Genomic DNA, 576,716 nt, shown 5'->3' on the forward strand with positions numbered 1-576,716 from the left:
ATTTGACAGAGAGAAAGAGTGAGAGAGCACAAGCAGGGGGAGCAGCAGAGGAAGAGGGAGAAGCAGGCTCCCTGCTGAGCAAGGAGCCCAGGGCCCTGGGATCATGACCTGAGCAAAGGCAGATGCCTCACCGACTGAGCCACCAGGTGCCCCAACACTGTCTTTTTTCAAATAAATCCACACAATTCTCCTTTAAGTCTGATACCAGAGAACAAGACATCAGAGAACAAATGTTTTTCATGATCACTCTTATCTCTTAACAAAGGAGTAATATTTAAAACATTTAGATATTTGATTTTTAAAATAAAAATTAACCACATTGCCTACATCCTGTAATATGTAAATGTAATATTTTGAAATATGCTGAAAAAATAAAAGGAGTGGTAGTGTCATAGGCATCCTCCAAATTGTGAAACCTCCATCCTCTCTCAGTGAACTAAGGTAGGTGACCATTTGTGGTGCAAACCGAGGTATTGGTGTCAATTCCTATATAGCTAGCAAAAGTTCATTTTTTTACACTTTTATCATAAAAATAGAAGTAGAAGCTCGCATATTTTCTACTTGATTCTGATGGAGATTGATCATTTTGCATAGTACTTGGCTACATCCTCCCATTTTGGAAACTATAAAGTTAGAGATAATCAGATTGAAATTGGCAATTTTAACAATAATTTTCATTAATTTAACTGTTTTTATTTGCGTAGTAATCAATCGAAGAAATTTTAAGTTACATTAATTAGAAGGCATGTCTCTTTCAGTACTCTAGGCACTAAGCAGATGCTAAGGTTTCAATAAATATTTCATTTGATCTTGATTTTGGCCTAGGGGAAAACAAGAGAGATGAATTTCTCCTTTGCAGATGTGGAAAAGGAAAAGCAATTACGTTCAGAGAATCTAAGCCCTAAGAAGTTGGGAGAAGAAAGAGGAGAGAAAACAGCGTTGAGTTATGTTGTCTGATATTTCTTTGCATAAGGTCGGAAACCTGAGGCCCTTCAGTGGCCAGCCTTAATGCAAATTCTCTAATGCATTGAAACAAGACCTGCCAAAGGTCGTATAGTGTGAATGTAGAAGAGGGGGAGAACATGTGTAAAAATGACAAGAGCCCGAAGCCTGAATCTGCTCTGCAAGTACTCGGTCCCAGCAACGGAGCTCCTCTGTAAGCCCCAGGGGTGAGGACACACCAGGGTCTCCGCACCTGGGCCCATCCACCGCGGCCACGCCCCAGGGGTGGGGCGGGTTGTCTCGAAAGCTCCGCCCCTTCCCGCCCTCCCGCGACGCCCCAGACGCCTGCGGCGTCCGCGGAGACACCGGAAGGAGCTGCGGCTGCTGCGGGAAGTGGCCGGTGCGGGAGGCGGGGACCCTGCGGGCAGGGCTGCGGAGCCGTTTCCCGGCCCTCCTGATGCGACGCCTCCCCTCTCCGAATCCCGGGGAGTGAGAGAGGATTTTGCGGAGGTGCGGCCGCAGGCCACCGTTGGCCGCGCTGGCGGGGTCCGCGGGGAAGGCCGTGGAGGTGAGCGCGGCGCTCCTGGGAGGGGCGCGGGGCCGAAGGGCGCTTCGCCTGTCGCCAGGAGCCGGTCTCGGTTCTCGCTCCCGCGCTCTGGGGCTGCGGCCGCTGCAGTGGCCTCTTTTTCTTAGTCTTTGGTGGTGGTGGGCGCGCGGGAGAGATGAAGGCCTAGGTCTCTGTGCTTTGCGTTACAGTAATGATCTGGTGGCCGCCACGGCGGGGATCGGCGAAGGACGCAAGTCAGTTGCAGATTTGAGGAAGGGTCCCCCAGGGGGCGCTCCCCTGGGAAGCGGGAGGCTAAGCGAATCCCTGAGAGGGGCCCCGCTCCTTTCCACGGTGTCCCATCCGATTTGCCAGCCCCCCACGGTGGGCGCAGACGATTGAAAGCCCCGCAGCGCGCTGGCTCCTAGGTCTTGGTTTCGCTTTGTAGCGCAGTTGAGGTGATCGGACCTATTCATGCAGCCCCAAAGCCCCGTTATTCGTTGTTATTAACGGGAAAATCCCTGGTGTCATCGTCCCTGGAATTTTTCTCCGACCAATATTTGATCCATATTGTTTCAGAGGTCATCCCGTACAGTCTGTCCATCTGCAGCTTTTGTTTGTGTCGAATTTCCATACTGTATAGTTTTCCAGACCTTTAGTCGTATATATTTACCAAGTACAAAATGTTCTTCATTTGAATGTTTACAGGGTGCAAGTTGAACTATTGTTTGAGAATCTTCTAGGTGTTTTGCACTCAACTTAAACATTTTTAGGGTTTACATTCTCTTATAATTAGTGTTAGGCCTGGAAAATTGGGCCAGAGGGTAAAATCCTAGCAGGAGCATGCATAGGCTCTAAACTGAGGATGAATTTTACCACAAGGATCTCTAGACTTCTTGCTTAATAGATATTTAGAATTATATAATTTTTAAAGTTTAATTAGATTGTTTTTTCTTTAAGAAAAACCTGTTTAAAAAATAATGAGGCTGTTTTCGATCCATTTCTAGTTGAGGCGATTTTATCATTTGGGAAGGTCTGATCAAATCAGATAATAAGCTATTTGACTTGAACCTAATACAAATATTGTTAATGAATTTATTAATATAAATAAGGGAAAAAGTAGGAATCTTATTGATAGATGATGCTAATTTTATAAGAAGGTAGTAGTAATAGTTATGTTGGTAGGTTTGTGTTAATTCATTTACTTTGGTGGGATTGGAAGAAAAGGATTATACGAAAAATATTCCAGGAATAAAATATTTGACCTGCTGTATGCACGAGGGATAGTCTACTTAAGATTACATCTTATTTTTGATCTCATTTATTGCCAACTTTCACTTTTTTGTCTTTAATAAACTACCAATAACCAAATAACAGTGCAGTTTAATGGCATTAGATTGTAGTAGTTTATTTTAAATATTTGAAATTCTGAGTTAAGGAGATAATTTTTAATTTTTATGTATTGCTGTTAGAATTTTCAATGACCTTTCACATGTGCAGTCTTAGTTGAACCTCATGCCAAGCCTCTAAATTAGGAATGCCAAGAAGTAAAAGTCTTTTCCCATGACAGAAGCATTTCAAAATTGTGTAAGGATCAGAATTTCCTTAAAGCCTGAAATAATCTTGCTGAAGTAACCTTTGATAAAAATTGGAATTCAGATAGATATTAAAGCACTGTGAATTATTATTTTTTTTACTTTAAATTTTTATTGTTATGTTAATCACCATACATTACATCATTAGTTTTTGATGTAGTGTTCCATGATTCATTGTTTGTGCATAACACCCAGTGCTCCATGCAGAATGTGCCCTCTTTAATACCCATCACCAGGCTAACCCATCCCCCCACCCCCCTCCCCTCTAGAACCCTCAGTTTGTTTTTCAGAGTCCATCGTCTCTCATGGTCCGTCTCCCCCTCTGATTTACTCCCCTTCATTCTTCCCCTCCTGTTACCTTCTTTTTTTTTTTCTTAACATATATTGCATTATTTGTTTCAGAGGTACAGATCTGTGATTCAACAGTCTTGCACAATTCACAGCGCTCACCATAGCAGATACCCTCCCCAATGTCTATCGCCCAGCCACCTCATCCCTCCCACCCCCCCACCAGTCCAGCAGCCCTCAGTTTGTTTCCTGAGATTAAGAATTCCTCATATCAGTGAGGTCATATGATACATGTCTTTCTCTGATTGACTTATTTCACTCAGTATAACACCCTCCAGTTCCATCCACGTCGTTGCAAATGGCAAGATCTCATTCCTTTTGATGGCTGCATAATATTCCATTGTGTATATATACCGCATCTTCTTTATCCATTCATCTGTCGATGGACATCTTGGCTCTTTCCACAGTTTGGCTATTGTGGACATTAAAGCACTGTGAGTTATAAAATAAGACTACAAGAGCATGAAGTACAAAAATGATGAAAGATTTATGGTGAGAAAGTTGAAATATGGGTATCTTTTTAAAAGTAATAAGTAACAGCTTTTTTTTTTAAGTAATTATTTAAGTAATCTCTACACTGAACATGGGGCTTGAATTCACAACCCCCAGATCAAGAGTGATATGCTCCTCCAACTGAGTCAGGCAGTGCCCCAGTAACAGTTCTTTCTTTAGTATAGTTTTTAAACTTTTTTTTTCAAGTCTGCATGTGATGGCAAGAGCATTTTGATAAATAGGATAGCTCCAAAGATTCCAAGATAAGTACAGTGGTATAATCATCTATAAAAAGGAGCATGAATTTTGTATAGTATATATATGTATAGTATATATGTTAAGAGAACTTTTATTTTTATTATTATTATGTTTTTAAAGTAAGCTCTATGCCCATCGTGGGGCTTGAACTCATGACTTTGAGATAGAGTCCTATGCTCTACTGACTGAACCAGCCAGGTGCTCTGAGAACTAATATTTTAAAAATTGTGCATGTATCAAAATAAAGTTATTTTAGAAGGCTAAGTAAATACCTGTGAGTTTACCAGGGAAAGCCCTTTGGAAAATAAAAATAATGAAACGTTGTTTCTGTCTTCAAAGAAGTATAGTCAGACTTCTGGTCATGTAGGATAGTTTTTTTTTTCCATTACTACTGTAAGTGTCTTATGAGTATTATAACCAGGAATTTAGGTGAGGGAGACATTACTTGTTATTGAGTCTTGGTAGAGATGGTATTTGAGATGAGTGACCTTTGAAAGGTTTTCAACAGGGGAATATTGTAGGATATTTCTAAAATAAAAAGATAATTGGGTTCCTGGAAAGATATGAGTTATATTTAAGAAAGGATTGGTAGAACAATCTGTATATGTGCTGCCGAAGCGAGCACAGGATTAGTAGAACAATTGGCTGATAGTAAGTTATGGGTTATGTAAGTTAGTAATCGGAGATGAAAAAGACAAATTATGAAAGACTTCATTCATTAAAGGTGTTTGATCAGAAGAGGTATGTATTCCACATGAATGCAGAATGAACTGTAATTGGGAGAAGACTGAGACCAGGAGATTCCTTTGGGCAGCTTTAGGTTGAGCTAGATGTCCATAGCATTACTTTTGTGGTCCTTGTAGTTTCTCTGAAGTGCTATCTTGAAAGCAGGACTTTAGATAAAAACATTGGTGCAGGGGCACCTGGCTGGCTCAGTTGGTAGAACATGTGAATCTTTATCTTGGGGTCATGAGTTCAAGCCCCATGTTAAGTAGAGCTTACTTAAATTAAAAAAAAAAAATGGGTGCAGGTGAGATGCTGGAAGCAGCAGTGAGGGAGTGGGTAAAGATTTAAGGAAGGGAAAAAAAGCCAATGAATGGGATCTGGTGTGTGTGTGTGTCGGGGGGGGGGGGTAGTTTAATCCTGTGGAGATTTTTGTAGAACTGCCTCAGAATTATCCTATCAAACGAAGGGGAGTTGAGGGAGTTTTTCCACCCACTTCCGGATCTCTGATAGCTCTAATCATTGAAAATCTTCACCATTGATTGGGTTTACTAGTGCTAACTTTCTCCAGTTACATAAAAAAAGGATTCCTCATACTTAAAGGATCATTATGTCCAAATAACTGGAACACATATATCAAGTCTGCCAACCTTTGTCTTCTGTCTAAAAGGCCATACTTGAATTATTTTACATAGTAGTTAATATTTTATTGTTTACTGTCTCACTCTGTTCAAAGCACTTTATATGTATTTATTTTATTTTATTTATTTATTTATTTTAAAGATTTATTTATTTGAGAGAGTGTGTACACAACCATGCTCAAGTCAGGGGAGGGGAAGACGGAGAGAATCTTCAAGCAGACTCCCTGCTGAGTGCAGAGCCGGAGGCGGCTAGATCTCCTGACCCATGAGATGATGACCTGAGCTGAAACCAAGAGTCAGATGCTTAACAGACTGTGCCAGCCAGGTGCCCCAGCACTTTGTACGTGCTTTATATATACTCCAGAACTCCATGAGGTAGATATTTATGGTTATCTCAGTTTTATAGACGAGGGAATTGAGGCACAGAGAAATAACCCTGGTTACAAACCTAGGACATAGGGAAATTGGGTTTGAACCTAAGTAGCCTTGCTCCAGAAACTACTCTTAGCCACAGTGTTGTCTTATAAGATAGTTTCCAAATTATTTATTTTAAAGGATTTCTATGGAAGGTATTCTTATTCTGTAGTTTTTAGTATTCTTTTTTTGTTTTTTAAGATTTTATTTATTCATTCGAGACACAGAGATAGAGTACAAGCAGGGGGAGAGGCAGAGGGAGGAGCAGGCTCCCCACTGAGCCAGGAGCTGGATGTGGAGCTCGATCCCAGGAGCCTGGGATCATGACCCGAGCCGAAGGCAGATGCTTAACCATCTGAGCCACCCAGGCGCCCCTGTAGCTTTTAGTATTCTTCATAAATAAAATTTCCAGATATAATCTAGTTTGTGAATACAATAAGACCGATTACTCTTTATATCCTGAAACCTATTGATAAATTGAGTAAGAATTGTACTGTTGTTCCATGCATCTCCTAGAGTCTGGATTCTAAATACTTGAAACTCTTTTTTTTTTTAGTGTCACTTTAGACAGTAGATTCTGTGAACCCTAATATAGGATATGGTATGACCATCTTTGTTAATTTTAGCTCATTTTTCCAAATAATTTATTTTTTCTTTAAAAACTATTACTGTCAGGGCGCCTGGGTGGCTCAGTCGTTAAGCATCTGCCTTTGGCTCAGGTCATGATCCCAGGGTCCTGGGATCGAGGCCCGCATCGGGGCTCCCTGCTCAGTGGGAAGCCTGCTTCTCCCTCTCCCCCTGCTTGTGTTCCCTCTCTTGCTGTCTCTCTCTCTGTCAAATAAATAAATAAAATCTTAAAAAAAAGAAAAACAACCTTTTACTGTCAGGGGCACGTGGGTGGCCCAGATGGTTAAGCGTCTGCCTTCGGCTTGGGTCATGATCCCAGGGTCCTGGGATTGGGACCCACATTGGGCTCCTGGCTCTGTGGGGAGCCTGCTTCCCCTCTCCCTCTGCCTCTCCCCCTGCTCGTGCTCTCTCTCTCTCTGTATCTCTGTGTCTCAAATGTGTAAATAAAATCTTTAAAAAAAAAAAAAGAGTTGCATACTCTTCTGAGCCAGCCAGGCACCCCTAAAAAACTTAATTTTTAAAATTTTATAACTAGATTTCGCAAGCCTGCCTTCTGTGCCTTTATTCAGAGTTTTGTTAAAAATACCAACAGTTCTGCCACCTGCTAGTAAAGACTTTCTGGATTCATATCAATCTTCTCTATGACTATTAAATTATTTACCAGTTTTCCTGACATAAATTTTTTCTCATGGTTGCTTGAATCTGACTCTATAAATAGCTTTACCTTTTAGAATAGACGAGGCAATGGAATGCAGGCGGTTTCTCAATATTAAAAGGTTCTTATTAGGTCACCAACTATGTCCTGATGTGTAACAAATATTAATGACACAGGTCCCTGTGCTTTTCCTAAAATTTGAATATGTGCTCTTCTGTTTTTTTGGATGGCAAAGGTAGAATTTTGGGCATGAAACTTGACTGTACTGCCAAGGTATTCCCTCCTTCCCCCTGCTTAAAAGTAATACCTTCAGAAGCAGTTTTGAATCTGCAGATGGGCAATTGAGCTGTACATCATAGACATGAATTCGTCCAGGAACATTTTTTAGTTGGGGTTATTGCCATCATTATAAGGCTGAGAAAATTTCAAATAAGTCTAGTTAGGGTAGATAGAGGAAAAGGTTGCGGAAAAGGTTGCCAGATAAAAGATTGAAAAGGTAAGGACAAATTGGGGTCAATTATGAAAAGCCTTCATTTCCATGCAGAGCTTGAATTTTCTTGTGCTCCCTGGTGATTCCCATCCTGTGAATCACAAGCTCCTAAAGGAATCTCAGAGTTTTGTGGGATCTACATCTATATACTGAAAAAAAGGCATTTTCATTTACATTTATTTTCACTGCCTTTGTGTTGTCTATCTTTTCTAATGCCTAGTACCTGTCTTCCCTGGGCAGACTGTCAGACCAGAGTGAAAGCATGCATGCCTTCTTTTGGTATACACTGGAGAAGAAATTGAAGTAGCTTAGAACCTCTGTTGCCTTGTCCTCTTGTGTCTAAATAGCCTACTCTCAGTAAATCTTTATCAGAAGAAGGAATAAAAGAATGATTTTGTTACCATAGTGAATTAATTGAGAGTATTAAGGGAATTCTATTTTGATAGTGTTATGTTTAATTGTAAGGAATACTAAATTGCCTTGGGTACAAATTATGAGCTTTTGTTTATATGCACTAGTTCTTGTTAAATTGTTTAGATACCAAAAGATTAATACCAGACACCAGAACAGAGAGTACTTAATCTTTCCCCAGTCCCCATTTCTTTGTTCTGAGGCAACAGAGTACATAACCTTCAATGTCTATATTTTTATAGGATGTCTACGTCCAGATACAGTGTGCTATAATGCAGGTTTTAAATTTTTACTTTAGTGGTTTCATACAGTACGTATCATTGTGTATCTTTCTTTTCTTCCAATCCAACATTATGTACTTTAGATCTATCCCTGTTGATAAATTATCCATCCATTTCAAGTGGTCAGACTGTTGTGTAGTATTCATTTGTGAATGTACCTTTTATGTATCTGTTCTAATGATGGACTTAAAACATTCTAAAATAAAAAGCAAGATTAAGATTATCTAGAAAGCAATGAGAAAATTTCCGTTTAATTGGCCAACATTAGTATGTATGTATGTATGTATGTATGTATTTATTTATTTTAAGATATTTTATTTATTTGACAGAGACACAGCAAGAGAGAGAACACAAGCAGGGGGAGTGGGAGAAGGAGAAGCAGGCTTCCCGCGGAGCAGGGAGCCCGATGCCTGATGTGGGGCTCTGCCTGATGTGGGGCTCGATCCCAGGACCCTGGGGTCATGACCTGAGCTGAAGGCAGACGCTTAACCACTGAGCCACCCAGGCACCCCACCAACATTGGTACTTAAAGGAAAATGCATACTAATTAAATACTTTTATTAAGTGAGAAAAAAAAGAGAATTTAGTACTCATATTTAGGGATTAAGAAAATAAAACCAAAACCAAGTACGACATGGAAATTAAAGATAAAGCTGTAATTAATGGAATTGGAAACAACAGAACAAAAATAGTGGAAAGGATAAATCGCAAAGCTGGTTCTTTGCAAAGACCAATTAACTAGATAAACCCCTGTAGAAGAAAATAAAATCAAGTAAAAATGCACAAGATTAGTAACGAGAAAGGAAATATCAAAGACACATGGATATAGGGGAGATTAATGGACTGTTATGCAATTTTCTTGAGATTACATGCATGCTATGATGTAAAGTTGAAAATTGAGAGGGCATGCATGATTTTTTTTTTTAAAGATTTTATTTATTCATTTGACAGAGACAGTGAGAGAGGGAACACAAGCAGGGGGAGTGGGAGAGGGAGAAGCAGGCTTCCTGCCGAGCAGGGAGCCTGATGCAGGGCTTGATCCCAGGACCCTGGGATCATGACTTGAGCCGAAGGCAGACGCCCAACGACTGAGCCACCCAGGCGCCCCAAGGGCATGCATGATTTAATAGCAAAATATAAATTAGTAAATTTGATCCAAGAAGTGAAAAACTTGAATTGACCCATTCCCACTAAAGGGTCAAAAGATGATTGAAGATATGTCCTGCAAAGAGGCACCATAGTAGATAATTTCACAGCTGAGTTTCATTTAATTTATAAAGAACATACAGTAATAATAATAAAAATAAAACCTTTTCTATGGTAAAGAAGATGCAAAGCTACTGAATGTATTCTGTGAAGCACATGTACTTTTATCCCTAATAAAAATGTTACCCAAAAAGGTCAATTTCACTTGCAAAATTTCTAAATACAATATTAACCAATAGAATCTAGATATGAAGCAACAGACTAATAGTACATTTTGACCCATAGGCATACCAATGCAAGGATCATTCGTATCAAATCTATTAATAGATCATATCAATGGATGAAATAAGGAATATAGTAAATCATCAGTAGCTGCTGAGAAGACATTTAATAAAGTTCATTAAGGCCAATTCTGGCGTGCCCGGGTGGCGCAGTCAGTTGAGCATCTGCCTTCGGCTCAAGTCATGATCCCGGAGTCCCAGGATTGAGCCCCACATCAGGCTCCCTCCTCAGTGGGGAGTCTGCTTCTCCCTCTGCCTCTCCCCCACTCCTTGTCTCTCCTCACTCTCTCAAATAAATAAATAAAAATCTTGACCATTTCTAATTAGGGGCACCTTGCTGGCTCAGTCAGTAGAACATATGACTCCTGATCTTGGGGTGATGAATTCAAGCCCTATATTGGGCTTAGAACTTACTTTAAAAAAGAATTCTAATTTAAAAAATCAAAGTAAATTAAGAATAGGAGGAAATTACAGCAAATATCCTAAGTGGCTAAACCATTAAAGCAAGGACCCAGAAATGGTTGCCCAAAATCACTTTTTTTAAACATTTTTATATTTAACATTGCCTTAGAGATTCTAGTAAATGCATTAAAACAGTAAATAATTAGTATTAATACTGGAAAACAAGAGGTAAAACTATCGTGTTTTCTAGTATATTCAGAGAATAGCCAAGGAAACTGAAAAGGAATAGTGAATGAGGAATGTCTTACAGTTATTGAAATACTCTACATTCTGTGTATTCAGATTAAATATGGTATTGGCATAAGTAGATTGGTGGAACAAAATGAAGGATCCAGAAATATGTGCAAGTGTAATAAAGGTAAAGATAGTATTACAGTTCAGTAGGTAATGGGTAGATTGTGTAGTAAGTGGTGCTGGAACAACTGTCTGCCCATCTGGAAGAAAATAAAATTGGGTTCCCGTCTTAAGATAAACCTCAGATGAATTAAAGCCTTGTTTAAAAACTAGTTAAGGTTATTCTACAGGTTTAGCTATATGGACTAGGAAATTTTAAGATTAGAAACTCAAGCTATTGTAAGAGACGTGTTTGATTTTATAAAAATTAAAGCCTTTAATGATAAAGGATACTGTAAGAAAGTTAGCAGTATTGGTACTAAGACAGACATAAGCTAGTGGAATAGCATAGAGTCCATAAATAACCTTCATATATATGATGATCTTTTTTTTTTTTGACAAGAGTGCCAAGACTGTTCAAAGAGGGGAAAAGTCTTTTCAACAGAGGGAATTGGGCAAATTATATACTCACATGCAAACATATTAAGTTGGATGCTTACCTTATACCGCATAGAAAAATTGACTTGAATGGATCAAAGGCCTAAGCATAAGAACTAAAACTCTTAGAAGAAAACATTTGTGACATTGGATTTGGCAGTGATTCCTTGGATATGACAACAAAAGCACAGGCAACAAAGGTGAATAGATAAATTTGACTATATCACATTAAAAACGGTGCATCAGAGGGCACAGTCGAGAGTAAAAAGGCAGCCTATGAAATGGGTGAAAATATATTGCAAATCATATATCTGATAAGGAGTTAAATACCCAGAATATGTAAAGGACTCCTACAACTCAACAACAAAAAGAAATGAACAACCCAATTAAAAAACAAGAGTCGAATAGACATTTCTCCAAAGAAGGTATATAAATAAACGGCTAATGAATACATGAAAAGATACCCAACATTACTAATCATTAGGGAAATGCAAATCAAAACCACAGCAAGATCACCTCACACCTATTAGGAGAGCTACTATCAAAAAACCAGGAAAAAAAAAACAACTTAGAGAAGTAAGGGTTGGTGAGGATGTGGAGAAATTGGAACCCTTGTGCATTGGACTGGGAATATAAAATGGTGCAGCCACTATGGCTGCTGGTATATATGTATATGTATAGTATGGTGATTCCTCAAAAACTGAAAAATAGAATTACGATATGATCCAGCAATTTATTTTTTTCAAAGTTTATTTATTAAATAGTCTCCACATCCAACGTGGGACTCAAACTCAGAACCCCAAGATCAAGACTTGCATGCTCTACCAGCTGAATCAGCCAGGCAACCCTGATCTAGCAATTTCACTTCTGGCTATCTACCCTAAAGAAGTAAAAGCACGTATTTGAAGAAATAGTTGTATGGTTGTGTTCATGGCAGCATTATTAACAATAGCCAAAAGGTGAAAGCAACCCAAATGTTCAGTGATGGATGAATGAATTAACAAAATGTGGTATATACACACACACAACTGAATGTTACTCAGCCTGGAAAAGGAAGGAAATTTCTGACATGCTTACGAAATGGATGAATCTTTAGGACATTAGGCTAAGTGAAATAAAGTCATCACAAAAACATACTGTATAATTCCTCTGAAAAACCTCTTTGGACCCCCAGACTAGTCAAATTCATAGAGATAAAGTAGAAGGTGGTTGCCAGGGGCTGGTGGGAGGTTGAATGGAGAGCTCCTATTTAATGGTTGTGGAGTTTCAGTTTTTCAAGATGAAAAGAGTTCTGGAGATTGGTTGTACAACAATGTGAATGTTGGACCATGTTGGTTGAACAGCGTGAATGTTGTATAATGTTGCTGAATACACTTAGAAATGGCTAAGATGATAAATTTGTGTATTTCATCAAAATTAAAAACTTAATAGTATGAAAAAATATTTGCAGTGTAGAAATTCTTTTTTTTTTTTTTTAAGATTTTATTTATTTACCTGACCGAGAGAGACATAGCAAGAGAAAGAACAAGAGCAGGGGGAGTGGGAGAGGGAGAAGCAGGTGTCTCACGGAGCAGGGAGCCCAATGCAGGGCTTGATCCCAGGACCCTGGGATCATGATCTGAGCCAAAGGCAAATGCTTAACGACTGTGCCACCAGGTGCCCCTGCAGTGTAGAAATTCTATTTGAATCCAGAAGACAAAAAAAAAAAAAAAAAAATTCAAAGGAGTAGTTAATAAAAGAGCAAATCTAGGAGGCCATAAAACTTATGAGAAGATACTCAAACTCACTGGTTGTCAAGTAATGCAAATTAAAGTACTAGTGAAATCTAACAATGTGCCTATTAAATGGCAAAAGTAAAAAAACCAATGATGTTTATTGTTAGTAGAGAAAATGGTGTTGCTGTGCAGAAAATGGCTTTATTAGTGGAAATGTAAGTTGTATAATTTTTGAAATATAATCTTGCAAAATCTGATTTTACAAACTGGCCTGTATTAAGATTATATGGATTTTTTTTTAAGATTTTGTTTTTTTTAAGTAATCTTTTTTTTTTTTAAGATTTTATTTATTTATTTATTTGAGAGAGAGAGCACATGAGAGGGGGGAGAGTCAGAGGGAGAAGCAGACTCCCGCCGAGCAGGGAGCCCGATGTGGGACTCGATCCCGGGACTCCAGGATCACGACCTGAGCCGAAGGCAGTCGCTCAACCAACTGAGCCACCCGGGTACCCCTTTTTAAGTAATCTTTACACCTAACTTGGGGCTCAAACTCAGAATCCCGAGATCAAGAGTCACACACTCCGCCGACTGAACCATCCCAAGATCATATGGGTATTTTTAATGGCAGAATATGGAAACAGAGAGTGTTCATCTATAGAAGAATTAATTAAATAATTTATGCAGGGCATGCATCATGACGTGTATCCAAGAAAAAGTTGAGAGTGAGGGATATCTGTATTGCCAAAAAAGGCCATATAGGTCTTTATTTCTGTATTTGATTATATGAGCATGAAAAAAATATTGAAGCATATATGTAGGTTTTAAAGTGCAGGTATGCTGGTAATAAGTTCTTTCAGCATTTTTTATTTATTTTAAAGATTTTTTATTTAGTAGAGAGAGAGCATGCAGGACAGGACATGAGTCCGAGTGGAGGGAGAGGGAGAAGCAGACTCCTTACTGCCTAGGGAGCCTAAAGCAGGCACCATCCCAGGACCCTGGGATCATGACCTGAGCCCAAGGCAGATGCTTAACTGACTAAGCCATCCAGCCGCCCCTCTTTCAGCACTTTTGTAAGAGGTCTTTATTTGCCTTTTTTTGAAAGCTGTCTTTCTAGGTATGGAATTCTAGGTTGACAGTGATCTTTCAATACTGTATAGATGTTGCTCCACTGTCTTCTGGCTTGCATTGTTTCCAGCATACATTATTGGCCTTTCTTGGGTACTTTGAAGATGTTCTTTTTATTACTGGTTTTAAGCAACTTGTTGGTTGGTTGGTTGATTTTTAGCCGCGCCTATCCTGCAAGGCAGCCCCATGGAGGGTGCTGTGGGGAAGCCAGTGGCCTGCATTGCCCCCTTAAGCAACTTGTTTTTAATGTGCCATGGTGTAATTTATTCATGTGTCTTGTGCTTTGAGTTCGTTGTGTTGCTTTAATCTGTAGGATTTTATTTTTCATCAAATTTGGACTTCTGCATCCAGCTGAGTGATACTCTTTTTTAATTTTCTCAGTCTTTTTTTTGTATTTCAGTTTGCAGTGTAGTTTTTCTTTAAAACGTGTATCCTTGGGGCACCTCAGTGGCTCAGTCAGTAGAGTGTCTGACTCTTGATTTCAGCTCAGGTATTGATCTCAGGGTCGTGAGTTCAAGCCCTGTGTTTGGCTCCAGCTGGGCCTGGAGCCTACTTTGATAAATAAAATAAAAAATAAAATGGGTATCCTTTATCCTGTCATCTGTATTATCTCTGGATCTCTTTTTTTCTTGCTGTGGATCTGATTTTTCTTCTTTGTATATCTTGTAATTTTTTTTAAATTATAAAAGATTTTATAACTGAATGATGACAAAATATGATACAGTATAGAGCAACATAAATATGGTTACTGCCCCATGGACATCTTCATAGCACAGGGGTATTTCAAGAGAGTGGGCTTAAGACAGCAGGTGGGTGCCCTGAAAGCTAGGGCAGGTGGACAGGAGAGGTACATTTGTGCTGGATAAGATTATTTCTCAGTACTTTTTATTTTTTTTAAAAGTTAAATTCAGTTAGGGCGCCTGGGTGGCTCAGTTGGTTGAGCGACTGCTTTCGGCTCAGGTCATGATCCTGGAGTCCCTGGATCGAGTCCTGCATTGGGCTCCCTGCTCAGCAGGGAGTCTGCTTCTCCCTCTGACCCTCCCCCCTCTCGTGCTCTCTCTCTCTCTCATTCTCTCTCTTTCAAATAAATAAATAAATCTTTAAAAAAAAGTTAAATTCAATTAATATGTAATGTATTATTGGTTTCAGAGGTAGAGTTCAGTGATTCACCAGTCTTATATAATACCCAGTGCTCATTACATCACGTGCCCTCCTTAATGTCCATTACCGAGTTACTCCAACACCCCACCCCCCTCCCCTCCAGCTACCCTCAGTTTGTTTCCTACAATTAAGAGTCTCTTATGGTTTGTCTCCCTCTCTGATTTCGTCTTGTCTTATTTTTTCCTCTCTTCCCCTATGATCCTCTGCCTTCTTTCTTGAATTCCCATATCAGTGAGATCCTATGGTAATTGTCTTTCTCTGATTGACTTATTTCGCTTAGCATAACACCCTCTAGTTCCATCCACATCTTTGCAAATGGCAAGATTTCATTTTTTTGATGACTGAGGAGTATTCGATTGTGTGTGTGTGTATATATATATATCACATCTTCTTTATCCATTCATCTGGATAAAGTTTGGCTATTGTGGACATTGCTGCTATAAACATTGGGGTGCACTTGGATCACTATATTTGTATCTTTGGGGTGAATAGTAGTGCAATTGCTAGGTCATAGTGTACCTCTATTTTCAACTTTTTGAGGAACCTCCATACTGTTTTCCAGAGTGGCTGTACCAGCTTGCATTCCTGACTTGTAATTTTTGATTGGATGCCAGGCATTGCCATTTTTTAAATCTTGTCTGGTGCTGGGTTTTTTTTTTTTTTTTTTTTTATTCCTTTAAATATCCTTAGCTTTGTTCTGGGACACAGTTAAGTGCCTTGGGAATAGTTTGGTACTGTAATAATTGTTTTGAGCTTTTTAAAGGCAGAACAAAAGTAGTTTTTAGTCTAGGGATACTTTATTTCCTATTACTGGGGTGATAGCCTCTGAGTACTTTGTTCCTTCAGTATTATGAAGGCTTTAAACTTACTGATGGGGGCACAAACAGATCTGTGTTGGCTGTGAGGATATTTCTACCTGCTCCTTTCCAGTAGTTCTTTCCCTTGTTTAGGGTAGTTTAATCACATGCACATGCATGCTTATCAGTTCTCAGCTAAAAACCTGACGGTAGCCCTCTACAAATCTCATGAGTTTATTTGCTCTGTGTTTAGTTCCTTCCTCTCTGTTACTCTGCCTTGTGAATTCTAGCCACCTTGGCCTCTCTGCATTTTCAGTACTGCCCCTTCAACTCAAGGAGATTGCTAGACTGTCTGGGTTTTCTCCTATGTATACTATGGCCTAGAAGTTCTTTCTAGGCAGTAAGGTGGGGTAGTTGCCTCGTTGCTTATTGTCCGATGTCTGATAACTGTTGTTTTATATATTTTGTCTGGCTTTTTAGTTAATTAAGTTGAGAGTGTGAATCTGTTTCCTGTTACTCCATAATGGCTGGCTGTAGAGGTAGTTGGATGAGAGGGAAGAAATATCTAAGCACAAAAGGAAGTGAGACTTGGGAAAGATTGCCAGACTCTTCCTAAAATATAAATAAGAAATAGAAAATATTAACAGTTATTTTAAGTTTAACTTCATGCATCTGAAAGTCTGGAGCATGGGGAGGGGCAGAGGGAAAGAGTCTCAAGCAGACTTTCTGCTGAGTGTGGAGCCTGATGCAGGGCTCAGTCTCATGATCCTGAGATCATGACCAGAGCTGAAATCAAGAGTCAGATGCTTAACGGACTGAGCCACCCAGGCATCCCTAATGTTATGTAATAATGTAATATTTAGAAATAACTATTTATTCACTATTAACCCCCGGGGTGATTTCCCGTTGTATTTTGTAGGTTGCAAGATAATACTGGATTCATTTGATTTCATTGAAACTTTTTGTTTAATGTGTTTACTAATGTGTTAATATTTTAGCTTTATAAGTGTTTATTCTTTCCTAAGTTTCTTATTTTGTTCCCAAATAGTGTTCTCAAACCCCAAAGATAAACTAAGGGCATGAAAAGCCTTGTTATTAAGAATGTACATCCAAAGAAGATCTAGAAGTACTGAATTTTAAACTTGAGACTTTTTCTTGGAAATCACTGGGTTTACTTGAACCAGGCATAAGATTTCTATGCATTGAGGGTGCCTCAGTTGGTTAAGCGACTGCCTTCGGCTCAGGTCATGATCCTGGAGTCCCGGGATCGAGTCCCGCATCGGGCTCCCCGCTCAGCGGGGAGTCTGCTTCTCCCTCTGACCCTCTTCCCTCTCGTGCTCTCTATCTCTCATTCTCTCTTTCTCTCAAATAAATAAATAAAATCTTTAAAAAAAAAAGATTTCTATGCATTGAATGCTGTGTAGCAGTTAGCTCTTTATAAGATTTGCAGTGGAGATAGATAAAATTTAGTGACAGAACAGTATTCCTATCCTTTTTCTCATAAGTTATACTTATAATGTGATATCTTGGAGGAAGTTAAGTGTATTGGGATTGCAAAACATTTTGCCTTCTGTTTATTTTAATGGAATTGAGGAAACTCCTGAAGAATATTAGGAAAATTGTAATCGATGTGGGAAACTAAGTCTTAAACTTGTGGTCATATGGGGAAGGGAGGTATGAGACCTTACTGGTCATATAAAAAAAAGTATACAATGGGATGCTACAGAGTGCCTAATAAAATTTTATGTGCTTGTGTATGCGTAGTACTGTGTGTGTCTGTGTATTTACACACTTGACACGTGTACTACCTCATTTAATCCTTAAAATAGCCCCTAAGTTAGTTATGCCATCCTACTCTTCTTGGTATCCTCAATTCTATTTGACTCCACAGTCTTGCTCTTACCCATAAGATACATAGGTGGATTGAAATCCTTGTTCTGCCAAACGCTAACAATGGGAAGTCAGTCAGATTTGCTTCTCTTAGCCTTATATGAAATGAAGATAATAGTAGTACTCTACATCAGGGTTGTTGAAAGGATCTTGTGATAATTTGGTTTTTACCTTGGGACGATTTTGTCCCTTTGAGGACATTTTATACTGTAGTTGTTAAAGCTCAGAATAGGGAGGGTGTTTTGGCATCTAATAGGTAGAGCAAAAATGTTGCTAATTACCTTAAAATGCATAGTACAAACTCCCACAAGAAACATCTGGCCCAAAGTGTTAGTGGTGCCAACGTTGAGAAATTGTGATTTGTGACCATCTTGGTATACTGCTAACATACCAGACCAGTTTCATTTATATCATCACTACGGGCTGCTACTAGTGTGAAAAGAAATGTTTCCATTTGACTATTCTTTCCCTTTAACTCCTATTACAGCCTAAGGGTTACTCTTAAAAAAAAAAAAAAAGATAAGAGTACGTAAATTGAATAAATGAAATTTTTTCTCTTATTTATATTCTAAAATGTGAAATGGGAGAGAGAAAGGGGAAAAAGTAGCAAAAGTATTGTAGAAACAAATTTACATTGATACATAGGTGTCAATCTTTTTTTTTAAGATTTTATTTGTATATTAGCGAGAGAGAGACAGCGAGAGAGAGAGAGCACAAACAGGGGGAGTGGGAGAGGGAGAAGCTTAGTGGGGAGCCCAGCGTGGGGTTCAATCCCAGGACCCTGGGACCGTGACCTGAGCGGAAGGCAGACACTTAATCGCTGAGCCACCCAGGAGCCCTCATAGTTGTCAGTCTTAATAAAATGTTAACTTTGTAGAGAAATTGTCAATGTGCATTTTAAATTATGAAGGTAATCTAGGTATATTTTGAAAAATATATTCTAGGGTAGACTTGTAAACACATATGCTTATTATTTTAGCCTTTATTTTATTTTTATTTTTTTTGAAGACTTTATTAGAGCACATGCGCCTGTGCATGCACATGGGGGGGTGTAGGGTGGGGGTGGGGTGGGGTGGGGTGGGGGGCCGGGGGGAGGGGCAGAGGGAGTGTGAAAAGCAGACTCCCCACTGAGGGAGCCTGATGCGGGGCTTGATCCCAGGACCCCAAGATCATGACCTGAGCTGAAGGCAGACCTTAACCTACTGAGCCACTCAGGCACCCTGTCCTTTATTTTAATTATTTTTACTATATTAACATTTTTTGGTTATTTGTCCTGTAGGTATTACCTCATTTGGAAATACTTGGGAGACAGGAAAAAATTTCTAACAAAATGGCAGCTTTTCGAAATCATTGTCCACATTTGGATTCAGTTGGTGAAATAACGAAAGAAGACTTAATACAAAAATCTCATGTAAGATAGAGTTTTTTCCTTCCTTAAAAAATTATTCATTTTACTCCCAAATACGTATTTTTTAAATAAATTACTATAATACTGTGTGTTCATGAGCTCTAATTTTTTATATGATAGTCAATTGTATGTGTTTGGCTGTGTCAATATAATGATAATGTCGTCTGTGATTTTTGTTTCATAGGGTACTTGTCAGGATTGTAAAGTCAGAGGACCAAATCTTTGGGCATGCCTGGAGGTATGTGTGTGTTCCTTTTCAAAAGTTTAGTATTATAAAAATTTATATCTGAATAAGGGTAACTCTAAGATTTTTTGACATTCAAAGGATTTTATAAATGAATATGCTTGAAAAAATTCATTACCGATAACAAGTAAACTTTGGGTTTTAACTTGCATTGCTTTTGCGGAGTTTTAGTAAATCATTAAAATATTTTATGCTTGCCTTTTATTAGAGGTGGCATTAGCTTTTAGCTTAGAAATATTCTCACTTAATTCTTCTGTTCCTAATACCTTTTGGTTAAAATAATTTACTATGTAAAGTCACTTAGTCATTGATTTAAAACGTGTGATCAAAACTTAATTGAAATTGCAGTGTTATTGTTCATTTACACATATTGTAAAATGCCTTATTTTTCTTTTGTATAATTATTTTAGAATAGATGTTCATATGTTGGTTGTGGTGAATCACAAGTAGATCACAGCACCATACACTCTCAGGTATGATACAGAATTTTTTTTTCTATCTATATATTTATTTGCTTGCTTGCTTTTTAGCTTTTATTTTTAATTTCAGTTAGTTAACATACAGTGTCATATTAGTTTCAAGTGTACAATACAGTGATTCAACAATTCCATATATTACCCAGTGTACAGAAAATTTTCATGCAAGATGTTTTTTAAAGAGAGTCTGAAGGATACGGAAAGCGAATACATTATTTCAAGTTTTAGTTCAAAATTTTGCCCTTTTTCATATAAGAGGAGTTAAATCTTAGCTTATACTTTTTAAAAGGTGGGGAGGGGTATTGCTAAGATCAATATTAGATTGAGATTCTAATTAAGAGAGTAATGATTTAAGAAATATGCCACCTGATTTATGAAGATGATAGTTGGAATTTTAGGAGATGTGAAGATTGAAGTTAAGAGAGGTTGCCTCCACTTGATATAGGACCTGGCTAACTTCAGGTCTCAACTCTTATTATCTTCTGCACATTCTCTTAACTGGAGTTCCCTTTTTACTTCACCCTGGTGGTTTGGTGCTTGTGTGTAATTCTGGCATGCCTCTTTTATAGTAACTCCCCTTCTAAACTGTAAGTTTCTTGAGAATGAACTGTTTTCTTCACATTGATATTTCTATAGCATGAATTATCCTCAGTCAGGGTTCCTCGAGAGAATTAATTAAGCCTGAATATCCCAAGGCCCTCAGGCATCATTATACATACATTACTTGTCTTTTGTGCATCTAGAATGGTAGTGCTATGTACCATTTTTAGGAGAATTGAAAAAATAGTTACTAAAATAATTTTCTGTAGGGCACAAATTTTCTTGCAGAACTCCAGTTGAGAAAGGCTGGAGCTTTATATATCCAAGATCATACATTCACTATTGCTTGAGCGGTTTTTTGCTGTGACTCATGTCATTGGGCTCATTGTTTTGCTACTCTGATCTTCTAGAATTGTTACTGTGCTTTTGTCAATTATTTTCTTGTATTACACTTAACTTGCTAACTGCAAAACAGAATCTTACTCTTGTTTGTCTTCATGCTGAACAGTGGTAAAAAATGACAATAGAATAATTTCTAAAGTAGGGTTAGATACTGTTACTATTCACTGTACTTTAGCAGTTTACCCGAAGAATGTGTTTTTGGTGTTCCAGTTTTAACTCATCTCTTTTGAGTATATTGTTATTCATCAAAGACCAGCAGTTTATCTTATATGATTTTTTAAAAAGATTTATTTGTTTGAGAGAGAGAGATCAGGAGCAAATGAGGGGAGGGGCAGAGGGAGAGGGAGAAGCAGACTCCACTGAACGCAGAGCTGGATGCGGGGCTCAGTCTCATGACCCTGAAATCATGACCTGAGCCAAAATCAAGGGTTGGATACTTAACCGACTGAGCCACCCAGGCACCCCTCTTATATGTTTTTTTTAAGTTTATTTTTTTAGTAATGTCTACACCCAGGGTGGGGGTTGAAGTCATGAGTGAGAGTCCAGTGCTCTTCCAGCTGAGCCAGTTAGGTGCCCCCTTATACGATCTTTTGAAATGTTTTCACCTATATCTAATTTTGGTTCCTCTTCTCCCCTCCTGTGAAATTATATAGGAGACAAAGCATTATCTAACTGTGAACCTTACCACTCTTCGAGTATGGTGTTATGCTTGCAGCAAAGAAGTATTTTTGGATAGGAAATTAGGAACTCAGCCTTCTTTGCCTCATGTAAGACCACTTCAGCAAACACAAGAAAACAGTGTCCAGGTAATAATCTAACTTTATTTAATTAAAATATCATACATTTTCAGGTAGTGATTTCAGAATTTGTCATGTAGTTGTAATTTAAAACCACTCTACCTAATTTGTACTTTAAAAATTTATGTAATGTGCCTTTTTTCCTCGATTGAAACACTGAGGCTGGCCTTTGTTCTTTTGTAGAATGATAGGTTATGGTAAGATTGAAGCCCACCTGTCTGAAGATGGAAAAGCACCTGTTGTGATCTTAGCCAAAAGGCCGAGAAGTGATACCTGTTGTGTTTTTAAAACTTAAAAAAAAAAAACAAAACTAGTTTAAAAAGTGTATCTTTTTCTAGCAATCTGGTTCTAGGAGAGGGGGCAGGCCTTCTTTGATAGGGAATTACAAATACTAATTCAGCTCCCTGTTTTTCATTTCTCTCCCCTCTTTACCCCCATTCATATTACTAAGAACATTTTACTAATTTATCAAAAACCAGATAGGATATCTCAAAGCTTAGCATTGACCTTTGGTTCCGAAATATGTGTGGGCTTGCAAAGATTGATCACTTAATTTTGAGAATTTTCCGGTCGTGTAAAAATAGGAAAAAGGAAATGAAAAAATTAGAATAGTGGCTTCTAACTTACTCTGCTCATTTCCTCTGTATGGTTTAATAATTAACACATTACTGAGCTTTTTCCTCCTGTGTCATAAAAATCACATTGTATTTCTATACTTTACTTCCTTGGTACCAACTCTTCTATTTTTCTTTTATATCTTTGTATCACATTTTGATAGTAGACATTTATGCTAATAAATTCGCTTGCCATACACATTCTGTAACTAAACTGAATAGGTTTTAGACAAGGTGTAACTTGTTGCATTTCTAGTTTCATGGTGAATGGCTCTAATGGGTAAATCACCACATTACCATTACCATTTCTCCCACTGATATTTATTTATTATTCAGAAATGTGTTTTTTGTCTTTTTTGAATGCCTTTATAGTTTGAAAGTAAATTTTCGTGAACACTCCTGCATTATTAACAAAAATGTGGTAACAAAAAGTTTAATCACATAAGGAACTAATAACAATTTATAAGGGTAATACTCAAAGGTGGTTGAAAAAATAAGTGCAGATGGTTCACAAAAGAGAAATATAAATAAAAACACATTGACAAAATAATCATCCCTGACGAAAGAAAAGTAAGTTAAAACAGCTGTCTGTTGCCATTTCTGCATACTCTTTTTTTTTTTTTTTAAAGATTTATTTATTTATCTCAGAGAGAGAGAGAACACAAAGGGGAGGGCCAGGGCCGGAGGGAGAGAGAAACCCAAGCAGATTCGTGCTGAGTGTGGAGCCCGATGTGCGGCTCAATCTCATGACCGGAGCCGAAACCAAGAGTCTGTAGCTCAACCTCCTATGCTACCCAGGCACCCTGAGATTTCATACTCTTAATGAATGTTGAATCTGGTTGAATAAATATACTGATACTTTTCTGATGGCTTGTAAATAATTCTTTAGTGAGTTATATTTATAACACATAAAAGGCATGAATTTAATTTCATGCAACTTCCTGATCCCATTGTTGAAGAAATTACTCAGAATAAAAAATGTTATTTGTACAAATTTTTTTAGTATAAATTTTTTTTTTTAAGATTTTATTTATTTATTTGACAGAGAGCAAGAGAGCACAAGCTGGGGGAGCAGCAGACAGAGGCAGAGGGAGAAGCAGGCTTCCCGCTGAGCAGGGAGCCCAATGCAGGGCTCGATCCCGGAACCCTGGGATCATGACCCAAGCCGAAGGCAGATGCTTAACTGACTGAGCCACCCAGGCGCCCCTACTATAAAATTTATATGCTGTTTGAACCCAATTCATTGGAACATTAATTAAAAATAGTAGTCCTGCCCTACATCAGGCTCCCTGCTCTGCGGGAAGCCTGCTTCTCCCTCTCCCACTCCCCCTGCTTGTGTTCCCTCTCTCACTGTCTCTCTCTGTGTCAAATAAATAAATAAAATCTTTAAAAAAAAATAGTATTCGAAACCATTCAAAGGTCATTAATAAGATTTTTAAATAGAAATTTTTTCTGGGAGGTAAAATTTTAAGTGATTTTTTTTTTTAAGTCTCTATACTTAAATATAAGTGAGACTATGGGGCCAACTCAAATGTTCAGTATCTACAGATACCAGGAAAGTAAAGTAAATAAATGTATAAAGTGGGTGGGTATAAAAGTACATGTACATGCATTGTAGAGGTGGAATAAGGCTGTAATAAGTTGGAGAAGCAGAGCACATGCTAAGTGCATGCTGCTCTTCAGTTTCCTCCTTTAACTGAGTGTTGCTAAATGGGTTCACTATAGTTCGATCTTCTATTACAAGAGATCTTGCATAATCCGAGTTTTATGTGAGCTCTCCCCATTTTTAAAATATTAGATCTAAGTTTTTCTTTTGTTAGGCTTTGTCCCTTTTTTTTTGTTTTTTAAGTGTGGGCTAGCGTTTGACCAACAGATCACCAATTGTGACCTTTGAGTTAAGCCAGTACTTGGAAATTAATTCTGGAATTAATATTTTATTACTGTTTAAAACAAGGGAACTATTTCATATGCGCAGAAGGATGCAAAATAAGTATGGTAGCAAGTATCAGGAGAGATTGTAGAAGTCTGCAGATAAGTTGGTGTGTTATGATAGAAAAACTTAAGTATTTTTTTCCTGTAAAAAGAAAAATCTGGAAAGACAGTGTAGGGTATTGCACTTAGATTTTTTTTTAGCCGTAATATGAATTCACTGATTTGGATTGGAATTCACTGAATTAATTGTGTTTAAATTCAGAAAAGTCACAAGTGGCTTTGTTATTCAAGTACATATTTTAATATAGATGTAGTGACATGCTCTTACCTAGTGTAGATCCTTATTGATTTCAGGATATAAATGTAAATTTTATTCTGATATACCAGAGTTTGTTCTTAATAGTTTTAAAATAACATCTCTTAACTTTTAGACTGTAGATGTATATGAGATAAAATTTAAAAAAATTTTAACATAAAGGATTTTTTCAAGTTAGCTGTCTTTTCTGTTATCAAGGATTTTAAAATACCCAGTAATACAACATTAAAAACTCCTCTGGTTGCTGTATTTGATGATTTGGACATAGAAGTGGAAGAAGAAGATGAACTTAAGGCAAGAGGTAAAATAATTCTCCTGTCACACCTTTGTATGGCACTGCCCATTTCTTTAGGAAACTATGTAATGTGAAAATTTCGAACTCCAGAAGTGAAAGGGACTCTAAAGATGTGAATGACCAAAAAGGAAAAAAAATTTGGTCTTGTAAAATTTCATTTGCAAGGAAAGCAGACTGGCAGCTTTGAGTGATACTTGGTTTCTCTGACATCACTTTACCAAAGCCCACAATTCTTAGTATAAACTATCTGTATATAATATAGCACAGATTTTGTGTTTTGTAATTGATACAAGGGAATTTTAATGTTTTAAATGTGTATTTAAATAATTATCTGAAAATTAACACTAGTTTAAGCCTGAGGTCTGAGTTGTTCAAGTTGTTATTTTGTATTTCCAGAATATATATTTTTTATAATGTGTTTTTTTTTTTAAGATTTTATTTATTTATTTGACAGAGAGAGACACAGCAAGAGAGGGAACACAAGCAGGGGGCATGGGAGAGGGAGAAGCAGGCTTCCTGCTGAGCAGGGAGCCTGATATGGGGCTCGATCCCAGGACCCTGGGACTATGACCTGAGCCGAAAGCAGACGCTTAACGACCGAGCCACCCAGGCGCCCCATAATGTGTTTTTTTTTTTAATTTTCAATTTTTTGAGTAAACTCTACTTCCATTGTGGGGTTCAAACTGAGAACCCCAAGATCAAGAGTCGCACACTCCACCCATTGAGCCGGCCAGGCACTCCTAGTTTGTATTTTCTTAACATAGTTTGGGAACCATAATAAGTACCATATATATTTACATATTCAGTAAACATTTGTAAAATTAAGTCATTGTATTATTGAATGATGACATAATTTATGATTTTTTTTAATAGGTCTTACAGGTTTAAAAAATATTGGAAATACTTGTTATATGAATGCAGCTTTGCAGGCTCTTTCTAACTGGTAAGTAGTGAAATAAGCTTTGTTTGTATAACTTTTTAAAGTCACTCTTTGAGGAAAAAAAAAATGAAGTCACTCTTTGAGCAGATGACCATGCTGCTAGTATATGGGCATACCACCCTGACAGTGCCTGATCTCTTCTAATCTTGGAAGCTAAGCAGGTTGGGCCTGGTTGGATGGAGGGAAACCATGCTGCTGTAGTATGCTTAAAAAAAAAAAAAAGAGCAGTCAGAGGAGAAAAGAAAGAAATACACATTAATAGTAATGCAAGAAAGAATTAATTCTATTCAATTTCCCTAGCCAACAGGATCCCATAAATCCTTGGCTGTACTTCCCTCATCCTCCTCAACGCATTCTTCTCCTTCCCTCTCACTTTCTGAAATGGTCCTATTTAGAATATTATGTGGATCAACTAAAACTATGTACATGTCCTGAAAAAGTTATTTTTTCTTTCTTGTTAAGTAATCCCCAAGGTAGAGTAGGCAAGAATCCGGGTTGGGACATAATCCATTGTTGTCCCAGTGGGGTTACTCTGTTCATGCTTTTGGTTTCCTGAGACTGCTCATTCTGGCTTAGACCCTAGGTAGTTGTGTGTCTTTGAGCAAGGTATTTGTTTTTACATCTAGACATTTGCTTGAACTAATTTCTCATCATTTTTAGAGATGCTATGAAAATATTTTATACTTTTCTATAGGTGGAAAAGTCAAAGTGTTCAGATTTTCTTTTTTTTTCTTTTTTTCAGCGAGTGAGGAAGCAAGCAGGGGTGGGGGTGGGGTGGGGGAGTGGCAGAGGCAGAAAGAGAGAATCTCAAGCAGGCTCTATGCCCCAGCACAGAGTCTGACACGGGGCTTGATCTCAGGGCCCTGAGATCATGACCTGAGCCGAAATCAAAAGTAGGCCGGCTTAACCAACTGAGCCACCCAGGCACCCCAGATTTTCTTTTTTCTTAATCATAGTTTTACAAAGTAGGTAGGGGCAGTGTGGAATGCTGTGTAGACATCTGTTAAGTCCATCAGGTCTAACATGTAGTTTAAGTCCAGTGTTTCTTGATTTTCTGTCTGGAAGATCTATCCGTTATTGAAGATGGGTATTGAAGTCCCCTACTGTTACTGTATTGCTCTTTATTTCTCCTTTCAGATCTGTTAATACTTGCTTTGTATATTTAGCTGCCCCTCTGTTGGGCTCATAAATATTTACAAATATTCTCATCTTGATGAATTGATCCTTTTAACATTTTATAGTGCCCTTCTTTATATCTTGTTACAGCTTTGAGTTAAAGTCTGCTTTGTGTAATATAAGTATATAGCTATCCATTCTCTTCATTTCCACTTGCATGGAATATCTTTTTAGGATAGCCAATTTGTTGCAGGTCAGGGTTTCGTCCTTTGTCCATTCCGTTTCCTGTAACTATTTGAATAGATTCACAGAGGTTCCCTCCAGCTAATCAGGCTCATAAAAGACAATATTGCCTTTTAAATGCTAACTTGAGCCACCAGGTAGGTAGTAGTACCACTTACTTAGATATAGAAGCTTGGAGGAAGAATAGATTCACTTGAAAGTTAAATTTTGATTATGTTAAATTTGGGTATTTGCTATAAATATGGAGTTTAGATGAGACATTTGCCTTTCTTAAATTTGACTGTCTTTGGCATGAGCATGAAAATTTAAGGTCACCCCAGGAAAAGAGTATATAAGGAAGACAGGAAAAGTTATAGGATCGAATGCTGAGGAACCTTGATATTTATATATCTGGTAAGAGCAGAAAGAACAATAAAGAGGGAAAAGAGTTGCCAGAGGTAAAGAAGAAAAGCAGAAAAATTCATCATTGTTAGAGAATGGTTGTTGAAGAATGCGGGGTAGGTCCCCTGTAAATAAATGCTATTAAGAGGGAAGTGAGAGGTGTTGACTGAATCTGGCAGCATTGAGGAGGCTTATAATGGTGAGGTCAAATTTGATTTGAATGGGTTGAACATGAATATGAAGAAGTGAATGTGAAGCTGTAAAAGGAAGCAAAGTAATACTAGATTATGTGGCTCTATGTGCTGCCAATTCATTGCATGCCTGGAAGTCAGTATTAAGCTTTGATTCCACTTCAACATTTTTCTTTTTTTTAATTAGCCCACCTTTGACACAGTTTTTTCTTGATTGTGGAGGACTAGCTCGAACAGATAAGAAACCAGCCATTTGTAAAAGTTATCTCAAACTGATGACAGAACTGTGGCATAAAAGCAGGTATGTACTTAATATATTTATTCTCTTTATTATGTTTTTAAATGAATATCAAATATTAAAAGGATGCAGGTGCACATATATAGAGCTGAAAAAAGTAGATTTGAGACAAGTTCATTTTAGGGCATGTTATATTTCAAACTGAACATCCATTTGAAGTATCTGGACTGGACATCTAGTGTTGAATTGCTAAAGCTGCGATTACTGACGCTTGAGTTGTAATGCAGGAGTAGGCATTCTGACAATGCTAAAATCAGACCATAGGTACTTAACATGAATGTTCATTTTTCTCTTTACACTTACTTGCTCTAAAGTGTAGCATTAGAAGAATAATTGATGTAATATTTTACTAATTTTGTTTTAGAACTATTTAGAAAGGTGCTTTTACCATTAGTCCTTTTTAAAATTTTTATTTATTTTTAAAAAATATTTATTTGAGAGAGAGAGAGAACACAAGCAGGGGAATTAGCAGGCAGAGGGAGAGGGAGATGTGGGGCTCGATCCCAGGACCTTAGGATCATGACCTGAGCCGAAGACAGACACTTAAGCAACTGAGCCACCCAGGCACTCTCGTCCTTTTTTTTTTTTTTTAAGATTTTATTTATTTGAGAGAGAGAAAGAGTGAGAGGTAGAGTGGGCGTAGGGGCAGAGGGACAAGCAGACTCCCTGCTGAGTAAGGAGTCTTGAAGTAGGGCTTAATCCCAGGACCCCAAGATCATTATCTGAGCCAAAATCAGATGCTTAATCAACTGAGCCACCCAGGCGCCCCTTGTCATTAGTCCTTTTTAAAGGTTCCTGGGAAGTGCTCAACCTTTCCTGTAAGAAAACAGTCACCAAAGCTATCTTTTAAAAAAAAACATCTTGTAAGGGGCGCCTGGGTGGCTCAGTCGGTTAAGTGTCTGCCTTCAGCTCAGGTCATGATTCTAGGGTCAGTGAGGAGCCTGCTTCTCCCTCTCCCTCTTCCTGTGGCTCCCCCTGCTTGTGCTCCCTCCCTCTCTCTCTCTGTCAAATAAATAAATAAAAATATTTAAGAAAAATAATAGAAAACCTTGTAAGACTTTGAAATCTTTAGTGATTTCTAATGTAAAAATTTCATTAGTGAAGTTTTAACATTCTTATATTCCTGAGTGCCTCAGTTTTCTTTGAGATATATGACCCCCTACTAAGAACATTTCTTAAGTGAGACAAAAATTTGTTACTACTTTGATTTTAATGTCCTAGGAAAAGGGAATGGCTTTTCTTTTTTTTTAATTGAAGTATAATTAACATACAATTTATCTAGTTTCAAGTATATAACATATTGACTAGAGAATTCTATACATTACTTAATGCTCATCATAAGTGTGGTCACCTTCTGTCACCATAAAATGTTACAATAGTACTGACATTTTCTATGCTTTACTTTTCGATCTGTGACTTAGGTATTTTAAAACTTGAAGTTTGTACCTCTTAATCCCCTTCACCTATTTCACCCATCCCCCTCACCCAGCTTCCCCAACAAACCACCAGTTTGTTCTCTGTTTTTAAGAGCCTTTTTTTTTGCTTGTTTTATTCGTTTCGTTTCTTAGATTTTGCATATAAGTGAAATCATTTGATATTTGTCTTTCTCTGACTTATTTGACTTAGCATAATACGCTCTAGGACCTTTCATATTGTCACAGATGAAAAGATTTTATTCTTTTTGTGACTGAATAAATATTCCATTGTATGTATACCACATCTCTATCCATTCATCTATGGATGGACACTTCTGTTGCTTCCATATCTTGGCTATTGTAAATAATGCTATAGTAAACATAGGGGTGAATATATCTTTTTGGATTTGTGTTTTTATTTTCTTTGGGTAAATACCAGTAGTGGAATTACTGGACCATATAGTGTTTCTATTTTTAATTTTTTGAGGAATCTTTGTATTGTTTTTCAGAGTGGCTGCACCAATTTACACTCCCACCTGCAGTGCATGAGAGTTCCCTTTTCTTTACATCTTTGCCAACACTTGTAATTTCTTTCTTTTCTTTTTTTTGTTTTCTTTCTTTCTTTCTTTCTTTCTTTCTTTCTTTCTTTCTTTCTTTCTTTCTTTCTTTCTTTCTTTCTTTCTTTCTTTCTTTCTTTCTTTCTTTCTTTCTTTCTTTCTTTCTTTCTTTCTTTCTTTCTGATACTAGCTATTCTGAGCAGTGTGAGGTGATATCTCCTTGTGAGTTTGATTTGCATTTCCCTGATGATTAGTGATGTTGAGCATCTTTTCATGTGTCTGTTGGCCCTCTGTATGTCTTTGGAAAAATGTCTGTTCAGGTCCTCTACCCATCTTTTAGTCAGATTGTTTGGTTTTATTTTTGGTGTTGAATTGTATAACTTCTTTATATATTTTGGATATTAACCCCTTATTTGATATATCATTTGCAAATATCTTCTCCCACTTGCTAGGTTGCTTTTTTGTTTCGTTGATGGTTTCCCTTGCTGGGTGCAAGCTTTTTATTTTAGTGTAGTCCCAATAGTTTATTTTTGCTTTGGTTTTCCTTGCCGAAGGAGACATATCCCTAAATACGTTGCTAAGGGCAATGTCTAAGCTATGTTTTCTTTTAGGCGTTTCATGGATTCAGGTCTTACAATTAGGTCTTTAATCCATTTTGAATTTATTTTTTTGTAAAAAAATTGAGGATGATTTTAATGAGTTCTTTTGGGATATGAAGTAGATGTCATTTATATCTCTAATATTAATATTAAAGAGCCTGAATCCTCCATTGTCATTTATCCCCCCTGTGTGTTATCCAGTGCTCCTACAGGCTCTCATATTTCTAAGTTCCTTTCTGTGTAGCTAGAACTACCCCTTAACTGCTGTGTTTTAAGCTTCCTTGACCTGATTCTGTACTTTAAACTTAATATTCCTGAAAGCTTACCAAACTTCAGAAGTGTCAGTACGGAATTGTAAAAGTGGTTAAATCTCACAATTTGGTTGACTTCTCATTTTTGTTCTCATGGTTACTCAGTGCTGGTTTTAAAATCTTACGTCAGTTGTACTCAAATAAAAACATGGAATTCAGAAAAGTCTTGTTTAGATAATGTACTGGGTACATTTATCTTAATTATTATCCCAGGAATTTTAAGTAACTAAAATTTTGTTTTTAAGTAATTATAAGTATTTTTGAAAAATCATAGTAGAGCATGATCATTACATTAAGGTGGAGAGCAATAAAACATATCTTGAGTGTCATTAGTAAGCTGTTCTGGTGAGCCTATGAAACATAATACTGGGCAATTTTTAGTGGTTTTTTTTGAAACACTTTAACAGCTTGGATTCTTGATTGCTAAATTTCTAAAATGAAAAGTGAAAGTCACAAATTTCTCATTAAAATTTTTTCTTACTCAGGCCAGGCTCTGTTGTGCCCACTACTCTGTTTCAAGGAATTAAAACAGTAAATCCAACATTTCGGGGCTACTCTCAGCAGGTAAGTCTTCATTCTTTTTCATTCATAACATTAATCTTTAATTAAAGTTAGCACAATGCCGTTATGCATTATGCTTTTATGTAGTAATTTGTATTTCTTCCTTTATAATTTATTTGTCCATTGTTTTAGGTCATCACTTCTTGTGTGTTTATTTACCAAGAATAATAACCTATTGTCATATTTTTAGTTTATATTTTTCCACCTTTCTTATAATTTTATATTTTTCTAGAAATTGTTAAATTTTGGGTTGAGAAATATGTCTCTTTTCTAGTGCTTTTAGCTTCAAAAAGTTACACATCTAGAGATAAATTTCCACCTATATTTTATGCTTTCTTTTCTTTCTTTTTTTTTTTTTAAAGATTTTATTTATTAATTTGACAGAGAGAGACAGTGAGAGCAGGAACACAAGCAAGGGGAATGGGAGAGGGAGAAACAGGCTTCCCTCTGAGCAAGGAGCCTGATGCGGGGCTCGATCCCAGGAGCCTGGGATCACAACCTGAGCCGAAGACAGATGCTTGATGACTGAGCCGCCCAGGCGCCCCTGCTTTATTTTCAAAATATTTAATTCTCTGCATCTGTCATTTATTTTGTGTTACAATCCAAATTTTATTTTTCACAGTTACTACTAATTGTACCAAACTACAAATTTAAGAATTTTCTTATCTGATTTTTAAAGTTTCTTCTTTATTAATTTTTATGCTTATGTTAATATTTTATAGGTTCTGTTTCTGGACTTTCTAATTCATTTCATTGACTTGTATTTTTTTTGAAGTAGGGCAGTTTCAATTATTGTAGCTTTATATATTTTCCTTTAATGTTAACACCTGGCCCCCACATATTTTTCTTTTTCAAAACAATACCTGTTCCCTTTTAATTTTTTCTGATGCACATTCCTGGATCACCAGACACTGATTTAGTGGATGTGAGTTGGGTCTACAAATTTGTATTTTCTTTTTTCTTTTTTTTTTAATTGAAGTATAGTTGACACACAGTGTTATATTTGTTTCAGGTGTACAGCATAGTGATTCAACAATCTAACACGTCACGCTCTGCTCATCACAAGTGTAGCTGCCATTTATCACCATACAACACTATTATGATACCATTGACAGTATTTCCTCTGCTGTACCTTTTATCCCTGTGACTAATTCATTACATAACCGGAAGCCTCTACCTTCTACTTCCCTTCACCCATTTTGCATACCCCTCTACCCACAGATTTGTATTTTCAAAAAGCATTCCAAGTTGGTCAGGGATTTTTCTTTGAAGTATAGTACAAGATTGAATGAAACTTTAATTTTAAGCCAAACTTATAAAATATTTGAATTTAGGACATCTCTGAATTCTAATTGTCCTATGAGGCAAGTCCGTGTTTTCTTTTTTTATTGAGATTTTTTTTATTTATTCGAGAGAGTGAGAGAGATAGTAAGAGAGAGCGTGAGTGGGGGATGGGGAGAGGGAGAAGCAGACTCCCCGCTGAGCAGGGAGCCCGATATGGGACTCGATCCCAGGACCCTGGGATCATGATCTGAGCCGAAGGCAGACACTTCACCGACTGAGCCACCCAGGCATCCCAGGTCTATGTTTTTTTTATGTCTTCTCCATTTTTAAAAAATAGCAGTACTAAAAGCCTACCTCTAGATCATCTTCAGTTTTTAAATTACTTCTGTTTTATTTACATAAATTTTTATTTTTTTATTTTTTCTAAAGATTTTATTTATTTATTTGACAGAGAGCGAGAGAGAGAACACAAGCAGGGGAAGTGGGAGAGGGAGAAGCAGGCTTCCCGCCGAGCAGGGAGCCCGATGCGGGGCTCGATCCCAGGACCCTGGGATCATGACCTGAGCTGAAGGCAGATGCTTAACAACTGAGCCACCCAGGCGCCCCTACATAAATTTTTAGAACATAGTGCTTCCCATCCCTTCAGTGCCTGGTGTTTCCTCAGTATAATGCCTGCACAGAAATCAGTTTATAAGCACATTTTATGTATTTTTTTCTTAATTTTCTATGTGCACATATTTTTAATGAAATGGTAATATCTCTGTTGCTTATATATTAGGATGCTCAAGAATTCCTTCGATGTTTAATGGATCTGCTTCATGAAGAATTAAAAGAACAGGTCATGGAAGTTGAGGAAGATCCTCAAACTATAACGACTGAGGAGACCATGGAAGAAGACAAGAGCCAATCAGATGTAGATTTTCAATCCTGTGAATCTTGTAGCAGCAGTGATAAAGCAGAAAATGAAAATGGCTCTAGAGGCTTTTCTGAAGATAATAATGAAACAACAATGTTGATTCAGGACGATGAGAACAATTCTGAAATGTCAAAAGATTGGCAAAAAGAGAAGATGTGCAATAAGATTAATAAAGTAAATTCTGAAGGAGAATTAGATAAAGATAGAGACTCTGTATCTGAAACAGCCGACTTGAACAACCAGGAAACTGTCAAAGTGCAAATACACAGCAGAGCTTCAGGTGACAATTTAATACTTTGAAAATAGTAGTGTCTCATTCGTGGACAATGCGTGCAAGTTAGCATATTTGTATTTAAGATTATAACTCACCATTTTCTGATGTTTGGGGGGAAAATCAGCATGGCATCTGAGTAAAATCAGAACACATTCTGATTTACGTGTTAATGTTCACAGTCTATTTAACATAATAAAAGCAGAATAGGCTGATTAGTAACTTTAGCTTAATACTTTGTGTGCAGTACATCACATTATATAATTCAGTTTGAAGAAAAGAGGAATTAAATAGTGGTTACTTTTGGGCTTTCAGCTAGTAGAGTTAGCAGTAGTCACATATGAGTGTTAAATTAATGTCATTTTATGCATATTCTGTTAAGATCCTGGGGAATAAGCAAAATAACCTAAATTGCAATTTTGTAATCTTACACACTTTTCGATTTAGATTGCTGACATTGGAGTCGTATCAGCTATGAAATATTTGGCATATGTTTTGATGTAGGAGTTTAACTATAATGAACCCTGTTATGATAGATTATATCATAATGCTAGTTAGTGTTCTTTTGAAGAGAGCAAATGGCCAGATGAAAGATAATTGAGTTGGGTTGCTTTGCATTTTACTTTCATTTCTTCAATAGTTAATTTATCTGGCTTAATGTGGTCTTTAGTTTTTTGGTTTTATTTTATTCACTTGAGAGAAAGAACACAAGCAGGGAGAGAGGCAGAGGAGAGGGAGAAGCAGACTCCCTGCTGAGCTGGGAGCCTGACTCGGGGCTCGATCCCAAGACCTGGAGATCATGACCTGAGCCGAAGGCAGACGCTCAACCATCTGAGCCACCCAGGTGCCCCTGGTCTTTAGTTTTTTAAAGCACATAAAAAAACCATCAGAAGTTTAAATTCTCTGATCTTAAAAATAAGTGAGAGACAAGTAATATAAAAAGGTTTATCTTCTGTAATTTCTTTTTTTTTTTTTTAAAGATTTTATTAGAGAGAATGAGAGAGAGAGCATGAGAGGGGGGAGGGTCAGAGGGAGAAGCAGACTCCCTGCCGAGCAGGGAGCCTGACACGGGACTCGATTCCAGGACTCTAGGGTCATGACCTGGGCCGAAGGCAGTCTATCAACCAACTGAGCCACCCAGGCGCCCTATCTTCTGTAATTTCTAATGAATGAAACTACTAAACAATTTATTGGTATTGAATGAACCCAAAATTCCTTCTTGAGGAAGAGGATATTTCCTTGAGTACGGGAATACTAGTGGTTCACCTGTGTACAGCGCATAAATGCATTCTAGTCAGGAAAACATGTTAGGCTCCTTAATTATAGTGACCTTCTGTTTAGAAGTGTTTAGAAGTTGTTTAGTCAATAAATACATGAAATGTCAGTATTGAAAGACTTAGCCTAGCCTGCTGTAGACTTCTGTTCAGGCCTTCCTTGTCAAAAGCCTGATTAAGGGACATAGTGGTTCTGTATTGTTCCGTAGCAGACTTGTTCTTCTACATAGTGACTAATTGATGACCTAGATTAAGGATCTGAGCTTTTACATTTTACAAAGACCTGATTTAAAAATATGACAAAGACCATATATGGCGTGTAAAACCTAAAATATTTATTATCAGGTCCTTTACAGGAAACATTTGCCAATCCCTGTCTTTGATAATACTAACTTTATTCTCTTCAGGAAGTCCTAGAGTAAGTCTCCTACCCTTTCTTCCTCCACTGTGTTTTTTTTTTTTAACATTTTGTTTATTTGACAGAGAGACAGCGAGAGAGGGAATGCAAGCAGGGGGAGCAGGAGAGGGAGAAGCAGGCTTCCCACTGAGCAGGGAGCCCGATGCGGGGCTCGATTCCAGGACCCTAGGATCATGACCTGAGCTGAAGGCAGATGCTTAACTACTGAGCTACCCAGGCTCCCCTCTTCCTCCAGTATTAAGTAGTCTTTTTTTTTTTTTTTTAGTCATGGTTGAAATCATGAGAAATGCCCTATGTGAAAGTAATAAAAATCACTTATTTTGCATTATCTGGAAAAATCCCTGAAGTCATTCTGTTTTAGGATCTTTTATGAGCAGTTCTCTTTTCCTCACTCAAATACTGATTGAGCACAGTCCCTTGCCGGGGAGTCTGTGTTATATACTAGGATTCAAATGGCAAACTCTCAAGATAGCTGTCATGAAACTTCTATTTTCCTGACTCATAATTTCCTTCTAAAAAAGGCCCTTTCCTGATAAAGGAATGTATTTCCTTTTATCACAGTAGGAATAAAATAATTTGTTCTTTATGCCTAAATTTCTTCTTAGATTTTGATTATAATGTTAATTTGAGAGAATGACCTTTTTTTCTCCTACATGGTTTTAAAGTTTTTTAAAAACTATCACAAATATTTGGGGCGCCTGGGTGGCTCAGTCGTTAAGTGTCTGCCTTCAGCTCAGGTCATGATCCCAGGGTCCTGGGATCGAGCCCCGCATCGGGCTCCCTGCTACGCAGGAAGCCTGCTTCTCCCTCTCCCACTCCCCCTGCTTGTGTTCCCTCTCTCGCTGTCGCTCTCTCTGTGTCAAATAAATAAAATCTTAAAAAAAAAACTATCACAAATATTAAAAAATACTAAATGAGAACAAATATAATCTTCTTTGGCTTTATGTTTCCACTGCTCCCTTCTTGAATTGCCTACAGCAGTAATGTGTTACAAACATTATTTGGATTCCTAGGCAGAAAATCACTGTTATTTTGCTTAGCGAGGACCTTGTCTATCAAATATTTCACTTGTCATTTATTAATGTGAATTGTGTTCAAAATCTCAAGTGAAGAAACCATTAAATTAGTTAATATTGTTTGATAAGTGGGATAATTTTACTATTTGATATAATAATACAAATTTTAAATATTACAGAATATATTACTGATGTCCATTTGAATGACCTGTCTACATCACAGATCCTCCCGTCAAATGAAGGTGTTAATCCACGTTTATCAGCAAGCCCTCCTAAATCAGGCAATTTGTGGCCAGGATTGGCACCCACACACAAAAAAGGTAGAAGTTTCAGTTAACGCGGATTCCTTTGCTTTGATAATTTAAAGTGTTAATTATGAAATATCATTCAATACTTTAAAATTGACAGCATAATTTTATACAACCATGATTTGAAATTTTTGTGTGTGTGTGGCACAAATTTACATAGAGTAGAAGTCACTCTTTTGGTGTAGAGTTCTGAATTTTAGCACATTGCATAGATTCTTGTTACCACCACCACAAACAGAATATGGAAGAGTTTTAACACCCCCAAAGAATTCCCTTATATTACCTTTTTGTAATCAGATCATCCTCCTACCCCTCCCCAAACTGTAGCCCTTTTGATCTGTTCTCTATTACTATTGCTTTGCCTTTTCCAGAATGTCATATAAATGGAATCATATAGTACATAGTCTTTTGAAACAGGCTTATTTCACTTAGTGTAATGCATCTGAGATACAGTCATGTTGCATGTCTGAATAGTTCCTTTTTATTACGGAGTAGTATTTCATTGTATGACTATACTACTGTTTATTCATTCACTCTGAGGAACATTTGAATTGTTTCCAGTCTTTGGCGGTTATGAATAATGCTGCTATAAACATCTGTGTACAGGTTTCTGTGTGAATGTAAGTTTGTCTAGAGTAAATACGCAGAAATGGGGTTATTGAGTTTTACATTCGTTTTATGCTTAATGTTATATGAAATTGTTTTCCAGAATAGCTGTATAATTTTGCGTTCCCACTTGACTATGTATGAGAATTCCAGTATTATAAAATGTAAAACTTCGAAAACTCTTAGGAAAAAATATAGGAAGGAGGAAGTCTTCATGACCTTGTGTTAGACAAAAAGTTTTTTAAAGATGTCAAAAGCAATATCCATAAAAGAAAAAATTAAAAATTTTCTTGGCAAAAGACCCTATTAGGAGATTGAAAAAATAAGATTGGGAGGAAATATTTGTAAATCACATAGCTGACAAAGGGCTTGTGCCCAAAATATATTAAAAAACTCTCAAAACTTAGTTATAGAATCCTTTTTTCAAATAAGGCCTTACTTGGATGCAAAAACAAATAAGTAGAAGCAAAATTATTCTGATTGAAGTCGAGCTGAGGAGACCAAACACCCTATTTCATCTTGGTTTCTCTTAGGGATTTTTTTTTTTTAAGTAATTCTCTTGAATGGTATTTGGACAAAATTCCATTAGCATAGTAAATTTTATTGTTAAGGGTTCCAGAGAAAAATGCTAAAGGAACTACCTTAATTTTTTTTTTTTAGCTTTATTTTTTTATTGTTATGTTAATCACCATATATTACATCATTAGTTTTTGGTGCAGTGTTCCATGATTCATTGTTTGTTCATAACACCCAGTGCTCCATGCAGAATGTGCCCTCCTCAATACCCATCACCAGGCTAACCCATCCCCCTACCCCCCTCTCCTCTAGAACCCTCAGTTTGTTTTTCAGAGTCCATCATCTCTCATGGTTCGTCTCCCCCTCTGACATACTCCCCTTTTCTTGAACTACCTTAATTTTTAAAAAAAATGTTCTACACTTGTTTTTCAATCCTAGCTCAATCTGCATCATCTCCAAAGAGAAAAAAACAGCATAAGAAATACCGAAGTGTTATTTCAGACATATTTGATGGAACAATTATTAGTTCAGTGCAGTGTCTGACTTGTGACAGGGTGAGTATGAGGGAATTATAATGCACAGGGAATTTCTGTCAAATGCTCTTTAAAACAAAACAAAAACCTGACAAATGGAATGAAATGTTTAATTTTTTTCTCCTTGCTGCTGAGGGTTATACATGCATTTCTTGTGTTTACATCAGTATAAATTGATTCTAGGAGTAGAATTTGTTTTTTGGAAGTAATAGCAACATTTTGAAAGGATGGGTCTTGACTTGTCATTGGACAGGTATGCATTAGAAGCAAGAATTAACTCAGTTTTTCATTTCTGGTCACATTTAAAGGTGATGTGTTGCTCAGCAACAGTAAATGATAACACATGCATATTCTCCCAAGGCTGGCAAAATTAATATGCTGGGAAACTTGTTATTCACAGGCACAAGGCTGTGAATGTATCTTCTACATTTGGTGGTGTGGCTTATAAATATTTTCTTATGTTAAGATTAGGGCTCAGATAATAAAGGTAGTGTCAGATTGATACGAGCATAAATTAAAATCATATCTCTAAATCTCAGAATTAAGGAATATAAAATGACTTATATCAAAAAAACCTCAAAAATAAGTTTTTAATTATTGTGTTAGATTTGTAAGTCAAATCCAAGGGCTTTCAATAGGATCATTTTAATGTAGGCTATTTGGGTACCAGATATTTAAATGGAATCATCCTGAAATGTTTTCAGCTATTTAAGAATTACATGGCAGGTTTTACTTCTTTTTTAAAAAAACATTTAAAAACTATCATGAGAGGTCATTTCCGAAAATAAATACCATAGTAGTCCTTAAGAGTTTGGTACTGAGTCTATAGTGTCTGGATGTACTTCTCTGTGCCACAGTGTCCTCGACTGATGGGCATGTTAGTAGTTACCTCATAAGGTTTATGTGAAGATTAAATTTAGAACAGCACCTGGTTCAGAGCAAGTATTTTTGCTATTGCCATTACTGTTAGTGATTTTTTTTTCGGTTTTTGCTTATAAATTGCTTTGTGCAGTCTAAGATTTGTTCTTATAATTATGTTTGTGTTGGATTATTTTCATTCCATTTTAAACACGGAACAATTTTAGGTGTCTGTAACCCTCGAGACCTTTCAAGATCTGTCCTTGCCAATTCCCGGCAAGGAAGACCTTGCTAAGCTGCATTCATCCAGTCACCCAACTTCTATAGTCAAAGCAGGATCATGTGGCGAGGCATATGCTCCACAAGGGTGGATAGCTTTTTTCATGGAATATGTGAAGAGGTATGTATGTATTTTCTTTGTATTAATTGATTGTTAAAACTGCTGTTTCTGCTGTACTGGCAGAACACTTGCTTTTTTTTTTTTCTGTCGATAATGTTTCAGGTTTGTTGTCTCATGTGTTCCTAGCTGGTTTTGGGGTCCAATAGTAACCTTGCAAGATTGTCTTGCTGCCTTCTTCGCCAGAGATGAACTAAAAGGTAAATATGAAACAGTTTTCAACCTTGGCTAATTTGTGAGTGATCTCAAATACTAGTGGGACTAAATATAAAATGTATATAAAAAAGCTAAGTTTTAAGGCGGCTTAAATAGTACTTGCCCCTATCAACATAGTTGCCAGTATCTGCTATGGTAACATAAGTAACATAAATCATATCCTGAAATAATTTATACAAATTTCTGTAGTATAAGACAATATGGTAGGTGAGGTGTCTTAAAAAGGCGCTGGGATTCAACGAAGGGAAGATTCAACCCATATAAAAGACTTGTATATATGGAGTACTCTGAGATCCTCCATAATATTTAAGATATTCCACTGTTTTTGTGTGTTCGGCACCTTGCTGGCATATGTAACAGGCAGTCAGTAAAGTTCGTTGAGTGAATAAATGGAAAGGATGTTACTTGAGATAGGCCTTCAAGGTTGAAAAGAGAGAGAGCTGAGGGTATTTTAGGCAAGGTAAATATCATGAACTGACTGTTGAGCAGAGACTAAAAAATGTGAGCCTTGTGTTACTGTGCTGCAAAATCAGCATGTGGCAAACTCCCAAGAATTGCAGAACCAAAAGAAAATAAATTACTTTTATTTTGAGAGGAATGACCAGATATGTTCTATTTCCAGGTGACAATATGTACAGTTGTGAAAAATGCAAAAAGTAAGTGTCATTGACAGTGCTTTGAATCGCATGTTTTGTATTATAAATGGTATTTTTCTTGTTCATTTGAATTGGGTATGTGAGGCTAATTTTGCACCTTACTTAGAAAAATAAAGGCTAGTAAACTTTGTCCTAGAAAAATAAAGAGACAGGTTGTTCTGTAAAACAAATTTTAGGTAAAAGTTTGATAAATTTAATAGGCTTATCTAAGATGTGGAAGTTTATATATATTTTGAGATAAAATAAGTGTGTAATTTTCCATAAAACATTTTCTAAATATGGTATAAAAGATATATTAGGATATGTAACATACAGTTTGATTATATAAGTTTTGCCATCATAAATAAGACAGTGTTCTCTTCTGACTTACCATGTTAACAGACTAGATTCAGGAAGTCAGTGACTATAAAGGTACTTAGTTTTCAAATCTGTAGAAAATTCAGAAACGTTATACCAACTTTGATGTTACCTGTTGTATGATGGCAGAATAGAAAGTTAAGAAAAGTACGGTATTTCTTTACATCTGCTAGTTGCCTTTTAAATGTCTTGTAATAATTTAAACTTTTAAGGCTTCTTGGTGGTAAGTTAGAAAAGAAAAGTAATAGAATTGAAGACAGATCTATTTGTGTGAACTGGAGAGTTTTTCTGAATCTCTGTAATAGAAGAATAATGGTGTCCTAATAACTAGAACTTTCATAATAACAAACATCTGGCTGTTTAGCAATAAATCTAGGGAAATGGTGATCTGTGACTGTTGGTTCTCATGACAAAAAAATGGCGTATTGTTTGGCCAATAAGGATGAAAAGCTGCTTTGTACTTTCTACAAGAAAAATCTAATGAATTGGAAAGTATTTATTAGTTTGTCTTGGAAGCTGTAGCTAATAGCTGAAGAGGGAGTGGCCTGGAGGGGGAACTTTCCTTGAAAACATTAACTAGGAAAAAGATAATAGTGAAGATGGAAAAGAACCTTGCATCTGCCCCAAATCCAAAGTAGGTATCTGTCAAGTGTACATTAATATTGATCATTAATAATAACCACCCTTGAACTCAAGTTATGTGTTTCCACATTTAAGAATAAAGATTATATTGCCAAAGTGGGAGTGAGGAATGGGCAAAATGGGTGAAGAAGGTCAAAAGGTACAAATTTCCAGTTATAATTTAAATCATGGAAATGTAATGTACACCATAGTGACTATAGTTAATAATACTGTATTTCATATTTGAAAGTTTCTAAGATGGTAGATCTTAAAAGTTTTCATTCATTACAAGAAAAGAGAAAAAATTTTGTGACTATATATGACGGTTGTTACCTAAAATTATTGTAGTGATCATTTTGCAATGTATACAAATATTGAATCATTGTACACTTGAAACTAATACAGTATTACATGTCAATTATGCCTCAATTTAAAAATAATAATAAAGGTTATATATATATTTAAAAAAAAAGTAAAAGTTACAGGGGTGCCCACCTGACTCAGTTGGTAGAGCTTGTGAGTCTTGATCTCGGGGTTGTGAGTTCAAGCCCCATATTGGGTGTAGAGATTACTTAAAAACAGCAACAAAGGGGCACCTGGGTGGCTTAGTCAATTAATCATCTGCCTTCGGCTCAGGTCATGATCCTCAGGATCCTGGGATTGAGGCCCACATTGGGCTCCCTGCATGGTGGGGAGCCTGCTTCTCCCTCTCCCTCTGCCTGCCGCTCCCCTCGCTTGTGCTCTCTCTTTCTGTCAAATAAATAAATAAAATCTTTAAAAATAAAAAAAAAACAATAACAACAAAAAACTAAAAAAAAAAAGTTAAAATATATTGACCTGATCAACCAATTCTATAAAATTGGTTTTTTATTTTACCCAGTTTTACTTGGTATCTGGATGTTATAAAGGCATAGCCAGACCATAACACTAGCACATTTGTTTAAAAAGATAACTTTCATCAGAGAATTAACAACTCCCTAAATTTTTATTACTGATATTGTAAATATTTTTTTTTTACAAAAGGGACTCCAGTGTTTCATTACTATTATGTATTTTTAAATTAGTAGCATATAATTCAGTAGTGAGCATTTTTTGTCCTTGTGTTTTCTAAAAGATTTTGCTGTATATTTAAAAATACTAGGGATGCCTGGATGGCTCAGTCAGTTGAATGTTTGGCTCTTGATCTCAGCTCAGGTCTTCATTTTAGGGTCGTGAGTTCAAAGTCCTAAGTTGGGCTCCACACTGGGTGTGCAGTGTACTTAAAAAAAAAAACAAAAAACAAAATAAAACTGAACTAAAGCTTTTGTAGATTCATATGGGAAACAGGTTTACTTAAATTTGTTTTTTTTTGTTCCTCCCCAGGTTAAGGAATGGAGTAAAGTTTTGTAAAGTACAAAAATTTCCTGAGGTATGGGCTTTATTATAGTTAAGTTTATGTTGTAGGAACATAAGACTGTAACATAATACCATGTAGCATAGTTGAAGAATGGAATGGTTCTATTGACCAGTTGCTGTGTTTATATACCCTATTAGGATTATCCATTTTTAAGATACTGAGTTACATAGCAAATAAGTGCCCTTATATGTAAAACTGTGTTGACCATAGTTTAATCAGACCTTGTAGGATCTTGAAGGTTATAAAATATAAAATTAGAAAAGCTAGTAGCTGTGAACTTATTAGGAAGTACCAGGTTTCACCATTTCTATATTTCAGTATCTCTGGAATCAGGTTATCATAATGGCAGGGTAATGTTTAACCTTGACACTTAATTCAATATCTATATATAATAGATTCCTTTATCTAGCATACAAAACAATAGAATTTTGAATAATCTTTATCTTTTAGATTTTATGCATCCATCTTAAAAGATTCAGACATGAACTGATGTTTTCCACCAAAATCAGTACCCATGTTTCATTTCCACTGGAAGGTCTGGATCTTCAGCCATTTCTTGCTAAAGATAGTCCAGTTCAGATTGTTACCTATGATCTTCTGTCAGTCATTTGTCATCATGGAACTGCAAGTAGTAAGTATATAGGTTTGACATATGTCTAGATAAAAAAAAAAAGTAACCATCTAAATTGATCTCTTAAATAAGACTTGAGTAAATAAAAGAAAAATGTAAAAATAGATATATTTTTAATTTTAATTTTATTTTGGTTGTCAAAAACATGGCAGAAAATTTTAGGAAATTGAATAATTTTGCTATGAAGTTTGAAATACTGGAAATTATATTTTGTATAAAATTTAATAAGGACGTTAACATCATTTTTACACTTTTTTTAAAGATTATATTTTTGTCCTTATTTTCATTTCAAGTGGTGGTGGTGAGGATATATACTGGAAAAAAATATGAGTATAGTTCTTGCATATCTCAGTCTCTGCTAAGAACTAAGGATTCAAAAAGTACTTTAATTCTTGGGGCGCCTGGGTGGCTCAGTTGGTTAGGCTTCTGACTGCGGTCATGATCTCAGGGTCCTGGAATTGAGCCCCTGAGTTGGGCTCCCCACTCAGCGGGGAGTCTGCTTGTCTTTCTCCCTCTTCCCCTCACCCTGCTTGTGCTCTCTGTCTTTCTCTCTCTCTCTTTCTCTCAGATAAATAAAATCTTTTTTAAAAAAGTACTTTGATTCTTATGTTAATTTTGTATTATTGAAATTATTTAAATTTTTTCTCTTCAAATTCAGGTGGACACTATATTGCCTACTGCCGAAACAATTTAAATAATCTCTGGTATGAATTTGATGATCAGAGTGTCACTGAAGTTTCAGAATCTACTGTACAAAATGCAGAAGCTTATGTTCTTTTCTACAGGTAAGGAAGTAATTCTCATGGATAGGCTATTTTGACAAATATGGAAGAACATCTCACTTTGGGTTTATAACTTCTAAGACTTTCAAAATGTATTACTGAGTAAAGATTAAAAGTTGTTTTATTTTTATTTCATTTTGTGAGTAAAGTGAAAGGTTGCATGCAGAATGATCTTTTCTTAGGAAAATGTTAAATCATTTAGTTGAAGGGCAGAGGAATAGATTTTGTTTTAGAAAGATTAGTTTTGATAAATTAGGCACTGATGGTAGGAATTAAGTACCAAATTTTCTCCTAAAATAGCTAATAAAGGAGGTATTACTATAAAAATGGATCTTTGGTATTTTTCAGTATCTTGTAAAAGGTTAAATACTAGCTACTGAAAGAAGAAAACATTATTTAGATCTTATTAACAAACATTTGAATGCCTACTGTGTGCCAGTAGTTAGGTGGATCATCAGTAGTTATGATACAGTGTTTCCCTTTAGGGGTATATAATGTAGTTGGGGGGGGTGATACAGAGTATATTGCTCTTGAATAAGTCCCAAGCCTAATAAGAGTCATAGTATTACTGTGTGTGCTCAGTCTAATAAGGAAGAGGAAAAATCCATTTACGAGTCTGATGGAGTAAAATGCATATTAAGTTTAATGAATCGTTGTTGTTAACAGGAAAAGCAGTGAAGAGGCACAAAAAGAGAGACGAAGGATTTCAAATTTATTGAACATAATGGAGCCAAGTCTCCTTCAATTTTATATTTCTCGACAGTGGCTAAATAAATTTAAGACCTTTGCTGAGCCTGGCCCTATTTCAAATAATGATTTTCTCTGTATTCATGGAGGTAAGAAATTTTGTAATGAAAAGTAGTGGTAGGGGTTTGCTGTTAAATAATTTACAAATTAGGGGTGCCTGGGTGGCTCAGTTGGTTAAGTGACTGCCTTCGGCTCAGGTCATAATCCTGGAGTCCTGGGATCGAGTCCCACATCGGGCTCCCTGCTCGGCAGGGAGTCTGCTTCTCCCTCTGGCCCTCCCCCCTCTCATGTTCTCTCTCTCTCATTCTCTCTCTCAAATAAATAAAATCTTAAAAAAAAATAATTTACAAATTAGGAAGAATCAAGAGTTTTCCTCTTCCATTTATTTCTCATTTCTTCATCTTCAGTCTAACTTAAATGTATTTAATTTTCTAGTTCCAGAAATTGGCTTTTTCTTCGATTTATAGGCCATCTGTAGCCTCTTCATTGAAGAGATACTTATTGAGTATCTGTGCTAGACCCTGAGAATACCAAAGATACTATTTCTGTCCTCTAAACTCTAATTTCATAGTAGAGGCAGAGATATACACAGCCAGTTATGGTACAGTGAGCACTTCTATTACACATTGTTTTTCTCGGCCGAAAGGCATTCAGCTGCCAGCTGTGTCCATGATTCTTATCCCTTTTGTCTAAATTAATAGGTGGCTCTTTTCCTGAGTATGAAAATGTATTTGAAATTTAACAAAAAAGCTTCATATACGTATTTGCTACATATAACTTAAGCCTTTGTGATCGGCTATGTTCGTGTTTGTACCCATGAAAAATAACACCTTAGTGTGACACCTTGATTAAATTTCATGGTTGAAGACTCAATATTCTTTTTTTTTTTTTTAAGATTTTATTTATTTTTTTGACAGAGACAGAGATAGTGAGAGCAGGAGCACAAGCAGCGGGAGAGGCAGAGGGAGAAGCAGGCTTCCCACTGAGCAGGGAGCCCGATGTGGGGCTTAATCCCAGGACCCTGGGATCATGACCTGAGCTGAAGGCAGACGCTTAACGACTGAGCCACCCAGGCGCCCAAGACTCAATATTCTTGTTAATTGACTATTTTTGTAGTGAAACCACAAGAGATAGTAGGAATATCCTGTAGTGGATATAGAAACCTAAACCTTGAAAGTTTCTGTATGTGAATTTATCTCTTATTATTTCCCCACTTGAACTACTAACATAATGCTCTTCCAGTTCTGAATCTCCCCATAAACTTTTAATGGTATTTATTTGTGACTGCCTTTTATTATAGTTAGGTATATAAATGCCTCAGTTCTTTTGCTAGCTCAAGCTCTATGAAGGAAAGATTTGTCTCCTATTTTTCTTTGATTTCTCCCAGTACATAGTAAAGGTTTAGTAAAGATTTACATAAGTTACTTGAAGATCTTGGTTAGCTGATTTTTCTGTACTTCAAGAAATATGTTCATTTTTAGGAACATAATCACCAGAAATGCTTATTAATTTTTAAGAAAAATGATTTAAAAATGCCAGTGATTAATCAGTTTAGAAATGCGTTTTACCTTTGAAAGTTGTATAAAGGAATTTAAGAATGAGACACACCCATCTGAACTTTTTTAGGTGTTCCTCCACGAAAAGCTGGTTACATTGAAGACCTGGTTTTGATGCTGCCTCAGAACATTTGGGATAACCTATATAGCAGGTTTGTTTTTTAAAATCAGACAGTATGGTATTGTGAAAATCAGTTGGTGAAACTTGTTAAAAGGGAATTGTATTATTTCACATATGCTCCTTGTGCTTTATGTTGCTTATGTAGAAAATCCTGTTTTCCATCATTATTCATTCTGAAGTTTGAATAGGAAGACTTTGTAGTTAATGTGGCCATAATCTAGATAATATAATCCTAATTTTTATGTTCTAATTGTCTGTCTCTGTAAAAGCATAGGTGATATTTAACTCTGAAATTTTAGAGTTTTAAATTTTATTTTAAAACATTTCATATATAATTTCCTTACTATGTTTTCTTAGTTAAATACTGAAAAAATTCTTGAGAGGCCAGCAAAAGCCTCCTTCTGATTAAAACTTGATTAAGACTATGGCTGCACTGAACTATGATTTATGTTGTATTGTAATTTTTGAAAGCCACTTCTTTTACTTTGTGTTGTTGCCACTAACATATTTGGTAGCAGAAATAGCCGTAAGGGAAAGTTGAAATATAAAGCGGGTTAGTCAATAAATTTGAGTCGTTGACCCTGATAAACAAAATCAAGTTGTTATAATCATATGATTTTTACATTAGTTTAATTATGATTGAGAATTTTTCTGTGGGGATTTATTCTTTACTAGAGATTTAGCCATTGACTCAAAGTTGGAGACAAATTTCCTAGAGCATCCACTTTCTTCAGCATTATCGTAATGATTAAATTCTTCATGCTTTAGGTATGGAGGAGGACCAGCTGTCAACCATCTGTACATTTGTCACACTTGCCAAATTGAGGTGGAGAAAATTGAAAAAAGAAGAAAAACTGAATTGGAAATTTTTATTCGGGTAAAGTGATGCTTTTTGAATTGTAAATGTGATCTAGGATAAAGAACAGACAATTAGTAGAACTATTATTATGTTAACTATATTATATTAATGAAATGATTAGATGAAAGAGTTGTAATAGATTTTAAGTGTTCTGGGTGTATAACAGTGAGAGACAGGTCACTAAAATTCTAGTGAGTTAAGTTCTTTTGTGGGGTTTTATTTTCATGGTTGGTAATAAATTTTGTTTTACGGATTGGCATTTGCAAGTAATCTACTGAAATGGCAGATTATAGGTTTTCTTTAGTTAGTGTTTTTCTGAAAGCATATACCCAGACTGCATTCTCTACTTCCATCTTTTTGTGAAATATAGTATTGTTTTGTGGGACTGTCTATACTTACAAATATACCCTTCAAAATGAGTATATTATGAAGCATTCCTTGATTGCAAGCAACAATCCGAAAGTGGTCACATAATCAATAGGAAGAGCTAAACAACTAGGTTTTTCTTATTTGTTTGCTTGTTTTTGGGTGTTTTGTTTTTGTTTTTTAGAAATAATCTGTTTGATCTTTTTAAGGAAGTGTAAACTATATCTGCAGTTTTCACAGTTACCAATACAGTGGAATTAGTCTTTGGCAGTTTTAAAATACATCAGATTATCTACTTTTTGAAAAGGATCAACATGCAAGTAAATTAAAAACCATCTAAATGTGGGGGAGTAGGAGATACAGGCTCTGGTTATGGAATGAATAAGTCACAGGAATAAAAGGCACAGTATAAGGAATATAGTCAATGATACTGTAATAGGGATGGATTAAGACAGATGGCAGCTAGACTTGTGGTGAACACAGTATAATGTATAAACTTACGGAATCACTGTCCTCTACCTGAAGCTAAAATGTAACATTGTGTGCCAACTCTACTCAGAATCATTTAAATGTGTATATGTTGACTGAATGACCCATCCATATGCAAATTCAGGTTCTTTCTGTGGGCTCAGAACTATTTGAGGGTCTTAGGCTCTGAAGTTTTAAAACATCACAGTGGTTGAGAAAAAAGAAACATTTAACATGCACTAATTCAGAGAGGCAAAATGAAGTCATTGAAAAGTAATAAAGTAAGTAATTAAAGAGGAGAAACAGTCATAGTATTACTGGTTAATTATAGCATATTACCAGTCTAGGTTATTATTATTATCATTATTATTTCTCAAAGATTTTATTTATTTGTCAGAGAGAGAGCACAAGCAGGGGAAGCAGCAGGCAGATGGAGACCCTGGGATCATGACCTGAGCCGAAGGCAGACTCTTAACCAACTGAGCCACCCAGGCATCCCTAGGTTATTATTTTATGTACACTGTTTTTTTTTTTTTAAAGATTTTATTTATTTATTTGACAGAGAGAGCAAGAGAGGGAACACAAGCAGGGGAGTGGGAGAGGGAGAAGCCGACTCCCCGCCGAGCAGGGAGCCTGATGCGGGGCTCGATCCCAGGACCCTGGGATCATGACCTGAGCCGAAGGCAGACGCTTAACGACTGAGCCACCCAGGTGCCCCTATTTTATGTACACTGTTAAACAACCAGGTTTTATGGACACGAACTAGTACAGTTCCAATTATGTAGGTAGCAAGAAGTAAGTCTTTTCAAAGTGCTATTGTCAGTAGCATAGCTCCAACTGTATATTATGACCCAAATCCCCAGTAGGGAATCCTAGAATTTGGGTCACCTTAGAGGCATATGCATTGATAATCCTACTAAGACTGAGGGCACCTGGGTGGCTCAGATGTTAAGTGTATGCCTTCTGGTCAAGTCATGATCCCAGAGTCCTGGGATCGAGCCCTGCATCGGGCTCCCTGCTCAGTGGGAAGCCTGCTTCTGCCTGTCCCACTCCCTCTGTTGTGTTCCCGGAATCTCTTGCTGTGTCTCTCTCTGGCGAATGGATAAATAAAATCTTTAAAAAAAAAAAAAAAACCCTACTAAGACTGTATTGGTGGAGGGATGGTAATTTTTTAAGAGAAAATTGAGATTCAGTAAAAGGGGAAGTTGTTAAATAGACAGATGAACAGTATGTTTCATGTTACGGCTGCCCAGCACACGTTTACACATACACACATACACCTGCTTCTTTTCATGGATTTAGGATTTGTTTGTGTGTGCTGTTGCCTAAAGTGAAGAAATTTTCACACACACAGGAAGATAGTATAGGTATCGATTTGTTTATTGTGCTTGGGCCTCATTTGTTTCCTAAACCTAAGGAGGCAAATTTTTGTTGAATATTTAAAATAGTTCATTCCATGAATGCTTAAATAAATGGCTAATGACTATATCCGTTAGGGCTTGGGGAAAGGAGCCATTCTAAGTATTTTGAGTATAATAAGAATATAGGCAAAGAAAGACTTAAACGACTACTGAAAGGACTGGGCAGTGAAGGTCAAGAAGACCACTGCTGACTCAGGAAATCTGGGAGTAGGGTAGGCTGCCATGCTGGAGGTAGGAATGGGGGTATTGAAGGGTTTCAGAGCCTATACAGGTTAAGGAAAGCTTCTTATGTGGTGTGCACCCAGTCAAGGGTGTTGAAGCCCAGGCAAGATGAGAACGGATACCCATGTTGGCTGGGGATTACGGGATGTTGGGTGATAGACTTAGGGATTGGTTCCATATATAGAATTTATTAAATAATAAGTACAATGAGAGCCAGATTTCTCATTGTCAAATAAGAGAGTTACAAATGTGGTGAGGGAGAAAACTGAAATGGATTGTGCTATTAGTATTAGGTTGGACTTGTAGGTACCTTTGTGAACTCATGGTCATACATACATACATACATAGGTACAAATGTGTGTGCGTATACATGTATAGAAACAAATGATGTACATATGTTAATTCCCTAACTTTGTTATTAAAAGGGGCTGGGAGCAATGATAATTTCAGTAGGATTAAACATACCTAGCTCTCATCAGGTTTTGGCTTCTTGACATCTTTCTCCACTAAAAGGTACCAGCCTTCCTTGGAGAAATGGCTGATTCATATCAATGTTTATTTCCAGATTTTTGTTATTTGTGTTAGTTGTGTAGGAAAATGTCCTTGTACATATGAAATATGCACCATGTTTGGAGGAAAGGAACATGTTTAGCAACTTACTGCCAGTGGTCTGAGGAAAGAAAATTTCTTTGTGTTACATTGGAGTTTTCCTGTAAGTTTGAGATTGTTTCAAAGCTAAAAAATTAAAAATTGTGCAAAAACTCTGGGAATTATCTCTACTGCTTGCCACTGGTAAATCTCAGGCGAATGCTCAGAAATCTAATAAGCCTGATAAGCTGCTAATCTCAGGATCCTGGTGGGTTATTCTGAGGGTGCTCATAAAATGCAAGATGCTGCTGTTAAAGAGGTTAGCCTATGATACCAAGTGAAGGATTCTTGGAAGTGGTGGCAAAATCCTATTTATGCCATCTGTGGATGCCTCAGTCACAGCTCCCACCAGAGGGGAGAAAAAATTTCTTTTCCTGACTTCCATATATAGCATATACCATTGATAGTGTCTAACCTGGAATACTACTGGCATGGGATCCTGGAAAACGTAGGCTTCTCCTCTTCACAGAAGAGTCTAAGAATGAATGGAAATGATGCGTTATGGGCCGTACAGTAAAGTCTGCCTCTTGTCAGCTCAGCATTCATACACATTCATACATGTAAGCAACAGCAGTAGCAACAGCATCATGTTTCTATTTAACACCTCGCAACTAGCTCATGTACTAATACATGCTGCACTTACCTTTTCCTAAACTTGGGAGACCCAAAGTTCTATGAGTCACTATATCCACTTTTGGATGTTTGTCATTCATCTTTAGTTCAGTCAGTTCAGTCACAGTCTCTCTTTTATACTGTAATTTAAAGAATATTGGGGCGCCTGGGTGGCTCGGTCAGTTAAGCATCTGCCTTTGGCTCAGGTCATGATCTCTTAGGGTCCTGGGATCTAGCCCCGCCTCCTCGGGCTCCCTGCTCTGTGGGGAGCCTGCTTCTTCCTTGCCCTCCCTCCTCTGTGCTCGCTCGTGCGCACGTGCGTGCTTTCTCTCTCAAATAAATAAGATCTTTAAAAAAACTTGAAAAGTAAATTGATAATTTTTTACAGATTTGGTAAATGTTTAGAGATACATATATGCGGTAAGGAAGAAATGTATGTCTACAGCTGATCACTTACCCGTTCCATATTCCCTGTTTTCTTAATCGGCACTTCAGTTGGTTGTGGTCGTGTTTACCTGGTAAAGTAACCCAGACCATCGTTTCAGAAGAATCTGAGGTCTTTGTAATCTTGCCTGGTTTAGATTTCTCTAGTTGTCTATTAGCTTTTAACCTCTGGGTATGGAAATACTGAATGGTGCTTGCAGTGGGTTGAATGGTGGTCCCCAAAAAAGGTATCTCCATGTCCTAATCTATGTGAATTGACCTAAACTGTGAATGTGACCTTACTTGAAAAAGGGTCTTTGCATATGTAAATAATTTAAGGATCTTGAGATGAGGTCATCCTGGATTATCTGCATGGACCCTAAATTCAGTGATAAATGTCCTTATAAAGAGACATACAGAAGAGATACACAGAAAAGGTAAAAGCCATATGAAGACAGGAGGCAGAGATTAGAATATACAGCCACAAAGTAGAAGCTTGAAGAGGCAAGAAACAGAATTTCCCCTAATTAACTACCCTAAAGTATGTTCCTGCCAGTACCTTGATTTTGGGCTTCTTTTCTCCAGAACTTTGGGAGATGAAATAGCTGTTTTCAGGCACCAAGTTTGTGGTAATTTGTTACAGCAGCCCTCTGAAACGAATACAGTGGGTTTAATCTGGTTTTCAGCTATAATCCTCCTTGCTCTTGTTGTGTAGTGGTCATTTTATTTCACCCTTTATATAGCCAGTACTGTAACCCACTCTGCCTTTTGGTTCAGTGATGTGAGGAACCATACATAACCAGAGGAGTATTTCAACTTTCAGTCCAGTAAAACCATTGTTTCCCTTTAGAATCGAGTACCTCCAAACTAGTAGAGGCCAAAGTTGAGATGAGAAGCAAAGCTTTCGGGAATATGTCATTAGGTGCTAGTGGATACATCCTCCTACTTTATTTATCTAGTACCTAGCCTCATGTATTCTGGTTATGGGAGAAACAACACTATATATTGGTTTCTGGTTTAGATCATTTACCACAGCATAGAGGATAGTACCAACCCCATAAAGTTTTGTCACCCGTATGCAAAAACTGAGTCTTCAATAGGCCAGCAGCTTTTAGGTGATGCCACATGATAAGGTCAGTGACTCCCATGGGATGTGAGCCTATTTCTTCATTTATTTTGTGTAAAATAAGTTCCATAGTCAGAAGTAATGTGGAATATTATCTCAGTGAATTAGACATTCAGTAGGACCAAGAATAGTGAAAGGAGAAAAGACCGAGAATGGTGTTACTGGGAGAAACGTTGTAGGTTAGGAAGCTAGAACCAAATCCAGTGTAAGTTCTAGGTATTTGTAAATCACACGTCATCAAAAGACTATATCCAAACTATATAAAGGATTCATACAACTCAAGACAAATGTTTCAGTTTAAAAACAAGGAAAATAGGGGCGCCTGGGTGGCTCAGTTGGTTAAGCATCCGACTCTTGATTTCGGCTTAGGTCATGATCTCAGGGTTGTGAGATCGAGGCCCTTGTCAGGCTCTGTGCTGAGTATGGAGTGGAGCCTGCTTAAAATTCTCTTTCCCTCTCCTTCTTGCATCCTCCTCTCTCTTAAAAAAAAAAAAATTTTTTTAATAGATATTATTTCTAAGAAGGTATGACTAGTAAACACATGAAAAGGTACACTATCAGCAGCCATTAGGAAAATGCAACTTAAAAATCATGAAAATCACACGATTTTTAGAATGGGTAAAATAAGTGGATAATACCAAGTGCTAGCAAGAATGTGGAGCAACTGGAATTGTCATATGCTGGTGGGAATGCAAAATGTTACATGCCAAATGACAGTTTGGCAGTTTCTTGTAGGTTAAATAAACACTGAGCACATGACTCAGCAATGTCACCCCTGAGTATTTACTCCAGAGAAATGAAAACTTATGTTCACAAAAACCTGTACACAGGGGGCGCCTGTCTGGCTCAGTTGGTAGAACATGCGACTCTTTTTTTTTTTTAAGATTTTATTTATTTGGGGCGCCTGGGTGGCTCAGATGGTTAAGTATCTGCCTTTGGCTCAGGTCATGATCCCAGGGTCCTGGGATCAAGCCCCACATGGGGCTCCTGGCTCAGCAGGGAGCCTGCTTCTCCTTATCCTTCTGCTCTCCCCCCTGCTCATGCTCTCTCTCTCTCTCTCTCTGTGTCTCAAATGAATAAATAAAAAATCTTTAAAAAAAAAGATTTATTTATCTGACAGAGGGAGACACAGTGAGAGAGGGAACACAAGCAGGGGGAGTGGGAGACCGAGAAGTAGGCTTCCTGCCGAGCAGGGAGCCCGATGCGGGGCTCAATCCCAGGACCCTGGGATCATGAGCTGAGCTGAAGGCAGACGCTTAACGACTGAGCCACCCAGGCGCCCCAGAACATGTGACTCTTGATCATGGAGTGATGAGTTCAAGGCCCATGTTAGGTGTAGAGCTTACTTTAAAAAAAAAACAACCTTATACCAGATGTTCATAGCAGTATTCCTTATAATTGACTCAAACTGGAAACAGTTGAAATGTTAGCTGGCAAATAGATAAACAAAATATGGTAGCTCTACAATAGAATACTACTGGCAATAAAAAAAGATTGGACTATTGATGCATGCAACAACATGGTTGTTGCATGTCAGAAACATTATGCCAAGTGAAAGAAGATAGACATGAAAAGGCTATGTGATGTCAAATTCCATTTATATGAAACATCTGAAAAATGGGAAATAATAAAGACAATGTAAATCAGTGGTTTCCTGGGGCTGAGAACAAGAGATGGACTGTAGAAACTGTAGAATAATGGTGCAGGGGAACTCTTTGGGGTGTTAGAAGTGTTCTAAACTGGTTTGTGGTGGTGGTTGCAAAACTATAAATTTACTGAACCTCCCCCCTCTTTTAAACAAAACTATGTGTTAGTATAAAATTTAACACTGAAGTACAGATACCGGTGCCCTTGGTAGACTGGAAAAGTAGTTTCTGAAAAATTAAAAAAGTAGATAGGATCAGACTGAAGAAGCAAACCAAAGGCCATAGGAAATGACTGCATAGGCTTCAAGCTTGAAAGTGACATACCAGTAATAACCTCAGCATTCTGCCCTTTACATTGTACAAGGCAGCAAGCATAAAGGTTTCTGCTTGGATAGAGCAGTAAATACGGAAACTTAGGTCAGTTGAAGAAGGAATTATCTTAGATAGCTTCTAATACATAGAATTCTTAAATTATGCTTTAAAATAAATACAATTGTTCCTCAGGGAGATATGTAAGGATATTATATCATAAAAACAAAGCAGAACTCAGTAGATGAGTTGACTGAATAGCCGCATAAATACTGCTGAAGAGCAAATTAGTGTTCTGAAAGATCTTGCGAAGCGTTTCTCCTAAAATGAAGCACAAAGATAAACAGATGGAAATCAAAAGTTTTGAATATTGGATAGACATAGAATCCAGTGTTTTTTAATAGGTATTTTAGAAGAGAATAGAAGGGGGGAAACAACTTAGGGCAACAGTTTAGAGAAATTTCCCAGAACTAGAGAAAAAACATGTATCTTTAAATTAGTGAGGTAATTATAGTTACCTAATATTTAAAAAGTCCCACCTAGACACATAAGAAATACTCCAGTGTGAAGTCCTAAAAATATCCAAACCCAGTAATGCTATGAATTAAATGGATTCATCTGGTAGAATCAGTCTGATATTACATTTCAGGAATCTCAGTTCTCTAGGGATAAGTTGTGCATCATGGAAAGTCCTAACTTTAATTCTGTACCTTGAGACAGACATGCTTTGATTTATGTGTTAACCATCAGACAGCCACATTTTTCATTGCCTTTCATTGTTCTGTGGAAACAACTACCTTGTATCCCAGAAAGATCCTTGCCCATAAGTTATAAATAACTTATATTTAATAAAAAAAAATACAGGATATATTAAAAGGTAATGAGTTCTTTGGAAAAGGAAAAAAAAACAGAACAAGAGGGATGAAGAGTACAGTGAGTACAGTGATGAAGGGAGGTGTCAGGTGCATTTTTAAATAGGGTGATCAAGATAGGCCTTAGTGAGAAAGTGACATTTAAATAAAGACTCGAAGGAGGTGAGGGACGTATTTAGATATGTGTGAAAAGAAGGGGGTAGTCATGCAAAAGCTTTAAGAGACAGGAAAGTAACTGCTTGGTTCTGAGAATAACAAAGAGGTCTTTGTGACCATGAGTGAATAAATGAGGAAGAAAGTTATTAGAAGATGAAGTCAAATCATGGAGCCAGATTATGGAGATACTTCTGTGCTATTGTAAGGATCTTTGGGGACAATGACAGGGTTTTAATAGATTTGATTATAGGAGCGACATTATCTGGACTTGGCTGTCTTTGTCCTTGGATAGTACCATAGGCATTTAGTTACCCATAATGAAATATTTTTAGAAGTCTCACTGTCTTTTCACACCTAGTACAGTTGGGTAAATTTCAGATACCCTTCATTTTCCTTAGGCTCTTTTTCCTCTATCTTTCTTTCTATATCAGTTATTCTTTCACTTGGGCTTCTTTAATTGAAGGCACTGGCTAACTTAAGCAAAAAAGAAATTTATCAAAAGGAAAAATTGAATTGTCCAGAATTTCAGGAACCAAGCTAGCCCTGGGTATGTGGCTAACAAAATTGACATAGGAGTGACTTCATTCTCACCATTAGATGACTCCTGAAGATTTCCATTTCTAGTAGAGTTTTGCCTAGTTGAGTCACATACCCATTTCCTTCGGCCTTAGAAGAGGAAGTGGAACATCTTTAGGGACCTTAGTTCCACCACATTTGAGAATTTGTCCTATACATGTATGTATATTGTTTGTGAAACGACATGTACAAGATTATTCATTGCAGCATTGTGTTTGTAGTAACAACATGTCCACCAATATCTTAAGTGAACAGAAGTAAAGGGTAGACAGTGGATATAGTATATTTAAATTTAATAAATACGTGGAGTATTTATTGTTTTGAAGACTTGCCTTGACCATTTTGACTTACCCAGTGTCTTATTCTTCTTTTGTGTGTGTACTTGGAAATTTTGAGACATAACCTAGACTGACTTGCTTACTAATAGGTATTACAGTGGTACTAAGATAACTTAGCATCAATGTGCATCACATTCTTCATGAGGTATTGGCCTTATCAAATGCTGAAGTAGAATGGTTGTATTGTTCTGCTATAAACAAGTTCTAGATATTAGGTGACTGATTTTTTTCTCCCTGTAGCTCAACAGAGCATTCCAAGAGGAGGATTCTCCAGCTACTTTTTATTGCATCAGTATGCAGTGGTTTAGAGAATGGGAAAGTTTTGTGAAGGGTAAAGATGGAGGTAAGTAGTTAACTGAAAAATGAAATTCATTGCTGATTTTTTGTTTGACGAATATTTTTTGGATATCTATATGCGTTTGGGATTATACCAGTGAATAAGAGAGAAAAAGATCGGGTGCCTGGGTGGCTCCGATGGTTAAGTATCTATCTGCCTTCGGCTCAGGTCATGATCCTAGGGTCCTGGGATCGAATCCCGCATCGGGCTCCCTGCTCCTTGGGAGCCTGCTTCTCCCTCTGCTTCTCTCTCTCTCTCTCTCTCTCCCCTCTGTCTCTCATGAATAAATAAAAATCTTAAAAAAAAAAAAAGAGAGAGAAAAAGATCCCTGCCCTCAGGGATCTAACATTCTAGCTTATATTCTGGTTAGTTGTTTTAAACCTATTTCATGACTTACAGCATATTCATAGCAGGAATAAAGGAACTGAACAAAATTAGTCTGCAATCTTAATATTGAAAAGTTAAAAAAAATCCACCCAACAATAAGATTGGTTACATAATGGTTTAACCATTACAGTAACATACTATGCGGACTTTAAAAATAATTTTTGTGGCAGTATGTGATAATTAAAAAGATGTTCTTGATAAATGAAAAAGGTTACAATACTGTATTCATAGTTTGAACCCTTCATAGTTAAAAAAAATGGCAAACATACGCGAAGGTAAAAAGACCACAAAGATATTTAACCTGCCTATTTTCTGTAATGGGATTACAATATTTTTTCTTCTTGTGCCTTTTTGTTTTGTTTTACAGCTTTTTTTTTTAAAGATTTTATTTGTTTATTTGACAGAGAGAGACACAGCAAGAGAGGGAACACAAGCAGGGGGAGTGGGAGAGGGAGAAGCAGGCTTCCCGCGGAGCAGGGAGTCCTATGTGGGGCTTGATGCGGGACTCGATCCCAGGACCCTGAGATCATGACCTGAGCCGAAGGCAGAGGCTTACTGACTGAGCCACCCAGGCGCCCCTTGTTTTACAGCTTTTAATAATAAACATGCACTGTACTTTTGTATTCAGGGGGAAAACAGGTTTTTTTTCCCCTTAAATTAAAAAATGATATATTTTAACATTTCAATTTATAATGCTTTTATTGTTTTTAGTTTAATGACAGTCTGAAATAACTCAGGAATTACATGATTTCTTTTTAAATTATAAAAGAATTGTTCTTTTATAACATTAAAAGTGCATTTCAACCTGTGGTCATCAAATGGATAGTTAAAGTGAGATTTTAGATGGTAGTGAGAGAGCCTCTCTCCTTTTCTTTCTTGGTTCTATTTGGGGTGGGGGAGGGAACTAAGACCCAAAAGGAAGAGGCTCAGAAGATGGTTAAAAATTAATTCTAGGGGCACCTGGGTGGCTCAGTCGTTAAGCGTCTGCCTTCAGCTCAGGTCGTGATCCCGGGGTCCTGGGATTGAGCCCCGCATCGGGCTCCCTGCTCGGCGGGGAGCCTGCTTCTCCCTCTCCCACTCCCCCCTGCCCTGCTTGTGTTCCCTCTCTCGCTTTGTCTCTCTCTGTCAAATAAATAAATAAAACCCTTAAAAAAGAATACAATTTAAAAAAAAATTAATTCTAATAATCTGACTACAAAATGATCAAATTTTTTTTAAAGATTTTATTTATTTACTTGACAGAGAGAGAGACACAGCGAGAGAGGGAACATAAACAGGGGGAGCGGGAGAGGGAGAAGCAGGCCTCCTGTGGAGCAGGGAGCCCGATGCTGGGCTCGATCCCAGGACCTTGGGATCATGACCTGAGCCGAAGGCAGACGCCCAATGACTGAGCTACCCAGGCGCCCCAAAATAATCAATTTGATTATATAGTTACATCCCTCAATTATTTCAGGCACAGAAATACGTAATTCTTTGGTACATTTCTTTGAAAAGTATGCATTTTGATCCTTTGTTTTTCCTTTTGACTTAGATCCTCCAGGTCCTATTGATAACACTAAAATTGCAGTCACTAAATGTGGCAATGTGATGCTCAGGCAAGGTAAGTTGACTAATACTTAAGCCATTTGTCACTGTTAAGAATATAACATTACTAGCCATCTGTGCCACTTTTTTACCCATCCTAATGATATAATTCATATATGAAGGAGGACAAATAGTAGAAAAGCTGCCAGTGTTTGTTATCTGAGGAAAGGTTTAAGGCTGTTGATAGGAGCTAGGAAAAAATACTAAGACCATAATGGGCTGGTAGTCTGGAAATTCGTGTTCCCTTAGTACTCAGTTATCCCTGGAGGATTCATGCTGGGGGGTACATTATGAAGGTTTTGCAATATGAATATATAGGTTTGTAAATATTACTCTTTCTATTTGCACTTAATTCTAGGAGCAGATTCTGGTCAGATTTCTGAAGAAACGTGGAATTTTCTACAGTCTATTTATGGTGGAGGGCCTGAAGTTATTCTACGACCTCCAGTTGTTCACGTTGACCCTGATATACTACAAGCAGAAGAAAAAATTGAAGTAGAAACTCGGTCTTTGTAATTTTGAGGGTATAGAGTTCTAATGAGAAATCATTTTCATTTCCTCTCACATACACATGCAAAAACATTCCTAAAAGCATGTTTATTTTCTTGATTTTTAATATTTTATTCCTTCTTACTGGGCATTATGGAAGAATGTGTTAAAATGTGTGATATACTACAGGTTGGTATATTTAATGCTAGATAACTTACCATAAAGTCTTTCAGTGTAATATTTTTGAAAGAGAAGGGATAATTGTGATCATTTGGTAATCAGTAGGTTATCTTTGATCTTTATACTACATGCAAATCCATACTATCCTTTGTAGCTTTGTAAATACTTTTGCTTTGGAAACTTTTTCATTACCTTAACACACCATAACTCTGACCAATCTTTTCAGTTCTCCAAAACCCTAATTTAATTGTATAGTTTTGACATGGCTTCATATAATAAAGAGCCTATTTTAAATTGAGAATTGTAGTCAGAAAAATGTTAATTTCCTAAAGCTCAGGAAACGTTAGGGTGTCACTTCTTTTGCACTGCAGCATATAAACTAGCATATTAATATTTACAGTATGTCTTTTTGAATGTATCAAGGATGTATTTAGTTTGAGTGGAATTTGTGTCAGCATATATCCGTAACTTATTGCCTCTTATACTGTAAAATGTTAAACTTTAATTCCTATAACCCTGGATAGTATTCATTAAAATCAGTAAAAAACTTAGAGTTAGTTTTAGGGCACTTTTTATTTTGAGAGCATGAAGTATGGAATGTGTTGATGAGATTGTTGATAAAGCTGAAGCCACTTGCAAAATGATTTTTTTTAATGAAATGCATAAAGTCTTTTTGGATAATACAGTATGCAGTATGCACCGCTATTTGCCTGATTATGTGATGTCAAAAGTTTAGCTATATTCCAAGTATAAAAAAACTGGATTACTTTGAGTGTTGAATAGCATTCACAATGGGTTTGTTTTGGTGTGGGGCAACTGCCACCAGCTAAAACAGTGTTGTTATAATTAGTTCAATAAAAATGATTTTAAAATTTATAACTTGGATGTTGAACTTATTTAATGGATATTAAGAATGAAAAGTATAAAGTTTGTTAATATTATAATATCTTCCTGTTATTTCTTCATCAGAGGTATGCAAAATAAGTCATTTTGGTATAGTATGTAAAGTTTTGATGTTTAATGAAATGATGAGCTTAATCATTAAGATGTATTTCAATTTTTAAAAGATATATCTAGTTTTAAGTTTTCTCCTGCCTCATAATTAGAGTATGATCCTCTTCATGGATTCAACAATGTTATTGATCTATCTCTGAATTACCAGTGTTTATTGTAATTTTGGCATTAGGAGATAATCAAAAAGTTTGTTTTTAATACTGCTTGCCATTTATTGGATATTTATGATGTTTTAGTCAACCTACTAAAGTGCTTTACTTATATTTAATCCTCATTACAACCTTATGACTTAGGTTAAGTGGCTTGTCCCAAATCACACAGCAAAGAAATGGCAGATAGGGGACTCCAACTAGAGGTTACAAGTTTCCTCCAACTAGAGGCAATGTAACTTCATCACAGTGCTGTTATTCACCATTCTATAATATCTCCCTGCATTCTTTTGAAACAGATTATAGGATTAGTCACATTCGTTAGTAGCATTACCATTTTTGTAACAAACTTTGGAATATTATGTGTGGTTAATTGTATCAGAAAGAGGCAATTTCCCTGTATTTTGAAGCTACTCCCCTAACTCTCCAAGGTGAGAAGTTTGAATATACTTGTTACCATTTTGAAGGATTGCAGGTCAGGGGATTAGGTAAGAACTATTTCTTCAGGGGGAAAAAAAACAACAGGCTATTCAAGACTGTTTTAATAATAACACAACTACTACTAATTACTACTAATGCTGAATTCTTAGCAAATGTTAGGCACTAGGCTAAACATGTTTACAGATTAATATGCCCAGGCACACACAACTAAGCGTCCGAATTCAAACCCAGATGTGTCTGATTCCAAAACCTATTCTTCTCTCAGAAGTCACAAGTAAATTTCTTTCTTTTTTTTTAAGATTTTATTTATTTGAGAGAGAGAGAAGGAGAGACAGAGAGTACAAGTGGGGAGGAGAGGGAGAAGCGGGCTCCCCACAGAGCAAGGAGCCTGATGGTGGGGCTCAATCCCAACCCGAACTGAAGGCAGACACTTAACGGACTGAGCCACCCAGGCGCCCCTGTATTGGTTACTTTTGCTGCAATAATGCTATGTAACAGCCACAAAAACTCAGTGGTGTACAAAAACATTTAGTTATTTTACAAGTCTGCGGAGTTCAGCTAATCAGGCCTTGGCTGATTTCAGCTAAGCTCACTCATGAATTTACAGTCAGTGGGAATTGGCGAGGCAGGTCTTGTGACCTTGGCTGAGCTCACTCATTTGTGTTGGGCTCTGTTTCTTGTGTTCTTCACCAGGCTAGTTCTTTTGGTCACGGCAGAGGTGCAAGTTGTTTTCAAGCCTCTGTATGTGTCCTATCTACTAATACCTCATTGGCCAAACCAAGTTACATGGTGAAACCCAGAAATAAGGGAGGTGGGAATAAAACCTACTTTTAATGAGAGGAACTGAAAAGTCACATGGCAAAAGTGTGGATACAGAGAGAGATGAACGATTAAAGCTATTAATGCAATCAATCTACTGTAGTTAAGTTGCTCATATTTGAACACGGACTCTGCCACTTACTAGCTGTATGTATAACCTTGACAAGTTCCTGACCTTGGTTTCCTCATGTGCAAAATGAGTCTCTGCCTTCTTGGGTTGTTGTGAAAGGAAATGCTTTAAAAGATATAAAGTACATAGTAAATGTGTCTCTCTCCTCAATTTGGGGGGCAGATAATATGCCCTGACAGATAACACAGTCCTACAGTGCTTTTTACATGTCACTAATGGCAGAAAGTCTAGGATCCCAGTCCATGCCCCAACATGGCTTTAATTTCTAAGTAGATAATGACTTCACTAACTCATGCCTGGCAAAATTATGAAGGCATAATTATGATAGCCACTATTCAGGTGTAGATTTATCAGATAAGCCCTTTGGGTTTAAGGTCAGTTTTCTTTCTCAGCCATGTGAACTTCTGCCCAAGGACCTGTGGACACTGAAGGTTGAGACTGTTCATGAATATAGCAGCAGGTGTAGTTCGCTAACCAGTCCTGATGCTACTCAGGTTGAAGACTATGTTTTTGTAGCGTAACAGAGCCCTCAAAACTTTTTTAAAATAAGGATTTATTATTTTTCATGATTCTGTGGGTTGTCTGGAGTCGCTCATGAGGCTGCACTGAGCTGGCAGACACACTGTTGGAAGGTTCAAAAAGGCTCCTAACAAAACTGGGGCCTTGGTGCTCTTGGCTGAGCCACAACATTCATCTCCATCAAGGCTTCTGTCTTTCTAGGATCTTATCATCCAGGAGCTCTGCATGTGGCTTCTCTCTAGGACAGCCTGATCTATCTTACTGGATGGCAGTGGATTCCAAAAGGGCGAAAGAAAATGCTGCAGCTTCTAAAAGTTTAGGACTGGAACTGACATAGTGTCATTTCTGCTATCTTGTTGGGAGGGAACTATGTGAAGGCCTGAATACCAAAAGGCAGTTCATTGGGAGACACCAATATAACCATCTAACAAATTTATCAGCCTGGTGAAGCAAGGGGAAGGAAGTAGGAGGGAGTCACACAATACTTGGTTGTTCCACTTTTAATGATACAAGGATTGATCTGGGTTCAGATGGTGAGAACCCACTTCTTCCATTGTAAAGTTACTGATCAACTTTTCCACTAATAGTTTTTATCTACTGATGAGTACTGCCTGAGTCAGTGCTTTCATTACAGGTTGCAAAATGATGATTTTCTCATTCTAGATTCCTTTTGAGGGACTTTTTCAAAATCTTCACCCTGTAAATGAATTGTAGAAAATGAAAGAATAGTGGTTCAGGATCTGTGATATAATAAATGTTGAAACTTTTAAATCTTTCCTTGTGCTAAATTAGACTGTAAGAGTTTCTTACCTGGGCTATGCTATTTACCTCTTCCAAGCTTAAAAAATTGCCTTTAGCCTAGGTGAAGAGATGTTGTAATAAAGAGCCCCACAAAATTAGCTGTTGGATTTACTATAAAGATGCTGTTGAAGATACAGTTCACTATCAGTCTTGTTTTGAGAAATTGTAGGACAAATTTATCTCTGGTCTTAGTACTCTTCCTCTGAGCAACTGATTTGTTACTATCTTATGGATACTGAGACTATCATAACTGATCTTGTTTTTCCTTATTACAACATCTGCCAGAATTAAAGTAAGTGTTCAGGGGGTGCCTGGGTGGCTCAGTCGTTAAGCGTCTGCCTTGACTCAGGTCATGATCCCAGGGTCCTGGGATCGAGCCCCACATCAGGCTCCCTGCTCCGCGGGAGGCCTGCTTCTCCCTCTGCCTCTGCCTGCCTCTCTGCCTACTTGTGCTCTCTCTCCCTGTCAAATAAAATCTTAAAAAAAAAAAAAGTAAGTGTTCAGGACCCTAGAATATGTATTTCTGTGCATTATTCTTCTGTTTTCTTGTTGTCCGAATTTTCCCATTTTAATTATTTTAAATTTGATTTTGCCTATTAATTTTTTGTAAGCCACGTGTTTTTAGAAATAAGCAAGGTATAATTTTTTTAAAAGTATGCCAAATATCTTGGTCTTTTAGGTGGTGTACAACAACATCTTCCCTACTAGACAATAAGCACCAAAAGGATTTGTCTTGTTTACTCCTAGTGCTTACCACAGTGTGTGGCACAAAATAGATGGCTGGCAAATTTCTCTAATAACTTAATGTTGATGACTCTCTTTCAAATTACCTCCTCCCTGGTTTTGGGGGTACCGTTCTATCCAGTTTTTCTTTTACTGTTCTGGCCCCTTGTTTCTCCTCTATAGTCGTCTCTTTTTTTCCTTGCCTCCAAATGTTTGAGTTTCTCTAGGTTTTGTTCTACATACATTTTCAATTCTCACTCTTTGTGCTCTCCCTAGAAAACCTAATCCAGACCCAGGTTCCCGTTACTGCTTATATGTTGAAGACTCACAAATCTGTACTTCCACTTCTGACCTATGGCTTGCATCCCAGACACATATATTCTACTGACTCCTGGGCAGCTTCATTTGGATGTATGAGCTACTTCAAATTCAGTATACCCTAATGGCACACATCATTTCCACCCCTAAGCCTGCTCCTACTTTTACTAAAAGTAGTAAAAGTCCTGTGGTCCTCAATGACACCTCCATCTCCCCAGTCACACAACCCAGGAATCCTAGACTCTCTTTTAACATACCAACACATTCAATCAGCTACCCAAATCTTGAAGATTTAGCCCCTCAAATATCTAGATACATATTTGAATATAAGGGCATTCATCAAACCAGTCATTTGTAATAGCATGAAAGTAGAGTAGCCTAATACCCCCAAAAAGAAAAATGGCTAAATAAATTACATAACCACTTGGGGCTTCTGAATAATATGACATGGAAAATATGATCTAAAACAATAGCAATTAGGATACATTATTTCATATCTTATATACATAGAAAAAGTAGCTTATCTCTCGTCATAGTAGTAGTATTGGTAGTAAGCAAATAAGTAGTTGTAAGTTCCATTCTCATAGGGGCCTTTGCATCAACTCTTCTCTCTCTGTATAATGTTTTCCACACCCTTTGACTAAGTCCTAAATGCACATTCATACATTAGGTCTCATTCAGCCTAAATGTTACTTCCTCAGGAAGTCCTCCCTTTTTCTTCTTTCTAAAGACCTTAGAACATGTACTTTGGGGTATTATGGACATACTCTCATAGTGACCTGTACTTTTTATTCATGGTGCTTATCAGTTTGAACTTATGTACAGTATTTGTGTAATTATTTCTTGAATGTCAACCTCCCTCCCTAGACTACAGGATCTGTAAGGGTAGGGTCTATGCTTGCTTTGCTTAGTACTATATCTCCAGCACCAGTATAGCTCCTATCAAGTCTATTAAAAAAAAAGAAAAAGTAAAAGAACGAATGAATGAGCTACATCAATGGTTTTCCAAACACGTTCTGAGGCAGTGCCTTAAAGGCCATAGTAAGGGACAAGGGAGGTGTCAGTAGTTGCCAATTCCCAGGTCATTTTATTTGGATTATATATATTGGATTCTGGCATAAGATTGTGTTTATAAAAGGAACGCCAGTGCTTCAGTAAAATTGTACAAACCCCTGAATTAGATGATCTTGAAGTCTCTTCCATCTTCAGTATTCTGTGATCCTAGATGAAAATAACAAAGGGCAAACAGGATATACCATAATTAGGGAGTGACTTTCACCAGTGAGCTTGGCTGTGTTTCCTCCTGAGAGCAAGGGAGCTCCTTTTCCCTCTCTTAGATAATTGAAGATTTGAGGGACTCTTAGCCCTTTCTACTTGGCCAGGATCAACACCCAAGCCTACAGTTTTCTCTCCTTTGCTATCTTCTTTACCATCAATGAACTGGTCTTTTCCCCCTTACTTCTTCAGTGCTTGTTCCAAAGACCCTAGAACCCAGCCACTTGGGGCTACTTGTAGTTCCCCTCTCACATTCCTGTACACTCTCATTCATGCAGTTCCCTCAGTTGACAAGTCTTTTTTCTCTGCTTTGCAAACTCATGCTATAACTCAAATGCCAACCCTTGTAAAAAGCCTTTCCCAAACCTCCTCTGTTCCCACAATATTTATATCTCTACATAGAGCCTCTGCAGTTCAAATTACATAACCTCTCTAAGCCCATTTTTCTCATCAGAAAAATGTGAAGAGTCACAGGTTGTGTTCTCCAGGAACCAGATACTTACATGATTGGTGTGCAGATTAATTTGGAAATGCTCTTAGGATCATCATTTGTGAGGTTAGGGAAGAATTGGGCAGAGGAAGAAGTCAAGCCGTGATGTAATCTTAATGGAATGCATCAGCTGATGCAAGTTGTTCTACAGATAGGATGATCCACTAGAACTGTCCCATGTTGAGGTGAGAGGGCTAGTCCTTCCAACAAGGAAGATTTTATTAAAGATTTTATTTATTTATTTGATGGACACACACACACACACAGCAGGGGAAGTGGGAGGGAGAGGGAGAAGCAGGCTCCCCACTGAGCAGAGAGCCAGATGTGGGGCTCCATCCCAGGATCCTGGGATCATGACCTGAGCCAAAGGCAGACGCCCAACCAAGGCACCCAGGCGCCCCCCGTTTCAACAGTCCTGATAGATACTACTAGTGGCTCTACACTGATCAGTCATTTTGGATGTGGCCTCCTTGGGAAAAGGTGTGACACTGAACAACACCAGAAGGGGCTGACAGTTCATGGCTGTCTATGGAACACTCCTGGCTGCTGGTAATAAGTCCTTCATTTCTGAAGTGTATCTGAGAAGTAACTTTTGGTGCCAGACATTAATAGTATCTTTCTCAGGATTGTTGGAAGATTAAAATAGGATAAGTGATAAAAAGTACATAGCATATTGCCTGCCGCATAGGATTCTAGAAGAGATGGTTGTTACGGTTATTATACAAAAAACTTGGTTCTGTAAGTATATAGAGCAAGGTAGGGAAACCTTGTTTATTTTTGTGACTCTAGTCCTAGAATAGGGCCTGGAACCAATTAGGTTCAGTAAAGGCTTGTTGATGTGTTAATATAAAAATATACCTGTCACCTTTTGTCTGGAAGGAGATGTTATCTTGAGTTGAACTCTCAACTAAAACAAATATAAAAAGTCAATTCAACCATTTAATAACTTACAAGAAAAAAAAAAGGAGGCACGTTATCCACTTGCATGAAAAAAAAAGTTCCAAAGACAAGGAAAACAAAAGCAATGAAGTAGCAGTACTTGACAAATGCAGGAGAGCTCCAGTTAAAATGGCTTCTGGATTTTATATTTTTTGGAATATAATTTTCTAACTTTAGACAGGGAAGGAGATTTAGCTCAGCTTTTCCACAGCTCATAAATGGTGAGAGTGTCAATGGAACTATGAACCCAAGGGAAGTACTTATCTCCATGAATGTTTATTGGGCTTTAATTTTCCTGCATGCCCAATGTAGTTTGTTAACATGTTTCATTTATTTTTTTAAAGTTTATTTATTTATATAAATAATCTCTATGCCTAAGGTGGGGCTCAAACTCACAACCCCAAGATCAGGAGTCGCCTGTTCTTCCGAGTGAGCCAGCCACAAGCCCCTGTTGTCATGTTTTAATATAGTATTTATTAAGACTTCTTTGTGCCTGACACAGGTCTGGGGACACAGCAATAAGCAAAAGTTACAAAGTCCCTGCCTCTATGGATCTCACCTTCTTGGTGGCAGGAGACCGACAAAGTCTGTAAGTGATAACTGTTAGGAAGAAATATACGCAGGTAAAGAAAGAAAGAGCGGTGGTGTGAGCGTGCTCCTTTGGATAAAGTGGTCTGGAAGCCTCAGATAATGACTTTCGAGAAGGGAGTTGAAGTACGCATTGAACATCAACGAGTTAACTGAAGAGTTCTAGTCAGAGGCAAAAGCAAGCTGAAAGTCTTGAACTGGACAGAGACCTGCGCGTTGTAGGAACAGCCACAAAGCCAAAGGGGTGAGCTGGGGGTCGTGTGGTTGGAGATGAAGTAGGCAAGAGCATATATAATATCCATATATAGTTGAGACCACACCGCTAAGGGAGCTAGCGTGTCCAAATTTTTCAAGAGGCCACAAAGGGCAGGATGGAGCGGACTTCCAACAGCGGGGCTACAGTGACGCCTTTCCCCTACAGAAGCAAAGGGCCAAGTTAAGACTATTGCAGGGTATGAACTGGGCCCTGCCCTCAGAAGACCAACCCTCGTGCAGGGAGGAGGGCTGACCGCGGGGGCGGACCTAGGCATCTCCCAGGCCTCCGGCGCTGCACGGGCCGCGGTTACCAGCAGGCGGTGTAGTGAGCCCGCCTGCAGCCGCCGCCGCCCGCCCGTCCGTCCCAGCGAGGAAAGAGGAGGGGACCGGAAGGAGCCGCTGGTGCTGCGGGAAGTGGCAGGAGCGGGAGGCGGGGACCCACCTGGAAGCGCCGCGGCGCCGCTGTCGAGCTTCCTGCGGCGGCCACCCGGGCAAGTGCCGTGGCGGGGGCAGAGAGCGGCCACGGCGGCGGCGCCTCCCCGAGTGGCTCCCGGCGCCCTGCCCCGCTTGAAAGGTGAGCAGTCGCTCGGGGCATGTGGTGGGGGCCAGACATGGGGGAGGGAGAATGGAGGAGGAGGGAACCCGGGGCACCATCGACTTTGGAACCCGGATTTAGAGCTGAGTGCCGGGAGGGGGTGGGTTGGAGGCGGCGGCGGCGGCGGCAGCGACGGCGAAGCCCCCACGTGGGGTGGGGGTGCGCGCGCACGTGTGCGCGGGCGATAGGGGGGCGGGGAGGGCTCTTGGGAGGACAAGCGCGCGCTCGCTTAGTAGCGAGCGGTCCACGTGACGGGCACGCCGAGAATCTGCCTCCACGTGACAGGCTGGGAGGCTGGTTGAGGCAAAGGGATGTTGTCTGTGTGGTATAACCGTAATCTTTGGAGGTTTTAGGGTTTTCTACCGCTTTTCTTTACTAGGGGGGATAGATGAGAAATAAAAGGCGGAAAAGCCTTTCTGCTGTTTCCTTGTTCTACACATTCTCCAGTCCGTTAATGAAGCACTTTCCAAGTTCCGAAAGGCCGATTTCCCTGTACCGCCATGTTGGTTCTAGAGGAAACTCGCGAGATGCTAGTGGGTTTGTATCGCGAGATCTCTCGATTCTCGCGGGACCTTGTTGGCAGAGCAGTTGTCCTGGATGGCGAAGCCTTGGGTTCCGGGGGCCTGGGACCCACAGCTCTTTCTACAAGGCAAGTTGTTAGGGAGGGGCCGGGAGCGAGTGCCTCTTGGTGCCGGGAGACGTGTTAGGTTAGCTTCCTTTAGTCCTGAGGGGACTACGTTGACCCCATTGAGGCGACACGGTCCTCCTCCCCACCCCCCTGCGGGCGCTCCGCCACCTGCAGAAGCGTCTGCACCCCTCAGCCCCGGCTCCTTTTCCCCCGCGCAGTGATAGTTCCACCCCCGTCCCGCTCCCTTGGAAGTTCAGAGCCATTCTCGCGCAGTCGTGACGATTCCGTTGGATACTGTTGCTCTTACTTTCAAACGTTCATGTCAGTTTTTCCCCTTGTTGCCATTTTCTAAAGAATTCCAGACCTGTTAACCAATTCTGTCGCTTGTTTCTGCTGCAGTACCTTTCTCCTCTGGCCATTCTCAGACGCTTAAAACTAAGCGCCTTCTGTTTTTTCTCTCTGGGCATCATTTACTCCCACTTACTTGGTCATTGATAACTTCCTCATGATTCTGACTGACTTTGTATTTACAATAATTTTTGGCAGTATTTGGAAGGAGCGCTTATATCTCTGACAATACCTGATGTCAGAATAAAATCTTTTTTAATCTTTTTGTGCGTGCCTATTAACTCATAATTATCGATATGATTTTGATTACTATATTATGAGGTTGCCATCTTTGATGTTCAAGGATGGTTTTGGGTCACATGTTTAAAGTAATAGTGGAATGTTTTAAATCAAAATTTTAGTTAAAACCGAACTTATCTTCATAAACTTTGGTATCAAGGTTTGGTTTTTCTTTAAATAAGTTTGACATAAAATTAATTTTTCTCCAACTTTCGATGTCTTACCAGAAATGAATTTACAGTGTATTTTTTTTTCATATTCTTGAACAGTCTTTGAATTTATTTAGTATTCGTAGTGGGAAGTTAATTACAAAGCTAGTCAGATAACTAGGTAATCCACTCATAATTTTTTGTTAAGCTATGAAGGTGTTTCCTTTACACTTAATACAGAGAAGTATATAGAGTAAAACGCTCCCTGTTACTCTGCCAAGTTGCCTTACTCAGTCTTAAATCTCTGTAACCGTTCTTAGCAGTAGCTGTGTACTATTCTATGTATTTTTTTTTAACGAAGAGGAGGAAGTGGAGTGGTGTTTTAAGATACACTATCACAACATTAGCAATCAGTAAAAATTTTTCTACTCAGCTAAATTTTTATTTAGTGATAAATGCCTATTGTCTTGACAGATACATGCATATTTGCTTTTTAAAAAGAAAATTCTTTGTACAGATTTTTTGGTGATAATGGTTTTGTGAAAGTATCTTGAGGGATAGCATTATTTTTGTCCTAGAGATTTAGTATACTGGTTAGCTTTGCACCAAAATGAAATCCATGTAAAATAGGATTTAAAGAAACAAGGATGTATCAGTTGAGCTTTATATTTTTATGTTTAGTATTTGTGTTATATATTTATCCTTATATTCATGCTTATATTTTGTGATACTTATATTTTCTAAATTATAATCCAAGTATGTGTATGGTAGTTTTCCAGAAGTTTTTTTTTTTTTTTTAAGATTTTATTTATTTGAGAGACAGAATGAGAGAGAAAGCACATGAGATGGGAGGAGGGTCAGAGGGAGGAGCAGACTCCCCGCTGAGCAGGGAGCCCGATGCGGGACTCGATCCAGGGACTCCAGGATCATGACCTGAGCCGAAGGCAGTCGCTTAACCAACTGAGCCACCCAGGCGCCCCAGTTTTCCAGAAGTTCTAAAAATTATCAGCGTAAATAGTTCTGACTATGCAATTTAGTGAACTCAGCAGAAGAGTGGTAGGTATATCACTAGTTAATACAAACAAATGTACAACTCAGAAGTTGCTAAGCAGCATTTTGTGATTTTTTTTTTTAATTCCCCCCCCCCAAACCTACTAGCAGTATTACTTATCAGTCACATGAAAGTGACTTAACTCTTGGGCAGTGTGGTTTTCTTTTGTAATAGTTCAAGTAGGAACGTTGGGGAATGAAAGTCTTGAGAGGTTTGATGTGGGAAAGAGGAAAAGGAGACAGGGGACTGTGTAGTTGGATACTGAGATGAAATTGAAGTTGCATAGAAAGGAGAGGATGGTAGAAGGTTGAGAGAGCCATGATCTAAGACTAGGCAGCAGGTTCATTATGGTTGGAGGGCAATTTGAGTTGACCAGAATTTGGAATCTGTAATTCCAGGCAATTTTTTCCTCTTAAAACTTTTTTTAAATGGTTTCCAGTTATCTCAAAAATTGCTTGATATCACTTGTCATAGAAAGTCAGCAACTGAATTTGATACTTAATTGAAATTTTGTGAATTCTTTAGTTAGGTAAAGCTCTTGTTAAGTAACATTTGCTGAGTACATTTTATTTTTAGAAGTAGAAAATTTGTGAAAATGACAATGGACTCTAAGGTCACAATTCTGTAATGGCCTTTGCAAAGATATCTACAAAGTTTTGCTTGGTAATTGGGCCTTAGGTAGTTCCTGTGTGCATCTCATTCTTGCGATAATACATGTTTCTTACAACTTTGCTTTATAAACTTTTTGGTAGTGGATTTTGAGAGTTACCAGTCTTTTTTTTTTTTTTTTAAGATTTTATTTATTTGAGAGAGAGGGAGAGTGAGAGGGAGAAGCCGACTCCCTGCTGAGCAGAGAGCCCGATGTAGGACTCAATGCCAGGACTCTGGGATCATGACCTGAGCCGAAGGCAGACGGTTAATCACCTGAGCCACCCAGGCGCCCAAGAGGCCAGTCTTTTAGAGACTAGTACTTATTTGAGGTACTGGGTAGAAATATACTGAGAAAATCTAAGGAGGAAGAGGCATGTATCTCACGTGATCTGAGTTTGCTTGAGTAAAACTTAAATAACTAAGAAATTTATTTTCCCTTTTCTCAAATTGTCATAAAAGTGATCTGTGAGAGCTGATGAACTTCAGTGACCAGAGGAAATTAATAACAGTGATAATACAGTACTGATCTGTCCTCACTTGGATTTTTTTCTTGGGATCTGAAACAATGCTAATTTCCATAGACCTATAATTTTGTAAACTATATGGTGTTGATACCTATGTTACATATTAGTTACATCAAGAATATAAATTTTATTTCTCACCTCTTGAACCAGTGTCCAAGAGAGATAGGAAATGACTTGACCAGAAATGTCAGTGAAAATATGTTGCAGGTGCTTTTTAAAAAAACCTAGCTAATTTCATATGAAAATTCAGTCTGGATTTAACTGCAAGGAATATTTGCTGGAAGAGTTTTTGATTTTTAAAGTAGTATTTAATATAGATGTGGTATACACTGTGGTACAAATTTCTGTGGTTAAATACTCTGGTAACCACTGTAATTATACTTTAAAAGTACTGATCAGTGAGTATTTCCCAAAGTCTTTTAAGTGTTGACTTCTAACACCATGGAAGTATAGACTTTGCTATTTTGTTTGAATTTGTCCTTCTCACCTCTTTCTGTTTTTTTCTTTTCAGCTGTTCTTTCTCATTTAGGTAGGTAATTTTTGTTTTGTCAGAGACAAGTGAGTTCAGTAACTTTTCCTGAGGAGACTATCAAACTATTCAGTTATTATTATTAGGAACTCCATTGTAAGTTATATTCAGTAATTCAACCAACATTTTTTGAGTGTTAGTGATCTCAGCCATTTGAAACAGCAGGAATCCTGAGCCTTCAGAATAACTGTAATCAAGTACCAAAAGCCTGTGGTTTTTCTTCAGAAACTCCTAAGTTGAGTGAAGAAGTTTTGCAGCACCAACAGGGTTAGTTACCTGATTTTATAGCCCGCAGATGATAAGCCACAGGATTGGCTGTTGGAGTTAGGCACACTGACAGCTGAAATGTTATTTTATTTCAAGGGAAAAGGAAGAAAAGCTATTAAAAAATAGATGGAACTATAGAAGAAGTGTTTTAAGGCCATTGCACAGAGACATACAGTCCTGTTACCATTAACTTGTGAGGGAATCACAATATTGCAGAACAGTGTAGTACATGGTGTGTCACACGATGATCTTAATCATGAACTTTTATTCTGTGTATTGTGTTTAAGGAAGTAAGGAGTTGGTGTCTTTTTTTAAAAGATGGTTATGAGTAAATGTTTTCAAAGCTTTGTTAATTAATGCTTTCAGTTTTCTGGAAAATTGACTTACAGAACTCGTCTGAAACCAAATAAAAATGATGCTGTTGTGTATGGCATTTCCTTTGTTTTATTTTATTGCTTTTATCTATTTCTTCATTTCCTTATTTATTATTTCAAGGGATTACCTCCCAGATAAGGCTCCGTTTACATTTAATATTTGATATCAGTGATAAGCAGTTGTCTAAAGACTAGCGCCTTTATTAATAAAGGAATTTTCGAAGCAAATAATTAGAATTTGTCAATGACCAGTTCATATAATTCAGTTCTATAGTTTTGAATGCTAATACTAAGTCTCCGTCCTTAGCACTGGTGAGTGTCCTGAGGTGAGAAATGTTTCATTTTGTAGTGGATTTTCTTTGTTGCTTTGCTTGCCTTTTCAGTCTCTTTTAATATGTTAATTTAAACTCTTTTTCTCTCTTCATTGTTAGAGTAATGATAGTATTTGATTTAAGTATAAACTGTGTTGTGTGTGTGTTTTAATGACTTTAATGGCTGACTTGGGAATTTTAAATCTGAGGAATTAATATAACCATATTAACATTTTCATGTACTTCTTACATTATTTAAAAAATACATCTTTTATATACTTGCAAATAAAACATTTAATACCATGTTCTGCTTTCTAATCTAATGTTAGGTAACATTTTTCCATTCTCACAATGAGTCTTCATAACCATAATTATAAGTGGTTGTATGATGTCCTATGTGTAGATGTATCATTGCCCTATTCTAATTTTTTGCATATATAAATAACAGTGTGAAGAACATTTATATATAAGATAATTTTCTGTATATAGTATTCTTGTATATTGCCAACACCAGAAGTGATTTTTAGGTGTATTTTTAAAGGCTTTTAAAACATATCTGTCACACTGTTTACCAAAAGGATCAATTTATATTTATGTTGAAGTGGCTATTGCTCTTTATCTATATTAGTATTACAAAAACTTCATGGGGTGTAAGTCATACCACTTTTTTCTTAGATTACTACCGAGGTGAAACATGATTAATAGATGTATTTCTTTTGTGAATTTAGATAAACAGAATTTGGAAATTAATGTTAATCAAATCTTTCGACCTAATTTTGTTCTACTTTGAACTTCTGAAATTCCTCTACTGGAAATGTAATAAATAAACAATACTGATTTAATACTGTCTCTTTTAGTTTTTATAAATTAGTTTAAATAAATTTAACTGTTTACCTCATTTGGTATTGGTGTGAAGTGAGAGTATAAATGTTTTCCTCCAAATTGGTAATCGTCTCAGCTCTGTTAAATAATCCTTTATTTGCTCATTGTTTTGTGTTTCATTTTTACATTTTAAATCTTTTTTACTTTTATTCCAAACTTTTAAAAAATGTTAGTATTGTTTTTTAGAAGATTCTTAAGGCACATCTACTATCTTTTCACCTGGTATCTTTTTATTGTGATAGTTGTTTTCATATTGATTTTTAAGAGCACTTTACAAATTGAGGATAATAAAGCTCATTCTGTACAAAACAGTGTTTTATAATTCCTTTTCTTGTCAGCCCAAATTCTAAGTTCTTTTCCCATACCACAGAATTAAGTAAGGTTAAGTGAAGTAATTTCTCCTTTTTTTTTTTTTTTTAAGATTTTATTTTTAAGCAAATCTCCACACCCACTGTGGGGCTCGAACTCACAAGCCCAAGATCAAGAGTCGCATGCTCTATAGACTGAGCCAGCCACGTGCCCCTCTCCTTTCTTGACTGGACAAAATATGAAACTACTTAAGAGTACAGTAGTAGAGGCTATAAAGAGAAAAACTATTTTGGTAGATTTTTGTGGAATTAGAAATAAACTGCTAAGATCAACAGTTTAGGATGTGTGATTAAGGTGTCTTTTATTAAATAGTAATGTGTAGTTTGACATCATATGCCTCTATTTAATGAAAAAGTGCTAATTGGCAGTTCTAGGACTCTAGTTACAGAATCTCAGTACCTTTCTTTTCAACTGTTAAGAACAGCAGTGTGGCACATGTACTGACATTTAATAATCAGTAAGAAATTCCAGGTGAGCATTAGTGAGACCATCCGTGCCAAGGAGAGCATTTTCAATATCTAAAGTTTTTATTGCTTATGAAGGGTTTGTTTTTCTTTACAAAATAATTACTCAAGATCTTAAAATAAATTTTGAAAAAAGGGGAGCTATTTTTACTTACTTACATTTTAAAACTGTGAAGGCTCCAAAGCTATTACTTTATTAAATAATGACTAATATTTTGTGTTGTTTACAGATTGTTATGATTACATTAATGCTAGGAAGAAAAACGAGATTAACTTTGTGACTGTGAAATCATAATAAATATTTGAAAATAAACATTTGAAAAAATGTGTGTCCTGTGCTTGGGGATCACATAAAGAGAATTGCAGGTGAAGAAATTGTTGGGGTGGAATCTCTTTCTACCTTGGATTGGGATGAGATTTAAAGGGATTGGAACATAATTTACACCTTTTATTACTACCGGAATTCTGCTTACTTTGTAAGGAATAAGTTGATTTTGCAAAATGGCACTGAAGTGGTCCAGGAAATAACAATTGCTAATTGTATTCTGCCAGTTACTTATACTTTTCTTTCTAGATTTTTTCTTTTTTTTAAAACTGGTCAGAAGCTTAAGGAATACATCTTGTAGTTCTTATACACTTCCCCATTAGAAAGCAGGTTTATTGTGTTTCATAAATAAGGTGAAGTAATGCTTTATTTAGCTTGACAGTATTATAGAGGGAGGTGCCAGGATTTTTTTCTCCTGAGAAAGGTGTGTGTGTTTGTGAGATTTATCTACTGATAGCCCTTGAGGAACCTTATAATACTTCTGTATCTTACTGTACTCACACCAAACCTGTAATTCTTAATCTGAACTGTGTCCACTAAATAGAAAGTTTTAATGTTTGTTTTTGCAGTAATGTTTCATTTTCTGAGGGCGAAATGTCCTTTGCTTCCTGTTTTAAAGAAAATGTAAATATGATTACAGTGTAATACAGAAAGTTCTCATAAGTTTACAGTTCAGTGAATTTTCACAATATAAACAAACCTGTGTAATCATTATAAAGAAGCAGAACATTATCAAAATCTCAAACTGTCTTGTGTCCTAATGTGGTCATTAACACTACCCCCCCATCCCATGGGAAACCACTATTTTGATGTCTAGTACCATAGAATAATTTTGTCTATTTTTGAACTTGAATTTTGTTTATCAACATTATTGTATTTTTGTCCTGCTTTAGAAGTCCTAGAACTCAATGTAGTTTATACCTGGAGATCTCAACACTTTGACTTAGATATTTTTCTTGTTGCATTCATGATTTCAAGAACTCTTAGAAGGGGACATAAAAGAAAAGCCTTACTTTCAGATTGTGTGGTAGACCCTTTCTGTGTTTTAGTGTTCTTTGGGCAAACAGGATTCTTTTAATTTTTGTCATTGATTGGCCTACAACAGTACTTCAGCCTTCCCCCCCCCCCCAACTTAATAATTTTGTTTTGTACACTTTGGTACAGCATTCCTGACCAGCTAATGGCTTTTTGGACTTTTATCCTATGACTTGGCAGCTTTCTTTTCATTCTTTGAATTCCTTTCAAGCAGTGATTCCTATTCTAATTTTTATGACAGACACCCTGTGTATCCTCTGTTATTTTAAAGAATATGGTGAGTGTCCCTCCCCCGCAAAAAAGTCCCAGTTTGTTGAAGCCATTTTACTTTTAAGGTATTTATTTTATATTTATGGACAGTGTAACATTGTGGTGTACACATTATAAAATCAAGTTATAGGCTCTGAAAATTTGAGAATCAGCTAAAGCTTTACCTAGTTTATATTCCCTTTCAGGCTGGCTTCAAATATAAGTGCAACTTTCTCACAGAAATTCTCCCTATTTTCTTTTCTACCCCTCCCATTTCACTTACAAATTTTTTTTAAAGATTTTACTTATTTGACAGAGCCCGTGTGCACAAGCAGGGGGAGTAGCAGACAGAGGGAGAGGGAGAAACAGGCTCCCCGCTGAGCAGGGAGCCCGATGCGGGGCTTGATTCCAGGCCCCTGGGATCATGACCTGAGCCGAAGGCAGACACTTAACACACTGAACCACCCAGGCGCCCCTCACTTTTTTAATTTTAAAGAAAGGCATGATGAAAGATTTATTACTGCATTCCTTCACATAATTTTTCTTTCATATAAGTCCCACGGTTAGCCTGGAAGATACATGTAATTTTCTTTATAAACTAATTTTGTTTACCATCAGTCAGTAATAGCTAGGGCCAGAATATTATAAATGGCCTGTGACTGTTGAAATTAGGTATTTTGTTCAAGAGTAATTTAAGAGTAACATGCACCTCCATTTTGGAGTGATCTTTTATTTGTTGAGCATTTTTTCCCCAAAGGTTTTATTTATTTATTTATTTGATGAGAGCACAAGTAGGGGTGGGGGTGCAGCATCTCCATCCCAGGACCCTGGGATCATGACTTGAGCTGAAGGCATATGCTTAACTGACTGAGCCATCCAGGTGCCCTATTTGCTGAGCTTTTGTAGAAATTAAATGTTACACAAAGTGTTTGCCTAATTTCTAAAGTTTTCTTTTTGCTCTGATACTTTAAATGTCTTGACTTTAGGGCAACATCATGATATAGGAGAACATTCTCTCACGAAGAATGAAGGAGAGAGTAACTGACTTTTTTTTTTTTAATTTTATTTGTTTATTTGAGAGAGAGAGAATGAGAGAGAGAGAGAGCATGAGAGGGGGGAGGGTCAGAGGGAGAAGCAGACTCCCCGCTGAGCAGGGAGTCCGATGTGGGACTCGATCCCGGGACTCCAGGATCATGACCGGAGCCGAAGGCAGTCGCCCAACCAACTGAGCCACCCAGAGTAACTGACTTTTGTAACTGTTACAGAGTTACCACTAAATTTGAATAAATGCTGTCTTGGGGAATGAGTCAGGATATTTTCCAGTTGACCTAAGCCACATATATAGGTAGATACTTTTCTTCCGTAGTTAGCAAAATGTCACCAAGGAGTTCTGATTTGTTTGTAACTATAACACAGTGGTTCGCAGACTTCAGCAAGCAAACCTGTGAGGTTGGTTGGTTTGGTTTTTTTTAAAGATTTTATTTATTTTTTTGAGAGCCCGATGTGGGGCTCGATCCCAGGACCCTGGGATCATGACCTGAGCCGAAGGCAGATGCTTAACGACTGAGCCACCCAGGCGCCCCTTAAGTCAGTAATTCTAACTGAATAGATTAACTCTCCCTTAAGATACCTTTCCCAGATAAAATGGCTTGTGTACTTGTTTTCTTTTCCCGTAATACTTTTCTCATATATTTGCACTGCTTGCTCTCTTCTCAGATTCAAATGTCACCTGGTGTAGACAGCTTTTTTTCTAAAGAGGGAGTTTCCAGGAGGTATCATTTACATAGACTTGTGTGGATGGTGCTCACTGATGTACCTTTATTATATGCCATCTAAAATAGCACCCCCTTCCTACACTAACCCTGGTTTTGTTTTTCTTCATAGTAATTATCATAACTGATATTGTCTCATTAAAATATAAGATCCATGAAGATTGAAATTCCGTTCACTGATTTAGTTCTCTGAGTCTGGAATGATGTCTTGTTCATGTCTGAGTCTGGAATGATGCCTTGTTCATGGTGGATGCTCAGTGACTGTTGAATGAATGAATTTATACTATAAAATACTTGGAACAATGTTGGGCACTAGGGAAATGCTTTTTGAAAAAAATGCTCTTTGAATTTTACCTGTTAATACTATTGCTTAATTATTTACACATTTAATTTACTTGATTTTATGTTTTAGCACTTCATATGCCTTATGGAGTAATATAAAATTTCAAAAGCAGGACTTTCTCAAATACTTAAAACTCTTTTTAAAGTTAATAAATGAAACTTGTAAATATAGTGAGTCACAAGTTCTCTTAAACATTCCAGTATTGCTTAACCAAACCAAGTACACTCACACCTTTAAATTTGAAGTATTGCTTATTAACCAAAGCAAATACACTCACACCTTTAAATTTTATTTATGTAAATTTTTAAAGATTTATTTATTTATTTTAGAGAGACGGAGCACAAGAGAGTGTGCGAGTTGGCGGGGCAGAGGAAGAGGGAGAGAGAATCTCAAGCCGACTCCACGTTGAGTGTGAGCCTGTTGGCGGGGCTCAGTCTCACAACCCCAAGATCATGACCTGAGCCAAAAATCAAGTCAGAGGCTTAATTGACTGAGCCACCCAGGCGCCCTAGTCAGTTAATAACTCAAATTTAGAATCATAAGGCTGTCAGAGTCTATAGGGTTAAAATTCTCTTAAACATTATAAGAATGTAAAAAAAAAATACAGGATAGCTTTTAAACCTAACATAGACATATTAATATCATGGGTTTGACATACTTAATTTCAGTATTTAGTTCTAGTGCATTTGGAGGTTCAATAGTCACTTAAGGAAACAGTTTTGTTCCTTTGAGCAAGTTGAAATTGCTGTGACACAGTTTATGACTACAGATCAGTTACCATTTCTTGACAGGCTGATTATCAGCCCTGCATTGGCCTATGGAGCTGCCTTAGTCCAGGTGTTTTTTCTTAAGCCACAGAGGGGCACATTGAACCTTTAACACTTGTCCCTATGATAACAATGGAACTTCAAGACAGTGCCCTTTTGTAGATTTTTTTTTTTTTAAAGACTTTATTTATTTGACAGAGCGAGAGCAGGAACACAAGCAGGGGGAGTGGGAGAGGGAGAAGCAGGCTTCCAGCGGAGCAGGGAGCCCGATGCAGGACTCATCCCAGGACCCTGGGATCATGACCTGAGAGGAAGGCCTGACTCTTAATGACTGAGCCACTGCTTTTTAATTCCATTGCTTGAACGAGTTCTGTAAACCCCACCCAAGTTGCCTCAGCACTTGATTAGATTCCAAGAACCTTTTCTACCTATCTGGCTAATGCGTAGGTTTTATATCATTTAAGTGACACAAAGGAACTGAGAAGTGTTGATAGCTTTTGTTAATTGGTGGTGACTCTATGCCACAAGACTAGAAACAGACATAAAATCTTATTTTTATTTTATTTATTTTTTAGATTTTATTTATTTATTTGAGAGAGAGAATGAGAGATAGAGAGCACAAGAAGGAAGAGGGTCAGAGGGAGAAGCAGACTCCCTGCCAAGCAGGGAGCCCGATGTAGGACTCGATCCCGGGACTCCAGGATCATGACCCAAGCCGAAGGCAGTTGCTCAACCAACTGAGCCACCCAGGCGCCCAAAATCTTATTTTTAAAAAAAGAAAATTAGTGGTGGAATGCCTGGGTGGCACAGTCCCTTGAGCGTCCAACTCCTGATTTTGGCTCGGGCCCTGATCTCAGGGAGGTGAGATGGAGCCCTCAGTTGGGCTCTGTGCTTAGCTGGGCTCTCTGCTCAGCAGAGTCCGCTTGAGAGTCTCTCTACCCCTCCCTGTTATGCATGCGTGCTCACTCTCTGTCTCTCAAAATAAATAAATAAATCTTGAAAAAGAAAACAGTTGTTTTGGAAATCACTTTCCATCCTTGGAGGTGAGGTAGAAAGATAAAGACTAGCTTATCAGCATTAAGAACATTACATTAAGAGGTATCAAATAACCTCAAAAAGTGTTAAAAAGCGGAGTGCCTGGCTGGCTCTGTGATCTTGGGGTTGTAAATTCAAGCCCCATGTTGGGTGTGGAGATTACTTAAAAAAAAACTGAAAACCCCCAAATCTTTAAAAAAGTGTTAAAAGGGGGTCTGTGTCAAACTTAAGAGATATATCTAAAAGGACTATTTTTGTTCTTGTTTTTGATATTTTTATGCTTTGGGTTAAATATTTGTGTTTATAAGATTTCAGAACAACTCATTGGCAAGGATAGATATAACTAAAGCAGCTTTGAAAATTTTGCTTGAAACCACAGGCAGGAACTTACAGTGTGAGTTGCTTAAAAGTAAAGAATTAAAAAAAAAAGTATGGAATTCAGATAAAGTTGTATAAGCAGAATTCTCTGTTCAATTCACCAATTTTAAGGCATTGTACTAAGAGAATAAAAAATGAATTGCACTGCTCCTTTAAGGAGCCTGTAATCAAGTAGGGAATATAGACATGCCAAATTACACATTTTAAATTCTGTATTACAAGAATTAAGCCTTGTGGGAGCAAAAGAGAAGGCAGTTAATTCTGATGAATCATCGAATTGGACTTTAAGGAAGAAGAGTTTTCCATTGAAGATGGGGGAAAATCATTGTCTTTTTTTTTAATTGGACTGAAAAAATCAGAATCAGGGCTGGATTTATTATAACAGATATTTTGTGAGCAGGTAAGGAATAGATTGTAACTGCAGACTAATTAGACTATTATAGTTGTTCAGATAGGGTGATGATGGCCTCAACTGGAGCAATAACAATAGGGCAGAAAGAGACGTAGACAGTTCTTTTCAAGACATTGTAGAAGAATAATTAGTTTAGGGACGCCTGGGTGTCTCGGTTGGGCGTCTGCCTTCAGCCCAGTCATGATGCTGGGGTCCTGGGATTGAGTCCCACATTGGGCTTCTTGCTCAGCAGGGAGCCTACTTGTCCCTCTGCCTGCCGCTCCGTTTGTGGGTGCTCTCTCTCTCTCTCTCTGACAAATAAGTAAATAAAATCTTTCAAAAAAAATATTATATTGGTGGGAAAAGGAGTTAAGCTGTGTGAAAGTTTTTTTTTTTTTGAAAGATTTTATTTATTGAGAGAATGACTGGGGAGAGGGACAGAGGGAGGGGGAGGAGCAGGGACGCCTCTAAGCAGGGAGCCAGTGTGGGGCTCAATCCCAGGACCCCAGGATCAAGAAGACCTGAGTTGATGGCAGACACTTAATCAGCTGAGCCACCCAGGTGCCCTGAAAGCTTTTTAGCTTGGATTGTTAGATATTTTTCACTGAGATTGTTGAAATAGGGAGAGGATAATATTTTGGGGGTAGGAAGAAAATGACTGGAGATTTGTACTTGTTGAATAAAAGGTACTTTTGGAACCTCTAGATTGAGAGCATGGAATATGGTACATTGAAGTTTGGGATGGAGGTTGGGGCTACAGATATAAAACTTTATAGGTTAAAATAATCTGAGTTAGAATGATTTTACCTGTGGAGAGAGGATAAGAAATGAACATGTACATTTGGGGGGTGCAGAGAGGAGTCACAGTGCCTGAGAAAATGGAGGGGAGGAGACTTGGAAAATTTATCTCAGAGGTAGGAAAACTAGAAGGAAATGAAGGTCAGAGATGGAAGTTTCAAAGTTAGGAGGAAGTGATGACTTGGTTCAGAGCTTCCAAGGGATTTTAATGGTTGTAGGGACTAAGAAGAGAAACCTTTGCATTTGGGGGAAGAACCAGCTAGATTTGATAGGGACTTTTAGAGGAGTTTGATTTTGTAAAATCTCAGGATTAATAGTTTGTTGCTTAGAAAAGAAAAAAACAAAGTACCAGGCTGCATTGGTCTCTATTGGTATATCTCTGCTATAAATTTAGTTTTCTGGCTTCTTGCTTATTCTGTTGGTAATTAACTTTTAAAAACTTTTTTACTGAAGTATAGCACATGCATATGTACATATGTAAAACATTATCAGTATTAAGTGTATAGCCCAGTGAATTTTGAGAAACTGAACACTCCCCAAGTAACCAGCAACTAGAGCAAGAAAGAGAACATTAGCAGTACCTTCTTCCAGTTACTTTCTACTTTCCCATAAGGGTAACCTTTATCCTGACTTTTTTTTTTAAGATTTTATTTATTTATTTGACAGAGACACAGCGAGAGAGGGAACACAAGCAGGGGGAGTGGGAGAGGGAGAAACAGGCTTCCCGCTGAGCAGGGACCCCCTGATGTGGGTCCCGACCCTGGGATTATGACCTGAGCCAAAGGCAGATGCTTAACGACTGAGCCACCCAGGCGCTGTATCCTGACTTTTGACAGCATAGTTTTCTTTGATTTCAAACTTTATGTAAATGACATCATGTATTATTAATTTTGAGAGATTTTAAACCTAAATATTTTTACTACTTTTGTTACGAAATACAGAACCATGAAATTTTTATCATAAAATTTAGATCATCTTGTGTGGTTAGTTTAATATGTGAGACTGTACTGACTTTTTCATCAATTTGTAGAAATTACCATAGCTCTGTAAGAAGAAATTGATGCTTGAATTACATTAATTTAGTGCTTGCTTTGGTAGCACATATACTTAAAAAAATTGAATGAAATTACATTAATTCTGGATAAGGATAAAACATTTTAATGAAAAATTAAAAAATCATCAAGTGGCTTAGATAGAAAGCAGGATTTAACTTGGAATATCCAACTTAGGTATCTTCTATAAGATTTTGATGCTTTTATCTTCTGATGAACGTACTGATTGGGAAAAGGGGTCTTGTAGGAAGATATAGGACTTCAGTGGTAAGTGTTTGGTATTAAAACCAGAAAATAGCTCTTGAAAGGCAGGAGAACATAGAACTCTTACAGTAGGGAAGTTTGATGACACTTGGCATCTTTTTATGTCCTGTGTTCCTTGGTAAATAATGTTTTACACTGTGAGTTTTCTTACTGTGGGAGGTTGGGCCTTGCACTTAAAACAGTGGAATGAAGTTGCATTTTTGGCAGTGGTTTCTGAGGGATATGTTTAATCTGAAGTTCTGATAATCAGGTTTTTGGCATCTGTGTGTTTCTCTGATAAATGTTGCTACCTCCAATGTCAAATTACTCTGGTTTTTCAAATAGAAAAATTTTCCTTAGGGGGAAAATTTTTTTTCCTTAGGTAAATTGAAATATCTCAGAATCAGCATTTATAACCCTTTTATAGCCTTGAGCAGAATATCTAAGTGCCTTGTTAGAGTTTCTAGAAAATGTCCCTTTTAACCTTTATTGATTTCAGCTATATTTATGATTTATGACATGCCATCTTCAGGTTTGATTTTTTTTTTAAAAGTCTAGGTTTTAAAGATTTTATTGATTGATTGTAGAGAGAGGGAAAGGGAGAAAGCAGAGGGAGAGGGACAAGTAGGGTCCTTGCTGAGCACAGAACCCCACATGGGGCTTGATCTCACAACCCTGAAATCATGACCTGAGCCGAAAACAAGAGTCAGATGCTTAATCGACTGAACCCCCCCTTTTTTCTTTTTAAAGATGTACAGAAATTTAAAAAGAAATCTGAGACCCCTCCCCATCCCTACACCTCCAGTTGTACTTTTTTGGAAAGAAGTTTTTTCTTTTTTAAAATAGAAATACCAGATTAGACTTAAAAAAGATTAAAGTGTTGATTAAATTTGTTAGATAAAATTAAATGAAATAATACATTAGTTAGCCTGAATCTAAAATTCTCTTTCATTAGTAACATTAAAACATTTAAAGCCACAATGAGTGATAGCAAATTAGTAAAGCATTATAAGCCTTCTTTTTTATGTAAAGTATGCTTTGTAAGCATATTTTATTTTTTATAATTTTTTAAAAAATTTATTTATTTGTCAGAGAGAGAGAGAAAGCACAGCAGGGGAAGCAGCAGGCAGAGGGAGAAGCAGGCTCCCTGCTGAGCAAGGAGCCCGATGTGGGACTCGATCCCAGGACCCTGGGATCATGACCTGAGCCGAAGGCAGACACTTAACCAACTGAGCCACCCAGGCATCCCCCTAAGCATATTTTAATGCATTTTTTTGCAAAGTCACTTTAAAATAAATTTAGAAGTTTTGTTAAATACAGCTTTTAAAAAATATAATGAAGGGTTTTTAAAAATAATTATTAGATAGAGAGAGGGAGGGGCAAAGGAAGTAACGTAAAGGAACAGGGAGAACAGTAAAGGAAGAGGGAGAGAGAGAATCTTAAGCAGGCTCCACACCCAGTATGGAACATGACTGCAAGGTTTGATCTCACAACCCTGAGATCATGACCTGAGTTGAAATCAAGAGTCGGATGCTTAATGGACTGAGCCATCCAGGTGCCTTAAATACAGCTTTATCTTAAAAGCAACCTGACGGTCTCCCATCAGGGGCCTAAAAAAATTCGTATCCTGTGACCCAGTAAGTCTGTTTGGAAGAAGTAATTAGAGCTACAGACATACAGTGTACAAGGACATTCATCAGAGGTTTATTTATAATAAATAGTACAGTATCAGAAGCAGCTTAAGTGTCCTAAGAGACGGGATATAGTTAAATTAGGGACAACTTATAAGGATTCTGTATAGCTATTAACAGTTATAAGACTTTAATCGTGTGACATGTTAAGTGGAATGGGGAGGGTCAGGGAAGCAGGATATAAAAAGTAAATATGTGTTTGTGAATTTTGATTTAAAAATGCACATGTAAATAAGAATGGAAGGGAATGCACCAGAATGTGAAGTGCAATGGGTGAGCTGTATTTGTACTTTATATTAAGGCTGTTTCTAATGATTGTATAATAATTATTTCATAAATATGTGTTGGGCATCAAGTTTGAGAGTAGGTTCTGGATTATAAAAGTGAATAAAATAGATAAGTCCTTCTAGTAGAACTTATATTCAAGTTGTGGGAGACAGAACAACCAAATATTTGGTTGAACCTTATTAAATTGCTATTATTTGGCCATTTTTGACTTGGAAGATTGGCACTTTCTTAAGGTTCAACTTAATATATACGTCAGTTGGTGATAAGTGCTGTGGAAAAAGCTGAAAGTAGAGTAACAGGGATAGAGATTGTGGTTGTGTGGAGGCAGGGATTATCATACATAGGTAGTTAGGGAAGCCCCCGATTTGGTGATATTTGAGAGAAAACTGAAAAAGGTGAGGGAACTTGGCAGAAAAGTATTCTAGGGGTGCAGCCAGTCAGTAGAGCATCCAACTCTTCATCTTTGGGTCATGGATTCGACCCTGGGTGTAGAGATCATTTAAATAAATAAAACTTTAAAAAACAAAAGTATCCTACACAGATGGAACAGTAAATTGTGTTGCTGTATGCTTGTGAGAATGCATTAATATGTTTTGCAATATCATGCGTTTTAAAGATTTATTTACTCAGGAGTGCGTGTGCATGAGTGAAGGGGGCCAGAGGGAGAGCGAGAATCACAAGCTGATTCCCCACTGAGTGGAGGCCCCTAGATCTTAGGAGCCTGACATTATGACCTGAGCAGAAATCAAGAGTTGGATGCTTAACCGACTGAGCCACCCAGGCACCCCATTCTCTATAGATTCTTAAAGGTGGTGGAACATCCACTTAGAGGTGGCTAAATATGCTGATGAAAATTTTTTGTCCTCTCTGAGAGAGAATGACAGTAAAAATGCAAGAACTTGGAAGAATTGCTATAGATCTAAGATGCAAGTTATTTGCATTTAGATATTTCTAGAAGGACTCATTCCTGATAGAGGGATGGTAAAATGTTCTAACTCATTATTAATCTTCACCTTGGCTTGTCTCGTCTTAATTATTTTATTTTTTCTTGACACTTTTCCTAGTCAGTCTTTCTTGATTGTTTTGTTGATCAAGACTATTGAGAATTCTTAGGACGGATGGAGCATGGCTTTTAGAAAGGGTTATGTAATTTACCTGTGACTGGGTTTTAAAGAAACTGACATTAAATTTAACTAACATTAAATTAAACATCCTTACAGATAAAAATCACTGAATAAAATGAATGGGAATTTAGTTTTTTTCCTAAACTTAACTAATTGACAAATTTATAACCATTCTAAATACAGCATTGTAGAATTTGAATTTAAAATTATTATAAATGTGAGACTTGTCTTTAATATTTAAAAGCAAGCACTTAATCACAATTATTTATAAGCATTTTCAAAATGTACATAGTTAATTAGCTATGAAAGGTATCTTTAGTGAGGAAAACTGCAAGTTGATGAAACATTTATAAAAATTGAAAATAATAGTGACAGCTGGGTGGCTCAGTTGGTTAAGTGTCTGCCTTTGGCTTGGGTCATGATCCCAGGGTCCTGGGACTGAGCCCTGCATTGAACTCCCTGCTCAGTGGGGAATTTCCTCTCTCTCTCTCCCTCTCTCTCTCTGTCTCAAATAAAATAAAATCTTTGAAGATAATAGAGGGATCTTTACATCAGACATTTCATATAGGCTTGGCTGAATTATTAATATATACTTAGATTGCAAATGTCCATTAAAGATGAATGGTTGTGCAGAGCTGAGATTGTGTCTTAATCATGGTAAGTGCATAATACATAACATGTGCTCAATTAATGCATCTTGGAATGAATCAGTCTTTCTGGTCTAAGAATCATTTCCAAGCTCTTCTGTTCTAAGAATAACCAGGCCACTTGGGACCTCAGATTGATATACAGATACTTTCTCATCTCATTTCTTCTAAGTCATCAGTCAACTAAGGGAATTTTTTTTGCTCATGAAATTAAAAAGTTCAGGTGGTTTATCTGGCTTCAGGCAGAACTAAATGAGAGTAGTTGAGCGATGTCCTTTTAGGGCGCTGTTACCTTCTGTTGCTTGGCCACTGAGAGTTTCAACCTTAATTTTTGCTAACCTTGAGAGAATCTTGTCTGTTTGGCTGTCTGCTCATTAGCCATAGACCAGATCTCATGGAGGAGCTATGATTGGTGCTGCTTATGTCATACACTGTGTGTATGCACTCATGTGTACATGTAGGTGAGCTCAGTCATGCTTAAATTAACTGCGTCATCACACATTTATTTCATCATTCTCAAACATACGGTATGCATTTGTGTCTCTTTGGGAAAACAGTATGCTTGTAAGCTTTATACTGCTATATATACTTTTAGCTTGTTTCACTGCTTTGTAATACAAATTATTTATCTATTGTTGATGAGCATTTGGGCAGTCACAAATAGTGCTGCTATGAACATCCTTGTACATGTCTTTACGTATACCTGTGCATGCATTTTTTTTCCATATGTATGTATTTCTATTGGGTATATACCTAGGATTGAAATGAGTGGGTCGGACAGTGTGTTTTTATTAAATTGATATTGCCAAACAGTTTTCCAATAGCATATCAGAGTTGACTGTTTCACATTCTTGTCAATACTTGGTTTTGTCTTTTTTAAAAATCTTAGTCACCTTGATTTTGATTTCTGTTTCCCTGATGACTAATAAAGTAGAGTGTCATTTCATGTTGATTGGCTAATTTAATCTCTTTTTTGTGTGTGAAATGTCTGGTTGAGTCATACCCATTTAAAAAATATTAGGTTGTCTGTCTAGTTCTTACTGGTGTATAGGAATTTTTACTTATTTATTTTGTAAAGATTTATTTATTTAAAGACAGCAGAGTGAACGAGAGCATGTGTGGAGGGAGAAGAGGGGGAGGGAGAAGCAGGCTCCCCGCCGAGCAGGGAGCTGGATGTGGGGCTCCATCCCAGGACCCCGGGATCACAACCTGAGCCAAAGGCAGATGCTAACCCAACTGAGCCAGTGCCCCATTACTGGTATATAGTAATTTTTAGAATATATTTTGGTCTTGAGTCCTTTCTTTGATCAAAATATTCATTGCAAATATTTTTTATCACCCTGGGGTTACCTTTACATTCTCTTAATGATGTCTTTTGCAGAGCAGAGGTTCTAAATTATAATATCCAATTGATCTGTTTTTTTCAAATACTATTTGTGAATGGTTTAAGAAAAGCTTTGCCTACTCCAAGATCATGAAGATGTTCTCATTTTTTTCTAAAAAGTAGAATTCTTTACACTTCGTGTTTAGATCCTTTGCCTATGTGAATTGATTTTTATGTGTGGCATGAGGTAGTAGTCAAAACATACTATTCCATATGGATATCCAGTTGACCCAGTATAATCTTTTGAAAAAAAACCTTTCTTTCCTCACTGTATTGTATTTTACTTTTGTCATAAATCAGATGACCATATTTGCTCATACTTCTATTTATTAAAGGAAAAAATGGACTTGTTCCTTTTAAACATTTGAAAATACTGTGATGACTAAAACTCAAAGGTAATTCTAGATTTTAATTTTGACCTTAAAAATCCTTTGCTAACATATCAGTATTATTTATTTAATAATAAGTATTTAATTGGCTTGCTTAAGTTTTCTAGGAGATAAGAAAAAATACAATGATGGGTACTTTCAGTATCAAACTTTATGCACTGTATTGGGTTTAGGCCTCACACCTCTCCATAAGTGGATATCCTTTCCCTCTTTATGAACACAGAGAGGGAATGACTTTGTAGGAGATTGATTTGCAAAGAAGTATTAAACTCTCTTCTGTAGTTCTGTGTTAAATGATATCATTTGTTAAACAAGAAACATACTACAGAAAACAATAATAGACCTGTCAAAATATCTTCTGTTTTTGATCAGCACTGGGCTATTCTCACAGATTTTGTTTAAGTATTATAAAGTTGTTATGGATATTCTCATGTAAATCTTTATCTTAACTTCTGGAAACCATGAATGTTGACTGCCCTTTGGAGGAAGTATTAGCTTAAGATCATGTATCATCTGTTTTTCAGGCATAACCTATCTTATTTTCTCCTGGAAAAAGTTCTTCATTCACAGTGTTATAGAATTATTATAATGCAGAGAGCTACAGAGTCTCGTGGATTGAACCCTGGTTTAGGCAGTAAAACCTAGGTTCAAGTTCTGACTCCATTAATTGTCTGATATAGGTATTCCTTGAGTTTGTTGCCATATATAGGAAATGAGGATGACGCCTACCTGTCTACTTTTGAAGTTATTGTGGAGGTATAATGAGAAAGTTCTTTTGTTACCGTAAAACACAGTATCAGTAAAGTGGTTAAGACTCTGTGTTCTGCCACTTAATTAGCTGTGTAATGTTGGGTAAAGTATTTAACTTTTTTAAGCCTCAGTTTTCTTGTCTGTTAAATGGGAATAATGTACCTACCTCCATAGGATTTGGGGAGTTTTAAGGATTTATTTATTTATTTTCAGGGGGTGTGGAGGGAGAGGGAGGGAGAGACTCTCAAGCAGATTCCCCGCTGGAGTGTGGAGGCTGACGTGGGGCTCAATGCAGGCCCGATCCCAGGACCCTGAGATCATGACCTGAGCCAAAATCAAGAGTCCGGCACTTAACCGACTGAGCCACCTGGCACCCCAGGATTTTGAGAGTTTTAAATGAGATAATGCAAATAAAGTGTAGTGCCTGGCAAAGTGGACATAATGTTAACAGCCATAATTATATGCATCTATTGATTATGCCCTATATATTGGGGGTACTTTATATAAATTTCTTTTATTCTCAGGGCCATTGTGTGTGTCAGAATGCTTTTTTTCCATTTCACAGATGAGGACTGAGTATCAGGTTAATCACTTAAGGTCATGTAACTAGTAAGTTGTTTAGATTGGATGGGAATCTAAAACTTGTTTTTTCCCCAGTCTACTCAGATGTCTTTCAAATATATGCTGTAGGTGCATCAACACCATATAGATAAATCACCTTTGATTCATGTTTGCAGAATTTTCCAAAGACTGAGTTTTGTGGATAGCCACTGTTTTCAAATACCTTCTATCCCAGTCTTCCTTGGTTTCTTTAATTTGCTCAATAGGCCAGAACTTCTACAGAAATAAACATGCTTTGTTGATATATAATTAAGAGGAGTTAATGGTTTGTTTACAAACCACTAGACTCATTGAGTCTGGCTCAGTTAGCTATTACAGAGTGACTTTAAATTTCACCTCTCGAAAGGGAAAAATACTCTGAATTTATTCTTTATTTCTAAGAAGCTTACTCCAAGGTGAAGTGCAAAACTGTAATGACTTTATAGCCAAGGGAAAAAGATCAGAAGACCCAGAAATGAACAAGTACCTAGCCTTAAGTATTTCTGGGTGAAGTTTTTTGATGCTAAGTCTGGGCAAATAAGAAATAAAAATAGTCTTTATATTCAAAGGAAATTTGGAGAACTATACTGAGGTTTTCTTTTCTTCCCTTTTTTTTTTCCTTTAAACGAGGTCCATTTTTTGAACTTGGAAAACTTTAAATAGAGACCTTTAAAATGTTTTTAGTCAAAGTACCTCCTGTATGATCTTTTTTTTTTTTTTTTAATTTGTTTATTTGACAGAGAGAGACACAGCGAGAGAGGGAACACAAGCAGGGGGAGTGGGAGAGGGAGAAGCAGGCTTCCTATGGAGCAGGGTTCCCGATATGGGGCTCGATCCCAGGACCCCAGGATCACGACCTGAGCCCAAGGCAGATGTCCAGCAACTGAGCCACCCAGGCGCCCTCCTATATGATTTCTTTTTACAGTTCATTGTAAAATGGGCACCATTGAAATGAACTCCTTCTCTTGTTGCTATATGTTTATTTAAAATCCATTTTTAAAAGACAGTTTTCATTGAAAGGTTTGTGTATTTAAGGCCAAAAGATTTTCTTTTGAAGTTGAATTTGTAAATCAATGGGAAAATGAGATAGCATTTATGAATTTTATCAACACTTTGGAATTTATCTTCTATATGGAGTTAGATGTTTATGAAAAATAACTTGTGTGTTTGGAGTGTACGCTAATAACACTGTCTTTCAAACTTTAATCCTTCTATTTTTTTGTTATATCTGGATATAATCCTTATAATTCTTTACTTTAGACTTTTTTTTAAAGATTTTATTTATTTATTTGACAGAGGAGAACCAGGGGGAGGGCAGGCAGAGGGAGAGGGAGAAGCAGGCTCCCTGCTGATGCGGGGCTCAATCCCAAAACCCTGGGATTATGACCTGAGCTGAAGGCAGTCACTTGACCAACTGAGCCACCCAGGCGCCCCTAGACTTTTCTTTGACATAACTTTTTTGCGTTGCCTCAGTTAAAAAGTTTTATAAAATGATTGGTGTCATGCACTTTTTCCTAATACCCCTTAAAAGGAACAGTACCTAAATAAAATTTCATTTTTTTACAGCCTGAAATTACTAGCATAGGAATAAATAATATATTTTGAGAAGTATAGAATAAACTGAATTATCACATAAAAAACAGCATATAACTCTGAGATTCATAGGAAGAAAATGGGAAATAGTCTCTAATAGTTAATGAGTCTGTAGTTTATAGAAAAATTGCTTTTGAATGGGTTTTTAATTATTTTCTGAGTGGGTTTTTAGAATTCCCATTTTTCTCCTTGGATTCTCTTGTTTTTATGTTTTTACTTTGTTTAGTATTTAACATGAAATAGAATTGTTGAATAATATTTAGAAATGGCAGTTGGATAATTCTTTTTATATTTATTTATTTAAGATTTTATTTATTTACTTGACAGAGACATAGAGAGGGAACACAAGCGGGGGAGTGGGAGAGGGAGAAGCAGGCTTCCCGCCGAGCAGGGAGCCCGATGTGGGGCTGAATCCCGGGACCCTGGGATCATGACCTGAGCCAAAGGTAGATGCTTAATGACTGAGCCACCTAGGCGCCCCAATTCTGTGTTTTTAATACTTTTTTTTGTATGATATCATAATCAGTATAATTACAACCTCAGTGATTCTAAGTTACTGTATTTAATTAACAGGAGTTAAAAAAAATTTATAGACCAGTACAGTATAATTTTCAAAAAAATTTTGGGGATCAGTGTGGGGTGGCCCCTTTTAATTTTGTTAAAAAATGACATTAGATAATTTGCAGAAAAGTCCTTTCATACCAAAAAAGTGGAGTGGCATAAATTCAGAATAAAGTAATTCTTTAAATTGAATAAATCTGGGTTTAATAGAAAATGAGGTATGTTTTGTACTTTACTCATTTCATCAAAGACCAGTTTTTGGGACCCAGTAGCACAAACACAGAGTTTGATTTTTTAGGTTAGTCTTTTCAGGTTTCTGTCCTCTCTAATGGTTCTTTGTCAGTTTCTTAAATTATCTCTTCTTTTATACCCAGGCACGTGGATGTTGTTGCCTTCTGAGTTTCTGTCTAAAAAATTCTCCTATTCTTACTGGCCTTTGTTGATTTACATTGCTTTCACAACTTGAGCTGTGACTCATAAATTATGCTTCTGTGGACTGTTCACGTTCTGAGAATTAGCTTGAGGTTTTCTACTTCTACAAAGAATAGTCTTTGGCTGAAGATTTTTACTCCCCTAGATTATTTTTGAACAAATATTAGAGCATTTACTAATCTGTTATTCAAATCTGTCTATACCACAAGTCAGAGAAAGCAAATTAAATTCCTTACCCTTGCACTGTGACATCGTTAAAATGCCCATCCTGTACCAGCCCCCCCATATGATAAATGATTGGATATGCATATGGAAGGTGTGGATTGGATGATAGAGGAAAAGGGAATTAAAAGGGTCACTCCTGGGGTTTTGGTTTGGTCAGTAGGAGATTTGGTAGTGTCATTCATTAAATAAGTAAATCTAATGGAGGAACCAGGTATTGGTATTGGGGCTGAAAGAAAGATGGTGAATTCAGTTTGAACAAGTAGAATTTGAGGTTTTTGTAGAGTCAGCAGGCAGTTGGATATGTGGAACTGAACCTCTGAAGGGAAATGTAGACGCTGACATACAGATTTAAGAGTTCTCAGCATTAGTACAGTTCCTGTGGAAGGATGAAAGAAGGCAGTAACAAAGAGGGACGAGGACAGCATTTTTAGGAGTACTCCCTGAGCAGAAGAATAATGTTTAAGGTTCATTCTTTGACTTTTTCTTGAAGCTCCACATCCAATGAGAGAATTCTGTTGGACTTGCCTTCAAAAGCTATGTTGAAGTAGATAATTTTAACACTTCAACTGATACTGCACCATTATTTCTCTAATAGCAGTAATAGTCTCCAAAACCATCCTCTGTGTTTCTACTCTTGCTGTCTACAGTTTGTGCTGCAACACAGCTCTTCAAATGATCCTTTTAAGTAAAAGTCAGATCATGTTCCTCCCTTGGTCAAAATTCTCCAGTGGCTTTCATCTTACTCAGAATAAAATTCAAAGTTCATAACTGTGGCCTACCAGGCCCTACCACCTACATGATCACTATTAAAATGTTAGGTCATTAGACAATTCCTCCCTAACCATCATTTTTCATTGTCTTACTTTGCTGTATTTTTTGTAGCTGTATCACCTTACACAATTTATCTATTGACCTGTTAATATAAAATGTAAGTTTTGTGGGGTGCCTGGGTGGCTTAGTCGGTTAAGCATCTGCCTTCGACCCAGGGTCCTGGGATCAAGCCCTGAGTCGGGCTCTCTGCTCAGTGGGGAGCCTGCTTCTCCCCCTCCCGCTCCCCCCTGCTTGTGTTCTTGCTCTCTGTCAAATAAATAAATAAATAAAATCTTTAAAAATATATATATATATAAGCTTTGTGAGAGCAGGAACTTTCTTTACATTCCCAATGCCCAGAACAGTGCCAAGACTACGGTTGGTCTCAATGTTTGTTGAATGAATGAAAATGAGTGACAGCATTGGATGTTACCACTTTTCTACTTAAACTTTTATTTATTCTTTTATTCCCTTTTTTTTTAAAGATTTTATTTATTTGACACAGAGTGAGAGTGAGCCTAAGCAGGGGGAGTGAGAGAGGGAGAAGCAGGCTCCCCTCTGAGCAAGGAGCCCAACGTGGGGCTCGAGCTCAGGACCCTGGGATCATGACTGAGCCAAAAGCAGCCACTCAACCTTCTAAGCCACCCAGGCACCATCCCTCTTTTATTCCTTTTTAATCACATTTATTGTTACAGTCTTGGTCCCTTCCCATTATGTTCTTCAGTTCACATTCACACAGCATCCAGGATGATCTTTTTTTTTTAATTAAGATTTTATTTATTTATTAGAGAGAGAGAAACAGCATGAGAGGGGAGAGGGTCAGAGGGAGAAGCAGGCTCCCCGCCAAGCTGGGAGCCTGATGTGGGACTCGATCCCAGGACTCCGGGATCATGACCTGAGCTGAAGGCAGTCGCTTAACCAACTGAGCCACCCAGGCGCCCCCAGGATGATCTTTTAAAAATGTGTATCAGATTGTGTTACTAAAAATCTTCCATAGGATAAATAATCAAAAATAAAATTTAAAAAGTAAATAAAAAACAGAAAGGATCAGATTTTTACCATAGCCTATGAAGCCCTTCATTGTCTTAACAGCTGTCTGCTTTAAAGCTTATTTCATGATGCTTACTAGCTAACTAGGCTTCAGCCTCCCTGGCCTCATTCCAGTTCCTCTGATAGGCCTAGTCTTTTTCTATTTCAGTGCCACCATAGGTACTGTTTCCCTTTTCTCAAACTTTTTTCTCCCCTGATTGACTTATCCTCCATATTTATTCTGTTTGGATAATGTCCCAATAATAATGTTAAATGAATGTTTTCTGGGCATCAGAGAAATGAAGAATAAGAAAGGCCTTGCTATAAAGTAGTTACGATAAATGAAACAAACAAGAAATAGATGAGTATAGTAAGTTGCAATTTTTAATCTCCTAGTGGGATAGTTCAAAGAAGGGTGGGCAAGCTCTTTATCCTGCAGTCAATATACTTGCTTTTAACTAGAATAATTTTATTCTGTTCTTTTTTTCTAGCATATAACTTAAGAGTTTTTGCCTTAAAAAACAGTTTGAAAAATACCCTATATGCTTAGTGGTATGAGCTATACACAGGGTTCCCTGAGAACACATAGCTTCTTGGAGGGAGGAGGTGCTTACATTTGATCTGTGACTTGAAGGACCAGATAAGTGTTAGCTGAGCAAAGAGAAAGGAAGATAAAAGATGCTTGAGGCAGAGGTAGTAGTTTTAATCCTTGGCTGTTCATTAAAATCATCCTTGGAACTCTTAAAAAAATATATGCCTCTTGGGGTACCCAGCTGGCTCAGGCAAAAGAGCATGTGACTCTTGGTCTTGGGGTCTTGAGTTCTAGCCCCATGTTGGGTGTAGAGATTACTTAAAAATAAACTTAAATATATATATATCTATGTATATATACTTACGCTTTGTAGTAATTCTTCAGGCTGTACATTTATAATTTGTGCACTTCCTCTGTATGTTGTACTTCAGTAGAAAAGTTAAAAGTAGTAAAAATAAAATTTAAAAAATTACCAAAAAAATTATAACTGGACAGAATTTCAGACCTACAGAATCAGATTCCTACTTTAAGTGCCACAGATGATTTTGATACTTAACCCTTAACCATGGTTGAAAACCTTTGTGATCAGAGATTGGAACTTAGATCAGGTTGGCTGCTGGGAAGGATTTAGAGTGGAATTAGGTAGGGCTGGAACAACCCAGATACAGTTTGCATCTTCATTAACAAACTAAGATTTTAATCTGTATTCCTGGAAAGGTGTTTTATTTTGGAATAGCTTTATTGAAGAGTAATTTATTGGACAATAATTTAAAATATGTAATTTGATGTGTTTTCATACATGTATACACTGTGCAGTCATCACTACAGTCAAGGTAATGAACATTAGCCGTCACCCCTCAAAGTTTCTTCATACCCTTTCGTAATCTCTTCTTATTGTTTCTCTTTTTCCCCCCTTACTGTACCCTGGCAATCACCGATCCATCTCCTTTCTGTCACTATAGACAGGGATATAGATTGTTGTCAAATGCCTTTTCAGTATTTGCATAGAAGATCTTATAAAGTGAATTATATTGAACCAACCTTAAATACATGTAAACCATGGGATAAACATCATTTGGTCATGACGTATTATCCTTTTATACAGGCATACCTTGGAGATATGGCTGGCTCGGTTCCAGAACACTGCAATAAAGCAAATATCTCAATAAAGCAAGTCAAATGAATTTGTTTCCCAGTGCATATAAAAGTTATATTTACATTATACTGTAGTATATTAAGTGTGCAATAGTATTATGTCTGCAAAAACAATGTATATACCTTAATTTAAAAATGCTTTATTGCTAAAAAATGCTACCCATCACCTGAGCTTTCACCAAGTTGTAATCACTTACTACAGATTACCATAACAGATAGTATGACGTGAACTTTTCATATAACGTGACCTTTTGTGACTGGCTTTTTTTACTTATGTTTTTAAGGTTCATCCATGTTGTAGCATGTCTCAGCATCTCCTTTTTATGGCTGAAGAATATTCCATTGTGTATATTCTACATTTTGTTTTATCATTCAACAGTTTATGGACATTTGGGTTACTTCCACTTTGCCTATTATGAATAATGTTGCTATGAACATTTTTTTTTAAGATTTTATTTATTTATTTGACAGAGAGAGACATAGCGAGAGAGGGAACACAAGCAGGGGGAGTGGGAGAGGGAGAAGCAGGCTTCCTGCTGAGCAGAGAGCCTGATGTGGGGCTCAATCCCAGGACCATGACCTGAGCCAAAGGCAGACGCTTAACGACTGAGCCTCCCAGGCGCCCATGCTATGAACATTTGTGAACAAGTTTTTTTGTGAGCCTGTTTCCTTTTTCTTGCATATGTATCTACAAGTGGAATTCCTGGGTCATAGGGTAATTTTATGTTTAACTTACTGAGGATCTGCCAAACTTTTCCAAAGCAGCTGCACCATTTTTTGTTCCTACCAGCAATGTATGAGGGTAGCAATTTCACCACATCCTTGCCAACACTTAGCATTGTCCATCTTTTTATTATGTTTATCCTAGTGGGTATGAAGTGGTATCTCTTTGTGGTTCTTACTTGTATTTTGCTGATGGCTACTGATGTTGAGCATCTTTGCATGTGCTTATTGGCTATTTGTATATCTTCTTTGTAGAAATCTGTTCAAGGCCTTTGCCTGTTTTTAAATCAGATTGTCTTTTCATTATGTTGTAAAGGTAGAACTTTATAGACAAATGATTTCCAAATACTTCTCTCATTTTTGGGGGTTGTCTTTTCATGATCTTGATGGAGTTCTTAGCACAAAATGTTTTGATTTTGATGATTCTAGCTTATCTGCATTTTTCTTTGGTTACTTGTTCATTTTTGGTTGTTCTTTTTTGATTTTCAAATTTTTTTTAAAGATTTTGTTTATTTGGGAAAGAGAGGAGGGCATAGAGGGAGAATGAGAGGGAGAAGCAGACTCCCCACTAAGCAGAGAGCCCGACGTGGGGCTCAATTCCAGGACCCTGGGATCATGACCTGAGCCATAGGCAGATGCTTAACTGGCTGAGCCACCCAGGCGCCCCTAAATTTTTTTTAAAGATTTTATTTATTTATTTGACAGGCAAAAGAGAGCAAGAGTTGGGGGGGGAAGGGCAGATGGAGAGGGAGAAGAGACTCCTCACTGAGCAGGGAGCCCAATGTGGGGCTTGATCCCAGGACTCCAGGATCATGACCTGAGCCAAAGGCAGATGCCTAACTGACTGAGCCACTCAGGAGCCCCTGGTTTCAGATTATTTTTTTTTTAATTATTTATTTGACAGTGAGAGACACTGAGAGAGGGAACACAGCAGGGGGAGAGGGAGAGGGAGAAGCAGAAGCAGGCTTCCCACGGAGCAGGGAGCCCAAGCTCGATCCCAGGACCCTGGGATCATGACCTGAGCTGAAGGCAGATGCTTAACGACTGAGCCACCCAGGCGCCCCTGGAGAAGGTATTTGTCTTGATATAACTACTTAATTGTCTTAATTCTCAAGCATACTCTCCGCTGAGTCCAGAGCCCCATGTGGGGCTCAATTCCAGGATCCTGAGATCATGTCCTGAGCCAAAACCAATAGTCATACCCTTTAACCGACTGAACCACCCAGGTGCCCCTTTCCTACTTCTTTTGGATACTCTGATTACCCATGTACTGGGATGCTTGATGTTGTCCCACATTTATTTATGCTTTTTTTCCCTTCAGTCTTGTTTTCCTCTGTTTTGTTTTGTATAGTGTCTGCTGCTGTGTCTTCATGTTCATTGACATATTTTCTTTGCAGTGTCTAATCTCTTGTTAATCCCAGCCAGCATTTTTTTATTACTAAAACAATCAAATTTCTAAAAAGTCTTTCATAACTCTACCTAACATGCTTAATCTTTCCATCTATCTACCTTTTTGAACATAGGAACTACATTTAATTTTTTTTTAAGATTTTATTTATTTATTTGACAGAGAGACAGCCAGAGAGGGAACACAAGCAGGGGGATTGGGAGAGGGAAAGGGAGAAGCAGGCCTCCTGCTGAGCAAGGAGCCTGATGTGGGACTTGGTCCCAGGATCCCAGGATCACAACCTGAGCCGAAGGCAGACGCTCAACCAACTGAGCCACCCATGCGCCCCAGGAACTGCATTTATAATAACTGATTTAATGTTCTTGTATAGTAGATCTATCATGTGTGGATCAATTTCTGTTGATTATTTTTCTCATTATGACTGGTATCTTCCTCCTTTGCATGTCTGCTGATTTTTGATTGGATGCCAGGCCTTGTCAATTTTACCTTGTTTGGTGCTGAAATTTTTTGTGTTACTGTGAATATTCTTGAGCTTTTTTTGGGACAGAGTTAAGTTCCTTGGAAATGGCTTTATTATTATTTTTTTTTAGGCTTGCTTTTATTCTGTTAGGTGGGACCAGAGTAGTCTTTAGAGCTCATTTTGCCCCACTACTGAGGCATTGCCCCTCTGAGCACTGTACTTGATATCCTGTGAATTAGAAGGTTTTCTACTCTGGCTGGAAGGTATACAGACTGTTGGTGTCCCTGGGTGAGCTGTGGGCAGTGTGAGCCATGGACGTGGAGCTTGTGAGAGCTGTTTGTTAAAATGTTAGGAAGTTTCAGAGCTGGTTTAATTATTTTTTCTTTCCTTTTTTTTTTAAAGTTTTTTTTAAAGTAAACTCTACACCCAACTTGGGGCTCAAACCCAGAACCCCGAAATCAAGAGTTGCATGTTCCACTGACTGAGCCAGCCAGGAGCCCCTGAGCTGGTTTAATTCTTAATAGAATTAAATTGTATACACTTATAATTAAATCCGTTACATTAAGAACAAAGGATGATGCCTCAAAACTCATTACCTCTTTATCCTATTATATATTATTTTTGTGCACAGTTGGTAATTTACATCTGTTCTAGCTCTATGGTAGAAATACTATATAATGTTTGATGTGCTACCATGTATCTTTTTCTAATTTTAGCACTCAGTGATAGTTAATAGCTTGAAATTGGCTGCAGGTGGGAATATTCATACCACAGACATTGGTAACCCTGTAAACCGGGAACTACAAACCACTAACTGCTCCAGGTTGTTAAAAATTTTCCAGTATACCCCTGGCTATGTATATCATTCTCTGTATTCCTTATAGATGGTTTTCCAAGCCTCTTCTAGGCCTTGGACATGCACAATGATCAGTACTCAGGTCAAGGCTGAGGGGGATTTCTATAGATCTTCTGATGTTCTGGGGACCGTAGTTACTTTGGTCTTCCCAAACTACTCAGTTCATCTTTTTAACTCATTAATTACCCTCCACACTCTGTGGTCTGGAAATCTCCCATCAGTAAGCTGGAGCAATTATGAGCGTTGCCTCATTTGTTTCTCCTCTTTTCATTGATAACTGTCCTATGTTACGTTGTCTGGTTTCCAGTGTCTGAAAGAAAAAATGTTTTCATACATATTGTCCAGATTTTTAGTTGTTTTTAGTTGGTTTTGGTGACAGCATAAATCTCATTCCTGTTACTTTGTCTTGGCCAAGAGTGGAAGTCCCTTGGAAGCATTTTAGGTAGGAGAGGGACATAAGTGTGCATTTTGGATCACTCTGTAGAACATGCATTTATAAGGGATGAGACTTAAAAGTAGAAGGACCAATTAAAAGGCAGGTACGTTAGTTTATGTGAATGTGATGATGACCAACCTAAGGTTGGTCTTGGATGTTGATACTACAGAGGTGGGATACAATATGGGAAATATGTAGGGGAAAGAATCTAGTGCAGGGTTTCTAAAAGGATGGATTATGAGCTATTTGCATTTGAATCACCTGTGGTACTTGATAAAATGAAGATTCTGTGTCCTGCCCCAAGTTTATTGAATCTGAATTTCTAAGGATGAGGTTTAGAAGTTTGTAGTTTATTTAAAGATTTTGTTTTTTAAAAAAGATTTATTTGTTTTATTTTATTTTTTTTAAAGATTTTATGTATCTTTTGAGAGAGACAGAGAGAGAGAGAGCATGAGAGGGGGTTGGGTCAGAGGGAGAAGCAGACTCCCTGCCTAGCAGGGAGCCCGATGCGGGACTTGATCTCGGGACTCCAGGATCATGACCTGAGCTGAAGGCAGTCGCTTAACCAACTGAGCCACCCAGGCGCCCAAAGATTTATTTGTTTTAGAGAGAGCACACTCAAGTGTGTTGGAGAGGGGCAGAGGAGAGGGAAAGAAAATCTCAAGCAGACTCTCTGCTGAGTGCAGAGCTTGTCATAGGGCTCAACCCCCCAACTCTGAGATCATGACCTGAGCTGAAATCAAGAGTCCGATGGTTAACTGACTGAGTCACCCAAGTGCCCCTAAAGATTTTATTTTTATGTAGTCTCTACCCCTAATGTGGGGCTTGAACCCACAACCAAGATTAAGAGTCACTTGCTCCACTGACTGAACTAGCCAGGCACCCTTAGAAATTTGCATTTTAAACAAGTACCTAGGGTAGTGCTTATGAACACTAAAGCTTCAGAAGAAACTGATGTAACTTTTTTCAAAGTATGATCCATATCCTTGGGGAGCCCCTACTTTGGAATGACCTGAAGTGCTTAATTAAAGATGTAGATTTATGCATGCATATCCAGAACTACTGAATGTCAATTTCTGGGGTAGTTGGGTTCAGGAATCCCTTTGTGTTTTTTTTTTTTTTTAATTTTATTTATTTATTTGACAGAGAGAGAGAGAACACAAGCAGGGGGAGCGGCAGGCAGAGGAAGGAGATGCATGCAGAGGGAGGGGAAGATGTAGGCTTCCCACTGAGCAGGGAGCCCAATGCAGGGCTCCATCCCAGGACCCTGAGATCATGACCTGAGCTGAAGGCAGATGCTTAACCAGCTGAGCCAGTCATGCGCCCCAGGGTTCGGGAATTCCTTAGGCACACTAGTGTTTGAAAACCAGTAAGCTAAAGTACTTCACAGACATAATCTCTTCTGAACTTCAGAGTAACCCTGAGAAGTACTCCTGTTTATTAGATGAGGAAATGAAGCATAGAAGAGCAAAGTGTCTTACTCATGGTCAGATAGTTGTTAGTTATTTTTGATGGTAGGGAATCATATTTCTGTCTCCTATCAAACCCATGTTTCTGCTACCTTTCTGTTGACTGTGAAATATAGGTTTATCTCTAAAATCTTTTGAAGGCATCCAAGACACAGAAACTGTGGTTCCAGACAACTTAGGGACCCAGGAAAGTATGCTCTTCTTTGGTTATACTTTGCACCAAATATTCAATTTAGTTATCTATAGCAAGTGAGTGTGATAAGTTTAATTGTCTAGCAAAGGTGTTTCTGTCCCTGAGCATTATCCTAATGCTTTTTACAGCCACCTTTGAATGTCCTCATCTGTTTCTTTTAAAATCATTTAAAGATAGGGTATAGTGCACAATTCAGTATTTTCACTTATAGCCACTGAAGAATTGGGTACTAATATGAATCTGTATGTAACTTTTGTCTTGAAATTTTTCTAAGGTTCTATAAAACTAAAAAAATTTCAGTGTCTTATAATTTAGGTTGCATTTAGTTTAGACATCACAGTTTTATAGTAAGTTGTGTAGCTTATAACTTTGTTATATCAGTAGAACTGGTAATATTTTCTAGTGGGATTTTCTGTAGTCTTTTGAAGTGATTTCATATGTGCCATGAATCTTAGATTCTGTAATCTATTTAGCACAGTAGCACCAGTGTTAGACTGCAAATAGTAGGAAAAGTAATTCTTTTCAGTCAAGATTGGTTTTGGATTTGCCTTTGGAATTCTTGAATAGTCTGTTGATTTTATTAGTATGTGAAAACAAGCAAAGTTCTGTAGCAAGGAATAAATACGAAGGCCTTAGGAATAGGATTTAAATGGTTTTCCATTTTGTATGCTTTTAAAAGACAGAAGAGCTAAGTTTTTTAAATTTCTGGAAGTTACTATAGTTAAATAATTCAAATAAAAAATTATTGTAGCTATCACAAACCAAACTACCCTATCTGCTCCATTTGAAATGTATAGTGAAGAAAACAGAATGCAGTGTAAGGAATATAAGAATTTTGGCTAGTATAATTTGCTTGTTACAAGAGAATATATAGCAACTTTTAAATTTAGTAATAAAGATGTTAGTGTTTACGCTAATAGTGTTAATTTTTTATGGTATTGTTTAACATTTGTAAACAAATGAATAGACTTGTAAGTCCTTGTTGGTAGATATCAGTGTTTCTTAAACACTATTCCATTGTCTTGTTCTCTTGGTTTTTTTTTTAATTGAAACATAACTGGCATAACATTATATTAAGTTTCTACTCTAGTATAATGAAGCTTTTCACTGGTGAGATCTGGCAGGTTGACAACTCCACTGTCAAATTTTATTCACAAACGGGTGTAAGGCTATCTTTTTCCTTCCTTTCTTCCTCCCTCCCTCCCTCCCTTCCGTTCTTCCTTCCTTCCATTTTTGAGAGAGAGAATGCTCATATGCACATGCCCACGCAAGTAGGGGAGGGGCAAAAGGAGAGGGAGAAAGAGAATCCAAAACAGGCTCCATGCCCAGCATGAAGCCCAACTTTGGGACTTGATCTCACAACCCTGAGATCATGACCTGAGCCAAAATCAAGAGTTGGACACCTAACCAACTGAGCCACCCAGGCACTCTGGCTATCTGCATTTCTGTGTAGATTTTTGCTTTTTCTTTTTATTATATAGGAATTTGGAATGGCATACAATGGTAAATCATTTTAGAATGCCATTTGTAGGTTTCTATGATACATATGAATGAGGTTTTTTGTAACTCATGTATTTCTAATAAACTGGTTGGAATGACTTAAAAGTTTATATAATGCTTTTTTTCATGATTATAAGTTCATTGATGTGTTTCTCAGAGTTGTAATCTATAATCTAAAAATCTTAGGTTTTTAAAGAAGCTTACTTTTTTTTAAAGATTTTTTTATTTATTTGAGAGAGAGAATGAGAGAGAGCATGAGAGGGAGGAGGGTCAGGGGGAGAAGCAGACTCGCTGCTGAACAGGGAGCCCGATGCGGGACTTGATCCTGGGACTCCAGGATCATGACCTGAGCTGAAGGCAGTCGCTTAACGACAGAGCCACCCAGGCACCCTAAAGAAGCTTACTTTTAGGGAATGTTTGGATAGCTACTGTTCAAAAATCACTTGTAGAGGGATAAGACAAAATCATTACTCTAAAAGACATGGAATGTTTTAAAGTCACATTTAAGAGAAAGTCATGATCTTTTTTACTGCGTTTTTAACCATTATAGATTTATTGTAAAACACACACACACACACACACACACACACACACACACAATACTTGTTTTTTTTTTTTTTAATTTTATTTATTTCTGTGACAGAGACACAGTGAGAGAGGGAACACAAGCAGGGGGAGTGGGAGAGGGAGAAGCAGGCTTCCCACTGAGCAGGGAGCCCGAGGCGGGGCTTGATCCCAGGACCCTAGGATCATGACCTGAGCCGAAGGCAGACGCTTAACGACTGAGCCACCCAGGAGCTCCAAAATACTTTTAATGCCTGAGCAATTACAGGCTTCTGGAAAATGAGCTATGTCTACATTGGTAGTTAGAAAAGGAATCTGTAGAGCTCTCAAATTTGTAAGAATTTTAATTTAGAATTAAATTTTGAAACATTTTATGTGGGTACTCTGAGAAGCATTGGTAAGAGTGTTAGCAAATCATCTTAGTCTATTGAAGATAGCACATACTTTGTAACCTAATATAAGGAATTATTTGTACAGCTTAGTAGAGAATGCAGTGTGTTATCTAAGTGTTTAGAAATATCACTTTTATCCACATACCTGTAAACAGTAACACATCCATAGTGACTATATTGTGGTTTCCCTTCACAGATATCAAGTTGTGCTAGTACATCCATATAAATAATTAATACCTGAAGTCTCAATGTAACATGGACATTAACAGTGATGACAGATAAATACAGACGCTTGGGAATCAAATACTAGGCGAAAAACACTTTTAAAAAGGTAAGAAAAAAATGTAATCTTAATTAAGGCCAAGGGGGCTTTAGTTAGTAGAAGTAATTGACTAAAGTTTCTTTTTCAGTGTATCAGGCTTTTAAGAAACATATCTGGGTGATCCTGTCTATCATAATACTGTTAGAACTCAGCTGTAAGTATCAGTTCTTCTGTGAAAATGACAGTTGCAGATATCCTTGCCTGGTAAAAATATAATGAGTGAGGCTCCTATAGTAAACCCAATCCACAATGGGTAGAAGGTGGCCAACTGGAACTGGAATAAAGTGCTGGAATGGGCATCTCCATGTGTACTCAGAGATACATCTTAAATTGTGGATCCTCTGCCCCTGATTTTTGCCACCCCCACCACACGCTATAGAATGTAACGTTTTGCCATGTTTGTGAAAGGCTTTCGAGGTTGGGTGTTAAGGAGTTGGCAGTTGGAATCTTTGTTGTAAGATGAGTGAATTTTCAAGTCAAGGGTTACTTTTTGTAGGATCATGTTTTCACTGTGCACCCTCCTTATGTTAATTTAGAATATTTCTTAATGTATTAAATAATTTTATTTAGACAATTTTCCTATGTTGTGTTTTTCACGAATTTACAGGCGATATTTGGGAGAGGTTGCATCTGTAGATATTAGATATTAGTACTGATCTCCTAGCTTACTAAAACTGTAATCTGTTTATTTTTACTAGGCAGTAACTCTAGTTTACAAGGTTTGTTAGCTGCATCAGTTTTAAAATTGTAATCCTTCATTGTGAAAATCTTTTAGAATATCTACTTTTAGAATATTTACTTTCATGTTTATAATAAAGTGACAGTCTGCATCATAAACATCACTAGTCTTTTCCCTGGTGTTCCTCCTTGTTTCCAGATGGGCACTTATGATAACGAATTAGCCAGATTCTCTGAAAAGGATATCATATATACATTATTATAAAGTAAAACTCTTAATTAAAGAGACTGTCCAAGAAATGGAGTATACTTAGATTAATTAAAATATCTGGCCAACTGGGTACTAAAAGCAGAAAATCCATATTGTTTTTGTCCTAGTTGAAAATCCATATGCCAAAAATAATAGAAATTTTTCATGATAATAGAGTCTTAAGGCACTTTAGTAATCATCAGGGTTATCATACAGATGTTTGAAGACTTAGTTGATTCTTTGGTATGCATAACTGAAATTATTTTTCAGTCCCAGTTTTGAATACTTGAAGGCCAAAGTTTGGGAGGGCCTCTAGAATAAGAGTAAGAGATTATAAATTCTGTATGAGAAATTTTATCAAAGGCAGTCTTTGGGTCACCTCAACAAAATATTGCCCATAGACTCCAGAGAAGAATGGAGTAACATTTTGATGCAAACTAGTAATAAGTTGTTATGAGGATTCAGTATATTTCAAGGTCTTTTTGCTTTGTTTTTGTTGGTTTTTAAAAATCCTTTTCCAGTTTCTTGGTATCTCCGAGGCTACAGAGTTACTAAGATGTTACTATGAATAGATACTCTGTTATCTGCTATTTCCTCTTATAGAAGGGGTAAATCTATTAGCATAAGTTAATTTGTTTCTTTAATTTTTTTTTTTTATTATTTTAAAGAAAGGAATTTAGGAGGTTCTAGTATTCTCCATGGCTGAAGCTGAGAGTCTGAAACCCTGATGCTTAAGCTCTATTCTAGATCATAGCTCCAACTCCTTCAGGATATAAGGAAAAGAGATAATATTTCCACAATGATAGATCTTTGGTTGTACAGGTAAGTTACTTAGTTTTGCAGTAGTGAAGACAACTATAGTTTGATATTTTTGTGGGAGGGTTGACTTGTTACATTTCTATACTTTCTTCTGCATGGCATTTTGTGCAGTTGGCTGGCAGTTCATAGGAATGTGGAGCTATAGGGAATGGGTTAGGGATGAAATATTTTCCCACTCTTCGCAACAGGGGTATAAATGAAGTGACTAAGTACATTGGACTCTCGAGAGCATTATACCTGTCTTTGACACCCTAGGTATTTTTGATTCAAGGGGCATTATGAAATTCCTTGACTTCTACTTCTCCCCAATTTTCTTTTAAAGCATGTATTCATTCAGCTTTCTGTCAATGTATCTATGTTATCTATATCTATTTGTCTCTCTTAATGGGGAAGAAAGAAGAGATCCCTTTATGTAAGGCAGTACATAATAGAATTCACAGCTTCAAAACACAAATATTAAGAACTTTAAGTTGAATTGCATAGGTGGGTTCCCACGTTTCACTCTCCTACTTTTAACCTGATAGTGGTAATTGCTCAGCTGAAGAAATTTGTCTTAAAAAAATTGTATGACAAGGATGGTCTGAACCATTACTAAGCAACTCATGTTTATGTTCTAGGTAGAAATCATATTGGTAATACTTTCCAGTTGTTCTTTTTGCCTTTCACTTTGGTTTGGTATGGTATCACGACCAGTTTCCTAAAAATTGTTCAATTAATAAAACTAAATATTGTGTTAATAAATACCGGCTAGAACGTTGATGTTAATGGATGATTGCCAGTCCCTCAATTCCCAAAATAAACCATACTACTTTAGTAATTATAGTGGAGCAGAAGGTTATAGGTATTATCTTTGAAAAATCTTTTTGACATTTCTTTCTCATAAGTAAAGGTGATAGCTAGAGTAGTGTTTCATTAGGTGGACCATTTTAGTTTAATGTTTATTATTCCTTTTAGTTCATATTGATGCAGTTCTGCAGATGGGATCACAGGGCTGGACATTTATGATCTGAAATGCAGCTGATACTGTTTCAGAATCCTACAGTTAGATTTGAGGTATAAGTAGATTAAAATTTGGGGGGAGGATAGTTCAACAGCACGGGTGAGATGTTAGAATTATAGGTAGGATTTGGGGCTTAACATGAATAGACAGGTTGAAATTTGGTTGACTGTCCTTGATGTGCTCTCCAAAAGGGTGAAAGCTTATAAGGGTGGAGAAGAAAGGATGGGAGTCTCTTTAATTATAGTGATGGGTTGGTCATATTCTCTTCTGTTCTAGGAAGTGCCATATTCATTAGTTGGTAGATAACATATAGGAAAAACTTCATTCTAGTTGCTAGATTGCGTTTTGCCATATGAATATGTTAATAGTTTCCCTTAATTCTGAAATTAGATGATTGAATTTCTAGTTCTAGTTGGGTGCTGGCTAAGGTTTTCACCATGTGCCTCCTATTTAGTTAACTAGCCAAGGGTATTTTCTGAGATACTTAGTTTGTATATAAGTTCCTTTCTGTTCCCTTAGTAATTTAATTTTTAGCAGGAATATAATTTTGTGCTCCAAACCTCTTCACTGAATTTCTTTAGTAACTGTATTATGCAGCTAAAATGAGGAAGACAGCTACTTTAGTCTATAATACTTAGCTAAGCATGGCAAAACAACTTTGAGACTTGGTTGAGATAATCAGGACAGATTTAGTCCCTTTTTGGTAATTGAAATTTGTGCTCAGTTTATTAGATAACTACAGAAAGTATGTGCCTTTATATATGCCTATTCAAAATAGAAAAGATGAAGAAAAAGGTTAGAACAGAAGAAAACAAAATCAGAGGGAAGAGTGTTTAAATTTCATTTAGTCTTAAGAATTTTTACCAATTTATTACCTTAAGTGCATGCAGTATGTTAATGTCAGGCAAGAGATTTGAGTCCTCTCTTTGGTACTAGTTTAGCCAAAGTAATCATGGCTTTATTTATAAATTTTTATTACTAGACTCAAGGAATTTAAGGATATATTATACATAGATCTAATCTAGTTTGAACCTGATGACTGTATTATTTTAAAAGAATATTGTCTGGATGTAGTGGTCTGAGTCAGTTCTTCTCAAATCCTGATCGGCATATAAATCACCTGGGAATCTGATTAATTGGTTGGTCTGGGGCAGGGCCTGATATTCTGCATTTCCAACAAGCTTCCAAGAGTTGCCATGATGCTGGTTCTCAGGCCACACTTGGAGTTTGCAAGAGTTTGAGGTACCAAAAGGGTCCTTGTATAAAACAAGTTCGCTTTAAATATGGCTCAATAGCACAGGATTTGAGAACTGTTACTAAAACAGACTTTATTGTGGTTGATGAATGGAATAAAAATGCTTTTCAGGGATCAGAAGAAACAAAAAGAGGTTTCATCTTTCATATTAATCAGTGTTTTGATCACTGGAATAGTGAAGAAATAGGCATTCATTAAGGTGGTGTTTTATAATTATACATATTATGTATACATGTATAATACTGTGTAATAATGTTATATATGTTCTTTACAAGTAACTCTGAGTAGTAATAATAATAGGTTTATTTTATTAATAATGACAAGGCAGAGATTTTGCTTTCATTTAGATTGGTATGGAAAGAAAAGAAGGGCTAGTGGTACCTGTTACTAGAATCCTTTGAAGTTTATATGCCCTTAATTGGCATTACATTTTAAAAAATAAAGATTAAGAGATTCTTTTTTGGGTGTTTATAAAATATTACTGTTGACAGTACTATTTTTGAATCATAAATTATGAACATAATCAATTTTTGAATAATTATGAATATAATTAAATTAGTGTTAAATATGTTTGCATTCGATTTTGTAAGTAAAGTTTAAATATTATGTTTGTGTATTTACATAGGTAATTAATATCAAAATCAATAATCTTCAAATTTGAGAGTTCCATATTTGAGTATATGAAACAAATAAACTGATTTTAACATTTTTTAGTTTGTGCTTTTTTGAAATACTCGAAATTTAACTTGAATTTTTTGTAATTAAAAGTGGGTATTTATGGGACATTCAGTATTTATTACCTGTGATTTAAAATAGACTGTAATCTTCATGACAAGATTTAAGCAAAAGAGAATTACATGTCACATCCCTCTAATGAACCCCAAAATAGTAAAAGTTTACTATGTGAAATGTATTTCTAAGTTCTGACTGGTGTCCTGTATTTGTTGTTCATGAGATGGCTGTGGAATTCTCTAGAACAAATTATCATACTCTAATCCCAGAGCTGGTTTTGTGAGTCTTGTAAGATTTAAAAAATTGTTAATTAAAAATTGAAAAATATGCCTTACTCTGAAACAAAATTAAACTCAATCAACTTACATACTTTTTAGGAAACTTAAATTCATTTGTTAGCAGGCAGAAACAGGAAGACAGTTCCCTTTAATGTTTCTTTTTTTTGTACGTGGCAGCATGTTGCTATGGCTTCTGTAGTTTTTCATAACCTTTCTACTATTAAACACTTCTAGTTGAGGCAAAGGAGAGATTATATTTGGTTTGCAGGGGAAGGGGTAGAATGGCATTTGGAGGGTTTATATGAGAAGGAGACTATGGGAAGCATGGCAAAGGGAGGCGGGAGGATACCATGAAACTACCTACCACAGCCATTATTGGCCTCTTTCTCTATCCATCCTACACCCCATTTGGAAGTTAAGCAGTGAAGTGGCAGATTATCTTGTGAAAGCTAAACAGAAGAGGAAGAGAAGAATGGATACTTGAAATGTTAATAGCTCCTTTATTCTGCTTTATGGGGGAAACTTTGGAAAATAATAACCACTCAGAGTTTATCCAGATGGATCAGTCAGGGCATTTTTCAATTTCCCTTGCATTTCTACCTTAGAAACACCAAACATCCACACCAGAAAACCAGCTCATCTCCCAACATGCGTCAAAACTGTGGCATATACGTATATACAGCAATTCAAAGGAGAAAGTGGGGTTATATATATGTAGTCCTGATTTCTTAGATGTAATATTTGCTTTGGGGCTCCTTTTCTTTTTCTTCCATCCTCTTCAGAATACTTCCTTTCACTTGCTGATTTATGGCTGTACTTCTAGAGACTAGGGAGATTTGGTTTTGCTCTGTTTTGCTTTTAGCTGTTGCAAGCTAGGATTGTGATACTATTCATCTGCTTGATTACAAAAATTCTGCAACCAAAATTTTTTGGATGTCACATAGTTTGTCATCCAAGGATTTGACCAAAAACTCATTTTTGGTCTGCTCTGCTCTACCACTTTACCTCCCAGGAATGTTTTGAGAAAACATAAGAAATGATTGGAATAGTTTTTGTGATAATTGCTATCTAAATTCAAGGGTATTATTTTAATAACCAAGATGAAATCCTGTCTTTCAGGGAAATCTTTTCTGGGCCCTTTGTGCCTGTGTATCTGAGAGGCAGATACACAGCAGGGCAGGTTAAGGGCATGGTCTCTAGAACCCTGCCCTGCCACTTAAGTGTGTGGTTTTGGACAGATCACTTAAATGGTACAGATACCTCACCCTCCTCATTTGTAAAGTAGGGATGATAATAGCACCTATCTTAATTGGTGTGAGACTTAAGTGAGTTAATGTATGTAAAGCATATAGAACAATTCCTGGAACATATTAAGTGTCATATAATTGTTAGCTATTATTAATATCATTTTTGGAAATATTAATAAAAGAAATTATATCACGTAATTAATATTGGCTATACTTGGATTTAAAAGTTAATAGCTTTATGCTTTTGTTTTAGGTATATTAACTATTACCTTTTTCTCATTATTTTGTTTACATTTTTGAAGGTTTCCCAATGAGTGGATCATGATGACCGTATTGTAGGGACTTGCCATAGTATGGCTGCTTCCCGATCTACTCGTGTTACAAGATCAACAGTGGGGTTAAACGGCTTGGATGAATCTTTTTGTGGTAGAACTTTAAGGAATCGTAGCATTGCTCACCCTGAAGAAATCTCTTCTCATTCTCAAGTACGATCAAGATCACCAAAGAAGAGACCAGAGCCTGTGCAGATTCAGAAAGGAAATAATAATGGAAGAACTACTGATTTAAAACAGCAAAGTACTCGAGAATCATGGGTAAGCCCTAGGAAAAGAGGACTTTCTTCTTCAGAAAAAGATAACGTAGAAAGGCAGGCTGTAGAAAATTGTGAGAGAAGGCAAACAGAACCTGTTTCACCAGTTTTAAAAAGAATTAAGCGTTGTCTTAGATCTGAAGCACCACACAGTTCAGAAGAAGATTCGCCTATAAAATCAGACAAGGAGTCAGTAGAACAGAGGAATACAGTAGTGGACAATGATGCAGATTTTCAAGGGACTAAACGAGCTTGTCGATGTCTTATACTGGATGATTGTGAGAAAAGGGAAATTAAAAAGGTGAATGTCAGTGAGGAAGGGCCACTTAATTCTGCAGTAGTTGAAGAAATCACAGGCTATTTGGCTGTCAATGGTGTTGATGACAGTGATTCAGCTGTTATAAACTGTGATGACTGTCAGCCTGATGGGAACACTAAACAAAATAGCACTGGTTCATATGTGTTGCAGGAAAAGTCAGTAGCTGAAAATGGGGATTCGGATACCCACACTTCAATGTTCCTTGATAGTAGGAAGGAGGACAGTTATATAGACCATAACGTGCCTTGCACAAATTCAGAAGTGCAGGTCAAGTTGGAGGACCACAAAATAGTAACTGCCTGCCTGCCTGTGGAACATGTTAATCAGCTGACTACTGAGCCAGCTACAGGCCCCTTTTCTGAAATTCAGTCATCCTTAAGGGATTCTGAGGAGGAAGTAGATGTGGTGGGAGATAGCAGTGCCTCAAAAGAGCAGTGTAATGAAAACACCAATAACGCCCTGGACACAAGTCTTGAGAGTATGCCAGTCTCTGGAGAACCAGAATCATCTTCTGCTCTAGACTGTGTTTCAGCTCAAATGATGTCTTTATCAGAACCTCAAGAACATCGATATACTCTGAGAACTTCACCACGAAGGGCGGCCCCTACCAGAGGTAGTCCCACTAAAAACAGTTCTCCTTGCAGAGAAAATGGACAATTTGAGGAGAATAATCTTAGTCCCAATGAAACAAACGCAACTGTTAGTGATAACATAAGTGAATCTCCCACAAATCCTGATGAAATTTCTCAGAATGAAAAAGGAATATTTTGTGACTCTGAAAATTATGGGAGTGAAGGACTAAGTAAGCCACCCTCAGAGGCAAGACTTAATATTGGACATTTGCCATCTGCCAAAGAGAGTGCCAATCCGCACAATACAGAAGAAGAAGATGATGATCCTGATGTTTATTACTTTGAATCAGATCATGTGGCACTGAAACACAACAAAGAGTATGTGTAAATATGGTAACCATGAATTCTGCTTTGTTTATTATTCCCCCACGTTTTCGGTATCTTCATAAATGTCTATTCATAGCATTTTTATTATAGCTAAGATTAATGCTTTAGCTGAAATTTTAGGTTTAACATAATGATTATCTCAACTCTTAAAAAAACTCCAAAAAAGGAAAGACTTTAAAACTCAACTTTATTACTCTTCTCAATGGCTATATGGTTTTTCTAGTTTTGATATTTCACACATCTCAATTAGAAAAGACGTGGAAACGTGGTTGATGGCGTTTTTGTTTATTAATAAGTTTTATACCATTTCAGTTAATTTGTAAAATGGAAACATCTTTAGTTATCACAATACACTTTGGATATATAGTTGTAGAGCTTTATGAAGTGTCTGTGCCTTCCAGACAGCGTAGAACAATTAATGAGTGCTTAGACATTGTATAGATAAGGGAAATCTGGCAAGCTATCTAATTTCCAATTAAAACTTTTCATTTAAAATGTACTTTATGCATTACCTTTGACTTTCATGATTTTCAGAAATAGATATTACTGTTAAAACTATGATAGGTAATTGTATATTGTAATTAGCACATTAGCAAGAGTTATAGTTGGCTCTATAGTTTACATAAAGTATTGGAGACAACTTTCTCCTGATTCTAAATTAGAAGGGGAGGCTATCTTAAAATGCTGTCATTTCTTAACCTTTGTAATGAAGGTATTTTTAAAAATAGAATGTCCAAATTTATCACGATTTTGCTTAGATTTGCTTTAAAGTATTCTGGGTAGTAACACAAATGAATTGGAGCTAACTCTGAATAATCCTGAAAGGAACATTAATGAATAGTGAACAGTGCTTATCATGAACATCGTGATCAAAAACAGTAAAAGACATACATGAGTTAATCACTTTTACTCCTACAAAGTAAGCTTTTGAATTATTAGCACAGATTTTATAGGCTGTGTGAAAACACTGATTTGAGAAAACTTTGTAATGTTCTTATTGTGACAATTCCCAGATTCTGGTATGTATCAGATCAAAGTATCAAATCCTAGTTGTGGACCATGACATAATATGGTGGCCTTTTAGCATGTTTCTTCTCTGAAAATTTTCCTTTTTTTTTTTTTAATAAAATGTATTTTACTATTTAGTTTAGTAGAGAGGTCATTTTATCCAAGCATTTTATTCATTCATTTTGTAAAACGGTTTGCATTTTTATGTATTTGAAATATTTGAAGTCCAATTTGAGGTAGAAAATTCAATAAATGAATAAGTGAAGTTTTTTCCAATTTCAGATAAATAGAGTTCTTACCATTAGTATTATGCATCAGTTTTTAAAAACAGAGTTGTTATCTGCAGGCAGAAGAAGCAGAGCATATGTTAGAGAAAAACCAAGAATTCAAGAAGTGTGCATTTTTATAAAATGGTACTCATTTCTGTTCTTTTTATTGTTTCTTTGGCAAAGAGATGCTCTCTTAAGGCTTAGCTGGTATATTGATGGAAAATATTTTCCCATTAATTCATTATGTTACATTTTTTGTTGGAGCTCTCCTGATGATCATTCTCAGGGATGATAAGCCTATAAAACAGTTGTCTAAAGATAATGACCATAATATTTAAAGAGTAATGTTCCATATTCTTAAGCCTTTGAGAATGAGAACAATATAGTTTCATGGGTTTCTCACGGTGTGCAAAGTCCTTTGGGATTTGGGTGGTAGTTGCTTTTTTGGCGACAGTATTTTCAATGTAATGCCTCATTTGGTGACGTTGGGCAAAAGAAATAACTCCTCCTTGCTTTTTTGCCTTCCTCCAGTCCTTTGAAGGTAGCACCTTTAGACACTTCACTTTTAACTTTTTTTTTCCTCCAACGGAAGCATATTGGGAAGAGTGAGATGGAGAGTGAGAGTGTCTTGATTAGCATTTTGGTTAGAGATAATTTAAAGAAAATTGAGAGAGGATGTTTGATCATGTTAGATGTAATCTCTTTTCAGTAATGTCCTTTTTCCTTTGCTTTTTGTTTAGAGTCGAGAGATGGTTGGATATAATGTTGGCTTTTTTTTTTTTTTTTTTTTTACCCAAATTGTCATTGTAAAAAATAGCATCATGATACCCATCTTGTGCTTTGAGGTCTCAAGTTAATTTCTATCGGTTTGAAAATGAATTTAGGGTAAAGAAAAAAAGATAAATGGGTAGATGGAATAATACTCTCCTGCACATGCAGGTGCATAAATACACCCCCATCAAATTTTTTTTTTCCTTTCTTATTCTCTTCATGCTAGTAAATTTCCCCAGATAAGTGCCTTTGAAACTGGGAATTGGGCATTGCCCAGATTACACATGAGTATCTTTACCAGTAGGGAATGAATACTTCCTGATGGCCAGATTCAAAAATATGTTATTGATAGAAAACACTGAGCAGGCATATTTCTTTATCCAGAGCCGAGAGAACATGGCTCTTCTCATTCCATTTGCAACTCTTCTCTAAATTAACATTGATTATTTAATCAGCAACCTTCTCTCCTACCATTTAGCCTATAATTTATCTGTCTTATTTGCAAGGGTATTACATATAGGGTCATCTAATGACTTGTAAATTTTTGAAAAGATATTGTGTGTAGAATCCTAGCCTTAGACCTGATTCATGGTAATTAGACCATAGGCTGGAGACATGAATTTGTGGGCATTCTGGGTTCTTAACCCTGTTTCCTCTCTAGATGCCATCCCTCTTATTCACATAAACCCACAGTGTGCTTTTATATATTTATTTTTCCAAATGGAGAACTCTACTAGGAACAAGGGAAGGGGGACTGAAGGTTAACTTTTTTTCCTGGCAAGATTCTAGGTGTAGATTATTTTATTAGATGTGAGTGGGTGGGGAATCAGAAGAAATACACTTTGTCTAAAAACTGGTCTTCAAGGTTGAAAGATTCTGTTAAAGTGGTAGATAATACCTAGTGACTCCCTTTTGGGCCTAAATAGCCAGACTGACTGAGATCATGTATTTAACTGTGATTTGCTTTTTCTCTTTGGGAATTGACCTTTTGTGGATTTTGAATCAGAAGTATTGAATCAGGTCTCTCAGATTTGAAGTTCTGGCTCTAGGGAGAGCAGGTATGGAAAGTCCTGGGTTTTAATGTTCAGACCTTTTTTTTCCCAATTCACAAGGCCAATCACTGGGAAATAAATATTCAAAAGAAAATGTGATTTGGTCAATTTTCTCTGAGTTCTCATTGTACAAGAATACTTAAGTAAATTATTTGAAGGGCTTTGGATAGCTTCATTTAAAGATCTGATAACTTTTCATAAACAGGCAGAGGATGAAAAGTCAGATTAACAGTTTTTGGATTCTTGAGGTTTCCTGAAGGGTTAACTCATTGATAAGATTATTAATGTTTATGCCAATTTTCAAGTTTCTAGATAATGAAAGTATAACAATAAGCTAGTTACTGCTTATCAAAAGAGTAATGCTCATATAGTCTGTAGGGAAGAAATTTTCAAGCCATGTTAAAGAATATTTATAGGAATTGTATTTTTAAACTTGGTTCTCTGAAAACATTAATGTACTTTAAATAATTATGATATGTCCTTTTATACTACGCTTATGTGAATCATTTGATATCTTCATCAGTTTCAGAAGCTGCATAGAGAAAATCCTCATCAGGTCTTATTGTAGATTCACTTTCTTTGAGACTACTTTTACTATTTGTCTAAGTTTCTCTCGAGGGGCCAGAAGGCTCCAGGACTAGGGATGGATTTTGCTTAGAAAGCAATAGAGAGTCATTCTGCCCTAGATAAAATAATGTTACATTTGTACTTTGCTTCATAAGGTACAAAGTGATTTCCTCTAGTTTCTCATTTGACACCCACTACAACTCAGAAGTAGATAGCATAGGTGGCATTATACAGTCCCCATTTCCTAACTTATAATTAAGGTTTTGTTTTTTTCCTTTTTTTATTATATCAATCATCATACATTACATCATTAATTTTTGATGTAGTGTTCCATGATTCATTGTTTGTGCATAACACCCAGTGCTCCATGCAGAATGTGCCCTCTTTAATAACCATCACCAGGCTAACCCATCCCCCCACCCCCCTCCCCTCTAGAACCCTCAGTTTGTTTCTCAGAGTCCATCGTCTCTCATGGTCCGTCTCCCCCTCTGACTTACTCGCCTTCATTCTTCCCCTCCTGCTAGCTTCTTTTTTTTTTTCCCCTTAACATATGATGTATTATGTGTTTCAGAGGTACAGGTCTGTGATTCAACAGTCTTGCACAATTCACAGCGCTCAGAGGGTATGTGCTGTAATTAAGGTTTAAAAGTTACTTACTGAAATTCTGATGCACTACTGGGAGGTACATACAGGACTAGAACTCCCATACTCTGATTCATAGTCATGTTTGCTCCTGGTCACCGGAGGGAGCAGGTACTGGGTACTCAGTTTTCAAAATTCTTTAGTCCGAGTTCAAGCTCTGTAATTGTAATGATTATCTGGTTTTATCTGTCAGAAAATCAGCATTATAGGTAAGTAACCTGTTCTATTTATTGGATGAAATGTTTTCATGTTCATTGTTTTAAAGAATACTCTGTTAGTGTGTCTGTGAAAAATAATTGCCCTGTACGAATTGGGTATATAAAACTACTTGCTACAGCTTGACTTTAAATAGATAATTTGGATAATTTGCAAGAAATACTTTGGGGGATGTTTAGGATGCAATTGAGTATATTAAAGTCAGAGGTTACTAGGGAAAACTCATGCATAGTGTACCTTCTTAACTAATTGGAAAAAGCTGTGGAATATAACAGCCAGAGTGGCCCCAGTAGTTTGGCACAAAATTTAATGAGAGGAGGGAAATAACTGTCCTTAATATGAAATTTTTGGTTGTAAGAGATAGAGTATGCCATTGACTACTCAAAATCATCAGTGCAGTGAACTCTTGGTTTTTTCCTTTGAATGTCAACATCTTTTATTTCAAGTGATGTAAATAGTTTATAAAAGTGATTCTCTGGTGTAATCCAAGTGTATTTGTACCTGAGTATAATTTAACTTTTTCTTCATTTACGGTCATTTTTGCTCACAGAGGTTATGAGTGATACTTTCTGCCATCACTGCCAGAATATCTCTGTTTTTGCTTTTGTTAAATAATTTGGACTCCTCTGCTTTTTATGTTCTTATAACTTAGATTCTTTTCTATGTTCTGGAAGTTCTGTGACTTCTTATAATTTTCTTTTCTTCAGTTTTGTTGACTTTCACTTTGTTGTCACTAGTGCTGTCATGCTACCTTCCTCTAATAACTCAGATTTCCCTTCTAATTGAGTGCTTTTAATTCTCCTTAAACTTGGAAAGCAGAATAACCAAGCTTGTTAGAATTATGTCTCATGATTCTTGAGTGATGCACTGAGGAATTTCTCTTTGAATGCCTAGATAAGCATTAGTGCAAGGAGATGTTTGTTTTAATTGTGTGTTTTCTTGTTTGCTTTCTGGTTTAGAGGCTGTGTCTTACATAAGTAAACAGGTTTCCACATACTGGATAGAGAAACAACAGTTATTTCTTTATATATGGCAACAAATTCTCATTAGCAATAAAACCCATTTAAAACAATTATCATTTATTTGAGACTAATTGATGCTTAGCCTTTAGTTGCAGGAACTTTATTTTAGTTTTTTTGTAGGCTCAAAAATGTTTTTACATATTGGTAAGCGGACTATACCATTTATATGTTTCTGTGATGACTCATGTCATCAGATCTTATATTTAGTAATACATGAGAAGATCTGTTTTGTGACTTTTCTGCTTCTGTCTTCAGTGAGGTCTGTATCTTCAGTGAGGTCTGTGTACTGCTGTTTCTTTTACATTATCATGGAAAGCTGCTTCTGCTTTTCTCTTGAATCTCTGATTTTAACGTAGAGAAATTTGGAAAGTGGTGAGAAGAGACTGAGCAGTTTGTTCAGGACACTCTTAGTAGGCAGAATTCTCTGTAGTGTGTTATGATTTAATTTTCACGTATCTAGTAATATTTGTATGGTAGACATTTGAAATATGTTGAGGATCTGGATTTTGTTCTCTTTCTTTAAAAAAGTATTGAAACCTGTTCTGACAGGCAGTTAGTTAATTTACTTGATAATAAGGTTGATTCTATTAAGGTTTATCTTTTAGCTCTGATAGGGGAAGTCCAGAGTAGTCTATATTCTAGGTTTAGTTTAGCCTTAGTTCTTGGCATGGCCTTTCTCGTGTCTCATTTAAAAAGCTCTTTACTCTGGCTAGTTGAAACCTGAAGGACTCTAGCCTCATGAAAACACTTACAATTGTTCTCTCTACAACTCTCTTTGCTTGGTCCTGTTTTACACATGCAACTTTGTATGTGGAAGATGCAAGGGGACCTCTGTACAGATACTTGGTGTTTCCTGTCTTTTTCTGTTTTGCTTCTTCCTCTTTGGTGCTCTGTCCCACAAACTCCCGCTGCCTTACTTCCCCAAACTCCTTTTTTCTCTCCCTCTGCTCAGTGAGACTGCTTCCTGTGTTCCACAGTACTGATGATTCTTCCATGTAGAAAGTGTGATCATAATGTACTTTATCCCATTTGTTTGCTCTCTCTCGCACATCAGAGTCCTGCCCTGCATACTGTCTAACAATAATTGTTTCTGTATTTTTTCCAGTTGTCTAGTTGTGTATGGTAGAAGGATATTCAGTGTTATTCTGTCATGACTGAAAGTGGAACTTTCTGATTTAATTTCAGTAGGCACTAGGTGTGTTTTCTTCTTATGACACTCAGTCCCAGCCTGAAGTTTGACCATTCGGAAATTATTTTTTGTTGACACTCTTGTGACAGTGAGGGCTAGTTTTTACTTATACCTTAAAAATGAGTTTAAGCAATTTCTTTTTCTAAGAAGCTGAAGTCAGAGAAATTGGAATAATACCAATTTGAATCGAAGGAGGAGGATAAAAGAGACTTAACATTGTTTTAGTTGTGTGGATGAAATGTTGCTCTGGTTTGAGCAGAAGTAAAAATTGGGGTATTGGTTCAGATACAGTTCATGAGGATGGGTAAAAGAGAAAGCAACGCACAAGAAGATATGAAACAATGTTTAGTAGGTTTAAAGTGGTAACCTTAAGAGATGAAAGAGTAATGTAGCTAGGTTTTAGTTATTTTTCTTAGAACCTTCAGGTTTTTTTGGTAGGCCAGATTTGATGTACTATATTTCAGAAAGCTAGGGTGAATATGCTCTTTTTATGTCTGTCAGTTATCGAGTGTTTTGCAGAAATTTATTTTCCCTGATACTATTTTTACCGTTTATGCTAAGTTGGAGAACTCATTCAACTTTTGCTGTTGTTTGCTTCTTTTCACTTGTCTTAAATTTTCTTCCCTCTTAATTTTAAATGTATTTTTTCATATTTTAACTAACAGTTCTCAGAATATAAAAGCATGAAATTATTTTGTTATGTTTAAACTTTTAGTTGGAGAAAAAGCATCATGCTAATAGTTTATTGGCAATGAGGGTAGAAAGTGCCATTGAACACTAGTCAACACCTAAAGTATCTTCTTAATAAACATTTTTAAAATATATAGGGATATGAAGAGTGAAGTTAAATGAACCAAGTGTAATATTTTATAAGTACTTTTTTTTTTTTTTTTAAGATACCAATCATGGTGGGGTGCCTGGGTGGTTCGGTGGTTCAGTCTGTTAAGTGTCTGCCTTGGACTTCAGGTCATGATCCCAGGATCCTGGGATCGAGTCCCACATCAGGCTCCCTACTTAACAGGGAGTCTGCTTCTCCCTCTCCCTCTGCCCCTCCCCTCTGCTTGTGCTCTCTCTCATGAGCTCGCTCTCTCAAAATAAATAAATAAAGTCTTAAACAAAAAGACACCAGTCATGACTGAATGTTTTTATTTTTTAAATGCTGTCTCATTTAATTATAGAATCTTATTAGTTTTAAAAGCTGTATTTGTAAATTATTTACAAAAGTTGGACTAGATTTGAGGAGCACTCTAATCCCCTTCCATTACAATTTTAGCTGGCAGTAAAATGATGCTGGGTAAATGTCTTTAATGTCTATGGTTGTCAGTTTTCTTACCTATTAAAAAAAATGGCATGATTTGATTTCTGTAGTTCAAATTAATATATATAAATGTATCTTTCTTTGCCCTTCCTCTTTTGGTACTGCTCATGCTTTAGTTATTGACTTTCTTCTTATTTTATATTCTGTCTGTTGATATTTTCACACACTGTTGTGGCTTAAATTACCATCTCTACTGATGGATTTCCAGATGTATATATCCAATCAGATTATTCTTGAGCTTCAGACTGCTTACAAGATATATCCATTTGTCTTCCCCACAATACACTCAGTGGAACATGTCTGAAATTGAATTTAACCATTGCTTGCTTCACGTACATCCAATATTCAACACTATCTTTTTACTTAATTGGTAGTTTCTTTCACTTGCCCAGTTTAGAAAAACGGGAGTAATCGTCAGTTACTTCTTCACTACAGTCCCTCTTCCACCAGTGTTAATTGATTCAGCTTTATTTATTCTCATTGCCACTTTTTTTTTTTTTTTTCAAAGTAGGCTCACCACCCAGTGTGGAGCTCAATGCAGGGCCTGAACCTACTACCCTGAGATCAAGACCTGAACTGAAATCAATAGATGCTTAACCAACTGAGCCACCCAGGTGCCCCTTGTTGACGCACTGTCTTCTTGATTACTGGAAATGCTTCCTTAATTGCTTTCTGTGGTGCTAGTGTACTATTTCCTCAATGGACTCCTATACTGTAACTGGAGTAAATGTTTTTAGAATAAAATCTATTTATTGCATGATTTTTAAATATTCTCTTTATTCTCTATATTCTACCTCTCTGTATTCTAAACAGATTAAACCTTCAGTTCCTTGATTATTATGTTCTTTTACTTGAGGCTTTCTCATATGCCTGACCATCTGCTGTAGTCCACCCTTACCCCTATCTCCCTGGTTATCTTCCTTTCTCTGTCTGCAAAGGGAGAAGGCTGTTTAAATATAGACATCATATACTCCGGAGAAATCTTTCCAGTCTTCCCAAGATTGACTGCTCCTTGTGTGCTCTATCATAGCAACATGTACAGTAGACCTCAAGCTCTTTGAAGGAACCATATCTTTCTAGTTGGTTGATGTAGCGTTGGAGAAATGTCTAGCCTTATGCTGCTTTGAAAATGTCAGAGAAAAATTTAGTATACTTTTGATAGAGATTTTTTTTTTTATGCCATTAGTTTCACTTTTAATACTCTGAATTTATAAAATTTAGTACCGGTAATGATTTCCTTTTTTTACTTAAAAACTAGATTTTAAGTTTTCAAAAGAAATGTTGAATAAACTACATAATCATTCACATAGTTAACTCAGGAATTACGGAGAGATAATTGGGATGGTGGGGAACATGGGAAAGAAGGGTGTGTCTCTTGATTAGTTTGGTTGTCTGACCACATTTTCAGGTGGTGAGATAAATGTTTTTATATGGCTGTATGAAAAATGTAAGCTTACTTGTTAATACCAGACCCCAAAGAGAGGAAGTCATTGTATTATAAAATAAATTTACAAGTTTGGTATGATCAGAATGTTTTGTATAGTTTCAAATATATTTTTACCTACCAGTTTTGCTGGTAGGCTTTAGAAAGCTATACGGAATGATAAGAATTTGGTTGGGGTTATCTTTATTGAAGGACTTGAAAGAAAATGTGTGTCCCTATCTATTTATGTGTCTGTCCTACTTAAAGATTTTCAGTAGAGGATATTACTCAGCTTTTTCTGTATAACCTCATAATTTTGAGTAGAAGCTAGAAATAATGAAAAATACAAGGCATATCCTGTATCTTTGAAGTTATTGTAAAATGATTATATACTGAGAGCTTGAGAGATACATAGTTTGGCTATATTTGAGATATGCTGCCTAGCAGAGTATTAGTTTATAACTAGAGATTACTGGCTTGTCTCTGTTATGTGAAATTGTTACGTATTTGCAATTTTACAGTAGAAGGGGAACTTTTTACATGTTACAGTGTATTGTTTCTTAGAGTAGGTAATCTAACTCTAGAGTAGGGAAAATATGTAAATCTTGATCTGACTGGTGGTCAGGATGTTTTCTAGATTATTGTGCAACTTTTATAATACTGACCACAATACAGTTAGCTGCATTCATCTTCCTGAATTCTTGAGGAAACTCAAGGATTTTATTGAATAGAAAAACAGGTACTAGGAGCCAGTTGAAAAGATATCTTTTAGGGTTTCTTACCACAAGAAATCTAGAGTCTTTAGGGAAGAAAAAAAACACAATTTTTTGAAGGCTATAAATATGTGGATTAAAAAAATACATACTCTTTAAACAATTCTCTGTGAAAACCTTTGTGTGGTACTTCAAATGGTATTCAATTTGAATACGAGGTTATTAAAACCCAGTAACAGTAAGGAACTGTAGGTTATTTAAAACTAGCAAGGGGAATAAACAAAGTCAAGGTAGTTAGAGCTTGTTTTAGTAAGAGTTAGTTGGTTGCAGAAATCTGAAAACCCATTCAAAGTATATCAAATATAAAAAAGGCTTATTTTAAATAAATAGTAGGCAATCTTATGAATATTCAAGGTCAGGAAATAAAGCCTGGCCAGGCCTTGTGAAATTATAACCTTTTGGTATTTAAGATGATACTCTTACCTATGCTTCATTTATGCAGTACAGACTGGTTCTCTTTTTACTGACATTTTCTGCTCACTTTCCCCGCATATTTTCAGTTTGCAAACAGCAGGACTTTCCACTGTTCTTACTCTGGCCCCAACTTTCTACTTGACCTTTCTTCTCAGATCCTTTTCACATTCTGTAACAAAAGCCTGGTTAATAACTGTACAGTAGATAGACTTCCCCGGGTCAGGTGTTCATCCCTTGCAAAATTATCATTGGTCATGGGTAGAGTTAACAGTTGGAGGTGGGGAAACAAAGTCTGTTTTGGCCAATGTTTTTTGGAAGGATGTCTTCCAGAAAAGAGGTTATTTGGGCAGTGTAGGCTGTCAGAAGATGACCATCATAGACCATTTGTTGTTTTGGATCCAACTGTATTCTTGACCAGTTGTATGTAAAATGAGTAGAAGTAGCAGAGGTATTAATACTAATTGTCCATGTCATTTTATTTCTGCATAATATTCCATTTTATGGATATGTCATAGTTATTTACCTATTGGAGGACATGTTGATTGTTTCCAGATTTTGGTGATTATGAATAAGACTACTATAAACATTTGCATTTGCAGGTTTTGTGTAGATGTAGGTTTTCAAATCAGTTGGGAGTATACCCAAATTTGTACTTGCTAGAACTTATGGTAAGAGTATGTTCAGTTTTGTAAGAAACTGCCATGCTGTCTTCCAAAGTAGCTGTACCATTTTGTATTCCCATCAGTAATGAATGAGAGTTCTGTTGCTCTATATCTATCCTCAGCAGAATTTGGTATTGTCAGGTTTTTAAATTTTAACCAATCTAATTGGTATGTGGTGGCCCTGCTGTATTTTTAATGCATTCATAAACAGAGACCTTTTGGGCCATATAAAAATATTTGCCATGCTTGATATTTTATTTCATGTAGTAGATGTTTTTATAAACTTTTTTTGTGGGGCGCCTGGGTGGCTCAGTCGGTTAAGCGTCTGCCTTCGGCTCAGGTCATGATCCCAGGGTCCTGGGATCGAGTCCTGTGTTGGGCTCGCTGCTTGACAGGGAGCCTGCTTCTCCCTCTCCCTCTGCCTGCCGCTCTGCCTACTTGTGCTCTCTCTCTGATGAATAAATAAATAAAATCTTTTAAAAAAACCCTTTCTTTTGTAAATGAAATAATTTTAAAGGTTTTGTTTGGCTTTTAAAGGTTTCTAAAGGATAATGGTAATTTTTATTTAAAAATTTTTTTTTAAGATTTTATTCATTTGAGACAGAGATAAGGGAGAGAGAGAGAGAGAAAGCATGAGCAGGGAAAGAGGCAGAGGGAGAGAAAGAAGCAGGCTCCTTGCTGAGCCAGGAGCCTGATGTGAGGCTCTATCCCAGGACCCTGGGATCATGATCTGAGCCGAAGACAGACACTTAAACATCTGAGCCACCCAGGCGCCCCAGTGTTGGTAATTTTTAAAGCAAAGAATTTTTTTGCATAATTAATTCCCTTGTTATAAATCTTTTCAAAGCTCTTCCAGAAATGAAGCTTTCCTTAGAATAGTGAAGTGTTTTATCATGGAATAAGAAATTTCTCAGTAATATATTCACCTGCTTTTTGAGTTATAGTGTATAATACCTTATTAAAGTTTATTTTACCCTGGGAGTGCCTGAGTGGCTCAGTCATTAGGCGTCTGCCTTCACCTCAGGTCATGATCTCAGGGTCCTGGGATCCAGCCCTGCATCGGGCTCCCTGCTCAGCGGGAAGCTGCTTCTCCCTCTCCCAGTCCCCCTGCTTGTGTTCCCTCTCTTGCTGTGTCTCTCTCTGTCAAATAAATAAAATCCTTAAAAAAAAAATTTATTTGACCCAAAAGATTTAAAAAAATTGATAACTATTTTTTGTTGGAATTATGGGGACCTTATTTCTTTTCACGATTTACATTTTTTGGTCTTTGTTATGTAACTAGAAAATATTAAAAAAGTCAAACGTATAAAATTTATTCTCATAAAGATATATTAAGGGATTTAAAAAAGAACCTTCCCATCCCCAGATCTTCATTTTCTGTGGTGTTAAGGAGGGAAGAGCACTAGGTTGTCAAATCAAGAGGCATTGGCATGGTTCTCAACCCTTACTTAGCTGGCCAATCATGAAGTCCCTTAGTCTCCTTGAACTTCGTTTTCTTCAGTTGTGCGATTAGGAGGTTGTAGCTATCCTTGAGGTGTCACCTTCCAGCTCTAATATTCTATAATTCTGTGGCACCTATACTTGATACGCACTCTAGCTCCTTTTACACCATTGGATGTGTCTTGAAGCTTGTGTCAGAAACATTCAATGGCTTAATAATTGTAGAGTTGTCTTACTAGGTAGCAATCTACATGTTTGAAAAACACATTTAAAAATGTTTTGTATTTATTAGTGCCATTGTCTTTGGTTAGTATGTATATTCCTGGAAGATCTTAGTTGAGATACACATTTTTAAAAAATTCTGTTTATTGTTTGTAGCTGTTTTTTGTAGGGCTTACTGTTTATTTTCTGAAGAAAATCCAGTCTATTTGTTTAATATATTCATCACAAGGGCTCAACCAGAGACTTAATTTAAAAAACAGAAACAGAACAAAAATGATAACCACAGCTTAAGCTACAGAGTCCTAGACAGGAATGAAAAAAAGGACAGACCACCTAAAGAAAAAACAAAAAGGCAACACAAGGAGAGAGGCTAGACTGTCCGGAATTTTGGCTGGAGACCTGATTTGAGTAGGTTTCTTGCAGATACTTCTTAAAGGCTGTGTGGTTTTTCCAGAACTCGGCAGCATGTGTGTTCAAAGGGCTATCGATGTTGGGTTCTCCTAGCAGGCTCTGGATGGACAGCAGGATGGTCCTGACATCATACGGGATAGATCACTTGCCCTTCAGGATGCCCAGGCAGATGTTCCCCTGGGTGTCCACGCTGGGGTGGTAGCAGAGTGTGAGAAACTTCACCCTGTGGGTGCATTGTAGGGGTAGCCCCTGGCAAGCTCCAGGGAGAACATGTACCTCAGGTCTTCATATACCGAGCCAGGTGCTCCATTTGAAAAGGTGGTCTGATTCAGGGAAGGCAGAAATTAGTGTGTCACAAACATCATGAAGGTCATCAGCTCCTGCTGTAGCCTCTTGCCCATGGGGCCCTGCACAGAGTCCCCCCCACAGAGCTGGGCTCGACTCCTTTGTGGGTGGCGGCTGGGATACTGTTCTGGGAGGCCACCCGGGTCACGTGGGGATGGAGCAGGGCTTCCTGTATTTTAAAAAAGGTGTCATGGAGTCTATGCATTAGAGTCACCACCACAGCGATTTAACTGCTTTCATATTTGTTGAGTCATTGTGGTGTTCAGTCTAAGGACCCTTTGAAATTTTTGGTATGTTAAAAATGGTTTGTAAAATGTACTGAAGGAGGTCTTGGTTTCTAACTTTTTAGAAATGTAATGTGTATTCAGTATTGAAATAAGCAGTCAGTCTGTAGGCTGTACCCTCTCGTATATCAGAGAGGAGTAAGACTCTTGGTATGTGTTCCTATGTGGTTAGGAAGTGCAGCAAGGAATAGAGGAAAACAGGGTGAAAGAGAAAGGTCCTTTCCTGGATGTTTTTGTTTTATTCTAATAAATCATTTCATTTCATTTCCTCTTTCAAAAAGTCTACCTGTTCTCTCTTCCTCATGCTGAACATCAACACTAGAGATGAGTGACTGTGGGTCCTCAATCTCTACCCACTCATATACATACTAAGAAAAACTAATTCTACACAGCTGAGAAGCAAGATTTAAAGATACGTGTCTTTTTTTTCCTTTTTAAAGGAGTGGAATAGGAGCGGAGAGTAAGTTTTATTTCTCTTGAGTCTAATAAAATTCAAGTATTTATTATATTAAGATCTGGTCATCACAAGTTCATTTGATGGTTAGGATTTGAAAGTATTAACTGCTCTAAATGCAAGTGAAAATGAACTTCTAGTTTAAGAGAAATGTCAATTATACTAACATTTCTCTGGAAATGGAAGAGTTATCTCTACATGCTATTATGTTAGGGATTTTGTGGTTAGTACTAAAGACCAGTAAGTTAACAGCAGCTAGATGATGTTTTAACGATTTATTGAAGGTAATTGTGCCAACTATAACCAAAGAAGTGGTAAAAGTAAAGATCATTGAACATTTTAAATAGTTTATATAAGGACACACTCTGTAAATACTGATTTTCGTGGCACAGGTTATTTTTTCTATTAGTTATGAAAAATAAATGATGTTTCTATTTTTAATATGCAGGCTTATTTTTCCTAACCAGATTGTACTTTGGCTTTAGAAGTTTTTCAGTCAAATCAATATAAGTAAACATTTTTCTCTTAAAGTTTGTAGTTAGTTAAAATTGTGTGTGTATAATTTAAACAGAGGCAAAAATTACTATTATTATTTTTTTTACCAGAAACAAAATAGGAACCATAGGAATATTTTTAAGTATAAAGAGAGTGAGGGCTCATACTATCAAATACTTAACTGATGTTTTTTGAGGTGTTCAAAAACCTTAATTCATTTACATTCAAAAGCAAACAGCAAGGTTAGTGATCCAGGGAATGGGTTGCGGAACATAAGAGGATGTTGAGTTGCCTGTTCTCACATATCTTACTAGAAATACTACTTCTGATACATGGTGCAGACTGTTTGCTTTCTTGATTTATGAAGATTTAAAACAGTTAGCTCACCGATAATTTTTAAAAATTATATTGCAGTTATACATTATCTTTGCCTGTCAGTTTTTAACAGTTAATTTCATTCACTTAGCTCAATTGTGAGTAGCAATGTCTTTTCTAATATTGGTAATTCCTAATGACTCTTTATTTCCTTATAGGATTGACATAGCATAGTGATTCTCAATTGTGGCTGCACATTAGAATCACTTAGAATGTTATAAAAATATATGAATGCCTAGCTTTGCTCTAGAGATTCTGATTTAAATAGTCTGTGGAGCCTCATTTATCTCTCTGTCTCTATTTTAAACCTCTCTAAGTGATTCTAATATTCAGTCAGGTTTGGAAACCTTGCTGTATATAGAATAGTTTTAGAACCCATCCAAAGCATTTAATGCTGAGACTAAATTTCTTTCTTTCTTTCTTTCATTTTTAATGATTCAACTTAAGGGAAATTTCAGATTGGTTTTTCTATTAAAACATTTTTGTTATAAATTTATTTATTGTTAGGGGAAAAACTTCTAAATTTTGCATATGTATTTTCCTTTTTTCTTATTTTGCCCCTTTAAAGTGAGCACTAATCTTTAATTTGGAATCTAATAAGATATCTTCTGACATTTATTAAGCATAACTCTACTCTAAATCTGCAACAATAATAAGAAATGCTTATATTGTTTATAGGCCATTAGATGGCCCAGAATTTCAAAGGTCCAGTCCAAATAGCAGATGGGAGAAGTGGTTTTACAGAAATATGTTGTACTTTGATCATATTTTTATTAATTTGGTCATATATTTTGAAGAGTAACTATAATAAGGCTTTGTAAATTATCAGATACAGTTTTCTTCACTCTTCATATATATAAATCTTCAGTGAAAGCCAACAAATACATTTCGTAAGAGCAATTTAAATTTTGATTAATTATTATTTAATTATTAAATGTTATATAGAATAATTTATTCTTAAATTAGTTTAGAATCAGTTAAAACATTTTTTTTGAAAAACTTTCTAAGAATTTTAAGTGATCTAATCCATCTGTGGGATAGATTTGTGTCAATTGATGTTTACTAATTCAGCAAGTGTCTGTTGAGTGCCTTTTTCATGCTAGTGGAGTGCTAGTTGCCGGAGATAAATGAACAGATAGGTCACCTATTTTAATAAAATGTGTATTATATGTAATTATTGCAAGGTCATCAATATTTTTATGTGTCCAATACTCTCAGATTTATTTATTTTTCTGGAAGTTTTCATTTTGTCAAAAGAAAGAAATATGAAATGTTAGTTGTCATCAGCACTTGAAGGTCAGTGTGAAATAATGATAAATGCTTATGAAATATTAATTAAGCTGGTAAGAAAAAGTGTTTGCCAAGATCATCAAGGTTCTATGTCATCGTTTGTCCCTGTGCCCCACCTTCCCCATTCAGGGTCTGATATTGGAAAAATGAAAGTCTCAAACATCATAAAAACTAACACTTTGGTTAAATTTGCTGTAGAGTTTGAGAAAAAAATTTACAATGTCAGATACTTTATTGGTGAGTAAATTTGCATTAGTTTTGAATATGATTCTTTAAAGCTTTTTCTGTTCTGAAATTTATTATAGGCTTAACATTCTGACTTCTTAGTATAAGCCATAACAAGGGGCTGAAAATGTAAATGACTGGTTCTTTTTCAAAATCTTGTGTAGTTTACATTTTGTTCAGGTATTTTATAAGTGTTTTGCAACTTTAAGGGAACTATCAATACTTATATATTTGCATGAATATTTCATACTTTGGGTAATTTAGAGGATTTGGGTGCTTGATTTTTTTTGTTTCTAGGTTGTTAGAAATAAGATCTTAGATTTGTGGGCGCCTGGGTGGCTCAGTTGGTTAAGCCACTGCCTTCGGCTCAGGTCATGATCCTGGAGTCCCGGGATCGAGTCCCGCATCGGGCTCCCTGCTCGGCAGGGAGTCTGCTTCTCCCTCTGACCCTCTCCCCTCTCATGTGCTCTCTCTCTCTCAAATAAATAAATAAAATCTTTAAAAAAAAAAAGATCTTAGATTTGAAATATTTTCCTTTTTTTTTTCTTTTTTTAGAAGAAACTCTTTGGAACTTAAAACCATGTAAAACTTACCTTGTCTTCTTTAAAATGTTTGAAAGATTCCTGGGCCTACATTTAGAGATTGTTTTAGTAGATTTGGGATAGACAAGGCACCTAGATTTTTTTTTTAAAGATTTTATTTATGTATTTATATTAGAGAGTGCATGTGTTTGTGTGGGGGCGGGGGAGGAGAGGAGAAGGGCAGAGGGAGAGAGAGAAAATCCCAAGCAGACTCCCTCCTGAGTGTGGAGCCCCATGATGGGTTCCATCCCACCATCCTGAGATCCCAATGCTAGCTAAAACCAAGAGACAGACACGCAACCAACTGAGCCAACCCAGGTTCCCCTAGGCACCTATGTTTTTAACATGCATCTAGGGAATATGGATGTAGGTGGTCCTTAGACCGCTTTGAGAAAGTATGTCTGTACGACTTTCTCGTCCACCTTTAAGAGACTCCCATGACCCTACATTTTGTGGGATGAAAGAGAAATTTGTCTGGCAGAAGGTGATATTGAGGGAAAGATAGGAGATAGTAGAGATAGGTCCTTGAGAACATCTTCCATCATTTCTTTGATTTTTTTTTTTTTTAAAGATTTATTTGAGAGAGAGTGTGTGTGGGGAGAGGAAGAGGGACGAGAGAAGCAGACTCTGCTAAGTGCAGAGCCTGATGCGGGGCTCCATCTTATAACCTGAGATCATGATCTCATGACCTGCAATTGCATGACCTAAGCCAAAATCAAGAGTCGGCCGCCCAACTGACTGAGCCACCAGGTGCCCCTATCATGTTTTTGATTCTGAGAAATGATTGAAATCTTTCAGCTTTCTGGAGGAATTCAGTTAATATGCAGTACCATTTGAAGACTACAACAAAATGCAAACTCACATTATATGGCTTTTGTGATGATTAATTTGAAAAGAGGCATTATTACAAAATGATTTTCTAATGTCTTAATAGCCTAGCAGAAACTTAAATTGGCAGGCTCTTGAAGAAATCGGTGGTTCTGGTTTTGAGAAATTATTTTTTCATTTCTAGACATAGTAATTTATATCTCTATTCAGAGTCCCAGGTTTAACTAATTAACTTAAAACTGCCTTAAAGGTAGAGTGAAAAAATTACAGTAGCTTGTTAATCATGCTTGTAATAAAAAAAAATAATAATGGTTGTTTAAGACCTGCATCTATTTTGACTTATTAAGTGTTCTTTTTTTTTTAAGATTTTATTTATTTATTTGAGAGAGAGAATGAGAGAGAGCATGAGAGGGGGGAGGGTCAGAGGGAGAAGCAGACTCCCTGCTGAGCAGGGAGCCCGATGCGGGACTCGATCCCGGGACTCCAGGATCATGACCTGAGCCGAAGGCAGTTGCTCAACCAACTAAGCCACCCAGGCACCCTTATTAAGTGTTCTTAAGAGTAGGTGAAATTCTAGTTGGTCACTAGAACAGTAAATTAGGACTTCCTAATAAGTATTTCAGTGCTAGGGTAGTTACCTTTGCTTAAAGCTGGTGCTTCAGTAATAACGATCCTTTGAAATAATTTTTATCAGTCAGCAAACTTGTAATCTGGGCTCCTGTTTCTTGCCCTGGCTTAATTCAGTTCAGCAGACATATGTTGAGTACTTACTATAGGCTTGGCCTAGTCTTAGACACCACATATTATAAAGATAAGTTAGGTTTGGTTTGGTCCCTTCCCCCAGGAGAACCACATTTTAAACTACTACCCCTTTTCCATCCCTATTTGTATTTTAGGTACACGAGTCTTGCTTTTGGTTCTTTCAACTATTTTGTTCCCTTTCACCATCGGACATTTTTCTTCTATCCCCAGTGTCTCAATTAATTTAGTATCTTGAGAATGTTTATGAAGCTGTTAACTTTTCCATAACACTTGAGATGTGATTGCAGTGTATTTGTTTATGCCTTTCCTTTTGTTTTTGTAATTGGTGCAGAATAGGTAGGCAACTGATAATTGGAAAATAAGTACACGAAAGAATGCTCCAAGTTTTTTATTCCTTTAACAACTCTAATTTTCGTATATTTGCCTTTATCTGTCCTTGTCTTCTTTTTTTTTTAAGACTGATTTATTTTAGAGAGAGAGAGAGCATGCACACGAGCAGGGGAGGGGTAGAGGAGAGGGAGAGAGAGTCCCAAGCAGATTCCACACTGAGCACGGAGCCTGATGCAGGGCTCAATTTCACGACCCTGAGATCACAACCTGACGAAGAGTTGACCACCCAACCAACTGTGCCACCCAGGCGCCCCCTTGTCTCTTTTCTTACCTGGCTTAGATTGCCTGATCTTTAAGAACATAGCTCTCTTGCCAACAATTTTTCCTCCCCTCTCCCATTGCTTTTCCTTTGTTCCTACTGAAGAGAAATCACATACTTCTGCATACTGGTACCAATATACATTCATGATTTCCAGTTAGAGAGTGGAGCCTCTTGGGTGGCCTGCACCTGCCATATTTCCCTAAGTTTTTCTTGTGACTATTTAAGATCTTTTTAACTCTTACTAAGCCACCAGGCCCTCACACTTTGCAGGTGATCTTGCTTTCTGCTGCATGAGAAAATAAAAGGCAGCAGAGGAGAACTACCTCAGTCAACATCTTGCCACATACTTATCTGCATCTCTACCCATAGTTTGTGAGTGAGAGTGTAGCCAACTGATTATGATTTGGGGATGCAGAGAGGCTTAGGTGGTTTCAGATCTACCACTTGAAACCTTGGCAATTTACTTAACCTCAGAGTTTCTTTCCTCATTTATAAAAAGAGAGTAATAATATATATAGGGCTGCTAGCAGTTGTAAAGAGCATTATACCTTATAAGTAGTAAATTTTCAATTCAAAATGATGATGATGATGATGATAAACAATCTTTAAGTAAATGGAGGGATCTCTTTTTCCTACCTGAGGCTAAGCCTTCCACCAGTGAGTTGAACTCCATTCCCTCTTAACTTTCTTTTAGGAACCTTGCTCTATTTGTTACTACTCTTATTTTTCAGAATCAACCTTTCCAGTGGGTCCTTTCCCATCAGCATTTACACGTTTCACTCTTTCCTGATTTAAAAATCATCATACTCCATATACTTTTCCAACTATTTTTCTATTTACTTTCTCCCCTTTACAGCTAAATTTCTTGAGGAAGTTGAATAAGTTGCCAGTTTCCAGGTACCAGGATAGACTCTGAAAAGAGAAAAGTGATAACTTTTGTTATAGAGGCCTGACTGTATTTTCAGGATTGTTGGTGAAACTTTTCTGCAAAAGAAAATATCCTTTGAAATACATTAGAAATTACATTTTGGGGCTTCTGTGTGGCTCAGTTGGTTAGGTGTCTGCCTTTGTCTCAGGTCATGATCATGGGGTCCTGGAATCGAGCCCTGCATCAGGCTCCCTGCTCCCTCTGCCCCTTCTGCTGTTTGTGCTCTCTTTCTCAGTATCAAATGAATAAGATCTAAAAAAAAAAGAAAAGAAAGAAATTACACTTCTTTCAGGGGGTTAAATATATATTGAGAAAATATACAATGAAGACTTTTTGGAAAGGGGCAAGTGTTTTTGTATAATTGTTTGAGGCTATCAGAATTCCTCTTTAATTATGAATGACAAATGCTTTAGTTAAAATATTGCTTACCCTGTTTATGGTCCATTCAAGAAAAAAATGGTATTCTTCTGTTACATTCTGTTACTGAATTATTATTTGTACTACTAGGTGAATAGGAAGAATCGTTAAATAGGCTAATTTTATTACTATTCTGCTATTTAAAAATAAGGCAGGAAATTAAGGTTTCATTTAGGTTTTCAGTCATTTCTGAATTTTAGATATAGGCTGATTTTCTTAGTGTATACAGTCTAAGCTCAATATTTCATGTAAGTTAGGATATGTAAATAATCATATTATGGAAAAAAACCATGGCAAGAATCTACAAGTATTTAACCTTTCCACGTTTTGGTTATGCCATCTATAAAGTGGTCCTAATACCTGTTTCAGAGGGTTTTTGATCAAGAATAAATATAATCATATATGTGAATATAACTAATTTATACTCTAAATATTCATAAAAAGAGTACAACTAAGGTAAACAATAGCTGTACAAAGAGTAAAGTTAATAGTAGTACAAGTATAATGAGATTATAAGGTAGTAGTGTCAATATAAGAGGTAAAAAATATTTTTATTCCACCTTGTGATTTTAAAATTTGATATAAATCCAGCTGTTACCAGATGGTTATACACCTTAAAAAAAAAAAAAACTTTTACCACTTATTTAAGTACGCTGTGCTGTGAATATGTTGGTCTAATAAATATTGTGATATAACTGTTATAATAATTGTTTTATATATATATATACACACACACACATATATGTATGAGTGATTGATATATCATACTAAACTGAAGAAACTATTGTCCTTAACCATTTCCTCCCCTTCCCCCCGCCCCAGCCTCCTCATCAGAATGTATTTTTTGGGAGTATATTGCCATGCCAGGCATAATGGTATTTTAATGTCACTGCTCTGCTGAAGCACTAAAGTTAAAAGACTAGAATTGTGCTTACTTAGTGACTTAAGATGCGTAACCATAGGAGGTCTGGAGATTACATTTATTTGACAAAGATTTTACATTTGAAATGCTCTATTTTTTTTTTAAAGATTTTATTTATTCATTTGAGACACAGAGATAGAGAGAGAGAGCATGAGCAGGGGGAGAGGCAGAGGGAGAGGGAGAAGCAGGCTTCTTGCTGAGCCAGGAGCCTGATGTGGGGCTCGATCCCAGGACCCGGGGACCACGACCTGAGCCGAAAGCAGACACTTAAGGACTGAGCCACCCAGGCGTCCCAAAAGTATTTACTTATTTTAGAGGGGGAGAGGAGAGTGAGAGCTGGGGCAAGGGGTGGGGTGGGGTGGGTAGGAGCGGAGGGAGAGGGAGAGAGTCTCAAGAAGATTCTGTGCTGAGCCTAGAGCCCAATGCAGGGCTCGATCTCACGACCCTGAGATCCCCACCCAAGCCAAAACCAAGAGTTGGACACTTAACTCACTGTGCCACCTGGCACCCCTGCGATTTATTTTAATTTTTATTTTATTTTAAAAAATTAAATTTTGTATTTAAAGTTTTTTTTTTTAAGATTTTATTTATTTATTTGGCACAGAGGGAGAGAGAGGGAGAGAAAGCAAGCACAGGCAGGGGAACTGGCAGGCAGGGGAGAAGCAGGCTCCCTGCTGAGCAAGGAGCCGGATAGAGGGCTTGATCCCAGGACCCTGGGATCATGACCTGAGCTGAAGGCAGCTGCTTAACTGACTGAGCCACCCAGGCACCCCTAAACAATTTTGTTTTTTTTTTTTAAGGGGCACCTGGGTAGCTCAGTCAGCTAAGCGTCTGAGTCTTGATTTCGGTTCAGGTCATGATCTCAGGGTCATGAGATGTAGCCTGTGGAGCCTGCTTAAGATTCTCTCCCTCTGCCCCTCTCCCCCCTCCAACCCCACCTGCTCATGCACAGGTGGGAGCTCTTGTTCTCTCTTAAAAAAAATAATAGATTTTAAAGAACAATTTTAGATTTACAGAAAAATCAAGACTATATTACAGAATTCCCTTATACACCCCACCCCATTTCCCCTATTTTTAATATATTGTATGATAATTAATGAATCAATATTAAAACATTATTATCTAAAATCTATATTTTTACGCAGTATCTTTTTTCTGTTCTGAAATCCCATCTAGGATACCAGTTAGATTTAATTTTCATGTCTCCTTAGGCTTCTCTTGACTGTGGCAGTTTCTCAGACTTTCCTTGTTGATGACCTAAGCAGTTTTGAGGGGTACTGGTCAGGTATTATATTCTTTATTGGAATTTGTCTGATGTTTTCTTCATGATTAGGCTGGGGTTGAAGATTTGGGGAGGAGGAACACAGAGGTGAAGTGCCATTTTTATCACATCATACCAAGGGTATATACTATTACTATGATTTAGTGCTGTTGATGTTGATTTGATCACTTGGCTGAGGTAGTATTTGTCAGGTTTCTCCACTGTATTCTTTTTTCCTCACCCTTTCCATACCGTATTTTTTGGAAGGAAGTTACTCTGCACAGCACATACTTAAGGAGTGGGGAGTTAGGTTCTCTCTTCCTTGAGGGCAGAGTGTCTGCATAAATTATTTGGAATTCTGCTTGGGAGATTTTTCTTTCATCATTGAATTCTTTATATCAGTGTGGACTTAAATATTTATTTTTATACCTTGGGTTATAATTTAGTACTACTTTGTTTTGGCCATTGGGAACTTCTCTGTTAGCTCCCTATGTCCCATCAAGGTAGTGTATTTATGGTATGTCTCTGTGTCTGTGTGTGTGTGTATACTAACCTGTGTATATACACGTAAGCATAAATGTATTTTTAAAATTCATTTATTTGATAGAGAGTGAAAGTGAGAGAGCACAAATAGAGGGAGAAGAAGAAGCATGCTTCCCGCAGAGCAGGGAGCCAGATGAGGGGCTCGATCCCAGGACCCTGGGATCATGACCTGAGCCGAAGGCAGACGCCTAACCGACTGAGCCACCCAGGCTCCTCTCCATAAATATTTCTATGTATAATCATCTGCATCTCTACTAAGCTAAACATGAGTTCATATTTTGACTCTACGTCTAATCCCTTATATTACCACTGGATCATTCTAGCTTCTCCCCTTGCTTATCTGTAAATTCCCAATCCAGCACTGGCAGACTTGGCCATCTATCACCCATTTATTTGTTTAATTCCAATATAAATATATAGCAGTATTAGAATTGTTAACTCTTATGTGGGAAATAACTACATCAGTTAGAATATGTGCTTATGTGCAATTCCTTTTGCCTTTAGTCTTAGAGATGCCGCTCATCTCCAAAGTTACCTAGGTCAGGACCTTTTCCTTCTTACCCTCTCAGTGAGATTTATAATACGGTTAGATCTTGCATCAGTTTATATTCCTTCTAGAATCCCCTGACCTTCTAAATGATTTTTTAAAAATTTGCATACCTTAAGGTTCACCTTTAAAGTTTTATGGGTTTTGACAAATGCATAATGTATGCATCCAAGATTACAGTATCATATAGAATAATTTCATTAATATAAAAAAATCACCTTTGTGTCATGTTCAGCCCTCCTGCCTTCCCCCAAGCTTCTGATCTTTTTACTGCCCTTATAGTTTTATCTTTTATAAAATGTCATATAATTAGAATTATATAACCTTTTCAGACTGAAGAAATTTAATTTTTAAATGCTCTTTTCTAGTATCCTTAGAAACTGTTTTGGAATGACCTTGATGTAAGTTTTGTCCAGATGTCCACCTAGTATAATACCTCTGCAGTATCCTTTGATGGTGATCATTCAGTATCTGTTTGAACTTAACAGTGACAGAGAACTCACTACTTTGTCATTTTTTTTTTTTTAAAGATTTTATTTATTTGACAGAGACACAGCGAGAGAGGGAACACAGGCAGGGGGAGTGGGAGAGGGAGAAGCAGGCTTCCCACCGAGCAGGGAGCCCGGTGCGGGGCTCAATCCCAGGACCCTGGGATCATGACCTGAGCCGAAGGCGGACGCTTAACGACTGAGCCACCCAGGCGCCCCGAGAACTCACTACTTTATGAAATCTTTGCTTCTGTTGAGCCTCAGATTCTTCCCTAGAACTTCTGCTCAGTGATGGGAGTTTGACTTTGAGGTGACTTGAAATAGGTCTCTTCCTTTTTCTATATAGCAGACTTTCATATGTTCTCTTGGATCATCTACATTTCTTTAAGTTTTCTGCTTTTCAGAACCCTAGCTGGTTAGCAACTTCTGAGTATACTTCAGTATTAAATATGGTGTTCAGGATGTAATCTTATACATTGGCTACACTGCTTTCTCTGTGGTTTCTTTTGCCATTTTCTCAAGTTTATCTTAACACATTGCAGCCATATTAGCCTTCCAAATGCAAAGATTTTCTTTTATCGTCATGGTTCAAAAGTTGCACCTGCTCCCTATTGCATTAGAGTGGTATTTCTTTATGAGGATATGTTTCAGAATTATCTGTGGAGTTTTGTTTCTGTTTTTAAATATAGGTGCTCAAGCTGTATCTCTGGGAATTCTGGAAATAGAAAGTGATTTTAGAGACTCTTATTCTGTAGAAGAGGAGACTGAAAGCCTGATAGGCTAATCTATTTGATCTTCTCAGAATGGGACTAGAACTCATATTTCTTGTCCTGTTGAATCTATAGTTCTTTCATTTTATTTATTTTTAAAGATTTTATTTATTTATTTGACAGAGAGAGACACAGTGAGAGAGGGAACACAAGCAGGGAGAGTGGGAGAGGGAGAAGCAGGCTTCCTGATGAGCAGGGAGCTCGATGTGGGGCTTGATCCCAGGACCCTGGGATCGTGACCTGAGCCGAAGGCAGACGCTTAACGACTGAGCCACCCAGGCATGCCTATAGTTCTTTCATTTAAAGATTTTTATTTTGTGTTCTCAACTTCCCCTCATGTATTTTCTCTAGACTATCACTATTACTTCAATGTGTGTCACACTTAACCTGCCTTTGTGCTTTTCCTTGCACTATTTATTCTACCTGGAATATCTTAACCTTCTTTTCTATTGAAATACACAAATTTTCAGTGTTTACTTGGTTTTTACTTCTTCTGTGAAATAGTGCTTGTGGCTCCCAGGAATGATCACTTTGTTTACAACATGGTTGGTCAAATTTTATGTATGATCTTCTCTTGCAGTATATTAATCATTATAATTTTTGTCGATTTTGGGAATTGACTAGGAATTTTATAAGCTTCCTTGTTTTTTAGTATTTAAATAAGCAATTACCAATATACACATGCACACTGTCTTACCTTAATTGTAATGATCAAGATGTAGGATTGCATGTTGATTATACTTGCATCCTTCAGAATGGCTGACTTAGTGCTATATATATAGTGAGCATACTTGGTAAGTGTTTGCATTCATACAAGTTTAAGCTAATATTACATGTTTTTGAGCAGCTGCTTCACACTTTAACATCATAATTGAACTTAGGATCAGTGGGGAGGCTCACAATTTTCTGTGCTTGTTAAGGCAAGGCTTGTTCATGCCATCCTGTATTTGGGTTTGCCTGTTTTGTAGTTCAATACCATATTTTTGTTTATATGGTTAAATTTCATCTTGTCTAGTATTCTAGCTTGCTTGTTATTTTTTAATCCTGATTTTTTTCATCTACAGTATTTGCTATCCTTCTCAGCTTCATGTCATCCGTAAACTTGGTAAGTATGCCTTTTATCTGTCCCTCTAAGTCTTACATGTGGAAAAGGACCAAGGCAATATGTATCTTTAGCATACCTAAAAAACTTATAAGAGCATACATACCATTATAATAGTGTTCTATATACAGTCATTTAACCACTGAAAAGTCACCCAAATAACTATTCAGTTATTTATATTTTCTTTTGTGGTTTTTGTTTTCATCTTTTGCTTTCATCTTTATGAGCACTTTCTATGTCTCTTTTGAATCTTAATGTGCTATGGAACAGTACAAGAAATAGAAAAATGGACTTTGTTTCAGGGATCGCACACTATAATAAATGAGATAAGACATACTTATAAACTAGTGGCATAGGTGCACCTTTAAATGCTTGCCTTGAGGAAATACACTATTCAGTGACCTACAGCCAGAACAGCCAATTTCTTCATAAACCATAGCCATTATATTTCACATAATATCATTTTGAAAGTAACCTCTGTGAGAGTAAAGCCATTAATGTATCATGAGTAGACGTTGTGAAGTAGGGGAAACTTATCCCTTAGATCAGTTACTTGGCATACTTCTTGCTGTGGGCAGAGCTGATAAACCCAGGTCTCAAATAGGATTCTGTATGAAGAAAAGATTGACTTAATGCTGTATTTATGTATACAGTATTAAGTGAGCCCATTTTTAATTCAGAAAAAATGTGAAATGACCAGAATTTTTTTGTATTTTTATTTTATTTTAATTCCAGTGTGGTTAACATTCAGTGTTACATTAATTTCAGGTATACAATATAGTGATTCAACAATTCTATACATTGCTCAGTGCTCATTACAACAAGTGTACTCCTTAATCCCCATCACCTGTTTCATGCATCCACCCACCACTCACCTCCCCTCTGGTAACCATCAGTTTATTAGAGTTATGAGTCTCTTTCTTGGATTGTCTCTCTCTCTCTCTCTTTTTTACTCCTTTGCTTATTTCTTAAATTCCACTATGAATGGAAGCATATGGTATTTGTCTTTCTCTGACTGACTTATTTCACTTAGCATTATACAGTGAATGACCAGAATTGAACAAATGGCTTATAATCATAGAATGTTTTACTTTGCAGAAAGCTTTTGGAATTACTTATCTGGTCCATTCTTCTCATTTTGTAGCTGAGGAAGCCAAGGCCCAAGGTTTAATGACTTGAATAACATCCCATAGTTAGTTGCTGATAGAGCTGGGACTTGAACCAGGACTTCTCTGTGAATCTTAAAGTTCTAGAAGTAGAAGTGTTCTGTCTAACATTTTCTTCCTAGAAAACTTTCCCTTTAAAAAAGTGCAGTATCTCATGCATATAATACTAATGAAATATTGACAGGCAGATACGGAATAACTATGAAATCAAACAGCCTATAATTGTTCAACCACAATCCAGGTTAAGATACACAATATGGATAGTACTCCAGAAGTCCTCCTCTGTGAATAGTTCCTTAGTTACATTCCCTTACTTTTCTGGGAGATAACCACTATCCCACTTTTGTGAAAATCCTTCTTTGCTGTTTTAAAAGGTTTTACTACTTAATTGTGTATCCCTAAATAATAAAGTTTAGTTTTTGAACCACACTGCATATACTCTTTTGTGATTTATTATGTTTGTGGTAGTCATCTGTGTTGGTACACATAGATGTATTTTGTTCATTTTCATTGCTGTATAGTATTCCACTGTATATCTATACCACAGTTTATCTCTGTTGTTTTTTTTTTTTAGGTGGACATTTGGGTTGCTTCTGGTTTTGGATTATCATGAATAAGTTTGCAATAAATACATGCCATTGTGTATATTCAAGAGTTTCTTGAGGTTATATACTACATATGGGATGTCTGGGTCTTGGTGTGTCTGCATTTTCAGTCTTGTTAATTATGAACTGAGATATACTAGTCCATTCTGAGAGGGCTCTTTACTTCCTTTTCACCCTTACTCCTAGGGTGTAGTCCTCCAGGATCCAAGACCAAAGCTTAGGCTTGTTTTCCAGAGCTTCTACCTTTGGTAGGCCCTACACTCCCAATTTTAATCTTCTATCATTTTAAGCTATCAGAAACACTGCTCAGCTTCCTCTTCAATCCAGTAAATAAATTGCTCCAGGGCAAAAGTGCCCCCAAACATGTTTTAACTTTCTGGTTTTCATCTTATCATGGATCTTAATTTGGTACAATCTCATGAGTCTGTTAGCTCTTTGCGACTTTTAAGAGCTTTTAAGTATTTTTTCCAGCTTGTCTTCAATGAAGCGTTCCTTCTGAATTTGCCTCATCTGTATTTTTTTTAAATTTTTTTAGTATTTATTTTAGAGAGTGAGAATGAGAGAGAGAGAGAGAGAGCACCTGAGAGGGGGTAGGGTCAGAGAGAGAAGCAGACTCCCCGCCAAGCAGGGAACCCAATGCGGGACTCGATCCAGGGACTCCAGGATCATGACCCGAGCCGAAGGCAGAGGAAATTTGTCCCCATTGAGCTTTTAGTTTTAATTATCATATATTAAAAATTTGAATTTGCAGGGTGCCTGGGTGGCTCAGTCATTAAGTGTCTGCCTTCGGCTCGGGTCATGATCCCAGGGTCCTGGGATTGAGCCCCGCATCGGGCTCCCTGCTCAGTGGGAAGCCTGCTTCTCCCTCTCACGCTCTCTCTGCTTGTGTTCCCTCTCTTGCTATCTCTCTCTGTCAAATAAATAAAATCCTTAAAAAATGTTTTTGAATTTGCTTCCTTTTCAAAGCATCTTTGTTTTTGTAGTTTCCTATTCCCTGTAGCTGTTTTCAAGCTTGTCTTTTATTACTCTGTCTTGCTTTTTTGTATGCTTGGTAATTTTTAAATAAGCGCTCTTTACTTTTTTTTTAAAAGATTTTATTTATTTATTTGACAGAGAGAGAGCACAAGTAGGCAGAGTAGCAGGCAGAGGGAGAGGAAGAAGCGGGCTCTCTGCTGAGCAGGGAGCCCGATGCGGGGCTTGATCCAAGGACCCTGGGATCATGACCTGAGCCGAAGGCAGCCGCTTAACCGACTGAGCCACACAGGCGCCCCAGTGCTCTTTACTTTCTTTAGAAAATTCTTTATGGGTTATCTTTGAGGCCTCGGATGAATATGTGTTCTTCCAGAGAAAATTGCATTTGCCTCTGTGGGTATCTTGGTGGGGGATGGGTGTGTGCGCATCAGTCCAGAAACACTGCTTTATAAACTGTAGTTGTGGCTTTGGTTGTTTAAGGCCACCTAGGTAATACTATTTGGACTGTCTTGTGGTGACAGCTTTTTGTGGTTGAAATTTTTACCTGCTCCTTTTCTCAGTCCCAAAGCAACTCTTCTATGGGATGGGAGTGAGAGGTCCTGAAGGAAGAGCATCTCCTATTAGACTATCTACATCAGTGGCTTTGTCTTCTGTTTCCTAGGCAAGTGAAGTACAGAAAATTGAGCCCAGACTTACATGGTCCAGTTTATGCCTTCACTTAGATTTTGGCCTGTTAATAAAAGAATTCGTAGTATCTTACCAGTTTTTCCATGATTTTAAAATAAACAGGTACATGGTTTTTTCTTAACTTGTCTTTAATTCAGCATTTTCAGTTATTTTTCAATACAGAATTGATCATTATACCTGGAAAGGCATATTATCAGAAGTTAAGGTATTCATTTCTGTCTTAACACAGAGCATCATAAAAGGCTTTTTGATCTTCTTAATGACTTTTGGATTTTCATAGTAAATGAGAAATCATTTATGAATTATTGAATTTTTGCTGTTCTACAGTTTCAGTGTTTGAAACCTTTCATGAAGAAAAAGTATCATACATCTTTTGTTTTACTAAATTGATAATTTTAAAATATGTATGTTCTCATATCAAAATAATTTCTATTCAGTCATGTATATACTGAGCTCAGTATTTTGCTGAAAGTAGAAGTACCATACATGATTTGAAATGATGGTGTAGAGTAAATTGAAGCATTTCCCCCAAAACTGTTTTACACTGGTAAATTGGTAGGATGAAATTTATTGCTGTTTAAAATTGCCTGATTGTTATTCCTGAGAACCGATTCACTTTATATAGTTTTATCCTGTTGAAAATGATATCCAGCATATGTCTTGCTCTTTTTTCTTACTTCCTCCTGTTCACCAGTGCATACATGTGTGCATTTGTACACATATGCACACATGTGAAAACATATTGGTTAGCTTTTAAGTTTTTTCTATACTCCTTTCCCTTTTCTTTGTACAGTATAGTTAAATGAATACATTTTTAAACATTTTGAAATATTTATTTATTTGAGAGTCAGTGTGGGGTTGGGGGGGAAGGCAGAGGGAAAGGGAGAGAGAGAATCTCAAGCAGACTCTGCTGAGCGTGGAACCTGATATGGGGCTTCATCTCATGACTCTGAGATCATGACCTGAGCCAAAAATCAAGAGTGGGACGCTTAACCCACTGAGCTACCAGGCGTCCCCGAATACATTTATTTTTATGTTGCCTTTCTCTCGTTTTTTTTCAGTGTTATTTAATTAAGTTCAGTGTTCATAGGATAATCGAGCTGTTTTTTTTCAGTAGCAAAATGTAATGAATTGCTTCTTCATTACTCAGTTTTTATTTAGGAAATTATAAAAATTTAAAAAGCTGGAAGAATAGTATGGTAAGCATCTGTATCGCCTTCAGCTAAATTCATCAGTTGTTAACATTTTGTAATATTCTCTCCCTCTCTCCCTTTCCCCTCATCTTCCTTCCCATCCCATATACTTTTTAGTTTTTTAAGATTTTATTTATTTATTTGATAGAGCGAGAGATTGAACACAAGCAGTGGGAAGTGGGAGAGGGAGAAGCAGGCTTCCTGCTGAGCAGGGAGCCCGATGTGGGGCTCAATCCCAGGACCCTGAGATCATGACCTAAGCCGAAGCAGATGCTTAATGACTGAGCCACCCAGGCGCTCCCCCCTTTTTTTACTTTTTTAAGCTGAGATATTTAAAAGTATATTGTAGACTCATCACCCCTTACTTTAGTATGTATCTCCTAAAAAGAAGAATATTCTTTGGGACGCCTGGGTGGCTCAGCCGGTTAAGTGTCTGCCTTTGCTCAGATCATGATCCCAGTGTCCTGGGATCAAGCCCCATATTGGGCTCCCTGCTCAGAGGGGAGCCTGCTTCTCCCTCTCCCCCCACCCCCCGCTCATGCTCTCTCTCTCTCTCGCTCTGTACTCTTTCTCTCTCAAATAAATAAAATCTGAAAAAAAAATATTCTCTTGCATAACGTTAAATATCTTATTGTACCTCAGTAGTCTGGCATTGATAGAATAAAATATATAATCCACAATCTGTATTTACATTTTTCCGTCTATACCCAGAAATATCCCCGAAAAGTTTATTTCCCCCTCTCTGGGACCTAATTCGTGACTATACATTATACTTGGTTGTCATGTCTCTGTATCTTTAATCTATAGCAGGGCCTAGCAGACTTTTTCTTAAATAGTCAGATAGTAAATAATTTTGGCTTTGGGAATCAGCTGCGCTTTGCAACTACTCCACTCTGTGATTGTATTTAGAAAGCAGCCATAGACGTTATCTAAACAGATGAGTGTGGCTATGTTCTAATAAAACTTTATTTATAGAGGGGGCCTGGGTGGCTCAGTTGGTGAAGCATCTGACTCTTGATTTTGGCTCAGGGTTGTGAGATCTAGCCCCATGTTGGGCTCTGCGCTGGGTGTGGAGCCCGCTTCAGATTCTCTCCCTCTCCCTCTTTCCCATTTCTTTCTCTCTCCCAAAATAAACACACACACACACACACTTTATTTATAGAAACAGGCTAAAGGTTGTAGACCTCTGATCTAGAATAGTTTGTTTTGTTTTTTTTTAAAGATTTTATTTATTTCTCAGATGGAGAGAGAGAGAGCACAAGCAGGCAGAGGGAGAAGCAGACTTCACGCCGGGCAGGGAGCCCAATGTGGGACTCGATCCCAGGACCCTGAGATCATGACCTGAGCTGAAGGCAGCCACCTAACTGACTGAGCCACACAGGCGTCCCTAGAATAGGTTTTTTTGTGTTTTTTTTTTTAATTTTTATTTTTTAAGTACGCCCAGCATAGAGCCTAATGTGTGGGGCCTGAACCCACACAACCCCCAAGATCAAGATCTGAGCTGAAAATGGGAGTCTGATGCTCAACTGACTGAGCCACCCAGGTGCCCCTAGAATAGTTGTGTTTTTTTTTTTTAAGATTCATTTATTTATTTTAGAGAAAGAGAGCAAGAGGGGCAGAGGGAGAGTCTTAAGCAGACTCTGCAAAGCATGGGGCTTGATCTCATGACCCTGAGATCATGCCCTGTGCCAAAATCAAGGGTCAGCGCTTAACTGACTGGGCCACCCAAATGCCCCTATGTAAATGTTTTATATTCACAGATGTGAATAAAGCATTCAAGAGGACTTGGATAATGAAGGGTAGTCAAAATAACTTAGATTTAGAATTGGAAAGTATTAATATTTTAATAAAATAAAATTCCATAGTATAAAAGCTAAACTTACTTTACGTTGAAGACGTGAGACAATAAAATTAACAATTCTTTGCCACAGGTAAGCCTACTATTTGTAGCAGTGGATTTAGTTTAGAAACAGATAAATAATTTTTGATAGGTTTAATACAGAGTTGTCCTTGTGGGAATGCTATAACTATATTTTCATTCACACAAAAGTATATACATTTAAAAAATCATTCTACAGATTACTTGGTTGAGTGAGTAGTAGCAAATGTGTGAAAGTAGCCTGTTTTGCTGGAATTAAAGAGTTGCAGTATTTTTAGTGCTTGAATTTCCTTTAAATATCTGTATGAACATCTGTGGTGATTGGGTGCTATACTGCCATCTTTTATTGGTTTTTGACAGAGACAGTGTTTTTCTTCATATTGTGCCTTTATCACAATTTGATTCTGGTTTGACTCTATAACTTGTAAAAGTCTATTTCCTTTTCTACATAGCTGTGTGTTAAAGACTGAAACAATATTCTATTGGAGGTTTTAATTTCTTGGGTAAATATTCTCAGAATCTTAACCATTCCTCACATCACATCTTCACAATAAATGGCTGGTATGATCTTGACAAATTACTTAGTCTGTGCCTTGGTTTCCTTATTTGTGAAATAGTGATAATGGTACCTATCTTGTAAGTGTATAGTGAGGACTGTGTTATTATACTTAAAATACAACATCTGGCTTATACATTCAGTAAATGTTAAGACACTTATTATTTCTTATTACATACTTTCTCATCCACCTTGTCTCTTCATGAACCTGGTTGTCTCTTTTAAAGCAAAGCTGAATACAGTAGTAGGTGTGATCTGACCAGCCTAGGAAGAGTATAGTGGTTAATTCCTCCATTAATTTGGATTGAAGTTGAAGTTTTCTCTTTATAATTCATTGTGGAGAATTTCAAACATACAAAAAAAGTAGACCAGCTAGGATGATGGACCTCACATACCCATCCTCTATCCCCAACAACATGGTCAGTCCTATCCATTTGCTTCATACAGTTTTCTCCTTCTCTGTTATACCTAAGTCCATGCCTGATTTGCTTTGATAATTACTAAAGCTTTTAGGATAGTGCCTTAATTCTCTTAGTAAATAATTATCAAATTAATGAACAAATGAGTCTTGCCTTGATTGATGTCTGGATCAGTTTCTAGTAGTTTGCATTTGGAGGTGAAGTGGATGGGTAGGTGGGAGGGATTGAAAATAGATTTGACTGTATCATACTGGTTTTTTAGATGTCACCCTAGTTTTTTATGATTCCATTTCTGCATAGGAATATAAATGGTAATCTTACTGGTAAAAAATCTCTGAGGACTCTAGGGGCGCCTGGGTGGCTCAGTTGTTAAGCGTCTGCCTTCGGCTCAGGTCATGATCCCAGGGTCCTGGGATTGAGCCCCGCATCGGGCTCCCTGCTCGGTGGGAAGCCTGCTTCTTCCTCTCCCACAGTGTCTCTTGTTAAATAAATAAATAAAATCTTTAAAAAAAAAAAATCTCTGAGGACTCTACTCAAATGATTCAAGTTAGCTGGTCTAGAAGACTTGAGTTTACCACTTTCTTACAGTCTTTTCACTTATTCCGGACTTTAAGTCTTTTACCAGTGTTTATCGTGGGACTTCAATTTGTTAATTATTTTATCTTGATTAAAGAGAAGCAAATAGAGTTTGAAGAGTTCTGTTTTGTCATCTCTTTTGAAAAAATAATTTAAATACAGTAAAATTTGTTACAGTTTATTGGTTTCAAAGAGAGGCCTTTCTTCCCAGCATCAACAACTGACTACAGTGCTTTTTTTCAAGCCTGTGCTTATTTTTTCCATAACTGTGTTCTTACTTGTTCCTTATTAATTGTTATTGTGCTTTCAGCAGTTTGCTGAAAGTTTAATAGACTCATACTCATTTTTATATTAATGATACAGAAGTATGTAAGTCTTGCTTTAAACAGAGATCAGTCATAACGACACCATGACAAGTCTTTGGTTATTCAGCTAGTGGGGAAGGAGTTCTGGAGGTGAAGTATGCCAGTTAAGAGTATTGTAGAGAGGCTAGGTTCTCGTACTTAGCTGACTATACCATCATCTTAAGATTGTGTCTTGGTGAGCCTGCTTCATGGAAATAGCTAGCACAGGCAGGGTTTGTGCACTCCATATACCTCACAGCAAATGGGGGCTTCGTGGAAGTGGGTTTAGACTTAACCTCTGTAACTTATCCAGGAGTGTCTTGGTAAGGTTCCTGCTTTCCAATTATGTTCTGGCTTTTAAATAAAAGTATCTCTAGCTTGAGAGGAGTCTTACCCTTCAGTGTTACTAGTTTTTACCTTAATTATTAACATTTCAAGAGCAAGAATAGGTATGTTATAGGCAGGGGCTGGAGAAGTGTCCTGATAGAGAAGGCCATGTTGCAATTATGCTGTGGCTGTGAACCTCAAAATTGCGTTGTTTTACCTTTGAAATTTCTGCTAGTTTGCTGACTTCTGAACTTAAAAGATTCAGTATACTTTTTGATTGCACAAGACATGTCTGTTCATTTGTTCATTCAAAAATATTTATTGATCATCTCTGTCCTGGGAAGTGTGCTGCACACTGGATAAACAAACAGTGAACTTCTCAGATGTGTTTGCCATTATGGAGTTTACAGTCTATTTGGGAAATGCAGTGAAATTTATTTGAAGCCATAAAGAAAAATTGTGTTTTACCTACACATTTAAGGACTTAACCACTTATTTTGAAGCGAACTTGGAATGACTTTTTTTTTCATTCTTTTTGCAAAGTGTATTTGAACATTCAGGACTTTTGGGTTAACATATTCCCATATGTGCATTGATATTTGAAAATAGACATTAGAGAGGCAGGACAATCTGAATCAGAGAGATGAAGAGAATTAACTAGTACCATAGTGAGATTTCAGGATAATGGCAGATAGTAGGTTTGTGTGGGTAAAATTATATGTTGTGCTAAACAGACCTTTTAGGTAGGGAGTAAGTATCTTTAAGGCCTTTCTTCTTTGAAAATGTTCAATACTTAAGAATTGCTTGGAAAGTAAACTTCCTGTAGAGTGAAAGTATAATAGAAAGAGCAAATGAGAACCATGACGCCTAAAATCATGTCTTAATTATTGTACAGTTGGCTTAACTCTGGGTAAGAAAATGTACCTCGGATTCCTTATTCCAACAGAATACAACAGGGGGGCTGAATTTGCTGATCCCTCCTAGTGCTAAAACCTTATGATTTTATTTTATTTTTTATTTAACAGTTTCTTAATGACTTTGTTGGAAAGTCAAGATGCTTCTTATTTTCTGTACTTACTCAGGTTCAAGAGTTAAAAACTTAAGATGGGGAAATAAGGCTTTGCTTTCTCTAACTGATATTTTCTGACTAGGTACTTCGTAACTCAGGAAGACCTCATTTATTCCCAGTAATATGTTTTACTAAACTCTTTCAGGTAACTTTAAAAAGACTGTGTGGCTTAATAGTAGATCATGGCTTGAACTCAGTTTTTATTTATTGTTGTTACTAGAAAATTTTAGTGAGGTATTTTTCTTTGTCTCTGTAGTTATCAGAGACTGTTACAGACGATTGCTGTACTTGAAGCTCAGCGTTCTCAAGCAGTCCAGGACCTTGAAAGTTTAGGCAAACACCAGAAAGAAGCACTAAAAAATCCCATTGGATTTGTGGAGAAACTCCAGAAGAAGGTATATATTGAGCACTTTTTAAGATTTATTGAAATATATTCATTAACAACTTGATTTATTCTTTTAATATGGGTATGAACTTTTTTAAATGTTTAATTTTTTCCCCCTCTAAACTAACCATACTACTGAAGGCAGGATACTTCCTTCCTAAGCATCCCTTGCTCCCCCCCAAGAGAATATACTCCAATGAAAATAGCCGAGAGGTTTAATTGGATATTTATATTAGGAACTTGATGTTCCATTCCCTAGCCATTTTTAGGATCTTTTCCTGTTACCTTTCTCATCTTAGGTAAAAAGGAAAAGAGGGTTTTCTTTCTTCTTTCACAACTTCAGGATTAATAAAGCGAAAAGAAAAAATACTTCAGGATTTGTTAACTGCTTTAGTTTTGAGGTACTTTTGTAACTCTCCATGTAGTGTGATAGAAAACATTGGTGATAAAAACAAAAACTATTTTAAATGTCTTTAAGGTTATGGTTGCCAAGTCCATGAAGAGGAAGTATAAATTTTAATGCCCTTGTAATGTCCTTTACTTTAGTGTAAAAATTCCCTTTAATTTTCTCTTTTCCTTAAAACAGAACTTTCATATTTAACAGTTAATCATTTGAAAGTGATTCATGTTTTTATAACTCTCTTGTATGTAAGTATGGATAATCTAGATGTGTATTTATACTGCAGTATGTATCTTGAATTAGGGACTCACAAATTTAATAAATTTGAGAGGCATAATACTAATCAACGTTATGTGAAAACATTAAAACTGAGAAACTATGATAAAGAATCTTCTCCACCTTAAAAAACAAAATAATAACTTAGTATAGTTATTAGTTACCAATTTTTAATGAGTCACAAAAGTGGTCTACCAGGTGTTGAGGGAACAGCCCTGGGGACTTTGTTTCATCTAGTTGTATTAATTTATTATTTGGATTTTTTAAGCTATATTATTTACTTGGCAATCATTACTTTCTCATATCATAATGAATGTAGAATTTATATATTGATTTGCTAAGACTTCTAAACTTTTTAGGACCCTATTTACCCACTTTGTAGTCTGAGTCAACTTAGGTGTTTATTGATTCTGCATCGCCATTACTAAACATTTCTAGTGCAAAAAGATACAGTACTTATTATAGTGGTTACTTACAATTGATTCAACTAAAACAGGTGGTGATAGAAGAGTTAATATTAGTAAAAAAATTATTAACCTTGATCTTTATTCATGTTCTCTGGTGGGCAAAAAAGATGCAATTAGGCTTTTTTACTAGATTTATATGCAGTTGGTTATTTGCTAGTTCTCCATTTCCAGGTTTAGTTTAGAACTTAATTTCTTTTCACTTTATCTCAGAGATGTGATATTGGCCATCTTAACATTTTTAATCAAAATGTATGGAATTACATTAAATCTAGATACTTAGTAATCGTGAAAGACTTAATGTTCCTTGGAAAGAAATTTTTCAACTGGATTTAATTTAGAAGTTTGATTTTTCCATTTTGTGTATGTGTGTGTTTACTTACCTATACAGATATTTCAGCTTATGATGGGTTATGTCCCGATAAACCTGTCTTAAGTTGAAAATATTTTAAGTCGAAATGCATTTAATACACCTAACCTACTGAACATCACGTAGCTTAGCCTAGCTCACCATAAAGGTTCTCAGAACACTGAACATTAACCTACAGTTGGGCAAAATCATCTCACACAGAGCCTATTTTATAATAAAGTATTGACTATTTCATGTAATTCATTGAATACTACACTGAAAGTCAAAAAGGGGATGGTTGTACGGGTACAGAATAGTTGTCAGTGTCTAGATTTTCTATCCTTCTGATCCCGTGGCTCACCGGGTGCTGTGGCTCGCGGCTACTGCCCAGCAGCATGAGAGAGGATCGTACTACATACATCTCACTACCCTGGGGAGACATCACTATTCAAAATTCGAAGCATGGTTTCTACCATATGTGTCACTTTTGCACCATCGTAAAGTCAAAAAATCATAAGTTGAACCGTCATAAGTTGGGTACCATCTGTACTTAATTGACTTACTTCTTTAGGTTTACTGTATTAGGTAAGTTGTTGACATGTGATCTGTTTGTTTTAGTGGACATTTAAAAACTCCTAATTGAAATTAAGGAAACTTGTGGTATATACTGGCATATAGAATGCAAGGAACTTTTTTTTTTTAAGATTTTATTTATTTGGCACAGAGAGAGAGATATATAGCAAGAGCAGGAATACAAGCAGGGGGAGTGGCAGAGGGAGAAGCAGGCTTCCCGCAGAGCAGGGAGCCCAATGCGGGACTCAATCCCAGGACCCTGGGACCATGACCCGAGCCGAAGGCAGACGCTTCACAACTGAGCCACCCAGGCGCCCCAAGAATGCAAGGAACATGGCTTATTAGCTTCCTTTGATATTACTGTCATTATTTTAAAGGCCCCTCTAATTCTACAAAAGTTGAGCCTTAGACTAACGTGTACTAGTATGATGATGGTGATAATGTAATATTTCATAAGCAAAATAAAAATTAAGAATTCTGGGGGCGCTGCCTGGCTCAGTCAGTTAAGTGCTGCCTTCAGCTCGGGTCGTGATCCCAGGGTCCTGGTGTCGTGCTCCCTGCTCAGTGAGGAGTCTGCTTCTCCCTCTCCCTCAGCCTGCTGCTTCCCCTGCTTGTGCTCTCTCTCTGCAATAAATAAATAACATCTTTTTTTTTTTTAAGATTTTTTTTATTTATTTGACAGAGACACAGTGAGAGAGGGAACACAAGCAGGGGGAGTGGGAGAGGGAGAAGCAGGCTTCCTGCTGAGCAGGGAGCCCGATGCGGGGCTTGATCCTAAGACCCTGGGATCGTGACCTGAGCCAAAAGCAGACGCTTAACAACTGAGCCACCCAGGTGCCCCAATAAATAAAATCTTAAAAAAAAAAAAACCAAAAAACTGTGTCAAACAGGATTTTGCTTGCCAGTTTCATAGTTTATGACCTGATGTTTTTCTCAACATTTTACTATGGAAAATGTTAAGTACACAGAAGAATTGGAAGTATTGTGTAGTTAACACACACATATTCACTGCTAGGTTCTACAATTAACATTTTACTATATTTGCTTTATCATGTATGACTCAATCCTTCATTCCATCTTATTTCAAGAATGAATTTCAAAGTGGCAGACATGAACACTTTACACCAAAACACTTCAGGATGCATATTATTACCTTTTAAATTCTTTTTTAAAACTTTTTTAACGTGAGATTTCCACACAGTGAAATTCAGAAATTCTAATTGTACCATTCTATGAGTTCTGACAAAAAACATACACCTATGTAACCCAAATCCCTATCAAAAGATATTTTGATTATAATGATCTGGTTTTAGTAATTATGACAACTAATGACTTCTCTAAAGGTAGTTGGTTAAGTAACTGAATTCCAAGTAGATTAAATGTGTAGTTTTGATTCTCAAGGTGTCATAATTTTTGTATATATGATAAGAATTATATGTAGTGAAAATAATTCATTGTTTTATGAATAAGTCATGAACTTAGGGGTATATTTAAAATGAATTCTGAGGGCGCCTGGGTGGCTCAGTCGTTAAGCGTGTGCCTTTGGCTCAGGTCATGATCCGAGGGTCCTGGGATCGAGCCCCACATCGGACTCCCTGCTCAGCGGGAAGCCTGCTTTTCCCTCTCCCACTCCCCCTGTTTGTGTTCCCTCTCTCGCTGTGTCTCTCTCTGTCAAATAAATAAATAAAATCTTTAAAAATAAATAAAATGAATTCTGTGTATCGGATCTCATCTTTTTCAATAAAACACATTTCATATGCTGTTCTTAAAGATAAAAACCTTTCTGGGGGCGCCTGGGTGGCTCAGTCGTTAAGCGTCTGCCTTTGGCTTGGGTCATGATCCCAGGGTCCTGGGATTGAGCCCCACATCGGGCTCCCTGCTCGGCGGGAAGCCTGCTTCTCCCTCTCCCACTCCGCCTGCTTGTGTTCCCTCTCTCGCTATCTCTCTCTGTCAAATAAATAAATAAATAAAATCTTAAAAAAAAAAAAGATAAAAACCTTTCTTAGTTTTGTTATTTATGTTTAAAGTGTATTAGTGATAAAAGTACAATATGTCTATATAGTTCAGCTTTAGAGCTATATCTAAAAATAGTGCTTTGTCTTATTAAATTCATTCTTCCTCTACTTGCTATCATTTTACTATTTAACGTTTAGACTATATTAACTTTATTGGCTCTTGGATTTAAACAGTGAACAGGAATGCCTAGTTGATGGTAATTTGGATTTGGAGTCCTCTGAAAATTTGGCTGTGGTAGATAATTTTTTGGATTAAATTTAGACTGTCACTTTATTTTTTTTTCTCCCAGGCTGATATAGGGCTTCCATATCCACAGAGAGTTGTTCAGTTGCCCGAGATTGTATGGGACCAATATACCAATAGCCTTGGGAACTTTGAAAGAGAATTTAAAAATCGTAAAAGACATACTAGGAGAGTTAAGCTTGTTTTCGATAAAGGTAAGAAATTACATGATAAGAATTTAAATAGAGAAATATCTGGCAGTCTTGCTTTAATAATCCTATACATGGTCTTCTCTTTAGTAGGTTTACCTGCTAGACCAAAAAGTCCTTTAGATCCTAAGAAGGATGGAGAGTCCCTTTCATATTCTATGTTGCCTTTGAGTGATGGTCCCGAAGGCTCAAACAGTCGTCCTCAGGTAAACAGTATAAAGCTTTGGAGCAGGAAAATTTGAACTATAGACAAAATATTTTAACATTTCATGGTTTGTATTCTTAAAATTTAAGCAGTCTTTCACTGAAGATAGTGGGGACATGAACTTGATGTTAAGAGAAATCTGGGTTGGAATCCCAGCTCTACCACTTACTAGCTGTGGAATGTCAGATGTCATTTATATTAAAGCCTCCAAACTGCAGTTTCCTTTTATATGAAATGTGATATTACCTGTGTTGTAGAGTTGTGTGAAGATTAAACGAGTAGTACATGTAACATGCCCCTTACAGTGTGTGACATGTACTCTTTATTCTAAAAATAAGAGGTCTGTGCAGTGTAATTTAACCAGGATTTGAGTCCTGGCCACTAGTAGTTAGATGAACCTTAATAGACATGTGGGTTCAGAATGGAAAAGTAACATTTCCTTTTCTTTAAGATGAAGTTGCTGTCATCCATGTTACAGGATTGCTAGGAGTATAAAAACTAAAGGAGTGTGAAAACATTTTGTAAATAATAAAAAAAGTATGCATTAAATAAATAATTTACTGAAATATTTTGAAATTAACAAAAAATTCCACAATATGGGGGCACCTGGGTGGCTTAGTTGGTTAAGCATCTGCCTTCAACTCAGATCATGATCCCACAGTCCTGGGATTGAGCCCCACATTGGGCTCCCTGCTCAGTAGGTAGCCTGCTTCTCCCTCTCTCCCTCTGCTGCTCCCCCTGCTTGTGCCTTCTCTCTCTCTCAAATAAATAAACAAAATCTTAAAAAAAAAAAATCCCACAATATGTGTTTTATTTCGCTACGTCAAATGGTAGTCTTTATTATTTTTGACAGAGGCCCTATTTTATATGCAGATGATAAGAGGACGCCTTTGTGATGATACCAAACCTGAAACATTTAACCAACTGTGGACTGTTGAAGAACAGGTAATATTTCTAAATTGTGTATGTTAAAGAAAAAAGATTCAGATTAGAGTCAGTATTATGACTAAGTGTATATTGTTGTAGATGATTCCTCTTAACTAAGAACTGAAAATATTAAACTTATTTTTGTATGGTTTTTTGCACACTTCAGGAATTTTGGATTTCGAGAATATATGAATTCCAGTTTGGGGATGGTTTTTAAAGAAGGAATCTGGGTTATAGGAAGGGGATTGAAAAAGATAGTGAAATGGGTGGAATAAAGTGTTTGTAATACAGCTTTGGAAGAGAAAAACCTGGGGCCAAGTAAAGCAGTGCCTCAGAATGAGTTCTTGTTTTTGTTATGGAGGGGACCTGACAAAGCCACGCCAGAGTATTGTTACGGTTTGGCATATGGCTAGGATTATTCATGGGTAGGGTTTGAGACACATCTCTGTTTCATATGAGGATTAACCCCAGAGCTATAATGAGTTCAGTGTTTATGAAAAGCTTTAGGAAATTTATTTCAAGCATCCAAATTATTCTGCATCTTTAGAACTGTGGGACAATTTAGGGGATAGGTAAGAATTTAAAAATCAAGTATTTGAATGGAAGACCACACAAAGGAAGGAAAAGTCTCTTAAATATTGTCTAAATCTGAATGAATTTAGATGTTTTTGTCAAATCTATAGGAGCAAGCCCATACATAGTCTAGCAAGAAAAGATTGTCAATGGAAATTACTAAGATGTGTAAAGTATTATTAATTAAAATTTTGGGGGGGCGGTGCTGTGTTTTTACTTAAGCGAATAGAAAATCTTACAAGGTTTTCCATAGGTTTATTCTCTAATCTCATTTTTCCTGTGAAGTCTTAAGTTCCTTACTAGAAATTTTTCCTACTATGAGGATTTCTAGTGACCTAGCCCCCAAAGTTGGGGAGGGAGATAATTTAAAAAGAAGTGTGAATGTATTTATTCATTTATGTAGATGTATTTATTTATGAAACTCAGTATTAAACTTTCTTAAATTTGGTGTTCGGTTTGTCTTAGAAAAAGCTTGAACAGCTACTCCTGAAATACCCTCCTGAAGAAGTAGAATCTCGACGCTGGCAGAAGATAGCAGATGAACTGGGCAATAGGACAGCCAAACAGGTCATAGAGGAGATGGCCCCATATTGTTGGCATGTTTTTGATAGTTTTTTAATGAAGGATAATGCCACTAACATCAAATCTGCTATATCATTTTTAGCTATGTAGTACTATAATATGTGGTTTTTTGTTGTGTTTTGTTTTTAACGTTGTATATTTTCTGTTGATTTCTGAAACAACTTGAGATAATTCTGCTTTAATCATTACTGAAAAATAAGAATGTACTTAGTGTCTGTTGAATGTTTAGTGAGTGCACCAGGTTGTGTACTTTTTGGTTAGACTGTGCTAATAGATTTGTGACATACTTAGGAAGTATTCTCTGGTTGTCTTTGAAAAAAAAAAAAAATCTAGCAGTTTTCTTCTTCATGTTACCATTGAGATTAATAGATGTGTTTTTAATAGTATAAGCATGAGCATTCATTAGTTGAAAATATGTATTTAGCTTTAGAGTCAAACACATTTCCTGTATTTTAATGATTTTTTGTCTAGATTTTAAAATATAAGTGTGTTTGTTGGCACTTTAAAATTATTTCTAGATTTATGATAAATTTTAAATTGTTAGTATTCATTAAGATACACAAGTGTATATATATTTTTAATTTTATTATGTTATGTTAGTCACCATACAATACATCATTAGTTTTTGACGTAGTGATCCACGATCCATTGTTTTTGTATAACACCCAGTGCTTCATGCAGTACATGCCCTCCTTAATACCCATCACCAGGCTAACCTACCCCCCCACCCCCCTCCCCTCTAGAACCCTCAGTTTGTTTCTCAGAGTCCATAGTCTCTCATGGTTCATCTCCCCCTCCGATTTCCCTCCCTTCGTCTTTCCCTTCCTTCTCCTAATGTCCTCCATGCTATTTCTTATGTTCCACAAATAAGTGAAACCATATGATAATTGACTTTTTCTGCTTGACTTATTTCACTTAGCATAATCTCTTTCAGTCCCATCCATGTTGATGTAAAAGTTGGGTATTCATCCTTTCTGATGGCTGAGTAATATTCCATTGTATATATGGACCACATCTTCTTTAGCCATTCATCTGTTGAAGGGCATCTCGGCTCTTTCCACAGTTTGGCTATTGTGGACATTGCTGCTATGAACATTGGGATGCATATGGCCCTTCTTTTCACTACATCTGTGTCTTTGGGGTAAATACCCAGGAGGGCAATTGCTGGGTCATAGGGTAGCTCTATTTTTAAATTTTTGAGGTACCTCCACACTGTTTTCCATAGTGGCTGTACCAACTTGCATTCCCACCAACAGTGTAAGAGGGTTCCCCTTTCTCCACAACCTCTCCAACATTTGTTGTTTCTTTCCCTGTCCATTTTTACCATTCTAACTGGTGTAAGGTGAAGATACACAGGTATATTTTAATTTAAAAAAAATTATTCAGGTATTGCATGTCTTGTAATTATGTTAAATGGCTTGTCATATTTCCTTAGGTTGCCAGCCGAGTGCAGAAATATTTCATAAAACTAACTAAAGCTGGCATTCCAGTCCCAGGCAGAACACCAAACTTATATATATACTCCAAAAAGGTAAAAAGAAAATAGAAAAGTAAACTTTAGACCTTAGATTAAACATATCAAAGTCAGAATTGCTATGTAAAAGTGTATACATTTATCAAAACAAAGTTGTTTTATATTTAAAATCTGACTTACTCTAATCATTTTGTTATACTGGGCATGGACACAGGATAGGATTCCGTTGTTGCTACTCCATGAAATTGAATGATCTTTCTGTTCTTTATTTTCTTAGGGATAGGTTAGTTTATATGAATGGGTGCTTGAAAGATGTAGATTGAATGTATATCAGAAAGGCCTTTGTGATGTTAAAAATTTTAGGGTGTTTGACTCTTCAACAAACATAATCAGTTTCTGTTTTTCGATATGCTACATAAATCCAAAAATAGGAATATTTATTAAAATACATTATTTAATCCTCACTATAATTCTAGAAGTGTAGGTAGTGTTATCACTTTCACTTTACTAATAATATTAATAGCTAGCTTTTATTCTTATTATTGAATGCTTTATGTCAGGTACTGCTCTAGATCCTTTTTTTTTTTTCTTTTTAAGAAGGGGGAGAGGGCGCCTGGGTGGCTCAGTTGGTTGAGCAGCTGCCTTCGGCTCGGGTCATAATCCTGGAGTCCCGGGATCGAGTCCCGCATCGGGCTTCCTGCTCAGCAGGGAGTCTGCTTCTCCCTCTGACCCTCTTCCCTCTCGTGCTTTCTATCTCTCATTCTCTCTCTCTCTCTCAAATAAATAAATAAAATCTTTAAAAAAAGGGGGGGGGAGAAGGGAAGAAGGGAGGTTGGGGTATAGGGGGAGGGAGAGAGGGAGGATCCCAAGCAGGTTCCATGCCCAGCATGGAGCCTGATGGGGTTGGGGTCAATCCCATGATCCTGAGATCGTGACCTGAGCTGAAAGGAAGAGTCGGACACTTAACTGACTAAGCCACCCAGGCACCCCTGCAGCATTTTTGTAGATGAGAAAACTAGACCTTGGGGGACCTGGCTGGCTCAGTAGATAGAGTATGTGACTTGATTGCAGGGTTGTGAGTTCGAGCCCTTTGTTAGGTGTAGAGATTACTGAAAAATACAGCCTTAAACAAAAATACCCCAGCAAAGTGGCCTTAAGGTAAATGGAGTCAGTTGTCCAGTCATACAGCTATTAAGTCTGAGAACCACTGACCTCTGATTCTGATCCCAGGCCTTTTCCACTATTCTCTGCTGCTTTTTACAGTGAAAAAGCTATTATCGTTTTCCTACATAGACCACTGCATCAAATTATAGCCAATTTTTTTCTTTAATTGCAAAAACTAAAGCACACAATTGGCCTCTTTCCTGTCTTTAGTAAATCATCCTGATATTTCCTCTCCACCAACACTGCCACCTTTCACATAAGAAACTAAGAGCATATCTAATGCTGTTACCCATCCTTATTGAAGCTTCCTTACTGTTTTAAGTGGTTTTACATTAGGAATATTGTCTCTACAGCTCCATGTTTTACAAGTTTTGTTTTTCAGCTTTTTACCAAGCTTTGGAACCTTGTTTTACTTTGTCAGTTGATTTAAATATCTTGAATCCCCCCCCAAATATAGCATTACTTATATCAAATATGTAGAGTTCATCCTATAACTTTGGAATGTTGGAACCTTAATATTTAATTTAAGAGCTCTAATTTTCATGGTTAATTTCCAAGTTAACTTTAGATGTGTTGGGCACCTTATATTTTCACAGCTAAGACTAGTAATGATAACAAAGGAATACTAAAGAAACCTAAATGTGTTCCCTCCTTTGGGTGCACTGAATTTTAAGTTAGTATTTCGACTATAGTGGTCTAGCCCACCCGCTGACACAGTGATTCTTTGTCACAGTTAGAGTTTGAATCTTGAAACATGAACTGATGATTCTGCCTGTAGCTGTGGCTGTACTGTCTATGAAGAGAGGCAGTCTACAGGTTTTTGAGAGTGAGGGCTTTGGTCCCACACAGGCTTAGTTTGTAATCTTGGTTCTACCACTATCTAACTGCAGCACCCTGAACCAGAAACTTAACCTCCATCTTTAAATTCGAGGTGATAGTAACTATTTCATAGGAATGTTGTGAGGATTAAATGACATTGACATACAGTAAACAGTCAGTGTTAGGTAATATTTTTAGACATTCATCATGTTGTGGAAGGTCTTTTTACTTGATTGTTTCTATCTGGCTTAGGCTACTTCATCCTCCCTGATCTTCTATAAGATGACTGTAAGAGGAGTGCTCAGCATTTGAATATCAAGAGTGTGATCAATGCTAGGGATCCAAATACAAGCTAGATAGCATGTGATCCATTGTACTGTTGTTGGGATACTCCCCCTACATTTTTTTTTAATCTAGTTGTGCTTTAAAATTCCAGGTAATATAGGAAAAACAACCACATAAGACTATGCTGAGGGGTAGAGCTGAAATCCTTTCAATAGATAGACTTGGAGGGAAGTAATAGTTTTATTTGAGTATCTTTGATTCTTTGAATGATTATCCAGTGTCTCAATTAAAAATTTGTTTTCTCACTTAGTCTTCAACAAGCAGACGACAGCACCCCCTTAATAAGCATCTCTTTAAACCTTCCACTTTCATGACTTCCCATGAACCACCAGTATATATGGATGAAGATGATGACCGATCCTGTTTTCATAGCCACATGAACACTGCTATTGAAGAAGCATCAGTAAGTTACCTATTTATATAAAAACACATTTATCTATGTGTTATACAGATCAGGGTACAGAATGAGAGCATCAGAATTTTAAAATTATTCCTACCCTTCAGAGAATGTTGGTTTCTTTTAATTACCAGTCAAATTTATGGGCTTTATAAAAAACAATATATTGTTAAAAACAAAAACAATACATTGTTAAATTGTTATATATTAGTAGTATATATCATTATATTATTATATACTTATATATAACATGCAAATGAGAGGAAACTTAAAAACATGCAAAAATAGAATAATAAAATGAATTATATATATAATAAAAGAAATTTTTTAAACATATGCAAATATAGAGTAGTATAATGAACCCACATGCACCTGTCATCCAACTTCAATAGTTAACAACTTGTTGCAATTTTTTATTTTAATCTGTACTTCTTACCCACCTCATATTCATCCTGAGTTATTTTGGAGCAAGTCTCAGACATAACAGAGCTATTATTATCATGTTTATGAAAAGGTAATTCTTTATACAATCAAACATATGCTCAGTTCACGTTTCCCCAATCATAAATTGCAATAGATTTCCTCCTTTCCTCCTTCCCTTCCCATCCTCCTTTTCTCCTCTTACAACTTTTTTGTTGAAAAATTGGGTCATTAGAATTTAGCACTGTGTGTATTTTGTTTGCTTCTCCTTGGTGTCAGTTATTCTGTCTTCTGTTGCCTGAATTTTCTGTAAATTGATAGTAGGTCTAGATAATTGGTATCACTTAGAAGTTCCGTTTTTCTGCTCCCTGAATTTTCTGTAAATTGAAAGTAGGTCTGGATAACTGACCAGATTCAGATTTGTTTTTTGCTTTTTTTTTTAAGATTTATTTGAGAGAGCGAGCAAGCATGCATGGGGGTGTAGGAGCAGAGTGGGACAGAGAGATTTTTAAGCAGACCCCGTGCTGACTGTGGAGCCTGATGCGGGGCTCGATCTCACGACCCTGAGATCACAACCTGAGCTGAAACCAAGAGTCAGACTCTTTTTTTTTTTTTAAGATTTTATTTATTTGAGAGAGAAAGAGAGTACAAGCCAGGGGAAGGGCAGAGGAAGAGGGAGAAGCGGACTCCCCTCTGAACAGGGAGCCGGTGGCAGGGTTCTATCCCAGGACCCCGAGGTCATGACCTGAACCAAAGGCAGATGCTTAACTGACTGAGCCACCCAGGTGCCCCAAGAGTCAGACTCTTTTAATAGATCACACCACCCAGATTTATTGTTAGGGTGAGCAGGACTACTTCATGTGCACTTTCATCATTCTGTCTTTTTTTTTTTTTTTGACATAGTAGCTGTTGATCATTGCCTGGGTTCATTAATTCATTCGATGTTACAAAATAGTGCTATTCCTTCATTTCTTCATTATTTTTTTGATAGAGTATTCTGTGAAGTAACCCCCTCTTCATCAACTATTTGATTACCTGAAGGTACATATGGAAAAGGCAGTATAAGTGCTTGATTGTTCCGCTTATTTTCTTATTTTTAAAATGGTTGAGGGGCACCTGGATGATGCAGTTGGTTAAGCATCCGACTCTTGATCTTAAGCTCAGGTCTTAATCCCAGGGTTGTGAGTTCAAGTCCCATGTTGGGCTCCACGCTGGGTGTGGAGCCTACTTTAAAAAAAAAAAGTACTTTATTTAGATTTGGAGTTTAAGTGAAAGAACTCTAAAGAAGTGCTAGTCAAGTTGGCATTAAAGGATGAACAAAATTTAGCCAGGTGAGGGGTAGATTAATACATGTAGTAGATTGAATTTGATTTAACTTTTGTTTGGTTGATTTAATTTATTTATTTTTAAATGAGCACCAGTTTAAATCATTCTGATTATTCAAATGTATATTCATGAAGCCACTAGTGGTAAAATTTACAGATTTCAGTTTCTCTTCAGAAAAGCAATATCTAGGGGCGCCTGGGTGGCTCAGTTGGTTAAGCGGCTGCCTTCGGCTCAGGTCATGATCCCAGGGTTTTTAAATAAAGATTTAAAAAAAAAAAGAAAAGCAATATCTAGAGAGAGGATATGATTACATGTATATACTTCCATACAGTTTTAAAATCTGTATACCATTTTAGCCTCATTTGAAATTAGTCATAGTATTTCCCCTTTAAGTAAACTTGAAAACTGATTATAACAAGGAACTCTGTTTATGGGTATTTAAAAAAAATTTTGTGATAAATACATATAACCTTAAATTTACCATCTTAACTGGTTTTTAGGTGTATAGATCAGTAGTGTTAAGTACATTCACATTTTTTTTTAAGATTTTATTTATTTATTTGACAGAGAGATAGCACAAGTAGGCGGAGTGGCAGGCAGAGGGAGAGGGAGAAGCAGCCTCTCTGCTGAGCAGGGAGCCAGACATGGGGCTTGATCCCAGGACCCCAGGATCATGACCTGAGCCGAAGGCGGCCACTTAACCTACTGAGTCACCCAGGTGCCTCTACATTCACATTTTTGTGCAACCAGTCCCCAGAACTCTTTAATTCCTGGAAAACTGAAACTCTGAACCATTTAACAGCATCTCCCCATTGCCTCCTGCTTCCAGCCCCTGGCAGCTACCATTCTACTTTGTTTCTGTGAATTTGGCTACTCTGGGTACCTCATATAAGTGGAATCATGCAGGTTTTGCCCTTTCTTGACTGGCTTATATCTCTTAACATAATGTATTCAAGATTCATCCATCTTGTAACATGTATAACTATTTCCTTCCTTTTTAAAGCTGAATAACATTTCGTGGTATATATATACTACATGTTGTTTATTGGCTCATCTTTCAGTGGATGCGGTTTGCTTTCACCTTTTGGCTATTGTGAATAATCCTACCATGAATGTAGGTGTACAAATACCTGTTCGCGTCCCTGCATTCGGTTCTTTTGGGTATATACCCAGAAGTGAAATTGCTGGATCCATATGTTAATTCTATGTTCAATTTTTGAGGAACCGCCATACTGTTTTCTGCAGTGGCCACAACAATTTACTTACTCACCAATAGTGCACAAGGGTTTCAGTTTCTCTACATCCTTGTCAACACTTGTTACTTTGTTTTTTTTTTCTTTTGATAGTAGCCATCCTGCTGGTTGTGAGGTGATTTAACTTTTCTTAGTCTTGTTGACCAAATTTAATAGTATCCTTAGACCTAAAATGCAAATTAAAAAATTTGGCAGCATTTTTACTCTGTAGTAGCTTAAAATATATCTGAATTTAATAAATTTCATTATAAAATTTCTTACCCCATTATTTAGTTAGGCCACATTGTATTTATTAGTGTTACATATTTATTACATTACTTATTTTCTCATTCTCTGTGCTGACGTAGGAAGGCAGTAGCTATAATTTAACATCTTTAATTGACAAGAACTTGAAATGGGTGAAAGTGTGAGATGAGGTAGGTGAAATGTGAGATTGTAAAGAACCTTTTGTTAGCTGAAGACTTTGGACTTGTCTCTGTAGACAGGAAGCCATTGGGAGATTTTAAGCCATTGTGGGGCTTGAGGAAGGACTGGATACTTTAGAGGGGCAATTTGAAAGATTTTATCATTTTTTTTTTAAGATTTTATTTATTTGACAGAGAGAGAACAAGCAGGGAGAGTGGCAGGGAGAGGGAGAAGCAGGCCCTCCATGGAGCAGGGAACCCAATGTGGGGCTCGATCCCGGGACCTCAGGTCTCTTGGACCTGAGCCGAAGGCAGATGGCTAATGACTGTGCCACCCAGGCGTCCCTGTGTCAGTATTTCTTATACTTAGTTCATTTTAATTATCAAACATTTTTATTTTCTCTTTTATTCTTTATTAGGATGAAGAAAGTATTCCTATCATGTATAGGAATTTACCTGAATATAAGGAACTATTACAATTTAAAAAGTTAAAGAAGCAGAAACTCCAGCAGATGCAAGCTGAAAGTGGATTTGTACAACATGTGGGCTTCAAGGTAAATTTTACTGTTTATTCAGTTTTTGAAAGGGTGATAAGAGATATTTAAGGTAGTTTCTGGAGCTTTAAATTCCAGACTTCCCAGCACACAGATAAAAGTAAGTTTAGTTCTAGTCCCGTTCATTTAACTATAGTGTGCTACACGTACTGATGTTAATAGGTTTATGACTCAGTGGAATGAAGACAAACATAGACATCTGTATTTTGAGGTAAAATATGAGATGTTTTTGTCTAGCTATTTCTCTTTCTTACTCCCACCTTTACTGAGATATAACTGACAAAAATTTTATATATTTAAGGTATACACAATTTTAAGGTACAAAAATATCACCTCACATAGATACCTTTTTTGTATGTGTGTGGTGACAACACTTGTGATGGACTCTCTTAGCCAATTCCAAGTCTACAGTACTGTATTATTAATCCCATGCTGTACGTTAGATCTCCAGAACTTACTTAGAATTGAAAATTCGTATCATTTGACTAACATCTCCCCATTTCTTCCACCTCCCAGCCCCTGGCAACCACCATTCTACTCTCTGCTTCTATGAGTTTCGAGGTTTTTGTTTTCATATATAAGTGAGATCGTGTAGCACCTGTTCTTTCTCTGTGGTTTATTTTACTTAGCATAATGTCCTCTACTCTCTCATCCATGTTGTCACAAATGGCAGGATTTCTGTTTTATGGCTGAATAATATTCCATTGTGTATGTGTGACATTTTCTTTATCCTTTCTTCCATCAGAGCTATTTCTCTTTTTGTTGTTGTTGTTCATAGATGAGAACTTTCTTTTCCCCTTCCAGGCTAGTGGAAGTACATCCATTCATTCCAGCAAATTTTGAAATACCCATTATGTTCCAGGCACTTTGCTTAAGTGCTAGGGATTCAGTAGTAAACAAGATGGACTCAGTTTCTGTCCTTACTCTGTTTTCATCTCATAAGGAATTTAGTTACGTTAGTAAAATAGTTGACTATGCCTAGAGAACATACTGAAGAGTAGTGAGGCTATTGAGGTGCCTTGGAAATTGCTGAGGAGTTTAAACTTTCCTTAAAGGTTGGGGAATCACTGAAGGAGTTTAAGCAGAGAGTAATATGAAATTTGCACTATAGAAATATCATTCCTGTTACTTATACTGTTAGTATTGACAATCTTTGGGAAGGCAGGGGGGTTAGAGTGGATAATTTCTGAGTACTATATTGTTAAATTCTATAAACAGTAATGTATTCATGTATGTTACTTAAAAAAGAATTAAAAAATATGTAATTAAAAAAATTAAGTGATGGAGAAGATCATTCTGGACGTAGTATGGAGAATGGATAAGAAGAAATCAAGGCTGGAGGCAGGGAGACTGGTTAGAGACTCTTGGTAATTCAGACAAAAGATGAGAATGTCCCAGACTTGATTGGTGGCTGTGGAAATCGAGAGAGATTGACAAGTTTAAGAACACTTTGGGCTTTAGAATTGACTGTATTTGGTGAGATTGGAGGAAGCATTTCTAAAATGAGACCAGGAACTATAGAGTTGCTGGTAGTGGTTACATAAACATACTGATATGTGCTGTGACTGATACACAGAAACTTAAAATTATTATACCTCTGAACCTCTAGTATGCCCATTAGCCAGACTGTATTAAATGATTTTTCTTCCTGGTCTTTCCATAACCCTGCTTTTCCATTAGAAATTTTCCCAGTTGTTATCTCTGGCCTTTCCAGAGGAAATGCTCCACTTCTCAAAATTTTGCTGTAAGACCCATCTGTGGCTTGTTTACTAATCTGTCAGCCACTCTAGTTGGCCTGATGATCCAAGAAACTAGAAATGAGATTTATTTCCAAAATCGCCCAGGAGAGACTGAGGGCTACCACACTGGGAAGGATGCCACCACACTGGGAAGAAGCTAGATCTGCCTTTTCTTTATGATGGGCATTGGTTATTAGGATCCTTCAGGCTTTGGAGAGTAATTCAGTAAGATAAAAGTGTAGAGAGGATTTGTGTTTACCTGGGTTCACTTAGTGATAGCTTGTTCAATAGTTCTGTAATTTATTTGTATAGTTTTAACTGGTATCGAGTCAGTGGTTTTCATTCACAGTCTGAGGTCCGTTGAAGGTAAACAGTTATTAATAAAATGTCCAAATTTGCAGGTGATTACTTAAAATTTTAAAAAATGAATTAAAGAGTACACTTCTCATGATGAGCACTGAATAATGTACAGAATTGTTGCATCACTATATTGTATATCTGAAACTAATAAAACACTGTAACTATACTGGAATTAAAATAAAAAATTCCAAAAAGTAAATTAAAGCATATTCAAGGTTATCCCTAGTTTATTATAACGTACCTCTCACCCACCTGTACTTCCATCTTGAATGGATGGAATTTCGGCTAATTTGCTAGAAATTGTATCTGACTTAACGATTTTCATGTTACACTGCTGTCTAGTGCATGGGGAGAGGAGAGGATGTTTTTGTGCACATTGTGTGTTTCCCATCAGGAAAAAAAGGTTTCGGAACAATGTGTGTAGCTTTTTAAAATTTTTTTATTTATTTTATTTTATTTTTTTAAAGATTTTATTTATTTATTTGACAGAGAGAGACACAGCGAGAGAGGGAACACAAGCAGGGGGAGTGGACGAGGGAGAAGCCGGCTTCCCGCAGAGGAGGGAGCCCGATGCAGGGCTCGATCCCAGGACCCTGGGATCATGACCTGAGCCAAAGGCAGATGCTTAACTGAGCCACCCAGGCGCCCCCAATGTGTGTAGCTTAATATTTTTTCTCTCTGAAACTTTTACAGTGTGATAACTGTGGCATAGAACCTATCCAGGGTGTTCGGTGGCACTGCCAGGATTGTCCTCCAGAAATGTCATTGGATTTCTGTGATTCTTGTTCAGACTGGTAAGTGTTTTCTTCATTGTAGGTCTCACATTTTGACAAGTAAAGAGCTTCACAGCCACTAGTGAATTTGATTTCCAAACTACTTAGAGAATGACCACGCTTAGTGAATTAAACTTTGTTGTTCTGGGCAATTAAATTTTAATTATACCACATCTCAAGTAACTTTCCATTAGAGATTTTGATAGATTAATGGATTTGAATAGGTAGAGCTGTGAGGAAGTTTTGTAATGTCTAGACAAAAATGCATCCAGTGCCATGTAATGATATGTATATGTGTGTTTTTTTTTTCTTTGCAGCCTACATGAAACAGATATTCACAAGGAAGATCACCAGTTAGAACCTGTTTATAGGTCAGAGACGTTCTTAGACAGAGACTACTGTGTGTCACAGGGCACCAGTTATAATTACCTTGACCCAAACTACTTTCCAGCAAACAGATGACATGGAAGAGAATATCATATACTAGTCCTCTTCAACACATAGCAATGGTATCATTGTGAATTATGTGCACAGTTTGGAAAGATTCTCTGCTTTCCCTGAAATGACACTCACAGCATGACAGCTTCCTGAGTGTTCTCGTCAAGTCCAGCTCTGCACCGTTGTGGCTCTAGAACACTGTTCAGCAGCTGAACATTCCTGGTGAGCAAAGGGTTTCCCTGGTGAATTTCTCACCACCACCCTAAAGCCTTTTAGGTGGTGATCTTAAATGGGTGAGATGGAAACGAGAGCACACATTAAAGAGAGAGTAAATTCCAAAGGTTTCAAAGAACTCGGTCATAAATAGGATAATGAGAAGACAAAGTATTTATCTTAAAACAGTTTAGTAGCTTTCAGTTTTGTGAAAATAGTTTTCGGCACAGAAGCTGACTTCTTAGACAAAGTTTTAACCAATGATGGTTTTGCTTCTAGGATATACACTTAAAAAGAACTCACTGTCCCAGTGGTGGCCACTGATGATGGCCTTTAGTAAATCGGAGCTGCTTAACCATATTGATGTCTAATTTCTTTTAACCACAATGAACTGTCCTTCTTACCAACAGCGAAGCACTACAGGAGGCCGCTGTGGCATTGCTTCCTTGACCAGCTCATGGTGTGTGAATGTTATACAATTGTCACTCAGATATATTTTTTAAATGTAATGTTATATAAGATGATCATGTGATGTGTACAAACTATGGTGAAAAGTGCCAGTGGTAGTAACTGTGTAAAGTCTCTAATTCACAACATTAATTCCTTTAAAATACACAGCCTTCTGCCTCTGTATTTGGAGTTGTCAGTGCAACTCATCAAAGAAAACTGCCTAATATAAAAATCATATATATGGTAATAATTTCCCTCTTTTGTAGTCTGCACAAGATCCATAAAAGATTGTATTTTTATTACTATTTAAACAAGTGATTAAATTTAGTCTGCGCAGTGAGCAAGAGTTCACATGCATTCTTTTATACTGCTGGATTTTGTTGTGCATCATTTAAAACATTTTGTATGTTTCTTCTTATCTGTGTATACAGTATGTTCTTGAATAATGTTCATTTGTCAGGAGAACTGTGAGAAATAAACTATGTGGATACTGTCTGTTTATATTATAGAATGCTTGTTGTGAGTTCCTTTTGGTTAGATTTTGGAGTTTTTTTACTAGTGTTAAAACAAAATTCTTTTCAAGGGGTTACTTTACCTTTTTGTCTTTTAAAAAAAGAGTAAGGACTATAATATTATGGAAATGGGTTGAATGTGAGAAGCTCTGGAAAGATGGTTATGTTTTCACTCAGTGTGTGCTGAGACACTAAATTAAACTGGGTTACAAAAAGAACACACACCATGGTTAAAGAAGGCGGCTATTATTAATGTCCAGATGTGAAAACTATACTTAGGCTGAAAATTTTATTCTTTTGGAGGAAAGTAAGCCCCCCCCTCACGTGTTTAAACAGATGGTTTTTGAAGATCACTGTATGCACTGACAATTATTGACTATTGGAAGAGATGATATAAATATTCTAAGATTAAATATTAATGCCTTATTTTTAGAATTTTTTCCAATTTTAAATCAAGGGGACATTATTTACTAGTCCTTCAATACGTTGTGAGGTACGAAAATCATACCTTGAATTTTTTTAATTGAAAAAAGTAATATATTTTAAATATAGAAATATGAGGGTTTTAAAATAATATATTGATTAAATATTACTGATGATGCTGATAAAATATATTGCATCAGAAAGAACAGGAAATGGACTTAACCTCTCACCCTGGAATTATTAGTTGGGAGAAGAGGGAATTGTTAACATTTGGGCATGTATTAAATGTTAAATGAATATGCCAGGAGTTCTACATGTAGCAAGACAGCAGCACTTGGTGGAAACTTGTGTTTTATAGAAATAATACCAGTTGGTTTTGGAGAGCCATTCAGGTCCATTCAAAAAGTCCCATAAAGTATGCTTTGCAAGAGGGCTGTGTGTGATACAATTCTGATCTAAACAATACACTAAATAAATCTTAAATGTATTTTCCAAGGTCAGAGATTTTGAGAATTTTGAGTGGCAAAGAGCATTATTTTCTGCTTGACTAAAGATGTGTTTATTTTGCATTTTTCAGCTCCAAGCATATAGTCCTCCTGGCTTTAAAATGCTCTAAAGGGCATAGTAGTAGTAATGTGTTGTCATTTTAATTGGTGGACTGGAAGAATGGGCAAGGGTGTCTTTTGCAAGTAGTCCTTCCATCTCCTATAAGGAAGTATTGCCTTTAAGAGGCAACATAGACTGACTTGTTAAAAGCATTGTATATTAAGTGGTATTTAGTAGGTCAGATGTATTTCCTGAGATATGTTCAAGTTATTTGGTAAGAATTGAGGGAACTTTGACACCTAAAACCACTGATCTAAGCTTTAGGCAGAGGAGGTTTTGATTGGTGTGGTATGCACTAATAATAATAGCAAATACTAATGAACTGCTTACTGTGTGCCAAGCAAGCATATGATAGCAGATTTAATTCTCACCACCTTAGGAGAAAGGTGTGTTGATTATCCTGTTTTCATATGAGGAGATCTAGCCAGAGAGCTTAAATAACTTGCTCAAGGTCATATAGTTAGTGAAGTTTAACCTAAACAGATTGCTCCAGAGGCACTACCCAATCTCTGGAGCAAGAATATTCCCTTTGTGTCAGGCGTCACTAAGGTGTTGCAGGTGGAAGTGTGCAGGGGTTGCTTTTCAGTCTTTTTTTCTCGTGTGGTGTGGCTCCTAGAGTTACAAACCTTAGCACAGAATAGAGAAGCAGATGTGTGGATGGGGGAAAAGCACTGAAATCGTCGGCCATCGTGAGTTAGAAAACCACACATACATAGAATTTACATAATTCTGATTTGACAGCAAACATGTGACCATGAGGCTTTAGGCAAAGTCTCCTGTCTGAGACAATTTGTTTCCATGCATGTTTGGTGCCTCTCACTTAACCTAATAGTATGCCTTATCCAGTTTTCCTTTTGTTTAAATTACATTACAGAACAGTTATATACTGAGATATGAAGAACTTTTTTTTTTTTTAAGAAAATAGTATATCACAGGTAGTAAGGATAAATACTGTTTTGTGAAATTCCTTTTTTAGTTGTAACTGTGGCATGCTATATAAACTGTATTTTTTTAATGTGGGTAACAGTTTGAAAGCCATTGCTCTAGGTGCACTGGAAGTCTCCAAATAACTAGTTCTTTTCTCACAAGGATTATGGAGGCATTGTCATTTTTAGGTTATTAAGTGTCTTTATTTCTTAACCTTATGAAAATACGCTTCTATTGATACGATCCCCCCCATGACTTTTTTTTTTTTTAAACTTCTCATGTAGCCGATTAAATGGGTTCTTGAGAGTGGTATCAAATTTAGCTCCATGAGGACAGAGACCATCCATGTCTGTCTGTATCCCTATGGCCTGCCTGGCTCTTAGTAGATTTTCAGTAAATATTTATTGGTAGTATGATCAGTGTTTCCATGAGTTACATTTTTTCTCCAGGAAGGTAGGAGAGAGAGACCACTTATGTCTGAGTGTGTCTGTGAGTGCTCATGTGGGGCCCTCAGAGGGCCTGCCTCAGAGGATCTTTCCAGGGTTCTGAGAGGACTGAAGAATTGCATCCTATCTCTTCTGGAGGATGTGGTTCCACCTTGGGCGACTGAGAAGATTATACTTCTCTCTGGGTCCCCAGCTAGGCCATGTATCTTGATTCTCTGCCATGTTTTTAGAGTGAAAGGACACTAGAGTGGAAATTCTGGATGCCAGTCCCAATTGTGAGGCGCACTCAATAAATGTTGACTAAAAACCACCTTTTATTGAACAGTAGGAACTAGTAAATGATTTAGAGGTATTAACTTGTTTAATCCTCACAACTCTTCTATGAGGGTGCTTATTATTATGATCTCTACTGTACAGGGAAATAATGAAGTTTCAGAGGATTTAAACGTTAGCTCTCAAAAATTGTTATGTGTGGAACTGAGGATATAAAGCTTTGCCCTTTAATGGAGCTTATAGTCTAATGCAGCAGAATAGCGGTAAACAAGTACATATGAAATATTATGTAAGGTTAAGCAGAGATAAATGCTGTGAAGAAAAATAACGCTTAAAGAAAAATGATGGAAGAATGGGGATCCGCCTGTCAGTTTAGATGGAATAATCAAAGAATGTCTTGATGACGAGTGTAAATTTGAACAGAGACCTGGACGGAGTGAAGGAATTAGCTTGTGGATAACCTGGTGGAAGAGGCAGAAGGATAGCAACAAGGGTCCTGATGGAGCAAAGAGTTTGGCTTGTTCAGGCAACGTTAAGAGGGCCAGGTAGCTTGAGCCAAATGAGCAAGAGGAGAGTATAGTTGATGGGGTGATACGAAGTTACAGGGTCAGAGCAGGTGAGGCCTTGAATGTGGACCACTGTAAAGGAGTTTGGATCATGTTCTGATGTCTTATTTCCATACACACAAGGTCTTTTGCTAGGCAGACACCTCTGAGATCCTTTTCTGCTTTAAAATCCTGTGACTTTAAAGTAGTGATGTTACTTCAAGCCATCCACATCAGTAACATGTTTTAGCAATCTACTGCATCTCTAGACACTCTTCAGGGGCAAAGCCATTTACCCCTGCTGGTTGGTTGGTTGGTTTTTTTTTTTTTTTTTCAAGTGGGCAGCCAGCTACAGCCATAAAAGCCATGGCTGGCCCTGTCTGCTGCCCTGCCATCTCATTGCCCTTAACTCAACCTGTCAGAGCTGTGGTAGGCATGGACTGTGTTTGCCAGTATGTGGTATGTGTTTAAAGAATGTTAATCCCTACAAAGAGTCATTTTGTGTTTTTGGCATAGTGATAATTTTCATCCTCTAACTCTCTCTCATTTGCTGGAATGCTCCTTGTGCCCCCTTATAGAGAGTGTGACAACTGGGGTAGTAATGAAGCATTTGACAACTGTGTGAGTTGTAGGAACATGCCCCTTTTTGTAATAGAGGCATAATTGTAACCAAAGAAGTTTAATTTTTTCTTTAGCAAACACTGACATTTCTGTTTTAAGAATGACTTCTAGAGCAAAAGGAAATACAAAAATTACCATGTATCATGAGTACACTGAGAATTCTCTCTGTAATAGCTCAAAACTGATCTATGACCAAAATTAAAACCATATGAGCATATCCTAAATTTCAACTATTACTGTGTTTGCTTTTAATTCTGTTTGGAATAAGGCTTCAAGTGCTTTCCAGAATGATGTGAGTTACAAATAAATAGAAAAAGAGTTTTGTTGTGTTCCATTTATTTTATTTGTACATATCCATTTCAAAAAAAAAATGACTTTAAAAATACAGTTCTGTCCCAGAATTGGATCCTTATCAGCACAACCACTGAAGGGAAAAAAAAAGTCATGCAAACTGAAACTATGGTCTTTTGTAGTGACTGAATGGAAGATGCAATTATTCTGGTAGAATATATAAGAAGCTCTGATTCGGCAACTGATAGCACAAGAGAGAACCCAAATTTCACTTGTTTGAAGCAAGGAAAACACAGTTTTACATATGGATATGATAAGGTTTGCACAGCCCTGTTGAAGGCCTGTATGAAACGAATGTAGCTCTGGGATTTGTTAAACATCATGTACTGACATGCCTCTCCTACCCACATCAGTTTGATTACTGTTAATTTATTTCTTACTTGCTTAGCAGTAACAATAAGTAAATAGGTGATCATATGAAATCAAAACTGTAAGCTGACATTAGTCCAGTGAATGCAGTAACAAATCATCTCACGCTCTGAAGTTATGTTTGGTCATTGGTATTAATGTATCATTGCTGAAATGCACCACCAGGTATAAAAGAGATCAGGTTAGACAACTTATCCAGTTTGTTTTCTTAGCCATTATGACAGCAGTCCAAGTAGCCAGTTTCCGAAAAATGAATGGACACATGTTATTGGTGACTAGTCTGGGTTTTACTGTCTGGGGAAAGCTATATAATTTCACACTGTATTACCTCTTAACAAATTTAATCACATTTCTTATCAACAGTTGGAGTTGTCAGCCCAGTCTCTGTGGCTCTGAGCTACTGCTAGCGAATGAGACTTGAGGAAATAGCCACTAGAGGAGATGCCCAGGCCTGCCCCTCAGATGAAGGCCCTTCATCAGGCAACAGCATGTCAGTCCCGGGATGAGGAAGGGAAATGTGCTGCGGAGTTAGGGGCGCCAATCCCCTGCTTGACAGAGGGAGACCAGACAGACTGCCCGGAGTCCTGGGGGCACCACCGGCGCACACCGGCACTCATTGCTACTTACACACCAGCAGCTCCGAGGCACGGCCGGGACCGCAGAGCAGTGTGCGTGCCGGGGGGCGGACAGCTGTGGGGAGCGGAGCAGAGGGTGGAGCATACGAAATACATCATGCATGATTTCCAGACACCTCTCAGGAAGGTCGACTTGGGCAGCAAACAGCAATGTTAGGATTGGGGCGGTGGCAGGGGCACTAAAGGTTTAACTTGAAACATACTGTGTTAAGGGATGAACCTTTTAATATTTTTCTGTCTCCACTCCTTAATGCACATGCTTTTTTGCTTTCAGAAAATAGAGTCAATAGCTGTGCAGAGTTGAAGAAAAACTTCCTCTGGCGTCCCCTCTGCATTTACCTATATTTAAAAGGGAAAAAAAGATAAAGTTAGTCTTTTTTTTTTTTTTTTTTTAAGATCTTATTTAGAGAGAAAGCGCAAGAGCATAGGGAGAGGCAGGGGAGAGAGAGAATCTGAAACCAACTCTGCACCCACGACCCTGAGATCATGACCTGAGCCAAAATGAAGAGCTGGACGCCTAACTGACTGAGCCACTCAGGTGCCCCCAGAAAGTTAGTCTTAAGTATTTGTAGATAAGACTGTTTCTAATAATAAAAAATGAATTACCTGCTCATAACTTGTGCAAAATTTTAAAATAGGAGACCCCAAAACCACAGAGGAAAAGTGAGTAGTTGTTTAAAAACTAGGTTTGTCTACAATGAGATACCACCACACACCTATTTGAACGGCCAAAATCCAAAAAACCCACCAGATGCTGGTGAAAGTGTGGCACAATGGGAATGCTCATTCTTTGCTGATGGGCATGCAAAACGGTACAGCCACTTTGGAAGACACCTTGGCAATTTCTTACAAAATTAAACATTCTTAACCATATCATCCAGGAATTGTGCATCTTGCTATTTACCCAAAGGAGCTGAAAATTTATGTCCACACAAAAACTTGCACATAGATGTTTATAGGAGCTTTATTCATAATTGCCAAAACTTGGAAGCAACTAAGATTTCATTAGGTGAGTGGCTAAACTGTGGTATCCAGACAGTGGAATATTATTTAGCACTCAAACGAGTTACCAAGCCATCAAAAGACTTGGGGGGAACTTAAATTCATATTACTAAGTGAAAGAAGCCAATCTGAGAAGGCTAAATACCGTATGACATTATGAAAAAGGCAAAACTAGGGAGACAGTAAAAAGAGAGGAAAGAATGGGTGGAATAAAGAGGATTTTTATGATAGTGAAACTTAATGGCATATACAGGTCATCACATATTTGTCAAAATCCATTGAGTGCGAACACCAAGAGTGAACCCTAACGTACATTAATGTGGACTTTCGGTGCGAATGATGTAGGTTCGCACCGAAAAGGTAGGTAGGTTCATCGATTGTGACATACTACGCTTGTGTGGGATGTTGATCATGCGGGAGACTGTGTTGTGTTTGGGGACAAGGGTATAATGAGAATTCTGTACTTGATCAGTTTTGCTGTGATTTAAAACTCAAAATCTATTTAAAACAACAAAAACTAGGTGCCTTGAGGTGAAGTATCATTGAGGCTCATGGAAAGACGAGTTAAGACTTCTGAACATTTGGAGCAGGACAGGAATAGGGCACGGGGTGGGACCGCAGAGAAGAAAGCGAAAGCTGGGACCGCAGCTGGTCCCCTTGGACGTTGTTGGTGCACCACCGCGAGAGGCCTGTCCTGGAGGAAGCAGGGAGGGAGCTGATTCCTGGGCATGAAGGCACTACTACGTACCCTTCCTCTCTCAGAATTTCCTAACATTGTCCCAGCCACGGAGGAGTGTCCCACCACACCTGGGACAGCCACAGGAAGAGGAGGCCTGGTGACCCACCTAAGACTCGTGAGAGGGGTGGGCAGCGAGCCTGCTGAGATGTAACTTTTTCAGGCTTTATCTCCACACGTTCTCATTTGCTAGGGTTGGGCTGGGCCATCTAATCCGCATATTTAGCACATTCCCCAGATGATTTTGCTGTGGGTCATCTTGGACCACAGTCTGAAAAACACTGATTTCTTCCACTCTTGTCTACCTTCTTTGTGCAAAGTAGTTTCGATTTCACAACGCTAGGGACTTCACAGATCTGAAGGTAAAATAAATTCTCAAACCCTCTGCCAAAAAAACCCCCACCACATTTAAATATCCCAGAAAATAGATAACAACAATGTTGATAGAAGTGATGTTTGTAATAGCCCCAAACTGGAAAAACTGCAAAAATCCATCAGCAATAGATGGATAAATAAATGGTGGCATAGTCACATGATGGAACAGTATAGTGATGGAAGAAATCCTACAGCTACAATCAGCAACAGGGGCTAATCTCTCAAAGCTGCAGTGAGAGAAGGAAGCAAGGCCTGGAAGAATATGCAGACAGTATGATTCAAGTTATGTAACATTCAAGAACAAGCAACGCTAAATTGTGTCGGTTAGGGATCCATACGTGAGTGGTAAGTCATAAAGAGAAGCAAGAAGGTGCTTATCCTAAACTTCAGGAAAGCGGCCACTTCTTGGAGAGAGGAAGGAAGAAGTGACCTGGGGAGACCCAGGGAGCCGCCATTCCCTGCGACTTCTGGGCCCATGACGTGATTACACGGTGTTCGTTTTATAATTCTTCAAACCATACACCCTGCTTTCGCAGTACCGTGTGTATGATGTATTTCACAATAAGGAAAACATTAAAATTTAAAAAAATGTAAGCACCCCTCCCCCAGTAAATGTGTCCTACCCGATCCTTCCAGGAGAGTCAGAGGCTTTCCACCTGGGGGCAGAGACTTGGGCTTTGCCGCGTCTGTGTCCCTCACAGCACCTTGCCTCTTGCTTTTCCTCTCCTTCCTTTGCCTTTCAACCAACAAACATTTCCTGGGTGCTAACAATATATTACGTGCTGGAGATACCAAACTGAACCAGACAACAGGATCCTGCTCTCAAGGAGCCCCCAGGTCAAGGGCAGAGACAAAAACTCTTTAAAACAGGAATTGACACGGTTTGAGGTAAGTACAGGAGCACCTTCCAGGATGTTGGGAGGGCAGGGACACTTCCTGAGGAAAAGTTGTCGTCATCATCTAAAACGATAAACTTCACCATTAATGAAGCGTAAGTGTTTTTATTTATTTTTAATTAAATTTTTTCCACTTCTGCCCGTGCTTGCTAGCTCCCTTCTCTCTCTCTCATCCTCTCGCAAGCCCCCCCTTATCCCCTCCCTGACTCTCTCCCTCCTTCCCTCCAGTCCCTCCCCTCCTCCCTTGCTCCCTCATTCCATTCCCTGCTCCCCAACCTCCATGCTTTTAAACAGGGAATTCTGACAAGGATCTTGGAAGACAGATACGGTCGTCCCCATTTCACACATGACAAAACTGAGGCTCTGAAAGATGAATTAAATTTCCCAAGGTCGCACAGCTAAGTGTGTGGCAGGGACGTGGTCAAAACCCAGGCCTCTGACTCCAAAGTCCTTGCTCTTGTGACTAGGTGATATTACATCCACCAGTTCAGAACGGCTGCATGGTTGAATTTGGTTGGGGCAGCAAGGAGTGAAGCTGGAATGGTAAGCCTTTGTTGACCATAAAGAGGCCTATAGATTCTGTTTCATGAGAATACTGGGGAATTACACATAAGGGTTTTTAAAGTATGAGTTGATACAATCAATCACAGGTACATAAAAGTAGTTGATAAATATTTGCCTACTCAGAAAATTGCAAGAGGGCTGGAGTGTAAGGCAAAGAGCACTGTATCAGGAGCGATGATAACCCGGTACTATCTCCGGTGAGCTTCGGGACTCAGACCAGGCATTCATCCCCTTGGGGCCTCAGTTTCCTCCTCTGTTCTGTAAAGGGACTGATGTCAGACATGGTAACCTCCAGGTTTGGTGCCAGCTCTGATACTCTATGCTATTCCAAATCTCGGTTGACATTTTCGTGGTGGTGAGGTGCCCATCAGTGGGCGTCAGGATTGTTCGTTGGGTGTTGACAGTCAAGCTGGGCCTACAGGACTAGATCTGCATTTGAAGATAATAAAGAATGAGAGCCTTCTCTGTGGAGAGACCAGCATGTGCAAAGGGATAGGGATCTAAAAGCACGTGGAGTTTTCAGGGAACAGTGGGTCATTTGTTGACGATCCAGCAAATTCAGCTTGACTTGGGGGAAGGAGAAGAGGAGGCTGGAAAAATAGCTCGGGATGAGATTTGCCTGTTGCCAGACATTTTCTATAAAAGCAATCACACGGTAAATGTGTTTTTTGGTGAATTTTTTACCCCTCTAAGCATGTTTTCAAGTTTCGCCCATATTTTAGTGGGTATCAATACTTCATTCCTTTTCCTTTTTATTGCCCCACAATGCCTTATTATCTTTAACCTGAATGTACAAGCCTTGGAATGAATGTCTGCCCTCCTAACATCCCTTTTTGGCAAACCTGCCACTGCCCTCTGCCCTGTGGAACCCGCCCTTGCCTTATCAAACCCTGGAAGGAGGGAAAGGGTGTTCACTCACTTCCCTGGCCCCTTCTCAGGTTCCCTCCCATGTAGTGGGGGTGGGTTAGAAGGTTTAGATCTGCGAAATGCCTTATTGTTTACACTGTCCATGACCGTATTAGTGGCAGATAGGTCAGGTCTCTGGTCCCCCTGCTCAGCGAATTCCCTCATGGAGAATATTCTAAGAGAACAGTTAAGTGACTTCGATATTTTCATATATTACTCTAACTCAAAGGAAATGGGAAAGAGCCAACTTACTGAGGGCATTTTAAGTTACAGGAACTATTCTCCGTGCTTACAACTTTAACACATTGAAACCAGCTAACAAGGTGCTAGTGTTGAACATCCTTAGCGAACAGATAAGAATCCTGGATCCTGATTGTTTTGTGTGAAGGGGACTTCCTCAGCAATCGTGCAAACTTGAAAATAAGACATCCTCCAAGGTTTTGCTCCATAATCAGTGCTTATGCTGTATTAGTTTATAGCAACTCTCTTTTCCCACGAAGAGTTAAAGTAAGCCTCACGACGTCCTTTTCCCAAAAGACCTCCAAGTCTGACTTGGCAGAGTCAGAATGTATGCGGTTTTAATGTATTTAATTGAAACCTAGGTAAGTGGATTTGCTTTTGACTTTAAGAACCTATCTTTTTGGGTCTGAGACTTGATATAAAATCCTGCAGAAAGTGCTCAGTATAGAAAATACTTTTTTTTTTTTTTAAATAAAAACAGCTAAGAGCAAGTGAACAGGAAACACGATCGAATCTCTGAGTTTTCACCTGACTTCTCAAAGGAGAGCACTCAGGGATAATATTTCCCAGCAGTCAGCAGAACATGTCGCTCAATTAGGAGAGTAGTTACACTGCCTTAGGAAATGCCCATTTTGTCTATTCTCTCTCTAGTTCTGTGAATTTGCAAGCCATAAAACTGGGCTGGTTCAAACACTGTCCGGGGCTAGTTGCGTTTCTCCTGAATTTTCTCACGCTGTTACAAACATTGCTTGAGTTTTAGTTTTGTTTTTCATACCCTGGCGCCATGGGGCTTCTGGGACAAACCCAAGCTGCCACCGAGCGGTTTATGATTGTTGTGTGGGCCACCTTCTTCCTCTTTTAATCTTATCCTCCGTGGAGCCAGACGGAGCCCCGCCACCATGGGGACCCCCTCACTGCCAGACGAGGCTCGGCAAAACCCTTAATATGCAGCACCTGCGCGCTGTCTGGGGCCCAGCGTCCGCTGCAGTCTTCAAAAGTTAGGGTGATGTAAACGGCGCTTCTGGGGAGCCCTCCATTTCGCATATCCGGTCAGGCCACATAGTGCTCCTCATTCTCAAGGCCGTAGGAAGAAGGAGGGCTACGGAGGGAGGCCTTTGCTCTAGAGAGCCTTAAAGACAAGCATTAGCAACAATTTAAGAACTATTTATAATCTGCGTGTGAATGGATTCTCTGCACGCAGGACTTTCCAAAGTCCGAGCGCGCGGTTTGTCCATTTAGAAAGTTACGTTTAAAATCTTTCCTTCTTTTTTCTTCTTCCTCCGAATTTTGTCTGGAGTTTATCTTTGAATGACAGCTCTGTTTTGTAGACATCAAAAAAATTCTAAGACCTCCCTGATCAGTCATTTTCCTGTTTAAAATACCAGCAGTTTTTAGGTTGAACTTTCTAGGATAGTCTAGAACTGTGTTATGCAAAGTGGGAGCCACAGGGGCCACCTGAACACTTGAAAGGTGGCTAGCACCGAGGAACTGAATCTTTAATACTATGTAATTAAAATCAATCTAGGGGCGCCTGGGTGGCTCAGTCGTTAGCGTCTGCCTTCAGCTCAGGTCATGGTCCCAGGGTCCTGGGATCGAGCCCCGCATCAGGCTCCCTGCTCCGCGAGGTGCCTGCTTCTCCCTCTCCCTCTGCCTGCCCTCCCCCTGCTTGTGCTCTCTGTCTCTGTCAAATAAATTAATAAAAACTTAAAAAAGTCAGAGACAGATGGAAGATTTATGCCTCATTTGTCAAGTGAGAGGGACAGAACCTTAGGGCTCCTTGAAGTCACCTGCCCCCTCGTGCACATTTCTTTTCCCTGGGCGGCAGGCGGGAGGGCTCTCCAAAGCCGGTTGGCTAGTGGCACTCAACCCGAGCAGGGCCAGCCTGAATCCGGGGAGGCTTCACACTAGGAACTGAGGTGCAAACTCCGCTGAAGGAGGGGCATTGATAGGAGAGGCCCAGCCATCGGGAACTGGGAAATCCCAGAGCTTTTCTGGGTTCAAAAAACTTCTCCGGCGCCAGGGAGAGAAAGGGAAGTGGACGCAAATGGGTTAAAAAAAGCCTCTGCTGAAAACAGCTCAACAATCTCTCCTAGGAGACACAAAAGCCTAAATTAGGGTGTTCCCACTGACTGCACAGTTGTTAGTAGTGGACAAAACAAACTAGAAAAAAATTGCCTGAAGAAACTATAGAACATCCGTATTAGAGAGTATTTCATAGCTATTAAAAAGAAAACATCATTGTGATGTGTACTGACTGCCGGGTGTTTCAGAGAAATGTGTACAGGATAGTAGGATTTTCATGACATCAGAAGCTTCCACCATGGCAGGGGGAGGGAGGTGTTTATACAGAGTAGATTGGTCAGGGGTCAGAGTGAGCAAGAGCAAGAGAATGTGAGAAACGAGACAGAGAAAGAAGGAGGAAGGAGAGGGTGGGGAGGAGAGGTGGAAAGATACATGGTAAACTGTTCACACTGGTTATTTGAGGGAAGTAAGGTTGGAGGGAGCATTGCTAGTTGTTTTATTATATATATATATACATATATATGTGTACATACGTAGATACTTTTATTCTTTGCTTATTATAGTAAGCCCTTATTACTTTGGTAATTAAAAAAAATTCTTTGAAATAAATCTAAACCTAGCCACCAACATGAACACTTGACAATTTTAACACAGCTGGGACCACGCAACCACCCGCTAATGCTTTTTTCTCCTTAGCCTGTTTGATCTTCAGAGAATCTGAAGAGACACGCCCTCCCCCCCCCCCCCCCCACCTCCTGGGGCATGGGATCTGGCAAGCATCCGTTGATACAGCCTCTCCCAGTTTCCCACTAAAATGCCCATGGAGACCCAGAAAAAGGTGAATGGTCACAGGAATTCTGAAAACTTGGATTGCTACCTCTTGCCAGTGGAATTAGATCCCATAATCTGCTCCTGACTTAGAAAATGACCAGAAAAGCAGGCATCTATCCTTCTGCTGTGTGGCCACGACTTTCAAAGGCAAGAGCTGTTCTCCCGGGATGCCTGGGTGGCTCCTTTGTTTAAGTGTCTGCCTTCGGCTCGGGTCATGATCGCAGGGTCCTGGGATCGAGTCCCGCAACGGGCTCCCTGCTCACCCGGGAGCCTGCTTCTCCCTCTCCTTCTGCCTGCTTGTGCATTCTCTCCCTCGTTGTGACAAATAAATAAATAAAATCTTAAAAAAAAAAAAAGAGCTGTCCTCCCAAAGCCCCACCAGGACGTCCTTTTCTAAATCTAATTTAAGACCATATTACCAAAAGAACGACTAAGGAGAGAGGGGGGAACACGTCCCAAACCAGAAGGACTGATCTGGTGCAGGAGGGGAAGCAGAAAGAGGCACAGGTCAAGTGCATCTCAGGGTGATGGTTGTCCCCGCTCAGCACGTCTCAGCCCCAAAATCCCATGTTAGATGTGAGCTTCCCAGATTCACCCCAGCCTGCCTTCCAGCATGAGATCCAAAAGGACCAGTCCTGAGTGCCACTGGTCCTCGAGTACACGTCAAGTGACATTAATGATCACCTGCACGTCTTGTGGGTCAGGAGATTCCCTTCCAATCCACCCCCAAATTGAAGGACGTAGCAGATTACAGTTTCCAAAGAGAGTTGAAACAGTATCTCCCACCCCACATACTTTTCTGAATATCACCTTGCTACTCACTCATCAAGAGATGAAATGGAACCCCCTTCCTCTTGAACCTGGGCTGGCCTTAGGGACATTCTTATAACCAGTAGGATGAGGTAGAAGGGACACTGTGTGATTTCTCAGGCTTGGCCAGAAGAAGCCTCGCAGCTCCTGCCTTGGTGTTTTGGAACACTTACTCACTGGAGGCTCTCCCTGGGGCCCTACCTTTGGGAACGCAGGAACCGTGCTGTGACAAGTGCAAGCCATTCCAGAGAGGCCACGTGTAGGTGCTCTGGTGGACAGTTCCAGCAAAGCCAGCCCCATTCAGGCTCCGGACATACGAATGAGGACCTGTCTCCGTAGTGGATACAGCAGCCCCCACCGTGGTAGCCTCCCGTTGCTGGAGTCATCCCAGCTGAGGCCCCAAACACCACGGAGCAAAGAGGCACCATGGCCACTGTGCTTCCTCAAACCCCCGAAGCAAGTAACAGCTGTTGATTCATGCCACTACCTTTTGGAGCGGTTTGTCACACAGCAATAGATCACCAGAATAGAGGATGAGTAAACTTAAGACAAACTGAGGCTTCTGGGGAAAACCACTCTAGAAACAGGCAAAGGGCACACATTCTCAGAGACTCAGAAGGAAAGAAGACCTCTGATAATCATATCCTAGAGGAACTAGAAAAATTTTAAATATAATTTTTTGAGTACTCAACAATAAATATTTATTGAGCACTTTTTTTTTTCTTGTGCCAGGCATCGTGCCCGGGGGAAAAGCTGCAAACAAGACAGACATCATGCTTCCCACTACAGAATTTACCTTCTCTTGGTAGCTGCAGACATGTAGAGAAGTCAGTATAATAAAGCATGACAAATACGAAGCTGGGGAAAGAAACAGGGCTCTACAAACACAGCGGAGGGGCAAAGAATGTATACTGTTGCTGGTTTAGACCGTAGGTAAGAAGCCGTGGATGTTGCGCTGTGAGAGCTGACAGTCATGCCATGAGAACAGGCGTGGTGAGAAGGCAACGGCGTGAGAAGAAAAAAGACTGAGCTGGGGCCAACGGAAAATGCACCTGAGCATTAAGCTCAATGTCGGTAGCTCGGGAGCAGGAACAATAGTGTGAAAAACTGAGTTGGGATTTTTCCTAGGAAGTCCAGAGCACAGAAGTGACCGTCACGGAGTGGGCTGTAGATCGAGAGCCCCACTCCCCAATGCAGACGTCACTGATGCATGTTGGTCTTGAGCCTCTGAGTGCGGCTACTCTGAGATGCGAGGTCCGCGTCAAATACGCACTGGCTTGCCAAGCTTTGATCAGATCGGGTCACCTGTTTTCTTTTGACTTTTTTAAAAGGTGGTTGCTAGAGAAACTTAAAATTACACATTGGGTCACATTTGTATTTCTTTTGGACAGCTAGCATAGAAGGAACAGAGATCTAAGAATTTCATGGTTTTTGAGGAATTTTGGGGAGAGACAAGGAACAGAAGGTCAGTAAAAGTAATCGAAGGATAATTACAGAAAACTCCCAACTTAAAAAAGGTGCCTATGCCAGTGCAAGGGTGTGAAGGCAGACTGAAATCTGGACACAAGTACTGAATGACACGGGGGGGGGAAACAAAACCCCAGTATATTTAAAGATACCAGCTGAAAAAAGTTGACTTCCAAATCTGTCTCTGCCTTTTCCTCCACAACACTAAATGCTTGAGAACAGTGGAGCGACGTTTTCTGAATGCTGATTGAAAAATATTATGACTGGGCACCTGAGTGGCTCAGTCGGTTGAGGGTCTGCCTTTGCTCAGGTCATGATCTCAGGGTCCTGGGATCGAGCCCTGCATCGGGCTCCCTGCTCAGTGGTGCTTCTCCCTCTGCCTCTGCCCCTCCCCCTGCTCCTGCTCTCTCTCACTCTTGCTCTCTCTCAAATAAATAAAATTTTAAAAAGAAAGAAAAATATTATGACCTAAATGTTATATCCAGTGAAGCTGTCATTTGTGTGTAAAGCCCCTGTAGCAACATTGTCTGAGAGTCACAGAAAAACTGAACCAAAGAGTTATTTTAGCCAACTGAAAGAAAAATCAAAATTAAGACCTAAAGTACGGAGAATCCAAGGTATAAAGGTAATCCAGGCTTTTCCTTTACTTGTTTTAGATTCCGAACTTCTAAATCCAGTCGGCTAACGGTCGTCAAGGGTGAAGTTTGACCTTCCCGTGCCTTCTGCATCCCCTCCCTTCCGGCTGGTGCCAGGGACTGCCTTTCTCATTCTTTCTCCCTCAGTTCACAGGAAGTCTCCTACCGGGTTGGATGACTCCCCAGAACAACAATGGATGTTGCTCTATTTCAGGACTTACTAAAAATGGCTAAACTATTTATGAAGCTGGGACACTGCAGCAGAAGAACGGGCGAACAACACCCTAACTTTCTCCTCTGCAAAGGCAGAGAGAGTTGCCAAGGAACTTGATTTCCTGCATCTGTGAAACGCATGTTTCCGGAGTCATTGGCCTCTCTCTCTCTCTCTCTTTTTTAATTGATTAAGGCTAATAAATAACCCAGGGACAGTTATCATCTGTCACCAAGCCCCTTTCATCTATGGCCCGGGGTGTTTCTGGGCTGATTATCACCCCGAGCAAAAAGTACGGAACAGGTGGAGAAAAACAAACGTAAGAAAATATATCAAAGTGTTCATTAGTGGTTTGGGGGGAAGATTCTTATCTCTATACTCTTACATTTTCTAGTTTGTGTCTTTTTTAAAAAGTAGTTGTTACGTTTATACTTGGCAAAAAGAAGCTTGAAATATTAATTTATACAATTCTGTTTATGCCACTTGAGGTAGCTATTTCTGGGGGATAACCGCCTCCCCCAGCAAGCCCTTCTCTCCTGGGAATTCCTTATCACCCAACCCAATTCCCAGGGAAGAGTCCCAGGCAGCCATGTGTATATGGGCCAGGTTTTAAATCAAATGCTACCCCTTCAGACACTTTCCAAACACCCACCTAAAGATTTTATTTATTTATTTTTTTGATAGAGACACAGTGAAGAGAGGGAACACAAGCGGGGGGAGTGGGAGAGGGAGAAGAAGGCTTCCCACTGAGCAGGGAGCCCGATGAGGGGCTTGATCCCAGGACCCTGGGACCATGACCTGAGCCGAAGGCAGACGCTTAGCGACTGAGCCACCCAGGCGCCCCTCCAAACACCCGCCTAAAATACACCCTCCCTCCCCCCGCCAACAACTCATTCTGTTTTTATTCATAGAGATTATCCTATCAGCAATTATTTTACTTTCTTGTCTAACATTTTTCTCTTTTCAGTCTATTGTGTTTATTTCTGTGTCCCTAGGACCAAGAATAGTATCTGACGTATAGTCCGCACTCAACAAAATATCCACGGAACAAATGAAAAAGTCCCATGTGACCCCCACCTGCCTGGCCAGAGTTGACGGGACCAGGGAGAAGACCCTGAGGAAAGCAAGGCCAGTCAGAACATTTCTGTCTGGAATTTGGAAATGTTGTGGTAACACGTGGATGTGGAATTTGCAGGGTGGCCATATTCTGGCTTCTGGGCCAGAGAAGGAAAAATCTGGATGAGTGAGAGAAGAAGGCATGTGTGCAAAGCAAGAGGGACCTGGTCCCACAGCCTGCCTGGGCCTGCTGGGTTTCAGCTGTGGGTTGCATCACCTTAATAATGTTTTGTGTTTTGGGTTAGGCCAGCTGGAGTTGGTGCCTCTTACCTGCAACCGAGGAGCCCTAATCAGTCAATATACCTATGGTTACAGTCATGTTTTTAAAATACACAGCAACAAGATTTGGAAGAAATACTCCCGAATGTGTGCCTCTGAGTGACTTCATATGATAAGATTTCATAAGAGCCTAGCTTGCTATATTGTCTAAAATAAGTCCGTGTTACTTTTATGATTAAAAAATTATATATACATACATATATATATATATATATATTTATTTTCCCAATTCCCAAGAATCATAGTGATAGACCTGGAGGATTCCAGGAGGTCCTACTCTGTCCAACCATCTTAGTTGAGGGTGAAGAAGGGCGAGGTTAGGCAGTGAAATCCCTCATCCAGATTCACAGAGCTCCATCACACCACCGTGCCTCAGGCTTCCTGCTGCCCAGGACGGTATTTTCTCGGGGGGGGTCTTTGGCTAGATGCTACGCTTTTTACCCTGAAATGCTACATTTCAGGTTGGTTTTTTTTTTTTTTTTTTTTTAAATAATGACTTCTCTCACTCAGAGGGAAAAAAGCTTCCTTTTAGGGGTTGGTCCCAGCGAGTTGGGTGTGGCTGTCATACTGCGCGTTGGGCAAGTCTCTGAGGCAGCTGTCCAGACTGGGTGAGACGGCAGCGCCGCAGCTGAAGAAGGATGTCTGCCCCGAGCACAGCACAGGGGGAGAGCAGTGGGGGAAAGTTCTGTTCTGGCGCTTCCCCAGGTGTGGAGCAAAGCTGCCTTAATGAGAGAAGGGAAAGGGATGGGAAGTGGGGGGATCATTTGTCTCACATTCGTCTCTAGCCTGCGGTTTACATTATCAGAAGTTCTGTTTTGTATAATGCTGGCATCATAAGGGCATAAAGAGTGGCTGTATCAATTCCACTTTGCTTTTTTGTTAACTTTGTTTGAAACTTCACTGCACTTTTTTTTTTTTTTTTTGGCTAGCTGGGGCCGCAAAGGACTGCCTGTCCCTAGGCAGGGGTGTTAGCTGATGGATTCATCCTCAGCGTACCTGGTCAACCCTGAGGCCTGAAGGAAGCGCTGGTGCAGGGCGGTCTACTTCTGGGCTGGACCATGACGTGGCTCGAATTCCTGAGGAAATCTCACCAAGCTGCTGGTTTGCTTGCATCTTGGAGCGCCTGCACCACTCCTACCTAGTTTTAAGAAAACTCCTGAAATGATCCAGGGACCCACCTGCATGGTACACAGCCCTGCCTGAGGGTCCATAAACCAACCAGACAGGGAGGAGGTGCTAACCATCCAAAAAGCATCACAGGGACGAGCCACAAACTGTCTCGGAGAATCTGGGGAGGGGGGAGATGAAGCTGTTGCAAGAAGATGGAGCCCAGGAGCACAGAGGCGTTCCCCATCCCCCATGGAAAACAAGCCTGTCACTTGCCCCTGCTTCTCCTCCAGTCCCCACTTCTGTGACCCAGCTGCTGGCAACCCCCACGGGGGCACCTGCAACGAGTCTCACCTCCCTGTGCCGCCCAGCACTCTGAGGGCCCCTGCTGTCCTTGGGCAAGGTTGGGGAGGGGGCGCATTCATCTGGTTTTTGGGCAGAGGTACTTCCTCTGAGAGGCCCTCTGCGGGTCCTGTGGGCTGGAGCCGCACCACTCTGGAGTCAGGGCTGGAGCGGTCTTAAATATTTGCTAAGTGGATCATAAACGTGACCTCACCACGGACCCAGCTGCCAGCATCTCAAAATGCAGGGAAAGCTGACGAGATGAGTCAAATGGAACTGGAAACTTCATTTTCCACTAACTTAGATATTTCTAAGGAGGATTCCAGGACTCAGATTTATCTGAGAACTTGGTCCTGTATCCGTGTGCCAATCACCTGTGAGTGTAGAACTTAGGTTGGAATGAGACCAGAGGGAGATAAAAGGGATTTTCTGACTCTGCAAGTGGTTAAACTCTGAATGATTTAGGGATTTTTTTTTTCACCTCTACAAATCGAAAGTGGAAGAAATTCTCTTCTATCTGGACAATTTTCTTATGTGTTCCAGGCTGCACAAAGGGTAGAAATCACTAATCTTGTAAAGGCTTTTGCAACCCTGAATTCTTAAGACCCTGCTCTTACATAATGTACTTTCTTTTTTTGCTTGTGTTGAATGTAAGCGTTTGTTCTACGTGGCAGCCAAACGCTACACAAAGCACAGCATGTAGGTTTCCTCTTGCAGATCAGGTCCCATGAATTGCTAGGAGCCGCCTGGAGTGCTGTGTTAACAAGCACTCCGAGGGCCCCCGGAACGAGTGGTCAGCAATGTCTGCCACGGAAGGGAAGTGGGGGATGGGGGCTCTCATACCCCATATTTGACATCCCTGCGTTAAATCAAGGGGCACCTTTCAGACCTCTACACCCAGGGCTAAGTTCTTAGGATTCTGGAAAATGGACCATTAACAGGTGTAGAAGATGAGAATTCATTATCAGTGGTTTCTGCCAAGGAACGGATGATGTAGCTGCCTCAGAGACAAGTTGGTTATTTACTACTTGATGCCTCCTCTGAACTCCCTGTGACCAGCAGAAAGTAGGGGTTCGCACTCTCTACTGTGCTTTGGCACCCAGCCTCCCCAGGAGTGGTCTCCTAGCCTTGCCTTCTCGGATCCATCCTCTGCAAGGTGGATGCACTGAGCGTTCTGTCTTAACTCCTGACTGTGTCTGCCCCCTCCCATCCACCACAGGACAGTTACTTGCTTCTGCATAAGGTTCATCTTGATCTGGTCCATGCTTCCCTCTCCATCCCCATCTCTTGTTCCTCTTTTCCTTGGCACCTTATGTCCTAGCCAAGCCGAGTTCCCTGTTCCGCCTGACCTTTTTCACCTGGGGCTCCTTCTGTGTGGGGTGCCCTGCTCCCCTCCCATCACTCCCTCTTTGAGGCTCAGCTTAGTTGTCCTCCAGTGACCTTCCTCAATGCTCCTCCTTTCCCCTCAGGCTGGTTAAAGAGCCGCTGGAACTTGCTCTGTGCTCACGTTGTCCCCATACCGTGATCAGAGGCTTGTCTATCGCCCCTACTAAACCCTGAAGCTCTAGGAGGCAAGAACTGCATCTATGCTCCATATCTAAACCACTAGGGCAATGGATAGCCCACAGGAGGGGCTTCATGCATGGTTAGAAGATGAGTGTTTGGAGGGGAACTGGGTAGTTTTCCCAAATTCATGAAATAAATGGTGATTCACCAGGGATTATCACTTGTGATTGTTAGGTTGACGCGACCCATTTCCCCACAGTCTCTTCACTGTGGCACCAAATTACCTGCTCTCCTGGCCCCGTCTGATGCTTTTCTCAGTAATAGTTACCGTAGGAAATCCAAGTGCCAATTATGACCTGTGTAAAAGTCTAGAAATTCAAAGTCACTGAATCTTAGACCTAGAAGAGACCTTTTGGGTCATCCTGTTCAGCTGAGGTCTAGAAGGCAGAATCCTTGTCTCGTCCATGTCTCCCTGCCGCCTCCTGCCCCCCACCCTCCCTCTCTCTATTTTGGAAAAAGGTGTTGTTTTCAGCAACTATAAGGGCATCTGTGAAAACTCTGTGACCAACTTTTTGTGGTCTATATGATGACAGATATTTAATTTTGATTTATACAAAGGTGAAACTGTGCAGCTGTGTGCAGCTCTAATTCCCAGAACCCTTGACCAAAATTTCCCGTTTTTTTCCTCAAAAAAAAAAAAAAAGAAAAAAAAGGTAGTTGGCTCATTTTGGAGGAGGGGAGCGAGATGTTTCACCTTACGTAGCTGTGTTTTTTTCTCATAGTACGCAATCGCAGGGATGGACGCTCGGTAGTAGGTTTCAAGGCGCTTGGCGATGGTGGCGGCGTCTTCCGCGCAAGGGCTGTTCTGGCTCCGCTGGAGAAGGCGGTTAGTCATGGTGTCTGCTGAGCAGTCCATGCAGATCACCAAGTGCGGGTCTCCAATCTGGGGGTGGGGGAGCACAACATGGTCAGAAATTCCACTCTGTGATGTTCTGGAAAGACCTCTAGTTCTTTCCTTTCCTGGCCTTCTGGTTCTTCTCAAGGTCCCCCAACTACACCATGGCAGAGTTGAGACTGGACTTCATGGCTCCTGTTTTCTAGGTTGGTGGTTTTCCATGTGCTGCCTTAGAGCTATCTCTTGCCCTCAGCTTTTCTCACCTCACAAAATGTAGGGATCATATAGTATGCTACCTACTGCAGTCACAATCTGTCCTCCATACTGAGGGGACATCTGTGTGTGTATGCGTATGGGTGTTTCCTCTGGAAAGCCTTCCCTGACCTACTGAGGCAGAGCTAATCACTTCCTTCTTTGTACCGGGTTGTATCCTACGAGACCACTAGGAGCACGGTGTGCCTGTGTCTGTTTGATGCGGGGTCAGCAGAGCATAAGGGTTGAAGGCACAAAGGTTGGAGTTGGGCTGCTTAAGGTGTGGTGATGTTCTCTAAGGTGGTCTTCATCAATTCCTTGCCTTGGTGTACTTGAAGCTCTTCCTCCACTGAGACAAAGAGCTCAGAACTCTACCTCCTCGAAACTGAGCTGATCCATAGCCACTTGGACCAAAGGAATATAATGGAAATGATGCCATATGCTTTTAGACCATGAGAAATTTTGCAGTTTGGGCCTGATCAACTATCATCTAAGATGTCCAACCATTCTGACTGCTAAGCTGTGAGGAAGCCCAAGCTCGCCACTCAGAGAGGCCTTGCAAACAGATGCCTGGTTAGCTCTTGATTGTTTTAGACATCCCAGCCCTGGCTCCAGATATGTACCCTAGCCTTAGCCACTATCTGACTGTACAAAGTCAACTGTACAAAGGACCTCAAGTGAGAACCAGCCAGCCAAGCCCATCAAACCCCAGAGCCCTCTTAGAGAAAATAACAAATTGTAATTTTAAGCTATCTGACTCCATCATTAACTGAAAGCATCAGTCAACTTCTCTGCACCCCAATTTCCTTTCTTTTTTTTTAAAGTAGGCTTCACGCCCAATGTGGGGCTTGAACTCACGACCCTGAAATTGAGTCACATGCTCTACTGACTGAGCCAGTCAGGTGCCCCTCATTTTCTCATTTGTACAATGAGGATGATCACAGATTGTTGTAAGGAGTAAGCAAAATTAAATAAAATAATGTAAGTATGTTGTTTGGCATATGGTACTTAATAAGTGTTAGCTATTAGGCTTATTTCTCCTATTAGGCTACAATCTCTTTGTGCAGGGTTATGAATGCTTGACTCCTGGTCCCAAGTCTTGCAGATAGTAGGTAGGTGATTAAGAAATGTTTCAGTGAATAAATGATGATGATATGATCAGCAGCAGGAATCTCCCAATCTTTCTCTGAAACGTTCTTTGGCTCCTAATGTCTCTGTGTCTGTGTCTCCCATACCACAACCACCAAGAAACTTGCTCCCTCTCGTCACCTTGCAGTGGTCAGGCTGTGAGTAAATGAAGGCTTGCCCCCCCACTGTGGAAAGTGCCTGGGAGGGATGGGAACAAAATTGCGGGGGAGGAGGACTTTTAGGCACCACGGAACAGTAAGTTGCTAGTAAGGGTTGATCAAACATTTATCTACCCCCTCTACAGGATGTACTTGAAGGAACAGGGTGAGAAAACTCTCCAAAATCTAGAAACGTGAAACAAACCTCTGGATTATGTCATGCACTTTTTCTGCCTGTATTAATTGGAAAACAAAAATGAGCGTTTGAGCAGCGTGAAAGGCTGGGTGTAGAAGGAAATGACTCGTGTCTACCAGCAGAGGGCGAGCTTGGGAGGCAGCCTGGGGTTCGGTTAGAGTTCGGCTCCCTGGAGCAGTTTCCGGTGGGGTCTGCATGAGAAGATAAGGTGATTTTTCTAATTGTGGGAATTTGGGGGCCACTCCTGAAGACAGGAAAGATAATTCCAGGACTCATTCAGGGGCAAACAGAGATAATGGGTGTCTGAGCTGGAGCTGGCGTCAAAATAAGTGCAGAACTGAGCGGTAGTCTTGGCTTCCGCACGGATTCCCCAAGCGTGGCCCACAGACCAGTGGCACAGGCATCATCTGAGAGCGAGTGAGAAAGGCAGTCCCAGGCACCATCCCTGACCCCGCTGAATCAGTCTCGCACTTTAAGAAAATCTCCGGGCCAATTCTAGACAAAATAATAGTTTGAAAAACTGTTCTACCAAGCCATTTCCAAGACAATGGGGTTTGACCGGACCTTCCTCCCACGCTCCCTTCCTACAGAAAACGCTGTGGAGCCGTCATTCCATTTGGAAGCGGCCTGTACCACTAATGGTTCTAGTACCTAAAAGTTTCTGAAATGTCTGAATGAAATACTATTTAATCATTTTCCAAAGCACTATGATCTATATCTATCTTCAGAAAGTCCTCTGGAGTAGCTCTGTGTCCCAGCTCTGCCTCTTTTTCGTGAGACTGTGGTTTACCATTAACACCACGTGACCAGGAGAGCAATCTGCCCTTGTCTGAATGACTCACGGACACTTGGCGACACCTCCCTGCCCCCAGTATCACCCTGCTGGTATCCCTGGAATTCTGCCACAGCAGAATTGGGTTCTTCATAGCCTTTGGGTATTCAGGGGATCCCTGTTAGAGCACCAGGGTCCTGTAGGGGCGGTTGGCATCCTGCAAGCAAATAGGCTTTACCTACAGCCATCCCTTTAGCCCGTTTAGCCCTTTTCCTGCCAGGAAGTATTATCTCTCTTCTGAGTAAGAGGAAATGGAAGTTCAGGGAGGTTAACTTGCCCAAAGCCACTGAGGACTGTTAATGACAGTCCTCAGTCAGCTCTGTGTGGCTCCAAAGCCTGGTGACTTCACCCTCGTGGACTTCTCCTTCAGGAGGGGGCTCAGGCCAGATGCCTGGTGGGCCAAACAGGGCCAGGAGAGGAGGGCAAGACAGTGGGAAAGGAAGTGGGTGGTGTGAGAGGCCATTATATTTTGCAGAAGCTGGCTCTCGCTGCATCTTGGGATTGAGTTGGGATGAGCGCTCATCCCAGCTGAGAGCAGCCACCAGGATGAGAATGTCAGCTTCAGCTGTCTTTGCCAAATTTCGAATTGATTCCTTGCCTGCAAATTTGGAGGGGGCTCTACAAACAATGGGGTCCCTGCAGGAGCATAAATGAATCAAGAGCGGCTCATTCTGTGTATTTTTAGCATCTTTGTTCTTCTGGTCAAGTTTAAAGCAAGTAGTTGCTTTGGAAGGTTGGATGTGTTCCCTTGCCTACAGCCTAAGTAAGGGACATTAGAATCTTCCAAGGTCACTGTACCCAGGGACAAATCAATACCATGCTTGACCTTTGCAAACTCCTCCCAGCAGTGTGTAAAAGACTGTTTTTGTAGACCTCTCAAGGTAGGTCATCTGTTCATTAATGAAACTGGGCACTTATGTATTTTTTGAAATGGCATCATGAATTTTAACATTGGTTGAAACTGCGTGGTCACCACGCTAATGACTCTTTCTCACTCCTGAGTTCCAGTAAGCTTTCTTCTCTGCCACATTCCTTTTTTTTTTTTTTTAAGATTTTATTTATTTATTTGAGAGAGAGATCGAGAGACAGAGAGAGAGCACAAGCGGGGGGGGGGGCAGAGGGAGAGGGAGAGGGAGAAGCAGGCTCTGCACTGAACTGGGAGCTGAGGCTTGATCCCAGGACCCTGAGATCATGACCTGAGCCCAGGGCAGACTTAACCGACTGAGCTACCTAGGTGCCCCTCTGCCACATTCTAATGCCTGTCTGAATGGGGCCCACAGTGGGAGGGGGAGTTCTGCTTTACTTTGGGGGAAATCATATGGGTTTTTGAATTCATATATGCCAAAGGCCAGGGACAGACCACTAGCCATGTAAAACCTTTACTTCATGCTACCTGGGTTATAAGCAAAGGAGAAAGGTTTGACCAAATCGGGATTTACAGATTTGTGTGAGGTGTGATTAAAAAAAATGAGTGACTGCCTTCGGCTCAGGTGATGATCCCAGGGTCCTGGGATCAAGCCCCGCATCGGGCTCCCTGCTCAGCGGGAGGCCTGCTTCTCCCTCTCCCACGCCCCCTGCTTGTATTCCCTCTCTCGTGTTCTCTCTCTCTGTCAAATAAATAAAATAAAATCTTAAAAAAAAAAAATGAGTGACTCTGGGGCACCTGGGTGGCTCAGTTGGTTAAGTGTCCGACTCTTGATTTCGGCTCAGATCATGATCTCAGCGTTGTGAGATCAAGCCCCCCGTGTCATGCTCTGTGCTGAGCGTGGAGTCTACTTATGATTCTCTCTTTTCCTCTCCCTCTGCCCCTCCTCCTGCATGTGACCGCGCTCTCTCTCTCTCAAAAAAAAAGTGACCCTAATTGAGATAATATTTTATAGCCTTTTATAGTTTAGAAAACACATTTATGTAGTTATGTCATTCAATGTTCACAGAATCCTCGAATTAGGGTTTGGCAGGTGTGTTTTTACCTCCATTGTCCAGAGGAGGAGGCTGAAGTTGAGTGACCTGTCACACTAATATCGGACAGAGGCCAAATTCAGCTTTTTGAACTCCGGACCACTTGACTGACATGCTTTAAAGAAGCTCTACATGAATGCCACTGCTCAAAACAGTTTGGAACCCCACAGGCCTAAAATCAGGGATTTCCCTCCAGTCATAAAAATCCCCAAGGGAGAATACGGATTATAACTTTTATAATTGTTGTTTGCACATAGTAGTTGACAAAAAAAAAAGAGAGAGACGCTCATCTTTACCATACATCTTCCTTACCACACTGGACCATTTGGGGGCTTCAAAAGAACAATTTAGAAAAGTAGACTTTTCAAAGACATTTTCCCCCAGCACTTCCAAGCTACTGCATGACCTGTCCTGACTCTCTTGGAGACCCTCCCAGGGCTCTTCGGACCTTAAGTTCACAGGCAAAGTAAGTGTGAAATCACCTAGAAGCGTGCTGTCACCATGAAGCCTGAAGCTTAGGAAACACCGTGGGCCCTGTTGCCGTTACAGGGTATCTCCCACTGTATTTGAATGGTGTGCTTCCACAACCGCCAATCCCTGCTAGCAGGCAGCCTGTCAAGGGCCTGAGCCCACAACAACTCCTCTCTACCCTCTCTCCATCCTCTAGACTTGCCAAGGCCCTGTTTCTGAAGTCGTGTAGAAGACATTTCCCTGTTACTCAGTTATTCAAGCTGTATCCCCAGGAACCTTATCCACGGCTTGGCTAAAAGACTAGAAGAGGCTAAAATGTAAAACAATCTACAGAAGACTCAATATGGTTAAGATGTCAGTACCACTCACAGTGATCTACAGATTTAAAGCAACCCCTATCAAAGTCCTAATGGCATTGGCTTTTTTTTTTTTTTTACAGAAATAGAAATACCCATCCTAAAATTCACATGGAATCTCAAGGTTTCCTCAATAGGCAAAACAATCTTGAAAAAGAGCCCAGTTAGAGGTCTCACACTTCCTGACTTAAAAACTTATTACAAAGTCACAGTGATAGAAACAGTGTGGTACTGGCATAAAGACAGACATATAGACCAATGGAATAGAATAGAGGGCCCAGAAATAAACTCTTACATAGATGGTCAAATGATTTTTGACAAGGGTGTCAAGACCACTCAGCTGGGGAAAAAACAGTCTTTCCAACAAATGGTATTGGGAAAACCACATATCCACATGCGAAAGAATGAAACTGGACCCTTACTTTGCACCATATACAAAAATTGGTCAAAATGAATAAAGACCTAAATGTAAGAACTAAAACTATAAAATTCTTAAAGAAAATAGGAGAAAAGCTTCATGACATTGGATTTGGCAGTGGTTTCTTGGACATGACATTAAAACACAGGGAACATGGGGAGCGTGGGTGGCTCAGTCATTAAGCGTCTACCTTCGGCACAGGTCATGATCCCAGGGTCCTGGGATGGAGCCCCGCATCGGGCTCTCTGCTCAGCAGGGGAGCCTGCTTCTCTCTCCCACTCACCCTGTTTGTGTTCCCTCTCTAGCTGTCTCTCTCTGTCAAATAAATAAATAAAATCTTCAAAAAAACCCCCACAGGGAATGAAAGCAAAAACAGATAAATTAGACTATATCAAAATAAAAAGCTTCTGTGCATCAGGGTGCCTGTCTGGCTCAGTCAGTGGAGCATGCGACTCTTGATCTTGGGGTTGTGAGTTCGAGCCCCATGGTGGGTGTGGAGATTACTAAAAAAATAAAATCTTAAAAAAAACCTGTGCACCAAAGGACACAATCAATGGAACGAAAGGCAACATACAGAATGGGAGAAAATATTAGCAAATTATATATCTGATAAATAAATAACTCCTACAACTCAATAACAAGAAACCAAACAACCTGGTTCAAAATGGGCAAGGGATGTGAGTAGGCATTTCTCCAAAGAAGATATATAAATGGCCAACAAGAACATGAACAGATACTCAACATCTTTCATTCAGTCTTTGGGAAAATGCAAACCAAAACCACAATAAGAGATCATCTCATGCCCATTAGGGTGGCTCCTCCCAAAACCCCCAGAAAATAACAGGTGTTGGTGAAGATGTAGAGAAGCTGGAACGCTCGTGCACTGCTACTGGGAATGTAAAATGGCGCAGCAGCTACAGTAGGTGGTGTGTGATAGAATTACCAGACGCTCCAGTGATTACACTTCTGTATATATATATATATATACACCCAAAGGAGTTGAAAGCAAAGTCCTGAAGAGAGATTTGTACATCCATGTTCGTAAGCATTAGTTACAATAGCTGAAGAGTGGAAGCAACCCAAGTAACTGTTCATGGATGAATGGATAAACAAAATATTCTTCAGCCTTAAAAAGGAAGGAAATTGTAACATGTGCTACAACATGAATAACCTTGAGGACATGATGCTAAGTGAAATAAGCCAACCGCAAAAGGACAAATCAGGCTGATTCCACTTAGAAGAGGTCCCTAGAGTCATCAAATTCATAGAGCTAAAAGTAGAATGGTGGTTGCAGTGGCTGGGGCAGGGGGGAGAGAGACAGGGAGTTGTTGTTTAATGGGTGTAGAATTTCAGTTTTCCAAGAAGAAAAGACTTCTTGAGACTGGTTGCACAACAACGCAAATACACATAACACTACTGAACTCTATACTTAAAAGTGGTTCAGATGTTAACTTTTATGTTATGGGTATTTTATCATGATACTTAAAAAAAAAAGTATCGCAATCTTCCCAATTCCATTTTTTTTTTTTAAAGTAGTTGATGTATATCTAAGTTTGAGCTCTTAAAGTGGTGTGCAGGAGAAAGCTCAGTAGAATACTGGCTGTGAGCGCCCCCCCACTGGGAACTGCCTGGAACCACCAGAGTCACAGGCTCTGCTACTCCCACCTTGTGCTGGAGGCTCCAGAGCCGAGGGACAGCCCTGGTGGGCTCAGCCCACTCTTGCCAACTAGGCCAGCACATTTTTTCTTTGACTTTGGTTGCGGGCAGGAAATGTAGGGGAAGGTGAGCAACTGGCCTTTAAATATTCAGATACTACCTAAGGAAGTTCAATCAAACAGGCTCAGAAAGTCAGACTAACCTCCAGGAGACACACAAGTCCGATTCACTGTAATCCACATTGCAGTGTTAGAGATGGATGGAGATGGGCTCTGGAATCTTCATCCTACCAGCAGTTGTCACTTACCGGCCATGTGACTGTGGGCAAGTCATGTAATCTCTTTGGGCTAAATTCATCACCTTTAACATGAAGAAAATACCTCCTCTATCTATCTAAAAAGGTTATTAAAAATATGTGAAATGAAATATGAAAATGTCTTAAAACTAGTCTAAAGAGCTATCTAGATAAATATGAATTCTTGTGAGCTCTGGAATCTTTGTTTAATAACTGGGGACGATTGTTTCCCCCTTGCTTGGACTTTAGAGGTAAATGGATGTACAGTGTGTAACACCAGAGTGAGCCCAGAGTAGGTTCAGTAAAGGATAGTTAACGATGGTTTTTATTTACTACTGTTCCCCTGTGAGTGGCCCTGCCCCACCTGCTTCACTAGGAGACGGAGGGACTTGGGGAGGTTGGATGCTGGGAGGCTGGAGCAGTGCATATATTTGACTCTGCCTGTCCAGCAACAATTCCCTTTCTGGCTTCTAAGGGCATCCCTATTCTTTCTTGGGTAATTTCCCTGCCCTTTCTCAGTCCAAGTGCTTCAGGGATGGTGCTCCCTCCTCCCTTCCCATCCCCAGCCTGGTCTTCCAGGATGAATCAGTGTATTCCTAGATATTCCATTATACGCCCTCCCATCTTCCCCTTGGCCACAGTGATTGGTTCAGCGATGGGCTCATGACCTAATCCAGGATAATGAAACACTACCCTGGGTCATCTGATGCCCACATTGGAAAAGGAAAACACTCTCTCTGAGATCATTTAGATGGTGAAATATAAGACCGGCATCCAAGAGATGGAGAAAGGCACACAAGGGATGGACAAATCTGGATACATGGGTCCAACCAAGTGTGAACCACTCCTGGACATTTTAGTTACTTGCGCCAATAAATCCAGTACCATCGCCCACCTACCCCACTCCTTTCTTTTTTGGTCAGTTTGTGTTGAGTTTTTGCCATTTGCAACTGAAAGTTTGATTAATGTAATTAGGAGAGGGATAAACTTGAATTTATCCCCCAACCTCAATGATGTCCCTTATTTTCCTTCTGGGAAGATCTCCATAAAAACAGCTCACCCTACGTCCGAACTCTTCCCCTTGCTTCACTTCCTGGGGATAGCCATCAATCAGGAAGCCCTTGGTGTCACTGAGGCTGGCCAACATGGCCTCCTTCAGGAGCTCCAGAATGATGCCCTGGAGCAGAGAGACAGTGGTCAGGATCTGAGCTCTGTACAGAACAACACTAGCATTACTACCCATCTCCACTAGTCATCCCATTTTGGAAGGGAGAAAGGTTCAGATAAGATTAACAGCCAAAAGAAATGTATCATATTTCATCCACTCTTAGGTTCACTTTCCCCCCACATTTTATTGTCTATGAAATTGGTAGCTATCTTACAATCAGTCACAGTTTAATAGTGGTTTTTTTTGTGCTGGTATATAGTTATATATGGAATAGTTTATCAGTTATATTTTACTGGGGTGTCTTAAAAAAGCATCTTAGAATAGATGAAATATAGTGGCTGTATTTCATATGGTAACACTCCATAAATTAAACATAATGGCAGTTTAAAACTAGGCAAAACATGGTATAGAATGTGCTTCTCTGTTGATTTTTTCCAGTAAATACTTTATAACAGTTGATATTCACTGACTTGAGAGAATTGCTAGGGACGGTAGCTGGTTGAAGAGGAAGCATAAAGCTCTGTTAGCTAATACAGCCTGCACTATACAAGCCCTAATTACAGAGCCTAGCATGGGCCCTCATAGGGCAGGAATGAATATTTTTTGATACCTATGGCATCCATCAGCTCAGAGACGGATGGTGATTTGAAAGGAAAAAAGATGCATGAAAGGGATATTCTTTACTTAAACTATCTAAGGAAGATACCAGATTGCAAGATAATGCTATCATACTTTCCAGAACTAGACTAAAACATTATTTTCTATTTTCCAAAGGGTTCTAATTATAGGCTCTGCTGCAGCATGCTCACCTCGGCTTTGAAAGTTTTAACACTAACGTGGGGACCAGTTTCCTGGGAGAATATGAGATAGGCTAACACTCGAGGGGCTGGCAGAGCAACAGAGTGGAAGGAACCTGGGCCGGGACATGGTCTGGCAGATGGGTCTCTGCTATGGACCCTCCACCTGCCTCTTGACTTTCACATCAGGGAGAAATAAAATGTAGCTATTGTCTTTTGGGGCTTCTTTTCTCCAGCAGCTTACACTAACTGCAACACTCCCAAATATCCACCCCCGCCTCCCACCAGGGAAAGCAGCTGTTGCTTACTGAGGGTACCAGGTCGCCACGTTCCATGATGTCTCTGATCAATTTGCTTCTTTCAGATTCTGATGCCAGCTCATTGCTCAGGAGCTCACTAGTCGAGAGATGTGTAAATCCATATTTTTCCACCAGCTTTTCACACTGTGTGCCTTTGCCAGAGCCCGGGCCACCTAGAAAAGGAGTCATGTATCAGACACCTGTCCCAAGTCTCCATGGTGTACAAGTCTATGCACTTCATTCACCAAGCACATATGGGGTACTTATGCTTTATAGGGAGCTGTGTTGGGAGTTGTGGATACAGTGGAGAAGGGGGAACATTCCTTGCCCTCAAAGAGTGGGCTATCCAGGGCAGGGGGATTGGCGGGCGTTATACACAACAAGCAGTTAGTAGGTAGCTACTGTAGTGTTCTAGTGGGGAGAGTTCATGCTGCTCCAGGGGCACTGGGGAGGGGCGCAGGACTCTTTTGGTAGAGATGAAAGAGAAGTTTCCTGGGGAACTGAATATGCTCATGGGCAAAGCACTGACCACGGTGCCAGGTACACAGTGGGTGCTCAACAAATCTTAGCTATTAATTTTTAAAATACATTGTTTTCATTTCCAAACAATCCCAACCATAGAGAAGAATTATCAGTAGAGAATGAAGAACTTCCTGAAATATTTGAGAGTAAGTAGCCAACCTGATGCCTCATCACTACAGAACACTTTGGTTTCATTGCCTCCAGACAAGGAGCTAAGCACATCTTGCTACATAACTACATCTTCAGAACCCATTCAGATTTCAGTAGATTTGTCCCAGTAATGTCCTTTGAAGCCAATGGGTCAAATTCAGAATCAAGCATTGCCTTTAGTTGTCAGGTCCTTCTGGTCTCCTTCCATATAGAATAAATTTCTTCATGTTTCCTCGACACTTTTGAAGATTATTTTGTAGAATGTACTTCAGTAAGATTTTTTTCCTGCTGTTTTCTGAATATTATTATTAGTTCTGAGTATGAGCCATATTCCTTGGATGAGCATTATACCCTTGACTCTTTCTCTTGCCTTCCCTCACCCCAATTTCAACCAATTGCTAAGTTGTAAGATATTCTTTTCAGATGTAAAATCATAGCTAACCTTTATCAGGAGCTTACTGTACCACCCACTGTTCTAAGCATTTCATGTATTAATTTAAAATAATCTTAAGAGGCAGGCACTCTTGCCCTTATTTTATAGATGGGGAAGCAGAGGCACAGAGAATTAACTCGACTGCCATAGCTGCACGGCTGGTTTGTAGCAAGTCAAGGATGTGAAGCCTGACTCTGGCTCTTAGAGGCATTTCCTCCTCTCTTCCCTGCTAGCCAGGCTTGTCTGTAGGAAGAGCAGGTCCTCAAGAGTAATTCCGCCTCCGCACGGGACAGTGGGTGAGGCTCTGGAGTCCAGCAGACCTGCTAGCAGGGTGATTCGCCTGAAAAGCATTGACGCTTCCGAGCTCCAGAGCATTCAACCGCTTCCCAGTCCCCACAGGATAAGATCCAAACCCCTTAGCGTGGCATTTCAACCTTTCAGAATCTAGTTTAAGCTCTCCAACCTTTCTTTTTTTGTTTCATTTCTGATCCTCGTCTAACACTGGCATGTCCAGCTGCATACTCTCCCTGCAACAAGACATATTTTTCCAGGCCACCATGCTTTTGCTCTCCCAGATCTTCAGCCTCGTAGGCCCTTCCTTCCTCCTCTAACTATTGAGATCCTCTTCATCTCTTAGGCCTCCATCAGTTGCTTGCCCTTTCTGCCAGGAATCAGTCCTGCCTCCCCTCCCCTCTGTGGGAGGGAGTGGTTTCGACAGCACATGGGTGCCCTCAGCCTGTCCGCCACTTGGCCTCCAGGTCCCTCACTAGTATCGCACCTTGTACACAGTAGGTGCTTCATAAGTGCCTGAGGAACTGAACTTTTTCCTGTTAGAGGGAATATTGAACGCTAAAATGCAAAATGTGGTGGAGATGTTAACATGGTAGTGAGGATTTATGACTTATTCCACCATTTCCCTGGTTCGCCTCTCTTCATATTCAAAACGCCTTTCTCAGGACAGTTAGCAACTTCCCTCTTGAGGGAAGCTTAGTTGTTGTTCCTTGTTAGAAGGGCCTCGTCTTTTCTCTCCTTTGCCTTGGCAGAAAATAAAGGAAAGGTCCACGTTTTCTACCTTCCACTGTCCGCTAATCGGGAAGGGTTCCGACACCTCACGGGACTGTCGTGGGTGGGCTAGACAGAACAGGAAAGCACCGGTTACAGAGGCTCACAAAAAGAAGGCAGACCACTCAGGAGGAGCAGCTGGTCCCCAGCTAGTGCCACACTCGCTCTGAGCACCAGGACCCATCTCCTACGATAATAGAAATGGAGGGGGAGTATGGCAACAAGAGGTCACTCAGGCACGAAGTGCTTCCAGATAAAGGAGTAAGGACGACGAGGGGCTGAGCCCCTGCAGAAGCCTCCGGGGCTTCTGTGGCCGGATTCACCTGGAAACCCTTCTCTTGGGATGGCTGGAAGCCAGTCATGTGGAAAAGGTATTTTCAGACTCGGCTTACAAGGCAAAAATGTGGCGCTCTAATGACTTTCTTCCTTCAGCATTCCACGAATCCGACTATTACAGTTTTTGTTCCTCTAAAATGTTATTTAATAAATTTTGACGCAAAGGCAATTAAAAATCTTCAGCTCAAATGAACAACAGCTGTGTTCAGCGGCAGCCCTGCCCCACTTAGGAGCCTTTTGTGGACCAACAGCGGCAAATTCCCAGCATTCTTTGGCCCAATGGTGCAGGCACAGTGGAATTTTAAGTAATCCACACAATGCCTTGATTCTTCCCATGGCTTCCAACTGGAGAACAAAGTGATTTTTATCACTGCGGTGAAGGCACAGAAACTGCGAGGAGAAATATGAATTTTCATATCATGTCACTTGCACATCTTTGAGGCCTTACGACTTTTAAATAAAAAACAATGGGGCCTTGATATCCCTCCAGGATAATTTGTTATAATGGAAAAAAAATCTTTTGAGGTGCCACATATCAGAACGAGTGGGCTGTGTTCTCGGGTGACAAGATGACTGATGGCAGATGAGGAGTTGTCACATTTCCTGTCATCTCACTGACTTCTGGTGGATCATTACTCAAGGCTCACAGCCCCGAGTGACCCTATACGCAAGACCTTGTGGTGTCATTCACACAGTGTCTGCGATATGAGATCCCGTTTTTGAAGGGGTCGTCAACACAACAAAAGAAAAAAAAGTTGAGAAATCTTTCTTCTCAACCTCCAATATAATTTAATACTTTTTCCATGGAAAGCCTAAGGCACTATATTGTGCAAGCAGAAATACTGGGAACTCTCAGGTCACAGCTAGTAGGTCTCCACCGCCCCCCCCGCCCCCTCACCGACTGAGGTTCCAACAGAGCTATACAGAAGGAGGCCCTGCAGAAGAGCTGCCAACCCGGAGTCCCTGTTTATCTTTGAGGTGCAGCTGAAAGCTGCATCATCTCACACGCCCACCTGGCCCCCTTCTCCAGTGTGCTATTTCCCGGAGCCATCCTCTGCAAGGAGGCAGCTCCTTGATCCATCAGCCAATCCCCTCTTAGGAGCCAACTCCTGGCTTCATTGGCTGGGTCCTGCAAGAGAAGACCTGCCTCCAAAGCAGCTGTGGCAGGGTGCTTGGCGTCAGGATGGGGTGGCAAAGCTGGTGTGTGTTAGCACATTCTGGGCTCAGGAAGAAAAGACCAAACAAACCATGATGTCAGGTGGAGAATTAGTTGAACCCTCCATCCAAACAAATGCAAGTATGTAAGTTTCTATTACACTTTTATCTTTAAATATTTCAAATAGTAATGGCATAAAGCTGGTTATAATGTCCTTTGTTGGCATTTTACGGTATCTTGTTAACTGTAGGGCGCCACCTGGAATGAAGCCTATTAATACAGCTCTTCATTTGACTAACACCCCGACTACAGCCAGTCGGGGTCAGGTGCTGTGAGAAGCACTGAGAGTAGAAAGACTCCGAGGCCCTGTCCTTTCCATCAGAGAACTCAGTCCAATGGGCGGCTGGCAGGTGAACCCAGCACCAAGGCAGTGAGACAGGCTGATGAGCCGGGTCTGTAAACACCATTGCACAAACACTGGAAGGGACTCCTCGCCCTGGCAGGAATCAATGAGTGTGCACAATTCACTGACACAGGGGAAAGGTGGAAAAGAGGAGCATGAGGGGTGAGCTGGGTATCTTTAGTCCAGTGGTTTGGAGTGTGAGGAGGTCCTGTGGAGAATGGCAGGAAGGCGAGGAGAGTAATGTACTGGGAAGGGCACCAGGCAGGCAGATCAGTCAATAAAACCCCAGCTCTGCCCCTTACAAGTCGTGTGGCTACAGGGGAGTCCGACTTTCCCTGAGCCTTAGTTTCTTCATCCATAAAATGAAGGGAAATGAGAACCAACTCTCTGCCTCATTCCACCTTAGACGCTCTTTCCTCCTTCTCTCCCATTCCTGACCAGTTCTTAGACAACTTTGAAAAGCTGAGTCTACGTTTGAAAAGCCTCTGAAATCTGTCCCTTTGTCCCACATCTCATGAAAAACTCTCCTTGTCCCCATCTCTCTGGCCAAAGATTGGTACTTGGTAAATGTTACGTATAAAAAGGGAAGGCTCCTCATCCTGCTAGTTCTTCCAGAGTTACACCTGCAGGGTGTCATCCAGCGTATCGGGGTTTGAATTACACATAATCTAACATTTGGGGATTAGCCATTACTTAGGGATGTCCAGACCATTTGTAGGTAATTAAGATACATACCAGCATCTGTGTTTACACACACATACACGTATCTGATTTAGAAAACTCAACAAAGTTTATTTCCTGTAAGGCACAGCGTTCTCTGGGTTCTGTCATCAACAAAGTTTTCCAGGCCCTCATTCCCACCCGAGCCTCAGCATTCTTTAAACCTCTTCAGCACCAATGACCTGCATCACTAACCCAATTTTAGCTCCCTATTGATCTGGCAGAAACTGAGAGTTCCTTATGGTGTGGGTCTGTCATTCCACTCTGCTCGTGTCTTTCTCTCCCCTTTTTCTTTTCTCTTGACCTCACTTCTCAGCTTGTTCTCTGCCCTCTTTGTGACCTCATTGAGTTGGTCCATTCCCTTTGGACCACTTACCTCCTTAGCCAGCTGGACATCAGGCCCTTTCAATTTTTTTTTAAGATTTTATTTATTTGACAGAGAGAGAGAGAGCACACAAGCAGGGGGAGCAGCAGGCAGAGGGAGAGGGCAAAGTGGGCTCCGTGCCTGAAGTGGGGCTTGATCCCAGGACCGGCGCCTGATCCCAGAAGTTGGGATTATGACCTGAGCCGAAGGCAGACGCTTAATGACTGAGCCACCCAGGCGCCCCCACCAGGCCCTTTCTAATAGCTGTGAATCCTTTGACCCCATTGAATTCTGTTGTGGCTGCCATGAGAACCACCAACTACTCTGTGCCCAACTTTATGTGCATCTACTCCAGGTTGCTAAAGATTCCTTGAGAAAGCCAGAGAACCAAGCCAACTGGGTCATGCTTTCTAACTTCAAAATAGCTTCTACTGCTTCTGTGTAAATATATTCCTCTTTTGCTGATACCAAATTGGATGTCCATGGATGGATTCTAATATTTCCCCATCGTCCTCAAATCTTCCAACATATTCTTCCAACATACTCAAACATATTCTTATTCTTACAAGTATTATTTATTTTAAATATTTTATTTATTTATTTGACAGAGAGAGACACAGCGAGAGAGGGAACACAAGCAGGGGGAGTGGGAGAGGGAGAAGCAGGCTTCCCGCGGAGCAGGGAGCCCGATGAGGGGCTCGATTCCAGGACCCTGGGATCATGACCTAAGCTGAAGGCAGACGCTTAACGACTGAGCCACCCAGGTGCCCCATTCTTACAAGTATTTTTAATCCTATTTACTAGGAAGGTGAAGATTATCTTCTTTCCTCAACATTTTCAAATCATATGTGTCTTCCTCTTTTGTCTTCCATCCCTCCTTTCTTTTGTTTGGAAGACTATTTTATACAACTATTCAGCTGAAGGTTGACTTCTCTGCTTTGGCTCTTGTAGCACCATGGCATTTTCCTTGACAGCACTTTTCACAGTATAATGACTCTCTCTCATCTCTCTGTCTACCATCTACTTAAAGTCTGTCTTCCATATTGGACTTGATGTTTCACAAGCATAGGCTACAGGTATGCTTTGCTCACTCTGGTGCCCAAACATAGTGCGAAACACAATAGACGCTTCATAATCGTGGATCAAAGAATAAATTTTTTATTTTTTTATTATTTTAATTCCAGTAGGGTTAACACACAGTGTTATGTTAGTTTCAGATGTACAATATACTGACTCAACACTTCCACACATCACCCAGTGCTCATCACAAGTGCACTCCTTAGTCCTCATCACCTATTTCATCCATCCTTCCCAAGAATAAATTATTTGATTATGAAAGGATCCTCACCTCCTTCTTGCTCCAAAAACTTGCTCCTCTTTCTTGTCCACATTAAATGTACTCCTCTCAGTTGGCACCATCTTATCTCTCTTCTGTGTAACAATAGGCTGGTTTCTTTCCAATCCAAATGAAAATATTTCTACCATTGTCTGCATCCTCTAGTTATTTTTATATTCTTTCCTATTTTTTTTCGGCATCCTAAAACTGTTTCCATTTCCCTCTCTTTTACTGACTCCCTGTCCTCTTGCAAGCCACATCCTGCTCTCATCACTCTCTGAAGTTGATCTTTTAGAGTTCAAGAGTGATTGTGTAATTGCCATATAATTTAATGACCTTCTTCTAGTCTTTACTGTTTCGTCCCTTTAGTAGCATTTAATACCATTGATAAACATCTTAGAATTCTCTCTTCTACTGGCTTCCAGGACACATATTTTGCCCACATTTTCTTCCTTCCTTTGCTAGGCTGAAGCTCACAAAGAGTAGAGACTGCTTTATTTTTGTTGATATCCCCACAGAACCTTGCATGGTGTCACAGGCAACTGTTCAGTAGGGCCAATGTCTAGGAGTCTTGTGGCCCCACAAAAGTGACAACTCGATTTCCCTTCATATCAAAGAAACATTGGACCAAAGGACTCAAGTTCCGGGTTTATATCTCATACCTGTATCTAGTTAGAGGACACTGATCAAGTCACTTATCCTCTTTGAGGTTCAACCTCTTTAATTACAAATTAGGGAACAGCACTTTTATATTGTGATACTATTTTAACATCTTTAAAGATGGACAGTCTTCACAGTTATAGCTTGTGAAGGTATCAAATATCTTTTGCATATCAAACTATCCTATTTTTACATAGTCATCAGAGTTTAAAAATCTATTCGATTCCTACCTTTAGAATTCTTCTTTCTCCCTAAATGAAAATGTGCTCCAAGGTTGGGTTTAGGTTTTTGTAACTGAATGATTCCTTTCCGAGAAAAGCTACTATTCCTTCGGATCATGAACTGACCGTGCCCTAGGAGTGATCCCCAACCACTGTAGGGCTATGAGTCACTTTCAGCCTTCTGTATCTGGGATGAGCTGTATCACCATGCTGAGTTTCAGCAGGCTGTTGCTGAGAAGTGACTGTCTGGCTGGAAACAACTAAGAAAAATAGATCTTTATCCTCAAAGACAATATCTCTATTAGGTTCTGAAATGCACTGCTGCTTCAGGTTATTTGGTGAATAGGATAAAATATGCCAGTGACAGGGTCAGCTGCAGGTTATATGGAAAAACTTCACATGTGACCATGAACTTTTTGATGGCAGGTGATATGCCTTCTGTATCAGGGCCTGGTGTATAGTGGGCACTCAGTAGTTGTTAGATCAGTGAATGAATGAATGGTAAACAAGCTGAGAGCTTCAGAGAATGGGAGGTGGCCCTGTACGTGACATTGGGAGTTAGCCGACTTTGGTTCTAGGCCATTCCTGCATTGAACTAGCTGAGTGATCCTGGGAGACCTTGGGAGATTTTGCCTCTTTGGATGCTGGCTTCCTTGTCTGTGAATTGAAGAGTCTGGATTAAAATTTTTTTAAAGATTTTATTTATTTATTTGACACACAGAGAGAGAGAACACAAGCAGGGGGAGTGGGAGAGGGAGAAGCAGGCTTCCTGCTAAGCAGGGAGCCTGACGTGGGGCTCTATCCCAGGACCCTGGGATCATGACTTGAGCCGAAGGCAGACACTAACAACTGAGCCACCCAGGCGCCCCACGTCTGGATTAAATTAGTAGTTCTCTCTCTCTCTGTGTTTATGTGTGTGCATTTTATTACTCTTCCTAAATATTCAAACTTCCCTTCCACAATGCTCCTCTCTGAGGAAGGATTATTTGCCCCTACTTTTTTTAACTTAAGAGTTCCCAAGTGCTTTGGTCAATGAAATATGAGCAGAAGTGGATGTGAGTCACATCTAGACAGAGGTTTTTATAGCCAGGACATGGTTTTCCCCATGTCTCTTGTCCTTTCACCATGAAACTAGCAATGTTTCAGATAGTAAGGGCTCCATCAGCATGGTTACCAGAGTGAATCCTACTCACCTGTGGATGAACATGTAGTATTAGTCCTGAACAAGAAGAAGAAAAGGAGAAAGAAGAAGAAAAAACATCTTTGTTGTTCTACACTACAGAGATTTTTAGGTGGGTTTATTTGTTTCTACAGCATAAGCTAGCTTCTTCTGACAGATACTTTCCCAAACTTGACTGTGCAGAAAAATCACCTAGGGTATTGAAAACGTTCCCGAATCAGTAGATCTGTGAACCACTGGGGTTGAAGCCTGGGAAATTATAGTTTTAGAAAGCTCTCCAGGGAAAGTATACAGATATCTGCATTTCACTTTGAAATGTGTAAGGAAAAAAAAGATGTATTGATGGCTGGATAGAGGGATGGATAGAAGGACAGATATGTGATAAGACAAGTTTTAGTAAAATGTTAATGGCAGAATCTAGGTGGTGGCTGTACTAGTGTTCACTGTAAAATTCTTTCAGTTTTGCTGAATGTTTAAAATATTTTCATAATAAATAAAGATGATCAGATGATCTTTAAAAAATTCCCCAGATGATTCTGATGATTAACCCAATTTGGAACTTCTAGATTAGATAAGCTTTAAAGAAGGCAATGTGCTGTGAGCTCCCCAGTGTTCACTGCCTGAGTCTTTGTTGATCTTTCCTTTAATATTTACAATGTAATAATGCCGAGATGATGGTGCTATTGTGAATGAATACTTGTTACAATTGTTAATAAAAATCCTCATTGCCTTATCAATAGCAGGGCCATCCTCTCCTTTGCAGATGAGGGGAACTTTTTGTTTTCTTGGCATCAAGCCTGAGAGAATAGAAGGGGGGACTGTGGCCTATTTTGTCCCAATGAAGTGGCTCAGAGACAGACATGTTTGGGAAGTCACTGCAGACTGTTCAGATAAAGATGTCTGGTTCACAGTGCTTTGGCTTGATATTTGATCTAATAAGTGTTCTATCAGTGTGTGTGTGTGTGTGTGTGTGTGTGTGTGTGTGTGTGTTAATATTTAGGAGTCACAGCCTTGGTGCCTGTCTTTTCCTCTCACCCAAGTCCTGAACCTTCCTTGCCTTATCTGTATGTAAGAGCTAGAGTTATTTAATCTTTACAACAACTATTTGAAGTAAGTGCTATTTGCAACCCTATTGTACAGGTTAAAAATCTGTATCTGAAGGCACACCGGTGCCTTGGTAACTGCTAAGCTCTACAGCCTCTCACATGTAAGGCCATTCTGGAAATCAGGTAGACCTGCTATTCAGAAATGCACTGCACAGCCTTCAGTCAACCAGGAGCCAGGCTTTCAGGATGTCCCCATAGGGTTGCCAGCTGACATCCAGTTAATTATTACATCAGACATGCTTACACTACACCCCATCACTGTTTATCTAAAATTTGAATTTAGGGTGCCTGGGTGGCTCAGTTGGTTAAGCAACTGCCTTCAGCTCAGGTCATGATCCTGGAGTCCCGGGATCGAGTCCCGCATCGGGCTCCCTGCTCAGCGGGGACCCTGCTTCTCCCTCTGGCCCTCTCCCCTCTCGTGCTCTCTATCTCTCATTCTCTCTCTCTCAAATAAATAAAATCTTTAAAAAAATAAAATAAAATTTGAAATTAACCAGCCGTCTTGTATTTGTATTTGTTAAAACTAGCAACCCTATCAGCCCCACCACTTACTAACCTGGAGACTTTAGGGACATGATTTCATCTCTGTTGTGACAACTCGAACAGTCAATGATTCTGCCATTCACAGAATCTATCATAGGCGCAGAAAGACATGTGAAATGTCTAATTAAGACAAGACTCTGGAATTGGATTCCATGACTTTAGCTCTTAGAGAGAGAGACAAAACAAGGAAGGTTCAGGTCTTGGGTGAGAGGAAATGGCATGCACCAAGGCAATGATTCCTAGACATTTCCACCACATGATGCTGTGAACTCCTATAGCTCTTAGTACAAACCATTCTCCACCCTAAATGTTTCCATTCTAATCCCATCTCCAACCCAACCCCATCCCTATCCTCACCCCATCTCCATTCCATTCCACCTTCATTCTACACCCACCTCCATCCCACCCCATCCCCATCTCGGCTCCATCTCCATCCTAACTCTATCTCCAAACAGAGACAGAGACAGGATTTCCAAATTGTGGTATAAATACTACTAAAAATCTGTCCTTTTCTTCTTCACTCAGAGGTCTCCAGGGCTTGTTCCAGACCTGACTCACCAAGCTTATAGACTAGAGCCTTCCAAAAGTTGCTTCAGTCAGGCTCCTTTTTTTTTTTTTTTTTTTTTTTTGAGAGGGAGAGGGGAGGGGCAGAGGGAGAGGGAGAGGGAGAGACTCTTAAGCAGGCTTGTCTGTCTGATCTCACAACCCTGAGATCATGACCCGAGCCGAAATCAAGAGTTAAACGTTTAACTGACTGAGCCATCCAGGCACCCCCAGTCAGGCTCTTCTTATTTAGGTCTCTAAATTCTGAGAATTCATTGTTGAAGAGTATTCTGCCTCTTCCAAATTCATCTTAAACTTATCAAGCCACCTTTTTTCCTATTTTGTAGCCCACTTTACACTATGATCTTAGACATGCATTAAATGAATATAGTAGGCAATTTACAAACTGAGCCTATCCTTTCTATGTTTTCCTTCTTTTAAAGAAAATAGTTTTTCTCTACTGTCAAAGAAATATATGCTCCTTATTGAAGATTTAAATAATTCAGAAAAGTAAAAAGAAAAATCTCCCATAATCATACTTTCCAAAGGTAACTGCCAGAAATATTTTGTTTTCTTCCTTTTTTTTTTTAAAGATCTCATTTATTCATTTGAGAGAGAGAGAGACAGAGAGAGCACAAGCAAAGGGAGCGGCAGAGGAGGAAGGAGAAGCAGGCTCCCTGCTGAGCTGGGAGCCTGACATGGGGCTCGATCCCAGGACCCTGGGATCATGACCCAAGCCAAAGGCAGATGCTTAACCATCTGAACCACCCAGGCGCCCCTGTTTTATTTCTTTGCAGCTTTTTTTCTATACATGGTCTTCTGGTTTGTTTTTCACTGGGAATCTGTTGCGCTGACATTTCTCCTCTTTGGGCTTCTGTATTCTCGTCTGAAAATAAGCTTGTTGGACTAGATAAATTCCAAAGCATTTCCAGCACTGCCAGTCTGTATTTCTGTCTTTGTCAGAGAACATAGAGGATATTTGTACTTGCAGTCTATTTATGTACTGTAAAAGGAAGTGAGGATATTTAAGACCGGTAGAGACATTTGTAGTGGATGTTAGTTGGATTACATCTGGGGTTTTGTGTTCAATTTTGGGCCACACCACGGAAATTGGAAGTCTTATCTGCTACGATGGGAATATAAAATTGGTACAATCTTTTAGAAAGGCAATCTGGTATATAAGTCAAAAGTCTTAAATTTTTTTTAGTCAGTGGATTTATTGTAAGGAAAAAAAATCGCTGTTTAGTACATAGATATTCATTAGAGAATTTTTAATGAAAGCAAAAAATTGGTGAAAAATGCATGACAATAGGAATAAACTGAATAAATTATAGCTATTCAAAGAAATAGTGTGTGGTCATTAAAATGATGTATTGAAAGAGGACAGATACAAACAAATACATATACTATGATTCCATTTATATAAAGTTCAAAAATATCAATGGTATTCCTTGCAGGGGACAGTGAATAGGAGGGGGTACAAGGAACCTTCTGGGATGTTGGTCATGTTCAATTTCTTGATCTGTATGTTGGTAAGATGAATGTGATACTTGGGGAAAATTTATCAAGCTGAACACTCATGATTTGAGTGCTTTTCTGTTTTTCTGTTTCAGTTCAATTGCAAGAAAACCTCAAGACATGACATAGTATATTTAGGATCTTGGAAAGGCCCCTAAGATATTTTGTTAGGTATAAAAAGTAGGATTTAAAGTTGCATGATCTCATTTTGATGAAGAATATATATTTAAAAAAATATATATACATAGAAAAAACAGGGCTATAAATCAACTTCTTAATAGTATTAATCTTTAAGCTTTGGGATTTTGGGTGATTTGTTGTGATTGACACATGTTTTCTAGGATGAAGATGTATTTTTTTAAAAATATTTGAATTATTTATTTAGAGAGAGAATGAGCAAGAGAGAGAGATCGAGAGAGAGAGAGCACAAGAGGGGCAGGGAAAGGGCAGAAGGAGAGGGAGAAGCAGACACCGTGCTGAGCAGGGAGCCCGACGCGGGCTTGATTCCAGGATCCTAACTTGAGCTGAAAGCAGACGCTTAACCAATGGAACCACCCAGTTGCCCCAAAGATGTATTATTTTTATAAAAAGAAAAGTTCTTAAATTAAAAAAAAAAATCTGGTAATCTGTTTTAGGAGAGATTTTGGCTGCATGAGTCCCAAGAGAAATGAGGGAGTGGGAAATAATAAAAGTAGAACAAATTCCTCAAGGGTACTTTTTCCCTTCTGGTCCTCCCTTAGCCTGCTCACCAGCCGTGGACTCATCCTTGGTCAATATCACATTATCTCTCTGCATCCAGGGCACCTATGATTTGGTCCATCTTCTTCCTCTTCCTGGGCCATGAAGGGCATATTCCTACTCCTGTGATTTGTTCCCTACTTAACATCTCCCTTCTGGGAGGGGAGAAGAACGATGTCTCTCTTCAGCCCTCTCTCAAGCTTAGGGGGTCCCACCCATTCTCTGAGGCTCCCCTTAGTTCTCAGCCTCCCCGGGAAGGGGCTCCCAACCATTGAGCCATTGTGCTTTCTTTGTCCTCCCATTCCTGCTAACACTCACTAAATAGTTCCTTTGTCAGTTAACTCTACACTGTCCAGTATTAAGTCTAAAGTCTTCATAAACATCAATTCTTGCCTCATCAAATAGATTATAAGCTCCTTGAGGGATGGGAACATTAAAAAAATTAAAAAATAATTCTCCTTCTCTTCTTGTTCTCCTATCTTCAAGGACAGTTTAACATTAAATCAACTTTAGTCTACATTCCCTTCTTTGAATGATGGTAACACTTGGAATCAGTACCATCAAAGTCAATGATTTGTTAACTATTTGTTTTGTATTTTGCTTCCTGGCATCTATGCCTGTTACATAGTGGTGGACTGGAATTTGATTCTGATAGGGAAGCCACATGCTACTTTACTCAGCAAAATTTACCAAAGGCATGAATTTTTATATTTTGTTTCTATGGGAAAGGGCCAGGAAGACTTTATAAAGACTCCATATCGATCTTTCAGGACCCATCCAGAGGAATAGTCTCTTAGTTATGGTTGGTTCTTAAAAATGGCCAAGCCCCATGGGTTACCTTGGTGGCTCAGTTGGTTAAGTGTCTGCCTTTGGCTCAGGCCATGATCCCAGGGTCCTGGGCTCCTTGCTCAGTGGGGAACCTGTTTCTCCCTCTCCCTCTGCCTGCCACTCCCCCTGCTTGTGCTCTCTCTCTCTTTCATTCTGTCAGATAAATAAATAAATAAAATCTTTAAAAAAAAATGGCCAAGCCATTTTTGAAAAAACAAAACAAAACAAAACAAAACTTTTTTTCAAGTTGGAACCTCTGCTTTTGTCATTATGACTCTGAGAAGGTTATTGGTAGAAGACAAGTTAATATATTTACTTCTGACAATGAAGCCTTTATATCTTCCATTCCATTTTAATCCATTCATTCATTCTTTCTAAAGATCTGAACTGAACGGTTACTAAGTGCCAGGTGTCCGGAAAGGTGCTTCGGAAAGAAGGGAAAAAAAGAAAAAGACAGGGCATGGTCTTTGTCTTCTAGGAGATTTAGCAAAAACCATTCTCCAGCCAACGGCCATCATTGCCTTCAAGCAAGCAGTCAGTGGAAGAAGGAGTCTCCAGTAGATTCTAGGAGACTGTTGGTTGGGCTCAGCCGGGTTTCTCACTGCTTAACATTCTCTTCCTTTCTCAACAAATGTTGGAATGAGGGACCGTCTCAGAACCTGCCTCAACAGCTCCACCCAGACCAAGTTGAGGATTTCCAAGAAAAATAAGACTGTGTTCTGCTTGATGCTCCGTCCATGCCTGCTTTCCACGCATTTACTCTAAGAGTTAGTCCGTGCAGGAAAATATGTAATTGGACTAAATAAGTTCCTTCCATTTTATTTTTTTAAAAGATTTTATTTATTTATTTGAGAGAGCGAGAATGAGAGAGAGAGAGCACATGAGAGGGGGGAGGGTCAGAGGGAGAAGCAGACTCCCTGCTGAGCAGGGAGCTCGATGTGGGACTCGATCCCGGGACTCCAGGATCATGACCTGAGCCGAAGGCAGTCGCTTAACCAACTGAGCCACCCAGGCGCCCAAGTTCCTTCCATTTTAAATTGAGGTCATTTGGCTAGAGTGGATGGGCAGGTGGGTGGCACTGACACAGTGATTCACTTTCTGGTGGAAAGCATTCCTCAAAGCACAGTAGAGCCACAAGGAACACTGCCTTCAGAGTCAGTGCCCTAGACAATATGAAAAAATAAATCTACTGGGTCACAGGACTATGTCCTGTTAACACAAAATAGCTGCACTCAGTTACAAGAGGAGAGAGTCTTTCATTGCCTTGACCACCTGATGGTTGGTCGAAATATGTTTCATTTACAACTAAAAAAATGCTCTGAGACTCTTAGTTCTGGAGTCTAGAGCAAAATGAGAGGGGAATAGTTTGGGAATATTACATTTGGGAAGGCCAAAACAGTTACCGTCCCCTTAATCACTGGCTTGTTATTCTGCTTTATTCCTCAAGGCTAAATCCGGCCTCCTCCTACAGTGAAATCTGTGTTGGGTTGTAAACAACTGCTGTAATGTGTCCACAAGAGGAAGTGGCAGCCAAAAGGCAGCTGTAAGCCCAGGGCCTAAGAGATACTCTCCCGCTTCAACTTCCCTGATCCCAGCCAACCCCAGGTGCTCCAGGTAGAATACCACTTAACAGGTCAGTCCCTTAAGGAGTGCTTACTTTTAACAAATGACACTAGAAACAGATAGATGAGCTTCCCCAACCTCTTAACCTGTCAGGGCTCCCCCATCCTGTAGGTGTCCTCACCTCTTTCCAATTCATTTCCAATCCCATCCCGGCCTCCCCTTTCTCGGGGTCCTCTCTTTCTCATTGGCTGTCTCCCCTCACTCACCATAGGATAGTTGTAATAATAGCTAGTGCTTGTTGAATATTTGCTAGGAGTGCTGTGACATGTGTTAACTCATTTCATCCTCACATCAACACTATGACCCAGATAACATCATTACCTCCACACCACAGGTGAGAAGACTGAGGAAGAGAGGGTATAAGGATGTTGCCCAAGGCCAGGACAGAGGGGAGATGGCATGTGAACTCAAGTAGGTCGTGCTCTTAACTAGACTCTATACCATTTTTTTTTAAAGATTTATTTATTTATTTGAGAGAGAGAAAGAGAGAGAAGGGGGAGGGACAGAGGCAGAGGGGGTGGGAGAGAGAGAATCTCAAGCAGCCTCTGTGCCCAGCAAGGAGCATGAGGTGGAGCTGGATCCCACAACCCTGAGATCACGACCTGAGCCAAAATCAAGAGTCAGACAATTAACTGACGGAGCCACCCAGACCCCCCAGTACTACCTCTCTTTATATAAATATGCTTCACTCTCTCATGTCCACTTTTGACCCTCTTTCCCTTTAGATACTGCCCTGTCTTTGCTTTCTCTGAGAGCTGAGTCTCTTGCAAGTTAGTCTATACGCATCCTCATTTCCTTACCTCCCAAGTGCCCCCCAACCAGCTCGCTTCACTCCTTTCTGTTCCACTGGAACTGCTCTCACCAAAGGCACCAGTAACTCTGCGGATGCCAAACTCAGCAGGCAATTCTCATGTACATTTTATTTAACCTTGCCCACATGGAAACTCTCCCCTCCCTTGCCTGCTAGGACACCATTTGCTCTTGATATTCTGCTTTCCTCTGTTTTCTCCTCCTTGGGCTCTGGCATGGGTGTGTCCTGGACTCCAGGTCTCAAACCCCTTCCAGCCTCACTGCCCCTAATCTCCCCGGGCTGATCCCTCGCACATGCGCGGTTTCACTGCCGTTGTATCCTGGTGAATTCCACACCTGTGTCTATAGCCAGGACTCGTTATTTTGGATACTAGATTTCAAAAACCTCTTGTCTAATGGACGTTACCTGATGGATGTCCCATAAGCATCTCAATCTTAAAATGTTTAAAACTAAACCCTTCATCACTCTCTTAAAACCCATTTCTTCTCCACGTGCTTTATCTCCTTGAAGGACACCTCTGTTCACCTGGTCATTTAAACTAGCCACTTCCGAGTCATGTTCATTTCTCTCATTCACTCGAACACAAGGGATCTTTATGTCCTATTGATTCTACTTCCTGAAATCTTTTGGATGGGCTTCCTCTTTTCCACTTCCACAGCCTCCTTGTTTCTCATCTGCAGGACCACCCAGCTGACCTCCCGGCTGGCCTCCCTGCTGCAGCCGAGGCGCCCTCTCTCTGCTTCCAGAGTGTGCTGTCTTGAAATCCAGATCTGGTGACGTGTGACAGAGTAGAAGCCCTGACAGCTCCCCGTGGCTACGGGCTGAAGTTTACATTTGCTAGCCGGGTGTTCTCAGTCTTTCCTGCCCTGGACCCTGCCTCGGTCTCCAGCTCGGCCTCTCACCGCTTCCCACCCCCGCACCTCGGAGGCTCTTGCGCACGCGCACGCGTTCCTCTCCTTGCCGGGGACCCACGCCAACTTTCTTCCCACTCAGCACTTGGCCAATTCCATTTCTTTCTCCGGACTCAGCCGACTGTCCGCTCAATGTCCACATACCCGCTTCAGTCTTTCTCCCCATTTACCTGAGCCGCGGCCGTGACATGTGCTACGCTGTGCGAGTTGCTTGCTGCCTCCCTATAACATGAGCTCCTTGAGATCTTTCATCTTTGTATGATTAAGCCTATCACTTTGCTCATATATGGTAGAAACTCAATAAATGTATCAAGGGAATTAATGAAAGTCACCCAAAGGAATACACAGTTAATGGGAGAATTTAATAGAGCAGTGAGAAAATATTTTTATCATTAGGGAGTTACACAGCCCCCCTGAAGTCTGTATATCCCTTGGCCTAGGCTTTTTTCCCCTCCACCTCCAAACTAAGCCATTGTTTGAAATCAATATGTGGTCAAGGTGCTCTATCCAACCCACAAAGAAAATCTCAGAAGCATGGGGTTCCTGCAGATATACCTAGAATCACATTCTCAAACACTTGCTCATTGTTGCCCTTGGCTCTTTGAAATACTTTCAGTAATGCTCACAAAAAAGATACCCACGATATGCCTCTTAGTAAAAAGATGCAGTGTGTATTCCAAAATCAATGTGCTTTGGAGGGGGGGAAGTGTTCAGAATGGTTCAAATACTTTTATGGCTTCAAATTGTTTCCTGTTTTGAAGTTATTAAGGAATTGCAAATAATTGGCAGAACATGGCTGAGGCACTCAGAGACCTGTTTCATTGATATTCATTTGATGTCTTATTATTTTGTCTTTGCTTTCAGACATCAATAGCTAGCTATATAGGAAAAGTCAAATAGAAAATTGGAGCATTCATTATGGCAAGCTCTTCCCCCACCCACTCTACTCCCATAACCTCTCCTTACTACATGTCTATAACAGTTTTAGAGCATGGGCTTTGAAGTCTGGGAAAGTGGGGTATGAGTCCCAACTCTGTCACTTAGTAACTGTGTAACCTTGGGAAAGTTCCTTAACCTTCTGAGCCTCTACTTCTTCATCTGTAAAATGGGGAAGAACATGAGTACTGATGAGTGATGTGAGAAATAAATAATACGTAAGAAGGCAGGCAGCACAGTATTTAGAATGTAGTAAGTCACCAGTATATATTAGTTTTAATACTATTATTAAGTAATTAAAATAAATATTTGGGAGGTAGAAGATGAGAACCTGGACTTACTCAATTGCCTTCACACTTTACTTCCTTGGAACTATGTCTCTGTTGCACATGCTTTCAATTAAGGGAACGGTTAACAATGTGTTAATTCATAGGCAGCTCAAATTTGGGGTGCACAGAAAACAAATATTATTTTGCCATTTTAAAAGAAATTCAGAGAGGCTAAGGGATTGGCCCAAGGGCACAGAGAGGTTAGATATAACATAAGATTTTGGGTGTTCTGTCATTTCCAGTGCTGGGTCCTTCTAGAGTCTGTGGCATTGATCATTCTTAGTGGGTCTCAGAACAGGCAAAAAAAAGCTTTCAGTGAGTCAGGCCTGGAAATGTGGCCTTGGATGAGTGAACAGGTTGAGTAACTAAATCTTCACCAGGTGACTCTGTTGGTAAGTTAATGGTGTTTCCAAAAAGATTCAAGAAATGGGAAGGGGGACAATGAGTATGATGGCATGAGGTCCCCAAACCCTTTACTTGGTAAAAGTCATTCACTTGTGTGCTTTTCTTTTTAGGAGTAATTTGCTCTTCTGGATGACTCAATTGACTCAGCAACATTCCTTTCTTGAGGCAATAATTTAAAAAACATGGAAAAACCCTGTACTTCTGCCATGTCATGCAGTATTCCAAGGACTGTTTAATGTCTTTTTGAACCTCATCGTTCTCTAAGTATAGTAAGCCCCGGATAAAGGTTTATTAATTTGGTCTGATTAAATGAAGAAAGTGTTTTGTTCTATTCAACATTACTTAGAGCCTTTTTGCAGTGAAAAGGTTTATGTAATTAAGTAGGTTCATTGTCAGCACACAATGCCTGCATTTATCCAACATTAGAAAGACATCCCGTTGGTTTGTAAATGTGTTTGAGACTCTCTTGGAAGGTGGCTTAATGTTTCTCTTCCTTTACTCTCCCATCCTGAATGGCCTGGACTTTGAAAATACAGATGTCAGGCCGGAAGAGTGCCAAAATGGCCCTTAATAACTGTATGCCTTCATGGAGAAAGGGGTGTGGAAATCATGTGTCTATGTCCAGAGCAGAGATGATGTTTCAGTTAGGGCAGACCACAGGTTTGACAGTCAGATGGAAACATATTTCTTTCTGTGAACCCAGTCTAGCTGATGAGCTACCTGTTTTCATTTTATAGTAGAAACTCAATTAAGTCTAGTCTGAGTTTTCTTAGTCTAATCCAGTAATTTCTGATAACCATGATAGTCCATCTTCTGCTATAGACTGAATGTTGGTGTCCCCTTCAAATCCATATGTTAAATCCTAAAGCCTGATGTGATGGTATCAGGAAGTGGGGCTTTGGAAGGTGATTAGGTCATGAGGGTGGAGTCCATATGAGTAAGATTAGTGCCTTTTTAAAAGAGGCCTCAGAAATCTCCCTCACCCCCTCCACCATGTGAGATTACAGGGAAAAGACAGCTGTCTACGAATCAGGATATAAGCCTTCATCAGACATCAAATCTGCCAGTGTCTTGATCTGGGACTTCCCAGCCTCCAGAACTGTAAGAAATGAGTTTTTGTTGTTTGTAAGCCACCCAGGCTATGGTATTTTGTTATAGCAGCCTGATGGGACTAATTCAAGCTCCAAGTTCAGTCTTCATGTCAGGGCTATTCTCCCACCTGAAGGGTTTCCTATACCCTTCCTCCGGTCCTGGTTCTTCCAGTGCCAATGATCCTTGAGATCTGTCCCTTCCACCTCCACGTAGCCCCTGCTTTGGAGTCTCCTGTTGGTCCTCCTGATGCATTCCTCTTTGCCCACCTCTGACTAGTACCCAGGCTTTCCTTTAAGGCATCCCTCATACCACTGGCCACAGAAACATTCAGAACTTTTTCAGGCCCACAGCGGCCCAGAGAAATGGGCTTTCAGTAGATGCACCCTTTTATCCCTGACCCCTTGCTCACATTTGTGAAGTTATTTGCTTTTGAAAGGACAAGTGAAAATAAGGCACAAGGGACTATTTTCTCCTCCAAGATTTCCCAAAGGCTAAGTATAGGGTTTCATACACCTGCTTAACATACCCCTACCTCAATTAATCCTAACTGGTTTTCAAAGTGTGATGCTGGGGGTAGGGTGGGGTCCTTTATCTTTTTCTTTCTTTTTAAAAAAAAATTAATTCCAGTATAATTGATGTACAGTGTTATATTAGTTTCTGGTGTACAACATAGTGATTCAACACTTCTATACATCACCTAGTGCTCATCATGACAAGTGCCCTCCTTAATCCCGATCACCTATTTCACCCATCCCTGACTGATCTCCCCTTTGATAACTCTCAGTTCTCTACATTTAAGAGTCTCTTTCTTGGCTTGTGTCTTTCTTGCTCTATCTTTATTTTGCCCCCCCGCCTTGCTTGTTTGTTTCTTAAATTCCACGTATTAGTGAAATCATATGGTATTTGTTTCTTATTTTGCTTAGCATAATACTCTTTAGCTCCATCCATGTCATGGCAAATGGCTGAATAATACTCTATGGTATGTGTGTATATATGTACCACATCTTTATCCATTCATCTATCAATGGACACTTGGACTGCTTCCATAATTTGGCTATTGTATGTAATGCTGCAATAAACATAGGGGTGCATGTATCCCTTTGAATTAGTGTTTTTGTATTTTTTTAAAAAGATTTATTTATTAATTTGAGAGAGAGAGAGAGAGAGTGGGGGGGAGGGGCAATGGCAGAGGGAGAGAGAGAATCTCAAGCAGGCTCTGTGCGGAGCATGGAGCCCAATGCAGGGCTTGATCTCATGACCCCAAGATCATGACCTGAGCTGAAACCAAGAGTGGGATGCTCAACCACCCAGGTGCCCCGTGTTTTTGTATTTTTTGGACAGTCCCCTATTTTCATTAGAACACTTAGAGGCTATTGCCTTTCACTAACAGTTCAGAAGCAATTGTTATAAAACCACAGCGTGAATCAAGACAGCTGCATCCAAAGTAAGCCCGTACTTCAAGGACAATAAACTGGCAGCATTTGTTACCAATGATAAAATCCAAGCTTTCAAGCCCCAGATCCATCACTTTTTAGCAATTATTTAACTCTCTAACATCTTACCTGAAAAGTCAGGATGGGGATAGTACTTACCCCATAGGGTGGATACAAGCATTAAATAAGATAACATTATTTATATAGTGTCTAGTGTGTGTTAAGTGTTCAATGAATGTTGGCTTCTAATACAGCTACCTCAAGTTAAAACAATCAGTTTTGTTTTTCATTTTTTATTTAACCACATATGTGCATCAACGTCATGAAGAATGTTTAATCTGGGCCCCATGTAATATTCCCTAAAGATTAAATTAATTCATAGTTCTTTGATAACAGGGCAACAGTGAAATGACATCAGGGCTATAGTGAAATAATGGAAGGCATTAAAATATTGAGTTTTAGGGGCACCTGGGTGGCTTAGTCATTTAAGTGTCTGCCTTGGCCTCAGGTCATGATCCCAGGGTACTGGGATCGAGCTCCGCATCAGGCTCCTTGCTCATCGGGGAGCCTGCTTCTCCTGCTCCCTCTGCCTGCCGCTCCCCCTGCTTGTGCTCTCTCTTTCTCTCTCAAATAAATAAATAAATAAATAAATAAAATCTTTAAAAAAATATTGAGCTTTAAGCAAAAATTCTCATTTCTACAGTTTTCCCTAAGGAAATAAATAGGACCAGTTTGCACTGGGTTAAAAATACACAGAATAACACAAAATATTATAAAAGTGCTTCCCAAAGCTTACTACTTGAAAGCAGTTTATCAGTACTAATGCTAAGGTACACAAAGCCATCTGTGTCCCTGACATCCTGAAAGTTATATTCACAGAATGATGTCTTGACCATAATGCCATTAGCATGACACCTCATCTGTAAAGTCAGATGATTTTCCAAATTGAAGCACTTCTACCAAAGCTTTGGATAGGAATTAATGGGAATTCAGGTTATGTCACACTTTGGGCACAGGCAGGCTATGAAAAGCACAGAAGGGAAAAAGAAGCCAAAATAGATTGGATAATAGCAAGATAACGATCAAGAGATTGGGAAAAAAAAAAAAAGAGAGAGAGAGAAAGGAAAGAAATGTACCAGAAAAGGTTGTGAAAACTGTAGGAGCCTGTTAGTGGGACATAATGAGGCTCTCTAAAGGACATTTTTACACTATCCAAATACTTTTCCATTTTCAGCCATGACTGAGCCCCGGTCTTGTACATCAGTACAGTTCTTATGTCTTGTGGGTGAACTACCAAAGTCCAGAAAACCTTTCCCAATCCTTTTGATCACTGGCCTGATCCTGTGAGATCCCTTATCTGTCCTGTGGAAAGTATTTCTCTAGAAACAGTGACTGAACTGCCTTCTTCATGAACAAAGAGGTAACATTCACACCACATTCAAAGGGCTAACTAGATTGACCCTTGCCACTTTTCCTTTCGGATCAGACAGTACACTTTCCCCAAACATGTCTTCCACTCAGACGGTGGTCAGTGCTATTAACTGCGACTTCAAACTATTTTGCAAATGAGCAAGAAATTGCCCTGGCTTTGGGGAGTGGGGTAAGCTGGTGTTGCTGTTCTCGGGGAGAGGGGAGCAGCTACAATGGAGTTAGGAGCATCTGATTAGGCTCATAATTAACCTGAACTGTCCTGCGGGGAACAGCTACAGGCAGCAGCAACATGCCTGTCAGTTCCAGCCCAAGAATTCCAACTGCTATTTTGGTTGTTATGGAAACTGACCACACTGCCTCCTAAAGAATTCATCATCCCAACCAATACTTGTTTTTCTAAGTCATTATGGGGTATCTAAATGAGCGATGCAGACACAAACAATGGAGGAGCACACACGAAGAAGCCTGGCCATTAGAGAAGACGTCACAGGGAGCTAGAACTTAAACCTGACCTTGGTGCATCATTAGCTGGGGGAGAAGACATTTCAAGTGATAGGACTGGCAGAAGTGAGGGAAGTTGAAGAGATAATGATAACGCAGGTGGGGTTGGAAACACAGACTCACGGGGGGGTTGGAGTGGGAAATGAGAAGGCATGTGGAGGCCAGCGGGGAGAATGCTTTGAAGGACAGTCTAAGGAATTTGCACCTTTCTGCAGACAAAAGGGAACGAGGATACTTTAAAGCAGGGGGACGGTGCTTTAGGAATACTGATTTTTATTTTCAGGCTAACAGCGAGGATGGCAACCTAGTTTCTGGCTAATGCCACAATCCCACGTGTCTTGGTAGATGTCAAGACAATAATTTGAAAAGTTAAAAGTTCAACTATCTTCTCATATAGGCAACACCACACTTGTTTCACTGAAATCGATGGATTCTTGTTTATTAGGGCTCATCAAAACTGCCATGGGTGTGTCCATGACATCCTGAGTATTTTTACAAGCTTCGAACTGACCTGCAATAATACAGCTCCAAAATACCACTCCACCATCTGTCAAGGAAGTATTTACAACTAAGGCGTTAATTTTCAAGCAGAGTGCAGTAAATACCCTAGAAGAAGAACAATCATTTTTCCTCATATCACAGTGGTTTTGTACCTTCTACTGTCCAAACAGTAGGCGGAAATCTTTACTTGAATAGTAACTGGCCAATAAATTAAAATACAGGAGAGTTTGGTTAATATAAGAAAAACCTGTATTCAGAGCAACAGTTCTTGGAATGTAGTCTGTGGACCCTTGGGGGTCTCAAGCTTTGTCTGATGCCAAAGATTTTATATTGTGCTATTTGACTTTGTGAAGGGCCCAGGTCTTGGTAACAGGTGAGCCAAGATCTTTAGTCATACGTAGACAGATAGAAATGATACTTGAAAATACATTTCAAAATTTAATAGTGTTAAACCGGGTAAATCTGAAATAAAATTATTGCTAGAGAAAATAATAACCACAAAACATGCTGTAGTATTTTTAGAAGCTTTTTTTTTTGGACCACATTATTAAAAACACAGATTTCCATGTGATAATGAAGGCTCATTCTTTGTTTACTGAACATCAGGTTTAAAGAGCCTCTCCTTTTCCCAATTTGGCCCCTAAGATAAAAGCTGAACAGAACGTATAATTCATTGTGTATGGCCTTGATGCCGAGAAGAGTGATTAAAGTTTATGTGGAAAGGGGAATTTTCTTTACTATTTCGATGATGAGTTTCTCTTCAGTTAAGGAGTAGAAATAATGTACTTTTACTTTCCGAAAAGAATGTAAAAAGTGTGGCAAGAGTTCATCCAGTTCCCATGGCTCAGGTCAATGAGAGGCAAGCAGGTCAGAGACAGAACTCAGGTTGGGCTCCAGAATTCTCACTACTCAAAACAGGCCGTTTTCTTTGGCTGGAATTCTTCCTCCTCTCACCTGTTAATCCTCCCGGTTGCTCCACCTCCTCCTTTAGTTCCCTGCCTAAACGTCACCTCTGTTGAGAACCCCTTGCCTGATCACTCCGATCACCCACGTCTACCCCAGACACTCAACCCAGGTTGTTTTGTTTCAGCTCTTTGTTTCCTTCCTAAGTGTGTGATAGTAATTCGATGAGTTCTTCTTTCCATCTAGGACGGAGGCTCGTGATCCCTGCTCACTGCCCACATGGGTCCAATACTCAGTAAGTATTGGGTGGATGACTGAATGTGGGAGACAGTCCAGGGACACAACGCACACAACTGAGTGGTGCAGTAGGGAGAGGCCTGGGATGGGGAGCTGCAGCCCTGGTCTCCCCTCTGCCACCAGTTGGTTGAAGGACCTTGATCAAACCTCTTAAATTCTCTGGGACTCAGTTTCCTCATCTGACAAGGAGGGAGATTTAGTGAGAGATTTCCAAAGCAACATCCCGACTTATGGTGCAAGATTCTAAGTTTATTCAATTATATTTCTTGGATGCTGATAACCATTCTTTTTCCCACTCATTGAGGAGGTGTGGACCTTTTCATTATTTCTGAATATGAATAGACATTTTTTTTAAAAAAATGGAAAGGTAGGTGTATTAACTTTTCTACAGACTTGAATCATTAGGGGGAAAAGTACCAAGTTTGGGAGGTGCTCTGACAACATTTTGTGCTTTTCTGCGCAATTATAACTGCTGCTTAAATAGCCCCATTGATTTCCATGGGGGAAAACATGACATCTGGCTCTCACATTCGTTAGCTATGTGACCTTGGACCAGTTCCTTTACCTTCCTGAGCTTCAGTTTCCTTATCTGTGTAATAGATATGTCATAAAGATAGATCACCAACCTACAAGACTGTGGAAGGATTAAATGAGATGACCTGGAACACAGTAGGTGCTTAGAAAATGCTGGTGAACCCCAAGTGAATTTTATCCCACACTTAATTTACCAGCGACTTTCATAGTATGGGGCATAAAATAAGTGAAATAGTTTTTACCATTAGCTAAAAGGAATGCAGGGTATGGTTATGGAAGTATATTGGAATATGTGGTTGCTGATATATTTAGCAGTGAGGTTTAGGGAGCAGTGGCTCATTGTTCAAACAGAAACTGTGTGTGTTAGATTTTGATGTATGACATCTTCATACCCATGGGATTATAATGTATTTTATTACTGTAGAGCTAAACTCAGAAGTCTGACATTCCTTAGAGTCCTACTTTGTCTATGCTGTAAAGATACAAAGCCAAAAACAATATGAAACTGCATTAACAAAAGCAACAATCCAGAAGCCTCGGGGGTATTATCCTAACCAAAAAAGGGGCAAGACTTCAAAGCAGAGTGAGAAATGAACAGTCTTTTTTCTCTACCAAGTTGTTTATTATTACCAGTTGCATTAGAAAACTTGAGGGCGGTTACTCACCAATCATGAAAATAATTTTACGCTTTCTCAAATCTTCCATGAAACCTTTAAAGTAAGAATAATTTAAGTTACTGGCAAGAAAAACTGTTTTGAAACCCTGGTATTACTCATGCTGTGTAAAAACCAAAATCCTGTAGTTTTATTTGGTAAGAAGCCCAAGCTGAGTAAATGTGTTAATAGGTCATAATTAATAGGCACTGATGACCATATCAGCCTTATTACCAGACCCAGGTAACCTATTTCATTTTAACACAAACTATCAATTTTATGTGGCAAAACTGATAAGCCATTAAATAGCATGAATTACAAAGAAAGATTATTTTTAAAATTATTTAAAAATGTTTCTAAGTATCTCAGTTTTGTGTTATTTTACATTTTTTCCTTAACATTTGTTGATCTCTTTTAATAAAGAGGAGTTAAAGCACAAATAGGGACTCTGGAAGACAATATTTTAAATACAGTTCCTATTTATAGAAAATAATACTATTTTCCATTTAAGGTAGTGAAATAAATGTATTTAAAGAATAAGTGAGCCAACTTAGAGGAAAATATTAAGTAAATAATATCTAGTATAGGTCATATACGTATAGAGATGAAGCAAAAATCACAAAGATGGTGAGAGTAAGGACTGAATTTTGGGAACCACTACTTTATATATTTATTTTTTCTTTCTTTTTTTATATATTTATTTTTTCAACTTTTTATTTAAATTCCAGTTAGATAACATACAGTGTAATATTAGTTTTGGGTGTAGAAATTAGTGATTCATCACTTTCATACAACACCCAGTGCTCATTACAACAAGTGCACTCCTTAATCCCCATCACCCACTTCACCCATCCCCCACCCACCTCCCCTCCAGTATCAATCAGTTTGGTTCTCTATAGTTAAGAGTCTGTTTCTTGGTTTGCCTCTCATTTTTATCCCCCTTACGTTTGTTTTGTTTTCTAAATTCCACATATGAGTGAAATAATATTTCACTTAGCATTATACTCTCTAGCTCCATCCATGTCATTGCAAATGGCAAGATTTCATTCTTTTTTATGGCTGAGTAATATTCCATTATATCTATCTATCTATCTATCACCTATCTATCTATCTATCTATCTATCTATCTATCTATCTATCTTCTCTATTCATTCATCAGTTGCTGGACATTTGGATTCTTTCCATAATTTGGCTATTGCTGATAATGCTGCTATAAACATCAGGGTGCATGTACCCCTTTGAATATGTATTTTTGTATCCTTTGGGTAAATACCTAGCAGTGCAATTGCTGGATCATAGGGTATAGCTCTATTTTTCACTTTTTGAGGAACCTCCATACTGTTCCAGAGTGGCTGCTCCATTTTGCATTCCCAGCAACAGTTGTAATAGGGGGACTACTACTTCAAAGCAGAGAATTGATTAGAAATTTTTGGCAAAGTGCAAAACCCTCCAGAGTTTGTGGAGCCCTAAAAGATTTCCAATTGTCATGTAGTGTAGTAGGTGGCCATGAAGGATGGGTAGACAATAGCTATACTTTTTCTCCTGTCCTCAACTGACTAGACTTAGGCTAATGACTTCCTCTCCTCGTACTTTGGTTTCTCCATCTGTAAAGTAAAGGTGTTGTAAGTAAAGTAGTGATCTTTAATGTCTCTCTCAGTTCAAATACCTATGATTCTGTGGTTCCTATAAATGAATGGACCACAGGAGGAAACGGTCCCACTTGTCTCTTGGCTAAAATTATGATGCAATTATTGTTGCATGTTTAAGATATCTTTTTTTTTAGAGAAGGGGAGGGGCAGAGGGAGAGAGAGAATTTTTTTTTTTTTAAGATTTTATTTATTTGAGAGAGAGAATGAGATAGAGAGAGCATGAGAGGGGGGAGGGTCAGAGGGAGAAGCAGACTCCCTGCTGAGCAGCAAGCCTGATGCGGGACTCCATCCCGGAACTCCAGGATCATGACCTGAGCCAAAGGCAGTCGCCCAAAAAAGTGAGCCACCCAGGCGCCCGAGAGAGAGAATCTTAAGCAGGCTCCACCCCCATTGCAGAGCCCAACACCGGGCTCCATCTCACGACCCTGAACTGAAATCATGACCTGGGCCAAATCAAGAATCGACATTTAACTGACTGAGTCACCCAGGAGCCCCGCATGTTTAAGATATCTAAAGTAAACCAAAATTCTAGGAGACCTTGGGTAAGAGTGAGGTTACTTGAAGAGATGACCACAGACCCAAACTTGAATTAGGAATGGCTTTTTGAAAGAGCCAGTGGTTACCATTTGAGCCTGGAAGCAGGGGATCCTCAAACTAAAAAAAAAAAAAAAAAAAAATGTTTAGAGTGAGGACCTGAGAGGACAGAAGAAACAGCTGTCCTACCCAAGAATGTTTCAGAGAAGAGCAGAAACAAAAACTCCCCCTGGCTTTAAAGCCATGGGGCTTTCATTATGGAAAATGGGCTGCCTACTCAGCTGTCCCAGGACAGGGTCACAGAGTTTAGGGGCAGACCAACAGCACAGAAGAAGGAGGTTAGTTCAGGATGCTCTGAAGTTCATAGTGGGAATCTGCACAAGCCACTAAGGGAGGTACTGCTCCAACGGAGAGGCCAACCTGAACAATTGATGGTGAAAACCTGAAGAAGCGGCTCTAGGATGCTCAGAAGATGTCACCATGTTAGGTCAATCCTGGGACTAGCTCCTGTCTGAGCAGCTTAGTTTAATACCTGCAGGGGTGGTGGTGGGGGCAGCAGGCTGATTCCACAAAGAACTTCAGAAGAGTTTCTTGGATGTGCTTAGGCAAAGGCCAGGCAAAGATTCTAAACCAGTGAGGTGGGTGGGCATGGAGTGTTGTGAACTATGGCTAACAAGCGCTAACATCTACAGTCAAATTTTTAGAGCACCATGCTGGACAAACAAAATAGATCTGAGACTAGATGCTTCCCTCAGCTGGACATATGTGACTGCAGATGGAGTAACTGAAGATAATTTTGAAGACTTTATAATTCTTGTTAACCCCTATGCTAAGGGAGGTGCTTTTCAAACTACAATATACGCTGAACAGACAGTAATACATTAGGATGTAGGATATCGTGATTTTTCGCTTCATGGAAAATATGCATGAAGTTTTAAAGTAAAGATTCTGAAGTTCAAAGGTATTTGGTGCTTTTGTTGGAACCCCGGGCCCCTGAGCTGTGCATTTCAGACCCTGGGCTGTAGAAGTTCCTGGAGCAGCCTCTCAGTGGGGAGACCCAGGAGGGAGGGGCATGCCTGGGTGGAGCCAGCCCTGAGTTCTCCGTCTAGGTGGAGCTCTGGACTCTTCTGGCTCTGGAAGCAGCTGCTTTTGCTCATCCTATGGGTGTGAGTTGACTAAAATGACAGAGGGAATGTGATTACCCGGAGAGAGAGTACAAGGTTTTTATTTCCCATCTTGGTGACAAACTGCAGTCTTTACACTTAAAATGAACTGATAGGACTCTGACTTCCACTTCACATTTTATGTAGATGGTAAGTACTTCTGAAAGCTAGATTGCTCCTCTGACAGTTATCAAACTTGCTTTTCAGTAGAATTGGGATGCTTCATTTATATACACAATGCCACCTTTTTGCTGGAATTCACTATTAGCTGAGGGAAAGACCCAATTCCAGAGAGAGAATGGCACAAGAAGAATTGGGTTGGGAACAAGAGGGGAAGGGGGCAGGGAAGCTAAAATCAGAGGAAAGATTTGAATTTGGGGTTTTTGGAAACATTTGGTTTTCAGACTGAGGGATGAAATTTTTTTATTCTTTCTAATCAAAGATATGCTGCAGTATCTTTACAGAACAGCCTACAGTGACTGGAAAAATCCTATGTTATCTGGAGCTTTCTATTAAAGGCACATACATTGGTGCTTTTAACTCATGGACCAGATGGTCATCTCATGTTCTCTAGACTTCCAGCTTCCTTTTTTGAAGCTGAGCAACGATTTAAAAAAAAAAAATCCCATATAGTTAACTACAGGGTTATATTAGTTTCAGGTGTACAATATAGTGATTCAGCAATTCTATATGAAGCAGAGCAACTTTTAATTTATTTGCAATCTAAGAAAGTGTCTGTGGTTATTATTAGGTATAGTTGTACCTATGATGAAACATTTATACAGTGTAGTCATCACAAGTTAATGTTATAGAGTTTGTAATGACATGAGAATATTCTTATATTATGATATACACAAAAATAACATTTGTATATACACATGTATTCTCCACTATGTAAAAACAGGTATATAGCAAACACACTGGAATAAAATATACTAGAATGTTAACCATGATTATTTAGAGGTCATAAGATTTTAGATAGCTCTTATTTTCTACCTTAAAAAGATTTCCACAATGAATGCATGTAATCTTATAACCAGGAAAAAGGGAAACTTTATTAAACAATCAATCAATCCCTATCCAGTTGAGACTAGGTTGATTATTTGCACCTGGCTCATGTGTATGTGCCTTTCCTCATGAATCACCATGATGTCATTTGGTAACTGAGATTTTCACATACTGCTATAGCCATTATCATCAAATGGCACTTTATCTACCACCTCATGCTCATGGATCAGTGTAGAATTAGAGCTGGGGTTATCTGGAAAGCCAGATCACTTACTTGTATGTGCTCACAGTCAATACAAACATATTTTCATGAACCATAATTACAGCAACATTTATTACCGAGTGGAAATGTTAGAAGGTACTTTACCTAGGGCAATCAGGAACCTTACCTCTTTTGGACAATCTCAAATTCATAGTTTTATCTACTTTCAGTTCCATTTGTAGCTAGTTAACACTGGACTTTTTAGTTGTTGCAAGACTTTTGACATGACAACAGTTATAAAGCAGGATAATTTGGGTGTTTCTTAGGTTGCATCCCAACAGCACACTGCAGATTAGTAACTACTATGCAGGAAAAAGACTTCTGAATTCCAACAAATCTGAAGAATGTTAAATTAAAGTTAGCCAGCTGTCTTTATTGCAAGACTTGTGGGAGTCTTGCTATGCTGTTACGTGTACCTCTTCCAAAGGGGATTGAGTGTTCAGTGTTTCCCAGACATATTTTTCCCAGAACATTCTGTTTTCACTGAGCATGTCGAGGGTCATGTTCTCTGGGTAGTCAGGAAATGCTTCTCTAAGTAAGGTGTCCCTTTGGTTCTTTGCATGGACCAAGAGGGGAAAGATCCCAAGAGTTCCAATCTGAATCGTGGAGCCTGGCTAAGGGAAAAGTATATGCTGTTTGTAGTTTATTGTCTCTCAGTTGGTGTTTAATAAAGAAGACATGCTCAAAGCTACTAAAACACAACTTTGGTCTGATCAGTAAAGGAAACTCACCTCCCATGGTGTCCTCTCCAAATACATTTAACTGGTCATCACCCTGTACATAAAAAAAAAAAAAATCAAAATATTAGATGACAGTACCAACAGGTATTGTGCTAAATTTCTTGCCAACATGCACTAACATACCTAACCTTCCAAACAACTCTATGAAGGAGGCACTATTACTATCTGCCTTTTATAGAGGAAGAAACTGAGAGTTTGAGAAGTTGCCCATGATCATGTAGCAGTGAGGGACATAGCCCAGATTGAAACCTGAGTTCATGCTGTTCTTGTTGTACCGCTCTGTACAGTATTGCACCTCATTTTCCTGGTTCATGATCGATCTATCCGTGATCAGAAAAGCTGATTTGAAGAAAACAACACTCTTCAGTACCCAAAGCTCACTGATGGGTGTAGTCACGGTGGTTTAACAATCAACTCTGTGGTTTAACATTGGACGTGGCACACTTTCTGTAGAGCGCCAGATAGGAAGTATTTTCAGCATTGTGAGTCATACGGTTAGCCACTGGCCAATCCCTGAAAACTAAAGCATGAAATAAGGGAAATTGGAAGGACCAGCTTTGATTGATGCCCGCTTTTAAATTTATTTTATTTTATTTTTTAATCAAGCAGCAGCTGCATTTTCCTTACAGAAGAACCAGTGGTAGTTGGGGGAAAAAATGTAGGATGAAAATTTATAAAAAGACATTAGTAAGAATTCTAATTTCTACTTATGTCTGCATCCATCCCATTTTCCCACTCCCTCATTCCATATAGGTAACCACTCATAGAAGTTTTTTATTTGCATCTTTTTCCAGATACATAAAAAACAACTTCCAGATACCTAAGGATACATTTGAATATAAATATATAATCTTGTTACCTCCATTTTGAATACAGAAAGGAACGCACTTATATTACACATGCATATATGTTCGTAATATACATACTGATCTAGAATGATATTGTTCTTCCCCTTGCTTTTTCACTTATCGATGTACCTGGGAAAACTTTCCATGTCCATCCAGAATGTTCTTGGTTTTACAGTATTCTATTGTATGGAAGCTACCACAGTTGTTCTTTTTAACTAGTCCTTTATTTTATTATTTTATATTTTAAAAAATTTTATTTATTTATTTGACAGAGAGAGACACAACAAGAGAGGGAACACAAGCGGGGGGGTGGGAGAGGGAGAAGCAGGCTTCCCGCGGAGCAGGGAGCCCGATGCGGGGCTCGATTCCAGGACCCTGGGGCCATGACCTGAGCCGAAGGCAGACGCCTAAGGACTGAACAACCCAGGTGCCCCGAACTAGTCCTTTATTGATGGACCACTGAGTTGTTTCTGATCTTGGATTATTTTGGAAAAAGTAGCACAGCGAATAAGCTCATGTAAAGGTCATTTCATACACATGTGCCCGCAGGATAAATTCACGGAGAAGGGGCTGTGTGGTCAAAGAGTAAATGTATTTAGAACTGATAGATTTTGCCCAACTGCTCTTCATAGAGGTGGTGCCATTTTGCGGGGACAGCTTGTGGCTCACGCTTCACTCCAGCCTCTTGCTTCTAATTTGCTTTGATGTAGGAGTCAGTTAAATGAGGTTGCCTGGTTGCATTAATGCTCCCTTGAGGTTAACTGCTCTGAGAGTACTTGTTTGAAAACAGAGCCTTGCCATCCCTTTTTAGAACCTATGCCTTCAGGGCAACTTTACTGCTTGTCTTCTTAGATTTGCCTGTGTATCCAGAGCTATTCCAGGTGAGAGAAGAGTTTTTAATGGAGTGGTCATTCAGGGACACATTTACATTAATTAACTTCCTTCCATGAATAGGAAAAATGTCAATTATTCCTCAGTGAGGCTACCCCTACTTCTGTTGTTGAAATAATTGCATTTCGGAGCTGGGAATTATAGAGATCATCTAATCCAACCCTGCCACCCCCTCTCCCTTTTTACAGATGAGGAAATTGATGGTTACAGAGGTCATTTGAGGGGCCCATGGCCATAGCATTATGTCTTTAGTGAAGTCAGGGTTAGGATGAGAACCACATCTCCTACCACATAGCATGGCTCCTAGAGATTTAGTCCCATCAGCTTAACTACCACCACGAATCTGTTAGTGTCCTGCTACTACCTGGCTGGTGCACCCATCCCTCAGCTGTTGCTAAGGGCTCAGAGAAGTCTGGCCCCACCCTCAACCTGGGATGACTCTGGTGTAAGTTTCCCTTGAGATCAAGCTGAAGCTAATATCCAGCCGGGATCCCATCCTTCCTTAGCTCCTACCCCTGCCCTATCCTGCATCTCTCTCCCTCTCCTAAGAGCCCTGCCTAATAACTTACTTTTAAAGAATCCTCATTTCAGGTTTTGCTTCTAGGGAAACCCACCTGAGACAGAGACCTGTTCGAAGCAGTTATATGTTTGCCTAAGATGCATCTACATAGAAAGCGGCTCAGTAGCCTCTGCTGGAAAAGAATTGTTCGATCAGACTCTGCTTATTGCTTGTCAAACAGCTGTCGAACATATCCAGGTAGTGTTAGGGAGTCCTCTCCCTTGATTTTTAATATTATTGTTGAAGTATCAGACTTACACCCCTCTTACAGGTTAAACTGCTTCAGATCTTTCTTCTGCCTGGCTGTCAGGCTTTAGGAGACTGATCAAGGTTCATGTGAATTCATAAAACAATGCACCATGTTATAAAGAGGCCTGTCTCACCTCTACTTGGATTCTTGAGTCTGACTTGTTTTTATCCATTGCTCTTATTCATAGCCTTCTAGTCTGTTTGCCCAAATGCTTCAAATGAGCCCCAGCTTGATTTCCATGAAAACATTGATAGTGAACAGGTTTTTGGAGCAAAGTGGAGCCAGGAATGGGGCACACTGCATTCACTGACATGAAGGCCCAGGTAAATGGGATGTTGGATGGGAGGGTGTTATTTTCCAGTGATGCTCAATAAACCTCATGATTCCTATGTGAATCTTTTGTAAACACACTTAATCTGGCATCTTAAACATGCACACGCACGGGCACACACAACAACAGCAACAACTAATGGAAGGCCAACTCTTCTGGTTCTGTTTTGGCGAAAAAATTGCCATACAGAGCCTGGAGGCCCTAAGTCTCCTCTCTTTCTTTTCAAATGTGAGGTGTGTTCTGCATGAAAGGCATTCATTCAGAACATCAGTTCTGTAAGAAGCAAAATGCCTCTGTAAGCCTATTTAAGAAATACCTGCTAAGGTGTTTCTATGCGGGTACACTGGGGCTGCCTCTTCAGTGAGGCCGCCCTCGAGAAAGCGCAGCCCGTGAACTCCTGAGCTCCCCACTAAGTGTCCGTGGGTGCTTCCTTGTGTTACATACAGCCTTTCGCTGTGTTGTCCTCCATCTAGTCAGCTTTCTGTCGCCTGTAAGTCTGAATTGTGCGGTTGGGCTTTGTGGGTACAAGGAGACAGATGTGACTCTAAGTTTTGGGGGCATAACGTGGAATACCAAATCGGAACAAACCAACAGAAATAGTACTAATATTGGCCCAGATTTTATGTAAGCGTCAATTATGACTCACATATATGGAGCCAAGACACATCCTTGCAATGAGGTGATTAATGCTGGGGAAGATAGGAAAAGCTGCAGCCAAACCACTAACACACAAAACCAAGTTCAGGGAACCACATCTTCTTGGCCTGTATTTATGAGAGTATGTTGGTAACTGAGGAGGAGAAATCAAGAATCCTGTTGAAGTGACATGGCTAGAACCTCAAGACGGGATTTGTGGTTTTTTGGGAAACTGGGTTTGGACTACGGATTTGTTGTGGTCTAGATCTCTCATCCTCCAGTCAAGCCAAAGCAACTGGCTTTCAACTTTGTTTCCCTGTGAGGATGTGCAGGCAAGGAACTGCCTTTGCAAGGCTAGATTCTGGTATGATCGGTAGGAAGGGCAGCTGGCTGGGGTGTGTATACGTTTTCCTTTCGGGCCAGAGCTCCTATCATCACCACCTTGTGATATGGATGTCTGTCACTCCCAATTCCTTGAATTATTGAAATGGGGGGGAGATCAAAATAGAGCAACATCGCCTCCCAGGTGGGTTCACCAATCCTAAGAAAGGACACCCTGCAGCCTGTTCTGACCGCAGCACGATGTGTGCTCCTGGTTGCAGGACCAGTTCTGTGTGGCATTGTCACAAGCAGATCAGGTCATAATGCCAAGTGCCTTCCAGCTCTGGAAGCGTTTCTGCGGATAGAATCTCACTGGACCCTCGCTGCGACCCTGTGCGTGAAGAATGACGTAACTGGAGTTCTGTGTGCCACTGGATGGGGTGTGCCTGGGCCTCCGCTGCTGCCCTCAGGGCCCTGATACCAACCTGTGTTTCCTTCTTAGTATCCTCTCACTGGTCTCGGAGGTGAGGTCATGTCATCAGATATTCCTACCACCCCTCCTTAGGTAGATAGTGTTGATGTTTAAAAATCCTTCTGGGGGTGGGGGGCGCCTGGGTGGCTCAGTCAGTTATGCATCTGACTTCAGCTTGGGTCATGGTCTTCGGGTCCTGGGATGGAGCCCTGCGTTGGGATCCCTGCTCAGCGGGGAGTCTGCTTTTCTCTCTACCCCCACCCCCATTCATGCACGGGAGCTCTCTCTCTCTCTCTCAAATAAATAAATAAATTCTTAAAAAAAAAATCCTTTTGGGGACCACGAAATGAAAGCTCCCCTGGGAAGGAGGGAGAAGTACTAGGTCATTTTGGGGGTGTCCTCCTGGTTCTTGTTTGCATTCAACAGCGCGTGTGTGTGTTTCATGGTGTAAAAATGTATAGAGCTTCAAATGGGATTATGAGAAAGAGGCTTTATTTAACAACAGAATGTCACAGCTAAGATGAATTTCTTGCCCTAAAATTCACAAATGCTGCAAAGAAAAGACTTTCTTTTTTTAAAGATTTTATTTATTTATTTGACAGAGAGAGAGAGACACAGTGAGAGAGGGAACACAAGCAGGGGGAGTGGGAGAGGGAGAAGCAGGCTTCCCGCTGAGCAGGGAGCCCGATGCGGGGCTCGATCCCAGGACCCTGGGATCATGACCTGAGCCGAAGGCAGGTGCCCAACGACTGAGCCACCCAGGTGCCCCAAAAGACTATTTTCTTTCTCTGACACTGAGCACAGATACTAACGTCAAGTTTCAACAAAATGGAGTTCAAAGGTTCTCTAGTTTCTGAAACTAGAGGTTCTCTAGTTTCTGAAAAGAATGTGAGGAGCAGTCTTTTCTAAATTTTTCTTACCTCAACTAGTACTAAGCAGATGACCCAAATTCTGGAAGAATCGTGGACCATGAAATGCTAGCATATGAGGATTTTCCTCATATGCTAGGTTTCTTTTTAAACTGCTCTAACGCCTCCATCACTGGTTCTAAGAAGCAACAGCAGGAAGGTGGGGATGGGCTTGAGGCACAAAATGTTCTGCAGTTCTCAGAAGGGGTCCTCTTCATTGAGAAGCACAATCTTAACAGGAAGAAATAATCATTCAAAAAGGAACAACCCAAACAATACCAGGCTATTTCCCCATCTTGTAACCTGAAAATGAAAATTTTGGAATCTTTCTTGTTAAAAACCAAAAACAGGGGCACCTGGGTGGCTCAGTCGTTAAGCGTCTGCCTTCAGCTCAGGCCATGATCCCAGAGTCCTGGGATCGAGCCCCACATCAGGCTCCCTGCTCTGCAGGAAGCCTGCTTCTCCCTCTCCCACTCCCCCTGCTTGTGTTCCCTCTCTCGCTGTGTCTCTCTCTGTCAAATAAATAAACAAATAAATCTTTAAAACAAACAAACACAAAAACACAAAAAAACAAAAACAGTGAACACCTCGTGTGAATGATTTTAAAAAGTTATTGGACTTGCTACTTGCTAGTATTTAGAGTGTTTTTAATGTGCATGATCTCATCTGATCCTCGGAAAAACACTAGGAGGTGGGCAAGTTTGATATTTCCCATTGTTCCGATGAGGAAATTGAGGCTCAGCAAGCTTCTGTGACTGTGAAGGATGCTCCAGCGAGGGGGGTTTCCTGGTTCCCAAGCTTGTGTTCTGATGTGTCTCCTGCTGCCTGGATGGACCGCCGTGACCCATCCGCGTACCGAGCGCAGGAGCACAGAGTCTAATGAGGGGCTACACGACACGATGCGCGGGTGTAGTGAATGCTCCTGGTGTCACATGACTAGGAAGGACGAGGGATTCATTTGCGAAAAGAGGAACTGAAGCTGGGCTGTGCTTACCAAGGGATTTGAAAGTGAAATTGTCTGGGTTAGCCTGGTGATGGGTATTAAAGAGGGCACGTTCTGCGTGGAGCGCTGGGTGTTATGCACAAACAATGAATCATGGAACACCGCATCAAAAACTAATGATGTAATGTATGGTGACAAATAATGCAATATATGTTAAAAAAAATGAAAGTGAAATTGTCAAGTTCACTGGGAAGCTGTGAATGAAGTTTTGAAATTCCTTGGATCTTCAGCAGGGGAATATTGGCAAAGAGAAACATATTGGCATTTTATCAACAGGAAGAAGGGAGACTGGTCCTTTAGAAATGTTTGGAGTGTTTACAGTTCTTTTCAAAAGTATGTTTTCATTTAAAGTAATGGGCAATTTGGAAAAAGAAAAAAATGTATGGGAAGTGGTGTGTAATTTAGTTACACCCAAGAATTTATTTTATGGCAAGTGTCATTTCTCTTTCACTGAGACACACAGTTAGAGGTCGGCTTGCTGTGGAAGTGCTTGTATAACTGAGTAAAGAGGGGTAAAAACATAGGGGATGCTAGACTAACCTTTTTCCAGTCTTATTAAATTGCAGGTTCTCTACATGAGCTACTTTAAATAGTGGTTTACAGATCTAGTTCTCTAGGAGGAATGGTGTTTTTCTTCTTTTATGTATAAATTGAAACGTTGGTGTCTCTAACAAAAATTTTAAAGAAAAAGGCTTTCCTACAACTTCCTGTTTTCACCTTACTGCTAGAAGACCATGCAAGACAACTTGGATCTTGTCTTTGTAGGCCAAATGCAGCACTGTTGTTAAGCAGGGCTTGGTCAGGCTGCTGGTGTAAAAGGTCAGAGCAAAGTTCCCATTCTGATTTCCTCTCATTTATTTATTTATTTTTTAAGATTTTATTTATTTATTTTACAGAGAGAGAGAGAGACACAGCGAGAGAGGGAACACAAGCAGGGGGAGTGGGAGAGGGAGAAGCAGGCTTCCCGTGGAGCAGGGAGCCCGATGTGGGGCTCGATCCCAAGACTCTGGGATCATGACCTGAGCCAAAGGCAGACACTTAACGCCTGGGCCACCCAGGCGCCCCTGACTTCCTCTCATTTAAAGTTAATGTTCGACATCTTCACAGTCGCATCTGAGTAGAGTCTTACTGGGGAGAGTTATTTGGCCTTTACCTCTTTGTTTTCTGATTCCTTATAATGGAGATAAAATGGCAAAGCTTAGCTTCGACCATTGGGAACTATGGAGCACACTGGCTTGTCTTAGCACTTTGTTAGGTGCTATCATAATATACTCTCCTTATGAGTTACTCTTAGCAAAATGGAAAATCATTTTAATTATTAGAACAACACATGCTATATATATGTGTTCATGTGTTTTCCAGGGCAAAAAATATTGCCCAGGGGAGTCATCCTTTGTCCCTCCCACCACCATCTTTCTTTAAAAAGGAACTAAGACTGAGCAGAGGCAGGTGGAGTGAAGTGAGCAAGTGGAGGGCTCAAAGGACTCTCCGATCCCTCTAAACCTCTGAGTTCTTTGCTCATCATGGGAGCACTCCCAATGCCTTCTCTACATTCTGAAGCCCTTCTTGATTATCACCATGACAGATGCAACAAACGGCTTCCCAAAGACCATCCCTAAATCCAGAGTCCAGCTCCAATCTTGTTCTAGGTCTCTCACTTTCATGATTCTCCAACTTGAATGTCCATGTCCATCTCCCTGAGGTTCTAGAGGGTAAGACCGGGTGGGGAGGGGAACAGGGTTAGATGGTGGCTGTGGGACATACAGCAAGGAGGAACTAATGAGGACATCCAGGTGGGAGCTGTGAATCAAAGAGGCAGGTCAAAAAAGGTGTTCTTCCCACTAGAAACAATGTGTAGACATGGGTCGATGGGGAATGAGATCTTGCTGGGCCACTGATTTTAGCTGAGTGACATCCACTTTGGATTTCCGACCTCTAGAACTGTTAAGATAATCAACGTGTGTTCTTTTTAGCCACCAAGTTTGTGGTAATCTGTTAGAGCAGCAATAGGAAATTAACACAAACTTCCTATATGCTAAGAATGGTTCAAAATGCTTGGAAAGTAACAGTGAGCAAACAGTTTCGACTCACCGAGTCTATTAGGTATTTGAGCTAAAACAAAAGGTTGTAAATGATTTTTATCCATGGGAGCTTTTATTCAAACAATTTCATATGGAAGCCTAATATCTAAAGCACAGAAGAATGGAGCTCCTATTGGTGGAGGTAGAATAGGTGGTTCCAGAACCCTTCCAGGGCCTCCCCTGCCCCCCCCCCCACTAACTCCCTTTGGCAGACACTCTTAGATGCCTACTCAACAACGCACTTTCTTGCAGGCAGAGCCACCTCCCTCCTTGGACACTGAAGACACCAGATCCTTGCTTTTCCATCCTCCGCATTATGGGCATAGGATTGTGACCCAAACTGGGCCAACAGGATGTGAAAGGCAAGTTTCTGGGCTTCAGAGGACAAATTTCCTCCCCATTAAAAAAAGAGAGGGACAAACATGGGGATTAGGCTCATTCATCCATTCTATCTTTGCAAATGGTCATCTGAGGACGAGATGTTTGGAGCTGCCCTTGCCACTGGAGACCTTGAAGGGAGGCAATGCTCACACACTGAGGAAGGCAGATGGGAAAGGGGGACCAGTCTGGCCCTGTGTGACTACTGCTGGTCCAACTCTGGAACCATCTATCTACCTTTAGACTGCGGTTAAGGGAGGAAACATTTTACATTGTTTAAACCAATTTTAGTTAGGTTGCTAGCAGGTGCAAGCAACCTCATTGAATCCTGTTGAACTTATCCAGAATTGCAAAATCTTTTCTTGGGTAAAAAAAATGGCTCTTAAGTGTGCAGAATTTCATTTTTTGCCCATACTTGAAGGCACTTACCAGTATTCCAATAAATGAGTTGTTAAAGGTTAAGAGTATTTGGAATCCAAACCTAAAATCAGTGTGTTTTTAGAGCTCCTGGAGGACTCCAATTCAGTATCCTAACAATTTGGCTACTGTACGAGGCCCGGAAATGTTCGGGGCTCCCTCAGAGTGTGGCATGTACTAAAACTGGCCATCTTAACAGTTTTCAGGAAGGATGCTTTTTCGTTGCTGTTCTTGTTTTTCTTTATAAATTATGACCACTTTATCTTCATTATTACTGATTTAATTTGTTGTGGTTGTTTACTTAATGGGCGCCTGTGTGGTGATACTTATTTGCACTGACAGTCTCTGGGGATAGACTGTAAAATGTGCAAGTTTGACCGTTCACAGATGAGCCTCCAGACTCATCCAGTTACAGAAGGGAAGTCTCTCCCCACCCCAACATGCTGGTGCAATAAGGCTCAGCGCTGTCATAGTTGTTTTTTTCAGGGAAAAGTGTGAATAGGTGAAGTAAGCAGGCGGTTGAGACAATTTAAAAAAAAAAGGCATTTCAGTACTTTCTAAACCCTGAAATAATATTTCTATCATTTTATTATATTGGTTAACAACTGCATTTATTGGGTATTATCTCATTTAATTTGTTCACCAACAGCCTACTGAAGGAGATGCTATCATCCCCGTTACACATATTTGAAGCTGTTTTAGGAATTATGGAAATCTGTCTGAGTATTGGGGCTAAAAAATGTGTGAGCTGGGATTCAAAATCAGGTCTATCTGATTCCAAAACCTGAGCATCAACTTAAATGTGCCATTAAATAAGAAAGTTAAAAATCATGAAAAGTTACAGGGATTGGATTGTGTTTGTGTCCATAAGGTGTTTTCCCCCCCTGCAAATTCAGAAACTGTTTTTGAATTACCACGTAGAGACTAAGATATTTGTCAAGTAATTATTTTATGTTGACAATAATTTTTGCCTATGTATACTGACCCTACAAAAATTGTTAAATTAAATTTCCAGTCCTGTGCCTCAAATATGTGTTTTCTTTTTTCTTATATGCAGTAGGTGCTCAAGGGTTGCTGGCAAAGGGAAGTATCATCTGCTGAGCTCCTTCCAGGTACTACAACTGGTGCTTTCACAGATGCCTCACTGTTCTCATGCAAATCCCATGAGGTAGGTTGTACAACCCCCCACTTATAAGTAAGAAAATTAAAGGCTCTGAATATTTTAGTTTGTAGTTTTACCTGCCTTAAGTAGTGGGAAAAGGCACACCGGTGGTTAGAAAGAAGGTTTGATGTTTGTCCTTTTCTGCACCATTGTATCAAATAGTCTGTGATAGATGGCCTCAAATTTTCACTCTTCTTTGCATTCAAGCCTCTTGCAAGGTCACTTGGTAGATGCCCTCATCAAGAGGTGAGTCTTTTCTCCCACCTTTGAAGCTGGGCCAGTTTTATGACTTGCTTCAGCCCTCAGAATGAGGAAGAGGAGATGCTATACCAGTTCTCAGGCTACACTTCAAGAACCTTGCATGCTGGGGCACCTGGGTGGCCCAGTCGTTAGGTGTCTGCCTTCGGCTTGGGTTATGGTCCCAGCGTCCTGGGATCGAGCCCTGCATCGGGCTCCCTGCTCAGCAGGAGGCTTGCTTCTCCCTCTCCCACTCCCCCTGCTTGTGTTTCTGCTCTCGCTATCTCTCTGTCAAATAAATAAATAAAATATTAAAAAAAAAAAAGAACCTTGCATGCTGCCATGTCCTCTCTTGGTCCCCTGCCACTGCCATGAGGACAAACCCAGGCCATTCTGCTTAAGGATGAGAAACCATGTGGAGCAGAGTTCCACTCTGCTGCTAGGCCATCATAGACTGACCAGGCTCTGGCCAACCCAGCAGCTGGGTCAGACCCAGTCAGAGTTCTGTCAAAGAAACAGAACCAGAGAGATTAACTCTATCTCTATATCTCTATCTCTGTAAGAGATTTATTGCAAGGAATTGGCTTACAAGAGTATGGTGGCTGCTTAGGCAAGTCTGAAATCCATAAGGCAGATTGGTAGGTTGGAAACTCTAGGGCAGGAGTTAACACTGCAGACCACAGGCAGAATTTCTTCTTCCTCAGGGAAACCTCAGTTTTGCTCTTTAAGGCCTTTCAACACCCATATTATGAAGGATTATTTCACTGCTGGTGGAATGTAAATTGGTGCAGCCATTATAGAAAACAGTATAGAGGTTCTCAAAAAAACTAAAAATAGAACTCCTATATGATCCAGCAATTCCACTTAAGGGGTATTCATGCAAAGCAAAAGAAATCACTGTCCCTCAAAGATATCTACACTCCCACATTTACTGCAGTATATTTACAATAGCCAAGGTGTGGAGAAACCTAAGTGCCTACTGACAGATGAATGGATAAAGAAAATATCACACACACACACACACACACACACACACACACACACACACAGGAATATTATTTAGCCATAAAAAGAAGGAAATCCTGCTATTTGCAACAACACGGATGGACCTTGAGGGCTTTATGCTAAGTGAAATAAGTCAGATGGAGAAAGACAAATACTGTATGATATCACTTATATGTGAAATCTAAAATTAAAAAACCCTAAACTCATAGCTACAGAGAACAGGTTGGTAGTTGACAGAGGCAGGGGGTGGGGGTTGGGTCAATGGGTGAAGGCAGTTAAAGGTACAAACTTCCAGGTCTAAGATAAATAAGTCCTAGGGATGTGATGTCCAGTATGGTGACCATAGTCAACAATACTGACCTGTATCTTTGACAGATGCTAAGAGAGAAGATCTTAAGAGTTTTCACATACACACAAAATTCATAACAGTGTGTAGTGATGGATGTTAACTAAACTTATTGTGGTCATCATTTGCAATATATACATATAGCAAATCATTATCTTGTACATCTAAAATGAATACAATGTTACATGTCAATTATATTTCTTTTTTCTTAAATTATGTTATGTTAGTCACCATACAATACATCATTAGTTTTTGATGTGGTAATCCATGATCCATTGTTTTTGTGTAACACCCAGTGCTCCATGCAGTACGTGCCCTCCTTAATACCCATCACTGGGCTGACCCATCCCCCCACCCCCCTCCCCTCTAAAACCCTGTTTGTTTCTCAGAGTCCATAGTCTCTCATGGTTCATCTCCCCCTCTGATACCCCCCTTCATCTTTCCCTTCCTTCTCCTAATGTCTTCCATGCTGTTCCTTATGTTCCTACAAATAAGTGAAACCATATAATTGACTTTCTCTGCTTGACTTATTTCACTTAGCATAATCTCCTCCAGGCCCATCCATGTTGATGTAAAAGTTGGGTATTCATCCTTTCTGATGGCTGAGTAATATTCATTGTATATATGGACCACATCTTTTTTTTAAATTTTTTATTGTTATGTTAATCACCATATATTACATAATTTGTTTTGGTGTAGTGTTCCATGATTCATTGTTTGTTCATAATACCCAGTGCTCCATGCAGAATGTGCCCTCCTCAATACCCATCATCAGGCTAACCCATCCCCCCACCCTCCTCCCCTCCAGAAACCTCAGTTTGTTTTTCAGAGTCCATCATCTCTCCTGGTTCATCTCCCCCTCTGACTTACTCCCCTTCATTCTTCCTCTCCTGCTATCTTCTTCTTTTTTCTTAAAATATGTTGCGTTATTTGTTTCAGAAGTACAGATTGGTGATTCAACAGTCTTACACAATTCACAGAGCTCACTGTAGCACATATCTTCCCCAATGTCCATCACCCAGCCACCCCATCCCTCCCACCCACGACCACTCCAGCAACCCTCAGTTTGTTCCTGAGATTAAGAATTCCTCATATCAGTGAGGTCATATGATACATGTCTTTCTCTGATTGACTTATTTCACTCAGCATAACACCCTCCAGTTCCATCCACGTCGTTGCAAATGGCAAGATCTCATTCCTTTTGATGGCTGCATAATATTCCATTGTGTATATATACCACATCTTCTTTATCCATTCATCTGTCAATGGACATCTTGGCTCTTTCCACAGTTTGGCTATTGTGGACATTGCTGCTATAAACATTGGGGTGCACGTACCCCTTCGTGGACCACATCTTCTTTATCCATTCATCTGTCGAAGGGCATCTCGGCTCTTTCCACAGTTTGGCTATGTGGACACTGCTGCTATGAACATTGGGGTGCATATGGCCCTTCTTTTCACTACATCTGTGTCTTTGGGGTAAATACACAGGAGTGTAATTGCTGGGTCATAGGGTAGCTCTATTTTTAAATTTTTGAGGCACCCCCACACTGTTTTCCAAAGTGGCTGTACCAACTTGCATTCCCACCAACAGTGTAAGAGGGTTCCCCTTTCTGCACAACCTCTCCAACATTTGTTGTTTCTTTCCCTGTCGATTTTTGCCATTCTAACTGGTGTAAGGTGGTATCTCAATGTGGTTTTGATTTGAATTTCCCTGATGGCTAATGGTGATGAACATTTTTTCATGTGTCTGATAGCCATTTGTATGTTTTCTTCAGAGAAGTGTCTTTTTATATCTTCTGCCCATTTTTGGACTTGATTATTTGTTTTTTGGGTGTTGAGTTTGAGAAGTTCTTTATAGATCTTGGATACCAGCCCTTTATCTGTAGCGTCATTTGCAAATATCTTCTCCCATTCTGTGGGTCGCCTCTTTGTTTTGTTGACTGTTTCCTTTGCTGTGCAGAAGCTTTTTATCTTGATGAAGTCCCAAAAATTCATTTTTGCTTTTGTTTCACTAGCTTTTGGAGATGTATCTTGAAAGAAGTTGCTGTAGGCGATGTCAAAGAGGTTACTGCCTATGTTCTCCTCTAGGATTTTGATGGATTCCTGTCTCACATTGAGGTCTTTCATCCATTTTGAGTTTATCTTTGTGTATGGTGTTAGAGAATGGTCGAGTTTCATTCTTCTGCATGTGGCTGTCCAATTTTCCCAGCACCATTTATTGAAGAGACTGTCTTTTTTCCATTGCATATTTTTTTCCTGCTTTGTCAAAGATTATTTGACAATAGAGTTGAGGGTCCATACCTGGGTTCTCTATTCTGTTCCATTGGTCTATATGTCTGTTTTTGTGCCAGTACCATGCTGTCTTGGTGATCACAGCTTTGTAATATAGCTTGAAATCCGGCAACGTGATGCCCCCAGCTTTGTTTTTCTTTTTCAACATTTCCTTGGCGATTTGGGGTCTTTTCCGATTCCATACAAATTTTAGGATTGTTTGTTCCAGCACTTTGAAGAATGTCACTGGAATTTTGATTGGGATGGCACTGAAGGTATAGATTGCTCTGGGTAGCATAGACATTTTAACAATGTTGATTCTTCTGATCCATGAGCATGGAATATTTTTCCATCTTTTTGTGTCTTCTTCAATTTCTTTCATGAGTGTTCTGTAGTTCCTAGAGTATAGATCCTTTACCTCTTTGGTTAGGTTTATTCCGAGGTATCATAGTTTTTGGTGCTATTGTAAATGGAATTGTCTCTCTAATTTCTCTTTCTACAGTTGCGTTGTCAAATGCTTTTTCTCCATCAATTGAGAGGACCATATGGTTCTTCTCCCTCCTCTTATTAATGTGTTCTATCACACTGATTGATTTGTGAATGTTGAACTGCCCTTGCATCCCGGGGATAAATCCCACTTGGTCGTGGTGGATGATCCTTTTAATGTATTGTTGGATCCTATTAGCTGGGAATTTTGTTGAGGATTTTGGAATCCATATTCATCAGGGATAAAGGTCTGAAATTCTCCTTTTTGATGGGGTCTTTGCCTGCTTTGGGGATTAAGGTAATGCTGGTCTCATAGAATGAGTTTGGAAGTTTTCCTTCTGTTTCTATTTTTTGAAACAGCTTCAGTACAATAAGTACTATTTCTTCTTTGAATGTTTGGTAGAATTCCCCAGGGAATCCATCAGGCCCTGGACTCTTGTTTTTTGGGAGGTTTTTGATCACTGCTTCAATCTCGTTACTGGTTATTGGCCTATTCAGGTTGTCAATTTCTTCCTGTTTCAGTCTTGGCAGCTTATAGGTTTCCAGGAAGGCCTCCATTTCATCCGATTGCTCAGTTTATTGGCATATAGTTGTTGATAATAATTTCTAATAATTGTTTCTATTTCCTTGGTGTTAGTCATGATCTCTCCCCTTTCATTCATAATTGTATTAATCTGGGTCCTTTCTCTTTTCTTTTGGATAAGTCTGGCCAGTGGTTTATCGATCTTATTAATTCTTTCAAAGAACCAACTTCTAGTTTCATTGATCTGATCTACTGTGTTTCTGGTTTCTAATTCATTGATCTCTGCTCTAATTTTAATTATTTCTATTCTAATGCGTGGCTTAGGCATCGTTTGTTGCTTTTTCTCTAGTTCTTTAAGGTGTAGAGTTAGTTGGTGAATTCAGGATTTTTCTATTTTTTTGAGTGAGGCTTGGATGGCTATGTGTTTCCCCCTTAGGACCGCCTTTGCAGTATCCCATAGGTTTTGGACCGATGTGTTTTTGTTCTCATTGATTTCCATGAATTGTTTAAGGTCTTCTTTGATTTCCTGGTTGACCCAAACATTCTTGAGCAGAGTGGTCTTTAGCTTCCAAGTGTTTGAATTTCTGCCAAATTTTTTCTTGTGATTGAGTTCCAGTTTTAAAGCATTGTGGTCTGAGAATATGCAGGAAATAATCTCAATCTTTTGGTATCAGTTGAGACCTGATTTATGATCCAGTATGTGGTCTATTCTGGAAAAAGTTCCATGTGCGCTTGAGAAGAATGAGTGTTCTGTTGTTTTAGGGTGGAATGTTCTGTATATATCTATGAGGTCCATCTGGTCCAGGGTATCATTCAAAGCTCTTGCTTCCTTGTTGATTTTCTGCTTAGATGATCTGTCCATTGCTGAGAGTGGAGTATTGAGGTCTCCTACAATTAACGTATTATTATCAATATGACTCTTTATTTTGGTTAACAGTTGGCTTATGTAGATGGCTGCTCCCATGTTGGGGGCATAGATATTTACAATTGTTAGATGTTCTTGTTGGATAGACCCTTTAAGAATGATATAGTCTCCTTCTGTGTCTCTAACTACACAGTCTTTAGTTTAAAATCTAATTTGTCTGATATAAGAATTGCTACCCCAGCTTTCTTTTGAGGTCCGCTGGCCTGGAAGATAGATCTCCATCCCTTCACTTTCAGTCTGGATGTATCTTTAGGTTCAAAATGAGTCTCTTGTAGGCAGCATATGGATGGGTCCTGTCTTTTTATCCAATCTGCAACCCTGTGCCGTTTTATGGGAACATTTAGGCCATGCATGTTGAGAGTGATTGTTGAAAGATACGAATTAATTGTCATCATGTTGCCTGTGAAGACGTTGTTTTTATAGACTGCCCCTGTAGATTTCTGTTGTATATCACTCTTGGGGTCTTTCTCCTTTTATAGAATCCCCCTTAATATTTCTTGCAGGGCTGGCTTAGTGGTCACATATTCTTTCAGTTTGTGCCTGTCGTGGAAGCTCTGCATCTCTCCATCTATTCTAAATGACAGCCTTGCTAGATAAAGTATTCTTGGCTGCATGTTCTTCTCATTTAGTACCCTGAATATGTCTTGCCAGGCCTTTCTGGCTTGCCAGGTCTCTGTGGATAGGTCTGACGTTATTCTGATGTTCCTCCCTCTGTATGTAAGGAAGCTCTTCCCCCAACTGCCCTTAAGATGGTTTCCTCATTTCTAAGATTACATGCCAGGGTGTTGGCCTCTTTTCCTTGATCTTGGGAGGGGTCCTCTCCGCCTCTAGGACGTGAATGTTTGTTTCATTCCCCAGATTAGGGAAGTTCTCAACTACGATTTGCTCAAATACATCTTCTAGTCCTCTTTCTCTCTCCACTCCCTCTGGGATTCCAATAATTCTGACATTGGAATGCATCATGGTGTCACTTATTTCTCTGATTCTATTTTCATGGATTCTGAGTTGTTTTTCCCTGGCCTCCTCTTTTTCCTTTTTATCTATTATATTGTCTTCCAGGTCGCTTATTTGTTCTTCTGCCTCACTTACCCTAGCTGTTAGATTATCTAGATTGGATTGGATCTCACTGATAGCATTTTTAAGTTCTGCCAATTCAGCTTTAATTTCTGCCCTTAGAGACTCTATGTTGTCATTAATTGATTTCTCCATTCTAGCCATTGTCTTCACAATGGCTAGAATGAATTCCATCTCCGACATCTTGGTTATATCTGCATCCATTTGTAAATCTGCAGCATAAGTCATAATCTCTGAGTCTTTTCTATTTTGGGGGCTCCTCCTCCTAGTTATTCTGTTGATGGGTGGTTGAGGGAATGTATAGAGTCCAAATTATTTACCAGAACCCAAGCAAGATGCACCTGTTTTCTAGGGACATGTCAATTATATTTCAATTAGAAAAAGATAATCTCCTTTATGTAAGGGCAACGGGTTGTAGTTGTTAACCCTACCTACAATCCACCTTCACAGCAACATCTAGATTGGTTTGATTAAGTAACTGGGACTCACAGCCTAGCCGAGGTGACACATAAAAGGGATATTACACTATGGATGTGTGAGTGAGCCCAGCTTCCATCAGTGGACCTGCTTAGCCAGCTCCAGGGTCTCAAGAGAAATAATAAATGGAAGTGGATTTAAGCCACTAAGTTCACAGCCATTTCGCAGCAATGTTCACTGATACATAGCACCTCTTATTTTGAAATGATATTTGAAAATCCTTTCCCCCAGTGACTTTGCCCTTTCTCTCTTGGCTGTCTGCTATAATTTTGCCAAGACAATGCAGAAGACAGCTAACGGGTTGTTTTCTAGAGTGACCTAGCAGTGTGCTTCCTGCAATATGTTCTACTCGAAGGCCAGCCTTTTAATTTCCTCTTTGTTTTAAAATCTTAGTACAAAATTCCATCAGAGGTAAAAGAGAAATACTCTACTACCTTTTGAAGAGCCTTTGGCAAAGAGTACTTGGGGAATATTTAAAAGGCACGATGACATCATATTGGAAAAGCACACTTTCAACCCACTACCAGAAAACACACAGATGCAGAAACCAAGGAAACCAGCCTGCTCTTTTCTACTTCTCAAAGTCTCTCATACAGAAAAAAAGAAACGACTGCCAAAAGCAGAAATAAAAGAAACTCAGGAAAGACGAACCCATACAAGAAGTTAACTCTTCAAAGCTGGGACATTCAAAATGGAAGGCTGGACCTCTGCTGCTGAGAGAAGGCAGTCCTCTCCCTGTTGCTGGGATCTGGATGTGGCCTGCCTCTGAGGCATGGCTTCCATGTACAGTTCTGCCGTTGTGCACTGTGCAAACGGTCTTGGCTGGGGAGCTGAGTAGGAACTGAATCTACTCCCCAACCGATGTGTCCCTAAGGATGTGTGTGCCTAGAGGAGGCTCTTTTTCTAATTTGCACAAAGGCCCTCCATGGGCTCGTAGTGGCCTGCCTTGAAGAGAAGCTTGGTCATTTTTTTCTCCATTAAATATTCAGGATAGAAAAAAAAAAGAGTGAGAGTTATGGGGGAGGGGAGAGAACAAATGAGAGTTTTATGGTTCTTGCAAATGCCGCTTCCACAATATCAGTCAGATTTCCCTCACCCCCTGCCCAACCTACTCCTCCAAGTACACATGCACTCTGCTTCTAAGCCTGGCACGTGCATGCCAGCTTGGCCTTGGCCTGGTCCTCTAGAGCCATTTTGACACAACCCCAGCACTTAAGCCCCTCCTCTCTACTCCTTCCCTGATTCATAATACAGCACCCACTACTCCCTTCCTACTTCACGATGTTACTGTTTTGAGGAATGGATGAGGTCTGAAGAGAAAGGGCAGGGTATGAATACAGGCTGTGCTTTCTGTTTATGAAACTACTTGACCTGGGGAGAGGGGCAGGACTGGTCTCCTTAGATACATCTTAGGAGCTCAGAGTGGTCTCCTTCCCCTGAAGTTGCAAGATATAAAACTTTAAAGGACAATGGTAATGTTCTAATGGCTGGAATAAATCTTTCTCTTCAATGGCTCTTCATGTCTTTCCTGCATATGTACTAAAATTAAAGAATTAGACATGGTCCCTGGGCTCAGGAGATTTGTGTCTATTTGGAGAGACTGATATTAATTAGATGATCATATAAGTAAATATATATTAAATATGGATGTATATAAAATACAAGAGTCTAGGAAAATTAAATTGGAGCTCTGATGAGGATCATGGTTGGCCAACTGGGGAGAGATAAGGCTGTCTCAGGAAGAGCCCTCAGCTGATGCAAAGACCCAGGGGAGGAGCCTGCATCCTAGACAGCTAAAGGCAGACCAGCGAGGCTGGGTGAAGACAGCCAGGGAGATGGTGCCCTCACGAGGACCGGGGGAAGCCCCAGTGAGAGTTCAGGTTTTATCCCAAGAGCAATGGAAGGAAAGGCATTGAGGGCTGTAAGCTGGAAAGTGACAAGATCAGCTCAGTGTTTTTGTAAAGATCACTCTGTCCAAAGTGGGAAGAACGATGGCCACCCCAGACAGTTGTGGCCAAGAGAAAATCAGACCATTGAAAGTACGTCAAGGCAGGGGTAATTTTTCACGTCTTCAGAAAAGTCACATCTCTTATTTAAAGTTATAAGATAAGGCTGGGGTCCGATCTGGTGCTAGAATCCACCCACTATTCCCACCTATTCTCCCAATATAGGCTCCTCTATAAAACAGAAATCCATCTAAGTGGCCTTTGGTGGAAGCTGGATGTAAGCAAATATTAACCACAGAACATTCCGAGGTGAAATCTGAGGCTCTTGTGTTGCAAACCACGGATGACAGCAAACCTAGCATTTAGCTTGGCATGGAGGGGTGATCAGGACGTGCTGGTGGAAAGGCAAAGCAGAAAATACAGTCTTAGGAAAGCCTTGGGGAAAATAACTCACCAAACATATTACTTTCTTCTTTTCCTTTTTTTTTTTTTAAAGAATGTTAAGCTCAAGAGCAACTACAGTACATTTGTTTTTTCGTTTTTTTTCACTTAATTGAGCAGTTGCCACGGCAACTCAAGAACAGACTGCTCCTTGCCTTCAATGAATTGCAGATACACATTTTTTATCTACTGAAAGTTGCAGTGAGCTTTTAAAAAAGGTAATCTAGAGCTGTTTTTTTTTTTTTTTCCCTGGCCTGCTATCAGTATTCTCTCTCCACAGGACCCTGGAGTGGCAGCACGTGGCTTTCATGAATGAGAAAAATATGTCACAGGGAGGGAGGATTTAGAAATTACATCAGAATTCAGACTTGCTAGCCAGTCAGCATTCAAACATCAATTACAGGGTGTAGGGCAGGCGAGCGGGCACAGTGAGGGGCAGGGCAGCAAATGGAAGAGACAGCTCCCCTTTTCTAGGAGCACACTGCAAAAGGAGCACCCCCACTTCTTGGGGAAGAGCTGCCAGACTCAGACTTCAGAACTGAATCCTGGATTTGGGTGAAAGGTCCTGCAGACCCACCCTCCCTTGACCTAACTCTCATTCCCTTTGCTTCTGCTCTGACACCAGCCCCTCATCTCTCTTTGCCTGAATTATTAAAATATCCTCCTGATAGCCTCCCTGCAAACAGTGCCTAGAATATTTCTAAAATGCAGATCTGATGGTGTCTTCTTGCTCCAAGAATGACACGGAATTTCCACCACAGCGGCGCTGAAAAGCCCTTCCTGACCAAGGCCAGTCCACCCTCCAGTGTTATTGTCTGTTCCTGTAAGTTCCCCAGGCTGTCTCTCCATAAGCACTGCCTTTTCCAACCTCTATATTGAGCTTATAATCTTTCCTTAGAGCGACCTGCTTAGCTACCTAAACTCCTTTTATTAAAAGATCCATTTTAAGGTTGGACTCAAGAGTCTTTCTCTTTCCTTCCCCTGCAATGGATCTCCCTCCACTATGTGCTCATAGAGCATACTGGATCTCTGTGATAGCCACCATGTCATACTCTGTCCTGTGTTAGAGGTAGTTGTGTAGTTCATTCATCTTTTCATCTTTCACAGTGCTTTCCACACACAAGACAGAACAGGTGACTCCCTCCTCATTAACCCATAACACTTCTATCATTTCTCAACACAGTAAGCATCTATTAGATTCATTACCCGGCACCCATCCTGCCCCTAAACTGTAACCGTGGCCAAAGGTGATTGGATCAGGGGTGCACCTACACCAAGCTTGGACAATTAACATCCTTTCCTGGGAATTTACATTGAGAGATATTGGCCTCTCTGTTGGCTGGACCATTTGGTGAACACTTTACCACCATGTAAATTAGAGTAGTAGAAGATATGTAGAGGGGCAGAGACATAAAATGAAGGGAAAGGCAAAACTATCATTTCTGTACTTGAAAATTTTATATTTTGATGTCTCAAAGTTTATTTTTTAATTATATTAAAAACTTGTAGTTTGTTATTGGCTGCTGGTGTCCATTGTTGAGAAAGTTTTACTTTAAAGCCAAAGCATAAATAATAAAATAAAAAAAAATGAAGGGAAATTCTTAATGGTCTTTCAGCACCTAGTTCTGCATTGTTCCTAATGGTCAGGTACATTCTTTCTTGGATTTGTGAGAGGTCCCCAAAGTTTAATAGTAAATTTCCCTTTTTGTGGAAGCTAGCTTAAACAGGTCTCTGTGACTTGCACCACAAGAATCTTAACTAAGGCACTTACACAGTGAGGGTATGTTTTTTGTAACATGCTTGTCTTTGCCAAGAGACTGAGATCTTTGAAGGCAAGCACTAAGTGAATCCTAATTAAGTTTTGTCACCACCAGAATCTAGCATCATGCCTGACATTTAGTACACAGATGTTCAATATGTAGTTGTTGAAATGACATATTGACATTTTTTTGCCTCAGATGAGATGATGGATAAAACTTCAAAAGCACTAAACCCAATGTGAGCTTCATTTATTATTATCAGACTCACTGTGTTGAGCTCTGTTCCCTTGCTCTCCAGAGGAGAAAGGGGACTGTTTGGGGACATCTCAATTATTTAGAAGTCAAGCAGAAAGGAGGGGTGCTAGTTATTGGGCCCCCCTCATACATCAAGAGTGAAGAAGGTTCCTCCCTCTAACAGTCTCCTATAACTTATTTGAAATACTTCACTAATTCACACCCAAAAAATCCATATTTATCCTAATCCCATTAGGATCTGAATTCTTTGCGTGCCATAAAGAAAAAAGTTTTGGTGCTAAATTCCAAATGAGACAACAGGGACACAATTAAACTAGTCAAAATAACAAATTTTAAGATAACTTTAAGCATTGCAGAGCTTCTAGTTTGCCCCGAATTGATACAAATTACTTTTCTCCATTAAAACAGAGTTCAAGTTATCAATAATAATCTTCCTAGCCTATCTGAAGAATATATTCAACAAACCCAGTTTTATTATTTTAAGGCATAGAGAAAAATGCCACTGTATTTATTGAATATGATTCTGAAGTTACAAACTTACAAAATTACCAAATTATTGTGCTTTTTTCTGCTTTTGTGCAGCTATTTAAAAATGGTGAGGAAGCATATTTATTTATTTATTTATTTATTTATTTATTTATATTTTCAAAGATTTTATTAATTTATTTGAGAGAGAGAGAGAGAAGGAGAGCCCAGAGGGAGAGTGAGAGGGAGAAGCAGACTCTCTGCTGAGTAGAGAGCCCTACGTGGGGCTCGATCCCAGGACCCTGAGATCATGACCTGAGCTGAATGCAAACGTTTAACCGACTGAGCCACCCAGGCACCCCGAAGGAAGCATATTTATTAATATTGAAAGAAATTTACAACACATTATTATGTTAATAGGTAACTAAATAGTAGGCATACTATGATCCCTGTTTTTATAAAAAGTATATATGTATACACAAGAATTTATAATAAAAATTAAAGTAATAACATCTTAAATAGCTTAAATTTGGATGTGTGGTTACAGATCCTTTTCCTTTTAAATATCTATATTTTATAAATTCTATAAAGTAAACATGTATTGCTCAAGTAGAAATTTTTTTAAACAGAAAAATCAGGACTCATATACAACACATCCATTCATTTGTACATCTGTCCATCCACCCATCCAGTTATTCAACAAATATTTGCTAAGCACTTACAATGGGCCAGACCAAGGCAGTGAAAAGGTTCCTTGGCTTGTTCATTTTCTTGTGCAAAAGCTATAATGGTAAAGTTTATGATGTGGGTAATATAGACCATCTGCTCTCTTGTCCTTATGAATAGCCTGAAAGCTTGTGGGCCTTGGAAAGACAGAAAATGTTCTTAGAAAGTAGAGTCAGAAATGCTTTTCCAGAGACTACTGTTTGTCCTCCTATAAAGAAAACTTTCTATTCTTCAAATAATGTTCCTAGAACATTCTGATGGCCTCTCTGGATCTGAACCAAGCTGAAATGCAGAGCAATTTTAAGATGGGTAATTTAATTTCCAAACAACAATGGATATTAGGTTTCTTTCCTTTTTACTGGGCCGATGTATGTGAGCAAACAAATTCTAATCTTAATCTGAGTTTGGCAACAAATCCCTGTTGAAAGTGCAAGTGGGTCTATATATGTAAATATCCATTCTTCTTTTGACTTGCTTTGTCTATTTCTTGTGACACTTACTATTATTTTGAATGCTCCTCACTGGATTCCTCTTTTGCAATGTAGCTAACAATGACATAATCTCTTTTCTACACTTTTGCTTACTCTGTGTGTACAGTGACCCATTCTATAAGATCTTTTTTTCTTTCTATAAGGCGTTAATCAGTTTATTAGCATGCATTGGACACAGTCACTATATTTGAAAATGATCTTCATTTTTGTCTTAATGACTCTTTTACTAATGAAATTTGTATTCTTGGGCAAGGTCTAGAATTCTGTCATATTTCTGAGATATGAGATGTACTTTAAGTCTAAAGCAATCACTCTGCTTATTGTAAGAACATAAGATTTAGAGCCTTCACAGATTTCTCTGAATGTCAGTGTTTCCTCTTAGTACCTGCACTGTACCAGATGAAAGATTGTAAATTCTATTTCTTTAAAAGAGTATAAAATGTATTTTAATGGTTCAGAAGTCACAGTTATTTAATTAATTATTCCTGAGTTCAAGAAACTCAAGATAAATTTCCTTTTCCAACTGCTTACATCAGTAATGATAATAATGATAGCTACCCCATTTATTAAAGCCCTGCCATATGCCAAGTACTATGCTAGTTTGTGAGGATGTAGAGGTGAACAAGACAATGCCCCACAGGTAAGGTAGTCTTTAAATCTGTAGTTCTCGAAGTGTGGTCCCTGGACCAGAAGCATCAGCATCACCTGGACACTTGTAAGAAATGTCGATTCTCAGACTTCATCTCAGACCTACTAAATCGGAAACTATAAGAGTGGGGCACAGGAACTGTGTTTTACCTGGTGCTCCAGATGATTCTCATTCTCCTTAAAGTTTGAGAGCCATTGGGTCAAATGAATGAGTGGAGACAGTTTTGGTGTCTGTCCCTGTGGCTCCTCCAGGCTACTGGGGTGGGGATGGGGGTGGGACACTCAGAGACATCAACAGTCAACGGCCAACTCCCAAACTTGCCATGACAGGGGAAGTACAGGACACTTGGAGAACTTTTACAGGCTATTTATGAACTTTACAACTATTTATGAACTTGTAATTCATGAAAGGAGTTTGAAATTAATCTTGAGAACAGTGAGGAGCATTAAGAGGTTTTTAAGGAGAGTAATACAATTAGAGCCATTTTAATAAGATTACTTTTCTTTAGAGAAAGGAGGTAAGATATGTGTTCCAGACAAAGGATCTGGGTCCTGGGACCCAGAAAGGAGGCCAGAGACTGAAAATGAGACAGGACATCTGGACTGATAAGTCCACTCTCAGTAAGTAAACTAAGAGCCAGGATCCTGTTCCCTGGCAAGACACCAGAAGTTGCTTGTTTGGAAAACAATAGCAAAATTTCTATATTCTGGCATTGGAGGTCCCTGGGAAATGCCGTCGCTGCCTATAGTAGGCTGAATAATGCTCCAACCCCCTGCCCCAAATAAATCCACATCCTAATCCTCAAAACCTGTGAGCATGTTACCTATGGCAAAAGGAGGTTTGCAGAGCTGATTTAGAGGTCTTGAGATAGGCAGATGTTCCTGATGATCGGGGTGGGATTGGGGCAATGTCATCACAAGAATTCTTAAAGAGAGAGGTAGGAGGTCAAAGTCAGAATGGGAGGCATAAGAAAGAAGCAGTCATCAGAGAGAGGGAGGACACAAGGGAATGGATTGGCTGACAGAGGCTAGCTGCTGGCCTTGAAGTTGGATGAAGGGTCCACAAGCTGAGGAATGTGGGCAGCTTCTAGAAGCTAGATAAGGCAAGGACACAGATTCTCCCCCACAGCCTCTAGAAGGAAGGCAGACCTGCTGCCATCTTAACTTTAGTACTTCTAACCTTCAGAACTGTAAGATGATAAGTTTGTGTTGCTTTAAGTCACCAAGTTTGTAGTAATTTTGTACAGCAGCTACAGGAACCTAAAACTAATACATGGCCTAATCTTGCTGGCCAGTCTCATTCCTTTTTTTTTTTTTAGGTTTATTTATTTGAGAGAGAGAGAGAGTGCATGCTGGGGCAGAAGGAGAATGAGAATCTTGAACAGACTCCCTGCTGAGTGCAGAGCCCCACACTGGGCTCAATGTCACGACCCTGAGATCATGACCTGAGCCAAAATCAAAAAGTCGGATGCTCAACTGACCGAGCCACCCGGCACCCTGGCCTGCCTCATTCTTAATAGAATCGGATGGCCATGGATCTCAAAACTTAGGAGGAAACCTTTAAAGATGAAAGAAAGAGGTACAAACAAACAAATACATCCAAAGGAAATAAAAATAATGTAGGAAACAAAGAAAATTTAGAAACCAATTTAAATAATGGTATGAGATGATAAAACAACCATAAAAGTAAAAAACAAAAATTATGGTGTGAGAAAGGAACAGAGAAAAAGAAAAGGCTCTTGAAAATTAGAAATATGATAGCTGAAATCAATCAGTAGAACAGTTGGAAGGTGAAGTTAAGGAATTTCCCAGAAAGCAGAACATAGTAGAAAAGCTAAGAGGCAGAAAATGGGAGAAAAGAAGGAGAAGATCAATTTAGGAAGTCTAACAGCTGAATCTAAAAAGCAGGAATAGAAATAGCAGAGGGTAGAAAATGAGCAAAGAAAAAAATAAAACAAAACACTAGGAAATGTCACAGGCTTGAAGGGCCTGAGTTTCCATATTGGAAGGTCACACCAAATGCCCAGGCCAGGGAAGGAAACCAAGATTCCCACCAAGGCACGTCACAGTGAAACTTCAGAAAATGAGGCCTATGTAGAGGATCTTTAAAAATTTTCAGGGAGGGCGCCTGGGTGGCTCAGTTGGTTAAGCGACTGCCTTCGGCTCAGGTCATGGTCCTGGAGTCCCGGGATCGAGTCCCGCATCGGGCTCCGTGCTCAGCGGGGAGTCTGCATCTCCCTCTGACACTCCCCCCTCTCATGTGCTCTCTCTGTCTCTCTCTCATTCTCACTCTCTCAAAATAAATAAATAAATCTTTAAAAAAAAATAAAGTAAAAATTTCCAGGGAGGTGACGGTTGGGGAGAGGACACATGTCACAATAATAGAGGATGGAAAATCAGGAATAACAGCAAACTACAATATGGCAAGGTAGAAGACAATATGCTCTAGAGCAGTGCCTTCCACATTTTGAGGAAAATTGATTGCTGCTCTCAGGTAAATACTTGGGTAACCTATCAGAAAATGATGTGGAAAGAATAACACCGTTCAGTAATGGGAGACTTAAAAAAATTTACCTTCCGCTGATTATTTTTTAGGAAGCTACTCCAGGATGTGCTCCAGAAAAAGAAAGGAATACATAGAGAGGAAGACACCGGACCTCAGACACTGGAAAGAGGCTCAAACAGGCCCGAACAAAGGGAGTTTATTGGTCTTCAGAAAATGCTGCTCAGGGCAGGTGGAAAACCAGGCTTTCAGCTTCATTGATGCCCTCTATGCCACTCCCTCCCCATTCCTCATGGTTCTTTGGGACTAGGGTGGCCAACCATCCAACCCTGTTTGCCCAGAACCCAGGGGCTTCCCAGCATGTGGGTCTTTGGGCTTTAAAATCAGAACAGTTGCAGGCAAGCCCAGGACAGTTGGTCATCTTACTTGGAACTGTGCCCCCCCACCTCCCTCCCCCCCTCTCCGTGCTTTCATGTCTACGTTCTCCCTTTCTGACACACACGCCCCCTGCTGGCCAACTCCTCCTCACTCTCTAAGCCCCAGCTCAAGTTTGGAGACGAAGAAATGCAGCCAGGTGGAGGTGGCTCTCCTCTCTGGCACCGGAACAGTCTTTTAACCTCTTGAGGAGTCTCTATTCGAGCAGATGCCAATGAGACCTCTCCCTGCTCAGACGGGATTGCTAGAGGTGGGGTGGGGTTGACTCCCTGTTTCCTGCAAGATCCGAGGCTAGAGTCTTCTCTTTACTCTTCTCTAAAAACTGTGAAATCTCACACTTCTTTTCTCACTCACTGACAAATTATTTGCTGAGTTAGGGTCCTCCCCTGGCACGTTTCTCCACCAGACAGATCCTGCCACTATGGGCCAAGTCTGAGACGAATAACTGTCTGGAACTGGCAAAATCCCAGGCATCTCCGTTACACTTGCTCTGACTTCAGGTCACCTTCATGAACTGGCACATCTTCTTCACATTTAAACGAACTTGAAAGGGTCCTATTTTCTTACATCTTGGAAACGACTGCTGCTGGCGCCTTTGATCTGCTCTCCTAGTTTTGGGCACTTGATCCCTTTCAGACTTCGTAGCTGGGGGCAGTGGGTCTCAGGGTGCACATCAGAATCACCCAGAGAGTTTTTAAAACATACCTTTGCCCAGGTTTCTCTCCCAGACCAAAAAAATCAGAATCTTTTTGGGGTGGGGCAGGTTTACCGACGCACTAGGTGATTCTAATGGCCAGCAAGGGCAATGACTACCAGATTTAGAGCCCTGGTTTTGGATCAAAGAGACTTGGTTCAAGTACTACTTCAGCAACACACTAGGTATTTTATCTTGGCCAAGTCATGTAACACCCAGTCTCAGTTTCCGTATCTATGAAATGGGCTTAATAATGCTAACCAGATAGGGCTTTGGTGTGGATACAGTATGTGAAACACTTAATGTCTGACTCACACTGAGTGCTCAGCAAGAGGGAGCTGGTCATCCTTGCTTGGGCAGTGGGAAAAGCTTTCTACCATACAGCCAAAGAAAGGAGATGATTAACCAACTTGTTTAAGATTTTCTTTCAGAGAGAAGATGAAACTTGAGATCTTAACTCTTGGTAAAGACTGTGGTCTGTAAATTAAACTGTACAAAAGGGAAAAAAAAAGCTTGAGAAAGAACATCTCCATTTAAATGGTAGCCTAGACCTACTCAAGCACATGTGTAAAATTAATATTGTCCAATTACTTGTGTGCCAGACTGAATCAGTTAAAACTTGCCCCAGTGAAGAGCTGCAGGTACAGCTGCTATCCATTCAACTTGACTTTGCCTGACAATGATTTCTTTTTCTTGGTGATAAATATTAATTTCTGGTTTTAGCAAATCTATTAAGTCCCTTTGGAAAACATAAAGTCAGCAAGATAGCTACTGTCTGGTCTTCAGAATTTAAATACATTATTTGAATGCAATCATCTTCAGAGTAAAAGCTGATAAAAATAAAAATGATTAAAATCTCTAGAAATAAAGATAGCCGGGTATGTGATGAAAAAGTAACCACATCTTATTTTTTGCTGTTGGTTCATTTTACACACACACACACACACACACACACACACACAGATAGGTATACACATACATACACAGAGTGACAGAAAGAGAGAGAGAGAGAATATGGATGCCTAGCCTCTTAGGACAGATGGAGTAATGCCCCCCAAGAGACGATGTGATTAGGGTGAGATCCGAGGAGAGGAGAGTAGACCAATACTGCCTTCCCCAGCCAGGAAGTGAGACTACCTCAGCACAAAGAGGGGGTTGGTAGTGTGTGGATGGAAGAGACCTGAGCCCCACTCTCATGCCGATAGTCCTAGGAAATACCAAGGCCTGTGGAAGAGTTTGGTAGGCAGATGGCTGGGTCTCAACTGCCCCTGTGGTCCAGCTGGTCCCAGCAGCATGGATGCTGTGAGTGGAGCAGCCCACTTTTGAGTGGGTCACAAAGGCTCAAACAATACGAACCTCCTGGTGACCATAAATAACTGAACACCAGAGACCTCTTCCTCAACTTTTTGGACCAGGTAAGTCTTCCCAGACGCTAGTAAGACTCCAGAGGAGAGGAAGAGGGGGCTCCCCGTACCATAACTGAGAATGGAACTTTCATTGCCTACAAGGATAGGGCTGTGGAAGCAAAGATACAGGAGTGTTACATGGAGGCGGTCTATAGTCCTTACCTAACTACTTTACCGTTGTTGCTAAAAGTGTTCTAAATGTCTCTCCTTTAGAGTTGACACATATTTCAAATATAGCAAGACTGTACTGATACATGTTTTTACTGATAGAATTGCATAAAGTTATAGAATTGCATGAAGTGACAGAACTGCATAAATCCAATTACCTTTGGTATATAATTATTACATTTAAATATTTAGGATCAGTTCAGTGAGAGCAATTTGGAGATGTGTAATTAAGTTGAAGATGCCCAAACCCATTGAAAGACTGGCTGGCCGGCTGGCCTCGTTTCATTTGTGAAGAAACTGATGGCCAGAGCACTGAACTGATTTCTCGACTTCCCATTCACCCTAGCGGAGATTTAGAAGAGAGAGATTTAGCAGAGCCAAGGGCCAGACACTGTCCACTTTGTCCTCTGCTATTTGTTATAGAGAAGCCCTACATAATGGAAAAGGAGGTAGTTCCCTGATGTTCAGTGTACCAAAGTTACAATGTTAAAAATTGGAAACAACCTGAGTGTTGTTATTAGAAGAACAGATTACGAAATTGTGTTAGTCTTCCATCGGACTGCTATATGGCAGTAAAAATGAATGAAGCAGAGTTGTATTATCAGCATGGACTAAGAAGGATACGTACAATATGGGACAATTTATTGGGGGTTAAAAACATGAAAAACTCCTACATTGCTTAAGAATCCATTATCTATATTACATACAATAAATACTATTGACTACCTACCATGTGCCAGATGCTGTTCTAGGTGCTAGTGATAGAGCAGTCAACAAAGCACCTGCTTTCCCAGAACCTACATTCTGGGACATAGCTGCACATGGAGTAGAAGTATAAAGAAAGATGTTGGATTGATAAACACTGAATGCAGAATAGTGGACACCCCTGGGGAGGGCCAGGGGAATGGGATCGGAGAGGTGGTGCACAGAGGGCTTCAATTATTTGCAATGTTTTATTTCTAAAGCTGGGAAGTGGATAAATGGTGTTTTGTTTGTTGTATCATTCTCTATGGCTTCTAGTTTGTCTGATATAGCTTATAAGAATCGATTTACTTTTTTTTTTTTAAAGATTTTATTTATTTATTTGACAGAGAGAGACACAGCAAGAGAGGGAACACAAGCAAGGGGAGTGGGGGAGGGAGAAGCAGGCTTCCCGCCAAGCAGGGAGCATAATGCAGGGCTCGATCCCAGGACCCTGGGACCATGACCTGAGCCGAAGGCAGACACTTAACTACTGAGCCACCCAGGTGCCCCGATTTACTTTTCTTTCCTAGTTTTGCTTCTATAAATTTCTTTTCTTCCTGTAAAAACACGTTTTCCTCTACAGATAATAGGGAGGTCAAATGAAACATGAGGAAATTAATGGAGATGTTCTGGGGACTAGCTGTAAGTATTTAAGGGAGCCTGTGTATTTAGAAGTAGCAAGGACTCTTGGATGTTTTGAATGACACTGTTTCTAGAGAAAGGAAGAAGGCATGGAAGCACCAGCACACAATTGGGCCCCAAGGAAAGTCGGTAACTGCTTGCTGAAATAAAGGACTGACTGTGGATTTAGCTTGTTTCCAAGGAAAAGAACGACAAGGGATTCTGCCGCACGCCCTAGAGCCTTCACCTAGCCTGGCCCCCCGGGTGACTTGGCATAACGGACTACTACCTTACTGATCAATGGACTGCAGATATTTTTAGCATCTAATGTACGTTCCGTATCCGGCGTCATGTAGGACTAAATTGGACCCAATTTGACAGCCTTATTTCAAATGATTTGGACGAACAGCCGTATCTAAAAATCTTTCTTTTTAGAATCCTTTAGTCCCATCAAGAATCCTTGCTTTATCACTGAAGTATATCTGATTAGAAAGAAGTAGAAATATTGCAATATTACCTTTTATGCCTTGTGGGCTAATAATCTCATTATTAAGAATATTTCCTAGGTAATAATCAGAGATACGGGCAAGGTTTATGTGCAATGACATGCCAGGAATTATTTATAACAGTGAAAAGATGAAAAATGAATGCCCTGGAGTAAGGGAATGATGAAAATAAATATAGTATACCTGTGAAATTATACTTTATACTGTCATTAAGGAAGTGTTTACAAAAATTTTTTGTGACATGGGAGAGTCTATATTATTAAGTGAAAAAAATTATGACTTTATTATATATCTACATGTCTATTAATCAATAAAATACCCTGAAGTGTTAATGTTAACTTTCTTCTTTATACTTATCATAATTTTCCAAAATTTCCAGAGCATTTAGTTTTGCTTTTATAAATAAGAAGTTATTAAATTTAAGTAAATGACAAGGAAATGAAAGATTATTATGCATCGAAAGAGAAAACAATCACAGACTTGAGATTTCCTACAAGCTCAGACATCTGCTTATCTGGCTTGCTCATTTTATAAGCCTGTGAAGAGACTGACTCCTATAACTGCAAATACTGGGATGAAATACAAGCTAGTTTTTTTGTTTGTCTGTTTGTTTTGGTTTTTTGTTTGTTTGTTGTTTTTTTTGTTTGTTTTTATTTGTTTTTTTTGCAGGGAGATGGTTGCTGGGGTCATTATTATAGATTCTGGGGCAGTAGCATGGCTTACTGGGAAGAGATGAACTTGGAGTGAAGACATTATTAGTTTTGTGACCTTGGGGATAATGATACTTTCCTCCCAGGGTTGAGGCGAGGATTAAACCGATCATGAGAGCCCTTGGCACAGGACACGCACTTAATAAAAGCCGTTGACTCTGAATTTTCTTCAAGGGGATGAATATACAGTTAAAAAAACTGGAAGTTTTAGGTTGGGTTCTCTGCTGGTGTCCCCCAAACAAAATTAATTAAAAAGCAAAGTGATTTTAAAAGGGCTGCTGTTGCATTTACTATTTAGAACCAAGTGTGTTCTTCCTGGGTCGTCCTTGCTTTAATTGCTAAATTAAAGCAAGACAAGCAAACAAAAAGCCCCATACCTACTAGCACGTGGTGTGTGCCTCAAAAGTCCATCCCATCTGTTCGTCTCTGGGCCTATTCCCATTCCCAACATTGGGGGAAGTTCTAGCAAAATCATCAAAAAGGTAAATGGGTTCCAACTGTCTTTGTCTCTTTTTCACCTCAACACCCTGTCTTCCTTTGGATCTTGGAGCGGATATGTTTTCCTGGTTTCCCAAAGTCCCCTGCTCCACCGAGGGCTATCCTAAAGTAGAACCATAGTGTGGTGGTTAAGACTTAGTCTCAGGGATGTCAGACTGCCTGGTTGAATTTTTGACATGTTACTTAACCTCTTCGGGCCTCAGTTCTGTATCTGTAAAATGGGAATAACAAAACTTTGTAGGGTTGTGGTGAGGCTTAATGCATGTGAAGTGCTTTGAATGGTGCCTGAAACATAGAAAGCACTCCAGAAATTTTAGCTAATATTATTATTATTGTTATTGTTATTATTACTACTACTACTCTTCCTCCAGGTTCTTACCCTGAAAAGCCCCCACAGATGCAAGGCTAGAAAGCAACATTTTCAGCAAGGAGGCTGAGGAGGTCAGGAGCACAGGTTTTGGTACTGGACAGAGTGGAGCTGTGTTACAGCTCGGCCACTCTCTAGCTGGGTGACCTGGGGCAAGTCACTTAATACCTCTGTGTCAACTAAAACTTGGGGCCGGAGGTAGGGTTGTTAAAATACTTGAATAATGCTTAGCATTATGTCTGATTCGGAATCGGTACTGACTACGTTTTAAGTATTATTATTGTTCTGAGTGCACTGTTACATTATCTCATTTAGCCCTCATAAAACCGCTATTTTGCAAGTGAGGAAGCTTTTAGCACAAAGAAGCCCAAAGCCACACGATTAGTTAACTGGCAGAAACAGAACTCCAACCCAGGCAGTCTGACTCCTCATCCTATGGTTTTAACCACTGGCTGTAACACTGGACAACACCACCTCTGGTTAACGATGAGGCATTCCTTCATGCTTCAGGGTCCATGACTGACGGTGACTTAATACGTTTCTACTCCTAACAGGGTTACGTTTTTAAAGAACACGCCTATGGTGTTTTTTTTTTTTTTAAAGATTTTATTTATTTATTTGACAGAGAGATAGAGAGAGAGAATAAGTAGGCAGAGAGGCAGGCAGAGGGAGAGGGAGAAGCAGGCTCCCTGCTGAGCAGGGAGCCCGATGCGGGGCTCCATCCCAGGACCCTGGGATCATGACCTGAGCCAAAGGCAGACGTTTAACCGACTGAGCCACCCAGGCACCCCCACTCCTATGGTTTTTGATATTTGATAATAGCATGACTTTTACTGGTCTGAATTTAAAACTGAAAAGGACTGCATAATTAACAATGTCCTAAAATGATGACAATTTTTTTCAGCTGCAGTTGGTTGCATTTGATTAAATAAGTTCATGATGGAAAATTAAGCAAGACCTTCTAGTGACACAGTATCAAGCCTCCCTTCCCCTTCAATTCCTTGGTGATGGGACCTCAAGCCCTGGAGCAGGTTAGTGGGGACAATATTTAGATATTTCTGGGATGGTAGTGGGAATTGATGTTTTACACACACACATACACACACACCTTGGCTTGTTTGTATACAAACAGACTCAGAGATGGGAAGGACCTTAGGAGGCAGGTAATCCACCTCCGCCCCCAATGCCAGTACAGATCAGTTTTGAAAAACATCCATGAGGAATGGTTGTCCATAATTTGAATATTCTCAATGAGATATTCAACTGGACCCTAAAACTAGTTAGAAAACTCCTTGTACATTGATCTGATTTGTCATTGCTATTTCTAGGGCTCAATCCTCGCTCGCATGGTAAAGTCTCTCTTCTAAAATGACATAGTCCCTTATGGATAATGGAATTTCTTCACTGAATGGTTCATTACTGAGCATCACTCAGGTGCTGTGCAAGGCATCGGGAATAGTGATGTGAACAAGACCACAAACCCCGCCCACCATGGATTGAACAGGCCAGCAAGAGTTTGCTCATTCATCGTGCTTTTAGGATTTTAAGTGCTTCTCCACTTAGATATTTCTAGATCCTTCAACCACTTCTTGCATGATTGCTTTTGGACCTCTCAATATCCTAGCTACCCTCTTTAGAAAACATAGATTAAAACAATGTTTTCATCTTCACCATGTACGTTTGTTTTATTCCCTGGTCTCTGGTCACCATGTAAGAATGTCAGATTTCCTCCTTGTACTTCCCTTTGAAATTCTTCACTCTGTTTATGGAAAAAATATGTCTGAATTGCCCTCCTATATTGTATCAAGCATTATGCAAAGAATTAAGGAATTATAGTAAAGTAGACATTGTCTGTGCCCCTGGGTATAATCTACTAGAGGAGAAAGACACGTATACAAAAAGCCATAATCCATGTGACAAAGGCTATGCTAAAAATAGGAACAAGTGCTTTCAAAGTTAGGAAGGTCTGCCCGAAGCCTTTGGGATGGTACTGGAATCCCAAATAAATTCTTTGTTTTTACTATTTTATTATTTTCTTGGAGTCCTTTAAAAATCTAAGTGGTAAAACTATTGTTCCCTAAGATGTTTTTTATCCACATTCAAAAGAGGACATGAGAAATGTATAGTTTCATGTTTGTAGAACTGCGTATATAGTGTTTTACATTTGATAGAATGCCTCGGTAGAAATCAGCTCTTTAATCTTCACATTATTTTCTTCTTTTTATAGATTTGGAAACTGAGACTTAGAGCAGTGAAGTAGATGTGTGAACATCACCAAGCCACGAAGTGGCAGAACCAGAACTCAGACCCATTCAGGACTCTAAGCTTGGGGTCTTCACTTGTAGTTATAGTGGCCATCCCTAATAAGAACAGGGATTCCTTAGGAAAATTGATATATGGATATACACTGTGACCCGACGGCCTATAGAAAGAGGAAGATCATCAGTAGGTGGGTGATGGTAATGCTGCTCTTTGGTAACCAACTCCAAAGAGCAAAGGGCACCCTCATCACATCGCTCTCCTGCCACTTGCATTGAAGTCTGTGTAAGCCTCTGTTTGCTTTCAGATTGGGTTCTCAACGTTTTGCACTCTCTCCCCACCTCCTTACTTCTGTAAATACACCATAATCCTAGAAGCTTATTTGGTTTCCCATTAATGACAGTTTCCTGTTTTGGAGGCTCCAAAGCACATCAGGTGACAGGTCACACGGAGTTCTATCTCCTTGCCTTTATTAGGCAATGATACTGTTGTGTTGTCACAAATATTTTCATTTTGCCTTCAAAATGACAAGGAATTCAAGATTACTCCAGTTAATAGGATGTCACAGGAGCTCGTGAGATTAATTACTAAACCTGTCTGACAAGAAGAATAATAGGGTTTTTGAGAAGAGGAAAGCAAACAGTCTCTACTGATCAGTCTCTCACACGTTTTTACCTCTGGAGTATATCCTCCCGCTTTGAAATGAGGAATTCTATCAGTTCTCATTACCTTCTGCAAAGATTTGTCCTATGATGGGGCACGCTAGACGTGCATAGTGATGAGGCATTTACTTTACATCTTCAGAGCGTGGAAATATATTGAACTCTGGCCCAAACTGGCAACCTAAGTGATATAACATTGCTGTTGAATATGTAATATCTACACTGAAAAACAGGAAGGACATCCCTGACTCTGTAGTCAAGAAGAGTGGAAATATACTCTGATTAACTTATGACATTTACAAATGGGACCAGTCTTGCTTCTTACAGAATCAATTAGCTCCAACCCCCCTGGGCCAATGAAGACAGCCAGGGAAAGTTGGCGGCCTCAACCCACGGCAGGTGTTTCTGCGTTGGTGTTTGGGAAAAGTTGTAAATCACAACTTTCTGACCTTGGTCCCTCTCCAATGTCCCTGCTTCTATAATTTCAATGGGCCATCAACAGTTTTTGCTACCAAGAACAAGTGCTTACTGCAGAGCTGAGAGGTAAATCTGGCCATTCCATTTTTCCAGCTTCAGCTGGGCCTTGTGGGACTTGCCACAAAAACCTGATTTGCCCATTAGAACAGGACTCAGCATGTCGGCTACAAGTTAGTAAGTGCCCAAATTATGATAAGTGCCGTGTTGCTCAAATAGATTGGTTTGGGAATGGCAGTGTTTGAATCAAATACAACCCAACACATGCTTTGGCTAAATGTAGTTTTTCTTGATTTAGAAGGTAAATATCACCATGGAACTTCAGTTAACACACACATAAACTCTGTTGTCTGTTCTGGCTGGGGCTTGGGGCTTTATGATTTTATTCATTAAGTCTATTTTGATTCTGATGGTGTCCCTGTCACAGTGTAGCAGACACAGAAGAAGTACATCATAGGGTCCTCCTTTCTGAGAAGGAAAGAAAGAAGATGATAGTCTACCGTGCCAGGCATCTTTACATAGATGCTCATTTAATCTATCTATTTATTTATTTTAAAAAGATTTTATTTATCCCTTTGAGAGAGAGAGAGAGAGACAGCAAGAGAGGGAACACAAGCAGGGGGAGTAGGAGAGGAAAAGCAGGCTCTCCACTAAGCAGAGAGCCCTACGTGGGCTCCATCCCAGGACCCCGGGATCATGACCTGAGCCGAAGGTAGTCGCTTAATGACTGAGCCACCCAGGCGCCTCCTAATCTCTCTCTCTCTCTTTTTTTTTTCAAGATTATTTATTTATTTTAAAGAGAAAGAGAGAGAGTGAGAGTGAGGAGAGGAGCAGAGGGGGAGGAGGAGGGATAGGGAAAGGGAAAGAATCCCAAACAGAGAGTGAAGCCCGACACAGGGCTTGATCCCATGACTCAGAGATCATGACATGAGCCGAAATCAAGAGTTGGACCCTTAATCAACTAAGCCAACCAGGTGCCCCTTGTTTAATCTAAATAGCCTGCCAGGAATTACATCCATTTTTATAGGCAAAGAAACTCAGGTTTGAAGAGGTTAAGTAACTTGGAACTCATACGTGTGACATTGGCTCTAAACCAAGTCTGTCTGGCTCCACAGTCTATGTTCCTTTTCATAATGGATGCATGTAAGAGACAATCAAGGACTGATAGGAGACAGTATATAATGAAGTACAAGATTAAATATAATCAGGTGCTAAGACTGAGGGGTATCAACCTCAAGTGCTCCGGGTGTTCAGTGGGGCAGGCAAGAAATGAATGTTTACTTTAATTATTAGAGAAGATCTCAAGGAAGAAGGAGGATTTGAAATCCTTGCAGGATTGCCAGGACTGCAGGATAAAATATTCTTTTTAATAAAGAGTTAGCTCATACTTGTGACATAGAGTTATATTTTTAAAGAAGTCAAAAGTACTGCTAGTTCTTCTGGACTTTGCCCCCTAACTGTCCTCTGTACACTTCCCTTCCTGTCCTGGGCCCACCATCTCTTACTCTCCGCTGATGTTCTGTCTGTTTGCAACACATATTTGGTACAACTCCAAAGCTGAGTGAAGGGAACTATCCGCCTTCTCTGTGCCCCATGGAAGTTCCACAGCACTCTGTATCATTGGTGTCTAGAAGAGTGTCTGGCACCTATGCGGTACCCAATAAATATTTGCTAAATGAAAGGGGAAAAAAAAAGGAAAAGAATAAATCTGTCAAAATAAATTTCTAGGTACTAATGTCAAATGGATTCCCTGACTGCTTGCCAATCCTGCTGTGTTTCCTTAGTTCTCTCTCCACCGGATTCTATAAGTCAATCCTCTACTTGCTTCAAATCTCAGACTCTCAACAGATGGCTCTGCCTCTGCAAGTCATCTGACAGGAACATATTAACTTCCCACATTACACACCTGACCTTAGAACCCAGTCCTCCTGCGTTCAGAGGAAGCTTCCTCTGTCTTGTATATTCTCCTTCTCCCTAATGAGTGGATCCTTCCTGTGAGTTTTTAAACACACTCAACTGACTTCCTTTACAAACTAACAAAAAACGACTTCCCCAATAGCCCTTTGTAAGGTCAACAATTTCCTTCATGTTTCTATATACAATGGCCATTTTTCATTCTCCCTCTTCATCCTCTTGTCAACATTTGACACTCTCTGCTTCTTGAAATACTGTTTTGTTTGGTTTTTGGAACACCACATTCTGCTGATTTTCCTCCTATCTCTCTAACAGCTCCTTCTACATCTTTTTCCTGCCCCATCTTCCTCTACCTGGTCTTTAAATTTCCTCATTGCTCAGTGGTAGACCCTCTTCTCTTCTCAAGTCTGTTCTCTTTAAGTATCCTCTCCATATGCAGCTTCACGTTCTACCTATATTCAGAAGCTCACAAATATCTATTTCCAGCCCAGATCTTTCCTCTGAGCACCAGATTTGTATATTCAATTGTTCACTTGAATTCTCTACTTGGATGCATTAAGACATTTTGAACTCACATGTCTAAAATTACACTCATGCTCTTCCTTTTCAGAACTGGTGTTTTCTTAGTGTTCTTTCTCAGTGAATGCCACTACCATCTCCCCAACTGTACAAGTTAAAAACCCGAGAATTTTTTCCAAAGTTCACTCCCTGTTGGCTCTCATATTCATTTTAACATGAAGTCCTGTTGATTTTGCCTCACAAGTACCTCTTAAATAAATTCCTTTCTGTCCATCTCCTCCACTACTCCAGTGCAAGGTACCATCCATCATGTCTTTTCAGGACCACTGAAGCCTCCCTAGACCCATTCTTGCCTTCCTCCAATGTGTTCTTCACATCGCAGCAAGAGCAGTCTTTTTTTAAAACATGAATGTAGTTATGTTATGTTCTGCCCCTCCCCTCCGCCCGATATACCCCTGCCATAAACAAAACAAAACAAAACAAAACAAAACAAAAAACAAAACTCTTCAAGGCTTCCCATTGCTCTTAGAATAAAGTCAAAACACATCACCTGCTCTACAAAGCCCACTCTCCAGGCTCCTCTCATACCACAGACCGTAATGGGGGGGGGGGAGGAGACAAAGAAATGTGGCCAGAGAGGTGGCATAAGCCAAGGGATCCAAGAGTTTTAAGAAAGCAGAAAGTGTCACTGGGGCGCCTGGGTGGCTCAGTTGTTAGGCGTCTGCCTTCAGCTCAGGTCACGGTCCCAGGGTCCTGGGATCGAGCCCCACCATCGGGGTCCCAGCTCCGCAGGAAGCCTGCTTCTCCCTCTCTCACTCCCCCTGCTCGTGTTCCTTCTCTTGCTATATCTCTGTCAAATAAATAAATAAAATCTTAAAAAAAAAAAGTGTCATCAGTGTGTTGGACTCCATACATCATAAATGTCTTCCTGACTTGGCAGTAATGAGATGATTTTTAATATTCTCTTAGAGAAACAGGGAAGGCAGAAGCTGGTTTATAGGGTAGACTGGGAGGTGAAGTCATGGAGCAGAGGAGCTGACTTTGCTTTTACCAAGTTTGGTGTTGAAGGAAAGGTGAAAAGACAGTATCCCACTTGGTCTTCCTATGACACTTGGTGCTGTTGACCGCTCCTTTCTTCAAAGTAGGGATGTTGGGTTGTTAGATAGAAGAAAAAAACGGTACTTTGAGGATGAGAGCCTTGAGAAAGATGAAGCAATACCTGTTAAGAGAACAAGGTCCTAGGGAGATGGAGGGGGTGGGATCAAGGACTTTGGTGGACAGTGAGCCAGGACCCACTCTGTTGTTTGGTGCATATCCATTAAGGATTGTTATGTCTTTTGGAATAGTGACTCCTTTCTTGTTATGTAACGCCTTTCTTTATCCCTGATAAAGTTCTTTGCTCTTATGTTTGCTCTGTCTGAAATTAATACAGCTACTCTTGTTTTGCTTTGGTTAGTGGTAGCATGGCATATCTTTCTCCATCTGTTTACATTAATTTACAAGTGTCTTTATATTTAAAGTAGGTTTCTTGTAGACAACATATATTTCGGTCTTATTTTTTGATCCACTCTGAAAAATGCCTGTCTTTTACTTGGTATATTTAGATTGCTGACATTTTTGTTTGTTTGTTCATTTGTTTTTTTTAGTAATCTCTACACCCAACATGGGGATTGAGCTCATGACCCCAAGATCAAGAGTTGCATGCTCTTCCGACTGAGCCAGCCAGGCACCCCTAGATCACTGACATTCAAAGTGTTTGTTGATATAGTTGGATTAATATTAATATCTCCATATTTGTTATTGTTTTCTATTTATTACTCATTTTCTTTGTTCCTATTTTTGGCTTCCAAACTTTTCTGCCTTCATGGTTTTAACTGAGCTTTAAATCATTTAATTGAGGTTTTAAATGATTCTATTTTCTCTCCTTTCTTAGCATATCAATTATACTTCTTTTTAAACTTTTTTTAGTGGCTGCCCTAGAGTTTGCAATATACATTTAAAAGAATCCAAGTCCACTTTCAAATAAGTGGACAGTGAGAATGGCTTATAGTAACAAAATATTCCTAATTCTTCCTCCCATGCCTTGTATCATTGCTGTCATTCATTTCACTTATACATAAGCATGCATAATTGAATACATCATTGCTATTATTATTTTGAACAAACTGTTATCTGTTAGATCAATTAAGAATAAGAAAAATAAAAGTTTTCATGTTACCTTCATTTAATTCATTCTCTCATAGTTTTCCTTTCCTTATTGTGTAGATACCAATTCTTAATCTATATCACTTCCCTTCTCTTTAGAGAACTTCTTTTAACATTTCTTGCAAGGCAGGCTTACTGGCAACAAACTCCCTCAATTTTTGTTTGAGAAAATCTTTTGCTCCTTCACTTTTGAAGCAGAGTTTACAGGATAGGATACAGAATTCTAAGTGTAAAAAATTTTTTCCCCTTACACATTAAGTATTTCACTTTACTCTCTTCTTGCTTGCATGTTTTTTGAGAAGTTGAATGTCTTTTTTTATCTTTGCTTCTCTATAAGTAAGGTGTATTTTTTCTCATTCTTTTTTCAAGATTTTTTTCTTTATCTTTGAATTTTTTTGCAGTTTGAATATATTTGTATATTTCATCTTTTGTAATTATCTCATAGTTCTTGAATGTTCTGTTTTTTGTTTTTGTTTTGTTTTCTGTCTTCTATCTCTCTGCCTTTCAGTTTTGGAAGTTTTTGTTGTCATTTCCTCAAGTTCAGATATTTTCTCTTCAGCCACGTCCAGTTTACTAATGAGCCTATCAAAGGCATTCTTCATTTCTTTTATAGTGTTTTTGATCTCTGGCATTTCTTTTTGTTTCTTTCTTAGGATTTCCATCTCTTTGCTTACATTACCTTGAATGTTATCTGTTCTTGCAAGTTGTCTACTTTTTCCACTTATGCCCTCAACACATTCATCATATTTTTTAGTAAAAATCCTGTTCTGGTAAGTCCAGTAATCCTGCCATTTATTACTCTTGTTCCAGTGCTTTTCAAATGTGTTTTGCCTTTTAGTATGCCTTGTAATTTTTTGTTGAAAGGTGGACATGATGTACTAGGTAAAAGAAACTGCAATAAATAAACTTTAGTAATGTAGTGGTGAGGTGAAGGGGCAAAGGCAACATTCTATGAAACACATATAGTTCTATGATTAGGTCTCAGTCTTTTGGTGAGCCCCTGCACTGTGAACTTCACCACTGTATCTTAGGTTTTCCCCCCTTTTAGGTGGGACAGGATACTTGCGGGGGGGTTGGAGGGTGGAGGCTGGAGTTACATATTTCTGTTCTCCCAGGTAGAGTAGGCTCTGATAAAATCCCAGCAAGTTAGGTTCTGATAAAAGTTTCCCCTGGGAGCAGGTCTTGTTAAGAACAGAGGGCTTTGGTGTATTTCAAAATGGTTCCTTTTCCCGTCCCCCTTGCCAGAAGCACTAAATGATTTTTCTCTGATATTCACTGTGAAGACCTGGTAGAGCTCCTAGAGGTAAAACTCACGAAAGTGTGGGGACCACTATGACTTGCTCCCCCTGGAGATTTTAACTCTCACACTTGCCCACACCGAGCCTCCTACAATTAGCCAATTACAGTTTAGGTTTTCCTACCCTGGCACTGGTTTCTGGTGAGGTTCTTGCTTGTGGGTTTCTACTCTTGTGATTTTTTGACTCTGCCTGTCTGTCTCTCCAATTTTTGGTACAGTGGTTTGCCTTGTGACCTCATGAGTCTCTGAGAGATCTAAGAACTGTTGAATTTTCAGTCTGTTCAGCTTTTTATGTGTTAAGAAACACGGGTTACGATTATGCTCCTACATGCTAGACTGAAAAGCAGAAGTGCTCAATTAGCATTCCCTTAGCTGAGGACGTGGGGGCCTTTGTCAGGCACAGAAAGGCCATGATGTCTGAAAAGTTCAGTCTAAGCTGGAAAAGAAGGGTTTATATTTATGGAGCATTTGTTCTGTACAAGATTCCTCGCCCTGTGTACCTCTCCCAATAGTATTTCCAAGTGAGGTTCCCATCAACATTTTCTAGAAGAGGAAACCCAGGCTCAAAAGAGTTAGCAAGAGTTAACAAGTTATCAAAAATTACATATTCAGAAAAAGAACTGAAGTCATTTTATGGGCTTTTAAAAATGGACTTTTACTGGGCATATGCTGTATGCCAGGCTGTGTGGCAGGCATTGAGGACAACTAGAACAAAACACAATCCCTGCAGTGCCAGAGACTATTACAACATAGGGTTTCATGCCCCCACCCCCCGAGAAGGTGAACTGAACATGTAACAAGATGAGGGCTTCCTTGAGAAGAAGCTTGGTCCTGATGGCGCATGAGTGGGATTATCTGGGATAGGCATGATACAGTTGTGGAAGCTTCCATATAGAGGGAAGGGACTGTGTAAATCACAAGCCACTTGGGGGAACTGAAGATGGCTTGGTGTAGCTGGAGCATTGAGTGTGTTTTGGTGATTGGCAAGGGATGACTTTGGGAGGGATATAGGGGGTCAGATTTTGATTTGAAGGTTCTTTCAGTTTCATTCTGACATCAATGAGGAGCCAAAAAGTTGGTTTTTTTTTTAAGATTTTATTTATTTATTTTTTTGACAGAGAGTGAGATATCATAAGCAGGGGGAGCAGCAGGCAGAGGGAGAGGGAGAAGCAGGCTTCCCGCTGAGCAGGGAGCCTGATGCGGGGCTCAATCCCAGGACCCGGGATCCTGACCTGAGCCGAAAGCAGACACTTAACCAACTGAGCCACCCAGGCACCCCCAAAAAGGGTTTTAAGAAGTAGAATGCCATGACTGGCTTTGTTTTTCAACAAGACGATTACGATGGGTGAGGAGGCTGGGGCAGGGAGATTGGTTAGGAGACTGTCTCTGTGATCCCAGCGAGGAAGCCTGAGGGTGCCAGCCAGGGCAGTGATGCTGGCACCAGAGTGGGAAGGAGCGATTTCTGCACAGGAGAACTGACTGGCTTCTTGATCAAACTGATGTAGGATGGGAGAGAATGGAAGCAGGCTATGAAGACATACAGTCTCTGGCTTGGGCAGCTAGTAGGCTGCAGGTATCCTTAACAGAAATAGGGAAAACAGAAGGACGAGCAGATTTTGTGGGGGAAGATGGTGATTTTGGTTTTGGATGTGTTGAGTTTGAGATGCACATAGGAAATCCAACCAGCGCTGTTTAGCAGGCAGACGCATGTACCAGGAGCTCACCTGGGAGGTCTGAGTGAAGTGGATCGTGGCTGCGGTTGAGCTTTTTTTAAAGGGGAACATGTTCAGTGAGGACTGAAGGGGCCACGGATGTTGGGGAACACTGACATTTAAAGAAGGGACCGGCAAAGAGCAGCTCAGCAAGGACACCAAGAACCAGTGGACCGACAAGTAGGAGGAGCGCCGAGAGAGTGAACACAGAGCAGGGCAAGAGATATGTGGCTGAGGCTGACTGAGTGTTTACCAAACTCATCCCTCCATTCCTGGATGCATAAGCAAGCTCCGTTTCCCAGCCTCCCTGAACTTGCAGAGCGCCACTGAGTGAGGCTGCCCACTGAATGTTGGAAGAGGTAACGTGCAATTAAGGGCAGGTCCGTCTTCCTCAGGCTCTTTGCCTTCCCTTCCATGATCCCTTTGGAGGTTGCATGTAAAAGAACCTCTGGAAGGAAAGCGCTCAGATTTTGAGGCTTTTTTTTTTTAATTTTATTTTATTATGTTACGTTAATCACCATACATTACATCATTAGTTTTTTTTATGTAGTTTTCCATGATTCGTTGTTTGCGTATAACACCCAGTGCTCCATTCAATATGACTTTGAGTTTTATTTGTTACTATAGCAGAGCCTAGCCTATCTTTGTTGATCCTGGCTCTGAAGTCAGATGGCTGTGTTTGAATTCTGTCTTTACCTCTTGCCAGCTGTGTAACTTTGAATAAACTGCTTAATTTCTCTGTACCTCCGTTTCTTTATTGGAATAACACTATAATAATAATAATAACAACAGAATAAGTAATAATAAAATATATTTTAAATAAAATGTTTTAATAAAATATAACAATAATATTGTAATAATATCTATCTCCTATAATTGAGGGTAAAATAAGGTAACGAATGTGAAGTATTTAGAACAAAATAAATAATTTAGAAATGTTAGAGTCTAAGGGGGAGGAGAATGTCAAGACTGGGAGGATGGTTTACAGCTGGGGTCAGCAAACTTCAGCTTGCACGTCAAATCCACTGCACTGCCTGCTTGGGTACAACCTTCCGATTTAAAAGGGGTTTTACATTTCTAAATAGTTGAGATAAATCACATGAGAATTATATGGAATTCAAGTTTCAGTATCAATACATAAAGCTTTACTGGGACCCCGCCATACTCCTCTGTTACCGTGTTGTGATGGTTTCCTTTGCTCAACAATCCCAACAGAAGCCATTCGGCTCATAGAGCCTGAGGTATTTACCACACGACCCTTCAGAGTAAAAGTCTGGTGAATAAAATGTAGCAGAGGTCAAGAAAGATAACTAAAAAGTGTTAACTGGAATTGGCACTAGATCACCAGTGACCCAGATACTGCCTTTATTGGGAACGGTAAAAGTAGAAACTAGATTTTGGTGCCCAGCCGATCAAAGTCTGTCTCCTGACTCCACAGCTCGCTAGCTGGGTGATCTTGGGAAGTGTCTTAACTTCCATGAGCTTCAATGTCCTCTGCGGTAAATTGGGGATAAACGGAGCTACCTTCTTGAGTTTTTGTAAGGGTTAGCAATAATGCACATAAACCATAAAACACAGTGTCTGGCTTATAACAGGTTCTCAGTAAATGCAAGCTCTTGTTATTTAATCTACTGTCACCAAAATTGCTGTTCCTTTATAGGTAATGCCTTTTGACTTTGAATATTTTATTTTTGTCTTCGGTGTTCTGATGTTTTACATTCTATGCCCAAGTCTCTGCCAGATTGCTCCTCTTTAATGAAGCCATCCTATTTAATACTATAACCTCTTCCCAACCCCAGCATTCCTAACCCTCCTACCTTACTCTACTTTTCCTTTTCCCATAGGACTTACCACTTCTGACATCTAGAGAATTTACTAATTTATCATGTTGATTGTTTAGTATCTGTCTTCTCTACTAGAATGTAAGCTTCTTGCCTCTTTTGTACAATTACATATTTCAACTACCCACACAGTACCTGGCATACAGTAGGGGCTCAATTGGTATTTGTTAAATGACTAAATGAAAAAAAGAATAAGGGAAGAGTTTTGTTTCTGTTGTTTTTATCCTGCTCAGAACTGGATGTGCTCCTTTAATCTGGGGACTTGTGTTGTTTCTCATCTCTGCAAAATTCTCAACTATTATCTGTTAAAATAATAAAATAAATCAAAGAATAAATAAAAGGGAGCCTCTGCCCCATCCCTCTATTTTCTCCTGGAACTGTTTTTTGAATATGTCGGCCCAATCAATCTATCCTCAGGGACTCCTGAGTTGTTTCTTACATTTGACAACTGTTTAGCTTTCTGGTTTATTCTAAGGCAACTTCCTCAGTTCTGTCATTTAGCCTCTTCAGCTGTGTCTAGTCTACTATTCAAAACTGTTAATGGAATTTTTATTTCAATGACAATATTTTTTGTGTCTAGAATTTCTATTTCTTCCCTCTTCCTTTTTTTCTCTTCCCTCCCACTTTTTTCTGTACTTGTTTCATGGTTTATCTTCCTTTTATCTTCTTGAATATTTTAAGTATTTCTATATTGAAATTTCTTTCAGACTTTTCTGTTCTCTCTAGTTCTTGGGGTGTGAAACCTTCCATTTTTTAATCAGCTGGATATCTGGTAATGGTTCATGTCTTTACGCAGTCTGTAATTTTGGATCATGAACTCCCCTTCAATAGTGGTGTTTGGAATTTGCCCCTGCTAGGGTCTTGGGAGTTGGCAACTGAAAGGGCTCCTAAAATCTATCACTGAATGGCCTGTCATTGGAGGCTGAGTTGGAAGGCAGTATAGTGCAGATGTGAGGAAATGTGCCCTAAGTTCCCTTCCCCACTGTGAAACATTTTTGTTTAACTGTGGGCAAATTACTCTTTGAATCTTTATTTTCTTATCTATAAAATAAAGATAATAATTCCTATTTCCTAGAGATGTTGTAAGGAATTAGTGAGAAAAGAAAATTAAGGAACTTGGCACAATGTTCGGTATCTATTAAATGTTTTATAAATGCTAAAAATATTATAAATACACAGTACCTATTATATCACTTGTCAATATTTTCTCCATGCTTTTTAATATAAAAGAAAGAACCTAATGTTCATGAAAATAGCTTCTTTTTTTCTTAAGATTTTATTTATTTATTTGAGAGAGAGTGAGAGCGCATGCACGAGAGAGCACCAGCGGGGTGGAGGGACAGAGGCAGAGGGAGAAGCAGACTCCCCTCACTGAGCGCAGAGCCTTACGTGGGACTCGATCCCAGGACCCTGGGGCCATGACCTGAGCTGAAGATAGACGCTTAACCAACTGAGCCATAGTTTCTGGATAGGAATATGAAATGCATAGCCAACCATTACATCTGGACACTGGTTTGCTCTATCTGCTTTATCTGTGACATACATTAGTTTGAAGATGTGGGGAAAAAACCCTCATGTTCTCTCGGCTTTCAGCCACTGAAGAGGAGAACTGATGAGCAGTAGAAGGAAATTTCAGACATTACCCTCTTTTTAAACAAAATGCTTAATTAGAGAGTTGGATCATTTGCCAACTATTTTGGATTATTAAAATACAGCAGGAGGGAGAGTTCTTCTGCTGAGAGGAAAATGACCTAGATAAATGTCTCTGGTTTTATTAAAATAGAAAATAGACTGTGTTGTCATTGGTCATTAGTCCTTTTCAAAGGTTAGAAATAGAAAAGCAGAACCCTGAGCCTGTAGCTAGTACTCAGTAAATACTGTTAGTTCATTGTCAGAAAGGGATCGAGAGACACAGGCAAATTCTTGCACAAGAGAACCTCACATAACCTCATTTCCTTCTCATGTAACTTAAACCACAAACTTTTCCTTAATTAGTTGCTGTTTTGGAACTGTGGGGAAGGGGGGGGCGAAGGATCGAAGTGAGTGAATAAAAGCTGTAGGCTAGCATGATTTATCATGGAATATGCTATCATCTGTAAACACCTTAAAAATGATTTATAATTCTAATTTTCGTAAAACATTTACAAAGGCTAAAATTGAAATATTTAAATAGAGAGGTAATTTTAGATTTTAATTACCTGATCTTCATAATCAGAGCCTGTATAAATGGTCTCTCCAGTGTCCAACATCATTGAAGGATCAAGGTCACTCGAACCTAAGATTAGAAAAGAAAAGATTACCTGATAAAGGCTGTCTGTGTATGTTTCTAAAGCAAACTATCTCCCACTAGGTTTCCGTATTGTTCTTGTGGTTACATTAAATTCACAAACATTTTTAGACTCTTCTCCTTTGCTGGGCACCATGTTTGGGCTCCCAGATAGAAAACACAGGTACTCTAGACACTGTTTCCAGCCTTAAGAAGAAGACAGTCCTGTGGAGGACTCTGATTTGTCAACAGCAAGGTGCAGAAACCAAATAAAGAGCTACTAATTCTGACTAGAAGTGGAGGTGATGATGGAGGTAAGAACTAAGCACAAGGAATGAATCTATGAGCCCAAACTTTGCGAGTGAGTAAGGATGGTCCAGGAGGGGAAGCGGTTTAGGGGTGTGTAGCAGTAAATGAGATAGAGGGAACACTATGAGCAAAGTGCAGAGTGGGAGAAGAGCCAGGACGTTCCAGAAATAAGTTGGGCAGAGTTTGCTAACTGCGTGAAAACCTGACAAATTTTTCCTCCAGGCTTTGGGTCACTTTAGTCCCTGATGATGAGGGACATCGGGTTGACTTAACGTATTAATAGAGAGCTTCCCCCTGTAGGTACTACAGGTTACATTAATTTGCTTACCCATTAATCCTCAAGGCTCAAACTTAAAGGTAATTTTCATAATGGGGCTCCTGGAGCACAACTGATTTATCATCCTTGTTTAATGACTCTTTCCTCCCGGGAAATACATATCACCTAACCAGCCAGAAAGACAGAATTCGGTGCTGCCCATAAAACGCTATATGTCCTTGTGAAGAAACAAATCACTCCGCGTTTCACTGTAGACTTGTCTTTGCCAAATAATTCTTTGTCAGAAGACACTAATTAAACTAATTAGTGTAAAGACACGTTAAACTAATGTTTAATGAACAATAAAAACGTCAAGCATCTAATATGCTTTTCAGATACAGACCTCTCCCAGAGAGGCTGCTTTCGTCCTTTCTTCCAAAGAGAGTTTCAAGGTATGTCCTCACACAGTCTTTTCTCAACTCTTCTCTTTTTTTTTTCCTTTCTTTCTACTCATGATTACCCCTACTGTTCAACAAATCAACTAAGGACTGGTCCATTGTCATAGTGTCGAAGTACTAAGTTAGAACCTTGTTTTTGTGTATCTTTACACTTTTTTTTAAAAGGATGATAAAATTTTTCAGAGTGGAGATACTTGACCCATCAGAGGATTTTGGAAAAGTAACGAAATGTGAAGTTGCCATAGGTGTGTAGAGCACAACTGTGGGTAATGCCATCCTATTGTGAGAGCAGACCTTGCCAAGTCCATTGTTAATAAGGTGGTTGCCAGAAAGGAGTGGGGAAGACAATGCACCACACGCTACTTAACAAAGTGAGACTAGAGGGGTCATTTGGAAACTTAAATTTTATGTATAATTTTACCAAGTAATGCCATTATATGCAATTTTTCTATCTTTGTGCTTTTGCTATTTTTAAAATAAGAAATTCTATAAGGTGTATCTGAGGGGCAAAATATTTGATTGTCTTGAAGCCCATTTTGGGATCAGTTTGCACTTACGTGCTGTGGGGAAGTCAAGATGTCCAAAGTAAATGTGTATTTTTCCATTATAAGATCATGGAAGTTTTAGAACCAGTATTTCACAGAATACCACCCCCTCATTTTAGAAAAGAAGAAAATGAGCTTTGCAGAAGTCAAATAACTTGGGCTAGGTCTTACAGAAAGTGAGTGAGATCAAAGACAGAAGTCATAGCTCCCAACATATCCTGCCTAGTCTGAAGTCGAAGCAGGAGCAATCCAAACAGCTTTATGAATATGATCCTTCATTACAGTACCCTATGGGATGGGACTGTAATGTCGTCTCTTCCACATTCTGAGAAAATGAGTAACAGTGGATGGCAGGTGATGAGATGTGTCACCAGGTGGCTGTGGAAATGGGAGAACCAGAAGCGGAATCAAGAAGTGCCACTCCAGTCTGGGACAATCGATGCTCCTTTCTGGGTGGTTGCTATTGACAACATCATTAAAGGTAATGCCAATTTTCTTTAGCTTTCATTGTTTCCATAATATGGATATTACCCACCGCTGACTTGTAGAAGTGGTGATAGGTACTTGGATTCAAACGATACCCTCATCTCAGCTATATTTGGAGTGATTCATGTGGAATGAGCAATGTGATCTGAACACAAAGGCTTATTAAACATATAGCCGCTTTTAGTTCCTGTGCCCTACTTATTTTATTTAATTAGAAACTGTTCTTTCAGTTGTTTTAAAAAAGTACAAATTTTCAAGAGCTCTTAAACAACCTGGTTAACAGATATTACACATTAATGTTTAAACTGGAACCAGACTGTTAGAAAACTATCTCCAGCGATGGTAGATCTTTGTTGAAGGGGGAACAAAAAAACTTCTTTAAAAAAAAAACTTGTGCTTACAAAGAAGAGTTGGCTTTCCTAATAAAATGCTTTTAACAGAATTTTATTGTATCATTAAGGGATGGAATTTCTTGACACGTTGTTGCTCTTGGCAACAGTACTAATAAATCATAGGAAGCAACAGACAATGGATATCATTATCAGCTCAGATAGTGACTGAATAGCTTTCGTGTTCTTTTAGCACTGGTTGCTTGGTTTGCTGAAAATGGCAAATTTAATAATAGTTTAAGTTTGACATACAGAAGAAGGAGGTAAATATAGATATATGTATACATTTTTGCCTTCTTTCATTGAACAATTTAATGCATAAAACACCTGCAATGATCTCGTTACTCAAAAGGGACAGCAAAATTAGGGCATTTTGTAAAAGTGTTAGTATGGCTTTCACTTGTCCCTATTTTGAATTTCTCAATTTCTTTCAGATTTAAAAATATTCTTTCTATAGATACAGAGCTGAAATAGAATCCCCCAGGGAACACTCAGCGTCACCCGTTTCAGATGTAGAATGGTCTTCAGAAAGATTCTTTTCAGGTTGTCTCCCTAAATTTAAGAGGGAAGATGATACAAATTAGCTTAAGAGGTACTGGAAGGCTAACCATATTGCTTTCTGGGGCAATGTTACAGACTTTTCTCCTCCTTGTGGATCTTTAATCTGAAGTTTTAGGGAGGTCCTCCTCTCACTTGGAGTACCAAATAGAGGGGCACTCCAGCAAGGCAGGGCTTCTTGGGCAGTGAAGGGCATCAGTAGATAAAGCTCCTCTCACATATCATTTGCATCCTCTGAGGAAGGCAGGCTCTCCCTTGTGCTGTCTCTTCTGCTCAACTGTAAACAGCTTTAGGTGGTGTTGTATTTCATCTCTAAATTTAAGAACAATACTTAGAAATTCTATGCATTTGATACATACATGCTGACTGAAAAACGAATAAAAGGACATATACATTTTGCTTTTGCAAATCTTGATCTTCTCCATTCACTTCACAAACATGAAATTCCTCCTGAGTGCCTCAGGCATCAGGCACGGAGAGCCCAGCTCTTATTCCAACAGACATGGAAAGTGTTAGTAACAGTTTGCATTAGAATTCCTTTGAAGAGCATTGCATTTCTTTGGAAAAATACCCGGATGGTATTTGGGACTAGAAGATGAGCTTCTCAAGGAATCTGGTGTTGGAACTGTTCGGGGTGAGCCGGGCAGGAGTGATTTTCCAGTTACTCCATGACAGGGGAGGGGGGAGTAGTAGTAGTAGTCTGGGATGGAGGCTGAGAACGCCTCCTGAGGAAAATCACATTTAAACTGAGATGCAAAATAGGATCCGGCTGGGTGAAGGAGGATCTAGGGGGTGAGAGAGTAAAGAGGATGCACATGGGAGGGGGGGAGGGGCAGAGATACCAAGTAACTTGTGCAAATGGCCAGAGGCAGGGAGGTGCTTGAGACATCCAAGGAGCTGGAGGAAGCCAGTGGGGTGTCGGGGGTGGGGGGAGGAGATGCTGGGGCAGGAGGAGGACCACTGCAGCAAAGCTAAGGGTATTTCTGTCATGCTAAGGACTCTGGTGCTCAGCCTGCAGGGAAGTCATTGAAGGTTTTGCTTTGTTTCGTTTTATCCAGGAGGAAGGGTGGTCAGAGCTGCATTGGATGAGGAGCTCTATGGCAGCAACATGATTCAGAACAGATGGGAGAGGCTAGGGATGAAGTAAGAGACCAGGGATGAGGTAAAAGGCCCGGAAAGAATGACAAAGCCCTGACAAGTGCAGCGAGGATAAAGAACAGGGACTGCACTCCCAAGGTGTCCTTGAGGAATGACGACTGGCGTGGGCCCCGAGGATAGGGGCATTTTTGCCTGGCTCCCTTAATAGAGAAAAACTACCTGATCTCACTGAGAAGGTGGAATCTATAAACAAATACAGGAAGCAGAGAGCGGGGCAATGGTTACCATGGCACAGGCAGGTGGGCGATATGGGAGATGTTGGCCAAAGGGTACAAAGTTGCAGTTACGCAGGATGAGTAAATCTAGGGATGTAATGTACAGCCTGATGACTGTAGTTAATAACACTGTATTAAGTGCTAGAAATTTGCTAAGAGAATATATTTCAGGTGCTCTCCTTACACAGAGAAAAATGGTGACTAGGTGAAGGGAAGATAAATTAATTAGCTTAATTGTAGTAGTCCTTCCACTATGTATATGCCTGCTAGATCATCATGATGCACATCTTAAATATATACAATTTTTATTTAAAAAATTTAAAAGAAGAATGGAAACCCATTCGCATGGAGGTGATATGGGAGCTGTGGGGTAGGTGAGATTCTGCAAAGAGAGGGTCCAGAGAGAAGAGAAGAGTAGAGGGACAAAACCTGGGGGCTGACAATTCACAGAGCAGTGGCCACGGACATGGCTCGTTTAACTGGGTGAGTCAGCAACCTTTACAAGCCTGGAGGTTTCACCCACAGATGCAGGCTTCCGTTTTCTCTTGAAAGAAAGATCCAGCAATGACTGGCCCATTCTTTAATGGCAGCAATAGCATGGGGCTTCGAAGTGGCTGCCTCCTGTAAGGGAGGCATGGTGTGCGTCCGGTTTACTACAGTCCCTCCCTTGCTCACGCCATCAACCGAGGGCTGTTATAGATAGAACAGGCTTATTTTAAGGCTGGAACAGGACTCAGCTTTCAGGGCTCTGAGGCATGGAGGGGAGCTCCTGGGAGCTGAGGCTGTGAGCAGACTCCTCTGTTCAGAAGTCTGGAGGTAGAGAGAGGAAAGACGAGGCCTGTGGAAGCCTCTGCTACGGGGAGGGGCCATGCACGCTGAGCACACAGCACCTGCCGTTAGGCAGTTTACCGACTAGCACAGAAGCTAACTCAGCCACGCCACTGCAGGATGAGGCCACCTTGGAGAAATGCCACTACAGAGCCACAAAGTACAGTGTTAAGTGTTCTAAAGAAGGCCGCTTAGAAGACGTGGAGAAAAAGGAGCCCTTGTGCACTGTTGAATGCAAACTGCTGCAGCCACTGTGGAAAACAGCATGGAGCGTCCTCAAAAAATTAAAAATAGAACTACCATATCATCCACTACTGGGTATTTACTCCAAGAATACAGAACCACTAATTTGAAAAGATATATGCACCCCTATGTTTATTGCTGCATTATGCACAATAGCCAAATTAGGGAAGCAGCCCAGGTGTCCATCGACAGATGAATGGATAAAGATGTGGTATGTATGTACAATGCAGTATTATTCAACCATAAAAAAAGAATGAAATCTTGCCCTTTGCAGCAACATGGATGGATCTAGAGAGCATAATGCTAAGTGAAATAAGTCAGTTGGAGAAAGACAAATGCCATACGATTTCACTCACATGTGGAATTTAAGAAACAAAACAAATGAACAAAGAAGAAAAAGAGAGACAAACCAAGAAACAGACGCTTAAGCATAGAGAACAAACTGACGGTTACCAGAGGGGTGGTGGGTGGGGGATGGGTGCAAGAGGTGAAGGGGATTAAGAGCACACTTATCATGATGAGCTCCGAGTAATGTACAGAATTACTGAATCTCTCTATTTTGCACTGATACTAATTCACACTGTATGTTAACTATACTGGAATTAAAATAAAAAAAAATAAATAAAAAAACACAAGGGGCAGCTTAAATCAACTCCTCCACTCCACTGTCTTAGCAAACTGAGGACACCTAGCAGTTAGATATTTGTTGTTAGAGGTCTAAGTAAATGTTCTAAATAAAAGATTGACTTATGAAGAACAGGTGTCATAGCATTTTCCAGAGCAGCAGCACCCAGGTTTGTGTGATCGTACATGCTTCTCAGTACTCCAGCTTTCCCCGCAGTAGGCCCTCTTATTCTAACTATCACTGGAAAGCCAGGCAGGTGAGTTTACACTGTTATCTGTGCTCGGTGGGGCTGCCCAGAGAGACTACATCCTTGCCTTTCTTTTTATTCTGCCTCTCTTAGGGTGCTTTCTTTCTTAGGGTGCTTCAAATCAAATATGGGTAAACATTGTAAGTGTTGAGCTTTTTTCTTTACAGCTCAGAACTTTTTTGGTCTTTACCCACTGAGGCCATTACTGAGAAGAAAGGTCAGGACTGGGACGAAGGTTTGAGAGTCACCCACATGGAACTGAGAGTTGAGACCACGGAGGGACCATGAGTTGACCAGAGTCAGAGAGTCAAAGAGAGTGAGAAAAGGGTCAAGAACAGAACTGTGAGTACTGCCTACAGAAGGGTGTGTGATAGCCCCGCACTATCACAACGTCAAACTTCTAGGGGTGAGTGCTTAGGAAGGGAAGGCGCAGAGCCAAAATGGGAGCTGTGGGTTGAGATAAGAGTAGCCATCTGACAGAAGGGGAGGCTTTTCCTAAGGGGGCGAGGCAGAGACAACTATGAGTTAAGGAGTCCTGGAGGAACTGTAACTTTTAATTGTTGCACAACGAATGGGCTCGATTCGTTTTTTTCAATTATAGTCACACAGGTCCTATGTTACGTTGGGACTGCCTGCTAATTTACAAGGACAATGACTGAAGGACAAGCATTACCTGTAAGGGCCAGATGGAGAGCGCTTCTTTCCCATTTTGTTTTGTACCTTTATTTTTAAACCAGGAAGTGTAAAGCTCTGAGGACAGCGTCATCCTTAAAACCTTACAGCGGATTGTTGTGCTCTGACATGACTATAGAACTCCAGACACTTGGCAGGTGGTCAGGCGGGACTGGGGCCCGAAGGACACAGACACTTACCTGCTGCAGCTTCTTTGTTTGGAAACAACTTGCTGTCAACTGCCAGGCTGATGTCATAGAACACCTCATCCTCGTCTCGGTCAGCGTCCAACTGGGCGAAGTCAGGACAGACGAGTTGGGAACAAGAAAAGACATAAATTAGTTCACTCCCAGATACAATGAGCATGCATCACACAACTGTATCTCTAATGAAGCAGGTCAACAGGAATTAAAGCACTTGAGTCTTTTTTTTTTTTTTTAAGATTTTATTTATTTATTCATGAGAGACAGAGAGATAGAGGCAGAGGGAGAAGCAGGCTCCCAAGGAGCAGGGAGCCCGACGCGGGACTCGATCCCAGGACCCTGGGATCATGACCTGAGCCGAAGGCAGACGCCCAACCATCTGAGCCACCCAGGCACCCAAAGCACTTGAGTCTTAAGCAGACCCTCAGAGAGTTTTTCGGCCTAGACCATGTAACAAACAGAGAAGGATATTGGGGAATAAGTGTACAGTCACTCACTTATGGTTAAGAAAAATGTGTAGAATTTTCTTAATTTGTAAAGTACGCTTTGGAAAAAGTGGGAGTTGAAATTTACCTTGTGCCTTCTGGCTCTTAGGGTTTTTGTTTTTAATTAAAAAGAACCATGAAAATACGTAGTTCTGAACAATAGGGGGGGAAATTTTCCAATGTACTGTTAAAAAAAGAGCTCCCAAACCAAATTTTAGTTACTATTCTAGATACTATAGATACTATACAACAGAGGTAGTCGGTAGACACTATAGACTTAGATGTAAAAAAAATTACAGATTTAAATATTTTACCATTCTTTAAAATTTACAAAAATTTAAATATTAAAAAATGTGGTTATATTTATAAATCCTCCATGTCCCAAGTTGTGCAGTGGTTATTTTTTAAATACGTGCTTGTCTCTTTAGTTTTTAAAAACTAAAGCTTTGCTGAGTTATAATCAACATTTAATAAACTGTATACATTTAAAGTGTACAAACGGTAAGTTTTGACATCTATGTCTGTATACCTGTGAAACCATCATGAAAATCAAAATAGTGAACATAACTATCACCCTCAAAAGTGTCCTTGTGCCCCTTGGGGATGAATTCCATCCTCCTGCCCCCCTACCTAGTACTCATTGATCCTACATTTCTCTAACTATAGATTATTTTGCATACTCTAGAATTTCATATAAAAGGATTTATACAGCATGCAATCTTTTTTGTCTGGATTCTTTCACTCAGCTCAGTTATTTTGAGATTCATCAATGTTGTAGCCATCATTCATCCATTTTCATTGCTGAGTAGTATTCTACTGTTTGGATACACTGTTAATTTCAGCCTGGATATCTTTCAGTTCAGGCATTATAGTTTTCATCTCTAGACATTTGATTTGAATCTTTAAAAAAATCTATGTCTCTATTTAAGGTTTTGAATATCTGAAATGCAATTATAACTTTTAACATCCTTTGCAAATTCTAACATCTGGTGTTTCTTTGCACGTTTGGTAGTGTTTATTGGATGCCAGGCATCATCATTTTGACTGTGTTGGGTGTTAGTTATTTTTGTATTCCTATAAATATTCTTGAGCTTTGTTCTGGAATGCAATTTAGTTACTTGGAAACAACTTGATCCTTTCAGATTTTGATTTTAAACCTTGTTGGGCTGACCAAAAAATTGCTAGAACTGATATACAAATTCAGTAAAGTTGCAGGATACAAAATCAACATACAGAAATCTGTTGCATTTCTATACACCAATAATGAAGCAGCAGAAAGAGAAATCAAGGAATCGATCCCATTTATAATTGCATCAAAAGCCATAAGATACCTAGGAATAAACCTAACCAAAGAGGTAAAAGATCTCTACTATGAAAACTGTAATGCACTGATGAAAGAAATTAAAGATGACACAAGGAAATGGAAAAACATTCCATGCTCATGGACTGGAAGAACAAATATTGTTAAAATGTCTATATTACCCAAAGCAATCTACACATTTAATGCAATCCCTATCAAAATATCAGCATTTTTCATAGCTAGAACAAGTCTAAAATTTGTATGGAACGACAAAAGATCCCAAATAGCCAAAGCAACCCTGAAAAAGCAAAGCAAACCTGGAAGCATTGCAATTCTGGACTTCAAGTTATATTACAAAGCTGTAGTGATCAAGACAGTGTGGTACTGGCAGAAAAACAGACACACAGATCAATGGAACAGAATAGGAAACCCAGAAATGAACCCACAACTATACGGGCAATTAATCTTCAACAAAGTAAGAAAGAATATCTAATGGAACAAAGACAGTCTCTTCAACAAATGGTGTTGGGACACTGGACAGCGACATGCAGAAGAATGAAACTGGACCACTTTCTTATACCATACACAAAAATAAATTCAAAATGAATGAAAGACCTAAATGTGAGACAGGAAACCATTAAAATCCTAGAGGACAACACAGGCAGTAACCACTTTGACATCAACTGTAGTAACTTCTTACTAGATATGTCTCCTGAGGCAAGGAAAACAAAAGCAAAAATAAACTATCAGGACTTCATCAAAATAAAAAGCTTCTGCACAGTAAGAGAAGCAATCAACAAAACTAAAAGGCAACCTACAGAATGGAAGAAGATATTTGCAATTGACATATCTGATAAAGGATTAGTATTCAAAATATATAAAAAACTTACCAAAATCAATACCCAAAAAAATAATCCAGAAGCAGAAGACACGAACAGACATTTTTCCAAAGACTATCCAAAGCCATCTGGATGGATAACAGACACACTAAAAGATGCTCATCATCACTCATCCTCAGGGAAATAGAAATCAAAACTACAATGAGATATTACCTCAAACCAGTCAGAATGGTTAAAATTAACAACACAGGAAACTTTTAACAGGTATTGGTGAGGATGTAGAGAAAGGGGAACCCTCCTACACTGTTGGTGGGAATGCAAACTGGTACAGCCACTCTGGAGAATAGTATGGAGGTTCCTCAAAAAGTTAAAAATAGAGCTATACCCTATGATCCAGCAATTGCACTACTAGGTATTCACCCGAAGGATACAATATTACTGATTTGAAGAGGTACATGCACTCCAATGTTTATAGCAGCATTATTAACAATAGCCAAATTATAAGAAGATCCCAAATGTCTACTGACTAAGGAATTGATAAAAAAGATGTGGTATTGGGGTGCCTGGGTGGCTCAGTCGGTTAAGAGTCTGCCTTCGGTTCAGGTCATGATTCCAGGGTCCTGGGATTGAGCCGCCCTGTTTCGGGCTCCCTGCTCAGCGGGGAGTCTGCTTCTCCCTCCCTTTGCTCCTCTCCCTGCTTGTGCTCTCTCTCTCAAATAAATAAATAAAAACTTTAAAAAAGATGTGAGATATATGTACATATCTCTCTCTCTCACACACACATATATATAATGGAATATTACTCAGCCATGAAAAAGAATGAAATCTTGCAATTTGCAACAATGTATCTGGAGCTAGAGTGTATTATGCTAAGTGAAAAAAGTCAGTCAGAGAAAGACATATACCATATGATTTCACTCATCTGTGGAATTTAAGAAACAAAATAAATCAACCTAGGGGGAAAAAAAGAAAGGCAAACCAAGAAACAGACTCTTAATTATAGAGAACAAACTGATGGGTACCAGAGGGGAGGGGGTGGGGGGATGCATGAGAGCACTTGTGTTAAGGAAGGCACTTGTTGGGAAGAGCACCAGGTGATGTATGTGAGTGAGGAATCACTAAATTCTACACCGAACACTAGTGTTGCACTGTATGTTAACTAACTGGAATTTAAATAAAAACTTGAAAAAAAAAAAAAAAAGATCTGTTGGGTTGGACCAGAGCAGTGTTTAGTGTACGATCAATTATTCCCCACTGTGGAGGCAAGACTCTTCAAAGTACTCTACCAAGTACCTTGTGAATTAAGAGCTTTTCCAGTCTGGCTGGTAGAAAAAGGCACTCTTCCAAGCCTGGTGTAGCACCAGTTAATCCTTCTGGGTGGTTTTCTCTCAGCTTCAGGTAGTTCGCTCAGATGCATGCACTGCTTAGCACCCGGCTGGATGAGGGGAACCCTCGCCAGATCTCCGGAGTGCTCTCTCCGTGCTGCTCACATCTCTGGTACTCTGTCCTCTGACCTCTGGTCACCTTGGTCTCTTAGACTCGCAGCTCTGTCTGCCCAACCCATGGGGTCCCGCCATCGCCACAAGGCTTCCTTCTTCCTGCCCAGGACCTGGGAAGTCTCCAGCAGTAAGAACGATCCTCGGGCTCACTACATCTGTTTCCTGTCTCTCAAGGAATCACCTCATTGCTTGATGTAAGGTATCTTGAAAATTGTTTTTTTTTTAAATACATTTTTTTCTTTTCCTTTTGTCTGTTTGTTTCATGTGGGAGGGAAATTCCAGTCTCTTTTATTCCATCTTGGTGAGAAGTCTCAATTCTTTAGCTTTTAACCTTAATTATTATCTTGAAGATATTGAAGAAGATTTAAGGGATTTACCCCTTTATATTCTCCTACTGAAGCGTTTCATCAGTCTTAGTGAGGAAAATTTTGGAAGCCTAAATTAGAAAGTTATTTCTTTCCCTCCTCTTAAGGTTAAAGCACATCTGAATGGTGCTTCAAAGTGCTTTCACCATGTCGCATCACCCCATGGGAAAGGTGAGGCAGATAGTTTTCTTTCTATTTTACAGGTGAGGAGATATCTACCTAGAGACTTTCTTAGGTCAAGCAGCTATAAGCAGAGCTAGGACTTGAATTCAAGATGACTGACACTTTCCATCCTACAGATACCATCGCAGTAAGACAGATATAGTCCCTTCTGCTCAAATGAGTGTTAACACAGCCCCTTTTATCTAAAAGCAAGATAAGAAAAGCAGCTGGTGGTTAGGGCAGATACAAGGAGACCATGAAGTCACATTTCGTGCCATCTTGATGCACTGTTTCTTATACCCATACATACTATGGCTGGTTGGTTCTTTCAAAATATTTATTAGCTATCCTCAGTAAAGAGTAATGTACTAAAGAAGGATTTTGCTTTTATTTTTTCTTGGACTTTTGAGATATGGGTGGCAGCACTGTCATTTTATAAATAAAAGAGCATAAGTTTATGTTTTAGCTTGGGATCCCTAAAAAACAGAGCTTAAGGCAAAACATAGGTTAACAATTTATTGGAGGGTGTGTGTGTGTGTGTGTGTGTGTGTGTGTGTGTGTGTGTGTGTGTGTGTGTAAACCCAGGGCAGTAAATGTGAGGTAAAAAGGCAAAGAAAAAAGGAAAAAAAGAAAAGGCAAAGAAAAAAGGAAAACAGATGTAAGGTAGCACATTCCTGGACTGGCCGCAGCTTCACAAGAAAATAGAGCTGGTAGCTTGGTCTCTAGAAAGGTTAAATGGACCCTTTACATCTCAGAAGAGTCTGACAGGAGGTGGGGACAGGAGAGGTATTTATATGCTGGTTCTTTTCAGTTTCTTGTCTTTCTTTCTTTTTCTTTCTTTCTTTCTTTTTCTTTCTTTCTTTCTTTCTTTCTTTCTTTCTTTCTTTCTTTCTTTCTTTCTTTCTTTCTTTCTTTCTTTCTTTCTTATTTATTTGAGAGAGAGATCATGTGAGCACTGTGGCGGGGTGGGGGGGGAGGGAGGGGAGGGAGAAGGGCAGAGGGCAGAGGGAGGGAAAGGAGTGGAGGGAGAAGCTGACTCCCTGCTGAGCAGGACCCTGGGATCACAACCTGAGCTGAAGGCAGTTGCTTAACCTACTGAGCCACCCAGGCGCTCCTCGTTTCCTTCTTTCACTGGTCCAAGTTTTACCTCTGAGGAGTTAAGTACCCTTTAATTCTTGATTGTGCTGTTTAGCCCCTGGGGCGGCCACTAAGAGGCCATACCCCCCTGCCAAGGGAAGCAGCACAGCATCTGAATCTAGAAGTGCTAAAAGGAGCCAGGTCTGTAGGTCTGGTCTGGTTGGGCCTGGGTGCCCTCTCTAGAGACTCCCACCATGGTGGGGGTGATGAAGCCCAACCTTCAATGCTGACGAGGCTGCTTGGTTGTCAGCAATGTTGGACATCCAGGGCAGTGGTGGACAGGGCTCTCTGTTCAATAAGCACTCAAGGCCTGTCACACAAGTGAGTCGGGGGAGGCTTCAGACTGAGCTCAGACAGCTTAAAACTCCACTGGAGCTTGGTTTGAATTTCTGCTTCCCCCTGTAACAACTTACTTCCCCCTGTTCTTAGCAGCTACACAATGGGATTGCTGCAAGGCCTAAGGAAATGGTGTATGTTTAACACACAGCACAGAGCCTGGCATAAAGTGCAGTCCTCCTTTTTGTCTCTCTCTGCGACTACCTAGGTCTGAGGGACTATATCTTATAGATCTTTGATTGCTTCTGTACTTTGGACACACACACAGAGAGACACAAACACACACACACAGACACTTCTTCATTTTTTAACTTGGGGATTGTGGAACAGGGAATACAAGAGACTTTGAGACTTTCCAGGAGATATTCTATCCTCTGACTGATTTGAACAAAGCTATGTTTTGTTGTAGCACAGACTAAATTACGTGACTGTCCAAGGCAAAAGCCAACTGCAACAGGTGAAACACCGTTCATAAAAACATTCAACACGTATTTGCTGAGTAACTACCGCATGCTGGGTAGATTCCAACCGCTAAGTGCTTGGGTGATGAACGTGGACCGTGAGGAAGGAAGACGATAGCCACGTACCCAACTCAGCTCTGGACTGCGCGGATCTGCTGAAGCCTGTTTACTTCTGCATCAGGATCACAGCAGGGAACCCAGACTGCTTTATTTTCTGTAACATCCCACTTTTCCCAACTCCAGGAAAAGCATGGGACTTGTCTCTCCGTTCTCTTAGCAGATAATGTGGCACACAGACCTTGGAGAGCACTGTGATTAGGTACTATCACAACAATCGCCACTTAGTTGGCTAAGAGTTTTGCAAAATGGTAACATTCAGTGTTGGAGAGGTTGTGTGTATGGTAAGAGAACTGACTTTTAAGTCATCAAACATTTTACTTATTTTATTTTTACACAAACATTAATGGTTCTCAACCAGAAGAAATTCTGTCTCTCCCACCTTCCCGCATCCCAACATTAGGCAACGTTGGGAGACATTTTTGGTTGGCACAACAGGCAGGGGAGACACTACTGGACAAGGAGGCTGCAAAATATCCTACAGTGCACAGGACGGCCCCCTCACAACAGAGAACTATCCAGTCTGAATGTCAGTAGTGCCAAAGCTGAGAAACCTTAGCTTCACCAAGGCATTCTCAGCTTTTGGGTTTCCAAACCGTGTTTTGAAACTCAAGTAGTGATGATTTTTCTTTTTCTTTTTTTTTCCTTTTTAAGGAAAAAGGTTTTGAACTGCAAGAACCTGGGCTGTTAACTTCAAAATGCAACATATAGCAGAAGTGGTGATGCTGCCGTGGTACCATCAGTAGAGGGTGACAGAAGCTCTAGGAATGAAAGTTCATTTACAGCTCACGGGTCAGAAGCAAGCTTCATGGGACAGATGGAATCGTGCTGTTTGAGGTTGCTCCCAGCTCTGAAATTCAGTGATTAGATGGGCAACTTTACCTTTTCAGTGACTGTTATCTGTCTGGCAATCTTTTTTTTTTTTTTTAAGATTTTATTTACTTATTTGAGAGCGAGAGAGAGCAAGAGAGCACATGAGCAGGGGGGAGGGGCTGAGGGAGAGGGGGAAGCAGACCCCTTGCTGAGCAGGGATCCCCTTCACAGGGACTCGATCCCAGGACCCCGGGATCATGACCTGAGCTGAAGGCAGCTGCTTAACCGACTGAGCCACCCAGGCGCCCCTCTGTCTGGCAATCTTAACAAAATTCTTTTCTTATTCTGAGGGAAAGGACTCACTGAGGACAAGGTCTGGCATAATCTGTTTCAGGTCATTTAATGTCAAGAGGCCTGGGGAGGTCAACTGGTAACTTCAAAATGAAATGCTTATCACATCGCCCAGTTCACTCACAACGCATGTTTTAATTTGAATAACCAATGTTGGAACAGCTTTCAAAATTGTACAAAATATACCTGTGTTAGGAAAGGAAATTATAGTAGGGGGAGGGGAGGCAGTACCATGTGAGGAGAAAGTGCATTTTTAATGGCAGATACAAGGTTTTGGTTTTGTTTCCTTTGGGCTCTGCTTTTCAGGCTGCAACAGGCTGTCCAAATCTTCTCCATGGAGACAGGGCTTTCTGCATTCCTTGCTCTGCTAGGTAGGAATGTTAGGTTTACAAAATGTCTCTAAATGGACTTGAAGGGAGAACACCATTTCAATTTCTCTTTCCAGATTGCACCTTTCATTAAGTGTACGTCTATCTCCCGCTTTTTCTCTGCTTAAGTCTGAGGAGGAAATAAGTGCGTTCTGTTATTCGTATTGTCTCAGTTTTATATAGCCCATAAATGTCATTCTCAGAGCATCAAGCTGGCTTCCTGAATTATTTACCCCTCCTTGGTTTCATGCAAGGGATTTCAATTAAGCACACTCTCCACCAAAGGCTTTTGTCATCTGCTGCTGGAGAACCCCCAACATGTAGATAACTGGCCCTGCAAATTTTCTCTTTTATATGTTTAGAGACTTCCCTCTACCTGATTGGTTGTCATCCTCTTCACAGTAACTTTGTTTTTCTCCAACAAAAATTGGATATTGCATTAAAAGAGTAATAATTTAGGGCTCCTGGATGGCTCAGTCATTAAGCGTCTGCCTTCGGCTCAGGTCATGATCCCAGGGTCCTGGGATCGAGCCCCACATCGGGCTCCCTGCTTGGCGGGAAGCCCGCTTCTCCCTCTCCCACACCCCCTGCTTGTGTTCCTTCTCTCACTGTCAAATAAATAAATGAAATATTTAAAGAATAGTAAAAATTTAAAGACCTGTGGTAACTGGAGTGAAATCTGTAGTCATCATTGACGGAGTAATGACAGTTTATATTAGCCTGCAGAATTGTATTGCTAAAGCTCCATAATTGATCACAAAATCTGAAAGAAAAGCACCTACATGGATTTGGTGGTGGGGGGGAGTGGGTAGGGACAATATTCTGTCTGAGAAAGCCAAATCAATCCCACTTTGATAAGCAGAATTCCTGTGGTATGGCCCTGCTCAACCGGGATGTGTAGAACATATTTCTTAACAGAATGAAATAAGGGGAAAACGTGAGAAGACAGATCTAAAAACAGACATGATTGGTATGCAAAGTGATGAGTACAGAACACTGGAAAGCTGTGGATATCTGAGTAGAAGACTGTTCTCAGCTTTTTGTATAGAATCCTTATTTCACTGGGTATTCAGATCATAGACAGCAGCTGGAAAGTTTTGTTGGGAGTAAGTCAACACAATGAAGAGGTTCCAGAGAAAACCGTTTCAAGAAAAAGTTTCTTCCTGAACGTGAAACCTCAATGTAATAATGACTGACTTATCCTGCTGTAGAGACTTAGAAAAGGAGGCTAAGAATTTTGATTACTCTTATTACACTGACTGAGAGATCATTTTTCAGAATCCGCATCAGTACTCAACCCATCAGCAAAGTGCCAGGTACAGTTACCATTTTTTGAGCACCTACTATATGCCATTCACCATTAGAACTTTTTTATACCTGTTTATCATTCAGTCCCTACAATATCATTATATAAGGGATATTCTTTTTAAATTTAAATTCAATTAATTAACATAGAGTGTATTATTAGTTTCAGAGGTAGAGGTCAGTGATTCATCAGTCTTTATACCACCCAGTGCTCATTACCTCATGTGCCTTCCTTAATGTCTATCATCCATTTACCTAGAAGGGGTGTCATTATCCCCAGATTCAAAAACTGGGTCTCAGAGAGATTAAATAACTTGTCCAAGGTCACGCAGGTGGTAGAGCCAAGATCTGAATCCACATCTGTCTACATCAGACTGACCAATGTCCACCACCCACTAAGGCTGTGGGGATCAGCTCTCAGCTCCATGGGCAGACTTCATCTTCGCTGGGCACTTGCAGAACAAATCAAGGCTTTTAGAAGGACTCTTAGGACAGACCTTTAAGAATCTGCAGAAGCCAAGCCAAGCCAGGTCCAGAGGCAATATACTCAAACGTTCTTGATCCTATTCCCTATTTTTAGACCATGCTTGGGGGTTTTATTTATCTGAACGATGGGTGTAGCCTACCAGGTGGCTGTGGCTGTTGGCAGAAGGACCTCCCTCTCTGTAGGCTGGCCAGGAGCACTGGAAGGAGCAAGGACAGGTAAAGTTGACCACAAGAGGCAGATGACTGTCCAGCTCCTAAAAGAGCTCTCCTGGGGGGCCTTCAGCTTCAAGCCACCAACTTCACAGGGAAACTGGCTACCACTCCACAGCCTTCTTTGTCTACTCTTGATTCCAGCTGTGTGCTCCTTAGCAGCCTTCAAAAATGTCTTTCTGCAAACAGCCCTGCCTTAAGTCACCTAACACGGATTTTGTGTCTGTTTTCATCCCAACTCAGTCCTCCCTCAGCAACCAAAGAAAGAGTATGCCTACCCTCCTTCTAAGAGCCTCTTTGGGGCTGGAGAGCAGATTTCTGATATGGGTCCACGTCTGGTCTGCTGTGTTGGGCGAAGCTGCTCTGCTTCTGCTCCAGGGCTCCATCAACCAGGACTTTAGGGCCTGGGCTTGGCTCAGCCACTCTTCTCCAAGGCCCAGCTAGGGTTTCAGTTCTGCCTCTGACTGACAGGCAGCTTTCCAGACGACTTTCCTAAAGCTCCTTGCTCTGGCTGTCTTATCAGGGGATGGTGGACAAGTCCATATTACCCATAATAAGAGGGGAGAGGCCCGGCCTTCAGTCACGCAGGAGGTTGCTGATGAGAGAGGAGGCCGGAGCATCAAGAATCCAAGTCAGTGGTGGGAACTGGGTCTGGAACAATTTTTGAGCTGAAAGACCTGTGGCTGTAGTCGCTAGTTATTAAATTTTGCAGGCTCAGAGAGTACCCAGAGAGACTGACCACTGTCCAAATCATGAATGGATAACAAATGGCCAAGATCCTACTCATTGATCTGTGGGCACTATGATGGGACACTTCTAAAATTAGGTTGCTGCATGTGGCATCTAAAAAAAAGCTGGACTCATAGAAACAGAGAGGAGAATGGTGGTTGCCAGGGGCTGAGGGGCAAGAGAAATGCAGAGATGTCGGTACAAACTTCCAGTTAGTAGATGAGTACCTTCTGGGGATCTAATATTCAGCACGGTGACCACAGTTAACAATACTGTATTATAAACGTGAAAGTTGCTAAGAAAGTAGATCTTAAACATACTCACTACACACACATACACACGTTGTCATTATGTGAAGTGATGGATGTGTTAACTAACTTTATCATGGGAGTCATGTCACAACACATACGTGTATCAAATCATCACATTGTACACCTGAAACTTATGCAATGTTATATGTCAAGGATAGCTCAAGCTAGAAAAAAAGTAAAATTATGTTGCTCCAGAAAGCACATAAAAGGTATAAACAGTTAATGGAACTAGCTAAAATAAACTCCTACTTAGTACATGCCAAAAGAGTTTAATATTTTATTAAGATGATACTACTAAGCATTGTCTCTTCTCCCTCAAAACTTAAGAAACAGATCTGTAGCCCAGCAAATAGGTTGATAGAATGGATTTTGTCAAAGAAGCAAAGTTTTAGAACATGTCTTGGAATGGATATGGATCCTGTGCAATCTCTTATCCTGCATACATGATGTAATTCAATTCATTCAAGCTTTATTGAGTACCTACTTCGTGCCAGGTATGTGCTGAGCACTGAAGATGCATGGAGGGAAGAAAAGATCATGTTAGCCTTTGTGTAATTAGTAAGGCACCAATAAGGGCTAAAATACTTTGAGAAAAACTTGATAAAAAAGATGAAAAGAATACAACAGAAAATAGACAAGACACACTCACTCATGGTAGACAAGACTCACAGGGCAGCTGCTCGTTTTTCTCTGCTGCACCTCACGAGGCTCTGAGCCCGGCAGTTAGACAGCAAATACTTGTCAAACTGAATTACCCAGAAAATTCAATGAATTAAAATACCCTTTCCCCTTCCTATTTGCTCTTATCTTTCCTCCCCGCATTCCAGCAATCCGAGGTTTTATCAAACTACAAGGTGGTGGGATAGAGATTTAAACCTCTGCAAAGAAAGCTTCCAAACTAAAGAAGCTGGTTAGGAGTTTCAGAGGTCAAATTTCAGCCTCATGTGACACTTGGTACCTTTTCTAAATACAGGCTCCATTCTCTGCAGCGCTCAAGTGTCTCTTGCTGCCGAACCCTAAGTGGTACCCTGGGAACCCGAAAAAAAACCGTTGTGCTGCCTGAGCACCAGATGTGTGACTAGGGGCTAATTTAGCCCAGGGAAGATCAGACTATTCTGGTTCCTTACATTTACTTATTTTCTTTCTTTCCTTTCTTCTTAGTTGAGATGCTTCATTCTTTTATTTTTTTCAAATTTTCTCTCCAGCAGTGTTGACTTTAACTACCACTGCCAAATATGATCAGTTCATAATTGTGCATGACTCAGGAGGAGGCCAAGTGGAATGGAAGAGATCAGCGTAGACAATGAAAAGTGGAGGGAAATGTATCTTGCAATATGAGCGCGGGACATTACAATGAAACATGTGTACAAGTAGGAAAGAAGTTAAAATTTTAAATCAAATTCCTTTGTAGTTCATACACACGTTCTATGTTACCAGTACTGAGAGGCTGTCTTTCTCTTTACAAATTTCTTTGGGAATACACTTAACATTTACGGACACATATTTTATGGGAATAGCCAATAATCACTGAGGATCATAAAACAGCTCTTAGAAGGATCATGCCAATGTTCCCCCTTGTTAGAGATGTGAACATGAAGTCGGTGTGATTTTGGGGAAATATTTAAATTCAGTCAAATATGGCAGAGTCTCTCCCCTCATGGAGATCAAGGTCTACGTTGAGAATATGATAAGGAAATAATTAATGACAGTTTCCTGTGGGAAGGGCTGTGATGGAGGCGCACATGGGGTGCCCTGGGAAATGGAGCTGGGTGAAAGTGTGGGGCTTGAGGATCCTGACCCAGGAGTCAAGTTCTGAACAAGTGAGACCAGGCAAAATGAAGAAAGGAAGGGAAGGGCATTCCAAGGAGAGAGAACAGCTGTGGAAAGGGATGAAAGGCATCATTTCTCTGAAGAAAATGAGGGTGACATCTGCCTTAAGATCTTGGGATGCGCCTTCTGAGAGGGATTGGGTGATGTACCTTCTTGTTTCCTGAAGTTATCTGGAGGCCCTCTTGGGGTTTTGGGATCTGGTAGCTGCTTCCACTACCAGAAATCCTTGGACACGTGCATGTAGTTAAGTGTGTGCTGGGCTGTGTGCATAGGAACGTGACAGCTGAGCTCATGTACATGACAGTACTTACCATTTATTGAGCACTTGCTCTATGCTATGCAACAGGAAAGCACTTTGCAAACATCTCAGTTAACCTCCAGGACAACCTTAGGGATCATTCTCCCAAGGAACTAGTTGGCTGGCAAAGTTAAGTACTTACTTGAGGTCCTACAACTGGTGAAGATCGGGGCTTAGGTGTGATATCAGGTCTGTCTTACTATAAAGCTTGTGCTCTTGAACTAAGCCTGGTGATGGGTATTAAAGAGGGCATGTATTGAATGGAGCACTGGGTGTTATGCACAAACAATGAATCATAGAACACCACATGAAAGGAAGAAAGAAAGAAAAGAAAGAAAGAAAGAAAGGAAGGAAGGAAGGAAGGAAGGAAGGAAGGAAGGAAGGAAGGAAGGAAGAACAAAAGAACTAAGCTATTTTGGCTTTGGGAAGAACAAATCCTATATTCTTATTTATCTCATACACACTTCTTTTTTCTCTCTATTTTTAGCTTTAAGGTCATTTCCAAATTCAGAGCCATTTAAACAACCATTTTCATTTTTCCCTTTACTCACTAACCCCAAGTCTAGTACTTTGTGATACTATTGTGTGTACCAAGTTCCCAAAAAAACCAAACTAGTCTTTGTTTCAGAATAATTAACTTATTAGCAAGATGGCTGCAACAGTCTTGATAGTAAAAAGTAATTAAAGAGTGGAAACAAATGGAGGATTATTTAACAACTTAATAGCTGTTGGCTCTTTGGATAATTCAGCAGTTTTGCTCCAAATTTTAGGAAAAAAAATGAAGCAAGAGAGAAAAAGAAAATTATGAGAATGGAAATCAGATTTGTAATAATGGAATTTATATTTAGGTCCATGGACAGAGGAGGGAAATTAATATGCCAATGGATAAAACATCCCTATAAATGCTTCTGATGCTAAGACCTTATGTGCATTTAGCTGACTCAACTAAAAAGAGTTACTCTTCTTATTTCTCTGCTAAAATGATTAACCTCTGATAAGAAGCAATCTTCGAAAAAGAGATTGTGTGTCATCCATAAGCAATATCTAGATTTTATTTGTTGAATAAGTGGATTCATCTAGAAAAAGAGCTCTATCGGCCACATAACTCAACCAATTGTGCACTCAGCAAATTCGATTCCTGGGTAGCGCTGGGTTGATTCTGTTGAGTAAGTGTGGTATTGATAGATCCTTCAGACAGTAGTTGATGCAGAAGCTGGGGGGAGGAAGATGAGGGAGTTGGGGTACAGCTGTAGAATATGGCTCTATCTCATCCCATCCCAGCTCTACCTTCCCCACACTGTGTGTGTGTGTGTGTTTCTTTTGGTCTGTTAGAGGTTATTTTTGTTTAATTATTCCTCTATCATTTTATTTTCAAACATGTTTGAGACCCTAGAGGAAATCCTTCTTAGCCTCCCAAGGATACCAGCAATGAGAGATTCTGTTCTACAAAGACTGTCTTCATTCAAAGGCAAAGTGAGTACAACATTTGAAAAGCATATCAGCCTCCATGCTGCCTCAAACTGAGTCTGCTTCTCTTTTTATTTTTATTTCTACCATCATAGACATGGTAAATTTTCTCCTAAAGGGGACTGGGATTGGTAACCTTATGTAAGGTATAAAGGGTATATAGTGTTCGCAAGGTAACAGGCTTCTCCAAAATTTTATAGACAACTTTCCATTTGGTACACATAGGACATGTCAGTGGAGACCAAAGCCGATGAGAATCTGTTAGGAGTCTCAAGACACAAAGCTGAGCCTAAGAAAAACAAAATTAATATCAATTTCAAACATAACCTCCAGGCTCATAGAATGAGGCAGCTTTGATTACACAAAAGCAAAAGCAGTTAAGTCAGGTTTTACAAATGACAAAGTGACTTTGTAGGACATCTAGAAAATCTATCACATCCCACAGGGCCCCTTGCAAGCTCATTGGAAAGTTCTCATGGTTGGTTTTCATTTACTCCATAAATATTTGTTAAGTACCTAACGTTTGCTGTGGGTATAGAATGCAAAGGTGTTTATCTCCTTATATCATGTAGTAGAATAGAGAGGATTCTGTTTTCAGCTCCTATGAACGTCCTCTCCTTTGAAGGTAAGTGAAAAAGTGATGCTATTGAATTTGTGGAAACTTTTATTAACTCATTCATTAAAAAAACACTGTGCACCTACTATGTGCCATGCACTGGAGGTTCAGTGCTCAGTAAATACGGCTCTTAAAGAGTTCACAGTCCAGTGAGGGGGCATTCACTTGAACCCTAACATTCATAGAGAGTAATGGCTGTCACAGACCTACACAGAAATGTGCAGTGGGAGATCAGAGGAGAAAGGAGAATTAATTGGTCTCAGAGAGGCAAGGGGGATTAAGAAGGATGTGTAGCATGGATGAAATTGAGGATTAAAGAAAGTGTCATAGGAGAAAGGGCATCTGAGCCCCAAACATTCAGGACCCATAAATGTCCTTGTCTGGGTTTATGGCTGCCCCATCAGATCTAATAAAGATACTCTTCTTTATCTGAAAACAATTTATGAATCAGAAAACACACAGCAGATCTACACTATTTTTTTTCTTCTGGTTAGAGAATTAAGTTTCTCAATAATGTTAATAATAATTCATTGTTTTGCTTTGACCACAGATAACAAGGGAAGTGATAAGGTATAAAGGGAAACTTTTGAGTTAGACAGTCTGGATTCACATTCTAGCACTACCATTATTCATTGTGTAATGCTGGAGGAGTTACTGATCCGCCAAGCCTCTTTCCTCATCCATAAAAGGGTGATAACCATCATGACTCTCTCCGCCTTGTGGTTGTGGATCACCGAAAGGTTAAGTAAGACAACCCATTATTGCTGTAGAGCTTGGCACATAGATCTTAAAAAGTGTCCGCTATGACTGTGTTGGGGGAGTGGCAAATGGTTGTCTGGCAGAATCATATTTTCTGGAAGCTTTTAAAGTGGGATACATTCTTTTAAGTCCAAAATGATTTACATATCTTCCTGACAACTTTATAGGTCTTATCATTGCTCCTGCTTCTTAAAAATCCCCCCCCCCGGTTTAAATTATTTTATAAATACCATCATAAATTGATAGAGGAGAAATAAAAGGCACAAGAGTAACGAATCACCCCAATTTGCCTCACTCTGACTTTCCTGCAATCTCTTTTGTACCAAGTGCAGTCACTAACCTAGAGGAGGTGCTCTGCAAGTGACTAAATGGATAAATACATGAATTATCCAAATTATCTCAATGGTTCTGCCTCAAAAAGAGGTATAAGGTATTGCAAAAAATCATGCCCTAAGAAGTAGGCTAGATTTCTGTGTTTACCCTGAAAGCTGGTAACAACTATAGTACCATAAAATGCCTTCCTGAATTAGAAAAAAAATATTTAAAAAGAAATCCCACCACTGTTTCCTGGCTGAAGGGCAGGTTGGGAGATGGTGGGCAGAGTGACGAACTTGGCACGAGAACCGAGAGTGATGACGCTAATCCTAGATCACCATAACAGGTTTCCACGGAATATTAAAAAACAGTCCTTTGGCCACCAAAAGGCCATTTCCTTTTGGCATAAAATCATGACCTACTTAGCTGTCTTGTCAGGGGAGGCAGAACTTCTATTATGAATGTGCTGATTCTGGTTCTGCATATGCTCGGTCACAATGAACACAGCCGGGAGACAGCCGAGGAGGTTAAGCCTAATCCCGTGAGCGCGCGTGGAGGAGAAATCAATATAGGCCTCTTTTTAAAATTCAGATGCATGATTTTTAAAGATTTGTAAGTAGCCAGAGACTTGTCTCATTTTAAGATAATATTAATATTCATTTAAAATGTGTTATTGTACATTTTTTCGTCTAATATATCAAGCGAATCACAGAGGGAAGTGTCTTAAATTTTAAGTCCCCTATCTCACCTACAGCACAGAGAAAACCAGTAATCACTTTGAAGAGCAAAGCAACTCATTAGAAAGGCCCCAAATGCATTAAAGGCTTTTCTCCAAAGATTCATGAGATTTTGAGTTTGAAAACTTGTACTTTGGAGGAATGCTGAAAAATAAGTACCATCCATTTTAATCTCATGCCTTCCAATAATATTCATAGCATATTTTCAACTGCAGTAAGGTCTACCTATAAACAACCAATTTAAAATGCATAATTATATATGTGCACATTCAATGGTTGATCTATCATACAGCAGAGGCAAGGAGACTGTGGATCTTGTGGATATTTCAACCACTCTGCATGATCCAAGGATTCTAGAATTTCTGATTTGTATTCAAGGATTATCTTGGAGTCAACATTCCTGGCCTTTTAGAAGGAGGGAGATGAAGCTATTAATTCCATTTTTTAAAAGGGGGAAAAAACCACTCTAGGAAGCTGCAGATGACCCAGGCTCAGTGGTTTTCAGTATTTATTTTATTTCACTTTCCTCATATCTGAGCATTTGGTAGAATGAGGTTAACAGTGTGGGTTCTCTTATCACACCAGCTATGTGGCCCTGGAAAACACATCTATTTCAGTTTCTGCAGGTGTAAAACAGGGTAATAAAAATTCCTACCTGACAAAAATAGTCCATGCATAGTGTCTGCCTATGGCAAATGTTTATAAATGCTAGTGATTATTATTATTATTATTGCTTTCTTAAAATCTAGTTCTTCAGTATCTTTTCTGTAGCATCTATCTATTTGTTTATTCAACCACCAGCTATTAACTGAACACCTGCTATGCACAGACACTCCAAGTCAATAGCCTAAGGATGTTTTTACCTGAAGAAGGGACTGAGGGAGAAAATACATATGTGCTGGGTTGGTACACCCATTCCCAGTTGTTGTGAGTGCTGGGGGCTAACAGGACACTCCTGGACTGTTCTGGTGAGAGCTGCTCCCCTAGGCCGTCTCTATGCAATTCACCCCCAGGGCTGCTGGTGAGGTCAGGCTGGAGCTGGACTGCTCTTGGAACCATTTATTTGTTTTTGCTTTCTTTCCCTGCTCTCTTCTGTTCCCCTCACTCAATGACAGGTGTCTTCTGAGAGCGCTCCCTCAAGGACCCCTCAGAGTCTCTGCTGCTACAGAATCCAACCCAAGACAAAAGGTGCCCATGCATCATTCTGGTAAAAACTGTAATAATGTAGCTTTCAAGTAAATACATCAATAATGACTAACCACAAATTTCTAGAGCTTCTCTAACATACATAAGTAAAAATCGTATATTATTTTCCTAAAGTGACTGAATGCATACTTCTAAAATATTCTTTTTTTTTTTAAAGATTTTATTTATTTGACAGAGAGAGAAAGACAGCAAGAGTGGGAACACAAGCAGGGGGAGTGGGAGAGTAAGAAGCAGGCTCCCCCCTGAGCAGAGAGCCCGATGCCGACGCGGGGGCTCGATCCCAGATCCCAGGACCCTGGGGTCATGACCTGAGCCAAAGGCAGACGCTTAACAACTGAGCCATCCAGGCGCCCCTAAAGTATTCTTATTAAGACTTCACTCTGCAGTTTATTATCTTAGTTTCTTTAGAACTTTTTCACCTTTAAAGCTAGGAAATCGTGCTATATAATGGATGTAAACAGAACAAAAATCTTATTTAAGAACTTTAAAAAGCCTTTTTGGATTTATTTTTATTTCCTCTGTTCTTTCAAAACTGAAATAAAAGCCTTCTCTTTTGGATGGATTGGTGATTTTGATCATCTTGGCTCTGTGCTTCTTCCCATTGATTTTTTTTTCCTTTATGTATTACAAGTGGTCTGGGTTTGTCATTCTGCGTAGGAGTAGGTTGTTGGCTTCACACACTGAGGTGAAATGGATTTCTACACTCTCGTCTGAGTGTCCCATATTACAGTTTCATCAACTGTTTTCTGATACTGGTAATGAGCCCATCCAAAACAGTAGTCTGGCAAAATACAATTTTCACATAATGAAATATCTGCTCTGGGCAAAACTTCACATACTTGTTTTATAAGCCATAACAATGCAATTATGAATAATTACAGATGAGCAGTTGGTATAGGCATTTCACACTATTAGAGATCATGCTACATCAACGTAGCTTTTTAAATGAAACTAAGCATAACTGGCTGTAACTGGGTATGATGGTCAGACAAAAACAGAATGAACTTCTTAATATTCTGCATGTCCCATCGAATGGCTAATTATCCTTTGTTGCTGGTGATCCTTCCCCAAACCACAGACTTCCAGGGTTAAACTGGACCTCACGCATCCAGCTGAGGCCTTCTTCTCACTCCTGAATTCACAAAAACCCATGTTTGAGGTCCACCTGCCTTGTGGGCCACACTCCTTTAAAAAAGAATTTTAGAATGTGGTTGTGAAGTACTAATAATTTGTTAAAATAGTAATAATTTGCAATTATTTTACCTTCCCAATTCCACAAATTCCTTAGTAATCACACTCAGTTTCTTTAAAGAGCTAAAATGGTACTCATTTTGTCTTTTTTTCTGCAGTCTTCTCCCTTCTCAGGACCTGGTCCTGACACTCTCTCATGCTTATGTAATTCAGAGTTTCTGCTGTGCTGGGCACCCTCTGTGCCTTGGATAATGCTACTTTTCTCCTTTCTTCTTTCCTATCAGTGAGGCCCAGAAACTCTTCCTGTGGAGCCAAAGATTCATCCACTTTCTCTCCTAGCATTTGGAGCAAGAATTGGCTAAGTTCTTTTCTACATGTTTTAAAACTGAATACTAATATTCCTTCCCCGTCTCCACACTTTCTTCTGTCGGGCAGATGTGGTCTTGACTTTCACCAATAGGGTTTCACATCAAAGAAATTCCATACTCTTCCTCTGGAAACATCAGAAAATTAGCTCTGGGCTACCTAGTTTGAATACATCTCAGGGCCCCCAAATACAGTCCTTTGTGATTCAGGCTTTGGCTCAGTCAAAGAAGTGTTACTATAATCCATGGGATAAACTTTATAGATCCTTATTTAAGCTATTTGGTTATCATCAAGCCTCTTATTTTCTAGACAGGGTAGTTCTCATTCTGTGAGCAAGCGCATCTTCCATCCAGCCTTCCTGCCTGTCTCTTCTACTTTTCCCCACAGTCCCTTATATTCTGTCTTTGCTTCCTTAATCTGTGATCTGTGACTCAACCCACCCACTGGAATAGCGGCCAAAAAGGCCTCCCCACTTTACATTCTCCTTGTGGCCAAGTGCAAAAAAGTTCAAGGTTGTCATCAATCTTTTTTGAAAAAATAGATCTCATCCTTCCCACACTTTGTTTTCAGTAGTGCATAATAGTTCTCTTAAGTGTCAGGTTTTATGCAGCTGACAAGGTTTTAAAAAAGTATTTCTCCCACATTTCATTCTAAATTATCCTCGTTTCCTATACACGAGGAATGCTTAAAGTGAAAAAGGGAAGATAAGATCTAGAATAGTTTACACGGACTTTGGGTTACTGAGATGTTAAAGATTTGGCAGCAAAGACTCTACCTGAAGGCTGAGAAGTGCTTCCTGACAGAGAGAGAGCGTGTGTGACTGGAGTGGTAATTCAGAAGAAAATACAAAGATTAATTTGCTCCCTAAATGTAGCATTAACAGGGGCAGAACTGTGACTGATCTTTCACTTTTCTTTCCCTTTAACGACAACCATCTGCTAATCTAGCAGCTTGACTTATACCATAAAATATGGATGTCACTACGGAGACTTTTGAGGTTGGTCTGAATAAGCAATTAGCATGCCCAACACTTGTGATATTCTGTTTGCAGAGCTATGGAAGAAAAAAAATGTCATGGAGTAGAATAAGTAGCATTCAAACCTTGGGTTAAGGCCCCATTTGTTTGTGTATATGACAATGGAACTTTTAAACAATGTGATTGTTAATGTGCCATTATGTCAGAATATATCAAGAAACAGTAAGCTTGCTCTTGTTTAAAATGGCAGGATAATAAGCCATTAAGTACCCGAGAAATCAATGTTAGAAAAAGTATCCAGGTGGTGTTTTTACCAGCCAATTTTAACCCAGAAATAATGGCTTATCTTGCTTTCAGCAAGCCTTTAATAATGGAAAATCCAGTCTTAAGCAAAAGATAAATGAAGGGATCATTATTTGCTTTTTAAGTGACTTAGTTTTTCCCAGAAGCGCTACTAGTCAGACAGCAGGTCCTATTAATTCTCAGCAGAACATAACAATTTTGAACAAGATTCAGGAAGCTTGTTCTGGCTCCTTTCTGCTAGTAACTTCGAGTGTGATTTGGGATGTGTCTGTTTAACTTTCTTCACCTATAAATGGAGACTTTCTGGGTCCAGTTAGTGGTTTCCAACTTGGGAGTCTCCCTGGGCTTTCAGAAAGCAGTGATAAGTGTCCATAAGTCTCTTCTAAGTGTTGTGTATTTCAGAATGCCTAATGGCAACTGTACTTTTATTCACAAGAATGCTCTGAAAACCAACTAGAAACCTGAGGGCTTGCCCTTGTCACCTTGATAAAGTAACAGTGATGAGCTCGTGCTAATCAAAGTTTCTGATTGGCTGTAATGACATTCTAGAAATTTCCAACGACAATTAGGATAAAATAATTTTTTAAGCTCCTTGGTGGTGAAAAGATTGTGAATCCAAAGTTTTCCCATCTGTAACGTTCTAGTATCCTTCTTCTGCATTGCCACTGCCATTGTTACAGTTGGAAATATTCTCTCCTGGATGGAATATTGCAGTAACCACTTGACTGTTCGCCACCCTCTGGCCTGGACTTCCGATCACAACCTCTCACATACTACCTTCCACCAGGCTGATCTTGTCTACGGCTTGGTCAAAAATATCCGGGGGGGGGGGAATCCAGGGACTTATTATTTCCTATGAACTAAAATCCACACAGGCATGGCCTCTCCAGATTGCCCTTTGGCAAAGATTCTGACTCCACCCCACTTTTTCCAACATAAATCCTATGTTGTTGCCAGGCTGGTTTACTCCTTGATATATATGGGCTGAATTGTGTCCCCCCAATTCATTTGTTCAAGCCCTAACCCCCAATACCTTAGAATGTGACTGTATGGGGAGATAGGGCCTTTAAAGAGGGTTGTTAAGTAAAAATGGGGTCATTAGGGTGGGCTTTCATCCAAACTAACTGACGTCATTATAAGAAAGGAGGTTAAAACACAAACAAGACAGACAGAGGGAAGACCATGTGAGAACAAAGGAAAAAGGTGGTCAGCTGCAAGCCAAGAGAGAGAAAACAAACCTGCTGACACCTTGACGTTGGACTTCTGGTCTCCAGAATTGTGAGAAAATCCATTTCTGTTTAAGCTACCCAGTCTCTGGTATTTTGTTATGGCAGCCCTAGCAAATTAATACACTGTCCATCTTGTAATCATGTCTGAGCTGCTTACCTTTTGCTCCCTTGTGCTTCCTGCTATCTCTGTGGGAAAGTCTCCTCCACCCCTCTGCTTAACCATGTGCTTCTTCTCAATATGCAATTCTATCTTTCTTCTCTGTGAACTGAAGCCCACATCACATCATCTCTCCGAGGTCCTAAGACAGCCCAGGCTGTTACTCTTATTAGTATTTGGGATACCCTGCCTTATAACACTGTCTTCCCAAATAAACTATAGACTCATGGAAGGAATGGACTGTCTTGCAATTCTTTATATTCCTCCACAGAGCTTAGAATAATTATTGGGCTTGCTAAAAGGGCTCAGAGGTAATTAATATTGATTGATTTATAAAAATTAATCTAAGCATATTGCCAGGAGCACAGCTATTACATTAGGCAAGGTTATGACTATTCCAAGTCTTTTTTTTTTTTTAAAGATTTTATTTATTTATTTGACAGGGAACACAAGCAGGGGGAGTGGGAGAGGGAGAAGCAGGCTTCCTGCTGAGCAGAGAGCCCGATGCGGGGCTCGATCCCAGGACCCTGGGATCATGACCTGAGCCGAAGGCAGATGCTTAATGACTGAGCCACCCAGGCGCCCCTCCAGGTCTTTTTTTAAATTTGAAAATAATTAAATCAAAGCAATACATCCCCAGAGTTGGAAAGAAAAAGAGTATGTTATTGAAAGGCTTAATGAAAAATAACAGTCTAAAAAAAAAAAAAGAAAAATAACAGTCTCCTTTCTCTTGCAGGCAAAACATGTTTTTATGTTAGCTGTTTCTTCTGGAAGTTATTGTGATTATAAATGATATATATGGCTATTTCTTGAGTTCTCAATTTTAGAATTTATCACTTACACCACCTTCCACCTCCTAGTGTTAGGATCTGCCAATAATATTATACCACAATTTTCTGTTAAATAATTATTGCTCTTTTGTGCATCTTGCCCCTGTTCTGTGCTGACACTATTTTCTCCTATCTCTCAGAAGATGTAACTAGAATGGCATTAATGTTTTCTCTCATGTCCACTTATTTCAGGTTCATTGTTTTCTGTTTTTATGTATTGTACCCTCTTCCATGCTGAAAGCTTCCCTTAAAAGTCTTTTTGGTCGACCAGGCATATTTATGAATGAGGCCATTTTGCCAAGAGACCTCTCAAATGTCAAAATGTACTTCACTGGGGCCCGTCAGTTTCGCCAGAGAGACATATTTAGTAACTGTCTATGTGTATATCTGTCTCAGTCTCCTGTACGTGATGTCTTTGAAAGCAGAGTCCATGGTTTGCTCTTTGCAGCCTTTGGTGCGGAGCATGGCGTCTTATCCAAAGTTGGCTAGAGTTAAATACTAGTTGAAGAAATGAGTGGACTGAATCTTGCTTAAGACACAGAGAACTTCCTTCCCTGGCCATGCCATGCTTTTAGTACCATGCTCTCTCTCTGGCTAGGGCTTCTTGGCCTCCATGCTTCACCCAGCTAACTCCTGTTTTTCATTCATAACTTGATTCAAGGCCACCTCCTCCTGGAGACATTCCCTGACCATCTTTGATGAGCCTGTCTTGAAGCACACCTCTACCTTGACAGTACTTGGTGCTCAGTACTGTTATCTGTCCATCAGCACCACTAGTGGGTGCTTTTCTTGACGGTGTTTTTTTTTTTTTTAAGATTTTATTTATTTATTTGAGGGAGAGAGAGAGCACATGAGTGGGGAGAGGGGCAGAGGGAGAAGTGGACTCTTTGCTGAGCAGGGAGCCCGGTGCAGGCATCCCTTGAGCGTGGTCTTAACCATGTTCGTGTCCCAGTACTTAGCATGGTGCCTGGTACAGGGGAGGTGCTTGGTAAATGCTTGTTCCTCACATCAAGTGAAGAAGTACGCTCACAATTTTCCACTGGGGTTTACCACCATGTGCTGTACATCGTAAAGATGTGAAGAGCTGAAAGAACATCCTCCAGATATAGGCATGTGGGAGGTGGCAGAGTCCAGTGGGTTGGAAATGTGGGCTCCAGAGTTAGTCACTGATCTCTAGCCCTGGCTCTACTATGCTTACTTGTTGTGTGACCTTGAGTAGTTAACATACCTTCTCCAAACCTCATTTCTAGTCTGTAAAAACAGGGAGAGCAGTAGTGCCGACAGTGATGTGGTGACTTGGGAGAGCTGACTAGAAAGTGCTTGGCATGGTATTGGTGCTCTGCAGGTGCTTTTAAAAAAGTGAGCTATTACTATCACGAATGAAACACTGAGCATGCTAGGCTTGGTCCGTGACTCTTTACTGCACTCCCCTTCCCACCTCAAGGGCTGTGGTGCGCTGTACCGAGCAGTTCCCTTGGCCATCCCAGCCCTGGGCGGGGGGGGGATGCCAAAAAGGGGCTGTACCCTTGCGGCCGCCATGTTTCAGTGGGCTTGTTCAGTGTGCGCCTTTTCCACAGTCTCAAACACTCTTTACTCTGTGAGCTCAGTAGGAAACTTCAGGATGCTGTCATCAATAATTATTAGTTCCTCGGAACCCTGCAAGCTGTTGACATGCTACAGAAACAGACAGAAAACGCGGTCTTCCCACAGGGAATAGTCAAATATGTTTGAGACTCCACTGGCTTTCAAGGCCTGTGTGAAATGCATCCTTTAAGCACTGACCGAGATCAGTTATTTATGTTTTTTAGGTTCATGACGTATTCAAGTTACAATCTGAGAAATGCCATGCAGTGGAAACATGGAGATTGAACAGCACTAACAAAGTAGACTCTATTTTTTGTTTCTATCTTCTATATTTATTTTGTTTTCAAATTTCAACATGGACACTTTGTCTAGTCACCTTGCACATTCAGACAGATACGCCCTGCTTAAACCCAAATACCCTAATTACAGAATTTAAAAGGGAACTAATGAAATAATAAGTTCATGACACAGAACATACTCCTCCATCCTCAAGTATGTTACATTTGTGGGTTCTCCTACTGCCACCACAAAGATTATTTGGATCACTAGGAACAAAGGACCTAAATGGGACACTCGTGGGGGTGGGGGGGCGTCCTTTGAGTCTATGCAGACTGACAGCCCTTGGGAATCTCTGATGTTAATATTTAAGGCTCCTAAATACAAAGGACAAATAATTCTGCTGTTACCTACCGTCAGCAGAGAAAGGAAGCAAGAAGCCTGGAGCCTTTCCATTTTGGGGCCTGTGATAACAATGACGATTAATGCCCTCTGCAAACCACAATGGGCAAGTGTTCAGAAGGGGTGTTGAAGATGCCAACTGCATTCATTGCAAGGGGGGCCTTATCTGTGAGGGAAACAGCCATCTGAAGCTGTCTGCCAGGGCTCCCCCAGAGCTAAGGATCTCAGCAATACACTATTCCTTCCTATTTAATCATTGGTCCTTCTCATACTGGATCATCCTAGACCCGCGAAGTTCAAGGGGTAAATGATATGTTCAGACCTAGAATAATAATGCACCTCAAACACTGTTTATTATACCTCTTCTCTGCTCAAATCTATGGCAGTTTGCTGACATAAGGCATCTAAACTTGCCTCAGCCTAGAGATTCTAAGTACTTCTGACACTTCAACTGTATCAGCCCTTGTCCTTGTTGCCTTAACAACTCCAGTGTTTTCCCCGGAGAGCTTCCTACGATTTGTAGAATTTTTCACTACCGTCTCTGTTCAAATGAGGACTTCTTTTCAGTTTCTTCATCAAATGAGGACTAAGTTCAAATGAGGACTTCTTCCCAGTTTCTTCATCAATCTAGCCTTGCCTTAGTATACATCTTTAAGTAATCAGGCTCTACCTTCAAACAGTTATACTACTTCACATGTGGGGTAAGGACCTTACAACAGTATGTTCCCAAATCCCACCTTTCATCTTTTGTGCACTGTACATCTGTTTTTATTTTTACAGTTTACATTGTCATACGTTTTACCTTTACATATGTTATACACACAAAATACATGCCTGTTGATTGTGCCTTAGATAGTTTTCTTTTTGAGCAATTAAAAATAAGAAAAAGTGAGTATTCCTTTTAACATTTCTTGAAATGTAGGTCTGCTGGCAACGAATTCTCTAGGTTTTTATTTGTCTGAGGAAGTCCTGATTTCTTCATTTTTTAAAAAAAATTTTTATTGTTATGTTAATCACCATACATTACATCGTTAGTTTTTGATGCAGTGTTCCATGATTCATTGTCTGTGTACAACACCCAGTGCTCCATGCTGAATGTGCCCTCCCCAATACCCATCACGATTTCTTCATTTTTGAAAGGCATTTTCTCTGGGTACAGGATTCTTTGTTGACTCTTTTTTCATGTCAGCACTTAATTGTCTTCCGGCTTACATGTCTTCTGACAAGAAGCGTGCTATGATTCTCATCTTTGTTCCTCTGTATACAATGTGTCTTTTTTCCTGTCTTCAAGATTTTCTCTTTGTCTCTCATTTGCAGAAGCTTTGTTATTATATGCCTAGGTGTTTTGTTTGTTTTTTCACTTACCCTTTGGTATTCTCTGAGCTTCTTGTATCTGAGGTTCGGCAACCAACACTAATTTTTGAAAAATTGTTTCTTAAATTTAAATTAAATTTAAATTCTTCTGCCATTTTCTCTCTCCTCCCATTCCAGGATTCAAATAACATGTATGTTAGATCATTTAGTATGTTCAATTTTGTTTTTGTTTATTTCTATTTCACTTTCCCCTCCTCTTGTGTTTTAGTTTGGGCAATTTTTTAAAAGTTTGTTTATTTATTTATTTATTTATTTATAAGCAATCTCTACACCCAACATAGGGCTCAAAGTCACAACCCCAAAATCAAGAGTTACATGCTCTTCTGACTGAGCCAGCCAGGTGCCCCAGTGTGGGTAATTTCCATTGACCTGTCCTGAAATTCTCTGATTCTTTCTTTGGTTGTGTTGAATAAAATTATTTCATGATTTTTAGAAAAAGTACATTATAAAACAGCATGGTAAGTGCTATCAAGGAGGTATTTACAAGTTGCTATTCGAACACAAATGAGGAAGATTTCATAGAGATTGTGACATTCAAGTTAAATCTTAAAGGCTGAGAAAGAATTCTCCAAGGGTAAAATGTGTGCAAAGTAACATCTTTTACAAAGGCACAAAGGTATGAAATCACTCTGTGTATATCCCTCACTTACAACCATTAGTATTTCAGTAGAGTCAGAAAGAAATACGGTAGACTAGCCCTACATTTATGCTAAGAAATCCTCAGGTTATTCAAGAGGTAATAGGGGAAGCAATGAAGGACTTTAAGCATCTGAGTGATGTGATCACACATATCACACATGAAGGATGCCGATATTGTCTGGAAGGAATTGAACTGGAAAAAGGGAACGCAGTGAGTTACTGTAGCAATGCCAGCAAGAAGAAATGGTGGGGAGGCTATGCTAAATGAAATTATAGCAGCAGGAGAGGCCAACCTGAGTAGTTCTCTAAAAGTTAGGAAGACAAGACCTTGAGCACTGATTGGACATGGGGGTATGCGAGAGAGGGTGGTCAAGAATGACTGAGGTTTTTGACACTGAGCTCCTAAGAGGTGGTGTGGACATTTAGTGAGGTAAGGAATCTTTAGTGAGGTTTAGGAAAGGGCAGAAATTGTGAGTTCAGTCTTGGACAGGTTGTGTTCAGTTGTCTATGGGACACTCAAGTAGAAAGGATCCCACTCTGAGAGAGTTTGATTTATTGATTTTGAGCTCCCATAGAGAGTATGAGAAGAGAGGTGGATGAAGAGAGAAACCAAGAATGACAACACAAAGTCTGAGAGGAGATACTGAGCCCACAAAAGATGAGAGGACATCCTTCATACTTTTGGAGCAAATGATTGTCACATTATGCTGAATACTCAAGTAGAGGGATGCTGTTGTTTATTTAAGCTTTACTACAGAGCAACACTATGTAATGTGTCACTTAATGAAAGTGAAACTTCTGTGTATTTCTCATTTTATCCATATCCCTTTTACTTCGGTTGGTATTGTAGAACCTTTCTAGTAACTACAACACCAAAATGCCAATGGTTCTTTTTGAAGATCAAAGAGAAAAAAAATTCAAAGAGAAAACCCATAGGAAACCACTGATCAAGTGAGTAATAATAATTTTTTAAAAAAGACAAGATTTTTTTTCTGGCATTGAATGCACTGAAGTTTCCACCTTTTATCTTGGTTTTGCATCAGTTGTAGACGTGGTAGGCTCCCATCCCCAGTGGCTAGTAAATGAGCACCTGCCTCCCAACTACTCATTTGCCCTCCCTCTTGATTTGCATTGAGTATGAAGAGAGAAGGATGAAGCCTGATTCGTGTGGCTGTAGACTCTAAATCAAATTATTGTCATGTTCTCTAATTATTGTTCAGTAACTGGAGTCTCAAGTGATATAAACCAGGGGTGATCTCTTTGACCTTTCATGTAGCACCAGAAGCCTGAGGCTACAGTGATTGTATTCAACACTGAAGCATGACCTTTACTGCTGTTTTTTTTTTTATAAGAAACTGAAACATTTAATAAAGTGGACCATTAGCTATTACACACGCCTCTAATAACTAAAACACAGAGCCCTTGGGAGTTTACAATACATTTGCACCTACACTCTCTCATTTGAGCATCACAGCAAACTAGTGAAACAGGTATTAACATGATTTATCCATTTCCAAAGAGGAGAAATCAGAAGTGCAGAAGCTAAGTCATTAGGTCACACATGTAGCAAGTGGCAGAGAGTAAATCCCAGGTTGGCAAATTCCAAACCATGATCCTGTTCTTTCATGACACTGTCCCCCTTATGGAACCAACACTTTGGATCTGTTTAATGACTGCAGCCTCTCTAAATAGCTGCATTCTGTTGTGTGCACAGAGGGAAAAAGTGGCTAGTGCGGCAGTAAGATGACCCTGTGGGATCCAGTTTCCCAGCCCGACAGATGATTGGCTGCACGATACCCCAGACAGGAACCCAGGAAGCAGCCCTGAAGAACAGCTGAAAATTCAGTCTATCAAAATACTGGGGACCCACAGAGATTGTAGGGAAAAAAAAATTTCTTCTCACGTTGAACAAAACATGAGGAGAATGTAGATGGGGCCCAGAGCAACAACACTCTAGGGAAGGACAGCTCTAACACTGGTAGCCCTATTTCCACTTATTCCATGATTATTTCTTTTAGGTCTCAGATGGCAGATCCCCAGCATCCAAGCTGTCACCTCTTTTTCCTGCATTTACAAAGACATTAGTAGCCCACCAAAACACTCTTTCTGGGGGCACCTGGTTGGCTCAGTCGGTTAAGCGTCCAACTCTTGGTTCTGGCTCAGGTCATGATCTCGGGGTCCTGAGATCGAGCCCCACGTTGGGCTCCGCGCTCAGCGTGGAATCTGCTTGTTCCTCTTCCTCTGCTGCTCTCCCTGCTCACTCTTTCTCTCCTAAATAAATAAAATCTTAAAAAAAAAAAAACACTCTTTCTGATAGAGCTCGAACCACTGTCCTGCCTTGGCATAGCATTTAGGTTGACTACTGATCAAGTTTCACGGGCCAGATGAAATATGTTGGCATTCCTGCTTGAGGTCAATGATCTGACCTGCTGTGTTCCATTGCAGCATGAGCATGCGGTTCTGACCTGGCTTGAAGCACATGGCCCTTGCTCTTTAGCTGCATGGCTTCGGCCAAGGACTTTCAAGTTTCTATAGCCTTGGTTCCCTCATCTATGAAATGAGGCTAATAATACCTCAAAGTACAGTGTTACTGGGAGGACTAAATGAGATAATAAATATGAGTCTCTTAGCTCATTGCCTGGCACATAATAAGCACAGAGTAAGTAGTGACTTGTTATTGATATCATAGCAGGCCCACGTCAGAAGGAAGAGGGACTAATTTTATGAGTTTAAGAAGAATGCATTTACTAATATTATAAAACTGAGGAATCAGATAAATTTACTGAACATTAACATAATGTATTAACTGCTTTTTCGATGATAACTTTTAGGTCTCTGTTATATATCATCTCCTTAAAACAAACTTGCTCTTATGGAAAATGGGTCTCAGGAATAAAGTACATATATGGAAGGGATATTGCTAAAACTGACCTTTTGGCTTCCTTCTCTCGGTTCTTAAACACACACACACACACACACACACACACACACACACACACACACACACACGTTGCCTCAATGTGACAGAGAACTTTAACCCAAAAGGAAATTCTTATTTGGGAGGATTTCATGGTAACTACTTGGAGAATTGATTGGTCGCTTTATTATCAAGCAAAGTGAAAGAGAAAGAATAAAAGCAAGCCAAAAGCCATTTTGTTTGGCTAGGAAAACAAAGTTGGGAACTGTTCAAGGACAAGCTCCCACAGCTTTCTTGGAGTGGTCTGGGTTTAAAAAGAGATTTGCATACTCACTTTGAATTATTATGAAATAGCACTGAGAATGGTAGACAAACAAGAGGCTAAAATTAAATTCCGTATTTTAGGCTCATGCTTTGGTAAAGAAATTGAGATACCAATCTAATTTCAGGTGTTTAGAGACTCGAAGTTAGAATTCGTTCAGTTGAAAAATGACAGTGTTCTCAGTGGAAATCTGAGGAATAACACATTTACCCAATATATGTATTTTGTGGGCTGAGACACATATTTTTTCTTGGCAACTTTTAAAAAAGATTCTATTTATTTGAGAGAGCGAGAGCGCGATCACAAGTGGGATGGGCAGATGGAGAGGGAGAGGGAATCTGAAGCAGATTCCACGATGGGCACGGAGACATGTGAGATCATGACTGTGAGATCATGCCCTGAGCCAAAACTAAGAGCTGGACACTTAACTGGCTGCACAACCCAGGCGCCCCTCTTGGGCAATTTTTGATGTTATTTAGAATAATATTTTTAAATAGACTTTTCTGATATCCCCATTACAGTATAATGTTTTAAGATTTAGAAGTTACTTTTAAAATAAAGAATATATTTGCTTCACCAAAGCATTTACAATTTACTTCAGAGAGTACACAAATCTTGAATAATGATTTAAGGATGTCTATTCAATCATGTTTATTCATTTATTCACTCTTTAACTCAACAAATATTACTTGTCATTACATGTTAGGTTGATATCACATTGACTGATAAGACGGAAGTCTTCTCAAAGAAGAACCAGAAATTTTACTTCTTGGAACCAATTCTAAAAGCATCATTAAAGGTGTGGACATGCTGGGGTGCCTGGGTAGCTCAGTCATTAAGCGTCTGCCTTCAGCTCAGGTCATGATCCCAGGGTCCTGGGATCAAGCCTCACATCGGGCTTCCTGCTCAGCGGGAAGCATGCTTCTCCCTCTCCCACTCCCCCTGCTTGTGTTCCTGCTCTTGCCATCTCTCTCTCTGTCAAATAAATAAATAAAATCTTAAAAAAAAAGGTGTGGACATGAAAAAACAAAAGGGTTTGTTATATCTTTATAATGGTAGAAACTTAGAAACCTAAACACCAAAGAATTAAAAAAATGGTAGCAGATTAGATAGATCCCTACAATGGAATACAAGGCAACCTTAAAATGGTATTTATGTGGCATTTTCAATTGGTAGGTGCTCATGCTAAAATTCTAAGAACAAAAATTGGGCAATCATATACAAGATTCTTCCATCTTGTAGGTACACACACACTATATTTAACTGTTTACATTTTACTTACAAAAAAGAATGTAAGCATGTTTAAAAATTGTGGCTAAAGATTTTTATCTAAGTGGCATTCCGGTGGCAAGGAGCCTTCCCAAAGTTCCTTTTACCCTTCCTGCATGAGTAAATCTGATTCTTTTTATATCCAGAGTGATTTGGTAGGTATTTTTTTTTATCAAAGAGAGAACGGGGTTCAGAAACTCATTCTAAAACATTGGCCTTTGACATTAGTAAGTTAAATGTATTAAAAATGTCATACTTCTGTTTTAGAATATTAAATGGAGAGATTTTATCACAAGCCCAGTTTTGTTAAGGATTCTCTTTTGTTTTTATTCCCCAGGGTGCTGAAATTTATTAATAATTTTTTTCCACAAAGAAGATGGGAAAAAAGTTGTGTGAAGTCCTTTGATGCCTAAATTTTGATGTTTAAGTGCTCCTAAAAGAAGCATTATCATGATCGGTTGGGCTAAGTCCCTGCATTTTCACCACCATTACTATGAAAGAGGAAATGGCATGCATTTCTCTCTGCATTGTGCCATTTTTGCTCTTAGAATTTTTGAAAGCACTTTTCTAAAATTCATTGCACAATTTCAAAGGAAACATATTTTTTAAAAATCCACTGGTAGAATTCAAGATCTGGTAAGTGTCAGTTGCTAAAAATGTATGAAGAGAGTGGGTTATTATTTGTGATTTAGCAAAGACAAGCAAATGCTAACAGTGCATGCTGCATCAGTAAGGATTAGGAATAGGAACAATAAAAGAAACTGAAAGCAGATGCGAGAGATCCAAAAGTTCAGATGAGGGCATGCCTTCTTGGAGGAGTGTGTGTGCCCCTTCCTTAGGTCCTTTCTGAGAGGGTCAAGCAGCCTGGGAATGACTAATCCAATCACTAATTTTGTCACTTTGATTCCTCTTCCCTCTCCCAGGATAGATCTCAAAGAGTCTTAATAAGTATCAGAACTTATAACTAAAAAATTTTACTCCCTTTCCCTTCATTACTCTCTAGTTTGTACACTAACTATGGAGCAGTGAAATAATGGGGATTTTCATGTATCAAACATTTATTAAATGCAAAGTTCCTTACACTAGGTATCTTTTAAAATCTTCCTAATAATCCCGTGGAGGAGTTATTATTTCTATTTTATAGAAAAGTAAATTGACCCCAATGGAAAATAAGCTGCTCCAATGTCATGTAGGTGGGACAGAGCTACCATCACAGGACTGCCTGACATAGAAGTCCATATTCTTTGCAACCAAGCTTTAGAGTAGATTCTTAAATGCTTGATGGATAGGCAACAGTGAGAATAAAAATAAACTAGATCAGGGGACTGCAGACAGAAAGGGACTTAATAGCAGGCCTAAAAGTGCCATTGAATTGACTCCCAAACTTACTGCTTTTGCAACCTCCTTTGAGATCCCCTTTCCAAACACCACTCCAGGGCTATACAATATTCTTTTCATCTGGAGGTATCTCGGTTCAGGGATTATTATAAGGTTGGCCCTGCACCATCTTGCCTATCTAGACAGACTAGATAGCCAGCTCCTGGTCAAGCCAGGACCGCTCCTTCAAAGTCATTCACGTAACCTTGGAAGGTTCTAAACAGTGCCAAGAAGGGCTCTGGGTCATGAGAACTATAGTTAGGAATAAAAGCATATTATCATGAATCAGAGCCTAAGCAATATTCTGACAGCAAGAGAGAAGCCACTCATTGTGTGAAGACGTGAATGGAAAGAGTGTGCCGATGTTTATAATCTCTCCGTGCCTGCACCCTCTCTTGTTCAGCACGGGATGGAAATTAGCATGCAATGAAAAGTGACATCCAGTCACACATAGATGATTAAAAGAAAAAAAGAATAAAAAGCAGAACCGGTAAAGGAAGACTTTAGAAAGGAGTTGTAGAACAAAGCACGGCACTCATTGGTAACTTCAGCATGGTGATGGACAGCCAGAATGATCCCAGAAGTATTTGAGTGGTTAGGGAGGCACTGGCCTGCTCTGAAGCAATGCCCAGCTGGGAGGTAGGGTCCTGGAACCCGGACCGGCCCCACCATGCTAACCTGCACAGGCCCAGAGCTGGAGTCTGGTATCTCACACCTTGCTCAGGTGAGGTAAAATACTCCTTTCCTTCCACAATCCATGGCATTCGGTACAAGAGACTGTACTAAATGGGAGAAGAACCAAGAGAAGGAATGCCATTCAGTATTTTTATCCCATTCCATTTTCCTTTCTGACAATCTTGATCCATCTTTCAAGTTTTTAAATCCTGTTCATTAAGATGTACTAGATTATTTACGGTTATCAGATGTGAAGTTGGAAAATAAATTGTCCTCCAAATTTTCCCTGGTCTGTTTGCAATTTCTTCTGCTTGGTGTGAAAGTTTACTTCGAGAGAGCCTGCAAGGCTGTGAGGCTGCCTGGGAGTTTCTGAGAGACACGTGGGGATGATTTGTTAGAGGCTGGAAGGTAGACTTTGCTTCCTTTCAGCTTTAAGATCTGGGGCTTCATCACTCTCAGTGACTTATGGGAAAAAATGATAGGCAGCCACGCTCTCTGCTGGAATTCTCCACAGGGCTGGAGGTGAAGTGTGGAAACAAAAGTTGTGTACCAGTTGCTTGGGACAGACATGAGCAGGTGAGAACCAGCCGGGTGGGACCAGAGCCCTGAAGAAGGTGTCTGCCGGAATCCAGTCCCAGACTCACTGTGACCTGCTCCCGGCACATCAGCCTCAGTCTGGAAGGGCAGAAACACGCTGCTGAGCAAAGTTTCCTCCAACAGCATGGGGTGCTGTTGAGGGAAGAAAAGTAATATGGGGCAATTATATGGCATTCTCAGTAGATAGAATTGCTATCTCACAGCGATAGTAAATCCCATACTGGAAATGGCATAAGCTGGAAGTAGCTTTAAAGGCTGTTTGTATTCTTGTTTTTGTAAGAGCATGGCTGTAGTCTAAACTCCAAAAGTTGTCTATTTTCCTTTAATAATTTGTGATGAATTTACCCTCAATGCTACTTAAATGTTAAGTACTTTTTAAAACTAATGATTACTTCTGAACTAAAATACTATTTTCTCATAATATGAGTAATTTTAATATGATAGATTCTTAAACAATTCACATTTATTATTTTCATATGCTGCATATTATACAAAAGGCAGTATAGTCCCATTTTGTCCTCAGATGATATAGATGGAAGAGGACAAAATTACTAAAATTCTCATGTTTAATTGATACAGGAGATACAATTATACGTGTGGTAACAGACCAAGATGACAACAGGAGATTGCATTAACTTGAATAATTTGGGAGAACCCATGACATTATAAGAGAGATGTATATATTACTTATTTGAAGAAGAAAATGAGAGAAAATAAAAGTAGCATCTGTTTTCATTGAAAAAAAAACAAACAATTTGCTAATAAAATCCTGCCTCCAAAATTTAGATTTCCTTTTAAAAAAGTAGATCTGGCTAAAATGTATATTCTTTTGAATAAATTTGAGGCTGTGTATTAGAGAGCAAACAAGTTTTGGAATTAGGTCTTGGTCTGAAATCCGTTTTTATCATGTACGATGTGATTTTAGAAAGGTTATTTAACTTCTCTGAGCCTCAGCTTTCTCATCCGTAAAATGAATAACAAAACCACCTTTGAATAAGGATGAAAATGGGCACCACTTCAATGAAGCAACCAAGGGCACCTGACTGGCCCAGTTGGAGCATGTGACTCTTGACGTTGGGCTTGTAAGTTTAAGCCCCAAGTTGGGCAGAGAGATTACTTTAAAAAAAGAAATAAACATTTGTTATCCTGGTATGAACAGGAAACAGTGTAGGTTCATGGAGTGATGGAGGACAGTTTTGATTGCTAAATGGAGCTGAACTGTTAAATTAGGATTACATATATTTATGTTTATGTACAACTACTAAGCTATTATCACAATTCAATCAGAAGAAAAAAGAACCTTCTATACTATACCTCTATTCTCTCTCTTGAGAATAATTTATTTTGAAACCAAAGACCAATAGAAAGTAACCGCAGAGTCTTGGCATTTCTAATGACGTTACTCACAGACAGATCATTGACATTTAACAATAATGGGTAAAGGTTAATATGTATTCATTATAATTAGTCAAGAAATTTTAAAAAACACCAAATGTTCTGCTCAGAGAATATATAAGCCAAAAGTCAATTTTAAATCACTGAGTAATTTACCAGCTTTTTTAGTCCAGTGTTAGTTCCTTGTCATTATAACTTGACTTTATTGAAGAGTGGAGAGATTTTAAACTGAAAATTGTCCACAAATTAAAACCACACATTCTTCCCTGATAATTTAACTCTAAGACATATTGTTTACATTCACACATTCATTCCAAAGCAGAATGTCAAAAACAAAGCAGCTGAGTATAGATAACTTGATACCAAAGTTTTCAGTACTCACAGTGAAAATAGAAGTTGGTAATCTTTCTTTCTGGGGTAGATGTAGAGTGGTGGGGCAGAAAGAGCATAGGCTTTCCAGTGGGGATTTTGGCTCTGTCACTCACTTGCTATGTGAACTTGAGGAAATACCTACACTCTATTAATGTAAATTATCTTATCCATATTACAGTTAGAGGTTGTTAAACAGATGAGGGATAATAATGACAACCAAAACAAAAATAGCAGTAGTATCTTCAAATTATTGAAGGCTTACACTGTGCTAGGTCCTGGACCAAATGTTTTATATACATTTAGTCTATAGAGAAGTTCTCTGGAGGTAATGTCAGCCTAGTTCATGGAGGAACAAACGGAGGCTTACAGAGACCAAGTAGGATCTGAACCTGTCTGACTCCAAAACTTGGTTATGCTGTCTCCTTCCAAATAGACAGAAAAGACTCAGTACCTGTACTTATAGCAACTGACACTCTTGATAAATAGTAGTTATGATGATAATGATCATATTTCCATTATATGGTTTTTGAAAAAACTTTATAAAAAGTAATGTTTATATGCAATATTTGGCAATAAAAGAGAGTGATATAAAAGATAAAAGAAATATCGGGGTGCCTGGGTGGCTCAGTTGGTTAAGCGACTGCCTTCGGCTCAGGTCGTGATCCTGGAGTCCCAGGATCGAGTCCCACATTGGGCTCCCTGCTCAGCGGGGAGTCTGCATTTCCCTCTCCCTCTGCCCTGCTTGTGCTCTCTGTGTGTGTCTCTCAAATAAACAAATAAAATCTAAAAAAAAAAAAGATTTTGCTATATTTCCTTCAAGTTTAAAAATGTTATGATAGTTAATTTTGCACATATGTATAGTATTAAAACATAACTCAGTGTTTATAAACATTTCCCTGTTTAAAAGTACCATGATATAGTTAATAGTTTTCCTATTGTAGGACTTTATTTCCTCCTTTTGCTCTTGTGAGAGTTGATTAATTCATTCAATAAATATTTATTGAACACCTACCATGTACCATGTACTATTCCAGGCTTTGGGATATAGCAATGAATAAAATAGACAAAAAAAAAAAAATCCATCCCTGCCTTCATGGAGCTTACTATCTAATGGGAGAAATAGACAAAGAATAAAATAAATTAAATGGTATAGTAAAAGGTCCTGGAGAAAAGTAATGCAGGCAAAAGGGGTAGGGAGTGTGGTGGAAGGGAGCTGCAATTTTGAATAGCAGGTCAAGTAAGATCTCAACGAGAAGGTAACATCTGAGCAAAGACTTGACGGGGGTAAGAAGCAAAGCATGCGGATATCAGGGAGGCGCATCCCAGGAATGGCCAAAGCAAGGCCCTGTGGTTGGAGCTGTGCCTGGAGGACTTGGAGAACAGCAGGGAAGGCAGTGCTAGAAATGGAATAAACAAAGAGCAAAGGAGGAGGGATGAGGGTGGAGACATAACAGGACACCACAGCCGACACAGGGCCTTGTGGGGCAAGGTCAAGACTCTGGTTTCTACTCTGAGATGAGATACCGTTGAAGGACTTGAACGACATAATCTGATTAGCTTTTAAAAATGTTTCCTTGGGGGCAGCTGTGTGGCTCAGTCAGTTAAGTGTGAACTCTTGATTTCAGCTCCGGTCATGATCTCAGGGTCGTGAGATCGAGCCCTGTGTCCGGCTCCATGCTCAGCAGAAAGTGTGCTTCTCTCTCTCTCCCTTTGCCCCTCCCCTTGCTCTCTCTCCCTTTCCCTAAAAATAAGTAAGTAAATCTTTAAAAGAAAAATGTTTCCTTGTGTTGCTATCTGCAGGGGACAAGTTTGGAAATAGGGAGGTCAGTTAGGAGGCTATTGTGATAATCCAGGAGAGAGATGGTGTGGCTTGGATTAGGGTGGCAGAGGTTCTGAGAAGCAGTAGGCTTTTGATACATTTTGAAGGAAGAGCCAGTAAGATTTGTTGACAGGCGGGATGCGTGGTACGAGACTCGAGAGAAGTCAAAGATCGCCAAGTTTTTGACTTGAACTACTAGCGAAGGATAGTGGTGCTATCAGACGGAATGGAGAAGGCTGGATACAGCAAGGTTGAGGATGTGTTCGTGGTGGAGGGTCAGGAAGCAGGAGTTCAGGTCACACGTGTTAAGTCTGAGATGCCTATTAGACACCCAAATGGAGATGTCAAGTGGGCAGACGGATACCTGAGTCCAGAGTTCAAGGAAGAGGTTGAATTTGGAGATATAAATTTGGGAGTCAGCAGTGTACAAAAATTTATAGATATGAAGGTGGATGAGATCACCAAGGAAGTGAATATATCTCTGATGAATATTCTTATTCATAAACACTTATCCTTATCTATGCTCACTTAATCAGGACAGATTTCTAGGAGTAAAATTATTGGGTCAAAAGGCATGACATTGCCAAGACTCTCAATACATATTGCCAAGTTGCTTTTCAAGGTGGCAACAATTTATATACCAGCCAACACTGAATATTGCACTTTAGATAATCTCTTTTAATTTGACACATAAAAATATTATTATTGATTTGATTTTTCTGATGACTGGTGAAGTAGAAAGGTTTTATAATGTGTTTGCTGATCATTTTTTTCTGTGCATTGGCTGTTAATGTCCTGCCTAGAGTAAGTTTTCTGTTTGGTTACTTTTTTTTTTTAAGATTTTATTTATTTATTTGAGAGAGAGAGAGAGAGAGCATAAGCAGGGAGAGGAGCAAAGGGAGGGAGAAGCAGACTCCCCGTTGAGCAAGGAGCCTGACGTGGGGCTCAATCCCAGGACCCCAGGGTCATGACCTGAGCTGAAGGCAGCTGCTTAACTGAGCCACCCAGGCGCCCCTGTTTGGGTACTTTTAAGAAAATTTGTAATTTGGATAATTTATAGTTTTATTATTTTAATGATTTATCATCCTTTGGTTTTTTAATGTATAGGATAAGGAAGTACAAGCTAAGGAGAGGAATCAGATTGATGCCATAATGGTCTTTCAGCAACTCATGAGTTGTGATATTCCAGGTCATTTTATATGCAGGGGCAGTTAATGGCATCTGTGATATTGTAATTTATGATAAGAAATATATATGTGGGGGCTCCTGGGTGGCTCAGTCAGTTAAGCATCTGACTCTTGATCTCACTCAGGTCTTGATCTCAGGGTTGTGAGTTCAAGCCCCACACAGGGCTCGTGGAGCCTACTTAAAAAAAAAAAAAAGAAATACACATGTGGTTGTCATCTGTTTCTGGAACAGAGCTCTTAAAACCCTTGGAATTTCCTAAGTGATGAGAAGGATATGCTATGTAAATGAGGTGACTCCTGGACCTCAGGATAGGGGCTGACCACCAGAGGAACCAACCAAGTGACCAGAGGGTTGGAACTTTCAGTCCCATCCTCCAATCTCCAGGGAGGGGAAAGGGGCTGGATATTAAGTTCAATCACTGAAGGCCAAGGATTTAATCAATTATACCCAGGCAATGAAGCCTTCATCAAACCCCAAAGGAGAGGGTTTGGAAAGCTTCTAGGTTGGTGAATACATGGAGATTTGGGGAGAGTGCTGCGCTCAGAGAGGGCGTGGAGGCTCTGCATCATTGCCCATACCTTGCTCTTGAATTTCTTCCATCTGGCTGTTCCTGAATTGTATCCTTTTATAATAAGCCAGTAGTCTTGGTGGATAAAATGTTTCTCTGAGTTCTGTGACCCTTTCTAGCAAATTTAATCAGACTAAAGGTGGAGGATGTTGAACCCTCCAATTTGAGCCAGTGGGTCAGAAGCATAAGTGGGTTTGGGACTAGCGTCTGAAGTGGAGGGTTCAAAGAAGAGTCTTGTGGGGCTGAGCCTTTAACCTGAAGAATCTGATGCTATCTCTGGGTAGACAGTGTCAGAATTGAGTTGAATTACAAGATACTGAGCTGGTGTTGGAGCACAGCTTGTTGGCTGTGGGGAAACTCCAGTCCCACTCCCCACATGTTGGAATTGGATCCAGAGCTTTTAGCAATTGAAAATTTTTAAAAGTATTGAACTACAACTGGGGAAGCATACATAATACCATCCATTTTTAAAAATACGAAAAAAAATCAAAACAAAGCAAAAAAAGTTTTCAAAAATTACAACATTGTGCTTGCTCAAGTAGAATTACCTGAAAACTGGAAATATTGTTGAATTGCTACAGGGTGAGTGCAAGCATTATAGGTAAACTATTTTTTACTCTAATATGTGGCAGCAAAGAAAACAATAATAACAGCAAACATTTACACAGTACTTACTACATGCCTGGTGCTGTTTTAACACTACCTGAGAAGTAGGTACCAGTTAGGAACTCCTTTCTCTAGAGGAGGAACCTGCTCCACAGATAAGCTGAGTAACTCTGCCCAGATGCTACAGCAGAACTCAAGAGTTGAACACAGGGTCTGGATAAACAGCCCAAACTCTGTTTCAGTTTCTTTATACTATTATTTCATTTACTTTTGATAGCCACCTTCAGACGTAGATCTCCCCATTCTAGAGAGGGACAAACTAGATACAGGACTTGCTCAGGTCCTATAGGAAGTGACAGAAGCTGGATTTGACCCAGGTCACTTTGAAACCAAAGTTGGTTCCTTCCCCTAATACCGCACTGTCTCCTGGGAAAGAGTTAAGAGTGAAAATGTGTGGTACAAGTGTTAAGTTTCAGGAGTAAAGGAATTCAGAAACAGAGGAGATGGATATAGGCTGGGACAGTCTGGGAAAGAGGTGAACTAATGAGGGACAAAGGGGACGACCTGAAAGGGAGAAGGGAAGAGGAAGGGCAGTGTCAGCAAGAGGAGCGAACCTTGGGAGGGTGAGCTGGAATGGCACATTGGGGGAACGTTAAGGAGACTGGGCTAAAAGAGAGGGTTTGTCTTGGCTTGTGGGCTCGCATTGATCTTTCTTATTTTCCTGCTAGTTTTCTTCTGGACTTTGTTTTGACAGATATTAATTACATGGCTTCCTGTATCTTGCCCTGAATACCCTTCCTATGAGTGAGTTTCTATCAAGCCGTAGCTTCTAAAAGAGAATCTATCTTGTTCGTTTTTTTAATCTCTGGCCTATAAGGGCTTAACATCTATTTGTAGAAATTGGTTGAATTGCTGGTTTTGATCTATTCTAGACTTTTTGATTAGGCTGTTTACACGCATAGATTCAGAGACTGTCTTCTTTCAACTATGTCCCTTCTACCAGCACGGAAGCATGCTCGTCTCCCCTCCCTAAAACAAAAACTGTGTGATATAAAACCAAAAGCAAGCAATACACAAACAAACCAAAAACTCTTTCCTCACCTACTGCTTTTTCTTTTTTCTTTCGTTCACAGTCAAATGTCTTGAGTTGTCAACACCTGCCCACCCAGCTCCATTTTCTCACCTCCCACGAACTCCTCTGCCTACTCCAATCTGGTGTCCCTTTCTGTCAATCCACCTAACTAGCAACAGACAATACCATTCAGAAACTACCTCCCAATTGTTAAAACAAACAGGCTTTTTCCAGTCCTCATCTTGCTTGCCTACTCACTGAAGCAACTTTGGGCAGTTGACTCTTCTCTGGAGCACTATTAATTTAGCATCTGTGACACCCAATTCTCCTTTAACCCATATCTTTGGCCACTTTGTCTTCCCCTCCTTGCCTCATCTTCCTCTAGCAGCCTTGAGATGTTGTTTTTACTTAAGACTCTATTGCTCTTCAGGCGGTATTATTCAATTACAATCTGTTTACCAGTGACAATACATACTAAATTAATAACTGGACAAACAACCTAAAGCCTTCTAGGGGCTGAGCCCTAAGAAAATCCATTTTTTCCTCCTTGTGCTAACTGCTTCACTTAACCCCTTTCCCTATGCTATTCTTGCATCTTCCTCTAACTCTTGCTACACTCTGCACTTGGTCCCATTTCCAATTTCTTCCTGAACCTTGGCTAACTCAAGATCCACGCCTTGGTCTGTTAATTCAATTCCTGGTTCTGAAACTTACTTAGTTTGGACAACTTTTGATCCATTAATTCCCGGCAGACTTCACCGAGGGTGAAAAAAACACTGCCACTATATTTGACAGTTGTTTGACAGACCATGAAACCAAATAAATAATGTGAAGCAAAGCTAGTGGATTATCCGGGAGACTTTTACACGAGTTCAAGTAAACTTAGTATGTACTTTTCCTATGGAAAATATTTCACCAGTTTCCTGTCAGTATCGTGTTGCTGTTTTGTTTATTTCAGCTGAGTTCTCCCACTTATTTATTTGAACTGGCTGACTTACTGTTATTTTTAATCATCAAGCATAAGCAGTTTTTAATCATTTTTGTTCTTTTTTTTAGATTATCAACAGAGTATACATTATAGTGGGAAAATTTGTAGAAAAATAGAAGAAAAAGTTAAAAATAATTTAATTCTACGTTCCAGACATAACCAAACACACATGAATTTTCCACGGTAACCTGATAATTATGCGAAAATACCCCTTATATGCTTGTGGCAAAAGAAAGAGTTTAAATTTTTTCTATAACATAAATTAACAGAATCTTTTTTTTTTAAAGATTTTATTTATTTTATATATAGAGAGAGCACAAGCAGGGGGATCGGCAAGTGGAGGGAGAGGGAGAAGCAGGCCCCCCACCGAGCAAGGAGCCCGACGCGGGGCTCGATCCCAGGACCCTGGGATCACGACCCGAGCCGAAGGCAGACGCCCAACCATCTGAGCCACCCAGGCGCCCAAATTAACAGAATTTTTAGGACCTCTCTGATTTTATGATTCTCTTTTTTCCACTTTTTTTTCCTTGAGTCCAGGGAATTTTTTTCTTCCATAAAAATACTGGGTTTCAATTTAAACCAATCATTATAAATGATCTGAGTTTATAAAAATAGGCTTTTTCTCCCCTCTTTTTTTTAAGGGGGTTTGGAAATTTACTATTCAACTGGCAAATTACATTATTATGAGTAAAATTATAATTATGTCTGAGGTAAGAAAAAATAATTCTCTGAAGCATGACTCATTTTAAAATTGAAAAAGCCAAGGATAGAAGGAATTCAAGATCTGAGAACCCTTTTTAAATATTTAAGGCAAAGTTCTACTTGTAGTCAAAAGAGCCTTTCCCTCTCTGCTTTTCTCTAAGGTTTTCGTGTTTTTGGTTCATCTCGGGGAACAGAATATAAACTGAGGTCAGGAGTTGTCTTGGGTCTTTTATGGATCTTCACAGTGATCTACAGGGTGTTCTGTAGATGTTTAATAAGTATAGACCTTTTGACTACCCACTATCTGGATGAGAACAAATAAAAATTTAATTTGGGCGCTCTAGAAGTAACTTACAGAGGACACTCACATCTTTCCTAATTTGAGCTTCATGTCAATTCTGTGAAGTAGAAACACTAGATCATTACTAGTAGGCTTCAAGAGGGTAAACTGCCCAAAAGATGTCTTGTAAACATGCTTAAGATATAATTTCAAGTTAAAAAAATGTTAAAAGCAGGCTACAATACGATTTCAGCTAGCACACTGTCAAAATATCATAGAAATACACTGCATGGAAAAGACCCAAAATGTTAAATGTTGTTATTTCTGGGCTGCAGAATAATGGATGATTTTTATTTTCTTCTTCTAGTCTTCTGCATCCCTCACCACCAACACTCACCCACTCATAGGCACACGTGCAAACACGCACACACAGATCCATACACACCATCTCTCCATAAATATTACTTGTTTGAAAAAGGAAGCATAAGATTTTTACATAAAAAGAATTAAAAACAGAAGTAAACAGACTCAATTTCTCTTCCTCTTGATAGAAACTTAAAAAGCGGCCCATCCTTCAGGCAGCTCTGCTTGCCAATGTTGAGAAGTAAAATGATAGAAAATAACATAGCATGCATCTGCCAAGACAGATTTGTGGTTGACATTTCTTTAGAAAAAATGTCTCCATTAAGATAAGTAGCTGTTGGTGTTGTCTCCTAGTTTAGTCATTTTGAAAAGGAATGAGTAGCTTTCAGAAGTGGATTTTAGCTTTCCCATGGAATCCATCACTTTGAATGGGTATACCTTAGACATGATTGAGCACGTGATATAAGATAATTCATCACTGGGCATACATCATCCTCCAAATATTTGCATGATGTTGTTCAGCACAATGAAGTGCTCAATAAATATAAGCTATGACTCATTATTATTATTTAGCACATCTTTTGGTTAGATTTGTTTCTAAGTGTTTTGGGACATGGACTACAGAGTAGATTAATGACTATTTATTTAACCAGCCATGTGATAGGAGGGCTTTATTCATATTATTTCTAATCCTTAATTAACCTTACAAGTCTGTTAATTCCATCCCCATTTTATAGATGAAGATACTTTGGCTTAGAGAGGTTAAAAAATGTGCCAGGATTCAAACCTGGTCTTTGTGACTTCAAAGCCAGCCTTTGACCCACAACACCACACTATGTTTTGCTTAATGCCATAGCCATCATTGAGTCCCTTGCACCTTTTCCCTAGGATGGCATATATTTGAATATATTAGAAATTGAATGATACAGGCATGAACAAACGCATGAAAGTTGCAACCCTACCCAGTGTTCCTGGTGTCTACTGAGACTATCCTCAGAGAGGGGAAAGGGGTAGAAATCAATGAAGACAGTGAAAGTGAAATTGGAAGAAGAAAAGAGAAGAGAGAAAAATCAACAACAAGAGCCTATAAAATAGATTCTGAAGGGCTTTTATAGCTAGTGACAGGTTTGGCAAGGCTTCATTCAGACTGTTAAGCTGTGTTTAATTTTCTGTTCATCATTTCATAGGAATTGCTGCGGCCACCTTATTGAGACTTTAAACATGCCACAGGAATACAGGGATTTCTCTCGTCATAAATCCAATATAATAAAAGAATCAGGATGAGAAAGTAGCATGGCACGTGTAGTTGCATTAGGAATAATAATACTTCTGGTCAGTACAGGAGGCAACACCATCAGAATGATAACAAATAGACCCGTATGAGTAGTACTTTCTCTGTTCTGGGCATCACGTTGAATGTTTTAGTTACCTTTTCTCATTCAATTTCCACAAACTATCTAGGAGGTAGGTATTAGGAGATTTAGTTTTCAAATGTCATAGCTAGGCCCTGAGAGTTTCAGCAACTTGTGCAAGATCAAGAGCTAATTAATGGCCTAGAACCATGATCAGTTTGCCTCTGACCACTTAATTTTTAAATATTGGCCCTGTTTTTCTCCTTTGATAAACAGTGCTGCTTTCAGTTGTCTGGCATGTAACTTTTTCTCTTTATGTCTCCAAATCCAGGGTGTGATTAGGTTATTAGCTTAAGTCTATGTTTCATTCAATAAATATTTATAGAGCACCTACTATGTGCCAGACAGTGATTTGAGAGTTTGGGATATAGTGGTAAAGACGTCAGTAAAAATACTTTCTCTCGTGGAGCTTTTGCTCAGTAAGATGCACAATATTTCTGAAATTTGCATTCTTTGAAGAATACTGATTTGCCTTCTGAGAGTGTGGAAAAAGAATAAAAATCTGATGTTCAACGTAAGCTTTAAAATTTAAACACAGAGATCTAACACTTAAAAGGAAAACAAAGCATTTCAACAAATTAAAAAAGATGGAAGTCATCTCGTGCATCTTTTCTGACCACAACGCTATGAAACCAGATTTCAACCACAAGAAAAAACCTGGAAGGAACACAAATACATGGAGTTCAATAACATACTACTAGACAATGAATGGGTCAACTAAGAAAGTAAAGAGGAAATAAAAAAATATATGGAGACAAATGAAAATGAAAACACAACAGTCCAAAACCTTTGGGATGCAGCAAAAGCTATTCTTTTTTTTTTTTAAAGATTTTATCTAATTAATTTGACAGAGAGAGTGAGAGAGCACAAGCAGGGGGAAATAGTAGAGGGAGAGGGAGAAGCAGGCTTCCTACCCAGCAGGGAGTCCGATGCGGGGCTTGATCCCAGGACCCTGGGATCATGACCTGAGCAGAAGGCCTTGATCCCAGGACCCTGGGATCATTACCTGAGCAGGAGGCAGATGCTTAACCACCTGAGCCACCCAGGCACCCCTAGCAAAAGCTATTCTAAGAGGAAAGTTTATAGCAATACAGGCCTAATTCAAGAATCAAGAAAAATCTCAAATAAACAACTTAACCTTACACTTAAAGGAGCTAGAAAAAGTACAAACAAAACCCAAAACCAATAGAAGGAGGAAATAATAACGATTAGAACAGAAGTAAACGAAACAGAAACTACAAAAAAAAAAAAACCTAAACAAACGAAAGCCCAATAGAATGGATCACTGAAACCAGGCGCTGGTTCTTTGAGAAGATCAATAAGATTGGTAAACCTTTAGCCAGACTCATAAAAAATATTTAAAAAAAGAGGGAGAGGCCTCAAATAAACAAAACCAAAAATGAAAGAGGAGAAATAACAACCAACACCAAGGAAATACAAAGGATTATAAGAAAATATTATGAAAAATTTATGCCAACAAATTGGACAATCTAGACAAAATGGATAAATTCCTTGAAACATATAATCTTCTAACACTGAATGTGGAAGGAACAGAAAATTTGAACAAACCAATTACCAGATGAAAATGGATTAAAAAATTCCCAACAAACATGAGTCCAGGACCAGATGGCTACACAGGTGAATTCTACCAAACATTTAAAGAAGAGTTAATACCTATTCTTCTCAAACTATTCGAAAAATAGAAGAGGAAGGAAAGCTTCCAAATTCATTCTATGAGGCCAGCATTATCCTGATACCCAAACCAGACAAAGACACTACAAAATAAGAAAACTACAGGCCAGTATCTCTGATGAACATAGATGCAAAAATCCTCAACAAAATATTAGCAAATTGAATCCCATAATACATTAAAAAAATCATTCATCACAACCAAGTGGGATTTATTTCTCGGTTGCGAGGGTGTGTCAATATTACAAATCAATGTGATACATGAAATTAACAAGAGAAAGGAAAAAAACTATATGATCATCTCAATAGATGTAGAAAAAGCATTTGACAAAGTACAACATCCATTCATGATGAAAATCCCCAACAGAGTAAGTTTAGAAGGAACATACCTCAACATACATGAAAAACCCACAGCTAACATCATACTCAATGGGGAAAAACTGCGAGCTTTTCCTCTAAGATCAGGAACAAGACAAGGATGTCCATTCTCACCACCTTTACTCAACACACTACTAGAAATCCTAGCTGCAGCAATCTGACAAGGAAAAGAAATAGAAGGCATCCACATTGGTAAGGAAAAGGAAGACTTTCACTATTTGCAGATGACACAATACTACACGTAGACAATCCTAAAGACTCCACTAAAAATCTACTAGAAATGATAAATAAATTTAGTAGAGTTGCAGGATACAAAATTAACATACAGAAGTCCGTGGCATTTCTATACACTAACGATGAAGTAGCAGAAAGAGAAATTAAGAAAACAATCCCATTTACAATTGCACCAAAAAGAATAAAATACCTAGGGATAAACTTAACTAAGGAGGTGAAAGACCTGTACTCTGAAAACTATAAAACACTGATGAAAGAGATTGAAGACAACACAAACAAACAGAAAGCTATTCCATGCTCATGTACTGGAGGAATCAATATTGTTAAAATGTCCATTCTACCCAAAGCAATCTACAGATTTAATGCAACCCCTATCAAACTACCAATAACAAAACTAGAACAAATAATTCTAAAATTTGTATGAAACCAAAAAGACTCCAAATAGCCAAAGAAATCTTGAAAAAGAGGAATGAAACTAGAAGTATCATAATCCCAGATTTAAAGATATACTACAAATCTGTAGTAATCCAAACAGTATGGTACTGACACAAAAAGAAACACATAGATCAATGGAACAGGACAGAAAGCCCAGAAATAAACCAACAGTAAGAAGGTCAATTAATCTACAACAAAGAAGGCAAGAATATCCAATGGGAAAAAGACAGTGTCTTCAGCAAATTGTGTAGGGAAAACGGGACAGCTACATGCAAAAGAATGAAACCAGACCATTTTCCTACACCGTACACAAAAATAAACTCAAAATAGATTAAAGACCTAAATACCAGACCTGAAACCATAAATTTTTTTTTGAAGATTTTATTTATTTATTTGACAGAGAGACATAGTGAGAGAGGGAACACAAGCAGGGGGAGTAGGAGAGGGAGAAGCAGGCTTCCTGCTGAGCAGGGAGCCCGATGTGGGACTCGATCCCAGGACCCTGGAACCATGACCTGAGCTGAAGGCAGATGCTTAATGACTGAGCCACCCAGGCACCCCTGGAACCATAAAATTTCTAGAAGAAAACAAAGGCAGTAATTTTTTTGACATCAGCTGTAGCAACATTTTTCTAGACAAGGCTCCTCTGGCAAGAGAAACAAAAGCAAAATTAAACTGTTAGAACTACACCAAAATAAAAAGCTTTTTCATAGTGAAGGAAATCATCAGCAAAACAAAAAGGCAACCTACTGAACAGGAGAAGATATTTACAAATAATATATCCAATAAGGGGTTAATATCCAAAATATACAAAGAACTTATACAACTCAACACCAAAAACACCAAATAATCCAATTAAAAAATGGGCAGACAATGTGAAAAGACGTTTTTCCAAAGAATATGTACAGAGGGCCAACAGACACATGAAAAGATGCTCAACATCACTAATCATCAGGGAAGTGCAAATCGAAACAACAATGAGCTATTATCTCACACCTGTTAGAATGGCTAGAATCAAAAACACAAGAAATAACAAGTGTTGGTAATGATGTGGAGAAAAGAGAACCCTCTTGCCCTGTTGGTGGGAATGCAAACTGATGCAGCCACTCTGGAAAACAGTAAGGAGGTTCCTCAGAAAATTAAAAAATAGAACTACCACATGATCCAGTAGTACCACCACTGGGTATTTACCCAAAGAAAATGAAAACACTATATGCACACCTATGTTTATTGCAGTCTATATAGTTCACTCATATATGAAATTTTTAAAAAATGAACAAAGAAAAAAGAGACAAAGAAACAAAAAAACCAGACTCTTAACTCTAGAGAATAAACTGATGGTTACCAAAGGGGAGGTGGGTGGGGGATGGGTGAAATAAGTGAAGGGGATTAAGAGCACACTTATCATGATGAGCACTGAGTCATGTATAGAAATGTTGAATCACTATGTTGTACACTTGAAGCTAATATAACACAGTACGTTAATTATACTTGGGGAAAAAAAAAAGCTTGGACAACAGCCCCTAGCTGAAGAGAACGCTGTCTGTGAGCAACACAAGTAATAGAAGATAATGTGCGCCAATTGAAGTTTCCAATGTTTCTTCTCTTCTCGTCCAATTTTAAAGTAGAACTATCATTTCACAGAACATGGAGAAGAGCAGTGCCATAATGGAACTGCCTACGCATGCAATTTTAGGAAATTAATGAATTGATATTGTTAATACCAAATTCCAGTGTTTTAGGAATTCAGACTGGGTTGATGAAATGAACAGGCACCCACAAGTAAGCCGCAGTCATCCAACATGACTAACACAGCCAAGACCGTTTCACCTGAGGCTTTAAGATCTTCTGAGACAGACAGGGATTCACTGAAGTTACTGCTGAATTCAATTGTAAGAACCAAGTCATCTTTTTGGACTTCTGTCAGAATTAGTTTGTCATGAACATATGAACTCTAAAGCCTTGGTAGAAAAGCTAAAAATAAACATATCAAGTTTATGTCAAGTGATGGTGGTGTCTATATTCAGATTTTTAAGCAAAAGTTTCAATGAAGAGGAGAAAACATCTCTCACATTGCACGACAATCTTGTTATTTTCAGATAAAATTTTCAGGGAATTAACAAGATTCTTTAAAAAAAGAATCTATTGTTTCTCTTTTTCTTTCTTGTTCCCGAATTTGACAGCAATTGTAGAAACTGTTTGAAGCGCACTCTGTGGTATTTTCTGAGAAATCTCTCATGGTTGCCGACACCTTCAAATAACCTGTGAATTGGCAATGGTTGGAGGCCAGACACAGGGGAAGGCATGAGTTTTTGAAAGCCTGAGTTTAAAACACTACTGAAAAGTACCTATCCAACCCAAATAAATGAAGTTTAACCACGTCTTATTCACATTCAACTTATTAGAACTAATTTATTCAGTCCAACTCATTAATCAATGCATTAATTAAACACACACATATATGTTTTCAAGTAGGCTCCATGCCCAGTGTGGAGCCCATTGCCGGGCTTGAACTCACAACCTTGGGATCAAGACCTGGGCTGGGTCAAGAGTCAGATGCTTAACTGACTGAGCCACCCAGGCACCCCTAATTAAACAAATATTTTTAAGTATTCTCTATGTATCTGGTACTGTTCTGACTGCACAGTTCCTGCTAACCTGGTTCCTGAAAACGGCCTAAATCATGCTACAGTTTATACACATCCAGATTTCTTTTCTACAGGCATCCTTTTAAATTTAGGGTTGTTTTGTTACTTCCTATTGGAGATCAGAAAGCCAAAAATCAATGTCTTCATTAAGTACCTCATATTAGCTAGAAATCTCAAAATAATTGCCTAAAAGTAATTGATGAACAAATGTATTCTTAAGTTTATTTTATTCTGTGCTCGGTTAAATCCCTAAATTAGGGAGGTGGGATGCAGCAAGGAATTAAGATGGTTACAATGAAATTCCTTTTACTTCCCCACTCCTTCTCTGGTTGTTCAGCCTCCTGATCCAGTCTTTTCTGTCCACCTATTCCAATTTCCAATCCTGAAGTTGGAATGATTATGACTTCTCTTTCAGTCATCTCAAACGCCTGATTACTTTTTTTGAATGAATGGAGTAACCTCCACAGACTGTGTCCCATACCTATTCAGCCACTCCATTTCTTGTAATCACACACATCCCTAACGGATATAAACTTTTAAAAGAATATATTTATGTATTTATTTATTTATTTATTTCAGAGATAGAGGGCATGTGAGCAGGGGCAGGGGCAAAGGGAGAGGGAGAGAATCTTAAGCAGACTCCCCACTGAGTGCAGAGCCCCATGTGGAGCTTGATCTCATGACCCTGAGATCACGATCTGTGCCAAAATCAAGAGTCAGACGCTTAACTCACTGAGCCACCCAGGAGCCCCTAAACTTTTTTTAAAAAAAGACTTATTTATTTGAGAGAGAGAGAAAGAGTGTACAAGTGGGAGGGGTAGAGGAAGAGGGAGAGAGAATGTCAAGCGGACTCTGCACTGAGCAAAGATCCCAACACAGGGCTGGATCTCACGACGCCAAGATCCTGACCCAAGCCCCAAACCAAGAGTCAGATGCTTAACCGACTGTACCACCCAGGCATCCCCACCCCTAAACTTTTTATTTTTGGTAATAACCCTTTACTGTGCAGTGCTTTAATGGTACTATGTCCTCATATCTATAAGATCTGTAGGGCTGTCTGCCATGAAAATAAATGGTTCCAAATATATCTATAACTTTTCACTTAATTCATTAACTTACTCGGTGAGTTATGTTGAAACAACTATTTGTGGAAAGATTGGTGATTCAACTGACCCTGCTGTCTCTCTGCTTGGATTTTAAAGTTGCTTCACAAGCTTTAGCTCATCACAGTCCTTGCTATGTAACTTTTCCTTTCCTATCCCATTTCCTTTCAACTCTGCCATGAACGCTATCCAAATGGGAAATCAAAATAGTTACATCAGTACAATTTATGTTACATCTCGTATGGCAGTGATTGATGCGTGCTAATTTTCTTCAAGCACCTTTTCAGTTACTCCCATGTTTGCAGTCAGCTCCAGATGGTTGTCGATCCTGTCCAGGGGGAGTAAAACCTTGTGTCACATGCAGTCACCATCCCCGCATCCGCCCTTGTCAGATCCCTTCCGAACACTTCTCCCTTCAGTGTTTTGCATACAACCACCAGCTTATATTTCTCCTTAGGTCCTTCCCTGACTCAGGGCCTTTGAAGCCCGCCCCACCCACAGAATAGGCTTTCCTCCTTAGCCTAGCCCTGCAGTGCCTTCTTCAGTTTGGTCCAGTACGTCTGTCCCCACACCCTTTTAATTCTAACAACTCCATTATATACCCTACATGCCTTGCGTCTGCTGACGTCCTCTTATAATGCCCTTCCTTCCCATTTCTGGGGAACTCTCACCTACCCCTCCAGGGCCCACGTTTCCAGTAAAGCTTTTCCTAATCTTTCCAGGAGGAAGTCACTCCCCTGTCCCTGACTCCTTCTGGCTTATTATACCTCTGTGAGTGGCATTTACCCCCTCCTGTGCTGTTCTCAAGTTATTTATGTTTATATCACTGCCTGCACACAAACTCCATGAAGGCAGATTTATCTCCACATCATCTTTGGATTCCCTACCGTGTCTCACATGGGCCCTTGTTGGGAAAGTACTAGCGTCTGACATGCAATAGGCCCTGGATAAAAATGTTCGAGGGATGCCTGGGTGGCTCAGTTGGTTAAGCGACTGCCTTCGGCTCAGGTCATGATCCTGGAGGATCAAACCCCGCATCGGGCTCCCTGCTCAGTGGGGAGTCTGCTTTTCCCTCTGACCCTACCCCCTCTCATGTGCTCTCTCTCAAATAAATAAATAAAATCTTTTAAAAAAATGTATTTAAAAAAATGTTTGAATGGATGAGTATAAAAGAACGGTCATAATGGATAAGATGAATGATAAAACTCTACGTAGATAAGGACAGGGTTTTGCCTGCAGCAAAACTGCAGCCATGGCTTTACCTTTGATTTGTAGAACTCAGCCAGTGAAGAAGATAATGTGTAGGGGAGATAAAAATACAAGGCTTGGCGTTCATGGTAAAATTTCCTTCTTGTATATGTGCTCAGATGGACCACTTTTATGAATTATCTTAATTATTTTACATCTGTTACCTAGTAAAATTACTCTTTTTTTTTTACAACTTCTCCATGGAATGCACCATCAGAGTTAATTTTCTTACTTATTCTTTTCAGAGAAACCGAAATGAAGAGATTCCAGCTGAATAGAGGTGCTTATCAAATGTTAAATGCCTGGAGAAAGCAGTAGTGGGCTTTCTCTTCACCATCTCGAATGAAGGGACAATACAACAATCACAGATGCTTCCTCTGGGGCTGGTGTCCTAGGTCCGGGCTAAAGCCGCACAGCTCTGGTGGAATCTTGGGCCAGCTATGCTTTCATGAGCTTCAGTGTTCTCATTTACAAAATGGACATGGCAATAACATAGGCACACCTCAGAGATACTGCAGGTTTGATTCCAGACCACCCACAATAAAGCAAAGGTTGCAATCAAGTCAGTCCAATGGAATTTTTGGTTTCCCAGTGCATATAAAGGTTATGTTTACACTAACAGCAGTCTAATAAGGAGGCAATAGCATTATGTCTAAAAAACAATCTGCATACCTTAATTAAAAATACTTCACTGCTAAAAAATGTTAACCATCATATGAGCTTTCAGTGAGTCGTAACATCACAGATTGTTACAAATAATAACGAAAATATTTGTAGTATTGCGAGAATCACCAAAATGTGATGCAGAGACACAAAGTAAGCAAATGCTGTTGGAAAGATGGCACCGATAAATTTGCTTGATGCAGGGTTGCCACAAACCTTCAAGTTGTAGAAAACACAGTATCTGTGAAGCGAAATAAAATGAAGTATGCTTGTGTCTGCCTCATGGAGAGTTAGTGAAGATGGATGACCTCAAACATGTGAAGCGCTTTGAGTAGTACCAATCTTATATTTAGCACTCAGAAATTATTAGCCATTGTTTTTAAGACCCCATCTATTCATAATATTTTTTTGTCTTTTCCTGATTGGCAAGTTTCTCATGCCTGTCTTTTTCCTTTTCTTTTGTTGTCCCTTCCTTTCCTCCCCCCCCCATCCTTCTCCCGCTTCCTCTTCGTCCTTGTCAGGCACTTAATTCAACTACACTGCCATCTTTCTTTAAAGATACTGATCGATTCCAACTAGTTTAGTCTTAAAAAAAAAATTCATCTAAGAACCAAAAATATGATTTTCTTACTCAATGTCCCAATAAGTCTCAGTATAACATATTGAACTAAATCAAGACCTAATTCTAGAGGTGTGGGATGTTCATTGACACTCTTGTCACGAGTATTTTTCTGACCAGAACATCTCCTGGAAACGTGACCAGCTGAAAATGTGTATGCATGCATTGTACATTTTCCTGTCAAGAACTGTAAGGTTGAAACAAGAGTTTACAGGAAGCTGTTAGTATGCCATGATATTCAGCTAGCAACTATCTCTGAGTTTCATTTTACTTCACAAAAATTACAACTAAAGACAAACTGTCGTGAAAGCAATCCCATAGAAACAGCACAAGCCTTAACTAAAATATTCTTAGATAGACTTGTCCATCATACTTCTTGGAACTGGAATTTTCTTCACGTGAATCTTTCAGATGTGTTCACTTGAATATTATCTTGATTTCTCCCACATCACTTAGTTCATGGTTATCATGTCAGGCCCTACTTAAGATGATTTAAAAGTCGTGCACTGGGGCTTTTTGGATTCTATTTCATGGATGTCTGAAATAATACAATCAACAGAAAAATATTTTACATTCTTTTGGAGAAGGAAGCATGTTTATTCTTTAGGTTCATCCTCATTTTTCCTGTAAACACCTACATGAAACATCACAATGAGAATACTGCCTTTACTGGTGTGGGCGCTCTTATCATCAGGTGCTGACAATGGATCTGTCATATGATTGGCATCAATTTCCCACTTTGAAAGGAGAGGTTTTCACTGAGTAATTTGGTTTGCTCTCTGTCTGCAGAGTGTGAACAGCACTGATACTGAGCAAGCTTTGGGTGTGGAAAAGTTGTGAGTTGAGGCTTGCTTATTATGGAGATGGAATGACAGAAGCTGCTGCAGATTCCGTATTTGCTTCTTCGCCTCCATTGTTCTGAGGCCGATTCCGAAGCAGCCTAATTTGCTCCCAGAACAGCAGATGCTGCTTTGCTACCTGTGGGTTACACTTTGTGAGCAAATAGCTTTATCTCTCAGTGCTTTTACTTTCCTTTCTATACAAAAGATCAGAGAAGGAAACTGGTATCATAGCATGTATTTTAGTTTTGAGAGCCACAGTAATGACAGTAATCAGAGGGCATCTGGGTGGCTCAGTCGGTCAGGTGTTGGACTCTTGATTTCAGCTCAGGTCATGATCTCAGGGTCGTGGGATTGAGCCCTGTGTCAGTGCAGAGTGGGCTTGGGATTCTCCCTCTCCCTCTGCCCCTCCCCCCAGCTTGAGCATGCTTCCCCCTGCCTCAAATGAATAAATAAATCCTTAAAAAAAAATATGGGGCACCTGGGTGGGGCAGTTGGTTAAGCGTCTGCCTTCCTCTCAGGTCATGATTTCAGGGTCCTGGGATTGAGCCCCGCATTGGGCTCCCTGCTCAGCAGGGAGTCTGCTTCTCCCTCTCCCTCTGCAGCTCCCCCTGCTTGTGCTCTCTTACTTTCTCTCTCTGTCAAATAAATAAATAAAATCTTTTAAAAAATGAATAAAATTTAAAAAATAATGAAAGTAATCAGATTCACTTTTTAATTTAGTTCTGGATATTTTAAAGCCAGGATTACAAAGATCTATGTTAATAGGTAAATTAAATGTGTACTACTAGAGGAGTCTCAGATGGCAGAGGAGTAGGAGACTTTAATTTCACTGGTCCCAGGAATTCAGCTAGATAGCTGTCAAATCATTCTGAACACCTGCAAACTCAACTGGAGATCTAAGAAAAGAATGGCTGCAACTCTACAAATAGAAAAGCGACCACTTTCTGCAAGAATGACAACATGAAAAAACTCACCTCAAAAAAGAGAACAAGAGGCAGTACTGACTGCCAGGGACCTAATCAGTATGCACATAATTAAGATGTTGGAACTAGAGTTCAGAATAACGATTATATAGATACTAGCTGGGCTTGAAAAAAGCATAGAAGACACTAGAGAATCCCTTTCTGGAGAAATAAAAGAACTAAAATTTAACTAAGTTGAAATCAAAAAGCCTATTAATGAGATGCAATAAAAGATGGAGGCTCTAACTGCTAGGATAAATGAGGCAAAAGAGAGAATTAGTGATATAGAAGACCAAATGATGGAGAATAAAGAAGCTGAGAAAAAGAGAAATAAAAAACTACCGGATCGTGAGGGGAGAATGTGAGAGATAAGTGATACCATAAAGCAAAACAATATTAGAATGATTGGGATCCCAGAAAAAGAGGAAAGAGAGAGAGGTACAGAAGGTATATTGGAGCAAATTATAGCAGACAACTTCCCTAATCTGGGGAAGGAAACAGGCATCAAAATCCAGGAGGCACAGAGAACCCCCCTCAAAATCATTAACAACAGGTCAACACCCCGACATACAATAGTGAAACTTGCAAATCTCAGAGACAAATAGAAAATCCTGAAAGCCACTCGGGACAAGGGATCTGTAACTTACAAGAGTAGAAACATTACATTGGCAGCAGACCTATCCACAGAGACCTGGCAGACCAGAAAGAACTGGCATGATATATTCAGGGTGCTAAATGAGAATACTATTCAGCCAAGAATACTTTATCCAGCAAAGATGTCATTCAGAATAGGAGAGATAAAAAACTTCCAGGACAAACAAAAACTAAAAGAATTTGTAATCACAAAACGAGCCCTACAAGAAATATTGAAAAGGGTCCTTTAAGCAAAGAGAGAGTAAAATAACATAGACCAGAAAGGAGCAGAGACAATATAAAGTAACAGTCACTTTACAGGTAATATAATAGCACTAAATTCATATCTTTCAATAGTTACTGTGAATGTAAATAGCCTAATGCCCCAATCAAAAGACACAGGGTATCAGATTGGATAAAAAAGCAAGACCCATCAATATGCTGTCTGCAAGAGACTCATTTTAGACCCAAAGACACCCTCAGATTTAAAGTAAAGGGGTGGAAAAGCATTTATCATGCTAATGGACATCAAAAGAAAGCAGGGTGGCAATCCTTATAACAGACAAATTAGATTTTAAACCAAAGACTATAATAAGAGACGAGGAAAGACACTGTAGCATACTTAAAGGGTCTATCCAACAAGAAGATCTAACAATTTTAAATATCTATGCCCCTAACATAGGATCAGCCAATTATATAAGCCAATTAATAACAAAATCAAAGAAACACATAGACATTAATACAACAATAGTAGGGAACTTTAACACCCCCCCTCACTGCAATGGACAGATCATCTAAGTAGAAGATCAACAAGGAAATAAGGACTTTGAATGACACACTGGACCAGATGGACTTCACAGATATATTCAGAACATTCCATCCTTGAGCAACAGCATACACATTCTTCTCTAGTGCACATGAAATATTCTCCACAATAGTTCACATACTGGGTCACAAATCAGGTCTCACCTGGTACCAAAAGACTGGGATCATTCCCTGCATATTTTTGGACCACAATGCTTTGAAACTGGAACTTAAACACAAGAAGAAATTTGGAAAGAACTCAAACACACGGAGGCTAAAGAGCATCCTACTAAAGAATGAATGGGTCAACCAGGAAATTAGAGAAGAATTTAAAATATTTATGGAAACAAATGAAAATGAAAACACAACTGTTCAAAATCTTTGGGTTGCAGCAAAGGCAATCCCAAAAGGGAAATATATAGCAATACCAGCCTTTCTCAAGAAACAAGAAAGGTCTCAAATACACAACCTAAACTTACACCTAAAGGAGCTGGAGAAAGAACAGCAAATAAAGCCTAAACCCAGCAGAAGAAAAGAAATAATAAAGATTAGAGCAGAAATCAATGAAACAGAAACCAAAAGAACAGTAGAACAGATCAATGAAACTATGAGCTGGTTCTTTGAAAGAATTAATAAGGTTGATAAACCCCTGGCCAGACTTATCAAAAAGAAAAGAGAAAGGACCCAAATAAATAAAATCATGAATGAAAGAGGAGAGATGACAACCAACACCGAAGAACAATTATAAGAACATATTATGAGCAGCTATATGCCAACAAATTAGGCAATCTGGAAGAAATGGATGCATTGCTAGAGACGAATAAACTACCAAAACTGAAACAGGAAGAAATAGAAAACCTGAACAGACCCATAACCAGTAAGGAAATTGAAGCAATAATCAAAAATCTCCCAACAAACAAGAACCCAGGGCTGGATGGCTTCCCAGGGGAATTCTACCAAACATTCATTTTCATTACTTTTTTTAAAGATTTTTATTTATTTATTTGAAAGTGAGAGAGACAGCGAGAGAGGGAACACAAGCAGGGGAAGTGGGAGAGGGAGAAGCAGGCTTCCCACGGAGCAGGAAGCCTGATGTGGGGCTTGATCCCAGGACCCTGGGATCATGACCTGAGCCAAAGGCAGATGCTTAATGACTGAGCCACCCAGGCGCCCCTCTACCAAACATTTAAAGAAGAATTAATACCTATTCTTCTGAAGATATTTCAAAAAATAGAAATGGAAGAAAAACTTCCAAACTCTTTCTATGAGGCCAGCATTACCTTGATCCCCAAACCAGACAAAGACCCCACCAAAAAGGAGAATTACAAACCAATATCCCTGATGAACATGGGTGCAAAAATTCTCACCAAAATACTAGACAGTAAGATCCAACAGTACATTAAAAGGATTATTTAACACGACCAAGTGGGATTTATTCCTGGGCTGCAAGGGTGGTTCAACATCCGCAAATAAATCAATGTGATACATTACATAAATAATAGAAAGGTCAAGAACCGTATGATCCTCCGATAGCTGCAGAAAAAGCATCTGATAAAGTACAGCATTCTTTCTTGATTAAAACTCTTCACAGTGTAGGGATAGAGGGAACATATCTCCATATCACAAAAGCCATATATGAAAAGCCCACAGTGAATATCATTCTCTATGGGGAAAAACTTAGAGCTTTTCCCCTAAGATCAGGAACACAGCAGGGATGTCCACTATCACCACTGCTGTTCAACATAGTACTAGAAGTTCTAGCCTCAGCAATCAGACAACAAAAAGAAATAAAAGGCATCTGAATTGGTAAAGAAGTCAAACGCTCACTCTTTGCAGATGACATGTTACTCTATGAGGAAAACACAAAAGACTCCACCCCAAAATTACTAGAACTCATACAGGATTCAGCAATGTGGCAGGATATAAAATCAATGCACAGAAATCAGTTGCATTCCTATACACTAACAATGAGACAGAAGAAAGAGAGGTTAAGGAGTCAATCCCATTTACAATTGCACCCAAAAACCATAAGACACCCAAGAATAAACCTAAACAAAGAGGCAAAGGATCTGTACTCAGAAAACTATAGAACACTCATTAAAGAAACTGAGGAAGACACAAAGAAATGGAAGAACATCCCATGCTCATGGATTGGAAGAACAGATATTGTTAAAATGTCTATGCCACCTAGAGCAATCTACACATTCAATGCAATCCCTATCAAAATACCATCAACTTTTTTAACTGGAACAAGTTAAAAGCTGGAACAAATAATCCTAAAATTTGTATGGAACAAGAAAAGACCCCGAATAGCCAGAGGAATGTTGAGAAAGAAAAGCAAAACTGGTGGCATCACAATTCCAGACTTCAAGCTCTATTACAAAGCTGTAATCATCAAAATAGTATGGTACTGGCATAAAAACAGACACATAGATCAATGGAACAGAACAGAGAACCCAGAAATGCACCCTCAACTCTACGGTCAACTAATCTTCAACAAAGAAGGAAAGAATATCCAACGGAAAAAGGACAGTCTCCTCAACAAATGGTGTTAGGAAAATTGGATAGCCACATGCAGAAGAATGAAACTGGACCATTTCCTTACACCATACACAAAAGTAGACTCAAAATGGATGAAAGACCTCAATGTGAGATAGAAATCCATCAAAATCCTAGAGGAGAACACGGGCAGCAACCTCTTCGACCTCTGCTGTAGCAACTTCTTGCTAGACACATCACCAAAAGCAAGGAAACATGGGCAAAAATGAACTATTGGGACTTCATCAAGATAAAAAGCTTTTGCACAGTAAAGGAAATAGTCAACAAAACCAAAAGACAACCAATAGAATGGGAGAAGATATTGGAACACTTGGGTGGCTCAGTAGGTTAAGTGTCTGCCTTCAGCTTGGGTCATGGTCCCAGGGTCCTGGGATCGAGTCCCGCATCAGGCTCCTTGCTCAGCAGGAGGCCTGCTGCTCCCCCTGCTTGTTCTCACTTGCTCTCTCTCTCTCTCTGACAAATAAATAAATAAAATCTTTAAAAAAAAAAAGAATGGGAGAAGACATTTGCAAATGACATATCAGATAAAGGGCTAGTATCTGAAATCTATAAAGAACTTATCAAACCCAACACCCAAAGAACAAATAATCAATCAAGAAATAGGCAGAAGACATTAACAGACATTTCTCCAAAGAAGACATACAAATGGCCAACAGACACATGAAAAAGTGCTCAACATCACTTGGCATCAGGGAAATACAAATCAAAACCACAATGAGATACCACTTTACACCAGTCGGAATGGCTAAAATTAACAAGTCAGGAAATGACATCTGTTGGCAAGGATGTGGAGAAAGGGGAATCCTCCTACACTGTTGGTGGGAATGCAAGCTGGTGCAGCCACTCTGGAAAACAGTGTGGAAGTTCCTCAAAAAGTTGAAAATAGAGCTACCTTATGACCCAGCAATTGCACTACTGGGTATTTACCCCAAAGACACAAATGCAGTGATACGAAGGGCCCCTGCACCCCAATATTTATAGCAGCAATGTCCACAATAGCCAAACTATGGGAAGAGCCCAGATGTCCATTGACAGATGAAAGTATAAAGAAGATGTGGTGTATATATATATATACATATATATATATATATATACACACAATGGAATACGACTCAGCCATTAAAAAATGAAATCTTGCCATTTGCAATGACGTGGATGGAACTAGAAGATATTATGCTAAGCAAAATAAGTTAATCAGAGAAAGACAATTATCATATGATCTCACTGATATGAGGAATTTGAGAAACAAGACAGGGGATCATAGGGGAAGGGAGGGAAAAATGAAACAAGACGGAACCAGAGAGAGAGACAAACCATAAGAGACTCTTAATCTCAGGAAACAAACTGAGGGTTGCTGGAGTGGAGGGGGGTGGGAGGGATGGGGTGGTTGGGTGATGGACATTGGGGAGGGCATGTGTTATGGTGAGTGCTGTGAATTGTGAAGACTGATGAACCACAGACCTGTACCCCTGAAACAAATAATACATTATGTGTCAATAAAAAAAAATGAAATCATGCCATTTGCAACGACGTGGATGGAACTAGAGGTATTATGCTAAGCGAAATAAGTCAATCAGAGAAAGACAATTATCATATGATCTCACTCATATGTGGAATTTAAGAAACAAAACAGAAGATCATAGGGGAAGAGAGGAAAAAATAAAAGAAGATGAAATCAGAGAGGGAGACAGACCATAAGAGGCTCTTAATCATAAGAAACAAACTTAGGGTTGCTGGAGGGGATGGGGGTGGAGGGATGAAGTAACTGGGTGATGGGCATTAAGGAGGGCATGTGATGTAATGAGCACTGAGTATTATATAAGACTGATGAATCACAGACCTGTACCTCTGAAACCAATAATACATTATATGTTAATTTAAAAAAAATCCAAATACCCATTCAAAAAAATCCACAGAGATGTTACTCTCCTAAAAGAAGCAACAGTAGTTTTTCTAGGGCAGTTCTATCTTGCCGCCTCTGCACACAGTAGGAGTCTATAAATGCTGGTTGCTCACACAGTGTGACTCCTTATAAGCTGCCCTGTATTCAAGTCAAATGGGTATTTCTCATGTTTCCTCTGGGCTCTTCACATTGAAGTTCTAACAGTATCAGGTTTCATGCCAGAAGGCACTGTCTACATAGTTTTTAAATTGAATTTAAAACAATTCAGAGGGCCATATATCCAGCACATATATACACCATCTTCACCCAAGTAATTATGTGCCAGAATACAACTATAGCCTTTCTTATTAACCTTTGAACACTACTCCTTGACTATATTCTGTCTTACCAAAGCCACCCAAAAGGAATTAACGGGCCTTTTCATTACATGACAATGAATATTTAAACAGGATAGAATAAGTGATGCTATTTAAAGGAAATACAGTTTCATTATGTTACCTATTTACAAATTCATCAATCTCAAGTATTGAGAAGCAATGACAATTTTCCTCTGATTACAATTTTAGGAGAATGGATTTGTTTGGGTAAACTGTTATGAAGTATCTTCATTGTCTTTCTTATGTTTAGGTGAGTTGCTAAACCTGCTGAGGGTTTGTGCTGTTTAGATTTCTTTTCCACCCACTCCATGCAGCGATGTTAGTGGAAACTGTGATAATTAACAAATGGCTATGCACTGGCAGTTTAGAGATAAGTGTACTTGTGTTTAAATGTTAGTGTTGATTCCTATGAAACTAAGTTAATTGACAAATAATTATTCAGTTCTGTCTAAATTAACTTTTACTATTCCTGTTTATTTTCCCTTTGGCTACGAGTGTCTGGTGGGATAGGAACTACATAGTTTCAGTGGTGAATTTGAAATATATAATATGGGTATTCTCAAATTTGAAGGAAGTGATATAAGGGCATAAGGGGTTACCTTGGGGGCTCAGGGATAGTATCTGGTGAATTAACAATACTGTGGTTTTGAAAAGGATGTGTTCTCTCTGCCAGTTCCCCAGCACTGAAGCCAGTCTGTGATGAAGTATTCCCTACTCCACTGCAAAATCAGAAAAACAAGGCAAATGTTGGGAGCTTTCCTTAAAGCCAAATAGATTTATTTAGAGACGTTATTTGTAACCATGTCATTCCTAATATTTTGTGTGTGTGTTAAAAACATGGCTTTCAAACAGTGGTAATGATTATTATCTATATTGAGTAGCATTTATTCAATGCACACAAGTGTGTAACCCTTTCCCTGGTGAGTGGCATGTTTTCCTGGCTGGATCAACAGCACAGTGCATTTTGGAAAATAATAATATAAACATTACATCTTACCCTATTATTTTTCAATCATTTTAGAAGACCTTTTTCTTAAAACAACAAACAAAACTGTGTGTATTTTTTAAATAGTTCCTCAAACTTACTTAAGCTTGACCTGTCTTAACTAATACTATTTCTCCAATAAGTTTCATCCAACTTAGGGAGGATGATTAAAACAGACTAGGGGTTTCTTTAAGCTTCAAAAATAAAGATAAAAAATTATCATTACAACACACACACACACACACACACACACACACATATTACTGAGACTTTTGAAGATCCTATAGAAGGGAAATTATACTTCAAGAATTCTATAGTTTCATCAAGTCCCAGTGCTTCAAAATGTCATGAAACAGAGCTTACTCTGTAAGACTTTAAGACAAGCAGCTTTCTTGGTCCCGGTAATACTCAAACAAACTTCAAAACAAAACTCTTGACAAACTTGGGGAACTCATAGCACCTAAGTTAACTAGGAGCACAAAATTGTAAAAGATATGATGAGCAATTACATCCTACCCTATTGTAAGTTAGAAAACAACATATAAACTTGTCTGAGAAGATTCTATGACGTCCCTAATATCCTAGCCTTGTGATTTCATAGCATTTAATTCATGCACAGATGGCTGGATATGGATAAGTATAATAAAAGAATAAAAATGAAAAGGTCCATGTCATGGGAACCATGTCAATAAGATACAGTATTCAGATAACAGCATATTTTCCTGGCTATTTTGATTAGGTTTTCTCTTCAGTCACACTGGGTTCATTCTTAAGTCAAATCTGCCAATAGGTAGAGTGAATGATGAAGTAAAAAAGAAAAAAAAAATGAGTTGATGTTTGCTACAATCCAATCACAGTATTCAGATGCAGCCATTTTATGGCTTGATTAGATAACCAATACAGAAGTTAAGAAAAAACACTGGGACAATTTAAAAATTGATAACACATTTTTAAAGAAAAAATGAATTTGGCACCTAGATTCTTCATTTTGGATTTCCTCAATAATCTGTCTATGGGAGAAAAGGCAACAGTGAGCCCTCAGAGAGCACAGAATTGTTAGTGGTAATTGTAGGTTCCAAAAGATGGGATGGGAGGGGAAGGGAAGAGAGAGGAAGAAACACAAGAATTATAAAACAATATCAATCACTTAAATTGGCCTTACAACGTTCCAGGCACTGTTCTGGTATCCATTTACTCCTTATAATTACACTGAGGTAGGATGGATGATTATACCCATTTCACAGGTCAGGCAGCTGAGTCACAGAGAAGATGAGTAGCCTGCAGGGGGTGATGCAGGTGGTAGGTGGCACAGCTGGAATCTGAGCCAGGCAGTGGGGTGCACGGTGCACCCTAAACATGGCCTCTGGATTGCTACTGTCTGCCGTGCAACACACATTCTCTCATTTCACCCATACAACAACATTATGTGGTAGGTAACATCATCTCCAATTTATAGATGGAGATCAAGTCCCAGAGCATCATGAATTTATTAAATGGCATTGGAACATAAGATTTCAAGTGAGAGTTTCAGATTCCAAAGCCCTAGGGAAGAGAAGCACTAAGATGAAGTTTCTCAACTGGACTGAAGAGGGATGTGGTCTCCGTGGTCTTTAAGAACCTCACACCAAGACAAATGATTAACCTTACTTGTGGGTGAGAAGAGTCTGTTCTACTCAATTCCTAACACAGTGCATGACATATGTGAGGATGCCTTGTACATTCTCCTTTGCGACAGTTATCACATTTAATAAACTCATTGTTTAGTATCTCTTTCCCCATAGACTGTAAGCTTTATTCATTTACTGGGAGCACACTATGTACCAGGCAGGTACTGTTCTAGGAATTTGTAATATGTAAGGGAATAAAATAAAGATCCTTACCTTTTGCTTATTTAGATTTGCATCCCTAGCACCTAGCAGAATGTCTGGCACCCAGTGATTCTCAATAAATATTTACTAAATGAATAAATGAATCAATTAAAAGGGGCAAGTAGAAGCAACAGAAAAAAACTACAGAGGGGTTTGATCTGTTAACTCCCAGTTCTTAAAGTAAAATCTTAATATGTTTTGTGATTAATAAGAATGATCGTTTTATTATTTAACTCATCTTTAAAAGCAGAAATGCTATCCAATATATTTTAATTCCAAAACCGAACTATGATCCACGTTCTGAAGGAGTACATGTGATTCAGGATGCAGTACTTGCTCCTTTGACAGACGAAATTTTCTAATTCTATTCCCCAGAGCCTAGCCTGTGTTTGTGTTCACCACTTTTCAAAAGGTGACTTTCCAAGGCAAGTCTCCCAGTAATTAGAGGCGTTCATCCTAAAGCTTATTTGGTTTTAGCATTGAGGTTACAGGCTGTCATCCACATTGTTATTGACTCCCTCAATTACAGGCAATGGCATTTCACCTCCATGCAAAATATTAGTAAATTAACAATCCCCACTCTGCATTCATTTGGGAAATCTGCTCTGCTTGTGATGACAAACGTGACAGGCAGGGAGTAATCAGAGACACTTTGGCAATACCTTTAAGCCTTGCAAACATCAATTAAAACTCTGGCTCTGCACTTTGCAGTTGGGGGTTTGGTCTGTAGGGTAAATTTCTTTTTTCATGACACAATGCAGAAGCATTGGTAATTTGCAAGAGAAACAGGGAACAATCCCAACAAAATTAGCCAGAGAAACATCCACCCTGACTTTCTTGAATCTTTCCTATTTTCAATGTCTTTTAGACCATAAAATGAACTGTGGCACTGTGAACAATTTTCAGATCAGATTTACAGTTCTCTGACATGACAACTTTGACTCAAAGAGCAAATTCGAATAAATATTTCTTTAGAGTGCTAAAAAGACTGCAGAGAGATTATTATTCAAGTGTTTTGACTGTCTCAGATTTAAGGGCATCTTGGTCCAATGAAGAGATTTTTTTACCCAGTAATTGCTAGGTCATAGGGGCTCTGTGGATGAGCTTCAGTAGATTTACCTAAAATTTGTAAAAAAAAAAAATCTTATGTGCATTTTATTCAGAAGGGGATGAATTATTTTCATCAGATTGTCCACCAGGCATTGTAACCTCACTAGATAAGAATCTCTGGTCTGGTGAGAAAAACCCAAGGGCTGGGGGGAAGGTTCTGCTGAGCTCTGCCACCATCCAGCTATCATGGAGTTGCTCTGATGTTGGTGTCTTCTTCCATAAAATATTTTCATCAGATGGTCAGTGATTCTTTTGTCTCCTCTAATACCGGAATTTTTGATGTTATGGGATCATAATTTAGCTGAATCTTCACCATTAACTTCCTGTATTCTAATAACTTAAATAATGATTCAGTCTCATCTTCATTGGTACATTGAGTATCATTAACCATAAAACAAATATTGAAAACAATATTAGCATTGTGTTAATGGAGCAGAAAGATCAATGCCTTCCATTTTCGGACACTATTACTTCTTTAAGCAAGTCAAACCCTTAGGAAACTTTTTTGTGCCATCAGGATCTCATTTCTTTACGTGGTACTTTGTGATAAAACCGGACTTACAATGTAAGTCTAATAGAACACTCTATCAACTATGTGTTTTTAAGCCTATCAATTTTATTAGGTTTCCAAAGACAGAAGAGTTGAGAAACCGGGCAAGTACTACTTAAAATTATCCAACTAATTATTTAAAAATACTTTTTTTTTGGGGGGGGGACTGTAGAATTCTAGCCAAGGTTAAAATTTATCATTTTTTATAAAATTAAACTAAACTGAAAGTATTTTTATCATAATGAATTAATCAAGGCAAAGCAGGTAAAAATTATTGGTTTTTTTCCCATTGGATCTAAAACCCTGGAAAAGCCACTTTTTTTTTTTTAAAGTAAAGAGGGTTTCTAAATGAGAACAGGTGAATTAGAAATCTGAAAGATTGTTCTTATACTGGACATGTAAAAGTATAGCTAACTTACTGTCATGATGAGCCCCTTTTCCTGGAAGTATTTGACCAATGGAGCAGCGTTCTGCTTGAAGTTCATTAGTCTCCTTTGGGTGGCTTTCAGATTGTCATCAGGCCGTCCCTGTTGCTCTGCGCGCTTCAGTAATCTTTCTTTGAGCCGCTGATTGGCACAAGCCAAGAATACCACCAAGTCGGGAGTACAGATCTGCGAAGAACATCAAACAAGCAGACAAGCATTTAACACACCAACCAATGCAAGTGTGGGCAGTGGCATTCGTCTCTTAATTCTGTTGAGGATGCCATATCTTTGGCCCTCTATGTCTTTGCCAGGATATTTCTAGGGATACTGCTCTGTACAAGAATAGGAGGAGCCATGACTCTTATCAAGGCATAACTTGAAGTTCTTGAAGGAAACTAAAAGTGCTACTCCAGTGAACACGTAAATGATAAGAAAGTGAAAGTCAAACGGGCTAATTGCTGATACGGAGAAAATTATGGATAGAAGATCAAACCAGCAACAACACTCCCTTAAGCCAAAACCAAAGCCTAAACCAGAGCAAGGCCCTAACTCTCTTCAATTCTATGAAGGCTGAGAGAGGTGAGGAAGCTGCAGAAGGAAAGTCTGAAGCTAGCAGAGGTGGGTTCATGGGGTTTAAGGAAAGAAGCCTTCTTGTAACATAGAAGTGCAAAGGTGAAGCAGCAAGTGCTGAGGGAGAAGCTGCAGCAAGTTATCTAGCAAGTTATTTAGCTAAGATAATTAATGCTGTAGCTTACACAAAACAACAGATTTTCACTACAGATGAAACTGTCTTGTCCTGGAAGGAGATGCCATCTAGGTCTTTCTCAGATACAGAGAAGTCAGTACGTGGCTTCAAAGCCTCAAAGACAGGCTGACTCTCTTTTTAGCAGCTAATGCACCTGGTGACTTTAAGTTGAAGCCAATGTTCATTTACCATCCTGAAAATTCTAGGGTCCTTAAGAACTATGCTAAATCTACTCTGCCTATGCTCTAAAAATGGAACAACAAAGCCTGGATGATGGCACATCTGTTTAAAACATGGTTTACTGAGTATTTTAAGCCTACTGTTGAGACCTATTGCTCAGAAAAAAGATGCCTTTCAAAATATTATCACTCATTAACAATGCACCCGATTACCCATGAGCTCTGATGGAAATGGATAGTGACATTAACATTGCTTTCATGGCCTGCTAACACAACATTGATTCTGCAGCCCATGCACCACATAGTAATTTCAACTTTCAAGTCTTACTAGTTAAGAAATACATTTTGTAAGGCGATAGCTGCCACAGGTAGTGATTCCTCTCATGGATCTGGGCAAAGTCAACTGATGCTGTGAAGGCTGTTGAAATGACAACAGAGGACTTAAATGTTACATAAACGTAGTTGGTAAAGCAGCAGAATGGTTTCAGAGGAATGACTCCAATTCTGAAAGAAGTTCTACTGTAGGTAAAGTGCTATCAAGCAAGTGCTATCTTCACCAGGAGTATATTCCATCTCAAGAAACCACCTGCTTTGCTCATCCATAGGAATCAGCTCCTTAAAGTTTTATCATGAGATACAGTCATATATTTAGGGCCCACTTTAATTCTAGTTCTCTTGCTATTTCCACCACATCTGCAGCTACTTCCTCCACTGAAGTCTTGAACTCCTCAAGGTCATCCATGAGGGATACAATCAACTTCCAAACTCCTGTTAATGTTGATATCTTGACCTCTTTCCACGAATCACAAATGTTCTTTTTTTTTTAAAGATTAACATTTTTACTAAAGTATGTATATAAGATTAGTGTTAGAATCAGCCCACTATGAAAATAATTCAAAAAGCCGGGAAGGAGAAAGATTAGGTGGTGACTTTTTTTTTTAATTTTATTTTATTATGCTATGTTAATCACCATACATTACATCATTAGTTTTTGATGTAGTGTTCCACGATTCACTGTTTGTGTATAACACCCAGTGCTCCACGCAGAACGTGCCCTCTTTAATACCCATCACCAGGTTAACCCATCCCCCCACCCCTCTCCCCTCTAGAACCCTCAGTTTGTTTCTCAGAGTCCATAGTTCTCTCATGGTTTGTCTCCCCCTCCCATTTCCCCCCTTTTGTTTTTCCCTTCCTGTTATCTTTTTTTTTAACATATAATGTATTATTTGTTTCTTAATAGCATCTAGGATGGTGAATCCTTTCCAAAAGGTTTTCAGTTGATTTTGCCCAGATCCATCAGAGGAACCTGATGTGGGGCTTGATCCCAGGACCCCAGGACCACGATGCGAGGCTTGATCCCAGGACCCTGGGTCATGACTTGAGCCAAAGGCAGCTGCCTAACCGACTGAGCCACCCAGGCAGCCCGCAATAAAATATCTTTAAATTAAGGTATTTTTTTTAAGGCATAATGCCATTGCACACTTAATAGACTACAGTATACTGTAAACATTAACTTTTATTTACACTAGGAAACCAAAATTCTCACCTGACTTGCTTTATTGTGATATTTGCTTTATTGCAGTGGTCTGGACCTGAACCCACAATATATCCAAGGTATGCCTGTAGCTCATGTAAATGGCATTCCCCAACCTGCACAGCTGTATGCAGTGGCCTCCATATTTCTGGAAAATCCTTTTTGTCTATGTTCAAACAAGTACCCAGGTTAAATCAAGGACCGTATAGGCAAAACTGTGCCAAAGGTATATGTGTCTGGATTTTAGAGGGGACATGATGATTGAACTATAGATATTCTTTACAGTAAAGAAGTACTGCTCCTATTATTACTTTTTGCTGTTCTTTTAAAGTATCACTTGTAGGGGCCCCTGGGTGGCTCAGCTGGTTAAGCAACTGACTCTTGATTTTGGCTCAGGTCATGATCTGAGGGTCATGAGACTGAGCCCTGCATGGGGCTCTGGGCTCAGCGTAGAGTCTGCTCTGGATTCTCTTTCTCCCTCTCCCTCTGCCCTTCCTCACCCCCTCTCACCACGTGTGCGCCCCCACCTCAAATAAATAAATAAAATCTAAAAGTATCCACTGTATGCCAGGCCCAGTGCTAAGTTATTTTCATATGATATTGCTAAACTTTGCAGTACTCTGCCAGGTACATATTATCTTCAGTTTACAGATGAACAAACCTGGCTCTGAGAAATGAGGTATTTGTCTGAGGTCATATGGTCAGAAGGGTCAAAGCTGGTATCTGTCTGGTCTAAAGCCTGTGTTCCTTTTACTATTACAAAGAACCAATTAAACCCAAAAGCTTTCACAAATTTCTGAAAATACCAAGGAATAACTTGAAAAGAACCCATGAAATAAACAGTTCTTATTTAACTCAATTAGAACGAGTATTGCATTTAAAAGACAGCATGCGCCATGCTGTCTTTTAAAGTGAACGTAGTTTCTTGTTGAAGATGGGACAAGACAAAAAGGCAGTTTTGTATAGCAGTTTAAAGAAGTGATTAAAAAAAATAATAATGAAGAAATGATTCCAATATGTTTTGCATCCTTACATTAGTAAATTAACTGAGCATATGCCCCAATAAATATATACTTATTAATTTAGAAAATATGCGCATTCACCATACTAATATAGGATGCTTGTAAAACATACACAAAAATGCAATTTAAAGAAGAAGAGATATAATAATTGCAATTTAACATTTTCTTCCCACACCACAGTGGTTTGCCTTGTACACTCTAGAGACCACTGGTTGGAAAATGGACCCTGGAGGCTGGAAACACACATTCCAGTTTTTGCCCTAGGACTTGCCAGCTGAGTGACAGGCATATTGGCTTAATTTTGCAAAGCCTCTGTGTCTTCATCTATCAATAAAGATCTACAGACCTACCTCCTTGAGTTACTATAAAGATTAAATAAGATAATGTCTGTGAAATACACAACACAAATTTGATCCACGGTAAGTGCTCAATAAATTTTAGCCATGTTTATTATTTCTTGGCTTTCATGATTCTAGGTTGTCCTGGTCCTCCTTTAACTTTTTGTTATTTATTTGTTTATTTCTTCATTTTCTTGGCTCACATTTTTCCTTCCTTAAGCCCGCAAGTGGGGGCCTTCCCTGAGGCTTAGATCATGTTACTGTTTTTAGGTCATGTCTCCAGATTCTTATTCTTTTTCACCTGTTCTGGCTTCAACCACTACCCTTAGTTGATGGATCTTGAATCTACATTTTCAGCACTGACTTTCAACAGAATCTAAGTCCCGTATTTTCAAATGCTTTATAGGACAGCTCTACCTGTAAGTCTTTTATTTTTTTTTTTAAAGATTGTATTTATTTATTTGACAGAGACAATAGGAGATGGAACACAAGCAGCAGGCAGAGGAAGAGGGAGAAGTAGGCTTCTCACTGAGCAGGGAGCCCAATGCGGGGCTCGATCCCAGGACCCTGGGATCATGACCTGAGCCGAAGGCAGATGCTGATGGACTGAGCCACCCAGGTGCCCCTACCCATAAGTCTTAATGCTACTTTTGACTTAGCAAGGCCACAATCAATCTCAGCACCTTTTTCCTTAAATGAAATTCCTATCTTGCTTATTTATTTATTTTTCTACTGTTATGGTATTTTACGGTAGCAACACTATTTTCCTAAATTTCTCAGCTAGAAGAGAACCCTTACTCATCAAAACTTTCATCTCTCTGAGCCATCAGCATTGCCTATGGATTTTGTCTTTGAAATGTCACCCAGACTCCCCCTCCCCCAGGTCCCCCTACCACTGTCTAAGCCACACATTGGCATTTGTGATTAAGAGCATGAATTTTAGAATCAGATCATCTTGAATTTAAAACTAGAATCTGTCATCTATTAATTTTTGGCCTTTGAACAAATAGTTCATTTTTTTGGAGCCTCCGTTTTCTCAACTGTAAAATAAGAGGAAAAGCTCCCCATCTCTGTAGTTTAGTATTTGCTAATTAAAAAAAAAAACACTTCTAAAATAGTTTTTGAGAAGCCTTAATACTTTAGAAAATCACTTTATAATGATATATAATAAGACATTATTTGAAGTTAAAACCTTTATTATATCAAATATTATATTGTAAAATTTATGTTTAATAAAATCCTTGGTAATATTTAGCCTTACCCATAACAAATGACATCCTTCAAAATTTGCTTTAAATAAATTATATTGGGGGGGTGCATGGGTGGCTCAGTCATTTAAGTATCCGACTTGATTTCAGCTCAGGTCATGACGTCAGGGTTGTGAGATCGAGCCCTGCGTCAGGCTCCATGCTAAGCGTGGACACTGCTTGAGATTCTCTTTCTCTGTCTGCCCCGCCCTGGCCACCCCGCCTCCCACTCCCGTCCCGACCCCCGTTGCTCTCTCCCTAAAGTTAATAAATACATAGAAAATATTAGGAAGAAGACAATTTCTGACAAATAAAATGTTATATTACTCTTGGTTTAGTTACAATGTATATCAAAATATGGGGGAAAAACCCCGAATTACTAGCTTAGTATTAAATACAGGTAAAAACTTTTTGACTTTTGAAATTCTTTCATTGTGCAACAAATGAAATGGTTTACTTTAATACATTTTGTGTTTTGCTTCAGGCTACAATGTAAGTGCTTCTCCCTACATAACACAATGAAGCCATGGATAGACATATATGTAATCACTACTATATTTTGTTTTTTACTGTTGGCTTTTGAAATATTAGAGAAATTTATATAAGACTTTTTCAGACTTCAAATAAAATTGCATTTTGCTTTTTTTTTAATTAAGAGCCCTTTTTAAAAAGCAGTTTCAGGTTTACAGAAAACTTAAGTGGAATATCTAAGAGTTTTGATCAATGAAATGCAACTTCAAGTTTGAGAAAGATGACTTTGAAGTGAATCTGGAAAGTTATTTAATTTTATCATTGTAATTAACTTGCTATCTGTCTTTTTTTTTTTTTAAAGATTTTATTTATTTATTCATGAGAGACAGAGGAGGAGAGAGAGAGAGGGAGACAGAGAGAGAGAGAGAGAAGCAGAGGGAGAAGCAGGCTCCCAAGGAGCAGGGAGCCCGATGCAGGACTCGATCCCAGGACCCTGGGATCATGACCTGAGCCGAAGGCAGATGCTTAACCATCTGAGCCACCCAGGCGCCCGCTATCTTTCTTTAGTATAAATGACACAAGATAGAATTAGGATTAGAAAAAACAATTAAGGTGTAGAACCGGTGAGGACTGTGGCAGCTGGGGATAACAGGCTGACTGCTCAGCAGAGGGCCACAGCCACTCGTGTGCTCATCTGAGTCCTAGTAACCCCCACACATGCCCGGTTATTAGCGCCTCACCTTCTCCAACAGTACTCCATTTTAAAGGGAAAAATATTTGAGCCGTTTATGTTTTTTTCCCCCAAAATAGAAGCAGATACCACTGCATTCCAAAAGTTGTGAAGTCCCTAGAAACTTTTCATAAAATTCACTTATGACATGTTGAGAAGAATCACCAAACAAAATGGATCCCTGACACACCTTTTCATACCCTAGGTTCTCGAAATATATTTGCTGATTCAATGAATGAATGAGTACATACATAAATGAGAACAAAATTTGAGATACCACTTTTGTCTACAAGGAAGTAAGCTTTTCAATTGCTGATATTATTTCTCTTAATGAATCAACTAAATCAATTTTTTTCTGTCATTATATAGACATGCCAATCCTCCTCTGTCCATTGACTTCAAGTCCTTTCCCTGAATGATTACTCTGTTGAAATGAACCTGTGACTGCCTTTGATAAGCAAAGACATATTCACCGTGTCAGACTGCCAAGTGAGCTTGTTTTAATACTTCCTGTTCCCAACTGTCAGTACTTTTGACTGGCCTATTCTTTATGAAGATGCGTCAGAAGGCCTACACTCCATAATTCAGAAGACACTGTCAGAAACCAGGAAGCAAAGTACTAAAAAGAGAGAGAGAGAAGATAAAATTGGAACAAAAACTGAAATCACAGAAACTAAAGGCTGGAAAAAACTTGAGAGGTTATCTGACCCAAATTAATGCCAAACCTGTAATTATCTCCACAGTCTCTTGACAAGTGATTTTTAAAGTTGAACATTTGAACTTGAATGTTCTTATGAGTATTTCTTGGGATGGGTACCTACTACTTACAAGGCAGCCCCTTTTGTTATTGGAAGACTCTAATAACTGGGAAGTTCTTTCTAATATTGGGTTTAAATTTGCTTCCCTATTCTGCCCACAGTGAAAATGTAGGATAAATTATTTCTTTCATCCATTAAACATTTCCTGAACACACACCATTATCACAGAAGCTAGATTAGATCATAAGAGGAAAAAAAGGATTGATAATTAGACTTCACTATCATTTAACATGGAAATAATTTCTGGGCAGAATTTTAAAAAGACTATGGGGCAGGGGGACAAAAATTAGAATGTGGGTTCCACCCAGGAGAAGGAGCTCTAGAAACTACTACTGCTGCCCCCTTTTGGTTGGACTCCACAGGGCTACACTGTCAGGGTATGTTTGAACCAACTCACAGGACTAAATCCCTTTAGAATCACCCCAAATTCCCATTATATTAGGTGATTAAGTGTATTTAACAGCCAATTAGGCACACCTGAAAAGAGAACTAGTGAACTAAAAGAGCAGAATAAAATATCCAGAATGAAACAGGGGGGGACAGGGGTAGGAAAAGTACAGAAAACTGCAAAAAAGACAAATGAGAGAATGGTTAGAAAGTTCTAGAAGAGGAGAAAAAATGAAGAAGGAGTATTAGACAATATAATAGCTAAGAATTTTCTAAACTCACAAATGATATCAAGTCTCAGATTCAAAAAGCAATATTAAAGCCAAAAAGAATAAACAGAAAACCTCAGATCTAAGCATATCATAGCAAAACTGCTAAAAGTTTAGACAGACAAAAAAAACAAAGCAAAACAAAACAAAAAAATCTTTAAAGCTGCCAGAAGAAATGAGAGATTACCTTCAGAAGAGCAACAATAAACAGCTGTATTTTCAAAAGTGACAATGAAAGCCAGAAAACAATGAAATAGTATCTTTTCTCAAAGAAATGCAAATTTTATTTTTATTTTATTTTTAAAAATGGTATCTTTAAAGAGCCAATACAAAATAACTGCCAACCCAGGTTTCTGTATGCAGTAAAAATATCTTTCAAAAATCAAGAGTAAATACAGATATTTTCAAACAAACAAAAACTGAGAGTTATCTGCCCTCAGAAATTCTACACTAATGGAAACATTAAAAAATATTCTTTAGGTAGAAGAAAAATGATCCAAGATAGAAAATTGGCCCAGACACGAAGCTAACAGAAACCCTTTTACTTAATATAAAAGGAATGACTACTTCTCAGTTCATTCCATTAGGGCAGCATAATCTTGAATCCAAAGTCTAATAAGGACATTAAAAGAAAGAAAAATTATAGGACAATCTCACACATGAACATAGATGCAAAAATTCTAAGTAAAATATCAGCAAATGAATCCATCAAGATATAAAAAGATTATGTCTTTCATGACCAATTTGGGTTTATTCCATGCAGGAAAAATTAGTTTGCCTTTCAAAAATCAAACACTGTAATTTATCAAATGAACGGAATAGAAGAGAAAAATCAAAAGATCATCTTAACAAAATAAATGTGGGAAAAAAATTGGTAAAACTTAACATTCATTCATGATAAATACTCTTTATCAAACTAGGAATTCAACAGAACATCCATAATTTGGTAAAGAATAAATACATAAAATTTACAACAAGCATCATACTTAATTGAGAAATGTTGACACCTTCCCCCTACGTTGAAATAAAGATGCTTATCATAAACATTTTTAATCAACACTGTAATGGAGATTTTTGACAGTACAATAAAACATGAAAAAGAAAACATAGGATTGGAAAGAAATACAACAGTCATTTGAGACAATGTGATTGTACATGCAAAAAATCCAAAAGAATTTAAAAGTCGTTAGAATAAATATGCAAATTTAGCATGGTCTCTGCCTACAAAATCAGTTATACAAAAATCAATTTTATTCCTATATACTAGGAACAAACAATTTAAAAATGAATTAAAAATGCTACTTAATTGAGCTTTAGTGTGGTGCTGCTTGAGAAAGACTTGATCAGTCATTGTTGGCTTTCCAAGAAAATCCATACAACCCAAAGGGCATTTGCCAAAGAATGTGGGGAGACTCAGGAAGCTGGAGCAGCAAGGAAATACTTTCTACTCTAAGAACCTCCAGGAAGAAATGCCTGCCTGCTGACATCTTCACATTAGCCTGAGTGAAGAAGGAGGCCCACAGGAAGGAATTCTGGAAGATATGCATGACCTCAGGACAATGAAGCATATGAGATGCCTTCTGAGGAAGGGTGTCAAGACTATGAACCCGAAGCCCAAGAAACACTTTTGCTCCCAGTTTCTTGAGACCTACTGACAGATGTTCCATCCTGTACAAGTACTCAGCTCCAACATGCCCAGTCATGACATTTTCTCAACCTTTTCAGTGTATTTTAAACTCTTCCATCAGCAGTGATTGAAGTTATCTGTACCTGCGCCTACTCAGCATTTCAGCTCTTCCCTCACACTGAAGTGAACAGTGTGCTGGGTGGCTATTGTGGCTTCAAATCTAAAATGTTAAATTAAAACACCTAAGTGACTACCACTTACTTCTAAATCTTCACTATTTTTTTGTTGCTGTTCTTGGGAAGTTGTGATTTACTATCATACATTAGAAGATTTCTAGGTGTCTTTTAATGACTCTAAGAATAATGATGTGTTGTGAAATTTGTTAATATATACAATACTTAAAAACATGTGAGCATGGGAAACTATGCAACTATAAACATTAACTATGAAATTTTATTGTTTGGTGATGTGTTTTATTAACCTGTGCTTATATATAAATGGTGAAAATTATGAAATGTTATCTCATTGAAAAAATAAAAATGTTACTTAACCAAAAAAAATCGTTTTTAATCACCTAGTGGAAAAATCTAATGAAAAATAACACAAGAATACTACACAGACCTTGGCAGGAATAAAACGAGGTATATGCCATATTCATGAATGAACACTTAATATCATAAAATATGTCAATGTTTCCCAACTGATCTATAGATTTAATGTAATCTCTAAATGTCAGCAGCTTTGTTAAATTTTTGTATAGCATGGGAATTGAAAAACAGACTGAAATTTATTTGAAAATGCAGAGGGCCAAGAATAGCCAAGAAAATCTTAAAGAAAAAGGATAAACTGATATAACTTATTGTCAGAGAATGTGATTCATTACAAATCCACAGTTATTAAGACAGCGAGGTACTGGATTTTAAGGAAGACCAGTAAACCATTGAAACAGAGACAGCACTCTGAAATAGATCCACTGTCTAAATACATGGGCATACAACTTATCACAAAGGTGACTGTGCAATGCAGTGGGGAAAGCACAATCTTTTCAGTGAGTGCTACTTGGACAGTTGGATGTTCATGTAGTAAACGATGATACTTGACTCTCTATATGATATGATATGCAAAACTCATTCCAAATGGATGTTCAGATCTAAATGTGAAAATTAAAATGGTAAGGATTTTAGGAGATAACATGTAACAAAATATCTTCTAGACCTTAGGGTAGACCAGAATGTCTTAAATAGGACCTAAAATTCCCTAACCATAACGAAGTTTTATAATCGAATGGCTTTAACATAAAAAAACACTTTTATTTATTAAATACACTATTAAGAGAATGAAAATGTCAGTTGGAGAAGATATATGCAACACACACTATCAAGAAAGGGCTTGTTTTGAAAATATAAAAAGTATTCTTACAAATGAGGGCACCTGGGTGGCTAAGTCGGTTAAGCATCTGCCTTCAGCTCAGATCATGATCCCAGGGTCCTGGGATCAAGCCCTGTGACGGGCTCCCTGCTCAGTGGGGAGTCTGCTTGTCCCTCTGCCCCTCTCCCCTCGACTCGTGCTCACGTGCTGTCTCTCAAAAATAAATAAAATCTTTAAAAAAAGTATTCTTACAAATCAATAAGAAAAACAGAAAACAATAGAAAAATGGGTAAAAGACTTGAACTGTCATTTTTACAAAAGAGGATATCCAAATGACAAATGAACTGAAGAGGAGCCTACATCGTTAATAATCCAGGGAATGCAAATTGAAACAACACATCCACCAGAATGGCTAAAGTCAAAAAGACCAACAATGCCAAGTATTAACAAGAATATACAGCAACTGGAGCAAGTTTGTGATAACTCATACAATAGTACACTCATATTCTGTGTATCTACTACATGCTAGATTCTATTTTATGCACCAAGGACCAACAGTGAGTGCAAATCAGGTATGTTCTTGCCCTGATGGAGCTTGTGGCCAATTGGCAGAGACAAACTGTCATCAAAAAAATCTGACAAACAATACAGAACTGTAACTGTGGTAAGTACCATGACATAGAAGTGGAGCAGTTGTTATTATGAGAACATATAACAGGGAACTCCAACCTTATCATGGAGGTCTTGGAAGGCTCATATGAGGAAATTACAATTGAGCCGAGACATGAAGATGAAGGAATAACCAGAGAAAGATGGAGGGGGAAGAGTGGTCTTTCCAAGACAACGAATTCACAGAGAAGGGCAGGCACATGGCTTAAGAGGAATGCAACACCTAAATGTTATGTGAATTATGCAGCCCACAAGATGAGAATCTTTTAGACCTCATCCTTCTACACAGAAGATAATCTAAACAGGTAGGCATTTTTCCCCCACAGGAGAATGGAAGCAACCAATGTCTTGATGGGGATTTCTCCAATTAACTTTGATATTTACAAGTGGAAGATTCTAGACACTGGAAGAGATGAACTGGGATCCTAGCACCAGATGAGCTCTGTCATATGCTTTTTCCACTCTCTTTTCCCAATTAATATGCATGGGCACTTTATGGTTATATGGTTATAAACTCTATGACCTGAGCTATTAAGACCCTTGGTTTATAGAAAAGGACAAAAGATTGGAAAATGTTAATCCCTAAAAAAAAAAGCAAGTTCAAGTCTCCTCTTCCATTTTTCCCCATCCCCCTTTCTTCACTTTTGAGCAGAAAAAGTATGGCCAAAGTTGGTCAGATCAAGACTTTTCACTGAGCCACAGTACTAGGTACTATATAGTACTAGTACTGTAGTACAAGGTAGGGGTATGATTTCTCTCACCTAGGATCCTCTCTTTCATATCCAAGAAGCTGGAGAAGTAATACTGACCTCTCTTTCTGCTGCTCACCTTTCTCTTTGAACTTGCTTCTTTCTATGCAGCTAGAGAGATTTGCTGGACTTAATTATCAGAAGGTCTGCATTGGGCTGCTCTAAGCACCAGCTCAACTTATGCTTTTCTGGCTCTACTTCCTGTTCTCTTCTCCATTGGCATTCTCTGGATTTATGTTTCTGTGACAATGGTGGGACAATCGGAGACTTGGGATTAAGGTCAAAGGAGGTCTCCTAGCCTGCTTTGGTCCCAGGCACTAGGCTACCAGTAGCCTACATAAAAGGAATTCTCCAAGGAGTTCAGACTGTACTCTTGGGTCCCACTGGGTTTAGAGACAAAATTTCATAATAAAAGGTTTCTTTTCTTGCTGTCAATTGCTGTCCCTGCATGTTTCTGATTTAGAGATCATGCTGGAGGACTAATAGACTGAGGATAGTCTGTTATTCACTAACTAAATTCTCATATTTCCAGTAATCAGTGTAGCTATTAGGCCCTGATTAGAAAGAGGAGTAAGACATTTTTCCTGACCTTAAAGAACTCATAGTCTAATAGTTGAGCCAAGAGACAATTATAACATAATATGATTAGCACAATGTTTAAGCAAATATGAGAATAAAGAGGTGGGCCACTTCCATGGGCAATTCTTATGATACCTGATGTCAGTTAACATACTCTCCCTGAGTCTTCTAAGACAAATTCCATCCCCTTTCCCAAGACTGTTACAACCAGAAGAAATTACATGAATTGAATGAAATGTGTTTCACTGAGGCAAACTCTGATAACGATGTGAAGGAGACTCTACAGCCCTGGGACTGAAAGAACAACCCTTTCACTGGCTGCCCTTGCACGGGCATCTCCTAGAAGCCTGCTAGAAATACAAGTCAGCAAGCTCCACCCTGTTCTACTGAATCAGGATCTCTGGAGACGGGCCCCCGGAAGCTATGGTTTAACCTCTGCTTCATAAGAAACCCTATATAGGAATGAATGCTCAGAATGGGAGCTTATTAAAGTTCCAGGATCTTTAAAGTGTCAATAAAAATCTGAAGTGGATAATACAATTAAGTCAAAAAAGAAAGAAACTAACTTAGGGAGACAACTAGTATGTGAAACCTTATTTTTACAGTTTGGGCATTTCTTACTGAAAAGCTATATTCTACCCTTTTCCATGATCCTGTGGTCATCTCTTACAGATGCATTCATTTCTGACTTTAATTAAGTAGTGATCTAGGTTACTCTTTTTTTTTTCACAACTTGTCACAAACCACATTAATCACGTCTGCCGAACAGAGTATGTCACGAATGGTTTAAGAAGATACCATTAGTTCTGTGGTTTGGTTTTTACGGTACAAATCTTCATTTCAATAAAGCAATTGGGATACATTAGGCTGCCAAGACAGAGGAATTTAATGAAGAGGAAAAGACTAAAGTTTGATTTAATATCTGCCAGGTTGACAATATGGAAATGAATGTAAATTTACAGCACTATTTTTTCCAAGATGTCTTTTCCCCACCACTAATTTTATTATGTAGGTATCTACTTCTTCATTTGTTTAATTAATTCATCTAATATGTATTAAGATCCTTTCATGAGTCAAAGTTGCAATTCTGGAAAGGTAGGCTGAAACTACCTGGGCTGGGATTGTCTTCCCACGCTAAGCGGGGGGGGGGGGGGTTATCTTATGAACATGGGAGTATTATATTTTATTTCATGCCCTAGAATGAATGCCAATGGTAGTGCAGGGGCAGGCTGGGGGCAAGCAGATCATCTGGAAGAGCTAATGAAGCTGCACTGTCTATGATGAAAAGCCCCTTACAAATAAAGAGGTCAAGTAAACATAATGTGAAACATGACCATCATTCTTAACATTCTTTTAATAGATGCGCTCAATCTTAATGATCATTTAGAAAATAGGTGGAATTATTAGTGCCAGCATTAGGCAAATAGACTGAAATAAAACAGGATTGGACAGGAGAGAGGGATGAAAGCAAATGGATAGAGTTCAAAAATACATCAGCTGTTTCTACACCTGGGGGATAAGCCATGCCTGCCTGATTCATCATAGTCAGTCTATGGACTCTTCATTATGAGTGCACATGGCCCATGACTGATTAGACCACAGAAAACAGGGTCTATTAAGAAGCAAATGGTTAGGTGATGTTTCCAGGCCCAGCCAAGAAAATCATAAGGACAGACCTTGAAGAAGTGGAAGATCTCAGCATATTGCTAATGTTTACGATTTAGCCAACTTCTGAACTGTCCCCTCTCTAAACCTTGCTTCTTTACAAACATTTAGCATTTAGATCCTCAATATTGACAATGGGAATAATTACCCATGCAGTCCTGTCATTGATATGCGGGCACAAACCTGACATATTGTATATTATGTTCTAAATTCAAAGAAGATGGGGATGAACTCCTAAATATCATGTGGTCCAAATCCCTATTTGATCTGCCGCATAGCAATCAGTTTTCCAAAAAAAATTACTGAAGCTAAATATAGGATATATTTCTATTTGCATCAAGTAAGATAAAGTATATCTTAAAAAAGCAAGAACAGTGCAGTTTCTTCCTGACCTACCTATTTTAGACAACTGGATTTTATGCTTTGAGACACTGCCACCATTCAAAGGAAGTATTAGAAAAGTGGTTTAGAAATTCTAATACCAAGAAGCACATTTCCAAATCTTTTAAAAGCATTTCCTGCAGGAAAATGAAATTCAAGGGTGTATTAAATGTTAACTGGTATATGAGAATATAAAATAGGTAAGAAATTATGTGATAGTTCCATTAATACTCCACACAAAGACTTACTGAATGGAAAATAGACTGATAATTCACCATGAAATGCCATTATTAGAGATTTCCATTTGAAGTTTAGATGGAAATACTTTTTTCAAAACTTCAGTCATTCTAAAGAAAAACTGGTATCATTTTCTTAGGTGTAAGTTATTTTGATTTGTATGGCTAGGAGAAGCTAACACTTCAAAAGAAGACACATGCTTAATACAATTCTATTTCACACTTATCTACATTGATTGCTTAGTATTCATTCAAACACAAAGACTGTCTCCAAGGAAATTCAGAAAAGACTATTATGCTATTAGTGGTTGGAGAAGGAGTGATGGTATCCTACTCTATTCATCGGATATTACTATATCTCTCTGCCTAGTTTATCTTAGAATAACTCTTCTCATTCACTTTGATAATGAAGAAAAATACTTGAAACTCATATTCTCAGACAATATTTGAGAAACTAAGTAAGACCCAAACAAATTCCAGCCAGAATTAGAGACCATATCTGTAGAACACCTTATTCTCAAGATTTTCTTGAACATTCTAAGTATGAGAACCACTAGGGAAGATCCCTTCATTCTTCTCACAAGTATTTATTATTTTAATATATGCCTACAAGTGGTTAAACTAGGTCACTATTATTTCATTCCTTTTCTTTTTTGAAAATCTTCTGATAAATAAGAGTTCTAACAGTACTGAGAAATGCATTTACAGGTGCCCACTTCTGTTCAACATACATTAATTAAGCATCTACTATGAGCCAACTGCCACACTAGATTAAGGAGATGCAAAATGGACAAGACATGGTCCCTGTCCAAAGCATATCCCAATCTAAAGTGGAAACAGGAACATAAAATGTTATTTCAACACAGTGAAAGTGTATGGAATTGTACTGGAATACAGTTCCAAAATGGAAGCCACACAGCAGGGTACAACAGAGGCATAGAAGAGGGCTTGAAGCTCTGGAAACTTGTGGCCCATGTGAATACTCCATGAATACATGGGATGTTTTCTTTCCCTAGAAACTTTCCAGGGCTCTTATTTTACTGGAAAAAGCACTTGGGGAGAGGAAGGAATGAAGAAGTTGTATCCAAGTCTATGTTCTGGTAGGCAATAATGGGTCTATGAAAAACCCTGCTGATATAATCAAATTACTCTTCTATCACCCACTCATTCACTTAGTTGAGTGCTACCAAGCACCAGAAGTATAATAGTTGCATCTTGTATTTAAAAAAGTAGCTCATAATCTGGCATCCAGTTACAAACTGCTCTGACATAAAAATGGGATGAACTCGAGGTTCATTTTAGAAGTTGATGGTCTGATAGCCATCATCACATCCAGAGTAGCAAACTAAGCTGAGAGACTACCTAATGAAGTGGCCAGCAGAATACGTGAAATTGGGACTCTCTTTGACAATCAGGAATAGTCTCTGTGGGTACCTCCACCCCACCCCATGCTCCTTTAAATATAACCCCACTTCTACAACAAGGGTACAGGTTTTGTGTTTTTCTCCTATAAAGATGTAATAGGCAGATTCAGGGTTTTAGAACATCTTGAATGGGAGGTCAAAGTGTTAAAAACTTCAGTCTGTATAACACAGATATGGCCCATCCTGGAAAGGTTTTCCATTGGGGATATGAAGAGAATCATTATTGCTAAGGATCACAGCACTCTGGACTCAGCACTAAAATCCTTCTCAGCATAGTAGGCCAGAGAGCCATTATCTTTATACACATTGAAGTCTTTTCACTACTACTGGTTTATACACGTTAGCAAGGTGGCTCCATAAGCCATACGGGAAAATTTAGTTTCAGTCTCATTCTATAGTCATAATACACACACACACACACACACACACACACACACACACACACACACTCAGACTCAACTGGATTTTCAGTGCTAAGTAGTGGTGGACAGAGGAGATTTTTTATTAAAACCAATGAAGTTATTTCCCCAAATTGTTGATGTCCACTTTTAATGTTCTACTCAGTGTAGAACCCATTTGCCATAGTACCCATGGCAAATGGGTAACTAGTAAATGGGTAATTTTCCAAGGCTCTAGAAGACAATAGCTATTGTAAGATTGGGTCTTTTCAGATTGTGCTGGTGCCACAGAGTTGAAGCCAGACTTTCGAGTCTCTTTTGGCCACAATAGCAGCCACCTTCACCTTGGCCTTTCTGCTTGAACAAGGAGCCAGAGCACTGATGTATAATCATTCTAACAGGATATTTTTTGATTATTAACTTAGTGCTTTGAAATGTATGAATGATTTGGGCAGAAACAAATCTGAGCTGGAAACCCTTTCCAAATATTTCTCTCCTGTGTGTGTGTGTGTGTATTTCTTTTTTTCTATCTCTTTTTCTATCTCTGTGTATATATTAACATACATATACATACACACTGCCTAAAAATAATATTTATTAGAATATTTGGTAGTTCAAGGAAAACATAGTTGAATGAATTTTCAGGAGGCTCATTATTAAATTTTAATAGAAAGCAAAGAACCATGGATATGGAAAGGCCCACCAGAGATTTTAAAACATTATCCATTTAATTATTCATTCATTCATTTACTCATTCATTCAGTAAATACCAAGTGTTTAATGTGTGCAAAAATAATATTAAAGAATTCCTGGGGCTCCTGGGTGGCTCAGTCGGTTAAGCATCTAACTTCACCTCAGGTCATGATCTTGGGGTCCTGGGATCAAGCCCTTCATCGGGCTCCCTGCTCAGCAGGGAGTCTGCTTCTTCTTCTGCTCCTCCCCCGACTCGTGTGTTCTTTCTCTCTCAAATAAATAAATAAAATCTTGGGGCACCTGGGTGGCTCAGATGGTTAAGCATCTGCCTTCGGCTCAGGTCATGATCCCAGGGTCATGGGATCGAGCCCCGCATTGGGCTCCTGGCTCAGCGAGGAGCCTGCTTCTCCCTCTGCCTCTTTCCCGGCTCATGCTTTTTCTCTCTCTGTATCTCTGTGTCTCAAATGAATAAATAAAATCTTTAAAAAAAAAAAATAAAATCTTAAAAAAAAAGAATTCCTAAAAATTTCTAGACAAGGAAAGTCAATGGTTTGCCCTAATAATTTGTTCTAATGCTTAACAATTGGTACTTCTGAGATTTTCTTCATATATAATTAAAAATTATTTTCTTTCTCCTTTTTTTAAGATTTTATTTATTCATTTGAGAGAGAAAGAGAGGGCAAGTGCACCAGCAGGGGGAGGGGTAGAGGGAGAGGAACAAGCATACTCCTCACTGAGCGTGGAGCCCAATGTGGGGCTCAATCTCATGACACTGAGATCATGACCTGAGCTGAACCCAAGAGTCAGATGCTCAACTGACTGAGCCATCCAGGCATCCCCAAAATTATTTTCTTAAATACAAATACATTTACTCAGTAGAGAAGAACCAAATAGTATACTATTTATAAAATTCTCAGACATGCTTGGAGAACTATTATGAGGAGGTGACTATGAAGACAAACAATGATTTTGTTTTTTTTTTTGTTTTTTTTTTTTTAAAGATTTTATTTATTTATTCATGAGAGACGGGGGGGGGGAGAGAGAGAGAGAAGCAGAGGGAGAAGCAGGCTCCCAAGGAGCAGGGAGCCCGATGCGGGACTCGATCCCAGGACCTCGGGATCATGACCTGAGCCGAAGGCAGATGCTTAACCATCTGAGCCACCCAGGCGCCCAACAAACAATGATTTTGAAGTAAACATAACAGAGCTTGTAAAACTGGATGTGCTTTCTCTTTAAAATGGACCATTTGGGAAAATAAAAATTCATTTTCATATGCTGTCTACTGTTCAAAATGCCTTTTGGATCTAACTACAGAAAGGTTTGGTTAGATGATCAATCCCAGTCCTTTGGGACTAGACTCATCCTTTTTTAGTGCTCAGGAAGACAATACAATTGGGTGGAAAGAGCACTGGACATAGAAGTGTGGGCTGTTTATTCTGGCTCAGGAGATTGAGTTATTTACTCCTGCTCTCACATTAACTAGATTTGTGAAATCTAGCCATTCACTTAACTACTCTAGGCTTCAATTTTGTCATTTACAAAAGGAGATCAGTAGCTACCAAACTTTTTTGATTCAAAGATTGTTTTAAAAAACAAATCCTAAGAAATTTTCCATGTAGTAAAATGGAAATTTTTTTGCTGTCAGTTGAGTGAGAAAATGTTAATTTTGCCTGGTTTTGTTTGTCTCTGTAATGACTCAGCCACCCCCAAAGGCAGGGACCATCAGTTATGATATTCAGGAGAAAGTACCCTCCAGTATTTGTGCTTCTATGAATCTATGTCCTCGTGGAGGACATTATTTCAAGCATGAATGGGAAGCTATTTTCTGGCCGTGACTCATGGGGAAAAAAAAGAAAGAATTGAGGACTATACCAGATTAAATGCAATAATCAAGGGCTACTTATCACATTAGAACATTAGTCACTATCACTTTTCTGATGCAAACATAAGCATCTTACCCTCTATCCCATCCTCATATATAGACAAGTACTAATGACTATGTATTCAAATAATGTTATTTAAAAAGATGTTACCCTTGTAAGTCAGTATTTTAATAAGGAATTATCATGGGAAGTGAAATTAAACAATAAGCCAGAGGTAGCTCACCCTATATTTTCATAATACATAGAAATTTGTTGCTAATATATAGAACTAAAATTGATTTGAACATTGATCCTGTATTCTGTGACTCTGCTGGATTTCTTAGTTTGGGTAGTCATTTTATAGATTCCTTAGGATTTTTTTGTAAACAATCATGTTATCCACAAGAGCAGTTTTACTTCTTCCTTTCCATATTTATGTCTTTTATTTATTTTTCTTATCTTAATGTATTATTTAGAACATCCAGTATAGTGTTCAATGTAAGTGGTAAGAATGGACACCTCTGCAGTTCCCAATCTTAGGCAGAAAGCACTCAGTGTTTCATTATTAAGAATGATATTAGCTATAGGCTTTTCATATCAGATTAAAACAATTCACTTTATATTGTCAATTTGCTGAGTTTTTAAATGAATTGATGTTGACAGTGGTCAACTGCTTTTTTGGTCATTGTTGCCAAAGAACAAACTCTACAACATTTCAAGCTTTTACAATTCATTAAGATTTGTGTTATGGCCTAATACACAGTTTATCTCAGTGAAAGTCCCATGCCCACTTTAAAACAATGTGTACTGTGCAGTTGTTGGATACTATGTTCTAGATGTGCTTATTATTTCTCAGATGTAGGTCCTTAACAGATATTTTGTGTAGTTTTTATTTCAAAGATTGAGAAAAGATTGTTAAGACTTCCAACTAGGAGTATAGGTTTATCTATTTCTCCCTTTACTTCTGTCAATTGTTTGATTCATGTATTTTGAAAACTTATCAGGTATATACACATTTAAAATTTTTATGTTGTTCTGATGAATTGACGTTTTTATCACTAGGAAATGTTGTTCTCCATCTTTGGCAATACTTGTTGTCCTGAAGTCTATTTTATCTAATAACGATCAAGCAACTCCGGCTTTCTTATGTTCAGTATTTGCATGGTATATCTTTCTCTGTCCTTTATTTTCAACCTGGCCATGCCATTATTTTTAGAAAGCATCTCGCATAAAAATGAAGTATGTTTGTTTCTATCCAAATCATGGAAATCCCAGGTGAATTTTTCTGAAAAGGTCGGAGTCCTTTTCAGTGTAAATAATTACCCTGTTTATTCATTTTAGAAATCCAGTATCTCTGATATTATTTTCACATAACACAGGGCACCCTTGTGCCCATATTTACTCTTCACAGAATGTAATGTGCTTATAGTCAGTGAGGCTAAATTAGTAGGATCTGAGAATAGTATCTTGGGCTCCCAAAATATATGACAGCTAGCTTAATTTGAATTTATATTTTTGGTAATTACTTAGGAGACTCAAATTATAAGTGTATCTGCATTTTCTCAAGGAACTGGCCTTTTCTATTAAAGACATTAAGGGAATTGGGCCTGGAAATTAAGGAAATACAGTAGTTTATGTTTGAGTGAATCACTGTGCAAAAAATGCAAAATGTTAACATTGGGAAATCCTTTTGTCACTCATCCTTATCAAGCATCCAGGGAAATGAAACCAACGCATGCTGGCATAAGAGAATGAGGCTAGAGTTACTGAATAACTACTGTACGTAGTACATCGTAGGGCTGTGAGAAAGACAAAAGTAGTTACAAGACTCCCCACTTGAGCAAATTTGTATTTGTGCTGCATATTTTCCTTAGGCCTCTGGAGCTCCTCCTTCCACCATTCTCTCCCCAACCCTGTGCCCTGGGTGATTGCTCTTCTGGAACAAATCAATGGGGGTCCCTTGATCTCTAGTTTCCAGTTGGTTCTGCTCACTGGTAAACATCAGCAGAAGATCAGACAAAGGGAGGAGAGGAAAGTCTGGATATTTATTCCCTTGGTTCTCATCCTGTGGGGGTCACCAGAGGCTGGCTACCTCTCCTCAAGGAAGGTCAAGGCTCCGATGAGGAAGCTTTTTTCATATGTCTGATTCTTTTTCTGGATTCAAGCAACTGCTCCCCCTTTTTGAATCTACAGGCCTAGGGAGGGTAACAAATCTCACTTTTACCAGCCTTGCGATAGTTAGTTTCCCTGGGTCCTACCCACACCTTTATTAAGTGCTCTTCCGTGTAGCCTATCCGATTGTGGCACATCTTTCCTGCTGGAACCTGACCAACACAGCAATCTGATGCACGGACAGTTAAGAATTTAGGTACTATATGATAAGTGCCATATAAATCTTAAAGACAATTACCGATTTTGCTGAACAAACTGAGAGTAAAGAGAAATCTCCAAGGCCTTGGGATCCTCAGGGAAATTGTCCAGAAGGAGGTAAGATTTGACAAGCAGTAAAAAATGACTATCAAGGAGAGACAAATAGCAAGGAAGTGAGGACAAAATGTATTCAAGGGATGGTGGGAACACAAACCCCGTGCGGGTCAGACCGCACAGGGAATCTACACAGAGACAGGAGAACCTTATGACATTAATATTGAGAAAACATCTTAGGTGAAACTGCTCCCATTCTGAGGAATTTCTCTCCCACTCAAGAAAGTAAGGGTGAAGACTAGTGAAGATGACATTACTGGGGTAACTTCAATGGATGCGCTTCCAACTTCAGTGGATGCGCTTCAATGTCAGTACTTTACTATTGTTAGCAATGGCCCGCTTGCTCCATAACTATGGCCACACGCTATGGCTGAGAACCTTTGCTGTGTGCAATTAAACATCAAGTTGAAGTCTGCACTTTAATGCACTTAAGAATCAGCTTTGACAGAGGTTTTTAACTTGTTAAATTGCACATCCTTGGGTTCGACGTACAAGAAATTTTAAGTCAGTAAATTCTGTGAAGGGACCTGAACGATCCACATTTTTTAACAAGGCATGTACCTGACTCTGATACAAACCCTCTAGGGAGTCACGTGCTTGTGGACAATAATTGGCATTAAAAACTTTCAACCAAAAGAATGAATTAATGGCAGTGGTCTTTTAGAAAGATTCACCTGGCCACAGGATACAGGATAGACTGGGTGTGGAGGGAATAAGGACAAGGAAGGTGGAAGAGTGAGGACTCTAAAAGTCCAAGCAGGTAGATGGGAGCACCTGGCATGAAAAGGCTGGGAAGAAAGGAATTGAAGAGAAGAGACAGATGAACAAATGAAGAATGAACGGGTCTTTCTTTACCAAGTGTCACGATGTGGTGGTTTAAAATATGTCATTATTTTTTTTGTTTGTTTTTGTTTTTGTGTGCGTGACACTCTCCCTATTAAAAAAAAATTGTGGATTCTTATTCCCCTTTCCTGTTTTCTGTGATGTATGGCTTTGGAAACTGGGTTAGAAAAGGCAATCGGGCTTCCTTCTGGCTCTCTTGGGTTACATGCCTTTGGAGCCGTGAGCTGCTGTGAAGTCCAGCCACCCTGGGACCTCCATGTGGTGAGAAAGGAAGAGAAGCCTGAGGAAGTCCAGCTGTTCCAGCCCCAGCTGGTTGAGTCTTCCCAAACCAAGCATCGGACATGTGAGTAAAGAAGCCTAACTCTGACCACTATTTATTTATTTATTTATTTTTTAATTTTTAAAGATTTTATTTATTTGAGAGAGAGAGCACATGGGGGGGTGGTCAGAGGGAGAAGCAGACTCCCGATGTGGGACTCAATCCAGGGACTCCAGGATCATGACCTGAGCCGAAGGCAGTCGCTTAACCAACTGAGCCACCCAGGTGCCCTCTGACCACTATTTAAATACCATTTCATGAGAGATGTTGGGTCAAAACCAGCCTGCCGAGCAGTTCTTGATTTCCTGATCCATAGAAGCATATGAAATTATAAATATTGTCATTTTAAACCAATAAATAAATTTTGGATGTTGTCTTATGTAGCAAAAGTACCTAGTTTACAGGGCGAAGTCAAAGAGGACTTTGATTTTATCTTTCTATGAAATTTGGAAATTGTCTTTTCTCTTTATATAAGGAAGTTATAAAAACCTCAGCAGCTTTTTTACCTTGATTGGTCTTATAGTCACAGTTCATCAAAATATAAATAAATAAATAAATAAATAAATAAATAAATAAATAAATAATCATCTAGTAATATATTCTCAACTTCAAAACCAAATTATTAAATAATTAGAAACAAACTTCTAAGTCATTAGTTCCATGGGGAAACAACCACATTTCCTTTAATATTTTGCACAAAAGTGCTAATGCTTAGAAAAAATTTGTGTAATTAAAATTAAATCACTCCCCCTTAGGAGCAAATCAAATTTGTCTCCCTTAGGAAGAGCAAATCAAATTATGTCTGTCAAATCAATTCACTATACAAGTAGGATGATAGCCCTTTGAGGATGAGTTTTCTTTTATCTCTAAGGGTTTGGTTGTTTGCTTATTTATTTATTTATTTATTTATTTTTAAAACCTCTAGTTGAGAATGTCTCATATATCCAATTGCACTCATTCAAACTCAGAGCTTAACTCTATTTTTAGGCTCCTCTTAGACGGCAGAGTTGAGGCTAAATTATAGATCCTAGAGGAAATCACAACTAGAAAAAGAAAAAAATTTCACATAGTTATATACACCTGCTCCAGCCGGTCTCACCCTCTCTGATCCCACAGTGTATGATAGGTGGAATTCATAAGGGTTGTCTGCACTCATGGGCCCAACCCTCAGAAGCACAATTCCCTTGCTCAAGAAGCCTGAAGGAAAGCACATAAGTAAGAGTGGCATGATTACAGGACTAATCTTGGGTCCAATGCTTTATTTAAAATAAAGACTCCCAAGTGCTGGTGAAAGTGAAGGTGTCTTGGGTTGGAGGGGCTTTCAAGTACTCTCTCCATTACCTTCCCTGCTTGACCACTCCACTACAACCCAAGTAAAAATGCTTAGTGCCTGCTATTGCTAAGCATCAGTACCTCAACTATGATTGTTGTACCTCAAAACCACAAATAACACACCCCAGAAAACAAACCATGGTAAGCTGCTGATTTAAACAAGTTCTGAATTTGTGTTACACGTGATTATTGAAGTTACTCCCCAGATGGTCTCTGAATGTAACAAATCAAGACATATTTCATCCCCTTGGCCATGATTCTTTTTGTAGGCTGTGGGCACTCCAGGAGGATGGCTCAAGATGATGAACTAAAGGGCAGGAAGAAATACTAGATCTTCTGTTTAATTTTTTAAATTTGACAAGTAAGAGAGATGAAGCTTCCTAACATTTAATATTTAGACGGACAGTGTGGCCCCCACTATGTCAGACAGTCGTGTCACCTACAGAATCGGGTGTACGTATCTTTGTGAGGTATTTTTTGTGATAAACCAATAATGAAAATCAGACACAGCAGAGACAAGGGGAGGACAAGGGGCACTGTAGGGTACAGACTCCAGTGCCTTGTAAGAGCCAGACTGGGGCTGAAACAGTGAGGTACCAGCTGGGGAGGGAGTGGGGGACAGCCATGAACAAGACACCCCTTACACTATCTAATGACAGCCCAGCAGTGCTCAGGTGTGGCAGCGTGAATGGGGAGCTGCTACATCGCTACCCGTTGCAAGCCAAGGTAGAAGTCTGCTTTTTAATCTGAAATCTCCTAATTTTAGAATTTAGCACACGTTTAAAAAATAATAAAATAAAATTTAAAAGTGTAAAAAAAAATGATCTGATGCCCACATTCAGCCTGACTTTGTGACCTCAAGGTTCCAGAAAGCTAGTGATCTAAATATCTGTATCCCCTCCTTGGGAATCCTAGCTCTGTCTGCCTGCTTGTGGCCTTAGGCAAGTTACTTAATTTGTCAGAGCTTCGGTTTCCTTATCTGTAAAGTGGAGTAACAACAGCTAAGGTTGGGGAGTAAAGTGATAACACAGTAAGAATCCATTATAAAATACGTATATTCAAATGCAAGTTTCTAGAGACAATATACTTTGCTTGCACCAAAAACAAAATAAAAAATATAGGAACAATGGAAAAATCAGGCTAGCTGAACACCAAATGGTATCAATAAATACAAGAGAAAGTAAATGTCTGGATCTTTGGGACATTTGGGTCACAGAAGCATACATTATATATATATTTATTACACTCGGAAGAAAATCAACCAGCATTATCCTCAAAGAAATTCTGCCAGGTTCCCAACAAGGCCGCCAGAGGCACCAAAACACTCCCCACGTGAAAATCGCATGGATGTGGATGCACAAGCCTAGCTAGGAAAGGAAAGGAGGCATCTCTGTGGGACCACTCCCAAAAAAGGAGAAACTAGCAGGAAAAATGGAAGAAATCAAAAGAAGGTACACAGAACGGGGGTGGGGGAGGGGGACATTGGCTTGGCTGAAATACGGAAAGCCAAGATGCGTACTGAGAACACCACTACTCATCAGTGGTCTTCCAAGTGTTTCTGCCCCACAGTGTGAATGTCCCCTCGCTGAAGTGCTTCTAGCCATTTTTAGCACAAGAAAAATTTCTTTCAACAGAGTTTTGCCTGGAACCTCAGAACATAAAATAAAAGCAGAGCTGTTCTGGGCCGCCTTAACACCTCAAGGTGGCCTCTGAGGGTTGTCTCAATCAATCTGAAGGTTCCCCTAGAAGGAACCTGAAGGTCCTTTTACCTTCAAAGCTTCTGACAAATAGGAAGGGAGAGCTATTGAAGGCCCTTCCGTTGTACAAATCTATGGAGTATTTATCCTCAACATGTCTAATTGTAATAACCACTTCCTTTTGTTAAGCAGTCACTATAAGCCACACATTGTGCTAAGGACTATAGGTACATGATCATATTTAATCTTTACAATAACCCTGTGTGATCTTATTATACTCATTCTTCAAAGGAAAACATTGAGGCCTCGAGAGGGTTGGTAAATCAGCCAAAAGCATATAGTAAAGGAGAGTCAAAACCCACTGTAGTCCGTTGACATTATAACCAACTCCACTGAATTAGATGAGGGTCTGAGAGATGGAACTCAAGATCACTTCTGAAGCAGTCACCTGAGTCCTTCCTTTTCTGGATATTCATGACACTAATATCTGTCTTCCACTTCACATCAACAAACACTTACTAGAACCCAATGTAGTAAAGAAATATATTAAGGTAGCAGGGCAGGTGTGGGGGTCATGACAGTGGGAGTGGCAGGAAAATAAAAAGAATGGAAGGAAGTTTACAGCATGAATGAGATGGCTCTGCCCTAAGGACAGAACAGAAGCCTACCTGGGGGAAGAGACAGACGACATACTCACTAACACAAAAATTCCACAAAGATCAACTGAGAATTGGTTAGGAAAAAAGTAGCTTATTTGTAATAGCAGCAAACCAGGAACAAAACCAACAAAAAGTGTACAAGTCTTTCCTACGGAAAACTATAAAACTTTACTTATTGAGGAACATAAACCAAGACCTGAGTAAATGAAATGATAGGGCAATGTTCATGGATGGGAAGATGTCAGTTCTCTGAAAATTAATCTATATATAATATGATCTGTATTGAAATGTAAATAAAATCTCAACAGTTTTTTTTGTGTCTGACAAATTGATTCTGAAATTCATAAAGAAGAGTAAATATATAGGCATAGCCAACTAAAAAAAGAAAGGGAAGACTGTCTTTCTTTCTTTTTTTTAAGATTTTATTTATTTATTCATGAGAGACAGAGAGAGAGAGAGAGAGGCAGAGGGAGAAGCAGACTCCCAAGGAGCAGGGAGCCCGATGCGGGACTCGATCCCAGGACCCTGGGATGATGACCTGAGCTGAAGGCAGACGCTTAACCGTCTGAGCCACCCAGGCACCTGGGAAGACTGTCTTTCAAGCATCAGACTGTAACTTAGAGTTCTTTGATTGAAACCATGATACTGATGCAGAAAAATATAAAGAGACAAAGCAGACCCATGTCTATCCAGGAATAAGTCATTTCAATGAGGAAAATATGTACAAGGCAACAAGTAATCTTTGGACCACAGGATACATTTTTCATTTCCACTTAAAACATACAATAAAATTCTATCTCTACCTCATACTATGCACAACAATTAATGCAGATAGAATAAATACCTGAACTTCAAAACAAAATTAAAAATAAAAAGAAAAATGTAGAATATTTTTATGAGACTGCAGGGAACATGTTAAGATCTAAATGTAAAAGCCAAAAAAATGCTGATAAATTTATCATATTAAAATTTAAGACTTCCGTAGGACAAAAGATAGGGCATGATTCTGTATGTCTGTCACGATTTGGAAAAATATAAACGGAAAAAACATCATCAAAATACACAGCAAAAGATTAGTACCTAGAATGTCCAAATCAATAATAAAAACTCAAACGACCCGTCAGAAAAAAAGGTGCCAAGGTCATATTTTGGCAATTCTCAAAAAAAGAGATACAAATAGCCAACAAACAAACACATTTAAAAAAAATTTCAGTTCGCTAGGGATTAAGAGAATGCAAAATAAAATAGCAATGCCAAAACATTTACATTTCTAATCCATCAGATAACCTAAAATAAAAAAGATTTGAAATTAAGTACTGGTGAGGTATGGAGAAATGGGGAAAAAGGAATCATAAATTTATGGGGCCACTTTTTAATATCATATTTTTAAAAACCTAAAATATAGATTTAAAATTATACCCCACACACACATTCCTTCTACATTAGAAAATCTATTTCTAGAAGTATTCCTTAGAGATCACATATGCAAAGGGAGATGTGTTCAAGGATGTTGGTCATAGTATTTGTTGGCAGTAACAGAAATTTTAAAGTAACTTGATCGCCTGCTAATATGATACATTTATAGAATGTAGCATTATGAAGCAGTTAAAGGAATGAGTTAAGTCTATTTGTATCACAAATAGAGCTCAAAAACAGAATGCACAGTGAAAGAAAAAACTTAGGGGATGATATAAATAGCACTGAGGAAATAGCAGGAGCAGGTCACCATGAGAAACAGGGAGTAGTCCAGCATGTAGAATGCAGAGGTAGAAAATATAATTGGAAAATTAGCTGGAGCCAGATAGTTGAATATATTGTTAATTACTGTTAGTTTAAAAAAAATAGATTTAGGGGCGCCTGGTTGGCTCAGTTGTTAGGCGTCTGCCTTCGGCTCAGGGCATGATCCCAGGTCCTGGGATCGAGCCCCGCATCAGGCTCCCTGCTCCGCGGGAAGCCTGCTTCTCCCTCTCTCACTCCCCCTGCTTGTGTTCCTACTCTCGCTATCTCTCTCTCTGTCAAATAAATAAATAAAATCTTAAAAAAAAAAAATAGATTTAGTGTAGGCTTTCCTCCTCCATCTTCAAGAATAGCACCTTTGAGTTCTTACTGGTTTCAGCTTTACTGTTTGTAATAAATCCTCAGTACAGAAATCTAGTACAGAGGTTCATCCATGAACTATGAAATTCTACAACCTTTAAAAAAAACATTTTGCTTAGGTTTTCACCTTGGACTCTGGGCTATCTAGCAAAATCTTGGCTATGCCATACATTTGCTTGGTGGTGAAAAGATCTTAGACTTCCCATTTTTGCCCATTTTGATTCCTTTCCCCTCACTAATCTGTTATGTCTTTTCAACAATCAGGTGGAAGGTGAGAAGAAATTTTTCAGATAGTAAGGACCTACCACCAAATGCAAGGAGGAGACCAGGGCTACGCTCTGGCAGTAAGGGGTGTCTCCATCTCCTCCCCGCCCCCTGCAATGGCAGGCCAAGGGCTGAGAGAGCTCAGCTGTTAGGCTGAGAAGTAAGGGTGGGAAAGAAAGCATGCCGCTTGTGGTGGAAACTGCTGGTTGTCTCTCAAAATCTGTTTTCCCATCTTCCATAATAACAGTTCTGTAGGCAGGTCATGCCTGAACCCGTGACTCCATTGTCCAGTGGCCCTTGAAGTTAAGATGTAGCCATGTGACTTCAGTTCTCATCAATGTACTCTGAAGACTAATGTGTGCACCTTGGGGTCTGGGACTTAAGAAGGTGAGCACGTGCCTTCTGCACTTTTGTCCCCTTCCAACCAGGTGGAAGCTGGCCTTGGGGAACGGCATGGCTGACCTCGCTTTCACCATGCAAATGTCAAACATGTCCCAGGGTTCTCCAAGTGAGCTCTTGAGACCCCTGGAGACTGCTGAGACCATTTCAGGGAGGCCATAGGTCAAAGCTATTTTTTTTTCAAAGCTATTTTTATACTAACAAATTACATGCCTTTTTCACCTTCATTCTCTCACAAATGCACAATGGAGTTTTCCAGTGTCTACGTGAAGTGTGATATCACAGCAGTTGGAATGCAAAAGCAGACCTAAGAATCCAGCTGTCTTTTTCTAAGTTAGAAATTAAAGGAATTTGCAAAATGTAATGTTTCTCTTATCACTATTTTGTTGTTGTTGTTTTGGAAAATATGGCTACTTTTCATAAAAATGTGTTATTTATGTTAACCTGCATGGATTTATTGTTATTTTAAAATGACTTAATATTTTTAAATTTCTGTTTTAATTTCTCATATGATAAATATCAATAGATATAGTCCATGTAATGAAAGCTTTTTGAGGTCTTTAATAATTTTTAAAAGTGTAAAAGGGTCTTGTGACCAAAAACAAATTGAGAACCATCGCCCTAGGAGTTAGAGGAACAATGATCTGCATCTCTGAATGACCGTACGGGCTGAAACGGGTTGAAGGTTCTCTGCCCTCATTCACGGTGCAGCTGTTACATACAAGAGAAAAAAGTTTCTGTGTTATGTCATTGTGTCATTGTATCTTTTTATTACAGCAGCCTGGATTTATTCTAAATAATATAGACAACAGTCATATAAGTGGGGCACTACTATATCAAACTAACTACTGTATGTGGCGTTGATTCGCTTGGGCAGTAAGAGAAAGAAATTTTAGGCTGGAAAACTAGAAACACTTGATCTGCCACTGCCAAGTATTTGGTACAATTACTTGTGGTAACTTGGAAGGTAAACCATGTTCCTATGGAGCCCACAGCTAGAGAAGAAATGACCAGAAAGAGCTAGAATGATCATATGTGTTGACTGTTCTCTATTGCATTTAGCAACATACAGCAAGAAATAGATAAACCTGAGAAAGAATTGACCAATTTGTAAACAGATAAAGAGAAAAGAAAGTGTCCAGTAACTTAAGACTTACCAGGTTGAAAAAATCAACTGCTTCTATAACTCCAAAGAGAAGACAAGACTACTATTGTTCAAAGGACTCCTGTTAACACTCTCCCCAGCTTTCCAAAAAAAGGGACCCAGCCCTGAGGCAAAACCCAGATTAAGGATGCTGCCTGTTGTTTTATATGGCTTCAAAGTACTACCATCAAAATGAGAAAACAAAGAAAGAAAACAGCTTAGTATCTATATCTAGAAAAGAACTTGGGTGTAATTACTGGGACATGGAACTAACTGGAAGCAAAAACAGCAGATACTTAACAAATTTTTGAGGAAATGGTTTTACCAAAACAACCATAAGCTTAGCCAGAAAAAGCTTGTTTTTGTTTTTTGTTTTTCAAATTAAGAATAGCTCCCAAAGAAGGCATAGTCTCCCAACACAATACTTTGATGTGGCCATGTGGGATAATGGACGAGAACTTTTCAGAAGGCCAAGGGCTTCAGAAGACAATTGAGAACGAGGAGTTGAAATCACCCTACTGCTAGAGAAAGGATTTGTTATTTGCTATGGTTCAGTGACTACCACATATATTGCCAAAATTCCCTTTTCTGAACAGGAGCCTTTATTTCACTTCTCCTGGTCTTGTTCCTCCACTATTTATTGGTGGCAGGGTGGGAAGAGAATGTGATGTTCAGTTTGTAGGTGGTTGAAGAGTCTAATCTGGACTTAATGGAGAGAACTTACATCAAGTAGAGATTCTTGACTTTTGATCTAATGATGGGATTCTGGGTGTTTTCCTCAGGGGGTGAGTGAGTCCATTCTATGTTGGGAAGGAGGGAGCGTGCTGACATTTGGATTGCCAGAGGGGCAAACTGTGGTAGAAGTTGCCAGTTAGTTTTCTGATCCTTCCATAATTACAGAACTGTAGGCAGGCTCCTGGCCACCCAGCTGGATTATACTTCCCAGCCTGCCTCACAATTACAACATGACTAAATTCTTAACATTGCTATGTGAGCACTATCCAGATCCAGGACTTCAGACCTTCAGAGGTTTATGTTCTCTTCCCCTAATGTGCCAGCTGGAACCATATGTGGTAACAACCACTTCTGTATGTAACAACCATACAACCCTTCTTTGACTCTACAGATGAGGAGAGCATCCTAGGAGATAGCAGAACAACAACATGGAAGGAACCATGGTCCCTAAATGATCTCAAGGAGAAAAGCTGTCTAGTGAATCTGGACTTCACATTGATACTATTCCCTAATAGAAAAAAATACACTTCTTTGTCCTATAAGACACTTAAGTGTTAGGTAAGACCATCACTAGTATATAGCCAATATAAGAAATCCATCTTTTCTTACGCCCTGGACCTGTGAGAAAGTCTTGGGGAAAATTTCTGCATGTATGTATATACGGGTCCACAGGCAAACACAAAAGAGCTAATTAAAGAAAAACCTTGTGGAGTTGTAGTATAATGAAAGTATATATTTAGTTGTTGTCCCTGATTCCTGACACAGAGCTTTTAAAACCTTCAGAATTTCCTGAGTGACAGGACTGTCTTCTGTTGTTCATAATGAACACCTTCTGACCATACCTCAAGTCTAAGCTAGTGAAGTGACTTAGGTGGGGCCCGAAATAATGTCAAGCTAGTGGAGTTTGTTGGCAGAGAGACCAAACATGAGATTAAAAGGTGGGAACTTTCAGCCCCGCTCCCTGGTCTCCAGGAAGAAGGAGAGAGATTGGGTTAGAAAAACTCAGCAATGACATTTGGAGAGCTTTTGGGTTGGTGAACATGCTGAAGTGCTGGGAGGGTGGTGCACCCAGAGAGAACATGGAAGTTCTGCATTCCCAATCCCACACCGTGCCCTACACATCTCTTCCATTTGGCTGTTCCTGGGTTGTACCTTTGTCATAATCCCCTAAATGTAAGTGAAGCATTTTCTTGAGTTCTGTGAGTCATTCTAGCAAATTATCAAAACTGATGAAGGTGTTGTGGGAACCCCAGAATTTATAGGTGATTGGACAGAAATACAGGTGGCCCCTGGAACTTGTGACTGACGTCTGAAGTAGGGGAGTCTTGTGGGACTGAACCCATAACCGGTAGGGTCCATACTAACTCGGATAGTTAGTGTTAGAGTTGAATGCAATGATCAGACATCTTGTTTGTGTTGAGGACTGGAGAATTGGTAGGGAAAACCCTCACACATTTGGTGTCAGAAATGGTACCAGAAAAATAGACACCACAAGAGCTTAAGCCTACATAGGGTACGGAGTAATCAGGGCTGACCCTAACGCTTTGCTTTACATAAACACTTCAGCTTTGCCTCTGCACCCTCTGAACTCTGGGAGCTCAGCTGTGGTGGCATCAACCTCAGCACAATTGTTCTGCTTGCAGTGGCCGAGAACCTCTAGTCTGTTACAATGCCAACCTAAGAAAGATGTTAAATTGGATTTTTCCAACCGCGGACGAATGGCTGAGAACAAATGCAAGTGACTTCATGTCTTACAGAGAGATACCAGACCATTTTACAGAACTTGTTAACAGGTGTCCCCAACCAGTATTATGACCCCTGGCCCATTACCCATGTCCAGGCTTTGTAAGAGAATGGAGATTGGTCAGACATCCAGAGAGCTGGCAGAGAGCTACACGTTTCCTGCCCCTTCCCCACTACCTGCCCCACCGTAAGTCACGTGAGGAAGAATTTCAAGAGTCTGAGACATCACTTTGGATTCCTGAGGCTGAACCGGGTCCAAGAAGACATATGTTAAACTGAATGGAAAACTGAAGTTTTCATTTCATATTGGACTTTTTTTTTAACGAAAAAAATTTTCCCCAGCTTTATTGAGATATAATTGTGGACTGGGCTTTTTATTACCGGCAAGTGAAACTATCTGTTACTATTTGAAAGATTCATTTATTTTTTTATTTAAGAGAGGGGGGAGGGGCAGAGGGGCAGAAGGAGAGGGAGGGGGAAAGAATCTCAAGCAGGCTCCCCACTGAGCACAGAGTCCGACCTGGGGCTCCATCCCATGACCCTGAGATCATGACGTGAGCTGAAATCAAGAGTCGGACCCTTAACCAACTGAGCCACCCAGGAGCCCCTGTCTGTTAATATTTTAAAGTCACCAGGAAAGCTATGAGACCTACCTGAGTTATTATTCAGGGGAGAAGAGAAAGACTCACAGCATGTTCGAAAAGCAAGAGAAGAAAAATCAAGAAGCTCCTGCTGCTTGTGCCCACCAAATGCATGTTATTCAATACACAGGGGGAACTGGGTTTGAGTGGGGATGCCTGCCTTGGCTCCCTTGGGCCTCCACTAATAGCCAAGACTCACATAAAAAACGACTGCCATAGTACCCATTTTCAACAGCAACATCGGGTGAGGCAACAACAACAACAAGTTGATTTTTCTAGTTTTTCTCTCGTCAAGGCCCAAGCAATTAGAACCAAGTCCTTAAACTAAGAAAGCATGGAAGGTTCCGGAATACTGCAGGACAGGGAAACCTGAGGAGGGGAGAAAGACATTCCAGCACAACAAATATCCCCAAACAGTTAACCTGAATATTTAGAGAGGCTTTATGAAGACTACTTATGGCTTTGAACGGCCTAACCCCAGACTTCTTTTATATGACATACAAATTTACATCTGATTTGACTTTGTTCTCTCCGATATCATATCTGTAATATGTTAAAAGCTAAGAAAAAGACAAACAAGTCTGTAGAAAAAATAGGCAAAGGAAAGCAGATAATTTACATAAGAAATACAAATCGTCAATAAAGTATCTGAAAGTGTACTTAACTCTAGAAGTAACTCAAATGTACATTTAAAAGATGAAATACTGTTTCTTACTTATCAGGTTGGCAAAAATCTTAACTATGAATTCTATCTGGTTGGATAGGATCTGGAGAAATATACTTCATTCAATATTGATGGGACTATAACTGGGAAAAGTCTTTTCTGCAGGACCGTTCGGAAATAGCTATGAAAATTAAAAATGCATTTGTATATGAGCATGCACACATGTACATGCATGGCTGTGTGTTTAATGTACAGAAAATAGCCTAGAAGGATCTATAACCAGCTTAACAGTGTTTCTATTTCTTAGGAGAGGAGGGCAGCGGAATGGAATAAGGGTATTAATGAACTTTCACTTTTTACACTGGACTTAAAATTTTTATGACCACAGTGTTATTTTTGTAATTAAAATTTTACATGAAAAATCAGTCACCCTGCTTCTCAAAGATTAAATAGATAGGCAAAATATTTTAATTGATTTATTTCCCTTAAAAATATACATATTAGGTGTTGAGCATGCATTGTCTACTGAAATTTGAGTAAACTTCGGCTACCTGAACCCTACCTTGTTATAGGTAGGTGGTTTAGTATTTTACACCCCAGTTAAGAGGGCTTCCTAATTTGGTAACAATATAAGTACAGAGTGGTGTTTTATATTGCTGAGCAGTATGGACAGGCTTGTTTTAAGTAGTTAAAGATTAAAAACATAATCTTAGGTAAGGTATTTTGAAAAAATTCAGAGATTTGCATTTTTTAGATAAAAATCATGAATTCTATTATTAGCTTTTGTGTTTTTTTTTTTTGGCAGAGACAGCCTCCAATTTTTAGGCGTGCATGACAAGGAAATGACCTTCTGCCAACCCATACTGATGTACTTTCTCATTTTCAGACCAGAATTCTTTCAGAAAAACAGCAAGTCTTCCAAGAAATCTTTTTTTTTAATCTCAAAGTTTTAAGCAAAAATAGGTCATTTAAAATATAGAGACATTCTTACTTGGTCCTCAAAAGATAGAGCCTGGGCAACATCTCTTGGAAAGCCATCGATAACAATGCCTTCTTCATCAGGTATTTGCATCAATTTCTGTTTTATCTCTGTAATTGTCGTTTCCTTTTACAAATTAAAAAAAAAAGATGAAAAAACACAGTTAAGCTAACACTCACCACTGCTATAAAAATCTTTGCAGAATAGAAGCAAATTACCCAGCAGTACCTGTGGGGCCAATTCTCCAGTTGTAATTATTTTAGCAATAAGACTCCATTTCCTATTGCTGCTGGTGTTGTGGATTTTCTTTCGTAATAATTCTCCCACCGAAATGTATTGGAATCCATAACGTTCTGCAATTTTCAAACTTTGAGTACCCTTTCCACTTCCCGGACCACCTATCAGTTAAAACAGGCAAAATTGTGACCTTCTGATACAAGAAGAAACTCCTTTTTATACAGCTACCACCCCTGCCCTGAGATGCAGAGTCTAAATCACCAACAGCAGAGTGGGCAACTCTACACTCGTGCCATTCTCGGTGCTAACTCTGAATGCAGAGCAAGTGTAGACTTAGCCAAGGGAAGGACAGAATGATGATCAACTTTATTAGATGGAAGAGACATCTTTTCCTTTACTTATTTTAGTAAATAATTTAGAAAATTGGACAATGCAGTTGAAAGAAATTGTTTCATGTTCTTCTTTGTAAAACCTAATTGTTTTTTCCTCTGTAATCAAAGAAAAATCTATGGGACACAAGAGACAATGACCAAAATAACAGAAATGTGTTCCATGCCAACAAAGAGCTAATGTGCAATTTGGTGAAATGTAACTATTATTTTTAAACCCAAAGGGACATCAATATTGACAGTTTATTTAAATCTTTTTTTTTTAACTCTGTTCATGGGTCTCCTTGTTTTATCTCCTTTAAATTCCAAAGAAGTTTTATGTAATGAATACAGAGTGAATGGAATAGTTTCTTAAAGCAGAACAGTTTCATAGAGCTCATGATAATTTCAATTTTGTGATATATTAGTATGAAGTAATCAACATTTTGCAATCTTACTCAATACTAATCGTTGGTAATTACCATTTACTTTTTAGAAGCTTAAGTCCTAAAATAATCATAAAATATATGCCTCAGATTTTATTTCCAATCATATTGGATTATTTTAATTTATATTTCTAAACAACCTAGACTAACTGGAATCTAAAATCTGAACAAATTTCTAAATAAAGCACATAGCAATCAGCCCAGTCTGATTTTGATTTGTTACTTTGTTTTTTTTTTTACTTTAAAGACTCTACTCATATGGGAGAGAGAAAGCATGAGCAGGAGGAGAAGGAGGGGTGGAAGGAGAATGAGAGGGAGAAGCAGACTTCCCTCGGAGCAGGGAGCCCAGTGACTCTGGGCTAGATCCCAGGACACTGAGATCATGACCCGAGCTGAAGTCAGAGGCTTAACCAACTGAGCCACCCAGGTGCCCCGATTTGTTACTTTTTAGTAATTCACAAAATGAAATATTTTCAAGTATTTAAGCATAAATTATTGACTATAGACAAAATATTTCTAAAGGTTAATGTCTAATAAGGAATGAAATGTTTTGGTAATACTCACTGGAAAGAATTATAATTTATTAAGCAATATTGAAAAAAAATTCAATAGAAAAGTGAGTTGATGTTCTCCCTACTAATTCAATACATCAAGCTTTGGGGTGGAGTAGAAGTCATTTTATATATAATTATTTAGTAATTATATTTTGCAAATGGTATAAGTAAAAAAGAAAAACAGGTGTTTTGTTTGTTTTTTCTGAGAAGAGTTCTGAATGAGTACACACAGTTGGCCAGGGCTTATTTCCTCTTTAAAAATTTTAAAGTGCAGGGGCGCTTGGGTGGCTCAGTTGGTTAAGTGTTTGACTTTTGATTTTGGCTCAGGTCATTATCTCCAGGTCCTGGGATGGAGCCCCGCCTCAGGCTCCTTGCTTGCTCTTTCTGTCTCTCTTTCTCAAATAAATAAATCAATCTTTAAAAAATTAATAAATAAAAATAAAATTTTTAAAGCACAGAATTCTAAGATCTATGAGAATCATTTAACCCCCAATACCAACTAATACACCTGATAACATGTGGTTTCCCCTTTTTGCTGCTTTATTAAAATCAGGATAGGAACTTGTTTGCATTTTTAACCATTCTCTTTCTAAGAAACTCTAAATCCTATCCTATTAGATTTAACATTATGAATTACTACTAGATTAAATTCATTACTTTGCAAATAAAAAGTAAGTTTTGGTTCTAAATGGCTGTTTCTGGCCTATTAACCTATGGTGCAGTTCATGGATTGGCTTGAAATAAAAAATTATATGAATAACTCCATCAAATTTGAGCTGATTTGATCCTTGAAGAATGAAAGTTATCTTTCATAAACTATATTTCCACACTGTATCTCATAAAACATCAAACTAAGAGAGTATAAATCCCACTGAATTAAACAAAAAATCAAGTATGCTAAGAAAGTTATGGCACCTTCAAGAAAAAAAATTTTTGTCAACTAAAGGAAGCAAATAGCAGACAACACAAACATGATTAGCACAATGGAAGAGAATAGCATTAATTTATTAGATGGGTTTGATTAACAGATTAATTTCATGTTCTTCTCTGAAACCAGAGTGAGCTTAATCTTATTCTATTTATTTATCTCTAATACTTAAAAATATTAGGATCCATCTAACTCTTAGATTTTATAATTAACATAAGAGAGATTCATGTCTGTGCCAAGAAGGCTGGCTTTACTAAAAATTCTGCATCACCAGAAAGGAAATTTTGTTTATTTGAATGTAATACCATGTGGGTATCTGTACCTCCTCCACTCCTTTTTTAGGCTGGTACCAATAAAATTTGTAAGCTTCAGGTACAATTATAATTCCTCAAAAGTCATAAAATTGCCCCAATTTTCTCAGGTAACCTAAAGTTCGGTTTTTCCTTTCTTCTCGTATCTCAGTCCTCTAAAATCTAAAAGTTATTTACACTCATTGGTTCTGCATCATTCCTGGAATACATAAAACTTGATAGTGTGTAAGTCTAAAACCAGTATCACACTCTTGGGAAGCCACTTGATTTCACTGAGTAAAAAAGAACTGTGGAGTTCTTCGAAGTGGAGATTTGAAGCATTTATATCTTCTCCAAAGATCTTAGTTTATTGAAATATTTTAGTCATTTTCATATAAAATTCACAGTGCACAAAAAATTCATGTATGTGTTGTTTTACACAAGAGCATTTTGGTATTACACATTTTTCATGGACAAACAAGCCTCCATTTGTTTAGCCTATTAATAATCACCAAAATTTTAGTAACAGCAACAAGAAAAATAATATTGAAAGAATATTTCATCACAAAATAGCAAAATAATTTCCAATTATTCTTCACCTGTAGCTGTATGTTTTAATATAGCATTTCCTCATCCTCTAGGTAAGGACCTCAAACTTTTAAGCATACACAGACAACATTCCATTTTCAAGAACAGAAAGAGATTTATGGCATAATGGTGGCTACCATATGTCATAAGAATAATGACTTTTAGAAAGAGAGTTTCTATACTTTCTTCCTACAATATTATTTTAAACAATTCAGGGCTAAGTATATTTGCAATTTCATTTTCATTACACTGAGAGATGGACCAGTGTCACTCCTTTTACTCTGGTGAACTTAAATTCTTGTTATAGCTTGGTGTGTTTATTTGCATGCTTTTTTCCTAGTTGCCATCATCATTGTATCTCCTGGAAACAGTACTTATTTGTATGGGGGCTGTATTCATTTTGCCCTCTATTAACATTACTGACAGGAAGAGCTTTGAACATTTCACACTCGATTTTCACTTTTGGTCATCTCTGTGAAAGCTGAGTCAAACTGGAATGTGAGACAATGATGACATATTGCATGTTCACAGGTCTCCTCATGATTTTTACAGATTTTGAGGAGTTAGAATTTGCAAGAATGGTCAAAAATGCGTTTTGCCAAAGACTTTCAACATTTTCCATATCCGTTCCTTGTGAAATGATATCAGACTAGTAATTTCATACTCATTCATAGTAAGCAATGTTAAAAAGTAACTTTTATTATTATTTTGATTAATACTCAGATGTTATGTGCTGTGTAAACACTATTCCATTAGATTTCCTTCTCTGAAACATCAAAACTTAGATTTTATTTTAGGTGCCAGTTTGCCATATGCAAGATTTCATTTATATGAATTGTTACCAACATATTATTATGATTATTATTACCCTCTAAAGTTAATAGTGAATAAAAATTTAATTTGTTGAGTAAAAAAGAAAAAAACATATCATGTTTATTAAAAAAAAAAAAGAAAAAGAAGATAGCAGGAGGGGAAGAATGAAGGGGGGGAAACCGGAGGGGTTGATGAACCATGAGAGACGATGGACTCTGAAAAACAAACCGAGGGTTCTAGAGGGGAGGGGGGTGGGGGGATGGGTTAGCCTGGTGATGGGTATTAAAGAGGGCACGTTCTGCATGGAGCACTGGGTGTTATACACAATGAATCATGGAACACTACATCAAAAACTAATGATGTAATTAATGTATGGTGATTAACATAACATAATAAAAAATATTATGTTTAGAAAACTTCTAATGGATTCAGTTATCTTGTTAAAAGTTAAACAGATAAAACCATAGGACAATAAATCTTGAGGAGATTAATACTTTCAATTCATTATAGAGAATTTCTAGGACATTGTAATGAGAGTCTATAAAAGTGCAATAGGATTAGATTATATAATTATAATAATTCTGTTTTATTGAAAATTATGCTAAAAATATTTCTATCTACTGTCTCTTGAGCTTTTGTTTCTATTTGTCATTACCCAACCTAGTATTTGCAAATACATATAATTAACATAATCTCTTGAAATGTAAATATATAAACAAAGATAGCAATAGCATAAGAATTTTGCTTTCTGTCCTCATACCTATGACAAGAATGATTTTTGGTCGAGGTCTAGTAGGATCAAAAACCTCATATTCCTCAATTAACTCTGCAGTCTCAGAGAGGTCTGTATCACTTTCTATGGAGAATTGATGGATTGGAGGGAGCCGATCATACCGTCGATATGGAAAGTTTGCATTTTCAGGCATTACTGCAAAAGAGTAAGATAACTTTGAAACGGAAAAAAAAAGCATAATAAAACATTTTTTGTACTTAGCCAGTTAGTAGAGGAAACTTTTCAAACTAAATGAGTTTGGTTTTTTTCAACTGGAAGAAGACCCCATCCTGTAAGTGGTATGCAAACTTTTTCTTAAAGGGCCAGACATTCAATATTTTGAACTTCAAACAGTCTCATACTCAACTTGGCCATGGTAGCAGGAAAGTGGTCATAGACAATATAAAAACAAATGGATGAGCTTGTGTTACAATAAAACTTTATTTATAAGAACAGGTAAGGAGTCAGACCCAGGTCATGGGTTATAGTTTGCCAACCCCTGTTCAGAGGAACCTTCTTAAGTACTGCCTAATCTTTCTTGGTAGTTTGTATATATCCGGATCTCTGCAAATGATGCTCCCTAGAGTTGTGTAGTATACAAGCTCACAACTTTCACAACCTTATGCAGCTGCTGACTCCCGTGTTGTTCAAGGCTCAGCCATGGTTCCTGTAGTTCATGGCTCCTTCCTTCCTCACCCTGTGTGTCACTATTCTGGGGGGCACAGAGAAACCCTAACTACCCAAAAGGCACCTGCATAAAAGAAACAGGAGGCCACTTGGCTTTCCATGAGGGATTTAGTTATGGGGACTACTGGACTTTAGCATGGCATCATGCTCATATCGCTTTCTGGGGTGTTGATCAGGTAGAACTTCTCATGCTCTGTTGATACAATAAATGAGGGTATTGACTACTAACCCGCTGGACTCCCTTTAGTTCCACGAAAGGAATAGAGTAGTCTGCAATGATAGTGGATATTCTTTAGAAAATTCTGGGAAGAGTTTATGATAGAAAAGGCACTGACAACAGTATCCTGTTTTGCCTGAAATTGAATTGCTACACCCAACACAGGGCAAAACTCTAGACATTATCCTTAATTACTTTCTTCCCTTACTCTTCACATCTACTGCCATAGATGTTATCTCCAAAACATACCCCAAATGCATATATTTTTCTCCATCTCCACTACCACAACTCTTGCCTAAGCCACCATCATTTACCCAGACTACTATAATAGACTCTTTACTGGTCTGCCTGCTTCTAAATTGTCCCCACTATCCACTGCCTGAAATGCTTTTCCCAATGCAATCCCATGGCCATCTGCTGCTTGCCATTCATGCCTCAGCTCAAATGACACCTCCTATAAGAGAACTTCACTGACTTTTTAATCTCGAGTAGCCACCTAATTTCCAGGGCACCACTCTTACAATGCTCTACATAGCATCTACTATTTCACTATCTGAAAGGTCTCCATTTACTGTTTGCCTTCTCCCATTAGAATGTTCAGTTCCATGAAGCAGGGACCTTACTCATCTGGAACTGTATCCCTGGGATCTAGAACTATGCTTGGCACATAGTCAGTGTCCGATAAATATCTGTGAATTGTTAACAAAGAGAATAGATGACTTCCCATAGAGAAAAGCCAGAAGATGGGTAGGCAGAGTGTGGCCACAGGATAGAGGGCCTTGACCACCACGGTTCAGCTTTAACCTGGTAGAAAGCCAGCAGAGAAGTGTTTTTTGGGGGGGAGGGGGTGAGTAGAGCAGTGACATAATTAAATATGAAATATGTTTTTTAGGAAGATTAATCTGGTGATGGTTAGAAGGGATTGAGTAGGGAGATGAGGAGCAGAAAGAATAACAGCTAGGAGTCAGGTACAGTAATGCACAGGTGAGAAATGAGGGCTTAGAGGCATGGGAAATGGACACAAGTGGTTAGATATGAAGAACATGGTTAGGATTGGGATCTGTGACATGAAAGCAGGTGATATTACAAAAACAATGACCAGGTTTCAAGTCTAAATGAATAAGGAAAACATTGCATTTCATATAGTATCTTTTTGCCTTCTCTCTTCTGCTCCAGAAATAGTGGGCTTCTCTCACTCCTGTCTATATCATACCCTCTTCCTCTATGTCAGGAACTCCTATTCTCTATTCCCTGGTAGCTACACAAACTCCTCCATCCTTCTCTAGCTAACACCCGCTCAGCTTTCTGTCTCCAAGCATTAGCATATCACTTCTTCCAGGAAGCCTACCCTGAACCCCAGCCTAGGTTGGATCCATTCCCCCATTAATATGGTTGATCCTATAGCATATGGTATTTCCTATAGCTCCCACTGTGCTTCTAATTATATATTTATTTTTTTCACCATCAATGTCTTTTTATTCCATATTCAAAATGATCACCAACTTCATTATTTTTATTTCAACAATTATTCCTGACTAACATCTCTTATACAAATTCTTAAAAAATAACCTCAGCATTATATTCTATATAATTTTTATGTATATACCATATACCGTATACCATATATCTTTATGATACATATATATCATACCTATATAGAGTGTTCACTATCTACACTTCTATAGTATTTACAAAACATTTCTTTTTAATGTATTTTAATATTTTATTTTTTAAATTGAAGTATAATTAACATAGCGTTTTGTTAGTTTCACGTGTACAGTGTAATGACTCAACAATTCTATACATTTCTCAGTGCTCATAAGATAAGTGGACTCCAATCCCCGGTATCTATATCACCCATCTCTCCACCCACCTCCCCTCTGGCAACCATCAGTTTATTCTCTATATTTAGGATTCTGTTTTTGTTTGTTTGTTTGTTTTGTTTTAAACTCCACATGTGAGTGAAAACAAACAAAAATTCCTCACGTGAGTGCAATCATGTCATATTTGTCTTTCTCTAACTGACTTATTTCACTTAGCATAATACCCTGTAGGTCACTCCATAAGGGCAGGTTAACATGTTTGTTCTTTCTCAGTGGCTACATCTTCAGTCCTAAAAGAATGCCTGACAATAGCAGTGCTCAGTAAATGGTTATTTTAATGCTCAACTGACTCTCTGACTGACTTCATCGAGATAAGAAAAGAAGGAAGTGCTGGTTTTGAAGCAAATATGCTATGCTTGCTTCTAAACATGTTGAGTATGAGATGACAATGAGATATTCCAGAACAGAAGCTCTATGGACATTTGGAGCTATGGGATTAGAACTCTTATTCACAACTAATTATTTGTTCAATTGTGTATATATGGCAGAAAAAAAATGGATGCTTATCTTACATTGATAATACAGTCTTTTCAGTCAATAATTTATTCTCACTTTTTTATCATATCTTTATATATGAAAGTAATTTGCCTAAACGATTAAAACATTTTAATTCATAGAATAATTTTTCATGATAATTATATATTAGCATAGCTATATCAGTATTTCAGCAATATATGCATGAATCACTTTTTATTTCTAGAAATAATGATGCTTTAAGTTACTGGGAAGTTATCAGTTTCCTTTAATTTAATAATATATTCCATAAATTATAGCTAAAACTTACAAAACACAAGTATGTAAAGCATTTCAGAAAATTGTTATTATTACAGAAAGGTCCATTTAGAAACCATTCTGTCTTTCAGCATGTGTCCGAGATACAGAAATGTAATAAGGCATTCCTGTCATCATAGTATATTGAAAGGTTTTATTTGATGATTAACTAAAAGATCTCTGAGAAGGAATTCTGGTAAAGTATCAGTACGTATGGAGCGTCTAAAATTAATAAACAATTGTAATTCTAATGAAAGTTAAACCTACATTTTCCATTCCTGTTTTCGCTTATCCTGCTAACTCAGGAGTTCCAAACTGGTCATTTGTGGGCCTAATACAGCCCCGTAGATGTGTTTTCTTCAGCTCAACATTTTTCCAAAATTTGTACATGACTGCCTTTAGACAATGACTGTTCTCACTTATTTGACCACAGTCTCAACTGTTCTGTATTACACACTTGGCCTGCCTGACTTCTGTGTATAATCAAGCCAAGTAAGAGTATGAGACAGAAGCATTCAGATTTTATTTTGTTGCAAAACAGTCACTTTTCATACCCAGTATGAGAGCAGCTTTTGAACTAAGGGGATATCGTATCCTCTTAGATTTAAATTTAAAAAATGTAAAAATATTTTAGACTAAATCCAGTAATACCTGAGGTTTGTCAATGCTTTAAGGTTTAGAAACAATTCCCCATATTTAACCTCATTTAATTAAACAAGGGCGTGGCACACGTATTTAACACTGAGCCAGATTCTAACAGTATAACAACCCAGGAAAGTAAGTTAGTTGTTTTGGGAAGGTACGAGAACCCTTCAAGCCCATGAAAAAGTCATTTTGTTCACCGAAACAGAAATTTACTAAGTGGTGTGCCTCAGAGGTAACTGTCACTTGAGCATTCAGGCCTCTATCAACTGGTGATGATTCCTGCAAGGATAGGGAAGGATTCTGCTCTCTGGAGATGCTTCTGAGAAAATGTTGTTTCTGCTTACCCTTTCTGTTTGTGTTTCTTAAAAATTAACACACTATGACTTTTCCCCCACACTGCATTCAAATAAAATCTAAGCAGGTCATGACTAAGTAAAATAAACAGAAGTTTATTTCCCTCTTGTATTTGCTACAAATACTTGTAAGACTTGTATTATAAATGCTGCAAACATTTCATGGTACAATTTTCGAAAGTGATGTAAATTTTGAAATTATAATGATCTTGGCCACTGGGAAAGAATAAACTTAGTTTCCCCTGATTGGAAATGATTCCATTTTGCACATACGATTTTACTTCAACTAGAGCCTAAAAGGTGGTTGGCTGATGTTGAACCACTAATTTTGATAGGCATGTAGTTCAGAAAGCTATCAGAATATACCACGAATCTCCTCTAGTGAACTCCAGTTCTTAGTTCCAAACTATTCTTAAAATTGCTAGACAAGTTCATGTCTTCTACTTCTTTTATAGCATCCAAATGCCTAATCTATTATGTTGCATTCAGTAGCTGCTTAATAAATACTTGTTGGATTAACTAGTATGAACTTAATATGCATTTATGCAAATGCACTAATATGAACTCTGAGTTTGGAAACATATTATGCCAAGCTCTTCCCAGCTAATTAAGGAATGTTTAATTATTACATAATAACTATTTTGTCTATCCATTTATTTGGGAAACTCTTATTTGCAGTTTTAAGAAAAACTCATAGTTTGCTAATGTAATTCATTTTGCAAAATAATAAAGTCAGAAATACAAAATTTCATTAAGCCTTTAGGGAAGTGTTGGACAGTGGCATGTGCTTTTGTCTTATCACAAATGTGATTAGAATTCGGAGCAGAGAGATTAATCATGTTCCAGGGTCAAATATCTTTCTAGGCTTTTGGAAACCTAATAAAACAAATAACTACCTATAGTCTATATGGTGTGTTTTAAAAAGAACTGCTGTAACTATAAACCATTATTCTACACATACATTACCATTTCTTAGAAAGGATCTCCGTGACTGTCCTCCATTGAGCGGAGGTAAGGTCTTCTTTTCCTGGCTGACAAATGTATCCCACTTCACCTTGTCACAGCCACCTAATTCCTTAACTTTCTGTAAACAACTTTCCAAGTACTCTACCGGGTCTTCAGGCTTAGAACACATCAGTCCATTCAAGAGGCTCTGAAATACAACAACAAAATATGCCTATGTAATATAGGTTTTAAAACCACCTTTGTTAAAATAATTGTATGTCCCATCTTTAAATTCTGGGTTGCTTTTGGTCTTTGCATTTGTTTTCTTAATGAACAATTAGAGGTGGAATTATGACCTGCTGAGTAATTAAGAAAGCCCCTAAATTCTTGACCATTAGTGTTCAGCTCAGCATTCTCTGTCTTTTAAACAATTCAGACAACTACATAGTTTAAAATGGAGGCACCCTATCAAAGTGAGATAAAGTGCAGTGCGTAAAAGTGCTCCAGTCATTATTTGTCATATTCTCACCCATTCTTAAAGGCTCTGAGCCTCAGTCTCTTCATTTGTAAAATGTTTTACCTACCTCAGAGAGTTGGGGTTTTTTAAAGATTTTTTATTTATTTATTTGATAAAGAGAAACACCGCAAGAGAGAGAACACAAGCAGGGGGAGTGGGAGAGGGAGAAGCAGGCTTCCGGCGGAGCAGGGAGCCCGATGTGGGGCTCGATCCCAGGACCCTGGGATCATGACCTGAGCCGAAGGCAGATGCTTAAGGATTGAGCCACCCAGGTGCCCCTTTCAGAGAGTTTTCTAAGGATTAAAAATGTAATATTTGTAAAGTGCATATTGAGGGCCTGGCGCATAGTAAATACTCAATAGAATTGGTGGTTCCCATTAATATTATTATGATCAGGAAGGCTCCTCTGAGCTCCCAGGTTGGCTTGTGGACCTATTCCTAGCATTCCGTATTACCCAGAAAAAAAAAAAATCTTACCTGTCATTTATACTGAAACCATCAGTTTATTGTGTTGGTCTCATCTTCTAACCTGTAAACTCTTCAACAACCCAGAGTGGGTCTTTTTTATTTTTCAGTCTCTAGCCCCTGACACTGTCCCTGGCACATGGCAGGCGCATATTGGACTGTTTTCTTTCTTTTTTTAAAAAATATTTTATTTATTTATTTGACAGAGAGATAGCGAGAGCAGAAACAGAAGCAGGGGGAGTCGGGGAGAGAGAAGCAGGCTTCCCGCTGAGCAGGGAGCCTGATGCGGGGCTTGATCCCAGGACCCCGGGACCATGACCTGAGCCGAACAGACACTCAAGGACTGAGCCACCCAGGCTCCCCTGGACTGTTTTCTAATTAGGAAAAAAATTTTACTCAAAACATAGTCTGAGACTTAAAAAAATGCTATTTGATATATAATAAATCACCACAATATCCACTGAGGTTACAGAGGAAAACCTGGTGTCCAATGTGTCATATGTAGTAGTTTCTAAAAATGATACAAATTTGGAAATGCTGACTCCCGGGAACTCGACTGATGTGCAAACTGTTTTCCTTTACAGTATTTCATGGAAAAAGCATAGAAGATTATTACCACCAATATACATTATTAATGTACAACACACACACCCCCTTTGAAAGGCTGACATCTTTGCTAAATACAGTATTTTATTTTCACATTATTCTTGTACAATTTGTTCAAAGTGTAGGCAGTTCTTTCCAGGTACATTTGTTCTCTCAAATCCCAAATAGTGTGGGTTAGAGTGCTGAGAGGAATTCAATTGCAGAGGGAGAGGAAAAAACTAATCTGGGCATCCACATTCCGTTTGTGTGCGAAGATCTGTGTTATATATACACAGACACACACGGACACACACATTGTGTTTAACTCCTCACACTCCTATGTTAATATAGCTAACTGTGGCAGTGCTTCCTCTGTGTCTTTGTATGCCTTAGCTCACCCAATGCACTCTCAGCCCTATGTGGTATTATTATCCCCATTTTATAGATTAGGAAACCATGGCTCAGAGATGTTAATGAGCTGATCAAGCTCATTAACTTGTAGCCCCAGGATTCCAACCCAACGTTTCTGATTCCAAAACGCACATATTCCTCTCTCTACATCTTGCAAAAATACAATATGGGATAAAAAGAAAATGCCAGACTATCTGTGCCCCCTACATAATCCAACTATACAATATGAATCACTCAAGGTCTCTCTTTTTTTTAAAAAATTCCTATTATTGCCTAAAATGAGTGAACATACTCAATGAAATTTTTTTTAACTGGAAAATATACATTTCCAACCTCCCTAAAAAAATCTGACTCCCCAAAGGGTATTGACTTTAGAAGGAATGAGTTCCACTCCATGGATAATTTTAACCCTTCCTTCTAACAGTCAGCCACCATCAGGGATCCAAGATAACCTATTATTCCGTCTTTTTTAGTTAATCCTTAGAGAACCTGAATAATCTAATTTGACTTTCACCAGAATTCGAATTAATTGCTAAATCTCTGCTCGAAGGTACAGTAATAGAAGATCAACACATACCCTCTAAGGTTAGCTAGAGTCAAGAAATCATGACAATATCAGGGGAATGTGGTTTTTATTTTAAACATTTACTCTAAAAATAGAAACACATTTTAAACTTGAACCTACCAGAGATATCCCATTTAGCGCATGTGATGTCTGAAGTCAGGAGAAAATCTGAAAAGGTTAGTTAAACACATCTAGTTGTCTGACAGTATGTAGATTCCAATAATCAATTACTTGGTCTATAGGGGTGTCTAAAATCTATAGCTAAGGGCGCCTGGGTGGCTCAGTTGGTTAAGCGACTGCCTTCGGCTCAGGTCATGATCCTGGAGTCCCGGGATGGAGTCCCACATCGGACTCCCTGCTCAGCAGGGAGTCTGCTTCTCCCTCTGACCCTCCCCCCTCTCATGTGCTCTCTCTCTCTCATTCTCACTCTCTCAAATAAATAAATAAAATCTTTAAAAAAAATAAATAAAATCTACAGTTAAGGCAATGTTTTTTGTTTGATAGATACCTAATTGATAAACTCTGTATAGTTAGAAACTTCACATACCATTATTATGGTTTGACAGAGAAAATTCTGTTTGGAAACAAAACATTTGGTTATGCTTATTACATAGAGAACTGGCAGGTTTTACTTCTGTCTTCTGCTGGATAAAGCATAGATTCTTACTGGTAGGATGGAGTCTTTGGAGGTCACCAGAAGTCTTTTTCCATCTTCCAAATGTCCAGGATTGCATTTAAGTACATTGTATTACTGCATTTCACCTAAGGGAGTAGACTTCCTTTTCTGGGTGTACACTATTTTAAAATGCCCCATTCATATGCAGAAAAACAAAACAAAACAACATAATACCTGAATGAAAATGCCAGCCATCACCTATTTGCATACACAGTGTAGATTTCCATGAACAAACCATCAAAAATCTCTGTGGTTACTAAGGAGGAAAAACAGTACCCACATTTATAAAGAAAATAGACATACTATTAAGCAGCACTTTGCAATCAGGTGACATTCCTGCATATGTTTCTAATTATTCTTTTAGAAGTATAGAAATGAGATTGATCCCAGTAGTAACATTTATGACAAAACCTTCAACTCTTTTGCTCCATATTTACTTTTTGAAAATTAAAAAAAAAGAAGAAAAAGGAAAACTCTTTAAGAACCCTACCTACCCCGGAGACCTGTCCTTATGCAACACCTCCTGATTCTTTTCAAGCATGAGTAACACACTTGCTAGATTTGGTTTCACAAACCAGCCTTGTGCTCAGTGTGTGGTTTACCTGGAAATCTTAGCTTCAGACCAACCTGAAACCGGTGGCTAACAGAGGTGAGAAAAAAATGAAGATCTGCAATTATGGTGGCCCAGTTTAAAGACAATCTGGGAAAACAGGCATCAAATTCCTTTCCCAAATGGTGTTTTAAAATTCCTTTTAGCAGAACAAACCTCCCAAACAGAAGAAAGAACAACTCATGACCCTTGGTTTAATGGGATCAGTCTACAGCCTATCATCTTTCAGAAATGGGGGGGGGGGCAGGTTTGCAGTGAATAGAATTCATCTGCGGGGGCTCCATCTATGAAGCTTGGCTCGCTTCCATTTTTTGTTTTGTTTTGTTTTTGTTTTTATTTTATTTTTATTTATTTGACAGAGAGACACAGCGAGAGAAGGAACACAAGCAGGGGGGAGTGGGAGAGGGAGCAGCAGGCTTCCCGCGGAGCAGGGAGCCCGATGCGGGGCTCGATCCCAGGACCCTGGGATCATGACCTGAGCCGAAGGCAGACGCTTAACGACTGAGCCACCCAGGCGCCCCTGTTTTGTTTTTGTTTTTAACCGAAACCACACAGAACTCAGCAATGTTTCAAAATGCAAATATAGAGAGAAGGAAAGGAAGCAAAAGGCTCCGAGACGTAGGATGCGGTTAGAACTAACAAGGTGCCTTTCGTTCATCCCTCAAGCCTCCTCTCCCACGTTCCCAAAGTGTTCCTCATCGCCTGGGTCCCTGGTGGAGATGATGCTGTGATGCGGCCCGAAAACAGCAACAGGAGTCACGCCCGCCCCGCCGCTCTCTTCGACTTGCTTTCTCTAGGTGGGTTGGAGAAGGCCGGCGAAAGCTACAGCCAGGGCGGGGGGCGAGGAAGGAATGATCCCTTCCAAGGCAACGGAAAACGTGCTCAGGAGTTCATTCACCGAAAGCGCACAGCAGCGCTGGGAGCCTGCCACCCGGGAGATAGTGCTGCACTCGACGGGTTTGGATTTGTTTTTTGCATCTTCATCACTCTCCTCCAAGCTGTCCCCTCAGAAGGCTACTTCCGTCCACACTTCCCCTTCCCCGCGGGGTCTTGACCCTCTGCGCGCGGAGGGGCTAGGGCTCTCCACCCCTCCGCTTTGAGTCCCTGCTCGCTCCTGTGCGCCAGCCGTACCCACCTGGCCTGGCCCTCGCCCCTAGAAAGCGGGGCCGACCGCCGCCGGCAGCCCACCCTCCACATCCGAGGGGTACACTGGAGGCAACCTGCTTCCAGAGCCCTGCTGGAAGACTGAAACTTGATCTGCGAGATGCGGGCTTCTAAGCCCAGCCATCGGACAAGGACCCCGGCAACCCGCTGGAAAGGCGACGACCTCGGGCAAGCGGGAAAGCGAGCTTCTGCAAGCCCCTTCACTTCCGCGCCCCGTGTCGGCAAGGTGGGACGGGGCGCGGCTTCCACTCCCTTCCCCAGACCCCACCCACCCACCCCAGGCCCGGACATGCCTTCCCCGGATCCTCCCGGCCGTCTGCCAGCCCTAGCCCCCTACCTCGAAAAGCTGAGGGATTTCCCTCCGGGCCAGATACTCCTTGGCATCGTTGGTGTTCATGGCTGTGCCGCGCGTGCCTTGGGGCACGGGCGGAGAGGTTCCCGGGCTGCGGCGACCTGGGCTGGGGCTGGCGGGGTCCGCGCGGAGCACGGGTGCAGCCCTCGATCTCACGCGCAAACACTCCCACGCTCAGCTCTGCCAGCCCAGGCCAGTGCCCCCCTTTCCGGTCCCCAGGGCCTGTGGTCTCCGCGCTCCCGCCGCCCCCGCCTCGCTGCTGGTCCGCGCGCCGGAGCTGCGGGCTTGGAGCAGCGGCTTCCCGGGCTCCCAGGCAGCGCGGCCGCCAGAGAAGGGCGGAGGGAGCGGAGGAGGGAGGACAGTGCGGCGGACGCCAAGCAGCAGTCCGCTCGCCTCTCCCGCTCAGCGCGCCGCGCTCTGCGCCTCCCGGAGCCGGGTCTGCGGCGGCGGCCAGTCACGCTGCGCGGGCGGGCACAGGGTGCAGGGGTGGGGGCGGGCGCGCGCCGGGGGCTCGCAGTCACACCCCTCCGAGTCACACCACCGCCGGGGCGCGGCGCTGACCTGCGCGCGCCGCCCGGGGACGCGGCAACCTGGGACCAGGTGGCCAAAGGAAGAATCGGGGGCTCAAAAAACCTGCCCCCCTCCCTCCCCCCTCACCCCCCAACCACAGAGTTACTCCTGCATCCCCATGTAGCTCCTGGGAAGAAACCTAATTGTTACAGAATTTGTCATTTATTCCTAAGGTTACCGATCTTTCATCACAGGGAGCTGGAGGTAAGGAGAGAAGGGGGATTCATAGTGTGGAATCTGTCCTTATAAGACAATTTTTAGATCTTAGGTATTTCTGTCCTTCAGGAAAGTTTTGCTAGCTGCTTTCTAATTTTTTCCCTGTCAGGGTCACAAATCCTTACAGATTTCAGTGTAAGGCCTTACAGGGAGGCTGAAATCTTCATTAATAGAAGGATTAGTAAGTAGTCAACTAGTTAGCTAACCCCCACAGAGAGGAATGGAAAGGTGGAGGAGAGAAGTGGGTGGTGGTGGAGAGCTGGAGACCGCTTAAATTGGAAATGTGCTTGGTAGGTGGCGTGGGCGCCATCATTAATTGGATCTGAAGGGTATGTAGTCAGTGGGCCGTGGGCCGTCAGAGCACTCAGGGGCTGGATGGTGCGCTGAGGCAACCATGAGAGTAAAGAATCTTCCTGTTAAACACGCCATTATCAAGGTATACCCATCCTCCGCCTAGCTCTCAAGATGACTCATTTCCCCCATTAAGATGTCTTTTCACTGTCTGTTTGAAAGATGGTCCGTGTCACCCTGAGAATATGACCTCTAACTGTGTTCCAGGCCTGACACTGTGGGAGGATGTGTGAGAGAGAAGGTGGCCTTGATGGCCACTGACATCTGCCAGGGAGAGAAGCAGCACTGCAGCTGTTTCCCAAAACCCTTGTCTGAATGTCCATTTCATGTTCATCTTTGCAGATCTTTCCTTGATTCTATTTCTTGTCACACAAGCCACTTGCTACCAAAGCCTTAACTATAGCTACAGTTTTGTTTTACCCAAGGGAGGGAACTCAAGAATTAACTGAGTCTTGTAAATGAAGTTTTCTGAACACTTGGGAAACCGTGTGTCATATGGTAGCCTTAAATGAGGCAGGTGTTCCATTCCAGTCCCATAGAAATTGATTTCTGCCCTCAGAATATGCCACATAACTTAGTCCCAGCTTCTGACATTCTTTACCTTATTTGAGAGCAGGTTATGGCCGTGGTTAAGCATTGTTCCTTCTCTCTGCAACAATACTTGCGAAGTCCCAGGATCCATGGCATGAAGCCTACTTTGTGAGCAAGCACAACTGAGGTGAAGCATCTAGGATTTAAGAGGCCACTTTCTGCAGGACCCTTCACGGTCACCCTTTATAGACAAGAATCTGACAGAGCACAGCTCACATCTTCTCTCCTGGAGAGGAATGTAACCTGAATGGATGTGTAATTCTAAATGCACTTTAGTATAGCCAGGCAAGGATGGCCACTTACTTATACAAAGAAGAGTGGATAAGGAAGACTGCATTGCACAAAATAGTCTAGAGAGTCTGAAAAAACCTAGTCCGGGCATAACTCAGAGATATTGCAGGTTTGGTTCTAGACCAACACAATAAAGTGAGTATTGCAATAAAGTAAGTCAAATAAATTTTTTGGTTTCCTAGTGCATATAAAAGTTTATGTTTATGCATATTAAAGTGTGCAACAGCATTATGTCTAAAAAATAACCTACATACCTTAATTAAGAAATATTTTATTGCTAAAAATACTAACCATCATCTGAACTTTCAGTGAGTTGTAGTCACTGATCACAGATCAGCATAACAAATATAATAATAACAGAGTTTGAAATGTTGCAAGAATTACCAAAAAGTGACACACAGACATGAAGTGAGCAAATGCTGTTGGAAAATGGTGCCAATAGACTTGTAAGGCACAGGGTTGCCACAAATATTCAATTTGTAAAAAAGCACAAATATATGCAAAGCACAAGAAAGCAAGGTTTGCCTGTAGAACAATAAAATGAGGTATGCCTGTAACTGGAGGTATGGCAAGTTTTCAGGTAACCTTATGCATTAACAATCAGTGCTTTTTGGTGTATTCCAGCTATATGAAAGGCAAGATATTCATAATTACTTTTGCAAAGGAAGGTGTGGCTAGGTAGAGAAAGGCTGAATGAGGGAAGGATAGTGATTAAAAACCAGGCTGGTGGTTTGGAAGAGGGGAAAGAGGACTAGGAACAACAAATACATGCTTGCCATGGGAAAGCTTTCATATCATTGCCTGATGTGAAATTCTAAGGATGGTATATAAAAGGTTCTTGGCTCTTTGCTCCTTGTTGACTTGCGGATGCAGTCCTGCAAGTTCTAACCAATCAAGATGATTAGTGCATGTCTGGTGTCACCAGATAGAATGTCTTCTGCTCCCACCGTGGGAGGGTGTGCTAGATTTTGAGATACAGCAGGGAATAAGACAGACATGATTGCTGCTGTCAAGGAACTTCCATTCAACTGCAGAGTGTCTGTGAGAAGTACAGATGGAAAATAAGCAACTGGGCCATTTGTGTATCTTGGGCCATTTGTAAATATTTCGCTTTCCCAGAAAAAAAAAAAAAAACCCTAAATGTGTAAGACCTACCATATGCCTGTATATTGTCCTAGTAAATGTGCCTCTTGTTTACAGGTATTCTTTTTAGGTCTTTCTGAGGCTTTTACTTTTTCGTAAATGTAGAATATACACACTGGTCTGTGAAATCTGGGGTAAATGCAGGCTGAAATAATGGTGTAACACAATTCTTTAGCCAAAGCAGAATTTCCCTATGCTCTATTTCTTTTCCCCACACTGGTTGAGTAGCTGAGCCAGACTGGTTGAGTAGCTGAGCCAGTAGCTGGATCTCAAAGACAGCTAGGAACTCCTAAATTAGAGGGGCTTAGAGGTAAGAGATTAAAAACTCTTCCATAATGTCTGAAAGCATTAGGAAAATTTCCAAGTATATAATATATATAGAGAGAGAATAGCTAAGATTTGGAAAAATCCTATTTACTTATCTATTCATCAAGTAATGCATTCATTCATTAAACAATTACAAAATAACCTTTCATGTTCCAGACTTGTGACTGGAGCTGGGAATACAAAGAGCAAGACCCAAGGGGTTCACTGTCTGGTAGAGAGAGATAGACTTGTGATAATTAAGTACAGATAAATGTAATAATTTGTTTTAGCAACATGATAGAAGTAGATATGTGGAGGAAGATTGTTATTATGGGGACACAGAGGCACATGACTCATAGAAATATGTATATGGTAAAAAGCACTCAGAAAGTTTTAAAAATAGATTTTCTTCCAATATTCTTCACCACCCTTAAAAAATGTTTTTAATCTGTTTTCTCTTCCATTTTTCCCGGATACATAGATTTTCAGAAACATTGTCATAACTGTAATTACATACATTTCTATGCTTTACATAGTGATCTTTTTTTTTTTAAAGATTTTATTTATTTGAGAGAGAGCACAAGAGGGAAGAGGGTCAGAGGGAGAAGCAGACCCCCCGCTGAGCAGGGAGCCTGATGTGGGACTCGATCCCGGGACTCCAGGATCATGACCTGAGCCGAAGGCAGTCGCTTAACCAACTGAGCCACCCAGGCGCCCTACATAGTGATCTTTTAAAATGGCTTTATAAGAGTTCATTGAGGAGTTTTGAAACAGCAACTTATGTTAATTATGTTAATAATTTCTGTAGTTAAAAGAATGAATTACAAATCATACTACATTAAGAGTAAGAACGTCTATTCCTCAAAGACACCATTAAGAAAACAAAAGGCACTTTATTGAATAAGAGGATATATTTATAATACAATCATCCAATAAAGGACTCAAATATATAAAGAACTTTTACAAATCAATAGGAAAAAGACAGTCCAGTAGAAAAATGGACGAAAGACTTGAGCAGACACTTCAAAAAGAGGCTCTCCAAATCCAACTTCAAATGACCAATAACATATGAAAAGTAATAATTTCATTAGTCATCAAAAATATGCAAATTAAACAATGTGATATCACTGTATACCCACAAGAATGGTTAAATTGAAAAAAGACAACAAATACTAATGGTAATGAGGCTGTGGGGTAATGAGAACTCACACTCCTGGGGAGATAGAAACTTGTACAGCCACTTTGGAAAATTGTTTGAAATAACTACTAGAGCTGAACATATGTATTTTTGCATTCACCAAAAGTTATGTATTAGAATCTTCATAGAAGCATTATTCTTAATAGCCCCAAACTGGAAACTACTCCAGTGCTCACCAACAGTAGAACACAAATTATGTTATATTCACAAAATGGAATACAATGAGCAATGAGAATCAACAGTCTACAGCAACATGTAACAACACGGATGGGTCTCACAAACATAATATTGAGTAAGCACCGGACACAAAAGATACAAACTATTTGGTTTCATTTATATAAAGTAGAAAAACAGGGGTGCCTCGGTGGCTCAGTGTTAAGCGTCTGCCTTCGGCTCAGGTCATGATCCCAGGGTCCTGGGATCGAGCCCCGCATCGGGCTCTCTGCTCTGCGGGAAGCCTGCGTCTCCCTTTCCCACTCTCCCTGCTTGTGTTCCTTCTCTCGCTGTGTTTCTTTCTGTCAAATAAATAAAATCTTTTAAAAAAATAAATAAATAAAGTAGAAAAACAGACAAAACTAATCTAGGCATTAGAAATCAGGATAGTGGTTCCCCATGTGGGAGTAAAGTGATAGAGAGAGAGCTCAAGTACGGCTTGTGGGATGCTGCTCATGTTCAGCTCATTGATTTGGGTGCAGGTTACATGGCTATGCTCATCTTATCCTATACAAATAAGACATGCACTTGTGTGGATGTATATTATCCTTAAATAAAGAGATATATTAAAAAATACAAGAAGGTGAAGTGTGGGATTCAGATCCTAGATCATCTCATTCTTAAGTTCCATGACTTGCTAAATGTTCTGTGCTATTTTGTCATGTAATAAGCAGATCAAAAGTAAATTTGCAATTCATGGCTCTTTGCTTGTGCTTTTAAGATTGCATTCGAGTCCAATTGCTGTTATTAACTCTATGTTGTTTGTAAGTGATAATTTGTAGCCTAGTCTCTCTCACTGTGAAGTTCTGGGCTCCTCATAAGAAGGGACCATGTCCTAGAAATCTTTATTTTCCCAGTGCTTTGGACAATACCTGGCCTAAAATAGATACACGTGAATGTAGGAATGAAACATCTATATCCATATCTGTAGACTGCATAAGACTCAGCCAAGGAAATTTCAGTAGATACCCTAGCAGGAAAAAGTAAACTTTCTAATATATATATATATTTTAAAACAAACGTGTTGAAGGCTTTTAAAGTTACATCGTGATGACTTGAAAGACTTAATGCCATTTATAGAGATTCTTCATTTATCATTTGGGAGTAGCTTTAGGTGCAGAGAAAATCTAGCTTAAGCAATGTCTCTGTAATATCTAGAAATATGGTTTATAAATATACACTTAGGCTGCACACATTACAATGAAAATATTCTTTATGATAATTCATTCAGTCAATTATTTCTTGCTACATGGCAGGTATTGCTGACACTGCTGTGCTTCCAGGCACTTACATGAATAAAACAAATGCATGAAACATACATCTGGGGGGGGGGGACAATAAGCAACATCGGTCATAGATAAAATAGAGGGTGATAAATGCCATGGGAAAAGAAAAAGTAGAGGAGATAAGGAGAGCCAGAGGCTAGTTACAATTTTACATAGAGAGTGACAAAGGTGTCATGGAGAAAGTGATGTTCCTGCAAAGATTTGAGAAAGTGAGGGAATTAACCCTGCCAATTTCTGGGGGAGCAGCCCATTCAAATGTCCTAGGGAGGGAGGATGCCGGACATGTGTGGCAACAGCAAGAAGGCTGGTGTGGCTGGAGCAGGGTGATGGAGAAGGGCAGAGAGGAGTAAGACCAAATCACATAGGACCTTGTAAACTGCGTTAAGCTCTTGGACTTTTACTCTGAATGAAACCGGAAATTTGTGAAAGGTTTTGGAAAAGTGAAATCACACTAATGCGATCTGACTTACATTTTTTTTTTTTAAGATTTTATTTGTTTATTTTAGAGAGAGTGTGCAAGCGTGAGTCGGGGGGAGGGGTGGACAGAGGGAGAGGGAGAGAGTATCCTCAAGCTGACTCTCCAATGAGCGAGGAGCATGATGTGGGGCTTGATCTCAGGACCCTGAGATCATGACCTGAGCCAAAATCAAGAGTTGGACGCTTAACTGCCTGAGTCACCCAGGCGCCCCCTGACTTACATTTTAAAAGGAATGTCTGTCTGCTGTTTAAAGAAGCAGTAAGAGGGCGCCTGGGTGGCTCAGTTGGTTAAGCGACTGCCTTCAGCTCAGGTCATGATCCTGGAGGCCCAGGATAGAGTCCCGCGATCGAGTCCCGCATCGGGCTCCCTGCTCAGCAGGGAGTCTGCTTCTCCCTCTGACCCTCTTCCCTCTCATGCTCTCTATCTCTCATTCTCTCCCTCTCAAATAAATAAATAAAATCTTAAAAAAAAAAAGAAGCAGTAAGAGAGCAAATGTAGGAACAGGGCATACAGTGGGAGGCTATGTGATTCAGATGAGAACTGAAGTCAGTAAAGGCAGTGAGGACTGGTTGGATTCTAGATCTATTTTGAAGATAGAACAAGCAGGATTTCTTGACAGATTGACTGTGGTGCGTGAGAGGAAGAAAATATCAAGGATGACTGCATGATTTCTGGCCTGAGGATAATGGGAGAATATTAACTAATTGGCCACAAGTAGTTTACTAACGTACAAAAGCAGATACATGGAAGGGAAGTCAGAGTTGCTCTGAAGGGAGTGTGGCATATATCCTGTATGTATCCCTGCTACTTACTGACCACGTGTCTGTTTTCATCCGCTATCTTTGGCCTATGGCAGCAATCTTAACTCCAAAGTTAACCTATACCTTAGGTTAACCTACATGTTGCACAGTTAACCTCTTGTGCAAGCAGAAGAGAGGAATTTCCAGTCGTTTCAGGGACGTACTTGGAACTTAATGTTTTAGAATTTCAATGTTTATTCATCTGCATAAATATTTTACCTACCAATGGGAAATCTGTAATTCCATTAGATCTTGTCTTTATCGGTCAACCTAACTTGGCTATGATAAATATAAGTAAGTTCCTTGAACTCCAAGGAACCTCTAATTTTTTTTTTTTTTTAGTATGGTTGACACACAATGTTACATTCGTTTCAGGTGTAGAACTTAGTGATTTGACAAGTTTACACATTATGTTATTTTCGCCACAAGTGCAGCTACCATTAATCCAGTTACACTGCTTTTGACTATATTCCTTATGCTATGCCTTTTATTCCCATGATTTATTTATTTCATGACTGAAAGTTTGTATCTCCTACTCCCCTTTCACCCATTTTGCCCATCCCTCTTCCCTCTGGCAACCATCAGTTTGTTCTCTGTATTTATAGTTCTGATTCTGCTTTTTTGTTTGTTTATTAATTTGGGGGGTTTTTTTTTAGATTCTACTTATGAATGAAATCATATGGTATCTTTCTCAGTCTGACTTATTTTTCTAAATTAATTTCTAAATTTTCTAAATTTAATTTCTAAATTTTCTAAATTTAATTTCTAAATTTAAAAGCTATAGCTAAAATATATAAAGAAGCATTTCCATTTTGATTTAAATAACTATTTCTGACATATGCTTTGAAGTAAAAACTTTAAGTTTCACATAAGCCCCAGAGAAAAAGAAACAGATGACATCAATTAATTTTTTTTTGTTTTCACAAAATGCAAATAACACATTTGAGTTTTTATTATTCTTTTTTATCATTATCGACAAATGACAATTCTGTGAGCCTAGAGGCCTAAAATTTCTTAATCACCCATATGTGTCAGAACTAGTATGCCCTTATGAGTGTCTATATTGCTTATTTTTGTGTTTCTACTATAAGTCTCATGAGCAAACTATTAGTAATACATACATTAATCAGCTTAGGGTGAGTAAGATATAATCTTTCCATCCAAGGAATGAAATGTGTTGTTTCTCCACAGTCACAAGGCATTCATGTTGGTGTGCTAGAAATTTTTAAAACTTACCAGAATTTACCATCTGCTGGTGTTTTTTCTTTTAAATCTATTCTGCTTACCCATTTTTCCTCTATTAATTGTTCTTCTGCAATAGAATTAATGAACATTCACAATGTTTTTCTAATTAGATGAAATCATAAAACTAAAGATTACATGGGCAGTGATGAATTTAAAGAGGTTCTTTCCCCAAATAAATCAACATTTTATTTTTTTTAAAGATTTTATTTATTTATTTGAGAGAGAGAGAATGAGAGACAGAGAGCACGAGAGGGAAGAGGGTCAGAGGGAGAAGCAGACTCCCTGCTGAGCAGGGAGCCGGATGCGGGACTTGATCCCGGGACTCTAGGATCATGACCTGAGCCAAAGGCAGTCGCTCAACCAACTGAGCCACCCAGGCGCCCTAAATCAACATTTTAGATTGTGCGAAGGAAAACTAACACTACAGCATTTCTCCAATCATGTTGCTCTCTTCCACAAAACTTTTAGTGGCTACCATTGTCTGTACTGTCCAGTATGGTACACTAGTCACATGTGGCTATTTAAATTTGATACATTAATTATTTAATAATAACCTTAATATAATAAAATTAAAACTGCAGTTTCTCAGTTAAACTAGCCACATTTTAAGTACTAAATAGCCATGTGTGCCAATATAGAAAGAATATTGCTATCATTACAGAAAATTCTATGGGAAAGTGCTAGTATAGAGAATAAATTGCTGTTTTTTTAGCATAGATTTCCATGCCCTTGCTAATTTCATTCCAGTTTACCTTACTAGTTATATCTTCCTCTTTACTGATCATATGAAATCCATGCATCCTATACTTTTTTTTTATTTCTAAGCCCTTACTTATTTGATTCCTTCAGCTTACAATTAGCTTTCTGTTTTTCACTTAGAGAAAAATTCCCTTATCTACAAGGATTTGCTTAATGCACCTTCTTCACAAAAGCCATCTGTATTCAGCCTTAATGGATTTAAGTAATTTCTTCCTTTGTGCTTTCTAAAATGTTCTTGTATTTCTAACGTCCTTTGTACCTTATTTATGTACATTTGTTTCTATCATCTGTTCCAGACTCCAAAATGTATCTTCATAGTACCCCTGGGCAGTTTACCACTTCACCATGTATATTAATGAATATTCCAAAATGATGATTTGAGTAATTCATAATAAATTTAAAAGTTACTTCTGTTTTGTGAGCATTTGCAGGCCCATTGTTTGATGTGCTTTGAATTTGTAAATTTATTTGCTCTATTATTTTTTAGGGTTGTCATTTCCAAAACCCACTGACCCTGACTAGCCTAAAAGGGGAGAAGGGGGCAGGGGACTAATTAAATCAAGTTATAGATCCAAGTTTCTCTTTTCATGACTATAATTTGGTGCTTGAGCATTTCCGTGGCCTTCGCTATTATCTCCCATGCCTGTAGCTAGAAAACAGGATGCAATTTAAATCAATCAAACAAGAGAGTCTTCTAATCCCTGATAATTGGTGCTAGGTGCTAGGTGTCTTTTTATTCAGCTGTCTCTGGTCGTTGGTTTTGTAGAATCACAGTCAACAGGACAGAAGGAGGTTGTTATCACCTTTTTCATGCCTTTCTAAAAACTTGTTGGTCATTGCTACACTTCCACTATTTAAAGCAAAACAAAGTATCATATCAGTTATTCTATTTTCAAATTATAAGCTCCAAATGGATTCCCAGAGGTCATCACTTCTCTCATCTCCAGAAAATACAGCAGAAGACCACAGCATATTCCTTTTAAGGAAATTTTGAATTGTGTTTCTCTTGTCTTCCACAACATTCTCATTTGTAAGTTTCAGAAACTGGCAGGTGTTACCGAAATTTTGGAAGCTCCAATGTTGGAACCGCCTTTGTGAAAGGAGAAGAGGAAGTTTTTGTATATCTCTGTTATCCTGACTATCCACTTTCAAAAGAAGGTGTTTCATAACATGGCATTGGTGGCTTCACAGGGACAGTCATCCTGATATCTTTGGACTTGGTAGCTACCATTCAATAAGAGTGGAAAGAGAAAGTCTTATGCTCACCCTAAAGTCAATGTATTCATTAAATGCTTTTGAATTTATTATAAATACCTTTCAACTCATCTATCTTATGGCTACACCAGTAACCCCTCAGCAGATGACTTTCTACATCTAGATATCTCAGCCTTGGGCTTTCTCCTATGCTCCACTTCTGCCATTAAAACGGGTTGCTAGATATTCTTTCTTTCATTCAGCTAACATTTATTGATCACATACTATATGCCAAGCACTGTGCTAGGTTTTTAGGAAACAAAGACACAGCCAGTATGGCAAAATACTCATGGTCTCCACAGAGGAAAAGGCTACTAAACCAAAGATGACAGTGCAGCAAGGGACAATATAACAGAGGGGAAAGAGTCCTGATTTCTATTCTTGTGTCTTTCTTAATCCGATGTCTGAAATGCACAAGTTATTAACCAGTTTGAGCCTCAGTTTTCTTTTTTTTATTAAATATTTTTATTTATTTATTTGACAGAAAGAGACACAGTGAGAGAGGGAACACAAGCAGGGGGACTGGGAGAGGGAGAAGCAGGCTTCCCGCGGAGCAGGGAGCCCGCATCGGGCAGCATCAGATGCTTAAGGGCTGAGCCACCCAGGTGCCTCCTCAGTTTTCTCTTTTATAAAAGTGGAAATATAAACCTTTACCTCACTGAGTTATTGTGAGGGTTAATTGAGCTGGCAAATGCAGAACTGAAACAACCTGATTCTCTGCCTCCAAATTCTAGTCCGTTGCTTACTGAATTCCTCATTCTATTATTTAAGACCCTGATCCTAATTATCCACTGTTTTCTCTCCCACAACTTAAGTGCAAATTAAACTGATTTGCTTCCTGTTCCTTGGATACATTTAATGCCTGATGCCTCCTTGCCTTTGCTCGGGCTCTTTTTTCTGCTTGGAATATCTCCAATTCTGCATGTCTAAATCCTTCTTGCTTCAAGGTGTCTTGATGAAATACAATCTCTTTCATGAAGCTTTCCTAGCTTCCTGCAGCATGAAATAACCGCTTCCCATAAAATCATGTAGCATTTTGTTCAAACTTTTTTGATGATGTTTTTAGAAGGCAAGTCACATCAAGTACTAGGGTAGGAATGATAATTAATATCTATGCTCTTAAATGTTGTAACTGTGACAGCAGTTTGTCATTCCAGCTTGTGGAAGAGCTGGTGGAACAATCTTATCTCTGAAATGAAAAAGCAGCTAATAGACTTTAGAACAGGAATGCCCAGGGGCGCCTGGGTGGCTCAGTCAGTTAAGAGTGAGATTTCCGCTCAGGTCATGATCTCAGGGTCCTGGGATCCAGCCCCTCATCAGGTTCCCTGCTCATCAGAGAGTGTGCTTGTCCCACCCCCACTGCTCCTCCCCCACTGCCCCTCCCCTACTGCCCCTCCCCCCACGTGTGTGGGCAGCTCTCTCTCTTTCTCAAATAGATAAAATCGAAAAAAAAAAAAAAAAAGCAGGGGCCCCTGGGTGGCTCAGTCAGTTGAGCATCTGCCTTCGGCTTAGGTCATGGTCCCAGGGTCCTGGGATCAAGACCTGCATCAGGCTCCCTGCTCTGTGGGAAGCCTGCTTCTCCCTCTCCCACTCCCCCTGCTTGTGTTCCCTCTCTCACTGTGTCTCTCTCTGTCAAATAAATGAATAAAATCTTAAAAAAAAAAAAAAAGAAAGAAAAAAGAAAAAAAGCAGGGATGCCCACCTCTCCCCATATCCAACCCTCAATTAGCCCTTGCCCTTCCCACTTCACCGCTTTCACTTTCTTCTTACTGTCTTCAGGAAGCTGTTTCTGTGTCTCAAAGTAAATGAGAGATAGTGATAATGAACCCAACATAAAAACCAGCTGATATAAATCCTCATGAACAACTTTGAGTTGTGAGCATTTTTAAGCTTTAGTTGTTATCCTAGTTCTTGGCAAATATGGGTTTGTCCGCTGATTTTTCCTTGAACCAGCTCTCAAAAGTCTTGAATGCTTGAAAGGATGTGAATCTCTGGAGCTTCAAACTGTTTTAATTATTGAAGAAAGAATGGACTTCACTGGTAATTTCATTTGCTTCATAAACCATTAGACCGCTCAACCAATAAATATGTTGAATCTTCATAAGTAAGAAATATTTTCAGGTGCCTGGGTGGTTTAGTTGGTTAAACGGCTGCCTTTGGCTCAGGTCATGATCCTGGACTCTCAGGATCGAGTCCTGCATCGGGTTCCCTGCTCTGCCGGGAATCTCCTTCGCCCTCTGACCCTCCCCTCTCTTATGTACTCTCTCTCAAATAAATAAATAAATAAATACAATCTTAAAAAAAAAAAAAAAGAAATACTTTCCATAGCAACAGTTTGGTACCCATTGTTCTAAAGTTTGGCAATACCTAATGAATCATTCATTGGCAAAGTAACTTCACTTTCTGTATTTGTGCAAATATTAGCAAAGTTCATAGATCTCTATCAAATTGCTAGGCTTTCTGACAAGTGAATATGAATTGATGGTGAACTATCACCACTTTCATAGCAGTCATCAACAAGGCAAGGACTGGAAGATGCTGGAACCAAACCGGTGAACAAGACCCTGAGTGGTTTTAGATGTGAACAAGATCTTGGATGGTTTTAGATGTTCACAGATGCTTCCAGTTGTACCTTCTTTTGCAAGAATGGCCATCACTTCCACTTTCCCATTACTAGGAATATGTATGAATTAAGATGTACAAGATGAATGTATGTATAAATATGTACAAATGACTTCAATGAGCTCTGTGAGCAACTCTACCCTATTAATCCTAATTCACAGATACACTTTTGCACTCATGAAATGAAGCCAACTGAGCTTGTTCTGTTGGCTTCGTTATAATGTTTCTTCCTTGGTTGTTGCTAGAAAGTTGTTTGTTTTTAAGATTTTATTTTTATTTATTTGACAGAGAGAGACACAGTGAGAGAGGGAACACAAGCAGGGGGAGTGGGAGAGGGAGAAGAGGGCTTCCCGCAGAGCAGGGAGTTGGATGCGGGGCTCGATCCCAGGACCCTGGGATCATGACCTGAGCCAAAGGCAGACGCTTAACGACTGAGCCACCCAGGCACCCCTAGAAAGTTTCAAATACTGTTGATTTAGCGTCTCTATACCTTAACTTTCAAAATCTTGATCATTTTATCTGTCTCTTTCAGCTGGGATACAGACTGCATACCATAAATATTCCCTCTTTTTGTTTTCCTGAGACTGCCACAGACTTTGTTGTTTACTTTCCAAGTTCTTTAGAATTTTTTTTCTGTTAATAGCAAATATTTTTGTATGGAATATCTCTGCTACATATTTCCCACATTCTCTAAGGTTTGACTTGCTAATTTTTGTTTGTTTGTTTATCTGATCTCTTTATTTAACCAGAATTCTGAATTATTTTATTCTATGTGGAAGGCCTATATTATTCAACTGACCCACGGATAATGAGTTGTCTGCTGATGGCCACTGTCCACTGCTGAGTGTCTGTATGAGGCATTTCATCTTGAAATAGTTGATCCATGATAGCATCAGTGACTAGTGATATAATTATATAAGTTTGTTTTCTATTTCAACCATATTTACATCTAGCAGCCAAATCCTTACTTCCATCTCAGCCATATCGTATAGTTTCCAGCCTGGGCACCCTCTCGAAAGAGAGAAGGTAGATCTAACGTCTGGGCACAACTGATACCACTGAGAAGAGTGTTCATCTTTCTTTAGAGGCACTTAAGACTTTGTCACCAGTGGTTAGAACAGATGCCATGAGTAATTTGTTAAGTGGTTTATGTAAACTAAGTGCATTTTCTTTTTTATGGCCTCTGACTTCCCATGATTAAAAATTTAAACCCGAGGACAGGGAGAAGGAATCTCATCTTTCTCCCATGATACATTCCTTGATGGAAAAAAAAAAAAAAAGAATTCAACCTGACAATTACATAACCTCTCTACTATTACAACACTACATGGCAACCTCAAGGGATCCTAAGGAGCCTGGGAAATCATTTCTACACATGATTGTGAACCACGTATGGAAAAAGATTCTGCCAGTGTCTTCATTGAACTAGTCGGTCTACTGCCCTGAATTATTCTGGAACCAATAAGTTCATAGCTGACTTATAATCATTTACTTTCATGTGATTTGAACTGTGAGTCACCTGTTCCGTTGAAACTATGGACACACTGGTGTATTTTTAACATACTCTGAGCCACTCTTCTAGAATAAAACAGAACAAAAATGCAATATGCAATTGTCTGGAGAGTAATGGTATGTAAATTCTTTTTTAAAAATATTTTATTTATTTATTTGACAGAGAGAGATATAGCGAGAGAGGGAACACAAGCAGGGGGAGTGGGAGAGGGAGAAGCAGGCTTCCCGCGGAGCGGGGAGCCCGATGCAGGACTCGATCCCAGGACCCCGGGATCACGACCTGAGCCGAAGGCAAACGCTTAACGACTGAGCCACCGAGGCGCCCCTGGTGTGTAAATTCTTGAGTACAGATCTATGTCCTGGATCTTATAGGAGCTGATGAGGGGCTCCAGGGCTGAGTCTCTCAACCCATCTTCCCCAGAGCTGTCTTCCCAATCCAGGAGAAGAAGAAACACTACTTCCTACCGTGAATCATTCTTTGGGGGGCTCCCACAGCCCTTGGTTTCTGTCTTCCTCTTTTCTGGATCTGGTCTTATTCATCTTTGTGGTTTCCAAACCAAGCATAGTAGAATCTGTATACATATCTTTTGAATCCATCCATCCATTCATTCCTTTATTTAATAGATATTTGTCAAGTACCTATTACGTGCATTAGCCTGTGCTAAGCATTAGGAATGCAAGAGAATAAAGCAGACAGTTGCTTCTCTGAAGGAGCTTAATTTCATATGTTGAGGGTGAGGGAAGTCAGACTATACAAGAAAAATTACAGATAATTCCAACTTCAATATTTTTAAGTGCTCTGAAGGATTAGCGAGTCCTGACCGAACTCTGCTAATGAGCTAGCAATATGACACTGGCCAAATTACCTAACCACTCTCAGTTCCAGTTTTCTCATTTGTGAAATAAGAGATTCATATGAGTTAATGTCTAAAATCCCTTTTAGGGTGCGCCTGGGTGGCTCAGTCGTTAAGCGTCTGCCTTCAGCTCAGGTCATGATCCCAGGGTCCTGGGATTGAGCCCCGCATCGGGCTCCCGGCTTGGCGGGAAGCCTGTGTCCCCCTCTCCCACCCCTGCTGCTTGTGTTCCTTCTCTCGCTGTGTCTCTCTCTGTCAAATAAATAAATAAAATCTTAAAAAAAATTTTTTTAATAAAAAATTAAAATAAAATAAAATTCCTTTTAGGCCTGACCTTTATGATTCTGTGCTTGCTTAATGAAGAAATATATTATGTACAAAGAGTAGCTGATCAAAATTACCCATTAAATAATAATACCCATAATGATTATCAAAAGTTTGTCTGATAAGTGTTCAAACTCTCTGTAACTATAATGGGAACCTTAACCACACGAAGAGAAATAAAGTAGGGAATCTGCTAAACAATCACAACAACAACAAAACACAAAACAAAACACAGTTAGATTAAGAATTAGAGTAAAATAAATGAAATGTCTTGAATCCTAAATATCTGGCATCATTTTGAATGAGTAACAAGGCAGTGTGAAGTCGTAACAGAAACATTTTCTAGCTCCAGAAGATTACAAATAGTGCATGGGGTTACAAAAGAGATAACATATTTTTGAGAATTAAGTTACTCAGTTGTCTAATGCTGCATTTATCTTGGCAGGAGACTTCCGGTTTATTTTCATGTGAAAGGGAAGAACTTTACCAGTGAGACAGATAAGAGGAGGTGGGACAGTTAGCCCCTCCTCTCCCCATAGAGAAAGGAAGGGAGGTGCTCAGATAGTTATTTCCTCAAAGCTGAGGGAGGAAAGCTCAAGGGAATCCCCCCTCAAGTTTGTGGCTTAGCTGGTAGACAGACTGACATCTCAAAACCTGGTGGTAGCTTGCTGACCTGCCCTGGGGCTATTGGAAGAAGGAGAGTAGGGGAAAGAGGTGATGTGACTACAGTGAGCCAGGTGGCCTAGGAGCAGGAACTTTCCCTGGGAGTCCACTATTCCCAAGAGCTACAACAGATGCCTGTGAGTAGGTGGGCCTCACCTGTGGAGTGGGCAGAGCTCGTTGGGACTGCTGCAGCAGGAGGCAGAGAGGCACATCCCCAGAAAGTCTGTGGCTTGATGCTAAATAGGAATCCTCCAGAGAACAGACCCTGTCTCACAAGGTGCCACCAGTGTCCCTGGGAGTTTTAGGGATCTGAGTCCTTCTTCAGTGGGGTCCACTGGGTCTCCCAGTCACTCCAGACTGAGACAGTAGATCGGAAGTCAGATCAGTGGTGATAACCACAGAAAAGGGACAATGATTCTGCCACACCAAGGTGGAGGTCTTCCTGAAAGGAAATAAGGGTTACATCTGAGAAAAAGGAAAACAATCAAGTAGCCCTGGGTCATCAAAGGACACATTTGTGTCGTTCTCTTGCCTGAGATGAGGCTTAGGGAGAAGGACTGACCTCTGACCAAGCCAATAGGTTTCAGGTCATGAATTATACTGTCAGCATACTTTGGATTCTTCTAGCATCTCAAAGTCAAGCAGCAGCTGAACAAAGTTTATCACCTTGGGACCAGAGGAAGCAGAGGACCTGGTGTCTGAAGACTCCAACCCTTCCTTAGCACCTCCCCACTGAGGCCACACCCTATAGTCATCACATGAAGACCATTTGAGGAGAGAAGCAGGGGAAGACTCTCTGAACACTATACATGTTCATCTAAGAGATACTGAAGGGGCTCAGTCAGTAGAGCATGGGACTCTTGATCTCTGGGTTGTAAGTTCAAGCCCCACCTTAAGTGTAGAGATTACTTAAAAATAAAACCTAAAAAAAAAAAAAAAAGATACTGAATACTGCCCAAATGGGTTTTTTAAAATGTTTGTGTGATACTAAGCTTTAAAATATGTTGGACTTTTGTTCCTACTTACCAGTGGATTAGGGGGCCAAGGGAAACCTAGAATAGCTCTAAACAAAATAAAGAATTTATACTCATTTTGTACACTTGAGTTTTCAAGCTTGGTTCCTGACCCTCCTATACACTATTGACTTAAATAAATAATTGGATCACTAGAAGTCTAAAAAATTAGGTTCTCTTGGAAAAAGTAATGTATTGTAGAAGTAATGTAATACAGAAAAACCAGCTATGACCAAATCTGTTTTTTTTTTTAAACCTATTTTGATATGAACTGGAGCAACTTCATTTCCCAGCTCTGCCACTTATTAAGTGTGTTGTCTTGGGCACATTGCTTAATCTCCCTGCCTCAGTTTCTCCATCTTTAGAAAGTATAAAATAATAGCTATCTTGTGGAATTATTATAAGGTTTAGGAATAACACATGTAGATTTCAAATACAGTCCTTGGCGTACAAGTGATGCTAAATGTTGAGGATTACCATTAGTATGATTACTCTATGTTGTGACCTTCTTATTTTTTTTTAGAACAGGGAAGTCAGAATCACTGGCCTTTGCTTAGTATTTGCTTCAGATGAATAAAGCTTAATAAATCTCTTAACCATAGCCAATTCTCCAACTGCTTATTGTAGTCAGACTATGTTTACCAAAAACCACACTGAAGTAAAAATCTATTTGTTGGGTGCCTGGGTGGCTCAGTTGGTTAAGCGACTGCCTTCGGCTCAGGTCATGATCCTGGAGTCCCAGGATTGAGTCCCGCATCAGGCTTCCTGCTCAGCAAGGAACCTGCTTCTCCCTCTGGCCCTCCTCTCTCTCTCTCTCTCATTCTCACGCTCTCAAAATAAATAAATAAATCTTTAAAAAAAATCTATTTGTTGTTGACATTTCTTTGTAGAGTCTCTTAAGTTAAAATATGCTTCCTCAATGAATTGAGAAAAAAATGAGACTTAAATGTGGAAATTAACTTTAGAAGTCAGTGAAAACCTTGAGACTTTTTTCTTAGACAATGGAAATGGAGAACTGAGACATTTTTATTTGATCTTCAAAGGTAACCAAGTAGGCTGTTTTTGGCCCTGAGTTCCTCCTCTTCCAAACTAGTAGGAACCATTTTGTCCTGAAACATCAAAAAATTACTTTAATTCCCTTTAAAAAGCTAAATAGTTCCGTCATGATGGAAAAGGCATGGAGAAAAACTCTTTATGAGAATAATAATAGATAAGAAGAAAACAGCATGGTTTACTTGTTCTATAAATACTTGAATAGCAAAAGGTACCGAGCTTTTCTGTCTCCGGTAGTGTATTTTTCTTATTTATCCATAGCATTTCTGTATGCTGAAAAGATGTTTAATAATATACATTGAAAGCAAATCAGGAACAAAAACATCTCTTAAGCTTCCTAATTCAAAATGACACAAAGTATAATAACATGACTACAACTGTTGAGATGAAAATAGAAAAGAGGTAGTGCATCCAGATATTTTCATGATCTAGGTATCTTCCATTGTTTCAAATGTTTTTGCTTTTTGCTAAATTCCTTCATTCTTATCTCTGTGGTTAATCATAATTAATTCATGATTAATCATAACTGAATTCTACCTGTGTTATTTCTAAGCCTTCTAATAATCCAATAACCACAATTTCAATATCACCCCAATGTTTCTGCTCCCTGTGATTACAATTCCTCTCTACTCCATTTCAGCATGATGCAACTAGGAGTCGTACTACTCCTGGATGTTCCAAGACACTTGCAAATTCAAATATTCTGTATCATTTGTCCCTCACCCTCACTGATCTATGAGCACAAAATACCTCCTGCCCATGGGCTCTGTCTCACTTCATCTTTGTGCCATCCTTGGGAAGGAGGATTTTATGAACCCTTAAAAGTAGACAGAAAAACAAACAGATGGAGTCCAGAATTAGTTGTTGACTCATATTATCCACATATTAATCATATGGAGGTCTAATATTAAAATTAGCTTGAGCTCAGAGGCTGCAGAACAACACATCCCAGTTTAACTCCTACCTCATTAACCACTCCTTTTTTTGTCATTTCTGTTGGTTCCTCTTTATCTTTCTAACTCTTGATTATAGAGGGTACCATCTACAGGGGACTGCAGGGAGGACTCAGTGCTGGAACCCTTTACAGTCTCATCCAGTCTTGTGGCTTTATATGCCATCTGTAAGTTTGGTCTTCCCAAATTGATATCCCCAGCCTAGATCTTTTCTCAAACTACAGAACCTCTTGTATGCAATTGCCTATTTGGTGATTCCACTCTAATTTCTAACTGGCACCTCAAACTTAATATTCCAAAACCAACTTTCTGTTCAGCTCCACTTCTGCCTGCCCTCTCAAAGTCTTCTCAACCTCAGTTAATGGCCATTTAATCCTTCCAGTTGCTCAGGCCAGAAACTTTTTGGGTCCTCCCTTGGGTCCCAAGGGAGTCCAAGGGGTCCTCCTTGACTTTCTCTTTCTTTCATCTCCCACATCCTGTTACCATAGATTTAAAGTATATCCAGAATCCAACCACTTCTCTCTACTTTCACCACAACCACCCTGGTCCAAGTACATCTTTTCTCACCTTCATTATTGTAGTAGCCTGCTGATGGTCTCCCTGCTTCCATTCCATGGGGCCCACTTCTGTTCTCAACACAGCAGCTAAAGCAATAATCCTGTTAAAAACTAAGTCCAATCATGTCATTCTTTGTTCTAGTGGCTTCCCATCACACTCAGAAAAAAACCACAAAATTTTATAGTGGCTACAACTGTTCTACACAATCTGCCTTTACATATACACACACCCACACACACCACCTCCAACCCTTCCTTCTGACTTCATGACCTCCTCTTCCATTACCGCCCCCCCAGCCTTGTTCATTCTGCCTCCTTAGGATTCCTAGATCCTGCCATGTATGTTCTAGTCTCATGTCCTTTGACTTTATGTTTCTTCTGATGGATAGCTCTTCCCTCAAATATCCATGTGGATTATTCCCTCACTTCCTTCATACTTTTGCTCCAACATACTCTTCTTAGTCATGCCTTTCCTGACAATCTTATTTTAAACTCTAAAACCTCCTTCCCTTACTGTTCCCCACACCACATGACTTCCTATTGCTTCTCTCTTCTCTTATTTTCTCTATATACCACTTATCACCATCTAGCAAACTATACAATTTACCAGTTACTTTTAAACATTTTCTATATAATGGTCTTTCTCCAATTAGAAAATAAGTTCCATGAATGCAACATTGTTTTTGCTATTATTTTTTGTTGCACCCACAAAACCCGGTACATAGTAAGCACTTAATTAATAATTATGAAATAAATAGTAGTGGACTCGTGCTGAATTTTATGTGTATTAATTAATTTAAATCTCACAAAAATCCTATGGGACAGATCCTATCGTTATCCTAATTTTACAGATAAGGAAATTGAAGCACAAAATGCATAAATATCTGACCCAAGATCATACAGCTAGGATACAGTGGAGACAAGTTTCCAATCCACCTATGCTAGCTCCAGAGTCTGAGATCATAACTACTTTGCTATATCATTTCTCAGAAAATTTTACCTTATGATTGGTTAACTTTAAATAACCAGACATTTGTATAATGGTTTTACTTTGTGCTCTTCCTTTTGGTTTATTATATTAGAAGATCTTAGTGAAACAATCATGCTTCTAAAACCTTGGTATCAGTAATAACTCCAATTTGTAAGTGGACCAAATAAAGAGTGTATCTCTCTCCTTGTATACACAATTAGGATTGAGAGTTTTTATCTTTTGTGCTAGGGCTTTAAGATATTCATGGCCATTAAAGGAAAGGACTAGAACTTGTGTCCGTCAGACCTAGGACTCTGATTTTCAGTTTGGGGAATATTGTCGAGTAGTCCTGATGAAAACAAAATTGTCTTGTTGGGTTTGACTGTCAACTCTGAAATTCGCAAACATTGTGACACCATGGGAAGAAAGTTAGTTTCTTCATCTGCAAAAGAAGTTCATTACACACATCTTGCCTACAACATTGCTATACAGTGTGATTCAATGTAAATCATTTTTACCAATGGGTAATACATGCGTAAAATTGTTTTCCCACTGTTGAAAAGATTAGAAATGAAATGGAAATAGACACAAAGTATAGGCTGAACACTCCCTGTCAAGAAGTGATTTGTTTCTTCTAATGTTTCTATATACTAATGATGAACTATCAGAAAGAGAAGTTAAGGGTGCCTGTATGGCTAAGTCAGTTAAGCATCTGACTCTTGATCTGGCTCAGGTCATGATCTCAGGGTCATGGAATTGAGCCCCATGTCGGGTTCTGTGCTTAGCAGGGAGTCTGCTTAAGATTCTCCCTCTCTCTCTCTGCCCCCTTCCCCTGCTCTCTTTCTCTCAAGTAAGTAAGTAAGTAAGTAAGTAAATAAATCTTTGGGGGGGAAAAAAGAAAGAGAAATTAAGAAAACAATCCTATTTACAAGAGCATCAAAAACAATAAATACTGAATAAATTTAACCAAGGAGCTAAAAGATCTATACACTGAAAACTCTAAGACATTGATAAAAGAAATTGAAGAAGACACAAATAAACGAAAAAATATTTTTTTTAAAGATTTTATTTATTTATTTGACAGAGAGAGAGAGAGCACAAGTAGGCAGAGTGGTAGGCAGAGGGAGAGGGAGAAGCAGGCTCTCTGCTGAGCAGGGAGCCTGATGTGGGGCTCGATCCAAGGACCCTGGGATCATGACCTGAGCCGAAGGCAGCCGCTTAACCGACTGAACCACCCAGGTGCCCCCCAAAATATTCTATTTTCATGGATTGGACTGATTAATATTGTTAGAAAGTCCATACTACTACCCAAAGCCATCTAGAGTTTCAGTGTAATCTTTATCAAAATTCCAATGGTATTTTTTCACAGAAATGGAAAAAAAGAATTCCAAAATTTGTATGGAGCCACAAAAGACCCTGAATAGCCAAAGCAATCTTGAGAAAGAAGAACAAAGCTGAGGCATCACACTTCCTGATTTAAAACTATATTACCAAGCTATAATAATCGAAATAGTATGGTACTGGCATAAAATAGATACTCTCTAGATTAATGGAAAAGAATCAAGGGTCCAGAAATAAAGCCATACATATAAGGTCAACTAATACTTGACAAGGGAGCCAAGAATACTTAATGGGGAAAAGATAGTCTCTTCAATAAATAGTGTTAGTAAAGCTGAATATTCACATGCAGAAGAATGAAACTGGACCTGTATCTTACCCCAGACACAAAAATTAACTTGAAATACATTAAAAATTTAAATGTAAGACCTGAAACCATAAAATTCCTAGAATACTTTAAAAAAAATCTCCTTGACACTGGACTTAACAATGATTTTTTTGGATATGAGACCAAAAAAATAGGCAACAAAAGCAAAAATCAACAAGTGAGATAACATCGAACTAAAAGGTTTCTGCACAGCAGAAGAAACAATCAACAAAATTTGAAAAGAAACCTACAGAATGGGAGACAATATTTGGAAATCACAAATGTGATAAGGGGTTAAACTCCTTCAACATAATAGAAAAACAATAAATAATCTGATTAAAAAATGGGCAGAGAACCTGAATAGACATTTTTGTAAAGAAGACATAAAAGTGGCCAACAGGTACATAAAAAGATGCTCAACATCACTCATCATCAAGGAAACCCAAATCAAAAGCACAATGAGATATCACGTCACACCTGTCAGAATGGTTGTTATCATACAGCAGTACATGCAGAATGGTTATCAGAAAGATAAGAGGTAACAAGTGTTGGCAAGGATGTGGAGAATGCTAGTGTACTGTTGGCAGGAATGTAAATTGGTACAGCCACTATGGAAAACAGTATGGAGTTTCCCCAAAATATTAGAAAATAGAGCTACTAGATGATTCAGCAAGCCCTCTTCTGAGTATATATCCAAAGGAAATGAAATCAGGATCTTGCAGAAATATCTGCATGTTCATTGTGGATTACTTATAGTATTCAATACATGGGAACAACCTAAGTGTCCATCAACAGATGAATGAATAAAGCAAATGTGGTGAATGTTATTCAGCCATAAAACAAAGAAGGAAATCCTGCCATGTGTGACAACATGGATGAAGCTTAAGGGCATTATGCCAAGTGACATAAATCAGACAGAGAAAAACAAATATCGTTATGATCTCACTTGCACGTGGAATCTGAAAAAGCCAAACTTATGGAAACAGAGTAGATTGGTGGTTTCCAGGGGCTGGAAGACAGGAGAAATGGGTAAAAGTGGTCAAAGGGTACAAAGTTACAGTTATAAGATGAATAAGTTCTGGGATCTAGTTTACAGTGCAGTGACTAAAGTTAATAATACTGTATTGTGTACTTGAAAGTTGCTAAGAGAGTAGATCTTAAATGCTCTTACCACACACATAAAAAGTAATAATGTGAGAGGATGGATGCCTAGCCTTATTGTGGTAATCACTTTCAAATACATACATGTATCAAATCATCACATCCTACATGTTAAACTTACACATTGAATGTCAATTATACAATTACATCTCAATAAAGCTGAATGAAAAAGAAGTTAAAGCCTCAACTAAAACTGGCAAGTTATTTAATTATAAAAGCTGGTTGAATTTTTTTCTTAATGTATATAGTAAACTCAGTAATTATTTTTAAAGTAATAATGTTGCCTGTTAATATCTTTGCACTTTGATTTAGAAATTTCCTTAGAATAGATTTTTTCCCCCTACATTTTGCTATTAACTCAAAGTTTTCAGACGTAGCGAATGATGACATATTTTCTTTCATTTAGGTAGTGTGTTTTTTCTAGCATTTCCAGCATTAAAAAAGAAGTATTTGAGCCATTTAAATGATGAATCATGTATGTTATATTTATCCTTAAGATATTTTAAGTCATAGTAGGAAAAAGCTCAGGTATTTCTAACCTTGATATGCCATTTTATCACTGAATTCTTTTACCCTTTCTTCCTACCCTTGTCTTTCTGCTTTAACCCCCACCCCCCAACCCCATACTCAGCCTCCTAGCACTGGATTGTACTTTATGTCTTAAGGTCACTTCCCAATGATATTTCTTTCTTTTTTAAATTTTTTTATTTTTTTAAAGATTTTTTTTTAATTTTTATTTATTTGAGACAGAGAGAATGACAGAGAGAGAGAGAGCACATGAGAGGGGGGAAGTTCAGAGGGAGAAGCAGACTCTCTGCCGAGCAGGGAGCCCGATGCAGGACTCAATCCAGGGACTCCTGGATAGTGACCTGAGCCGAAGGCAGTCGCTCAACCAACTGAGCCACCCAGGCGCCTGATATTTCTTTCTTTTTAAGGGGGGAGCGGCAGGGGAAGAGGGAGAGAGAGAATCTTAAACAGGCTCCCCACCCTGCACCTGAGCCCAAAGTGGGGCTCCATCTCACAACCCGGAGATCATGACCTAAGCCAAAATCAAGAGTGATTAACCGACGGAGCCACCCAGGTGCCCCTCCCCATGATGTTTATAAATGTTTGGAAAGGCAGTCACAGGCTTTCAGTTCCCTCTCAGCTGCATAAGAATGGCCCTTATCACACTTCCTTATCAAGTGATAAAGAGCACTCACCGCTTGTTCTGGATTTATCACGTTGTGTAGGAATCTCTTTCCCAATTTCAGACTCAACGTGTACTCCTTTGTTCTGCTTAAGCACGTGTGTCCTGTGGCACCTGGCCAGTCCCACTGCTGTCTGTTCCCTGTGGGAAAGAGTCGAGGTCCTTCTGTTGCAGCATAAGAGGGGTACATGCAGGCCAGTAGCCCTGTGTTGGCTGCTGAGAGGGACTCCATGGCCATGAGGGAACCACCACTCACTACTGGAGCTGATCTTGCCTGTCTCTTCCCCATGTGCGTAAAGCATTGTTCCACTCAGTGCTTGACTATTTTGCGTTTTCCCAGGTGACTCTGGTAGTAAGATGCGTTGGGCAGAAGTGTTTGGATTTCTACTCCGGTGATAGCAACAGATGCTACTTGCTCAACACCAAATCTTTAGAAAAATTACTGCTTGTTTGTGTTGCTTTATTTTGTTTTCATGGAAAGTATTGGTAAGCTAGAACTTTGTGCACCAGTGCAGGAATCTGAGTGCAGACACAGGAAGGATACAGAGAGGGCCTGTACTCACATAAGCCTTGAAATTAGGACATCAGGCCAAGTTTCCATAAATCCGCAAGGGAAAGAGAAAGCCTCAAATGATACTGGGTTACAACAATCTTATTGTAGTCTCAAAGGATCAGTGAGAATATCTACTTATGGGGGGACTGCTATAACACCTTCAGAGTATTATAGGTAGTTTTTGAAATCCAAAACACTGGGCGCTATTGTCCTAGCCAGCAGTCCCCAATCCTATAAGACTATAATTTGTATACACACTTCCCCAAACTAAAAATAACTCCCTAAGTATAATAGAAAGCAAAAAAAAGTAAAGCAATTCATAACAAACTAACATGTGGAATAGAAAAGAGCTAGCCAAAATTTTACTTTGAAAAACTTATAATGAACCAGGTAAAAGCCATCTATTCATTTCTTTTATTTTTAATTTACAGAAACACATGTTAAATTTTTGCATGAAAAGAGGGAGCGTAGCTTACTGGTTAAGAGTGTGGTTCTGGAGTCTGAATTCCAGGGTTTGCATTCTGATTCTGCTCTTTCCAGCAAATTACTTAAATTCTTTGGCCAGTTGCTCAGGTTCTCAGTGTCTTAATTTCCCTGTATAAACAATGGGGATAGAGTTAGTACTACCTTAATGAGTTTTTGTGAGTATTTGATGAATTAATACATGCAAAGCACTTGGATCAGGCTCAGTAAATGCCAGGTGTCATTATTATTAGGAAACGGCTTGAACGAGACTATTAGATATGCCAACACAGTAACAAAGTACACTTGTAGAACTTCTACAAAGGTTTATACTGTTTTGCCCTTAATTAAGCTATTTTCAAAGTATATAAAATAATAGATCCTTCTTCCCAAATTGAAGAGTGCTTTAGGCAAGGACTCTGGAAGGAGGAGGAGAGGAGCTCAGATCGCAAGGACATAGGCTGGGAAGCAGAAGTGACCACTAAGCCCGGGTAGGAGGGATGATGTTGAGCTCATAAACTCATAGAGCCAAAGATTTAAAACTTCAAAAGGTGTAAAAATGAAAAGTAAAATTCTGCTTTTTTGACCTCTGTGCCAACATGTCATGCCATTACCAAGGACTACTACTATTTTTTTTTTTAAGATTTTATTTATTTATTTGACAGCGAGAGAGACATACAGCGAGAGAGGGAACACAGGCAGGGGGAGTGGCAGGCAGAGTGAGAAGCAGGCTTCCCACCGAGCAGGGAGCCCGATGTGGGGCTCCATCCCAGGACCCTGGGATCATGACCTGAGCCGAAAGCAGATGCTTAACAACTGAGCCACCCAGGTGCCCCAAGGATTACTACTATTAACAGTGTCTTTCCTTCCAGAAAGTATCTGTAAATTTCAAAGCATATATATTTTTATTTGATGTAAATAAAATGAAGTTTCTGTCTGTCTCTTTGTTACTGTAGTGTGCAATAACACCTGGATGGGATTCCAGTACGTTTGAAAGGAATTCATTCAGGATGGCTTGACTTAAAATACAGACTTCATGACAGGGATGAAAGTCACTTTGGAGAGTTTTGGGTCATTCCAAGAAGCCAGGCAGTATCCTCTAAAGCAACTGGTACTGAAGTACAGGAAGCTTGTGCGCTGCCAACTGGGAAAGAAGTGCCATATAGATTAAAAGTTCAAGGACGGAAAAACCAAACTGGGGTTTCAGATATGGATTCCAAATGGAAAGTCACAGAAGTAGGCACTCCAAATTGCAGGTGTTGATTTCTGAGAAAGCTCTTTATCATGTGATAGTTTTTTTGTTTTGTTTTTGTGGTATCTTTTAGGATAAGTAGCAGTAGGGATTTATTTTATTTTATTTTATTTCATTTTATTTTATTTTATTTTATTTTATTTTTTATTTGAGCATATTGTCAGTTAATACATTTCTCAAGCCACCCTGGACAAGTTCACTAATTGTACATGGATACTTTCCTCACATATGGTATTTTGTGGTATACACAACAAATACGAATGTGTACTCTGTACCAGGCATCATATTAAGTGATAAGGTTATAAAAATAACCAACACTTTGTCCTTGACCTCACAGAGTTCAAGTCAAATTAAGAAAAAAATTTTCACCAATGGTCTGCAGAGAATGTCAGATATATTCCACTTAGAGCCCGAAGCTCTTAACTTTGTAGAGAAGAGAGCATAGAGAAGCCATCTTTGGATACTATGGAGACATTTTTAGAATAGTTTTTTATTCATTATTCATCCCTGCAACAAATAATTACTTAGTGCAAATATTTGGTTGATAGGCCTTGGTAGGTCATTGTGAGGACTTTGGCTTTTACTCTGGTAAGAGATTAGAATTTTATGAGCAGAGGTGTGACATCATCTGACTTATTTGGTAGTAGGTTTACTATAGTTACTGTATGGAGAATAGAGTCTGGGGAGCAAGGGCAGAGAAACTAGGTAGGAGGCTATTACAATAATCTAGAGAGAGGTGATGATGGCTTGGACCATGGTATTGATGGTACAAGAGATACACATCATTTGTATTCAAGATATATTCTGAAGACAGGTTTGGTGATGGATTAGAGGTGGGGTTTGAGCATATTGTCGACGGAGATTTGGATTTAACAGGGGTTAGGCTTTAGGCAGGCATATATGCTGTGTGCTGGAATATGATGACATGAACATGAACACAGAATAATTGATTGTACTGATTGAATATGGAAGTTAAGTTGGATAAAGGGGACTGTGAGCACCTGGGATGAGGTGAAGGAAAGTGAAAAGGGGATAGAATCAACAAATCATTGGTTTTGATAGGGTCAGAGATCTTTCGAGACAGGTTCTAAGAGAGTGAGCTAGAAAAGTAGGTGGTGACAGAAGGTTGGACGCTGGAAATTTAGACGACGGAAGGGTTGCCTTTTTGGTAATAATGAGGGCTAAGATGCAGCAAAAGAATGAGTCACTGATGTAAGGTGATGGGCAAGGAGGAGAGAAAGTGAAGGAATTGAGACGCTAGAATATTGGAAGGATCATCTACCTGGATTTTAGAATGCCTAAGAATTAAGACAGTAGTAATGTTGAAGAGAGTGACAGTAAGCCAGGAATTAAAATCTGGTGGATAACTGCAACACAAAGAGGTATTGGGCGGTATAGTCAGATGATACGAGATTCAAAGGCAGAGACTAATTTTAGGGAGGAGGAAAAGAGAATGACCTGGAGGTGAAACAAGAAGGACACCTATCCCACATCCTATTTTAGCTGCAGGCCCATTATTTCCAGGAATATGGAGGAAAACCAGGCACCATATGAAAGTATCTCAGGAGAGAACTGGGTTTATAATAAGGCCAGAAGGTGAAGGAAATGTTGAGAGAAGAGAATGGGAAAATAAGTGAGTTTGCTGATGATGATCTGTGAGTTCCAGCATGCACAGGGCCCTCCTCACCCTAGCCCCTGAAAAAACAGAGGCTGGTAGCATGGTGGTGTTATTCCAGGAGCCCCTTCAGTGGGCATAAGCTTTCTAGGCTTCGGCAAATCATGAACCTGTGTTAGCAGAATATATAATATCGTGGATTTTGGAAGTAGAAATGCCTTTTGCATTTTAGCATTAATACTGTCTACTCCTGGGAGGTCCTGGATGTTGAAGCAGTCCACATACCCACTGCAGATTTTCTGTAATGGGCACCTGAAGCGATTCATCAGGCACAGAGAAGGGACCCATTTGGATTGATTAGCCCCCCTAGGACTAAGACTATTAAGCAATTATCAGGGAACAGAGACTTCCTGAACACCTCAGTAAGTGCCCTGTTTGGTAAGCAAATTAACACTAAGGTAGAAGAGAGTTGAGGTTCCCGGAACATTTTGTGGCGCAACACTGATAGATTTCAGCAATTCTGCTGGGTAAAAAGCACAGAGCCAATTGCATTCATTGCCTCGTCTTTGTATGCTAACCATTCCCTTGATTTCTGCAATCTGGTTGGGGTGCTTAAGAATGGCAGGACTGCATACCTCTTAAATTTATCAAATACAACAATGCTTGAAACTAACACAACACAATGCTCTTTTCTTTTTAATGGAGTTAGATTTTCTTTATAAAGCTTTTTTTTTGGTATTAAAATAAATCATCACTACACTTCACTCACAATCCTCAGCTGGAATGATGTAATGGATTTTTAAAAGCACTTTCTTCCCTGATATACAATTTTGGGGTAAAAATTGATCCTTTGTCCAAGTAATTTCAAAAGCATTCAATTGGGGTGCCTGGGTGGCTCAGATGGTTAAGCGTCTGCCTTCGGCTCAGGTCATGATCCCAGGGTCCTGGGATCGAGTCCCGCATCGGGCTCCCTGCTTCTTGGGAGCCTGCTTCTCCCTCTGCTTCTCTCTCTCTCTGCTCCTCTGTCTCTCATGAATAAATAACTAAAATCTTAAAAAAAAAAAAAAAAAAAAAAAAAGCATTCAATTGGCTTGTCTCTGGAAGATTCCATTCCTGCATTCTTAGAATAGAAATTAAATGGTATTTGACATACTTAAACTGCACAGATTATATTTGGCATCCTTTATAGCTGTCATTAGGAAAGCAGCAATGAAAATTGAGTGTCACTTAATTATATACACAGAATAAAAACTTTATTTTTCTCTGACACCCATATCTTCATATATAATTCTTATGGCACTATTACATTATTGCTTAGGTACAATTTTATTTTTAATTTTTAGCATTTTTGTGCCCTTTTTGGTCTGTATCAAAAGTAGAATATTGGGGCACCTGGGTGGCTCAGTCGGTTAAGCGGCTGCCTTCAGCTCAGGTCATGATCCTGGGGTCCTGGGATCAAGCCCCGCGTCAGGCTCCCTGCTCAGCAGAGAGCTTCTCCCTCTCTGCCTGCCTCTCTGCTTACTTGTGCTCTCTATCTCTCTGTCAAATAAAAAAATAAAGTCTTAAAAAAAAAAAGTAGAATATTGTAATTAGTCAAGGAACAAAATAGTTGTTAGGGTGTATGTGCAGCAGGTGCAAATTTCACAGACAAATTAATGTGCAAAAGATGACAACTCAACTTTATTTTCCCATAACTAAATTTAATTTCTACTTCTAGCTCTTGATTCCATTTGATGGCAGAAAGCTTTATCTTGTAATTTGAGGTTAACTCAGGCAAATACAGTAATTTCTTAGTTATTTAGATTTTTATAAAGACTTTTTAAAATTTATTTGAGAGACTGAGAGAGAGATCGGAGGGAGGAGCAGAGGGAGAAGGACAAGCAGACTCTGTGCTGAGAACGTAGCCCAACCCTGGGCTCGATCTCACGACCCTGAGATCATGACCTGAGTCAAAATCGAGAGTTGGATGCTTAACTGACTGAGCCACCCAGGCACTCCCATTTAGGTTTAAACATAGTCCAGTTTAGAGCACTGTCCCTAGGATGGCATCTCATCTGAGTGTGGAGAGGGAAGGAGCAGGGGTTGGAAGGTCATACATGGTATTATGGAATTGAGTAAGCAGAGAATTTTGCTCTGGATTTCTTTAAGGTGGCTGGTAGTCGCTCCCGCTGACATACACTAGGCTCACATCTGGTTCCCTTTTTGTGCCATCCATACTAATGTCTCCCGTCTTCCTGCCATGTCCATCCCCTTCTAAGGACTATAAGACCCTTTGGACCTCTGGCTGTTGGCTTTGTATATTTTATTCTCTGAAGCAAGGAGAAGGTTTGGCCATTGCCCCTCACTTTCCCAGGGCTGATGAATGACCCAGAGCTGTCACTGGGCTTTTCTGTACCACTGCCTTCACCCTGTTGTAGCCCAAGTCACTTCTTTGGGATCCTTTGTGTTTCACTTCCAGAGCTTTGCTGTGAAGCTAGGCACAAGCCTCTTTTATAGAAATCCCTCAAAATTTACGTGGCAGATCTGTTCCTGCCACCTTCCCCCAAGACCAGCTCCTAGAGGGGGCAGGAAGAAGACCTCTTGTGAGGACCCACCAGAGTCTAAGCTTTCTTCTTTCACTCTTGAAACTCTTCTCCCCAGAGCATGGTAAGTGGCTGTTACTCTGGCTCTTTTTTGGAAAAAATCTTAGGCCTCAATTCTTCTAGAGCTGGGCTTTTTTTAAAATTCAAAACGTACAAGTTTTTTTTGGGGGGGGGGCGTACCAAATTACTTTATTTGAAGAATGGTACAAATGAAAGAAGTTAAGTAGATGTTTTGGTACAACTTATAGAAAAGGTAAAGGTAACCCCAACATGCATGCACTGCCTTGGTGACCAGGGAAGTCACCCTTGTGGCTATGGGAAGACAGCCTAAGGCTTAGCTTTCACTATCACTGTTTCCCAAGGTGTGCTTGTCAAAGAGATACTCTGCCATGCCAGATTCGGGAGCCCCCATCTTGCGCAGGTTGGTTACGTGGTCACCCAATTCTTTGATGGATTTCACCTGCTCATTCAGGTAATGAGTCTCAATGAAGTCACACAAATGGGGGTCACTTTTATCAGTGGCCAGTTTGTGCAGTTCCAGTAGTGACTGATTCACGCTCTTTTCCAAATGTAATGCACACTCCATTGCATTCAGCCCGTTCTCCCAATCATCACGGTCTGGTTTCTTGATATCCTGAAGGAAGATTCGGCCACCTCGTTGGTTCTGCAGCTTCATCAGTTTCTCAGCATGTTCCCTCTCCTCATGAGATTGGTGAAGAAAATATTTGGCGAAGTTCTTCAAAGCCACATCATCGTGGTCAAAGTAGTAAGACATGGACAGGTAGATGTAGGAGGCGTAGAGCTCCAGGTTGATCTGGCGGTTGATGGCGGCCTCCGAGTCCTGGTGGTAGTTCTGGCGCACCTGCGAGGGGGACGCGGTCGTCATGGCGGCGGCTGAGAAAAGGTGGCGGCGAGCGGCGGCGGGGGCCTTGGAGCGGTAGGAGGGCGCGACGAAGAGATGGCGGAGGGCTGGCTCTGAACGGCCGGCCCGGGTGGTGGACGAGTGCCGGGTTCTGTCCAAGCACTGTTGAAGCAGGAAACCGTGGTGACTCTCGGCGGAGACTCAAAACTTACAAGTTTTAAGAGCCTACTTTGGAATTCAAAATATGAGTGTTGACCTTTTCTTTTTACACCCCTACTATCTTCTGAGGCAATGGACGCCCTGACCAAGTTAGGGAGGGAGGTACTTATAGGAGGAAGTGCTGGGGAATGGGCAGAGGAGGAGGAAGTAGGGAGGGCGGGAAGACAACCTGGTGAATGCCTGATGTTCTAATCCCACAGCTTCTATTCTGACCTAGAGACCATCTTCATTCATATATTCTGCTCTAGGTTCTGCGACAATGGTCTATTATCATTTTCTTTCTACCTCTTCAATTTGTTCTATTTCTTCTTTCCTACTTTTGTCTCAGACAGAGAGGTTCTTGTTTTGGCTCTTGATTTTTCTCTTTTCTTAGTCTCTGCTTCTTTAAAATTTTATGAATTTCAACACCTTCATCTGGTATGTCTATAGAAGCAGTGCCTACCTCCAATCCTGATCTCTCATCTCACATTTCAATGGCCTTGAAGACATTTCGATTTGGACTTAGCATCTCTTCAAAATAACATGTCCAAAGCCAAATTCTTCACCTCACTGTCACCTTTCAATACTAACTCCCACTTTTCACTCCATTTCTATTAAGGGCATCACCATTTTTGTAGTCACTATGTCCAAAACTCCCTCTTTGGGGCGTCTAACAGCTGACACATCTCCCATATTATTACTTTGAAATATATCTTATTTGCAACCCCATCCTTGTTCTGGCTCTCACCACTGGACCATGGCAGCTTATTATCTCAGTACCTGTGCTAGGACTTAGGGATTCTTTAGCCTCCTTTCTTCCTGCCATGTCCATCCCCTTTGGATGTCTTTGTCATTCTTAGCCTGTTTTGACTCTATACTTTGGCTCTTATGATCGATCTTGCTTCCTAGGGGGGTAAATAGGTTTGGGGTGTTCTAGAAGGCTCTGATTCTGAGTGTCTTTCAGAGTACTTATTCTTCAGTGTTTGGTGCCACCCTGCATGCTGTCTGATTGATGAGGATTCCACTTGATAGAGCCTCATCCTCACCTGACCCCTCCCTAACTGGAACAGGGTTTCAAATTAACACACCTTGCTGCCTGCAGTCTGCCAAGCACCATCCTTACATTAATGGTTGTCTTATCCTGGCTCTTCCTTCCTTCCTAGTCCTCAGAGATTCTTCTTACCTACAGGAGAAGACTCAGACATGCTGAATCTTGCATTTAAGCTCCTCCATATTCCATCCCAACCAGCTTTCTAGCTTTATTACTAATGACTATCATAAAAGAATCCTTAGTCAGCACCACTAAATTGGCCTAATTACCATTTCTCCAGCATTTTGTTATTAGGCCTCTGCAATTTTGTCTTTTCAGATATCTCATGACCACCCCCCTCCATTCCATCTATATAAAACATAGTCTTGTTTCCAATTTTAGCTTACATTCCTTCCCAAATCTTTCCTACCAGCTTCCTGTATCTCTCCTGGTGGAAACACAAAACAGTAACAGGAACTGAAACAATGAATCATTATAATCATAAAAGCAGAAACATGAAATATAAAGATATACATAGATAACAGTTGCATGCGAGTAATTTTACCTGTTGTGGCAGCAATTGGATTGCACAGGCCCTGGATGGTTTCCGTGGAAAATGAGAGATAATTTTTCAATTGCTCTATCAAAGGTCATAATGACCTCTGAATCCCCAGATCTAGCCCTTCTTCCCAGGTCTCTTCCTTCTCGATGTTTGTTGCATTGTTCTCCCCAGTCTCCTACTACCGCCCCCCATTTCCTCCTTATTGATCCTATTCTTCCTCACTGACTGCCTCTTTTCAGGCTGGTTTTCCATCTTTCTTTGCCTAAGCCCTGATCCGAAGATGCTCCCTGGGTGATAGCACTATTGATTTCAAGGACCAGCTTATGACTTATACATAATGAAGTCTATCCTTGACTCTTTTACTAATAAGCCCGGTTTAGATCTTTCTAGCTTGGAAGTTCTGCCAGTAATTCAAGTTCTGCCAGTAATTCAAGCTCTAAATATCCCAAACTGAACTTACTATTAGCCCCCACAGCCCCAGATTGCCCCTTCTTCTGTATTTGCCAACTATGATGGCAACAGCATCTTCTCAGTCACCCATTATGAAAGAATCCTCAACCACTCCTCTGCTCTTCTTCCCTCAACACCAATTCACTCCTTTCCTTGCAACCCTTTGGAATATCTCATACTCATCTTATTACATCTCATTATCTTTGGCCAAGTTCCACCATGGCCTTAAAGGTCCTACACAAACTGATCTCTGTCTAATTCTCCAGCCTCATCTCATGCCACTCTTCTCCTTTTGCCAAACTCTAATAACTTAGATTGTTTACCTTGGCTGGCTCATTAGGATTCTTCACATCTTCTTGGAGTCACAATTGACCCAATTGTAGAAGCTCCCTTTTTTTTTTTTTTTTGCCTTTTTCCATTTAGAAGCTCCCTTTCTATTTATTTTCTATTACCCATTATTCTATTTCGTTCTTTCTTTGTCTTTACTATGAACCACATATTGTCAGCTCTTCCACTGGCAAACAAGCTTTATGAGAACAGTGTGCCATGTCTGTTTTTTTCAATGTTGTAGCTGCAGGTGTTTGCCATGTGGTAGGAACTCCATCCATCTTTATTAAATTAAAATTGGTCATCTAGCTCTGTTGATTCTACTTTCAAAATGCCTCTTGAATACAACTTCCCTTTTCATTCTCATTGTTTTTTCTCTAGCTTGATTCTTATTACTTGAAAAGCAGGGAAGGGTAGCGGTTAAAGATGCAGATTGAAGAGAAAGACTTTTTGGGTTTGAATCCTAGTCTCAACATTTGCTAGCCGTAGAAACCTAAGCAAATTATTGAACAACTGAATACTTAAGTTTATACATCTGTAAAATGGAGTTAATAATAGCATCTGCCTTATAAGGCTGTTATAAACACTAATACACGTAAGGAGGTAAGCAATTAGCATATGTGCATAATAAGCATGATGTGTTAGCTATTACTACCTTTCTCATAAACTATTATTGTAGCCTCCTATCTCTAGTATCTTTACTGCTGTCTTTCTAAAACATAAATTTGATCATATTACTTTGCTACTTTTTAAAAAAATTATAATGGCTGTAAACTGATCATAGGATGAAATTTAGCACTCAGCATTGAGTATAAGGTTCTTCACAATATAGCACCATTTCCCACCACTCAGAAACATACTCCTGTGTTCCAGTTGCTTGGGCTACTCATCCTTCCTCAAAAGCTAACAGCATGTCTTTCTCTTATTCTGTATTTTGGCTCATGTCCTTACCTCTGCCTGGAATGCCCCTTGCTCCTTCCAGACAGCCAAGTTCTTATCCTTTCTCCCATCTCTGAACACCCAGTTCTAATGTTGCCAACCATAACCATAATCTTCCCTGGCTCTTCCTAATAATAATTGTAGCAATACGAAAAATGATGACAGCAGTTAAACTTGAATACTTATCATATGCCAGACACAGTGCTAAACACTTCACATTTATTATCTCACTTAATTTTTTTAATGACTCTAGAAGACAGGGCTAATGTAATTCCATATACACATGGAAAAACTAGGGTTAGGAGAAGTTAGCTAGAATTAACAATTTCTCTGTACTCCAGTAGGACTTTAAAGATTTTTATTTCTTTATTTGAGAGAGAAGAGAGAGCACAAGCAGCGAGTGGGGAGGGAGAGGAATAAGCGGACTCCACACTGAGCGTGGAGCCCAATGCAGGGCCTGATCTCACCACCTTGAGATCATGACCTGACCTGACATCAAGAATCAGACTCTCAACTGACTGAGCCACCCAGGCGTCCCCAGTAGGAGAGATACACCTCCATTATAGCTCCAGAACCCTGTTACACTATTAATTATTCAAGTGGCTGCTCTCTGCCTCCCTTCCTGCAGAATGAGACCCCTACAACTAAGAACGCTGTTACTCAACTTTTTATTCTTGGGGCGCACTGTGATGCCTGACACATAGTAGTTAATCAGAAAGCACTTTCTTTTGCTAGAATTTTGTCCTTAACTAAGGTGTCCAAAATCAGTTTTACACAATTTTCTCTAATTATTTCTAAGGTTTCCTTTGAATCCTTGAGCCTGGCTTAAAATGACCTCATTAGCTTTTTCCTGAGATAAATAATGATAAATCCTTTCAAAGAAGGGGTGGAGAAAACAAGAGAGAGAGCCACATGGAGACATTAAAATTTGTTTTATTTATTTGAAAATCAACTTAGATCTCAAATGATAAAAAGCTCCAACTATAAAAAGAAATAAATGTCAACCGAGCATTCATATTCATTTTGTGGTACTAACACAAAAGGAGTAAAAATGCCTTTTATTTTGATTAAATTTGTTTAGAGACCCCTTTCCTAATGATGCCCTTAAGAACTAAAGTAATTGTTGTCTTGTGTTTTCTTTAAACAATGGGATGCAGCTATAGAAGTTTACTGACATAATAACTCTACATATCTTTCACTAATGGTTACTTCTCTCTTCAAAAACAATTTATGTCTTATTTACAAAGAAGCTTTTGAAGTCACAGATGAAAAGATTAGTATTTTTTCATCAGAACTAACAGATAAAATTAGAAATGCTGTGAAAGATCTATTCATGTGAAAATTTTTTTTTTTTTTTCCAGAATATGCTACTAAATAGAGAGAGATGTCTGGCCATGTGAATCATAACTTAACTTTATTTATTTTACTTTCCCCATGGATAGAAGCATTAGAAATATCTGTTTTAATTTTGCAAAGATTTTCTCGAAGTTATGGAAAAAACAAGAACATTGAAAATAAATTATTTTATTAATTAAGTGAAACTCAGGAAAGCAGCGGAAGTTTGCAGTGCAGTTACCAGTCAGACTACTGGAATAATTCCGCCCCCCCCAGCCCCCTTAGTCCTGCAATTTGATTTTTTATTGGGGTAGACAGAGAACAAACTTGTGAACTTGCTGGATCTCGGGAATAGGGCTGGCCACAGGGGAGGGAAAGAAGGATACGTTAATGACTAGCGTTAGATGAGTAGTCATTAGGTATCAGATAGTGAGCTAAGGGCTTTTGCATGAACATAGGCAGTGTCTCATAAAGAAGGCATTATTATTACCTCCACTTTACATAGGACAAAACCGAAGCTTATAAGAATTATGTAACTCACCCAAGGAGACACAGCTAATGAGGACTAGCTGAGACCAAAACCTAAGCAGACCTGACTGCATTGGCTGCATTTTTAACCACTGTGCACTAATAGACTCAAGAGGCCAAAAGATATTCTAGAGGTTTTATGTTCAGTGTTAGCCTCCACAAATAATATTGTTAGGTTCAACTTAAAGAAATTCAACGAATAGAAAGTCAAGAAAGGCATTTCTAGTCAAGACTGATCCCTGTTGGTCTTGGGGACCTTGCAAAGCCTCCTCATTAGGTATGCTCCTTCCTTAGACAATAAGCAAATTACATGTACAATTAGAAAGAGTAAGGTGTACATATAGAATCACATAATTTTTTACGATAGCTGAAGAGGTCTTACTGCCAAAACCATTGTAAAGATACAGTCTTTACAATATTCTCAAAAGTCTCTGGGGGAGGTAGTTCACAGCCTCCTTAAAAAAACATTATAGTCAGAAGGGGAGACGAACCATGAGAGACGATGGACTCTGAGAAACAAACTGAGGGTTCTAGAGGGGAGGGGGGTGCGGGGATGGGTTAGCCTGGTGATGGGTATTAAAGAGGGCATGTATTGAATGGAGCACTGGGTGTTATATGCAAACAATGAATCATGGAACACTACATCAAAAACTAATGATGTAATGTATGGTGATTGACATAACAATAAAAAGTTAAAAAAATTATAGTCATGAATTTCTTTCTGATGTTGAACTTGAATCTATCAAATTGAAATTTATTTATTTTTTTTAAAGATTTTTTTATTTATTTTATTTGAGAGAGAGAGAGAATGAGAGAGAGAAAGCACATGAGATGGGGGAGGGTCAGAGGGAGAAGCAGACTCCCTGCCGAGCAGGGAGCCCGATGAGGGACCCGATCCAGGGACTCCAGGATCATGACCTGAGCTGAAGGCAGTCGCTTAACCAACTGAGCCACCCAGGCGCCCTATCAAATTGAAATTTAAGCCCTAATTTCCTTAAGTGCAAATGATGAACATTTTTTCATCTATATACATTCAAGGAAACTGTAAAAAATGCTGAGTATAATTCTGCAGGGTCATGAGAACACTTGGGCAAATTCAGAGTCATTACTGGGAAGAATTTTTAGGTTGGTGAAATATTTGCTAGGTCTGAAAGAATTTGTCAGTTGTTGATGAATCTGTCAGGGGTTGATATATCAAAGGTATAGGTTAATGATTATGCACTATGGATTACCCATGTCCCTTAACTTTTCTCATTTTCTCTTTGGCTGACTGCCCCATATAATTGCTCTGTTTATTTGTAATTGAAATCTACCATCTTGCTATTCGTTAGCTGCTGTGGTTAAAAATATTTGCTAGTAGTTAAAACAACACTTTCTCGAAAGAAAAGTATATATCATACATAGAATCATCTTTTTAAAATAGCCACTTTTTCTTACAAATAATGGACTAATTTTGCTTTCTTTGACATACCATGTCACTTTCTTCTAGATTAATTCACTGAATTTGGTCCTCTCCATTTGTCTTTTCTCACTTTGTAACAATAAAGCGGTCTGTACTTTTTACTGATACCTTTTATTTTTTTAAAATAGACTTTATTTCTTTGAAAAGCTTTAGGTTCAGAGCAAAATTGAGTGGGAAGTACAGAGTTCCCATATATCCTCTGTCCCTCATCCCCTTATGCACAAACTTCTTCTCTACTGGCATTCCACACCACAGAGGTATAATTGTTACAATTGATGAACCTATATTAGCACATCCTTCTCACCCAAAGACCATAGTTTACCTTTGGGGTCACCCTTGGTGTTGTGCATTGTACAGGTTTTGGCATGTATAATGACCTGTGTCTACCACCAGTATCATATAGAATAGTTTTACTCTCCTAAAAATTCTGTGTTCTGCCTATTCATTCCTCCTTCTACCTAAACCCTGGCAACTACTGATATTTTTACAGTCTCTGTAGTTTTGTTTTTTTAAGAATGTTGTATGGTTGGAATCATATAGTGATTGTACATAACCTTTTTAGATTGACTTTTTTTCACTTAGTAATACATATGTAAGATTCCTCTATGTCTTTTCACAATTTGACAACTCATTTATTTTTAGCACTGAATAATAATATTTCATTGTCTGGATGTATCTCAGTTTATTTACCCATTCACCTACTGAAGGACATCTTAATTGCTTCCAAGTTTTGGCAGTTATGAACAGAGCTGCTGTAAATGTTCATGTACATATTTTTGTGTGAACATAATACCTCAACCCATTTAGGTAAATACCAAGGAGTTTAATGGCTGTGTTGTATGGTAGGAGTGTATTTAATTTTGTCAAGAAACTGCCAAACTGTCTTCCAAAGTAACTGTACCATTTTGCATTCCCACCAGCAATGAATGAGAGTTCCTGTTGCTTCACATGCTTGTCAGTATTTGGTGTTGTCAGTTTTTGGATTTTGACCATCCTAATACACATGTAGTAGTATGTCATTTTTTTTTTTAAGATTTTTTATTTATTTGGCTGAGAAAGCGCACGAGCAGGGGGAGGGGCAGAGGGAGAAGGAGAAGCAGACTCCCTGCTGAACAGGGAGCCCATTGCGGGGCTCGATCCCAGGACCCTGAGATCATGACCTGAGCTGAAGGCAGATGCTTAACCTACTGAAGCACCCAGGCACCCCTTTTTTGCCCATTTTAAAATATGGTTGTTCATTTTCTTATTGTTGAGTTGTAAATGTTCTTTGTATATTTCAGATAAAAGTCCTTTATCAATGTGTCTTTTGCAAATGTTTTCTTCTATTTTATTTTTTTAATATGAAATTTTCTGTGATTTCTGTAATTATTATTTTTCCCAGTTAGTATTCTTCACTATTTAGATTTTTTTTTATTTGAGAGAGAGAGAGAGCACAAGCAGAGGGAGGGGCAGAAAGAGAGGGAGAAGCAGACTCCCCACTGAGCAGGGAGCACATTGTGGGGCTTGATCCCAGGACTCTGAGATCATGACTCAGGCCAAAGGCAGCTGCTTAACCGACTGAGCCACCCAGGTGCCCCAGTATTCTTCATTATTTAAATGTCTTTAAAACCTTATTTATTTATATATTTATTCAAAATACATTTATTGAGCACCTTTTAGGGTGTCCTGAGTCATGGGAAATACAAGATGAATAAGGCATGGTTTTTGGCCTCAAAGAGCACAGTCTGTCCACCATGAGAGACAATCTAGCAATTGCTATCACAGAGATACATGTAGGGTGTTAAGGTAGTCAAAGATACTTTTGAGTCTTCTGAAATATAGAGGGTCAAATAAATAACTACAACAAAAGCAATAATAATATCTAAGATTTATTTATTAAGCTCTTACTTTGTACCTGGCACTGTAGCCAAGAGTTTTATATACATTATTTATTTATTTATTTATTTATTTATTTATTTCTGAGAGAGAGAGCGTGGGAATGTGGGAGGGGGAAGGGAGTGGCAGGGGGAGAGAGAGAATCCCAAGCAAACTCCTGTTGAGCGCAGAGCCCATCGCAGGGCTGGATCTCAGGACTCTGAGATCATGACCTGAGTCAAAATCAAGAGTCTGATGCTCAACCAACTGAGCCACCCAGGTGTCCCATATACATTATCATATTTAAAGTTCACAGTAACTCTGTGAGGTATGTCTACTTTAATCTCATTAAGTTCAAGATTTCTGTTCAATGAAGGACAAATGGACAAAGCTGAATAATAAGAGGGGGAGAACATATCCGAAATGTCTAAAACCAATGAAGGATTAAATACCTGTACTTTGTAAGGAACTCCTGCAGATAAAAAAGGAAAAGATAGAAAATCCACTTTTAAAATAGGCAAAGAATTTGAACAGGCAGTTTATGAAAGAGGAAATCCAAAAGGCTAATAAGACATGCTCAAAAGTACTAGTAGTCAGAGAAATGCATATTACAAGATAGGCTATCACTTTCCCCCTATAAGAATGGAAAAAAAAAATCAAGTGTGGGGGGTGTAGGAATCCTCATGCACTACTGGTGGTAGTTTAGATGGAACATCTATTTTGGAAAGGAATCTGGTCCCACTTCATCAAATTAAATATGCAGATACTTTGCCCAAGTGATTCTGCTCCTTCCTCTTTGCTCACAGAATCTTAGCTCTTTTTCTGGAAGCAATGTTACCAGCCATAAAGGACAAGTAGTGATTGATCTTTGCTAGCCCTACCAATCCTGCACCTTTTTGTTGGGTCTGGAAATGGGCATGTGTCCAAGTCCTGGAAAAGCATACTTAAGGGAAAGCCTGCTGGGAGGCTACTAAGATCGCCTTCTTGATATACAAGCATATGATATTTGGAGCTTCAACAACCATTCTGTTACCATGAGAAACAAATAAGAGTCCCAAAGGCAATATGCTGAGACAGAGGATCAGGAGGACACTTGGTCTTTGAAGAAATCATTGAGTTTGCAAACCAACCTTGAAACTATCTTTCAGTGGACTGCTTGTCTTGCCAGCTAATTGAATATGTTTTTTTTTTTGTTGCTTTTGAGCAAAATCATCCTTACTGATGCAGTGCTCAAATGGTCATTGAATGAATAAATGTTGATTGTGATAATTATCACAAAACAAATTGTTTTTTGTTGGTCTCTATTTCTACAAAAGAAGATGGTAAAGAAGTAGAGGAAATGATGAATGCAGATAGCATAATACTAAAAAATATTGGCTATGAAAATAGCTACACTAGATCCTGTTTAAGCCTGCCATAACAGATTACTACAAACTAGGTGGCTTAAAACAACAGAAATGTACTCTCACAGTCCTGGAGGCTGAAAATTTGAAATCAATGTTGGCAGGGCTATACTCTCCCTGAAGTCTCTTGGGAAGAGTCTTTCCTTGCCTCTTCCAGCTTCTGGTGGCTCCTAGCAATCCTCGGTGTCCTGTGGGTTGGTAGTTACATTAATCCACCATTTTACGTGACTCCGTTCTCTGTGTGAGTCTCTGCCTCTTCTTGTAAGGACACAATTATTGGATTTAGGGACCCATCCTAAAGCAGTATGACCTGTCATTTTGATTCTTATCTTGATTACATCTGCAAAGACCCTCTTTCCAAATCAGGTCACATTCTGAGGTTCCAAGCATTCATAAATTTTGGGAGGACACTATTCAATCCACTACAGATCCTAGATGTTTTATTTTTTTCATCAATAGCAGGAGTATCTGAACTCTAAATCTTCAATTTATATAACATTCTCATGAATATCTTTATAGTCTCTCTTATTTGCATGTTAGCTGATATAAATCTATTGTGAATAATGTAATTTCTCATTGTGTCATTATTAAAAGTCAGTTCTACACTATGATATATTATTTGTGGGAAATAGTTACCTTTCTGCTGATTCTTGTTAAAGGACATTACCACTCAAAATATTACAGACACCTGAGTGTACTGAGAAGTAAACAAGCAAATAAAAATTATCACTTAAATAAAATTGACAGCACTTATTTAGCATTTATGGTGGCATGGTATTTATTAATAGACTCCATTTTTCTTCCTTTTGGTTTTTCTAGAGATGTTACTCCTTAACAACAAACATCATTACAGCATATTTATTATAGAGATATTATTCTCCCCTCTCCCCTTCCAAAGCTATATCAAATTATAGTTTGGAAAATACTTATCTGGAAATTGTAACAGAAGATTCTAATTTTGAGAAATTTGGAATTCCAATTTTTAATATCAAATTATTTCATTTATGAAATTCCTTTGAGAAAAATTCCTTTAGTGATATATTTTGTGTTGATTTCAAAATGACTTCTTTCCTTGTTCCTTCACTTGTGTTCCTTAATTTTGATCTGATAAAAATAGAACTTCAACTAGCAAAGAAGCTGGGTCTTATTTCCCTCAAGGTCAATGTTAAGTGCATTTCACAAGCTCTCCTTGGTAGATCGGCTACCAAAAGTAATAAATTTAACAGTTTCCTAATGTAAGCTTTAGACAAGGAGACTATTTAATCATTGTTTTATTTTACTTGTCTAGTGGCTTTAATTTATTAACTTAAATATTTTATTTGACTGAAATATTTGAGAGAGAGAAATGTCTGATCATTAAACTAATTTGGCTAAATCAATCAGTGAGCAGAGCATTTCCAGCACTGAGCAGCTGTTGTTAGCAGATATAAAGAGAAAAGATGTGGGCGCCTGGGTGGCTCAGTTGGTTAAGTGGCTGCCTTCGGCTAGGGTCATGATCCTGGAGTTCCACATCGGGCTCTCTGCTCGGCGGTGAGTCTGCTTCTCCCTTGGACCCTCCCGGCTCTCATGCTCTCTCTCTCTATCTCATTCTCTTTCTCAAATAAATAAATAAAATCTTTAAAAAAAAATAAAGAGGAGAGATGTTAGTTATTCCTTTAAAAACCACTAAAAGTATTCATTTTTTATGAAAATAAAAGTGATATTTGCTCTTCATAGAAAATTAAGAAAATTGTATTTCCCATTTCTTTCTGGCAAATTCCCATTTATCCTTGAGTTCTAAGCTGTAGTTCCTCAGGAAAGCATCCCCTGATTAGGTGAGGCTGCCCTCCTATATGATGATGTCACCAGTACTTCTTTGTTGAACTTATCACAATATAATTAATTAATAACTTGTGTAATTGCCTGTTTAATATCTGCCTTCCCTGCTATTTCTAAATTCTATGAGAGTGGGGACTGTGTTTATCTTATTCCCATCTGCATCCTCAGTTCTTAGCATATTCTCTAGCACAGGGTAGATGCTCAATGAATAACCATTAGGTAAATGAATGGATAAATAGAAATAGAACATCCATAATCTCAATACCCAGGACTAGAAACTGATAACATTTTAGTAAGCTTCCTTCTTATTTTTGCTTTTTTTTTAGATGGTTAAGAAATTATTCCATATAAAATTTTCTACATTATTTTCACTTAATATTACCTAGTTTTTTTAATGATTATTTTTATTTAAGATGCTGTATAAATCCATGAGGATTTCAGAGAAGTTCAAATAATATTGAAGAATGGAGAGTAGAAGCCCTCTAAAACCCCAACCTGCCTTCTCAGGTCTCCAGGGGATAACTACTGTTTACAGTTTAAGTACTGGTAGTAGTCCTCTTGCTGCTGTAATGAATCACCACAAACTTAACAGCTTAAAACAAACAAATTTACTATCTCATAATTCTGGAACTCAGATGTGCAAAATGGGTTGGTAGAGCTGAGTTTCTTTTGGAGGTGCTAGGGGAGAATCCATTTCCTTGCCTTTTCCAGCTCCTAGAAGCTACTCATATCCTTGCCTGGTGGCTCTTCATCACTCTGACCCCTGCTTCTGTCACCACATCTTTTCTTCCCTGATACTCTTGCCCTCCCCTTATAAGTACCCCTGTGATTACATTGTGTCCCCCCGAAAATTCAATATAATCTCCCTTAGTCAAGAACTTAATCACATTTGCAAAATCCCTTTTGTCCTATTAGGTAGCATATTCACAGGTTCTAAAGATTAAGACATGGACATCTTTGGGGAGCCATTATTCTGCCCTACCAAAGTAACTTCCCTGCAAGTTTCTGTAAACACAACTCCTTCTCCTCCTCCACACCACTCCTGTGTCTTCCTAAGAGAGGCCTTCCAGGATGTCCCATGTTTTATTAAAGAGTATAATTAAAATATTTATTAAATCTTCTTGGGACTTCAGAGAATTTCACAAGATGCTTATTGAATAAAAGCAATATACAATTGAATAAAAATCAATTGAACAAAAGCAATTGCACTTACAGGAAATTTTCAGCTCATGGAGAGTTGAACTCTATCAGTTAGCTTTGTACTGACAGAACCAGATTGACAAGAGATGATTACACTGCTAATGCGATATCAAGTTTTACATCACTAAAGCATTCAACATGATTTTCTGTCCAGGTCATTATGGCATTTTAATGACAACACAGGATTTCCAAAAATGAGACTGTGAAGGGCAATTGCTCTATTCTTACATTGAAGCATTGTTATTATGAGTTAGTTCTGAAGCTAATGAGAAGGTCATGAGATGGAAATTGATTACAGCAGGAAAACAAACTATTATTAAATGGCTCACTGGAAGGAGGGAGGGAAAGTATTTGAAGCCAAACTGAAATGGAATTGAAGGTGGTCCAATATCAAAATTAGTACTAGGAAATGATACAAATACACTGGAAAGAAAAGCCTTTTCCTTTATTTTAATTGATTTTTTTCTATTTATATTTTACTAAATATCTCATTTCCTTTTTGAATTTTATCTTGCCAGGGGTGCCTGGGTGGCTCAGTCATTAAGCGTCTGCCTTCAGCTCAGGTCATGATCCCACGGTCCTGGGATCGAGCCCTGCATCGGGCTCCCTGCTCAGCGGGAAGCCTGCTTCTCCCTCTCCCACTCCCCCGGCTTGTGTTCCCTCTCTCGCTGTGTCTCTCTCTGTCAAATAAATAAAATCTTTAAAAAAAAAAAGAATTTTATCTTGCCAAAGAAACATTTTGACTGTTAGATATGAAATGTTGTATACATCAGATCCTTGTGGTGCTGATTATTGTAGGAAACAGTTTTGCCTGAAGCAATTAAACTCTACGTAGTAAAAACCACATTGCAAAATCTCTCTGCCCGGCCATGTTCTGATCCTGGTTAAATGTATCCTTCCCACTCATTTTATTTTGTAACAACATTTATTTAGTAGCCACAAAAGTATTGGTAATAAGTTTATGCAAGTTAGTCTTCCAAATTGTTCTGGGTAAATATTTAAACCAGATCTCACTTGTCTAGGAATCCTAAACCTGGTCGACTTCCTGTGATCCTTATGTTTAAAAAAAAAAAAAAAAAAGGTACTACAAAACATTTGGTTGTACAAGTTGATATCCAAAAGTCATTCTTGAAATTGTCCTCTCTCCTGCTTTCGAAATATAATCCATCATTATGTTCTGTTGGTTGTGATCTTAAAATTCTATTGAATTTCTATCATCTCCACCCTCGCTGGTCCAAGCTACCATTGCCTGGACGGTAGCCATGGCCTCCCACATCCTCTACCTGCAGCCTTTCTCATTGAAGCCAGCATGATTTTTGCCATTCTGAGGCTTTCCTCGACCTGACCCCCAAGGCTTTGAAGGGATGTGACACCTGCTTAGCAATGCAGTTTGATCTTGCAGCACTTTCTCTTTCATTCTTTGAACTGCATGCATAAGGTCATTCAAAAAGTTCCTTTAATAATCCAAGCTTCATTCTTCCATAGGTTCTGTGTAAGAGCTGGTTCCTGTCTTGAAAGCTCTTCTCTTCATCTCTGCCTCATTAACTCATTAATTTCAGCTTAGTCCATTTCCTCAGGGAAGCCTACTCTGGTTTTTCTTACAAGGCTGGTTCCCTACTAGGAATTCTCTTGTTAGACTTTTACATTTGTTTAAGTGCTTCTACTGTTAATATCTGTCTCCCCTAGATGGTAAACTCCAATGAGGAGCTCACTTTTTGCTCTCTCTCCTATTGCCTGTGACTAGCACAGTGCCTGGCACATAACTGGTGCTTAATAAATACTCACTCAGTGAATGAATAACACAATGGTGTTCTTGGTGCAGACAGGAGGAGAGAGAAAAAGGTAACAAAAAAGAAGAAACAGTAGGGGCATAGATAATAAAAAAGAGCAAGAACGAACACTGATCTAACACTACGGTCAACAGAATCAATCTGAGTTATCATTTGATTGAAGAACAATAGTAACAACATGGATAGACTCTGGTGCACTCCCTGTGAGGGTCATGCATAAAAACTTTATTATTAGAGATGCCATGGTTGTGTGTGATTTTGATCTCATAATCAAATGCTTGTTTTCTCTGTTAGTTGCTAAGTTAAGTCAATTATTCACTAAATGAGTAATTGAATGTTAGTCTAAATGCAGACTCTCGTTAAAAATTTTTTTAATTGAGATATAATTGACATAACATTGTTATAGTTTCAGGTGTATAGTTTTTTCCTTGTGATGAAAACTTTTAAGATCTACTCTCTTAGTAACTTTCAAATATACAATACAGTATTGTGTGTGTGTGTGTGTGTGTGTGTGTGTGTGTGTGTGTGTGTGTAAAGATTTTATTTATTTACTTGACAGAGAGGGACACGGCGAGAGAGGGAGCACAGGCAGGGGGAGTGGGAGAGGGAGAAGCAGGCTTCCCACTGAGCAGGGAGCCTGATGTGGGGCTCGATACCAGGACCCTAGGACCATGACCTGAGCCGAAGGCAGATGCTTAACAACTGAGCCACCCAGGCGCCCCCTGTGTGTGTGTTTTTAATACAATGCTGATTTTATTCCAGCTAAATAAAGCAGTGCACCAGTCGCCTGGGCAATGCTCACTCACGGGGCAAAAGCCAAGAAAGAAGGATTTTTCATGTTTTCTTTAATTATCAGTCACTACACATAGCTCTCTTGCATACCTCCTCTCAGAAAATGTGGGCTAACAAATCCTGTGCTAAGAAGGAAAGAGAAAAAGGGAAAATGGAATTCATCTAACATACTGTTGAAGGTGGTTTCTCCAATTTCTCTTCTATAAATTGCTCCATCAACACGGTCCATTCTGGATTATTTTGATATCATGACCACCTTCCCTGATTTTCATGCACAGAGTACACTCACTGGGATAAGCAGACATGTCCTTTCTGCACACAGGGCTAAAGTCTCTAGGGCATCCTGGGAATTTATACCGATCGCAGTTTGGTTTCTGTATTCTGAAGGCTGGCTAAACTCGAGTTCAGAGTCCAAAGAGGTCGCCAAGTCCCGGGCCAGGAGCAATAGCACCAAGTGCAGTGCCAAGAGCGCCATGCTCCCTCCGTGGCCACCATCAGGTTGCTGTCTGCTCCAGTGCCAGTGGGACACACAGTGTGCTCCAGGGTCCAGCAAGTGACAAGCTGGGGTGGGGTTGGGGCTCAGAATTATTAACTAGAAGACACCTGGGTGGCTCAGTGAGTTAAGCGGCTGCCTTCGGCTCAGGTCATGATCCTGGGGTCCCTGGATTGAGTCCTGCATCGGGCTCCCTGCTCGGCAGGGGGTCTGCTTCTCCTTCTGACCATAACCCTTCTCATGAGCTCTCTCTCTCAAATAAATAAATAAAATCTTAAAAAAAAAAGAATTATTAACTACAGTCACCATGCTGAACTTCACATTTCCAGGATCTACTTATCTTATACAGCAAGTGGAAGTTTATACCTTTTGACTGCTTTTACTCCTTTTGCCCACCCCTGCCCCCTGCCTCTGGCAACCACCAATCTGTTCTCTGTATACATGGTTAACAATTCTAACCAAATTTTAAACAATGCTATTTCACATATTAACAGAGAAAAAAATTATTTCCTATGTTGAGTGGTGCTTAAAACTGTTCGTGTGTCCTACATTAGGGTATGAAGCTGGCTCTCTTCCATACTTGAAATCCAGTGATTCAATGAAAAAACAAAGAGAAATAGAAATCTACTTCTTTAACATGACAATGAGTACTCTAATCCTACAGCTAATGATAGACTTAATGGAAAAATGCTAAAACCATCCCTTTTAAAACAAAAATGGAAAGAAAATCTTGCTATCAACATTATTAGTTAGTATTCAGCCATAATATAAGCTGTGAAAAAGAAATACAAGAAATAATATTGGAAAGGAAGAGACAAAAAGGTAATTTGAGGATAACATTAAAAAACTAGAAAAGCCAAAACGATTTGTCAAACAAAAGTTTTAAGTAGTTTTCATTATTAATATAATTAAATACTTCTTATTAAAATGATGGAAGAGTACTTGGACAGAAAAGATGATCTGCCTATCAGCAATAACTGATCAGAATACATAATATTATAGATATTACCTATTTATAATTATTATATATATGTATTTCCTATGCAGTGAAAAAAGAAATCCATTAAGAATAACAAATGTTAACAATAAAAAAAACCCCAAATGTTACCTATGCTTAGGACGTAGCTTGATTTAGATATCTCTGGCTTAAAGTTCTACTGAGAAATTTAAAAAAAGGAACCACAAATAAATGAGAGTTCCATATTCCAGAATGAAGGACTAAATATGATAAAGATATCAGCCTTTCTCAAATTTATTAATAGATTTTCTATAATCCCATTAAAATCCAAAAGTATTATCTTCTTGTAACTTGGAAAAATTATTATAAAATTCACTTGGAAAATTACCAGGCAAAATCACAAAAATCAAAGAATTTTTGTGAAAAAGTAAGTATACTAAAATGATTAACCCTAATGGCCAAATATTAAAGCATTTAAAAACAACAGCGGCTAAAATAACATGGTACTGGCCTCAAAATAGACATATATTTTAACTGAAGAGAACAGAAAGCCCAAAATACTTTACTTCTGATAAGTGTTTAATAAGAGAATTATTATGAGTCAATGGGTAAGGTAAGTGTTATGTAGAAAATCCTGTTGGGTAATGGAATACCAATTTTGATAAAAGTAGTAGATCGTTACGGCAATGGCTCCCTAGAATCATGTTTCCATTTCTACACCCTTGTTTCTCTAGCTATGGACACACTACAAAGTTTTGGGTGGTTTGTTATGCAGCAATAGATAACTCACATAACATCTCATGGCATACACTGAAATATAGTCTAGATAGTTGAATAGTTAAATATAAAATCAAAAGAAAATAAAACTTGATCTGAGACCTGCATGAACTTGTGACATTTCAGCTTGTAAGACACTCTTGGTAGTGTGCTTTCTTGGCTTTACAAGGGAAAACCTGAAATTTGACTACCTAATATTAAATACATCACAAAATACAATAGCAAAAGAAACAAAATGGAAAGAGAGACAAGAGACTGGGAAAAACAATAGCATAAAATATGACAAGGCTTAAGGTCACTTCATAAAGGTATTCAAATTCATAACAAAGCTATGAACAGAATATTTACATCAGAGTACATAAGAGAGTTTATAGACACAAGGAAAGACATCAGATTTTGATAGCAATCAAGGAAACTGAAGTATAACAAACTAGAAGTAACATTTTGTAGCAAGGAATTTAGAGGGAAAAAATGGTATAATTTGGTGTTAGGTTGTATTTTGATGGCACTGTGAGTGTATACTTTGGAAAGCGATATTATTGATAGGCACTAACATTTTTGTACCTCTTGGCTTATCGGAAATTATCCAAATAATATAATTCAACAAATGCACAAAGGTTTGCTTTACAATATTATTTTTGTAGCAAAACTTGGAAACTTTGTATTGTCCAGTAGAGGGGCAATTACTTTGTCTCAGGCAACAATAAAGGGTGGAATTCCAAGTTACCGTTCAATTTTGAAATTATGAAGATCATGAAGCTGCATAAACATGTTTATGTAATGCTAGATAAAAATAATTTAAAATTGAATGCATATAATAAACATAATGGAACGAATACACATGATCTTATCAAATACTCAGACTCTCTTTGAAGTAAATTTTAGCTCCATAATTATGGAAGAAACAAAAATTTAAACAATTTCTCCACGTTCAAGCTTTTAATGATAGACCCCCAAGCCTGTTCATTGCAGCATCCACCCATTTTTCCGTTTAATCCAATTAATCATCCTTTTGTGCCCAAAGGCTTGCACTTCCCGCTACATCATATTTTCAAAGAATTGGCAGCGCTATGCAAAATAGGAAATAGCTTTTAAAGTTTACGGGATCACAAGTTTTCCTCCTTCGCCTTTCAAACAACTTTTTAAACGTTATATCTGTTTTACAATAAAAAACTGAAAATGCAATTAAAGATAAAGGATCAAAGTCTTCCATCTATCCTGCCCCATCCACCCCTGGAACTTGAACTCTGTGCCAGTGCTGTTTACTAAAGGCTGGCAAAGGGCCGGCCTCAAGGAGGTGGGGCTGCGTCGCAAAAAAAAAAAAAAAAAAAAAGCCACGCAAAAACCCGCCGTGCTGCTTTACGGCACTCGCTCCGCCCCTCCAGGTGCGGGAAGCTGAAGCCGGGAAACATGGTGGCCGCCTGCTTTCTCAGCAAGGGTTTGACTACCCTGGTAGGGTTGTTGCTTTTGTCCTTCGGCAGCTTGGCCGCTAGTCAGATCGAGGTAGGAGTCAGGCCCTCCGAGCGACAGGGCCCTGGGAGGACAGCTCTGTCGTGGCTGTGAGCGCACCAGCAGATTGCGATTCACAGCAGCCGAGGGGAGCATCAGCATCTTACTAGGCTGACCGGGCTGTGTGTGGGGGAGGGTGTCTGTCACAGGGGATGGGATAGGACAGTGTCGATCTGTTTCGCCCTTTTAAAACGACGAATTTAAAGAATCAAATCTCAGGAGACGGGGGAGGACCTGATCCACTGCTCGGACGAGTGTGCAGTCCCTAGCAGTGGAAATGTGAGCACAGTAGTGAAGCACCTACCTTCCTACTACTAAACTACACTGCTCCCCTTTGATAGGAGTCAGATGTCTACGGTGTTTTATTTTTGGCTCACAGGACGTTCTGGCGCTTTATCAAGCTTTTACTCTATCCAGTACTCTGACAGTACTTAAGGCCAGTTCTACAGTCTAGATATTTTCAGGCCTGCATATCCTGTTGGCTAGGGGGCCGGGATAGTTGGCCGACATTTGAAAATCTATATCCAAAGTTTCATCTTCTGCCTAGCCCACCTCCTATGGGATTGCTACTAAGTCAGAAACCTATTTGTTGTTTTAATAAACTCTTTTTATCTCACGTGTTGATCACTAAATTCTGTGTTCTGAACTTTAAAAAATTGCTTTCACCCTTCCAGTTCCACTGGCATAAGGTGGGCCTTGGTCATTTCTTGCCTACACTATTGCAAGAACTATCTTGTTTCCCCCCAGGCTTTCAAAGTCTCTCACTTAGATGCTAGATTAGTCTTCATAAAAGGCAAACCCAGTCAGTTTGTTCTATTGATTTAATTCTTTTCCCATTGCATACACAGGAAAGTCTAAAAATCATAATCTGGTCTTTGCCCACTTTTTGATCTTCTTATTGGAGTCCATTCTTTCTACCGCCTAAGTACCTTGAGTTTAGACCAATGAGTTCTAAACTTTTTGAATGCATACCCTCCAGTTAGGAAAGATGGCGCATGCACCCTCTCTCCATATCCATGAATTACTGCTAATCTACATAGTCAGTATTTATAAGGTATATTTTTTATGTAATACAAATATGAATAGAACTTCTGCTATTTTCCTCCTTTATTTCAGTGCATTATTTTGTATACTTCATTCTGGACACCATTATATTTTTTGTAGTTAGGTTGTTGCTGTGCTTTTTCACATTATCCATGTTTTTTTTTAACCTTTTGTTTCTTCTTTCTTTTTACTAAGATGCAGTAAAAGCATAACCTCTGTAGAGCCTTTCCTTATCCCTTGCCTTTGCTTATACTGTTGTAATTTGTACACTTATCTACTTAGCATTCATCTGCTATAATCCATATATGCTTTGCAGTATCTATTATTCCTTCATCTTTCACTTAAGAGTGCAATAGCTCCCTAACTGGTCTGCCTCAAGTCTTTCTTTCTGCCAGTCTGTTTTCCAAGCTGCAGCCAGAGTAACTTTTAAAAATGCAAATCAGATCATGTCACCCATAAACACCTTAATGTTTCCTTAAGGATAAAGAACAGAATCTTCATTATGGCCCATGAACAAGGCCCTTCTCTCTGACTTCGAGTTGTGCTAATCTTTTAGTTTCTCAAAGCATTTAAGCTCCTATCTGCCATTAGGGCGGATGTTCCTTCTGTCTGGAATTATCTTCCCTATTCTGTTCATCTTTTGAATCCTAAGCTAAATGTCACTTCTCTAGGGAAAACTTCGCTGATGCCTTCCCACTTGCTACTGCCAGAATCAGGTCAGGTCAGATCTATCTGGGAATCTATTGTGCTCTTTCATGATACTGTATGTCTTATCTCTATAGAATTTATAGTTTGCCCTATTCTGCTTAATGTATGCCTATCAAATTGGATAGTGTTCTCTTTGGAGGCAAGTACTATGAATGTTTTTGCCCATCATTGTATTCTGAGCATTCAGGACAGTGTCTGGCACATGGCACCCAATGAATGTGATGAATGAATGAATGTTACATTGCAGTGTAACATGTTTGCTTGCTTCTTTATTGAATTCTGGGGTTCTTGAGAGAAAGCAGCTTGCTTTTTAGTGATTTTTGTATCACGGTACATTACATGTAACTGGCACATGATAGGTGCTCCATTCATTATATATAGAATGAATAACTTTGCAATGCCTATATTGTGTAAACAATCACAAAAGAGTTTTGCCATATCAGATTTTTCACTAAAGTCTTAATGATGTAAGAATTTTCAGCTAGAAGGGACATGTGAGATTATTGGGTCAGATCTTACTTTCTACACGAGGAAAGTCAAGTCTAAAGAGCTAAGTGACTTATCCCAGTCTCATAGCCATGTTCAAAATTTTAAACTAATGCTTTATCCACTATAGCACATTGTTTTCTTTTGCATCGAGGCAGCTCTTGAGAAAGGTTAAAAAATATATATGTACATATGATAAACAGATTTGAGGGAATTTTTTATTTTATTCTCCCTGAAATTTTCTTGCCAGATGAAAATTAAAACAGCTAACATTTGTTGCGCAATTACTATGTTCCAGTCACCATTCCTGCCTTCTGTGTGTCAGGTTATATTACTACTCTTTTATAGATGGGGAAATGGAGGCACAGAGAAGCTTTCCTAAGCTTTTACAGCTAGTAAATAATAGGGCCCAAATTTGAATCCAGGCAGTCTGACTTCTCATAATTAATACTGTTTGGTAGCAGATCTGGGGTCATTAAGGTTCATATTCACAGTTATTTTAATATATAATAGATATCATGTTCTTTTGGTGTCTGGATATTATTGGATGTTGAAGTTTTCTGCTGTTCCACAATGGCAAATATGGTTCAGACTTCTCACAGATTAGCGAAATGGTACATGGCAGCGTGCTAGAGAATGTGCTCAATCAAATATATTGATGTGTTCAGATAAAGTAATGGGAAGCATCCACTACAGAGTAGGAAATAATGAATGAGACTTCAATAAGAAGGGTATTAATTGGGGTGCCTGGGTGGCTCAGTCGTTAAGTGTCTGCCTTCTGCTCAGGTCATGATCCCAGGGTCCTGGGATCAAGCCCCATTTCCCTGCTCGGCGGGAAGCCTCCTTCTCCCTCTCCCACTCCCCCTGCATGTGTTCCCTCTGTAGCTGTCTCTCTGTCAAAAAATAAATCTTTAAAAAAAAAAGAAGGGTATTGTTATGTGGAGAATCAAGGCATGAAAATAAGTCATTCACAATTTGAAGACTGAATGGAAAACTAGAAGCATATGAGGAAGAGCTGGTTGTGTTTGAGATAAAAGTGTTTAAAAACAAGCAGCCCCCACTTCCAGGGCCCCCTAGTGAAAAATAAAATGTCCTTTATAAGGTCAAATACTAGAACTTTTATAAATTTGCATAATGTTAATTTACTGTCATTATAACTAAAGACTCCATGAATCTTAACTGTTCTTTATCAGTCTTTATTCTCAGAAATGTGGCTTTTCTAATGTTTTTGAAATTATTTGATTTGTAGGATCAAGCAGAACAGTTCTTTAGAAGTGGCCATACAAACAACTGGGCTGTTTTGGTAAGTATGTTCTATAAAGGTAAATGTTGTTGTTCACATTAGATATGTGTTTGAGAACTTTTGTGTGAACCAGATTTTTGAAAAAAAAATTTTCTCTCCTTATTTTGATTTGACTATATTTTAAATTGACTTTATATCAACTAACATTCTGGCCTTCAGTATATTGTCAAGTGGTGATGTGTAAATAAACATAAGAGTATACTAGGGATACTATTGTTAAAGGAAGCATCTTATAAAATGTACAATTATTTTAATGATGGGAACTAGTAATTGTATTTCTTATCTATAATATTAGTTTGTAGATATTCTCTATTTAGGCTATTTTTTTTTACTTTTTTTTTTCTGCCCACAAAAATAAATGATCGTCATAGAAAATGCAAATTATATGGAAAAGTTTAGGAGCGGACAGATTAATTTTATCTTAGGTGACTCTCCCCTCAATTAAAAAAAAAAAGGAAGACAGAAAATATCTTCAAGTCCCATACATGCCAGATTTAACATTTTGATTCTTCTGGCCTTCTTTCCCTTCACATATAAGCATAAAGATAAATGATTTTATGTAACTAGGGTCATCTAATACCTGTTATTTTGCAGCCCCATAGCAGTATATCTTGGAGATCTTCCTCTGTCAATATGGAGATGCATAATCCTTTCCAAAGGCTGTATTATTTTGTATTTTATGAATGAACCGTAGTCTCTAGTTCATGGGCATTTAGATTCTAAATTTTTTATTTTAAACAAGACTGTGTTGGACAGCCTTATACATACACCTTTGTGAATTTGACTAATTTTCTTTTAGGATAAATTCCTAAGCCATAAGACTCGTAAGTTATGGAGCATAATTGTTCTCTAGAAATGCTGTACCTCTTTTTTCTAATTCCAAGACAACTGTGTATTATTAACTTTGCCATTTCTTTTTGACTGCTGGGTAACAAATTAAATTTTGTTTTAATTTGAATTGTTTTGATTCTTAGTAAGGTTTGCTTATTGGAGCATTTTTTTCTTTTGCCTTTTTTTTTCTTGGTGTAAATTACCATCTTAATTTATCTGGATTTATAAGTTTGTATTTTTAATTTCCCTAATAGAATATATGTCATCAATTTTGTTTTTCCTGCACTTGGAAAGTATTTGGATAGTAGTTTCACTGCTGGGGATTTATTTAATGACATTTACATGATTAGGAGATATAATAAATTTGACTTAATGAAAAAATTGTAGAAAAGGGTTGGCTGGAAGAAAGAATGAGGAAATAAGGAGGCAGGAAAGGAAGTGAATTTTTGTGAAAAAGGAAGGGGGCTCATGGGTCATTTTATTATTTTTCAACAAAGAACACCTATATGCTACTCCTCAAAAGAGATTTTATGAAGGAATCGAACAAAAAGGAATCCTTATCTCAAGATAAGGAGACAGGTTTTCAGTGACCACTCAGGCCATGATCTACCAATTCCATGGGATAACTTGCTCTTCAGAAACCAAGGGCTTTTCAACAACTAGTTTCTCTATGGGAATTCCTAAAAAAAGGGAGTAACTGCCTATGTTCAGACAATTAATTGCCAAAGGGCTCATCCTTTAGAATAAGAGCCTATTCGCTTACACTGCACACACACTGAAGCTTTCCTTGTCTGGAAAACCTCTAACTGAGCCCCTCTTCAACCTCAGTAACTTGAGTCTCAGATGAGAAATGAAATGAGGATGAAAAAGAATTATTACTGAGCATTTCACAATTGCAGTTTCGTATTGTGTACAATAGTTTACACATTAACTCAGACTTTAGTAAAGTGAGACTTTAGTGAATTGTTTTTTCTTAAATGAAAAATCATGAAATTTGACCAGAGCCAAGTTGAAAGTACTAAACATGCATTTTTTCAATGTTATGTAATTCAGATTTTAAAAATACACGTTTTTCTCTACCAGTTTGAATTACTTTGTTTTTACTCTTGACTAAAGGATGAGAGGTAAATGGAATGCTCCTTTGCCACTGTACTGTGACTGAGAAACTTTCGCCACCAGAGGGAGATAGAAGGAAAATTGGATTCCATTTTAGTTTCAAGATCTGCTGAGTAAATCATTTTTGCTCCTGTTTAATAAAAAAAAGTTAAAATGATAATCCTTACTCATGGTTAAAAAAAAGTACAATGAGGAAGGGTATAAACTGAAAAATCATTGTACACTTATTTGATTCCCATTTTTATTCTCTATGATCACCATTATTATTTTCTTGTGCATCCTTTCAGAAATTTCCAATGCATAAAGTTACATTCTACCCCTCCCTCCTTTTAAAAAGACTAATGGATCATATCACATGCTGTCTTACAACTGGCTTTTTCTTGGTATTTCATTTTGAGAATATGAATAATTTATATTAAGTTGATATTTCTTGGTCCCTTCTCTTTTGCCACCATTTCATGTCTAGTAAATTACTGGTGAAAATGAAGGCAGTTTCTTAGGTTTATGCTTAAATACTATAATAGCTGAGAAAAGCCTTTTGGGTGTGGTAAATTGCACTGAATATACAGGTTTTTATTATGACTAATTCAGATATAAATTATTTCTGCTTAAGTTATGTAATCTATAGATTTCTAGCTTTTTAATTTCGATTTTTGCTATACAGGCAATGTTATAATGAAAATTCTTGATTACATATTTTTGTATACTTATATAAGCTAAGTCGAAAGATAAATATATATTCAAACTTGATATATGTTGCAAATTACCCTTGTAGAAGGTTTATATTAGTTTACATTCCCAACAGTAGGATATGAGTTATTCATTTCCCCACACGATTGCCAATACTATGAATTGTCATGGACTTTTGAATACTCAATTCGATTTGTGTTTTTTAAATTATGATAAAAGTTGAGCATCTTTAAGAGTTTATTGTCCATTTTGAATACCTTTATTATGAAATGGTTGGTCTCATCCTTTTCCCATTTTTGAAAATTGGGTGGTTCATTTTTCCTACTGAGTTATAATTATTTCAAGTTTTTTTTTTTTAAAGATTTTATTTATTTATTTGACAGAGAGAGACAGAGGCAGCTGGAGAGGGAACACAAACAGGGGGAGTGGGAGAGGGAGAAGCAGGCTCCCAGCCGAGCAGGGAGCCCGATGCGGGGCTTAATCCTTGGACCCTGGGATCATGACCTGATTCGAAGGCAGACGCTTAATGACTGAGCCACCCAAGCACCCCTGTTTCAAGTGTTTTATCTCACTTAGGACTTAATGGTATTTTTGACACACGGAATTTTACATTTTAATGTAGTCAAAAATTATAGTCTTTCCTTATTGGATTCCAGGTTGAAAATTCATTTTAATAAAAAAATCTTGTAGTACCTTTCCGTTTGCAGGGGCAGGAACATTTATATGATTCTCAAAGCTGTCATTATACCTACGACCAGCAAAGGCATGTAGTAGGAGATAGGGAGGGTGCTCAGAGGTAGGTATACTTCTTTGGAATGGATTTCCCAGGGCGCTGATTTTTTGAGGCACAGTGTTAGATTTGCCTTGTACCTTTGGTATCATTTTTAGGAATCAGTTTGTTGTTTTTTTAAATGTAAAACTTAATTTGGATTGTTTCTAGTTTTTTATTAGGTTCAACAGCTTCTTTATAATGTATTCTCTTGTGTACATGTAAAAGTGTTTTGTGTTATCTATCTATCTAATGTTTTTCATAACTAGAATTTGGAAGCAATCCAGAGTGAAAGGAACATTATATAACCCAAGAAAGTTAATTTTCTATTCTGTGAAGAGATTATGGGCATTGCCTTTGATTCTAAAGAATTTAATCTTTTAGACTTAGGAACATTATAGAATCACGTAAATTGAGAGTAACTAAGTTGGTTCAGTATTTGATTAAATTCCCCAAAGATTTGGTTTCTCTTAAGCTGAATGGCCTTTTTATTTAATAGCAGTTATGAAAGACCTCTTTCTAGAGAGATTGGTTTTTTTTGACAATTCTTTATATGCTTTCCTGTTTGTAAGCCTATATTATGATATACTCTTTTTCTAGGCATCTCTAAATCCTACTTAAAGAGAAATAATTCTATAAGTTGGTGGCTTATTTTGATTCATAACAATAATGTATTTGTTTTAATACTTTAGGTATGTACATCCCGGTTCTGGTTTAATTATCGGCATGTTGCAAATACTCTCTCTGTTTACAGAAGTGTCAAGAGGCTAGGTATTCCTGACAGGTAAGAATTCTTAACAAAGCTTAACTCTGAACTTCAGGGAAAATTACCCCTAGACAGTTGTTATTATTTTTGCATTTTTGTCTTGCTTTGGAAGAGATAAAGAAACCTGATTTGAAGGTTTTTTTTTTTTTATTTTTGTTAGAGCATACTATCATGTATAAAATAGCTGTTACTTAAGACCATAAAGTCAAATTATATAAAACAACAATCAGTACCTTATAAGGTGAAAAGATTTGATAAAGTATAATTGTTTAGTGTCATTTACTTAATTATTAAATGCTTCAGTCTTTGTGTTTAATTGCAGGCAACAGAAGACAATTTTGACTGATTCAAGTAGAAAAGTAATTTACTGAAAGCATATTGATTAGTTCACTAAGTTGCTGGGAAGGCTGTAAATGGCCTTAAGTCAGGACCATGTTAGATTAGGTAGCAAGAAAGACATCTGAAAATCCTGGCATAAAACCATGCATTGACAATAATGCTGTCACAGATTGCTGGCTAAACTCTGCTGCTGCATAGCTGCTACCATTACCTTGGGAAACTTAATGTTGCTGCTGCCAAAATCCAGCCTTTGCTATCCCAGCCTCTTACTGTCTCTAGCTCTTAATTTAGACTCCTTGGTGGGAAAGTCATATTGGCAGAGCACGGATTAAAGTGCCTGTGTTCACGCTCAAGGGGTGACAGGAAGAATGACTGTATGGCATTTTTAGCTTCTATAAATGGGGGTGGGCTCTGCCTTCTATGGAGACTCATAAAGTGGGATATTTCCTAATTACATGAGGGAGTTCGGGTATGAGGCAAAACCCCTGTGCCTCCACCCAGATACATGTTCTCTGCATTTGGTTTGTCAGGTACGATAGAGCTGTTTTTGCTACCACCAACATAGTTCTAGAAGAAACTGCATTCAATTTGCTTATTTAGGTTTGATTTATTTAGTCCTGTGTTCCTCTCTTCCTTTGAGGCAGAATAGAAAGAACTTTGCAACCAGATAGATCTGAGTTTGAAATCTGGGTTAGTGGTGATTTTCGTTAAGTCACTTCATCATGCTAAGCCTGTCTCCTTGTCTACTACATGGTCATAATAGTACCTTCTTTGCAGGATTCAGATCCTCGCAGTAAAAAGCAAATAGAGATATGTATAAAGTGCTGCAGGAGCAGAAAGGAAGCAGTGAATGACTCAGGAAACAAAGATATATTACATTCTATGTAAATAGATCACGTTAGCCTGAGAAGCTGACAAGAACTCTTAATTTAATTCCTGGATTTCATCTGGAAATTAAAGGCAACTCAATAATACTACCATTTTAAAAATTATATTAAATTAAGTCTGAGAAAGAATGCTTTGCTATATCAAGTTTACAGGTATTATTCTTATAATTAGCCAATTATTATAATTTGTCAATTGGTTCTCTTCTAATAGGGCTATGTGGTTAGTCCTTTGGCTTTGAACTGCCGTTGCTTCTATACCCTATGTCCTCCAAGGAGTTACTCTGCACAGTTTGGCAATAGTTTTCACTTAGGAAATGAGTCTTTGGTCTATAGGTTATTATGATATGTTTAAATGGTCTAAGTAAGATTTAGAGGGACTTTTTAGAAATAGAATATAATCGTAGGATGTATTTTATATATTATAATTGGTAGGTTTCCCCTGGGTTTCTGAAGAATGTTCTTTAAAAGCTTATTCCTGTTTCACCCGATAGCCTGTCTACGTCTCTGTTTATGACATCTTTTTTGGGGAATGAATTGAGGATTTAAACCATTTGTTATTTTATAAACAGAGATCAATATAAAAGATTCAATTTAGCTTTTAGCCTATTTATGGTGAATATTCCTCTCACTGGTGACTTGTCTTACTTTACTCCTACCTGGAATTAAGTATAAAGGTATCTCTAGCTAAATTCTTAGGAAGTAAATTATTATAAAGTAACAGTTTGGAAACTTAAAATCATTAAGAACAGTTTTTAGTTTTAAAGCTTGAATTTCAAAATACAGTTTGAATTTATTTTTATACATTATGGAACATTTTTAAGTTAAAAATGTTATAACTTTTGTTCATATTCGAGGTATATATGCTGAGAAAAATGATTGTTACATTTAATAAAAATTATGAGTAGAGCTCTGTTTTGGTTTTGTTTTTTAATTTGTTTGATTTTCAAGGGAGCATTTTGCCTTTGTCTTGAAATGCAAGGATTTGCATTTAATTTTCCCAGAGACTTCCATAAGAAATTAGTTCATGTCACAAATCATTTGTTGAAATACATGACACAAGTGATTGCCTTTTATTTTGGAAGTTCACGTCACTTCCATAGGTCCCGTTTGAAATGTCACATTAGTCATGTCACTACTCTTGTTCAGATTCCTCTCTCATCTTCTGTCTGTATTTCACACTTCCAACCATACTGAGCCATTCTCTCTGCCTGGAATGGTTGTCTGTACTTCTGGCTCACTTCTGCCAAAACCTGGCTGTGATTCCAAATCTCTTGTGGTTAAAAATACAGATTTCTTGGCCCACCTCTGGTGATTCTAATTCACCAGCTCTTAAGTGACGCCTAGACACCAGGTTTAGATGGAGTTCTGATGCACAATCAAGTATAGGAAGCACAGCTTCAATTTATACCTGACCTTCCAAACTTACTTTACTCTAATACTTCTTTAAAAAAGCCTTTCCTGACGCCTTTCTTTGCTTCTGTGGTATCCTGTGTACATCTTGATTATAACATGATTATATGAATTATAGTATGTCTCCCTCATTAGATTATAAACTCTTTGAAAGGAATACGGATATTTTATTTCATTTTGTACTTCTAGCATCTAGCACAGTGCCTGACATATAGTAGACTCTTAATAGGTATTGGATAAATAAACAAGTGACTTGGAAATACTTTGTCAGGTAGGCAAAGCAAACACAAGTTTGTACTTTAAAAATAAAAATACTTCTCTTTCCTGAATTGTGTTAGTTTAGTTTTTAGCAAATGTTAATATGATATAAAAGCCATTTTAATAAGTAGTTTGTCAGAACTTTATAATACTATTTCAAAATGTTGACTCAGGGGAAAGGATTTTAATGGTTATGGGGGAAAATAAAGAGACATACTGTTATTGTTTTTATAAGTAAGTTTCATGGAGGACAGGTGTTTTATACTTTGTGTCCATGCTTTCTGTAACCTTACCCGCCCTCAGGTACTTTTTTTTTATTTGCCTGGTTTTAATTCTTTAAACATTTTGCTTTTTTGGGAATTTTTTGCTCTCAAATAATTGTTTTGGACTAAATCTCTGTTTTGCTACCTTTGATATGCTTAAAATGCTTAGGAATGAGGGAGAGAAAAGGCATAAAGCAGAGGTTAGGCCCCAAAATTGGTATGTGAAACAAAAATTGAGCCAAAATTATTCTTGAAAGTTTCTTAAATAGCACATAAAGTACAATATAGTATTGTCTTCCATCAAGTCTGACACAGCCAGTTTTTCCTTAAGTGCTAGGGCAGAGTACTGTTTTCTTTTTCTTTGGTGGAGCACTTGATGAAGTGGTTTACTTAGGACTAGGGGATATGTTATGTGAAAGTACATCTCCTTAAGAGTAGAATTATAATGCTCATGCTGTAAGAGGCATACAGGGATTGAGACTGACTGAGAGGATATAGAATCAGAGCTTCCATCTCATGTTTACTTTGGAGAGTAAATGCATTGACTATTAGGGTGGGTGAGATCTGTCCCCCTACTTTTTTTTTGGCTGAATGCATAAGATTAGCTTTATGGAGTTAAATGTGTACATAGTTTTTCTTAAAATATGATTTAGCTCTACTACAAATAGGGTGGATGTGAGTTTTTGTAATGATCCCTGTCTGATAAACTATTTCTGTAGTTAAATCCAACAGCAGCTTTTCTGACTCCATTTTTCCTCCTTACTCTATATTTTAATCATTATGTAAGATTAATATTCCTGTTTTAAACCTTTTTCTTCATCTCCCCTTATTCATAAACTCTTGGTGTATGCAAAATAAAGTTCAAGTCCCCTATGCTAGTACTCAAGGCTTTTGTAGTCTGGTTCCAAATCTGACATTCTGATTATTTCATTTCAGTCCCTATGCTTCAGCCACTTCCTTCTTGCAAATTCCTGTATTGGCCTCTGTCATTGCCTTACACTGGTCATTCCACCTATGGTTCTTTTCTTCCTCCCTCTATCTAGTTTTCCTACGCCCAGATTCAATTTATACATTCCCTAGAGCTTTCTTGGTCCTTCTTGCATAAATATTTTATTTATACTTTTGTCATGGGACTTTTTTTGTATGTATTGATCTAATTTCTTCAGTGCTGGTTCTCATACTATGTAATCCTCACAGTACATTCTTTAGTATACTGTACAGAGTTGAATGAATGAATGAATGAATAGTATGCTAAAAACTACTAGCCAAGTGGAATTGATTGGTCTAGGCTAGAAAGGAAATATTTATGAATACTGCTTATTTATATTCCTTTTATTTATTTATTTTTTTAAGTAAGCTCTACACCCAGTGTGAGGCTTGAGCTCACAAACCCAAGATCAAGGTCAACAAATTGTGTTGGGAAAACTGGACAGCTACATGAAAAAGAATGAAATTGTACCACTTTCTTTTGCCATACATAAAAACAAACTCAAAATGGGTTAGAGACCTAGATGTGAGACCTGAAACCATAAAATTCCTAGAAGAAAACATAGGCAGTAATCTCTTTGACATCAACCATAGGGACATTTTTGTATTTATGCTTCCTTTGGCAAGGGAAACAAAAGCAAAATTAAACTATTGGGACTATACCAAAATAAAAAGTTTTTGCACAGTGAAGGAAACCATCAATAAAACCAAAGGCCAACCTACTGAATGGGAGAAGATATTTGCAAATGATGTATCTGATAAGGGGTTAATACCCAAAATATATAAAGAACATACAACTCAACACACACACACACACACAATCCAGTTTAAAAATGGGCAGAGGACATGAATGGACTTTTTTCCAAAGAAGACATACAGATAGCCAGCAGACACACGAAAAGATGCTCAACTTCACTAATCATCAAGGAAATGCAAATGAAAACAACAAGTGAGATACACAGTTGTAACAATGGCTAAAATAAAAAAATGGAAAATAACAAGTGTTGACAAGGATGTGGAGAAAAGCTTCGTGCCCCATTGGTGGGAATGCAACCTGGTGCAGCCACTGTGGAAAACAGTATGGAGGTTCCTTGAAAAACTAAAAATAGAATTACCATATGATCTGGTAATTCCACTACTGGGTATTTACCCAAAGAAAATGAAAACACTAATTCGGAAAGATGTATGCACCCTGAGGTTCATTGCAGCATTTACAATAGCCAAGATATAGCAGCAGCCCATGTGTCAATCCACAGATGAATGGATAAAGAAGTGGTGTGTATATAGGCAACGGAATATTACTCAGCCATCAAAAAGAATAAAATTTTGCTGTTTGCAAGAACATTGAAAGATCTCGAGGATATAATGTTAAGTGAAATGAGTCAGAGTAGAACAAATGCCATATGATCTCACTCATATGTGGAATTTAAGAACCAAATGAACAAATAAAAGAGACAAAAAACCAGATTCTGGTTACCAGAGGGGAAGTGAGTGGGGGCAATAGGTAAAATAGGTGAAGGGGATTAAAGAGCACACTTAACGTGATGAACACTGAATAATGTATAGAGTTATTGAATCACTATATTGTATAACTGAAACTAATATAACACTGTATGTTAATTATACTTGAATAAAGAAGAAGAGAAAAAAATTAAAATAGTGACTCAGAATGGTTAAATGACTTGCTTAAGGTCCACTAAAGTTACCATTATGTAATAGAACCAGAATATGAATTCAGATCTTTGGACTTTATGGCTGGAGCATTTCCATTATATCACAACTATCTCTTCCCTAAGAAATTGCAACAATTAATATTTATGTGACATTTATAATTAGAGAATTCTTTTAATAACATTTAATTTTATTCTTATTCCAGTCCTATAGAGATTGGTATTATTATGCACACTGATCATTTTATACCTTATTAAATTAAAAGGTCTAGGGGTGCCTGGGTGGCTCAGTCCTTAAGCATCTGCCTTCGGCTCACGTCATGATCCCAGGGTCCTGGGATCGAGCCCCACATCGGGCTCCCCGCTCAGCAGGAAGCCTACTTCTCCCTCTCCCACTCCCCCTGCTTGTGTTCCTTCTCTTGCTGTGTCTCTGTCAAATAAATAAAATCTTAAAAAAAAAATAAAAGATCTATATCTGCATGTTGAATGTAGTACTGAGGTGTTATGAAAGTACTTAATTTAATAAATACAAGGAATGCCTCTCCTATTTCCTCATTTACTTATTTTTTCCATAGTTTCTGCATTGTCTTAGTCTTCATTATTTGATGTGTCACACACTTCATACTTCTGTACATCATTATGCTTTGTAGCTGTAATACATGCTTCTGTACTTCAGCAGCTTTGTAGCTGTTTATTCCCTGTCTCTAGTCTTTTTTCTCTCTCCAACTCATCCTACACACAGCTGTTAGAATTCTTTCTCAGACACTGCTTTCATGTTTTCACTCCCACGATCAAGAACCTGCAGTGACTCTCTGTTGCCTTTCTGAAAAATCCAGAATTTTCATCCAGCCTTCAGTCTTTACTCCTTTGTTAATTCCAATTTACTATGTTCATTTGTAGATCCATTATGGCACCTACTACATAATATTTAGTCACTCTCATTTCTCTTTCTATGTATTTATATATATATATTTTTTACCATTTATCCCACCTAAAACACTTTATATCCTCTATGCCTTCCTTTCCACCCATATATCTTTCTTTCCTTTGTGTCACTGTGTAGAACATCATAGAGTACTCTGTATAGGGAGGTCACCGAGGGCTTAAATTGCAATTCAATTTATATAATTTTATAATTATATATTCAAAATTTTATTGTTACTATTTTTATTCTATGATTTTGTCTAATTTTGTATGAACAAAGGGACTGGAACTATAGTAAATGTGCTTTGTAAATAATTTGCAATATATTGAAGTTATTGTCAAGGTATAATATTAAGTGACGCCTTTGATTGTTCTGCTTCTTGCCTTCTGTCACTTCCCAGTGGTTTTTTCTCATATACTCTGTAAAAATATAAATAATAGTGTTTGAATATAGATACTTATGTATTCTTAACAGTCTGTCATTTTATTCTCACGTTGGCAGCTGATCTGTCTGCCACTCCACATGATGTTCCGGTGAAGTGTATAATATCTTGAATAGGGGAACACTTAGAATAGTTAAGAAGTTGAAATGTGCTCTAAGGAGGAGAATAGTGACAAGGGTAAAAGGAGCATTTTGGCCACTGCTATCATGCTTTTATCTTTAAATAATTAGAAACCACTTGAAAGACTAAGAAGACTGTGAAGGATTTTATGGAGCAAAGGGGTAATTTCTTTATTGATTTGTAAATACATAGGAAGGTTTTGGGATGTCCAAGAAGCGAGGGATGCTTATTTCCTAATCAGTACCTCAATGTTTTTATTACTGAAACTAGCTTCTTATCTGGTAACTTGATTTCCTTGACTTTGTTCTTTTTTAGAATCATCTTGGCTATTTTGGGGTCTTGTTTCTTCCACATTAAGTTTAGAATCAGCTTTGCCAAATTCTTTTTTTTTTTTTTTTTTTAGATTTTATTTATTTATTTGAGAGAGAGAGAATGAGAGATAGAGAGCACGAGAGGGAAGAGGGTCAGAGGGAGAAGCAGACTCCCTGCTGAGGCAGGGAGCCCAATGTGGGACTCGATCCCGGGACTCCAGGATCATGACCGGAGCCGAAGGCAGTTGCTTAACCAACTGAGCCACCCAGGTGCCCAGCTTTGCCAAATTCTTAAAACTCTGTTGGGATTTTGATTTGCATTGCAGTAAATTTTAGATTAACTTAAAATGGGCTGTTTATGGCATTAAATCTTTATGTATGTATAAGGTATATCTCCATGTAATTATGTGTTTAACAGCTTTCAACTAAGTTTTATAATTTTTAATTTTTCTCCATAAGCATTTTTGGTAGAATTTTGTTGTCTTATTTTTTTGTTGTTGATCTTGTAAATGTACCATTTAAAAAGTACTTTTCTTCTGTTGCACATACAGTTGGCTTTTGTATATTGTTCTAGCAACCTGCTGAGCTGTATTAATTTTAATAATTTGACTATAAATTCTTTTTTAGTGGCCATAAAATCTGCAAACAATGACAGTTTTCTTTCTTTCAAATCTTTATACCATAAACGCTTTTTTTTAAAAGATTATTTGAGAGAGTGAGAAAGAGCACGAGTGGAGGGGAGGGTCAGAGGAAGAGGGAGAGGCAGACCCCTGCTGAGCAGGGAGCCTCACGTGGGGCTCGATCCCAGGACCCTGAGATCATGACCTGAGCTGAAGGCAGTTGCTTAGCCGACTGAGCCACCCAGGCACCCCAACCAAAAACTTTTTTTGAATCTTCAAAAGCTTTCATATTTGAAAATTTGGGGATAAAAATTATCTTTAAAGACCCCAAAATTAGTAATACAGAGAAACCTTTATTTTATCCATGAAAAAAATGTGTTCCTGAGAGATAATGTGATATTTAAGGTCAACAATTGTGTGGTGGCAGACATAATACTAGAATTCTGGTTATAGTGATTATATTTTACCATGTTGTCCAATTCATCAGCATAAATGAATGAAATATTAAAGAAAAAGGATAAGTGAAAGCGATTAATTTAAAATAAAGGTAAATGTTAATATGCTTTATGAAGCTGATATTTGCATGATAATATACTTAATTTACTAATGTAAAGAATAATCTAATAACCTTACCAAAATTATAATAGCTAATCTTCAGAGTTTTTTTGAAATAAGCTTTCTCTGGAGCTATTCATCTATTTCAATTTGAAGATAACTCAGAAAGTTATTTTTATTCTCACCTTGGTACCTCCAATAAAGTGAACCTATTGGTGTGGGTTGTCTCTAGTATTTATATGAATGTGCAATACCTTGATTGCCTGAGTATTTGTGATGCTTGTTAAATAGTACTGGAGCACCTGGTGGCTCGGTCCATTAAGTGTCTGACTCTTGATTTTGGCTCGGGTTATGACCTCAGGGTTATGGGATCAAGCCCTGCGTCAGGCTCCATGCTCAGTGGGGAGTCTGCTTGAGATTCTTTTCCCCTCCCTCTCCTTCCCTTTCTGTTCTTCCCCCTGCTCATGTGTTCTCTCTCTCACTCTCTTTCTCTAAAATAAATTTTTTTAAAAATATAGTCTTATTGGATGCTTGTTTTGAAGTCAGTTATAAACCAATTTAAGGTTCAGGTGCTTCCAAGGATTGTGTAAATGTAAGAAAATCATAATTTAGATGGGAGGCAATTAGCACAGTATTTAAGAGTACAGGCTGTTAGTAAAACACTCTCTGGAGATGACATAACAATATATATAGAAAATCCTAAAGACTCCAACAAAACACTCTTAGAGCTAATAAACAAATTCAATAAAGAGGCAGGATATAAAATCAGTGTACAAAAATCTATTGTTTCTGTACACTAATAACAAACTATCAAAAAGAGAAATTAAGAAAATCCCATTTACAATTGTATCGAAAAATTAATAAAGTACCTAGGAATTAATTTAATCAAGGAGTTGGAAGACCTGTAAACTGAAAACTATAAGGCATTAATGAAAAAAGTTGAAGAACACAAATAAATGGAAAGATATTTTGTGCTCATGGATTGGAAGAATTAATATTGTTAAAATGACCATACTACTCAAAGCAATCTACAAATTCAGTGCAATCCCTATCAAAATTCCAATGGCATTTTTCACAGACAAAAAAACAAAAATTTGTATGGAACCACAAAAGACCCCAAATAGACAAAGCAATCTTGAGAAAGAAAAAAAAGGTGGAGTCATCACACTTCCTGATTTCAAACTATAGTGCAAAACTATAGTACTCAAAACCACTATGGTATTGGCATGAGAATAAATACAGCCCAATGGAACAAGATAGAGCCCCGGAATAAATCTATACATATGTGGTCAGTTAATTTACAACAAAGAAGTGAAGAATATAAAATAGTGAAAGGATGGTCTCTTCGATACATGATGTTAGGAAAACTGGACAGCCACATGCAAAAGAACAAAACTGGACTGCTAACTTAGATTGTACATAAGCATCAACTCAAAATGGATTAAAGACTTGAATGGGAGAACCTGAAACCATAAAACTTTTAGAAGAAAACATAGTAAATTCTGACATCAGTCTTGGTGATGATTTTTTTAAATTTGACAACAGAAGCAAAAATTAAAAAGTGGGACTGTATTGAACTAAAAAGCTTCTGTACATCAAAGGAAACCATCAACAAAATGAAAAAAAATCTACGAAATGGGAGAAGATAATCTGTAAATCATATATCTGATAAGGGGTTAATACCCCAAATATATAAAGAACCCATATAACTAACAAGAAATAATCCAATTAAAAAATGGTCAGAGGATCTGAATAGACATTTTCCAAAGAAGACATGCTGATGGCAAATAGTTATATGAAAATATTCTTAATATTACTAATCATCAGGGAAATGCAAATCAAAACTACAGTATCACCTCCCGCCTGTTAGAATGGCTATTACCAAAAATACAAGAAATAACAAGTGCTGGTGAGGATACGGAGAAAGTACTCTCATGCGCTGTTGATAGGAATGTAAATTAGTACAGCCACTATGGAAAACAATAAGTAGGTTCATCAAAAAGTTAAAAGTAGGACTAACATATGATCTAGCAATTATATATCTGGGTATTTATCCTAAGGAAATAAAAACACTAACTCAAAAAGATATCTGAACCCCATGTTTATTGTATTATTTACAGTAGCTGAGACATAGAAACAACATAAGTGTCTATGGATAAATGGATGGATAAAGAAGATGTGGTATGTATGTACAATGGAATATTATTTAGCTATAAAAGAAGGAAATTCTGCTAATTGTGACAACATGGATGGACCTTTGAAGGCATTATGCTAAATGAGATAAAGCAGAGGAAAACAAATACTGTATGATCTCACTTATATGTGGAATCTAAAAAACATAGATACAAGGAACAGATTGGTGGTTGCCAGAGGCAGGGGGTAGTAGGTGGGGAAAATGGGTAAAAGTGGTTAAAAGGTGCAACTTCCAGGGGCACCTAGGTAGCTCAGTTAGTTAAGCCGTCTGACTCTTGATCTCAGCTCAGGTCTTGATCTCAGGGTCGTTTGGGCTCCACATTAGGCTCCATGTTGGGCTCCGCATTGGGCTCCACTGTGGGCATGGAGCCTACTTAAAAAAAAAAAAGGTACAGACTTCCAGTTATAAAACTAGTAAGTCCTGGAGATGTAATGCACAGCATGATGAGAAAAAAAAAGAAACGGTACAAACTCTAGAGTCAGGCCAGACTACAAAGTCTGATCTAACTTCAGAAGTAGGCAGGAATGATGACTTATGTTGCATTTGCTTCAGATTGCTACCAAACCAACAAAGAAGCAATGCGAAGTATATGTGAGATAAGAATATGAGGAAGTGACTACAGCTCTCCTCTACTTGTTTGTTACCGTGGTGATCCTGAATTTGGTAGTTTGTGAAGACCTGCAAAGCGTGAGAAACCAGCCAGGTCAGAGGGATCCAGAACAATCACCAGCACTGCCTGCCATCCCATTAGGCAATTTCTTGCTGTGCTTGAGATGTATACTTACATGTTTTATTTCCTACTGCATCATCAGGCCTTCAGCAAACCTGGAAAAGGCCTGTAAAAGTCCTAGCTAATTTGTTTATCTTGGATGAACTATTTAATCTCTCTCAGCCTTAGTGCCCTTGTTTATAAGATGGAGAAAGAAGACCTATAAGGGGTGAATTTTGGTGGTTCATCAATTGGATTGGGAGTAATTCCCAAATTCCTTGCACCATTCCACAATTTCATGAATCAGCCTATCATTTTTTCTGATTATTGCACTGATTATCATTTTTTCTGATTATTTTTCTGATTATTATTATGGCCTAGCATCAACTGACTTGGCATTAATGTAATGATCCTGAATACTGGTTTTACTGTGACAATCTTAATTACCATAAGAAAGGTCATAAAAGGGTATAGGTTTGTAAGTTGAGCCATTTTGAGTTACGAGTTGCCTGTATAGACCAGGCAGGAGTAACATGCCTCTTAGTAAGAAAAGGAGAAAGAAGCAGATGCTTGCAGAAGAGCCGAGTCACATTAGTGACAAAACACTGGCATCCATAATGTTTCACAGGTTTTTATTGTTGATATCTCAAACTACTTTCTGGTCTCTGTAGGGCTTTATTCTTGAATTTTCACTGAATTATGTGCCATGCTAATTCATCTTCCTTCTTTGAACTAGCTTTAGTGATTCCTTACAAATAAGAGAGCCTAACTAGAGTACCTATTAGGGGGTGGATAAAGGGTTAACAAAGCCCTTTTCTAATATAAAAAAAATGGACTTTTGTTCACTTTGTAACTCTGTTCTTTTGGATATCTAATAAGGTAGGCAACATTGCTTTTGGTAAATTGTTCCCTTACTGATTAGATAATTGTAAGTGGACCAGGATAAATAAATCATAAGTACTTGAGGAGAAGCCCATACGTTTGGGCTTCTCTGAGTGGGAGGATTCTTGTAACTGGGCTTGTTCCTTGGAGGGACCCTGAAAAGTATGTCTATGGAGTTATTGCACAAGAGGTTGACTCTAGTTGGGCATGAGGTTTCTAAACGAAAGTGGATATTCTGCCCACCCATATAAGTCTCACTGCCTCATCCTTGAGTTATAATCTGAAGCACCAAAAAGGATAGCTTGGGAGGATCACGTACACATATACACTTATGCCATGCTGTTAGCTATAGCCTCTTAGACTTGAAAGAGAAAGTCCTGGACAGTTATGTATATTGCTATAGATTGTTGTGCGGGTACTCCCGTGGAAGAGGAATGTCTAACAGTTTTTATATTTTGTTGCTATAACAAATAGCCACAAATTTAGTGGATTAAAGTAATGCACACTAGTTTTGGATATCAGATGGCCAAAATGTGTCGTCAGATCTGTGTTCCTTCTGAAAGCTCTAGGGGAAAATCTATTTCCTTATTTTTTCCAGCTTCTAGAGGCTTCCTGCTTTCCTTGGCTCATGGCCCTATTCTCCATTTTTAAAGTTACCAGCATAACATCTTCAGTGACTCTTCTGTTGTCATATTTCTTTCTTCCTCTTTGTTTCTGCTGTCACATTACCTTCTCTGACTCTGATGCTCTCTCTTATAAGGACCTAGTGGTTACAATGGGTTTACTCAGATAATTCAGGATAACCTCCTCATCTCAAGATCCCTAACTTAATCACATCTGCAAATTCACTTTTATCTTTAAAGGTAATGTGTTTACAGTTTCTGGGGATTAGGACATAGGCATCTTTTGGGGCCGTCTTTTAGGTCTACCTGTCTTACTGGCAAATGTTTCCTGTTCTGTATCCTTCTAACTGAATTTGATGCCAACTGTGGTCATCTTGAATGTTTAATGGATCCTATCAAGAAGACACCTAGTGGGTGTGACAGATAGGAGATTTGGAATACTGGAAAGTGAGGAATCATGAAACCCAAGAAGAGTTGGCCAAGAAAATAGCGCCACATAAGAGGTGCACTCAATTCCTTATGAATTAGATGAGTAAAATTATGATTATAATAGTTTGAAGAGTTAATGGGAAGCAAGGAAGTAGAAAAAGTGCCTGGAGGATCTTGACTGAGAATGAAGGAGAAAGGGAGCATAGACTGAGGGGACTTAGAACCGAGACAGATTTTTGTATTTGAGACAGAAGGACTTTATTTAGGGGAATATGCCAAAAGAAGGGAAATGTAAAAACTGGAAGGGAGGGAATAAAATTAATTTGGGGGTTCTTAGGTATCTGCATTGACTCTTCCATTTATTACACTGATTCTTTCTGAAGTACATTGAAAAATTGGGGGGAACCAATAAAATGCCTGATGCATTTGAGGTTATATGACTGAGGATGGGTGCTAGGTTGGTCTGATAAATAGGAAGGAAGGCAACTGGTAGGGGGTGGGGTGGAATATGCACTAATTTAATTTACTTCTTTTCTCCATCTTCCCTCTTTCCCTTTTCCAACCAATAAATATATGTTGAGAGCCTATGGTGTTTAGAATACACTTGACGGGCACCTGGGTGGCTCAGTTGGTTAAGCGACTGCCTTTGGCTCAGGTCATGATCCTGGAGTCCCGGGATCGAGTCCCACATCGGGCTCCCTGCTTGGCGGAGAGTCGGCTTCTCCCTCTGACCCTCTTCCCTCTCGGGCTCTCTATCTCTCATTCCCCCTCTCTCTCAAATAAATAAATAAAATCTTAAAAAAAAATAGAATACACTTGACAATTTGTACAATTTAAAATGAAGTGGAGATATAGGGAAGAGAAAAGGGCAGGAGAGTAAACTGTAGCCTCCAAGAAAAAACGTACATGTTTGGATGGTGGCAATGGGAGTGACCAAAAAATAAGTCAGATTCAACTTGACATTTCACTGTAAGTGGTGGTAATAATAAGTATTTCTAAGAGAGTTCTGAGGATTCTAATGGAGAATAGATAAAAACAATGTAATTCTCTGTCACGTTATATCTGACTCTTCCTGAGCTGTTAAAAGGGTAAGTGAAATTAACATTTGTGGACATAATTTGATTTCTTTGGAGAAAAGATATCTCACAGAATTTTGTATTAATGGTTTCCAAGAATTTGACCTGAGCATAAGTGGGAGGTTACTCAATTCAGTAAAAGGTATCCTGACATTAAATCCTTAACACCCACCCATTAACTTTTATTCAACATTATATCCATGCCCAAGGCTTCCAATCTTGAAATTCAGATATGTTATTTTAGAAAGTAAAACCCTTATTAATCACAACTTAATTTACCTAAAATGTCAGTTTTTCTCCACTGTATTAGAAGCAAAGGACAATCAAATAAGACCTTAATAGGGAGTTTGTTCTAACAAATATATTTTAGGTTTTATCCTGGGCAAATAAAATCTAACTTAATTTCCTGCATTTCACTGAATTCTGTTTATATTGTTATATTTAATAAAATAGATATTCAAATGTTAGCTTTCATATACTAATAAAGATTTTTGTTTAATAGATTATTCTTATTTAGGAAAGTAGATACTGTCTTTTTTTTTTTTTTTTTGCATTTCACTATTTATTTAGATGTTTGGCTTTCACACTAGGTTTTTACAAACTGGTGAACCCTGACAAATTATTTCTCCCATGGAGCTGTAACTACACATTACAAGACAGTATAAATATATGGTTGAACTAACATTAATACACATTGCTTTTTGATCAGTTATATAATAAATTATCAAATATCTAAATACTGACTAACAAAAATCAATGGTTACATAAGCCTGATATACACTAGTATGACTGTGGGCAATGTAAATATAAAATGAGCAAACAAATAACCATATAGTCTTTGATTCCAATGTTTGAAATGACTGAAGGAATGAACCACATAAAATCTAGCATGTTCATAGTTCCTAGGTTTTAGTTCTATATGATACTAAAAATATACAAGTGTTATTTATATTGAGTATTTTGGTACCTAATCTGTCTATATTTCTTATGTTTCGATAAGATTCTGGCATGGGAAAAGATTTAAAGACTGAAGGCTCAGTACCGTATGATTTCAGGAAGGGTCGGCTAGTACAAATGATAAGCAGATTTGAACTGCTGAACTGCTGAACTGCTAAGCGTCCAGAAAGGTTGGCTGTAACCCAAACAGAGGTTCTATGAAGCATGTAACCTGGTAAAACTGCTTTTCAGTATTCCTACAAAAGTTTCATTAGACTTATTCACCGAGCCAACTTCTTGGGTAATGTGCACAGCAAATTAGGTCCTGTCTGAAGTTCCACTTCCAAGACAGTAGCGTCAGGCACCCCAGTTTTATTGGCCATTGATGTTTTTGCAGCACAGACACATTCTATAGTGATACTTCTCTAAATACAGAAGTTACTTGATGTTAAAGCTCCATGGCTGCTTTTGTCTTACAATCTGTACTGCATCTCTATGTTTCATTCCTGAGCACACAAGCATTGGAGCTCTCCCGTGGCCTGCAACACAATGAACAGCAGCGCAACAACCAGGTTCTTCACAAAACTTGATTTTTGCAAAACTTAAACAGTTATCAGTAATCTGGTTGGATGGTGGTACAACTTCATCAAAAGGCCACTCAAGAACATGGATGCCTTCCTTTTCCATAAGAGCAGTGTTGCTTCCTATACTCTTACTATTGTGGTAATGCCCTGTTTCTTAAGTTTCTCAATAACTTTGTTTAAGGTCTTATTGGTTGGATTGTGTATAATAAATATATTCTTTTATGGTTGACTTCCATGGGAGTTGAGCAGTTCATTAAGCCATGTTCATTTAGTTTAAAATATTCGTTAGAGTTATGAGCTAATTTTAAAAATTGAATATAGAAATGTAAAGAAACTTCAACAGCCTCCACTTGAAATTCTCAGTGCTGTGAGTATGAAGTTGGGAGTAATGGGAAATGAAATGAACCTCCTAACAAGAAGCAGGAAATCTTCAATCCACTAATATTGAGCAAATGGAAAGGTAGTGCACTGAGGCTTACCCCATCTAGGTCAGAACTGGAAAATGCTTTGCGGATTTCAATTCAACACTTCTGTGGTCAGGCTAACTGCTCTTCTGTGGCTTCTTGGAGAGCTAATGAATTTCTACAGTTCTCTTGCCCTCATAAATGTCATGCTGTGCTTGGCAGTAATCTTTCCTGTCCTTTAGAAACTTCATACATGTGTGATGATAGAAAAGAATATACTCACTCATTGAAGGTTGTAGCTTAATGCTACAGTGGGTGCTGAGGTGGCAGCGACACAGGTGGCCATGGCTACAGCCTCAGGACAGGGCGTCCATGGTGGCCAGTGGCAGGGTGGAGGCCGTGCAAGAGCTGCTAGGGGCACTGGGCCAGTATTGGGTTTTGAAAAAAAGTTGAAATCAGAACATTCCAGTCCCCGGCATTTTTAGTCAGATTTTTATTGTAATTTAAAAAAGATTTGGGGAAGATTTTTTTCCAGTTTTTTTTTTAAAGGTGAAAACAGACTTAAAATCTGTAGCTCTGTAATTAAATTATTTATTTAAAATTTTAAAAATGTTTGTTATGAAGTTTAAACATAAATTTCATTGAGCCATGGAAAATAGAAATACTAAGGTGTGATTCTTATGAGGAAAAGTGATGTCCCTTTAATATTTGTTGATGTGAGTATTGAAATTATTAAAGATTTATTGTTGTTGTTTGGCTCTGCTCATTACTTGGGAGTGGAGTAAAAGCCAGGGTATTCCATTGTGCCAAAGAATGTAGTAATGGATGGAAAATGTGTGGGCTTGGAAATAAAACCTCAACTCCCCTGCTTACCAGCCTTGTAACTTAGGGCAAGTGGTTTGACCTCACTGAATTTCCTTATCTTTAGAATGAAGACAAGAGTATTCTTCAGGATTGTTGTGATTTAGTGAGAATGAAGTATCTGACAGGACTGCAGCACAGTGCCTGTCACAAAGTCAACCCAGCAAATATTTGTTTCCACCATACTGTCCCTGTTAAAAGTTCCTGACTCAGAATTCTTCCTTCCCCTTTTATTTTTAATTTGCTTGTCTACTAAAATTCTGTGTTCAAATTTGTTTTTGGAAGTTCTACCATATTGCTTGACATAGCTCTTCTGAATTTAAATCAGTTTTCTCTTTTACTCTCAAGAAATGAAGTACAGTGGTTCATTCTGTAGTCTTACCTTGTTTCCATTTTTCTATAACTTCTCTTATTTTTCAATAATCTTATTGAAATGTGAATCTATATTTGATAATTTGGATAAAATATTGTAGTAAGTGCTTGTACAATTTAATATGGAATGGTTAAATCCATGACAATGAACACCATTTTATCGCTTTTAAAAAAACAAACTGTTGCATTACATTCCACTGAGATTTATTATTATCTTCCAGTTAATTACTCTTTTTATATGTGATAGTCTCTATTTTATATTTTTCTTCTTTAATTTTTGTTCTAGTTGATTCTTATGATCAAATTGAAGGGCAAAGTGGTGGCAAAATACTGTTCACCAGTGTTTGGTCTCTATATCTTATCCTTTGGCAAGTGGATTTTTAAAATAAATGATAAAACTGATACCTCAGAAGAAGCATAGCCATCCAAGTCCTCTTGATGAAAAGAATATCTAAATTCTTTTGCTTAATGTGCGGAGGAAGTTAAGAGGACCTTTTGATTTTTTTTGTTATTTGAGAATGGAAGTGTACCAGAGAAGACATATTGTGGATATTTGCATGTATTTTTCAGACAAAATTTGCAGTTCAGGTGTTGTGGTCAAGTACTAGGAGAGTGCTTAGAGCATTCTAAAAATTTTACATATAGACTGTTAAAATCTACTGGTGCTAAGCAAGACTCCAAGATATGTAAAGTGGTTCAGTTGGGGAGACCTGACTAAATCAGTACAGATCATTACTAGAAAAATAACAAAAGTAAAATTTCTGTTAAACATGAGAATATGTGAAAGACTGCACATAATGTTTCCCATTTTGATGGACTATATGCAGTATATCAAGATTTTAAAAAATTTTATCCTATGTATTTTGACAAAAATAGGTTATGCTTGGTCAGTGGCATTCATTAATGCAACATTCTTTATTTGACTCTTGACCTTTCTGTGAACCCATCCATAATGGTGGGGAAATGCAGTAACTTGTGATTTGGGTAATATAATGTACGGATTTGAATTCCAAGCCTTGAGGCTGGTGTGCTTGAGTAAGTCAGTAAACTAGTTAGTGGGAAGTTGAGCAATGGAAAACGGGAAGAGATTAAAAAAAAAAAATTGCCTACAGGAAAGGGGAAGGACATGGGTGAGGTGGCTCTGCTGCTTGCCCCCTACCCCATTATAGGAAGAGTGGTTAAGATTGGGGAGTGTTTGGAAGCAGAGATGAAGCAGGGAAGACTTAGGTAGAGGCTACAGGTGCTTGTGCAGATGGTTGAGAGTGAAGATATCAGGCTTGGTGGCTGAAAAGACCTGGTGAGGGAAGAGCCAGCAGCAGGATGTAATCCCATCACCTTTCTGTAGAAAAGAGTCAGGGGCTTTGGGGAATTGATTGGAGACTGTGTAGGACATTAACCTCTGTACCTCTTTGAAGTTCTGTTCTCTAATTTTTGCATTTAAGTGGGCACTTAAAATTTTAAGTTATACCTTACTACGTTTAAAGGAGAAATTATATGCTTTAGTGCTATTCTTTAATTTGAAAGTTTGCTAAGGTCTCTGGATGGTTCCATTTAGAATTTCAAGGGCCTATTTTATGTCAGTTATGTGCTATAAATATTGAACAGCAATAATGAGTTTATGCATTTACCTTAATTACCTGAGTTGATTAAATTATCAGTATAAAACAAAACACATCATTATATTCTTCCAAATCCTAGTTCATATAATTTAAGGGTAATACAGGATTGTTAAAAGCAAATAAATGATCATGTCAAACAACTGGGTTGGAATCTGAACTCTTCTATTTACTAGCTGTGTGACCTGGGACATGTTACTTAACTTCTGTGTACCTCAGTTTCATAAGCTGTAAAATAGGGATGATAATAATACATATCTTGGAAATAATGTATGAGATAGTTCTTATAATGTGCTTATCTTATTAGTGTAGTGCTTGAGATATATACCAAATGCCCAATAAATGCTCTAGTATTATACTAAATCACATGTGACTTTAAATACATGAACCTATAACTAGCTAGCTCTACCTTCATGTGATGTGTCTGCTACTGTTAATTTCCTGTCTCTGCAATGCAGTTTTTGAGTTTTATTTCTAATAATATAAGTATAAAATACTTGGCATCCTGTAGTCTAGTAACGCCAGTTGTCTGACATTTGGCAAATTGAAAGTAATTCAGAAAATCCTAATGGTCTAGAACCTATTTGGCTAGCAGATTTGTTATGATTAGTTTCATAGTACATTGGTGATGAGATTTATTAACTTGGAAATTCCTCAAGACATGGAATAAAAGGAGAAAAGCCTAAAAGTAAATTATTCTGGCATCAAGCTAATGATTATACAACAAAATTTGTTGAATTTGCTTGGTCCAACAGTCACTACATTGCTACAGAAGCAATAATCTACAGAATATCCTGAATAATTTATGTCAGGGGAAAAAAAAAGCCCAACACCTATGAGCAGAAACCCAGATATTTAAGAGAGCATCAAAGATCCCTATGATTCTCAGATCTCCTGCTGCCTTAATTTCAGCTACTATTCTACATTGGGATGTTGATATTACTGAAGATAAGCCTGGTGTCCTAGCTCTGGGAGCTAAAGATGCTCTCAGGTTAAATATCTGATTAGTAGCATGGCTATAGAGTGGAAAGTAATTTTAAGTGAACATTTAAAAAACATTTTTACCAACACAGTAATTTATTTAAATTTAATTCAGTGAAAAATTTTTATTAAGGTTATATCAGTCTATTAATAAATGAAGAGTTATGCTTTTTGAAATGTCACACTCTAATGGTGTAGGGAAGTGAAAGATTACTCATCTTTTTTAAATGGGCTTTTTGGGGCGCCTGAGTGGCTCAGTTGTTAAGCGTCTGCCTTTGGCTTAGGTCATGGTCCCAGGGTCCTGGGATTGAGCCCCACATCGGGCTCCCTGCTCGGTGGGAAGCCTGCTTCTCCCTCCGTACTTCCCCTGCTTGTGTTCCTTCTCTTGTTGTGTCTCTTTCTGTCAAATAAATAAAATCTTTAAAAAAAATAAAATAAAATGGGCTTTTTGGGTGCCTGGGTGGCTCAGTCAGTTAAGTGTCTGCCCTCGCCTCAGGTCATGATCCTGCAGTCCCAGGATCGAGTCCCACATCGGGCTCCCTGCAAAGTGGGGAGTCTGCTTCTCCCTCTGCCCTTCACCCTGCTCGTGCTCTCTCTCTCTCGATCTCTCAGATAAATAAAATCTTTAAAAAAAATAAAAAATAAATAAAATGGGCTTTTTTTTGGTTTTGTTTTAACCCATTGGTTCCTGGTTCCTGATTGGGTCAAGGAAGAACTTTAGGGAGGTGAGTAAAAGAATGGCCTAGCAGCCTTGATGCAGGGTTTACCTGTTCCTTTAATGTTTGGCAAATGTAATGGAATATATTTATTTTAGACCATTTTCCCCCCACATGTTTCTCAAATTGTGCTTCATGCCTTCTTTCTTTGAGAAGGTTTAAAGTTTCATTTTTATTTTAATTGTCCTTAAAATCTATATAAGCACGATCAAGGTATTCTTGATCAAGGTATTAAATCAGATACCAAAGAGTGGTAAGGGGTGAGAATATTAGTAGTTTTTTTTAAACTGTAAAAGGAAAGAAGTTATGCTTCACTAATACTCATTATATTTATTTAAAGTAGCAAATGCATATGACGTACAAATTAGTATATATATTTAGGTATGTCTTCGTATTTTTTTAACTAACAGGAGTGCGTGATTTAAAATATGTGGAGGGGGGCCTGGGTGGCTCAGTTGGTTAAGTGTTTGACTCTTGTTTTTGGCTCAGGTCATGATTTCAGGGTTGTGAAATTGAACCCTTGGGTTCAGCACTGGGCGGAGCCTGCTTAAGATATTATCTCTCCCTCTGCCCCTCCCCTCCCCGCTTGTATGCTCTCTCTCTAAAAAAATAAAAATAAAATATGTGGAAACTCATATAAACAACCGACATATTGTTTGGATTCAAACCCAGTTTGAACTTTATACAATTTCTGTGCTCACTTTTTCTTTTGGTTTTTTGTTGAGAGAAGGCCATATTGCCATATGCTTTGTGGTGTGATATAGGTTTTGCAGGGCCTTGAATAGAGTGTGAGAGTTGAGTCATCATCACACATGGTAGTATAAGATTGCCAGACTGTAAGAATATCATATTCTTGTATCAATTGGATATATTTGAGGGATTTTGTCTTAATTTTAATAAGATACAAAGCAAGTTTCTGTCATTATTTATAGGAATGTAGTAGTATGTCTTCAGTGTAGATTTATTTTCTTTTGTCAGTGATTGATTTAATACCCACTCGGTAAAGACTTAAATAATTGCTGGGATGCTAACTGGATATTCAAGTGAAAAAGACACTTTAAAGAGTCAACAAGTTAGATCTCATAATAACTGATGTTCGAAGAATATTTATTGGCAAAGTCTTAAATATAAGATCTGATTCCTGAACAGTTAAGTAACCTTTGAAATCATCTGTTTCCAGTCCTGTTTTTCTAATTGATTATCCACAAATGAAATGATTTTTTAAAATGTTATGTTAACCAAGGGCTATAGTACTTATATGGAGGCTCAGAATTATCTGCAGGAAAAATATTGATTGAATTTGTGATTTTTTAAAGATTTATTTATTTATTTTAGAGAGAGAGGAGAGAGAAAGCAGGGGGAGGGGCAGGGGGAGAGGAAGAGAGAAAAATCCTAAGCAGACTCCCCACTGAGCACGGAGCCAGGAGGGAGCCAGAATGATGTGGGGCTTGATCCCACGACCCTAAGATCATGACTTGAGCTGAAACCAAGAGTCGGATGTTTATCTGAGCCACCCAGGCACCCCAAATTTATAATTTTAAGCTGAAATTACTATTTCTTTATGACATTGACATTGTATAGATATTGAATGATCACTTAATTTCATAGATTAAAATTTATAACTGTTAAATGGCCTAAAGGAATACTCTTATATTGAGATTTGGAGATTAGTTCAATCTTATTTAATAGTGGCTTATAACAAAAAAGGTGATTGATAATAACTTAATGTAAGTTAGTCATCTTAAGTTGTGAAGAAAGAAAAGATATATTTTCCATTTTAAGAGGAATAACTTTCACCATTCTGTGAGCATGAATCAGTAACAGCTGACGATCTGATCTTTGAATGCGGCAGAGTTGGAACCCTTTCAAAATAGAAATCTAGCCAATTTTCAAGAAAAATCACAATGTTTCAGTTTTGAACTTTAATGTAGTTGGAACATATGCAGCAGAACACTTTCTTCTTGCTATCTTGCTATCTCCTACCAAACTAGTTATGTATACCACATTAATTTTTCCCTTATGTTTGGGAAGTATAATGGTAGAATTGCCTGATTCATGTTCACCACTTTTAATGGTAAGATCAAGATTAAAAGTATTTAAGATAATTTTATAATTTTCTCTCAAAGAAAATATATGCAAAAATGAAAATGTTTCATTCACTCAACAAGATATTTATTGAACACTTACTATATGCCAGACTCTTTTACTAAGCCCGAGTGTGAGTGATACAGTGGTGAACAGGGTAGAGAAAGCCCCTGTCCTCAGAGAGCTTATATTCCACTAGGGGTGGTGGTAGGAGATGATGGGGATTTCAAATTCATAAATGAACTGTAGAAAATAAAACACGTAATGAGAATGGAGTAGCTCAACTGAGATTGGGATGATAGGAAGATTTGGGAGAAGTCTAAATTTATTTGGTGAGTAGCCCCTAAAGTGGGAAAGGCTTGGCATATTCGGGAAACAGAAAGGCCCATTGTGGAAGGAGCACAGTGAACGTGGATGGTAGGAGCTGCAGTTAGAGAGGTAGACAGAAGCCACATTGAGTAAGCCTTTTAGACCATGAAAGGAGTTTCAGTTTTCCCTTAATTATAATAGGGAGTCTTTGGAGGATTTTAAGTGAGAAAGTTTAATGATTTGACTTATTTCAGAAAGATCACCCTGGTAGTTATAAGGAAAATACCTGTAAGAGGGCAGGAGTGGAAGCAGGAAGCCAGGGAGGGAGCCATTTCAGTATCTAGTCTCTTAGGGAGGTGGAGTGCAGCCAGTGAAGAGTGACTGAGCTGGGCGTGTGTTCCTGTGGCACCCTGACTGCACGTGCATGTGTTCATATTTAAGCACTTGGGATTCTGAAAGTTAATTTCTTTGCAATATCATAGTTTAATATGGACTCTGTAAGTCTTAAGAATGTCAAATATTGCTAAAATTAAAAAAAAATGAGGAAGACAGTGTTAGCTCCTTCAACTTCCCTTTGTTCTATGGCATAAAATACACTATACTGGGAAAAATTTAAGTTAGTAACTTCAAGTTCTGTGGATAAATTCATGCCAGATGGCTCTAATTTCTTTGCTTTAAAGCTTATACTACATCAGGATATGAAAACAAAAAGCTCTTTTTAAATATGTACTCAATAATTATTTTAAGTTATTTTTAATGAAAAGAATGAACATAATTGCCTCATGATAAAGATAAAATGTGTCTGCTCTAACTTACTGGTTTAAGTAGCATATTTACTGGAATTTTTCTTTTTCTAGTCACATTGTTCTGATGCTTGCAGACGATATGGCATGCAACCCTAGAAATCCCAAACCAGCTACGGTGTTTAGTCACAAGAATATGGAACTAAATGTATATGGAGATGATGTGGAAGTAGATTATAGAAGTTATGAGGTAACAGTGTTTGATTTAGCAACATTTTTGAAATGTAGTTACCATTACTTTTTTTTAATCATTACTTTTAAACTCTAAAATAGTGGTAGAATAAAGTCTTATTTTTATTTCTTTAGACTTTGTACATAATTGTCACTGAAGCCTTGAATATAATTCTGTCTCGAGTTCATATTAAGGAAACAATACATGAGTAAAACTAACACGGCATGAACATTTCATATACGTATCTAGGATAGGACAACTTTATCTTGGCTTTTATATTAGAGTATTTTAGTGAGGTTTCAAATGTATCAACTTTTTTTTTAACAGTAAATGCATTGTTTGTTTTTCGTATTTGACCTAAAATTTCAAGTTTTGTATATTTAGTATATATATTGAGGAAAAATTAAAATGATTAACAATAAACTCACCCGTATTTCCACTACTTAGAGGTAATCACTTTTGATATGCTTCCAATGTTTTTATGCATATGATTAAAAATTAAAATGTAAATTTGAAAAATGGGATTATACTGTATTTTCCCCTTTGAAACTTCATTTTAAATTTCATAGGTAGGGAAGATGTTTAAAATTTGAAATCTTCCTTGGTGAAGTCTTCCTCAATAATCCTTCCCCTTTTACCAAGCCTACCAAAAGTAAGACAATTTTATGTGTTCCCAGACCTGTTCTGAAGCAATTTTAAAATCTTATCTATCTCCTCCCAGCCTGTAAGCTCCTTAAGGACGTGACCTATGTCTTATGTGTCTTATACCTAGCAAGTACCTAGCTTTTGAAGGCACTCAGAAATGTTTGTTCAGTAATTAAATGTGTATGAATGTTGGACTTTCTACTTGTTGATTTAGTCATCATAAAATATAAACCAAAAAGAAGTCCTATTAAAACATTTAGCATTTTGCTGTTTTCTGGGAAAAATATAAACCGAACATAATGCACACGTGCACAGAAACACATACATACACATATAATTTATATACTCATGATCTAGGGAAAAGTTGAACAAGAAAGCTAGATAAATTTTCTGCTTTTAAATTTAGATCTGGGTAATATGACTTTAAATATGCTTTCGAAGAATCCTAGAGGTCCACAAATTCCAGGTTGGGAAATCTGAATTAAAGTGTGATGAATTTTTTACATGTTGAAGATAACCCTAGCAAAATTTAAGTAACATAATACATTATGTTACTTAATGTACATAATACATTAAAAAAATCAAAGATACATGATTTGGGGATTATTTATGGAACTATCCTTATGGTTTTATTTTTATGATTCATTATGGACCTATCTTTCAAGGTTTATCTAGAATTCACTAGGTAGTTGTACCAATCAACTGCAATAGTTATAATGTTGCTGAATTTATTTGCAAGTTTCTTTATTTTGTATTTTCCCAAAGAATTACCTATGAAGACATTAATCATTTTTAAATTTTGGGCAATATTTTGCATAGCATTTGAAGTTTTAAATTTAATTAACTGATTTTTCCCCAGGATAGTTTCGTTAGCTGTTAGTATTTAATGGAAGCAAGTTAACTTTGAGGTATATCTTTAAATAAATATATTTAAATTGAGTTATATTTCGCTTTCTGCTTTGTTTTCAGTTTATGCTGAGTAACATATAGAGAAAGAAGAAGGAATGCTTTTGAAAATAAAAAAAAAAAATTATTACGTTTCCCCTGGTTCTGTTTCATCCCCTGATTTCTTCTTCTTTTTTTTTTTTCAGGTAACTGTGGAGAATTTTTTACGGGTATTAACTGGCAGGATCCCACCTAGTACTCCTCGTTCAAAACGTCTTCTTTCTGATGATAGAAGCAATATTCTTATTTATATGACAGGTAATTTGAGAATTTAGATATTTAGAAATAGAATATATTGTGACTCTCCTCAAGAAGAAATCTTCATGGAAAGAAATTTAAACACCTTAAATGAATTTTGGTTAAATAATTTGTTTTGTAGTTCTCTTTTCTCATATGACAATTTGAAATGATATTTGGAGACAGTATAACATTTTATACTGTCCCTCAGTGTATTATCTCTATTTTTTTTTTTTTTACTATTACCCTGGTAAAGCTTATTACCTTTTATTCAGTATCTCTGCTATAGCCTTGTTGCCTTCGCTTTTGTCTCCTGTTAATTATCCTACTAAAGTAGTTAATAAAAATTGCAAATCTGTCCTTGATTTCCGTAAAACTTTACAATGGTTTCCGGTTGATGGAGTCTCATATTTTAGTGTGTATAAAGATTATTTGAATGCAGATACTCAGGTCTTTAAAATTCTGATTTAGTTTTGGTTCAGGGTGGGGCTTATGAAACTGCATTTTTCTTTTTTTAAGGTTTTATTTATTTTTTGACAGAGAGCAAGAGAGGAAACATAAGCAGGGGGAGTGGGAGAGGGAGAAACAGGCTTCCCACTGAGCAGGGAGCCTGATGCAGGGCTTGATCCCAGGACCCTGGGAACATGGCCCTGAGCTAAGGCAGACACTTAACGACTGAGCCACCCAGGTGCCTGAAACTGCATTTTATTTTTTCCTTTCCTTTTTTTTAAAGATTTTATTTATTCATTTGAGAGAGAGAGAGACAGACAGAGAAAGCATGATAAGGGGAGAGAGGCAGAGGCAGAGGGAAAAGCAGACTCCCTGCTGATCTGGGAGCCCGACATGGGGCTTGATCCTAGGACCCTGGGATCACGACCCGAGCTGAAGGCAGGTGCTTAACCATCTGAGCCACCCAGGCGCCCCCTGAAACTGCATTTTTAATATGTTCCCCACATCGAAGCTATAATAGTCTTTTGTCTATACTTTGGGGAATATTGGAGATAAAGCCTTCATAATATAGTTTAGTTTTATTATTTATCTAGTTATATATATAATAATATATACTATTATTTAGTGATATTATTTGTTTCATTTTAGTTCTTGCACTTCCTCTAATTTTCTCCTAGGACTGTTTCTGTCCTCTAAACATTTACTAAAGCTATTGCCTTTGTTTATTGATGTCTTCTCAGTTCACTTTGTCTACCTGATTATTCCTTCTCTTTTCAGTCTTAGCTCAGGAGTCACTTCCTTTGGTGATTTTCCTCAGTCAGTCTAGGTTGATCTGTGTCTCCAATTGCCTGGGACAGTTGTCGTTTACACCTGTTATCCTAATGTAATTGTTAATATTGCTTCCTTTTTCCCTCAGAAGTGTCCTGGTCTATATTTTGTAATGCCCAGAGACACTTCTTATGTCCTTGGCTGGTGTAGGCTCTCCTCTTTGCGCTCCCATGTCAATCTGTAGTTTCTGTATGAGCATTTAACTTAACTACTTTCTTGTTTGGATATTTATTGCCTTCATTAGATTTTGAATTCCAAGATGTCATTGATAATGGGGTTTTCACCTTTTTATTTCTAGTGCTCTGTTTTATGGTGGTATTCAGTACATATGAATGTGGATCAAACAATATTTAAAAATGTCTTTGGAGGGCATTCCATTTAACCGATGATAAAACATTTGCAGAATGGTTCTTAGATGTCACACAGCAGGATGGTTACTGACTTCTACTTGGTGGTTTACTTTTCTTTGTCTATCATGGTGCATTTACTTACAGCTTTTCAAATTCAATTAATTTAAAAACTTTATAAATTAACAGAGCTAAGTCAGGAAAATTTTCATTTTAGTTTTTCTGACAGTTATAAGAAATTTTCAAGCATTTGTGGCAAATATTATGAAGTACAGTCTTATAGTTTAGCTTTATCTGATATACTAAACTAAAGGTTATACAACTTTTTTTCTAAGTCTTTGGATACTCTTTCAGGATAACTCCAGGTACAGAAGAAATTCCAATAGTTAAAGATAGGATTTGATAAACTGTGGCCCATGGAAGGGTTGCCTGTTTTAGAAATAAAGTTGTATTAGAACCAATTGTATCCACTTGTTTTACATATTTTCTATGGCTGCTTTTACACTACAATGGCAAGAGTCTAGTAGTTGCAGCAGAGACCGTATGGCCCATAAGTCTAAAACATTTACTACCTGGCCCTTTACAGAAAATTTGCCAACCCATGTAAGAGCGTAGGAGGCCTGACAATTATAATAAAATGATAATAGCTAATATTTAATGAGGCTTACTTTACCTCAGGCAATATTGTAAATCAGCGTGTGTATGAATTCATTTCATCCTTACAGCAATCCAAAGATTTAGGTGCTGTGATATATAGTTGTGTGGGTTGTGCACTGCAATAAGTGTTTGGCTACAGGGTTGAGTGGGAGCTGCAATCTAGTATATGTTTACACATAGTAAGCTATGTGCCCTGCCCTAGAGTTCTAATGGGAGGAAGAGAGACATAACTTCTAATCACCTTTGAGCTCACAGAACTGCATACATTCAGAGGGGCCACTGAAATAGACAGATTTTTCTACTTTGATGCCCTGTGGGAAGTACCTTCTAAAAATCCACACAAAGGAGCTTTATAGGCATGCTAATGATGGTGCCAACATATTTCTTACTTCACAGCTAGTGAAACTGAGGCATAGAAAGATTAAGTTATTTACCTAAGTTAACACAGTCTCATTAAGTGGCAAAGCTAGCATTTGAATCCAGACAGAATGGCTCTATCCATGCATTCTAAATGTCACAGTCTTCTGGTCAGCTCTCATGGAACAGTGGTTGATGGTAGTAAAAAGTTGTATGTGAGAACAACACTTCCTAGTAGTATAGCATTCCAAGTATACACTGTGAATAGTACTAGCATACTATGGGACCAGCCAGTGTTTGCAACCCCTTTCTCACCAAAATGTTTGCCTGGTATTTGGGAAATTATTTATCTATAGAAACTCACTTCTGACATACTAATGGAGCCAGTGCAAAAATATAAATGTGCTTTTATAGAATGGAATGATAGAAGAACTTGTGAAGATATTGTATCTGCTATTTTTTGCACAGTCTATCATGATTCCATTTTTAATTGGTATAAGAAAAAGAAATAAGAAAATTATTTTTTTTGTTTTCATAGCCCTTTTCATTTTAGAGTATAAAATAACAGATGATATTAAAATATTGCCATGAATAAATAAATGTTTATATCTGGATGTATGCAGTTTGCATTTTAAAAAAATGCATGTATTTGATCTTTTTGACTCTTCCTACAAGGACATGGTGGAAATGGTTTCTTGAAATTTCAAGATTCTGAAGAAATTACCAACATAGAACTTGCAGATGCTTTTGAGCAAATGTGGCAAAAAAGACGGTAATTAGCAAATGACTACTTTTCATAAGATAAATTAGTACCTAATTTTTCCATGGTTAGTAGATTTGTAGATCCTATTTTATGAGATTTTAACTTACTTTAATAACTTCTTCTACTCTTTTAGATTTATGTTTGTTATTTCTACTGAACTATTTTTAAAAGAAACCTCAGTGTTATTAAAGAGCATAAAAAAAAGTTAACCTTTTAAGATCATCTCTCTGTTATTTAGCAATGTTTTTGGAGGAAATAAGAGTCCCACCAATCAGGTTCCCCATTATGTAGGGGGATTGTGAACATATATTTATTTTCCAACTTTAGCTTATTGTTACTTTTTGTACATTCACTGACTCTCCATGTGATAGCAATACATTATTTCTTCTTTGGAAAAAGTGCTGAAATTATGATTAATATAATATTTGTTTTTTTTTTAAAGATTTTATTTATTTATTTGAGAGAGAGAATGAGAGATAGAAAGCACGAGAGGGAAGAGGGTCAGAGGGAGAAGCAGACTCCCTGCTGAGCAGGAAGCCCGATGTGGGACTCGATCCCGGGACTCCAGGATCATGACCTGAGCCGAAGGCAGTCGCTTAACCAACTGAGCCACCCAAGCGCCCTGATTAATATAATATTTGTAACCTAACTCACATTAAGGATGATATATTGTTAGTAATCCATTGTAAGCACCTCTCTAGTTGAAAGTTGTCATATGAACGTGAATGAATATAAAGCAGCAGAAGTGCTTTTAACTTGATTACCTTCAATAAACACTTATGGGTTACCTTTGAAATACATGGTGCAGGAAGGAATATGATGATTATTCTGCCTTCACAGTGTTTAAAATCTAGTGGAAAAGAGAAACGTGTATACGACTCTTCTACAAATTAAATGTAAATATTGAATTACATGCATAAGCAGAATGAATGGAAGTGTCAAAGGGAAGCTTTTGCTAGGTACTGGTTTTATCTTAATTCACAGTTTACATTTACTGGATGTATACTAGGTGCTAGGCGCTGTTTTGTATATGCTGTCTCATTTAATTTCAGTAACAACCCCATGAGGTGTATATACTATTATTATTATTCCTATTTTCACACATTAGTAAATTGAGGCATAAATAGGTTCAGTAACCTGCCAGTCCAGCACTGGGACTCATTCCTAAGTGCTCCAGTCGTAGAGCTCTCTGAATTGTTTTACTGTTACTGCCTCTCATAACCTTAGATGTTTCTGATCCTCAGGGGCCTCCACAGATTGTTGTCTGAGAACACATATGTCATATGAATTGTTCCTTTTATCACCTGCTTAGATATTGTGGCCCAAGATTGCTTGCTTTCTTTTCTAGGTGCAGTGTTAGCTGTTTACCTAGATCCGGTGTCTGAGAGAAACCTTTGAAAAACGTATCTGCTCCCTTCTTTAACCAGCTAGGCAGCTCATTCTAAAATACAGAGCCGATCATGTTATTTTCACTTAAAAAAGCCCTGGTTGGCTTCCTCAGACTTACAAGATAAGATCCATACTTCATATGGGATACTACATAGATTGACCCTACCCTACCTTTTTTTTTTTTAAAGATTTTATTTATTTATTTGACAGAGAGAGAGAGAGCACAAGTAGGCAGAGTGGCAGGCAGAGGTAGAGGGAGAAGCAGGCTCTCCGCAGAGCAGGGAGCCCAACGCAGGGCTTGATCCCAGGACCCCGGGATCATGACCTGAGCCGAAGGCAGACGCTTAACCGACTGAGCCACCCGGGCGCCCCTACCCTACCCTACCCTGCCCTACCTTTTTGAAACTAATATCCTCCATTTCCCCATATTTACTGTAAATCCTAACTACATAGTACTATTCCCCTTTTCTGAAACAATTATACTTTTTCAAATTTAGGTGCCTTAGTAGAGCCTTTTTCCTCTCCTGGAATGTGCTATTCCTTTCTTTGTTAGTTAAAATAACTCACCCCTCATTGCCCAGGCCGAACATCACCTTTCTCTGACATGCCTTTCTTTACAGTTCCCTCTCTTCCTTTCTCAGTGCTCTTAGAGCACTTTGACTTTGTTAGACTCTAAGCTCTATGAAGACAGGGACTGCTGCTGTATCCTCAGCTTAAGATCAGGCATATTATAGGCTCTAATAACTATTTGTAACTCTTCCCACGTTCCATTTGGTTAAATGAAGTCTCTCCTCTCTTCCAGTTAGATTTTAAGCTTTTTGAGTATGTTGACTAAGTCATATATGTTTTTTCCTGAATCTGGCTCATTTTCTAGGACAGCCGGGGTGCCAAATAAGTGTTTTTTGAATAGAGTATGCATTTGGATTCTGAATCATATGGCCAAGATGAGGGAGGGGGAAAGAGTTGGGGCAGCCACTTTGTGGTACCTGTTGAGGTAGTTATAGCTTTAATATTTCTAATATCAAATTTGTATTGGGAATTCTGAAAACTCACAAATTTTTAACTAATGAAATGAGTAAGATATGATTTTAACATCTTATGTTTTGCAAGTATTATAAAAATATTAATGTTTGACTAACAGCATGATTCATGTTAAAGATAGTACCACTTTTCTTTCAGCTACAACGAATTACTGTTTATTATTGATACTTGTCAAGGAGCATCCATGTATGAACGATTCTATTCTCCTAACATAATGGCTTTAGCTAGTAGCCAAGTGGGAGAAGATTCACTCTCGGTAGGTGCATATTTCCCATTTGTAAACTGCATCATCTTTGGAATATGTAGCTATTTTGGAAATCACTTATATGCTTTATGAATATATCTTAGACTTTTTAATACCTTAGAAGGAAATTTTGATTGCATTTAAAACATTTTCTTATAATGATGCTATTAGACGTATTTCTTTTTTCTGCTTTTAAAAAATTTTATTAAAGTACAATTGACTACAATATTGTGTTAGTTTCAGGTGTACAACATAATCATTCAATATTTGTATATATTACAAAATAATCACCATAATAAGTCTAGTTAACATTTATCACCAGACCAAAAAAAAAAATGTCACCATACATAGTTAACAGAATTTTTCTTTCTTGTGATGAGAACTTTTAATGTGAACTTTCTTAGTAATTTTTAAATATGCAATACAGTATTATTAACTGTAGTCACCATGCTGTACATTTTATCCCATGTCTTATTTATTTTATAACTGAAATTTGTCCCTTTGGCTTCCTTCACCCATTTGGTCTATCCTCTACCTCTCATCTCTGGCAACCACCAATTTGTTCTCTGTATCTATAAGGTTCGTTTTTGTTCTTTTCGTTGTTTTTAGATTACACATATAGGTGAGATTATATGGTATTTGTCTTTCTCTGACTTATTTCATTTAGTATAATGCCCTCAAGATCCATCCATGTTGCCACAAATAGCAAGATTTCTTTTCGTTTTCCTTTCTTTCTTTTCTCTTTCTTTCTTTCTTTCTCTCTCTTTCTTTCTTTCTTTCTTTCTTTCTCCTTCCTTCCTTCCTTCCTTCCTCTCTCTCTCTCTCTTTTTTCTTTAGGGCAGAATAATATGCCATTGTATATGCTTTGTTTTTTCATAGCATCAACCTGATCCTGCAATTGGAGTCCACCTTATGGATAGATACACATTTTATGTCTTGGAATTTTTGGAAGAAATTAATCCAGCTAGCCAAACTAATATGAATGACCTTGTAAGTATTCGCTTGATTTGATTATAGCACATAGGTATGCTTAATGTGATAAGTGAAGTCCTTTACTCCCGGTACTGCCAGGGTACTGTTTCTTATGTTGAATGGTAGCCTTTTAAACTGTTTTTGAGTCTCCCTTTATAGTAATCTCTCTCTCTTTACTACAGGAAGCCTAAAGTTTAGCCCAGTTAACTTGTTACTTTCATTCATTTGCTCATGCTCTTTTCTGTACCAGAAATGTACTTTTTTTAGATTCATCTACTGAAATTCTACCTATTCTTTGGGTGTCAGATCAGATCCTCCCTCCTCCAGGAATAGCCCCATAATTCTTCCCTGTTGAAATTTAAGTAAGATAAATAAAGTTTTTCAGAGCTTTATTTCTCTCTTCTACCATTTATCATAGTCTGCCTTTTTTTTGAACTTATTGAGTGTGAGTAATAGGACATTTTTGGAGGAAAAGGACTTTTTCTTACCTATTTTTGTCCACCCTTCAACTTCTAGTACAGTGTTTTTTTGTTTGTTTTAGATTTTATTTATTTATTAGAGAGAGAGAGTGAGTAAGAGAGAAAACACAAGCAGGGGGAGCAGATGCAGAGGGAGAAGCAGGCTCCTCACTGATCAGGGAACCCGATTCAGGGCTCGATTCCAGGACCCTGGGATCATGACCTGAGCTGAAGGCAGACGCTTAACCGGCTGAGCCACCCAGGTGTCCTAGTACAGTGTTTTGATGTGGCTTCTTGAATTTAGTTCAATCTTTTTTCCTGACTTTTCTCTGCTGATTGTATCCTTAAATAAATCTACTTTCAAGTTGCTATTGAAAGTAGGCATAATAAATAAGCTCGAAACAGCAATTCTAGATTGGATAATTACTGTGCATCTATGACTTTCACTCTTTTTTTCATTAATTTATACCCTGTTCTTTTATTCATAAACATTTTTTGAGCTTTGGCTAAGTGCCAGCCACTGGCTCTATCCTAGTGAAAGAGGCAGACACTGTCTCTACCTTCATGGAGCTTCAAAGTGGAAGGAAGGCTGAGTAGACCGGACTTGGATAGAAACATTTTAGGTAATTTTCTTTTTAATTAAAGAAGTTCTGCAAAATTCTAAAAACCACTGTTATGAGCTGTCATATTTGATAACATAGAACTACTTGCTACATTTTGAAGATACATAATTTGATGCCTGTTAAATCTTTTTTTTTTAAGATTTTATTTATTTATTTATTTATTTGAGAGAGAGAGAATGAGAGAGAGAGAGAGCATGAGAGCGGGGAGGGTCAGAGGGAGAAGCAGACTCCCTGCTGAGCAGGGAGGGAGCCCTATGCGGGACTTGATCCCGGGACTCCGGGATCATGACCTGAGCCGAAGGCAGTCGCTTAACCAACTGAGCCACCCAGACGCCCGATGCCTGTTAAATCTTAATGTGAACTTGTTATAATGCTACTTTATAAGAAAACTATAGTCACCTACGTTCCAGTTACTTTAGTTTTTAAATTTATTCCCATTTTAAATTATATATTGTATATTTTATTTAATATGTGACACACTGTCAAAAGTTTACAGCATATGCACTTGACACTTCAAATGTCTAATGGATTTTTTAAAAAAATAACTTCTTCCTTTGAAATCATACAGGAAAGACTGAAGAAACTTACGTTTTATTTGTTTATGTGGTTTTTTCCCCACAATTGCTGTATAGTTTTTAATAAACAGTCCTTACTAATATCTTGTTCCCTAGTTCTGTTTTTTTAATTGAATGATTATTTTAATTGTGTTCAGTAAGGATGACCCATTTCTTTGAAGTTAAATATTCTAGTGATTTGATATATCTTAAGATGTTGTGGAATAATACCTATTCTGTTTATTATGTGTGTATAGGAAAATTCATTGGGTATCAGCTGTATTCAGAGTACAATATTAGGAGCTTTAGGAGCAGCAAAATTAGAAGACATGGTCCTTGGCCCCTTAACAATTTATAGTGTCATTGGTAACAGCTGAAAAGCACATTTATAGAGTATCACCTATTAAATGAAGTCTTTGTATCCTCCAGGTAATGTTCTTTCTTCTGTGAACATGTAAGTCTTGCTATGTACCTTTAAGATGCTTTTAATACTGCTCTGTACTTGTTTATATTTGTGACGTTCCCTCGAGGCTTTGAGGTTCTTAAATAAGTAAAAGGACCATGTTTATTTGTAGATTCTCAGTGAATATTTGGAATGAATGAAAGGACATGACAACCATGCACATTTGTATGGTTCCTTTAAATACAGTGGGTTTGGTCTTTAAAATTTTTCTTGAAAGAGGTAGATTTTCAGGTTTGGAAGAAGAGAAGTATAGCATACCCTAGGAAAGTGGAATACCTGCAGAGGCACAGAAGTTGAAATCCTTGTCTTCAATAGTAAGCATATAATCTGGCTAGAGTGTGAAGATTCTGTAAGTGAAGGAGATTATTAAAAATTAATGTAGCTGAGGCTAAGGAAATCAGATTGATAGGATAAAATATCTTGAAGGAAGGAATAACTTCATAGAAAGTGGAAGTATGATGATTTTAGCAGCAGGAAGATAATACTTTTTATCTTGTTCCCAAGTTCATTCACCTATGCTTTTCCTGCTTTCTTCTGTGGTGCCTAAGAAAGCCCACCAAGTTGCTCGCTCATACAGGAATGCCTTCAGTATACATAGGACTTCAATCTTGTCTTTGTGTATTTTGTTTTATCTTTTACTATGTTTCTTCAGCCTTCAGTCTGTATTGTCCTTCCTGTTTGGCATTTTACTTTCTTGTAAAGTAAGTTTAGCATTTTATTTTCCCCATCCTTTTTGCCTTCAGTGCTTCTTAATTTATATTCGATCTCTTCTTTGTATTTCCTTTTATTGTTTTCCTGAACCAGGAAGGTATTGTGTGATATTAGGCCAATTACTTAATCTTTTTGAGCTTTAGTTTGAAGTAGAGATAATAATCTTTATATACCTCAAAGTTATTGGTAGTTTAAATCAGAGTATCTACAAATTGCTTTGCACAGTGCTTGGATCACTATGCTTCATAAATTCTAGCTGCTCTGCCCTTCCCCACCCATCTCCCATCATATTGGTGATTATCTATGCATATTGTCTTGTCTCCATAGGTGGGCAAGTGCTGTGGGCTATAGGCCCTTACTAGCAGTCCTGTCATGGTTTTCTTCATACATCCTTTACTTCTGCCAAACTAGGTTATTTGCCTTACACATCTTTGCAGCTGCTCCTTAAGAATGTTACTTTTCATCTGTAATCTCCCTTTTCCTTCAGAATGTAACTTAAATCCCATTCCTTTTTTCTTATCCTCAGGCTATGAAAAGTTTATCCTTTTCTGAAGTAGAACCTGTCACTTTTTTTTTCTACCTTGTTATGTTTATTCATCTCTGACTTGACTTAAAGCCTGAGGATAGGACCATGTTCTGTCAACTTTTGTATCCTCTGTGGAAGATAACAGTATGAAATATATGTAGTAGATATTTTTTCTGCTTTGCTGAATGAATGAGTACATATCTATCCTTGGTAATTCACTAATGTGGAATATTGGGGATATGATTAACACAGACATTATCATGAGATCTGTGTGAGATGAAGCCGTGGTTTTCAGGCTGTATTCTTTGAGTGCTAGAGTATCTGGAGGTGCCTTGGATTTATTCTCTTTATGGCTAAACTAAGAAAGATACTGCTCACTGAGATGAATGTAGATGCAGAAAAAAAGCAATTCTTTTCGGAGTGTTACATGTAAGTTCTCAGTAAATTTAAAGTTCAAAATATATTTTGTAGCATATGATGCAAAAAAGTGAATATTTTCCCCCCCGGCCAGCTTCCCTTTTTCTCACCTGCTTTAATGTCTGTATAGCTTTCTTAGAATGTCAAGTACTACTGTAGCAATGAAACTTTAATCTTTAGAATCAGTAGTTTCTTCAGGTTGGGAAAGCTTTGAGAGTGCATTAGAGTCAGGGTGCTAGGTGGGTCAGTCAGTTGAGCATCTAACTCCTGGTTTTGGCTTAGGTCATGATCTTGGGGTCATGGGATGGAGCACCATGTTGGGCTCCATGCTTGGCGGGGAGTCACCTTGGGATTCTCTCCCTCTCCCTCTGCCCCTTCCCCTACTCACTCACTCTCTCTCTCTCATAGATAAATAAATCATTAAAAAAATACACTACAGTCTACTATACTGTATTATTGAATTGATAAAAGTTATATGGATATGTGTGTATTTATTATTGTTATATATATGTTTTTCAGTTTCAGGTATGTCCTAGAAGTCTCTGTGTGTCTACCCCTGGACATCGCACTGATCTTTTTCAGAGGGATCCTAAAAATGTCCTGATAACTGATTTTTTTGGAAGCGTACGGAAAGTGGAAATTACAACAGAGACTATCAGTTTGCAACCAGATTTAGAAAGCATGGAAAGCAGGTATTCATCTTGAATTATTATTTTATTAGAATATTCTAGTCTCATAATTTGTAAATTTTTATGTAACATGATGTTACATAATATTAAGAGATGAAAGTTGTTGTTTGTTAATAAAACTATACATTTCTACTCAATCTTCACTTTGTATAGGCCCTATGCTTTTCAGGTTTATGGGTAAAAGCTATAAATATTAAGGGGAAGCTATGATCATGATTAAGATTATGTTGTAGCTCCAAAATACAGTGTACATAGTAGTGATTTGAGGCCTGCTCAAAAGGAACTAAAACTTTCCTTGTAAGTGGCTGAGATCCATACTTTTCATTAGTGGAGGTATGTATAATCGTTCAGAAGACCTTCATGAAAGGGCAGGTGTGCAAATGTTTCGAACATTAATACTCTAATGAGCGTGTATGCTTTCACCTATTGCAGTAGAAGGTGTTACCTGAAGTGACGTTGAATAGGGAAGTTGGCAGCTGGGCATTTAGAGTGTAATAAGGGCCCTAGGAATCTGGCAGATGTAAGGCAGATAAACATAAAAAGGGGAAGCGAGTGCCAAAACTATATAGGTGCCAAATACATATTTTAGACTATAACACAGTGCTTCCATGTTCAGAATTTCTGTGGGTTCCAGAAATCTGATTACTTCTCTGACTGCCATATATTTTGGTTCCTAGAGTCTGGGTGGTTTGTGAGCTGGGGTTCAGTGGTATCTCGGGCTTTTCTCTAGTGTTATATTCTATTAATCTGGAACAATTTATCTGGAGCTATTGTAAATTTGGAGTGACCCTCCCATCAACAGGTGCCACTGTTTCTGCTTTATTTAGGGGGTCTTGGTAATTCATTAGGGAAAGGATGGGAGGTATACACTAGGTTCTCCTTTCTTGGGGTAGAGGCTGTGTGAGTGTGTAGTGAGTGTGCATGCATGCACATGTGTAGATTTGTGTGTTTATGTGTGTGAGAGAACACACAAGCAGGAGAGAAGGAGATTGAGAAAAATTGGTTGATTTGGAGTATGTGAATTTTAGAAATGTTTCATTTGTATATTTCCCTGTAAACATTTTTAAAGGCAAAATACTTTGTTAGGATTATATAGTGTCTCAGTTAATAGCCTCTTTCTTGAAATATATAGATGATATATTTTACTAGCATTAAACTTTGTTATTTGTGATTATCTAATGCTATCTATTGGAAACTCATACTCCTAGGAACTTTTCTGGACTGCTAACTGGCAACATAAATTACTCTCAATTTTGAAAATTTCAAAGACTTGTGATTAAGCTTACACATGTTTTAGGAATAAATTTAAAAATTAGCACAAAATGCATCTTTTTTGAAGATTTAAAATTGATATTATTAATCATTTCCTATTCTGGATATTCAAAGCCTTGGATCTTTTCTTTTCCAATTTCCTATAACTATTAACTTAAAAATATTTTTTAAGACATCAGATGATACTCTACAGCAATATCACTTTTATTTGTTATTTTGTTATATTTTTTAAGATTATATTTATTTATGTGAGAGAGAGAGAGACAGCGACAGAACAGCATGAGCAGGGCGGGGAGGAGGCAGAGGGAGAGGGAGAAGCAGACTCCCTGCTGCTGCGTTCCATCCCAGGACCCTGCGATCATGACCTGAGCTGAAGGCAGATGCTTAACCGAGTGAGCCACCCAGGTGCCCCTTATTTGTTGTTTTAAATACTGAATTTCAGATTACCCTTGTGAAATAGCTAAACCATATGTTGATACTTAGCAACTAAAATTGAAATATGTCTTTTACCAAATTTATTTTGTAATTTTCCTTTGAATTTAAGCCTATGAGATTATAAGATACACCTTCTCTTAACCATCTGAACATTGCATTAATTTACTTTAAAGGCTAGGACCATCTTTATACTTCTTCTGAACTTATTTTCTGTTCTCTCAACTTAACACAGTATTAAATGCAATAAGTATACAATAAAAAGTTGTTTCAGTGGAATCCGAGTTTCATTATATATTCTGGAAGAATAGAATTTTGTCTCATAAATATTTCCGTGTATTAGTTCAAGAGCAAAAATTGTTGGTGCTGAAAATTATCTTAATTTATCTTTAATTGAGGAGAAAATTTTGAGCATTAAAGCCAGACACCAGGCACTGTTGAATTATAGCACCCTCTAGTGTTTATAAATAAATTTTATTTAGAATATTGTGTACAGATGGTTTCATGATGACTGGTATATGTTACCCAATTAATTTAGGAGAATTAAGTTTCCAGCACGCCTCAGGAATTTTTAAATGGATGCTACAAATATTATCTCATTGTACGTAGGTGGTATTTATATGCAAGTAAGAATGGCAATTGGATATTTGTTTAGAGAAAATTATATCCGTGAGAGATCAGATATCACAAAAAATATTTTATTAAGAAAATTATGGGTTAGGATGTATATGTATTTTTTCAGATCTTAAGTTAAAAATGTCAATACAGTCACTTAATAAAAGTGGCAGTTGTGCTTTAAAAAATATTACTGTTTAACATATGTTAGGAAAACAATGGAATTAATTCATTTAGACTATTCATATTTCATATTTTGCATACAAGAGTATACTAGACCAAACTCAGATATGATGGAGAACCTTAGTACATAAAATTGACTAATGTTATGGTATGATATTATTGTTATGTGTCTTCTGAAACAGATATTGAGTAAGGTACAGTCGTGAAGTTAGTAACAATACTTTGTTCCTGCATGTGTCTTAGTAGTTGTGTGATTAATTTGTTTGCAAGAACAGATGGCATAAAATAAGGATTGATTGCAGTAAGTTTGGCTTATATAACTTGATTCTATATTGCTTCAATTGAGTATACATAGGTTGGCTTTTGATAAGTATGTAGAAAACAGCCTGCCCTCCTGAAGGAGTTGGGCTTTTTAGAATCTAGTGGTAAGTAAGTCCATGTTAGCATTACTCAGATTACCAGTTTTGTGTCTTTACTGTATGGGGAAAATAGCCTCTGGCTTGTGGATGTCAAAAGATAAGCACATTTTAATGTTACAAAATGTAGAAGTCTAAATTCAGTAGGCATTGCCCAAGAAAAAAGGGGAATCCAGGACAGAATTAACTGTAAAGATTGAACTTTTATCGTAGTTGGTTAGATGAAAACTTAACTAGTCTGACTTTTGCTTTAGGCTCTAAATTTGGGCACTTGATTCTGTTTATGAATGTTTTGTTGCTATAATTTTATTGTTATACTAGAATTTCTTTCTCTTGAGACAATCTTTAGCAATTGAAATTTTTTGAGTCTAGCAGGAAATTTGAGAATGTTGAACAACTATTTGTGGGAATGTAAAATGGTACAGTGACTAACAGAAAATAGTTTGAAAGTTGCTTATGAAGTTAATGAGCTACCATATGACCCAGCAAACCTACTGATGGGTATTTCATTCAAGTAAAATGAAAACTTATGCTTGTATTCAATTGTTTAGTACATAAAATGTACTAAACTGGACTGTTTTCTTACAGATTTCTTACAGACATCCAACAGAAGGGTAGAATATGGCCTCCTCAAGCTCAATCTGTGTTTTGAACACCAGAGTAGGCCTCTTTCAAGGGCTTGTTAAGGAAGTCCCCACCTCATGTACATCAAAGATCAGACAGTTGCAGCCACAGTCATTATATTTTGAGCCCTTTCTACATGCTTCATGTTTTATATGACACATTAGCCAGGACTGTCGAGTTGTAAATAGTGGGATCCAACCTGAGCTACATTATTTCCCTAGGGACATTTGTTACACAGATAATTCTGTGTTTTATGGAACCCAAGGAGTGACCCTAGGAAGGGACTGGAAACAGGAACCAGATGTCAGAAGCAGAGGCAGCACTCTCTTTTCTTTCTCTGATGCTCTGGCCATGTAGGGGGTAGAATGTGTACACACCACTGCTCTGGAGATTTATATCTCTTCTGTTGATGTTAAAGCCCAGATAGGCAATGAACTTGTTCATTCCTGATTCCAAGCTCCCTGGAGGGCATCGTAAATTAGCCCAGCTTGGGTCAGGTAGCCACCTTTGGTCCAGCTGGGCAGTAGTGGGGCTGTATCACACAAAATCGGGGCTGCTGGGGAGCCCACCCCAGGTGTGTAAGACCCCAAACAAGGTCTTAAGAGCTAGGCAGATATCCTGCCGAGGTGTTTATATTAATCTCCTTTTAATTCACATGGTAGCTGATGAGGCAGATATAATTTCCTCATTTTGTAGATGAGTAAACTGAGGCTGAGAAAGGTTAAGAAACCTGCCTGAAGTCACACATCTAACAAATGGTGGAGCCAAGATATGAATCTGGGAATGCCTCATGCTTCTAAGAAATATATTCTTATTTTATTCTCTTATAATTTACCTTGAGCTACTTGGCTTGCTTTCTTTTTAAAGGGTATAAAATATAAATGATAGCTTAATGAATTTTCACAAAACAACTACTCATGTAACCACCAGAAAAAGAAATAGAATAATGTTGGAAGCTCCCTAACCCCTGTGTCCTTCCCAATCTCTATCCTCTCACTCCCTATCAAAGTTAGCCACTATCCTAACTTTTATGGAATTTACTTTCTTGCTTTTCATTTTATATCACCTAAGCATGTATCCCTAAACATTATGTTTTGATTCTTTTCCTAATATTCTGTTTTTAGAATTCATTTATGTTGTGTGCAATTGTAGTTTTTCAATTTTTTAAAAAATATTTTATTTATTTGACAGAGAGAGACACAGCAAGAGAGGGAACACAAGCAGGGGGAGTGGGAGAGGGAGAAGCAGGCTCCCCGCTGAGCAGGGAGCCCGATACGGGGCTCGATCCCAGGACCCTGGGATCATGACCTGAGCCAAAGGCAGACGCTTAACGACTGAGCCACCCAGGTGCCCCTGTTCAATTGTTTTGAGTTTTTAAAAATTGCAGTATAATTTATTTATAGTAAAATCACCCTTTTTAGTATATAGTTCTGAGTTTTGGCAAATGTATACAGCTGGATAATCACCATGCTTATCCATCACCGCAAGAAATTTCCTTATGCCCCTTTCTGCCCTTACCTATATCCCTGGAAACCACTGATCTGTTTTCCATTCCCATGGTTTTACCTTTTCCAAAATGTCATATAGATGGCATCATATTCTGTACCCTTTTGAGTCTGGCTTCTTGTATTGGCATAATGGATTTCAGATTCATCCCTGTTGTCACATGTATCAGTAGTTTATGTTCAGCAAACTACCATTCAGCAATAAAGAGGAACACAAACTACAGATACATGGGATGCAGGTTAGCCATTCACCAATTGAAAGACATTTGTTTTTGCCCACCAGTTTTTGACAGTTGTAAATAAAGCCACTATAAACAATTGAATACAAGCATAAGTTTTCATTTTACTTGAATGAAATACCCATCAGTAGGTTTGCTGGGTCATATGGTAGCTCATTAACTTCATAAGCAACTTTCAAACTATTTTCTGTTAGTCACTGTACCATTTTACATTCCCACAAATAGTTGTTCAACATTCTTAATTATACTTGGTATTGTCTTTTTAATTTTAGCTCTTCTAGTAGGTATGTAGAAATATCATTATGATTTTAATTTTCATGGCCCTGATAACAGGATGTTGAGCATCATTTCATGTGCTTATTAGTAATTCATTTTTCATGAAGTATCTATTCAAGTCTTCTGCTCAGTTTTGAAAAATTGGGTTGTTTCTTCTTTATTGTAAGATTTCTTTATACACAAGTTCTTTGTCAGATATATGTATTTCAAATGTTTTTCTTAGTCTTTGGCTTTCCTTTTCTATCCTTAATATCTTTTGAAGAGTAGGAGATGTAATGTTGATGAAGTTCATTTATCAATATTTTCTTTATGCTTAATGTCCTTCATGCAAGGATGCTTAATCTAATTCAAGGTCACAAAGACTTTATTTTCTTCTAGAAGTTTTATAGTGTTAGTTTTTATGTTTAGGCTATGCTTTAAGCTTCGAGTGTAGTGTTAAGTAGGGGTTGAAGTTCATTTTTTCTATATGTATATCTAGTTATTCCAGCACCATGTATTGAAAAGATTGAATTCCTTATCGGATTATATTGGCACCTTGTAAAAAGTCACCTGACTACCATATATGTGAGTCTATTTCTAGGTTCTATTCTGTTGTATTGAACTACATATCTTTACACCAGCATTATACTATCTTGATTATCTTAGCTTTATACTAAGTTTTGACATCAGTTTATATATACCATACAAACCAGTTTCTCAGGGTTCTTTTGACTATTCTAGATCCTTTGTGTTTCCATGTAAATTTTAGAACCAGTTTGTCAATTTCTTTTCTTTTTGGGGGGGTTGGGGGAGGGACAGAAGGGGAGGGAGAGAGAATTTTAAGCAGGCCATGCCCAGTGCAGAGCCCAATGCAGGGCTCAGTCTCACAACCCTGAGATCATGATCTGAGCCGAAATCAAGAGTTGGATGTTTAACCTTCTGAGCCACCCAGTTTGTCAATTTCTTAAAGAAAAAAAAACCCTGCTGAGATTTTGTTTGGGATTGGGTTGACTCTATATTAATTTGATGAGTGTGGATACCTTAACAACATTGAATCCTCTGATCCATGAACATACCTCTACATTTATTTAGAATTCCTATAATTTCTCTCTGTTGTTTAACAGTTTTCTGTGTAGATGTTTTCTACACTTTTCATTAAATTTATTCCTAGCTATCTTTGTTTTTGATGCTGTTTTAAGTGATATTTTAAAAATTTATTTTTCATTTGTTGCTCAACTACAGAAGTACAGTTTTTATATTTAAAAATTTTTATTTATTTATTTTTGAGAGAGAGAGAGAGAGCATGAGCGGGGGAGAGGGGTAGAGGGAGAAGCAGACTCCCCGCTGAGCAGGGAGCCTGATGCGGGGTTCAGTCCCAGGACCCCGGGATCATCACCTGAGCTGAAGGCAGACGCTTAACCGACAAGCCACCCGGGTGTCCTAATTAATTTTTATATTGACTGTGTTCTGGGATCTCATTGAATTTGGGTGTTGATCAAATCAAACCCAGTCAAAATCCCAGCAGGCTTTTTTGTAGAAATTGACAAAATGATTCCAAAAATTATATGGAAATGTAAAGGACCTATTTTAGTATTTCCTATATTACATGAATTTTAGGCTCTATTTATAATGTTTACTAGGAAATCAAATCAAAGTTTAAATATACATATTTAGTAGGGTCATGTTTTGGAGCTGGGCAAGATAGACTGAGGAATATGAAACATTGTGATCAACAATTCACTGACTATTGCTCATAGAAATTATAAAATGATTATGAAACCTTATGAACCAGAAATTCATCAAAATGGTTCAAGCAGTAGTTGACAGGATTTCTCCCCACTATTCTGCATATTAGTATATTTTTTCAAAGTGATTAACTTAGTCATTAGTATGATTCCATATTATCTTAAGCATCTTATTTGCCTATTCATTTTATATTGTTATTTATAATTGTTAGTCACTACAGTCATTCAAGAACTCATTAAATTAGAATTTGAGAGCATAAATTAGATATGATTATTTGATTTATAAAGAGAAAACTGATAATTCAATTATCCTTCTTGTCAGTTTGCATACATTAAAGTTTTTATTGTTATAGTTTCAAATAATGTGTTGATCATTTCATGGACATTTTTTAAAAGCAATTTATTTCACTACCTACAATTAAACGAAAACATCCATTGAGTTGGTTTATGACTTTTAAGAAATCAGTGTATGTGAATGGTATATAGCAGAATATAGTATTGTATCCCTTTGTGTAAGTAAAACTTCTCTGAATAGAAATTAGCAAATATTATGTTTCCTAGGGGTACTAATTTCCAACTGTTTATTAATGTTTAAAACTGATCAAAGCAAATTTTAAACACTAAACATATAGGACCTAAAAAATGTAATTGGAAAAAAATCTAAAAATGATATGGTATTATTTATAAAATAGAACATTAGGGGCACCTGGGTGGCTCAGTCGGTTAAGTGTCTGCCTTTGGCTCAGGTCATGATCCCAGGGCTCTGGGATTGAGCCCCTCATTGGGCTCCCTGCTCAGCGGGGAGCCTGCTTCTTCCCGTACTCATGTTCTCACTCACTCTGCGCTCTCTCTCTCAAATAAATAAATAAATAATCTAAAAAATAAAAACAAAATAAAATAATCTATCAGGCTGTTTAGGGAATAAGGTTTGAATTACATGGGAAAGTAGATTGTTGGACCTTTAAGGTTTAGCTCTTTGATTCTATGTTCTGTGACTCTCTTGGTCTCCTTACAAATTGCAGTATTGTTGCTCTATTCCACTAAATTAAGCTTTAGTGTCTTAAATGAGTTAAATCAACTTGATGTCTGTTATCTGAATAGAGGATATTATAGCATAATAACCAAATTCCAGTCAATTCATTGGAATCAGCTCCTGAATTTAGAACGTTTGTCCTTTACTAGCTGTGTACTGTGGAAAAAACCACATGATTGCTTTGATTCTCAGTTTCCTTGTCTGTTAATGGGAATAATAACTCCACCTTATAAGGTTAGTAAGAGAGTTAATTTTTATTTTCCTTATAAAGGTCTTAGTTCTGTGCTCAAATATAATAAAGGGCTTAATAAGTGTTCAACATTAGTGAGAGAACATATCATATATACTGATAAGAATTATTGCTAGAATTCTATTTTTAATGTATTTTTGGCCATTTGCAAAAAGTATCTATTCTACTTTTATTCTAGTACTAGAAAGTACTCATTTTGTATCTGGGTTTCTTATTTGGAGTACTACAAAGAATTGGGAAATTGTGTTTAACCAGAAGATGGCAGTAGAATTACATGTTTGTACATATGGAACAGTCATATTTTTTTAATGCCGAAGATTGAGGTAGTTTGTATCTTCAAATAAATTATGATATTTGTTTCTTCATACCAGTGACAGGAGAAAAAGACTCTTGATATTGAATTTCAGGTTAAAAAAAGGATGATAAAAATTTTCTCTGTATGTAAGTTGTCTTGCTTTAATAATATGTAATTTAAAAAAATAGGTAAATACAAGATCTTTTTGAATTGCTACTCTGCTGGCATATTTTTAGCATATTATACTTTATCAAGAAATTGAAGAGTCATAAAAAATCTTAAGGTGTGTTTGAAGATCATTTATGATTAATTAGTAATAAAGATGGAGCAGTTTTCACTTATAATTTATCAGTGGGGAAAACTGGATTCAATATTTTAAAAATTGATTTATATATAAAACTTTAGGGTTGTAGCTATTAGGTAAAGCAAGAAGCAGAAGACCTATTAATAATATAAATCTGTAATCCCCATGTCAGAAATTGCCATTTTTATTGAAATCATGGTACACCTTGTTACCTGGTCTTCAAGTATTCTACCGGTGAGGTATTGCCAATTGTACCTTCTAGTACTAGAAGGAACCTTTAAGGCAATCTGATGTAGTAGAAAGAGTATGGAGGTGAATGGACTTGCATTCAAATTCTGGTTTAGTTTTTGCTTTTGTCTTCAGGAACATTATTTTATCTCTCTGAAACTCAGGTATTTTATCTCTAAAAGGCTAATCTACTCTCTCCCTCCAGAGTTATTGTGAGGATTGGGGATAATGTATATAAAAATGAGCATACTTTGTCAATGCCTTTTTTTTTTTAAAGATTTTATTTATTTATTTGAGAGAGAGAGAGAATGAGAGAGAGGGCACGAGAGGGAAGAGGGTCAGAGGGAGAAGCAGACTCCCCGCCGAGCAGGGAGCCCGATGTGGGACTCGATCCCGGCACTCCAGGATCATGACCTGAGCCGAAGGCAGTCGCTTAACCAACTGAGCCACCCAGGCGCCCTGTCAATGCCTTTTTTAAGAGCACAACATGTAAAACTCATGGCAGCCATACTGATGTCTCTCCTTCAGTGCAAAAGGTACAGTGGGAATGTTACCATCTTTATTTGGTGTACTATATAGTACTGTTTGTATAGCTTGATTTACATTTTTATCAGCCATGCTACATATTGCTCATTGACGGGAATTATTGTTAGCTTGGCCTTCCCATATTTATGTAATTTATTTTTTTTCAAAGATTTTATTTATTTATATGACACAGAGGGAGAGAGAGAGAGAGAGAGAGAGCACAAACAGGGGGAGCAGCAGGCAGAGGGAAAAGGAGAAACAGGTTCCCTATTGAGCAAGGAGCCTGAAGCAGGGTTTGACTCTGGGATCATGACCTGAGCCGAAATCAAGAGTCAGTTGCTTAACCGACTGAACCTCCCAGCCGCCCCTAAAGTGTGTGTGTGTGTGTGTGTGTGTGTGTGTGTGTGTGTGTGTGTGTGTACATATATATATGTATTTTCTATATATGTAGTAGATAAATTCCTACAAGGTAGCTGGTAATTAAAAATGCTTATTTCAAAATTAATTTTCTCATAAAATAAAGAAAAAACAGGAAACGGAAAACATTTGATTTTGGCTGTGTCTTGGTAGTATAAATAGTAATTAAATATTTATGTGAGAAAGGGAACATACTATGTTTCTTCGTGAAACAAACATTAATAATTTTCATTTGAGCTGCAGACAACATTAATCTATCTAACACTGACTAGTTCTGTTATTTCTCCATCTTTGTTTGAGATTCAGTTATATAAACTTCTTGTCATACTCAATAATATTCCAGTCTTTGTCCTTTCTTTAATTCTATGAAATTGTCACATATTATTCTGAAAGTACTTATGCTAAAGAAAGCACACATATTGTTGTGGAATTTTTTTTTCAGTAAGATTGATCGACCTCATTTTAACTTCGATATTAAGAGTCTTTCTTTGTTCTTCATCTCATGGGATCAGCTTCTAATGTTTATTGATGTTTTCTAGTATGATTTCTCAAAAGCGAAGAACAAATGAAAATTAATGAAATAGAGTTCAAAGGATATGATCTCAGAATATGTCAATTTGTCACATGATAGTAAGTGTGGATGATGGCTGAGAATTACTTTGCTTGTCACACTGAGTAGTAGTGGACCTAGTTTAATGGGTATGAACAACACTGCCAGTCAGAGATTCAGATACTTGGTAAGCAGTTTAAACTAGGTTGTATTAAAATTAGTATATCTAATTTTTAAATGTTTATTCTTACACCAAATATATGTATATTAAGCATATGTATGTTGAGAGATGGAGTAAGAACATAGTATTTTACATTTCTATTAGGTGATTTAAGGACTGCATGGTGTAGGACAATCTTTTGCACTGTTACTATAAGATACTGAGACAGGTAATAATGAGCTCTATGGTGAGACATAAATTATGAGTATTAGCAATCTAAGGCCTGGAACTACTTCCCTCAGTCTCTGTTGCTTGCAAGACAAGGAGTTGTAACTGTTCTAATTGGGGTTTGCATAAATATTATGTAGACATTTAAATCTTGTGTCAAATGCTAGGGAGAATCTAACTTACGTTTTAAAAAATAACTAATGTTCATAGTGATTTCTTTTTAGTATGCTAAAACACTGTAGTATGTCTTCTGAGTCATAGAAAATGATTAAAATATATCTTGTATGACTTCAGTATTACAGGTAGTTTTTTTTCCTTTCTAATTTGTTGAAAATTAGGCATAATAAAACCTTGAGTATCTAGAAATTAGGTAACTTCTAGTAATAAAGAGTACATGAAAGTTGCCAGAGTTGGCTCTGAATATGAGAAATCCCATTTTTACCTTAGATGTAAAAACACAACTTGACTTTAATGGCCTTTGGCATTCATAGTTTGAAATTTCATCGGAAAGAAACATTTCTCAATAAAAGAATACCCTGTAATATTTAGAATTAGATACATTTCACTTTCCCCAGAATAAAAAATGAATATAAATGAGTTAGAGAGGTGGTTTGAAGTTAATAATAAAGAACAATCAATTGACTTGAGTTTCAGAATTGTTGCTGACTGCATTTTTCTGAGAAAACTCTGATGTTATAAAATACCAAGATGCTCAGTAAATTGCAAAAAAAAGAAAGTATACTTTTAAATACATAGCTGAGCTACAAAGAAAGTAGTTGCTTGGAAACAACACAGTTTGATGGATGGCGTTTCTGGCTTTTTCCAGATTGAACTAGAACTGGTGGCATCACCTTATTCAGTGGAAGTGCTGCTCGGGTTCAGTTTTGTATATAATGTTTCTAGGTAGTTGCAGTTGGAGTTCCAAACATGCAACTTCCCTAGGCATTTGGCAACAAGCTCAGATTCTTTGTCTCTCTTTTCTAGGCCTACTTAGACTTAATATAAAATGTTTCAGTGAGTTGGGTCCCTCTCCTATAGCCAACCTATGATGTGTCCAGGTACATCTTAATACATACATGCCTTTAAAAGAACCATGCTTTTATCTTGCTGTAGGCGCTTTTATCTCTGAGGCGGAAAGTGTTTATAAGAGCCCATTGCTGAATAGTGGTTCCCAGTAGGCAGCTCCACTTCCTCAGTGATAGGAAAATCTGTTGGAGGAATACATATAAGGAGCTAAAATCCAAGGGGTAAGTAAACATGGAAGGCGAGGCTCCCCTAAATGATAATTCCTGTTATAGAAATCTAGAGTTTTGAGTTAGAATGGCTTTCTGTGAGAGTCAGGATAAAAAGCAGTGGGTCCATTTGTGGGTAGTTAGGGTCAAGAAAATAACTCAGCTTAAAATTGATTATCCAGCTAAACTATGGTGAAAGAATGAACAAAGAATAAGAACATTTTCAAACATACAAAAGCTGAGAGTATTTTGAATCAATACACCTTACTTAAACAACACCTAAAGCAGATGTACTTCTTGAAGAAGACAAAGGAGCCGGAGAAGTCTGAGTGGAAGGAAGAATGCTGAGCTTATTAATTAGTAAAAATGGTAGGAAATTTAACAAAAATTGAGTATGTTTTATCATTATGATGATAATAATGATGATGATAATTGGGAAAGTAAGATAAATCAAAGCACTAATGTATTTAATAACAATAATACAGAAGAAGGAGAGGGGGAAGTGATGAGTTTTAAAGTATTCTGAGGTTTTTTTTTTTTGATGGGGAGAAGGTAGTAAGTTTTAATAGCTTTAGACAGTAAGGTATGTATGCATTTTACATTTGAGAATGACCACTAAATTAATAGAAATATAGGAAATAGAGTACAGGAGAAAAAATGGAGTTAAACAATTCCTGCAAAGAAATGAAGGTGAAACAAGAAAAGACTGGAAAAATAGAAATTATGAAATAAGAAGAGAAATAATTATAATTATGTTGCTTATAACAATACATTTAAATAAATTAATTTTAGTTAAAAACAGAAATCATCATATTAGAATAAAAACAAATCTAACTACAGACAGAAAACATAATGACATTAACTAGCTGAAAATAAAAGGATTACCAGGCACCTGCTAACCATAAAAAGCTTATATGGCTATATAAATATCAGACAAATAGACTTAAGGAAAAGGCATTAGCAAGCATAAAGAGGGTAACTAATGGTTAGAAGTCTAACTCATTAAGAAGAACATGTTAACTTTCAATTACCTAATAACATAACTATAATATATTTTTTTAATTTACATACTTAGAAGTTTGATAAATTCACCATTGTAGAAGAAGATTTCAGTATCATATCAGAAACCTTTTTTCAGAAATTGGTAAAAGATTTCCTCAAATGTTTTTAAATTAAAATATGAGCAACATGATTAATAAGTTTGATCTGATAGATTCAACAATTAGAGAGTAAACATTCTTCTCAAGCCCAAACGTAATATTTTAAAAAAATTGAACCATAGTTGGCCAAACAAGCACATCTTAAAAACTGTAAAGTATTAGAATCTTATGAAACTTTTTTTCTGTTCACCATATCATTATTACAATCAATAGCAAAAAAAGAATTGTTTAAAATTTATATCTGTGGAAATTCTAAAACACACTTTGAATAATTCTTAGAATAAATAAAGTATCAATGGAAATTTTAAAAACACTTAGAAATGAGTAATAATGAAAATATTAAACATCAAAAGTAGCAGGATACAGTTTCTGATTCTGGATAGGATGAAATAATTTACAACAGGCTTATGTGATCCCCCACCAAGAACAAGTAGAAGAAAACAGACAAAAATATTTTTAAAGACATCAGAGAAATACAGAAGCAAAGAGGACTGAGAAGCTAAAAATCCAGATTTGGGAAAACTTCTCAGAGGTGAGCTGAAAATCTGTAGCCATTTTCCACTGGGTTAATTTACAGATTCTGGGAGAAGGCCAAAAGTTGAGAATCTGAGTTTGGTCCAGGAAGTGGGTTATTGCTTGTGGTTAGAGAAACCAACAGAATTTCTGGTGATTGTATGAGGCTAGAGTAACACAGTTGTCATTCAATTACAAAATCGTTTCCCTTTCAAGATATTTGCCAAATTCTGAAACTAAAGGAAAGCTAACTCCTAAGCAAGAAACCTCTGAAAACCAGAGCTGAATTTACTGGTCCTGTAATTCTGAGGAGGTAAAGGTCTTCAGGGTGAGAGTTCCCTAAGAACATAGCAACTGAGGGTTGACAGTTATGGGGACAGTGAATTGATACACAATTTATAGTTACTTTTCCTGTTGGGTATACTTACTGATTCTCGGTGCAGCAAGAACAGAAATTGGCAAACTACAGCCCTTTTGCCAAATCTGGCCTGCTGCCTATTTTTGTAAATAAAGTTTCATTGGCAAATAGCCATATTTGTTCCATCATTCATTTATATATTGTCTATAACTGCTTTCATGCTATAAATGGCAAAGTTGGGTAGTTGTGACAGAGATTATATGGCCCAAAGCATAAAATACTCTCTGGCCCTTTACAGAAGAAAGTGGTTCACTTTTTTGGGTTTGGCCTCTGATAAGGGTCACTAATGGGGACAGACTTTTGGCAGTTTAGTGGGCCTAGAATGCCTAATTCTGAAGATACAGGACAACAGGACAAAAACCTACACCAGAAACCTTTGAAAGCATAGTGGAATTTTCTGTAGTCTATCTTGTATTGAGGAGACAAAGACCTGCCAGGCTTCAGTTTAAACCTTAAAGGTCCTTACTATAAGAATAGTGGCAAATTAAAGGTAGAATGAGTCTTATTAAAATTGTAAGGCAGTCTTAATTCAGTTCAGTCTCTGGTTGAATGGAAGTGATCAGACCCCCACTCTCAGCTGTCTAGCAGAGGAAAGTGTGGGTCTTTACAGATGGGAAGTAGCATTGTCAGTAGGTTTTTTATTTTTATTTATCAATATGCAGTGTCCTATATATGATCAATCAAAAATTACTGGGTACATACAAGATAGGACACTATGGCCATATACCAAGAGTAAAAACAAAAACAAAACATAATATACAAGCAGACCAAGAAGTGATCCAAAACTTCGAGTTAGTAGATAAGAACCTTAGAAGTTCATATTAAACCATGGTTTTAATATGTTCAAGAAAAAAAGGGAAAAAATTCTTGAAAACAGATGAAAGGATAGGGAAACACCAGAGAATATGAATATATCTAAAATAATGAAATGAACATTCTAGAATTGAAAAATGTAGTATCTGAACTAAAGAACTCAATGAATGACTTAATATCAAATTGGATGCATCAGAAAACAGGATTAGTGTGCTTGAAGACAATTCAATAGAAAATATCCAAACTGAAGCAGAGAAAGAAACAAACAGAAAAGAGAGTAAGAAACAGTAGCTTCAGTAAAACAGTGTAACGTGTATAAATAGTGTCTTAAACTAGAGGACAGGTTGAAAATAGGGAAGAATCAATAGTTAAAGAGATAATTAGCAAAAACACATTCAGCTAACTCTGCTCACCCTGAGCTAGATGAACCACAACTTGGCACATCATAGAATGCTGAAAAATCATAGAGAAAAATCTTTAAAGTCCACCAGAGAAGAAAAGACATGTTACCTTTAATACTGATATAAACAGTGGAAACCAAAACAATAGGGTAGTATGTTTAAAGTGCTGAAAGGAAGAAAACTTCTAATCTATAATTCCATACACAACAAAAATATCTTCCAGAAATGAAGGTGAAATAAGATGTTTTCAGACAGATAAAACAGGATTTGTTGCCAGTGCACCTGAACTAAAATAAAAATTAATGGAGTTCTTCAGCCAGAAATAAAATGATCTTAAAGGGAAACACAGAAATTCCGTAAGGAGTGAAGAGAAATAGAATAGGTAAGTATATCATTTAATATAATCACATATTGAAGAGACAAAAAAAGAGATCTCGTTGAGTTAAAAAAATATTTGTAGAGTTAAAATATATAATAAAAATAATGCAAAAGATGGATAAATGGAAGTAAAATACTGTTCTTATTGGAGAAATGGTAAATATAATCAGTTTGATTAGACTAACAAGTCAAAGTTGGGTGTTCTAATGTACAAGGTAACCACTGTAATAAGGGTAAATATGTGTATAATTACCATGTTAAAAGAGGAAAAAAGGATTAATAAGATATTTGGTTAAATCAAAAGAAGAAGGAAAAAAAATCAAGTAGATGGAAAATAGGGAATAGTGGTTATAAATCCAGCTATATCAGTTATGAAATTAAATATAATTAGACCAAATACTCCATTTGAAAGAATAGGTGGTCATTACTAAACTAAAAACAAAACCTCCAAATGTGAAATTTTCAGTATAAGGGCAGAAAAGTCACTTGGAATGTGGCTAAAGTAATATTTAGAGGGGATTTAGGAAAAAAGTAAGTAAAAAAAATAAGTTAACCCTCCAAGTAAAAAAAAAAAACAAAAAAACAAAAAAAACTTGCTTTTTTTTTTTCAATTGTAAAACGTATATACCCTCTCCCAACAAACTGCCAACAAACAGTAGGCTTAAATGGTTTTTACCTCTGACATCTACCAAACACACGTTGAGCTGACGTTTGTGAACAGCATAAAAAAAAGAAGTATTCTACTTAACTCATTTAGTGGAACTAGTTAATTTTAAAACCAAAACTAGATAAGAAGAGTATGAAAAAAGTATAGAGCCAGCCTCACTTATGATCACAGATGTATAAATGGCTCAGTCCCAGGACCCTAGGACCATGACCTGAGCAGAAGGCAGATGCTTAACCAACTGAGCCACCCAAGTGCCCCAAGATTGAATCTTTAGGGGCATCTTAGTGATATTCAGACAAGACAAGCATGCATGCTGTAATTTCATCAATTAATCATTTGTACAAGAAGTCCAGACTAATGCAAAGAAGACAAGGAGGCAAGGGAAAAGATAGGAGGTATAAGAATCAGGAAGAGACAAACTTCCCTTTTTTTTTTTTTAGACCATATAATAGAAAATCTAAGAGAATCTACCATTTCATAATTATTAAACTTAGTAAGAGTAGAGAAATAGGAGTAGGGAAAGATGTCATGCTACTCAAAGCATAGCTAATTTAAAAAGATTGATAAAGTTTACTGCAACAAAATTAAAATATATATATTTAAAAAAGTAAACAAGAGAAAGTGAGAAAGTGTGAGTGAAATTATTTGCAACATGTATGTCAAAGAATTCTGTCCAAATTATATAAATAAATCTGCACAATGATTTAAAAAAAAAAGACAAGTCAATAGAAAAATGACCAAAGGAAATATATTTGGAAAAGAGGAAAGACTCTTGTTTGGTGACCATTTAGATATGTTTTTAAAAAGTAAGTACAAATTAAAACAATGAGAAACTATTGTAGAAAATTCAGAGGTAATGATGGAGGGAAATGGGAACTTACACATTTCTCATGGCAGCATAAATTGATACAGTCCCTTTGGATAATAATCTGGTTGTTTCTAGCAAAATTTAAAATGTGTATAAGTTATGACCTAGCAAATCCATCTTCTAAATAATTACTCCAGAATAGAGGTTGACAGACTTTTCTTGTAAAGGACCAGATAGTAAGTATCTTAACCTTTGTAGGTCATACAGTCTTGGTTGCAATTGCAAATGCTCTGCTGTTATAGTGCAAAAGCAGTCACAGATAATACAATAACAGGTGAATGTCTGTGTTCTGATAAAAATTTATTTATAGATGGTGAAGTCTGGATTTTATATGTTTCATTTGTCATGAAATAGTATTCTTTTTTAACTTATTTTTTCAGCCACTAAAATATGTACAAACCGTTCTTAGCTCATAGGACATATAGAAACAGGTGACATGCCAGATTTGGCCTGTGGGCTATAGTGTGCCGCTGTTGTAGAACATCTCTTGCACATGTAGACAAAGTAGCCTGGAAGGATATTTATTGCAACATTATTTCTAATAATATATAATTGAAAGTAGATGTCCATTAATATTGGAGTATCTAAGTAAAATGGAGCATTTTCATATTATAGCATAGCAAACTAGGTTGATAATCACAATGATGTGCTTGGATTTCAAAAGCATAATATTAAATGAAAAAAGCAAGTGGCTCAGTTAGACATAGAATACAATTTATTAATGAAACTATAGATATTCTACATACTTTTCATGTATCACAGATATAGCAAAATAAAATGGCTAGAAAAATACACATAAAACTAGTTATATGTACCTAATAGAGTGCCTGCTGCAGGGTAAAGTGCTCAGTAATTTTAACACGTTCCCTCTGACCACTCCCACACTGCTATTTTATAATTGTTTTTGACTCTACAAAGGTAATTTCTTATGTATACAAGTTAGCTTGTATAGTTACAAGTTACAAGATACATAAGTTAGCTGGTTTTGTGAACTTTTAGAAAGCCTGCCTACAACTTCTACCAGATAAGAGGTTACTTCTGAAGTGAGAACTAGAGCTTGGTTTTCAGGGATTTTGTTAAAACTTCTTGACTGAGTTGCTCAGGAGGTATTCTTTTTTAACTGGTGTGTGCATTTTTTTTTTTTAAGGATTTTATTTATTTATTCGACAGAGAGAGAGAGATAGTGAGAGCAGGAACACAGCAGGGGGAGTGGGAGAGGGAGAAGCAGGATTCCTGCTGAGCAGGGAGCCCGATGCGGGGCTCGATCCCAGGACCCTGGGATCATGACCCAAGCTGAAGGCAGATGCTTAATGACTGAGCCACCCAGTTGCCAACTGCTATGTGCATTTTTATACCACACTGCAAGCTGACAGAAAATAAGATGCATTTCAACAGTTGGGCCATAAGTTAATGTAATTTAGTTCTCTTGGGAGTTAACTCTTTGTTTTCTACCTCAAATTATGTCTCTTTCCCCTGGTTCGTCTTCTTCCTTGTGCTTTTTCAAAGTAAGTAATAGTCAAGGTTATGTTCTAATATCTTCTTTCACAAGTTTTTAGTTTGATGATTACAGGAATGATGATGCTGCAAGTTTGGGAGGGGATTTCATTTCAAGGAAAATAATGCATTAGATTGTCATCTCATGGTATAACCAATATTCACAAAAATAATCTTCAGTGACTCTTGGGAACTTTCTGGAATTGTAATTGCATTTTTTGTTTGTCTCTATTAACCAATACATTGAGTTTCTTTTCTCCCTTCCTTAAACTTTCAGGAATGTCATAGGGCCCAGGTTTGTCAACTGTATCTTGTACAACAATATATGTTGCCAATTGTATGAATGCTTGGGCATTTTTTAAAATATAGCTTAGGAGTGGAAATTTTTCCATCTTTTTTTTAAAAACAAGATTGTATTAAGAAATTAATTTGATTTCTTTGTGTACTTTTAGTTTCAAGTAATGACTTTGAGTTATCATGTTCAAGAGGCTACACGAACTTTGGCTAACTTCCTGTTTTTGATATGTTTTGAGAATTTCTTCTTAGTGATTTTGGATTACTGTAGGTGATATGTCTTGAATTATTTATTGATCTTCTTAATTTTTACTTTGTACTTGGCATAGCACAGTGTCTGCTTTCTTCTTCTTTTTTGTTGGGCCTATTTCCTGTGTTTGAAAAGGTTCTGCTCACAGTAAGCTTTGCCATTTTATGCACAGATAATCTAATCTCAATATGGCAATAAAGAATAAAAATCTTGCCTGTTTCTGAATCAGGATGGTCTCATATATGGACATAGTAAGTAATTTTACAGTGTTATTTCAGAAGTGCTTGGATAGCACAGGAAGCTTTTTGAGGGCATCAGTGACAGAATAAAAGAACACAAGAGATGGGGCGCCTGGGTGGCTCAGATGGTTAAGCAACTGCCTTTGGCTCAGGTCACGATCCTGGAGTCCCGGGATCGAGTCCCACATCGGGCTCGCTGCTCAGCAGGGAGTCTGCTTCTCCCTCTGACCCTCTTCCCTCTGGTGCGCTCTCTCTCTCATTCTCTCTCTCTCAAATAAATAAATAAAATCTTAAAAAAAAAAAAACAAGAGATGAGGGTGTGTAAAGACTAACTTTACAGGTGTCAGAATTTTGCCAGCAGTATTTTATTTAGTTATGCAGAGGATTTGAATAATATTTCAATTTGAGATGGTATCATCACTATATTGGATCCAAAACCCTGCAAATTCCACTTACTGTAGTTTTCTACAAAAACACACAAAAAATAGTCAAGTAAAAAAAGGAATGCACGGCTTTTTCCACATAGAAATTACTCCTGGGGCGCCTGGGTGGCTCAGTCGGTTAAGCGGCTGCCTTTGGCTCAGGTCATGATCCCGGGGTCCTGGGATCGAGCCCCATGTCCGGCTCCCTGCTCGGCGGAGAGCCTGCTTCTCCCTCTCCCTCTGCCTACCACTCTGCCTGCTTGTGCTGTCTCTCTATCTGTTGAATAAATAAATAAAATCTTAAAAAAAAAAAAAAAGAAATTACTCCTTTGTAAAGTTATTTAGGTAGATCTTAGTGAAGGATCTGGAAAAAGATAAAAGAAAAATTACATCCTTTTAGGAGAGGCTCAAATATTAAATAGAAGGAATACTAGGATGGCTTTAAGAAAGAGAACCTTATACTGCAAGAGAAAATTCCCAGGGTCCTTAGGATGGCAGCCATATATCCATTGAAATTAACATTTGTGCTTTTCTCCTTTTCTGAATTATACTGTAAGCATGAACTCCTTGATCAGAGGCCTGGCCTCTGGATTTGGGAGATGGGGCTTAGAAAGTGTGGCTGTCCTAAGGTGACAATTTGGGGAAAGCACTCATTCTGAGAGAATGGAAGAGACCTTAAAAGGGGTGGCGGGGAGGGTTTCCTTTGGAGGCTTGGTGGTGAAAGGAAAGAAAGAAGCAGCTGAAGATAAGGGTCCAAAGGAAATAAGATAAATTTTTTAAAAGGACAAATTATTCCCACCACCACCACCACCCCAAAAAGTTCCATTTTTAAAAGAATCTACACTTCACTGAAGCCACAGTGGAGGGTGCTCTTAAACTGAGAAACCTAATAAGCCAACTTACCTGTCTTCTCATCACAAGGTAACTTGCTATTGCTGATTCTGGAGAAAACCAATACAAATAATCTTCCACAGAAAAAGAAGCCAGGATCTGCATAAAATTGCTATAAGACAACAAAATTTAAATAACACCTTCTCCACATACACAGAGGGGTTAGGGGGAAAGAGAGAATGAAAGGAAAAATAAAAACAAAAGAAAAGCCACAAAGCAAGAAACTTGAAACACAACACTTGAACTTGAACAACCTATATTAAACAAGCAATTGCATTATGAAAGGACAGTATGCATCAGAGTTCCAAAACTCACAATTGAAATGGACAAACAACAGGAAGGTGTATGAAACAGGAGCTGATTGACCTCTGGAAGGAAATTGACAGAAAAAGACAAAAATCATTTCAGAAATGAAAACTAAATTACAAGGTACCCAAGGGAAGATAGATATTACCAAAAGTTCAGTAAGAGACATAAAGAAGAGAAATGAAAAAGAGTCAAGAAAATGAAACTGAAATAAGAGTGCTGAAAGGATCAGAGAGAGAGTGATAGAGAAAATCCAATATATTTAGTTCAAGAACTCAAACTAGAAAAACAAATGGAAAATGAACAGACATAACATTTAAAATAATAAAAAAAAACTTTTCTGAAATAAAAAGAGATCTTCATCTCCATATTGAAAGGGGTCCAATGATGGACAGACATTTTTAAGGAATTCAAAATGAGAAATAATTGTAATTTATTGTGAAAACACTGAATAAGTAAAAAAACTTCTAAGTCCATAGTGATAAGTGATACAAAGATAACTTGTGAATTGTACTTAGAGTGACTTTTTAAAAATGTCCTGCAGTTATTATTTTTTTTTTAAAGATTTTATTTATTTATTTCACAGAGAGAGAGACAGCGAGAGCAGGAACACAAGCAGGGGGAGTGGGAAAGGGAGAAGCAGGCTTCCCGTGGAGCAGGGACCCCGATGCGGGGCTCGATCCCAGGACCCTGGGATCATGACCTGAGCCGAAGGCAGATGCTTAACGACTGAGCCACCCAGGCGCCCCTGTCCTGCAGTTATTAAGAAAATTTTTAAACCTACCTTTGGTTGATGCATGTGTTTAGATGTGAACTGTCATGATATCTGCAACTTACTTTCACATGTTTCAGAAAAAAATACAACAAAAAGAAAATACAGAAATGTGTCTGGAATTTTTCATACTATTTGGCATTTTTAAAAAGTCACTCAAGGGGCACCTGGGTGGCTTAGTCAGTTAAGCATCCAACTCTTGGTTTCAGCTCAGGTCTTGATCTCAGAGTCGTGAGATCGAGTCCCACGTCAGGCACAACACTGGGTGTGGAGCCTACTTAATTAAAAAAAAAAAAAGTCACTCAAAGCAAATTGCTAGATTTCCAATATTTTTGTATCTTTTACAGTTATTGAGAAACATCTTGTGAATTAAATGTATTCCATCTTATACATTGTTACTTTACATTTTTGGAATAAGCAAGGAAAGAGTGTCTTTTTCATGTTTCTTTGTACTTTTAGAATTACTACAGTGATTTAATCTTTGTTTCAGCAGATATTTATTGAAATGGCTGGTGCCTTAACAGGACTCAAGGCAGTGGTACTGAACTGTACTGAGTGGTCATTGTATTCGTCCCCTCCATAGACACACAGTAAAAAAGAAACAAATACACACAAATATATGCCAATTTTGCTTACAAATCTCTTTGTTGATTAAGGAAAAATTCTTTGTTGAATGATTTTTTAAATGATTGAATTGTGAGAGCTATTTATATATCCTTGATACAAATCCTTTCTCAGATATATGATTTGCAAAAAATTTCTCCCATTCTTTAGGTTGTTTCTTCACTTTCTTGATAGTGTCTTTTGAAGCACAGAAGTTTTAAACTTCTTTTTAAGACTTATTTATTTATTTTACGGAAAGAGAGAGTGGGTGATGTGAGCAGGGGGAGGGGCAGAGGGAGAAAAAGAATCTCCAGTCGGACACCCAACTGACTGAGCCACCCAGGGGCCCCAGAAGTTTTAAATTTTGGTGATTTTCAATGCATCTATATTTCTTTTGTTGCTTGATATGTATTTTATATACCTAAAAAGGTAGATAGACTTCTTAAATGTATACTGTGCAATTGTACATTTTAAAAAATGGTTTTTTTGGTAATGAACATTTATTTTATTTTTAGTTGTGGTAAAATGCAATGTATTAGTCTGCTAGGGCTGCCATCATGGAGTCCTACAGACTGGGTGGCTTACACAACAGAAATTTATTTTCTCACAGTTCTAGAGACTAGAAGGCCAAGATCAAGGGGTTGGCAGGATTGGTTTCTTTTAAGGCCTTTCTCCTTGCCTTATAGATGGCCACATCTTCCCTTGGTGTCTTCATTTGGTCGTTACACAGTCTGCCTCGGTGCCCTGATCTTCTCTTCTTATAAGGACATTATCACATTGGATTAAGGCCTACGCCAATGACCTCACTTAACCTTAATTACCGCTTTACAGACTCTATTCTGACTCATATTCTGAGGTACTTATTCAACATATGAATTGTGGGGGGACACAGTTCAGCCCATAACGTATATGTAACATAAAATTTACCATTCTAACCATTTTTAATATCCAGTTCAATTATCATGAACCGTCATCACTGTCTATCTCCAGAGCTTTTTTCATCTTTCAATACTGAAACTACCCTTTGAACAATAATTCCCTGTTCTCCCCACCTTTACCCCTGGCAACCACCATTCTGCTTTCTGTCCCTATAAAGCAAGGTTTTAAGACAATTTTTTTCATCATGAGTGAGTCTTCAAAATTCCCCCAAATTAATTATTATTATACTAATTCTGCAAGGCATACACAAGCTTTTACCTAATTAAGAGGTTCTTCAAGCTCTTAAATCATAGGCAAAATTTTGTCCTTGTTTATCTGCTTTTTTTTCTGGAGAGATGCCACATTTCTCATCATCACATTCCTTAACTGCAGCCCTAGAAACTTAGACCAGTCTTGTTTGGTTATTTTTCAAGACAAATGAAGTTTTCAATTTTTAAAATTTAATTTTTTAAAAAAGTTGATAAGTTGCTGTGTAATTTACAGAAAAAAATGGGTAAAGGAGGCTTAAATATGTTTAAGTCTTACTGTTTTGAAATCTAATGATTATTTCCTATTTCAGAAAAGGGTCAATAATTTTTAAAAACATTTTTTCTAATTCTCTTCATTTGGGGAGATTTTATTCTTACTGTGTACTTTACTATTTTATACTATCTTAAGTCTGTATTATGTCAACTCTGCATCTCACTGTAAATGTAGATAGTAGAGAAAATATTTTTCATATAAAATAATTTCTCAGTTAGTTATTTTGTCTTCATTTTATTCATACATTCATTCAGCAAACATTTATTGAGTAGTATATAGTAAACATTGGATATACACGAAAAAATAAGACATGATTTTTGTCTTCAGGGAGGTGAAAAATATATCTAGACAGGTTTAAATAATTATATTTGAAAGAATAGTAAATAAAGAAGGAATTGGTGGTTGGTCCCAACAGGAAACAGAAGGGGGAGCATCCAAGAGGCATGGAGCTGCAAGGCCCACTGACAGGTAGCCAGTAGTTGGATGTGGCTGAAACAATAGACTGGTACAGTCTATTGAGAAGGAGTTGCTAGAGATGGAGGTTGAATGTGGTTGGAGCCAGGTTTTGAAGACTTTAAATACTGTATTAAAAAGTACACCCTATAAACAGGGAATTCTTAAATATTTTTAAGTCCCAGAGTAAAAGACAGGATCTGAGAATATTAGATGTTGGTAGCTTATTATGTAGTAATTAAATGTGTTCTGAATGTACTTATCGTTATGTCACTTAAAAATTATCACTAGGTGGTTTTTCATAGATTTTAATAAATACTGATTATCTAAGAAACATTAAATATAGATTTTTAATAGTTTTCATATTTGGCATATTTAAATATTTGCCGTATTTAAAGATAGTATTTACCTGAGGCATGTGTTTTTTAATTTCTTTTTTTCAGATATAAGAAAGACTGGATGGATGAGGAACTCATGGAACCACTGAAATATGCTGAACAACTTCCTGTAGCTCAGATAATACACCAGGTTTGCTTCTCCTGTTTTATTCTTTGGAAAGAAACAAGAGTTTTAATCTTTGAAAAGTAATTGCCTTTGTTAGGTTTTTCAAAATCAATGTGGAATAGCTGAAAGGCATTCCAGGCCATCTATCCCTATTTAGACCCCACCTATTACAGTTGGAAGTCTCATTCAAAACGCAGTATTAAAAGGCTACTTGCTGTGCATAGTGGGACTCTTACTTATATAAAATACAGGGTAAAATCAGAATTATCTTTTGTTCATTACTTAACATCAAGACTTAATTTCAGAAAACTTTCATTTGAACCACTGTAGCACTTGTTAGTGACAAGGAAAAAGAGCTGAAAAATTGTCATTTGGTGTAATTTTTTTGAGTAGCTAAAATAAGAAAACAATCTTTCCTTACTTCCTTCACCGTACCCCATTATCAACTCTTGTAAAGTGTAATTCTAAATGTCATGTGGGCAGGTTTTTTTTCATTTCCAATTATAATGACTCTATCATCCGTTCTGCATAACTATAATCTTAGAGAAGGCAGTGTGGTAGGTATTTAAACTAAGATTTTATGGTGTGACTTTGACAGCATATAAAGTCTGGCTCTGCGCTGGCCAGAATCTAAGAATTCTAAGTGGTCTGTTGACAAGAGTCATGGCCTTCGGAACTGCCAGATTTTTCAGAATCTATAGATTATAGAAAATATTAAAAGCTCTTAAATATCAGAATATATCAGAATCTGAGGTGACTGTTAATTATTATTATGAGTCTTTCCATATATCTTTGTCAACCAAAATGATTTTCATTTAGCGGATTTGGTTAGAAGAAGTTCTGGTTTGAACTAATTAAAAGAAACAGGCTTTTACTTTAAAATGTTGGCTATATAGATCTTTTAATTGGCATTGAAATTTAATATTAAATTCTATGAGAAATTACCAAAAAAAATATGACCAGAAATTTGCTGCTTTGGGAAGCCTGTCTGTGTTTGGTAATCAAGTCCAGTTTATATGTCAGGAATTCCCTAGTGTTGTCAGAGCTTAAATGACCTAACAGCCTGCAAATGTCACATTTAAAATTCTGTCTTCATGCCTGACTCTCAGCATAAATGAATTAAACAGCAGAGCAGGCAGCAAGTCAATATGTTCTTAACAGTAAGAGTGAGCAATGAAACAGTTTGTGGTTTGTTCAGAATAGGTAGATAGAATCTACCCAGAGAAGTTCACCTGGAATAAAGTCTGAAACAGGAAACAAGAATTAACCTTTAGGATGGTTGACCAGATGAAATGTCAGTCATATTTTTATAGCATGAATGAACCAGCAAACTATGCTTTATGTAACAGCTGCATTTTGCTATTATACACTGTATGAATTCAAAAATGAAAATTTTTGACCCTGGTAAAAATTTGCATTATGGTATTTTTAGCAATATGAGAAGCTATATTAATTTTAACAGTGAACTATAACATTATAATAAAAATTACATAGTACCTGCAGTTACAAAATTTCAATTTTTAAGCAATTTGCAGGATAAAAGATTCATTTTCTTTTATTTTTATTGAATAAAATTAATTCTGTTCTCAAGGGGTAAACAGGAAAGGGCATTGTTAAACCAGGCTCTTATTTATTCTTCTTGTTATTTCCTTTTACTGGCAGTAGTACAACTTTGGGACTGTTACTATCACCTGTCCAAGTGGTCTTTAAGAAATACAGGAGTTATGTTGCTAGAAGTTCACTTGTAAGTGAATTATTTGAAAACAGTTTTTTCCTCTAAGAAAATAGTAATACATATGCTAATTAGGTTCAGCCAATCTCTCAAAAGCTTTTTAATCTATAATATATCCAAATTATAGCATAATTGTCATATATAGGTAACCTCCACCTGTTACTCTTTCTATACTATAAGCAACTATTTTCCTCTGCTCTTGGTTCATGCCTATTTTGGAACATGTATCATTTATATTTGAAATAACATTATTTATTCATATGTCTTTCGTTTCTTATTTGATTGTCTTTCTGGACGTTCTTCATTTCTTGATATTCCTTTCAGTATCTTACCTTGTGCGATGTATGCATATATCTGAATGTATAGATATGTATTTTTAATGGTACACTGAGAGCCAGCAGCACCTCTTTTCCCTACTACCCAGACATCAGAAGTCAGAGCCTCTCACTCGTAGCACAGTTTAGAAGTTGTAGGAAAGGAGGAGCAGGGATGGGGACTAACATGAGGAATAACTTGAGAAACGGAAGAGAGAGGAATGGGTTCCAGTTTTCTGTGTAATTAATTTTTTTCTTTTTTTTTAAAGATTTTATTTATTTATCAGAGAGAGAGAGAGCACGAGCAGGGGGGAGCGGCAGAGGGAGAGGGAGAAGCAGGCTCCCCGCTGAGCAGAGAGCCCAATGCGGGACTTGATCCCAGGACTCTGGGATCATGACCTGAGCCGAAGGCAGACGCTTAACCGACTGAGCCACCCAGGTGTCCCTCTGTGTAATTAATTTCTTGTGTATGTTACCTAAATAGCATTTTACAATCAGGAGCTAAGCAAGATTCTCAGTGTTGCCATTTTATACTGTCAAATTATTTACCATTTTTAGGGGTCCTAGCAATACGATTAGGTAACACAAGAGACTCAGATTATAAACAATAGAATTAATAAAAGAATCTGGTAAGATAGCTAGATATAAGGTAAATAAAACTGATAGCTTCTCTGTATTTGCAATAAGCACACAGAATGAAAATGGGAAAATTTTTCTTTCACAGCAATGAAAAGAACTATAAAATACTTAGGAGTAAATTTAACAAGTAAACCACAGAACCTCTGTAATAAGAATTATAGAAACATACCATGTTTTGTAAGAAGACATACCAAATACTAGATGGGCTGCAGGGAACTTAATATCATAAAAGTATAATTTCTTCTGAATTAGCAATTCTAATTAGAATGGAAACAAAAAAAATATTTTTAATGGTAGGAAAAAGTTGACCACACAGTTCATGTGGAAGAACAAATATCCAGGAGTAGCTAAAAAGGGAGATGCACCTGCCTTACCAGATATCAGAACACAGCCACTAGAATTAGATACATAAGAGCAAAGGAATAGACAAATGGATTAATGGAATATAATGGAAGAAATTAAGATTTCAAATTTTATTTATTATAACTCACAATAAGAAATACATTTTACGTGCATCATGACCCTTGATGTGTTTATATGTTTGTGTTAAAAAACAGAAATAAAGGGGCGCCTGGGTGGCTCAGTCAGTTGAGTGTCCAAGTCTTGGTTTTGGCTCAGGTCATGATCTCAGGGTCATGAGATCACCCCACGTCTGGCTCTGCACTCTGCGTAGAGTCTACTTGAGATTCTTTCCTTACCCCCCTCCCACAGGCCCTCTCCCCACGCATGCGCTCTCTCTCTCTCTCTCTCTAAATAAATAAATGAAATCTTAAAAAAAATAGAAATAAAAGTTTCATGAAGCACTTACCCTTGTTATATATGATATATACTGATATTTTCTTTATTTTGTATTTTTTAAAATGCCAATAAAGCCTACTAAATTGATTTTAAAAGCAACAAGTAGTCCTAACCTGTGGCTTGAAAAACACTAGAATAGAGAATCCAGAGAAAAAATTCATCATATTTGATCACTTAATATATGATTAAGGGGCGCCTGGGTGAAGCGTCTGCCTTCGGCTCAGGTCATGATCCTAGGATCCTGGGATCGAGCCCCGCATCGGGCTCCCTGCTTGGCGGGAAGCCTGCTTCTCCCTCTCCCACTCCCCCTGCTTATGTTCTCTCTCTCGCTGTGTCTCTCTCTGTCAAATAAATAAAATCTTAAAAAAAATTATATATGATTAAGATGATACATCATTTCAGTAGAAAAATTATTTAAGTTTCTATTTCGTACTGTATATGATGTAGATTTTCCATGAAGACTTAAAGTAAAATAAACAAAAATTTTAGAAGAAAATGTAGGCAACTGCATTTATAATCTGGAAGTAAGGTAGAACTTTTTAATAAACACAAAAACCCAGAAGATATGTTCACTTCCAAAAAATGGAATATTTTATACAACACAAGATACCACAACATTTAAAGACTAATGTAAAAATCAAGACAAACTGTTTACAGAGAAGACAAGAGTAAATTAGTTAATATCTAAAATATATACAGAACTCTTGGAAGTTTTTTTTTTTTTTAAGTTTTTTTATTCATTTGAGACACAGAGATACAGAGAGAGAGAGCATGAGCAGGGAGAGAGGCAGAGGGAGAGGGAGAAGCAGGCTCCCTGCTGAGCCAGGAGCCCGATGCGGGGCTCGATCCCAGGACCCTGGGATCATGACCTGAGCCGAAGGCAGACGCTTAACCATCTGAGCCACCCAGGAGCCCCAAACTCTTGGAAGTTTATAAGAAGCAAAAAAAGTAACTCAGAAAAAAAAGACAAGAGAGATGAAAAGCAGCTCAAGAAAAACAAACCTAAATTACCAATAAATGAAAGAGAAGAGTCTCAGACTCAGTAAGGAAGTGCACATTATAAAGTTGGTGGAACTATTTTATGCCCATCAAACTGGCAAAAATTAAAATCACACTTTGGAAAACAGTTTGGCAGTTCCTTAAAGGGTTTAAACATAGAGTTACCATATGACCTAATGATTCCAACCTAGGTATATAAAAACATGCATCCACACAAAAACTTGTACCTGAATGATCATAGCAGCATTATTCATAATGGCCAATAGTTGGAAACAACCCAGATGTTTATCAACTGATGAATGGATAAATAAAACACAGTGTACCCATACAGTGGAATATTATTCAATGATGAAAGGGACTGAAGTACTGATACATGCTACAACATGGATGAACCTTGAAAATGGTATGTTAAGTAAATGAAGCCAGTCCCAGAAGACCACATATTGTATGGTTCCGTTTATACAAAATATCAAGAATAGGCAAGTCTATACGAAGAGAAGGTAGATTAGTAGTTGCCTTGGACTGGAATGAGGTGGAGAAATGGGGACTGACTTCTGAATGGGTACAGGGTTTCTTTTCTTGGAGTGATAAAGATGTTCTAAACTTACTGGTGATCATTGCATAGCTCTGTGAATATACTAAAACTATTGAATTGTACACTTTAAAAGGATGAATTTTATAATATCTGAATTATAGCTCAACAGTATTTTAAAAATTAAAATCACCCATTTCTGGCAGAGATGCTAGGAAAAAGGTACATGTATACCTTGTTGCTAGGTATCTGAATCATTTCTACCTTTTTAGAAAGTCATCTTGTAACATCTCTTCACATTTAAGGTATTCAGTACACCCTTCAACCTAATGGTTCCACTCATGAGAATCTAGTCTGTACTGCTAATATATGAATAAAAGTACTAATATACAAGAATCTCAATACAATATTTGTGGCCACCATATATTGGAAACAATGTGAATGTTCCTCAGCATAGCTGATACAGTCGTATATGATTTTTAGAAGCCACAATTTGGTAGAGCAAATATATTTTTTCCTATATTTTCTTATAATTGGATTGACTTTCTTATCAACTAATCTTTTTCCTTTCTTTCCTTTCCTCTTGACTCATGACAGAAAGTTTAATATAGGCACTCACACCCTGGATTTTCTCCCTCTTCCACTCCTTCCTGGGATGATGAAATCACAGTTGAGGTGATAGGGGGTAGTTGATATAGCTTCACAGCACTGAGAGATTCAAAGTGTACCTACTGAGATATACTGTTATATTGTGCTGTTTGGGATCGGCATCGGTCTCCTCTGGTACTCATGGAGATGGTTGGTGTGCACAGCACATCTGTTGATACTTAACATACCACCTCTGCACATGGTGCAGAGCTCTAGCAATGTTAGAGGAAGAAATCAGGATTGACAGTGCAAAGACCAGCTCCTTATTTGTTGTCATTCCTCCTCTATCTTTTTTTATCCCTCTTGCTGACTTTCTCACTTTTCTTTCTTGCCCCTTTCCCCCATATTTCTTTCTATTTGAGTCCTGTAAGCTAAAGTTACATAAATTCTTCCCAAATGTTGGTGAATTTTGTTAGTATTTTCATTGGAAAGTTCATTTAAATGCAGTGTCTGATACATAGTAGACACTGGACAAGTAGATAACTATTGATTTTTGAACTTAAGGATCGTTGACATGCTAAGAAGCTAAGAGAGTTAAGGGATCTCCAAAGGTCACTCAGAGCTTGTTGACAAAGCTATTTATGATTTTCAGGTTTCTTTCATAGCCAACAATGGTAGTATTAATTAAGCATTTTTGAGTATGTATGCAAATTGTAGGATTCATTATGTTAACAGTTTAGACAATCTACTAATTTAAAAACTACAAATCATAGAAAAGTGTAAATTTCCTTTACTGATACAAGGGACATTACTATATAGGAAACTACAACTAATCTTTTTAAGGATTTGAAGTTTGTTAGGACTTAAAATATTTTGAAGAAATAGAAAAACCATACAAAGAAAGTAGTTTGGTTAACCTTGCATGCTTATATTGATAATTTCTCTTTAAAGGTGATTATTTGGGGTGCCTGGGTGGCTCAGTCGGTTAAGCATCTGTCTTTGGCTCAGGTCATGATCTCAGGGTCCTGGGATGGAGTCCTGCATTGGGCTCCCTGTTCAGCGGGGAGTCTGTTTCTCCCTCTCCCTTTTCCTTTCCCCCTGCTTGTGCTGTCTCTTTCAAATAAATAAATAAAATCTAAAAAAATTAAATAAATAAAGGTGATTATTTTTTCTCTTAATGGGCTTACTAGGAAAGCCGGTATAAAACTGTTACTGAGACAGATATAGAAGGAAGTGGATTATTTTCCCATATAAATGATTTTATATTTACATCACAGATGTTAATTTTAAAATTAAGCCACTTTTAAAAATAGCTTAAATTTAAGATTAAGGTTTGAAATATGTGACTCTACTATGGTACTTTTATGGAAAGTTGGTAGTTTTTCTTTGTAAAAAGAATTGCATGCAGAGGTGTCAGAGAACATTTTCTTTGAGAATTAAAAGTAGGTTCATTTCACTTTAACTTGTAAACATAAGTTGATTAGCATCATGTGGAATTTATTGAGTGATAAAATAATGATAAATAAAGATTTAAAAAATAGACACAAAAATCTTTTCAAAGGAGAAATTTGTTTATAGTTAGGAATGTATATTAGAATAGTCTTGAATACAGATGTTACTTAAGCTTTCTTTGAAGTAAAATATTTTAGAAATGTACTGAGAAATGAAAAGTTCAGTAATAAATGAATATGTATAATTTTTTTAGTCTCATCTAGTTTGGTGTGTGTTTTATTTTTTAAAGTTTTGTGTCAAGAATCAATTTTGCTTAGCCCTGGCAGATATTAAAATATCTAGGCCTGAGGGTGCCTGTGTATCTCTGTTGTTAAGTGTCTGACTTTTGATTTTGGCTCAGGTCATGAGCTCGGGGTCTTGGGATTGAGCCCTGTGTTGGGCTCCACACTGGGCCTAGAGCCTCTTGAGGTTCTCTCTGTTTCTCTGTCCCGCCCCTTGCACTAAATGAATGAATGAATGAATGAATAAAATATCTAGGCCTGTACTGTTTAGATATACAAAATGACACTAATACAAAAATATAAGTTTTATGTACAGAATTCATAGATGATCTCGCTGTCCTAGAAACCTCCGTATGTGTATAGATTATACAAATGATGAAGGTCATATCACAAATCAGTGGGAAATTAAAGAACTATTAACAAATGATGCTAGGACAATTGATTAGGTATTTTGGGGGGAGGACTAGATTCTTGCTTTATAACACATGGAAAACAAATTCTAATTGGTTTATAGATCAATACAAAAAATGGAAAATATCAAATTAATGAGAAAGTATATTGGTAAATATTTGTAGATAAGGATTTTCTAAGCATGGAAAAATTACGAAGGAAAATTGACATATATGACTTTCTAAAATATAAAAGCTATGTACATCAAAATGAAAAGGCAAATATCAAGGTGGAAAAATACTTTCCTCAGAGAATTAACATCATTAAATATCACTTTTACAAAGTGATAATGAAAAAAACCTAACACTCCAGTAGAAAAGGAGCAAAGAACTTCTACAGATATGCCTCAGAAGTTGAAATCAAAATGGCTAGTAAACTGATGAAAACATGTTAATATTCATTAATAATCTAAGAATTGTTCATTTCAACCATAAAGTACCACTTTAAAAAAATCTCTTAGGTTAGCAAAGACATGAATTGTAGTAATACTCAGTAATGACAAAGCACACACACTACTATAGAGGAGTGTGCATTCGCACAAATCAAGGACAACATAGTAATTTGTACCAACATTTGTAAATATGTTTATGAGCTATGTTTATATAACATGGCCAGTTGAATACACATGTTTATTTTCCTTCCTGAAAAACTCTACTAAAATGACAGTAAAGGCATAAAAATATATAAACTCCAAAAGACAAAGAAAATGTAAGAGGAGAGAAGAGCAGATGAGAGGCAATAGAAATTGGAAGAAGAAATGTAGTTGAACAAATTGTAACCAACCAACTTAGCAGAGTGGAAAAGCTGAGCCCTAACTTCCATCATGGGGGAGACCTGTAAAAGCAAGCCGATTTGTACTGTAGAACCCTGGAAAGGCAGGCACCAGGTTGGGTGCAAAGAGGAACTCCCAGTGACCTCCTCCTATAGTTCTCAGAACACTGGCATCTAGGCTTATATGCTATCAGATAGAAGGTTGGAGAATTATTTCCTGAATATACACCAGTCTAATAGGAAAATAATGTACATTTTAACATTTACAGGACCCCAGTTTAATATCCAAGTCGCGCTGGTTTATCCCACTGGTAGGCCCAGTGGTTGATAAGTGTTGCTAATGCATGATTGCTGTTTTATTTTTTCACTCTAACTTTGAATATACAACTAAGAATTACCAGACTGTTGAAGAATGTCCTTATTTTGAAAGACAAAGATCAAAATAAGCAAATGGAACAGAAAAAAATTTAGTAACACTACCACCACCTTAGAAGGAAATGAGAAGCTATTTTATTTATGAAACAGGATGCTATAAAGAAAAGGAATATTCAGAAAGTAAGGAAGAGCTCTTGGAAATTAAAACTATGAGAGTAAAAATAATTTCAGTAGAAAGTTTTGAGGGCAAAATTAAGGAACTGTCTCAAAAGGTAGGACAAAAAGACAAAAGGAAAATTAAAGAAAAAGGGTAAGGAAATTGGAGGAATAACTGTTGGTAGACAGTTTTATATGGGTCTCTCATATTTCTCTACATCTTGTGAGCAGAGACACCGATAGGCTTTTGTTCTGTATTCTCTTGTCAAAGGTGTTTATATAATGAACAGACTTGGGAAGCGAGACAGTGACTCCCTCAGGAGCAAAGGGCAGATTTGTTTGCTATGCAGTATGATAAAGATAATATTTCCCTCTAGGGCAAAGATTAGACAGATTTGTTGCAGCATCTTTTAAAAAAGCTTAGGATTTTCTGATCTGGGGATTTCCTAATCTGTTACCTAAACATATTACGTGCATAGTATCTGCCTAGGCCTGCCACTGCATTGTCCCTATGGGACTTGGGAGGCAAGGAGAACTGGCACAACCATGAAGAAGCTTATGCTGCCATGAGTAATAAAGTCCCTCATCTCTGATCCAGGAGTCTCATGTCTTCTGCCAGTACCCATAAAACTGTTCCAGGCTAACCTGTTATCCTGGAAGCAGGGTAAAATTTCACACCTTTTACAGTTTTAGACAATAACTAGTGAAGTCCAACATCTCACTAATACAAGTGCTAGAAAAACAGGACAGAAAAAAATGGAGGGGAGGATATATTAAAGAAATAACACAAGAAAACTCTTCCAGAACTCAGTGGCTTACTAAGTGATCAGTACTATGAAACAAATAGACCTAATACCAAGGAACATCATTTTGAAATTTTAAAACAGTAAAAAATAAAAAAGAGACTCTAAAAATTTCCAGAATGGGGGAGAGAGAGAGAAAAAAAAAAGGCCACAATAAAAAAAAAAAATCAGAATGTCATCACACTTCTCAGTAGCAACACTTAAAACAAGAAAGCATTGGAGTGATGTCTTCAAATTACGTGAGAAAATATTTCCAATTTAAGATTCTATTCATTGCTAAATTATACTTCAAATATGGTATAGAAAGATATTCAAAGTTTCAAAGCTTTTTTTTTCCCTCCTTTCTCAAGAAGTTACTGGATGACTTATTGAATGAATGAATAAACCAAAAAACCTGAAAACATACCATCCAGGACACAAGAGATTGATCCATCACCATGAGATGCTAGTGAAACTCCCAGACTGATGGTGAAGGAAGTTTCGGGTGACAGCCATATAGAAGCTGTATTCCTTAAATATAGACTATTCAATTATATGTCAGTAAAACTTGGGCGGTGGAGAGTATGAACTGGAGCAGGATGATGGAGTGCTCCAGGATGATTGTCCGTGGGACCAGTGGAGTGATGACAAATTATCTGATGTGTTTAACCATACTAAGAGAAGGTTTAGTAATGTCTTAAGAGTAGATTTAGTAATAGCTAGAGGAAAGCCAACAGGGAGTTAGAAGTAACTATTAACTTCAGGAAAGAAAAAAGTTGCGTGAAAAAAGATGTAAAATGAGACTGAATTTTGTGGCTCAACTCAAACAATAGTTATATAGTTATAATAATGAAACAGTAGATTGTTTTACCAGAAATTTTAACATAAATATATAAGGAAGATAAGAGGAGAACTGATGGGGGGAGGGGAGCATGATGATGTCAAGGAACAAATTTATTGTGCATTGGAGATCAGTAGATACAGTATCTAAGATTGCAAAACAAGTCAAATATTGGTATAAGTATATTATCTAGAAATATTGGAGGTAAATACCAGAAGAAATAGATAACTTTGAGGCAGGAGAATTGGAAATGAAGTAGTAATGGATATTATTTTTTGTTATGAAGTTCATGTCACTAGTTAGCTTCTAGAACAGTGTTCAGGCAATACTTTACTAAATATAAAAATTCACTAAAAATAAAAATTAAGTGAAAAACGATAAAGAAAAGTCAATGAAACCCTTTGTTGTTTCTTTGAAAAGATAAAATTGATAACACACTTAACTAGCCTGAATAAGAAAATAGAAAAAAACTACCAAAATCAAGAATTAAAGAGGGAGCATCTCTACAGCCCCTTTAGAAATCAAAAGGATTCTAAGTAAATTTTATGAAGACCTTTATCCCAACAAATTAGATGACTTAGGTGAAATGGATAAATTCCTAGAAAGATACAAATATTAAAAGTGACTCAAAAAGAAACAGAAAAGCTAGACCTTTATCAAGTCAAGCAATGAATTTGTAAATTAAAATCGTACCACAAAGAAAAGTCTAGACATTCATGGCATCAGTGGTGAATTCTATGAAACATTTAAGTAAAAAAACATACATAATCTCAGGAAAGTGAGGAGGAGGGAACACTTCCCAACTCATTTTATGAGGCCAGTATACCCTAATATCAAAAACATCACCAGAGAAGAAAACCACGGATCAATATCCCTCATGAACATAGACACAAAACCATAACAAAGTATTAGCTACAGGAACAAGAGACAACCTGTATAAGATCAAACAGCTAGTCTGTGGTAAAGCCGAGAGTTGAACATGGACATTCTAGCACCGGAGCTTGTATTGTTATACACTTGACTACATTGCGCTATGAAAGCAACAAAGATATGCTGTGAATTCAGTAAATACTGACTGAATTTAAACCTCCAATGAGTCTGTCTGTTCTTGGTCCTGATGATTATTGTCCCCATTTGTGAAATTAAATTTATCTTACTATCTCAGCCTGTTTCTATATTAGACAAGCATATATATGCATGATTTAAACATTTTGATTAGAGACCTTTCAGTAGATGCTTTCCTGGGATTTAAGATCTGGGAGAAATTCAAATCTGTGACGTGATAGTATGAAACAATTTTAACTTTTTCATTAATTCCAGACCCTCCACTAAGGCAAAGTCTCTGTGTAAACAAAGGCACAAACCCATGTATGCTTTAAAAAACTTCAGCTTATTCAAATGTTATGTATCAGTGAATACGTTGCCTTAACAGAGATATATTATCCACTCCCCCCCGCCGTGTTCTTACCCATATTCCAAGCTTTCTCTGAATCCCCCTATTTCAATTATAAGTCTCCTTACAGTCCTTTAATATTTTTAAAGATTAGTGGATTGCAAGATCTCTATTTTAATGTATCTCTGCACAAAATGGATATGCAGATGACGATGCAGTTTAACCTTACTGTTCTCTTTCATTCAGACAAGCTGCTCAAAAAATTACCATAGAGCTCTGTATCTATTAAAGATGAAGTTTACTAGACAGAGGCCTGTCAGGCCCCGGTTTAAAACACAGAAGGTTATCTTGCAAATGTTGTTTCATCTGTGCTTTCTTAATTCCTTTTTAATCCTAGATAAGTTTTTTTCCAGTATAACCAGTCTGTATAGTGCCCTGGTGTCTGCATTGTTTCTCTTTGGGAGTACTCTTGGCATCTGAGTGGAACAGTTCTTTCACTGTGCAGGACGGGTCTGGGCATCACAGAATATTTGGCATTCCTGGTACCATTGGCACTTCTCAGTCATTATGATATCAAACAATGCTCTCACCTTTTCTGAACTCCTCCCCTCATGGAGGGCAAGACCTCAGCTTGAGAACCACTGCAGGTGATGATTTGCAATGTATGCCCAAAGAAACTTATTTGTCTAATCCAGTTTCTTAATCTTGTAATTATGATATTTAAATATATATGTAATCAGAATCTCTGCTCACTTGTCTAAATTCTGAGGTGTTGTCTTAGACTCTACAATTCTAGCCACTATATGAAATGGATTCAGATCATTTTTCTGTTCTTTTGTCCTTGTTTATGATTACTCTTCATCTTGTTTTACTGTAGCAATTTTGGCATTTTAATGTTTTTCTATTCCAGTAATACCTACCTCATTATAGCTAAATTTTTCCGAAGGTGACTGAAATGTCTGTCAAGTAGAAAATCTGACAGCTTTTTAGTAATGTGCCTATTGAATTATCGATATCTGGGAACTCATCAAAAGGTTGCTGAATCCATATCACTCTCCCTGCCTAAGGACTGACTAAGATTGCTTTCAAATTTTATAGAGCTTTCCCTAACGATTGCAAATTTAAAACAGAAGTCTAATGGAAAATAATACTGTTCATTTATTTTCATTCAAATTATAAGGCAAGTAATAAAAATTAAACTACTTGAAGGTCAGGTGCTGTTCTTTTAATATCAACTGGGATATGATTTTAAATTTATATAAATTAACCTCTGCTTTTATATTATAACTTATGATAGTCACTTCCAAAATGTCACTTTTCAAGGGAGAAATGAAATGGTAAAGCTGTTTGAAAATAGTGATCAATATTTCAATACTGATATTTTATCAACTCTAAGTTTGAAAAATTTCATTCATCTATAAGTTTGTCACCATAGTTTCTGATATATTAAATTTCTGTATTAGAAATGAAAAACGTGAGGGGCACCTGGTTGGCTCAGTTGGAGGAGCATGCAACTCTTGATCTCAGGGTCATGAGTTCAAGCCCCACGTTGGGTGTAGAGATTACTTAAATAAATAAATATTTTTTAAAAAAAGAAAAATGTGATCCTCACTAGTCAGTAAGTATTCCAAAATAAAAAAACCAAACAAACAGATACCAGTTTGCACCAGATTTGTAAAGATTTTTGAAATGAGAATTGTTGATATTGGTGAAGAGGCAGTGCGGTGGGCGATGGCCATGCTCATAAATTGCTGATGGGATTGTAAGTTAATACAGCCTTTCTGAAAAGTAGTTTGTTAGTGTGTGTGTATTTGTAAATAATAATAATAATTCTACCTCTAGGATTTTATTCCAGAAGAAGGAATGAGATTAGGACAGAAAGATTTATGTTTAAAACTGTTAAGTTTGTTGTAGCATTTCTTAGGAAACAACATAATGTAATAGAGTGAACTGGAATTGAATCCACGTTTCACCATTTAATAACTGTCCCATCTTGGGCAAGTTTCTCTCTCTCTCTTTTTTTTTTTTTTTTTTTGAGAGAGAGAGAGAGTACGTGTGAGCACATGCGATTTGGGGGGGAGGGGCAGAGAGAAAGGATGTGCTGGGCATGGAGCCTGACAAGGGGCTGGATCTCGTGACTCTGAGATCATGACCTGAGCTAAAATCACGAGTCAGACACTTAAAACAACTGAGCCACCCAGGCACCTTGGGCAAGTCTTTTAATCATTCTTTTTTTTTTTTTTTGACATTTTATTTATTTATTTGACAGAGACATAGAGACATAGAGCCAGAGAGCACAAGCTGAGGGGAATGACAGAGGGAGAGAGAGAAGGAGGCTCCCTGCTGAGCAGGGAGCCCTGTGCGGCACTCGATCTCAGTACCCTGGGATCATGGCCTGGGCCGAAGGCAGACGCTTAACCTACTGAGCCACCCAGGTGGCCTCTTTTAATCATTCTTTTGCAGCTCATCCTTTGGAAATATGATAATGATGACAGTGGTTACAATAATGTCTTGACAATGTCTTGATGATGACAAGACAGCAGACTGCTTCATATGGATAAAATGCTGCTAAATATATCTAATTAGGTCCCTGTCCAGTTTTCCATAGCATGTGTTACAAATATTTGCTGCAGTCTTTATGCCTCCACTTCACTTCTATCCCCTTTAATGCTCAGCTTATGACTTAGTCTCCTAAGTCTGGAGAAAAATGAGGTCATTAGGTAAAAACACTGTCAGTATTCCTTTCCTGTATCTTCAGACTCATTTGTGTCTTCATGAGTCTCTATCTTTTCTGTCCATCTCAAAGGAAGAAGTGTGTGAATTGTATCAGGGATACCTTGCGTACACAGTCAGGAACCTTGTTCCTTTAGGTAATGCCTCTCTCTCTTGTCTTTACACTCTCCACTGTTGACTTAGGTGTCTTTAGTCCTTAGAAGTCTTCCTCAGTTCTGCTTTCCCTTAAGGCTTTACTTTTTTCTCTTTTCTCTCTTGTTGATGTTTTAAAAATAAACTAGCTCTCAACAACAGAAAAATAATCGATCCAGTTAAAAAATAAACAAAGGACTTCAACAGACATTTCTCCAAAGAAGATATACAGATGGCCAATGTGCACGTGAAAAGGTGCTCAGCATCACTAATCAATGGGAAAATGCAAATCAGAACCACAATGAGATACCTCTTCATACCCATTAGGTTAGCTGTTATGAAGTAAAATAAAATAAAATACAGAAAATAACGAGCATTGGTGAGGATGTGGAGAAATTGGAACCCTTGTGCGCTGCTCGTAGAAATGTGAAATGGTGCAGCCACTATGGAAAACAGTATGATGGTTTCTCAAAAAACTTAAACAGAATTACCATATGAGCCGGCTGTTCTACTTCTGAGTACATAACAAAAAGAATTAAAAGCAGGACATGAACAGATATTTGAACCCCAAGATTTATAGCAGCATTACTCATAATAGCCAAAATGTTGGAACACCCCAAATGTCTATCAGTGAATAAACAGATAAACAAAATGTGGCGTATACATACAGTGGAATACTATTTAACTTTAAAAAGGAAGCAAATTCTGACACACGCTTGAACTTTGAACATGTTTTGCTAAGTAGAAAAAACCAGAGACAAAAGTACAAATGTTGTATGATTCCATTTATATGAAGTGCCTAAGAATAGTCAAATTCAGAGAAAGAAGCTAGAATGCTGGTTGCTAGGAGCTGAGGGAGGAAGGATGGGGGAGTTATTGTTTAACAGGTAGAGAGTTTCAGTTTGAGAAGATGAAAAGTTCTGGAGATGGATGGTGGTGATTGTACAACAGTGTGAATGTACTTACTGCCACTGTACACCTAAAAATGGATAAACTGGTAAATTTTATGTATGGTTTGCCACAATAGAAAAAAATAAACTAGCTCTCTTCATTTCTTCATTCCTATTTCAACTTACTTTATTCAAGCTTGTAGTTCCGCAGCTGCTCTGTAACTGTTCTTGCAAAGTTTACTACAATTCCTTAATGTTCACGTCATCCTAATCTTTGACTTCCTTGTGGTATTTGCTTCTGTTAGTTAATCTCTCTGAAACCTTTTTTCTTTCCTCCTGAGCCATCACTGTATGCTTCCTCCAATGTCTGATCACATCCTTCAAAAATCTTGTGTTGGTATCTTCCTAGGCCTATCTCTAGGATTCTATCCCTTTTACAAATTCCTACTAGACATGTGCTCCCTACTGTTTGAGCTACCGCAACGGTTCTCAGGTATCATGTATGTGCCAGTGATCCCCCGCACATCCTCATCTCCTTCTTGAGTTGCAGAACAATATTTTATTGTCTGTATGATAGCTCCACCTAGATGTTGAACACGTTGTCTAACAGAATTCACCCCTTTCCTAAAGGGTTCTTCTACTATGTTTGGTATCTCAATGCTACTGTATTCTCAGTAATGTTGCTTTAGAATCTTGGGTTGTTTTTTTTTTTCCATCTGTCTGTCCCCCCTCCTCTCCCTTCCTCCCTCCATGCTGTTTTTCTCTCTGCTTATCTCTTCTCCCTCTCACAATGTTCATCCCTCCCATTTATTCTGTCCCTTAAATGTCTCTTAAATTCATCTGCTTCTTTTCATATTTGTTGTGCGTCTGCAAGTAGGTGCAAAACATATTTTTTGGTTAATCATAATTATCATCAGAAAATAATTAGTACCATTAAAAAAGTTATCATTCCTATTTTGTGCATGGATGAACTGAGCTACAGAATAGTTAAGTAACTTGCCTAAGGTCTTCCATGTTGTAAGTGACAGAGCCAGAATCTGGATGTAGGTCTGTTTGACTTCACACCCTTCCTCTTTTTTTTTTTAAATTTTTTTTAAAGGTTTTATTTATTTATTTATTAGAGAGAGAGAGAGAGAAACAGCATGAGAGGGGAGAGGGTCAGAGGAAGAAGCAGGCTCCCTGCTGAGCTGGGAGCCCGATGTGGGACTCGATCCCCGGACTCCAGGATCATGACCTGAGCCGAAGTCAGTCGCTTAACCAACTGAGCCACCCAGGTGCCCCACACCCTTCCTCTCAATTACTATGCTCTAGTACCTCCTATGAACATTGCGAAGTTCTTACAAAGGAACTTTGTGCCAGGAAATGTGATGAATGAGGTGTCAACAGATGTAATGCGTGTTATGGTTAGTTGAAACCATATTTTGGAAGGCATAAATATCAACAGTTAGTTCAGTATTCAGTACGTGAATTTCCATTTATTTAGAAACTGGCCTAAAGAGAATCTGTTACCTTCACAATTCTGTTCCTGATTTCCTTCTCCACCCCAGTTGTCCTTGGCTCCCTGGTGAGGGCTTGAAACAAGATAGAAATGTGAAAGGATGTGGGTACAAGAGGTGATAGGAGAAGGTGCTAAAGGTAGCTTGATTAATTTAAAATTTACCTGTAGTTGACTTGCTTGAATCAAGAAAAGTCTCTCCTATGTAGCCACCTGATCTGAGGGTCCATGTTTAGTTCTCATAGTTCAGCAACAGTAAGAATTTGATAGCCTTCTGTGACCTGTCACAATCATCTAACAGCCATTTATAAGATGATTTTAAAAACATCTTTTCCAGTTTCCATAAAACTGATGATAAAAAGGATGTTTGGAATATAATTCATTCACTGTTAGCCTGTACTAAGGCTTTATCTGTTCCCCACCACTGAGAGAGGCCTAACAGATCTAGCGGTTTGTCCAAAGTTGTAAGAAAAATGAGTGTCACAGAGCCCTGATGATCTCTAACTTCGATGACTGGACCTTGAGTACTTGAGAATTTTCTGTACACAACTAAAATAAACAACCAGTGATTAAAAACAAATATACATTTCTTTCATAAATTGAAGTAATTTAAGAGTTTTTCACATTCAGAAAGCAAATATCCCTAATGAATATTAGACATTTGACCCTTTGTATTGCTTTAAATATTAAGAATTTGATAATAATTAACTTTACTCCCTTTGCAGTATAGCTTCATCATCTTAGGTACTAAGACAAAAGCCTTTCAGAAAACTTTTTGGTGTCTCTTCTTAGAAAGTATAAAATTTTAATTCTTTTAAGATATTTTCTATATGTAGTGAAGACTTTTTAAAGTATGTCTTATAGTGAATTTTCATTTTATTAGGATACCATGATAGAATTGTAATGGCAGTTCTAAATTGAGTTTTTGTCTTTTAAAATTCATTGTAATTTTGCAAATATGCCAAATATAAAGAATATTTTCATTTTCTATATTCCATTATATCAAAATGTATCACATAGCTTCTGATGTCCTCTTAGCTTTTTCTATTTGTCTTGAGGATTAAGTGTAGTCCACAATATTAGGGGCATAAGTGTGCTTTGGTGGAGGATTATTGGTGAATGAATACATGCTGACTTTCTGGGGATTGAGACAAACAGTATGAAAAGTGAGGAGATGTACCCTTTTCCAGCTCCAGGAAATGGAAAAGTAATGTGCTCCTTGGCCAGTTCCCTAGCTATATATTTGTACCAAATTTTTAGAGAATCTGTACAAGGAAGAAAAAAATATATTATACAGTGAGGAAAGTAAAACCAGATCACTCATGCCCTATGCATCCTGTGCTTCTAATAGGAAGGTTTTAATTTACAGTGTAATAAGGTAAGTTAACATTTTAATCTTTAAAAAAGTGAGGGAAATACATTGTTGCTTGTATCAGTTGGCTGTCATTGTTAGATGACTAGCCTAATGAACTTGACAGCAGTTAAACCCAGGGATCCACCAAAAGCAGAAGTAACATGGAATAAAAAGAAAATGAAACCCAAAAGAATCTCTGCCCATATAGATCGAGAAACTGGCTGTTTGGATATAGACATGCTGAGATACAGTACCCTTCAGCTTCATGCTACATACTCAGCGGTAGTTAGAGTAGTTAGAAACTGACTAGCAACAGATCAAAGTAGTGTAAATAGGAGTTATGTAATCTGTCATCCAAATTGACCTGAAATCACCTTAATGTGCTTCCCGATAGGAGTTTAGATTATCGTTCACTTTAAAACTGATATATGCATGTCAGAAAAGTCATTTTTTTATATTAAAGGAATCAATATCTTTAGTTACAGATCTTTAGCACTCAGTATTAACTTTGATTTCATTGTACCAGTCATGTTTGGTGGGTAACTCGTGTAGTATATTTCAATTTTAATTTTGGATAACTTTTAGATAAGCATAGATTTCTTTCAAAGATTTTTTTTACTTTGATCTACATTCAGATGTATTTATCAGTACATCAAGGTATTTAATTGTTTGATTTTGCTTGTGTATCTTTTTTACCAGTTCTATCTCCAAGGTTATTAATACTTTGTGAAAATAATATCCATGTTACCTAATTTTGATTAAGAGATTTCTACCAAACCAGAGAGGGAGACAAACCATAAGAGACTCTTAATCTCAGGAAACAAACTGAGGGTTGCTGGAGTGGAGGGGGGTGGGAAGGATGGGGTGGATGGGTGATGGACATTGGGGAGGGTATGTGCTATGGTTTGCGCTGTGTATTGTGTAAGACTGATGAATCACAGACCTGTACCCCTGAAACAAATAATATATGTTAATAAAAAATAAAAAAATAAAAATAAATAAAATAAAATGTGCCAATAGACACCTTAATCTTGTGGAATAAACATGTTTACTTTTAGGTAGTGTTATTAAATCTGTAACATTGCTAGAGAGATGTAATAATTATAAATGGATATATTAGACATTAATTAAAATTTTTATTCCGGGAAATAGCTCTGTTTACCATACCTAAAATTGTTAGTCTGTGATAAAGTAGATCTCACTGACATTTAACAACTCATTTTTTTTTTTTTTAAGATTTTTATTTATTTATTTGACAGAGAGAGAGAGAGAGAGCACAAGTAGGCAGGCAGGCAGGCAGAGGCAGAGGGAGAAGCAGGCTCCCCGCTGAGCAGGGAGCCCGATGTGGGGCTCGATCCCAGGACCCTGGGATCATGACCTGAGCCGAAGGCAGACGCTTAACTGACTGAGCCACCCAGGCGCCCCTAACAACTCATTTTCAAGAATTCTCAGACTTCTTATTTTACTTCTTTCCTTGGCACATCTCAGTTGGCTGTTCTGCCAAAAATAAAATAAATTAGTAATTGTAATAGACTATAAACCTTAGCCTGCTGTTTTCACCTAGTATAGAAGTAGAAAAGGGCTGTTTAAGAGTATTGTCATTGATTAAACCATATACAGGCCCTTTTTCATAGGCAAGATCATTACTAGTAAAGTATGGGAAAAATAATTTTAAGATTTGTTTTTGTTGTGCAAATATGTTAAACAATCTTATAATTACTACCGTGACTAAAAGTGACTACTTTTGTTAAAAATACTTTCTCAAACTTTAATTTATTTTAAAAGAAATTTAGTTTATAATCTTTTTAGGAATAAGCAGATGATATTGCAGAAAAATTAACTGAAATTAATTTTTGTCTCTGAAGAATGACTTCACAAGCACAGAGGAGGCTTCCTGATTTGTTCTTTAGACTGTATATTTCAAAAGAGAAGATGCCAATCTAACACTTAAAAGCATTTTGATGATTCTCTTGGGAAACTCACATTGAAGAAGTTATGAAAATTCTGTCTAAAAACAAAGATTTGAAATTTAATTTTTTCTTAAACAGTAAAATGACAAAGCCCATTATAGTAATTTTTTTCTTAACTGTTTACCCGTTTAGAAATAATTGTACAACTGGAGGCAAGCATTATTCATTATTGGTGTATTAGGGTTGTTTTTTTTTTGGTACAGCATAAAATGTAATTAAATGTACTTTTTGGATTTTCAGATAAAGTAAGTTGTAATAATTAATCACTGACAATTTTCACATCAGAGAAAATTTTCCTAGTGGTTTGAAATCATAAAATAATGTAAGAGTATACTGATTTCCCACTGCTTTCGTAGAATGTAGACTTTTTAAAAATCCATCCAATACTTGCATCTCTTAGATGACATCTCTCCAAAAGATTATCAAGTAAAGGACAGATTCAGATAACTCTAAAAGAAAATCACTATACGGTTAGGGAAGGGCAATCTTTCTTCTACTCTCTTAAGTTCTGTGGCTGGGCCTGAGAATTAAACAGAAATAAGACAGATAAACAGGAGAAAAACATACAAATTTTATTTAGTATTTTTATGTGCATGTGAGGGTATTCATAAGGAAAATGAATACCCAAAGAAGCAGTTAGGACTGGGAGCTTGTATATTTTAATAAAGAAACAATGCTTTTGTGGAGAAGTGATGAGACAAAGGGGCTTAGAATAGGGGCAGTACACTGAGGGGAAAATGACTAGGAAATATAGGAGGGAAACTAATGGAAGGTAAGGGCTGTTTTAGTAGGTTAGTTTGTATAGACTAATTTTGGTGTTGACTGCCAGTATCCAGTGATAAGAATGTTGTCTTCCTGGAACAGAGAAAGCACCTTTCCATGGGAAATTTTTTGATTGGCTTTTAGGTAGAAAGGTGGAGATCAGAAAGCCCTTCCTGCATCTGCTGTTTCTCAAGTGCCTTCAGTTCAAAATAATCACTATGCCAAAGTGGCTCATTTGGGGGTGGTATGTTCCGAACCATTAACAACCATTCTCTAGAGCATGGGTTGGCAAACCATGGCCCACAGATAAAATCTAGCCTGCCACCTGTTTTTATAAATAATGTTTTATTGGGACATACCTAAATCCTTTTGCTCACTATTGTCTACAGCTTATTTTGTACTATGAGGCAGAGTTGATGAGGCAGAGTTGAGTACTTTGCAACAGATTATATGGCTGGGAAAACCTAAAATATTTACTATCTGGCCCTTTGCAGAGAAAGGAAGAAAGAACCCTGCTCCGAAACCTTTTCTTCATCTGTAAAACAGGGTAATAATATTATCTATCTTAAAAGCTATGCTTTTAAAATTCTTAAAATAATGCATGACATATGATAAACATTTTAAAAGTGTTAGGTTTTATTACCTGCAATTTCTACTTGACTCTTGGGTTCTTCCCTAGGCATTCTTAGTGGTACAGATCCCTTTTGTTTTACACTCTGACTGAAAATCCCTTTCCTCGTTCTAGACTGAGGCTCTTCTCCTTTCCAAATCCATTAGGAATATGGAAATCTGTGTAGACTTTACAGATATACATGTCTTTTTTACTCTCTGGCTTAAAACTAGATAAGCTGATGTATCTTTCAAGGCACCCACTGTCAAACTTATTGCCATAAAGTTATTTTTGTATATCTTTTTAATGTCTGCATAATCTATAATCATATCCCCTCTTTGATTCTTCTCTCTTTTTTTTCTTTTAATCAGTTTTGCCAGGAGTTTTATCCATTTTACTGAACTTTCAAAGAAGCACTTTTTTAGTTATTGACATTTTTCTGCATTTTTTTGTTTCAGTTTTATTGAACTCCACTTTTTTTCTTTTTTCTGCTTATCATGGTTTCATTTGCTCTTCTTTTTCTAGTTTCTTTGGGTGGAATCGTAGATTACTGAGTTTAGAAATTTCTTCTTTTTTAATACAAACATTTAAAACTATACATATCTCTGTAAACATGTTTTATGTGCCTCCCACACATTTTGAAATGTATTTTCATTTTCATTCAGTTCAGAATAATTTCTAATTTCCCTTGTGATTTCTTTTTGGGTTATTTAGAAATGTATTTAACTTCCAAGTATTTGGGGGTTTTTCCAAATATCTTTTCTATTAATGATTTCTAGTTTAATTCCACCATGTAGAATACTTTGTATGATTTTAGTCCTTTAAAATTTATTGAGACTTCTGTTATAGATCAGAATTTGGTCTGTCATGGTGAATGTTCCATGTGTACTTGCAAAGACGTTGTATTCTATTGTTATTGGGTGGAGTGAAATAATATCAACCGTATCAGATTGGTTGATAACATTCAAGTTTTTAATATTCTTACTGATTTTTTAAATTTATTAATTCTGGGGCACCTGGGTGGCTCAGTCAGTTCAGCGTCTGACTCTTGATTTCAGCTCAGGTCATGCATGATCTTAGAGTCATGAGATGGAGCCCCATGTCAGGCTCCACACTGGGCATGGAGCCTGCTTAGGAATCTCTGTCCCTCTCCCTCTGCCAATCAATCAATCAGTCAATCAATACTTGTTAATTCTGAGATTGTGCTGAAATGTACAATTATAATTTTTCCTTTCCTGTCAGTTTTTGCTTTGTGTATTTGAAGTTCTGTTGAAGAACATACACATTTAGAATTCATGTGTCTTTTTGATCAGTCAGCTTATCGGTATGTGAAGGTCCTTTTTATCCCTATAATATCCCTTGTTCTAAAGTCTACTCTGTTCTAACATTAATACAGCCTGCCCAGCTTTCTTTTCCATGGTATGTCTTTTTCCATTTGTTTACTTTTAATCTATCTGTGTCTTAAATTTAGTTTCTTACAGGTAGAATATTATTTTTATATTTTTAGTCAACCTGCAATCTTTTCCTTTTAATTGGAGGGTTAAGATCCTTCCACTTAATGTAATTATCAGTATTTAAATTGCATTTAAATCTGGTTGGATTTAAATCTACCATATTGCTATTTGTTTTCTGTTTGGTCCGTCTGTTTTTAGTTCCTTTACCCTGCTTTTTCTGCCTTCTTTTGGACTGAGTATTTTATATGATCCCATTCTATTTCCACTTTTGGTTTGTTAGTGAATCTACTTTGTTGCCATTGTTGCTCTAGGATGTATAATATATACATCTTTATTACAGTTTCTTTAAATATTATACTATTTCATGTATAACATAAGAACCTTATAATGATATATTCTTAATCCCTTCTTCTATCCTTTGTGCTGCTGCTGCTGTTTGTTTTGATTCTACATATATGATGATCCCTGTAATACATTATTATCATTATTGCTTCAGTCAATTACATTTTAAAGAAACATGAAAATAAGGAAAACTATTTTTATATTTATCCACCTCTTTGTCCGTTCTCTCTCTCCTCATTCACTTGTGGAAGAGTGCATTTTTGTCTGATACAATTTTCCTTCTGCTTGAAGAACTTCTCTTAACATTCCTCCTCATCTAAACCTATGATAGATATACCCTACAGAGTATAGGTATTTGTTATATACCACTGTATAGTATAGGTCTGTTGAATTCTCAAAGCTTTCGTCTTAACTGAAAAATGCTTTATTTCACCTTCATCCTTGAAAGATTTTTTTTCACTTCGTACATTTTCCCTAGAATTCTAGGTTAACCGCTCTTTTCTTTTAGTGCTTTAAGATGTCTTTCCACTGTCTTCTGGCCTCCTTCAGTCATTCTTTGTTCCTCTGTACCTTTTTCTTAAAGGGCCAGGTAGTAAATATGTTAGGCTTGTAGGTCACGTCATATTTTAGGTTTGTAGGTCATCTGGCCTTTGTTGCAACTACTCAACTTTGGTTTAGTATAAAAGCAGCAGTAGATAATATGAAAGTGAATGAGTGTGGTTGTATTCCAGTAAAACTTTATTTATAAAAATCACATGACTGGCCCATGTGCTGTGGTTTGCTGAACCCTGCTCTCTAAGAACAAATCTCTTTTTATCTGACTGCTTTTAAGATGTTCTCTTTATCATTGTTTTTTGGCATTTTGATTATGATAGTCCTTCTGCATGGTCCATGTTTATTATGCTTGATTTTGAGCTTTGTGGGTTTGGTGGTTTATAGTTTTTGTGAAATTTGGAAACATTTCAGTCATTATTTGTTGTAGATATTTTTCTCCCTCCCCACTTGGGACTCCAGTTGCACAGATGTGATCCTGCTTGATACGGTGCCACAGCCCACTCTCTGTTTATTGTTTCCTGCTCTTTTTCTTTCTATGCTTTATTTGAATAATTTCTGTTGCTATCTTAATAGTTCTCTGCTAATTCTTCTATAGTGTCTAATCTGTTAATTCCATTTAGTATATTTTTTCATTTCATATATCATATTTTTCATCTCTGAAAATCCTATGTGGGCCTTATTGATGTATTCTTTTTCTCCCTTTATATGTTCATGTTTTTCTTTATATCCAGTTTATAATAGCTATCTTAAAAGCCCTATCTATTAAATCCATCATCTCATTTATGTCTTTTTCAATTGATTGATTTTTCTCCCAGCTATGGGTCATATTTTTCTCCTTTCCATGGCTTTTTTTTTTTTTAATTGGATGCTAGATATTTTAAGTTTTGTTGTTGTTGGATTTTGGATTTTTGTTTTATTCATGTAGCAGTGTTAGATTTTGTTGTAGGATCAGTTTGAGCCCTTTAAGGATTGCTTTTAAGTTGTTTGAGGCAGATCCAGAGCAGATCCTTCTTTGGAAGGTGGGGTGGGGAGATAGCCCCACTATTTCTGATTTATTCTGCTTTACTCTGCATTAGACTCAGTATGAGCTATGACCTGGTGCTCTGCATATTATGAATTTTAGGAGAGTGTTTGGCCTATTGCTTCTGGTGTTTTGTGTTGTTTTCCTCTGCCAGCTTCTTGTTTCGCATGCAGAGATGACACTGTGCAGAAAACTCCAGAAGACCCTCTGCAAATCTCTAGAGCTCTGTCTCTGTGCTGCCCCCTCCTCTCCAGTGGTCTGCCCTGCAAACTCTAGCTGCCCAAACTTCCCTGAATTCTAATCTGTGTCTCCTTGACTCAGCAAGACTGCCAGGTTCTGTTTGGGTCCCCTTCCTTGTGCCGCAGCTTGGAAGCTTTCTTCAGGCAATAAGCTTGGGCACTCGAGAGACTCACTTATTTCCATTCTTCCAGGGGTCAGAAAAGTGCTGCAAACTGTCCAATATCTGAAAACCATTGTTCCTTACCTTCTGTATGATTTTCTAGTTGTTTGGAATGGGCCGATAGTTCCTGTAGCTTTTAACCCTACATCAGGAGAAGCAGAACTCTGATTATCTCTTAACAGACACAGATAAATAACTGTTGATAAATGTACTTTTATTATTTATTTGTGGGAACAGTGGATTCTTTCTTAAGAACTAAGAACTAAAAAACAGATTAATTTATTTCAAACTTCAAATTGTTTTCACATTTATTAAATAATGTTTTTAATTTCTCACTAGGGATTCTTAAAATAGATTATATTGTTATTTGATTAATGCAATTCTTAATCTTTTCCTTAAGTCATAAAACCAAGAGTATAAACTAGTAGATTAGTACTTAATATTTGAATATTTGTATTTCTTATTTTCAAGAAGAAAATAATATGTAACTAAGACAAATTGATTGCTCTATTGTATTCAAAGCCTATGAGACCTTGATAAGGTTCAGAAATGGGTAAGATACCACCAACAGATCACAATGTGGTAGAATCACACCCACAAACTGACTATAGTGTAAGATAAGCGCCAATTACCTTTGGTGCCTAGAGAAAAAGAAATTAATTCTTACTGGGGTGTGAGAACAGGCTTCAGTTGGAGGTAACATTGGAGGAGGGTCTTAGAGAATGAATAGATATGGAAGAGTAGGAGGAATTAGACTAGAATATTTCATTCTCTTCACTTCTATTTTTTGAACATATAAAGTTAATATCTTAATCAGTTATTCACCCAAGGAAGAGTTACCAGGCATAATGAATAGTTTCATTTCAAGTCTTGGTTGTTAGTTTTCTCTTGCTGTGTAACAAATAAATTTAGTGATTTAAAAGCATTTATTATCTCAGTTTCCACGCTTTATGAGTCTGGGCAGAGCTTAACTTAGTCCTGTGCTCACGGTCTAACAATTCTTTGATTAAGGTGTCAACCAGTATGGCAGTGTCATCTGAGGAGCCTCAGGGTCCTCTTCCAAGTTTACTGGTTATTGGCAGAATTCAGTTTCCCATGGTTGTAGGGCTGACTGAGTTTCTGGGCTCGCAGAGGCTGTTTGCTTTCTCTGCCTGTCCTGCACACCACAACATGGCTGTTTGATTCTTCATGAGAAGCAGGAGAGCATCTCGGCGGCTTCTAATGTATTGACCTCTTTGACTTCTAGCTCTGATATACAGACTCTCTTTTAAAGGGCTCACTTTCTTAGGTCAGCCCCTCCTCCCAGGATAATCGTGTTTTTGATTAACTGAACGTCAACTGATTAGGGACCCTAATTATATCTTCAGAATCCCTTCATCTTTGCTACATAATGTAACCTAATCATAAGAGAGATAGCCCATCTAATTTACAAGTTCTGTCCACACTCAAGGAGAAGGGATTAGACGGGGAATGTACACTAGGGAGAGGGAATCTGGGGGCTGACTTAGAATTTTGCTGACCACAGTTTGATTTATACTATTAATATAATTTGAAGAGTACAAATTATATTTTATAGAGAAGATATAGAGAAACTGGAAGTACTAATAAACTACCACAGATCAAACAATTGGAAACAAACAGCTGTTTTCTAGTTATTAGACTAGTAGCTTCAGTATATTGTATTTTTTTTCCCTTTACTTAAAAGATAGTTTAACTGAACTGATGTGATCATTCTATTTTAAGAAAAGAATTTCATCAAAACTTTGAAAAATTTTCATTTGCTTCCCAGTAAACACGTACAATTTTGAAAATCCTCAGTTTCTTTTTTGTACATAATTTTAGTGCTTAGATCTATGCTCCGTTAACTATTTTGCAGTTCTATGGTAATGTTCTCCTAGCAACATGAAAAGGGAGGTTGAATATTGTGCACAATTGGCAGTGCAGTGTTGCTTAGCTACCTATCTTTTTAATTTGAAATATTAGGCATTTCAATAATAGGTAGCCCTTAAGCTCTTAAGTGTTTGCTCATGACACAGTGCAGTGTTTTATGTGTGCTTTTCACCTTTGTATTAAAGCTGTTATTGTGAAAGTTTAAAAAAAATAGTGTATTTAATAGCAGTCAGTAGAGTATTTTAACTACATAAAATCAGTCATTTTATGAGAAGTTCTAATATGGACACAAATGAAATTATAAGCTATACTTTAATATGAACTTACCTCAGATGCAGCGGTACTACCAAATGCAATAATTATACCAATCTGTCATTTGATTGCAAGGAAAATCACTGTAGAATGTCTAAAATATTACCTATAGTTGTTTTAAAAATAGCAATCTTGTTATACTCCAGCAGTATCATTAAATACATACTGAAAAAGCACTTTATTATATTATGTTGCTGTCATGCTATTCATGTTACATTTTCTTAAACTTAGGATACCAAGTACTAAACAGTATTATTGCAGTGCATCTCCTAATTTGGAAAAGATGGGTATATGGAGATTCTTCTAAGTGGATTCTTTCAATAGAAGTTTTTCCTATATATTCCCTTCCCCCTACACACAAAAAAAATAATTAAAGAAATACATATCCATTGTAGAAACGTATTTTCAAAAGTATATAGAAGTTTAGAGAAGAGATTAAAACTACCTAATTCTATTTCATCAAGAGAAACACTATTAAGACCTTAATATATTCCTTTTCTTTGAATATTGTTTAGAAGATCATATTTCATACTTAATTTGAATCTTGCCTTTACTTTCTTATTATTACAGCATAAGTGTGTTTCCAAATCATTAAAATTGTTTGAAAACATTTTGATTACTATTTATGTAGATGTACCATATTTCCTGTATTATTATTTATATGGATTGTTTTCTGTTTTTTTATTATGTAAATAACACAGAAGAAAATCTTTGTGCAAAACCTTTGTCAGCATTTCTGAGTTTCTTAATGTAGCTGAGTGTAACAGTTCCTCTGAATGAAAAGATACAAACATTTTAAAGACCTCTAAACATGTTAATAGATTATTTTTCTGAAAAGTTGACCATCCTCATTAACATTTACTAGTGTAATTTTTAAAAGATGAAGAAATAGTTAATATATTATTTTTAATTTGTTTTTATGATCAAGAAGATTGAATTTTTTCAATGTTAATTAGCCATTTGTAATTATTTTGTGAGACTTTTCATTTCCTTATTTCATTTATTAATAAATCTTTGTGTCTGTTGATTTTGGGGAAATCTTCATGTACTAAACTTATCCCCGTTTCTATCATATTTTCCCATTTATTCACCTTTTGGTTTGTACACTTTGCAAAACACAGAGCTTTCAAAAAGTTCTTTTAAAAATCTCTTCACCTTGGGGCACCTGGGTGGCTCAGTCATTAAGTGTCTACCTTCAGCTCAGGTTATGGTCCCAGGGTCCTGGGATCGAGCCCCGCATCGGGCTCCCTGCTCTGCCAGAAACCTGCTTCTCCCTCTCCCACTCCCCCTGCTGTGTTCCCTCTCTTGCTGTGTCTGTCTCAGGCAAATAAATAAATAAGATCTTTTAAAAAAAACTCTTCACCTTTTGGTTAATTTTCATTTATTGCTTTTAGATTTATAAATCCCTTTAGTGTGCAAATTCTCCTACATTTTATTCCTTTTTACTCCATTCACCTGTGGGTGGGCACTGACTCAAGCTAGTAGAAGCTTCAAATCCCAGCTCACAACTGGGCATTTACAGAATGAATCTTTGTAGCCCCTGATGCTTGCTACACCCAAAGGGCATCCATTCTTTCAACAATGTTTCCCAGTTGCTACAGTTCTGGCTGGTCAGCAGCAAACTAACAGATATAAATCTCCACCATTGTGGATCTTCCATCACCTTCCTTCTGCCTTTCAACAATGCCTGGCTTTTCTCATCACCTGACTTTGCTCTGCTCTTCACCAACCCAAATATGACATATTGTTCAAGGGCCAGCTCTCCCAAGAAGTCCTTTCTGAGTCAGCTTGCAGGCCCTTGGCCTCGTGTTCTGCTCCCCATAATGAGTTTCCTCTGCCACTGCTCTCCACTGGTACTTTTTTTTTAAAAAAAGATTTTATTTATTTCTTTGTCAGTAAATGAGAGAGAGAGAGCAAGCAGGGGGAGCGGCAGGCAGAGGGAGAAGCAGGCTCCCTGCTGCGTAAGGAGCCTGATGTGGGACTCAATCCCAGGGCCCCAGGATCATGACATGAGCTGAAGGCAGACGCTTAACCGACTGAGCCACCCAGGCATCCCTCTCCACTGGTACTTTTAACATAGCTACCATTAGAATGTGTCCCTAGGTGCCACTTTACAAAGAAAATTTAAAAAAAAAATGTTTCTACATCTAATATTTTTACATCTAATTCTAAACCATGTAAAGTGTATTTTGGTTTATAATGTTGGGCTAGCAACAAATCTGTTTTTTCCAAATGTTAATCCAGAGCACCAGTAAGAATATTTTCTTGCCCACTTTTTTGTGCTAGCTCTTTTATCATGTACTAAATTCTTGGCTACTGGGCTTGATTGCCTGCTTTTTATTCTGTTGCATTGATCTTTCTATTTTGCATGAGAACAACATTTTAGATTAGCTTTATCATATCCTTTTTTATATTCTGGACTGTTTACTCATTTTTATAGGGTAATTTGGATTGTTTACCTTACATCTCATGTTACGGCTATTTGTTATTTTATGTTTTTTATTGCTGTTGTGAATGGAATTTTTTTTTTCTATTCTGTTTTTTGACTCAGTTTTGGTAACATGTTGAAAGTTTTTTTTTTATATTTATCTCAAATCTGAGCTCTTGGGGGCGCCTGGGTGGCTCAGATGGTTGGGTGTCTGCCTTCGGCTCAGGTCATGATCCCGGGGTCCTGGGATTGAGCCCCACATTGGGCTCCTGGCTCAGTGAGGAGCCTGCTTCTCCCTCTTCCTCTGCTTCTCTCCCTGCTCATGCTCTCTCTCTCTATCTCTGTGTCTCAAAAGAATAAATAAAAAATCTAAAAAAAAATCTGAGCTCTTTATTTTTCATAATTATGAATTGATTTTGTAGAGTTTGTTGATATCTAATCATAATATTTGCAAACGAAAATTTAATTCTTACTGGAACTTAAGTCTAGATTGGCTAGAAATTCCAGAGCACTATTAAGTAATAATGTTAACAGTGGATATTCTTGTCACGGGAAAACTAAAATCATAGATTAAGGAAAAACTATGGTCAATTTTATATTTAACAAATTATAGTAAAAAATAAAGCATCTTTAATTATCCTAGATTAGATTAATTGCTTTGCAAATTTACCATGAGTAGAGTGCATCAAAATCCTGGGAGATGTTCATTTCCCCAGCAGGGGGCAACATCTGGGTAACACTAATTACTAACTTTAAAAGGAAAGGAGCTAGATATCTGGTCTAGATTGCAATTGAGAGGAGGAAGGCTAGAGGAAGCTAGGTGAATTAGTCTCTAGGTTCCCCTATTTCATTTCCCGGAGAGCAATTCCTGGCATGGTGGCAAGTAGAGTCAGTCTGTTTCCAGGAAGACCATAAGAGAGAACTGGAAGAGCATCAATATAGCTCCTTTACTGGGGAGGTTGTGCAAAGAATATTCATGAAATTTACCTCTAGAAGACGTATAGCAGGTATTTTTCATGGGTGGCTTCATCAGAGTCTGGCTCTAGATAACTGTTCAGGTGTGACAGCTGCTTTAATGGGGCTGGATTTCTTATTCGAGGAGGGTCAGAGGAGATTATCTTGTCAGACCACCCCCCCCACCTCAGCAAAGTTCATGGTGGACAAGAGGTTGATTAGTTGCCCTTTATGCTGTTCTTATTTGTACCATTCCTGCAGAAATCTGAAGCCACAAGTATGTAGATGGGAACTTTATTTTCTTATGATAAAGAATCAGGGTGTTTCCTTCCACATTAATTATATCAGTGGTTGTATTCCATAGCTTTTGATGCATAATAAACCACTCTAAAACTTGGTGGCTTACAGTATCAACCATTTTCTTAGCTCATAATTCTACTGGTTGACAGTTTAGGCCAAGTTTAACTGGGCAGTTCTATTCTCAGCTGAGTTCCCTCACGAGTCTGTGGTCAGTCCTGGGTTGTTTAGGCCGGTCTGCTTCTGGGAGTTGGCTGGTTCTTGTCTGGGGAACCTCAGTTCTTCTCCACATGATGTCTTTGCCTCCAGAAGCCTTGCCTGGATTTTTTTCTCATGGTGGTAGCAGAATCTGAGAGAGCAGAAGCAAGCAAAGTGTTGGAATTAGGACGCTGTTGCTTGTGTTGCATTTTGTCGACCAAAAGATGTCACAAGGATATAAATTCCATTTCTTGGTGAGAGTTGCTATAACAGCACATATTGCAAAGGGCATGGATACAAGGGAAGTATGGAGAATTGGGCCATTTTTTTTCCCACCAATCTGCCGTAATTAGGTGAATGAAGGACTCAAAGATGTGCTTAGGGCACTTTTTTCCTTGTTAACGTGGATTTTAATTTTGCTCCCTTTTTACCTCAGCCTGTTGCCCTTGTATCTTGTATAATTTTTCTCTTCATACCATTCTTTTATTTTCAATTTCTTGTGCCTCCTTATTCAAGTCAATGCCAAATAAAATTTTTCTAAAATGATCTTTTGGTTCCTGACTACATCTTATTCTGAGATATATTCTCTGCATCTTCAGGATATTTCTTTATCGTGTGGGGGAATATTTTTATTCATAGACCTCTCCGTGTTTTTTCCTTTTTCTTAGAACGCTGTTGGTATGTGCCAACAGAGTACGTGGATGCTTCTCCCTATCTACTTCGGTTTGAATGCCTTCTCAGACCTGCATCTGAAGAATAATTTGTTATACATTTCCTCTGATTGGCAGGCAGTCATTAAATGTGGTTTTGCTAAACTAAATGAGGATCCTCTGCTATCACGCTACCTATGTATGCCTGGCATGGGAGCACTTTAAAATGGTGAAGTGTATGGAAAAACCTGTTTCTTAACATGCCCTACTACAAGGATTTTTCCTATATTTTCCCTTCTCCTTCAGAGCTCTTCATGTGGATATTGAAACTTCTTAGATGCAGTGAACCATTGTCAGTGCCCCTCTACCTTCTGACTTGTTCTTTACTGGGAACTGTATTCAGATGGTAAAGAGGTTTGCCATTGTGGGGTTAGTAATGAGTTACACTACTTTGGCTGCCTCATCAAGCCACCCTTCTACTTTGGAAACACAATCCCTTGAATAGCAGGCAGGAAAAAGGAGAGAGCAAAAGTCCCTTTCTCAGTTGACAAAATTATTGTGTTTCCCAGTGCAAAGCAATCCTTTGTCAGAAAACCAGGCCACTATTAATTTGTTTGCAGACCTGGTTTCTAGGACTTTCAGATAGTGAAATTATCTGAGGTTTCTCATCAGAGGTTAAATTAATTTTAGTAGGATGTGCTCTTGTCTTTCTGTGTCTTCATACGTATTTTCCTGAGAAGATGGGAAAGGCTGCACTGGAAGATTCTACGTAGATGCCATGTTAAGCTAAGAGTCCAAGTTGTATTTAATTAATAATTCATTTACCATTTTCTGTTAATCAAAAATATGTAATACAATAAAAAATATAGCAACTGCAAATAGCCATTTTTGAAAGCTGAGATTTGCTGCTCTTTGTTAGTCTGTACAATGTTATACTGTAAAAAAATACAAAATTCCATTATAATTTTGGAGTGATTACATACATTTCTTAGTCCTCCATTATTACATTCAAAGCTCTAGCACTTTGCTCTTCTCTCTGGTCCTCTTCTGGGCATCAGTGGTCTAAATATGGGACACATCTTATTGAAGGAACCAGGAAGCAATGGCTCCAGATTCTCTGAGCCAGTCTTTGGAATAATAGATCAAAATAGCTGCCAGGACCAGTCTTGGGAGAAATGATAGTGACTTCCAAAGAAGCTTTCGTTGTCTTCTTCCTGGCAACTATTTCTGGCTAAGTTTAAGATCTAATGATACAACTCTGATCTCAGGGAATCCATCTCATTGGAAAGTAACTAGTTTCTACAGCTGCAGAACTAAGATTGCTATTAACTACTTGATTATTATTTCAGTAATCTCTAATGAATCATAGAGCTTAAATGATGTTCACCTTTTTTTTTAAAAGCATGAGTTGGTTTAAATACTATCTGAAAGTTACACTATTTTTAAACTCTTGAAAGTTCACATCACCTGAACTCTTTTAGCACTGAAATTCATTAAATTGGTTTATGGAATAATTGTCTGTATTGTATATTATAGCCTGTCCTTCTATAGGTAAGAGTTTAATGCCAGATTTTGATAATATTTATTTAAATTTTTTAAAGCATGAACCTGTGTGTGTGTGTGTGTGTGTGTGTGTGTGTGTGTGTTTTCAAATACCATCCAAATCCGAGACTCCTAGTTATTGGGGAAAATGTGAATCTTGTTGCCCCAATTAGGTCATTACTCTTAAGCTGAATTTCCAGGGAACATCTGCAAACTATTGTATAAAGGTGTGCTTCCTCTAATAACTAATAATGACAATCTTTTCCCCGTTTATGGAAAAAGAATTTTTGGTTTAGCTTTTTCAACCCTTTGGCATGGATTACAAACTGTTTGAATAATAGAAAATAAACATGACAAAAACCAAGCAGTAGTAAATCATGTTTAGTTCACTCAGTTGTTTTTCATTGTCACATGCTTGTGATATCTACCTTCCCTGTCTTTAATATAACTATGCTTTATATTAATCTAGATTTTCTACTGGAATTAAATTAAGATTTTTCATAGTGTTTCACAAAGGCTCTTCCATCTGAAATGCCACTGGACTTACCATCTTATAAGATACTAGAGGGAAAGAACCTCTGTCATCATCATCATTTCACATATGATCAGAGCCATTGCAGAGTTTTGAATAGAAAGTAACAGGAGGAAGAATTGGATTACAATATTTTTGGTGTTTGGGGAGTTTTCTGGAAGGAGTGGGAGGGGGTGAGAATAGACTAAGAGTTAGGGTAGCACGTAACCACTGTAAACAGTATTGTCAGTTGTGTTTATATTATGTGGTTGATTAAAACTCCAGCATGATATGAAAACAGTAAGGTGGATTCCTCTCTTAGTTTGACCAGTTAATTTTGAATTAAAATTTATATAAAAATCAGATTGTTTCAAACATTGTTCCTCATAACAAACACAGAAGAAAGTTATCTAAAAAGTACTCTGAGTTTCAAATCATCACTTTTCTAGGTAGGAACAGGTAGTTATAGACCGACTACGTTCTCAGAAAACACATCATTGCTGTAATTGTGCATTCATTCATTTCCAGGAGGTCTGTGTCACTATGCCCATTTTATAGATTCAGAAATTCAGAGTGGTGAAGTGGCTTCACAGGTGACATGGACTTTAAGTGTTAAAACTAAACTTTGAACCCAAAAAAGTTGTTTCTAAAGCCCATGCTCTTTGAACCACACCACACTGAGCCCTCGTTTTTAAATTATTTATTTAATTTTTTTAAATGACAAAAGTAATGTGTGCTTAAAACAAACAATACCTATGTCCATACATATGAGGCTTTTATTATTATACAAATATGTATACATATTTTACAAATATATATTTGTATTTTAAGAAGATGTGTCTAGCAGCAGTATGATTGATAGATGGGAAAGAGAGGGCATCTTGGAGGAAGAGAAGCTAGTTAGGACACTGTTTCAGTGATCCTGACAAGAAATGATAAGAGCTGGAACTAAGGTAGTGGCAGTGATAATAGAAAACTTAGAAAGGACAGACATGATAGTGAGAAAACCTGTAAGAGTTAGGAACTCATGGAAATGGGAAGGTCTGAGAGTTGGGGGAGCTAAGAATGACTTCCAGTTTTATCACTTTGGCAACATGGTGATGCCCCTGGTATGGATGGAGTGATGGAAAACGGAAGAAAACAGAATTGGGTGGAGGACTCAGGAATGAATTTGCTCTTGGCTATAGTAAAGTTTGTGATCTTTTAGAATATCCAAGTAGAGATGTCTGTTAATTGTACATAAACCTAGGGTTTAGCGTAGAGTTCCATGTTAGTGATGTAAATTTGGGAATCATAAGCTTGCTGACAGAGGTCAAAACCAGGGTACAGATGTCACCCAGAGAGATTATTTATATAAAGGGAGAGAATAAATGGCTGAGGGCAGAGCTGTAGACAACACGAGCATTTAAGGAGCAAAGAAGACTGAAAAGGAATAGTTAGAGAAGGGAAAAACCTGGGGAGTGTATCACTGAAGCCAAGAGAGGAGAATTTCAGAAGAGAAGGAAGAAGTTGCAGAAAGATCATCTAGTTGAAAACCAGGCATTTCCATAGATAACTTCTCCATTTATAAAATTAAAAGAAAAATAGAGCTTCATTGTATCAAAATATTCTTTTGAATTTTTTTAGTGGGTTTATAATGTATACATTAAGCAACTATCAGATATTTTAAAGCATAGATAATAAATATAAATAGCTATAGAATGTGGCAGGATATTACTAGCATGGCCCTTACTGACAAATTCTGGTTGATTTGACTTGATTTGTTTTATATTTAAGCTTGCCTGCCTGCCTACCTGCCTTCCTTCTTTTCCTTCCTTCTCTCCCCCGCTTCCTCTCTGCCTGCCTCCTTTCCTCTTGTAATGTGATGAGCTTAGGATTGAGTAAAGAACATTAGGTGTCCTGGTTATATATGGGAAACCAAACTATAAGATGCAGATACCTCTAAGAGATTTATGAACCTTCCTTGGCTAGTTTACAAGGTGACTAAAGAAAATTTTAGATTAGTTTCTCTTCACTCAGTTCTACTCTAAAATATGATTCTAGGGGCCACTAGGTGGTGCAGTCAGTTAAGCGACCGACTCTTGGGTTCAGCTCGGGTCATGATCTTGGGTTGTGGGATCGAGCCCTGTCATGGGCTCCACGCTTAGCGCCATGGAGTTTGGGTTTCTCTCTCCCTCTGCCCTGCCCCCCCATCGCACGCACGCTCTCTCTCTCTCTCTCTCAAATAAATAAATCTTTAAAAAATATGATTCTCATATCATAACTATCCTTATAACCTTGGCCAGTAGTTTAGGAAGTAAACCTTATAAAAAGATCATAGTTACAGACCTCCAGTTTCAGGGACATAACATAGCTGTTGCAATGACAACTAAAGGGAGAAGACTGGTCTGCCTTTCCTTGCTGGACAAAGAAATATACAGGACACTTGGCTGGGTGTTGAGGGGTAGGGAATGGACAAAGGGATATAAAATGAATACAGCCAGACATTTCTCCCTGGCATTTTGCAGGGAGATAACCAATAAAAATAATTATGTTACTCGATAGAAGTAAGAGTAGAAGGAGCTACACATTCAAAGAAGAGAATATAGCAGGTGGGAAAATCTGAAGGTGTTGGCATTTTAGTTGGTGAGTTTCAAATAGGGTTTGGAATGGAGCAAGGAACATTCTGTCTCAAGGGCTTACCATGACCAAAGGTATGGGCCCCAAACAAGTATTTGTTGAATATCAGAACAAATGGAATTGGAAAGCATTTGTTTTTCCAATGACTTAATCAGTATAATATATGTATGTCTCCTGTGTGCCAGGCGCCGTGACAGGTGGGTGCTGGGAATACAAGCACGATGACCTTCATAGAGCTGTAGTCTGGTGGGAGAGACAGACAAAACCAACAAACTAATGAATATATAAATTCAAAGTGAGAAGGACTAGTAGGCTAGTGAAGAGAGCTGTTGGGCTGGGTAGTCAAGGAAGCCTCTTTGGAGAAACAAAATGGCATCTGAAACTGACCTTTGTAAGAACCACATTGAAATATTTACCCAGTTAGAAGCTTTTGTTGTTGTTGCTGTCCTAATACATTTAATTTGGCTAAATTACTTCCCCTTCAAACACAGCCTGTGAAATTTCTGTTTCCCATCAGTGTTTGTTTGACCCATTATTGTTAAGTTTACCGTGTCCTCTTTGTTTTGCAGAAACCAAAGCTGAAAGATTGGCATCCTCCTGGGGGTTTCATTCTGGGATTGTGGGCACTCATTATAATGGTTTTCTTCAAAACTTATGGAATCAAGCATATGAAGTTCATTTTCTAGACATGATGTGTGAAGAAGACGGCATGGAAGACTGCAACCTTGGATAAAATTTTATGTCATTATGCTTTTTAAAAAGTACATTGTTCTTGGGGCGCCTGGGTGGCTCAGTCGGTTAAGCAGCTGCCTTCGGCTCAGGTCATGGTCCCAGCGTCCTGGGATCGAGTCCCACATCAGGCTCCCTACTCGACGGGAAGCCTGCTTCTCCCTCTCCCACTCCCCCTGCTTGTGTTCCCTTTCTCGCTGTGTCTCTCTCTGTCAAATAAATAAATAAAATCTTAAAAAAAAAACAAAAACATTGTTCTTATGTGAATTGGGCAAAAAGTATAGGGAAACTAAATTTGAATGAACTATTGATTTTATAACTTAAAGATAAATAACTGTTAATGCAAATGCTAAGTGGCACTAACTATACTTGTTTTTTGTTGTGCGTGTTATTAAAAAGATTGGACAAAGATCCGAGTATATTTAATGGCTGTTTTTGAAAATAAAAATTTCCCCTAATCTTACCCCCTTTTCATTCAGAAAAGAAAAAAATGTGAAGATACTTAAGTTCTCACTAGCAGAGGTAATTTCTTGTCAGGATTTTTGTGTGTGTCCTCCTAGTCTTTTTTTTCAATGTACACATTTTTTTCCTAAATAGAGATCGTATAGAATATTTCACTCTGTAACTTTTCATTTTACAGTATGTTATCAACCCTTTCCCTCTCCTTGGACATTTTTCAGAACACACTGTGAATGGTTGCACAGTATCCATTTTATGAATGTACAGTAAGTCATTTAACACTCTTCTGTTGTTGGGCCTACTTACCTTGTTCTCAGAATCTTCCTTTGGTTGATTTTTCAGTGGGTTAGTATTTTACTCTCAGCCATTCATGGAATTCTGCAGCTTTGATTTTAAGTAAATATAAAAAAATGAGTTCCTTAACTTAGGGTACTGATAGTCTTTGGGACCTTATTTGCTGTCAGTTTGCCTGGAAAATATAAGACCTTTGAGAATTTCATATTATTGACTGCTCAAGAGAAACAGACCCCATCATTTTTCATTTCTAAGCATTCTGTGATCCTCAAGAATTGATTTCCTCCTCTTCAATTTCCATATTGAAAGAGACGTTGTTTCATTCTGTTTAAGGTAAACCTTGTCACTGTCTGGGTCTGTACTTTTCCTGAGATAATCCCATAGAGTGGATGACTGTCTGGAAAGGTCACACGTAGGACCCTGCCTTTTTGTTTGACTGATGCATCACTTAAGGCAGAAAAGACCTTTTTGCTCTCCAAGAAGATTTAAGAGTTCACATCTTCATCGCTGATTTCTTTTAGCTCATCAGCCATCTGCCTGTCTTTCTCATAACTGGCAATAGTATTGAGATTGTGTTTTGCCATCAGCCCCAGATATTGGTTTTTGTTGTTGTTGTTGTTGTTGTTGTTTTGCATATAAGGGGGAAAAAACCATGGAAGTTGAGTATTCATGTTCCACAGGATACCTTTTAGTATTTTATCTGTTTTTTTCCCCAAGAATTTATGTGTTAATCTTTATTCATTACAAAGATCTGATTTATAATTAGAGGTAACATTAAGAAGACAACTCTTCCTCCACAATAAAACCTCCTAAAGTTAATATTCCTTAGGATTTGTTTTCCTTTTACCACTTAAAATATTGCCTTTTAATTACATGCAAAACGGTCATACACTTCACAGGCAGATGATTAACTGTTAACTCTCAGGTTAGAACAAATGATATTAAGGCTTTTTGCCGGCTCTGAATCTTCATTTGAATTGATCTTTTTATTGGTGTACTCAATAAATTCAGATATTTTATCTGAATAAATGGAGAGGGATTCTTTTGTACATAGAGGGAAAAACAAACTTCCTCTTGACTAGCCAAATCATAGTAGCACTAAGAGACAAAAAAGGTTGACCAGAGCACCCAGCAAACATTTACACAAGGTCATGAACACTAGGGTAAGGCGGAGCTACTTAGCGTCAAAAGGAAATATGATTGATCTTGAGCCAAAGTAATTTAGTTTGAATATAATGAAATACACCCTGACGGTAAAGACCGCTAGAAAGTATAAGGCTTCCTCTCCAGAGGCTGTAGAAGGTGCCCTTCTTAGTTAAAACCAAACTGGGAAAAGTAATACTGGATATAATATACAGGATTAATTTTGCCCAGGCAGAGTTTCAAAGGGCAGTTATTTCTCTTTCTGTTTCATTATTGAATTTTCAGAATATAGTTAAAGCAGAAAGCTTAATCTATGTTAAATGTTCAGCTCGTAACCATAATTTTTTTACATAAAGTATATTCTGCTTTCAATAATAAGTAAATCCGCTGCATGTGGTAAGTGGGTAATATTGTAAGTGCAATTAAATAGTCCAGACTTCAAATTATACCAGAAAAGCGCATCTTAAATATATCCTGGAGCCAGAAAGAGCTGAACAACGGAAAGGGGTTTTCTTCTTGCCTTTCCCCCAGTGTTGTTGTGAGGATCAGATGAGATAATGTTATGACTAAACACTTTGGAAATTGTTAATATATGGTGGTGCTCGTTTCCTTATTTTGGCTTAGGAAGATACCAACAGGGAAGTTAATGATCCCACTGTCCCTTGTTCCGCTGCACTTGGCTTACCGTTAAGTATAAGCTACTTAACGTGCTTCTTGTTCTCTTGGTGTTCTTTTTCTCCCCCTCCCGCCTTGGTGTCCTTTGGGGAGACAAGGAATATAGATAAATGGGTCCCGGCAGACATGGCTGACCTTTTAGGGGAGGGACGGGATATAATGATGCCATTCGGCAAAGGCAGCCTGCAGGAGAAAAAGAAACCAAACGATGTGGGTTTTAAAATTATGAAAGGCATTCGTTTACAGTTTATGAAAGGGAAATGCAGTTTGGATGCAAAGCTGATTAAATTGGATCAAGAAAAAGTGGAATTAAATACGTAAAATAATGCATGCATTTATGGTTTCAATTTTTTTATATCCTCAGCTAGTTGAAAATGATGATTCCCACAACAAGCATAACTCAGCTTGTTTCTGCTTACTGAGTATTTTCTACTATGGTATATGTTGATAACATTTCTTCCATTATGTATGTTGTAGAGCAGAGTTACAGTTACTGTGGGAATCATAATTTGAAATTTTGACTCGTATGTTTCTGGAATCTTTACAACAAATGTTGCATTAACATACAACTTTTTCCATTGATTTTACCAAAATTTAAATCCATCTGTAGCAGTTTCTGTTTTAACTTGTGAAAGAAATATTTTATAAACATACCACAAGGTATGGCTACAAAATAATGAGATCAGCATCCATTTTGGCTCTCTGAAATCAGCCTCATTACTTCATTGTCGCATCTTTTACCCGAGGGCATTTCCCACAAAGGAAGTCTTCTCCGGGGTCGCTGTTCTGTTGCTGCCTGCCCTATCTGCGCATGTCCTTGCCTTGTAAATACGAAAGTCTTTCCATTCGTGGATGATACACCGTGGTGGTACCCAGTCTTTTATCTCTCAGTGCAAAAATGTTTCTGTTTTGGAAATGTGCTATGAAATGTTCAGTTTATTTCAACTGCATAGACCCTTGAACATGGGATTGATGTAGTTGAAGGTGTGACCAAGACACTGGTTATTCAAAATTCACTTAGTGCAAACATAGCAAGGTGGAAACAGTCATAAAAAGGAGCTTACTGTGTCCTGTGGGCTGCCTGCAGCCTCAGTGACCTCAGGGGACTTCCAGATCTGCCCGTGGCATAGCCATTCGTAGGGCCTGCCGCCTGAGGCTCATGTGATGGGGCTCGTGCTCATGCGATCTGACCTTTTCCGACTGTGGAAGTGCCAGCTGCTGTCGGCGCTGGGGTTTCAGGGACAGCCGGCAGAGCAACGTAGGACACTTTCCTGGGGACATTAATTTGGGTCATCAAGGGAAAGCATGTCATACAGTGCCTAACACAGGAAAATTTTGCCCCTCTGTTCTTTGCTGGCCAGGACTCTACCTAGCCCTTGTTTTTAACCTCCACTCAGGCCCAGGGGTCACTCTAAAGAACATTAGCCATGGTGCTCCCAGACTCTCCTATTCCCTTCTCCTCACCGAGCCTTAGAGGTTCATGTGTTTAACTCCCTCTGTGGCCTGTCCACTTCGTTAGAAATATACCTTTAGCATGATTGAATGGACAGTCTGTCCTCACCCCAGGCCCCTGATGTCTGGATAATAATCTAGTCCAAAGTTTTCTGATGTCCCCCCATCCCAGTGGGTACTGCATTTCCAGGAGACATCTTCTCCCCGCACTCCACGTTAGTTAGGACTTTTAAGTTTCAAATGATAGAAACCCTACTAGAACAAGTTTAGACCGAGAAGGGAATTTGATGGGGCGTCTGGCCTGAGCCTCACCAGGGACTGGAATGGCACCTGGATATTCTTCTCTGCATTTCTTCATCCCTCCCGGAGACTGGCTTTCTCACATGGCTGGTAACACCAGAGCCTTATGTCCTGTGCTTCACCACAAGAGAGAGGAACATTACTCTTCCATTATTTCTATTCTAAGAGGCTTGTAGAAGAACAGACTAATCTTGCCGGCATCAAGAGTCCACTTGGCCAGAAGGTCCAGGTCCTGTAAGCACATCAGGATGTGTGGTGGCATACCCCTGGCTGTTAGGGCCTCTTCTAGAGAAGGGAGCGAGCACAGGAGCCGGGTAGTCACCCCTACTACTGCCTCCGACTAGCTTGTTATTCGTGCGTGGTCCATGGCTCGCTTGGAAACGCAGAGCGTCAGGCCCCACCTCAGACCCCCTGAACCAGAATCTGCATTTTAACAAGGTCCCCAAGGAAGTTCTCATGCACATGAAAGTAGGAGAAACACTGATCTGCTTTATCTTCCTAGACTAAACAACCCAGCTTTATCCTAAAAGGAGACTGTAAAAGATAGCAAATACTTGTAAAACAGCCATGGGTAGCATATTTTATGGGTTTAATTGACTTCTCAGCGTTATTATTGACTTCTAGTCAGACCTTTTAAGACAGCACCACTCTCATTTTTTTTTCTTTTGAGCCTTTTCCAAAATGTTTAATGGTTAAACAGGCATCTAATTAGCACTTACTGTATGTAGTATCTGCAAATTCTTTGACACTCCTCTCATCAAGAGGTGGAGCCTAAATGCCCCTCCCCTGAATATGGCCGGGCCTTGGGGCCTAACTCAAATAAATAGTATGTGGCAGAACAATACTGCATGACTTACAAAGGCAGATCATACAACGTGATCTAGCATCTGCCTGACTCTTTCTCAGGACGCTCGCTGTTGGAGCCCAGCCACCAGGCCCTGCGGAAGCCCAGGCCACACGGAGCAGCCACGCATGTGTATTCTGGCCAACAGCCCCGGTTAGGTCCCGGCTAGTAGCCAACAGCAAGCTCCAGAGGGATGAGGGAGACAGCCTGCAGAGGCTTCCTGACTGCAACCACTGAAGAGGTGGAACCCCAAGTGAGCACCACCTCGTTGATCACCAGAACTGTGAGACAATAATAGGGGGAAAAAACTATTTTATTCCGCTAAGGTTAGTTTGGTTTGTTGTACAGGGATTGTGGTTGAAACACTGTGTTAATGTGTTACCCACTCTGGCAGATGCTTTGAGCGATACAAAGAAACAGGGTTCTTTTTTTAAAAGAGTTAAAAATTACTTCTTGAAAGACTCACATGAAGAGATGAAGTAACTACATAGCCCAAAATGACAAGTGCCATTTAAGGCGTTTTAGAAAAAAAAAACAAACCTATTTGTAGTTGATATATACATGTTATTAATACTGTTTACTTCCAGGGGAAGGGGCAGAGAAGACTTCAAGATGGAAGTGAAATTTGACTAAGCAATCAGATTTCTGTATTTCTCCCCCCCCCCATTTCCCACTACTGCTCTTTCAAAACTATAGATTTTCTTCATTGCTGTCCCAATGACTCAGACTTTCCAGTCATTGGAATATTTTGCTTTGTAATCTGAAAAGGTAATTGAGGGAAGGTAACAGGCTTAACTTCCTTCTCTACTGCCTGCAAATTGACCTCTGTTTTCCTCCATCCCATCCCCCCCCCCACCCCCCGCCTTTGGTCTTGGAGATTGAGTCATTGACTCCATCCTTTCTTCTGGGATATTGCTTACTAATAAACGTACCTCTCCTTATCCCGCAGTCAAGTCTTCCTTTGCATGGATGTGATTTCCCTTGTTTTCAAAAATGTTCAAGCTTTCTCATCTTAAAAGCTCAAGATCCCACTTCCCTTTTAAAGGCAAATATAGAAATGCTATATAGTATAGAGTTCTTTTCTACTTCATTTCATAGCCTATTATTTTGAATGAATGGGTGGCATTCTGACTTGACTTCCCTGCCCTGTATTTGTTTGTGAACCTTTCCACGAATCTAGCTTCTGCTTCCACCACAGGCCCGAAACTATTTTCTTTACTGATATCAATGATCTCTTAATTTGCCAAATCTGGTGGAATTTTTCTGCCTGTACCTTTCTTCTCTCTCCCTAATATGTAGCAATTGTTGATGACTTCCACTTTTAAAAAACATTTCTTCCTCTGCCTCCATGGTACTGCTTGCTCCCCGAGTTTTCTTCATTCAGCCTCTCCTTTTCGGTCTTTGACATCCCACAGCAGCCCTTCTGCAGAATTCTGCCCTCAAAATCTTCCGATTCAACACTGTCCCTGTGTACTTTCATCCCCATCTATGGTTTCCACTGTTACCTCCACGTCACTGGCAGCCAAATTTCTCCATCTCAGCATCTCCCTTGGGTTCCAGAAATGCCCTTTTGTACTGGAAAGCCCCACAGGCATCTCAAACTCAGTATAACCCAAACTGAATTTATAATCTCTCATTATCATCTCACTACCCGGCTCTTCTCTATTTCTTTTTCTCAGTTTAGATTCTGAATCCTCTTTGAATAGGGACATATTATAAAGATATCTGTGTCCCACATAAGTGCTCACAAAAGCATGTACTGCAGAGGAGGCTCTTAGTAATCAGGTGGGCAAAATGATATATTCTGTGGGTGTCAGTTAGCCTTTTTTCCCAGTGCTTGCTCACTGGGCCCATGGCGGGGGGAGGGGATGTGGTTATGGTGGCCAGGATGGAGACTATGGGCTCAACTGAGTGGTGCCTATTCTACCGACAGCAGAGACCTGCATTAAAACTCAGCCACTAATTGGTGCTTCCATTCCCCAGCTGACCAGTAATAGGTTAATTATATTGACCACCATAGAGTGGGCAGAAATTCATCCACACTGAAACAGACACATATATTGGGTATGGATTTGCATTCTCTGCTCTTAAAGCTTCTACCAGCATCACCATCAATAGACTCACAGACATCTTTATCTACCAGCATGGCATTCTGCACAGTATTGAGTCTGAGCAAGGAACTCATTACCCAGCAAAGGAAATGCTTCGGTGAGCATATGACCATGGAGTTACTTGAACTTACCACATACCCCATAACCTGGGAGTGGCTGGCCTAACTGAAGAGGGAATGGCTCACTGAAGACATAGTTATGCCCCCACCTGGAGATAGCACTCCGAAAAAAGGGGGTTCTGTTTGACAGGGTAAATACAGGCTTTGAACCAGAGACCACTACATGGCATTATTTCACCCATGGCCAGAATACACAGCTCTGGGAACAAGGAGTAGAAAGGGCAGCTCTTCTCACTCTTACACCTAATAATCCATTCATGGAATCTCTGCTTCCTGTCCTGCCAACTTTGAGTTTGCTAGTATGGCGGTCTTAGCCCTGAAGAGAGGAATGCTTTCATCCCGGGGACACCACAGTGGTTCCATTAATTTTGAAGAGAAGACTGCCACTGGGCCATTTTGGACCCTGATATCACTGAACATGGCAAAAATAAGGGGTTTCTATAGTGGCTGGAGTGATTGAGGCCAATTACCAAAGGGAAATGAAGTAGCTGCTACACACTGAAGGCAAGGGGGGTCTATATGGCAAAGGGATCTCTTTGGGGGTGCGCCTTACTAGTTCCATGACCAAGAGCAAACATTAATGGAAAGCTGAAACAATCCAAAAAAAAAAAAAAAAAAAAGCAGGATGATTGAGGACTCAGTTGTCTGAATGAAGGTTTGGGCCACTCCACCAAGTAAAGAACTGACTGATTCAGCTTCTGGCTGAGAGCAAGGGAAATAAATAGGTAGAGGAACATAGGAAGCCATAGATATCAGCAATAGCCCATGGCCAACTACTGAAATGAGGATTTTGTAATAGCTTTACAGATCTCCTCTTTGCCTATTACATGTTTATGTGTGCCCGCTATTTCTCTCTCTTTCCCCATTTTTATTTTATGCAAGTTGGTGGTGCTTAACCTTATAATATAGTATTAAGATAAGAAAATATTCAGTGGGGCTGGTGGAAGTTAGGGGGTAATTAATAAAGCCGATAGTGTATACAGTGCCATTAATGGCTGTGCATCTCCTTATTTGGTGAAGGGTGAGAATGTCTTTGCTTGGACAAATAGAAACATCGTGTTAGATGGAAATATAGAATTGTATCATTATTGTACAGGTCTCAAATGTGTGTGGAAGAGTGAATACAGAAGCTAAGTAGCCAAAGGGGTATACTGGTCCAATTATCAGTTCATTGTCT

The 576,716-nt window shown here is 38.4% G+C and overlaps 4 protein-coding genes and 4 pseudogenes across 11 annotated transcripts; 3 read left to right on the forward strand and 5 right to left on the reverse strand.

Moving 5' to 3' along the window:
- Nucleotides 1-1,309: 1,309 nt before the first annotated feature.
- USP33 (ubiquitin specific peptidase 33) lies at nucleotides 1,310-60,843 on the forward strand. Of its 3 annotated transcripts, none has more exons than XM_028102552.2 (24): nucleotides 1,310-1,510; nucleotides 19,109-19,240; nucleotides 19,422-19,475; nucleotides 19,892-19,954; nucleotides 21,553-21,705; nucleotides 24,757-24,859; nucleotides 25,727-25,796; nucleotides 27,912-28,025; nucleotides 31,390-31,468; nucleotides 33,528-33,945; nucleotides 36,824-36,964; nucleotides 38,513-38,628; nucleotides 39,693-39,865; nucleotides 39,968-40,062; nucleotides 40,701-40,734; nucleotides 43,075-43,120; nucleotides 43,559-43,739; nucleotides 44,398-44,524; nucleotides 45,188-45,357; nucleotides 46,895-46,976; nucleotides 47,714-47,822; nucleotides 57,228-57,330; nucleotides 59,243-59,311; nucleotides 59,654-60,843. In XM_028102552.2, exons 2-24 carry the CDS (start codon nucleotides 19,160-19,162, stop codon nucleotides 59,809-59,811), a joined length of 2,739 nt encoding a protein of 912 aa, XP_027958353.1. In that variant the 5' UTR covers nucleotides 1,310-1,510; nucleotides 19,109-19,159; the 3' UTR covers nucleotides 59,812-60,843. The 3 variants fall into 3 exon arrangements, with proteins under 3 accessions (XP_027958353.1, XP_027958351.1, XP_027958352.1); XM_028102550.2 differs by lacking the exon at nucleotides 1,310-1,510 and adding an exon at nucleotides 5,731-5,918; XM_028102551.2 differs by lacking the exon at nucleotides 1,310-1,510 and adding an exon at nucleotides 5,731-5,918 and having other exon boundaries at nucleotides 39,992-40,062.
- An 8,070-nt stretch (nucleotides 60,844-68,913) lies between these two features.
- On the forward strand, nucleotides 68,914-170,165 carry ZZZ3 (zinc finger ZZ-type containing 3). Of its 6 annotated transcripts, XM_028102451.2 has the most exons (15): nucleotides 68,914-68,999; nucleotides 105,642-105,776; nucleotides 105,856-105,921; nucleotides 107,364-107,517; nucleotides 112,329-113,884; nucleotides 150,611-150,749; nucleotides 155,107-155,254; nucleotides 155,339-155,454; nucleotides 156,327-156,398; nucleotides 157,419-157,520; nucleotides 158,971-159,066; nucleotides 161,588-161,740; nucleotides 165,557-165,691; nucleotides 168,484-168,584; nucleotides 168,881-170,165. In XM_028102451.2, the coding sequence occupies exons 5-15, from the start codon at nucleotides 112,380-112,382 to the stop codon at nucleotides 169,023-169,025; spliced, it is 2,712 nt and encodes a 903-aa protein (XP_027958252.1). In that variant the 5' UTR covers nucleotides 68,914-68,999; nucleotides 105,642-105,776; nucleotides 105,856-105,921; nucleotides 107,364-107,517; nucleotides 112,329-112,379; the 3' UTR covers nucleotides 169,026-170,165. The 6 variants fall into 6 exon arrangements, with proteins under 6 accessions (XP_027958252.1, XP_027958251.1, XP_027958255.1 ...); XM_028102450.2 differs by lacking the exon at nucleotides 105,856-105,921; XM_028102454.2 differs by lacking the exon at nucleotides 105,856-105,921 and having other exon boundaries at nucleotides 155,342-155,454.
- Nucleotides 127,215-127,842, reverse strand: LOC114208357 (ubiquitin-conjugating enzyme E2 C pseudogene; annotated as a pseudogene).
- A 4,322-nt stretch (nucleotides 170,166-174,487) lies between the features above and the next one.
- On the reverse strand, nucleotides 174,488-407,225 carry AK5 (adenylate kinase 5). The gene is made up of 14 exons (XM_028102560.1): nucleotides 407,166-407,225; nucleotides 401,857-402,043; nucleotides 396,323-396,490; nucleotides 391,567-391,736; nucleotides 391,351-391,464; nucleotides 355,942-356,133; nucleotides 288,159-288,249; nucleotides 280,902-280,978; nucleotides 232,824-232,866; nucleotides 227,489-227,533; nucleotides 201,307-201,470; nucleotides 200,094-200,210; nucleotides 191,172-191,360; nucleotides 174,488-175,711 (listed from the first exon to the last, which is right to left on the reverse strand). Exons 1-14 carry the CDS (start codon nucleotides 407,223-407,225, stop codon nucleotides 175,643-175,645), a joined length of 1,686 nt encoding a protein of 561 aa, XP_027958361.1. The 3' UTR covers nucleotides 174,488-175,642.
- Nucleotides 407,226-439,151: 31,926 nt separating this feature from the next.
- LOC114208381 (ferritin heavy chain pseudogene) lies at nucleotides 439,152-439,822 on the reverse strand (annotated as a pseudogene).
- A 15,864-nt stretch (nucleotides 439,823-455,686) lies between these two features.
- Nucleotides 455,687-455,949, reverse strand: LOC148164513 (serine protease inhibitor Kazal-type 2 pseudogene; annotated as a pseudogene).
- Nucleotides 455,950-459,088: 3,139 nt separating this feature from the next.
- Nucleotides 459,089-568,519, forward strand: PIGK (phosphatidylinositol glycan anchor biosynthesis class K). Its single transcript, XM_028102593.2, has 11 exons — nucleotides 459,089-459,202; nucleotides 462,696-462,749; nucleotides 466,848-466,939; nucleotides 491,343-491,478; nucleotides 493,197-493,308; nucleotides 496,602-496,698; nucleotides 499,258-499,375; nucleotides 500,243-500,353; nucleotides 504,607-504,779; nucleotides 530,131-530,215; nucleotides 567,983-568,519. The coding sequence occupies exons 1-11, from the start codon at nucleotides 459,110-459,112 to the stop codon at nucleotides 568,097-568,099; spliced, it is 1,188 nt and encodes a 395-aa protein (XP_027958394.1). The 5' UTR covers nucleotides 459,089-459,109; the 3' UTR covers nucleotides 568,100-568,519.
- Nucleotides 482,774-483,891, reverse strand: LOC148164514 (protein tyrosine phosphatase type IVA 1 pseudogene; annotated as a pseudogene).
- Nucleotides 568,520-576,716: the final 8,197 nt, after the last annotated feature.

Source organism: Eumetopias jubatus, unplaced genomic scaffold (genome assembly GCF_037043125.1).
Source record: "Eumetopias jubatus isolate StellerSeaLion01/CBP00866 unplaced genomic scaffold, mEumJub1_p1.0 scaffold_4, whole genome shotgun sequence".
Taxonomy (NCBI): Eukaryota; Metazoa; Chordata; class Mammalia; order Carnivora; family Otariidae; genus Eumetopias; species Eumetopias jubatus.

What these genes read in the sequence shown, in the direction of transcription:
- USP33 (XM_028102550.2), top strand. Translation starts at nt 5,844, where the DNA reads ATGCTTAACAGACTGTGCCAGCCAGGTGCCCCAGCACTTTGTACGTGC. An exon ending in ACTTAATACAAAAATCTCAT is followed by an intron (nt 19,241 to 19,421) that starts GTAAGATAGAGT and finishes TTTGTTTCATAG; the next exon opens with GGTACTTGTCAGGATTGTAA. An exon ending in TTTTCTCTGTATTCATGGAG is followed by an intron (nt 45,358 to 46,894) that starts GTAAGAAATTTT and finishes GAACTTTTTTAG; the next exon opens with GTGTTCCTCCACGAAAAGCT.
- ZZZ3 (XM_028102451.2), top strand. Translation starts at nt 112,380, where the DNA reads ATGGCTGCTTCCCGATCTACTCGTGTTACAAGATCAACAGTGGGGTTA. An exon ending in GCACTGAAACACAACAAAGA is followed by an intron (nt 113,885 to 150,610) that starts GTATGTGTAAAT and finishes TTGTCTCTGTAG; the next exon opens with TTATCAGAGACTGTTACAGA. An exon ending in TGGAGAAACTCCAGAAGAAG is followed by an intron (nt 150,750 to 155,106) that starts GTATATATTGAG and finishes TTTTTCTCCCAG; the next exon opens with GCTGATATAGGGCTTCCATA.
- AK5 (XM_028102560.1), bottom strand. Translation starts at nt 407,225, where the DNA reads ATGAACACCAACGATGCCAAGGAGTATCTGGCCCGGAGGGAAATCCCT. An exon ending in GCTCTGATTATGAAGATCAG is followed by an intron (nt 232,867 to 280,901) that starts GTAATTAAAATC and finishes TTTTATGTACAG; the next exon opens with GGTGATGACCAGTTAAATGT. An exon ending in TAAAATTATTTTCATGATTG is followed by an intron (nt 201,471 to 227,488) that starts GTGAGTAACCGC and finishes CTCCTTTTCTAG; the next exon opens with GTGGCCCGGGCTCTGGCAAA.
- PIGK (XM_028102593.2), top strand. Translation starts at nt 459,110, where the DNA reads ATGGTGGCCGCCTGCTTTCTCAGCAAGGGTTTGACTACCCTGGTAGGG. An exon ending in TGGCCGCTAGTCAGATCGAG is followed by an intron (nt 459,203 to 462,695) that starts GTAGGAGTCAGG and finishes TTTGATTTGTAG; the next exon opens with GATCAAGCAGAACAGTTCTT. An exon ending in AAACTAATATGAATGACCTT is followed by an intron (nt 500,354 to 504,606) that starts GTAAGTATTCGC and finishes TATGTTTTTCAG; the next exon opens with TTTCAGGTATGTCCTAGAAG.